General features: G+C 40.0%; 2 protein-coding genes and 2 pseudogenes across 6 annotated transcripts; 3 read left to right on the forward strand and 1 right to left on the reverse strand.

Annotated features, from left to right (window-relative positions):
* Window positions 1-32,465: 32,465 nt before the first annotated feature.
* On the forward strand, window positions 32,466-317,960 carry EVI5 (ecotropic viral integration site 5). Of its 5 annotated transcripts, XM_063606865.1 has the most exons (22): window positions 32,466-33,337; window positions 89,065-89,294; window positions 121,891-122,080; window positions 122,718-122,798; window positions 123,020-123,244; window positions 124,415-124,489; window positions 128,638-128,763; window positions 131,162-131,305; window positions 132,215-132,304; window positions 132,706-132,803; window positions 149,361-149,421; window positions 160,647-160,700; window positions 163,190-163,222; window positions 163,775-163,921; window positions 189,982-190,116; window positions 200,982-201,122; window positions 202,533-202,691; window positions 219,170-219,316; window positions 221,492-221,587; window positions 263,165-263,260; window positions 311,640-311,738; window positions 312,697-317,960. In XM_063606865.1, exons 1-22 carry the CDS (start codon window positions 33,287-33,289, stop codon window positions 313,009-313,011), a joined length of 2,793 nt encoding a protein of 930 aa, XP_063462935.1. In that variant the 5' UTR covers window positions 32,466-33,286; the 3' UTR covers window positions 313,012-317,960. The 5 variants fall into 5 exon arrangements, with proteins under 5 accessions (XP_063462935.1, XP_034787114.3, XP_034787107.3 ...); XM_055115997.2 differs by lacking the exons at window positions 122,718-122,798; window positions 311,640-311,738 and having other exon boundaries at window positions 32,471-33,337; XM_034931216.3 differs by lacking the exons at window positions 122,718-122,798; window positions 163,775-163,921; window positions 311,640-311,738 and having other exon boundaries at window positions 32,467-33,337.
* Window positions 68,802-84,410, reverse strand: LOC103784429 (cyclin-J-like; annotated as a pseudogene).
* On the forward strand, window positions 125,690-125,805 carry LOC112438242 (U4 spliceosomal RNA; annotated as a pseudogene).
* A 25,199-nt stretch (window positions 317,961-343,159) lies between the features above and the next one.
* On the forward strand, window positions 343,160-352,229 carry GFI1 (growth factor independent 1 transcriptional repressor). The gene is made up of 6 exons (XM_024930559.5): window positions 343,160-343,304; window positions 343,631-343,813; window positions 345,600-346,087; window positions 346,203-346,340; window positions 347,911-348,076; window positions 350,451-352,229. The coding sequence occupies exons 1-6, from the start codon at window positions 343,190-343,192 to the stop codon at window positions 350,627-350,629; spliced, it is 1,269 nt and encodes a 422-aa protein (XP_024786327.2). The 5' UTR covers window positions 343,160-343,189; the 3' UTR covers window positions 350,630-352,229.
* The last annotated feature ends 68,110 nt before the right edge of the window (window positions 352,230-420,339 follow it).

The raw sequence follows: 420,339 nt of genomic DNA on the forward strand, positions 1-420,339 counted from the left end.
TGGAAACGAACCATGATTTTTATATATCACATTTAAACAATGTGATGGTATCACATACGATCATTCATTGTTTTCACAGAAACTATTACTTTATATTTTGATATTGCCATGTAAATCATTGTCAGTTTGATTGCTATTTTCTTTTTTTTTTTTTTTTTGAGATGGAGTCTCACTCTGTCACCCAGCCTGGGAGTGCAGTGGCGTGATCTCGGCCCACCGCAACCTCGGCCTCCCGGGTTCAAGCGATTCTCCTGCCTCAGCCTTCTGAGTAGCTGGGACTATAGGCACGCAACACCACACCCAGCTAATTTTTGTATTTTTAGTAGAGATGGGGTTTCACCATGTTGGCCAGGATGATCTCGATCTCTTGACCTCGTAATCCGCCCGCCTCGGCCTCCCAAGGTGCTGGGATTATAGGCATGAGCCACCGCGCCTGGCCTGATTGCTATTTTCACTGTCTTGTAGTTGTATCTACATCCATTAAGGTTTTGGTAAATTCTTCTCCTTTCCAATATTTCAATGCTGGGGTATAATAAAGAAAAACAAAACTAGCAGTATGTTGCTTGATTTGTTCAAATGTCTTTTCAATTAGACTATACACTAATTTATCAGGTTCAGAAAACAATATAAAAATTAGTTTTAGGTTTATTTTTACATACGTTTTCTTCCTTACAGTTATGTAAACTTTTGTCTCCTCATTCTAATTCCCTTGTATTGAATTGGAATGTCACTTTTGTTGGTTTTCATTCAGTTTCATTCACTTCAGAAAAAAAATTTCTCTAAAAAATGTTAATTCTTTTACAATTTAAATTTATTTGAGTTTTTGAACACTTTTATTAACTTTTTTTTTTTTTTGAGATGGAGTCTGGCTCTGTCACCAGGCTGGAGTGCAGTGAGTGGCGTGATCTCGGCTCACTGCAACCTCCACCTCCTGGGTTCAAGTGATTCTCGTGCCTCAGCCTCCCAAGTAGCTGCGATTACAGGCATGCACTACCACACCCAGCTAATTTTTGTATTTTTTGTAGAAACGCAGTTTCACCATGTTGGCCAGGATTGTCTCGATCTCTTGACCTCATGTTCTGCCCGCCTTGGCCTCCCAAAGTGCTGGGATTACAGGCGTGAGCCACCGTGCCTGTCTGTATCAACATTATTAAAAGCAAGCAAGGCTGGGTGTGGTGGCTCATGCCTGTAACCCCAGCACTTTGAGAGGCCAAGGCAGGAGGATCACTTGAGCCCAGGAGTTCAAGACCAGCCTAGGCAACATAGTGAGACCCCGTCTCTACACAAAATAGAAAAAATTAGCCAAGTGTGGTGGCGAGTGCCTGTAGCCCCAGCTACTCAGGAGGCTGAGATGGGAGGATTGCTTGAGCCCAGGAGGCCAAGGCTGCAGAGAGCCATGATAGTGCCACTGCATTTCAGTCTGGGTGACAGAGTGAGACCCCGTCTTAAAAAATAAATTAATTAAAAAGAGCAAGCAATGCCACATATCAAAAAACTAGAGAGTACACACTCAAAAAAAATCATTTTCTGCCTAGGCTCCTGATTTGCTCTTTACTTGAGCACCTTCCGTTATTTCACATTACTCTTCTAGATCATCTCATATCTTGTCTAAATCAAATCTGTTTCAACATGATGAATGCCCTTGGAACCAGGAATTAGAACATAAAGACAAGCAAGAAAATGAATATACTTTCTTCATTACTCAAGGCATGCTACTTTGTTATTAAAGAATCCTTTGCATTCCCATTATCAGAAAGACAGGATTTGGTAAGTTAATTTGTTTTTTCCCTATTAGGTAAAAAACTTTCCATTACTCAAACCTCCCTGCTTTCCAAAGCAGCGTCCATTTCAAATGTCAACTGCAGCACAACTCCAAAATCTTCATGACATTCAGACACAGTCGCCTTTTGTTTTCAGGTCACAGCATGAGAAATGAGAAGGAGCATATCCCTAGAGCCTGGAAGGTGTTGATTTCCAGGGCAGATGCTTAGAGTTTCTGGTCAGAACTGAGTACCAAGTCCTAAGTGACAGAGGCAACCATAGCCATGCATTGTTTTTGTTTTTGTTTTGTAGCCATGCATTCTTCTTCTTCTTCTTCTTTTTTTTTTTTTTTTGAGATGGAGTCTCACTCGTCATCCTGGCTGGAGTGCAATGGTGCGATCTTGGCTCACTGGAAGCTCCGCCTCCCGGGTTCAAGCTATTCTCCTGCCTCAGCCTCCCAAGTAGCTGGGATTACAGGGGCCTGCCACCAACCCCGGGTAATTTTTGTATTTTTAGAAGAGACGGGGTTTCGTCATGTTGGCCAAGCTGGTCTTGAACTCCTGACCTTGTGATCTGCCTTGCCTCAGCCTCCCAAAGTGCTGGGATTACAAGCATGAGCCACCGTACCCGGCCTGTAGCCATCATTCTTTAAACTTACTTTTCTGTGTGTTTGTGACATGAAGAGTTTTATAAAGTGCAGGGTCAGAGGAAGTTTCCCTCTTGCCCGGGTCAAAGGGAGATACTTCATGGAAACTTCACACCCTACAAAGATCACAATGCCTGAGCCTCTCCCTGCCGGTCTGCTGTGCTGGACTTCTTTTGTCGTTTTTTTTTTTAGACAGGGTTTTACTCTGTCACTCAGGCTGGAGTGCAGTGGTGCAACCACAGGTCACTGCAGCCTGAACTCCTGGGCCCAAGCAATCTTCTGGCCTCAGCCTTTCCACCAGCTGGGACTATAGGTATGCACCACCATGCCTGGCCTGGCTTGTGCTAGACTTTCACTGGCTTCCACTGATCTGTTGTTGATGACTCAGACTTGATTGGGACAGTGCATGGGGAAAAGAAAGGGGGCTCCCAGATTTCTATATATTAAAAATAGTGGGCTGGACACAAATAGTGACTCGTGCCTGTAATCTCAGCACTTTAGGAGGCCAAGGCAAGAAGACTGCTTGAGTCCAGGAGTTTGAGACCATCCTGGGCAATATAGGGGGACCCCATCTCTGCAAAAAAAAAAAAGTTGTTTTTTTTTTTGAGACAGGGTCTCACTTTGTCACCCAGGCTGGAGTGTGGTGGTGCAATCTTGGCTCACCACAATCTCCGCCTACTGGGTTCAAGCGATTCTCTTGCCTTAGCCTCCTGAGAAGCCTTGTTTGAATGAGACCCTGTCTCAAACAAACAAACAAACAAACAAAATAAAGATGAAACTGTAGCTAGGAAGCTGATTGTTATCTCCCAGGTCATCAGGCTTAAACTGAAGCATTACAAATCTTCCAGAAAATGAAGACTTTCAAAACTCTGATCAGTATGAACTAAGGGACATAGTCCTGTTACCAGATGAAAGCCCCTATGAATAGAAAGAAATGCCAGGCCAGGCCAGGCGGTGGCTCACGCCTGTAATCCCAGCACTTTGGGAGGCTGAGGCGGGTGGATCACCTGAGGTCAGGAGTTCAAGACCAGCCTGGCCAACATGGTGAAACTCTGTCTCTACTGAAAATACAAAAATTAGCCGGGCGTGGTGGCGCACTTCTGTAATCCCAACTACTCCAGAGGCTGAGGCAGCAGAATCGCTTGTACCCGCGAGGTGGGGGTTGCAGTGAGCAAAGATTGCACCACTGCACTCCAGCCTGGGCGACAGAGTGAGACTCCGTCTCAAAAAAAAAAAAAAAGAAAGAAAGAAATATGAGGGAAGCCCTGCAAACCTAAAGAAGGCGGTCTCAGGACAACTCTGGGAAGTTAAACATCAATTTTTCAGCTACCTAATATACAAAAGTCAAAATATTTAAGTAATTCTATAATATTTAGATGGCTTCCTAGAGGTGAAGTTTACAACAAGTCATAAAAAAGAAAGTTGGAATGCCCAAGGATTGCTAAACTTTAGAGGTCAATGCCACTTTAAAAGCAGTTTTCAGCCAGGCACGGTGGCTCACACCTATAATCCCAGCACTCTGGGAGGCCGAGGCGGGTGGGTCACGAGGTCAGGAGTTCGAGACCAGCCTGGCCAACATAGTGAAACCCCGTCTCTACTAAAAATACAAAAAATTAGCCAGGCGTGGTGGTGGACGCCTGTAGTCCCAACTACTCAGGAGGCTGAGGCAGGAGAATCGCTTAAACCCGGGAGGCGGAGGTTGCAGTGAGCTGAGATCACGCCATTGCACTCCAGCCTGGGCGACAGTGAGAGACTCTCTCAAAAATAAATAAATCAGTAAATAAAGTAGTTTTCATTCACCCTGCTTGTCTAATATATATATATACACACACACGTATATATACGTCTGTATATACGAATATATATACGTATATACACACGTGTGTATATACGAATATATATACGTATATACACACGTATATATACTTGTATACATATATACAAATATATATACGTATATATACACGTATATACACGCGTATATATATACGTGTGTGTATATATACGTGTGTATATATATATACACGTATATATATACACACGTATATATATATACACGTATATATATATGCACACACATATATATAGTGTGTGTGTGTGAGTTTGGGAGTGTGTTACAAGCTAGGAATCCTACCTGAGAACTAAAATTGTGAGTCTACATCTTTTCTGGAATTATTGAAAGTGATCATGGTCTTATTTTGCCAGTTCATCAAGGTTTAAAATATATGACTAATGACAAACTTTATAAATCCTTTTGAGAATCTACCTGTTAAATTACACCAATGTCTGTCTCCCTCTTCAATTATTTGGGCATATAAAGAGGACCTAAGATATATACATGAAAGCTCACCAAGTTTTTGGGAGAAACAACATAAATTATGGATTTTTCCCTTAGCACATGACAATAAAGCCAACTTCTTCAAGGAAATATTGCAAACATAAAGGTGTAATTATATTTGTTATAGACAACCTCAAAGTGATGCTCATAATGCTCTTAGTCATTTTCATGTTTCTGCATGGGGTCAGCATCTTAGAGAGTCTGTGCTTAAAGGAGTCATCGGAATGGCACTTAGCACTGACAGCACAGCCATCAGATGAGTGTTTGAATACACCGAATGACTCCAGGAGCTCCGATGGAAGAGGCAGGACAAGTACATTAAGAATACTTGATAAAGAGCAAATAACACCAGAAACCCAAGTCACCCTTGATGATTCTCTTTTTCTCAAGTTCCACATCAATATCCTAGTGGCTGCACTTTAAAATATGTATATATAAAATAGCCAACCATTTCTCATGCCCTCCACTGCTACTGCCCGGGTCCAAGCTACCATCATCATTGCCCAGGTCATTGCATTAACTTCAATAGTTCACTCTGCTTCAAACTTTGCCCTTCTACAGGTTATTCTCCACACAGCCTGACTGATATTTTAAAAATACAAGTCAGAGTATGCTACTTCTCTGCTCAAAATTCTCCAGTGGCCAAATTCCTCATCACAGCCCACAAAATCCTACATGCTCTGGACTCCACATGTTTCTCTGACCTCACCTCTTCTCCTTTCAACCTTTCCTCATTCCATTCCAAATACTGGCCTCTAGGCGCACTCCTATCTCAGAGTCGTTGTACTAGCTGCTCCCTCTGCTTTCACTAGTCAGCCACCAAATATTCATTTGGTGTGCTGCTTTACTTCTTTAGGTCTTCTTTTCAGGAAGGCCTTCCTTCATCATTACATCTAAAATAAAATACCCCATCACTCTCTCTTCCCTGTATCCTGCTTTTTCTCCACAGCATTTGTTAGAACCTAGGAATTACACATTTGTTAATTTGTTTAGTGCATCTACCCTCCCTACCCCAAACAGTCTGTGAAGTCAGGAAAGGGACATTATCTGTTGCAATCACTGCTGTATTCCCAGCATGCATAGCAGAGTTTGGTATAAAATAAATTTAATGAGTAAATGAAATGGGTATACTATTATGGCAGGCACATTATAACCTCTCACCATTTATTTTAGTTGTTCCATTTATCAGTATATAACAATCTACTTGAAAATATAGAGGCTTAAAATAATAACACTTATTTATTTATTTTGAGATAGGATCTCACTCTGTCACCCAGGCTGTAGTGTAATGGTGCTATCGGAGCTCACCACAGCATTGATCTCCTGGGCTCAAGGGATCCTCCCACCTCAGCCTCCAGAGTAGTTGGGACTACAGATGCATGCCCCCATGCCCAGTTAATTTTTTATTTTTTGTAGAGATGGAATCTTGCTATGTCGCCCAGGCTGGTCTCAAACTCCTGGACTCAAGCAATCCTCCCACCTCCCAAAGTGTTGGGATTACAAAGTGTAAGCCATTGCATCTGGCCTTTTAAATTTTTTTGTAGAGACAGGATCTTGCTATGTTGCCCAGGCTGGTCCCGAACTCCTGGGCTCAAGTTCTCCTTCTGTCTTGGCCTCCCAAAGTGTTGGGATTACAGACGAGAGCCACTGAGCCTGGACTTCTAATTTTTTTTTTTTTTTTTTTTTTTAGACAGGGTCTCACTCTGTTGCGCAGGCTGGAGAGCAGTGGTGCGATTTCAGCTCACTGCAATCTTTTCCTCCAGGATTCAAGCGATTCTCCTGCCTCTGCCTCCCAAGTAGCTGGGATTACAGGCACACGCCATCACGTGAACCCAGCTAATTTTTGTGGGTTTTTTCTTTCTTTTCTTTTTTTTTTTTCTGAGACAGAGTCTTGCTCTGTCACCCAGGCTGGAGTGCGATGGCACAATCTCAGCTTACTGCAACCTCTGCCTCCCAGGTTCAAGCGATTCTCCTGCCTCAGCCTCCCAAGTAGCTGGGACTACAGGCGCACACCAGAACGCCTAGCTACTTTTTGTATTTTTAGTAGAGACGGGGTTTCGGCATTTTGGCCAGGCTGGTCTCGAACTCCTGACCTCAAGTGATCCGCCCACCTCGGCCTCCCAAAGTGCTGGGATTACAGGCATGAGCCACTGCTCCCAGCTTAATTTTTGTGTATTTTTATTAGAGACGGGGTTTCGCCATGTTGGCCAGGCTGGTCTCGAACTCCTGACCTCAGGTAATATGATGTCCTTGGGTTCCTAAGGTGCTGGGATTACAGGCATGAGCCACCAGGCCTGGCCTCTAGTTTTATTTGAGGTGTTTTTTTTGTTGTTGTTGTTTTGTTTTGTTTTGACAAATACAGGTTTGCAGTGGATTAGGGGTAATTTGGTCTTGCTTGCAGTGCTTCTACTCACCAGAAGGAGGAGTGTGGCCAGCAAGCTGCCAGAAGATGAAGCTGTATTTCTAGGGGCAGAAAGAAAATTGGGAAATGAACAAATGACCTACTTCTTTCCATCTAAGTATACCTGAAGAAGGGTGCAGCTACTGGCTGCTGGCCTAAAATTTGGGAAGGGAAGGAGGGTATTGGTGAAAGCCTGGGAGAAGCTTGCCAAGATTCATCTGTTTCCAGTAACAGAGGGGCAGGAGCAGGTGAGTTTGAGTTTGTGTGTTTGTGGGTGTTTGGGGCAATGCCTCAGAGAGAGAAGGCGGCTAATGACAGGGTCATTAGATGTCAGTAAGTGACTTTGCAATTCAAAGTGTTGCTATCCTAAAACCAGGAAGTAAGCACAGGACCTCATGGATTGTACACAGGTCATATTCATGTGCACTTCTGAGTTTGGTCCAAAAATATGGTATAACCTGTATGTGTTCCACAACTGTCTTTTGCATTTTATCCTCTATAATACATAAGTGGCCATTCTTCCTTCAGCTATGAAATTGATTTTATCTCCTAGACCCACTACCTCCTAATTCTTGCCCCTCTCTTTAACCCATGAATCCTTGCTGCCAGTCTTTGGTTGAGACAAAGACCAGCCTTGGGTGGGGACTCCTTTTTTCAAGAATGTCTGAGGCTATCAGTAGTAGTGAATTTATATATTCTCAATACCAAAAGGGGCTGAAACAATTCTTGGATGGCTTCAAGTTTGAAACTAACAAGTCAGAAAAGACTCCAGACCATTTCAGCCCCCAGGGCCATGGGTAGCACCAAAGGAGAGAATGGCCTTTAGTATCCCTACAGTCTTCATTAGCACCCCCATCAATGATACAGACGATTAGTATTTTCTCAATTTTTATAAAGTGCTATGTACATGCACCTTCAAGACCTGTTCTCTCACCCTACCTCTCCACCTAGAAAGCTGCTATATGCTCCTGCTGTGTAAAAATCCTAAAGCTGTCCCTGGTTGGTCATCTGCAATGACCCATAACACTCGGCTTCCTGGAGTAGGTGCAATTGAGATTCTTTGAACTTTGCCCAATTTTAAGTGTAACACAACCAGTGTAGTTGCAGCATTTACATTGGAAAAACAGGTTATGATCAGCATTAGTATGGGCAAAGTGGGTATAGTTTTAACTTACTTACTAAACTAGAATGTTTGCCTTTAGATCACCATGTGTACTTTCTTTGGTCATTTATTGCTGAAGTAATCATTAAACCTTGGTGTTGTCCCCATCATAGATTAAGTAAAGGCCCAGGCAAGAAAATCTCTAGATGATTTTTTCCTTTAAAACCCACCCAATTTAGAATAATTTTTCATTCACCAATAATTTTTCATTCACCAAAAGTAGAAACTTAACATGACTTCCTAGATGAGACTTTTTAAATTTTACTGTCACCATTATTTACACACTTGTTGAAGAATATAGAATAAGTCCTCTTTTCCAGAATAAAATAAGCTTTTTTTTTTTTCTATAATAGAATAGCTATATTTTTTCTTTTTTCTACTAGAATCCTCTGCTGGAGGAAATACTTGGATAAGGTGCTGCTGTGGAGGGTGAGGCCTCAAGGACTTGCTGAAGCATCAGGCTTGAAAAACTGCTATGCAGACAGCCAGGCGAAGAATTTGCTTTGCACACCTGTAATCCTAGCATTTTGGGAGCTGAAGTAGGAGGATCACACAGCTGCACTCCAGCCTAGGCGACAGAGTGAGATCTCGTCTCTCTAAAAAACAAACAAACAAACCAGGTCAACATAGCAAGACCCTGTCTCCATCAGGGGCAGAGCCGGGGGAAGAATTGCTTTGCTTCTAAAAGGAAGTCATATGAATGAGAAGGGGGAAAGGAAAGAGAGGAGAGTGAAGCCACCGTGATGACTTTCTATGAATTGACTCTTCTCCATGATCCCACTATCTTCAGTGAAGTCTACTTAAATCCGTAAAATGTTGGTGGAAATGAATTTCCTTTGAAAAGTCATGTAGGGCTAAATTCTGGGCTGGCATGAATGAAAGAGGAACAAAAACAGCACGCCCCAAAATATGAGCTGAAGGCAGAAATGATCATGAAATTATAAGTCACTGGGAATTAGCAGGAATCCTGGTTAGGACATTGGATTTTACAGACCTCAGAAACTGAAAGATTGAGTGGAATTTAACTGCTTTTCTGAGGGGAAAGAGCTTCCCTAGTTGACATCTGAAATAATTCTCAAAGGGAATTATTTTGGGAAGGTGAAGCACTGCCTAACACAAATCTTCAGGCCTGAAAATTCACGTCGCAAGGAAGGGTAACTAGTTTCTAACTTTATTATTTGGAAATTTAAAATCCATATAATAAGAATTGGTAGCCAAGCACAGTGGCTCATGCCTGTGGTCCCAGCTCTTTGGGAGGCCAAGGCAGGCAGATCACTTGAGCCTAGGAGTTCGAGGCTAGCCTGGGCAACATGGTGAAACCTCATCTCTACATACACAAATACACACACACACACACACACACACTCAAACTGAGAGTGTGTGCCTCAGAGAGAGAAGGTGGTGCCTGCTCCTGCCCCTCTATTATTGGAAACAGAGGAATCTTGGCAAGCTTCTCCCAGGCTTTCTCTATATCCTCCTTCCCTTCCCAAATTTTAGGCCAGTAAAATCGCATATTTATATACAAAAAACAATTCGCTCTGTATGATGGCATGTGCCTGTAGTCCCAGCTACTTGAGAGGCTGAGGCGGTAGGATCAATTGATCCTGGGAGGTGGAGGCCGCAGTGAGCTGTGATCACACCACTGTACTTCAGCCTGGGTGACAGAGTGAGACCCGGTCTCAAAAACAAACAAACAAACAAAAAAACCCAAACAAACAAACAAAACCAGGATTGGCTTTTCCATATCACCTTTAAGAATCTACTGGTTGTGGCTGGGCACAGTGGCCCACACCTGTAATCCCAGAATTTTGGGAGGCCGAGATGGGCGGATCACCTGAGGTCAGGAGTTCGAGACCAGCCTGACCAATATGGTGAAACGCTGTCTCTACTAAAAATACAAAAATCAGCCGGGCATGGTGGTGAGCGCCTGTAGTCCCAGCTCCTCGGGAGGCTGAGACAGAAGAATTGCTTGAACCTAGGAGGAAGAGGTTGCAGTGAGCCAAGATTATGCCACTGCACTCCAGCCTGGGCGACAGAGCGAGAGTCCATCTCAAAAAAAACCAAAAACCAAAAAACCAAAACACTCTCTCCCATCCCCAAAACTTTGCAGAAATATATCTCATTTTAAACTAATTAACTGTTAGAAAATGAGGCTTAAGACTGAAATTTCGATAAACTCGAGTCAACTTTGAGAAATCCCCCCAGAGGTAATTTATGTCATTTTCCTGCTCTATCCCTCTGCATCCTGTTCTTTGGGATGAATGTTAGCTGTACCTGTTAAGGCCTGAGCTTGAGAGTAAACAGGTTCTAGGTTTCTGCGTGGCTCCAACACTTACTACCTCCCTAAGCCCCCAATTTTTTACCCATAAAATGGCAATAGTAATAGTACTACCTCCAAGAATTATTGTGAGGATTAAATAAATGCTCAATATTCATTGCTAGAAGTAGTATTGATGGAAATAGATATGTCTTGATCTATTTTCTGCTGCTATGGCAGAATACCACAGATTGGATAACATAAAGAGTAGAAGTTTATGTGGCTCATGGTTTTGGAGACTGAGAAGTCCAACAGCATAGTCTAGTGTTTGGTGAGGATAATTCATGGTGGAAAGTGGAAGACAAGTGAGCATGTGAGACAGAGAGAAAAGAAAGCCAAACTCTCACGATAACTAACCCACTCCCACAATAACAATGTTAATTTAGTCTGGGCATCATGGCTCGCGCTTGTAATCCAAGCACTTTGGGGGGCTGAGGCAGGAGGATCACTTGAGCCCAGGAGTTTGAAACCAGCCTGGGCAACACAGGGAGATCCCATCTCTACAGAAAATAAAAAAATTAGGCCAGGCACGGTGACTCACACGTGTAATCCCAGTACTTTGGGAAGCCAAGGTGGGCAGATCACTTGAGGCCAGGAGTTTAAGACCAGCCTGGCCAACAGGTGGTACCCCCGTCTGTACTAAAAAAAAAAAAAAAAAAAGAAAGAATTAGCTGGGCGTGGTGGTGGGCACCTGTCATGCCAACTGTGCAGGAGGCTGAGGCACAAGAATCCCTTGAACCCTGGAAGTAGAGGTTGCAGTGAGCCAAGATCATGCCACTGCACTCCATCCTAGGCAACAGAGTGAGACTCTGTCTCAAAAAAAAAAAAAAATTAGCCAGGCACTGTGGTACGTGCCTGTGGTCCCAGCTACATGAGAGGCTGAGGCAGGAGGATCACTTGAGCCCAGGAGGCTGCAGTGAGCTGTGTTCACACCACTGTACCCCAGCCTAGGTGACAGAATGAGACTGTGTCTCAAAAAAACCCAAAAACCCAAAACATTAATTTATTCAGGAGGGCAGAGCTCTCATGACCTAGTCACCTCTTTTAAAAGAAATACAATTGACACACAATAATTACACTTATTTATAAGATACAATGTAGTATTTAGATACATATATAAATTACTTAATGATCAAACCAAGGTAATTACCATATCCATCACCTCAAATATTTATCATTTTTTGTGATAAGAATATTTTTAAATGTTTTCTATTTTGAGATATATATTATTGTTAACTCTAGTCAACCTACTATACAATAGACCATCAGAACTTAATTCTTCTATCTAACTGTAGCTTTGTACCTATTGACCAATCTCTCATCACCCCCTCCTCCTTCTTACTCTCTCCATCCACTGGTAACCATTATTCTACTCTGTACTTGTATGATAAAAACTTTTTAGATTCTAAATATGAGTGAGATCATGTGGTATTTGTCTTTCTATATCTGCCTAATTTCACTTAATATAATGTCCTCCAGGTTCATCCATGTTGTCACAAATGCCAGGCTGTCCATCTTTTTTAAGGCTGACTGGTATTCCATTGGGTATTATTTACCACATTTCCTTTATCCATTCATCCATCAATGGACACTTATCAAAATCAACTTATGTTGATTTCACATCCTATTATGAATACTGCTGCAGTAAACATAGAAGTAAAGATATCTTTCTGACATACTGATTTTCCTTCTTTTGGATATATATCCAGTAGTGGGATTGCTGGATCTTATGGTAGTTTTATCAGCAGTGTGTAAGGGTAACCTTTTCACCATAACCTTTTCAATACTTGTTATCTTTTTATTTTTTGATAGTAGCCATTTTGACAGGACTGAGATGATATTTCATGGAGTTTTGATTTGCATTTTCCTGATGATTAGTGATGTTGAGCATTTTTCACATATATGCTGGCCATTTGTATATCTTCTTTTGAGAAATGTCTATTCAGGTTTTTTGCCCATTTTAAAATCCTATGATTTGTTTGTTGTCATGGTTGCTGAGTCGTTTGAGTTCCTTACATATTTGGGTTATTACACCTTATGAGATGTATAGTTTGCTAATGTAGTCTCCCATTCAGTAGGTTATCTCTTTTCTCTGTTGATTTTTTTTTTTTAAGATGGAGTCTCACTCTATTGCCCAGGCTGGAGTACAGTGGCACAATCTCAGCTCACTGCAACCTCTGCCTCTCTGGTTCAAGAGATTCTCCTGTCTCAGCCTCCCCAGTAGCTGGGATTACAGGTGCCTGCCACCACACCTGGCTAATTTTTGTATTTTTAGTAGAGATGGGGTTTCACCATATTGGTCAGGCTGGTCTGGAACTTCTGACCTCAGGTGATCCACCTGCCTCAGCCTCCCAAAGTGCTGGGATTATAGGCGTGAGCCACTGCTCCTGGCCTGTTGTTTCTTTTGCTGTGCAGAAGCTTCTGAGTTTGATGTAATCCTATTTGTCTACATTAGCTTTTGTTGTTTGTGTTTTTGAGTTTTACACACACACACACACAAAAATCCTTGCCTAGGCCACATAACACAGAGCTTCCCCTTCTGTGTTTTCTTCTAGTAGTTTTGTCATTTTGGGTCTTACATGTAAGTCTGTAATCCATTTTGAGTTAATTTTTGCATATGGTGAGAGATAAGGGTCTAGTTTCATTCTTCTGCATCTGGATAGCCAGGTTTCCCAGCATCTTTTATTGAAGAGGCTGCTCTTTCTCCAGTTTGTGTACTGGGCACCTTTGTTGAAAATCAGTTGACTGTAGATGCATGAGTTTATTTCTGGACTTTCTGTTTTGCTCCATTGGTCTATTTGTTTTTATGCCAGTACCATGTAGGTTGTTGGGGTTCAAGAGGTTCTTGAAAATGCCAAAGGAGTAGAAAGCTTCTTCAAAGAGATAACAGAAAGCTTCCCAAATTTAGAGAAAGATACAAATATCTTACAGGAAGGTAAAATATCACTAACCAGATCCAACCCAAATAAGTCTACCTCAAGACATGTGGTAATCAACCTCTTAAAAACCAAAGACAAGGAGAGGATTCTAATCACCTCTTAAAGGTCTGACCTCTTAATACTGTTATAATGCTAATTAAATTTCATTTTAAAAAATATTTATTTTAAATGGAAGCTGCCACCTTCCTTCCTTCCTTCCTTTTCCTTTTCTTTCCTTCCTTCCTTCCTTCTTTCTTTTTCTTTTTTTCTTTCCTTCTTTCTTTCATTTTTTGAGACAGGGTCTCATGTTGTCCAGGCTGGAGTGCAGTAGTGTGATCTCGGCTCACTGCAGCCTTGACCTCCCAGGCTCAAGTAATCCTCCTACCTCAGCTTTCCAAGTAGCTGGGACTACAGGTGTGTGCTACCACACCCTGCTAATTTTTGTCTTTTTTTTAGGGATGGGTTTTTGCCATGTTTCCCAGCTGGTCTCAAACTCCTGGGCTCAAGTCATCAGCCTGCCTTGACCTCCCAAAGTTCTGGGATTACAGACGTGACCCACCACGCCCAGCCGACAATTAATTTCACCATGAATTTTGAAAGTAACATAAACCACAGCAACATATAAGCCTAATTCCTACCCTATTATTTCACTATCATCTTAGTTTCAAGTTTATCTCTTGAAATGGATATGGGGAAAGTGTCAGTACTTGAACACAAAGAGAGTTTCTTCCGAATAGGGCTAGACATAAACAAGGCAGGCAGTGATAACAAAGAATTTCTCAGAATGACCTCAACTGGAAGGTTCCATAGCTACTAAATGCCTCCTTGGCTAATGCCTAACATCCCATAATTAGAAATCTAGTCATTTAAATGAAGGTTTTCCTTCAATGCAAATGCAAATGCTGCTAGGAGAGATAACCTTGGGATGAATAATTATTCACACAGTGGAGTGAATAATTTTAAACATTCTTTTCCTAAGAGGAAAGGTTTTGAATGAAATTAGGAAGGAGAAAGTATGGGACAATGGGCTTTTGATAATGATAAAAAGAGAAAAAACAAATAGAAAAAAGAGGAGGGTTGGCCGGGGGCGGTCAGGAAGGCGCGGTCTCGGTCAGGAGATCGAGACTATCCTGGCTAACGCGGTGAAGCCCCGTCTCTACTAAAAATACAAAAAATTAGCCGGGCGTGGTGGGTGGCGCCTGTAGTCCCAGCTACTCTGTAGGCTGAGTCAGGAGAATGGCGTGAACCCGGGAGGCGGAGCTTGCAGTGAGCCGAGATCGCGCCACTGCACTCTAGCCTGGGCGACAGAGCAAGACTCCCTCTCAAAAAGAAAAAAAGAAAAAAAAAAAAGAGGAGGGTCCCAAAGGCAAACTTGAAGAACTTGAAGGATTTAGTGATTAAAATGTTAGGAATTAAGAGAGTCCATCTTCAAAATCTTAACAGTATAGTAGATGATGAATCTGGACAATGTTAGATAAGCCAAAATGGAGAGTGGAAACTTCCCTCTGTGGGTATTGCCTTCAAAACCAGAGTAAGTGGTTAGGCTTGCCTACCTGCTTTTCATTCTTATGTTGCTTAACCATACTGTTGGAATTCCTCTGGGCTAATATCTCTGGAAGCTCACGTGGTCTTGAAGGCTAAGAACTAGAACTAAGAATCACAGTGTGTTGGCCACTCTCAGGCTTGTGGCTCTCAGCTTTGAGGCAGTTTCAGTGATTTTACTGGAGATTTGGGAACTAAGCACAGGAGATCTATTAGTTATAAAGAACTTCCTAGAACGTGAACTCAGGAATTAGACAGACTTAAGTTTGAGTACTGACTCAATGCCTCACTCATTGTGTGACTTTAAGCAAATTGCTTAACTACTCTAACCCTCAGTTTCCCTATCTGTACAATGGGATTAATAATACTACTTACCGCCGGGCACGGTGGCTCATGCCTGTAATCCCAGCACTTTGGGAGGCCGAGGCGGGCGGATCATGAGGTCAGGAGATCAAGACCATCCTGGCTAACACAGTGAAACCCCATCTCTACTAAAAATACAAAAAATTAGCTGGGCGTGGTGGCAGACGCCTATAGTCCCAGCTACTCGGGAGGCTGAGGCAGGAGAATGGTGTGAACCCGGGAGGCAGAGCTTGCAGTGAGCCGAGATTGGGCCACTGTACTCCAGCCTGGGTGACAGAGCGAGATTCTGTCTCAAAATAATAATAATAATAATAATAATAATAATAATAATAATAATGGTAATAATACTTACCTCTTCGGTTTGTTGTGAGTATTATTAAAAAATAATGATAATGATAATAATACTTACCTCTTGGGTTTGTTGTGAGTATTTAAGTTCAACTGAACTTAAATAATATAGTTCATTTGAAGTGTTTAGCCTTACACTTGGCACATAGTTATTTTTGTAATTCTTTTTATGTTAGGTATGGTGGTTAGCCTTATGTGTATTAACTGGGCTAAGTTATAATACCCAGTTATTTAATCAAGTGCTAATGCAGAAGTTGTATGAAGATATTTTGTAGATGTGGTTAACATCTACGATCAGTTGACTGAGGGTGAAGGAGATTACTCTCTGTAATGTGGGTAGGCCTCATCTAATCAGTTGGAAACCTAAAGAGTAAAACAGATTTCCTAGAGAAAAAGAAATGCAGCATAAAATTCTGCCTGGGTTTCTACCCAACCAGTCTGCCCTACAAATTTCAGACTCAAGACTGACGCATCGATTCCTACCTGATTTTCTATCTTGCCAGCCTGTCCTACAGATTTCAGACTAACCAACCCCCACAATCGCATGAGCCAGTTTCCTAAAATAAAGGAATTGTGTGTAGGGTAGGCTGGATGTGTGTCTTATTGGTTCTGTTTCTCTGATACATGGGGTATACTTTGGGCATAGGTCAACACAATGTCAACAAAATCCAGTAGAGACACTAAAAGGAGGGAGATAATGCAAGAAAAGTTCTAATAAAAATAGGACCCGAATGAGAACTCCCACAGGAAATGGGAGACCCTCAACTAGTGCTCAACGCAAAGTGGCTACACAAAGCTGGGCCTGGTCCCTCCAGAGAACTTTCACTGCACTGTTACTGAGAACATTTGTCCACTATGAGTTGCTTGTTCTGCCACCTTCCTCTGTGGCCTCTGGGATCCCCAGGGAGGAGCTGTGAGAGATGCCTCTTTTCTCGTGGCTTAGGGACTTTACAGTTAGACTGCGCATCCCACTGTACCAGGATCACTGCAGGAAGACTGGCCCTCTTAGCATCCTATTCCTTAAGGACAAAAGGTAAAGACAAAAAAAAAAAAAAAAAAAAAGCATAGGGAACAGAAATAGCCTCCAACCTCTAAAGATTTCAAGTGATAGACCTTTCTTGGCTTATGTCATATATCAGCCATTATACGTTTCCAAAACTACTATAGATATAACATATTGATTGGGATCCAAGTTAGAAATTGCAATTTTGGAGTCCCAAAGGGCACCCAGCTATTGATTAAAACTCAGATAAACTAATTGTTACACCTGGGAAAGGAGCAGTTATGTAACCAGGATTTGTTCAGACATTACTCATATTAATGATTCAGATTTTAAAAATTGAACTTGCCAAATGATTCAAAAACTACTCACTTCACATTCTTAAAAAACACTTACAAATCAAAGCATTACTATGCTTTGAGGACCATTTGAACAAAGGAAAACCTAATAGACATAGTAGTAGTGTGGATGGTCTCAGTGAGAAACATTTTTTTGGTATTATAAATATTAAATGGCTGTCTGATTAAACATGACCAATTAAACACACTTCTAGCCTGAGCAACATGGCAAAACTCTGTCTCTACAAAAATTAGCCAGGCGTAGTGGTGCGGGTCTGTAGTCCTAGCCACTTGGAGGGCTGAGGCAGGAGGATTGCTTGAACCCAGGATGTGGAGGCTGCAGTGAGCCATGATCACGCCACTGTACTCCAGCATGGGTGACAAAATGAGACCCTGTCTCAAGTAAATAAACAAACAAACACATCCTTTTATCTCACTTAAATTACTGCACCATGGATAATTTTCCAACTTATGACCAGCATTTTCTTCCTCCATCTGTTCTCCATGCTTCCATAAGTTTCACTTTTCTAAAACTCCACTTTTATCAGATCATGATTAATAATGAGCTTCCTCTAACTTCAAGTACATAAAACAGTAAGCAATATTTATTCATATTTTCTGATTAAAAATGAAATTTTCTTCCCATTTTAAAGGCATTTCCAAAGATGGTGCAAAATCATTGTAATGACAGTGGTATTTATCGGAAATTATGTTGGGAGTTGGAAAAATTACTTCCAAAAAAGTTTAGCCTAGCCGGGCGCAGTGGCTCACGCCTGTAATCCCAGCGCTTTGGGAGGCCTAGGCAGGTGGATCACCTGAGGTCAGGAGATTGAGACCATCCTGGCTAACATGGTGAAACCCTGTCTTTACTAAAAATACAAAAAAATTAGCCGGGCATGGTGGCAGGCGCCTGTAGTCCCAGCTACTCGGGAGGCTGAGGCAGGAGAATGGCGTGAACCCGGGAGGTGGAGCTTGCAGTGAGCCAAGATCGCGCCACTGCACTCCAGCCTGGGTGACAGACTCCGTCTCAAAAAAAAAAAAAAAAGGGTGAGGTGGTGCAGCCTGTAGTCCCAGGTACTCGGAAGGCAGAGGCAGGAGGATTGCTTAAGCCCACGAGTTCAAGGCTGCAGTGAGCTGTGATCATGCCACCGCACTCTGCCCTTGCTGACAGACTTTATCTAAAAATAAATAAATAAAATAAAATAAATTAGCTGGGCATAGTGGCATGTGCCTGTAGTCCCAGCTACTTGGGAGGCCAAGATAGGAGGATCCCTTGAGCATGGGAGGTCGAGGCTGCAGTGAGATGTCATCATGCCACTGCACTCCAGCCTGGGTGATAGAGCGAGACTCTTTGTATTAAAAAAAAAGAAGAAAGAAAGAAAAATAATTTGGGGAAAAATGCAGTTTTAAAGCCACAGAAAAATATTGTTCATTTGACCAAAATCTGAGTTTTAATCTTATTTGTATCTTTGCCTACTATATTATATTTCTCTAGTGAATTTCCCTTTTTTTTTTTTTTTGAGACAGAGTTCTGCTGTGTCGCCCAGGCTGGAGTGCAGTGGTGTGATCTCCACTTACTGCAACCTCCACCTCCCAGGTTCAAGCGATTCTCCTGCTTCAGTCTCCCGGGTAGCTGGGATAACAGGTGTGTGCCACCACGCCTGGCTAATTTTTGTATTATTAGTAGAGACAGGGTCTCACCATATTGGCCAGGCTGGTCTCGATCTCCTGACCTCAAGTGATCCGCCTGCCTCGGCCTCCCAAAGTACTGGGATTACAGGCGTGAGTCACCAAGCCCAGCCTGCTTTTTCATTCTCCTAGTGTTGTAGTCCATTCTGACTGCTATATCAAAACACAATAAATTAGGTTGCTTATAAACAACAGAAATTTATTTCTAACAGTTCTAGAGTTTGGGAAGTCTAAGATCAAGGGGCCAGCGGATTTGGTGTCTGGTGTGGGCCCACTTTCTTGTTCATAGATGGTGTCTTCTAGTTGTGTCCTCACATGGTGGAACAGACAAAACCGGTCTCTGGGGGCCTCTTTGATAAGGGCATGAATCTCATTATGAGGGCTTTATCCTAATGATCTAATCACCGACCAAGGGCCTTACCTCCTAATACTATCCCATTGGCGATTAGGTTTTCATCATATGAACTTGGGTCAGGGGAGGACACAAACTTACTGAGACAACAATTTCATACCTTCTGTTTGCTCCTCAAACTGCCAATATTTCCTCTACCCTCAATCTCAGATGATGACCTTTCTTATTTCACTGAGAAATTATAAGAACAATCAGAAAAGAATGTCTACAAATTCTCAGCATATCCACACATCTACATGCTTTTGTGTACATATATCCTGCCTTCTTTCTTGTAATAACAGAGGAATTGTCCATGCTCTCACATGAGGCTGTGAGGCTAACCCTTCCACCAGTGTACTAGATCCCATCCCTTCTCACTTACTCTGTGATGTTGCTCCAGTAATTCTCCCCCTTTTCTACTGCACCCTCAATTCCCCCCTCTAATGGATTTTCCTATCAGCATGTGTATTAGTCTGTTTTTACGCTACTGATAAAGACATACCTGAAACTGGGAAGAAAAAGAGGTTTAATTGGACTTACAGTTCCACATGGCTAGGAAGGCCTCAGAGTCATGGCAGGAGATGAAAGGCACGTCTTACATGGTGGTGGCAAGAGAAAATGAGAAAAAAGCACAAGTGGAAACCCCTGATAAACCCATAAGATCTCATGAGACTTATTAACTGTCACAAGAATAGCATGGGAAAGACCAGAACTCATGATTCAATTACCCCCACCTGGGTCCCTCCCACAAGACATGGGAATTCTGGGAGATACAATTCAAGTTGAGATTTGGGTGGGGACACAGCCAAACCATATCAGCATGCAAACATGCTGTTATTTATCCCACTTTACAAACCAACAAAAAACACTCTTCCTTACAACTAACCTTCCATTTTTCTCTTTTCCTGTACAACAAAATCCTTTCAAAGATTTGTCTGTTCCTTGGACTCTACTCTCTCTCCTCCTGTTTTCTCCTGGATTCACTCCAGTCAGGCTTTTGCCTCTACCATTGCACGAAAATAGGTCCTATCATGGTCACCAATGACTACTGTGAAAGTTGCAGATAGCAGGATGAAATCACTTTTGTTATATCCAAACAAACTAGGGCTGGGAAGCCCCAGAGTAGAGGCAGTTCATGCCTACATGTCTGAGACAAAAACTGTTTCCAAGCCCTTTTTTTTTTTTAAGAGACAGGGTCTTGTTCTGTCACCAAACCTGGAGTGCTGTGGCAAAACAGGTCACTGCAGACTCAAAATTCTGAGCTCAAAGGATCCTCCTGCCTAAGCCTCCTAAAGTGCTGGGATTATAGGTATAAACCACCATACAGGCCTCTAGTACTTTCTAAAGACCCTTTCTGATCCTTTATGCATCTCCTACTTTTTTTGATTTTTAGTAGAGATGAGGTCTCACTATGTTTCCCAGGCTAGTCTTGAACTCCTGAGCTCAAGTGATCCTCCCATCTCAGCATTCCAAAGTGCTGAGGTTACAGGCGTGAGCCACCAGGCCAGCCAGCACATCCTGTTTCAATAAGGTTTATCACTAGACATTCTTTAGAACTGCAGTAACTCAGATAAGATGTTCTTGAAAGAACACTTGCCCGGCAACGGCATCTCCACCAATGAACTGACAATAACTCTGGCTTTGAACCTCTGGAACCAATGAACTCTGTTTCTAGGCAGTTTATGTAAATCTCTATTTTGCTAATAAAAGCTCCTTTCACTCGTCTCTCATGGAATGCACTGGTGGCTTGCCATTCTGTGCATTCCAGATTAGAATCCTTATTTATATTCCTGCGTAAACTCAACATATTTAGAGATCATTTTCTCTAGTGTCTTTTTCCTTTGGTTGACATTTCCATGTTGCTGAATCCAATGGTCATTTCTCTTGACCCATCAGTAGCAATGATTTTATTTTATTTTATTTTATTTGTAGAGATAGAGTCTCACTATGTTGCCCAGGCTGCTCTTGAACTCCTAGCCTCAAGCAATCCATCTGCCTCGACCTCACAGTGTTGGGATTACAGACATGAGCCACTGAACCTGGCCAACTCAATATTCTTGTAGTACCTTTTTCTGTGTACCTTTTTCTGTGTGTCTTCCCAGATACTACACTCTCCTGATTTCCCTTCTACTTCACTGGCCATTCAGTCTGTTAGCTCCTCTTTCCTCCAACCTCTGATTGTGCTCTAGTTGAGACTCAGCCTTTGAAATTCTGTTTTCCATCTATACTCATACCCTTAGGGATCTCAGATCTCATTCGATTTAATAGCTTTAAATATATCAGAAATGGCCGGGCACGGTGGCTCACGCCTGTAATCCCAGCACTTTAGGAAGCCAAGGTGGGCGGATCACCTGAGGTCAGGGGTTCAAGACCAGCCTGGCCAACATGGTGAAACCCCGTCGCTACTAAAAATACAAAAATTAGCCAGGCATGGTGCCCTGGGCTTGTAATCCCAGCTACTTGGGAGGCTGAGGCAGGAGAATCACTTGAACCCAGGGGGCGGAGGGTACAGTGAGCTGAGATTGCACCACAGCACTCCAGCCTGGGGAACAGAGGGAGACTCTGTCTCTCTCTCTCTCTCTCTCAATCTCTCACTATATATATGAGGAAGTATTATGTATTATTCCATTTTTTCATTATCCCATTTTTTGTAAACAAATAAATTATACATATGTATATACTCAGAAATGAAATAGAAAGGAAAAAGACCAAAACATCAATAGTGATTATCATTTGGTGATGAGATTAGAAGTGATTTTTTTTTTTGGAAATGGGGTCTTGCAATATTGCCCAGGCTGGAGTGCAATGGCTATTTACAGAAATGATCATAGCCACTGTGGTCAACTCCTGTGCTCAAGAGTTTCTCTTGTTTCAGCCTACCTAGTTGCTGGAACTACGGGCACCCGCCATTGGCTCAGCTAGGTTACAAGTGATTTTAATCTTTGTGCTTTTCTGTAATCACATTTTACACAATTAATATGTAATATTTCTTTAATCAGACTAAAAAAACAAAACAAAAATGATGTATGGCTGGAAGAGTGCAGAGAAACTTACCCAATGAACTTTGAAACATTTCCTTCCCACCCTAAGCATCAGAACACTTTGGAAATGAATGCGAAGCACGCAGAGTTGAAGCAATTCCTTAAAGTTGGGAGAGAAAAAGCTTTGGTCATCAAAAACTCTGCCAATTTGCGTGCATTTTCCAGGATGGGGCCTACTTATATTTCCCAGGCATTGAGTAACTGAGAGTTAGGGGCATTCCCTAAGGAAAGACAATGGGAGAACCTGAGATTCGAGAATCCCCAGTTTTGTTTTATTTTGTTTTGTTTTGTTTTGTTTTGTTTCTGACAGGGTCTCATTGGAGTTCAGTAGTGCGATCTTGGCTCACTGCAGCCTTGACCTCCCAGGCTCAAGCAATCCTCCCACCTCAGCCTCCCGGGTAGCTGGGACTGCAGGCATGTACCATCACACCTCGCTAATTTTTGTATTTTTTTGTAAAGACAGGGGTTTCACCATGTTGCCCAGGGTGGTCTTGAACTCCTGAGCTCAAGCCATCTGCCCCTCCCCAGCCTTCCAAAGTGCTGAGATTACAGGCATCAGCCACTACTCCCAGTCTCACATTAATTTTTATAAATGTTCTATGTGTGCTTTAGAAGAATGAATATTTTCAAAATGTTGGATATAGGATTCTATCTTCACATAATAAATTAAGGCTGTTAATTACTGTGTTTACAAAAATTTTAAGTATTAACAGGTGAAATGATATGCTGTCAGAATTTGCTTTAAAATACTCCAGTTCCAGGCTGGGCGCATTGGCTCATGCCTGTAATCCCAGCACTTTAGGAAGCTGAGGCAAGCAGATCACTTGAGGTCAGGAGTTCAAGATCAGCCTAGCCAATATGGTGAAACCCGGTCTCTACTAAAAATACAAAAATTAGCCAGGCATGGTGGCGCACGCCTGTAATCCCAGCTACTCAGGAGGCTGAGGCTGGAGAATTGCTTGAACCCAGGAGGCAGAGGTTGCAGTGAGCCAAGATCACGCCACTGCACTCTAGCCTGGGCAACAGAGAAGAATCCGTCTCAAAAAAAAAAAAAAAAAAAAAAAAATCCAGTTCCTTTCACTCACCACCTCCACCCTCTGAAAAAAATTGGGGAAATATCTGAAACAAGATTGTCAAAATGGATGGTAATACCTAGAGGTTCATCATCATATGAGGGTTTCTGAAAGTGTGGTCTTTCAACCATTAGCATCAACATTACTTGGGAACTTGCTAGAAGTGCAAATACTTGGATCCCACCTGACACCTACTAAATCAGAAACTCTGGGGACAGGACCCTGCAATCTGTGTTTTAACAAACTCTCCAGGTGATTCTGATGCATGCCAAAGTTTGAGAACCACTGTATTATACTATTCTCTCTATTTTTGTGTATGTTTGAATATTTCCATAGCAATGTTTTAAAAATAGAGTTGCTATATTTGTTCTTGGTGAATTGGTAGATTTTCATTATGTAGTTACTCTCTGTTGATTTATTGTTTCCAGTTTTTTAGTTTTTTCTTAATCCTCCAAATTAGAAATGTTTATTGTTATATAGATATTTGTTTAGGTTTAATACATGCTTATCTGTACCTTTGCTCATTAGTTCATCTCCTACCTTCCAACTAAGTGTTTTCTTCTTACCTCTTTTGCTGCTCTGGCTCTAAGGCCAGCAGCGTTGGCATCACCTGGTTAATTATGAGAAATGCAGAATCAGTATCTGATTTTAATAAAATCTCCAAGTGATTTGTATGTACATTAAAGTTTGAAAAGCACTGTCCCAAAGTATTCCTTTTAGAAATTCTCTTAGTGCAGATCTCTTGTGGTAAACAGTTGTTATTTATCCAAAAAGGTCCTTATTTCACTATTCTTGAATGGGCACACAATTCTACATTAACAATTATTTTTATTTATTTTCATTTCTTTCTTTTTTTTTTTTTTTTGCGACAGAGTCTCACTCTGTCACCCAGGCTGGAGTGCAGTGGTGCAATCTCAGTTCACTGCAACCTCCACCTTCCAGGTTCAAGTGATTCTTCTGCCTCAGCTTCCCAAGTAGCTGGGATTACAGGCGTGCGTGCCACCACACCAGGCTAAGTTTTGTATTTTTAGTAGAAACGGGGTTTCGCCATGTTGGTCAGGCTGTTCTTGAACTCCTGACCTCAGGTGATCCACCTGCCTTGGCCTCCCAAACTGCAGGGACTACGGGAGTGAGCCACCATACCCGGCCTAACAATTACTTTTTGTTTTTCTTTTTCTTTTTTTTTTTTTGAGACGGAGTCTTGCTCTGTCGCCCAGGCTGGAGTGCAGTGGCACCATCTCTGCTCACTGCAAACTCCGCCTCCCGGGTTCGCGGCATTCTCCTGCCTCAGCCTCCCAAGTAGCTGGGACCACAGGCGCCCACCACCACGCCCTGCTAATTTTTTGTGTTTTAGTAGAGACGGGGTTTCACCGTGTTAGCCAGGATGGTCTCGATCTCCTGACCTCGTGATCTGCCCACCTCGGCCTCCCAAAGTGCTAGGATTACAGGTGTGAGCCACTGTGCCCGGCCAACAATTACTTTTTCTTAGCATTTTTAATGATCTTACTTTATCGTCTTCTAGCTTGCTTTATTTGCTCTTAAGTCTGCTATTCATTTATCTCAGGCTGCTGTTGAGATATTTTCTTTGATATTCTTCAGTTTTATTACAATGTTTCTAACTTTGGATAGATTCAGAATTTTTCTTGTGGTATAGGTGTGGGAAGATCTAAGATAAAAATGTAAAAGAAATAGTTATAATTAAAAAAAATAGGCTGGGTGCAGTGGCTCATGCGTGTAATCCCAGTGCTTTGGGAGGCTGAGGCAGAAGAATTTCTTGAGGCCAGGAGTTTCAGGCCAGCCTGGGCAACATAGTGAGATCCTGTCTCTACAAATAATAAATAATAAATAAATAAATTGGCCGTGTGCGGTGCTCACACCTGTAATTCTAGTACTTTGGGAGGCTGAGGTGGGCAGGTCATGAGGTCAGGAGATGGAGACCATCCTGGCCAACTTGGTAAAACCCTGTCACTACTAAAAATACAAAAATTAGCTGGGTGTGGTGGCTCGCACCTGTAACCCCAGCTACTCGGGAGGTTAAGGCATGACAATCGCTTGAACCCAAAAGGCGGAGGTTGCAGTGAGCTGAGATCGCGCCACTGCACCCCAGCCTGGCGACAGAGCAAGAGAGCGAGACTCCGTCTCAAAAAAAAAAAAAGAATGCCGGGCGCGGTGGCTCACACCTGTAATCCCAGCACTTTGGGAGGCCGAGGTGGGTGGATCACCTGTGGTCTGGAGTTCGAGACCAGCCTGGCCAACATGGTGAAACCCTGTCTCTACTAAAAATACAAAATTAGCCGGGCGTGGTGGTGTGCGCTTGTAATCCCAGCTACTCTGGAGGCTGAGGCAGGAGAATCGCTTAGAAACTGGGAGGCAGAGGTTGCAGTGAGCTGAAATTGCACCACTGCACTCCAGCCTGGGCAACAGAGGGAGACTCTATCTCAAAATAAATACATAAAAATAAATAAATGAAAGTTTAAAAAAATAAGTGGGTAGAGTGGATGGAGTCATAAGTGATCATTTATAAATGATTGTCAATTTATTGGCTACATGCAGGTGTTGGTAACTCAGATCTGTTGGGCATTCAGGCAAAATGTATTAAGTGAATTACATGGTGTTCAGAATTATTTCTAGATGTTCAGTGTGATGTGAATTAGACAATGAGACTCACAAAGCTACAGCTTTTGCTCTTTATTTATTTTTTATTTATCTTTTTAAAATTTTTACAATATTCCTGTCAAGGCATTAACTTTTTTATACTTAATTGTACTTAGGTATACTTAATTACCAGGAAAACTTTGTGGATCATACCTAAGTAAGTGTTAAGTCATTTAAAGGGCTGATGTGATGTGATATAGACAATAGTATTCTACACAATAATTTCAGGTCTACATTGATTAGATTTTCTTTTTTTGAGACAGGCTCTGTCACCCAGGCTCAAGTGCTGTGGCGTGATCCTGGCTCACTGCAGCCTTGACATCCCAGACTCAAGCAGTCCTCCCACCTCAGCCTCCTTAGTAGGTGGTACTACAAGCATGCACCACTATGCCCGGCTGATTTTTTATTTTTTGTAGAGACAGGGTCTTTCTATGGTGCCCAGGCTGGTTTCAAATTCCTGGGCTCAAGTGATCCTCCCACCTTGGCATCCCAAAGTGTTGGGATTACAGGTGTGAGCCATCACACCTGGTCATTTAAGTTTCTTTTTTTTTTTTAATGAGACAGAATCTTGCTCGGTTGCCAGGCTGCAGTGCAGTGGCGCGATCTCGGCTGAGATCACAACTTCCGCATCCCAGGTTCAAGTGATTCTCCTGCCTCAGCCTCCTGAGTAGCTAGGATTACAGGTGCACACCACCACGCCCGGCTAATTTTGTATTTTTAGTAGAGACAGGGTTTCGCCATGTTGGCCAGGCTGGGGCTACAGGCGCATGCCACCACACCCAGCTAATTTTCGTATTTTTAGTAGAGACAGGGTTTCACCGTGTTGGCCAGGATGTCCTCGATCTCTTGACCTCGTGATCCGCCCGCCTCGGCCTCCCAAAATGCTGGGATTACATGCGGGAGCCACCGTGCCCGGCTGGCCATTTTAGTTTTAATAATTTTTATATTTTTCTAACTTAAAAAAAGGTACTAAAATCTCTTACAGCTATTATTTACGAATATAGCATTCATTATTGTTATTGTGATTATTTTGTATGTGTTTAATCTCATTTTCAATATAAGCTCCTGGAAATCAAAGATTTTGTCTATCTTATTCACCACTCTATTCTCAGTACTTGACCTTGTCTTGCATGAAACAGATATCGAATAAATATTTGTTAAATGAATGAATGAATGAAAATACTGATACCACATTTAACAATTCTACAAGTATTATAGGTTTTACCATCTAACAAATAAAATAGATTGTGTAGGGCAGAGTCACAGCCAACCTGTCATAAAAGAAAATGCAAATGAAAAATAAACCTTTGTACGTATAGCTGCTAAGATTTTGGGGCTTTTGTTAATGTAACATAACCAGCAAAAGCTCAATGATACAGCATATAGAATATACATATACAGATGGACCAGCAGATGAGATTCCAAAGATAGTTCAATAAGCATTAACTACACCCACACACTTCATTCCCTAACAGAAAGAATGGAATTCTTGTTCACTAAGATCTGCCTCAAACATTACTTACTTTGTTCCTCTGGCTACTCAAGTATTTAGTCAGAACTCTTTTCTTTCCTTTTTTTCCCAGGCTGGAGTGCAGTGATGCCATCATAGCTCACTGAAACCTCTAACTTAAGGCCCAGGGAATCCTCCTGCCTCAGCCTCCTGAGTAGCTGAGACTACAAGTGCCACCTTGGGTAACAGTCAGACTCTGTCTCAGTAAAATAAAATAAAATTAGCCACCATGCTCAGCTAAATTTTTATTTTTAGTTTTTTTAGAGACGGGGTCTCACGTTGTTGCCCAGGCTGGTCAGGACTCTTGATTGCATATGACAGAAACCCAACCCAACCTTTCAACCTGCTCCTCCCTCCCAGTCTCCGTAAATGGCAACTCCATCCTTAAAGTTGCCCAAGCCCCAAATCTCAAAGTTAACCTTGCGTTCTCTCTTTTATCTCATAGCCAGTCTGAAGGCAAATCATGTTGGCTGAAAATATATCCAAACTTAATCACTTCTCATCACTTGCACTTTCCACCATAGTTCAAGCAATCATCATCTCTCAATATCTTCCAACTGGTCTCCAGGTTTATACTGCTACCCCCTAGAGAATTTACTTCACAGCAGCCAATGCTTTTAAACATAAAACATGAATCAGAAAGCTGGGCACAGCTGCATGCACCTGTAATCTCAGCTACTTGGGAGGTTGCAGTGTGCTTTGATTGCATCTGTAAAGAGCTGCTGCACTCCAGCCCAGGCAATATAGCAAGACTCTGCCTCTTAAAACACAAACACACACACACACACACACACACACACACCATAGAAGTCAGATGTCACTTTGCTTATCCATCCAATTTAGAATAAAAACCAAAGTCCTAAAAAGGCCTATAGGGCCTTCTATGTAATCTGATTCTGTTTTCTCTGATTTCATATCCTAGTATTTGTCTTGCTTACTCCATTCTAACCACACCACTGGTCTCCTTGTTGTTCCTTGAATATGCCCAGTGCATTTCTGCCTCAAAGCCTTTGTACTTGCTCTTCTCTCGGTTTAGAATGCTCTTCCCTAGATATGGCTTGCTTGCCCACCGTCACCTTTTTTTTTTTTCTTTTTTGAGACCGAGTTTCACTCTTGTTGCCCAGCTGGAGTGCATTGGCACGATCTCAGCTCACTGTAACCTCCGCCTCCCAAGCTCAAGCCATCCTCCCATCTCAGCCTCCTAAGTAGTTGGGATTACAGGCATGCACCACCACACCCAGCTAATTTTTGTATTTTTTGTAGAGACTAGGTTTTGCCAACTTGCCCAGGCTGGTCTTGAACATCATGAGCTCAAGCGATCCACCTGCCTTGGCCTCCCAAAGTGCTGGGATTGCAGGCGTGAGCCACTGTGCCCAGCCCCCACCACCTACTTTGTGAGGTCTTCCCTGACTGTCCTGTTTAAAATTATAATAACCACCAGGTACAGTGGCTCATGCTTGTAATCTCAGCACTTTGGGAGGCTGAGGCAGTTGGTCACTTGAGCTCAGGAGTTCTAGACCAGCCTGGGCAACATGGTGAAACCCTGTCTCTACCAAACAAACAAACAACAACAACAACAAAAACCCAAAAAATAAAAAAACCCAAACAAATGAAAAATAAAAGTTAGCTGGGCATGGTAGCATGTGCCTGTAGTCTCAGATACTTGGGGGCTGAGATGGGAGGATTGCTTGAATCCAGGAGGTTGAGGCTGCAGTGAGCTCTGATCTCATTCCACCTTGGGCAACACAGTCAGATCCTGTCTCAATAAAATAAAATAAATTTGTAATAACCTTTCTTCATACTCCCTTTCTCCTTCACTCATACCATCTCATATCATATATATTATATATGTATTTATTAATGTGTTCAACTTATTTTTTCGACTAAGTCAAATCAAGATTATTTTTCTATTTTATTTTTCTTTTCCAAGATGATCTAAATTCCCAGAAGGTATCATTTTCTTTTTTCATGTATATTTTGTTCATAGATATATTTTTAATGTATATTTTGTGGAAAAATATACGTAACCTGAAGTTTGCTGATTTAACCATATTTAGGTGTATAATTCGGTGGCATTAAGTATATTTACAATATTGATAACCACCATCACTACTTAGTTGCAAAACTCTTTTATTGCCCCACCAGAAACTGTCCATTAAGCACTAACTCCTCATTCCCTGTTCCCCCAGACCTTAGTAATCACCATTTTACTTTCTCTCTTTATGAATTTGACTACTCTAGATACCTCATATAAGTGGAAGAATATAATATTTGTCCTTTCACGATGGATTTATTTCACTTACCATAATGTTTTCAAGGCTCATTCATGTTATAGCATGTAGCAGAACTTCATTCCTCTGTATGCCTGAATAATATATTTAATTGTATCACATTTTCTTTTTTTTTTCTTTTGAGACTGAGTCTAGCTTTGTCACCCAGGCAGGAGTGCAGTGGTGTGATCTTGGCTTACTGCAATCTCTGCCTCCAGGGTTTAAGCGATTCTCCTGCCTCAGCCTCTTGAGTAGCTGGGATTACAGGTGCCTGCCACCACGCCTGGCTAATTTTTTTGTATTTTTAGTAGAGACGGGGTTTCACTGTGTTGGCCAGGCTGGTCTCGAACTCCTGACCTCAGTGTATCACTTTTTCTTTATCCATTTATTTTTTGATAGACATTTGGATTGTTTCCCCCTTTTGGCTGTTGTAAATAGTGCTGCTATGAATATTGGTGAAGAAGTATCTATTTGAGCTCCTGTTTTAAATTCTTTCAGCTTGGAGTGGAATTACTGAATCATATGGTAATTCTATTTTTAACTTGAGGAACTGCCAAACTGTTTTCCACAGTGGCTGTATCAGTTTACATTCCCACCAGCAATGCACAAGGGTTTACATTTCTCCACATCTCACCAACATTTGTAATATTCTGCTTTTTTCATAACAGCGTTCTAGTAAGTGTGAAGTGGTGTATCATTTGGTTTTGATTTGCTTGTCCCTAATCACTAATAACGCGGTGCATCTTTTCACGTGCTCATTGCATATCTTCTTTGGAGAAATGTTCAAGTCCTTTGCTACCCCCTACCCTTTTTAAATTTGAGACAGGGTCTCACTCTGTTGCCTAGGCTAGAATGCAATGGTGCACTCACAGTTTCTATGTAATAGGAATTTAGCAGCAGCTTGCTGACTGGTTCTGGCTTTTGGTTTTTCATGAGATTCAGTCTGATGTGAGCTGGTACTGAAGTAATCTGAAGGCTTGACTGGGGCTGAAAGATTTGCTTTTGAGGTGGCTCATTGGCATGGCTGTCAAAGTTGGTCCTGAATGTTGATGGGAGGCCTTAGTTCTTTTCCTTCACAGAGCTGTTCACACATGGTGGCTGGCTTCCCCTAAAGCATGCAATTTAAGAAAACAAGGCAAAAAGTGCAATAACCTAGTCTCAAAGGTTATAATTGGTCACTTTTTTTTTTTTTCTTGAGACAGAGTCTCGCTCTGTCGCCCAGGCTGGAGTTCAGTGGCGTGATCTCGGTTCACTGAAAGCTCCACCTCCCAGGTGCAAGCAATTATCCTGTCTCATCCTCCCTAGTAGCTGGAACTACAGGGGCACACCACTATGCCCGGCTGATTTTTGTGTTTTTAGTAGAGATGGGGTTTCACCATATTGGTCAGGCTGGTCTGGAACTCCTGACCTCAGGTGATCCACCTGCCTTGGCCTCCCAAAGTCCTGGGATTACAGGCATGAGCCACTACACCCAGCCATAATTGGTCACTTTTGCCATATTTTGTTGGTCACACAGACAAGCCTTATTCGATGTAGGAGGGATTACACATGGATACATAAATGAATACCAGGCAAAGAGGATCACTGGGGGTCAAAAGCAAGGATCACTCAGGGTCAAATCAGAATGGCTACCACCTGTACCTATTTCCAGTGCCTAGAACAATGCCTGGTACAATATGTTAAAAAAAAGTTTGATAAGTACATGAGTCCTTCCTTCTTTCCTTTTTCCCTTCCTCCTTCTCTCCTTCCTTTGAAGGTTATGGGGGTGGTCACAGCATTAAAGAAAGATTAGAACAGCAAAGGCTTAGTAAAGGCAGGATTACTGGAACCGGGGATTTTAATATCCTCAGGATATTCTCCATCTCATTTAGCTTCTCTGAGTATAGCCAGGATCTCCTTAGAGTTTCATCCTTAGAGCTTTATAATGAGAGGGCACAGGGCTTTTACTTTTCCAGCTCTGGTTTGAAAAACCCCAGGGCAGGATTCTCCCAGGCATAACCCCTTGAATCAATCAGTATGATCAGGGAGTTAAGGTAATGTGACTGGCTTTGTTTGAGTCAGGCATCTACACCTGTTAATGGAAAAAGATGGAAGGGGGTATGGACAATAAAAATAGTACAACTCAGCCACGCTAGATACTCCCCTTTCTCTATGTTCCCACCATTATATCTTGGTACAACAGAACATATAATGTTATTGTTCATTTACTTGTTCATATGTTTGTCTTCTATACTAGACTACACATTCTTACACTAGAATGTGAACACAGGTACCACATTTTTGTAACTCCAAATGATATAGGTTTTGTAGTCAAGAGAGACTCATGGTTGCATTTTTGCCTTTTCCTTCTACTAACAATGTGACTTTGGACCAGGCATAGCTTCCCTGTCTTTTAAATGGGCCAAATAATAGTTGTGTCATGTGGAAGCACATAACATTATTTCTGACATGCTGTAGGAGCTGAAAATGTGAATTACTGTCCTTCCTCTTAGGAAAGTAGCTGACATAGTTGAATATCTTTAATATATTTGTGAATAAATGAAGGAGTAAATAAATTCAGCATTCTTGGCGACTGGCTTGGGGATTCACTTGTAAATGGGGATAACAATAGGATTATGATAAAGATTAAGTGAGATGATAGATGAAAAGCGCTTCCACAGTGCCCAGCTATGGTAAGTGCTTTAAAAGCATAAGCCATCAGCAACACGGGGGTGTTCACCTACAGTCCCAGCCATTCAGGAGGCTGAGGCAGGAGGGTCACTGGAGCCTAGGAGTTCAAGGCCAGCCTGAGAAACATAGCGAGACCCTGTCTTTAAAAAATGAAACAAAATGGGAGCCATCATGAGAGAGGTAATCCTTTAAAACCAATATATCAGATCTCCTAGAAAAGAATTGAAGAAGTGGCTTTCTCTCTATTTAGGTACCTCTCACAAGCTATATCACTTGCTTCTGTACTGCATAGTAAACTCTCAATAGCCCCTGAGTAACAAACTGCAACATCCATTAATAGAACACAACATAGCCTGCAGAATTCCAAAACCTCAGGTAAAGAATGAGAAAAAAAAAAAGACAAAGAGGAAAGTTCTACCAAATTAATAATTTTGTCTAGTGTCAGAAAACACCTAATTATAGAAGTTTCTAGCCAATGCCTCAGCGTCGGCACTCAAACACAATAACAATTGTAACGTCATTCTGAGATAAGTCATAGAAGGAAGGAAGGAGGGACAGAAGAAGGAAGATGGAAGAGGGAAGGAAGGAAGGGAGGGAGGGAGGAAGGGGAGAAAAGAAGGAAAGAAGGAATGAAAAACCAAAATCAATTAGCATACCTAAGACAAAAAGGCTTTGGTTTCAGCATTCCTAGTCCTCCACATTCCCAGCTCCCTACTACCTAACAAGTGTATAAGGTGGAACTGAAAGGGTGTTAAATGGGTGGATCCCAGTGGCAATGTCTTTGTTAACACTGCCTATGAGTCAGCTATAAATTCAATTCAAATCCCCAGTCTCTCTGTCTTCTCTGCTTATCATGGTTACCAACAAAATGACTGCTGCCTTTAGAAACCCTAGTGGGAAACAGGTAAATGTGTAAAACGATGTTTGATTTTATATTAAAACTTATAAAAATGTAATTGCTGTAACAGAAAGTAATTTGTTATTGAGTTAGGATTTGTATATTTCGCTTAATCTTCAAAACACAGGAACAGCTTGTTAACATTTCTTCAGTTTTATTTTAAGACTGTTATCTCATTGTACTGCAGCCATTCGAGTGATGAACAAAATTTATGAAGTGTTAGGTTTAATTCCATACCTGCAAGAAAGGTATTTTAGTAATTGGCTTTTTGTAATTCAACACTTGCCGCAATTCTCTCCTAGCTGTAATTGGCTGCTGTTTACGTTTCTTTGAATATACACATTCACAGAGGAGACCTAGCATGTCTGTATGGGCTTCACATTTCTCATATGGAGAAGAAGAAAATGACTGGTTACCATAGCATTTGTTCACAAACTCTATTTGGTGACAGTGTTGATGGTTGCATGGCCTCTCAATGATTTCAGAAGTGTTGCCTCCCGTCGTGTTTGGGAACACAGTTCATAATAAAAGCTACATAAATTTTTCTGTAAAGTATCATGTTCCTAAAATAGTTTCCTCACCTCATCCTTTTTTTTTTTTTTTTTGGTGGAGGTGGGAGAAACTGCTAATTAACATTAGCTAATGTTTGTACCTGGCTTTAATTAGACAATTTCACACGAAATCAAAACACATCTCACGTCGCATCTATGATTGGGACTCTTATTTTTATTTGCTTGATGAAGAGACTGAAGCTTACAGAGGTTAAAAGCCAGACTATTAGCAGGTGTCAAAATCAGGATTCTTCTAATTCAGTCTTTTTTATTTGTCTTTTTGTTTTTGCACATTGGTGTTTTGTGGCTTTGGAAAATAGCAATTACAATAGCTATTATTTTTGAATATTTGTTATACACATGGCATATATTATTCCACTTAACTGTCACTTCAGTGCTTAAGTAGATATTATTATCTCCAGTTTATGAATGAGAAGATTGGAGCTTGAAGAGCTCAAAGGGGTTGATCACGTTTTTGGCAAGAACACTTGAAATTTTAGGTCACAGTCTAGTCACTTGCATGAATGTAGAAGTTACTAGTTCCCAGATAATTGGATAGTTTAAGGGGAATTACTAACTCTAGTTCCACCAAATTTTCTCTTGCTTTAAAACAAGTATTTTGCAAAGTCAAGAAATGAATGAATTTCTCCTTTTGGTGGGTAGGCTAGAAACTGGCACACTATTGATGTCCCATTCTGGTGACTCAATTTCGAAAGTTTTTTGGGCTGACAGTGTTAATGTGTAGTATCACATATAGAAATGATGTCTGAGCTGTAGCTCCAGAGAGCTTGTTCTTTCCCATAGTCATGGCAGATCTAGTCTCCACCTGTGCACAAGTATCAAGAGATAAACAGAATTGTGTGTCTCTTAATAATGTTCTTTCCTAAGATGATGTCAGAGTCTTCTAAAGAATGCATACAGTGGAGGTAAAGTGGTAAAGTGGTGAGGTTAAAGCTATTATTTCCTTTTTTTTTTTTTGAGACAGGATCTTGCTCTGTTGCCCAGGGTGCAGTGCAGTGCAGTGGCGTGATGTCAGCTCACTGCAACCTCCACCTCCTGGGCTCAAGTGATCTTCCCACCTTAGCCTCCCTAGTTGCTGGGACTACAGGTGCACGCCACCATGCCCTGCTAAGTTAAAGCTATTCTTATAACTCCAGTGCATGGAGGCCATAGCTTTTTATTTGAGTACCTTTCAGATTCATATTGTAGAAAGTAATGAGCCTAGTAATGAATAGCTGTCACTATTTCATTGTGAGCCTTCATTTAAAAAACAAAAAACAAAAAACTAGTTTTGAACATTAGTAGGAGTTGAAATGGAGTGTTATGTCTCCTTTTTCTTTAATAGTGCTACCAATAGGACTTTCTGATGAGTGGAAATGTTCTATATTTGTGCTGTCAGACAGTAGCCACTAGCCACATGTGCTATTATTGAGCACTTGAACTATGTGAGTGTGACTATGAAACTGAACTTTTAAGTTTATTTATTTTTGAGACAGGGCCCCACTCTGGCACACAGGCTGGAGTGCAGGGGTGTGATCTTAACTCACTGCAACCTCCACCTCTTGGGCTCAAGTGACCCTCCCACTTCAGTCTCCAGAATAGCTACAGTTGTGCCAACACACCTAGCTAATTTTTTTATTTTTATTTTTGTACAGATAGGGTCTGACTATGTTGCTCAGGCTGGCCTCAAACTCTTGGCCTCAAGTGATCCTCCTGTCTTGGGCTCCCAAAGTGCTGGGATTACAGGCATGAGCCACCATGCCTGGCTTAATTTAAGTTTAAATGTAAATAGTCACATGTTGCTAGTATCTCTAGTGGTTGCTGTATTGGACAGTGCAATCCTAGAATGTAACTGAGATGGTCTAGTTCTCTAAAAAGCTCCCAGCGTGAGGGAGGAATATTGTTCACAGTGGGTTTGACTTTTCTGGTGAGTTCCTTCTTTGTACCTTGGGTTGTTTTTTGCCTTTCAGAGGACTGTCTCCCTTGCATTTCCTTTCTGTGAACAATGGAGCTAACATGACTGACTTAAACACCTTTGGCAGTTTAGAGCACGGTGTTCCAGGGTTTAACCCTTGCCAAGTTTAGAGGGGTTCCCCTCCCAGACAGTGACCCAAATCAATGCTAAGGCTGTACAGTATCAGAACATAGAAAACTTTGAATTGCTCACTGAATTTACCGCAAATAAAACTATCTGAAGGCCAGGCGCGGTGGGTCATGCCTGTAATCCCAGCACTTTGGGAGGCTGAGGTGGGCGGATCACAAGGTCAGGAGATTGAGACCGTCCTGGCTAACATGGTGAAACCCCGTTTCTACTAAAAATACAAAAAATTAGCCAGGTGTGGTGGCAGGCGCCTGTAGTCCCAGCTGCTCGGGAGGCTGAGGCAGGAGAATGGCGTGAACCCAGGAGGCAGAGCTTGCAGTGAGTCAAGATCTTGCCACTGCACTCCAGCCTGGGCGACGGAGCGAGAAAAAAAAAAGAAGAAGAAGCTGAGGCAGGAGGATGGCTTGAATTCAGGAGTCCAAGTCCAGCCTGAGCAACATAGTGAGACCCAGTCTTTTAAATTAATAAAATAAAATGAAACCACAAACCTCAAACAAACAAAAAGACAAAACAGGATTTCAATCATTGTGAAGCTCTTGATCTAGTAGATGAGTAATGTATATAAACCAAAATATTACAATTTCAGAGAAGTGCTACAGGGCCTAATGTTTAACCACTTCTGGCATTCAACTGACTGTGTTAAAAACTCTGCCACCACTTTCCAGGGGTATAAATTGAGGTAAGTTATTTGGTATTTATTAAATTTCAGCTTCTTCATATGCAAGGGGGTTATGATAATAATACCTACCCCATGAGGACAATATGAGGATTAAACGAAATAGTGTATGTATATAGCCTTAGCCAACACCCATACATGTTGAGTGCTCAACCAGGTGTTAGCTATTAGATTTTAAAATTTTATTTAATTTTTATGGGGTTTTTTTTGTTGTTGTTGTTGCTATTGAGACAGAGTCTTGCTCTGTTGCCCAGGCTGGAGTGCAGTGGCACGATCTCGGCTCACTGCAAGCTCCACTTCTTGGGTTCAAGCAATTCTCCTGCCTCAGCCTCCCGAGTAGCTGGGACTACAGGCACACACCACCACGCCCAGCTAATTTCTGTATTTTTAGTAGAGATGGGGTTTCACCATGTTGGCCAGGTTGGTCTTGAACTCCTGACCTTGTGATCCACCACCTTGGCCTCCCAAAGTGCTGGGATTACAGGCATGAGCCATCATGTCCTGCCTAGTTTTTTTTTTTTTTTGTTTGTTTTGTTTTTGAGATGGAGTCTCTCACTCTGTCACCTAGGCTGGAGTGCAATGATGCACTCTCGGCTCACTGCAACCTCCGCCCCCGAGGTTCAAGCGATTCTCCTGTCTCAGTCTCCCGAGTAGCTGAGATTACAGGCACATGCCGCCATGCCCGGCTAATTTTTTTTTTGTATTTCAGTAGAGATGGGGTTTCACTGTGTTGTCCAGGCTGGTCTTGAACTCTTCAGCTCGGGCAATCCACCCACCTTGGCCTCCCAAAGTGCTAGGATTACAGGTGTGAGCCACCACGCCCCGCCACTATTTTTTATAGTTTTTAAGGTAAAATTTACATTCACTGAAATGTTACCTGCATATTTTTTGATAAGTGAATATACCTATGTAACTCACATCCCTATCAAGATAGAGACCATTTTTACCACCCAGAAATTTCACTCATGTACCATCCCAGTCAATCCCCTGCCACAGGGAACCACTGTTATGATTTTTTTCACCACAGATTAATTTTGTCTTTTCTAGAATTTCAAATAAATGGAACAGTATGACACTCTTTTGTGTCATTTATTTATCTTCACATAGATAATTCACATATTTTAAGATAAAAAAGGTACAATTTTAAACCTTTTGGGCATGCAGTAAAAATCTCCTTCCCACTGGTACCCACCAGTCACCCAGTCTTCCTCTCTCTCTCTCTCTCTTTTTTTTTTTTTTGAGACAAGATCTTTCTCTGTCGCCCAGGCTGGAGTGCAGTGGCACGATCATGGCTCACTTCGGCCTCACCCTTCCAGGCTCAGGCAATCCTCCTGCCTCAGTCTCCCAAGTAGCAGGACTACAGGTGCCTACCATCACACCTGTCTAAATTTTTTTTTGTATTTTTTTTTTTTGTAAAGATAGGGTTTTGCCATATTGCTCAGGCTAGTCTTAAACTCCTGATCTTAAATGATCTGCCAGCCTCAGCCTTCCAAAGTGTTTAGATTATAGGCGTGAGCCACCGTGCTTGGCTCAGTCTTCCTCTCTTGAAGCAATCAATGTTATTAGTTTCATGTGGGCCATCCCATGTCTTATCATTATTAATTCAGGTGCTTACAAAAGGCTCTTTGAGAACTGTTTTAAAGGTTACCCAAAGAATCTTGTGACAACCCAGCTAAAATGATATAAAATCAGTTTTAACATAACTGAAGTTTTTAGATTCTGATTCCAAATGTCAGATGGTGACATTTTACCTTTCTCTGACTTTATGCCAAATTTAGTTTAAGTTCTAGCATCTATAATTTTCATTTACTGAACAAATATATATTTAACAAATATGAAAATACAACCATGAAACAAACAAAATCAAATCCTGGACTTAAGGAGCTAATAGTAAAAAATTCACCAATATAACTACCCAATTACAGTTTCATGCGATGTGAAAGGAGTAAGAGACCACCATAGGGAGGTCAGAAGATGCTTCTCAGAGGTGGATACTAGAGCCGTTGTCAAAGGATGAGGACTGGGAGAACTTTCCGGGCACAGAGCAATGCATGAGTAAAAGCTCTGTTGAGGCCAGGAAGCCGGTAAATAGGGAATAAAAGAGGCTAGCGTGGCTGGAGCACAGACAGCAGGGTGGAATTGGTCTGAGCAGTGAGAAGAGGTGGAGAGGTGGGCAAGGCACCTGGCCATTCAGGGCTTGGTTAGTTAGGAGGGTTTTTTCTAAGAGAATGGGAAGGTGTTTAAGTGGTTTAGGCTGGGAAGTGACAGGGTCACACTGTTATTTTGAAAAAGTCACTCTGCCTGTTGTGTTGAGATTAGAATGGGGATAAAGGGAATATGGGTAAACCACAAGAAGACTAGGTCAGTAATCCCTCCACCCCCACTCCCCAGGTGAAGGTAGCCTAGACTAGGGTGGTGATGGAGGAAATAGGAGAGGACAGATTCAAGGACCATTTGTAAGGGAAAAACCAATAGAATTTGCTGACGGATGGAATATAAGAGGGGAGAGGTACATTATCAAGGATGTAGCTTAGTTTTCTTATACAAGGATTGAGTTGCAATAAAATTGTTAATTGAAATTTCTTTAAATAATGGCACAACCTAAAGTTATGCAAACATTTGCCTCAGATAAAAGTTCAAGTTTTCAAAGTTTTTAGCTGGGTGGAGGGCATGGCTTTACTTCCTATTTCTTGGTATTTCCTAATCTTGTTGAAAAAAAAGTAAGGTTTTTTTTTTTTTTTTTTTTTTCTGAAATGCTTAGTTCAGTGGAAACCCATCTGCGAATTCTGTCTTATAAATTTAAATTAAAAAATAGGGATATCTAATTTCTAGACAAATAATTCTGGAGTTTCTTGTGCTGCTAATTATTATAATTTTTGTCCCTTTTTTTTTTTGAGACAGAGTATCGTTCTGTCGCCCAGGCTGGAGTGCAGTGGCGCGATCTTGGCTCACTGCAACCTCCACCTCCGTGGTTCAAGCAATTCCCCTGCCTCAGCCTCCAGAGTAGCTTGGCTGGGAGTACAGGCGCACGCCACGACGCCGGGCTATATTTTTTTTTTTTGTATTTTTAGTAGAGACGGGGTTTCACCATGTTGGCCAGATTGGTCTCCAACTCCTGACCTCAGGCAATCCGCCCGCCTCGGCCTCCCAAAGTGTTGGGACTACAGGTGTGAGCCACCGCGCCCGGCTGTCACTTCTAAACATATAATGAAAGTAATCTGTATTGCCTTTTTACTTTTTCTTGCCTGCTTTTCCTGGACCAGAAATTAATAGGCTGTTTCCGTCCCAAACAAAGTACTTTCCTTCTAAGAATGTCTTCGTTGACGCTGGAGGGCTGCCCGGCTGAATCTTACGTATTCGTGCCCATGTTCTGCCCCCTGCAGGAGTCTGCATAAACCCAGTGCGAAGACACGTGTAAGAGTACATTACAATTACAAGTGTCATTTACGCGTTGATTATTGTTTTTGCGAGTGCCCTAAGGCCACCTCTGGGGGAGCTCGGGGCTGCCTTCCGAAGCATGCGCGTCAGCACCGCGTGCCAGGGCCCTGGAAGTCAGGCTCCGCGTCGGTGCGGCAGCGCGAGGCCTGCAGTCCTAAGCTCGGGGTCGCTTCGGGCCCCCGAGGGGGTGTGTGTTCTACCGTTTTAACATGGAAGGGGCGGTTCAAGTGGCCGGGGAAGTCGGCGACTTCCAGGACTGAGGGCTGGTGCTTTGAAAGAGAGGCGGAGGGAGAGAGCGATTTCCCCGCCTTCTCTGCACTCCGTCCAATCCCTTCGCCTTCTCCTTTTCTCGGCCGGCCCGCCCGGCCCCTAACCTGCTCCAACCCATTCTGCGGTAGAGGCTGCCGGGTCTCTTTAAGGGCCTGCCGCGCCTGCGCTTTGGGCTCTCCTGACGCGGCCGGGCCGGACCCCGGAGGAACCAGCTGGTCAGCTGGCAAGGGGCTGGCTGCGGTTCCGACAGCGGCGGTGCCGGGAGGGGTAGGTGAGGGTCGCGAGGCGGCCCTGAGCTTCTGAGTGAGCGTGGTGCTTTTGGGAACGCGGGACGGGCGACCCGTGGAGCCAGGAGCGGGGCCGAGGCGCTGAGACGCGGCGGCGCGGCTGCCGGCTGGATGGGAAGTTAATGTTTACGGCGAAGTCTACTCAACGTTTCCAAGGTGAGGGGCGCTGCGCCAGGCCGGGCGGGCCGGGAGGCCGGGCGGGCGGTGAGTCCGTGTTCCGCTGGCGCACAGCTGGGCCGAGGCGCGGCGGGCGGGGGCCGTCGCAAGTTTTGCTGTGCGAGCGGGGCGGGCGTGCCTGGCCCCGCCGGGGCCTAAGTTCCCTGCACTCGCTTCCTCGCCTGTCGCCGCCGCCGCCGCCCGCAGCCCTCCTTTTCGTGGGCGCTGGGGAAGAAACTCGTCGTTGGGTCTAACTGTGGCGTCCCAGGGCGGTGGAGGGACGGAGCAGCTTCGGGGGCACGTCCTCGTAAATCCCGTGGAGGACACTGACCCTGCACCCCACCCTCGAGGCCAGAAGTCGGTTCCCTTTGGGGACCTGAGGGGTGAGAGCGCTCGCTCCCCTGACTTGCAAAGTTGGCATCTTTACTTGGCCTCCGGGATTCTGCGCATGGCGTGTCTCCAGGCTGCTGATGGGCAAGACAGATGTGCCAGGTCCAGAATGCACTTGAGAAGAGTTTGTAGCCATTCCTGAATCACCTTATGACTAGTGGGGCAAGCCTCAAATTAACCTCAGGATTTCCGGTAGGTTGGATTGTGGTGTTGGTGTTTGCACTCAAAAGAGTTGCTGTGATTTCCCTGTGTCTGTCTGTCTGTCTGTCTTTGGGGCTTCTTAGATCATCTCATTTGGCATCCTTTCACCCAAGCGTTAAACCAAGCCTTTTGGAATGGTTTCCTCGCTTTCCTCCTATCTATTGCTGGTAGAGCTGCTTTCGAAAAGAAGTATTTTCTTGAAGTGGTATCTTTTCTTTGGGTTACAGTGTTGAATAATAAACTCCTTTCTTTGCCGAAAGAATGAATTACAGTGCTTACTGAAGTTAAAGAAAAGTGATCTGCTGGTAGTTTTTAATCTTTGTTCTGAGCTGATGTAAGTAACTTTTTTTGTTTTAAAATTTTGTTAGTAGAATTTCACCAGTGTACCAGAAGCTCTTTTTCTTTTTCTTTTCTTTTCTTTTCTTTTTTTTTTTTTTTTGACAGGGAGTCTCGCTCTGTCGCCAGACTGGAATGCAGTGGCGACCTTGGTTCACTGCAACCTCCACCTCCTGTGTTTAAGCAATTCTCCTGCCTCAGCCCCCCGAGTAGCTGGGACTACAGGCGCGCGCCACCACTCCCAGCTAATTTTTGTATTTTTAGTAGAGACGAGGTTTCACCATGTTGGCCAGGATGGTCTTGATCTCTTGACCTCGTGTTCCACCCGCCTCAGCCTCCCAAAGTGTTGGGGTTACAGGCGTGAGCCACCGTGCCCGGCCTTCTTTTTCTTTTCTTTTCTTTTCTTTTTTTTTTTTTTTTTTTAAGGCTGAGTCTCACTTTGTCGCCTAGGCTGGATATATTCTCCTGCCTCAGCCTCCCGAGTAGCTGGGATTACAGGCGTACATCACCACGCCCGGCTAATTTTTTTTTTTTTTTTTGTATTTTTAGTAGAAACGGGGTTTCACCGTGTTGGTCAGGCTGGTCTCGAACTCCTGACCTCAAATGATCTGCCCGCCTCGGCCTTCGAAAGTGCTGGGATTACAGGCGTGAGCCACCGCACCTGGCCCAGGTGGTCTTTTTTCTGTTCTAAAATGATAACTACGATTTCCGAGAACTTTGTGTCAAATAAATCTTAGAACTAAGTTATTGAAGTATAGAGAAAAAGTTCACAATTCTAAATGTGCAGGTGGTCTGGGTGCGGTGGCTCACGCCTGTGATCCTAGCATTTTGGGAGGCAGAGGCAGAGGCAGGTGGATCACTTGAGCCCAGGAGTTTGAGACCAGCCAGGGCAACGTGGCAAAACTCCATTTTCTACTAAAAATACAAAAATTAGCTGGGTGTGGTTGTGTGCGCTGGTAGTCCGAGCTACCCAGGAGGCTGAGGTGGGAGGATCACCAAAGCCGGGGAGGTCGAAGTTGCAGTGAGCCTTGATCATGCCACTGCACTCCAGCCTGAGCGGCAGAGTGAGACCGTCTTTCAAAAAAAACAAAAACAAAAAACATTGCAGGTAATGAATTTTTACTAAGTGAACCACCAAAGATCAAGAAATAGGACATTACTAGATTGGAGTATGTATGTAGGAGTGGCATTGTTGGTTTTATAGGTACGTGGGTGATAAAACTCTAGTATTAGATATTGTTGAACATTTTCCCAAAGTGGTTCTAGCAATTAGCAGGGAATGTTCCGGTTACCCCACATCCTTGCTGGTGCTTGTCAGTTGAAATTTTTTTTGCTAGTCTAGTAGAGGTACAGTAATATATCAGTGTGGTTTCATTTTGCATTTTCCTGGTACTGAGGTTGAGTATCTTTTGTTGACTATTTATATTTCCTCTTGTGAAGTGCCTGTTAAGTCTTTTTGCCCAGTTTTCGTTGATATGCTTATTTTTCTCTGATTTATAATACTTTATTCTGGATATGAGTCCTTTCTAGGATATATATGTATTGCATTTTTATTTTTTTCAGTCTGTATTTTGCCTTTTCAGTCTTTTAATGGTGTTTTTTTCATGCCTGGAGATTCTTAATTTGTGTGTGTGTGTGTGTGTTTTGTTTGTTTGTTTTGTAAGATGGAGTCTCACTCTGTTGCCAGGCTAGAGTGCAGTGGCGCGATCTCGGCTCACTGCACCCTCGCCTCCCGGGTTCAAGCAATTCTCCTGCCTCAGCCTACTGAGTAGCTGGGACTATAGGTGTGTGCCACCATGCCCGGCTACTTTTTGTATTTTTAGTAGAGACAGGACTTCACCATGTTGGCCAGGATGGTCTTGATTTCTTGACCTCATGATCCATCCACCTCGGCCTCCTAAAGTGCTGGGATTACAGGTGTGAGCCACCGTGCCTGGCCTTTTTTTTTTTTTTTTTTTTTTGAGACAGAATCTCACTCTGTTGCCCAGGTTGGAGTGCAGTGGCACGATCACGACTCACTGCAATCTTGATCTCCCAAGGCTCAGGTATTCCTCCTGCCTTAACCCCCAAGTAGCTGGAACTACAGATGAGCACCACCGTGCCCAGCTAATTTTTGTATCTTTAGTGGAAATGGGGTTTTGCCATGTTGCATAGGCTGGTCTCGAACTCCTGGGCTCAAGTCATACACCTACACCAGCCTCAGCCTCCCAAAGTGTTGTGATTACAGGCATGAACCACTGCACCCAGCCTGAGATTCTTAATTTTAATGAAGTATACTTTATCAATCTTGTCCTTTATGGTTACTGCTTTTTGTGTCCTATTTAAGAAATCAATGCCTAACCTGAGAATATGAACATATTTTTCTGTGTTGTCTTTTTTTTTTTTTTTTTTTTGAGACGGAGTCTCGCTCTGTCGCCCAGGCTGGAGTGCAGTGGCGCGATCTCGGCTCACTGCAAGCTCCGCCTCCCGGGTTCACGCCATTCTCCTGCCTCAGCCTCCCGAGTAGCTGGGACTACAGGCGCCCGCTACCACGCCCGGCTAATTTTTTGTATTTTTAGTAGAGACGGGGTTTCACCGTGTTAGCCAGGATGGTCTCGATCTCCTGACCTCGTGATCCGCCCGCCTCGGCCTCCCAAAGTGCTGGGATTACAGGCGTGAGCCACCGCGCCCGGCCTCTGTGTTGTCTTATAGCTATTTTATTTTACTTTTTGCAAAAAAAATTTTTTTTTTTTCAGACAGGGTCTGAAGTGCAGTGGTGCAGTCTCAGAACACTGCAACCTCCGCCTCCTGTGCTCAAGCATTCCTCCCACCTCAGCCTCCTGAGTAGCTGTGACTACGACTACAGGCATATGCCACCATACCTGGCTAATTTTTGTATGTTTTGTAGAGACAGGGTTTCAACATATTACCCAGGCTGGTCTCAAACTCTTGGGCTCAAGCAATCTGCTCTCTTCGGCCTCCCAAAGTGCTGGGATTACAGGTGTGAGCCACTGTACCCATCCCCTACTTTTTGCATTTAAGGTATATAATTTAGAGTAAATTCTTGATGAATCGCAGGGGTCAAGATTAACTTTTTAGGCCGGGCGTGGTGGCTCATGCCTGAAATCCCAGCACTTTGGGAGGCCGAGGCGAGCGGATCATGAGGTCAGGAGTTTGAGACCAGCCTAGCCAACATGGCGAAACCCTGTCTCTACTAAAAATACAAAAATTAGCTGGGCGTGGTGGCAGCTGCCTGTAATCCCAGCTACTCAGGAGGCTGAGGCAGGAGAATCGCTTGAACCTAGGAGGCAGAGGTTGCAGTGAGCCGAGATTGTGCCATTGCACTCTAGCCTGGGCGACAGAGTGAGACTCGGTCTCAAAAAAAAAAAAAAAAAAAAAAATTTACTTTTTTTTTTCTTTGAGACAGGGTCTCACTGTATCACCCAGGCTGGAGTGCAGTAACATGATCTCCACCTGCTTTGACCTCCCAAAGTGCTGGGATTTAGGCATGACCCACTGCACCGGGCCAAGATTCACTTTTTACTATATAGACGTCTGTTTGATCCAGCACCATTTATTGCAAATACCATCCTTGTCCATCTGCACTGTGTGGCACTTTTTTTCATAAATTAGATAACAGTATGGTCAGCTAACTTATGAAATTAGTGTGGGTCTGTTTCTGGATACTTTGTTCTGTTTTATTTGTGTATTTGTCATCCTTGCACTAATATCACTGTATTAATGTAACTTTATAGTAAGCTTTGATATGTGGTAATATAAGCTCTCCAACTTTGAGAGGTGGGCAAAGAAAGTGGGCTGTGGGCAGGGGCTGCTTTTCATCAAACACACTTCTGTTTAACCCCTTGGCTTTCAGCCTTGAGCCTTACTTTACTTTTCTTGAGTCTGGAGTCTCACAGGTGTATTAGTCTGTTCTCATGCCGCTATGAAGAATACCCAAGACGGGGTAATTTATAAAGAAAAGAGGTGTAATTGACTTACAGTGCCATATGGCTGGGGAGGCATCAGGAAACTTACAACCATGGTGGAAAGCACCTCTTCACAGGGGAACAGGAGAGCGAATGAATGCCCAGCAAAGGGTGAAGCCCCCTGTAAAACCATCAGATCTGGTGAGAACTCACTCACTATCACAATAACAGGGTGGGGGAAATTGCCCCTGTGATTCATTTATCTCCACCTGGTCCTGCCCTTGACATGTGGGGATTATTAACAATTTAAGGTGAGATTTGGGTGGGGACACAGAGCCAAATCGTATCACCAAGTCAGAGTTTCTAGAAAATAAGTTTATGAGATAGGAATGGTGGCGGAGGAGGGAACCTAGACTAGAGTCCAACTGTACCTTACATAAACTTTAAACCATTTACTTTCTCTTTAGCCCCATGCCTCTCCACTGACCCTATACCTGGGAACTCCTAGGCTCCTAGATTCTGAGCCTTTCTGGGATTCTGTGAGTTAGCCAAATCAGCTTGCTTCTTTTTATTTTTTAAATTAAAAAAATTTTTATATCACTTTATCTGGCAGCCTTCTGAGCCAGAATAGGCTCGGAGAGACTCCTCAGCTTGTTTCTTGATTGTATTCCCTTTTGTAGGCCAGTAGGTTCAGCCTCCTCTACTCAGTCACTTATTTCTCCATCTCTTCTTGTTTCATGGGTGCCATATCTGTTCTTATCTCTCTGAGAATGTTAAAAATCGTTTTTTTAAACCTTTCTTTTTTTTTTTTTTTTTTTGAGACGGAGTCTCAGCCACCCAGGCTAGAGTGCAGTGGCGTGATCTCGGCTCACTGCAGCCACCATCTTCCGGGTACAAGCGATTCCCCGTCTCGGCCTTCCAAGTAGCTGGGATTACAGGCATCTGCCATCATGCCCAGCTAATTTTTGTATTTTTAGTAGAGCCGGGTTTTCACCATGTTGGCCAGGCTGGTCTTGAACTCCTGACCTCAAGTGATCCATCCACCTTGGCCTCCCAAAGTGCTAGGAGTACAGCTGTGAGGCGCTGCACCTGGCCTAGACCTTCTTTTCCTTGCATAGTTTCTTCCAAGTTACTTTTTTTCCTGTTTGGTATAGTCTTATTAGTAGAGGCCCTCCTCGGAAGACTGGTAATCCTTGGTTGTCTGTTCATGATTAACAGTGGGCTACTGAAAGCTGATGGGAAGTCCTGAACTTGTAAGTAGGACTTAAGGACGTGTTGTTTTACCCTGTATTCTAGAGTCTAAAGCAGTGATTCTCAGCTTCGGCTGCACATTATAATCACATGGAGAATTTAAAAAAAAAATCCCTGCTGCTAATACGTCAGAATCTCTGAGACTAGGTCCCAGGTAGCGATAGTTAAAAAAAATTAGGTGTGGCTACATACAGTAAAATGCACAGAATTTAAGTGTATAGTTTGATTTTTACCATGTAACTGATATAAGATGTAGAGCATGGCAAAAAATTCTAGAAAATTCCTTCATATCCCTTTCTTCTGTTGTCTCACTCCCAGCCTAGAGGTGACCACTATTCTGATTTCTATCTCCGAAGATTAGCACCAGTATTTTTTAAAGCTGCCAAGATAATTCCAGTGTGTAGCCAAGATTGAAATGATTGATCTGGGTGGATTGTTTGAGGCTGTCTCCACTGTATTTATCTTTCCTTTTGTCCTAGTCATATTTTCCAGAGAGTATCTTCCAGTTTTCTGCTTGGAGAGTTGAGGTCTGGTTGTCAGTATCTGGGAACTCAGGAAAAGAGGGTTGGGTAAGGAGCCATAGAACATTTAGTATATTGGGCTCACACAATCTGTCTCTGTTAGGATGCCTATGTCTTCCACCTTGTATGGTTTACCCTCTTGAGAAGAGAAATCTGTCACCTGCCACATTGAGGGTGGGGCCACTCAGCAGCTTGGAAGAAATCTGGGATTCTAACTGTTCAGCATTCACTTGCTCCTTTCTTTTAGTCCCCCTTCCACTCTTTGTTCTGGCAGTTCCTGAGCCTTTTGAGGAATCTATGGCATAAACCGGTTTGTTCTTAGTTGTCAGCATTGCTGGCTTAGAATTTGGCCATCTTTGGCGGGGTGCAGTGGCTCACCCCTGTAATCCCAGCCCTTTGGGAGGCTGAGGCAGGCAGATCATGAGGTCAAGAGATCGAGACCATCCTGGCCAACATGGTGAAACCCCGTCTCTACTAAAAATACAAAAATTAGCTGTGCGTGGTGGTGTGTGCCTGTAGTCCCAGCTACTCAGGAGGCTGAGGCAGGAGGATTGCTTGAACCCAGGAGGTGGAGGTAGCAGTGAGCTGAGATTGCGCCACTGCACCTCCAGCCTGGCGACAGAGTGACACTCCGTCACAAAAAAAAAAAAAAAAAAAAAGATTTTGGCATCTTTGACTAGGTCAGTTATCCGGCTGCTTTCCAGCTTCCAAAATTTTGTTGCTATTGTCTCATTCTCCCTGTCGTAATGGCTTGTGTCCTAAAAACAGAACAAACAACAATAACACAACTTTCTTTATCCTTGTTTTAGTAACGTTTTGGGAGGAAGCAAAATTAGATGTGTGTGTGTTCAATCTGCCATCTCACCTTGGAAGTCCACTGTCTGCTTTCCATTATACAGAGACTTGTTGCCACCTGTCCTCCATTGTTGTCTCCTCCTTATGGGGTTATACCTTTTAAATTTCTTCATAGTTGTCTGAAAAGAGTGTCAGGAGGTAGAGGACCTAAATATTGGTCAAGCTGTCATTTCTTTAGGAGTCTCAAAATTCTTTTTAGAAGTACTCGTTGTCCCAGGATCTTATAATCTCAAGATTGGAAGTGATTTTGAAGATAATCCGGTTTAACGAGCTGTTTGATACCTTCTCTAAAGGAATCGTCCAGCCTAAAATGTGAGAAACTTGTGGTAGGAGGAGATGAGTGCCTGGAGAAATGGATTGGGCTGTAGATCTCTGCAAGGGGTCTGGAAATCCATGTGTGCATTAAATGTTGCATGAATAATAGTTCTTGCATATTTGTAATATATAATAAAATTTATTAAAAAGTCATAATGGGCCGGGCGTGGTGGTGGCTCACGCCTGTAATCCCAGCACTTTGGGAGTCTGAGGCAGCTGGATCACCTGAGGTCAGGAGTTTAAGACCAGCCTGGCCAACATAGTGAAACCCCATCTCTACTAAAAATACAAAAAATTGGCTGGGTGCAGTGGTTCACACCTGTAATCCCAGCACTTTGGGAGGCCAAGGCGGGTGGATCACGAGGTCAGGAGATCGAGACCATCTTGGCTAACATGGTGAAACCCCGTCTCTACTAAAAATACAAAAAATTAGCCAGGCGTGTTGGCGGGCGTCTGTAGTCCCAGCTACTCAGGAGGCTGAGGCAGGAGAATGGCGTGAACCCGGGAGGCGGAGCTTGCAGTGAGCTGAGGTCTTGCCACTGCACTCCAGCCTGGGCGACGAGCAAGACTCTGTCTCAAAAAAAAAAAAAAAAAAAAAAAATTAGCTGGCTATGGTGGTGTGCACCTGTAGTCCCAGCTACTTGGTAGGCTGAGGCAGGAGAATCACTTGAACATGGGAGGCAGAGGCTGCAGTGAGTCGAGATCATACCACTGCACTCCAGCTTGGGTGACAGTGAGTGAAACTCCATCTCAAAAAAAAAAAAAAAAAGTCATGATGGTGTTTTCATTTAGTAATGCTTAAATCCAATCATGGGGAGAGGTAGTACTCAGAATTTTTTATTTTGAAAAAAGCTTCTAAACTAGAAAAAGTTATGAGCTATTATTAAAGATTAATAAAGTTGTGGAGATTTTAGTGTATAGTTAACATAAAGTGAATGATAAAACCACCCATTAAAGTCTCTATTTTAAATATCTCTAATAGCTTTGTTATTCTTTGACATTCTATATTTTTATTTTCTTTAAAACACTGTCAGTAGCTTCCCAAATGTTGCTCTTTGAGTTAGAATTTTTATCATGAAGTTCATGATGAAATAGAAATGTTATCAATGTTTATACAATTTATTCACCTTTAAATTATATCCATCCTTTTTCTGTGTTAAAATGCCCTTTTTCTTATGAAGTTGTGATTCTAGATAGTAGATAGATTTTTTCCTTCTAATATTTGGCAAAAAATAAAAACCTGCAAGCTCTACATATTGCTCTTCAAATTAATTTTTTTTTTTTTTTTGAGATGGAGTCTTGCTCTGTCGCCCAGGCTGGAGTGCAGTGGCGCAATTTTGGCCCACTGCAACCTCCACCTCCCGGGTTCACGCCATTCTCCTGCCTCAGCCTCCCAAGTAGCTGGGACTACAGGCGCCCACCACCACGCCCGGCTAATTTTTGGTATTTTTAGTAGAGTCAGAGTTTCACCGTGTTAGCCAGGATGGTCTCGATCTCCTGACCTCGTGATCCACCTGCCTCGGCCTCCCAAAGTGCTGGGATTACAGGCGTGAGCCACCGCGCCCGGCCTCAAATTAATTTTTAACAAGTTTTATAAAATACAGAAGCCTGCTTCTCAACTGCACAAAATCCCCATTGGCCTTTTCTTTCTACCACAAGTTAGTAACAGTCAGTCATGTGTTGCTTAACAATGGGGATATGTTCTGAGAAATGAGTTGTTAGACAATTTCACTGTTGCATGAACATCGTAGAATACACTTAGACAAAGCTAGATAGTAGAGCCTACTACACACCTAGGCTATATGGTATAGCCTTTTGCTCCTAGGCTACAAACCTGTACAGTATGTTATTGTATGGAATACTGTAGGCAGTTGTAACACAGTGGTACTTGTGTATCTAAACAGCAAAGATACACCAAAAGTACTATATTATAATCTCATGAGACCACCCTCTTTTTTTTTTTTTTTTTGAAATGCAGTCTCGCTGTGTCTCGCAGGCTGGAGTGCAGTGGCGCTATCTCAGCTCACTGCAACTTCTGCTTCCTGGGTTCAAACTATTCTCCTGCCTGAGCCTCCCAGTAGCTGGGATTATAGGCACACACCACTACACCTGGCTAATTTCTACATTTTTATTAGAGACGGAGTTTCACCACGTTGGCCAGGTTGGTCTTGAACTCCTGACCTCAAATGATCCACCTGCCTCAGTCTCCCAAAGTGCTGGGATTACAGGCGTGAGCCACTATGCTCAGGCAGGGACTACCCTCTTATATGTGGTATCCATTGACTGAAATGTTCTTATGCAGTGCATGACTGTATTTTACTTTTGTGTTTGTATATAAAATTCAAGATATCAATCAGATGACATGGGGAATTTTTACTATCTCTCATGGTGTTACGATAGTCCTTCCCCATTGGAAGAATGTAGATTAATTAATTGTTGTTAGAACCTGTTGATTGTGACCCCCTAAGTTTGCTTGCAAAGTGTCATCTCATTTCTCACTAGGTATTGCTACTAGCCTGGTATGTTTATTTTGCATTTTTAGCTGTTTACTTCAAGAGAGCTTTCTCTGCTTGTACTGTTTGCAGTTTATCCTTTTAAGTGGCCAAAACCAATGTGGGTTTAGTGCCTTGTTCATTGTTCTTTGTGCTCATCCAACTCACACAGTTAAACTCTCTGAAAAGTGTTCCCTAAAGTTAGTTAAACTGGCTATTATCTGGGTTTTTGTTGTTGTTTTTGCTATTTAGTGTCTTGTAAGTTTGTTATCAGGACTCCTCTTAAGTAACTGCTAGCTCCTTTGTTCTTGAAAGGGACCTTGATGAGAGATAGGAACAAAACTTGCTTTATTATGGATAATGCTTTTTTTGTTTGTTAATAGGAAAGCGTAAGCACTGAGATAGAAGGAAGGATGGGGATTTTGTCTGAGTTGGTGCTCAAATGATTATTTGCTGTTGTCTTTGGCCTGAATCTTTTGTATGTCAGAAATGAATCCAGTATGCTCATAAATTATGCTAGTGACTTTATCAGAACAGCGTTAGCAGATACTGTATAAAAGTGTAGCTTTAATGATTAATTATATAATATATTTGAATGAAATACATGAGAAAGGTAGAAGAAAAATGTAATATCTTCAGGCATACCAGAAATCAGGTAGTTTGGAAAACTGAGCATAATTTGATGGTGAAAGGACCTTGAAGTAAATTGAAAATGAATTTTGGGGATAAGTCATGAATAATGTAATATCTTTGAATACAGTAGTCCTCCCTTATCTGCAGTTTTACTTAACTGTGGTCAATTACAGTCTGAAAATATTAAATGGAAAATTCCAGAAATAATTTGTAAGTTTTTTTTTTTTTTTTTTTTTTGGAGACAGGGTCTTGCTCTGTTGCCCAGACTGTAGTGCAGTGGGGTGATCATGGCTTACTGCAACCTTGACCTCCTGGGCTCAAGCAATCCTCCCACCTCAGCCTCCTGAGTAGCTGGGATTACAGGTATGTGCTGCCACACCTGGCTAATTAAAAAAATTTTTTTTCTCATAGAGATGGGGTCTTGTTATGTTGTCCAGGCTAGTCTCGAATTCCTGGGCTTCAGTGATCCTCCTGCCTCAGGCTCCCAAAGTGTTGGGATTACAGGCGTCAGCCACTGCACCTGACCAATTTAATGAGTTTTGATAAAGTTATACACCTATGTGAATCATTCCTATTGTGGTTGCTGTAGTTAATCCCCATTGTTGTGATTTTTTTGTTTTGTTTTCAGAGATGAGGTCTTGCCCTGTTTCCCAGGCTGGAGTGCAGTAGTGTGATCATAGCTCAGTGCAGCCTTGAGCTCCTGGGCTCAAGCGATCTTCCTGCCTCAGCTTTCTAAGTAGTGGGGACAACAGGGTTTGTGCCACCGCACTTGGCTAATTTTTGGGGGTCTTGCTCTGTTGCCCAGTCTGGAGTTGTGATATCTTTTACCATAGATTAGTTTTTCTTGTTCTTGAACTTCACATAAGTAGAATAACAGTGTGTTTTCTTTTGTGTCTGCTTCTTTTGGTCAAAATAATGTTTTTGAAATTCATCCGTGATCTTGTACATATCAGTAGTTCTTTTTAATCCATGCATATTAATACATTGTATGAATATAATACAGTTTATTTGTCCTGTCTCCTATTTGGCTATTATGAATAAAGTAGCTATGAAGTTTTTTTTTTTTTTTTTTTTTTGAGACAGCCTGTTGCTCAGGCTGGAGTGCAATGGCACGATCTCGGCTCACTGCAACCTCTGCCTCCTGGGTTCAAGAGATTCTCCTGGCTCAGCCTCCCGAGTGCTGGGATTACAGGCATGTGCCACCACATCCGGCTAATTTTGCATTTTTAGTAGAGATGGGGTTTCTCCATGTTGGTCAGGCTGGTCTTGAACTCCTGACCTCAGGTGATCTGCCCACCTCGGGCTCCCAAAGTGCTGGGATTACAAGTGTGAGCCACCATGCCTGGCCCTTTTTTTTTTTTTTTTTAAGATGGGGTTTCGCTCTTGTCGCCCAGGCTGGAGTGCAATGGTGCAATCTCGGCTCAGTACAACCTCCACCTCCCAGGTTCAAGTGATTCTCCTGCCTCAGCCTCCCGAGTAGCTGGGATTACAGGTGCCTGACACCATGCCTAGCTAATTTTTGTATTTTTAGTAGAGACAGGGTTTCACCATCTTTGGCAGGCTGGTCTTGAACTCCTCCTGTCCTCAGGTGATCCACCTGCCTCGCCCTCCCAAAGTGCTGGGATTACAGGCATGAGCTACTGCACCCGGCCGCTATGAAGTTTTGGCTGTGAGTCTTTTTGTAGACATACACTTTCATTTATTTTGGATAAATGAATAGTGGTGGAATTACTGAGTTGTAGGGAAGATGTATGTTTAACTTTAGAAGACAGTGCTAAACAATTTTCCCCAAGAAATTACACCATTTTACATTCCACTCTGCCATCTATAAAAGATCTAGTTGAGTGACAAATCAGAATTGAGTTTTAGAAAGATTATTCTGGTACAGTGGGCAGGCCGGGTGTGGTGGCTCACGCCTGTAATTCCAGCTCTTTGGGAGGCCGAGGTGGGCAGATCACAAGGTCAGGAGTTTGAGACCAGCCTGATCAACATGGTGAAACCCCGTTTCTACTAAAAATAAAAAATTAGCTGGGCGTGGTGGTGTGCGCCTGTAATCCCAGTTACTCAGGAGGGTGAGGCAGGAGAACTGCTTGAACCTGGGAGGCGGAGGTTGCAGTGAGCTGAGATTGCACCATTGCACTCTAGCCTGGGCGACAGAGCGAGACTCTGTCTCAAAAAAAATAATAAAAAGAATATTCTAGTACAGTGGGGTATAAGACTTGGAATAGGTAAAATACACAGTAAAGTAATACACTTGAAAATTGATGTATTCCGGGCAGGCGTGGTGGCACATGCCTGTAATCCCAGCTACTTGGGAGGCTGAGGCAGGAGAATTGCTTGAACCTTGGGAGGTGGAGATTGTGGTGAGCCGAGATCGCGCCACTGCACTCCAGCCTGGGTGACAGAGGGAGACTCCGTCTCAAAAAAAAAAAGAAAAGAAAATTGATATATTCCTTATCCAAGGAATTTGTAGGGAGGTAGATAAGCTTATGGATTCTAGCGCTGTAAGGACGTGGAATCCTTAGACTTGATATATGGGGTGAGGATAAGGTAGGGATCAGGTGACCCCTATGTATCTGTTATAGGCTGCTGGATGTTGGTATGACAATAGAGTGAACACTGTGGAGGAAAAGATTTAAAGGGAAGGAGTGATGAGTTCCATTTTGTTTGTAAGTAGTAATTGGGAGTAAAGGAAGTATGAGATATCTCTGGGAGTGTGTGTAGGAAGGATGGAGTGGAATTGGAATGTTGGGGACCAGTAACATTTAAGAAATGAGCTGATGAAGAGTCTGCATAAGAACAAAAGGAGTAGCCACTATAAAAGGAAACCAAGGAAAGTGATTCAACAGAAGTTAAAAGAATAGAACTTTGAAGAGGGAGGAAGGGGCTGGAATGTTGTTAGTGTGAGTAAAAATACAGACTTCTTGCCAGGCGCTGTGGCTCTCTCCTGTAATCCCAGTACTTTGGGAGGCTGAGGTGGGTGGATCACCTGAGGTCAGGAGTTCAAGACTAGCCTGGGCAACATGGTGAAACCCTGTCACTACTAAAAATACAAAAATTAGCCGGGAGTGGTGTCAGGTGCCTGTAATCCCAGCTACTTGGGAGGCTGAGGCAGGAGAATCACTTGAACCCTGGAGGCGGAGGTTGCAGTGAACCGGGATCGGGCCATTGCATTCCAGTTTGGGTGGCAGATCGAAAAAACAAACAAACAAAAAAACCCAGACTTTTGGAGGTTTCTTTTTCTTTTTTTTGAGATGGAGTCCTGCTCTGTTCGCCCAGGCTGGAGTTCAGTGGCGCGATTTCGGCTCACTGCAACCTCCACCTCCTGGGTTCACGCCATTCTCCTGCCTCAGCCTCCCAAGTAGCTGGGACTACAGGCACCTGCCACCACGCCCGGCTTATTTTTGGTATTTTTAGTAGAATCAGGGTTTCACCGTGTTAGCCAGGATGGTCTTGATCTCCTGACCTCGTGATCAGCCCGCCTTGGCCTCCCAAAGTGCTGGGATTACAGGCGTGAGCCACCTCGCCTGGCCAGTTTCTTTTTATATCTGTTAAAACTTGTAGTATTATGTTACTTGTCCCAGTAGTTATACTTTATGGAATAAATCCTAGAGAAACGTACACATGTGGAGAAATGTCTTTAACATATATTAATAATAGTAAAAAATCGGAAGCACTCCAAGTATCCATCAATAGAGGATTGGTTAAATCAAGTATAGTACATTTATATTTATATGATGGAATGCTATACAGCTGATGGAGTATGGTGTCTATACTGTGTTACTTTCCTGTGCGGCTGTAACAAATTAGTACAAACTTAGTGACTTAAAACAAATTTAGTCTCTCACAGTTCTGAAGGTCAGAGTTCAAAATGTTTCACTGGGTTAAAGTCAAGATTGTAGCAGGGCTGGTTTCTTCTGGAGGCTCTGGGGGAGAATCTTCTCCAGCTTCTCGAGCTGCGTTCCTTGTATTCCTTACTTTGCATTCCTTGTCTCCATCCTCCATCTTCAAACCCAGCAGCATAGCATCTTCAAATTTTTTTCTGTTTGTGCCTTCACGTTGTTTTCTCTCTCATAAAGACTTTTGTGATTATATCAGGCACAACCCAGGTAATTCAAGATAACCTCCCTTCTCATGATCTTTTTGTTGTTGTTGTTGAGATGGGAGTCTCACTCTGTCACCCAGGCTGGAGTGCAGTGGTGCCATCTCGGCTCACTGCAGGCTCTGCCTCTCGGGTTCATGCCATTCTCCTGCCTCAGCCTCCTGAGTAGCTGGGAGTACAGATGCCCACCACCACACCCGGCTAATTTTTTATATATTTTTTTTGTAGAGACGAGGTTTCACCATGTTACCCAGGATGGTCTTGATCTGACCTTGTGATCTGCCTGCCTCGGCCTCCCAAAGTGCTGGGATTACAGGCGTGAGCCACTGCGCCCAGCCTACCTCAAGATCTTTAACTTAATCATAGCTGCAAAGCACCCTCTGCCGTATAAGATAACATAGTCACAGGTTCCAGGTATTAGGATGTGGAGCTCTTTGCCTGGGGCAGGTAGGGCGGCAGGGGGCGTGAGAGGAGGGAGGGAATTAATCTTCGTACCACAAATACTGACAAGGACAGAAGATCAAAGTACTTTAAGTAAAATAAATTGTCAAGGAAATATGTAAAATTTTCTAATTTTGTAAAATTTAAAACATTACATATATACCTAAATGTCATATGTATTATTAGAAAAGAAATCTTGATGAATATATACCATATTGTTAACTGTGACTGTCTTTGATAGTGAGATTACATAGTACTTGGACGTCCATTTTCTTCTGTGATATTTGGGTTCTTAACATGTATTTTCTAATCAGAAAAATCAGAATAAAAGGAGAGAATGGTACTGGGGCGTATGTTGCAGAGAGATCAAGTTAAGATAAGGACTGTCAAGTGTTTACTTGATTTAGCAACAAAGAGATTCTTGGTAAGTAACCTTGGTTAAGTGTGGTTTCAGAAAAATGGCAGAATAGAATTTGCAATGAAAAAGTGGGAGGTGAGAAAGGAAAGAGTGAAAAGCTAAACATTTTTTGTAGTTGCTTAGCTATGGGGAAGGGAGAATACAGTGAGACACAGGGTACTTAGGGGGATGTAAGATTCAGCGAGATTTTGTTTTTGTTTTGTTTTTTTGAGACAGGGTCTTGCCCTGTCGCCCGAGCTGGAGTGCGGTGGTGCGTTCATGGCTCACTGCAGTCTTGATCTACTGGGCTCAAGCAGTCCTCTCACCTCAGCCTCCCGAGTAGCTGGGACTACAGGCATGTGCTGCCACACCCGGCTACTTTTTGTATTTTTTGTAGAGATGGGGCTTCATCTTGTTGCCCAGACTGGTCTTAAACTCCTGGGATCAAGCAGTCCACCTGCCTTGGCCTCCCAAAGTCCTGGGATTACAGGTGTCAGTCAGTCACCACGCCCAGCCAAGATTTTTAAATATGGCAGAGGAGCAGGTTTAAAAATTGAGAGCAGAAACTGGGAAGAAGGGAGCAATCACCTGAGCTCTAGGAGAGTCCAAAGAGCATAAGCTCTGACGGAAGTCTTCTGACTTTAGACAGAACACCTACTTGCCTATGGCAGGTGAGAACTAGAAAGGTGTGGATGTGTTGGAGTTGAGTATGTAACACTTTAGATTCCTTTAATATTATCAGATTTAAAAAAACCTCTTGCAGTCCTAAATGCTTTTTTGGCGTCTTCTGAAAGTCTTTTATTGTGTAGCTGTGTATCTTTAGTCTTGCTTATGTACTCTCATTGTATTGACTTGTCCCAGAAATGTCTGATTGTTTCTGTAACCTAGTATATGGAGCTCAGGGAATTAAGACCTTAGTTTTCTATTATAGTGCAGCATTTTGAGGATTTTTTTTTCCTGTTATATTTAAAACTAACCATTGCATAAAAAATTTGCTTATATGAGTTCTCTTTTTTTTTTTTTGAGATAGGGTCTTGCTCTGTTGCCCAGGTTGGAGTGCAGTGGTGTGATCTTGGCTCACTGCAACCTCCGCCTCCGAGGTTCAAGTGATTCTCTTTCCTCAGCTTCCCAAGTAGCTGGGATTACAGGCGTTTGCCACCATGCCTAGCTAATTTTTGTATTTTTAGTAGAGACAGGGTTTCGCCACATTGGCCAGGCTGGTCTCGAACTCCTGGCCTCGAGTGATTCACCCGCCTTGGCCTCCCAAGGTGCTGGGATTACAGGCGTGAACCACCGTGCTCTGTCAAAAAATCTGCTTATTTGAGTCTGTATAAATTTCCTGGAATGTTACAACAGTAAAGCATTAGAATTATTGCTTAATTCAAGGAAACCAAGGTTCAAAGAGCTTAAATAACTTGTCAGAGCCATACATCTTGTTAATAGAACATGGTGCTTTACCTGGTGAGATGCTGAAGACCTTTAAAAAATTATTTTATTGATATTTAGTATATTTGTGCCAGGATTCCCTGATTTTTCACATGTATCTTTTTCCAGTTTTGATTAAGAGAACATTTTTTCCACCTCATAATTTCATCACTCTTTTCTTTTACGTATATAGTAGTTCCCCCTTATCCTCGGGAGATACATTCCAAGACTACTAGTGATACCTGAAACTGTGGATGGGACCAAATCCTATGCGTAGCATGTATTTACCTGTTCATACCTACCTATGATAGAGTTTTATTTATAAATTAGGCACAGTAACAGAGTAAAGACAACAATTAATAATTATTACTAGTCAAATATTATTAAGTAAAATAAGGATTACTTGAGCACAAGCACTGTCATACAGCAACAATAGTGGATCTGATAAATGAGATGCCTACTAAGTAACTAACAGGTGGATAGCATATACAGTATGGATACACTGGGCAAAGTGATGGTTCATGTCCCAGGTGGAACAGGGCAGATGGCATATAATTTAGAATTGATGAATTGGATTTTTTTTTTTTTTTTTTTTGAGAGGGAGTCTTGCTCTGTCTCCCAGGCTGGAGTGCAGTGGTGTGATATCAGCTCACTGCAACCTCCGCCTCCACAGGTTCCAGTGATTGTCCTGCCTCAGCCTCCCGAGTAGCTGGGATTACAGGTGTGTGCCACCACGCCCAGCTAATTTTTGTATTTTCAGTAGGGACAGGGTTTCACCATTTTGGCCAGGCTGTTCTCAAACTCCTGACCTCAAGTGATCCGCCTGCTTTGGCCTCCCAAAGTGCTGGGATTATAGGCTTGAATCACTGCGCCTGGCCGAGAATTAATGAATTGTTTATTTCTGGAATTTTCCATGTAATATTTTTGGACCAGGTTGATGGCAGGTAGCTGAAACCATGGAGAGTGAAACCTCAGATAAGGAGGAACTACTGTGCCTGTGTAGTTAAAGTAACTAAAATGGCTAGCATTAAAATAGAGTTTTTAGGCCTTTGCTATGATCTAGGCACTATTTACCCTTTTGGAGGATTATATTGAGATTCTTATTGACATTTTAGGATTTTTCAAAACAGTGGTAATTCATTCTTATTTCACATTGGGCAGGGAATGATAGTGCTGTTGAGCATACTTAACATAGTGCTCGATATATTGTGTATACTGAAATTTAAAATTCATATAATATATGCTATATTTTAAGAGTTACTTGTTCTGAATTTGTATTTTTAAGGACTAGCATGAAACATAAGGAAACAGGTATTTTAATACCTTTGCTGCTGTCAAGAAAAAATTGTGTGTGGATATCCTTTTTTTAAAAAAACAAAATGAAACAAAACAATTTTGTGTTTGTGGCATTGGAAGGTTGAGGTTAGGGAATAGGCTTAGCTCCTCACTTGCGAGCTTGAACAGCTTAGGTATAACAATTTTAGGTGCAGCTTAAATAATCAAATTTCAGTTTTCCAGTGTTCTTATTCAATATATTTTATTAATTATTATTATTATTATTATTATTATTATTATTTTGCAGGGCCTTGCTCTGTCACCCAGCCTGGAGTGGAGTGGCATGATCATAGCTCACTGTAAACTTGAACTCTTGGGCTCAAGTAATCCCAAGTGTCAGACTTCTGACACTTGGACAGACTCCTGAGTAGCCAGGACTACAGGCACATGCCACCATGCCTGGCTAGTTTTTAAAAGATTTTTTTGTGGATATGAGATCTCAATATGTTACCCAGGCTGATCTCGAGCTTGCAGCCTGAAGCGACCCTCCCGCCTTGGCTTCCCAAAGTGTTAGGATTACAGGCATGAACCACCATGCCCCGCCCTTTCCCCCCAGTTTTAATACAAAAGAATTTGTGAGGAAGTCAGTAATTTGGTAATACAGCAAAGTGGTTCATGTAATAATAATTCCTTCTCTATGAAGGAAGACAACTTTAGGTTTGGTAGGGAATACAGCAAAATTCTGTGTTGAAAAGAATTTGATTATAAAAAGAATTGATGCCTGGGAAATAAAGTGGCATGGTGTAGTAGAGCATGGGTTTTGTTTCGTGTCTTTGTTGTTTATAACTTTTCTGGGTCTTTTTTTTTTTAATCAGAAAAATACGTGTCTTGATATTTACTGTGTAAAGTTGGTCATGAGGAGTGGAAATAATAGCATGTAGTGCCTATAACAGTACTTGCTATATGTTTTGGTGGTCAATATAAATAGCAGCTATATTAATTTTGTGATTATGATATTAAAGGAAGGCTAAATGCATAAAGCAGCCGGTCTTGGTGGCTCACGCCCGTAATCCCAGCACTTTGAGAGGCTGAGGTGGGAGGATCACTTGAGCCTAGGAGTTCAAGACCAGCCTGGGCAACATGGTGAGACCCTGTCTCTATTAAAAAAAAAAAAAAAGAAGGAAAAAAAATGCAGAAACCTCAGATGAAATTGAAGATATATATAAGGAATGTCTGGTAGCAGAATTGATTTCAATTTTGTTGAATTACCAAATGGTTAAGTATATTACCAAAATTACCTATATGACAGTTTTCTCATGTTAATATGGAGGATTATATTGTACGCCTCATAAAACTGATGTATGTGCTTAAAAATATTAATTATTCTATTTGTTGGATGATTTAGGTTGGCCTAGTAGCAGAAAAGGTCCTGGGTTTGTATAATTCTTTTATAGATTGTGTTTACCGAAGCATATAACATTAAATAAGACATAATTTTTTGGCATGTAGGAAACTTATTTCAGATACACAGACCATGGTAATTTTCGTTATTTGTAACAAATAAATTGTAATTTGTTATTTATAGTTTTAAGGTCATTATTTCTTCATAAGAAATAAGTATAACCTAGCAATGACTATACTGGACAAATTAACTTGAAAAATCTTTTAATACTAGGTAGTAGATTAAATGGCTGGTTAAAGTATTTCATTAATTATTTTTGAATGAAGTTGCACTTGTATAGTTCAAAAGGTTTCAAATGCCAAATAAATCCTAATTCTTCAAGGTAATTGCATGCTGTATCTTGTACAGTTTTGGATATCTTGAAATAAGTTTGGTAATCAGTATCACTAGCTGCTAACTCTGGTTTTATTGAGTCTAAGGATATGGCTGGTATTTTTCGTTACATTGGACCAGGGAGAGGAAGTTTAAGTGTTCTGTCTCAGAGTAGAAACGGAATTATGGAAAGAATTCTTGCCACACCTGTGGTCTACTATCATTTTAAATATTCCTAGATTAACAAACATTGAAAATGCTAAAACTGAGTAATACTTCATTTATTCACGTGAAATGTCTTGATGAGATAACACAAAAATATCAGCTGTACTCAGATGTTTTGAACTGTTGCAAAAATGAGTGTAGGTATGTGTGGTAACTTTGTATGTAGCTTAAGATATTTCTGAGCTGTTTAGCTGATTTAGGGGGTTTTATTTAGCTGGAGAGCAGTGCATGTGGTACTATTTAGTAAAGTTCTCTAGCAGTGAATATAAATATGTATTTGCAGCTAAAACACAAACTCATACTACTGGAGCATTAAATATAAAAAAATTAACCACAAACCTGACATTTTATATTTAGATTTTTTTTTAAACTTAAGCCCTGTAACCAACTTAGATTAGTTTGGTGTTTCTCTTACCCTTCGTAAACTTCCATTTGCCTCTGATATAGGCATGTAATTATGATGTGGTAGCCATTGGATGCTTTTTCTCTATTAATTTTCTCTCATTTTCTCTTCTTTTCTTCCTTTCTTTAGAAACTGTTGCTTATAGTTTATGAAGTTGGAAGGTTTCCTTTCATGTAAATTTTATTTATTTATTTTTTAAGAGACTCCCTCTGTCACCTAGGCTGGAGTGGAGTGTCACAATCATAGCTCACTACAGCCTCAAACTCTTGGCCTCAAGTGATTCTCACTCCTGGGCCTCCTAAAGTGCTGGGATTCCAGGTGTGAGCCACCATGTCCAGCCCCAAATGTTTAAATTAAATTAATTAATTTAGTTTTAAAGACAGAGTCTTGTTCTTTCACCCAGGCCAGAGTGTAGTGGCATGATCATAGCTCATTGCAGCGTCAAACTCCAGGGTGCCAGTGATTCTCCTGCGTCAGCCTCCCAAGTAGCTGGGACTACAGGCACACACCACCATGCCCAGCTAATTTGGCCTCCGAAAGCACTAGGATTACAGGTGTGAGCCACCGTGCCTGCCTCAAAATGTTAATTTTAAAATCAGGAAAATTTCCGATGTTTCTGTTAGGGTTTATAGGGTTTATATTTAATATAAAAATTATCAAAATTGTTATTGATATTCTTGAGACCTTTAAACATTTATATTTTATATATGTATTTATTTATTTGAGACAAAGTCTCACTCTGCTGCCCAGGCCAAGTGCAGTGGTGTGATCATGGCTCACTGCAGTCTTGACCTCCCAGGCTTAAGCAGTCCTCCCACCTCAGCTTCTCAAGTAGCTGGGACCACAGGCATGTGCCACTACACTTGGCTACTTTTTAATTTATTTGTAGAGACAAGGGCTTCCTATTTTGCCCAGGCTGGTCTCGAACTCCTGGACTCAAGGGATTGATCCTCCTACCTTGGCCTTCAAGGTGCTGGGATTACAGGTGTGAGCCACCATGCACAGCCCCTTTTTTTTATTTTTACAGATTTAGGGGTACAAGTGCAGTTTTCACTACATGGTTATATTGTGTAGTGGTGAGGTCTGGACTTTTAGTGTAGCCATCACCTGGATAGTGTATATTGTACCCAGTAAATAACTTCTCCTTCCTTACCTGCCTCCCACCCTCCCACTCTGAGACCTTTTAAAAAATACTGGTTTTACTACATCGATGTAGCAGAAAAAGATTGAGTATAGTCTATAATAGGCTGTTTTCAGAGGAGTTGGGAATTTTCATGTGGTATGTTGATAATTTCATTTTCAAATATAATTTCTGCCTTAATATTTTAGTTAATAGAATTTCTTAAATAGGTAATAAGATTAGTTTTAGGCAGGCAATAAAATCCTCAGGGTCATGACGTATTCTGATATGCTATGTTTTGACTTTTATGTTCTACAGTTAGTTTTAGCTTACCTTCTTAGCAGTGATTTATAGTTGTCAGAACATTTAGGGCTGAATGTTTAGTATCTTGGCTCTATCATTTATTAATTAGCTAAGGGATCTTGGGTAAGTTGTTTAACCTCTATAAGCTTCAGTAAAATCTATCTCAGGGTTATGGTGAAGATTAAATAAGATAATGAATCTAAAGTCTTGTCACAGTGCCTGGCTCATAATAAAACATATAGTAAATGATGGTGGTAGCAGCAGCAGTAATGTGTCATTGTGTACATGTTTTGCATTCCTGAAATTTAGCTGTAAGGCAGGAAGGATCAGAGAGAGATAGAAATATGTTATATGCCTACAGATAATATTAACTTGGAGAAACATGCCATATAGACATCTAAGAAAAGATAATTGTCGTGTTACCATTATTTCCTCTTTTTTCCCTTTTTCTGTAATTCCTACTCTTGTGTTTTTTTATTTCTTCTGAAGCCAGTGCTCTGTGTATCTTTGCAGCTTCCATCTCTCTCTGATAGTTGTTAGCTTAAATAAGTGAAAGACATAACTTGAAATTCTTCTGTTTGGATATGTTTTAAAACCTATATTCCATTTTAATATCAAGTATTTTGATAATACTTATAATATGCAAGACATTGCATGGGCGTTTATTCCCATTTACAGAATTGGAACAACAATTCTTATAACCTGTTAAAAGATTGAAGATAGGTATTACATTTGTACTAGTCTTAAATCCTACTGTAATAAGATATTTGTACCAACCTTAAATCTTACTGGAACTAAGCCATTTGTGATAGCACACATCTGTAGTCCAAGCTACTTGGGAGACTGAGGCGGGAGCATTACTAGAGCCCAGGAGTTTGAGACCAACCTGGGCAATATAGCAAGACACCATTTCTTAAAAAAATCTTACTGGAACTGGTGTAAATATTATTTTTGACTCTCCACATATTAATTCAGTTGTATATCAGGTTTTTTATGGGCTCAGAGTTTCTAACTCCTTGAAAACTCCTTAAAGTGGGAGACATAACGATGTATGCAGATACAAATTAATGACCTTTTATATTTGCATTGATACAGCATTTTGAAATTTGAGCAAACATTTTAGGATGTACTTCTCAGTTTGATATATTGCTATTTATTTTGGAGGCAAATAAGAAAAGAACTGTGGATGCATTTGGCGTTACAAATACTTAGACAAATACCCACTAAAAAAAATCGTGCTATAAGTCTGCACACTCTGGTTTGTAATTTTGTTTAAGCAAAGTTGCAGTTTAAATAATGATCCCTGAGATATAATTACCTGTCATTCACCTACCTGCCAATTTCCCCGAGTGTATGGTTTCTATAAAACTTACTATGAAACTTGAGGTACTTGTAATAGTCAATTTGAGACTAAAAATATAAATAATTTAAAAAAATGACATAGGTGGTAGAGCTTAGAGGTCTGTAGAAATTACCTATTCATTAATTCTTTTTTTTTTTTTTTTTTTTTTTTTTTGAGATGGAGCCTCGCTGTGTTGCCCGGGCTGGAGTGCAATGGTGCTATCTTGGCTCACTGCAGGCTCGGCCTCCCGGGTTCATGCCATTCTCCTGCCTCAGCCTTCTGAGTAGCTGGGACTACAGGCGCCCACCACCACGCCCGTTTAATTTTTTGTATTTTTTTTAGTAGAGATGGGGTTTCACCGTATTAGCCAGGATGGTCTCGATCTCCTGACTTCGTGATCTGCCCGCCTCGGCCTCCCAAAGTGCTGGGATTACAGGCGTGAGCCACTGCGCCCGGCCTATTCATTAATTCTTTATGCCACCTTTTTTTTTTTTTTTTTTTTTTGAGACGGAGTCTCAGTCTTCGCCCAGGCTGGAGTGCTGTGGCGCGATCTTGCGTCACTGCAACCTCCGCCTCCTGGGTTCAAGCAATTCTCCTGCCTTAGCGTCTCAAGAAGCTGGGATTACAGGTGTGTGCCACCACACCCAGCTAATTTTTTTGTATTTTTAGTAGAGACAGGGTTTTACCATGTTGGCCAGGCTGGTCTCGAACTCCTGACCTCAAGTGATCCTCCCGCCTCAGCCTCCCAGTGTGCTGGGATTACAAGCATGAGCCACTGTGCCCCGCTTCTTTTAGCCAACTTTTGTTGTTTAGTGTATACTAGCTGCTGTGCTCGTCATTATGGAGGGAAGACTAGTACCCTCTCTTATTCAGAACAGGAAAAAAGAAAAAAAGATGCTTTTAGGCTCCAGGTCAGCTCCCTTCTCAGCTGTGCTGCTAACCTGCAATCCTGACCTCAGTAATGATCTCCTGATATCTTCAGCATTGTGTTGCTCTCTCCCTTTTATTTCCTTACTTTGTATCTTTTCAGATTAGAACATATTTTTCTTGTCATGACAAAGGACTCTCCAAAAATTAATTTCCCCTCATTTATGCAAAATAAAACATATTTAACAAAATTTGGAAAACGAAGTATAAATAATATTAAAAATCACAAAGTTAATGTCTTATATTGAATTTTATTGTGGTAATTGCTTTTGGCAGTTTCTGTTACTTCTGTTCTCTTTATAGTTTAGCCAGAGCAAACTATTAAAACTCACTTTGGTACTTGTATGCTCATGTTTATAGCAGCATGATTCCCAAGAGTCAAAAGGTGGAAATAACCCAAATGTCCCTCAGCATAGAGATGAATGCATAGACAAAATGTATGTGGGGGGGGGGTATTTGTATATGTATGAATATGAATATTATTTAGCCACAAAAAGGAATGAGGTTCTGATACATGCTACAACATGGATGAACCTTGAAAACATTATGCTAAGTAAAATAAGCCAGACAGAAAAGGCTAGTTTTACATATAATCATATAAGTATGATCCCACCTATATGATATATATAGAATAGGCAAATTCATAGAGTCAGAAAGTAGATTAGAGTTTACCCAGGGATGCAAGAAAGGGAAATGGATATAGTATTTCTGTTGGGGATGATGAAAAAGTTTTGGAAAGAATGCTGATGGTTGCACAAGATTGTGAATGTATTAAATGCCATGAATCATACATTTAAAAATAATGAGAATGGCAAATTTTATATGTTTTACTATAAACATACTTTTAAAAAAAGTCTATTTGAAACCGTTAAGGACTTGTAGCTAGTTCACAGTTTTACTTCTGAGTGAGGCTTAGGTGTCTCTCTATATATTGTTCATGCTCCATCATTTTTTCAAAAAAAGTACTGATTATGTGAGTGGTGAGTTTGTTGACAATTAAATTTTCTTCTTGGTTTTCTTTTTTTCCATAAATAATGGATCACTTATAATGAAAACATTTACACATAAGAATTACTTTTTTTTCTTTTTGAGATGGGATCTCACTGTTGCTCAGGCTGGAGTACAGCGGCATGATCTCGGCTCACTGTAACCTCTGCCCCCTGAGCTCAAGCAGTTCTCCCTCCTCAGCCTCCTAAGTATCTGGAACGCACGCCACCACACCCGGCTAAGTTTTTGTATTTTCGGTAGAGATGGGGTTTCACCATGTTGCCCAGGCTGGTCTGAGCTCAAGTGATCTGCCTGCTTGGGCCTCCCAAAGTGTTGGGATTACAGGCGTGAGCCACTGCGCCCAGCTAAGAATTACTTTAAAAATAAAATTACATTAGACAGTATTTGTCTTCTTCAGGCTGCTGTCTAGTGTCTTTTTTTTTCTATCTGCTCTTGATCATCTTTCACCTTTTTTTTTTGATGCGTAGGTCTCATTCCTTAATTATGAGTTTTATGTAACCATATTGGAGATAATTAGAAAAAAGAGAAAGAACTCTCTCTGACCCCAAATTTAGTATTCTGACATAACCTTTATTTTAATTTTGATGTATTTTCTTCATGTCTCTGCCTATATCTTTGATCTAATTTGAATATATGTGTAATTTGAGTTCTTTTTTCACTTTTTGTTGCATTAACATTTTGCATGTGGTCTGCCTGATTGTTGTCTTAACCAGATTTTTTTTTTTTTTTTTTTTTTTGTGAGACAGGGTCTTGCCCTGTCACCCAGGCTGGAGTGCAGTGGCTGAATAATGGCTCACTGCAGCCTCTGACCTCGTAGACTCAACCAATAGTCCTGCCTCAGGCTCCTGAGTAGCTGGGACCACAGGTGTGCGCCACTATGCCCGGCTAATTTTTGTATTTTTTGTAGAGACAGGGTTTTGCCATGTTGCCCAAGCTGGTCTTGAACTCCTGGGCTCGAGCAATCCACCTGCTTTGGCCTTCCAGAGTGCTGGGATTACAGGTATGAGCCACCGCGCCCAGCCTTAACCAACTTTTTAAAACAAAATTACAAAAGGCTTACATGATACTAAAAAATTTTAAATACAGAAGTCGCTAAAGTAGGAAAGTTTTCTTTCTCTGTTTTTATTTCCCTTGCTACATTCTCACTATCTTGAGGTAGCTGTTAATAGTTTCATAGCCTATCAAAATATGGTATTATATTGTATGTATATCCTATTCTTTACCTATATTTGATTGGCTCCATCAAATTGGGAACCATGTTATTTTTAATGGCTGCATCACATTCTGTTGTATGGTAGTGTCATAATTTATTTGCTTATTTTCTGATTGATGAACATTGTGGTTATTACCAGTTTTTTCTTATAAATAATTCTGTGATTTTTTTTTTTTTTTTTTTTTTTGAGGCAGAGTCTCGCTCACTCTTTTGCCCAGGCTGGATTGTGCAGTGGCTCAGTCTCGGCTCACTGCAACCTCTGCCTCCCGGGTTCAAGTGATTCTTATGCCTCAGCCTGCTGAGTAGCTAGGATTACAGGCGTGCACCACCATGCCTGGCTAATTTTTGTATCTTTAATAGAGACGGGGTTTTGTCATGTTGGCCAGGCTGGTCTCAAACTCCTGGCCTCAAGTGATCCACCCACTTTGGCCTCCCAGAGTGCTGGGATTACAAGTGTGAGCTACCATACTTGGCCTGATTTTTTTTTTCTTTTTAAAAATAAGAGATCTACTCCAGCCTTAATTTTAGTGCATAAATCCATATACCTATACTATTTATAATAGGAAGTTATGTAGAATCATCTAAATTTTTTTTATTGTACAGATTGCCACAGCATAGGAATTCATGACTTTAAACTTACTCAAAATTTCTTCTAGAGAACAAAGATAAAACTCAAAACTGTAGAATAAAAAAAAAACCTCTTCAAAAATTAGTACTTTACATCATAAAAGACTGTTTGGCAAGCCCAAGATAAACGTTTGTTTTTGACTTATAAGCCAGTGTTAGGCCCATAATCTACCATAGGTCAAATCTCAAAACGGCAAATTGGAGTCTGTCCAAATTTTCTGTTGTATTGAATATTTTTGAAATATTTGAACTATTAGCCAGGACGTGAGCATTTTTGTCATACACGGATTTGTTGTAACTAAATTTGACACACGCACCGTCAAAGTGTTTGTTTAGTCCTCGCAGGTGTTCATGGCATATTGAAAGAGATATTCAGTCTTCCTGGTGCTGGTACCTGAAGAGTTCTGATGTCATTTGGATCTCTTTACTTTTGAATGGAAGTTTACAAAAAGCTTACCCAGAGCTTCAAGTCACAGAGCAGTCTGGGTCAGTTATTACCCTTACACATAATCACCTTTCAAAGCATGAAGTAATACAAGGGTAATGTTCATTTGTCTGAAAGCTCTGGTTATAAGAAACATTCAGACAGGGCTTAACTTCTGCTACTGTTGCCAGTGAGGGACAGCCCAATACCAGTGCGCATGTGCCCAAGGCCCTGAACACTAGTTTGGAAGCCAGGAGGACACATCTGTAGCTTGTAAGATGAGGCGTGCATAGTAGATACCATCTGCTAACAACAGCTTGGTTGATGTAGGATGGCGATACAGCGGTGAGGTCTATGTGACTGTTTGACATGCTGAGGTTGCTGAAAGTGAACTGTCTGTGAGGGCTGGGAGACTGTCTAGAACACACTTAGTTGTGCCATTTGAGGTCCTGCTTGTCCTCTCTTTGCTTCTTTCACATCATTATCATGAGCAGTCAATAGCTGTTCAGTACACGGCACTAAGAAATACCAGGAGTAAGCAGTAAGATGATGTAATGATGTAGTCTTGTAGGCCATGTTGGAGAAAGACGAAGTATAATCCTCGAAGAAGCCATACATGTAGCAGCTACTGAAGAAAGTGCATAATTTAGAAAGGGGTAATTTTGCAACAGTACTTCCAGGAAATCTGCATATTTGGCTGTGTAGTGTTTAATCTTTTCCAGGCAAATCGTTGGCCAGCCATCGTGAAGATCTGTTTTGTGTACTACTTCAGAGAGAACAAATTCAATGAAATGGGCAGCTGTTGGAAGGCGGAGGTCCATTCCACTGATAGGTTTCTAATGATAAGAGTTACACATGTAGCAAATTTTGTTTTGCTACATTCATATTAGTCATAACACCTAGGCTGTTGAGCTGTTCCAGCTTAGGCACACTATCTTCTTTTTCTTCAGATTTACTTGCTAGAAGCAGATGGGAAATTGCAGCTAAATACAGCTGCTAGATAGAGATGTCATAGCAATCCATAAATAGTTCTAGTAAATAGCAAGATGCTGGCGTAGAAAGAGCGTGACGTGATCGCTCACAATGGCAGTCAAGTCAGCAAAATACTGGCTGAGACTCAGTTGAGGGGACTGGCCTTTGTATGAGGGCAACTTCAGCTCTTTGTACCAAGTGCTCGGTGAATATTGGCAGCCAGCTCTCCTCGCCATCACTGCCTCTCCAGCTCCCTGGGACCCTGAGGTGCATGCAGCCAGACACAACAACTACAGTCCCGCCCCAAGGCCCTCACAGCCTCAGTCCCCTTGGCGTCGGCCCCACTGGTGCTGCAGACAGTTGGCTGCGAAGCGCCAGTCTCAGCTCTGGCCAAGCTCCCCCCATTGTTAAAGGACTGGCAGGCGGCTCCCAATTCTGTGATTAATTTCAGTACGTAGGTCCTTGCTTATTTGAGTATTGGGACAGATTTCTGAGTCAGCCCATCGACATGTATCATGGATACTTCCAAATAGTCGTTCTAAACAGCTGTATGAATGAATGTATTCAGCAATAATGTCTTTAAAAATACTAATTTCCTTTAGACAAATCATTAGTTTTTTTGTTTTTGGGTTTTTTGGTTTGTTCGTTTTGTTTTTAAGACGGAATCTTGCTCTGTCGCCCAGGCTGGAGTGCAGTGGTGTGATCTTGGCTCACTGCAATATCTGCCTCCTGGGTTCAAGTGATTCTCCTGCTTCAGCCTCCTGAATAGCTGGGACTACAGGTGTGTGCCACCCACATCCGGCTAATTTTTATATTTTTTAGTGGAGATGGGGTTTCAACACGTTGGCCAGGCTGGTCTTGAACTTCTGACCTGTAGTGATCCACCCACCTCAGCCTCTCAAAGTGCTAGGATTTCAGGCATGAGCCACTACAGCTGGCCCAAAGCATCAGTTTTTTATAATGAATATTTCAGATGCAAAAAAAATAAAATACCTATGTTCACATCACCCACCTTAAGAAATAAACATTATAAATGTACTTGTAAACATAATCCCCATCTTCTTTAAGATATAACATTATACTTATATGTATGTTTATAAACAGTATATCATATAAACATGCCCTTTTACATTTTCATTATTGCCCAACTTTGTGTGTTGAACATAATATGTCACATGAGGTCATTAGCCTCCAGGATGGCTGTCAGTGGTCTCCACTTCCTTATATTTATGCTGTTATGCGCTTTCTTCCCATGTTGAATAGGGCTGACTTGTGTAACCAATTGAATATTACAAAAATATCAGAGTGACTTATGAAGCTAAGTCATGTAAGCATTTTCTGTCTTGCTTTCTTGTTCTGGGGGAAGCCAGTTGCCACAAGGTGAAGATACTCAGCAGTCTTATGGAAAGGTCCACATGGTGAGAAACTGAGGACTTTTGCCAATAACTATATGAGGGAGCCATCTTTGAAGCAGCTCTTCCAGCCCCAGTCAAGCCTTCAGATGACAGCAGCACTAGCCAAGATCTTGTCTGCAAGCTCATGAGAGGCCATGAGCCAGAATCGCCCAGCTAAACTGTACTGCAGTTTCTGACATACAGAAACTGGGAGATAATAAATATTTAATGTATTAAGCTACTAGGTTTGGTAGTAATGGATGAGAGAAAGAGACTTGTAATTGTTTCCATGTTTGCCTCCCCATACTTCATTACTAGTGAGCAATTTGAAGACAGGACAGGAACCATATGTCTTACTTATTTTCCCACTCAATGCCTAGCCTTATGCCTATGTTTAGTAAGTATTTGTTGAGTGAAATTGATAGTATTCTGGTGGAGGTAAAAAATTTAGAAGGGATATTAAATCCCTAAAACTGAGATAGCCTGATGTTTGAATCATGAGTCATTGTTGGATAGCATGTAAAGACCACATTGTTTCTTCTGAATAGTAGTTAAAGTAAGCCTCTCAGCTACTAATGCTACCCTGGCTATGGGAGTATGGCATTGATTTTGAAGTTATGGCATCTGGCTTTTACTTTACTATTCTCTGGGGCTTGGGTTAGGATACAATCTTTTCTAGACGACTTTCATTTCAGACTTCCTTCTAGGCATATTAACTGAAGCTAAATTTTTTTCTTTTTCTTTTTCAAAATATGGAAGAATGTAAAAAACCTAAAGTCCTGTCAGTTTAGGATTTTGCTGGTATATGTAGCAAGAGACAGTACTTAACTATATCCTAGTGGATTGTTTTTATAGATTATGGAGAGACAGTATTACTACAGAGGATTATATCTAATTATATTCAGAAAATATATTCCAAAATTAGATTCCAAAATTAGGTATAATTTTGAGTCACACATTTGGTACTTTTTAGTTCTTGTAACCTGTGTTGTTTAATATGGAGGCCCCTAGCTACATGTGATGAGTGAGCTCTTGAACTGTGACTAGTCTGAATTGAGATGTGGTGTACATGTAAAATTCATACTGAATTTCAGACTTAATATTAAAGAAAGAATGTAAAATATTACACTAATAATTTCTTCATATTCCTTATCTATTGAAATAATGTTTTGAGTATATTGGGTTAAAAATATAATTTCATTTGTTTTACTTGTTTTTACTTTTTAGAATATAGCTACTAGAGAATCTTAACTGATATGGCTTGCATTTGTGGCTTGCCTTATATTTCTATTAGAGAGTGCTTTTCTATTGATTGATTGATTGGTTGATTGACTGTTTGATTGAGATGAAGTCTCACTGTGTAGCCTAGGCTAGTCTTGAACTCCTGGGCTCAGGTGATCCTCCTGCCTTGGCCTTCCAAGGTGCTGAGATCACAGGCCTGAGCCATGTCGACTGGATCAGAGTGGTTTTTAACCCATCAAAATATTCAGTTCTTCAGGGCCTTTGTACATTTTCCTTCTTTTTTTTTTTTGCCTGACTCTTTATCTGGCTTCTTCCTGCTCATTTCATAGATCTTATCTTAAACGTTGCCTCCTCAGAAAGGCAGTCCTTATCCACCCTATCAAATTAAGTTCTTTAGTGTTTTGCCCTCATGTCATGTATCCTTCTCTGCATTTATTTATTCACTATTTGTCTGACTTCTTAACTAGCTCTGTGAGGGAAAGGACCATGTCTATTTTGTTTATGATGACACTTTTAGCACCCAATAAAGTGTTCTTTTAGAAAGTAGATTCTAAATAAATTCTTGTTCAATGAGTGATACTGGTATTACTAAGCAGTGGGCTCACTGCTCGATGCTCATAGAACCCAATACTATGACACCAGCTTTTGAGAAAAGAAAAAGGGCTTTATTGTGAGCTGACTGGCAAGGAGACAGGAGTTTCAGAAAGAAAATATGGAGGAGGATGTCATAAAAGAAATTAGGAAAACAGGGCTGTGCTGCACCGCTGCCCCTCGTCATGCGCAGGTCGACTCCCCGCTCCCCACAAAGAAGGAAAAGTTCCCAGAACTGAACAACCTGCTGTGCTTAGCACTCCGATTGGTCCTTTTCTAAATTAAAAGGGCCCATTGGAGTGCTAAGCACAACAGGTGAAAAAAATATCTGTATTAAGACGTTTCATTAGGCTGGGGGCAGTGAGTGGCTCACGCCTGTAATCCCAGCACTTTGGGAGGTCGAGGCGGGCAAATCACTTGAGGCCAGGAGTTCGAGACCAGCCTGGCCAACATGGTGAAACCCTGTCTCTACTAAAAATACAAAAAGTAGTCAGGCGTGGTGGCACGTGCCTGTAATTCCAGGTACTCAGGAGGCTGAGGCAGGAGAATTGCTTGAACCCAAGAGGCGGAGGCTGTAGTGAGCTGAGATTGTGCCACTGTACTCTAGCCTGGGCAACAGAGCGAGATTCCGTCATTTTATTGAATTTTCACAACTAAGGGGCTAAGGAGAAGATAGAGAAGTTCCCAGAGGTAAAGGAAAAATGGGTTAGTTAATAAAATTAGAGTAGTTACAGGCTCTTCAACAAGAATACTGGAAGCAAAAGACAATAGAGGGCAATATCTTAAAAAGTATAAGGGAAAATTATTATTATTATTATTTTAAGACAGGGTGTCTCTCTGTCGCCCAGGCTTGAGTGCAGTGGCGTGATCTTGGCTCACTGCTACCTCCGCCCCCTGGGTTCAAGCAACTCTCCTGCCTCAGCCTCCCAAGTAGTTGTAATTATTATAGGCGTGCACCACCACGCCCGGCTAATTTTTTGTGTTTTTAGTAGAGATGGGGTTTCACCATGTTGCCTAGGCTGGTTTCGAACTCCTGAGCTCAGATGATCCACCCACCTTGGCTTCCCAAAGTGCTGAGATTACAGACGTGAGCCACTGTGCCCGGTTGGGAAAATTATTTGTAATCTAAGAGTTTATAGTGCAGTCATTTTCAAGTGTAACAGTAGAAAAAGCATTTTCACATATGCAGTGTCTCAAACTCACCTCTCATGCAACCCCTTTCAGGAAGGTAGTAGAGGAGGTACTCCACCAAAATAAGAGTGTTTTGAGCAAAGGGAAGACATAGTGTTTAGGAAACAAATGATCCAACCCAAGTGAGGTGAAAGGAATACCTGGGATCACAGTTGTGTACCAGGTGTAGAGCAACTAGTCCAGAATGGAGCAAGTCAGAAGGTTGCAGAAAGGACTTGTACAAAAATATAAGATTGATAGCACATGTGATATGCTCGAATATGTTGAGGAGATTTATATAATTGGATGAATTGGGGGTGAATTTATAAGTACAAATAAAGCTAAACAATTAGACATTTATTAACTCCAGGGAAAGTAAAAAATTGGTCCAAGAAAGTAAAAGTAATCACAGTATACCTCATAGAACAACTGTGACTAAAGTTACATAGTCATGTTAATGCATACACTGAATATTGGTGTAACCAAAAATATGTTTTTTATTTATTTTTATTTTTTTTGAGAGGGAGTCTTGTTCTGTCGCTCAGGCTACAGTGCAGTGGTGCGATCTTGGCTCATTGCCAGCTCTGCCTCCTGGGTTCATGCCATTCTCCTGCCTCAGCCTCCTGAGTAGCTGGGACTACAGGTACCCGCCACCATGCCTGGCTAATTTTTTGTATTTTTAGTAGAAACGGGGTTTTACCGTGTTAGCCAGGATGGTCTCGATCTCCTGACCTCGTGATCCGCCCGCCTCGGCCTCCCAAAGTGCTGGGATTACAGGTGTGAGCCACCGCACCCGGCCCAAAAATATGTTTTAATTACATAGGGATAATGGAATGTATGAAGTGTTTGTATGTTATGGTGGGCAAGGTTGATGATATGGATGATGGGGAAAGAACTAATTGACCTTTTTCACAGGAAGAAGTCAACAGATAAAGTATTACTTTTTTTTTCTGGTCATAACCTCATGTAAGTGGTAAAAATTAAAAGTAAGGGGAAAAAGGCAATGGGGTAGACATTTATTATAGCCAAAGGAGGGTCAGGAATTCTACTTCTGGATCTGGGGATGATAGGAAAGTTCAAAAATTATTTGCAAAATTTTGTTCATATGTGCATGAATTTCTCAAAGGAGTTTGTGACCCCTAAAATGTCTAAAGAGTATAGTGTAGTGTGATGATTGTGGTGTTTTTCAGCGTGTTCGTGAAAGTGTTAGTTTTAGTTTTGATTCTTGATTTATTTTTATGTTTTCATGTATTCATTATCTTGTTATATGAAAGATGACTTAGTTTGGTAAAGCAAATACCATTTTTTATTTGGTTTTATATTAAAATAAACCTCTTAAGTATTGATTTGTATCTGTGCTGCCTTCTGAGTTAATGTCTTCGGCTCTTCTAGTTCATTGATTTTCTGTTTATGTCTGTTTAATTCTCTATCCCTCTGTCTTCCCCACATCTCACCTCCCTTTTTTTCCTATTTCATTTATTAAATTTTTTATTTCTATAAGTTCCACTTGGATACTTCAAAAATTTGCATGATCTTTGTTTGTATCCTATTCCTTGCTCATTTAAAAAATTCTTTTATTGCTTTAAGCATTTTAAAAGTAGTTATATATTCTGTATTTGATAATTCCAATAGTTGAAGTGCTTGTGGGTCTAATTCTATGCTCAGCTGTCATTTATTGAGTTTTGTCTCTTGTGTGAGTTATATTTTTGAGTGGTGAGCTTATTTTCATCTGTGTCAACTTTGGTGGCTTGATTGAGCATTTTAAGAGACTTAGAGAGCAGTTATGTGAACATGAATTAGTATGGATATTTGGAAATCTGAGGCTGTGGGCCCCCTTTTAGCAGGTTGTAGATTATGTGTGATAAGGTTGGATCTACATTTTAGTGACTCTTCGAATGCTTGGCAAAGTACATTATTTTATAACACTTTCTGTGCTCTAAATGGGGAGGGAGTTTTTCCTTGTCTGAAGTTAGCATGATTTGGCTAATTAAGTGAATACTCATATTCAGTAGTTAGTACTCTCCTGCTTAATTAGGTATATATATTTATTTACATATATTTATAGATACTATATATATATGTAGAAATTACCCTTTATTCCACAGAGACATTTATTGAGCATCTGGTTTATGATAGACTTTGATACTGGGGATATAGAGGTATTCAAGGCAGTCTCTCCTGTTGGAAAGTTAAATAGTAGATGAAACTGAACTTTGTATATATTATTAAAGATGTGCTAGAGTATCCATATTAAAAGCTTCTGAATGCCCAGGCTTATATGTTCATATTGTAGAATGGTTGCCTTTTAAGAAGTTAAAAATTAGGAGCTCCAGCTGAAGGAGGAGGTTAAGTAAGGAGAGCTCTATACCATGGCTGGTACAAAGCTAACTGCCAGCAGATGCACCAGTGGTAAAACACCCAGGAAGCAACTGGCTACAAAAGCTGCTTGCAAGAGTGTGCCCTCTACTGGAGGAGTGAAGAAGCCTTATCATCATGACTATAATACAATTTATTTGTCCTATCTCCTATCTATTTGTCTATTAAGAATAAAGTAGCTATGAAGGTTTTCTTTTTCTTTTTTTTTTTTTTTGAGACAGAGTTTCGCTCTTGTTGCCCAGGCTAGAGTGCAATGGCGCGATCTCGGCTCACCGCAACCTCTGCCTCCCAGGTTCAAGTGATTCTCCTGCCTCAGCCTCCCAAGTAGCTGGGATTACACATATACGCCACCACGCCCAGCTAATTTTTGTATTTTTAGTAGAGATGGGGTTTCTTCTGTTGGTCAGGCTGGTGTCAAACTCCCGACCTCAGGTGATCTGCCCGCGTCGGCCTCCCAGAGTGCTGGGATTACAACCATGAGCCACCGTGACTGGCCAATATGTATTTATATTTTCTTAGTGTACTTGTACCTACTCATAGCACACTATAGACAAATGAAAAGATGTTTTTTTCTCAATTATTTGAAGCCTCTGTCTCCCCAAAATAAAAATAAGACTGGTATGCTGTCTTTACTGATACTCTATACTTTTAGTTTCTTGGTTTTATTTCAAGCACTGTTAAATATTTTAATTTTGTTTTGTGGGATAATGTGATATTGTTCCAGTTACTGTAGCGGTGTAACAAACCACCATGAAACTTAATGGCTTCAAATAATCATTTTAGTATGTGCTTAGATTCTGTGGGTCAGGAATTTAGACAGAGGATTATGAAGAGGACTTGTCTCTGCTTCACGTCTTTGGTCTCAGCTGGGAAGACTTAGAGTCTGGGGCTGACTCTTCACTTAGTGCCTAGAATCAGTTGGGGGTATGTTCACATTTGTGCCTGGTGGTTGAGGCTGGAACCTCAGCTGGACTGTTAGTGAGAATGCCTGTACTCTCCATGTGGTCTCTGCGTGGGCTAGTTTGGGCTTCTTGAAAGCATGGTAGCCAGATTCCAAGAGTTAAGCTCAGTAATCACTTTTGGTACCCACTTTTGGTTGAAGCAGTCAGCGAGCTTTGCTTGGGCTCAAGGGGAGGGGATGTGGACTTTACCACTCTATGGGAAGATGTGGGATAGGAAATGTGGCCGTGTTGCAGATTGGATTGTGTCCTTCAAAAAGATATGTTGAAGTCCAGCTATCACAGTACCCTTGTACCTCAGAATGTGACTTTATTTGGAAACAGGGTTGTTGCAAATGTAATTAGGGAAGATACAGTCACTGGAGGGGAGAATGTCATGTGATCATGGAGGCTGAGATCCAAGTGCTTGAAGTGCTGCAACTGCAAACCAAGAAATGCTGGTCATTACTGGCAAACCACCCAAAGCTAGGAAGAGGCAAGGGAAGATTCTCCCTACAAGTTTTAGAGGGAGAATGACCCTGCTGACAACTTGGTTTTGGACTTCTAGCCTCCAGAACTGTGAGACAATACATTTCTGGGTGTTTTTTTTTTTTTTGGTGAGATGGAGTCTGGCTCTGTCACCCAGGCTGGAGTGCAGTGGCGTGATCTCAGCTCACTGCAACCTCCGCCTTCCGGGTTCAAACAATTCTCCTGTCTCAGCCTCTCAAGTAGCTGGGACTACAGGCACCCAACATCACGCCTGGCTAATTTTTGTATTTTTGGTAGAGACGGAGTTTTGTCATATTGGCCAGGCTAGTCTCAAACTCCTGATCTCAAGTGATCCACCTACCTCGGCCTCCCAAAGTGCTGGGATTACAGGCATGAGCCACCACACCCGGCTTATTTCTGTTGTTTTAAGCCACTCAGTTTGTGGTACTTTGTAACAGCAGTACTAGGAAACTAAGATAACAATTAGTTTTCTTGCTGCATCTGCAGGGGATTGGTTCCAAGATCACTGCCCTCATACTACCATGGATGCTTAAATCCCATATATAAAATAGTGCGGTATTTGTATATAATATACACACATCTTCCTGTATACTTTAAAATCATTTCTAGATTACTTATGATACCTAATACAATGTAAATGCTGTGTAAGTAGTTGTTATACAGTACTGTTTTTAAAAAAATCTGTATTATTTTTAATTGTATTATTATATTTTGAGTATTTGTGATGCATGGTTGGTTCAGAACCTGCAGATGTGGAACCTGTGGACTATATAGGCCATCTTTGGGAAATACAGACTTTTACAAATGTGTCATAAAAATTATTCTATAGCTTTTCCCCCGTTACTTGTATTGGGTAACAATATATAATAATATATGGTTGTTTTGCTCACTTATACTTCTTTTTTAAAAAAACTTTTTTTTTTTTTGAACCAGAGTCTTGCTCTGTTGCCCAGGCTGGAGAGCAGTGGTATGATCACAGTTCACTGCAGCCTTGACCTCTCAGGCTCAAGTGATCCTCCCGCCTCAGCATCCCAAGTAGCTGGGATCACAGACACACGCCACCATGCCTGGCTAATTTTCTTTTTAATTTTTTGTAGAGACAGGGTCTCGCTCTATTGCCCAGGCTGATCTTGAACTGCTGGACACAAGCAGTCCTTCTGCCTTGGCCTCCTGGGCTCAAGTCATCCTCCCACCTCAGCCTCCCAAGTAGGTGAGACTACAGGCATGCACCACTACACCCGGCTAATTTTTGTATTTTTAGTAGAGACAGGGTTTCACCATGTTGGCCAGACTGATCTCGAGCTCCTGACCTCAAGTGATCCACCCACCTCGGCCTCCCAGAGTGCTGGGATTTCAGGCGTGAGCCACTGTGCCCAGCCAGTACAGTACTTTAAAAGTTATTTTTAGTGTGTATAGCTGCAAAGGGAATTTTGAATAGGAGATACCTTCATTGAAATGTGCTATTTAACAATCAAAATTAATCAAAAGTCATTGAGAAAGTATTGAGTACTCACTGGTAAAAAGGAAAGGCCTTAGACACATTAAATTTAACAGAGTTTAATTGAGCAAAGAACGATTCACAACTCGGACAGCCTTCAGAACCAGAACAAGTTCAGAGAACTCTGACCTGCAATGTGGTCAAGCAGCATTTATGGACAGAAAACAGAAGCGAGGTAAAGAGACAGCTCTTTTGGTTACAGCTTGGCATTTGCTTTATTAGAACATGGGTTCAATGTTGGCTGCCTAAAGCTTGGTTGCTATGATTGATTGAGACTCAGCTATTTATTACGTAACCCAACTTAGGCTTTCAGTTAGTTTGCCAACTAAGTTAGGTTGCTCTTTGTTATGTAAGGACTCAAATACATGGGCATCCTTAGGCCAAGTTTAGTTTAACACTATTCACCAAATTTGTTTTCAGGTCATCAAGAAGATTCATGAAGAGTGTAATGAATGGTCTGTCTTTGACCTACAGGAATATATATGAAATAATGTTTTTGTTTTATTTTTCAGACAAGCTCTCATTCTGTTGCCCAGGCTAGAGTGCAGTGGCATAATCATGGCTCACTGCAGCTTTATGCTCCTGGGCTCAAGTGATCCTTCACCTCAGCCTCACAAGTGCCTCTACTACAGGTCTGTGCCACCACACCCAGCTAATTTTTTTTGTAGAGATGAGGTCTCATTATGTTGCCCAGGCTGGTCTTGAATTCTTGATCTCAAGTGATCCTCCTGCCTCTGCCTCCCAAAGTGTTGGGATTATAGGCCTGAGCCACCATATGTGGCCTGTTTTTCTTTCTTAAGGTACTGAGAGGCAGTAGTACATCTAATGGTTTATAATATAACAGTGTAAGCATAATATGGCACATATAGCACTGTGGAGATGAGGTGATAATGTATCTGAAAGTACTCAGTGAATATTATCATTATTAATGAATGTCACAATATTTAATATAAACAAGAAGTACCATAGAAGTGAAGAGAAACATGACACAGAGCACACAAACACCTTAAAGAATGAGTACCGTTGGCAACTGAGCGGCATTTCTCAGAATTTGTTTTGCAGTAAAGAGTGAAAAAGGCTGGGTGGGTGGTCCACGCCTGTAATCTCAGCACTTTTGGAGCCCGAGGCAGGTGGATCGCTTGAGCCCCAGGAGTTTGAGACCAGCCTGGGCAACATGGTGAAACCCTGTCTCTACCCAAAAAAAAAAAAAAAAAAAAAATTAGCCTGGCATGGTAGTTGTGTGCCTGTGGTCCCAGCTACTCAGGAGGCTGAGGTGGGAGGATTGCTTGAGCTCGGGAGGTTGAGACTGCAACAAGCCATGATTGCACCACTGCACTCCAGCCTGGGTGACAAGACCCTGTCTCAAAAAAGAGAAAAACGATTCCTGACTAGTCAAGTTTGGAAAGTAAATTCCTCTACCTTCTACTTTTGACAGTGTATAATAATGTCTGAGAATTGCTGTAATAAAAAAAGTTTTACTTAGGGACTTCAGCTTTTAATGATGTGATTCACTACATAGCTTGGAAAAACTCTTCCTCTATAAAGCACCTCAAAATGCAAACATCCTTTTAAATGCAAAGCTGTATTTTCAAGAATGTAAGAGAAATGCCCCTTCTCCAAAAACAGAGCCACTCTAGAAGCCACCAGATTGTCTTCAAGTCTGCCGTCCTCTGTGTGTGTGTGTGTGTGTGTGTGTGTGTGTATATGTGTGAGATATTTGGCATAACTATATTAATTTCAAACAAAGCAAACTTAAGAAGGAGAATTATCAGGGATAAAGACAGGCATTACATAATGATAAACGGGTCCGTTCTCAAAGAAGACAAAATAGTCTGTGAGGCAAAAACCAATAGCAATGTAAGGAGTAATAGACAAATTCACTATTATAGTTGGATGCCTCAACACCTCTCAGTAATTTATAGTGTAGCAGACAGAAAATCAGTTAGGCTATAGCTGAATAGCACCATTTATCAACTGGATTTAATTGATATATATAGACTGCTTCATCCAACAACAGCAAAAAACACATTTTTCTCAAACTCATATGGAACATTCGCCAAGATTAACCACATTCTGGGACATAAAACACATCTTAACTTGTATTCTCAGACCACGGTGGAATTAAGTTAGAGATCACTAACAATTATCTATACAACTTGTGTTGTATAGTTAGAAAGATATTTGGAAAATCTGAAAATACTTGGGAATTAAAAAACACACTTCTAAGTAACACATGAGTTGAAGTCTCAAACTAAAAATATTTTGAACTGAAGGAAAATGAAAAGCAGCAAAAGCAGTGCTTAGAGTTTGATTTATATTGAATCATATAGTAGAAAAAAAGATTCAAAAATCAGTGATTAAGCTTCTACTTTAGGGAACTAGAGATAGAAGAGCAATATAAACCTAAAGCAAGCAGAATAAAATAAATAATAAAAATTAGTAGAAATCAGTGAAATAGAAAACAGGAAAACAATTACAAAATTAATGAAAGAAAAACTGTTTCTTTTAAAAGGCATTGAAAGTGACGGACCTCTAGCCAGGGTAACAAGAACAAAAGAGAGAAGACACAAATTACTAATGTCAAGAATGAAAGGGGTAATTTCTTCCCCCAGATTTCATTGTGATAAAGTATTCATAACAAAATTTACAGTTTTAACCATTTTAAGTCTATAATTAAGTATATTCATATTGTTGTACAACCACCATCACCATCATCTCTATAATTTTTTCATCTTTCCAAAGAAACTCTGTGGCCACTAATCAATAACTCCCTATTTCCTCTTCCCATGGCAACCACCATTTTACTTTCTGTCTCTGTGGATTTGACTATCTCATAAAAGTGGAATCACACAATATTTGTCATTTTATGGCTGGCTTTTTTCACTTCGTATAATGTCCTCAGGGTGTGTTCATGTTGTGGTATGTCAGAATTTCCTTCCCTTTTTTTTTTGAGACGGAGTCTTGCTCTGTCGCCAGGCTGGAGTGCAGTGGCACGATCTTGATGCACTGCAACCTCCGCCTCCTGGGTTCAAGCGATTCTCTTGCCTCAACCTCCCAAGTAGCTGGGATTACAGGCGCTCGCCACCGTGCCCAGCTAATTTTTGTATTTTTAGTAGACACGGGGTTTTGCCATGTTGGCCAAACTGGTCTCGAACTCCTGACCTCATGTGATCCGCCCACCTCAGCCTCCCAAACTGCTGGGATTACAGGCGTGAGCCATCACGCTTGGCCCTCCTTCCTTTTTAAGGCTGAATAATAGTCCATTGTATAGAGATAGCACATTTTGTTTATCCATTAATCCATTGATGTACACTTGGTTGTTTATCCCTTTTGGCTATTGTGAATAATGCTGCTATGAATATGGGTATATAAATATCTAAGTCCTTGTTTCAGTTCTTTGGATAAATAACCAGAAGTGGAATTGCTGGATCTTATAATTCTGTGTTAAATTTTTTGAGGAACTGCCATACTGTTTTCCACAGCAGCTGTGCCATTTATATTTCCATTAACAATGTCAACACTTGTTATTTTCCTTTTTGATAATAGCCATCAAAATGTGTGTGAAATGATATCTCATTGTGGTTTTGGTTTGCATTTTATTTAATTTTAATTAAAATTTTTTTTTTGTGAGACAGAGTTTTGGTCTTGTCGCCCAGGCTGGAGTGCAATGGCACTGTCTCGGCTCACTGCAACCTCCACCTCCTGCGTTCAAGCGATTCTCCTGCCTAAGCCTCCTGAGTAGCTGAGATTACAGGGACCCGCCACCACACCCAGCTAATTTTTGTATTTTTAGTAGAGATGGGGTTTCTCCATGTTGGCCAGGCTGGTCTCTAACTCCTGACCTCAGGTGATCCACCTGCTTCAGCCTCCCGAAGTGCTGGGATTACAGGCATGAGCTACCGTGCCTGGCTGATTTGCATTTTATTAATGATTGGTGATGTTAGCTGGGCACAGTGGCTCGTGCCTATAGTACCAGCTACTCAGGAGGCTGAAGCAGGAGGATTGCTTGAGGCCAGGAGTTCAAGACCAGCCTGGGCAATATAGCAAGACCTCATCTCTTAAAAAAATTAGTAATGTTGAACGTATTTTCAAAAGCCCCTGTGATTATTGGCCATTTATATATCTTCTTTGGGGAAATGTCTGTTCAAATCCTTTGCTCATCTTTTAATCAGATTATTTGTTTTTTTTTGTGTTATTAATTTGTAGGAGTTCTTTATATATTCTAGATATTAAACCCATACAGCTATATGATTTGCAAATATTTGCTTTCATTTTTCTGGGTTATTTTTACTCTGTTGATACACAAAAGTTTTTAATTTTGATGGAGTCCAATTTATCTTTTTTTTCCTTTTGTTGCCTGTGCTTTTTGTGTTAGTCTAAGGAATCATTGCCAAATCATTGTCATGAAGTTTTTCCCTTACGTTTTCTTCTAAGTTTTATAGTTTTAATTCTATTATTTAGGTCTTCAATCCATTGTGATTTAAGAGGTCTTTTAAATGAGCTGAATCTTTGATTTCTTATCTCTAAAATGGAGACATTACCTACTTTATAGAATTATGAATGAGCACTAAAATGAGTTAATATGAAATAATGTGAAAAGTCCTAAAAAAATAAAATACTGAGTTGTCAGATCAGCCTTTATATTATAAAACAAGCTAACTCCACAGTGACAAAGAATAACCCCATCAGCCCAGTTTTCTGAATTGTACCAGTTTTTTTTTCTTTTTAAAATAAAATCAAATGAAGTTACTGTCTGTTTGAAGGCCTTTTTCGAAAATAGGGTTTGTTATGTAATAATATCCTGACTATCCTTTTGGAATCTCCAGGCTTTAGGAATTAGTCTGATTCAAGAAATCTCAAAAATAAAGGTCATTGTGGTAGGAATGGGAATATTTTGCAGCCCTTATTTCTGTATCTCTCAGATACTCCTCAACTTACTATAATCTGGTTTCTGCCTTCTTTTGGTGAAATGGACTCACTGAAGTCATTAGTGACCACATCCATTGCCAACCTTTGGTCTTGCTCATTCTTGATAGTGGTTAAGAGCAAGGAATCTCCAACCAGATTGCCTGTGTTTGACTTTTATTAGCTTTGTGACCTTATGTAAGTTGTATAGCATTTTTGTGTCATCATTTCTTCACTTGTAAAATGTGGAAAATAGTAATACCTACTTTATAGCATTTCAATAATTAAATAGATTTAATACATATAAAGTGTTTACAACAGTACCTGGTGCGATTTAAATGCTGAAAAAGTGTTTGCTGATATATTCCCCTCCTTTTTGAAACTTTGTTTCCAAACCTCTGGCACCATACAGTGGGAGTTGCATAGAATCTACGTAGAGTTTAGGTAGCGCAGAAGGCTGGTCAAAATTTCATATCAGAGTCCCTAAAAACCATACCACGTGGAAACTGTTATACTGGCTTTCAGTACTAAGTCTAAGACTGCCATACAATTAACAAAGATACTGAAGGGAGTGATAGGGATACTATTTTAGATACTTTTCCATATGACTATAAGAAATACAGGAATAATGACAGGGTAAGGTACTATCTTTAATTATAACAGTCTCCATGCTTTGCATAGTGACTTACACAGAATACTCAGTAAATATTAGTTGATTTTATACATACATGTATACAGACACACACATACACACATATGTATATCTGACATAGTAAAAGTGAGCCCAATAAAAAATAAAACCAAAATCTTGACCTGTGTGTCTTTGGTCCACTCATCTCAAGGAAGGAACATGAGATGTCTGGTTGGCAGTCCCTCATAATGGCCAGTTTTGTGAGAATCAAAGAGTGTAAGAAAATTGTCAAGAGACAAGAAACCAGAAAAGAAAAGAAAAAGCGGAGATAAAAATGAGTGTAACACAGATTAGAGGGGTGGGGATAAACAGCAGGTACTTTGGAGAAGCTAATAAGAGACGGAAAATAAAGCAGTTTTGCATTGTGGTGTGGTGGTGGAAAAGTCTCTTAGTCCTCAATAGCCCTTGAAAGTGTTTGAGCTTCTGTGTTAAAAGCTACTTGTCTCTGGTTCCTGTACTTTTTGAAGGAAGATTGTAAAATGATAATAGATAGTGTAATGTTTATATAAGCAAGCTGTATGTACACTAATGGTAACTATATTTAAAAATCATCTCATGTGTTCATTCAGTAAACAGATATGAAAAAGTATTAGGAAATATTCCCTGGCTCTAAGGAAGGGTAAAAAGATAGAACTGCAAAAATTATTGGTGAATCTTTGTGACATCTGTATATAGCTGAAGTCCTGACATTATGAAATGTGTTCTGCCGCACTGCCCTTTTTTTTTTTAAAGGTAACTTGACTTTTGACATTTAAAGATCTGTTGGGTTTTTGACTCTCAGTGATGGCACAGGTACCCATACTCATAGTTCCTCTTTACCCACAATAGTACCCTTTACCCAGGGGGGAATATTATACTCTAGAAATGTGATTCAGTTTCACAGTATGATTCAGGAAGTAATTAACCATAGCCATGTCCTTTTCTCCCTCATGATTTTTTGATCTAAAATCAGAATCTTTAAAAATAGATCTATTTTAGGGAAGTTAAGAGCATCCTTTTAATAAAATATAAAGTGATATAATCATGTCTGTTTCTCATGGGAGATTGTATTCAACTATTGTAATAGTATGTAACGCTTTTACTACACTTAAAAAATTGAGATATAATTTATATACCATAAATTTGCCCCTTTTAAAGTGTATAATTCAGTGGCATTTATTATATTCACAAGGTTGTGCAACCTTCACCACTGACCAATCCCAGATTATTTTCATCACCCCATAAAGAAATCCTGTACCCATTAGTAGTCATTTTCCATCCCTTTTCCCAGGCCCTGGAAATTACTAATCTACTTCTGGATTTGCCTGTTCGGAACTTTTATGTAAATGGAATCATACAATATGTGGCCTTTTTTGTGTGTGATTACTAAGCCTTTTTAATGATGGTTTTAGCATTTTCAAAGTGTGTTCGCTTTTTTTTTTTTTTGAGACGGAGTTTCGCTTTTGTCGCTCAGGCTGGAGAGCAGTGGCGTGATCTTGGTGCATTGCAACCTCTGCCTCTCGGGTTCAAGTGATCTCCTGCCTCAGACTCCTGAGTAGCTGGGATTACAGGCGCCCGCCACCATGCCCAGCTAATTTTTGTATTTTTAGTAGACACGGGGTTTTGCCATGTTGGCCAAGCTGGTCTCGAACTCCTGACCTCAGGGTGATCTGCCTGCGTTGGCCTCCCAAAGTGTTGGGATTACAGGTGTGAGCCACCGTGCCCGGCCAGTATGTTCACTTTTTAAAATAAATGCATAACACCTCTATGAGATAGACAGGAACTTTGTGACATATTTGCATTGTCAGATTTGTTTATATTTATTTATGTGACCTCAATTTACCGTAGGTTGAGGAAAAGAGATTCAGAGGTGGCAGGGTGGAAGTTTGGAAAAGTAAAATTAAAGGAAAAATAGTACATGATGATATATGAAAAAATAATTTAGCCCTGTGGGATTTCTAGATTCTATGAATATTAAACTTTATTAAATTGCAGATGCAATTAAATGCTCTAACTATATTTAAGAACTTAAAACTTGAAGTTGAGTCTTTAGTAGTTATAGGCTGAATTCCATTTCAGTGAGGTCTAAAGCATGTCAGAATTGTGCTTTTGATTATTTCAGACTCTTTAAATCGAAGCCTGTTGCTACAGTGTGCAGAAGGGGTATGATATAAATTTCTTTTAATAAAGCAATTAATAGGTGTCTTTTGCTTTTGCAGCAATTAACTTACTGAGTAGGGGAGTTTAATATAATGAAAATGTAAAGCATTAATTATTGAAAATTGTAAGTATATTTGAAATTAATGTATTGGTAAAGTGTACCATTTTTCTATAAATTTTATACATTAGGTTTTCTTCCGTTTTTCTGTAAATTTTATACATTAGGTTTTCTCTTTTTAAATATTAGAGTGTGCTTTGGGGATGCGAATTTGTGCCATTTTCACAATTGAGTTTATAGTTGTTATCCTAAGATCGATAGGATAACAAATCACACAGTAGGCTATCTTAGTGCCTACTATGGCTTCTGTCATTTCGTGGCACAAATAAAGTTTTGGCTAAATTATTATTTGGTTCCTATATGGCCTTTTGCCCTGATGAGCTGTTTTCATCTATGAGTTGACAGGAAGGACTTCTTTTGCCTGGGAGCAGGCATAAACGATCACCTCATGCTTCTCTTTCTTAGGTCTCTTATGCCATTCAACTTTTCTTTCTTGGGATTCGTCTCTCAACGGTAACAGCCCACTGATCCTTTCTATAATATCATTTCTAAAGGAAGTAAGTTCTAAAAGGGGAAAATTATTGGCAAATGGAAAGAAAATGAGAGGCATCTTGAGTTTAATAAAACTCTTGCCCCTATTCAGCACTTGTAATGGAATCTTTGTCCTTTTAGATGCTCCATCCTCAGGTTAAGTGGCTTAACTATGTCCTTAGAATTGCTTTTCCATTTTATCCTTTCCGTACATGGAATTTTCCTGCTAAATTGAAGTGGAGGAAGTGGAGACAGAGAAAAAGCCATGTATATATTGAGGGCAGGAGGAAATGCTTGGGTAACCAATGAGGAGAGTGGTACCTACTACCAGGACCTGGACAGGATTTTTTTTTGTGTGTGTGTACATATGTTCATATGGATTGCCATATATAAACCAGTGTTAGCTTTGAACAGTATGTACATTTTCTTTTTCAGCTGAATTTGTTGTATACATATCTGCTTAGGAGGTTGGCATGGTTTATGACAAATATGTGAGCATATGTATAATTCGTTGAATCTTAGAAAAGAGAGGAATCTTAAAGGCTTTTTTCTTCCTGGTTAGCCACCTAAAACAGAAACTTAACCCTTAACCAACGCTTGACATTTGGCTTTTACAATTGCCACATTAACGTAGCTATTGGTAGAGAATGTACTACTCTTTCCTAGGCATCCCATTCTATTTCTGAATAAGCCAACTATTAGAAATTCTACCTTGAACCCCTCTCGTTCTATTAACCCAGCCATTTACCATAATTTTGTTCCTGGGGTGCTAGTCCCTCTTCTATAACAACACTCTTTAGTGGTTTGAAGAGAGATCAATCAAGGGCCTCACTACATTTTATTTATGCTAAATACACCCAGTTTTTGTTGAATTGTTAGTCATGTTACAGGATTTCCCTGATCATCTAATGGACATGTTTTAATTCCTTGACTTGCATATGTTTTTGACTAAAACCCCAAGAATACATTTTACATCCTCACTCAATACACCCATATACATACATACATGTAGGATGTATTTTTAAAATAACAAACATATCTTTAATTTGATATTTTTGCTCTTTTTCATTTTTGAAACATGCTGGTTGATTTTTGTCACTCCTGATGGGTCTCAGTTTGGAACACTGTTCTGATTTGTTCATGCTGCAGAACTGAAATAAACAGTTTGCAAAAGCTGGATATTAGGGTATTGTTGCTAAAACAGGTTTTACCTTTACTTCCTCAAAGAGAATATTCTGATGATGGTTATTAAGTAAATCCTAACAGAATTATTAAGTTCTCGGTAATGAATACAGTGTAACTAAAGTATATGCAACTTTTATTTTTGTCCTTAGGTGGCGACAGACAAAGTTGCAGAAAAGCTGAGCTCTACTCTCTCATGGGTGAAGAACACAGTATCGCATACAGTCAGTCAGATGGCCAGTCAGGTGGCAAGTCCATCTACTTCATTACATACCACATCCTCATCTACCACACTATCAACACCAACCCTTTCACCATCTTCCCCATCACAGTTGAGTCCAGACGACTTAGAACTCCTGGCTAAACTGGAAGAACAGAATAGGTGAGTGAGGTTGCTTGGCTTTTTTCTCTCCAATTATACAAATCCAGCCATTCATATTTACTTACACTAGAATTTTTTTTTCTATTTTTTGGTTTCTTATTTATCAAAGTTATTTACAGAAGTGTTCGTCTTTTTTGGGGGGAGATTGGTCTCAAAAGAGACTAACATTTTCTTCTGGCTCAAATAGCTTTAGAGATTTGTTTTCTTAATATAGCAAATTCCCTAAATCTTTCTTGAATTTTATCAATTTTTTAAAAAGTAAATGAAACTATAACTTTATAATTTTAAACTCTTTGAACAGTCTCCTTTGGTAAAAGCATAAAATAATTTAATCCAGTATAGATATCTGATTTGTGGTTTAGAGTGCAAAATCTTTTCATAAATTATTCATAGAAAGCAAAATATCCTTTTCTCCTAATGGTATTAAATAGAATAGTTTTCTGCTCTGCTAGGAATGCATATTCCGGACTCTGTTTGTTTCCTTACCATGTTATTGTCAGAGGCTCTTTAGGGCATCATCTCTTTTATACATTTATTTATATATATATAATATATTATTATAATAGATTATATTATAATAATATATAATATATAAAATGTATAATATACTTTATGTTATATATAACATATATTATATTTTAATGATTATATTATAATATATTATTGTATATTTCAATCATATAATATATATGTTATATATATTTTTGTTGAACTATAATATAATTATGATATATGTCATATATATGATAATATATGATATATATGATATATATCATATATCATATAATATTTATATATAATATATAATATAATATATACATTATATACATATGGAAGAGCACCCTTTTGTGCTCAGTCAAGCTATATAATGCTACTGGCTTAAAATCATAACAAAAATAACTTTTAACAGGTTTTTTGGTGTATTGTTGTAATCAACTATGCGTACTTAAACTGTACAATTTGATACATTCTGACATATGTATACACCTGTGAAATTGTCGCCAAAATCAAGAAAATGAACATCTCCATTATCCCCGTCACTGTCCCCAGGCAGCCACTGTAGTTTGCATTTTCTAGAATTTTGTAGAAATGGAATCATACAGTATGTAGTTTTTTTGGTATGGATTATTTCACTCAGCATAATTTTGAAAGTCATGTTATAGCACATATTGATAGTTGATTCCTTTTTATAGTATTCCATCATGTGGAAATATCATAGTTTATTCACTCACCTGTTGCTATTAAATGCCATAAACATTTGTGTTTAAGCCTTTGCATGGATATATGCTTTCATTTCTCTTGGAATGGAATGACTGGATCATATGGTAGGTATATGTTTAACTGCCAAACTGTTTTTCAAAGGGCCTGTACTTTTTGATATCCCGCCAGCAGTGTATGAAATTACCAGTTCTTCTACATCCTTGTCAACACTTGGTATGATCAGTCTTTTTAGTTTAAGCCATTTTATTAGGTATTAGTATCTCTGGTTTTAATTTGCATTTCTCTGTTGGTTTTGAGCATCTTTTTATGTGTTTATTTGTCATCTGTATATATTCTTTGATTTTTTAAAAAAAATTTGATTATTTGCTTTCTTATTACTATGTTTGGAGAGTTCTTTATATGTTTGGGGTAAAAGTCTTTTTTTTTTTCTGTCTCTCTTTTTTTTTTTTTTTTTTTAATTGATCATTCTTGGGTGTTTCTCGCAGAGGGGGATTTGGCAGGGTCACAGGACAATAGTGGAGGGAAGGTCAGCAGATAAACAAGTGAACAAAGGTCTCTGGTTTTCCTAGGCAGAGGACCCTGCGGCCTTCCGCAGTGTTTGTGTCCCTGGTTACTTGAGATTAGGGAGTGGTGATGACTCTTAAGGAGCATGCTGCCTTCAAGCATCTGTTTAACAAAGCACATCCTGCACCGCCCTTAATCCATTCAACCCTGAGTGGATACAGCACATGTTTCAGAGAGCACAGGGTTGGGGGTAAGGTCACAGATCAACAGGATCCCAAGGCAGAAGAATTTTTCTTAGTACAGAACAAAATGAAAAGTCTCCCATGTCTACCTCTTTCTACACAGACACGGCAACCATCCGATTTCTCAGTCTTTTCCCCACCGTTCCCCCCTTTCTATTCCACAAAACCACCATTGTCATCATGGCCCGTTCTTAATGAGCTGTTGGGTACACCTCCCAGACAGGGTGGTGGCCGGGCAGAGGGGCTCCTCACTTCCCAGTAGGGGCGGCCGGGCAGAGGCGCCCCTCACCTCCCGGATGGGGCGGCTAGCTGGGCAGGGGGCTGACCCCCCACCTCCCTCCTGGACGGGGCGGCTGGCCGGGCAGAGGGGCTCCTCACTTCCCAGTAGGGATGGCCAGGCAGAGGCGCCCCTCACCTCCCGGACGGGGCGGCTGGCCGGGCGGGGGGCTGACTCCCCACCTCCCTCCTGGACGGGGCGGCTGGCCGGGCAGAGGGGCTCCTCACTTCCCAGTAGGGGCGGCCGGGCAGAGGCGCCCCTCACCTCCTGGACGGGGCGGCTGGCCAGGTGGGGGGCTGACCCTCCCACCTCCCTCCCGGACGGGGCGGCTGGCCAGGCGGGGGGCTGACCCCCCCCACCTCCCTCCCGGACGGGGCGGCTGGCCGGGCGGGGGGCTGACCCCCCAACCTCCTTCCCGGACGAGGTGGCTGCCGGGCGGAGACGCTCCTCACTTCCCAGACGGGGCGGCTGCCGGGTGGAGGGGCTCCTCACTTCTCAGACGGGGCGGTTGCCGGGCGGAGGGTCTCCTCACTTCTCAGACGGGGCGGTTGCCAGGCAGAGGGTCTCATCACTTCTCAGTCGGGGCGGCCAGGCAGAGACGCTCCTCACATCCCGGACGGGGCGGCAGGGCAGAGGTGCTCCCCACATCTCAGACGATGGGCGGCCGGGCAGAGACGCTCCTCACTTCCCAGATGGGATGGCGGCCGGGAAGAGGCGCTCCTCACTTCCTAGATGGGATGGCGGCCGGGCAGAGATGCTCCTCACTTTCCAGACTGGGCAGCCAGGCAGAGGGGCTCCTCACATCCCAGACGATGGGCGGCTGGGCAGAGACGCTCCTCACTTCCCAGACGGGGTGGCGGCTGGGCAGAGGCTGCAATCTCGGCACTTTGGGAGGCCAAGGCAGGCTGCTTGGGAGGTGGAGGTTGTAGCGAGCCAAGATCACGCCACTGCACTCCAGCCTGGGCACCATTGAGCACTGAGTGAACCAGACTCCGTCTGCAATCCTGGCACCTCGGGAGGCCGAGGCTGGCGGATCACTCGCGGTTAGGAGCTGGAGACCAGCCCTGCCAACACAGCGAAACCCCGTCTCCACCAAAAAAATACGAAAACCAGTCAGGCGTGGCGGCGCGCGCCTGCAATCGCAGGCAGTCGGCAGGCTGAGGCAGGAGAATCAGGCAGGGAGGTTGCAGTGAGCCGAGATGGCAGCAGTACCGTCCAGCTTCGGCTCGGCATCAGAGGGAGACCGTGGAAAGAGAGGGAGAGGGAGACCGTGGGGAGACGGAGAGGGGAGAGGGGAGAGGGCTACAATTGTTTTTCTTATATTGATTCATGTATCCTGCAGCTTTGCTAAACTCAGTTATTGTTTTGGTAGTTTTTTTTTTTTTTGGTTTTTGTCTAGATTCCATTAGATTTTCTATGTAGATGAGCCTATCATCTGTGAATAAGAGCACTTTTGCTTCTTTCCAATCTGGATGCCTTTTATTTATTTTCTTGACCATTGCTACTAACTGGGAACCTCCTGTATAAATTTGAATGGAAGTGGTGAACAGACATACCTGTTCTTTTTCTGATCTTAAGAAGAAAGCATTAAGCTTGATGTTAACTGTATTTTTTGGATATGGCCTTTGTCAGATTGAGGAAGTTCCTTTTTTTTTTTTTTTTTTTTTGTGAGAGAAGGTCTTGCTTTGTCACCAAGGCTGGAATGCAGTGGCATAATCATGGCTTGCTGCTGCCTTGGTCTCCTGGGCTCAAGTGATCCTTCCACCTCAGCCTTCTGAGTAGCTAGAATTACATGCATGCACCACTACACTTGGTTAATTTTTTTTTTTTTACTATTTTTGTAGAGACGAGGTCTTGCTTCGTTGCCTAGATTAATCTCAAACTCCTGGCTTCAAGGACTTGGGTTCCCAAAGTGCTGGGATTACAGGCGTGAACCACTGTGACCAGCCGCTTTCCATTTCTTTCTTTCTCCATTTCCTTCTTTCTTTCTTTTAGAGATGGGGGTCTTGCTCTGTCACTTAGGCTGCTGTAGTGCAGTGGCACAATCAGGGCTTGCTGTAGCCTTCTCCTGGGCTCAAGTGATTCTCCAAGCCCTGCCTCCTGGGATTACAGGCACGTGCCATCATGCCTGGCTAACTTTTGTACTTTTTTTTAGAGACGGGGTTTTGCCATGTTGCCCAGGCTGGTCTTAAACTCCTGGGCTCAAGTGATCCTCCTGCCTCTGCCTCCCAAAGGCTGGCATTACCGGCATTAGCTATTGCACTTGACACCTCTTTCTATTTCTTGTTTGCCGAGGATTTATGTAAAACAGATTTTGGATTTTGTCAAATGCTTTTTTTGCCTCTACTGAAATGATCATTAATGGTTTTCTTCTTTCAGTCTGATAATATGGCAAATTACATTGATTTTTCAATGTTAAACCGACTTTACATTCTTAGGATAAACCCCACTTCATATATCTTTTCTTTGTAAAGTATTGGATTCAATTTGCTAAAATTTTGTTTGTGATACAGTCTGCGCTCCATATCCACAAGTTCTGCATTTGCAGAACCACAGATGGAAAATATGTTTTAAAATAAGAAATAACATACAACAATAAAAATAATACAAATAAAAAAATACATATAACTATTATATAATGTTTACATTGTATTAGGTACTAAAAGTCATCTAGAGCTGATTTAAAATATAAGGAGAATGTGCATAGGTCATATGCAAATACTATACCATTTGATCTAAGGACGTCACCACCCACACATTTTGGTATCTTTGGTATCTTTGGTATCAGGGAACCAATCCCTGAAGGATACGGAGAGTTGAATGTATTTGCATCTATGTTCATGAGGGAAATGGATATAAAGTTGTCTTCAAAAGTCCTTGACCTTTATCGGTAATATGTTGTCACCTTGTAATGTCTGTGTGACCTTTCTTTTCTAATAAAGTCATTTAGTGCTATATGGTAGTCCCCCCTTATGTGTGCGGGATACTTTCCAAGACACCTAGGAGATACCTGAAACTGTGGATAGTTTCAGACCTCATTGTCATCAACTGAAACGTATTTCTGTTCATGACTTCTACTCACAAATTTAATGCTGTTTTCATCTTAATTAAGCATTTATCATACATTGTGACCATAACTTTTGTAGTTTGAAGTGCAAGAATAAAATCAGTATAAATTTATTTTTCCTTCACAGTTTCACAGATAGAAGATTTATTCTTACCACAAATCTTAGCAGCCTCAGCATTCAATTTTGTTTGTTTCCTTATTAAGTAGAGAACTTTCACCTTCTCACTTGAAGGAAGCACTTTAACAGCTTCCCTTTGACATATTCAAATTGCCAGCATCACTACTTTTGTGGTTTGGGGCCGTTATTAAGTAAAATAAGGGTGGGTTGAATGCAATCACTGTGATATCGCAATAGTATATCTGATAACTGACTCAGATGGTTACTAAATATTAGCCAGCTGGTAGCACATACAGCATGGGTACACTGGGCAAGGGGATGATTCACTTCCCAGGCAGGACGGAGTAGCATGGCATGAGATTTCATCGTGCTGCTCAGAATGGTACACAATTTAAAACTTTTGAATTATTTACTTCTGGAACTTTCTGTTTAATATTTTTGGACTACAGTTGATTGTGCATAATTGAAACCATGATTCGCTGGGCCCGGTGGCTCATGCCTGTAATCTTAGCACTTTGGGAGGCCAAGGTGGGCGGATCACCTGAGATCAGGAGTTCAAGACCAACCTGGCCAACATGGCGAAACCCTGTCTCTACTAAAAATACAACAATTAGCTGGGCATGGTGGCGGGTGCCTGTAATCCCAGCTACTCCAGAGGGTGAGGCAGGAGAACTGTTTGAACCCAGGAGACAGAGATTGCAGGGAGCAGAGATCGCGCCTCTGTACTCTGCACTCTAGCCTGGGCGACAGAGCGAGACTTTGTCTCCAAAAAAAAAAGAAAAACAGAAACCATGGCAAGTGAAACTGTGGATAAGGGGTGACTATTGTTGGTATATCTTTGTTGGCTTTCTGTTTACATGTTATATCAGATATTGAGAGAAGAGCAGTAACTTCAAATTATAATTGTGGATTTATCTATTTCTTTTAAATTCTGTCTTTCATGTAATTTGAAGTTCTATTTTAGGTATATAAACATTTAGGATTGTTATATCCTCTTGTAAAATGACCTTCTTTATCTTCGGTAATGTTGTTTGCTTGGAAATCTACTTTATCTTATATTAATATAGTCACTCTAGCTTCCTTTTGAATAGTGTTAACATCTTATATATTTTCCCAGCCTTTTGCTTGTATTCTATTTTTTTTTGTTTATCTTTAACTTTTTTTTTTTTTGAGACAGGGTCGCACTCTGTCACCCAGGCTGGAGTGCAATGGTATGATCATGGCTCACTGCAGCCTTCATCTCCCAGACTCAAGCAGTTCTTCCATCTCAGCCTCTCAAGTAGCTGGGACTACAAAATTTTATTTTTTTTTTAAGAGATGGGGTCCCACTATGTTGCCCAGGCTGTTCTTGAACTCCCGGATTCAAGCAATCCTCTCACCTCAGCCTCCTAAAATGTTTGGATTACATGTGTGAGCCATCATACCTAGAAAAAATCTTTGGAGTTTGTCTGTTAGTAGCATTTAGTTGGGTTTTGCTTTTAAAAATACAATCTGACAATCTTTGTCTTTTAATTGGGTTATTTAAACCATTTTATTTTTTTAAAAAATTAAAGTTTTATTTTTTGCTCACATTTACATTCATCTCAATTAGTAGGTTGGATACATCTTTGCTTTACTCTGCTTTGTTCTGTGACCGCAGCCGGCATCTATCTGGGATAAATCAGACTCATGACAGACAGAAAAGAGATCTAGTTGAAATACCTTAAAGCATCCCCTAGGGAGTGGTATACATAATTTCTACTTAAATTTTATTGGCCAAAGTAAGTCAGATGGCCAAACCTTTTATGAGCAAATCTAGCAGGGATGGATCTAAAATTCACACTTTTAAAGGGTACAGTTTAGTGGTTTTTAATATGTTCACAAATTTGTGCCATTATTACTACTATCCAAACTCCCATTCAGAATATTTCCATCACCCCAAAAAGAAACTCTGTACCCATTAGTCTCCTCATTTCACCTTCCTTCCAGCCCCTGGTAACCACTAATATATTTTCTGTCTCTGTGGATTTGCCTATTCTGGACATTTCATTATGATGGATACAATAAGTGGCCTTTTGTAACCGACTTCTTTCACACAACATAATGTTTTTTAGATTTTTGAGGAAAATAGATTATTTACATTTAAGGTGATTATTAATATTGTTATATTTAAACTTGTCATCTTATATTGTTTCCGTTAATTCTGCCATCTTTGACTTTATTGAATATTTTTATGATTTTGTTATAGTTCATTTATTGATTTATAAGCTATAACTGCTATTTTGGTGGTTGTGTTAAGATTTATAATATAAATCTTTAACTTATCAGTCTGACTTTGAGGGTTATACCACTTCACATGTACTGTAAGCACCTTATAATAGCACACTTGCATTTCTCCTGTCCAGTCCTTTGTACCAGTTTTGTCGTGCATTTTACTTTTATATGTGTTATAAACTCTATACTACATTATTTTTTAACTCAACAGTCAATTATCTTTAAATGAGATTGAAATAATAAGAAAAAACTTTTATGTGTTTACCTATTTAGTTACCATTTCTAATGCTCTTCTGTCCTTTCTTTAGATCCAGATTTCCATCTGATATTTCCTTCTTGAAATACTTTTTCTTTAACATTTCATGTAGTTGGTGGTATTGGTGATGAATTATTTAGCTTTTGTATGTCTGAGAAGGTCATCATTTTGGCTTTGATTTTTACATATATTTCTTTGACTATAGAATTCTATTTAATAGGTTGACAGTTTTTATTTTCCAAATATTTTAATGTTGCGATTTCATTGATTACTCTCTTGTGTTTTCAGTGAGAAATTCAATGTGTTCCTTGTCTTTTTGTTTGTTTGTTACTCTCAAGCACATTTGTTTCTTTGTATATGTCTCTTTTCTCTGCTTTATCACTGGTTTTAAGCAATTTGATTCTGAGGTGTCATTGTTTTTTCCATGTTTCTTACATTTGTGATGTGTTGAACTTATTATGGATTTATAGTTTTCTTCAAATGTGGAAATTTTGGAGCCAATGTTTTCTTCAGATAATTTTTTGTCCCTTTCTTGCCTCTTCTTTAGAGACTCTAAGTACACACATATTAGGCCACTTGAAGTTGTTCCACAGCTCCCTGATGCTTTGTTCATTTTTTTGGAAAGTTGCTACGTATTCAAATTCACTAATACTGTCTTTTGCCATATCTAAGTTGCTATTAATCCCATCTAGTGTATTTTTTATCTCTCACATTGTGTTATAGTTTTATCTTTAGAAGCTAGAGCTGAGTGTTTTTTAATATGTCTCTATTAAACTTTTGAATATATAGGATACAGTTATAATAACTTTTAATAGGCTCTCTGGTCATTCTAACATTTGAGTTAATGCTGGTTTGCTTTTGATGGATTGATTTCCCCCCCACCTCATTATTGGTTATGCTTTTCTTCTGCTTTGCATGCCCGATTTTTTTTTTTTTTTAAACAAAATCTCACTCTGTCACCCAGGCTTGAGTACAGTGGCGTGACCACGGCTCACTGCAGCTTTGACCTCCTTGGCTCAGGTGATCCTTCGACCTCTGCCTCCCAAGTGGCTGGGACTACAGGTGTGTGCCATCATGCCCTGCTAATTTTTGTATTTTTTGTAGAGATGGGGTTTCACCGTGTTACTCAGGCTGGTCTCAAAGCCTGATAATTTTTTATTGAATACCTGAGATTGTGAATTTTATCTTGTCGTGTTTGACTATTTTCTATTTTCCTATAAATATTCTTGAATTTTGTTCTGGCATGCAGTTAAATTACTTCAAAAGAATTTGTTCTGGAGTAATACAGAACCTAGGACTATTGTTCCCCCCTACTGAGGGGAGACCCTTTTGTGTACTCTCCCCAATGTGTCTTGAAACAGTAACTTTTCCAGTCTGGCTGGTGAGGATAGGTATAATTCTCTACCATGTGTGAATGTTAGCCATGGTTACATCTAATCTTTTCTGGTGGTTGATTCTCTGGCCATGGATAGTTTCCTTACATGAATGCATTGATCAGTTCCCAGCTGAATATTTGATGCAGATCTACCTATCTCTGAAGATCTCTGTATAGTTCTTTCATCTCTGGTCGTGACCTGTGAACTCTAGACACCTTGGTCTCACTGCCATTGAGTACCTGAAATATGGTTTATCTGACTTGCAATGACTCTTCTCATCATCTCCTCAATTCAGGGAGCACACAAGACTGTATCTCAATTTTCCCCACCTGTTATAGGGCCCTGAAACTGAATTTCAAGGTGGTTAAAATGGCAGTCACAGAGTTTACTTTACTTATGTCCCGAGTCTCAGGAATTCTTCTCCAATGCTGCCTGTTGTCTAAAGTCTTTATTTATATATATATATATATATATATATATATATATTTTTTTTTTTTTTTAAAGACAGGGTCTTACTCTGTTGCTCAGGCTGGAGTGCAATGGTGCCATCACAGCTCACTGCATCCTTGACCTCCTGGGCTCGGGTGATCCTTCCACCTCTTCCTCCCGAGTAGCTGGGACTATAGGTATGTGCCACCATGCCCAGCTAATTTTTGTACTTTTTATAGAGATGGGGTTTCGCCGTGTTGTCCAGGCTTGTCTCGAACGCCTGGGCTGAAGCAATCTGCCCACCTTGGCCTCCCAGGGTGTTGGAATTACGGGCATGAATGAGTGTGCCAAGCCTAAAGTCTTGAAAATCATTGTTCGATATAATTTAATGTATTTTGTTCAATATTTTTTGGTTTCAGGAAAGAGGGTAAATCTAGTCTCTATTATTTAATCACGGCAAGAATGAAATAATTTTTCATATAAAGTTTTGTATTTTCCTTTGGCATGGTATCGGAGGAACCAGCCCCCAGTATTTCAACGTAGGTTCTTTTCTATTTTCCCTAAGTGTCGGCCGGTCTGAGAAATAAAGAGAAAGAGTACAAAGAGATAAATTTTACAGCTGGGCCTCAGGGGGTGTCATCACATATTGGTAGGACCTTGATGATGACCCCGAGCTGCAAAACCAGCAAGTTTTTATTAGGGATTTTAAAAGGGGAGGGGGTCGAACAGGGAGTAGGTCACAAGGATCACATGCTTCAAAGGGCAATAAAGATCACAAGGCAAGGCAAAATTAGAATTACTGATGAGGGTCTATGTCCCGCTGTGCACGCATTGTCTTGATAAACATCTTAACAGGAAACAGGGTTCGAGAGCAGACAACCAGTCTGACTAGAATTTAACAGGCTGGAATTTCCCAATCCTAGTAAGTCTGAGGGTACTGCAGGAGACCAGGGCGTATTTCAGTCCTTATCTCAACCGCGTAAGACAGACATTCCCAGAGCAGCCGTTCATAGACCTACCCACAGGAATTGCATTCCTTCCCCAGGGTTATTCCTTGCTGGGAAAATAATTCAGCGATATTTCTGCTACTCACTTTCTGCAAGAAGAAAAATATGGCTCTGTTCTGCTCGACCCCGCAGGCAGTCAGACCTTATGGTTATCTTCCCTTGTTCCCTGAAAATCGCTGTTATTCTATTCTTTTTCAGGGTGCACTGATTTTATATTGTTCAAACACATATTTTACAATCAATTTGTACAATAGTGATCCTGAGGTGACGTATATTCTCAGTTTACAAAGATAACAGGATTAAGAGATTAAAGTAAAGACATGCCTAAGAAATTATGAGTATTGATTGGAGAAGTGATAAATGTCCATGAAATCTTCATAATTTATGTTCAGAAATTGCAGTAAAGACAGGTGTAAGAAATTATCAAAGTATTAATTTTGGGAACTGATAAATGTCCATGAAATCTTCACAATTTATCTTCTTCTGCCTTGGCTCCAGCCGGTCCCTCCGTTCAGGGTCCCTGACTTCCCGCAGCAGCATGGGAAGAAGTCTGAATAGAATTAGAAAAATTGATTTATATTATTTGACAATTAGATATTGGAGTTAATATCATGTATAAATATATTGTGAATGTTACTTCTGCTTAGCTTTAAAAAAATGTACTGCTGAGGTAATTATTGAAGTAATTTTATAATTTTACTGCTGAGATAATTTTTACTTTAAATAGACCTGTCCTCAGACTTGGTCCCTTCCTATTGAGATGGAGACAGACAACAGTAGCTTGAAGGAAATTCACAGGGAACAGGATTAGGAACTATAGATTTTGAGTCTGGCCTAATTGAGCCCCAGGAATAGGACCTAATATCAACTCATGCAAACCTGGTGATAGAAAATACTGCTTTCTTATCATTTCTTAGGAAGCCCTTTTAAAGGTTTTCTTTGGCTCTCAGCACTCAGTGGGTAAGGTAGAAAGCTGGGTGTGCCACATAACTTTTTGTGGGTTTAGTGTGTGTATATGTGTTTTGGTTTTAACTTTTTACCCCTTTGTTTACTACATTTGAAAGATTTTGAGCAAATCCTCTGGTCAGAAGTTTTGGGAAGAGATAGTCTTTTAAAATAATATGTAGATTCTGAAAGTTTCTTGGATAAGATGAAATTAGAAGAGGATCTTGAAAGATCAAAGTGGAGTGTTAGGTTGTGTGAGGGCTGTTATGAGCAAATAGGTTCTCAGAAAAGGAAATGAAAGGGACTATTAAATAGAGCAAAAGGAGATATGTGATAGAAAAATAGTGGGAAAACCAAACACTGCATGTTCTCACTCATAGGTGAGAATTGAACAGTGAGAACACATGGACACAGGAAGGGGAACATCACACACTGGGGACGGTTGTGGGGTGGGGGGAGGGGGGAAGGATAGCATTAGGAGATATACCTAATGCTAAATGACGAGGTAATGGGTGCAGCACACCAACATGGCTCATGTATACATATATAACAAACCTGCACGTTGTGCACATGTACCCTAAAACTTAAAGTATAATAATAATAAAACTAAAAAAAAGATATTGATCAAAGGATATGAAATTTCAGTTAGATAAGAGGAATAAGTTCAAGAGATCTATAGTATAATACAGTTGCTATTGTTAATAACAGTATATTATATTCCTGAAAATTGCTAAGAGAGTAGCTTTTGTGTTCTTACCACAAAAAAAAGTATGAGAGGTAATGAGTATGTGAATTAGCTTGATTTAGCCATGTGGTACATGATAAATATATACAATTTGTATTTGTCAGCATAAAATATAATTTTAAGTAATTAAAAAAATAGTGGGACATGAAGTTGGGGCAGGACTGACAAAGTAAAGCACTTACAGACAGTGCTAAAGGGTATAAAAGATTTTTAAGTGTTCAGTTGGTTATTATATACAAGGATGAAGTAGTTTCCAGTAAAGATAACTTCTGGTATAGATTTTGTAAGTGACCAAAGTTGAATTTATTTTTATGGTTGTGATCAGTAATTACTGTGCAACTAAAATACACAAAGCGTTATATTAAAATTGTTGTAGGTAAGGTGTGGTTGTAGATGAATCGCTTATTCCCATACAATTCACAATTTACCCCAGAATACCAGATGTGTTTAATATATATGTTGACAACTAAGGAATAATTACTGGAGTTTTAAAAAAAATTATTGTTATACTTTAAGTTCTAGGGTACATGTGCACAACGTACAGGTTTGTTATATAGGTATACATGTGCCATGTTGGTTTGCTGCACCCATTAACTCATCATTTACATTAGGTATTTCTCCTAATGCTATCCCTCCCCCAGCCCTCCACCCCTTGACAGGCCCCAGGGTGTGATGTTTCCCTCCCTGTGTCCAAGTGTTTTCATTGTTCAATTCCCACCTATGAGTGAGAACATACAGTGTTTGGTTTTCTGTCCTTATGATAGTTTGCTCAGAATGATGGTTTCCAGCTTTATCCATGTCCCTACAAAGTACATGAACTCATCCTTTTTTATGGCTGCATAGTATTCCATGGTATATATGTGCCACATTTTCTTAATCCAGTCTATCATTGATGGACATTTGGGTTGGTTCCAAGTTTTTGCTATTGTGAATAGTGCCGCAATAAACATACGTGTGCATGTGTCTTTATAGTAGCATGATTTGTAATCCTTTGGGTATATACCCAGTAATGGGATCACTGAGTCAAGTGGTATTTCTAGTTCTAGATGCTTGAGGAATTGCCACACTGTCTTCCACAATGGTTGAACTAATTTACACTCCCACCAACAGTGTAAAAGCATTCCTATTTCTCCACATCCTCTCCAGCATCTGTTGTTTCCTGACTTTTTAATGATTGCCATTCTAACTGGCTTGAGATGGTATCTCATTGTGGTTTTGATTTGCATTTCTCTGATGACCAGTGATGATGAGCATTTTTTCATTTGTATGCTGCATAAATATCTTCTTTTGAGAAGTGTCTGTTTATAACCTTTGCCCATTTTTTGATGGGGTTGTTTGTTTTTTTCTTGTAAATTTGTTTAAGTTCTTTGTAGATTTTAGATATTAGCCCTTTGTCAGTTGGGTAGATTGCAAAGATTTTTTCCCATTCTGTAGGTTGCCTGTTCACTCTGATGGTAGTTTCTTTTGCTGTGCAGAAGCTCTTTAGTTTAATTAGATCCCATTTGTTAATTTTGGCTTTTGTTGCCATTGCTTTTGGTGTTTTAGTCATGAAGTCCTTGCCCATGCCTGTGTCCTGAATGGTATTGCTTAGGTTTTCTTCTAGGGTTTTTATGGTTCAGGTCTAACATTTAAGTCTTTAATCCATCTTGAATTACTTTTTGTATAAGGTGTAAGGAAGGGATCCAGTTTCAGCTTTCTACATATGGCTAGCCAGTTTTCCCAGCATCATTTATTAAATAGGGAATCCTTTCCCCATTTTTTGTTTTTGTCAGGTTTGTCAAAGATCAGATGGTTGTAGATGTGCGGTGTTATTTCTGAAGCCTCTGTTCTGTTCTATTTGTCTATATCTCTGTTTTGATACCAGTACCATGCTGTTTTGGTTACTGTAGCCTTGTAGTGTAGTTTGAAGTCAGGTGGCATGATGCCTCCAGCTTTGTTCTTTTTGCTTAGGATTGTTTCGGCAATGTGGGCTCTTTTGGTTCCATATGAACTTTAAAGTAGTTTTTTCCAATTCTGTGAAGAAAGTCAATTGTAGCTTCATGGGGATAGCATTGAATCTATAAATTACTTTGGGCAGTATGGCCATTTTCACAGTATTGATTCTTCCTATTCATGAGCATGGAATGTTCTTCCATTTGTTTGTGTCCTCTTTTATTTTGTTGAGCAGTGGTTTGTAGTTCTCCTTGAAGAGGTCCTTCACATCCCTTGTAAGTTGGATTTCTAGGTGTTTTATTCTATTTGTAGCCATTGTGAATGGGAGTTTGCTCATAATTTGGCTGTCTGTTATTGGTTTATAAGAATGCTTGTGATTTTTGCACATTGATTTTGTATGAAGTTGCTTATCAGCTTAAGGAGATTTTGGGCTGAGACAATGGGGTTTTACAAATATACAATCACATCATCTGCAAACAGGAGCAATTTGACTTCCTCTTTTCCTAATTGAATATCCTTTATTTCTTTCTCTTGCCTGATTACCCTGGCGAGAACTTCCAACAGTATGTTGAATAGGAGTGGAGAGAGAGGGCATCCCTGTCTTGTGCCGGTTTTCAAAGGGAATGCTTCCAGTTTTTGCCCATTCAGTATGATATTGGCTGTGGGTTTGTCATAAATAGCTCTTATTATTTTGAGATATGTTCCATCAATACCTAGTTTATTGAGAGCTTTTAGCATGAAGGACTGTTGAATTTTGTCGAAGACCTTTTCTGCATCTATTGAGATAATCATGTGGTTTTTGTCATTGGTTTTGTTTATGTGATAGATTACGTTTATTGATTTGTGTATGTTGAACCAGCCTTGCATCCCAGGGATGAAGCCCACTTTGTCATAGTGGATAAGCTTTTTGATGTGCTGCTGGATTCGGTTTGCCAGTATTTTATTGAGGATTTTCACATTGATGTTCATCAGGGATATTGGTCTAAAATTCTCTTTTTTTCATCGTGTCTCTGCCAACCTTTGGTATCAGGATGATGCTGGCCTCAGAAAATGAGTTAGGGAGGATTCCCTCTTTTTCTATTGATTGGAATATTTTCAGAAGAAATGGTACCATCTCCTCTTTGTACCTCTGGTAGAATTCGGCTGTGAATCCGTCTGGTCCTGACCTTTTTTTCGTTGGTAGGGTATTAATTATTGCCTCAATTTCAGAGCCTGTTATTGGTATATTCAGAGATTCGGCTTCTTCCTGGTTTAGCTTGGGAAGGTGTATGTGTCCAGGAATTCATCCATTTCTTCTAGATTTTTCTTGTTTATTTGCACAGAGGTGTTTATTATATTCTCTGACGGTAGTTTGTATTTCTGTGGTATCGGTGGTGATATCCCCCTTATAATTTTTTTATTATGTCTATTTGATTCTTCTCTCTTTTCTTCTTTATTAATCTTGCTTGAGGTCTATCAATTTTGTTGATCTTTTCAAAAAACCAGCTCCTGGATTCACCGATTTTTTTTGAAGGGTTTTTTGTGTCTCTATCTCCTTCAGTTCTGCTCTGTTCTTAGTTATTTCTTGCCTTCTGCTACCTTTTGAATTTGTTTGCTCTTGCTTCTCTAGTTCTTTTAATTGTGATGTTATGGTGTCAATTTTAGATCTTTCCTGCTTTGTCTTGTGGGCATTTAGTGCTATAAATTTCCCTCTACACACTGCTTTAAAAGTGTCCCAGAAATTCTGGTACATTGTGTCTTTGTTCTCATTGGTTTCAAAGAACATCTTTATTTCTGCATTCATTTTGTTATTTACCCAGTAGTCATTCAGGAGCAGGTTGTTCAGTTTCCATATAGTTGTGCGTTTTGAGTGAGTTTCTGAATCCTGAGTTCTAATTTAATTGCACTGTTGTCTGAGAGACCGTTTGTTGTGATTTCTGTTCTTTTATATTTGCTGAGGAGTGCTTTACTTCCAACTATGTGGTCAATTTTGGAATAAGTGCCATGTGGTAGTGAGAAGAATGTATATTCTGTTGATTTGCAGTAGAGAGTTCTGTAGATGTCTATTAGGTCTGCTTGCTCGAGAGCTGAGTTCGAGTCCTGGATATCCTTGTTAATGTTCTGTCTTGTTGATCTGTCTAATATTGACAGTGGGGTGTTAAAGTCTCCTGTTATTATTGTGTGGGAGTCTAAGTCTCTGTAGGTCTCTCAGGACTTGCTTTTTGAATCTGGGTGCTCCTGTATTGGGTGCATATATATTTAGGATAGTTAGCTCTTGTTGAATTGATCCCTTTACCATTATGTAGTGACCTTCTTTGTTTCTTTTGATCTTTGTTGGTTTAAAGTCTGTTTTATCAGAGACTAGGATTGCAACCCCTGGTTTTTTTTTTTTTTGCTTTCCAATTGCTTGGTAGATCTTCCTCCATCCCTTTATTTTGAGCCTATGTGCGTCTTTGCACGTGAGATGGATCTCCTGAATACCGCACACTGATGGGTCTTGACTCTTTATCTAATTTGCCAGTCTGTGTCTTTTAATTGGAGCATTTAGCCCATTTACATTTTTTTTTTTCTTTTTTATTGATCATTCTTGGGTGTTTCTCGCAGAGGGGGATCTGGCAGGGTCACAGGACAACAGTGGAGGGAAGGTCAGCAGACAAACAAGTGAACAAAGTTCTCTGGTTTTCCCAGGCAGAGGACCCTGCGGCCCTCCGCAGTGTTTGTGTCCCTGGGCACCTGAGATTAAGGAGTGGTGATGACTCTCAACGAACATGCTGCCTTCAAGCATCTGCTCAACAAAGCACATCTTGCACCGCCCTCAATCCATCCAACCCTGAGTGGATACAGCACATGTTTCAGAGAGCACAGGGTTGGGGGCAAGGTCACAGATCAACAGGATCCCAAGGCAGAAGAATTTTTCTTAGTACAGAACAAAATGAAAAGTCTCCCATGCCTGCCTCCCTCTACACAGACACAGCAACCATCCGATTTCTCAGTCCTTTCCCCACCTTTCCCCCCTTTCCACTCCACAAAACCGCCACTGTCCTCATGGCCCGCTCTCAATGAGCTGCTGAGTACACCTCCCAGATGGGGTGGTGGCCGGGCAGAGGAGCTCCTCACTTCCCAGTAGGGGCGGCCGGGCAGAGGCGCCCCTCACCTCCTGGACGGGGCGGCTGGCCGGGCGGGGGGCTGACCCCCCCCACCTCCCTCCCGGACAGGGCGGCTGGCCGGGCAGAGGGGCTCCTCACTTCCCAGTAGGGGCGGCCGGGCAGAGGCGCCCCTCACTTCCCCGACGGGGCGGCTGGCCCGGCGGGGGGCTGACCCCCCCACCTCCCTCCCGGAGGGGGCGGCAGGCCGGGCAGAGGGGCTCCTCACTTCCCGGTAGGGGCGGCTGGGCAGAGGCGCCCCTCACCTCCCGGACAGGGCGGCTGGCCGGGCGGGGGGCTGATCCCCCCACCTCCCTCCCGGACGGGGCGGCTGGCCGGGCGGGGGGCTGACCCCCCCACCTCCCTCCCGGGCGGGGCGGCTGGCCGGGCGGGGGGCTGACCGCCCACCTCCCTCCCGGACGGGGCGGCTGGCCGGGCGGGGGGCTGACCCCCCCACCTCCCTCCCGGACGGGGCGGCTGGCCGGGCGGGGGGCTGACCCCCCCACCTCCCTCCCGGACGGGGCAGCTGGCCGGGCGGGGGGCTGACCCCCCACCTCCCTCCCGGACGGGGTGGCTGGCCGGGCGGGGGGCTGACCCCCCCACCTCCCTCCCAGACGGGGCGGCTGGCTGGGCGGAGGGGCTCCTCACTTCCCAGAAGGGGCGGCCGGGCAGAGGTGCCCCTCACCTCCCGGATGGGGTGGCTGGCCAGGCGGGGGGCTGACCCCCCCACCTCCCTCCCGGACGGGGCGGCTGGCCGGGCTGGGGGCTGACCCCCCCACCTCCCTCCCAGACAGAGCGGCTGGCCGGGCAGAGGGGCTCCTCACTTCCCAGTAGGGGCGGCCGGGCAGAGGCGCCCCCCCCACCTCCTGGACAGGGCGGCTGGCCGGGCAGGGGGCTGATCCCCCCACCTCCCTCCCGGACGAGGCGGCTGGCCAGGCGGGGGGCTGATCCCCCCACCTCCCTCCCGGAGGGGGCGGCTGGCCGGGCAGAGGGGCTCCTCACTTCCCAGTAGGGGCGGCCGGGCAGAGGCACCCCTCGCCTCCCGGACGGGGCGGCTGGCCAGGCAGGGGGCTGACCCCCCCACCTCCCTCCCGGACGAGGCGGCTGGCCGGGCAGAGGGGCTCCTCACTTCCCGGTAGGGGCGGCCGGGCAGAGGTGCCCCTCACCTCCCGGACGGGGCGGCTGGCCGGGCGGGGGGCTGACCCCCCCACCTCCCTCCCAGACGAGGAGGGAGGACGCTCCTCACTTCTCAGACGGGGTGGCTGCCGGGCGGAGGGGCTCCTCACTTCTCAGATGGGGCGGTTGCCAGGCAGAGGGTCTCCTCACTTCTCAGACAGGGCGGCCAGGCAGAGACACTCCTCACATCCCGGACGGGGCGGCAGGGCAGAGGTGCTCCCCACATCTCAGACGATGGGCGGCCGGGCAGAGACGCTCCTCACTTCCCAGATGTGATGGCGGCCGGGAAGAGGCGCTCCTCACTTCCTAGATGGGATGGCGGCCGGGCAGAGATGCTCCTCACTTTCCAGACTGGGCAGCCAGGCAGAGGGGCTCCTCACATCCCAGACGATGGGCAGTCAGGCGGAGACGCTCCTCACTTCCCAGACGGGGTGGCTGCCAGGCAGAGGCTGCAATCTCGGCACTTAGGGAGGCCAAGGCAGGCGGCTGGGAGGTGGTTGTAGCGAGCCGAGATCACGCCACTGCACTCCAGCCTGGGCGCCATTGAGCACTGAGTTAACGAGACTCCGTCTGCAATCCCGGCACCTCGGGAGGCCGAGGCTGGCGGATCACTCGCGGTTAGGAGCTGGAGACCAGCCCAGCCGACACATCGAAACCCCGTCTCCACCAAAAAAATACGAAAACCAGTCAGGCGTGGCGGCGCACGCCCGCAATCGCAGGCACTCGGCAGGCTGAGGCAGGAGAATCGGGCAGGGAGGATGCAGTGAGCCGAGATGGCAGCAGTACCGTCCAGCTTCGGCTCGGCATCAGAGGGAGACCGTGGAAAGAGGGGAGAGGGGAGAGGGGGGAGGGGGGAGGGGAGAGGGGGGAGGGGGGAGGGGAGAGGGGAGAGGGAGCTCTATCTACCACACAGTCCTTCTCTGAATCCTTCTCTGGAGCCCCGCCCATTTACATTTAAGGTTAATATTGTTATGTGTGAATTTGATCCTGTCATTTTGATGCTAGCTGGTTATTTTGCCCGTTAATTGATACAGTTTCTTCATAGTGTCGATGGTCTTTACAGTTTGTCATGTTTTTGCAGTGGCTGGTAACGGTTGTTCCTTTCCATGTTTAGTGCTTCCTTCAGGAGCTCTTGTAAGGCAGGCCTGGTGGTGACAAACTCTCAGCATTTGCTTGTCTGTAAAGGATTTTATTTCTCCTTCACTTCTGAAGCTTAATTTGGCTGGATATGAAATTCTGTGTTGAAAATTCTTTTCTTTAAGAATGTTGAATATTGGCCCCCACTCTCTTCTGGCTTGTAGAGTTTCTGCTGAGAGATCAGCTGTTAGTCTGATGGGCTTCCGTTTGTGGGTAACCCGACCTTTCTGTCTGCCCTTAACATTTTTTCCTTCATTTCAACCTTGGTGAATCTGACAATTATGTGTCTTGGGGTTGCTCTTCTTGAGGAGTATTTCATTAATTTGAACTTCAGTCACTGATATCCTTTCTTCCCCTTGATCGAATCGCCTATTGAAACTTGTGTATGCATCACGTAGTTCTCATGCCATGGTTTTCGGCTCCATCAAGTCATTTAAGGTCTTCTCTACACTGTTTATTCTAGTTAGCCATTCGTCTAATCTTTTTTCAAGGTTTTTAGCTGCCTTGTGATGGGTTCGAACATCCTCCTTTAGCTCGGAGAAGTTTGTTATTACTGACCTTCTGAAGCCTATTTCTGTCATCTCCTCAAAGTCATTCTCCATCCAGCTTTGTTCCGTTGCTGGCGAGGAGCTGCGATCCTTTGGAGGGGAAGAGGCGCTCTGGTTTTTAGAATCGAATTGGCTATTGAAGCTTGTGCATGCGTCATGTAGTTCTCATGCCATGGTTTTCAGCTCCATCAAGTCATTTAAGGTCTTCTCTACACTGTTTATTCTAGTTAGCCATTCGTCTAATCTTTTTTCAGGGTTTTTAGCTTCCTTGTGATGGGTTTGAACATCCTCCTTTAGCTCGGAGAAGTTTGTTATTACCGACCTTCTGAAGCCTATTTCTGTCAACTCCTCAAAGTCATTCTCCATCCAGCTTTGTTCCGTTGCTGGCGAGGAGCTGCGATCCTTTGGAGGGAAAGAGGCGCTCTGGTTTTTAGAATTTTTAGCTTTTCTGCTCTGGCTTCTCCTCATCTTTGTGGTTTTATCTACCTTTGGTCTTTGATGTTGGTGACCTACACATGGGATTTTGGTGTGGATGTCCTTTTTGTTGATGTTGATGCTATTCCTTTCTGTTTGTTAGTTTTCCTTCTAACAGTCAGAACCCTCAGTTGCAGGTCTGTTGGAGTTTGCCAGAGGTCCACTCCAGACCCTGTTTGCCTGGGTATCACCAGCAGAGGCTGCAGAACAGCAAATATTGCTGCCTGATCTTTCCTCTGGAAGCTCTGTCCCAGAGGGGCACCTGCCTGTATGAGGTGTCAGTCGGCCCCTACTGGGAGGTGTCTCCCAGTTAGGCTACATGGGGGTCAGGAACCCACGTGAGGAGGCAGTCTGTCTGTTCTTAGAGCTCAAACACCATGATGGGAGAACTACTGCTCTCTTCAGAGCTGTCAGACAGGAACATTTAAGTCTGTGGAAGTTTCTGCTGCCTTTTGTTCAGCTACGCCTTGCCCCCCAGAGGTGGAGTTTATAGAGATAGCAAGCCTTGCAGCACTTTGGTGGGCTCCGCCCAGTTTGAGCTTCCCGGCCGCTTTGTTTAACTACTCAAGCCTCAGCAATGGTGGACGTCCCTCCACCTGCCAGGCTGCTGCCTCGCAGGTCCATATCAGACTGCTGAGCTAGCAGTGAGCAAAGCTCTGTGGGTGTGGGACCCACCGAGCCAGGCGCGAGATATAATCTCCTGGTGTACCATTTGCTAAGACTGTTGGAAAAGCACAGTATTTGAGCAGGAGTGTCCCGTTTTTCCAGGTACAGTCTGTCACTGCTTCCCTTGGTTAGGAAAGGGAAATCCCCCGACGCCTTGTGCTTACTGGGTGAGGTGACGCCCCGCCCTGCTTTGGCTCGCCCTCTCTGGGCTGCACCCACTGTCCAACCAGTCCCAGTGAGATGAACCAGGTACCTCAGTTGGAAATGCAGAAATCACCCGTCTTCTGCGTCGATCACGCTGGGAGCTGCAGACCAGAGCTGTTCCTATTCAGCCATCTTGGAACACGCCTCCTTACTAGAGTTGTTGAAAGATGTTCAGAAAAGAGATTTTGACAAGAACTTGAAGAAATAAAAGGAGCAGAAGTTTAAGTCACTCTTTATTCTTGTGTGGAAGTACTAAAAAATTTGAACTTTTGGGTTCAAATTTTGAGTCGCGTGTGTGTATTTTTAAAAATCATTGAAACTGTCAGGGCACGGTGGCTCATGCCTGTAATCCCAGCACTTTGGGAGGCCGAGGCGGGTGGATCACCTGAGGTCAGGAGTTCGATACCAGCCCTGACCAATATGGTGAAACCCTGTCTCTACTAAAAATACAAAAAAATTAGCTGGACATGGTGGCAGGCACCTGTAGTCCCAGCTACTTGGAAGGCTGAGACAGGAGAATTGTTTGAACCTGGGAGGCGGAGGTTGCAGTGAGCCGAGATCGTGCCACTGCACTCCATCGTGGGCGACAGAGCGAGACTCCATCTCAAAAAAAAAGAAAAAAAAATCATTAAAACTCAGAATCCATGGGAAGGATTTATATGTAGAGAATGAGTCTTGTTTTGCCTTGGGAGAACAATCCTGGTGGAAAAACATCTCTCTGACTTTAGTTAAAAGTAAAGGTTAGGTGCAGTGGCTCATGCCTGTAATCCCAGGATTTTGAGAGTCCGAGGTGGGAGAATTGCACGAGGCCAAGAGTTCAAGACCAGCCTGGGCAACATTTGCAAGACCCCATCAGTACAGAAAATAAAAGAATTAGCTGGGTGTGATGGCATGTTCCTGTAGTCCTAGCTACCTAGGAGGCTGAGGCAGAAGTATTGCTGTAGCCCAGAAATTCAAGGTTGCAGTGAGCTCTGATCACATTACTATACTCCAGCCTGAGTGACAGAGCAAGACCCTCTCTTTGAAAAATAAGATTAAATAAAGTAAAATGACAAACACTAAGCTTTAGTGCTCTTCTTCCTGTTCTGTCCTATCGCCCCACCAACTAGTAAGTCTGGGGAAAAATTGCAAGGATAATAATTTGAATTCTCTCTACTTCTGTGGTTTGTAATATAGATATGTAAGTTATATATCTAAAGTAAAAATTATGAGATACAACTTACACTTTGTAGCATAACAAAGTAGATGCTTTTATTTAGGATTTATTCTTCCCTTCCCCAAATGTAGATGATTCTCTGGTTGTGTTCACTCTCTTTGATTCAGAAAGTATAAAAATAACAACATTTTAGAAAATTAAAATTTAAGAAACATGAAAATATCAAATTCTATGAAGAAACTTTTTTCTTTTCATAGTTTTACTGCAGCTATTACTTTTTAAAAATAAGTGCATGTAGCAACCCCAGAAAGATGTGAAGAAATGGTTTAATGTAATGTCAAAGATCTATTTGATGAAAGTTAATAATTGATAGCTTTAAAGTTGAAATCGGATAGTTTTTTTTTCCCCTTGTGTGTTAAATGTGCTTTTCTTTTTTCATTTTAAAATCACAAAGGCTTTGGCAGAGATGAATTTATGGAGGTAAGTCTCAAGTATAATAGGATTGCATTTTAATTAAGGAGGGGAATGTTGCTAATTTAAATTTTGAGTGAGCCATTATTTGCGTGGTTTAAAACTTTGGCATTGCAGCCATATTTGTTCCGTTTTATATTCTGTTATTTGGAATCATATTTTGCTTTTTAGCATATTTTGGGGGCTGAGATATGAGAATGAAGAAAAAGAAGTGGTTTATTGATTTATGAGACAGGGTCTCACTCTGTCGGCCAGGCTGGAGTGCAGTGGTGCAATCTCGGCTCACTGCAACCTCTGCTTCCTGGGTTCAAGTGATTCTCTGACCCCAGCCTCCCAAGTAGCTGGGATCACAGGCATGCATCACTGTGCCTGGCTCATTTTTGTAGTTTTTGGTAGAGATGGGGTTTCACCATGTTAGCCAGGCTGGTCTCAAACTCCTGACCTCAAGCGATTGGCCCGTTTCAGCCTCCCAAAGTGCTGGGATTATAGGTGTGAGCCACTGCGCCTGGCCAGAAAGGGTTCTTTTTAAACTAGCAAATGTATTTTATGATTTTTAAAAATATAGTCAACAGGAATCTTTGAAGACTTAATTTATGTATCTTTATATCCTACCAAAATCTAGATCTAGTATGGTCTAGTATGGTCGACCATATTGTCTACCATAAAATGAAAAAAGAAAAGGCAATACTAGACAATACTAGTATTGTGTAGTATGGTAGCCAGTAACCATATGTGGCAATTGAGTACCCAAAATCTGGCTGGTTTGACTTGTGATATGCTGTAAGAGTAAAATATGTACTAGATTTTAAAACTTGATTTGAAAAAGAGACTATCTTGGTAATTGAAAAAATTTTGTTTACCTGTTGAAGTGACATTTCAACTGTATTTGATAAAATAAATTATTAAAATTAATTTCAGGCTGGGCCTGGTGGCTCACTCCTCTAATGGTAGCACTTTGGGAGGCCTAGGTGGGAGGATTGCTTAAGCCCAGGAGTTCGAGACCAGCCTCTCAAGACCCCATCTCTATTTAAGATATATCTTAATATATATATCTTATATATATATTTTTCATCTTTTTTTAAAAGCTTTTAATTGTAGTGATTAGAACATTTAGCTTTGCATAAGTGAACTGCATTATATCTCTTTTGGACAGGCTGATCTAGATGACCTAATGTCCATCTTATATTTATAATTTTACCACCATAGCATTACCTCAGTTTTCCTGAGGATACTCTCCATAAAACATCCAGCAACACCAAGGAAGTGAAGAGCTTGCAAGCAAAATAGATATTTTCAAGGCTCTATTTAAAAATTCATGTATTTTTAATCATAGGAAAGGTCTGTAGATCTTCATTTGAAGTCTTTGTTCTTATTATTTTCATTGAGGATTGTTTTAAATTTTTTTATCAGTTCTCTGATTTCCTAAAGAATTTGATGGTGTAATTAATTAAACAATTTATTATATTACCTTTTCTGTGGCAACTAGCTTAGCCTAAGATAGTCTCTTGAAATTAAGAAATCTTAAGACTGAAGTCGGCTAGGCTTGTTTTTCTGGAATGTCTGTATAAAATAATCTCCATACTATTAGTTTCTGATCATAATATTTGGGAGGAGCCTATAAACCTTCTCCAAGCCCTGATCTTAAACACAGAAAAAAAAAAAATTCTATTTTTCAGAACTAGAGAAATCCCTGTCATTTAGGTATCTTTCTTCTGTGTTGTCTCTGAGTTGTTTCCTGTCCTAATTCCTTGTGTCTTCTCTGAATTCTCTCATTGTTACAGTATTTCTATTGCTCTGAGACATGAATTTGTGCTTGGTTTTGTTGATGTGAAAGGATGTGATTCCTCTCTGGGTTAGGCATGTAGTTTTGCTATGGTCTTTTTGTTACCCTCTAAAATTCATGTGTTGAAAGCTAATCCCAAAGGTGATGGTATTAATATATTGGGCCTTTGGGAGTCTGTAATCCTCATAAATGGGATTAGTGTGGTTATAAGAGGCTTGAGGGAGTCCTTTGCCCCTTCCACCATGTGAGGGCCCGTAAAGGCCTCCATCGGTGAGGAATGGGTCCTTATCTTATGCCAAACTTGCTGGTGCCTTGATCTTGGGCTTCCCACCCTCCAAACTGTGAGCAATAAATTTCTGTTGTTTAAAAATTACCCAGTCCAAGATATTTTGTTATAGAAGCTCAAATGGACTGAAATAAGTTTTTTGTTAATCATTTTCCATTCTTTTACCTGGCAAGTTGCTGCACATTCATATCTTGTTTCTTTGGTGTTACATTACAAAGAGATGTTTGAACCTTGTGTTTGAAAAGTTGCCTGCTCCGTAATAAATCTCTCTGCCTTTTTTTTGAAACAGGGTCTTGCTCTGTCACGTAGACTAGAGTGCAGTGGTGTGATCCTGGCTCACTGAAGCCTTGACCTCCTGGGCTCAAGCAGTCCTTCTACTTCAGCCTTCCAAGTAGCTGGGACTACTGCACTTTTAAGTGCCAGTGTATTTAGCTTCCCAGGTGTTTGTATCATACAGCGTTTTTCTTCCTTAGATCCTTTCTTAGCTCCTTATAAATTATCTTAGCAGTTTATAAATTACCAACTGGCATGTTGACCAGTTGCTGTTGTATCCTGCTTTCTGAGTTCTGGTATCCATAGGAAAACATTATGCTGAGTACAATAGGATACTCAAAAAGTTTAATATCAACTGTTTTCAGATAATTACCAGATTTTTGTTTGTGGTGTTCACCTTGCTTATGAACTTCAGATTTGTCTTTTCAACTGCTGTGCTTATTGTCTACATGGATTTTCCCCCAAGTACTTCAAACTCCAAATACTCAAAAGAGAACTCATTCTTTTCCCTTTCCTCCTTTGTATTTTCAAATCATAGTATTATAGATAAGCCTTTTTGGGGGGCTGTTTATCATCTGCATGCTGCCATACACAAGCTATTCTTTTTTCTTATATGGCCATCGTGAAGTCTGTACTCTGTCATTTTCCTTACATAGGTGGCATCTCGATAAGAAGTTTTGATTCTCAGAAGCAAAGATACGGTGAAGGTCATCTGTCTAAGATAAGACCGAGGCTATTCTCCATGCTGAAATATTTTCTTGTTCTCAACTTATTCCCCAGTCCCACCCATTAGGGAACTGGAAATGCTTTCTCCCTACAAAGTCTACCAAACTTCCAGAAGCAACCACTCCTAGACTCTCCATCTTTAATACTGTTTGGAGTCCAGTTGGTATATTGGCACCCCCCCCCACCCCAATTTCACTATTGTGTGGCTGTAGCCAGTTTCAGTGGCTGCCCTTGGATCAGGAGCTACTCTAAGAGAAACCTGCAGTGACCCAGTTAGGAGACAGGATTGTGTGTTCCCTTGTTGATAGAAAAACAATGTCTTATGTCCTAGTCTGTCATTCTGGGAGAATGAATGAATTTAGGCCTGTGAATTATTTACTGTATAAAAGTGGAATATTAGAAATGGCCAGGAGGCTACACAAACCTATAGGGACACCTTAGATTACAATGTACAATATTCCTGCTTGGACAGTATTCTTTTTCTTTAATCTGTGATAGTCAGAATTCTTGTGTTAGAAGGAGATTATGATGGGATGGGATGGGAAGTGAGGTGAATTATTCCCCCACCATCCCCCCTGCTTTTTTATCGAGACAGGATCTCACTCTGTCACCCTGGCTAGAGTGCAGTGGTGCAGTGCGATCATGGCACACTGCATTCTCAACTTCCGGGGCTCAGGAGATTCTTCCACCAAAGCCCCCCAGTAGCTGAGACTATAGGTGTGCGCTACCACACGTGGCTAATTTTTTGTATTTTTAGTAGAGATAGGGTTTCTCCATGTTGCCCAGTTTGGTCTCAAATTCCTGGGCTCAAGCAATCCACCTGCCTCGGCCTCCCTTTTTTTTTTTTTTTTTTTGCTTTGCAATAAATCCATGTAAGGCAGTGCACCCATGTGATCTGGGAGGAGGAAAATATGTGAAAAAGTTTTAGATATACTTCTCACTAGCCCACAGACCTATGAGTAATGCTGTATTACCATTTTCCCAGCTGCCAAGCTCAAGGCTTTGTAAATTGTTGACTTTCAGGCAGTGCGCCCCTCCCCCACCATGCCAGACTACCTTAATTATACAGAAACTAGGTGGAAACCTGTTTAAAAGCCTTCTTGAGTTGTTCATCGTCACGTTTAGCAATAAGGAATAAAAATGCTTGATTCTAACTACATAGTCTATAAAGTTTACATATTCTTGAGGAACACGTAAATTATTTTTCTACATGCTATAGGAAAATACATGCTATAGTTCACTGGGGAGAGACTTCATGGTATCAATTCAAGTGTTACTACTTCTGCAAAATGTTCCGACTCTCTCACAGAGAAAGACTTCTTCATTATAAAAATTCTAAAGTTTTTCTTTAGAGAATTTTAAAATTTGCTGGAATGACCAGGAAATTTGAAAAGGCAAATATGAAGTCATGTTTATATCTTCCTTTATTTATAAAATATACCCAAAATAATCTTTTACAAAAAGTAATAGTTACGGTTTTAAAAAGTTCAGAAGGGCTTACAATAATAAAATGCAGTCATTTCTCACCGAATTTTTACTATCCCTAGTGCCATTAAATAGATAATATTTTTCACAAATATTGATGAAGTGATAAAAATTGATGAATAATATGCAGAGAAATGTGTAGTTCTTAAGTGTAGAGTTCGAATTTCAAAGAATGTATATACCTATGTATAACCCACATACCTATTAAGACTTAGAAAGTTTCTATCATGTTAGAAAATGTCCATCATCTCAGAAAATTCCTTTGTGTCCTTTCTAGCAACCCCACCCTCTGTCAAAACTTCTCTTCTACCTGTTCTTTTTTGTATAATGGCTTTATTCAGATATTCATATACCATATATTTAATTCCCCCACTTAAAGTTTACAGTTCAGTTGTGTTTTGTCTACTCACAGAATTGTGCAGTTGTCAACACAATCAATTTTAGAATTTTTTTCATCACTCCAAAAAGAAACTGCACACACATTAGCAATCTATGTTTTCCTGACTACCTTCACTCCTACTACAGCCCTCAGCAGCTGCTGATCTATTTTCTTTCTTCTAGATATTTCATATAAATGTATTCATGGAATATGTGCCCTTTTGTGACTGGCTTCATTAACTTAACATCATGTTTTCAAGGTTCATGGATGTCATAGTGTGTATCAGAATATAATTCCTTCTCGTGGCTGGTATTCCATTGTTTGGGTATACCATGTTTTTTTAATCCATTCATCAGTTGATGGACACTTGGATTTTTCTTTTTTTTGATATCATGAATAATGTTTCTATGAATGCTTATATATAAGTTTTTGATGGATATAAATTTTCATTTCTTTTGGATATATACCTAAGAGTGGAATTGCTGAGTCATGGTAATTTTGTGCTTATCATTTGAGGAACTGCCAGGCTGAAGTGCTTGTACCATTTTACATTCCCACAAGTAGTGTATGAGAGTTCCATTGTCTCCATATTCTCACAAACACTTAACTGTTTGTTATTTGTCATCTCGATTGTAACTATCTTAATGGTTGTAAACTATCTCATTGTGTTTTCAATTTGCTTTTTCCCGATGACTAGTGGTGTTGAACATCTTCTTATGTATTTATTGGCCGTTTTCTTTGGAAAAATGTTTATTCGGATCTTTTGTCCATTTTTAAATCACGTTATTGTTGATTTGTAAGGGTTCTTTATATATTCTAGATACAAGTCCCTTATGATTCACAAGTATTTTCTCCCATTCTGTAGATTGTCTTTCCACTTTCTTGGTGGTAGCCAATAAAGTACAAAATGTTTTTAATTTTGATGAATTCCAGTGTATCTGTTTTTTCTTTTGTCACTTGTAGTTTTGGTCATATTTAAGGCTTTACCTAACTCAAAGTCATGAAGATTTATTCCTATATTTTCTTCTATATTATGCTTGTTCTTGAACTTTATATAGATGGAATCATATCGTATGTACTCTTTTGCACCTGGCTTCTTTCGTTCTAACTAACATCTATCAGATTCATCCATGTTGATGCACATATCAGCAGTTTATTTCTTTTTATTGCTGAGTAGTATCACACTGAATGAATGTACCACAATTTGATCACTTATTTTTCTGAACATTTGGATTGTTTCTGGTTTGGGGCTATTGTGAATAAAGCTGCTATGAACTTTCAACTATGTCTTCTTTGTACATATGTTTTCATTTTACTGCTGGACCATATGGATATGTATTTCAACTGTATGAGGAATTATCAAACAGTTCTCAAATGTGTTATACTATTTTGTACTTTTAATATTGATAGAATTGCTTCCATCCTGGCCAACATTTGGTATGGTCAGTCTTTAGAATTGTAGCCATTCTAATATGTATATAGTTTGGTTTTAACTTGCATTTCCATTGATGACTAAAGATGCTAACATTTTTCAAGTACTTATTGACCATTTGATTATCTTGTTTAGAAAGTATCAGTTTACGTCTCTTACTCATTTTTTAAAGTGTGGTGTTTGGTTTCTTAGTTATTGACTTTAAGAGTGGTTCATATATTCTGTATACTATCTTTTGTCAGATACCTGTGTTTAGACTTTTTTTTTTCTTCTTACTCTCTGGTCTGGCTTGCCTTTTCATTTTTAAAATAGTATCTTTTGAGGAGCACAGCTCTTTAATTTCGGTGAAGTCCAGTTTTTAAATCAATTTTTTCTTTTGTAGTTACTGTTTCCTTATGTCCTGCAAACAAATTTTTGCCTACCCCAAAGGCTGTGAAGAGGTTTTCTTGTTTTTTTGTTTTTTTGTTTTTTGAGACAGAGTTTCGCTCTTGTTGCCCAGGCTGGAGTGCAATGGCACGATCTCGGCTCACCGCAACCTCCGCCTCCCAGGTTCAAGCGATTCTCCTGCCTCAGCCTCCCTAGTAGCTGAGATTACAGACATGTGCCACCATGCCCGGCTAATTTTATATTTTTAGTAGACAGGGTTTCTCCATGTTGGTCAGGCTGGTCTCGAACTCCCAACCTCAGGTCATCCGCCCGCCTCGGCCTCCCAAAGTGCTGGGATTACAGGCATGAGCCACCACGCCCGGCTATGGTTTTCCTGTATTTTGTTTTTAGGAGTTTTATAGTTTTGTTATATTTAGGCTTATCTATTTTAAACCATTTTATAAGATAAAGCAGGGACAGTATCTTTAAATAGTGTAATGTCTTGAGATATTTTATTTGTAAACGTTCCTCACAGCTTTGTATAATTGGATGTGCTATTTCAATGTTCTCGGAAGGTTAACTGCTTAATCTTCTCTAACCCACGAATGCCATGAATTCACTTGATATTTGTGCCTATCCTAGAAGTTGTATTAATAACTCAGCAATCCAAGACTTTTTGACTCTCTAAAAGCCTTCTGTTTAGGTGCTTCTTCATCTATACTTGGATTACACCTCGAACTTAGGTTTAACTTAGGAAAACCATTATTTTCTTTGAACTGCATATCTCTGTTGATAGTGATGCAATTTAATTGAGATGTAGCAAGCAGTCAGTAAATAAGTATGGCAAATAACTAGGATTCAGGTTATTTCAGTAAAATTTGTTTCTTTATTGCATTTACAATTCTTAGGGTTTAGAATCATGTGGAAAATTACCTATGTAAACTAATTTTTCCATAAGATATATTACGGACTTACTGAAATAATATGTATTTTAAAACAGTATTTAAAGTAAAACATCATCATTAATTCTTTTTTTATCTTTTTATTTTCCTCAGAGACCTTGTTCTGAAATAATTTTTTTCAAATAAAATTATTTATAATAATTAGTTGATGCTCACTTTGGCTGTTTGGTATGTTTTTATGTTTTTAGCAATATTTGGGAAATTTTATTTTAATTATTGTTGCCATGAAAATATATTAAATTTTCCTTCAGTAAGGATAGAATTTGTTTGTTCAGTTTATACTGTTGTGTTATTGAAAATGGCATACCTGGAATTTGGAATTTTAAAATTTGGACTTATGATTTTATTTCATTTTGATAATATACTTTGCATTGAGCTAAATGTTCTAAGGGATATAAAGATGAGTAGCATATAAATCTGGCTCTCAAAGGGTGGTTCTATAATCTGTTAAATAGGATTTGACCTCTATATGTTTATTTTCTTTCTCAGCTTTTGTATTTTATGAATTAGTATTGTGAGCTTTTGTTGTAGCCTAAGCAGACGACTTTTCCTGAAGAATTACTGGAAGTGAGTAGTAGCTATATTAAATAGTGATAGAGCTACGTTTTCCACCTTCCTTTTAGAAATAAAAGACTTAATGTAGTGATTAGTCATGGATTGGATCTTGGAAATTATCTTAACCCTTCTTTCAACAGATACGGAGGAGGCCTAACACAGGGTTGCAAGCTCAAAATTCAACAGGGACCTTATGAGTGAGGAGGTCCCAGTTTAACAGTGTAAACCTAGTAATAAATAGCAGCTGTTAGCTGGCCTGAGTTTTAGGGGAGACTGTAGGGATTATGGAAAGTGAGCAGATTAAAGTCCTTCTGCATTTGAAGGAAGAAGCTCCCACGCAGCTATATCCTGTTCTTACTGTGCAGGAATATGGACCGGTTTTGCCTTATCTTTTTATTTTTCAAGAGAATCTAGAATTATAAATAAAGTATAAATGCATATAAGCAAATATGTGAAATCCTCCAATTTTAGTATATTAGTAATAGCTCAGTTTTTACACAAACACTGCATAGGCCAAATAAATACTTTTTGTTTGGGCAGATTGGTTATGCATGTGTGAAGCAAAATGAAAAAAGAGAAGTGATTTGGTTAATTTTGGGGGCTCTGCCTTACTTTTAAGCCTTAGACACATTGTAAACGTTTTAGGATTGGTTATTTCATAGATTTGTTGTACCTCTTCCAAGTATAAGTTCTTTTTTCCTGAAGCCTACCCAAATACTTTTCTCATCAGATTTCCCCTAATTTGAATTTTTAATGGAGACGAAGGGAAATTATAATGGGGCTAGTAGCTCAAAAATTTTTAACGTAATTTGCTTTTTCAAATTTTCAAACTGCTATAATAGGTGAAAAAAATATAGCAGTAATTTTATTGATGTGACCAAAATTTATTTAAATTATGTATATTATTAAAACTATATTTTAAAACAATGGTTAAATTGCAGTAATAAAGCTCTAAGTATCATCAACGCCTCTTCTAATATCACTGTCCGATTAGATCTTGAACAGTTTTTAATTATATTTTAGATTGTTAGAAACGGATAGTAAGTCTTTAAGATCTGTAAATGGGTCAAGAAGAAACAGTGGCTCTTCTCTTGTGTCGAGTTCATCAGCCTCTAGCAACCTCAGTCACCTTGAAGAAGATTCTTGGATTCTTTGGGGAAGAATTGTTAATGAATGGGAAGATGTACGCAAAAAGAAGGAAAAACAAGTTAAGGTATTCATGTTCTTTGTTGAAGTTCTTATTCTTATTCCATAGTGCGTCAGACATAACTTAATAGAGGATTAGGAAAAAAACCCCAAATACAACTTCCAAGCTATATATTAAAGAGGTCTGCTTTATTTGTTTTCACTTACTTGTACCACTAAAAGTTTTAATTTGTAGACATCAGTTGTTACAGAGGTCCTGATCATGTAGAAATATATAACTGAAAATTATTTTATTTACTTATTATTATTTTATAAAGACTCACTTTGTTGCTCAGGCTGGAGTGCAGTGATGCAGTCATAGCTCACTATAACCTCAAATTTCTGGGCTTAAGCTGTTCTCCTGCCTCAGGCTCCTGAGTAGCTATGACTACAGTTGTGTGTCACCACACCTCGCTAATTTTTTATTTTCTTTTTTGTAGAGATAGGGTCTTGCTTTGTTGCCCAGGCTGGTCTCAAACTCCTGGCCTCAAGCAGTCTTCCTACCTCTGCCTCTCCAAGTGTTGTGAGCTACTACACCCGGCCCGAATATTGTTTTAGAAATTAAATTCTCTCATTTTATTGATTCAGAAATGAAGTTGTGATATCCTGCATTCTTGAATAACAGTATTTTACTTTTTTTTTTTTTTTTTTTTTGCCTTCAACAGCCCTTTGAATGTTGGGTACTGTACCATCATTCACAGCTCTGCAGGTTTCAAGTCCATTACCTTAAGAGGCCACACACTGAGGTGAAATGATCATTATTAATCCCCTGACCAGAACAGGATACACCCAGGGCCCAATCTTACCCTTGACTTACAGGGTTCCCTAGTCTTATTATAAAGCTAGCTTTGTGAGTTACAAATTTAATGATGTCTTCTACTTCATTCCAACCCCCTAATAAGTCTTCCTTGGCTTGCAAGATAGGACACTTAAATAATTCATTTTTGTAATTTTATTTTATTTTTAGGAACTTGTTCATAAAGGGATACCCCATCACTTTAGAGCAATAGTTTGGCAACTTTTATGCAGTGCACAAAGTATGCCAATTAAGGATCAGTATTCAGAACTCCTGAAAATGACCTCGCCTTGTGAAAAATTGATCCGAAGGGACATTGCTAGAACTTACCCTGAACACAACTTTTTTAAGGAAAAAGATAGCCTTGGACAGGAGGTTTTATTTAATGTAATGAAGGTAAGTTTTATTTATTCATTTTTTGAAATGAAATGAATTCCTGGAAGGTTGAAATTATACATTTTTCATGATGAAGCATGACCTCCCACCACAATAATCAGTTGCTTTGGCAGTGAAATTGGTTTTAGCATCATTTTTGCCTTAATTCTTATGCTACATTACTGTCTAGTATAGAGAACTTGTTAGAACATTTACTACGTTATTTAGCATTAGTTGATGGAAATGGAATAGCTTATAAGTCACATATCATAGAGGGATCCTCATGAAAAGGAATAATTCACCATCTGTGAAGTTCAAAACCTGGGATGTGGGTTTCTCCTATCATATCTGTGTTCCTACAGTGAGCAAATTTTTCTGCTTTCTATGGCCAGCACTGTTAAGAGCACTTAGCCCTTGAAAGGTGTACCATTGTCATTTTTTCTTCAATATTGCCATTTCCCTTCCCACAGTTACTTTTTCTTTTAGCTACCTCTTTGAAATACTGATTTCTTGTTAAATCATTTCAATTTCGCCAGTCCTTTGCCTTAAACCTAGTCTAGTTTTATATACATCAATATAAATTTTACTTGAATTTTTTTTTTTTTTTTTTGAGATGGAGTTGCACTCTTTTTGCCCAGGCTGGAGTGCAGTGGTGTGATCTCGGCTCACTGCAACCTCCACCTCCCAGGTTCAAGCAATTCTCCTGCCTCAGCCTCCCTAGTAGCTGGGATTACATGCGCCCGCCACTACGCCCAGCTAATTTTTGTATTTTTAGTAGAGACAGGGTTTCACTATGTTGGCCAGGCTGATCTCGAACTCCTGACCTCAGGTGATCCGCCTGCCTCTGCCTCCCAAAGTGCTGGGATTATAGGCACGAGCCACTGTGCCCAGGTCAATTTTACGTGATTTTTAAGCCCTGTTACAAATTCCTTTATTTTATTTTATTTTATTTTATTTTATTTTAGTCTTTAGGAGCTAGCAAGTTTGGATTGGGAAATTGTCAAAATAAAATTTCATGTAATAAAACATTTGCTTTTTAAATATGTATAGGATAACATCTATAACAAGCAAGCAAGAGCTTTTCTCAAAAATAAATGGTTTTTAATCTGCCTGTCTTGCCAATTTTAGGTTTTTTGGAGAAGGAAGGTATAACTTACCATGTATTTTGAACAACTTTTTTTTACTTTTTAGGCTTACTCTTTAGTAGATCGTGAGGTTGGTTACTGTCAAGGAAGTGCTTTTATAGTTGGATTGTTGCTTATGCAGGTAAGTTAATATAAGTATTAAATGTCCAATGAAATTTTTTATTAAGTTGGATTGGAGAGTTTAAAAAGCATCTTTGTTTTATTAAATATAAGTGGATATGGGTATTTTTTCCTAGGCATAATTTGAATACAAATATTTAGTTTGCATTTTAAAAGATTAAACATGTTAAAATAACATACAGTAATATCTTCACCAAATGAACTTTCAACTTCATGATAGATACATTTTTACTATAATATTCTACTAAAGCTTGTATCTACAGTAGTTTAAAATCTTATTTGTTAACATTTAATGAAGAGTAATCTTTTTCTAACCAAGGAGGAAATAATTAAAGTGTTGGTAAGAAAATCTTATATTGTACAACATCTTTAGAGATTTATAGAGAATTTAATTTATCATGGAGCTAAAAGCTTGTTATGCATAACTCACTGCATGCCCTAAAATAGTGGTACTCAGCCACTTTTACCCCCTAGGGATATAACTTTGTTATTGAGTGTGCAGTGGGTTTGGGTGGAATGTTTTCAGAATTCAGGGGTAGGATAATCATAGCTTTGAAGGGAAATGGCATATAGTATTATCTCTTCAGCTTTGTTGAAATGTTAAGTCCATCTTACTCTTTATTTAGTCTCAGATTTTAGTCCTGAAAAGGAATCATGGAGATACTTGGTTTGAGTCATATAGGGTGGTTTTGCAACTCAGTTCTGCACATGCTGTATGAATTTAGGCTAGATTATTTAACCTCTCTCTGAGCCTTAGTAAGATAATACTATCTACTCAGATTAGTTGTGAGGGTTATTTGAGGTAATGTATGTAGAAGCCTAGCATGGTGTTTGGCTCATAGGAGATAGGCAGTGAAAGTTCAGTGGCTTACCCAAGATCACACATCCTGGTAGATAAAAGCAAAGTAGGAATCAGAAACCGTTTCCTGATGCTTTGCTTCAGCTTCCCAACTGCTTTGAGTTTTAAAGCTCTTGTTGCTGTCAGGAGTATACGCTTTTCTAAGTAGAATAGACCTGATGTCAGAGACACTGATTTATAATAAAAATAATTTTTACTTTGTGTTACAGCATATATAAGAACACATAAGAAGTGCTCCCAGTGGTTATTGATTTCTAAGTGGAATTAGGTTATAAATAATACAATGCAAAACTAGATTTGTTAATGTTAAGGTATAGTTGTTTGACAAAATTATGATTTTCCAGCTTTGCGCAGTGGCAGTATCGTAGCCAGTGAGGTTTATCCGAGGCGCAATTATTGCTAATTGAAATTATGATTTTCCTACTTTATTTAGTATTGGTAGATCCTTCATTATTGAACTCAGACATCCTTATTATCAGTCTAGTGGTTTTTGCTGCTGTTCTATTCCTTTTATTTTCCTGTTAGCTCCACAATAACCTTTTAGTAGTCATTTCTCTTGGGCATCTAAAGAGCAGTTTTTCTCTGCTTGAGGTCTGAATCTCTCAACAGCTGACCTAGCTCTCTAGGAATCCTGTGGATCCTGTGAATCCTCTAGGAATCACAGTTTCCTTCAAGACAGGGCAAGCAGTGGTGGTAGAGATACTAACTTCAATAAGTATTATTACCACCATTGGAGTAATAAATAATATTTTGGTGATTGATCTACTTAGCTGTTGTCAGTGGCAGCAGTATATTAACACAAGAACAGTAGTCACTTATGGCCCAGGGCCATAAGGTAGAAAAGCTCCTCTTTTTGTTTCTAAAGTTTATGCCCACACCTTATGCTATATTCTCCCATAACTTCAGTTTAGAAATGTAACTCAGAGAGTCTGATAAAATTTGCAAAATTAGTACATACTTTATCAAAATGGTTAGAAGTATGTATGTTTTGTATATATCTCACTCCTATAATATTAGGTATATTGTCTGCATTAGACCTTTGCAAAAGACGTGGATTCTTATCAGCTCAGAGTCACAGAGAAAGTATGTAGCAGCACATTGCTCTAGGACTCAAGTGTCTTGATTTCTTTCTAATGGAAAGGAATGACTATAAAACAACTTGGTGTATGCCACTCCGTGTCACATTTTTTCATTTTGTCACCATGGTTTCAATTTTTTTGAGAAGGACCTAGTGATACTTTTTCTGTCTCCTTTTCCTCTTTTGTCAAATTACCTCAACTTATTTTTTAAAATGTTGCCATTAAAAAAAATTCTCCTCTAGTTCCCATATCAATGCTATTGCAAAGAGGAGAGGGAATGAAACTTGTTTTGATATGTTCAGAAGAGAAGAAATTGTTGTAAGACAAAAAGGGAAATTATAATTACATACTGCATAATGACATTTTGGTCAACGGTAGACTGCATGTGTGATGGTGCGCCCATAAGATTATAATACCCTATTTTTACTTTGCTTTTTCTATGTTTAGATACACAAACATGTGCCATCATGTTACAGTTGGCCTACAGTATTCAGTACAGTAACATACTATACAGGTTTGTAGCCTAGGAGCAATAGGCTATATAGCATATAGCCTAGGTGTATAGTAAGCTATATGATATAGGTTTGTGTAGGTGCACTCTATGATGTTCGCACAATGATTAAATCGCCTGAGGACATACACCTCAGTAATCTCTGTCCCCTTCCAGTGCTGTGGGAGAGAAAAGAGAAAACAACTACCTTAGGAGAGAGCCAGGTTTCAGTGTTGAAATATTCTCAGGGGAGATACAGATTTCAGCTAAAGAAAGAGAGGAACATTTGGAAAAGAGATTGAGGATATAGGTAGACTATTCTGTTGGTGGTAGGATATGGGTTCCAGAAAATGCTGTGGAAAAGATTTAGGAAAGATTGGAAATGGGGTCAGATTAGGAGAACAGTAAAATCATTTAGGATGAGAGTCCTGGGATTTGGGGCTTCTCGTAGTGACTGACATAATTCAGTGGGGCTGTGGGGCTTGATAGAATTAATAGAGATAGTCTCCTAAGTAGAATTGTGGCCATCTGTGTTGAGAGGAAGGAAGAAGTGCAGGTTTTGCCAAGAGTGACTCTTGGCCCCCTGTCCGTGGCTGTGTCAAGGCCAGGAAAAATGTCTTGTTATTAGCAGCAGTCTTCAGTAAGAAGAAGGCCTGGAGATCCTTTGGGATGTTCTCTTTTGAAACACACTGGTATAACGGGAATGAATGAGAATTAGCAAATTTTATTATTTTGAGAAAGATGGTTTAACAATTTGGATAGTTATTTGCCTAAGTATTCTGAATATCTTTGTAGCTCTTTACAGAGCTTTCACATTCATTATCTTATTTGATATGATTTCCTAGTGATTTACACATAAAATGTGAAATTGGTACCTTTAAACCCCAATTTCAGATAATGTGAAAACTTAATTTATATGTCCTTTTAATACTTGTACTATGTCATATGATTTTTTGCTCAGAATCCTCAAAAATCCCTCTCTCTCACTTAAGGTAAAAGTCGAAATCCTTACAGTGGCCTCTACAGTCCTCTGCATTTTGGTTCCCTGTTATTTCTCCTCCATGATGTAACCTTCACTCATAGTATTCTAATTTAGTAGTTCTCTATTTGCTGTTTCTTGAGCATGCCAAGTGTGATTCCATTTTAGGACCTTTGTACTCTTTGGTCTTCTGGAACTGTTCTTTCCTCAAATGCTGCCTTGCTTTCTTCAGGATTCTGCTTAACTGTTACCGTATCAGGGGACCTTTCCTGATCTATATCAATAGCCATGTGTCTCCCCAGCATTCCCTACTTTATTTTATTTCTGTAGCATCCATCACCATCTGACATATATATTAGTTGATTTATTCCATGTCTTGTCTGTCTCCCTCCATTAGAAATTCAGTTTCCTTGAGAATAGAGATTGTGTTTATTTTGTTCACTGGTGTATACCCAGAGAGAGAAAAGTATCTGGCTGTAAATCAGTATTTTGGGTTGAATTAATGAATGAGGCAAGTTGAGGCAGTTGGTTTCAGAGGTTGTAAGATTTGTTTAACTTCTCATTCTTGGTGATAGAATGGGAGACTAGAACTTTCTGATTCTTACCTCATTGCTCTTAACATTGCAGCACACAGCCACTCAAACAATGTTTATGGTTGGCTTGGTACTTAGTTTAAATATCATTGGTTTATTTGTGTATCAGAGAACATTAACCTATGTTGTTTTTTTTTCTTCCAATGTAGATGCCAGAAGAAGAAGCTTTCTGTGTATTTGTTAAATTAATGCAAGATTATAGACTTCGTGAACTTTTTAAACCAAGTATGGCAGAATTGGGCCTTTGTATGTACCAGTTTGAATGTATGATACAGGTAAAAGTGCAGTGTTGATAAAAAGGCATACTGCCTTTATATTTTTTATATCTTGTTCTGAGTGCCAACTAAGCAAATTTAATGTTAAAAGCATTAAAGCACTTGAAGAAATAAGTGTTTTAATTACATGATTGTTTTTTGGTTGGTTAATGTACAATTTGACCCTTCAAATTAGGTAGATCACAGTCTAGGACTTGACTCCAGTTTTCATATTCAATCCTTAAGCATTTCTGCCAAATGTACTATACACCCCTTACCTAAGCACATGAATTTCCTTATTATATACTATTATTGTTACGTAGTCTAAGCTCTCTTACAGGAGCTTTATGATATTACACTGACATCAGTCTATTTACTTTGAGACTGTCTCTTTGAGTCCTGTCCTCTGCCTTTTTACTTTTATTTTATTTTTATTTTTTGCTAGCCCGTAATTTTTTTTCCTGTAATGTTTTCTTATGTTGCTAGTTTAAGACTCAAGTTATCTAGTGACTGTATGAAGGTGGAGAGAATAGGAGCAGAAACAAAATCAAGGGAAAAATACCTTTGAAGTATTTTACCTTTCTGGATTTAATTTTTATATTTTATATATTTAAGTTTGCTATAATGTAAATATTTTCATTTATTTCAATTTCAATTTCAATTAAATGAGCAGAATTTAAGAAAATAGGTGAATGAATCAGCTGGCATGAGAGCCATTTTTATTAGTTTCCTCTCTCCTGGCAGCCTTATAAACTCCAGTTTTTCCCATCTGTGGTGGGAGCAAGGGGATATGTAAAATGTTCTTATATTTTATTTTTTATTTATTCATTTATTTATTTTTGAGATGGAGTCTCGCTCTGTGGCCCAGGCTGGAGTGCAGTGGTGTGATGTCGGCTCACTGCAAGCTCCGCCTCCTGGGTTCATGCCATTCTCCTGCCTCAGCCTCCCAAGTAGCTGGGACTACAGGTGCCTGCCACCACGCCTAGCTAATTTTTTGTATTTTTTTAGTAGAGATGGGGTTTCACCATGTTAGCCAGGATGGTCTTGATCTCCTGACCTCATGAACCGCCTGCCTTGGCCTTCCAAAGTGCTGGGATTACAGGCGTGAGCCACCGCTGTGCCTGGCTAATTTTTTAATTGACATACAATAGTTGTACATTATGGGGTACATATTTTTTGTTTTTATATATTTTAAAGAAAAAGCCAGAATAGGTTTTGAGATGATTTTTTTTTTTCCTGAGACAGAGTCTATCTAGCTCTGTTGTCCAGGCTGAAGTACAATGACACAATCACAGTTCACTGCCGCCTTGACCTCCTGGGCTCAAGCCATCCTCCTCCCTCAGCCTCCTGGATAGCTGAAACTACAGGTGTATACCACTGCACCGGAATAGTTTTTAATCTATTTTTATTTTTTATTTTTTAATTTTTGTAGAGACAGGGTTTCACTCTGTTGCCCAGGTTGGTGTTGAACTCCTGAGCTCAAGTGATCTTCCTATCTCAGCCTCCCAAAGTGCTGGGATTACAGGCATGAGCCACTGTGCCTGGACTTGAGATGATTCTTAATTAATTCTTTTCTGAAATAGTAAGCTTGTTTTTAGCAGCCTTAAACTCTCTTAATGTTATATTTTCAATTAATGTGTCATTTATGGCTGGACGCAGTGGCCCATGTTTGTAATCCCAGCACTTTAGGAGGCTGAGGTGGACAGGTCACTTGAGCCCAGGAGTTTGAGACCAGCCTGGGCAACATGGCAAAACCTTGCCTCTACTAAAAATAAAAAAAATTGGCTGGGCATGGTGGTGTGCACCTGTAGTCCCAGCTGCCTGGGAGGCTGAGATGGGAGGATTGCTTGAGCTTGGGAGGCAGAGGTTGCAGTGAGCCAAGATCACACCATTGTACCCTAGCCTGGGTGACAGAGTGAGACCCCGTCTCAAAAAAAAAAGTCTCATTTATGTTTTGAATTACTAGAGTTGCTGAAACATCTGTATTTTGAATATTTTTCCTATTCTTTAGGAAGGTAAGAATGGGTGATCAGTGGTAGATAGTGCCTGAAAGTATTTTAACATACCATTTATTTTCTTTTTAAACGTCTTTTTAAAATATTATAGTTGATAGAAGAGTATAGAAAATGTCAGTCACTCTTGTATCCACCAACAGGATTAAACAAATATAATTTGTTATTCAGTTTCTTTTTATTAATAAATTAAATGTTATACTCAAAATTCCAACTTCACATCTTTCCCCCTTCTTTCTTTCCTAGATACTAGCCACTGTCCCAGATGTTTCAATGTCTATGTCTTACCTTTTCCATATGATGCTTGATCTAATCTGTGTTTGGTATAGGCTAATCTAGTATAAATATAATCTAATTTAAAATACTCAGTTTTACTGTGTTATAACTAATTATTTTCTTCTCTTTAGGAGCATCTTCCAGAGCTCTTTGTACATTTTCAATCTCAGAGTTTTCATACCTCAATGTATGCATCATCCTGGTTTCTGACTATCTTTCTTACAACTTTTCCACTACCAATTGCAACAAGGATATTTGATATCTTTATGTCTGAGGTAAGCTAATGGGCAGACAAAGAGCAGGAGCTGAGCAAAGGGGTCACTGAGTTAGTGAGAGCAGGGCAATGAGGAGAGCAATGAAGGAAAGCCATGTGTCCCATGCAAAACTGTTTACATGGATAATCTCATTTAAACCTTATAATAACCCTATCAGGTAGATACTGTTTTTATTCCATTTGTTAGATGATAGATGAGGAAGTTGAGACTTAGAGAAAGGTTAAGTAGCTTGTCTATGGACACACAATACATAAGTGGTGTTGTAACCAGGATTCAAACATAGGCAGTTTGGAGCCTACACTGTTAATCATACCTCTTTATCACCTCCTAACTCATACAGTGAAAGTTAGTGAGAGGTAAAATTTGTCTTACAGTTAATACTGTTGAAATGCATCTGTCATCCAAAGAGTAAGAAGTAATAAGCATGTTTCTTCTGTGAACACATTGCAGGTTGTTGTCCTTTTGTCAGTAGCACATAGAGGTAATCCTTTGTTTTCTAGTCTGTGAACTCAATTACATCTTGGGAAAATCAATTTGTATTACCTATCTAAATTAGTTCAGATCACAGTTGGTCAGCCGTGATTCATGTACCAGTCAGATGGACAGATTTTTGTGCGAAATCCATTCTTCCACACCTGTTTTTTATAAAGTTTTCCTAGAACACAACCCTGCCCATTTATTTATATGTCGTGTATGTCTGCTTCAGGGTTGTAGTGGCAGAGCTGAGTAATTTTGACAGACAATATAGCCCACCAAACCTAAAATACTTGCTTTCTGACTCTTGACAGAAAATGTTTGCCAGCCCCTAGTTTAGATCCCTAAATGTTTACCTTAGTATTATTTCAAATGACTCGTTTTTGTTGATGGAAGAGTAACATAAATTTGGATTTATTTAATTTGTTTCCTCAGGGTTTAGAAATAGTGTTTCGTGTAGGATTAGCACTTCTTCAGATGAATCAGGCAGAACTGATGCAACTTGACATGGAAGGAATGTTACAGGTAAGTTCATAATTTATTTTCTTTTTTTTTTTTTTGAGACAGAGTTTAGTTCTGTTGCCCAGGCTGGAGTGCAGTGGCGTGATCTTGGCTCACTGCAACCTCTGCCTCCCAGGTTCAAGTGATCCTCCTACCGCTTCAGCCTTCTGTGTAGCTGGAATTACAAGCATGCACCACTACACCTGGCTAAGTTTTGTATTTTTAGTAGAAACAGGGTTTCACCATGTTGGCCAGGCTGGTCTTGAACTCCTGACCTGAAGTGATCCGCCTGCCTTGGTCTCCCAAAATGCTGAGATTACAAGCATGAGCCACCACGCTCAGCCCATAATTTCTTGAATGTCTTTGGATTTCACTATTAACAGCACTAAGTCATTCTTATGTTTTTTTTTTTAATTGTATCTTAGCACTTTCAAAAGGTCATTCCACATCAGTTTGATGGTGTCCCAGACAAGCTAATCCAAGCAGCTTACCAAGTCAAATACAATTCAAAAAAAATGAAAAAGTAAGTATTTTATATTTTTGTTGGAAATTCAGTGGAAGTTGCAAAACATTCTAGTGATACAGTTTTCCTCCTTAGGTTATAGAACTATATTATTTTCTTCGGTGGTATTGGTTTCAATATAGCATAAAGCTAATGTTGGAATATACTGCTTTTAACAGTGGTGCATGGGACTAGCATGTACTACCTTTAAAACTTTCCTCCTTTTCCACGTTGACTAGAATTAGGAGCCTGGAATGGATATACATATATGAGGATGCTGTTATTTTTAAAACCACTTTTCTGGTGTGGTCCCATTCATTGACATTCTTTTCCTCTTAGTTTGACCCCACAGTGTCACTTAAGTTCAAAATTAGCATAACCAGCAAGATAGACATGAGGTATGGATTGAGAAATTAAAATTTTATTTATTTATTTTAGAGACAGGCTTTTGCTCTGTCACCCAGGCTGGAGTACAGTGGTGTGATTATGGCTGCTCACTGTAGCCTTGAAATCCTAGGCTCAAGTGATCCTCCCACATCAGCTTCCTGAGTACAGGAAGTACCCTGTCTCTACTAAAGCACAGGTGTACTACAGGCACACACCACCATGCCTGGCATTTTAAAATTTGTTTTGTAGAGACAGAGTGTCACTATGTTGCCCAGGCTGGGCTCAAGTGATCCTCCCACCTCAGCCTCCTAAAATGTTGGGATTACAGGTGTGAGCTGCTGCACCTGGTCAAATCTTATTTTTTGTGCTACTTTCTAATGAAGCTTTTTTTGGCATTCATGTCCTAAAAGTTCAAAATAAAGTCTCTGCTCGTTAGTTTTATTTTTGAAACAGATAAAGTGTATTAATTAAAATAATAGCTGTGATTTCTCTAGCTTCCAGTACTTAATTCTTAGCCTGCGGTCATAGGTAGCATTTCTGATACTGTACTTTCTATGGTATAAAATGCTTTAAAATGATAACAGTACTGTATGCTAGCAGTTAGCAGTTTTTCTGCTGCAATATGAAATTACATTAACATGTACAACATACTACTCCCATGGATATTCCTACTCCACAAAGTATATTTAAATATGAGTGAGAATTAATGTTATTAAAATTAGTTAGCTTTTCCATGCACAATGATGTGTACCTGTAGTCCCAGCTACTCCGGAGGCTGAGGCAGGAGGATTGCTTGAGCTCAGGAGTTCACAATCAGCCTAGGTAACATAGTGATACCTTATCTCTTTTAAAAAAATTAAAAAGTTAGCTCTAATTGACAAAAGCAAGCCAAGCCGATTTTTGAGCTTCAGCTTTTATTAAGTTACTTGTGATGTTTTAAATAACCACCATCATGTTGATACATTTTAAATAACTACCATGTGTGGAGACATCATATAGACAAAAAGCTGCAGTGCCTTGTAACTGATAAAAACAAATTATCTCAATTTTTGTCACCTGGTAAAACCACATTGAACTCACACTAGCCAGGCAGAGAATTTATTTTACTTTAAAAGTCTGATAGAGAATGAGGTTCCTTAACCTTCTTGGTAACTAATTCTCCTTGCATAGATCTTGTCATATGTACAATCCATTTCTGAAATTTCAATTAATCCTGTTTACTTATCAGATTTCTGGCCCTCTATTTCTTTCACTTCCTTATTCGTGCTCTCCCCATTCTGCTTTATCAAGATCTCTAGATTGAGGTTTAAAAGCCTTCTTCTGATATGAACAACTGTGCTTCCTCTGCCCTTTTGTTTCCTGTATTCATGTATCCAATTGTTATTGCATAGTTACTGAGATTGCTGACAGTAAATTATGTTTCCAGTGGCCTTCCATGTATATTTATATTGACTTTGATTAATTATCTCATTCCTCACAGTGGTTACTTCAAACCTTACCATTCTTCCCAAACTCCCATCCCCTTTTTGCCATATGTAACTCTCACCAGATTACCTTATTCCTAATTCAGCAGTCATTTCCAAACTTCCTAAACTTGCTGTCTTCCAGCTTGTAGACTTAGCTATGTTCTTTTTCTTCTCTTTTTAGAATACAGTATTTTTTTTCCTTTATAATGCTAATTCAGAATACGTGATGTTACTCATTTCCATCTCTTCCAGGTCTTTGCTCCATTAATTATTCCTTCTCTCCTCTATCTTCAACCTCTCTCTCTGTTGTTTCATTTTCTTCAATCTAAGAAGATAATTTTGAGTTCTGACTTAGAAGCAACAAAACAAAACCTTCCTCAACATAGCATTTCATTTTCCTTTTATGAAGCTTAGCTGTGAAGGAAAGAATAGATTTTACTCATTAGCTACAGATCACATTCTATTTGCTTTTTTTCACTTGGGAAAATTTTCAGACATAACAAAAATAGAATAATAAATATCCATTGCTTATTGTCTGTATTTAACAACTGTTAATATTTTGTCATATTTATTTTTTTCAAAGTATTTCAAAGTAAATATCATTAATATTTGTCATATTTATTTTTTTCAAAGTAAAGCTCAGAAATTGTGACACTTCACTCTTTAATACATCAGTATTCATGTCCATAAAGTAATTTGCCTCCTTTACCACATTGCTTCCACCACTTAACAGTAGTTCCATAATACTGCCTAATACTCAGTCTATGTTCACATTTCCTCAGTTGTGCCAAAAATGTCTTTGCCATTGATTTCATTGTATTCAGTTGTTCACTTACATTTTTAAAAATTTAGATCAGCACCACCTATTCCAATCTTCTTTTTTAATATATTGGCTTGTTGAAGAGACCAAGTCAGTTTTACCGAGAATATCCAACCTGAAGGATTCATCTGATTATTTCCTTGTTATCTCATTTAACTTCTGTATCTCTTGTGTTTTCTATAAACTGGGAGCTAATGTGAAGACTTAATCTAATTAAGTGCAAACATTTCTGGCAAGAATACTTAATAGGTGATACCATGTACTTTATTCATCTTAAAAGATGCATAATGTCTGTCTCACTGTTATTAGAGATGCCATGATTGGTGACTAGATTAAGGTAATGACAGATTTCTTTATTATGAGGTTATGTTTTCCCTCTTGGCACCCAGTAAGTACTTTGTAAGTTGATACTTTGGCATTGTAAGAATATCCAGTTCATTATGACCTTCCACCTCTTGGCTCAGTCTGCTCAAAAGTTATTATTGAGGGCCAGGCACAGTGGCTCACACCTATAATCCCAGTACTTTGGGAGGCCGAGGTAGGCAGATCACTTGAGGCCAGGAATTCAAGACCAGCCTGGGCAACATGGTGAAATCCTGACTGTATAGAAAAAAAAAAGACCAAAAGTTAGCCAGGTGTGGTGGTGTACACCTTTCGTTCCAGCTACTCAAGATACTAAGTTGGGAGAATCACTTGAGAAGTCTAGGATGCAGTGAACTGTGATTGTGTCACTGTACTTCAGCCTTGGCAATAGAGTGAGACCCTGTCTCCAAAAAAAAAAAAAGTATCATTGGGGATACTTTTCATGTTAAATTATTTCATTTAGGATAACAAAAGCATGATTTTAAAAATGTTATTCTTCTTAGATTTATCAGTTAGCTTTCTTCATAACCTTTTCTTCTTTAACTGCAGCTAACTTCATTCTACTGGAAACACATATAAACACTTCATTATTTCAGCCAGGCCTGGTGGCTCACACCCACAATACCAGCACTTTGGGAGGCCCAGGCAAGAGGATCGCTTGAGCCTGGGAGTTTGAGACCAGCCTGGGCAACATAGCGAGACCCCATCTCTGCAAGAAATAAAATAAGCTAACCAGGTGCCTATAGTCCTGGCTTTTCCATAGGCTGAGGTGGGAAGATTGCTTGAGTCTGGAGTTGGAGGCTGCAGTGAGCTGTGATCACAGCACTGCACTCCAGCCTGGGTGACAGAGTGAGACCCTCTCTCTTAAACAAAACAAAACAACTTCATTATTCCCTTTAATTACCAATTTCCAGAGTTAGTGGGAATGGTGTTCTTTTAAATTAGTCTATTCTTTTGCAGGTGGCATTATTAACGACTTACAGCCTATATTCAGAATGTTTTAAGGTTGCAAAGTAAGCTGTGTTCAACATCACAAAATTTTGCCAAAGTGACACTAATCTATAGTCTAACCCGGCAGTGTATGAGTTCTTATTGTGGCCACGTGCAGTGGTTTAACACCTGTAGTCCTTTCACTTTAGGAGGCTGAGGCAGGCAGATTGTTTGAGCCTAGGAGTTTGAGACCAGCCTAGGCAACATGGTGAAACTTTGTCTCTACAAAAAAAGAAAAATTAGCTGGATGTGGTGGCACCAGCACACCTGTGGTCCCAGCTACTCAAGAGGCCAAGGTGGGAGGATCACTTGAGCCTGGGCAGTCCTGGCTGCAGTGATCCATGATTGTGCCACTACACTCCAGCCTGAGTGACAGAGTGAGACCCTGTCTAAAAAAAAAGTCTCATTGTTCTACTTTGTCATCAATGCTTGGTTATTCTTAATTTTTGCCAATCTACTTAATTTTTACCAGTAGCAGGGGGCATTATTAAGGACTTACAGGCTTATATTCAGAATGTTTTAAGGTTGCAAAGTAAGCTGTGTTCAGCATCACAGAATTTTGCCAAAGTGACACTAATTTATAGTCTAACCCAGCAGTGTATGTGTTCTCATTGTGGCCAGTATAAAATGTCTCATTTTCCACTTAATTTACATTTCCCTGATTGTTAATAAGTGTAAGCATCTTTTCATATGTTTATTGGCCTCATGTTTTTCTTCTATTTTTTTCCTCCCTTTTCTACTGCAGTGTCTACTTCATACTGCTTTGACTTGTTAGTGATTACTAGTTGTTTATAATCTGGGTTGTAATCTTTTGTCAGCATTAAAAGATAAGTCTTGTCCATTTCTACTAAGTATCAGTTTTGGAATATATAATAAACTCAACAATTGGACCTACCTCTCAAAAATGCTCAAGCTTCCTGTTGGTTGGAGGGTAGCAGCACAGAAAAGTAAATGGCTTGTTAGGTGCAAATATGTAACAGATTATTAAAATTATATGTTAGAGATACCTAACCCGTATGTCTTCACACTGGCATACACAGTCTGCTGGGTGTCAGGAAAATGTTCAGAGCTTGGTTAAGTAGACTTTCAATTTCTATCTATAGTCTTTCCTACAATTTATCTTTCTGATAACATTTCTGTAGTAGAGGTGCCTCGGTTCTTCTTCGCACCTTCCTTTTTACAGCATACCTTCTCCCACTTTATTAAAGGAAGGAAGGAAAACCTGTCACCCAACCTAGATCTTACTATGGTACCTTACTTTAGTTTATAAAAAATCTCTGTGACTCCAAACAAAATGAACAATTTCAGAAAGACTTGCTCCTGAGGGAGTATCCCCTGAGAGAGCATCCCCTGAGAGAGCAAAGCAAGAAAAATGGAAGTTTTCTTTATTATTATTATTATACTTTAAGTTCTAGGGTACATGTGCACAACGTACAGGTTTTGTTCAGCTCCCACCTATGAGTGAGAACATGCGGTGTTTGGTTTTCTGTCCTTGCGATAGTTTGTAGAATCATGGTTTCCAGCTTCATCCATGTCCCTGCAAAGGACATGAACCCATCCTTTTTTATGGCTGCATAGTATCCCATGGTGTATATGCACCACATTTTCTTAATCCAGTCCATCATTGATGGACATTTGGGTTGGTTCCAAGTCTTTGCTATTGTAAATAGTGCCGCAATAAATATACATGTGCATGTGTCTTTATAATAGCATAATTTATAATCCTTTGGGTATATACCCAGTAATGGGATTGCTGGATCAAATGGTATTTCTAGTTCTAGATCCTTGAGGAATTGCCACACTGCCTTCCACAATGGTTGAACTAATTTACACTCCCACCAACAGTGTAAAAGCATTCCTATTTCTTCACATCCTCTCCAGCATCTGTTGTTTCCTGACTTTTTAATGATCACCATCTAACTGGCATGAGATGGTATCTCATTGTGGTTTTGATTTGCATTCTGTGATGACCAGTGGTGATGAGCATTTTATCACATGTCTGTTGGCTGCATAAATGTCTTCTTTTGAGAAGTATTTGTTCATATCCTTGGCCCACTTTTTGATGGAGTTGTCTTTTTCTTGTAAATTTGTTTAAGTTCTTTGTAGATGCTGGATATTAGCCCTTTGTCAGATGGGTAGATTGCAAAGATTTTCTCCCATTCTTTAGGTTGCCTGTTCACTCTGGTGATAGTTTCTTCTGCTGTGCAGAAGCTCTTTAGTTTAATTAGATCCCATTTGTCAATTTTGGCTTTTGTTGCCATTGCTTTTGGTGTTTTAGTCATGAAGTCTTTGCCCATGCCTATGTCCTGAATGGTACTGCCTAGGTTTTCTTCTAGGGTTTTTATGGTGTTAGGTCTAACATTTAAGTCTTTAATCCATCTTGAATTAATTTTTGTGTAAGGTGTGAGGAAGGGATCCAGTTTCAGCTTTCTACATATAGCTAGCCAGTTTTCCCAGCATCATTTATTAAATAGGGAACCCTTTTCCCATTTTTTGTTTTTGTCAGATTTGTCAAAGAGCAGATGGTTGTAGATGTGTAGTGTTATTTCTGAGGCCTCTGTTCTGTTCCATTGGTCTATATATCTGTTTTGGTACCAGTACCATGCTGTTTTGGTTTCTGTAGCCTTGTAGTATAGTTTGAAGTCAGGTAGTGTGATGCCTCCAGCTTTGTTCTTTTTGCTTAGGATTGTTTCGGCAATGTGGGCTCTTTTTTGGTTCCATATGAACTTTAAAGTAGTTTTTTCTAATTCTGTGACGAAAGCCAATGGTAGCTTGATGGGGGTGGCATTGAATCTATAAATTACCTTGGGCAGTATGGCCATTTTCGTGATATTGATTCTTCCAATCCATGAGCATGGAATGTTCTTCCATTTGTTTGTGTCCTCTTATTTCATTGAGCAGTGATTTGTAGTTCTCCTTGAAGAGGTCCTTCACATCCCTTGTAAGTTGTATTCCCAGGTATTTTATTCTCTTTGTAGTAATTGTGAATGGGAGTTCACTCATGATTTGGCTGTTTGTCTATTATTGGTGTATAGAAATACTTGTGATTTTTGCACATTGATTTTGTATCCTGAGACTTTGCTGAAGTTGCTTATCAGCTTAAGGAGATTTTGCACTGAGATGATGGGGTTTTCTAAATATCCAACCATGTCATCTGCAAACAGGGACAATTTGACTTCCTCTTTTCCTAATTGAATACTCTTTATTTCTTTCTCTTGCCTGATTGCCCTGGCCAGAACTTCCAACACTATGTTGAATAGGAGTGGTGAGAGAGGGCATCCTTGCCTTGTGCAGGTTTTCAAAGGGAATGCTTCCAGCTTTTGCCCATTCAGTATGATATTGGCTATGAACCCGGTTTGTCATAAATAGCTCATTATTTTGAGATACGTTCCATCAATACCTAGTTTATTGAGAGTTTTTAGCATGAAGGCTGTTGACTTTTGTCAAAGGCCTTTTCTGCGTCTATTGAGATAATCATGTGGTTTTTGTCGTTGGTTCTGTTTACGTGGTGGATTATGTTTATTGATTTTCGTATGTTGAACCAGCCTTGCATCCCAGGGATGAAGCCGACTTGATCATGGTGGATAAGCTTTTTGATGTGCTGCTGTATTCGGTTTGCCAATATTTTATTGAGGATTTTCACATCAGTGTTCATCGGGGTATTGGCCTAAAATTCTCTTTTTTTTGTTGTGTCTCTACCAGGCTTTGGTATCAGGATGATGCTAGCCTCATAAAATGAGCTAAGGTGGATTCCCTCTTTTTCTGTTGATTGAAATGGTTTAGGAAGGAATGGTGCAAGCTCCTTTTTGTACCTCTGGAAGAATTTGACTGTGAATCCATCAGGTCCTGGACTTTTTTTGGTTGGTAGGCTGTTGATTATTGCCTCAATTTCAGAACCTGTTAATTGGTCTATTCAGAGATTCTACTTCTTCCTGGTTTAGTCTTGGGAGGGTGTATGTTTCCAGGATTTTATCCATTTCTTCTAGATTTTCTAGTTTATTTGCACAGAGGTATTTATGGTATTCTCTGATGGTTGTTTATTTCTGTGGGATCAGTGGTGATATCCCCTTTATCATTTTTTATTGCATCATTTGATTCTTCCCTCTTTCCTTCTTTATTAGTGTTGCTAGTGGTCTATTTTGTTAATCTCTTCAAAAAACCAGCTCCTGAATTCATTGATTTTTTGAAGGGATTTTTGTGTCTCTATTTCCTTCAGTTCTGCTCTGATCTTAGTTATTTCTTGCCTTCTGCTAGCTTTTGAATGTGTTTGCTCTTGCATCTCTAGTTCTTTTCATTGTGATGTTAGTGTGTCAATTTTAGATCTTTTCTGCTTTCTCTTGTGGGCATTTAGTGCTATAAATTTCCCTCTACACACTGCTTTAAATGTGTCCCAGAGATTCTGGTACATTGTGTTTGTTCTCACTGGTTTCAAAGAACATCTTTATTTCTGCCTTCATTTTGTTATGTACCCAGTAGTCATTCAGGAGCAGGTTGTTCAGTTTCCATATAGTTGTGCGTTTTGAGTGAATTTCTGAATCCTGAGTTCTAATTTAATTGCACTGTTGTCTGAGAGACCGTTTGTTGTGATTTCTGTTCTTTTACATTTGCTGAGGAGTGCTTTACTTCCAACTATGTGGTCAATTTTGGAATAAGTGCCATGTGGTGCTGAGAAGAATGTATATTCTGTTGATTTGGGGTGGAGAGTTCTGTAGATATCTAGTAGGTCTGCTTGGTCCAGAGCTGAGTTCAAGTCCTGGATATCCTTGTTAACCTTCTGTCGTGTTGATCTGTCTAGTATTGACAGTGGGGTGTTAAAGTCTCCCATTATTATTGTGTAGGAGTCTAAGTCTCTTTGTAGGTCTCTCAGGACTTGCTTTATGAATCTGGGTGCTCCTGTATTGGGTGCATGTATATTTAGGATAGTTAGCTCATCTTGTTGAATTGATCCCTTTACCATTATGTAGTGACCTTCTTTGTCTCTTTTTATCTTTGTTGGTTTAAAGTTTGTTTTATCAGAGACTAGGATTGCAACCCATGCTTTTTTTTTTGCTTTCCAATTGCTTGGTAGATCTTCCTCCATCCCTTTACTTTGAGCCTATGTGTGTCTTTGCATGTGAGGTGGGTCTCCTGAATACAGCACACTGATGGGTCTTGACTCTTTATCTAATTTGCCAGTCTGTGTCTTTTAATTGGAGCATTTAGCCCATTTACATTTAAGGTTAATATTGTTATGTTTGAATTTGACCCTGTCATTGTGATGTTAGCTGGTTATTTTGCCCATTAATTGATTCAGTTTCTTCACAGTGTCACTGGTCTTTACAATTTGTCATGTTTTTGCAGTGGCTGGCACCAGTTGTTCCTTTCCATGTTCAGTGCTTCCTTCAGGAGCTCTTGTAAGGCAGGCCTGGTGGTGACAAAATCTCTCAGCATTTCCGTGTCTGTAAAGGATTTTATTTCTCCTTCACTTCTGAAGCTTAGTTTGGCTGGATATGAGATTCTGGGTTGAAAATTCTTTTCTTTAAGAATGTTGAATATTGGCCCCCAATCTCTTCTGGCTTGTAGGGTTTCTGCCTAGAGATCCGCTGTTAGTCTGATGGGCTTCCCTTTGTGGGTAACCCGACCTTTCTCTGTGGCTGCCCTTAACATTTTTTCCTTCATTTCAACCTTGGCAAATCTGACATTTATGTGTCTTGGGATTGCTCTTCTCGAGGAGTATCTTTGTGGTGTTCTCTGTTTTTCCTCAATTTGAATGTTGTCCTGCCTTGCTAGGTTAGGGAAGTTCTTTTGGATAATATCGTGAAGAGTGTTTTCTAACTTGGTTCCATTGTCCCCATCACTTTCTGGTACAACAATCAAATGTATATTTGGTCTTTTCACATACTCCCATATTTCTTGGAGTCTTTGTTCATTTCTTTTCACTCTTTTTTTCTCTCATCTTGTCTTTTCGTTTTATTTCATTAATTTCATCTTCAGTCACTTTCTTCCACTTGATCGAATCAACTATTGAAGCTTGTGCATGTGTCACGAAGTTCTTGTGCCATGGTTTTCAGCTCCATCAGGTCATTTAAGGTCTTCTCTATAGTGTTTATTCTAGTTAGCCAATCATCTAACCTTTTTTCAAGGTTTTTAGCTTCCTTGTGATGGGTTAGAGCATGCTCCTTTAGCTCAGAGAAGTTTGTTATTACCAAACTTGTGAAGCCTCCTTCTGTCAACTCGTCAGACTCATTCTCCGTCCAGTTTTGTTCCCTTGCTGGCGAGGAGCTGTGATCCTTTGGAGGCGAAGAGGTGCTCTGTGTTTTGGAATTTTTAGCTTCTCTGGTTTCTCCTCATCTTTGTGGTTTTATCTACCTTTGGTCTTTGATGTTGGTGACCTATGGATGGGGTTTTGGTATGGAAGTCCTTTTTGTTGATGATGCGATTTCTTTCTGTTTGTTAGTTTTTCTTCTAACAGTCAGAACCCTCAGCTGCAGATCTTTTGGAGTTTGCTGGAGGTCCACTCCAGACCCTGTTTGCATGGGTATCAGCAGCGGAGACTGCAGAACAGCAAATATTGGTGTTCTGAATTAGAATTCAGAAAAAATTTCTGAATTAGAATTCAGAAGTAGAATTGTGATCATGGGGCAGATTATTAACTCATGTTTATTTGAATTGAAAAGTGAAGGCAACACTTTAATGACAGGAAGTAAATGTAATTTGGCTCATTGGTTTAGTAATAATGACTCCCTTTGCCAGTTAGGTCCTAGAGTAGACATCCATAAAGAAGATAAATGTCACTTAAGTTGCAGTGGAAAAATTTTAAAGTACATATAAATTACAACTGTATGTCCTTTTTAACTATATTTACACTTGAGATAAAACAAAATTTAGAAGTCTTTAAAATGTATATGAGGAAACATTCTTTTAGCAGATACATGAGCAGAAAAATAGGACCACAGGATGGCATAGGATGATGGCAGAGGAGGAAGTTTCAGGTAGTTCTCTGAAGGAGATGATACCTGAGTACAATTTTGAAGACCTTTGTTTCTTTTTTTTTGAGACGAAGTCTTGCAGGCTGGAGTACAATGGTGCGATCTTGGCTCATTGCAACCTCCTCCAAGGTTCAAGCCTCAGCCTCCTGAGTAGCTGGGACTACAGGCGCATGCCACCATGTCCAGCTAATTTTTAAAAAATTTTTAGTAGAGACTGGGTTTCGCTATGTTGGCCAGGCTGGTCTCGAACTCCTGACCTCAGGTGATCCACCCACCTCGGCCTCCCAAAGTGCTGGGATTACAGGCATGAGCCACCATGCCTGGCCAAAGACTGTTGTTTCTAATTGCTAGAGTTAAATTATGCCTGCAACAGAAAATCCCTGCTGATATGGAACTTACTGAAATACAGAAGACTGACAGAATGATATACAGTGTAACATCCATCAGTGAAAGTGCCATGAAGAAAACAAAGCCAGATAAAGGACATGGAGAGATGAGCACTCTTTTAGACAGGGCACGCAGAGATAGGGCTCACAGGCCGGTAAGATACTATTTGAGCCGACACCAGAGGGAAGTAAGAGTGCGAGTCATGGGATTATCTGGGGGAAGTGTGTCCTACAGTACAATAACAGTAAATGTAAAGACTGAGGCAAGAATGTGATTGATACATTCAAGGAATAGAAAACCAGTGAGAGGCCGGGCACAGTGGCTCACACCTATAATCCCAGCACTTTGAGAGGCTGAGGTGGGAGGATCCATTGAGCCTAGGAGTTTGAGACCAGCCTGGGCAACATAGTAAAACCCCATCTCTGCAAAAATGAAAAGGAAGAAAACCGATGGGACTGTAGTAGCATAGGCAAATAGGAGTGTGGTGAGCAGTGAAGTCAGAAACATGGTAGGGTGCTAGGGGTATTTAGAGCAATGCCACCTACTGTGGTAGCCATTACCCATATGTGACTATTTAGTCTAAATATGATTAAAATTTATTTCATCAGTTATATTTCAAGTGCTAATTAGTCACTCACATGTGGCTAATGGCTACTCTATTGGACAATACAGATCTAGCACGTTTTCGTCATTGTCAAACGTTTTGTTGGTTATTGTCCTCCTCATGGGTCAGACTTTTTCCACATCTGAGGGGAAACCAGTAGAGGATTTTGAGAAAAGTGACATGATCTGGTTTTAAAAGTTTTACTCTTTGCTGTAATGAAGGTTGGCCAGGTGAAGAGAAGGAGGGCATTTTAAGAAGAACGGTAATAGGTACAAAGGCTCATAGGTTCCCTTACTACATGACAGTTCTAAGAGTTGAATCTTAGCCTTTGACTTTTTTTTGATGAATTTTTATGTTGGTATACTTTTAAACTTAAGGGGGTACGATATACTCTTTACCAAGATTCACCAATTGTTTACATTTCATCCCATTTGCTTTATTATCCTCTCTCCTCTGTATGCGTATATAAATATAGTGTGTGTGTGTAAAATCCATTCCCATTTTGGGGGAGATCCATTTGAGAGTAAATTGAGATATTGTGCCCTTTATCTGTAAATACTTGAATGTGTACTTCCTATGAACAACAACTTTTCTCTCCTTTAACATAAACCCAGTAGTTAATCAAAACAAGGAAATTATATTAGGTTGGTGCAAAAGTAATTGCAGTTTTTGCATTACTTTCAACGGCAAAAACCAGTTACTTTTGGACCAACCTAATAGATACAATACTATTATCTAATCCACAGTGTATGTTCAGATTTTATCACCAATATATGCTGTATATATGCTGTCCCAATAATATGCTGTATAACTATCTCCCCACCCCTCTGTCCAGGGTCCGCTCTAGGATCATGTGTAGGATTTAGGTGTTGATACCTATTTGGTTTTCTTTAATCTGACATATTTCCTCCGTCTTTGTGTTTCTAATATATTTAAAGAGTGTACAGGCCAATTATTTTGTAGAAAATCTCAAAGTCTGAGTTTTTCTGGGATTTCCCCAGGATTAGATTCAGGTTGTGCATTTTTGGCAGGTATACCCCTGATATTATATCTTCTCATTTCACCATACGATATAGATGATATTACTTTCTCTCAGAACTGGTAATGTTAGCTTTGGTCACTTGATTAAGGTGGTGTTTGCTGGGTTTTACTACTGTAAAGTTATTATTTCCCCTTTTGTAATAAGTAATTTGTGGCAGGCTACTTTGAGATTATGTAGTAACCTCTTTCTTTACCAAACTTAACCATACCAGTTTTATATCCATTTATGATTTTCCCATTCCCTCATTCTTTATTTATTAATCAGCATTCTACTGTAAGGAAGAGCTTTCCCTTCACCCTCATTTATTTATTCATTTATTTCCATCAGTGTGAATTCATGGATTATTTTATTCAGTGAGCTATAATCCATTACTATTAAATTATCCCTGATTTGTCCAGTGGGAACCCTTGCAACCTGGGTGCTTTGTTCTATTGATATTTTTCCCATTATTCTTTGGGAATTTCCTTTCTTTGGGGCAATAAAATATTCCAGGTTCAACTTATACCTTCTTGGCTCCTGCGCAGTAATGAGCTATTTCTCCAGAGAGCTTTGATTACTTTTTTGTAAGCCTTTGAAATTTAGTCTGAAGGTGATGAGTAACCACTGACACGCTGGGTGTGGCATGATCCAAATCAACATTTTAAAAAAAGATCACTCTGTTAATAGTGTATAGAAAACATTGAGTTATGAAACTGGCCATAGAAAGAACAATTATATTTTCCAGTAATTTAGACAAATCATAATGCGGGTCTAAAAACACTATCAGTGAAGGGGGAACACATAACTTTACACTGGAAAAACCTGGTGTGTACTCCTTCAGCCAGGTGATCAAGGTCAACATCAATAGTGATGTTCTGTTGATAGTTTGTACCCCTAGTATGAGATAATGAAAATGGCATTTATGTCTGTGGTCTTCCTCCTGAAAACCCAATAACCCCAGTATAATCATGAGAAAAACATGAGACAAATCCCATTTGAAGGACGTAATGGTCCCTTTTGAAGATCACATAATGATAACTACAAAATACCTGACCAGTACTCCTCAAAACTGTCAAGGTTCTCATCAAAACTGTCATGGGCTTTAGGTAACAGCAATGTGTTAATATTGGTTCATTAATTATAACAATGTACCATACTACTGTAACATGTTAATAATAGGGGAAACTGGGATGGGATACATGGAATCTCTGTACTATCTTCATAATCTTTTTGTAAACCAAATATTTCTTTTTTAAATTAAGTTTATTGAAAAACACTATCAGTGGAGTTAAATAAGTAGGGTTTATTTTTAGGTGTATAAATGAGTGATATTTTTACATATTGCATAATGATAACTACTTCAGAGTAGTCATTTGTGAAGGCTATAAACTTATTTCAGTAGTGCAGCTGTTGAAAATGTTTTGCAGCTCTTTGGAGTCTTTAATAAATTCTGTCGGCTATCTTATAGTCTTTTAAGACAGTGGTCCCCAGCCTTTTTGACACTAGGGACCGCTTTCGTGGAAGACCATTTCTCCACTTATGGGGGCTGGGGGTATGGCTTCAGGTTGAAACTGTTCCACCTCATGTCAGATCATCAGTCATGAGATTCTCATAAGGAGCCCGCAGCCTAGATCCCCAGCATGCACAATTCACAATAGGGTTTGCACTCCTTTGAGAATCTAATGCTGCCACTGATCTGACAGGAGGTGGAGCTCAGGCAGTGATGTTCACTTGCCTGCCGTTCACCTCCTGCTGTATGACCCAGTTCCTAACAGGCCACAGACTGGTATTGGTCCACTGCCCAGGGGTTGGGGACTGCTGTTTTAAGATACACTTTAGTGAGAGACAGAGTAACGTAGCAGTCAAATCTGTGACTATACAGAAGTTTCTCAAGCTTTCTAAACCCCAGAGTGGGTATAACAACTTATATTAAAAAGTTGTTGTGAGCTAAATGAGATAAGTAATAGATTTCTGTCCTTTGAGGGAGAATTTTATTTTTGAAAGCAGCTGTAAGTTATTTGGAGCCTGGTCTGGTTTATATTTGGAGTAACCTTGGTATTGATATTTTTTGTCAAGAGCAAGATAAAAAAAATTTGGTGGTACTAATTTTTGTGTGGCCTATACATTTTTATAAAGGTAATTTTAGACTTACCATAGAGTTGCATATCGTGCTTACTGTCCTCCAATCAGTGACAGACCACAGAGGTGATATGCCCTTTTCAGGACATCTTTTTTCTTTTTAAAAAATGGTTTATCACTTTCTGGGCGTTGGGGGGAAGGGTCCCAGGCTGGAGTGCAGTGGCTAGATCATGGCTCACTGCAACCTTGACCTCCCTGGCTCAAGCAATCCTCCCACCTCAGCCTCTGAGTACCTGCAACTACAGGCATGCACCCACCGCACCTGGCTAATTTTTGTATTTTTTGTAGAGACTGGGTTTCACCATGTTGCCCAGGCTGGTCTTGAACCCCTGGCCTCAAGCAATTGGCCCCCCTTGGCCCCCCAAAGTGCTGGGATTAGAGGCATGATCCACCGTGGTCAGTGTCATGTTTTAAATTATTTTTACTTTTTAATAATTTTGACCTTTATTTTAAATTCAGGGGGTACATGCACATATTTATTTCATGGGCATATTGCATGATGCTGAGGTTTGAGATATGAATGATCCCATCACCCAGATAGCAAGCATAGTACCCAACGGTTAGTTTTTCAGCCCTTGTCCCCCTCCCTGCCTTCGCCTTCTATTAGTCCTCAGTATCTGTTGTTCCCATCTTTATGTCCATGAGTACCCAGTGTTTAGCTCCTAGTTGTAAGGGAGAACATGGGTTTTTGGTTTTCTGTTCCTGTGTTAATTCACTTAACTCAGTACATCTTAACAGGGGTGCATGATGTCAGTATGTATTACTGGTGATGTTAACCTTAATCAGTTAGTTCAGGTGCAGTCTACTAGGATTCTGTACTGTAAATTTAGTATTTTCCTTTAACACTTACTAAATATTTTAGGAGAGATAATTTGAGACTATGCTTAAACTTTCACCCACTAATTTTAGCATCCATTAGTGGTTCCTCCCACAGTAGTTATTACTGTGGAATTCTAATGGTGATTTTTATATTAACCTTATTCCTCCTATGTCTATTAATTGGAATTCTATAAGGAAGAGTTGTCCCCTTTCCCTCATTAAAATTTTCAAAGTCAATGTTGGTACCAGGATTTTTAAGTTAAGAGCCAGTTGAACCTACAGGTGTGTTTTAATTTGAGAAATAAGAATAATGGTTCATTTGTAAGTTTAGGGCTGAAAAGAATCTGTAAACTAAGTTGCATTTTGTGCTTAATACATTTCAGTTTGTAAATTTTCTTTTTGTGTGGTTTTTATTTTTGTCATTTGTAAAGTGAGTTTTTAATAAGAACTCATGAAGCCACATGATTTTTCTCACATCAAATATCTCCAAGTTATAAGCTAGAAGAAACTAAAGAAATTGTATTTTATGTTCATATGTATTTTTAAATTTTGTAAATTAATAACTACTTTTGAATGAAAACATTACCTTTAACTCTTTTTTTTTCCTTTCTTAGGCTTGAAAAGGAATACACTACAATAAAAACGAAAGAAATGGAAGAGCAAGTTGAAATTAAAGTAAGCAGTTGGGGGCTTTTTAAAGTACTGATTGATTGAAATCAATTATTGGACAGTAGATGTTTAAAGTTTGTACTTCTTATATTCATAAATGTATTTACCATCCTACTAGATTACAGTTAAAAATAGACATTTCAAAAAAGCAGAATAATGCGACTGAAGTGGCTTTCATTCCAGTGTGAAGGAGAGCAAGCTCTTCCCTTTTTCTAGATTTGTTGGTGGCTCATCAGGAGAAAACACTTCCATGGAGAAGAAAATTATCATTCCATTTAAGCATGTTTTTTAAAGTTGCAGAGAAGACAATCTATAATAACACTTTCCATGCTGAGACCAACAAGGGTGTAATCTCAGGCAAACATTAAATAGAGCACATATTACACTAGAACTAATTATGGTTGCTCTAGAGCTGCAGAAAGCTTTGACTGATACGACTTTTTCTTCTCTAAGCAAGGGTTATACTTTTGAACTACTCCTCTCCAGAAAATCAAGCAGATTTTCAATTCGAAGGGCATATAAATACCCTATATGTACCCTAAAAATATAAAATTTGTACCCCCCTCCATAAAACACGGAATTCTTGAGTTTAGGGTCTGTGGCACTGTTGGAGCTGGGACTTGAGAAAAATTGTGTTGCCTTTTATGCTGATATTGTAGGATGGGGTTGATAAGTGGAAGCATGAGTCAAAGAACTTAGTGATTGGCCAATTCACTTTCTAATTTCCCCAATTCACTTTCTTTATTCCCCTCCACCCCCTACCCCCAACCCCTTGAGAAAGGGTTAAAAGTAAAATAATTTTAATGGAGTGACTCCCTCCTCCCTTTTTAAACTTTGTGTTTGAATGTGTCTGATTTTTGACTTGGATCTGGCGAGACATTATATGACCACCTTATTTTTCTCCTTTTACAAGGAAATGGGTTCTGTTAAACTAATACTCTTTCCTGCCTTGGTCCTCCTCAAAAGCCTCTAGGGAGACAGTCTCTCCAGTTTTCTTATGTTAACTCTCTCTTATCAACTCTCCTCCCTTTTCTAGAGGTTCTATTCCCATTTCTGTCACCTTTTCCTTATCAAATGGAAGTAGATACTTACACATTTTTTATATATATAGAAAAGACCCCTGTGGATGTTTTTTCCTTCCTTTTTTTTTTTTTTTTTTTTTAATTCTGTCACCCAACTGCTGCTCTGCTATTTGCTTTGCTTTTTTTCTTTTTCTTTTTTTTTTTTTTTGAGACGAAGTCTCGCTGTGTCGCCCAGGCTGGAGTGCAGTGGTGCAATCTCGGCTCACTGCAAGCTCCGCCTCCCAGGTGCATGCCATTCTCCTGCCTCAGCCTCCCAAGTAGCTGGGACTACAGGCGCCCGCCACCACGCCCGCCTAATTTTTTGTATTTTTAGTAAAGATGGGGTTTCACCGTGTTAGCCAGGATGGTCTCGATCTCCTGACCTCGTGATCCACCTGCCTTAGCCTCCCAAAGTGCTAGGATTACAGGCGTGAGCCACCGCGTCCAGCCCTATTTGCTTTTCTTTTAGGTACTATGAGTAAGGGTACTTTTACTGCAAGTAAAAAGTACGTCATCCTGATGAGTGGGGAGAGAGTATGGGTTTTCACATACTACGAATATTCGGAACTGCAAATCAAGAATCTGAGGATGGGGAAGCCATCCTGTTCATTTCACCACACTATATTATTGAAAAAAAAATCACAGTTCTATGAACAATCCTTACTCTTGAAGAAATTTCTTATAAAATTAAGTACATGAATATAGGAATACCAAAAGGCATTTTCAGAAAACAGATTTTTAGCAGACTTTCACCTATACCTGCAGTATTTTCTTTTCTTTTCTTTTAGACAGGGTCTCCCTCTGTCACTCAAGCTGGAGTTCAGTGGCACGATCTTGGCTCATTTGCAGCCTTGACGTCCCACGCTCAAGCGATCCTCTCACCTCAGCCTTCTAAGTAGCTGGGACTACAGGTGCACACCACCATGCCTGGCTAATTTTTTGTATTTTTGGTAGAGACAGGGTTTCACCATGTTGCCCAGGCTGGTCTCGAACTCCTGAGCGCAGGCGATCCACCTGCATTGGCCTTCCAAAGCGCTGGGATTACAGGCATGAGCCACCACGCCCAGCCATTTGCAGTATTTTCTATACTTTGTTTTTTGAGGAAATATATAGTTCATATGCCTGAAGAAATGTTTTTGAATCTAGCTCCATGTGTCTCAGGCAGTTGGCATAAAATTGTCTATAGAGAAGAATCGGAAAAAAGAGTTTAGAAAGTTAGTGGAACATATCAGGTAAATAAAGTGCTGATCTCAAAGGTAGTCTGTTCTCTTTTTATAATATTGTTTCCATGTAGTTCTTTCTTATACCATTTTCATCTCTTTCTTCACTCCCCAGTTCTACCAGATAGAAAAACCAAAACAACTTTTGAATGACTATACTTTTTTTAAACTTCATATTTAGGGGTGTCTGATTTTTTTTTTCAACTGAATACTTTTTTTTTTTTTTATTATACTTTAAGTTCTGGGATACATGTGCAGAACATGCAGGTTTGTTACATAGGTATACACGTGCCATGGTGGTTTGCTGCACCCATTAACCCGTTATCTACATTAGGTATTTCTTCTAATGCTATTCCTTCCCTAGCCCTCCACCCCCTGACAGGCCCCAGTGTGTGATGTTCCCCTCCCCTGTGTCCATGTGTTCTCATTGTTCAACTCCTGCTTATGAGCAAGAACATGTGGTGTTTGGTATTCTGTTCCTGTGTTAGTTTGCTGAGAATGATGGTTTTCAGCTTCATCCATGTACCTGCACAGGACATGAACTCATCCTTTTTTATGGCTGCATAGTATTCCATGGTGTATATGTGCTACATTTTCTTTATCCAGTCTATCATTGATGGGCATTTGGGTTGGTTCCAGGGTGTCTGATTTTTTTACTTAGACCCTGACAACTCATTCTAATCATGATCAGATGACCACCTTATTTACAATTCATTAGCCAGGTATAATATTAATTGAGCCTTGCTGTAAAATGGGAAATGCTACTTCTTACACACACTCCCTCCCTCCCGCAAAAGTCTCTTTTACAAGAGAATGGGTTCTGGTTGTAAACTAGTACTTTCTTGCCTTGGTTCTTTTTAAAAGTCCATGGGAAGATAGTTTTGTGCCATTATTTTTACAGCCCATTGGTATGATCATCAAATTGTTTGATGTTTTGATATGGAAGTATAAAATTAGCCTTTGATGTTGTGAAATGTGTTTATAAGGTCTCTGTTGTTTTTACTTTAATTAAATTATAAGACCTTTGAGGTGATGACCTTCTATTCTAAGAACTATATCTGTCAGTGAGCCCCCGGTTAAGATGCGACTTTTAAATATTTTTTCACCTCTTCCCTGAAAGTGTTAGAGGAAGATTTTGATAATAATGTCTTCATATGGAAAATCTTAAATTTTGCGTGTGAAATTTTTTGTTAATAGAAACATCTTTATCAGTATCTTCTTCCAGTCTATTGATGTTCTACCTGATTGGGAGGAGGTGAGAAATATTAAAATTCTAGTTTGGCCTGGCGTGGTGGCTCACGCCTGTAATCCCAGCACTTTGGGAGGCCGAGGCGGGCAGATCACTTGAGCCCAGGAGTTTGAGACCAGCCTGGACAACATAGCAAGACCCCATCTCAATTTTAAAAAAGAAAAAAATTATAAAACTAAAATTCTAGCTTATATTAGGGTAACCCACAAATCTTTAAAAAGGAAAAAACTTTGATTCTGATAGACATACGAACAGATAATCTAATTTTTATATTTAAATTTGTGCTTCGGGACGCAGAGATCTAAAGCCCTAAAATGGGAAGTATGAGAAATTCTGGCCAGTTTTTAGTCAAAAGTAAAGTATTTTTTCCTGTTTAAAAACTATGGTACATTTCAGATATGCTGAAAGCCAGAAAATAATATAAAAGTGCTCACATATTCACTGCCTGGCATAAAAATGAAAAAAAAAAAAAAAAAAAAAAAAGAGAAGTGTTATCTAAGTTGCCCAGGAATTACATTTTAACAATCAATGTGAAGTATTAGAATTGAAGCTCACATTTATTTAGCCCTTAATATATGATGGGTCACTTACATGCATTATTTCCCCTTATTCTTAAAACAGCATTATTAAAGGGTTCTTATCCTTACCTGTGAAGAAATTAGGCTTCAGAAAGCTCAAATACTATGCCAGTGGTCACATTGCGAGGAAACAGAGTCAAGGATTTGAAGTCTGATTTGTGTTATTCTAAGGCCCATGTGTATTCTTCAGTATATACACTGTGCTGCTGCTGCTTTCCAAGAGAGACTTTGATATATTTGTGATGTAAGATTTGGATGCCCATTTTTGTCTGGCATATCAAACTTTTCGTTAAAAAAACTAATGGCTACATAATATCCAAGGGAGGTATGCTAGCCTGATTTATTCAATAACACTTCATTTAACAGATAATTCATAGTGCCTCCTAGATGCCCAAGCACTGTTCTAGGCACTTGAAATGTGGTTATGAAGTAGACCATGATCTGTCCTCATGGAGATTATATTTTAATATGGAAATAACAATAAACAGAAAAGTCAAATGTATGGTATTTTGGATGGTGATAAAGTCTTAAGGAGAAAAAATAACCTCAGGGAAAGGGAATGTAAAACGGTAGTGTTTGGGTGGAAAATTTAGAGACGTTAACCAGGTGATTTTTGAAAAAAGACCTGAAGGAAGTGATGGGACTAGATATGTGACTATCTGGAAGAATGGCAGAACCTATTCGGGGTGTGCCTGGTGAGGAGCAGTAAGGTGGCATTGTGGATGGGACAGCATGAATGATGAGAAAAGTGGTAGGAAGTAAGATGGAGCAGGTTGCAGATAATGTAGGATGTTGTCGACAGTGGTAAGGACTTTGGCTTTTACTCTGGTTAGATGGCAGTTTTCAGAAGAGAAGGACAAAATGTGATTTAAGTTCAGTAGATCATTCTGGTTGCTTTGTTAAGAGTAAATTGCAGGGATTGAGAGCATTTCTGATGAACGCTGATGTGGTAATGCAGACAAAAGATGATGGTGGGCCAGGCATGCCTACCATCAGGGTGGCTTATAATCCCAGCACTTAGGGAGGCCAAGGTGGGCGGATTCCTTGAGCCCAGGAGTTCAAGACCAGCCTGGGCAACATAGTGGGCCCCTGTCTCCATAAATTTTTTTTTTCAAATTGCCAGGCATGGTGGTGCATGCCTGTAGTCCTAGCTACTCAGGAGGCGGAGGAAGGAGGATCACTAGAACCAGGGAATTTGAGGCTGCAGTGAGCTGTGATCATGCCACTGCATTCCTTCCTGGGTGACAGAGTGAAACCCTGTCTTAAAAAAAAAAAAAAAAAAAAAAGATGGTGGTGGCTTGGACTGAGGTAAGAAGTAATTGGATTCTGAATAGATTTCAAATATAAAGTGGACAGCTAGAATGTAGAGGTGTGTGAGGAGGAGGAACCAAGCCTTGTGGTCTGAGCAGGTAGATAAATGGTGTTCCCATTACCTGAGATGGGAAAGACTCCAGAAGGATTTGGTTTAGTGGGGATACCAGGAGCCCAATTTTGGGTATCTTGGGAATGAGATGCCTAGGAGATGTCCAGTTAGCTTCTTAAATATTCAGATCTGAAATTAAAAGAAGCCAAGCTCAAAATATAAATTTGGCAGTTATTGGCGGGGTCATAGTATTGAAAGCCATGAGAATGGGTGAGATTACTTGGGAAAGGAGTGTAGATAAAATAGAGAAGAATTCAAGAATTGAGCCTGAGAATAAACCAACATTTAAAGATGAGGAAGACAAGTAGAAAGTAGCAAACTAGGAGAAAACCAGGTAGGTGTAGTTCCTAGAAGCCAAGAGACAGTGAGAAAGAGAGAAGGATTTACCATGTCAAATACTGAAGATAGTTTTTGTGAAATGAGGATGGAGAAACAACCATTGCATTTTCCAGCATGATTATAATTTATCCTAGAAACGAGTGGAGCAGAATGGTAGGTACTAAAACCTAACTGGAATAGAAGAAGAAAAATTAGAGATATTTTTCAAGGAATTTACTATAAGGATAAAAGAAATGGGACAGTAGCTAGAGAGGGTAATTATGTTGAATTTTTTGTTTCTGTTTTCTGTTTTTTTTTAAGATAGGAGAAATAACTGCATGCTTTTATGGTGATAATCAAGTAGGAAAAATTGATCATTAAGAATGGGGGATAATTACTGGAGTCAGGAAGATACGGAATTTAGTGCAAAGTTAGAAGATGTAACTTAGTATGCTAGCATGAGTAGTTAATCCACAATAACAAGAAATCAAAATATATGGGCAAAAATGCAGGTAGGATGTAGGATGTGGTTTTGGGAGCTTGTGAAATTCTCTTCTAATTGCCTCAGTTTTTTTCAGTGAAATCATAGGCCAGATTATCAACTGAGAGACAATGGATTGGAGGGTTGCTGGTTTGAAGAAAGAGGAATAGGTATGAAATAGTGACCTAGGGGGATAGAAGAAGGACATTATTATTGCTAAGAACCATATTGAATTTAGTGATCAGTAATTTAAATAAATGTCATGGTTTTGTTTTTGTTCAGTCATATTTACTGGCATAGGTACAGACTCAAAATTGTCAGATAGTTGATCCAGAGTAGTGTTTTTTTCCAGGCAGTTACACTACGAAGGGAGAGAAGGGCAAGGGGGCTTAAAAGCAGGGGAGCCGTATAATGATTGCAAATTAAACTTTGTCAAGAAGGAAGAGAGAACATCAAGGATTGAGGGACAGTGAAAAGTTGTTGGGATCACTAGACTGTCTCAGTGAAAACAATTGTTGGGGTTGGGTTACTTTGTAAACTGAGTAAGCTGGAAAGAATAGGAAATAGTGATTGAAGAGTGGGTTATTTGAAATGAGATTATCCTATTTCAGGATATAAGGTTTTCAGTTTTTCTTATTAAAAATAATGCTAATGGTTAACATCTTTGTATATAACAAGTTTTTTGTCTCCTATTATTATTTCCATAGCCAGTTATAAAAAGTAGAATTAATAAGTTACAGGATATTAGCATTTTAAAGACTTTTGATGTGTAATACGTAAATTTCCTAAAGAATGTGTCCAGGGTATGTTTGTCTTAGCAACAAGTTTCCATTTCATGACTACTTTGCCAACACTAAGTATTTCATTCTTGCTCTCACTTTTAGTCTCTTTTTTTTCTAATTTGGTAGGTCAAAAAATTGTCTCTATTTTCTTTTTCAATGTACAAGATAAACATTTGTATGTAGCTATATCTAGGTATCTTCCTCTCTGTGGTTTTCACTTTAAAGTTTAGGAAGCACTCTATTCTAGAAAATGTGAGGAAGATATTGAAGAATTATTGAGAATCAATCAGGTGGTAGATTTTAGTTATTAACCTTTCTATGTATCATCAATAAACAATTCAAAAATATACTGGAAGAAGTTCCATTTGAAATAAAAATAAAAGTATATCTAGGAGTAACCTAAATGAAAAATAGAATAGGACCTAACAAACACTGGAAAACTTTACACACAGACATTTTAAAAAGATAACTAAAGATAGACAAAAATAGCTCCATGTTATATAAAGATATGAATTTCCCAGTGATTTTTTTTTTTTTTTTTTGAGACAGAGCCTTGCTCCGTCGCCCAAGCCGGAGTGCAGTGGCGTGGTCTTGGCTCACTGCAACCTTCACCTCCTGGATTCAAGTGATTCTCCTGCCTCAGCCTCCTAAGTAGCTGGGATTACAGGCGTGCGCCACCATGCCAGGCTGATTTTTGTATTTTTAGCAGAGATGAGGTTTTGCCATGTTGGCCTGGCTGGTCTCGAACTTCTGGCCTCAAGTGATCCACCTGCCTTGGTCTCCCAAAGTTCTGGGATTACAGCTGTAAACCATTGTACCTGGCCCTCAAATTCAGTGAAATTTAATTCCTTGTAAAATTCCAGGGCAATAAAAAAATCTTAAGAATAATTCTAAAAATAGACAAAAGTAGTAAAATAATATTCATGCCTAACTTCAAAACTATTGTGGGCAGTGCTTATCATTAACTGAGTATTTGGCATGTATTAGGTGCTATGCTATCTCATTTAATTTTTCAGTTCCCTGTAGGTTTGATTACTCTTAATTTCTGGATGAGGAAATGGAGATTCTAAAACATTGAATGTCATGTGCAAGTGTTAATTGTAGAATGAGAATTTGAACTTAAATCTGCCTAACTTCAAAACCTAGTCTCTTAGCTACTTTAGTATACTAGTATTTGGGGTTTGGGAACAATAAACAAATGTAAGAACAGGGGATATTAGCTCTACTAGGTATTAAAACAGATAGCAAAGCTATAATTACCAAAATACTGTGATATTAGTTTTAAAAAAAGAAGACAGTAACACTTGAAACGTGAAAGTAACCCTGAAATGGTCTGTATTAACTGAAAAAGTCTATTCTATTGATCAATTCCTGATGTAAATATTATACAAATGAGGAAGTGGTGATTTATTTTTTAAATGGTGTTAAGCATTTGGTTAGTTGTTTGTGGAAGAAAATCAATTTAGATTTTTATTTATAATGAAATAGATTTCAGAAGCCTTAAAAGGGGTTGGGGAAGGAAATCCAGATGAGTGTTTTCAGTTCTAGATTTTATTTTAGCATGATTTCTGTCATAACTTTATTCACTCAGTTGTCTGGTGGGAACTTAGTTTTCTAAATCTTTTAAGATAAAACATTACCTTTTGTTGATGAAATATGATTGAGAACATTTTGAGAATCCCATTTATTTCTTTGGCTCTCTAGACTTTAGCAGCATTTAATAATTGCTTATTTGTGTAGACTACTATGCTGCACACAGTAGGAGGAGCCAAGACATAAGAACATTTTCTACTTCTCAAGCTGTTATTTTGTCTGAGATTAGTTATTAACTTTCCTGTATATCATAATGTCTATTTCAGATCATCTGAATTTTAGTGAATAGAACAAGAAATCTAATTTGCCAAGTATCTTTGTAATAACTCTAAGATTTGTTTCAATTTGTGATCCACTTTAATAAGATGCAGTAATTCATAGAGTCTCTCATTTCCCTGAACTAATACTTTATATGTTATATAAAGCCATATTTAAGTCTTTACTGGCAAAATAATAGGTTGAATTGATGGAAGAATTTTCTGAGACAGACATTTTTTAGCAGAAATTTATAGGAAGGTGGGGCTGGAAGAAGGCTTGATTGAGTTCTGGAACAAATTGGTACAAAAAAGTAAGTTATCACCTTGAGGCCGGGCACAGAGGCTTATGCCTGTAATCCCAGCATTTTGGGAGGCTGAGGCGGGCGGATCATGAGGTCAGGAGATCAAGACCATCCTGGCTAACATGGTGAAACCCCCTCTCTACTAAAATACAAAAAATTAGCTGAGCGTGGTGGCATGTGCCTGTAGGTCCAGCTACTCAGGAGGCTGAGTCAGGAGAATCGCTTGAACCTGGGAGGCAGAGGTTGCAATGAGCTGAGATCACACCACTGCATTCCAGCCTGGGCGACAGAGTGGGACAACATCTGAGGAATTTGAAAATGAAAAGATAACTTATAAAGGGGATTAATAAGCAATTATATTGGTGGATATGCAAAAATAACTTTTTAAAAATGTAGAGTGACTTGGATTTAATACTTAATGACAGTAATTAGACAAGTTTTTTGGGAACCAGGCATTGAATAATTAGGTAAAGTGCTTTTCAAAAAAATCTGGTTTTACTTTTTGAACTATGAGGAGATACTAGTAATTGGAGTTGTTTTCTCAGAAAAAATTAATAAATTCTTTGTATTTTCAGAATTTTGCAACTTGTCATCTATACTATATAATAAATGGAGACTATTGAAGTCTAAATGGGCAATTTTTTTTTTTTTAATTTGAGACAAGGTCTTGCTCTGTTGCCCAGGATGGAATGCTGTGATGTGATACTGGCTCACTGCAACCTCCACTTCCAGGGCTGAGGCCATCTTCCCCCTGAGCCTCCTGAATAGCTGGGACTACAGGCACATGCCACTACGCCCAGCTAATTTTTATATTTTTTGTAGAGACAGGGTTTTGCCATGTTGTCCAGGCTGGTCTTGAACTCAAGCTCAAGTGATCCACCTGCCTGGCCTCCCAAAGTGGATTGCAGGTGTGAGCCACTGAGCCAGGCCCTAAATGGAAAATTTGATGTTTAGCCTATGAACGTGCATTTTTTAGATCTCTTGTTTCTTCATTCAACTGACATTTGAATATTAATTATATAGGTAGGCTCTGTTGGAGGTAGGCAAGTTAGAATCTTTTTTGTCTAATGAGGATGTTAAAACACATAAGAAAATATTTGATTATGAGTCATTATGGTAAGTATAGAAATGGAAGGGCTCATTTCTATATGTACTGTAGAGTGTATTTTAAATTTAATCACAGCTGGAATGATGAATGTGAGTATTTCCTTTGCTGTGGTGTATTTATTTCTCTTTCTTTATCCCTTTCCTTTCCCTTCCTTTTCCTTTTCTTTTTCCTTTTTCCTTTCCTTTCTTCTCCCCTTCCCTCCCCTCCCAACCCCTCCCTTCCCCTCCCCTCCCCTCCCTTTTTTGGACACAGGGTTTCACTCTGTCTCCCAGGCTGTAGTACAGTGGTCCAATCTCGGCTCACTGCAACTTCCACCGCCCCCACCTCAGCCCCCACCTCAGCCCCCACCTCCCGGCCCCCACCTCAGCCCCCACCTCAGCCCCCACCTCCCAGCCTCCCACCTCAGCCTCCCAGGTAGCTGGGACGACAGATTCGCACCACCATTCTGTGTGTGTATGTGTGTGCATGCGTGCGTGTGTGCATGTGTGTTTTTCATAGAGACAAGGTTTCACCCTGTTGCCCAGGCTCATCATCACCATTCCTGGCTAAATTGTGTGTGTGTGTAGTTTTCATAGAGACGAGGTTTCGCCATGTTGCCCAGACTCAGGCTCATCTGGAACTTCTGAGCTTAAGCCATCTGCCGGCCTTGGCCTCCCAAAGAGCTGGGATTACAGGCGTGAACCATGGTGCCCTGCCTTCTGTGTATTTCTTACTCTGAGTCTTTGACATTTGATAATGTAATCATTCCTTAGACTCCTTTCTTATTTATAAAAGGTGATACATTTTCAGGACTGTGATTTAGAAATCTTTTTTTTCCTCTCAAAAATGCTTGCAAATAAAACTTTTTTTTTCTTGGCAGAGGTTACGCACAGAAAATAGACTTTTAAAACAGCGCATCGAGACATTAGAAAAAGTAAGTAAGTGACTACTTATGCAAGCTTCTGTTGAATGCCTAGTGTTTTTTCTGTATATTTATTAAAAATCCTCAAAAATTCTGGCACATGTCTCCTATGTTGTAGTATTGACTGCTTAGCTTGCTTACCTTACTATTTATTTAGCCAGATAACTTGTTACTAATAAAAATTGATCAGTTGTACTGGTTCTTAAACTTTAGTGTTCAGGTTTTAACTGAGATTAACAGTAACATATTGATACTATTTGTTTTCTTTACACATAATTTCTAAAAAGTATGTTCTTTTATAATTTAGTTGGGAGTCCATTCTGATATAGCATTTTAAAGATGAGTTTCAAATGTTGCCCTGGACTTTCTAGCATATTGGAAGTGTGGCAGTGATTCCTTTAAGGCCTAGGATTGCTTTTAGTCGAAGTGACTGATTCCTTATATAAAAATTCACTCTCATGTTGATTTTCAACACAAAGGAATTGTGCATAAACTTTTAGTTCTTATAATTATTTTAGTATCTACTTGTTACATTTTCTCTGTTTTATATAGAGTAACTGGGCAAATATGGAAATTTTGCATTATTTTTCATAGTGTGCTTTTGATGAAAAATCTTTTGTAGTCATTTACAGATGCTATAAGAATGAATTGAGTAGTAAAAGTATGGTTTAAGAATTTTGCTTTATTAAAAGAAAGACATCTGAATTCACAAACTCTTTTGGTGCTTTTTTCTTTTTCTTTTTTATTTTTTTGAGACAGAGTCTTGCTCTGTTGCCCAGGCTGGAGTGCAGTGGCTCAATCTTGGCTCACTGCAGCCTCCTCCTCCCAGGTTCGAGGGATTCTCCTGCCTCAGCCTCCTGAGTAGCTGGGATTATAGGCGTGCGCCACCACGCCTAGCTAATTTTTGTATTTTTGGTAGAGACAGGGTTTCACCATGTTGGCCAAGATGATCTTGATGTCTTGACCTTGTGATCCGCCTGCCTCGGCCTCCGAAAGTGCTGGGATTACAAGCATGAGCCACCATGCCCAGCCACTTTTTTCTTTCTTTAACTAGAGATAAGAGTAAGTAGATTTAAACATACCCCTCATCATATTGCCAAGGATCTTAAAATCTTCCCTGAAAATCTACAATCAAGAAATAAATAAATGGAAATATGGATATTTTGCAGTATTTGTCGTTTGTTTGAAAAGTATTGATGATTTCATATTAAATAGAAGTGCGTAAGGACAGGATATTTATTACATGTCTGCCTTTGTTGTATAATAATTGCAGATACATCATATTAAGTCAAAAATAGTTTCCCTGTTTTTCTCTCATCATGTTAGGGTTGCTATGAGAGTAATTCTACTTTTGGTGACTCCACAGGAAGATTGAGCTTGCTTTTAAGTTGTTTTAATTATATACTCTTTTTTCCCACTAAATATCTAGCTTACAGTCAAATATGCATCTTCTTAGTTTTTTTTTTTTAAATCTTTGGAGTAAGACATTTAAACTGGGAAAGGATTATAATATTTCATTGAACCTTCGGAATGAGAATGATGCTGTAAGAAAGTGTTAAGTTTGGATTTTGCTTCTAGAAAATTAAGTTCCTTTTTTTATTGGCTTAGATGGCCCAGATGTGTCACTTAGCACTTAGAATTCTATAAATACTATGTATCAATTGAATTCTGTAATAAAAAAGTATACTTTCTCAGTTATTGCTAAAGTTTAAGTTTAGCTCATTAATTTTATTTGTCATATTTTCCTTGCTTTGTTTCTTTGAAAGTTGTGGTTGCACAAATTGCTGTCACACTTTATAATTGGAATTGCTTACTCAGATTCCTTCTCCCTTTCATGTAAGTGGGTTGACAATATGGATTAAGTCTAAAAGATGTAAATATATCAAAAGAGGAAGAGGAAATATTTGACTGAGTGCAGTGGCTCACGCCTATGATCCCCGCACTTTGGGAGGCTGAGACAAGAGGATTGCGTAAGGCCAGGAGTTCAAGATTGGCCTGGGTAACATAGCAAGACTGTATCTCTACAAAAAATTTTAAAACTAGCTACATGTGGTGGCACACACCTGTAGTCCTAGCTGCTCAGGAGGCTGAAGCAGAAGGACCAACTCCTTGAGCCGAGGAGTTGGCAGTTACAATGAGCTACATGATCATGCCATTGCATTCTAGCCTGGGTGACAGAGTGAGACCCTGTCTCTATTTTAAAAAAACAAAACAAACAAACAAAAAAATTTGCTTGTTCCAGGTAATGAAAACCCACTTGGAATTTGTGTTTGGTATCTTCTGGAAACACATGATTTTCAACCACCTATCCTTGTTTTTATATATTTTTCTTAAGGTTTAAAAATAAAAACATTCAGTAAAAAATGGTTTTAAAATTTAAATGTCCCTTTTAATTAGCAATGAAAAGTAGATGGAATTTGGGTATATTTGTTTCTTTTTTCCTAATTTTATCACTTTTATTTCTTTCTCTTATATTTCTATCTGAATTTTTCCTTTTGTAGGAAAGTGCTTCCTTGGCAGATAGATTGATACAGGTATAGTTTTTGTTTTGTTTTAGTTTTTAAAAACATCTTCTCTAACTTCTAAGGAAAGTCCTAAACCTCAAAATTCATATTTTAATGCATGCAATTTTACATGCGTTTTTCTAGAAATAATTTTTTGGGTGGTATATGTGAGTATAAATTTAATTTTTTGTAACAAGGTGTTATCTTGGTTTATTTTTGCACGTTTTAAAGCTAACCTTATTTTTTAAAGTATTTATTTCAAAATGGCAATAAGTGGATTCTGTGAAATTAACTACTATTCATTGAAAATTTTAGTCCTGCATGTACAACTCAGTAATATTGCATGAATTAAATTTTTATTGACTGAAAGAATTGTTCTTGTCAGGTGAATTTTTCGTTTAGTTTCCGAAAATTTGCTGGAGCAATAACAAGCTGCTAGCTAATGATTATGTAGGCTGTTCTATTTGCTGAGGTGACTTTTTTTTTTTTTAACATGTCAAAGTAAATAACTAAACCTCACAAAGGCAGTCTTTCTTGAATCTATCCTAAATTGCTTTACACACACAAAAATTATGTCCTAAGGGACAAGTGACAAGAGCCCAGGAGGCTGAGGAAAACTACCTCATAAAACGGGAGTTGGCCACCATCAAACAGCAGAGTGATGAGGCCAGTGCTAAGCTGGAGCAAGCTGAAAATACCATCAGGAAGCTCCAGCACCAACAACAATGGGTAAGGAGTCTGGTAGTGCTTTTCTCATCTTTCTCATCCCCCTTCCTTTCAATCATTTTTTTTTTCATAGCACAGATTTTGTGCTGTTGTTTTAAATAATTTTGTTTTAGACTTTGATTGAACTTTTAAATTATACAATTTTATGTTCTGTGATATTTAGGGGTCTTATTGTGGCCTAAGGACTCCTGTTCTAATTTTTTTTCTGTCTACATAGTTTTGTTAGAAATAGGTAATATTTTCTTTCCTTACACTGTGTTTTAAGTAATGGGAAATAAGCAGTGTATGTCAGAATTGCTTTTAAGTTTTTAGAAATCTGTTTTCATAATAGGTATCATTTTGCTAACAGTAATTTTTAAATCCCAACTTCAGCTAGTTTTTGTTCATTGTACAGATGAAATATTATCCAGCATGCAGAATATATGCAGTTATCTCATTTAAAGCTTCGACAGTGTGGCAATTTGTGTCTTACGAAATACTATTGCTTAGACTTCCTACATCAAGACATTGAATTATGGGTTAAGGTGTATGCCTATATTTCAAAGGGAGAGAAGTTGCAAAGATGAAAAAGATTAACCCTTTAAAAATTATCTTAATTAACCTAGGGTGTATTTCTAATTATCTTAATCAACCTAGGGTGTGTACTAAACAGCTACTAATTGTACATCTAGCCTCAGGTATCTTTTGCAGCTTAGACATTTTCCATTGGCAAATTCAGACAAGGGCGATCTTAATCAGGAATATGAGGGTAAAAGAAAAGCCAACTGTTTATCTTTGAAAACATATTATTTCTTGTTTCAGTTTTCCATCCTCAAGTAGGCGCTAGATTGTAATAAGTAAGCAGAAGAAGTTGTGTTAATCCTGGAACTCTATGCAGATCTGGAAGGCAAATAGAGTGACTGCAAAGTAGGACGTTCTTTTTATTCAATAAAATTAAGAAACAGCATCGTCATCTCGGTACAAAAAAATCAGAAAACCAGAAGCAAAAAGAAAAATTGGCAGTTGAAAGGGTCATAAACATCTTTTTTTTTTTCTGTTATTGAAGATTGCTAAGAAAAATGAATAGGAGAGTGACAAAATAATACTAAAAAGAAGGGAACTCATATTTTGCTCCACTTTTGTATGTAATGTCAATAATATCAAAGCATTAAAAAGAAAAAAAAATTGTGGATTTATATTAGGAATTTACCTGAAATAAGTTACTTCAATGTGATTTTCTAAAGAAAACACAATAAGTATTGTTTGCATTTAGCATAAGCTACAGTCATAATACATTAGAATCATGAATTAAATTTTTTACATTGTTTTTCAAATATTGAGACTTATTGATAGATGTATATCAAAGGGATAGAATGCTGGTTTATAGTGAAAAATTTAACTTGGTGAGCAAAAATGGCCAGAATAAAGTGAATGAGCATATTACGGCTAGAAAGTGAACATCTGTTGCTCATTGTTTTAATTATAGCCTTCCAATATAACTTTATGAATTCTTCAAAGTTTCAGAATAAGGGTTTTAAATTTGTATTCCAGCAGGAGGTATTGAATTACCAATATAAGCATCCACCGCCACCACTCCCTACTGCCAAATAGTGGCAATTTATATGATATAAAGAGCTTTGGATTTTATTTATGGAACTAGATTCTAGTCCTGTTTTGCCAACTATGTGATCTTGTATACTCAAAGACAGTTTTGTGTGTGTGTGTGTTTTTTTTTCCCAAATGATTAAATAGGGCTAGACCTTCTCAGGTCTCTCTCTTTCACTTTTAAAATTAACTTTATTAAAGTATAATTTATATGTTATAAAATTCATCAAATGTAGGTATGTAGCTTGATGTGTTGGAAATGTATGTAGTTATGAAACACTACCACAATCAAAACAAATAATATTTCTATCATTCCCTTTATGGTTCACCACCCCCCAACCCCAGCAACCTGTGTGCTTTCTTTCACTATAGTTTTACCTCTTCTAGAATTTCAAATAAATAGAATTGTAAGGTATGTGACTTTTATGTCTGGCTTCTTTCACTTAGCATATCTATTCACTTTTTTGATGATTTTTGAAAGTTTTATTTTTAATTGACACATCAAATCAGAGTAATTAGCTAACACATTGATTGCCTCAAACATTCCTTTGTGGTGAGAACATTCAAAATCCCCTCTTCTAGCTATTTTCAAATACACAATACATTATTGTTAACTATAGTCACTCTACTGTGCAATGTAACACCAGAATTTATTCTTCCTATCTAACTGTAACTCGTACCTGTTGACCATTCTCTTCCCATCACCATGTTCCCAATTCCCTCACTAGTCTCTAGTAACCACTATTGTATTCTCAGTTTTTACGAGATCACCTTTTTTAGATTCCACATATGAGTGAGATCATGTGGTATTTGTCTTTCTGTGTCTGGCTTATTTCACTTAACATAATGTCCTCCATGTTCATCCATGTTGTCACAAATGACAATTTCATTTTTCAAAATGGCTGAATAGTGTTATTTTTATACATTTAGGGGATCCAAGTGCATTTTGTTACATGGATATATTTCATAGTAGTGGAGTCTGGGCTTTTAGTGTAACCATCAGCTGAATAGTATATATTGTATCCATGAGTTAATTTCTCATTCCTCACCGCCTCTCACCATGTTACCTTTCTGAGTCTCCAGTGTCTATTATTCTATGCTCTATGTCCATGTGTATACATTATTTCTCATTTATAAGTGACATATGCAATATTTGACTTTCTGAGTTATTTTACTTAAGATAATATCCTCTAGTTTTATCCATGTTGCTCCAAAACACATAATTTCATTCTTTTTAATGGCTGAGTAATATTTCATGGTGTATATACACACCATTTTTTTGTATTCAGTCATCCATCAATGGATACTTAGGTTGATTCCATATCTTTGCTGTTGTGAATGAATCTGCAAGAAATATATGAGTACAGGTATCTTTGATATAATGATTTTTCCTTTGGGTAGATACCCAGTAGTAGGATTGCTGGACTGAATGGCAGTTCTGTTTTTAGTTCTTTGAGAAATCTCCATACCATTTGTCATACAGGTTGTACTAATTTCCATTCCCACCAGTAGTGTATATGTGTCCTCCTTTTTCCACATCCTCACCAATATCTGTTATTTTCTGACTTTTTAATAGCCATTCTGACTGGTGTAAGATGGTATCTCATTGTGGTTTTAATTTTAATTTCTCTGATGATAGTGATGTTGAGCATTTTTTTCATATGTTTGTTAGCCATTTGTATGTCTTCTTTTGAAAAAGTCTGTTCATGTCCTTTGCTCACTTTTTAATGGAGTTTTATTTTTCTTGTTGAGTTGTTTGCGTTCCTTGTAGATTCTGGATATTTGTCCTTTGTCTTATGTGTAGTTTGCAAATATTTTCTCCCATTCTGTAGGTTGTCTGTTCACTCTGTTGATTATTCCTTTTGCTGTGCAGAAGCTTTATAGTTTAATTAAGTCCTATTTGTCTATTTTTGTTTTTGTTGCATTTGCTTTTGAGGTCTTAGTCATGAATTCTTTGCCTAGGCCAATGAGCAGATAGGTTCTTCCCAGGTTTTCTTCTAGGCTTTTTAAATTTTCAGGTCTTAAGTTTAAGTCTTTAATCCATATTTTTTTCCTTCTCTTTAATCCATCTTGAGTTAATTTTGTAAATGATGAGAGATATGAATCCAATTTCATTCTTCTTCATATGGCTAATTTTCCCAGCACCATTTATTGAATAGGGTGTCCTTTTCTCAGTGTATGTTTCTATCAACTTTGTTGAAGATCAGGAAACTGTAGATATGTGACTTTATTTCTGGTTTTCTGTTCTGTTTCTTTGATCTGTGTGTCTGTTTTTAATACCAGTACCATGCTGTCTTGGTTACTATAGCCTTGTAGTGTAATTTGAAGTTAAGTAATGCAATATCTCCAGTATTGTTCTTTCTACCTAGGATTGCTTTGGCTGTTCTGGGTCTTTCTTGGTTTCATATGAATTTTAGGATTTTTTTTTCCTAACTGTGAAAAAAGACATTGGTATTTTTATAGGAAATACATTGACTCTGTAGACTGCTTTGGGCAGTATGGTCATTTTAATGATACTGATTCTTCCAATCCATGAGCATGGAATGTTTTTTCCATTTGTTGGTGTCATCCGCAATTTATTTCATCAGTATTTTGAAGTTTTTCTTGTAAAGATCTTCCACCTCCTTGGTTAACTGTATTCCCAGGTATTTAAATTTTTTTGTAGCTGTTGTCAATGGAATTTACTTCTAGATTTGGATCTCAGCTTGATTGTTATTGGTGTACAGAAATGTTACTGATTCTGTACATTGGTTTTATGAAACTTTAATGAATTCTTTTATCAAATCTAAGAGCCTTTTGGAGGAATCTCTAGGGTTTTCTAGGTATAAGATCATAACATCAGCAAACAGATAATTTGACTTCCTCTTTTCCAATTGGAATATCTTTTATTTCTTTCTCTTTCCTGGTTGCTCTGGCTAAGACTGTTAGTACTATGTTGAATAAGAGTGGTGAGAGTAAGCATCCTTGTCTTGTTCCAGATCTTAGAGGAGTGCTTTCAACTTTTCCCCATTCATTATGATGTTGGCTGTGGGTTTGTTGTATATGTTTTTTATTATTTTCAGGTATATTCCTTCAATGCCTATGATATGGCTTGGATCTCCCTTCCAGATTTCATGTTGAGATGTAATCCTCATTGTTAGAGGTGGTACCTGGTGGGATGTGTTTGGATCATGGGGCAAAGACCTCATGACTTGGTGCTGTCCTCATGTGAGTGAGTCCTTGTGAAATCAGATTGTTTAAGACTGTGTGGCAACCCCCTCCCCTACTCTCTTGCTCCCACTCTCACTGTGTGACATACCTGTTCCTGCTTCGCCTTCCTCAATGAGTAAAAGCCTTCCCAGAAGTAAATGCCAGTGCTTCCTCTACAGCTTGCAGAAACATAAGCCTATTAAACCTCTTTTCTTTATAAATTACCCAGCCTCAGGTATTTCTTCATAACAATGCAAGGAGAACCTAGGTTTTTTAGGTTTTTTTTGTTTGTTTGTTTTAACGGATCTCGCTCTGTCACCTAGGCTGGAGTACAGTGGCACAGTCATGGCTCACTGCAGCCTCAACCTCCCAGGTTCAAGTGATCCTCCTGCTTTAGCCTCCTGAGTAGCTGGGACTACAAGCACACACCACCATACCTCATTAATTTTTGAATTTTTTGTAGAGATGGGTTTTCGCCATGTTACCCAGGCTGGCCTTGAACTCCAGGGCTCAAGCGATCTACCTGCCTTGGCCTCTCAAAGTGCTGGGATTACAGGCATGAGCCGATGTACCTGGCGTATGTTTGGTTTTTGTTTGGTTGGGTTTTTTCTGTTTTTAATCATGAAGGGATGCCGAATTTTATCAAGTGCTTTTTTTGCATCTGTTGAGATGATCATACAGTTTTTGTTTTTAGTTCTGTTTATGTGGTGAATCACAGTTATTGATTTATTTATGTTGAACCATCCTTGCATCCCTGCAGTATGACCCACTTGATTGTGATATATTATCTTTATGATGTGCTGCTGGATTTGGTTTGCTAGGATCTTGTTGAGGATTTTTGCATTTGTGTTCATCAGAGATATTGGTCTGTAGTTTTTGTTATTTTTGTGGGTCCTTCCCTGGTATCACGGTGATGCCGGCTTCATAGAATGAGTTAAGGAGGAGTCCCTCCTTGATGTTTTTTGGAAGAGTTTCAGGAGAATTGGTACTAGTTCTTCATTGTATGTATGGTAGAATTTGGCTGTGAATTCATCTGATCCTGGGCTTCTTGTTCTTGTTGGGAGATTTGTTATTACTGATTTAATTGTACTACTCATTATTAGCCTTTTTAGGATTTCTGTCTCTTCCTAGTTCAGCCTTAGAAAGTTTTATTCTTCCAGGGATTTATCCCTTTCTTCTAGGTTTTCTAGTGTGAGTGTAGAGATGTTCATAGTAGTCTCTGTTCATTTGTATTTCTGTGGTATCAGTTGTAATGTCTCCTTTTTCATTTCTGATCACTTGTTAATTTGGGTCTTCTCTCTTTTCTTGGTTAATTGAGCAGTATGTTGATTTTGTTTATTTTTTTCAAAGAACCCACTTTTCATTTCTTTGATCCTTAGTATTTTTTGTTGTTGTTGTTCTCAATTTCATTTAGTTCTGCTATGGTCTTTGTTATTTCTGTTCTTCTGCTTGCTTTAGGTTCTTGTTTTTCTAGTTCTTGAGGTACGATGCCAGGTTGTTAATTTGTGATCCTTCTGGTTTTTTTATTTAGGCATATAATGCTGCAGACTTCCCACTTGGTGCTGCTTTTGCTATATCCCAGAGGTTTTTGTATGTTGTGTCTCCATGTTCATTTGTTTCAAAAAAGTTTTAGATTTCTATTTTAATTTTGTTGCTGACCCAAAGATGATTTGGGAGCAGGTGAATTTTTATGTATTTGTATAGTTTTGAGAGTTCTTCTTGGAATCAATTTCTAGTTACATTCCACTGTGGTCCAAGAAGATACTTGATATGATTTTGATTTTTGAAAATTTATTGAGACTTCTTTCATGGGCTAAAATATGGTCTGCCTTAGAGAACATTTCATGTGCTGATGAGAAGAATGTATATTCTGTGGTTGTTGAATAGAATGTCCTGTAAATGTCTATTAGAGTCCAATTTATGTCCAGTATTTCTTTGTTGATTTCCTGTCTCAGTGATCTTTAATGCTGTCATTGGGGTGTTGAAGTCCTTCTCTATTATTGTTTTGCTGTCTCTTTTCTTAGATAGAGTAGTTTTTCTTTGGTTTTCTTTTCTTTTTCTTTTTATTTATTTTTGTTTCCAAGGCACTGTCTCAGGATGTCCTGAGAACATGTGCCCCAGTAGTAGTTGTCTTATGAATCTGGGTACCTCCTATATCGGGTACATATATATTTAGGATTGTTACATCTTCCCGTTGACTTTATCCCATTACCATTTTAAAATGACCTTCCTTGTCTTTTTTCACTGTTGTTGATTTAAAGTCTGTTTTATCTGATACAAAGATAGCTACTCCTGCTTGCTTTTGGTTTCTGTTGGTGTGGGATATCATTTTCTACCCTTTTTCCTTCAGTCTGTATTAGGTGGGTTTCTTGTAAGCAGCATATTACTGAATCATCCTTTTTGTAAGACCTGTAAGTTTTATACTTTTGTCTGTTTTTATGATGTTGAGTATTGACCTTTTGTTTACATGTTTAGAACTCACTTGAACATTTCTTGTAAGGCTGGTCTAATGGTGATGAATTCTGTTAGCATTTGCTTGTCTGGGAAAGACTTTTTCTCCATTTATGAAGCTTGTTCTAGCAGGATAAAAAATTCATGGTTGACAGGTTTTTTTTTTCTTTAATAAGTCTTAAAATGGGATTGTGATTTTTTTTCTGGCTTGTAAAGTTTCTGCCAGTATGTCCACTGTTAGTCTGAGGGGATTTCCTTTATTGGTGATTAGACACCTTTCTCTTGCTGATTTTAGGATTTTTTTTTCCTTCATGTTGTCATTAGTCTGATGAGTATATGTGTTGCTGAAGTCCTTCTTGCACTGTATTTTCCTAGAGTTCTCTGAGCATCTTCTATTTGGATGTCTAAATCTCTAGCAAGAGTAGGGAGTTTTCCTCAATTACTTCCTCAGATAGGTTTTCCAAACTTTTTGCTTTTTCATCTCCCTCAGGAATACCTATGACTTGTAGGTTTAGACATTTTATATAACCCCTATACTTCTCAAAGGCTTTGTTCATTTTTGAAAATTATTTTTTCTTTATTTTTGTCTGACTGGACTAATTCAATAGACCTGTCTTTAAGCTCTGAGATTGTTTTTTCTGCTGGGTTTAGTCTACTGTTAAAGCTTTTACCTGTATTTTATAATTTCTTCAATGAATTTTTCATTTCCAGACTTGATTTTCAGATTTCTTGGTGTTGATATTCAGCTTTCTCTTAGATCTCATTGAGCTTCTTGGAAATCAGTATTTTTAATTCTTTATATGGTATTTCAGAGATTTCATTTTGGTTAGGATCTATTGCTAGAGATTTAGTGTGATCTTTTGAGAATGTCATAACACTGTCTTTATACTTCCAGAATTGTTCGGCTGTTTCCTTCTCATATGGAGAAACTATCTTTTCTTATTATTTTTGAATTTACTTTCATTTGGACAGGAATTTTTTTCCTCTGAAGGATATAACTACAATGTATGTTCTGGGTGCTTCCTTGGCAGAAACTCTGTATGAGTTCTTTGAATATAGATAGCCTTTGTGTGGTGGTTTTCTCAAATGCTAGTTGTAGTAGTAGTGTACTGGCTGTGTGAGTAGTATCACAGCTTCCTGCAGGGCTGGGATGGTGGAAGTCTCAAGAATCTTATCTCATTTCCCAGCACTGTGCACTTGTGTCAGCAGATTTTCTGTTGGGTTGTGCATTTCAGCCTCCAGGACAGTAGGTGGTGGTTGTGGGTAAGAGCCTGCTGCAACAGAAGCAGATGGACAGGTGCTTGATCTTTGTTTAATGGGGGAAGTTCTTTGTTGCTTCAGGCAATGGGCTGGGCTGTGGAATGTACAGTGGCTTGAGCTCTCTGCTCACCCCCTAGCAGGGGACAAGTCAGGGCAGAGATGGACAGCCAAGCCTGCCCTTGGATTCCCCAGTGATGAGCACAAGCAGCAGACCTGAGTGGGGGTGGCAGGGAAGCTCCTGGTAAGTACACTGAGGTCTCTGCAGAGAGGCAGGGAGCCACCCCAGTTCCATAGCCCGGGCAGGCAGGAATGTAATCTCTCTCCCTGTCATGCCCCTGTCCCCAAACTCAGAACACTCAAATTGGTCAGACACCACTGTCTATCTCCAGGCTGCAATGTACCTGAGAGCCATAAAAGATGACTGCCCCGTGGCTTGCTGCCAGAATGTCTTTGTTTTGGAGTCTTCTTCCTCAGTCCAAAACACACAGCTTTTTGGCTCTCCTCTCCCTTGCAGGAACGCTGCTGCTCTGCATGGAGAGGGGGAGGGGGTCCCACCTTTTGCACAAGCTTAGATATGGTGGACTGATTGCCAGTAAGACCACAGTCACCCCTGTCTGCCCCAGAAAGTCTGTGCTCTGATGCACCCATGCCAGTTTCCTATGGTATCAGCCATGGCTATGCCTACAGCAGTGGGGTTGAGGAGGAGTCCCCATCTCCATGCCTGGGTCTGAGCACTCATACTAGGTTGGCCCCTGGGATGAAATCATACTTGCAAAGCCTTGTAGAGCCAAGCACAGTGCCCACATCTTTGCTGGAGGCAGTGCAGTCACTCACAGTCCACAGGTGGTGAGCTCTTGGGCACAGGAAAGTATGTGTTCTGGTTTCCTTTGTCCCAGTGGGTGCTCCCTTGGCGTGCAATACTTGTTCTTCTCTTCGGGGCAGCAGTTGCCGAGGAACCCTGCAGCTTCCTGGGTCCAGCCATCCCTTTGCTGCTGCCACAATCTGAGCAGATGCCAGGGAATGTCTATGGGGCTCTGGTGATGTGGAGACACAAAGGCTGAGGTTCCCTGGGCAGGGTACAGACCCCTGATGGCTGTGCTCCCAGTATAGCACCCTATCGCTGCTGCTCAAGTCCGGGGGCAGAGTGAGCAACCCAGTGCAAGTTGGTAATCTGGTGCAGTGCCCTCAAGAAGTCCCCAAATCACTGCCCACACCAGTGTTTGGGTTTGCAGGGTAGAGGAGATCTCCGACAGTTCAGATACCAGTGGTTTGTCACAGGTTAAAGAGGAGCCCAAACACTCCCAACTACCCTTTTGACTAGATACCAAATCCCTCGGGGTTCCTAGCCGATCTCTGCCAGCTTCTTGCTTCCTTCTTTTTCTGTGCCCCAGCTTCTTCACATGAGTTCTCTACTAGCCTCCAGCATTCTCTGGATAGTCTATTCACATTATGGTTATTCACTTGTAACTTTGGTTCTTCTTTCTGAAGAGAACTGGCATTGGACACCTCTAGTCATTCATCTCGAACCCTCTCCCCAAGAATAGTATTTGATTGTGCATACACACCACATTTCCCTTATCCGTTTGTCTGTTGATGGATATTTAGGTTGATTCCATATCTTAGCTTTTGTGAGTAGTGTTGCAATAAATGTGGGAGTACAGATACCTCTTCAACATACTGATTTTATTTCTTTTGGAGCCAGCAGTGGGATTGCTGGATCTGATTTTTTTTCATTGTGATAAAATATATACGACCTAAAATTTACCATTTAAGTGTACAGTTCAGTGTCATTAAGTACATTTATAATATTGTGCAGCCATCTCCACTGTTCATTTATAGAACCTTTTCATTGTCTGAAACAGAAGCTCTGTATCTAGTAACAATAATCTTTTCCCATCTTCCCAGCCTCCGGTAACCTCTGTTCTACTTTCTGTCTCTATGAATTTGCTTATTCTGGGTAGCTCATTTAAGTGGAAGCACATAATATTTGTCCTTTTGTGTGTGGCTTACTGCACTAAGCATGATGTTTTCAAAGTCCATCATTGTTATAACAGGTATCAGAATCTCATTCATTTTTATGGCTGATAAAATTCCATAGTATGTATATACTACGTTCTGTTCATCCGTTTGTTTGTTGATGGACATTTGGGTTATTTCTGCCTTTTAGCTATTGTGGATAATGTTGCTATGAACATTGCCCTATAAGTATCTGTTTAAGTTCCTGCTCTTAATTCTTTTAAGCATATACCTAGAAGTAGAGTTGCTGGATCATATGTAATTTTATGTTTAATTTTTTGAGGTTGTGTCAGACTTTTCTATAGCAACTGTACCACTTTCCATTCCCACAAGCAGTGTACAAGGGTTCCAATTTCTTAATATCCTTGCCAACTGTTGTTATTTTCTGATTTTTGTTTGTTAAGTAATAGCTATCCTAGTAGGTGTGGGGTAGTATTTCATTGTGGTTCAAATCTTTTTTTAACTTTAAAATTCTTTCAATGCGAAGACTATATCAAATAGACATTTAAATAATTTTTTGACTGAGATTTTGTTTATGGTTCCTCTCTTTCTCCTTTTCTCCAAATATAAGTAGCGGCCAATTTAGTCATGGGAAAGATAACAACTAATTTCTTTATTCTGTAATTTATTGTAAATATATCAGGTTCAATTTGTGTAAACACTTTGTATTTTCCTTAGTCCTATATGTGTTAATCTTATAATGGAATGAACTTATTCATATATTTATTTGAAAACTAATGTGCAAAGTATTGTCTTAAGTGCAGAGGGTACGATAATAGTAAACAAGAAAAATGAAGACTGCTGTTACGTGAAGTGTTCTAGTTGGGGAGACACATTAAACAGATACAATTTCAGGTGGTAATAAGGTGATGAAGAAAAATAAAAATAAAGCAGAGGAGAGGTGGTTTGTGCAGGTGCTACTGTAGGTAAGCTAGTTTTGGAGAGCTTCCCTGAGGAGCTAAGATTTGACCAGAGACTCAATGATATGAAGATGGAAACTATTTGAAGATCTGGGAAGAAACATTCCAGATAGAGCATACACTTAGTAGAAAGGCCTTTATCAAGGAATAAATTTGTGGTTTTCAAGGAACAGTAAAATGTATATTTATAAACCATAGGGAAACCACCTAAAATTTTTTTAGAGAAAAATATATAATTAGGTAGCAAATAACAGAGATAAAATTGAGTAATTTAAGAAATTATTTAATCAGGAAAAAGAAAAAAGGAACAGCAAGTAAGTGGATCAGATAGAAAATTTGGAAGATTATAGATTTTATTCCAACCATATCAATAATTATATTAAATGTAAGTATTTTAAATATACCAATTATAAGATTGGATAAAAAGTTAAAACATATCTATAAGAAATTTGCTTTAAATACAAAGATCTTGTTAGGTTAAAAGTAAAAGAATGCGCCAGCATTGAATAACTAGAGAAGGAAATTAAGAAAAAAAGTCCATTCACAGTAGCTTCCAAAAGAATAAAATGCATAAGAATAAATTTAACCAAGAAGGTAAAGACTTGTACTCTGAAAACTTGTACTCTGAAAAAAAGAATGTTTACTCATTTGTCAAAATAAAGAAGATATAAATAAGTGAAAATCTATCTCGTATTTGTATATTGGAAGTCTTAATGTTAAGATGTCAGTACTACCCAAAATCACCTACAGATTCAATCCTATCAAACCTATCAGAATTCCCATGGACTTTTGCAGAAATGCAAAAGCTGATCTTAAAATTCACATGGAATTGCAAGTGGCCTTGAATAGCCAAACAATCTTGAAAAAAAAGAACAAAGTTGGAGGACTCACACTTTCTGATTTGTAAACTTAATACAAAGCTAGAGTAGTCAAAGTAGTACTGGCATAAGGATAGACACATAGATTAATGGACTAGAAATGAGAGTCCAGAAATAAACCCATACATCTATGGCCAGTTGGTTTTCCACAAGGATGCTAAGAACATTCAATGAGGAACGAATAGTCTCTTCAACAAATGATTCTGGGAAAACTGGGTATTCTCCTGCTAAAGAATGAAATTAGACTCCTAACATACTGTATACAAAAATTAACTAAAAATATTCTATAGATTTTACAGTTTTGTTTTGTTTTAGGCAGGGTCTTTCTCTGTCGCCAGGCTGGAGTGTAAGGGCACAATCAGCTCACTGCAGCCTTAACCTCCAGGGCTCAAATGATCCTCTCACCTCAGCCTCCCGAGTAGCTGAGACTACAGGCACATGCCACCATGCCCAGCTAATTTCCATGTTTTTTAATAGAGATGAGGTTTTGCCATGTTGCCCAGGCTGGCCTCAAGCTGAACTCAAGCGATCTGCCTGCCTCAGCCTCCCAAAGTGCTGAGATTACAAGCATAAGCCACTGTGCCCAGCCAACTTTATGATTTAAAAATAACATGTTTATGTTTTTAAAGCCATAAAACCCTGAGAAGAATACATAGAGATAAATCTTCATGACCTTGGATTTGTCAGTGGTTTTAGATATTGGTTCTTAGGCACCAAAGGCATGAGCAACAAAAGCTAAACTGGACTTCATCTAAATGAAAACTTTCTGTGCATCAAAGGAGATTAAGAAAGTGAAAAGGCAACCTGTAGAATGGTAGAAAATAGTTGCAAGTTTTGTAGCTGATCAGGATCTACCATCCAGAATATATCATGAACTCTTACAACTCAACAACAAAAAGACAACCCAGTTATAAAATGGGCAAAAGACTTGAGTGGACTTTTCTCCAAAGAAGATATGCAGATGGCCAAAAAGCAAATGAAAAGATGCTCAACATCATTTTTCATGAGGGAAATGCAGAGCAAAACCATGATGAGGTGCCTCTTCACATCCATTATAATGGATGGCTATAATTTTTTAAGAGACATGTTGGCAATGAGGTGGAAAAGTTGAAACCCTCATACATTTCTTTTTGGTAGGAATATAAAATAAAATATAAAGCTGCTGTGGAAAACAGTTTGGCAGTTCCTCAAAAAGTTAAGCATAGAATTATCATGGTACCCTGCTATTTAACTCAGAGGTATGTACCGCAAATAAGAGAATGCTTGTACTCAAACAAGTATGTGTATACACGTTTGTAGCAGCAGCATTCACAGAAAAGTGGACACAACCCAAAAATCCTTCAGTGGGTGAATGGATTAACAAATTGTCATATACACACAATGGAATATTATTCAGCCATAAAAAGGAATGAAGTACTAATATATGGTATAAAGTAGATAAACTTCCAAAACCTTAAGCTAAGTGAAAAAAGCCAGACCCAAAAGATCACATATTGTATGACTCCATTTATAGGAAATATCTAGAATAGATAAATCTAGAGAGAACAGAACACAGATTAGTGGTTTCCAGAAGGTGGTGGTGGGGGAAAGATAAGAAACTGCTTAATAGGTAAGGGGTTTTACTTTAGAATGATGGAAATGATATGGAACTAGATATGGATGGTCATACAACATTCTTAATATACTATAAGACACTGAATTGTTCACTTTATTTTTTTATTTTTTTATTTTTATTATTATTATTTTTTTGAGACTGAGTCTCGCTCTGTCGCCCAGGATGGAGTGCAGTGGTGTGATCTCTGCTCACTGCAAGCTCCGCCTCCCGGGTTCATGCCATTCTCCTGCCTCAGCCTCCCGAGTAGCTGGGACTAAGGCACCTGCCACCATGCCCGGCTGGTTTTTTTTTTTTTTTTTTTTGGATTTTTAGTAGAGTCGGGGTTTCACCGTGTTAGCCAGGATGGTCTCAATCTCCTGACCTTGTAATCTGCCCACCTCAGCCTCCCAAAGTGCTGGGATTACAGGCGTGAGCCACCGCGCCTGGCCACTTTAAAATGGTTATTTGAGGCCAGGCATGGTGGCTCATGCCTGTAATCCCAGCACTTTGAGAGGCTGAGATGGGCGGATCACTTGAGGCCAGGAGTTTGAGACCAGCTTGGCCAACATGGTGAAACCCCATCTCTACTAAAGATACAAAATTTAGCCGGGCATGGTGGTGCATGGTGGGCTAGTAATCTCAGCTATTTAGGAGGCTGAGGCATGAGAATCACTTGAACCCAGGAGGTGGAGTTTGCAGTGAGCTAAGATTGCGCCACTGCACTCCAGCCTGGGCGACAGGGAGAAATTCTATACCCCCCACCCCCTCAAAAAATGTTATTGACCCCCTACCTCTCCTCCAAGCACCCTTCCTGCCCCCTTCACCTTCCCTCTTGCTAGGTGACCAGGAAGGAAGAAGCAATTTAGTCAGGATGGCTAAAGGTGATCCCAAGAAACCAGAGGGAAAGGTGTCTGCTTATTCCTTCTTTGTGCAGACATGCAGAGAAGAACATAAGAGAAACCCAGAGGTCTCTGTCAATTTTGCAGAATTTTCCAAGAAGTGCTCTGAGAGGTGGAAGACAGTGTCTGGCAAAGAGAATCCTAAATGTGGTGAAATGACAAAGGCAGATAAAGTATGCTATGCTTGGAAGATGCAGGATTGTGAACCAGTTAAGTGAGGCAAGAAGAAGGACCTTCATGTCTCCAAAAGAGACATGTCTGTATTCTTCCTGCACTGTTCAGAATTTCACCCCAAGATCAAATCCACAAACCCTGGCATCTTTATTAGAGTTGTAGCAAAAAAGCTGTGTGAGGTGTGGGATAACTTAAATGTCAGTGAAAAGCAGCCTTGCATCACCAAGGCAGTGAAGCTGAGGGAGAAATACGAGAAGGATGTTGCTGACTTTAAGTCTAACGGCAAGTCTGGTGCAAAGGGTCCTGCTTAAAGTTCCTTGGAAAAAGGTGGAAGAAGTAGTCAAAGAAGATGTGAGGAAGAAGAGGAGGAGGAAGAGGAAGAAGAAGGTGATGATGAATAAAAAACTGTTTATCTGTCTCCTTGTGAATACCTTAGAGTAGGGGAGGGCCATGATTGACACATCTGTTGGTTGAGAAATGTCTGTTGCCCTCATTACGTTTAATTACAGAATTTGATCACAATCATATTGCAGTCTCTCAGAGTGCTCTAAAAATTGTCAGTGGTTTACCTGAAGTGGTCATGTGTGTCTGGAACACTCTGAAATTGTATCAAAGTTGTACATATTTCCAAACATCCCCAAAACGAAAAGATAATTTCATGTTTTCCTCACTCTATGCACTTTGCTGTTGGTGTGACAAAGCATTTAAAGATATTTCTGACATTTTAAAAAACATTTGTAAGGTGGTATTAACTATACGGTTATTGGCTAGAAATCCTGTTATCAACTGTACATATATATAGTTTATAAAAAGAACAAAACAACCAAGACAAACTCTTGGTGCTCGTTTCTTGGCACTGAGCCTGTGGGGGACAATGCCTTTTGGAGGGGTCGTAGCTTAGAGCGTGCACTGTGAGGCTAGTCCTGTTTCCCCTGCAATGTTCAGCCATTTAGCTTCAGCTTGTCTTGTTTCTACAAACGGTAATATAACAGTCTGCTACCATTCTTAGTTGTGGACAAAGAGGGGTCAGCTGGCCTGAGAAGTGTTGGGATTTTTTTAATTAAGTGCATTGTCTATGAACTTTTTGAACAAGCTGTAGAACTATTGTCAGCAAAGTAAAGAGCCACTGCATCAATGAAAGTTCAAGAAAGAACCTTCTGTACTTAAATGTGATTTTCAGTGTTCTGGGGTTTTTTTTGTATGTTTAGAATGCTGAAATGTTTTTGAAGTTAAATAGTGTTAAAAATGATTTTAGAATTTTGCTTCAATAAATTGTTTTTAAAAAGACTAAATAAATGATAATATAAAGCTCAAAGAAACTCGACACATTTAAGTGATTGCAGTAGAAGACGAGTTTATGGGAGAACGTGTGAAGTCCCTGTGCTAGAACCCATTGGTGAGGGTCAGGTTAGAACCAGCAACAAGTGATCTCGTTTGCAGGGGGAGCCTGGAAGGATTAGGAGATTCACTCAGGGCTGGGGTTGGGCATGTCTTGATCAGAGTTGTGGTTGCCTTGAGACTTATAAAGGAGAATGCAACGTGAAGTGAAGCAGAGCAGGTTGGTGGCAGCAAGAGAAGTGAGTTGCAACAGATTATCAGACCAATGACCTGTAGCCCAAAGGCAAGGGGATTTAGACGTAAGAGACATTAATTTGGAGTATCAGCATTTACTAGATTAATGGGAGAGCAGCTTGGACAAGGATGAATATGGGGGCTATTACCCACAGCTAAGATTTGATATGATTTGGGGATGTGATATTTGGATAGGATAGCTCAATTTAATGTGCCAGAGTAGAGCAGACATAAGGTTCTTTATGTTCCTCTAGTTAGAAATAAGGTTGGTCCCAAAATATCAGTGAATCTGAGCCTGTAGGTAGGGGTGAAATAGTCTCAGTTGCAAAGATTAGAAATTACAGAGGCCAAAGTAGGTTGCTGTGTAGCTATGGAAATGTGTCGAGCTTGATAGCTAATGAAAGTGACTTTCCCCCACAGTGGACTTCTAGGAGTGAAGGATCAAGATGGTCTGCCTATAATTATTGGACGTAATATTTTAATTACAACTGGAAAAAAATTAAAAGGATGAAAAAGATATAATATGGAAACCTAATCAAAACAAAGCCTGGAGTGTCTGCATTAGTATCATAGACAAGGTGGACTTTAGAACAAGGAATAGCATCAAGAGTAAAGAGAACTATCTATAATGATAGTTCACCAAGAAGACATAACAATCTTATTTAAGATTGTATGTGTTTAGGAATGTATGTCACCTAATATATGTATGCTAACAGGAACAGTAACTTGAACTGATAGAACTGAAAGGTAGAGTGAACAAGTTCAGGTCTTCGACATCCCTGTCTCAGTAATTGATGAAGCAAGTAGGTAGCAGAAGACCTGAACAGTACTATCATCCAACCTGCCCTGATAGATATTTATGGAACACTGTACCTAATAACAGCAGAATACATATCCTTTCACACATACATGGAAGATTTATGAAGATAGAACATATTCTGGGCCTTAAAAGGAACTTTATCAAATTTGAAGTAATTGAAATCATACAAAGGATCTTCTCTGACTCTAATATCATTCAATTAGAAATTAATAATAGGTATCTGGAAAATCCCCTAATATTTGGAAATTAATACATTTTTACCCATGGGTCAAAGAGGAAGTCTAAAAGGAAATTAGAACATATTTTAATTAAATGAAAATGAAGACACAATATCTAAAAATTTGTGGGACACATCTAATGCAGTGCTTAGTGGAAAATGTATTAAGTGCTTATAATATTAAGTGGAAAATGTATTAAGTGCTTATTAGGCAAGTCAGTAAGTCTCAAACCAATAATCTAAGCTCCCACCTTAATAAACTAGACATATAAAGAAATTCAAGCTAACCAAGCAGAATGGACAAATAATAAAAAGCGTAGAAATCAGTTAAATTGGAAACAAAAGTAGAGAAAATTTGTCAAACCAAAAGCTGGCTTCTTGAAATGATCAGTAAAGTTGACAGATCTGTGTCCAGACTGATGGAAGAAACAACCAATGTCAGGAATGACATTAACTTTTTACAGGTGTGGCCCAGTTGTCTTATTTCATATTCTAGATTTGTCTAATTCCTTCCTCGTGGTGTCATTGTATTTCTTGTAAACTGGACTCAGACATCTAGATTATAGATGATGTTGTAAACTTCTTTTTGCTTTAAATCAGGAAGGCACATGATATAAATTGTGCCCACTATTAGTGATGCTGAGTTTGATTTCCTTGCTAGGTTTGGTTATCCCAGACTCTCTCCCTTGTAAAAGCTATGATTTCATGTTTGCCACTATTAAGTGATCTGTTGGAAATATTTTTGTACCAAATAACTATCTTGTTCTCCATCCACCTTTTACCTAATGGTTTTACCCTCCACAAATGATCCTTATGGAATCAGTTATTACATTAGGTTTCCAGAATGGTGACTTTCGTATTCTCTCATTTTTCTACATTTATTAGTTATAAACAAGAATCTTTCTCTTTTTTTCTTTTAATATCTCTAGCTCCCTCTGACTCACTATGAACTCTTTTATGTTACTCCAGATTTATTGACTTTTGTTCAATATGTCATATAATTCTTAATAGTTTCAATGCTATTGGTACAGTGATATGCTATATAGTTATCTTACAATAGAATATTAAACTTCGGAACAGCAGTTTTTTAAAAGGTAAAGTTTATTTTTAACTAATTTTGAGTATTGGCATTATTTAACAAGTGTTTCTGCAGTTCCAGTTATAGAATGATTGTCTTTAGTAGGTCACTGCTTCCATTTTACGCTGGCACTTGGTAGTTTGAACCTAATATTGTTAGTTTTCAAAAATGATTGAAGGCCAGGCACAGTGACTCATGCCTGTAACCATAGCTCTTTGGGAGACAAGACGAGAGGATTGCTTGAGGCCGGGAGTTCAAGACCAGCGACACAGCAGGACCCTGTCTCTACAAGAAATAAAAAAAATTAGCCAAGCATGGTGGCACATGCCTATAAGTCCTAGCTACTGGGGAGGCTGAGGTGGGAGGATCACTTGAGTGATCATTGACGATGCCACTGCACTCCAGATTGGGTGACAGAGCAAGACCCTATCTCTTTAAAAAAAAAAAACAAAAAAGATTTGAGTTATTTATTATTGAATTTGTATTTAGTGCACTAAATAAATTAAGTAAATAAGATCAAACTGAGATATAGATTAAACTTTCCATTTAAGTATTTTACATGCTCCATATGAGTTTTTCCAAGAAGCCCCTAGATGTAGAAATCCTCCAGTGATATTTCATACAGTTGCACATCTGACTCTTGCTAATGTGGGGTATAACAAATGTGTTTATGTTGGACAACTTTTCCTGATGAGACCAACTGTCTAAGTCTAGCTTGATCCATTTAAAAGCTTTGTGACCTACCTATGACTACTTATCATTCAGGTGTTTTTATTATGCAGTTTTATCCAGCTGTTCTTGGTCTTACCATTCAGGTATTTTTATTATGCAGTTTAGTTCATCATAAATAAGGAGGAATTTGAGTTAAAAGCTGCTGAATGCTGAAATGACTGCCGTTTGAAGTTATTGGGACCTTCATACTAGGAAGTACTTAATGGGAGGCTAGACAGGATTTCTTCTGACCTTCCCTCCCTTTTCTATAATTCTAGAGAGAACATCAAAGAATTATGTAGGACTTTTAAGAACCAAGGATTTGATATGAAGAATATAAACCCATCTTACCTGGATTAAACACATGAATAAATGTTAATAAAATAAAAACTACCTGTTTATCAGTGAAGTTGTGAATTCTTCTAGATAATGTATTTTAGAAAATGTTTGTTCAGCAGCATTTAGGAATTATTCACACCTGATATACCTGGTGGGTTTGTTTTTCTTTAGGAAAATGGAAGTTAGTTGATATAGGTCTCTCTAAAAATCCAAGATAGATAGATGACTTTACACTTATAATTTGGTAAATTCTTTAACTTTTGGTCACTATACCTATAAATCTGGACGGAGATTTTTTCCAGAACTAATTTTGACCTTAGTCTAAAGATAAAATGTTTTACATTTGTATGTGATTATATTTTCCTTTTAAATAATAAATGAGGCGTTACTTTAATGGAAATTGTTTTCTTAACATTTTCTTCAGCATTAACAACAATAACAACAAAATCTTACAGTTACACAAATAACCAGAGGTAAATGTCTTCTTAAAGGATGTAATTTTTGGATGTTGAGCACAAATCATAAAAAAATTATAGATTTTTCAACAATTTTTTTTTTTTGAGATGGAGTATCGCTCTGTTGCCCAGGCTGGAGTGCAGTGGCACAATCTTGGCTCACGGCAACCTCCACCTCTTGGGTTCAAGCGACTCTCCTGCCTCAGCCTCCTGAGTAGCTGGGACTACAGGTACATGCCTGGCTAATTTTTTATATTTTTAGTAGAGACGGGGTTTCACTGTGTTAGCCAGGATGGTCTTGATCTCCTGACGTCGTGATCCACCCGCCTCAGCCTCCTAAAGTGCTGGGATTACAGGCGTGAGCCACCGTACACCACCGCTCCCGGCCTATTTTTCAACAATTTTAGTGTAGCAAATACTTAAATAGTACAACAGTATTGCTTGGGTTTTTTAAAATCCTGTTTACAGCATGTGGTAGGGAGGATTACAAACATCCTTTTGGGGTCATATGCTGAGGGAGAAGAAGATACAACTTTTTATCTTTTTCTGCTGTGATTTTGTGGTGTAGAAACCTATTCCAGAGTACTTGCCTTGTATAACTTTTTTCAGATGCTTTTGGATATGGCGGTCCAAATGTGCCATCTTCCCACATTATTACAAATTTTGTTTCTGGAACAAATGGAAACATTGTATCATTATTTTGTTTTGGGAAAGTGGTTCAAGGTTGCTACATAGGCATTTCAATTAAAAATAGATTAACCATCAGTTTTATAGATTTTTTTTTGCAGCATTCAACTTCCACTTCCTATGTTTAATGTAAATTATATAATACAGGGATTTTCTTGTTAAACCAGGAGTTAACTGATTGATTCAGCAGTTAATATTTTGCTAACCTACCTATGAAAAGCACTGTTTGGTTCTGTTAACCAGGCAGTTATTGATTTACAATGGTAAATCAGTCAAACTGTCTCCAGCATTTGCTTGTATAGTATATATAGAGATAAACATTTTAAAAATTAATCACACAATTTTTGTTTTAAATTTTACTTTTAAGTTCTGGGATACATGTGCAGAATGTGCAGGTTTGTTACATAGGTATATGTGTGCCATGGTGGCTTGCTGCACATATTGACTCATCCTCTAAGTTCCCTCTTCTCCCTCAACCCCCAACAGGCCCTGGTGTGTGTTGTTCTATCCCCTGTGTCCATGTGTTCTCATTGCTCAGCTCCCACTTAAGAGTGAGAACATATGGTGTTTGGTATTCTGTTCCTGTGTCAGTTTGCTGAGGATGATGGCTTCTATGTCCCTGCAAAAGACATGATCTCATTCCTTTTTATGGCTGCATAGTATTCCATGGTGTTTATGTACCACATTTTCTTAATCTAGTCTATCATTGATGGGCATTTGGGTTGGTTCCAACTCTTCGCTATTGTAAACAGTGCTGCGGTAAACATATGTATGTATGTGTCTTTATAGTAGAATGATTTGTATTCTTTTGGGTATATGCCTGGTAATGGTATTGCTGGGTCAAATGGTATTTCTGGTTCTAGAACCATGTTGGTTGAACTAATTTACATTACCATGAACACTATAAAAGCATTCCTATCTGTCTGCAGCCTCACCAGCATCTGTTGTTTCTTGGCTTTTTAATAATTGCCATTCTGATTGACATGAGATGGTATCTCATTGTGGGTTTGATTTGCATTTCTCTAATGATCAATGATGTTGAGCTTTTTTTCATGTTTTTTGGCCGTGTAAATGTCATCTTTTGAGAAGTGTCTATTCATATCCTTTGCCCACTTTTTGATGGGGTTGTTTTTCCCTTGTAAATTTGTTTAGATTCCCCATAGATTCTGAATTTTAGACCTTTGTCAGATGGATAGATTGCAAAAATTTTCTCCCGTTCTGTAGGTTGACTGTTCACTCTGATGATAGTTTCTTTTGCTGTGCAGAAGCTCTTTAATTAGATCCCATTTGTCAGTTTTGGCTTTTGTTGCAATTGCTTTTGGTGTTTTAGACATGAAGTCTTTGCCCATGCCTATGTCCTGAATGGTATTGCCTAGGTTTTCTTCTAGGGTTTTTATGGTTTGGGGTTTTACATTTAAGTCTTCAATCCATCTTGAGTAAATTTTTGTATAACATGTGAGGAAGGGATCCGGTTTCAGTTTGCTGTATATGGCTAGCCAGTTTTCCAAGCACCATTTATTGAATAGGAGATCCTTTCCCCATTGCTTTTGTCGGGTTTGTTGAAGATCAGATGGTTGTAGAAGTACGGTGTTATTTCTCAGGTCTCTGTTTTGTTCCATTGGTTTATATGTCTTTTTGGTACTAGTACCATGCTGTTGGGTTACTGTAGCCTTGTAGTATAGTTTGAAGTCAGGTAGCGTGATGCCTCCAGCTTTGTTCTTTTTGCTTAGGATTGTCTTGGCTATACAGGCTCTTCTTTGGTTCCATATGAAATTTAAAGTAGTTTTTTTCTAATTCTGTGAAGAATGTCAATGGTAGTTTGATGGGAATAGCATTGAATCTATAATTACTTTGGGCAGCATGCACAATTTTTTATTTAGAGTTGTGATAAGTGTTACAAAAGAGATGAGAACAGGGTTCCATGAAATGTTTGGGTTCCTGAAAAGAGCATATAAATGTCATATCTTGAACTTAGTTAAAAGCTTAATGTATACTTAAATTCAAGCAATATTGGATACATTTGCATGGACAACACTTTTTCTAATTTCAATTTTTTTTTCACTTAATAATATGAGAAACTTCCCCCAATACAAATATTTACTTTTTACTGTATTACTCCTATTTCCTTCAAATATTGAAAATTTTTTTTAATAATATGAGAAACTTCCCCCAATACAAATATTTACTTTTTACTGTATTACTCCTATTTCCTTCAAATATTGAAGATTTTTTTTTAAGCTCAAGACACAAGCAAAAAGGATTACTGAGGACTTTCTAACTTACCTTTACCTTTGTAATTTTTGCAACACCAGAAAAGCACATAGGATTGAAAAGCAGACTCTGCTTACTAAAAAGAATTTCTGTCAGTTTCATTGGAATGGGATTGCTGGTATCACAGAAACATTATGAGATTCATTTACATAAATTAACTTGATGTAAGTATAGAGAAGTCATCTGTCATTTCTATGCTTTTAAATAAACGGCCCCCCTTGCTGAGACTGCCAGCCATCATAATTGTGGCAGTTGTCATTTGGTAAAACAAATTGTGTGTCTGTCCAAGTTACTCACTTGAATATGAAATGCACTCTTCTAGGAATTTCTTAATACAAGAACATTATGTGAGATCTATATGCTTAGATTTTTTTTAGAGGTTTGGATTTTTTAAATATTATAATTAATTTTTAGAACAGTATATATTAAAACAATATATTAAACTCTTCAACACCTATATGGCTTAAAGGTGAGGAACATGGGCTCTGTAATACAAACTGTCAATTAATAGCACTATCAACTGCTGTTTGACCTTGGTGTACCCTATTAGTTTCCTTATTAGTAAGACAGTAATTGTGGTGAAGGTTAAAGGAGAATATAAAGTGCTTAACATGTGTCTGGCACATAGTAAGTGGTGAGTAGATGTTAGCTGCTGTCATAATTGTCATTTCTGTCAAACATTAAAACATGTTTATAAAACTGTTTTCCCCCTGTGGAAAATAGAATAAATTGAAACTACAGTGGTTAGCTTCAGGTAATTTATAGTTCACAGCAGCATCTTTTCCTTAGACACTGTGTAATTTGCAGTATGTTAATTGGCCACCATCATGATGACCTGGGAATTATATTCTGTAAACTCTGTCAGTGGCAAAAAATTTTGCATAATACATTTAGAATTATTTTAATCCAGAAGACTAAAATAATATGTTTTAGAGTATAAAAAGCATAAGATATATATTATCCAGAATGACTTGTTATCAGAGCATTTCAGCTCTCTGTAAATTTTATTAATAAAGATTTGTGCCCAACATTACTATAGCTTTTTATACTTGATTGGATTAGTTGGTTTATACCAATCAAGAATTCCATTCTCATATGGGCCTTTGAGTTTGATGTTTTCTTGGGGATCTTCTAATATAAAGTCTTTGCAAACAAACCTGTACTACAGTTGCCAGGGCTTTAAGTTGAGGGCAAAAAAATTCTTCCAGTACCCACGAAATAACTGTGATCTAATTAAATAAATTATGGCACATCTAGTTTGGATGTGGTCATTCCAAAAGAATGCCTTTTTCCTAATTGATAAAAGGTAAGTATTTGCTAAGATGATGTGTCTGTTGCAGATGCACTTCTCGTATTGAAATATTGTTTCAATAGTATCAAAATTACTAGAAGAAATAATGTATAATGCATTGAATTAAAGTCCTCATTTGCACATCTTTTTTTGGTAACTGGGGCAGGAGAGTACCATGTATTAAGCATCTGGTTATTTTTAATAGTTTTGATTTGACATCTGTTTTGTTCCTAACATATTAAAGAGTAAAAATAACTGTGCTTTATTCATGCTAGTTCAGTAGAAGATTGTTTTTTATGACTTTATTTTGAAATTTTGAGTTGCCACATTTTCTTTACTACATAAATTAAATGTGAAGTGATAGACAATTTATTTTAGAAAGTATTTTATAATGATGAATTACATATTGCTTTTGTACAGAAGCTTTTCTATGGGCACTGGCTTAAAAATGATGACTTAAGTGTTTGCATCAATATTCATGTTTTATAGAGTAGGAAAGCAAATGGGAAAGTTGCGTGCTTCCGTGGTTAATTTCTTCGTGCAGCATCTGCGTCTTCTCTACTTCCAGCAATTATTTCTATGTGTATCTTTTTTTTTTTCTTTTCTTGAGACAAGAGTCTTGCTCTGTCGCCTGGGCTGGAGTACAGTGGCATGATCTTGGCTCACTGCAACCTCCACCTCCCGGGCTCAAGCCATTCTCCTGCCTCACCCTCCCTAGTAGTGGGGATTACAGGCGTGTGCCACCATGCCCAGCTAATTTTTGTATTTTTAGTAGAGACAGGGTTTCACCACGTTGGCCAGGCTGATCTTGAACTCCTGGCCTCAAGTGATCCACCCACCTCGGCCTCCCAAAGTGCTGGGAAACCATGCATATCTGTTGAAGAAGATTTCTACATTTCTAAGGACAAATACAATTTTGTTATTTTGGAATTTAGATGGTTCACATTATTGTAGGTACCCTGTTTTTTTTCTATTAGATTAAAATATATTTTTCAGTAATCTTTACATGTCTTCTGTAGTATATAACTACTATCAAATAGCAATATAATGTGTCACATATGCAATTTAAGATTTTCTAATACCCACATTAAAAGGAGCAAAAAAAGGTAAAATTAATATTTTTATTTACCTCAGTATATTCAAAATATTATTTTAACGTAATCAATATAAAAATCATTGAGATTTTTTAAATTTCATATTAATTCTTCAAAATCCAGTTTGTATTTTATACTTATAACTTGTTTTAATCTGTATTAGCCACATTTCAAGTGTTCAGTAGCCACATGTGGCTAATTGCTATCCTATTTATTTATTTACCTTTACAGTGTAGGTCTGTAAAGTCAGAAAAAATTCTTTGTATCTGGATGGATGGACAGATAAAAGGAGATGTTTATCTTATATGAATCAGATTTGATCAGCGTAATAACTAGTTACCAAAACCCAATAATGTGGTCATCTTTATAGATGTCAAAGGTGGGCTTTTTTACTCATTGGAGAAGTTAATTGGAGGAGATACATTGGAAATATTGGGTAGATGGAACTTCTCCTATTTAGTTGCCCTTAATGTAATATAACTGTATTATGTGGTTGCATTGTTTTTATTGTATATACATGTTTATACTTTCATGAAATTTCAGTGTATGTCTGTAACCTTTAGCATAAATGCAGTTCCAACTACAACGAAGATTTTGTGCTACAGCTAGAGAAGGAATTGGTCCAAGCCCGACTGAGTGAAGCTGAGTCTCAGTGTGCATTAAAAGAGATGCAGGATAAAGTCTTGGATATAGAGAAGGTAAGAAACCTACACAAATGCAGTCATTCCCAAATTAGAGGGGATATGTGATATTTATTAAGTACTTACTGAGCAATTTAATTGACTTGGTGTTTTTATACATTAGAAGCCTTACATATTAGTTACTAAGAGGAAAAGGAAAAAAAGATTTTTAAAATTGCCAGTTATTCCTTGTTGCCTTCATACTAATCACAGCCCCATATTTAAGGATAAAAATGGAGATTAGAGCCCTTTTGGAGGAAAACGACCAGAATAATTTTCATAAAAAGAGTATCTAAATGTTGCAGAAGAGAGAAACTCAGGTGACAGAAATTAACTGTTATCATCAAATATTGCAATATTTTCATGTGGAAGAGATAGAATAGGACTAATACATAGACATTTCGGGAAAATTTCATCTGAGTGGGTGGAGCCAAGATAGCTGAATAGGAACAGCTCCTGTCTACAGCTCCCAGTGTGAGCGACGCAGAAGACGAATGATTTCTGCATTTCCAACTGCCGTACCAGGTGCATCTCATTGGGATTGTTGGACAGTGGGTGCAGGATAGTGGGTGTAGTGCACCGAGCCTGAGCCGCGAAGCGCAAGGGGTCGGGAAATTCCCTTTCCTAGCCAAGGAAAGGGATGATGGACGGTACCTGGAAAATCGGGTCACTCGCACCCTAATACTGCGCTTTTCCGATGGTCTGAGCAAACAGCACACCAGGAGGTTATGTCCTGTGCCTGGCTCGGAGGGTCCTACGCTCACAGAGCCTCACTCATTACTAGCACAGCAGTCTGAGATCAAACTGCAAGGCGGCAGCGAGGCTGGAGCGGGGGCGCCTGCCATTGCCGAGGCTTGAGTAGGTAAACAACGCGGCCAGGAAGCTCCAACTGGGTGGAGCCCACTGCAGCTCAAGGAGGCCTGCCTGCCCCTGTAGACTCCACCTCGGGGGCAGGGCATAGCCAATCAAAAGTCAGCAGAAATCTCTGCAGACCTAAATGTCCCTGTCTGTCAGCTTTGAAGAGAGTAGTGGTTCTCCCAGCACGCAGCTTGAGATCTGAGAACCGACAGACTGCCTCCTCAAGTGGGGCCCTGACCCCTGAGTAGCCTAACTGGGAGGCACCCCCCAGTAGGGGCAGACTGACACCTCACACGGCCGGGTACCCCTCTGAGACAAAGCTTCCAGAGGAACGATCAGGCAGCAACATTTGCTGTTCACCAAATACCTGCTGTTCTGCAGCCTCCGCTGCTGATACAGAGGCAAACAGGGTCTGGAGTGGACCTCCAGCAAACTCCAAGAGACTTGCAGCTAAGGGTCCTGACTGTTAGAAGGAAAACTAACAAACAGAAAGGACATCCACACCAAAACCCCATCTGTACGTCACCATCATCGAAGACCAAACGTAGATAAAACCACAAAGATGGGGAAAAAACAGAGCAGAAAAACTGAAAATTCTAAAAAGCAGAGTGCCTCTTCTCCTCTAAAGGAACGCAGCTCCTCACCAGCACCGGAAAAAAGCTGAATGGAGAATGACTTTGACGAGTTGAGAGAAGAAGGCTTCAGACGACCAAACTACTCCGAGCTAAAGGAGGAAGTTCGAACCCATGGCAAAGAAGTTAAAAACCTTGAAAAAAGATTGGACAAATGGTTAACTAGAATAACCAATGCAGAGAAGTCCTTAAAGGACCTGATGGAGCTGAAAACCATGGCACGAGAACTACGTGACGAATGCACAAGCCTCAGTAGCCGATTCGATCAAGTGGAAGAAAGGGTATCAGCGATGGAATATCAAATGAATGAAATGAAGCGAGAAGAGAAGTTTAGAGAAAAAAGAATAAAAAGAAACGAAAAAAGTCTCCAAGAAATATGGGACTATGTGAAAAGACCAAATCTACGTCTGATTGGTGTACCTGAAAGTGACGGGGAGAATGGAACCAAGTTGGAAAACTCTGCAGGATATTATCCAGGAGAACTTCCCCAATCTAGCAAGGCAGGCCAACATTCAAATTCAGGAATTACAGAGAATACCACAAAGATACTCCTCAAGAAGAGCAACTCCAAGACACGTAATTGTCAGATTCACCAAAGTTGAAATGAAGTTTTAAAAATGTTAAGGGCAGCCAGAGAGAAAGGTCGGGTTACCCACAAAGGGAAGCCCATCAGACTAACAGCTGATCTCTCAGCAGAAACTCTACAAGCCAGAAGAGAGTGGGGGCCAATATTCAACATTGTTAAAGAAAAGAATTTTCAACCCAGAATTTCATATCCAGCCAAACTAAGCTTCATAAGTGAAGGAGAAATAAAATCCTCCTCAGTCAAGCAAATGGTGAGAGATTTTGTCACCACCAGGCCTTCCCTAAAAGAGCTCCTGAAGGAAGCACTAAACATGGAAAGGAACAGCTGGTACCAGCCACTGCAAAAACATGCCAAATTGTAAAGACCATAGAGGCTAGGAAGAAACTGCTTCCACTAACGAGCAAAATATGCTCGTTATCAGCTAACATCATAATGTCAGGATCAAATTCACACATAACAATATTAACCTTAAATGTAAATGGGCTAAATGCTCCAATTAAAAGACACAGACTGGCAAATTGGATAAAGAGTCAAGACCCATCAGTGTGCTGTATTCAGGAAACCCATCTCACATGCAAAGACACACATAAGCTCAAAATAAAGGGATGGAGGAAGATCTACCAAGCAAATGGAAAACAAAAAAAGGCAGGGGTTGCAATCCTAGTCTCTGATAAAACAGACTTTAAACCAACAAAGATCAAAAGAGACGAAGGCCATTACATAATGGTAAAGGGATCAATTCAACAAGAAGAGCTAACTATTCTAAATATATGTGCACCTAATACAGGAGCAACCGATTCATAAAGCAAGTCCTTAGAGAACTACAAAGAGACTTAGACTCCCACACAATAATAATGGGAGACTTTAACACCCCACTGTCAACATTAGACAGATCAATGAGACAGAAAGTTAACAAGGATATCCAGGAATTGAACTCAGCTCTGCACGAAGTGGACCTAATAGACATCTACAGAACTCTCCACCCCAAATCAACAGAATATACATTCTTTCAGCACCACACAACACCTACTCCAAAATTGACCACGTAATTGGAAGTAAAGCACTCCTCAGCGAATGTAAAAGAACAGAAATTATAACAAACTGTGTCTCAGACCACAGTGCAATCAAACTAGAACTCAGGATTAAGAAACTCACTCAAAACCGATCAACTGCATGGAAACTGAACAACCTGCTCCTGAATGACTACTGGGTACATAACGAAATGAAGGCAGAAATAAAGATGTCCTTTGAAACCAATGAGGACAAAGACACAACATACCAGAATCTCTGGGACACATTCAAAGCAGTGTGTAGAGGGAAATTTATGGCACTAAATGCCCACAAGAGAAAGCAGGAAAGATCTAAAATTGACACCCTAACATCACAATTAAAAGAACTAGAGAAGCAAGAGCAAACACATTCAAAAGGTAGCAGAAGGCAAGAAATAACTAAGATCGGAGCAGAACTGAAGGAAATAGAGACATAAAAAGCCCTTCAAAAAATCAATGAATCCAGGAGCTGGTTTTTTGAAAAGATCAACAAAATAGACCGCTAGCAAGACTAATAAAGAAGAAAAGAGAGAAGAATCAAATTGACGCAATACAAAATGATAAAGGGGATATCACCAACGATCCCACAGAAATACAAACTACCATCAGAGCATACTATAAACATCTCTATGCAAATTAGAAAATCTGGAAGTAATGGATAAATTCCTCGACACATACACCTTCCCAAGACTAAACCAGGAAGAAGTTGAATCTCTGAATAGACCAATAACAGGCTCTGAAATTGAGGCAATAATTAATAGCTTACCAACCAAAAAAAGTCCAGGACCAGACGGATTCACAGCCAAATTCTACCACAGGTACAAGGAGGAGCTGGTACCATACCTTCTGAAACTATTCCAATCAATAGAAAAAGAGGGAATCCTCCCTAACTCATTTTATGAGGCCAGCATCATCCTGATACCAAAGTTTGGCAGAGACACAATGAAAAAAAGAGAATTTTAGACCAATATCCCTGATGAACATCAATGTGAAAATCCTCAATAAAATACTGGCAAACTGAATCCAGCAGCACATCAAAAAGCTTATCCACCATGATCAAGTGGGCTTCATCCCTGGGATGCAAGGCTGGTTCAACATAGCAAATCAATAAATGTAATCCAGCATATAAACAGAACCAATGACAGAAACCACATAATTATCTCAATAGATGCAGAAAAGGCCTTTGAGCAAAATTCAGCAGCCCTTCATGCCAAAAACTCTGAATAAATTAGGTATCAATGGGACATATCTCAAAATCATAAGAGCTGTTTATGACAAACCCACAGCCAATATCATACTGAATGGGCAAAAACTGGAAGCATTCCCTTTGAAAACGGGCACAAGACAGGGATGCCCTCTCTCACCACTGCTATTCAACAGTGTTGGAAGTTCTGGCCAGGGCAATCAGGCAGGAGAAGGAAATAAAGGGTATTCCATTAGGAAAAGAGGAAGTCAAATTGTCCCTGTTTGCAGATGACATGATTGTATATCTAGAAAACCCCATCATCTCAGCCCAGAATCTCCTTAAGCTGATAAGCAACTTCAGCAAAGTCTCAGGATACAAAATCAGTGTGCAAAAATCACAAGCATTCTTTTTTTTTATTTTTTATTTTTTATTTTTTATTATACGTTAGGTTTTAGGGTACATGTGCACATTGTGCAGGTTAGTTACATATGTATACATGTGCCATGCTGGTGCGCTGCACCCACTAACTCGTCATCTAGCATTAGGTATATCTCCCAATGCTATCCCTCCCCCCTCCCCCCTCCCCACCACAGTCCCCAGAGTATGGTATTCCCCTTCCTGTGTCCATGTGATCTCATTGTTCAATTCCCACCTATGAGTGAGAATATGCGGTGTTTGGTTTTTTGTTCTTGCGATAGTTTACTGAGAATGATGGTTTCCAATTTCATCCATGTCCCTACAAAGGATATGAACTCATCATTTTTTATGGCTGCATAGTATTCCATGGTGTATTCCTCAGGGATCTAGAACTAGAAATACCATTTGACCCAGCCATCCCATTACTGGGTATATACCCAAATGACTATAAATCATGCTGCTATAAAGACACATGCACACGTATGTTTATTGCGGCATTATTCACAATAGCAAAGACTTGGAACCAACCCAAATGTCCAACAATGATAGACTGGATTAAGAAAATGTGGCACAAGCATTCTTATACACCAATAACAGACAAACAGAGAGCCAAATCATGAGTGAACTCCCATTCACAATTGCTTCAAAGAGAATAAAATACCTGGGAATCCAACTTACAAGGGATGTGAAGGACCTCTTCAAGGAGAACTACAAACCACTGCTCAATGAAATAAAAGAGGATACAAAGAGATGGAATAACATTCCATGCTCATGGGTAGGAAGAATCAATATCGTGAAAATGGCCATACTGCCCAAGGTAATTTATAGATTCAATGCCATCCCCATCAAGCTACCAATGACTTTCTTCACAGAATTGGAAAAAACTACTTTAAAGTTGCTGTGGAACCAAAAAAGAGCCTGCATTGCCAAGTCAATCCTAAGCCAAAAGAACAAAGCTGGAGGCATCACACTACCTGACTTCAAACTATACTACAAGGCTACAGTAACCAAAACAGCATGGTACTGGTACCAAAACAGAGATATAGATCAATGGAACAGAACAGACCAATGGAACAGCCCTCAGAAATAATCCCACATATCTACAACTATCTGATCTTTGACAAACCTGACAAAAGCAAGCAATGGGGAAAGGATTCCCTATTTAATAAATGATGCTGGGAAAACTGGCTAGCCATATATAGAAAGCTGAAACTGGATCCCTTCCTTACACCTTATACAAAAATTAATTCAAGATGGATTAAAGATTTAAATGTTAGACCTAAAACCATAAAAAGCCTAGAAGAAAACCTAGGCAGTGTCATTCAGGACATAGGCGTGGGCAAGGACTTCATGTCTAAAACACCAAAAGCAATGGCAACAAAAGCCAAAATTGACAAATGGGATCTAATTAAACTAAAGAGCTTCTGCACAGCAAAAGAAACTACCATCAGAGTGAATGAACAGGCAACCTACAGAATGGGAGAAAATTTTTGCAATCTACTTATCTGACAAAGGGCTAATATCCAGAATCTACAATGAACTCAAACAAATTTACAAGAAAAAAACAAACAACCCCATCAACAAGTGGGCGAAGGATGTGAACAGACACTTCTCAAAAGAAGACACTTATGCAGCCAAAAGACACATGAAAAAATGCTCATCATCACTGGCCATCAGAGAAATGCAAATCAAAACCACAATGAGATACCATCTCACACCAGTTAGAATGGTGATCATTAAAAAGTCAGGAAACAACAGGTCCTGGAGAGGATGTGGAGAAATAGGAACACTTTTACACTGTTGGTGGGACTGTAAACTAGTTCAACCATTGTGGAAGTCAGTGTGGCGATTCCTCAGGGATCTAGAACTAGAAATACCATTTGACCCAGCCATCCCATTACTGGGTATATACCCAAAGGATTATAAATCATGCTGCTATAAGGACACATGCACACGTATGTTTCTTGTGGCACTATTCACAATAGCAAAGACTTGGAACCAATCCAAATGTCCAACAATGATAGACTGGATTAAGAAAATGTGGCACATATACACCATGGAATACTATGCAGCCATTAAAAAGGATGAGTTCCATATCCTTTGTAGGGACATGGATGAAGCTGGAAACCATCATTCTCAGCAAACTATCACAAGGACAAAATACCAAACACCACATGTTCTCACTCATAGGTGGGAATTGAACAATGGGAACACATGGACACAGGAAGGGGAACATCGCACCGTGGGGCCTGTTTTGGGGTGGGGGGAGAGTGGAGGGATAGCATTAGGAGATATACCTAATGTTAAATGACGAGTTAATGGGTGCAGCACACCAACATGGCACATGTATATATATTTAACAAACCTGCACATTGTGCACATGTAACCTAAAACTTAAAGTATAATAAAAGAAAAAAAGAAAAAAAAAAAGAAAATTTCATCTGAGTGTAGTTGTTAGAACTGTCCAATCTAGAACAAGTTACCTCAGGATATGTAGGAAGTTCCTTTTAGCCTGAATGTACTTACAGAAGCTAACTTCTTTTCAAGGATATTAAAGAACATCAAAGATGAGATAAGTAATGGGAATAGAAGAACTTCAGGTTTCTTATAACTTTCAGATTTAAAAGTTCTAGATTACAACCTCCGAATCTCTTGTTTCCTTATCTGTAAATTTATTGGTGGCCTGGGCTCTGTGTCGTTTGTTCCTTTTTACTCTTAGGTAATAGCTACCTACTGAATCCAAAAACTTGATAGATAATGGACATAACAGTCTCAGGTGTTTTTAACTATGTTCTTAATGAAACAGAACAAGTGTAACTAGAATCAGTAATGGAATAATTTTGCTAGAAAGCTCCTTCCTATTTTTATATTTCTGGATAATGTATTATCTCGATTCGTTGAGAAAAAAAGCCAGCAAGAATGCTGAAAGAAATGGCTAACAGAATATTTGGTCTTTAACTTAGGCGTATTCTGGGTTACATGATTTAGAGCAGAATCTGTGTCTTAAATTAGAAAGATTTTGAATATTTGATAGAAGTGTATTTGGGTTCCATTCAAAAATGGATTTCATAAGTGGCTGTGTTGTTTTTCATGTTATAAAGTAGAAAGGAATTTGAAAGGTAGCATGCTTCCTATGGTAATTTCTTCCTGCAGCATCCTCTTTTTTTCTGCTTCCAGCAGTCTTTTAAATGAATATGCAGTAAATTTTTGGTTTTCAATTGAGAAAATATTTAAAGTCCATTATAAGAAAGTGTAATTGGTGAGAATAACTTCATTTCATCATCCCTATGAGCAAAAATTTGCATGTGTACCGTGAAATATTTAGAGATAGAAAATTTCATAGAATCAGGCCTTGAAATCTCAGTGTTACCTCAGTTTACCTTTTTATCTAGGGAGCTTTCCCTACGGCCTCATTTTGGATCTCTTGGTAACTCTCCAGAGAAGTTTGATACTGGGCTACCCTGTATCCTTTTTATCTTTTAATATGGTGGGAAATTGATCTAAATCTTGTATCCGTGTGCTGGGATAATTGGCTAGCCACATGTAGGAGAATGAAACTGGATCCTCTTCTCTCACGTTATACAAAAATCAACTTAAGAGATGGATTAAGGACTTAAACCTAAGACCTGGAACTATAAAAATTCTAGAAGATAACATTGGAAAAACCCTTCTAGACGTTTGCTTAGGCAAGGATTTCATGACCAAGAACCCAAAATCAAATGCAATTAGAACAAAGATAAATAGCTGGGACCTAATTAAACTAAGGAGCTTTTGCACGGAGAAAGGAACAGTCAGCAGAGTGAACAGACAACCCACAGAGTGGGAGAAAATCTTCACAATCTATACATGTGACAAAGGACTAATATCCAGAATCTGCAACGAACTCAAATCAGTAAGACGAAAACAATCTCATCAAAAAGTGGGCTAAGGACATGAATAGACAATTCTCAAAAGAAGATATACAAATGGCCAAACAAACATATGAAAATGTACTAAACATCGGCTGGGTGCGGTGGCTCACGCCTGTAATCCCAGCCCTTTGGGAGGCCGAGGTTGGTGGATCACAAGGTCAGGAGTTCAAGAGCAGCCTGGCCAAGATAATGAAACCTTGTCTCTACTAAAAATACAAAAAATTAGCCAGGCATGGTGGCCGGCGCCTGTAATCCCAGCTACTCGGGAGGCTGAGGCAGAGAATTGCTTGAACCCGGGAGGCAGAAGTTGCAGTGAGCCGAGATTGTGCCACTGCGCTCCAGCCTGAGCGACAGAGCAAGACTCCATTTCAAAAAAAAAAAGAAAAAATACTAAACATCACTAATGATCAGGGAAATGCAAATCAAAACCACAATGTAATACCATCTTACTTCCACAAGATTAGCCATAATCAAAAAATCAAAAAACAGTAGATGTTGGCGTGGATGCAATGAACAGGGAACACTTCTGCACTGCTAGTGGGAATGTAAACTAGTACTGCCGCTATGGAAAACAGTGTGGAGATTCCTTAAAGAACTAAAAGTAGAAGTACAATTTGATCCAGCAATCCCACTACTGGGTATCTGTCTACCCAGAGGGAAGAAAAGGTCATTATTTGAAAAAGATACTTGCACACGCATGTTTATAGCAGCACAATTCACAATTGCAAAATCATGGAACCAACTCAAATGCCCATCAATCAACAAGTGGACAAAGAAACTGTGGTGTATATATGTATATATATGATGGAATACTACTTAGCCATAAAAAGGAACGAATTAACAGCATTTGCAGTGTCCTGGATGAGAATGGAGACTATTATTCTAAGTGAAGTAACTCAGGAATGGAAAACCAAACATCGTATGTTCTCACTGATATGTGGGAGCTAAGCTATGAGGACGCAAAGGCATAAGAATAATTCAGTGGACTTTGAGGACTTGTGGGGAAGAGTGGGAGGGGAGTGAGGGATAGAAGACTACAAATAAGGTGCAGTGTATACTGCTTGGGTGATGGGTACACCAAAATCTCACAAATCACCACTAAATAACTTACTCATGTAACCTAATACCACCTGTACCCCAATAACTTACGGAAAAATATAAATAAACCTTGTATCCATGAATCAAGTTAATTTCAGTCGTTTCATTTGAATCAATTGGTAAATTGTTTAATTTGTATTAATTTCTTGACTGTTGTTGTAAATAGTGACTAATACACAGAGATTTGATGCCTCTCAAAAATAACATGCTGAGGAAATACAACAAAAACAGATTTTGGACTACTATTTTCTATGAATATTTAAAAAGTAAATGATGTTCATGCTTTATCTGGAGTCCTGATCAGAAGTTAGTAAGTTTATTGCCATATTGAAAAAAATTTTAATCCTGTTGCTCCGTAACTCTGATGAGTATTTTATTAACAAATCAGAGTTAGATTTCTGTGTTCTCAAAATTAAGTGCAGTTCCCCTCATACATTGCTACTGGAAATGAAAAGCAGTACAGCTGCTTTGGAAAAGTTTGGCAGTTTCTTAAAAGTTAAACATAGAACAATTACCATCTGAGCCAGCAGTTCTACTCCTAAGTATATCTTAAGAACATGGAAAGCCTAAGTCTACACAAAAACTTTTGCACCAATGTTCATAGCAACATTATAATAGTCAAAAAGTGGAAACAACCCAAATTTCTATTAACTGATGAATAAATAGATTAAATGTGGTATATCTATACAGTGGAATATCATTTGGCATAAAAAAAAAGATTGAACCTTGAAAACATTGTTCTAAGTGAAGTAAGGTTGTCACAGAAAGCTATAAATACATATGATTCCACTTATAAGAAATGTCCAGGTAGACAAATTCATGGAAACAAAAAGTAGATTGGTGGTTGCCAGGGGATGGGGAAGTGGGGAATGTAGAATGACTGGTGATGAGTATAGGTTTTCTTTTTTGCATGATAAAAATATTCTGAAATTAGATCATGGTGATGTTTAAACAACCCTGTAAATACTCTAAAAACCACTGGCCCTTGTGTATTTTAAAAGGGTGAGTTTCATAGTTTGTGAATTATATTTCAGTATAGCTGTATAAAATTAAATACATTTAAGTGTGGAACACAATAGCTGTTGTGTGTGCTGTATTTTATTCCTTAAATTTAAAAATCCCAAATTAAATTTTCTTCTTCTTTAGAGGAATAACTCCCTTCCTGATGAGAATAATATTGCAAGGCTTCAGGAAGAACTCATTGCTGTGAAACTTAGAGAAGCAGAAGCCATTATGGGTTTGAAAGAACTTAGACAGCAAGTCAAGGATTTAGAGGAACACTGGCAGGTATATTAATATATTTTGTGTGCTTTTTTAAAAGAGAGTAAAACCAAAATATCCAATTTGTAAGAGTTTGAAGTACCTGATGACCTACAGTAGATGAGTTTAAAGTGAGAGAGACCCTGTTTAATGTCAAAATTGAGAGTATTTATAAACTGAAAGTGCACTTAGGCTGTTTCTCCCTCTTTAATTCTTATAATAAAATAAAAGATACAGTAGACATCAGATAATATTTTTGTCATGGTACCATTGTGCCTTGTGTAACTTTTTCTGCAAACTGTGAAAGTGTTCTATATAATACATATTTTGTCTTAAACTTTAATATTAAGTCCATTGTTGGTTAGTGTGAAACACCAGAAGGGTGACAACATTATAAATTTAATGTATAAATTAGTAACTTAGTTACCTCACCAGATAAATGACATTTATCTGGTATGTGACCACAAATTTATTCATGTATGAGGGAAATGTTGACAAGGAACAAAATACATATTCTATATAAGGACCGAAATTAGGCCTTGACATTGTCATGCCTTTTTTTAAAACATGTTTTGACAAAGTATCAGATTGCAATAAACTTGAAATTTTAAAACAAAAAAGACAAAACTTGTCTTTTATCACAGATATTTTGAGAAACACTGCCCTTAACTTCTAACATTCCTTCCTTAATGGCCCCATTTTTTTTCTAATGTATTGGGATTTCATTGAAGATAATATGAAAAATCTCTCATTAAAAAAATTACAGTGAAAATTGTAATCTTTTCAAGAATTAATCCTCAGTATATAGAGAAAAAATTTGAACTGTATTTGAGTTTATATCCCAGATCTGCACTGGCTGTGTGTGATCCTCCTAAAGTTACTTAATCACAGTGTTCATTTTCTTACCTGTGAAAAGCCAAAAATGTTTCCACACACATTGCCAAATGTCCCCTGGCGGGGCAAAATTGCCCCAGTTGGGAACCAATAATGGCAATAATGTGAATGATGCAAAATTGCCTGTCTTTCTTCTCAGGTCTCTCTTTTCTCCAGTAAATTCTTTTTTTTTTTTTTTTTTTTTTTTGGAAGTAGAGACTAGAGACAGGGTTTCAACATGTTGGCCAGGCTGATCTCAAACTCCTGACCTCAGGTGATCTGCCCGCCTTGGCCTCCCAAAGTGCTGGGATTACAGGTGTGAGAGCCACTACGCCTGGCCAATAAATTCTATCTTAAATATACTTAAGATCTGCAAAGGTCTTTTTATGAAACCCTTTTATTCAGATGATAATAATGCCTGATTAGTAGGATTTTCTAGGGATTAAATAAAATAATGTGTGGAAAGTGTTTTATATATCACAGGCCTGAAATAAGCGCTCAGTAATATTAGCTCTTATTTTGATACTGAGAGTATTTGTTGCAATATAATTTTTTATGCTTTAGCGCCACTTAGCTCGTACTACTGGGAGATGGAAAGACCCACCCAAGAAAAATGCAATGAATGAGTTACAAGATGAACTGATGACCATTCGACTTAGAGAAGCTGAAACACAAGCAGAAATAAGAGAAATAAAACAAAGGATGATGGAAATGGAAACACAGGTATGATGGGAAAGCCCAATATCTTTAAAAAGTATCATTAGCTGATCAAGGGTTTGTGCACAGATTGTATCATCCTTAGAACAGAGATAAAAGGCAAAGATATGAAACTGTATAGACTGCAGTTTTCTAGCCCAAATGAAGATGGCAAAAAATTATTATATTGGATTTCAGAGATTTAATCCTTCTTTGACCCATTCAACAAAGTTCAAGGAAGTCAAATTTTATTTGACTTTTTTGGGTAAAACTCATAGCATTGCCCTGTTGCATGACTTGAGAAGGAACACCATGCGGAGCAAAATTTCTCAACCTCAACACTTAACATTTTTGGCTAGAAGATACTTTGTTTTACGGAGCTGGTCCATGCGTTGTAGATGTTTAGCAGCATCCCTGGCCTCTACCCACTAGACGCCAGTAACGGCTCTCCTACCTCAGGTTGCGATGACCAAAAATGTTTCTGCACACATTGCCAAATGTCCCCTGGGGGACAAAATTGCCCCAATTGGGAACCACAGATGTATACTATAATGTGAATGATGCTTCCTAAAGTTGTTTAATGTGGTGACCCTGGGCAGTGAATTCAAAATTGCCCTTCTTTCTTCTCAGGTCTCTCTTTTCTCCAATAAATTCTATCTTAAATATACTTAAGATCTGCAAAGGTCTTTTTATGAAACCCATTTGCATGGTAAAGGCACATTTGGTTTTCATGTGGTACATTTGTTTGGACCATATTCTTATACTCTGTGAATGTTGTTTTTTGGCTTTTTAAGTATTTATTCAGTCAGTAGGGGGCATACTTAACTCATACATCATTCTGTATTCCAGTGCAAAATGATCATAATCTCAAACATGGTAACATGAATATGTAATTTCTTCAGAATAAATATATCTTGTTTTACATTGTTCAAAGTTATTTTCTTATATTTTTCTTGTATTATTCTATATAAAATACTTTCCACACGTTATTTTATTCAGTATAATTAAAATAGGAAGAGGTACTATTGAGATTATGAATAGTAGAAATCTTAAGTTTTACAATGGGAAGTTTTATTTTTGTAATCAGATTTTATTTTAGTATAGATACTAAAGATGAAAACACAGCTTTTAAGCCATTGTTGAGGATTTATTTCACAGTGGGTAGAGGTGAATAAATCAAATCCAGTAGACATGATTTTGAGAACTTGTGAAACACAAAGCACTGTCTCAGCCATTAAAGGACTTACACTTGAGAAATCAGGTATGCATAGACTATATTTAATATAATTCAGAAATTTGGTAAGTAGAGAGTTAGATAGGAATTGCTATGGAGACTAGGCGGGGAAAATTAACTTCAACTAGGTGGTTTGGAGAAAGATTTCCTAAGGAATTTGTATTGTGCTTAATACCATCGCTGACTAATAAGTGTGATTTTGGGTGGATTTTGCTGGAAGCAGGATGGTAATAGGCACTGGTTCCTAAATGCCAGTATTTGGACTGGTGGTAATCCATGAAATTTTTACATTGATAAATGAAAAATGAATAAATAAAAACAGTATAGGGTAATGGTGGTGGTATGTAGTAATCTAAAGATTATTGTATCAAACACCCATGTATTTAGATTAAGAAATTTGTCCATGTTTATACATGTAACTCCAGTTCTGTCATTTTAAGGACTTTTAGAAAAGTCTGTCAGTGACTATACCTCAATTTATTGATCCACTCTCCTTTTTGCTCTTGCAAACAGTGCTACTCTGAACATTCTTGCTTATGTTTCCTTGTGTATATCTTCAAGAGTTTCTTAAGTACAAAGGTTCTTACCGTTTTTGTGTTTGTGTCTGCTATCAACACTGTTGGCAGTCTGGAACCTATGGACCCCTTCTTAAAATAATATTTTTTAATGCGTAAAACCAAGTACAAAGGATTGCAAAGCAAGCCACTTCTACTGAGGTACAGTTATCAAAATACTAAAAACATGTTTGTGCTGTAGATCACATAGAGATACAACACATTCCCATTGCTAGATTCAGGTTTTTATTATTTTAGATTTAGATTTCTTTTTTTTTTTAATTTTTATTTTTTAGACGGAGTCTTGCTTTGTCGCCCAGGCTGGAGTGCAGTGGCCAGATCTCAGCTCAGTGCAACTTCTGCCTCCCGGGTTCAAGCTATTCTCCTCCTCAGCCTCCCAAGTAGCTGGGATTACAGGCGCCCACTACCACGCCTGGCTAATTTTTGTATTTTTGGTAGAGACGGGGTTTCACCATGTTGGCCAGGCTAGTCTTGAACTCCTGACCTTGTGATCCACCCACCTTGGCCTCCCTAAGTGCTGGGATTACAGGCGTGAGCCGCCGTGCCCTGCCTTGATTTAGATTTCTTAAGATAAATTGTACTACATTTTTTCCCATCTTAATTTCAGTTTATGTGTTTATATCTCTGATAAACAACATATAGATGGGTACTTTTTAAAATGCAGTCTGATAAATGATTGTTCGACTCTCAATAGGCTAAAAACCACTGAATATATGTACACTTGAGGGAGGTCAATTTTATAATGTGTGAACTGTATCTCAATAAAGCTGTAAAAACTGGCTGGGTGCAGTAGCTCACGCATGTAATCCCAACATTTTGGGAGGCCAAGGCAGGTGGATCACCTGAGGTCAGGAGTTTGAGACCAGCCTGGCCAACACGGTGAAACCCCATCTCTACTAAAAATACAAAAAAATTAGCCAGGTGTGGTGGCATATGCCTGTAGTCCCAGCTATTCGGGAGGCTGAGGCAGGAGAATCGGTTGAACCCAGTAGGTGGAGGTTGCAGCAGTGAGCCAAGATCACGCCACTGCACTCCAGCCTGGGTGACGGAGCAAGACTCCATCTCAAAGAAAAACAAAAAACTAAAAACAATTTAGTCTCATAGTTTCTTTTGCTGTCATGTTTGGTCTCAGTTTTGTAATTTTACTTGGATTGATATCTGTCACCTTGCTAACTATTTTGTTTATTCCATCTGTTCTTTGTTTCTTTGTTTCTTTTTTTCTACCTTCTCTTGGATTTATTAGATATTTATTGTGATTCCATTTTTATCTTCACATTTGACTTATTTATTTATACATCTTTCAAGAGTTTTTTTAGTGGTTGTTCCAGGTTTTACAATAAATAGAGTTTACCTTCAAATAATAAATTATAAATAATAATAAATGAATAAATAACTATACACTTCATGTGTAATCTAAGGCTCTTACAACAGTGTATTTTCAAATCTTTCTACCTCTTTTGTGAAATTGTCATACATTTTACATATTGTCCAAATATATATGCTACTAATTTTGCATTAAAGTTTTCTTTCATAGAAATTGAAAAACTTTTAATGAAATGTGTTTTTCCTTCAAGATATTCTGTTTCAGCACTCTTTCTTTGTGCAGATCCATGTTTCTGTCTGGTATCTTATCTTTTCTGCTTTAAGAAGTTCTTTTATCATTTCCTTTAGTGCTGGTTTTTGTTTGATAAAATGTTTATTTCTTCAATTTTAAAAGATATATTTGCAGGATATTGAATTCTGCCTTGACAGTTTTTTTCTTTTAACACTTTAAATCACTCTGCTATCTTCTTGTCAGAAACCATGCCAGCCAGGATTCTGTTGTAATTCTTATTTTTGTTCCTCAACATGTAATGTATTTTTTCCTCTGGTTGCCTTCAAGCTTTTCTCTTTGTTTGTAGCAGGTCGAATATGATATACCTAGATCTCGTTTTTTTTTTTCTCTCTTTTTTTTTTTTCTCTGAGTTTCTTTGATTTATGGATTTGTGTATGCCATAAATTTTGGAAACTTCTTGGTTGTTATTTCTTTCTTTTTTTTTTTTTTTTTGAGATGGAGTTTCACTCTTGTTGCCCAGGCTGGAGTGCAATGGTGTGATCTCAGCTCACCGCAACCTCTGCCGCCTGGGTTCAAGCCATGATCCCCTGCCTCAGCCTCCTAAGTAACTGGGATTACAGGCATGTGCCACCACGCCTGGCTAATTTTGTATTCTTAGTAGAGACGGGGTTTCTCCATGTTGGTCAGGCTGTTCTCAAACTTCCGACTTCAGGTGATCCGCCCGTCTCGGCCTCCCAAAGTTCTAGGATTATAGACGTGAGCCAGCACGCCCGGCCCTTGGTTGTTATTTCTTCAAGTATTTCTTCTCATGCTCCCTTCTTGAGGGGTTTCAATTATATATGTGTTAGATTGTTCAAGGTTGTCTAACAACTCTTGGTTGCTCTGTTCTTTTTGCCCCTATCATTTTTCTCTGTGTTTTCAGTTTCCATTGACTAAAACATTTTTACCGACAAATTATTAAGTTCACTCATTCTTTCCCTTGCTTTGTCAAGTTGTTTGATGAGCCACTGAAGGCATTCTTTACGTGTGTTACTGTTTTTCATTTCTAGCTTTTCTTTAACAAAAAAAAAATTTTTTTTTTTTCAAAGAGAAAAGGTCTCACTGTGTTGCCCAGGTCTCGAACTCCTGAGCCCAAGTGATCCTCCCATCTCAGCCTCCCCAAAGTGCTAGGATTACAGTCACGAGCCACTGTGCCCAGCTCATCTCTAGCTTTTCTTTTTGACTCATAGTTTTCATTTTTCTGCTATTACCTATCTAATCTTATGTTTTTCACCTTTCCCTTAGAGCCTTTAGCATATTAATCACAGTTATTTTAAATTATCTGTCAGATGTTGTATTAGTCAGGGTTCTCTAGAGGGACAGAACTAATAAGATATGTGTATGTGTGTGTGTGTGTGTGTATATATATATATATATATATATATATATATAAAGGGGAGTTTATTTCAAGTATTAACTTACATGATCACAAGGTCCCACAATAGGCTGCCTACAAGCTGAGGAGCAAGAAGTGCCAGTCAAAGTCCCAAAACGGAAGAGCTTGAAGTCCAGTGTTCAAGGACAGGAAGCATCCAGGATGGGGGAAAGATATAGGCTGGGCCAGTCTCTCCTTTTCACATTTTTCTGCCTGCTTTATATTCACTGGCAGCTGATTAGATTGTGCCCATCAGCTAAGGGTGGATCTGCCTACCCCGGCCCACTGACTCAAATGTTAATCTCTTTTGGCAACACCCTCACAGACACATCCAGGATCAATACTTTGTATTGATCTTGGATACTAACTCAGTATTAACCATCACAAGTCCACCCCTTGTCAGCTTGAACTTGAACCTGTGCACATCTCCTGAGATCATACATAATCTTCAAATAAAGACAATAATGAGGTAATAATTACGCCTAACGTAATACAACTATCCTTTGTACACCCGGAAACACACCAATCCCTGACTCAAATACTATTACATAAAGTTAACAGTACTTAAATGCTGATATGAAGTCAATAAATCTTATGTCACATGATAAAATATATTTTCTTAGTACAAATGTATACATACACAAACATGATTTTAACAAAAGAAGGAGGAGATACTCATGACAATTACAGTCCTTGTTTCTGCAGTTGGTCACGTAGTGGTATCTGGTATTAATGACTAACCTTCCGTTACCCATTCTGTATTCCCTTTGCCTTCAGCAAGCACCTCAGCAGGTCATGTTTTTTTTCCTGGTGGAGTGACCCAAACCTTCATTCCTGAGGGGTCTGGGCCATCTGTAGTCCTGCCTGGATTGGGATGTTGTAGTTTCCCATTGACCTTAATCACAGGGCATGGTAATACTAAGATGCCCTGATGGATCTCCGGTATTCCATGCATACTCTTCTTTACCTCCGTTGTGGATTAGCAGACTGATTTCATCTTGATAGTCCGGGTCAGTCATCCCAGCCAACACTGTAATTCCCTTCTTAGCTTGTTGACTTAAGGGTAGGAACAGCCCGAAGTGTCCAGGTGGTAATCTTAACTTGCAGTTTAATGGAGTCATTGTTGTGTCTTCTGGTGGTAGCGTTCCTCCCTCTGGAACCAAGACCTCTAGGCCAGCAGAATTAATGTTGAGGGAATAGGAAGCAAAAATTTTGCTAGTGGGTCACTAGGGGTGATGGTGAGTGGTGCCACTTGCACTTCCACCCCTTGATTCCTGGACCCGTGAATCGTGGCTATGGGAGAAACAGTACCATATGTTGGATGCTGATTCAGAGCATACATGGCCTTCTGGAGAACTTTGCCCCAGCCCTGCAAAGTATTGTCACCTAGTTGACATTGTAATTGTGACTTCAAAAGCCCGTTCCACCATTCTATCCATCCAGATGCTTTAGGATGATGGGGAACATGGTAAGACCAGTGAATTCCATGAACGTGAGCCTACTGCAACACTTCTTTGGCCATAAAGTGAGTGCCTTAGTCAGAGGCAATGCTGTGTGGAATACCATGATGGTGTTTAAGGTATTCCGTGAGTGCACAGATGGTGGTCTTGGCAGAAGCATTACATGCAGGATAGGTAAACCCATATCCAGAGTAAGTGTCTATTCCAGTGAGGACAAACCTCTGCCCTTTCCATGATGGAAGAGGTCCAATATAATCAACCTGCCACCAGGTAGCTAGCTGATCACCACGAGGAATGGTGCCATATCAAGGGCTCAGTGTTGGTCTCTGCTGCTGGGAAATTGGGCACTTAGCAGTGGCTGTAGCCAGGTCAGCGTTGGTGAGTGGAAGTCCATGTTGCTGAGACCATGTGTAACTTCCATCCCTGCCACCATGGCCACTTTGTTCATGGGCTTATTGGGCGACGATGGGTGGCTGGGAAAAGAGGCTGAGTGGTGTCCTCAGAACAGGTCATCCTATCCACTCAATAATTAAACTCCTCCTCTGCTGAGGTCACCCGTTGGTGAGCACTCACATGGGATACAAATGTCTTCACAGATTTTGGCCACTCAGAGAGGTCCATCCACATATGCTCTTCTCCAAATTTCTTTGTCACCAATTTTCTAATCATGCTTCTTTGAAGTCCCTGACCATCCAGCCAAACCACTGGCTACAGCCCATGAATCATTATATAATCGCACATCTGGCCATTTCTACTTCCATGCAGAGTGCACAACCAAGTGCTCTGCTTGAAGTTCTCCCCACTGGGAAGATTTACCTTCACCGCTGTCCTTCAGGGATGTCCTAGAAAGGGGCTGTAGTGCTGTGGCTGTCCACTTTCAGGTGGTGCCTGCATATCGTGCAGAACCATCTGTGAACCAGGCCCTGGTCTTCTCTTCCTCTGTCAGCTGATCATAGGGAACTCCCCATGAGGCCATCAGTGCAGGCTGGAGAAGAGAAGACAGGGTGGCAGGAGTGGAGACCATGGGCATTTGAGCTACTTCCTCATGAAACTTACTTGTCCCTTCAGGACCTGCTCAAGCCTGATCACGTATATACCACTTCCATTTGATGATGGAGTGCTGCTGTGCACAGCCCACTTCATGGCTAGATGGGTCAGAAAGCACCCAGTTCATGATAGGCAGTTCAGGTCGCGTGGTGACTTGATGACCCATAGTCACTTCATGACTATGATGAACAATGGTTCAGTTTCCACCAAAGTCCAGTAACAGGCCAACAGCTGTCTCTCAAAAGGAGAGTAGTTATCTGAAGAAGATGGCAGGGTCTCGCTCCAAAATCCTAGAGGTCTCTGCTGTGATTCACCTATGGGGACCATGAATCTCTGTTTTTATAATTCAAATTAGTATTTTGCTCATTTGACCTAGAAGTTTTCTGCTTGTATAAATTAAGTAGGAATGCAGCAGGCTTCCTATCAATTTCACTTCTAGGAACACCATGATTAATTAGCCAATGCCAGAGCTCTACACAAGTCAGACTATTCTGATTGCCGCTTTGCCGCTGCTGTTCATGACAGTAGCTATGCCTACCTTGCGTTTGATGGTTGAGTGCTGCCACTTGGCCCCTGGTACCTCAGTATTCAATTATTCCCATTGTATTTAAATTTTGTAGTTGAGTAACTGCGGTTCCCACCATTAGATCTGACATACTAAGAAGAGCAATTACAGGCCTCTTCAAAGATGCAGGTGCTGCCCTCACAAATCTATTTCAAAAGGCATTGGTCAAGAGTATGTCTTCTGGACCCTCCCAGCTGAGATGAGTAGGTCTAAAGTGACTAATCCACTCCACCATCCCAGTCTCCCTAAGCCTTTGGATTCCATCCTCTACATTAAACCAAGGGAGATCAGGCGTTTCCAGCTCTCTCACAGTGGGCCATCTTCTAATCCGTCTTTCAGCTAACCAAGCAAATAAACTATTAGAACCTTTTTTAACTCCCCAAGTTGCAACATTGAATGCAGAATCCCTACTTAGTGGGCCCAAATCAATAAATTCAGCCTGATCCAACTCTGTTCCTTCCACCATTATCCCATACCCTTAATATCCATTCCCATGGTTTGTTTTCCAGATTTCTGTTTATATAAATTAGAGAACTTGGTTTTTTTCAAGTGTAGCACACCTCCTCATGGGTCACACTCAACCTCACCCTCTAGGGGCCCACTGAGACTTTAACTTAGTTATAGGTCTAGAAGCAAACAGGTGTTGGGGGTGGCTCCTGAGGAGAATCAACATTATCTTGCCTGGCAACTGCCTCAGGGGAGGGCATCAATGTTGCCTCAAGCAGCGCAGGGTTCATCTCCTCAGACAAAGGCAGAAAGGCTGATGGCAGCATGGGTTGGGGAGGGGTTGTTTCCACTACTGGGGAGGGGGAAGTTGTTCCTTCTGACAAAAAAGGTTCATCAGAGTTTACAAACCTCTATGTCCCCAGCTTCATCAGGGTCCTCCCACACGTCCCCATTCCAAGTTTTAGGGTCCCATTCTTTTCCAATCAATGCCCTCACTTTAACAGTAGACACCTGGCAAGGCTGTGCATGCATCTTTCGTTGCAGGTCAGCCACTCGCATGAAGAGCTTGTGACTGTCTACTCTCATTCAGGGCAATCTTAGCAGATTTGAGGCTTAGTATCTGCTTCTGAAGCAGGGGGACAGAATCCCTGAATTCATCATTTTCTTTCATTAATTTGTCCAGTGAACTTAGGAGCAACCAACCAACTTCATTACATTCCTTGGTTCTCCACATATAGTCAAAGGTATTATGTATAGAGTCACTAAACTGCTTGCCTCTCACAAATAGTAAATCAGGAGCGTCAAATGCATTTATTTTGCGTAACTCTCTACAAACAGTTCATGCCAAGAACTATCAGTGTGCTCCATACTGTTAGAAGTAGAGTCCTTAGCATTTTTGGGTCTTACCGTATTAAGCAGCCAACTCCAGAAACCCCCAAACCAATTAAAGAACTCCATCCTTAATATTCTGTTCCTCTAGAACCACTCCTGGTACCAAAATCTATATTAGTCAGGGTTCTCTAGAGGGACAGAACTAATAGGATATATATAGGAATAATAGGATATATATATATATATAATATAACATATAAAATACATGTATATTATATATAATACACATACATATATATAACTCATATATATATATATGAGTTTATTAAGTATTAACTTACACGATCGCAAGATCCCACAATAGGCCATCTGCAAGATGAGGAGCAAGGAGAGCCAATCCGAGTCCCAAAACTGAAGAGCCTGGAGTCTGATGTTTGAGGGCAGGAAGCATCCAGCACGGGACAAAGATGTAGGCTGGGAGGCTAGGCCAGTATCTCCTTTTCACATTTTTCTGCCTGCTTTATATTCGCTGGCAGCTGATTAGATTGTGTCCACCAGATTAAGGGTGGATCTGCCTTTCCCATCCCACTGACTCAAATGTTAATCTCTTTTGGCAACACCCTCACAGACACACACAGGATCAATACTTTATATCCTTCAATCCAATCAAGTTGACACTTAGTATTAACCATCACAGATATTTTTAACATCTGTGCCATATGTAATGCTGGTTCTGTTGATTGCTTTGTCTTTTGGGAGTGCTTTGTTTTTCCTTGCCTTTTCCTATGCTTTGTAATTTTTTTGTTGAAAGCTGGATATCTTGTGTAGGACTGCAGACTGAGTCAAATAGTTTTTCTGCCTGGAAATGGGCACATTTTTCCTTCTGCTAGGCCTTTAATGTGGGAGATTCAAGTTAATATAGTCCAGAGATGGATTGAGTTTGAGGTTTGTTGTTTCTGTGGTATCATCAGTGCACCATAGGCTTCAAATTCCCTTAGCAATACCTTATTTTTCCCTTAGTAATACCTTATTTTTAGAGTAGGAGCTGTTTGCCAGAGGGATTTTGTGTCTTTAGGTCTTCCCTTTGCATAACATTTTAAAAGGGTCTGTCTTCAGCAGTATTCCATTTGTTACTTATTACAGAAGAGTTGGAGGGGCAACAGTGTTTTCTATTGTTCTGATGAAGCCTCAGTCTTAGACAGGCACAGTGGCTAATGCCTATAATCCCCAGCACTTCGGGAGGCCCAGGCAGGAGGATCACTTGAGGCCAGGAGTTTGAGACTAGCCTGGGCAACATAGTGAGACCCTGTCTTGTATAAAAATTTTTAAAAATTAGCCAGGTGTGGTAGTATGTGCCTGTAGTCCCAGCTACTTGAGAGGCCGAGATGGGAGGATCGCTTGAGCCCAGGAGTTTGAGGCTGTAGTGAACTATGACACCACTGCACTCCAGCCTAAGCCACAAAGTAAGATCCTGTTTCTAAATTAAAAAAAAATAAATGGCTGGGCGTGGTGGCTCACGCCTGTAATCCCAGCACTTTGGGAGGCTGAGGCAGGTGGATGACCTGAGGTCAGGAGTTTAAGACCAGTATGGTGAAACCCCATCTCTACTAAAAATACAAAAATTAGCCAGACGTGGTGCTGTATGCCTGTAATCACAGCTACTTGGGAGGCTGAGGGAGGAGAATCACTTGAACCTGGGAGGCAGAGGTTGCAGTGAGCCAAGGTCGCACCATTGCACTCCAGCCTGGGCAACAAGAGTGAAACTCTGTCTCAAAGAAAAAAATAAATTAAATAAATAAATAAATAAATAAATAAATTCAGTCTTAGGCTTCATTATGTCCTTTGATCTGGTGTGTTTGGTCTTTAGTGCTCCTGCCCACCCCAGATGTAGTACTAGGCACAAAACGCAGTTCTGCCCCTTCCCCAAGATGCAGTGGCTTTCACCAGTGCCCCAAAGACAGCAGCGTTTCTTGGCCCTGATCCACACAGATGAAAGCATATATTCCCTAGAGGAGACAGGCAAGGTTTAGCGCCTTCCTATAGTGACTGCTATTCCCCTTCCTGAGTCCTGTACCATGAAGGTTTCTTTCTCAAGACTCACCAGTCTTTTGTGTGTGTACCCCTTGGGGTACCTGAAGAAAAGTGTGCAAGAGTTTGTGAACTTAGACTCTAAGTCTGCTGCCTCCTGAGCCTTCACACTGTCTAGCCAGCCAATACTTAGCTTCCACCAGTTTGATATTTATTCTAGCTGTATCATTCTTAGCTTGTGGCCGTATCTGCCCCAGGTGAGAAAGTGCTTAAATCCCATTGCATCTCTCCTGGAAGGCTCCGGGTTTGAACTTAGTTTGGCTGGCTTTTTTTTTTTTTCCTTTTTTTTTTTTTTTTTTTGAGATGGAGTCTTATTCTGTCACCCAGGCTGGAGTGCAGTGGCGCGATCTCAGCTCACTGCAACCTCCGCCTCCGGGGTTGAAGCGATTCTTCTGCCTCAGCCTCCTGAGTAGCTGGGACTACAGGCGCATGCTACCACATCCGGCTAATTTTTGTATTTTTAGTGGAGACAGGGGTTTCACCATATTGGCCAGGCTAGTGTCGAACTCCTGACCTCAAGTGATCCCCCCGCCTCGGCCTCCCAAAGTACTGGGATTACAGGCATGAGCCACTGTGCCTGGCCTTCCTTCTTTTTTCATTGGAAGGGTAGGAGCAGTTCTTTGACCTTCTACATCCCAGATCACAAATCAAAAGTCCTGATTATGATGTATTTGTGATTGTTTTGTTTGGTACTTTTGGTTTCTTTCTTTTTTGTTCCTTTTTTCTTCCTTTCCTCCTTTTTATTGGATTTAGTTTTTTCTTTCACTTTCTCTGTACTGGTTTGACTCTTATAATTCCTTTTGTTTTCTATTAATGTTTGCTACCTGAAAAAAATGGAAAATGCTTACCTGGGTGAACAAAGTCTAAACTTAGTCGTCATCTCTGTATCCTTTCCAAACATTTAGAAGGGCCTGTGAATAACTTCATGTGTTCTTCTGTCTTACAAGTTATTATTGTACATCTTTTAATACCTCCAAACTACTAGATATTATTATTATTATTTTATGGAGTCAGAGCTTATCTGGATTTGTTCACCTGTTAGTTATTTTTGCTCTGAATTCTTTTTTTTCTATTTATTTATTTTTTCTTTTTTAAATAGGGTCTCACTGTTTTGTCCAGGCTTGAGTGCGGTGGCTGTTCATAGGCTCCATCGTATCTCACTACAGCCTCAAGCTCCTGACCTCAAACAGTTCTCCTGCCCCAGCCTCCCAAGTAGCTGGGACTACAGGCTGCTCTCTCTTCTTATATTTGACAGTTTCTGGTTTCCATCCTGCATTCTAAATCTGTCACTCTTTTTTTTTTTTTTTTTTGCGACGGAGTCTCACTCTGTCACCCAGGCTGGAGTGCAGTGGCGCAATCTTGGCTCACTGCAAGTCCTGCCTCCCAGGTTCACGCCATTCTCCTGCCTCAGCCTCCCGAGTTGGGACTACAGGCGCCCGCCATCACGCCTGGCTAATTTTTTTTTTTTTTTTTTTTTTTTTAGTAGAGACAGGGTTTCATTGTGTTAGCCAGGATGGTTGCAATCTCCTGACCTTGTGATCCGCCTGCCTTGGCCTCCCAAAGTGCTGGGATTACAGGTGTGAGCCACCACGCCCGGCCCACTTTCTTAAAATAAATTTACTTTTCTTTCTTGTATGATAGTTTAGCTCAGTATACTACTATAGGGTGAAGATTCTTTTTTAAGCATTATGAATTTTTGCCATTGAAATATCTGCTAGACATTTCATTACCCTTCCTTTATAGATCTCAGTTTTTCCCTTGATTTGCCTCTTTAGCATTCTAAGTTTTGTTACAGTATATATTGGTGGGGATTTATTTGTTTTTATCCTGGTTGGAACTAGTTGTGTTTCCTAAATTGTAGATTTATATCTTTTATTTCTTTTTTTTTTTTTTGGATTTATTTTTTTATTTTTATTTTTTTATTGTACTTCAAGTTTTAGGGTACATGTGCACATTGTGCAGGTTAGTTACATATGTATACATGTGCCATGCTGGTGCGCTGCACCCACTAACTCATCATCTAGCATTAGGTATATCTCCCAATGCTGTCCCTCCCCCCTCCCCCAACCCCACAACAGTCCCCAGAGTGTGATATTCCCCTTCCTGTGTCCATGTGATCTCATTGTTCAATTCCCACCTGTGAGTGAGAATATGTGGTGTTTGGTTTAATTGTAAAAAATTCTCAACTGTTACCATCTCTTAAACCATCATATCTCACTTTTTTTTTCTATTTTATCCTGCAACCCATATTAGGTATATTTTGGACCTTATTCTCTTTTCTGTGTCTAATAACCTCTTCTGGGACACTAATTATTTCTTCAGTATAGCTAATCTCCAATCTAACCCATTCATTGAATTCAGTGGCTGTATTTATAGAAATTTTCTTTGGTTATTTTTCTGATTTGCTTAATGTTTTTTTGATAGTGACTTGTTCTTTGCTTATGTTTTGGCATCTTCCTTTTATGTCATTAATACTGTAATTTTAGACATAACCTATGTTAGGTAAAGTCCTATAATTATCTCTAGAGTTCTTAAAATATATTTTTTCTGTCTGCTGTCTCTCACTCATGGTCAATTCTTGGGTTTTATGTGTATTATTTATCAACCATAATGTTGAATTATGGTCTTGTGTTCAGGGATGCAGGGAAGGGTTTTATCTATGGACATTATTTGCAGCTTATGTCAAAGATGGGTCCCTCTGAAGTGTAGTTATTTGTTTTAATGGTAGCAGGTAAGACAGTAAAAAGAGGCTGTGATACATTTTGAACACGGTACTAAGAAGTTTAGTTAATTTTGTAGACAGACTTATTTGTTGATTCAAAATGAGAAAGAGGCCAGGTGCAGTGACTCATGCCTGTGATCGCAGGATTTTGGGAGACCAAGATGGGAGGATCACTTGGGCTCAGGAGTTCAAGACTGGCCTGAGCAACATAGTAGGACCTCGTCTCTACTAAAAATAAAAAAAATTATCTGGGCGTGGTGGCACATGCCTGTGGTCCCAGCTATTCAGGAGACCGAGGTGGGAGGATAGCCTGAGCCTGGGAGATTGAGGCTACAAGTAAGCTGTGATTGTGCCTCTGCACTCTAGCCTGGGCAACAGAGCAAGCTCCTGTGAGACCCTATCTAAAAAAAAAAAAAAAAGAGAGAGAGAGAGAATGAGAATGACTAGAGTATGTGTTACAGGAAGACAAGTAAAAGTAAAGATGAAGAAAGTTCTAAGTGGTTGAAAGTTTTGGAGCTTACATCTATTAGATGATCTACATTTTTTCATTAAAACTGGAGGGGGGTCTTTTTCATAGGGCAAGGTAAAGTAGGTATAATAATGGCAACAATTGAACATTTATTAAGTATCTAAAATTTCCCGGGTGCAGTGGCTCATGCCTGTAATCTCCCAGCACTTTGGGAGGCTGAGGCGGGCGGATTACTTGAGGTTAGGAGTTCGAGACCAGCCTGGCCAACATGATGAAACCCTGTCTCTACTAAAAATACAAAAATTAGCCAGGCATGGTGGTGGATGCCTGTAATCCCAGCTACTTGGGAGGCTGAGGCAGGAGAATCACTTGAACCCAGGAGGTGGAGGTTGCAGTGAGCCAAGGTCGTGCCACTGCACTCCAGCCTGGGCAACAAAGTGAGACTGTCTCAAAAAAAAATGAAATGAAATTACATGACATGACATGACATGATTGTGTGAGACTGCTTTCATAAACTTTTCTCCCATAATCTAATCTTCACAACATAGTCTCAAAAGGCAAGTAGTACTATCTCTACTGAAATTTGGTAGGATTAAATAACTTGGCCAAGTTTTAAGAACTGTTAAATGAGAAGTTAGATTTTTACTTCTTTCTGTTATGAAAGTCCCTACTATTTCTTTCAGGCCTCTGATAGAATAATTTAGGGTTGAGAGAATTCTGGCTGGGTCAATACCTGAGTGTGAAAACTACCTCATGTTAGTTCAAGGTCTATATGTTTTTTTAGCACATTCTGTAATTATAATACAATAAACAGCTAGCATTTATTGCTACATATTAGGCCCTGTTACGCATGTTATCTCATTTAATTCTGAAGACACCAAACTGAGAAATAGAAACTATTTTATATGCATTTTTCAAATAAGGAAATAGAGACTCAGAGATACTAGCTTGTTTGCTTAATGACCAAATATTAAAACCAGGATTCAAAATCTGTGCTTCATAAAAAGAGACTGTGCTAGACATTGAGAACATGTAGAAATACACATATGCGGTATTGTGTGACATCAAGTTTACAGCCCAATAAATAGTGATGGTACTTTTTTTTTTCTTTCCTTTTTTTTTCTCTGAGACAGAGTCTTCTTGTCACCCAGGCTAGAGTGCAGTTGCGTGATCTCAGCTCACTGCAACCTCTGCCTCCTGGGTTCAAGTGATTCTTGTGCCTCAGCCTCCCAAGTACCTGGGATTATAGACGTGCACCACCATGCCCGACTAATTTTTGTATTTTTAGTAGATACGGGTTTCACCATTTTGGCCAAGTTGGTCCCAAACTCCTGGCCACAAGTGATCTGCCCACCTTGGTCTCCCAGAATGCTGGGATTAGACATGAGCCACTGCACTGGCCATGATGGTACCTTTTGACTGGTTTGTGCTTTCTTTCTGGAACTGGAAAGAGGAATTAAACTCACCATTCCTGTATCTATCCATTTTGTACTCCCATTGCCAATCTTAGAAAGGAATACCTTCAAGTTGTGTATAAGAATTTTTATAGTTTACACCTATTTTTTGTATAAATGGTATATTGAGCTATATTGAGAGTCTCTAATATTGACAGTATGCATTCCTTTGGATGACTTGATTTTATTTATTTATTTATTTATTTTTAATTTTTTTTTTTGAGACAGAGTCTCGCTCTGTCACCCAGGCTGGAGTGCAGTGGCTCAGTCTCCGCTCACTGCAGGCTCCACCTCCTGGGTTCACGCCATTCTCCAGCTTCAGCCTCCCGAGTACCTGGGACTACAGGCGCCCGCCACCATGCCTGGCTAATTTTTTTTTTTTGTAATTTTAGTAGAGACGGGGTTTCACCACGTTAGCCGGGATGGTCTTGATCTCCTGACCTCGTGATCCGCCTGCCTCAGCCTTGAATGACTTGATTTTAAAGGCAGTTTTATCTTATTTTTTAATGTTGATTTTGTTGAATAACAGTGACCTATAACTAGTAACATTTTTAATAATGTTATGGTATAAAATGGATAGCTAATTTTTTAAAATTTTTAGGTCTTGTATCTATAGTCTCAGTATTTATATTTCTGATTATTAGAACCAGATCAATAGTAACCATCTTCGAAGAGCAGAACAAGAGGTGATTAGCCTACAGGAGAAAGTGCAGTATCTTTCTGCACAGAACAAAGGACTCCTTACTCAATTAAGTGAAGCAAAGCGTAAACAAGCAGAGATTGAATGCAAGGTAAATATGTCAAGTAACTGATTTTGTTTTTTGTCAATATAATAATGCCTTTTTTTGTTTGTTTTATCGTGATTAGATTATCTTAAAAACAAAACAAAAAAGCTCGTCCTATTTTCTACTTTTCCTGAACTTGTTTTGGTAGTTGCCTTCAGACCAGGTCAGCTCATCTTGCTTCTGGGGTGGATTTTAGTCAAGAAACATTTTCAGTCACTTCCTTGGTTAATTTAATTTCCTGGATTGGCATTTACTAGTATTTCTTTACAGTTTTTCTTTTGACTGGTAACCCTTTAAAACCAGAGCTTTTAATGGCTTGATCAAAAAAGATGGGTCATTTAGAGAGGTTAGGGCTCCTCTGCTTTGATTGGTATCTTATTAGTGGGCAGTAATGTTAATAACATTGATACATGTTTTCTGGATAGACTAGAGAGCAAAAGAAATGTGTATGTACCAGTGTGTTGGGAAAAATGGGTATATTACCCATTATTATTTTAATCAGTTATATACTTTACTTTTTTGTGAGGTATTTGGATTAAAAAAGCATCAAAAGTATTTGAATGCAAGTACATTCTTTCCTGAAATAAATTTACAATATAGCAGTGGTGAGAGAGTGGGGGAAAGGCAGTGAGATGGAAGGAGAGGAGGGAGGGTTTGGGGGTGTGTGTGTGTGTGTGTGTGTGTGTGTGTGTGTGTGTGTGTGAAATAACTAAAGAGATGACTGTAGACTGGGCATTAGAATGGATTACTAAAGGCAAGTTATGGGATTTAAAAAAATAAACTAGGCATCCACCTTTCCATGGTGAGATAGTAGGAATGATGCCCTTTACAGATTCCAGCCTTATTATTGTATAAGAAATAAGACTTTTGATGGCACATGTAAAGCTGTAATTCCATCAGCTTATTCTGGTGACATTAAAAACCAAGAGTGAAGCTTGAATGGTTTATCAGTGTCACTGAAATCCAGAGATGAAATTACATCCTTATAAATATGCATGGCTGTTACAATGTATACTGACAGAAATCTGTAGGCAGTACTGAAATTCCTACTAAAAGCACAGTCACTTTTGAAGGATATGACTAAACTATAAATAAAATAATATTAAATGAGGTTGTATCAGTCTGATTTGTCATATCAATATCTGATTGAGTTTTTATGATGCTAAATTGTCTGTGTTGACATCTTATAGATAACTAAATTTAATCTTTTATTTATTATTGGTGTTAGTTTTCCTTAAACATATTTTGATAATGGTGTTACTAGATTAAATATTGCTCCTCAAATGCCTTAGTACCTGTTGAGCAAAGTAAAGTGTTCTTTGGAAATAAATCTTTGAGGAACTTGCTGTTGAAAATAATAATTTTCTTTGAACTTGTCTAAGTAATGGGCTCAGATTTAGAATATTAGAGGATTTTATGAACTAATATGGGATTTTATTTAATTTTTAATTGTTCATTAATACCTCTGTGAAGTATGTTACAGATGCAAACTCTGATATCTCCCCTGTGTTTAAGCTGTGTGTTAATTTATTCAATCTTTCGTGATGCCTTTGCGGTTTTGAGAATGACCAATGTATTGTTACCCTAGCACCTAGTACATTCTGATTAAATGTGTATGTTTTACCCTGTTATGTTGGAATGATTCGGGAACAAAGTTAATTTTTCAAGAAAGCCAGTCCTTGAATTATGTAAATCTGATTCATTTTCATTTAGTATTATAAGATTATAGCTTATGATTAATTTATAATTATTAAAGCTTTTTATTTTTAGTTGTGTAAAATGTGTGGATATTGTTTATAATATTAATGTTATTTTCCCTCTCAACTTAATTTGAATGTTCTCACTTAAAGTTGAAATATTACAAGCCTGTGAACCCCAGTTTCAAAATGCGAAACACTCTAAAACCCTGGAGTTTTTTCATAAATTTCACACAAATTCCTTTGGAGGCAAAACTTAATTTGAATTGATATATGGCCATTTATAATTGTTATTCCACTTGATGTGAACATTTATATCTCACTGCTTCGTTGTATGTATTGAGCATATTGTTTCATTATGGATGCTGCCTTAGACCCTGCTACATAATACTTAATGTATGGTTTATGCAACCTGTTACTTTTCTAAAATCTGAATTCCAAACACACCTGGTTTATTTTGTTTCGGTTTGGTTTACCACACTAGAATAAGGAAGAAGTGATGGCTGTGAGGCTTCGGGAAGCAGATAGCATAGCTGCTGTGGCTGAACTACGACAACACATTGCTGAGCTTGAAATCCAGGTACCATATGAAAATAATAAAGTACATGTAAAAATATAGTTTCTTCTATCCTCTTTGTCTGAACAGTAACTTACTCTTTATCCTCATGACTGTGATTCTTTTTTCAGTAATCATTCATTTCCAACTTTTTTTTTTATTGTGGTAAAATAGACATAAAACTTACCATTTTAAAGTATACAGTTCTGCAGCATTAAGTATATTTGACACTGTTGTGCAGCCATCACCACCATCCATATCCAGAACTTTTTCATCCTCCCTAACTGAACCTCTTTGCCCATTAAACATTAACTTCCCATTCCCCAGCAACTGGCAACCACCAGCAACTGGAAACCACCATTCTACTTTGTCTCTATGAGTTTGACCACTCTGGTTACCTCATATAAGTGGGATCATACAATACAGTCATATGCTGTATAAGGACATTTCAGTGATGGACAGCATATATGGTAATGGTCCCATAGGATGATAATGAAGCTGAAAAATTCCTTTTGCCTAGTGACTATAGCCATCATTATGTTATAGTGCAACACGTTACTCATGTGTTTGTGATGAGGCTGGTATAAACAAACCCACTGCACTGCCACTCTTATAAAAGTGTAGCACATACAGTTGTGTATAGCACATAATACTTGATAATAAATGACTATGTTACTGGTTCATATGTTTGCTATACTATTTGTTGTTTTGCTATACTAATATTGCTATTTTAGAGTCTAATTCTACTTATACAAAACAAGAGTTAACTCTAAGACAGTCCTCAGATCCTTCAGGAGGTTTTCCAGAAGGCATTGTTTTCATAGGAGATGACAGCTTCATGTGTGTTATTGTCCCTGAAGACCTTCCAGTGGGACAAGATGTGGAGGTTGAAGATAGTGATATTGGTGGTGCTGACCCTGTGTAGGCCTAAGCTAATATCTTAGTTTTTAACACAAATGTTTTAATTTTTTTTTTTTTTTTTTGAGACAGGATCTCACTCTGTTGCCCAGACCGGAGTTTAGTGGCACAGTCATAGCTCACTGCAGACTCCAACTCCTGGCTCAAGCAGTCCTCATCAGCTTCCCGAGTACCTGGGACTACAGGCACACATGACCACACCCAACTTATTTATTTATTTATTTATTTAGTAGCAATGAGGTCTCCCTTTGCTGGCCAGGCGGGTTTCGAACTCCTGGGCTTAAGTGATCCGCCCACCTCTGCCTTCCACAGTGCTGGGATTACAAGCATGAGCCACTGCGCCCAGCCTTAATTTTTTTTTAACTTAAAAAAATTTTTTGTTCATCAGGTGTAATGACTCATGCCTGTAATCTCAGCACTTTGGGAGGCTGAGGCAGGCAGATCTTGAGCCCAAGAGTTTGAAACCAACCTGACCAACAAAGTGAGACTCCCTCTCTACAAAAAATACAAAATAAAATTAGTTGGACCTGGTGGTGCACCTATAGTCCCAGTTGCGGTTACTTAGGAGGCTGAGGTGGGTGGGTTGCCTGAGCCTGGGAGGTCAAGGCTGCAGTAAGCCATGATCACAGCACTGCACTCCAGCCTGGGCCACAGAGTAAGACCCTGTTTCAAAAAATATATTTATTAAAAATTAAAATTAAAAATAGAAAAAAGCTTATAGAATAAAGATATAAAAAAAATTTTATACACCTGTACAATGTTTGCTAAGCTAAATGTTATAAAAGAGTCAAAAAGTTTAAAAAATTGGAAGTTTATAAATAAACTTACAGTAAGTTAATTTATTATTGAAAGAAAAACCATTTTTTATAATGTTATAGTATATTTACAAATTTTCTTCATTTTTAAAGCTGAATAATATTCCATTGTATGTATATACCACATTTTTTATCTGTTCATTCAATTGATGGACATTTAGGGTGCTTCCATGTTTGAGCTATTGTGAATAATGCTGCTATGAATACAGGTGTACAAATTTCTGTTCAGGTCCCTGCTTTAACTTCTTTTGAGTACATAGAAGTGGAATTGCTGGATCATATAGTAATTGTTTAATTTTTTAAAGAAATTGCCATACCATTTTCCACAGAACCTACACCATTTTACATTTCTACCAGCAATGCATGAGGATTTCATTTTTTCCGCATTTGCACCAACACTTGTTAATTTTCTGTTGTTGTTTTTATAAGTACCATCCTAATGGGTGTGAAGTGGTATCTCATTGTGGTTTTGATTTGCATTTCCCTAATGATGAACTATGTTGGGCATACTTTCATGTGCTTATTTCGCATTTATATATCTTCTTTGGAGAAATGGCCATTCAGGTCCTTTGCTTAATTGAACCAGGTTGTTTGTTGTTTTTGTTGTTGAGTTATAGGAGTTATTTATATATTCTCAATATCACTTTCTTATCATATATATGGTTTGCAAATATTTTCTCCCATTATGTTTGTTGCCTTTTCTTTGTTGATAGTGTTTTTATCACAAAAGTTTTTAATTTTGCTGAATCAACTTACCTGGGTTTTGTTTTGTTTTGTTTTGTTTTGGTGGTGTTGACTGTGCTCCAAGTCCATTTTTTAGTGAAAATTTATCATATTTCTATATTATCAAAACTATCTTCAAAAGAAAATTCAAAGCTTTAAAAATAAATATGTTTTTACAGGGCACAGTAACTCATGCCTGTAATCCCAGTGCTTTGAGAGGCCAAGGTCAGGGGATTGCTGGAGGCCAGGAGTTCAAGACCGGCCTGGGCAATAGAGTAAGATCCTGTCTCTACAAAACAATTTTTAAAAATTAGCTGAGGGCATGATAGTACACTCCTGTAGCTCTGGCTACTTGGAAGGCTAAGGTGGAACGATCCCTTGAGGCCAGAAGTAGGAGTTCCATATTACAAGGAGCTATGATCAAGCCACTGCACTCCAATCTGAGTGACAGAATGAGACCTTGTCTCTAAAAAAATTTTTTTTAATAAAAATAAATGTGTTTTGTCACTTCTTATGCCTTACTTCTTCTTGTATAATATGATAAAAGTAGTAAGTTTTCCCTATGGACAAAATACTATGTTTAAAATCTTATGTCTTTCAAAGTCTTTAATTATATTGTACTCCAAGTCACAATAGTCTTTGCTGTAACATCTAGAATTTTCTTCCCACCTGAAATTTCCTTTCGTCTTTAAATTTCAATTTAAAATGTAATTAATTTCCAAACTTACATATTATATTATAACTTCATCTTTTGATCTGGATCAAAAGTAACCACAACACATTATGATTTGTATGTTTATAAAAAGGTATCCTTTATGTTCTGCTGGTAGTAGTCCCCATAAAGTGCACATATTCAGGAAAACCTCAGACATGAGCCAACTGCATAATATATTTGTAATCAGTTGTTTAAATCATGCTATCATATGTGATTTTAGCATTAGTCTGTACTTTTCTAAACATCAAGAAAATCCTAAGAATTTGCCATATTTCTATACATCTTAATCACAAAATAGTAAAATTTAAATCACTCTTTTTGTTGATTCTGAAATATTTATTAAAACGAAGAACCTGGTATGCAGGATTTTTGTTTAAAATGAAATGTAACGTGTTACATTATTTTTGAAAAATAGAAAATTCATGGAATTTTTTTTTAACATCTTCCAATCCTTTACCCTTAACCCCGCATCTAGCCCCTGGTAACCACCATTCTACTCTGTACTTTTGAGTTCAACTTTTTGTATCCCACATGTGAGATCATGTAGTGTTTGTCTTTCTGAGCCTAGCTTATTTCACTTAATGTTCTCCAGGCTCATTCATGTTGTTGTGAATGACAGAATTTCCTTCCTTTTTAACATTGAATAATATTCCATTGTGTATATGTAAACCACTTTTTCTTTATTAATTCATCTACTGATGGACATTTAGGTTGGTTGCATGTCTTGGCTATTGTGAATAATGCAGTGAACATGGGAGTGCAGATATCTTTTCAACATACTGATTTAATTTCCTTTGGATATATACCCAGTAGTGGAATTGTTAGATCGTATCATCTGTTTTTGATTTTTTGAGGATTTACATTTCTACCCACAGTGTGTAAGAGTTCCCTTTTCACCACATCCTCTCCAGCACTTACTGTCTTTCATCTTTTTGATAATGGCCATTCTAACAGGTGTGAGGTGATAGAATTGTTACTGTTATTATAGTAGGGGTATATTATCATCAACTGGCTCTTGATAAAGTGGTCACTGGAATCCTAATTGCCAAATTTGTTGCTATTTTTTCAGTATTTGCCTGCTCATGCTTATTGCATTTGTTGTTGACCATTTCATCCTCCTTGCATTCTCACCTCCCCTAACTTTGCTACCACCACTTACTTTTGACTCTCTTTTTTCTTGTTTAACTGTTGTTTACAGTCATCTTTATCAGTCGTGGATGTGTGTATTCCTCTGAAATCCAAGGTTTTGGCTTTTACAAACTATACCCAAATGAGGGGTCTCGCTTACATGGCTTCAGGAACCATCTTTACCAGGGTTTCCCAACTCCCAGGCCACAGACAGGTATCAGTCCATGGCCTGTTAGGAACCGGGCCGCACAGCAGGAGGTGAGCGGGCAGCCAGCAGCATACTGTCTGAGCTCCACCTCCTGTCAGATCAGTGGCGTCATTAGATTGTCACAGGAGCACGAATCCTATTGTGAACTGCACATGTCAGGGGTGTTGGTTGCACTCTCCTTATGAGAGAATCTAATGCCTGATGATCTGAGGTGGAACAGTTCATCCTGAAACCATTCTCCCACCCTCTCTATGGAAAAATTATCTTCTACGAAATCTGTCACTAGTACCAAAAAGGTTGGGGACCACTAATCGTTGCAACAGTGAATCATAATTTATCTCCAGCCCCAGCCTGTTTCCCCTTACCAATAATTTTCTAAATGGTTTAATAATTTAAAAATTATGAAACATGATGTACAGAGAAGTTAATAAAACAAAGTTACATTGTATGTGTACAAATATTATACATAAAACTTCTAACCAAGGTTAAGACAGACAAAATTGCCTGTACTCAAGAAGTCCATTCAGTCACACCCTGTTCCCTATCCTGACTTTTATGACAATCACTCTTTTGCCTTTCCTTATGATTGTGTCATCTTCTTATACATTTCTGATCTATACAGTTTAGTTTTCCCAGCTTCTCAGTTTTGCATATCACCAACTCTTCAATCTTTCAAAATAGAAAAGTCTAAGTAAGTATAAAACTAAATAAAAGGTAATTTGAGTCATTTTTCAGACTTTTTTGAGTCTATAATAACATTTCTCTTCTCCCTACCACTCTGTTAGTTCATCTGCTTACCCCTTACCTGAACTGTTGTTGTAACCTCCCACCCAGTTTCCTTTTCTCCAGCTTCAGCTCTTCTACAGATTAAAAAAGCTGTCTCTCTAAAACATAGAAATTTCATTGACTACCTTTTAAATACCAATCATATCGAAACTCCTTAGCATAAAATCCTTTTTATTATTGCCCAAACTGAATTTGTAGCTTCATCTCTCACCATTATCTCCCCATCCTCATCCCCTACACATACATGCTGTATTCTGCCCACTGTGAATTATCCTATTCCTGCACCTATCACATTCTTTCAGAATTCTGTGCCATTCTGCATGTTGCTGCATCTTCCTAAATTGCTGTATTTTTCTGAACTTCTTACTCCTCTACTTTTGAAGTATTTCTGTTTCTCTTTCAGGTCTTAGGACTGAATGCTTTTTGGCTAACTTGCTGTTAATTTGCTTAGTAAATGAGTTTTCAGTAGATGTCTTAAGGTTTCAAGATTTTATTATGTGTATATGTCTATATAAATATAGATATATAGAGGTATATTTTTAATGCAGATTAAGATTCATAAATAGATCTTTCATTAAAACCTGAAACTTTTTTCAGTTATCAAAGTAATATATTTTAGGTTATTTTCTTAGTCATGGAAATATCTTAGATCATATTCAAGTTCCACTAGGGGGAGAACTCAACTTAGTCTAAGATTTTTGTACTTCAGATGTCTTCAGATTAACTCTTCCAATTACTGGTACTCTCTTGCGAGTAAAATTTTTTTGCACAGACCGAATTCTTTCAAACTCTTCTTTTAATAAATTATTATTTAATCTGTTATTCATATAATGAAAGCCTGCTTTTTAATGTAGTTATGAAAATTATACTTTTGTAAACATCTCATTTAGATGAGAAAATACATTACATGAAGAAATACTCATTTTTATAAATACTATAACACTAATATATAGATACTTACATATAGATATATAGTATATTTATATACATGCTATGTAGTATATAGATATAGGTAGACTGAAATTTATTAAATTTATTTTCAAAGATTATTCAGTCTACTTAGAACTTTTAGGTCTAATTTAAGAATTATCATCTACTGCCATGTTGTTATTCTGACATAACTACATCTGTAATCTAGTTATATTGTTTATAATAATGCCTCCTCCACCACCCTGTCTTTGTATTCGCATCTTACAGTGAACTTAACCATTTTTAAGTGTAGCAGCTTTCACATTTTAGACATTTTCCTAGAACTGTTTTTAAAAGTTACCGTTACCTAGTTTTCTTCTCTAAATGAATGACAATTACTTATTGGTGGGTTTTTTGCTATAAAATTATTACACTGTTGTGCTATAATGCTCAGTTGGGAACAGATTATACAACCTGTAAAATTAAGGAGTTGAACTCTAAGGTTCTATCACATATAAAACAATATTATGCCATGTATAGCATTTAAATATTTTTTGACAATTCTGAGTTACCATGAATTTTAATTATTGTGTACTCATCTCACTTTATTAATACCTCCATGACTTTCTCTTTGGCCAAATTTTTACCTTAAATAACATTCCTATTCTAGTTACTAGACTCTTATGTTGGTTTATTTTTTCTTCATAACAATTATTACTTTTTTCATAAATTATACATTTCTTTTTAAATTTTAGATGTGGGGGTACATGTGAAGGTTTGTAGATAAACACATGTCATGGGGGTTTGTTGTACATATTATTACATCACCCAGGTATTAAGTTCAGTACCCAATAGTTATCTTTTCTGCTCCACTCCCTCCTCCTACGCTTCCCCCTCAACATATTTTTATTTTTAATTTTCCACATTCCCCACTAGAGCATAAGCTCCATGGGAGTGCAAGAGTGGAATTTTTATCTGTCTTATTCATTACTATATTCTCTTTTGGGCAGTGGTGGGGGAGACAAGGTCTCAAGATCACGCCACTACACCCCAGCCTGGGTGACAGAACGAGACTCTATCTCAAAAAAAAGGTCTCACTTTGTTGCTCAGACCAGAGTGCAGTGGTGTGATCATAGCTCACTGCAGCCTTGACCTACTGGGCTCAAGCAATCCCCCCACCTCAGCCTCCCAAGTACCTGGGACTACAGGAGCACACCACCACACCTGGCTAATTTTTATATTTTGTGTAGAGATGGAATTTGGCTATGTTGCCCAGGCTGATCTAGAACTCCTGAGCTCAAGCGATCTGCCCACCTGGGCCTCCCAAAGTGCTGGGACTACAGGTGTGAGCCACTGCACACAGCCTCGTTGCTATATTGGGTGCTTACTGTATAATGTCTGGTACATAACCGTCATTCAGTAGATATTTGTATTTGACCAAATTTGACCAGTAGATATTTGAATTTTGACAATAATTCATTCATCTTCTGATGTTGTTTCTACAATAAATGATTTTTAATGTATGCAGTTGTCACTATATTCACACATGTATCAACTTGTATACGTTCTTTTATTATTAGGTCACTACCAGTTAGGAAGGAGAAAATGAATTCAGCCTCTGTCCAAATGAATTTACCATTACAGAGTAGGAGTGACTGAGCTTAGGTCCCTTCTTTGAAATGTTTTTTAATGGAATTTAAACCTCTGAAAATTAATGTATATTTATTGTTGGTATTAATGACTGTAATAACATGCGAGAAGATGCCAACTATTATCAGAATTTTTTTTGCTATCCTCACATATGCTTTAGAACCCAGTTTTCTGTTTGAATGTCTCAGTCTAAAGGAACTTCTTTTAGTAGCCTGCAAAAATAAATATGACATATCTTAATCAGAATAAAGAGCTTCAAGAAATTTAGTTATGAAGAACAAGAGGATTTTAAAATCCTGAATGTCTCTGTGGTCCCAACTTTTTGTCTTTTTGTTTTCTTCTAATTGCTAGAGATTCTGTATTGGTTAAAAGAATGGATTTTTGAGTCCAACCTCTTATTAGCCTCTTATCTTTGACAAGTTTTTTAATGTATTTGTTGGTTCACTCATTCAAAACTGAGGATTCTAAAGCTATCTGCCTTATAGTTGTTGGGATCAAATGAGAAAACTCATGTAAAGTGTTCTTTCTTGCCTACATAATATCCAGAAAAACAGCTCATAGACCTTATGTAAAAAGTCACATTCAATATTGTAGAGTCCCCAAAATTACAACCAAACTAGAAAGTTCTGAAACTCTTTGAGTTTCCTTAAAGATAGTCTTTAACAACCTCAGATACTGAATATATATCCCTTTCCAAAAATTATATAAAGCCTGAAATTAAGAATTATCTTGGGGCCAGGTGTGGTGGCTCACACCTGTAATCCCAGCACTTTGGGAGGCTGAGGCAGGCTGATCACTTGAGGTCAAGAGTTCAAGAATTATCTTGGCTTTTTGTTTTTTCTGTAATATATACTTAAGTAAGCTTCTTTCTGTCCACCATGAAACCCTATTTAGTTACACTTCATTTTTTTGTGTATTTGCTGTATTTCGAAATATAGAGCTTATTACTTAACAACTTTAATTATTCCAGGATACTAATAATAAGAGTAATAATAGCTGGCATTACTGAACACTTGGTACATACCAGGCAGTGTTCTAAGCCATTTGAGGATATTCACATATTTAATCCTCACAAAAATCATAGGAGATATTGGTTTTGGGTTTTTTTTTGTTGCTATTTTTGTTATTGTTTTCAAGACAGGGTCTCACTTCGTCGTCCAAGCTGTAATGCAGTGGCGCAATCACAGCTCATTGTAACCTCGACCTCCCAGGCTCAAGAGATCCTCCCACCTCAGCCTCCAAGTAGCTGGGACTACAGGCACATGCCACCATGGCCGGCTAATTTTTGTATTTTTTTTTCTGTAGAGGTGGGGTTTCGCCATGTTCCCCAGACTGGTATTGATCTCCTGGGCTCAAGCAGTGCACTCACCTTGACCTCCCACAGTGCTGGGATTACAGACATGAGCCACCAAGCCCAGCAAAATATTGTTAATATCTTCATTTTATAGTTGAGAAAACTGAGGCATAGAGAAGATTTTAAAATGAGATTTTGTTGTTTGTATGAAAACCCACTTTTGAATTTTTTCCAGGAATAAAAGGAATTTCTTTTCTTCAGTATTTCAACATGCTGTCATGGTAGTTTTATAAGTTTTCTTAATAGCATATTGACAGCTTCCTGTGAATTTGCTTATTATACAACTAAAGTTACTATTAGTTCCCTGTTCATTACTTAAAATTTTTCAGTTGTTTCCCCTAGCGTTGGGGACAAAATTCAAACTCTGGCCCTCCTTGTAAGATCCTTCCTGCTCGAATTGTTGCCTACTTTTCTAGCTTTGTTTCCCAGTTACCCTGACATATATATGCCCGGTGCTTGAGGCCCAGTATACCAGTTAAGAATCCTTCAAATCTGTCATCTCATTTTACTCCATGTTTTTCTCCCTCCTCCTTTGATCTTGCTTTTTATTTCAAAAGTCAGCTTTTCTTTTTATTATTATACTTTAAGTTTTAGGGTACGTGTGCACAACGTGCAGGTTTGTTGCATATGTATACATGTGCCATGCTGGTGTGCTGCACCCATTAACTCGTCATTTAGCATTAGGTATATCTCCTAATGCTATCCCTCCACCCTCCCCCCACCCCACAACAGGCCCTGGTGTGTGATGTTCCCCTTCCTGTGTCCATGTGTTCTCATTGTTCAATTCCCACCTATGAGTGAGAACATGCGGTGTTTGGTTTTTTGTCCTTGTGATAGTTTGCTGAGAATGATGGTTTCCAGCTTCATCCATGTCCCTACAAAGGACATGAACTCATCCTTTTTTATGGCTGCATAGTATTCCATGGTATATATGTGCCACATTTTCTTGATCCAGTCTATCATTGTTGCACATTTGGGTTGGTTCCAAGTCTTTGCTATTGTGAATAGTGCTGCAATAAACATACGTGTGCATGTGTCTTTATAGCAGCATGATTTATAATCCTTTGGGTATATACCCAGTAATGGGATGGCTGGGTCAAATGGTATTTCTAGTTCTAGATCCCTGAGGAATCGCCACACTGACTTCCACAATGGTTGAACTAGTTTACAGTCCCACCAACAGTGTAAAAGTGTTCCTATCTCCACATCCTCTCCAGGACCTGTTGTTTCCTGACTTTTTAATGATCACCATTCTAACTGGTGTGAGATGGTATCTCATTGTGGTTTGATTTGCATTTCTCTGATGGCCAGTGATGATGAGCATTTTTTCATGTGTCTTTTGGCTGCATAAATGTCTTCTTTTGAGAAGTGTCTGTTCATATCCTTCGCCCACTTGTTGATGGGGTTGTTTGTTTTTTTCTTGTAACTTTGTTTGAGTTCTTTGTAGATTCTGGATATTAGCCCTTGGTCAGATGAGTAGAGTGCAAAAATTTTCTCCCATTCTGTAGGTTGCCTGTTCACTCTGATGGTAGTTTCTTTTGCTGTGCAGAAGCTCTTTAGTTTAATTAGATCCCATTTGTCAATTTTGTCTTTTGTTGCCATTGCTTTTGGTGTTTTAGACATGAAGTCCTTGCCCATGCCTATGTCCTGAATGGTATTGCCTAGGTTTTCTTCTAGGGTTTTTATAGTTTTAGGTCTAACATGTAAGTCTTTAATCCATCTTGAATTAATTTTTGTATAAGGTGTAAGGCAGGGATCCAGTTTCAGCTTTCTACATACGGCTAGCCAGTTTTCCCAGCACCATTTATTAAATAGGGAATCCTTTCCTCATTTCTTGTTTTTGTTAGGTTTGTCAAAGATCAGATAGTCATAGATATGTGGCATTATTTCTGAGGGCTCTGTTCTGTTCCATTGATCTATATCTCTGTTTTGGTACCAGTACCATGCTGTTTTGGTTACTGTAGGCTTGTAGTATAATTTGAAGTCAGGTGGCATGGTGCCTCCAGCTTTTTTCTTTTGGCTTAGGATTGACTTGGCAATGCAGGCTCTTTTTTGGTTCCATATGAACTTTAGTTTTTTCCAATTCTGTGAAGAAAGTCATTGGTAGCTTGATGGGGATGGCATTGAATCTATAAATTACCTTGGACAGTATGACCATTTTCACGATATTGATTCTTCCTACCCATAAGCATGGAATGTTTTTCCATTTGTTTGTGTCCTCCTTTATTTCCTTGAGCAGTGGTTTGTAGTTCTCCTTGAAGAGGTCCTTCACATCCCTTGTAAGTTGGATTCCTAGGTATTTTATTCTCTTTGAAGCAATTGCGAATGGGAGTTCACTCATGATTTGGCTGTCTGTTTGTCTGTTATTGGTGTATAAGAATGCTTGTGATTTTTGCACATTGATTTTGTATCCTGAGACTTTGCTGAAGTTGCTTATCAGCTTAAGCAGATTCTGGGCTGAGACGATGGGGTTTTCTAGATATACAATCATGTCATCTGCAAACAGGGACAATTTGACTTCCTCTTTTCCTAATGGAATACCCTTTATTTCCTTCTCCTGCCTGATTGCCCTGGCCAGAACTTCCAACATTATGTTGAATAGGAGTGGTGAGAGAGGGCATCCTTGTCTTGTGCCGGTTTTCAAAGGGAATGCTTCCAGTTTTTGCCCATTCAATATGACATTGGCTGGGGGTTTGTCATAGATAGCTCTTATTATTTTGAGATACGTCCCATCAATACCTAATTTATTGAGAGTTTTTAGCATGAACGGTTGTTGAATTTTGTCAGAGGCCTTTTCTGCATCTTATGAGATAATCATGTGATTTTTGTCGTTGGTTCTGTTTATATGCTGGATTACATTTATTGATTTGCTATGTTGAACCAGCCTTGCATCCCAAGGATGAAGCCCACTTGATCATGGTAGATAAGCTTTTTGATGTGCTGCTGTATTCAGTTTGCCAGTATTATATTGAGGATATTTCCATCGATGTTCATCAGGAACATTGGTCTAAAATTCTCTTTTTTCGTTGTGTCTCTGCCAGGCTTTGGTATCAGGATGATGCTGGCCTCCTAAAATGAGTTAGGGAGGATTCCATCTTTTTCTATTGATTGGAATAGGTTCAGAAGGAAAGGTAACAGCTCCTCATTGTACCTCTGGTAGAATTCGGCTGTGAATCCATCTGGTCCTGGACTTTTTTTGGTTGGTAAGCTATTAATTATTGCCTCAATTTCAGAGCCTGTTATTGGTCTATTCAGAGATTCAACTTCGTCCTGGTTTAGTCTTGGGAGGGTGTATGTGTCGAGGAATTTATCCATTACTTCTAGATTTTCTAGTTTATTTGTGTAGAGGTGTTTATAGTATGCTCTGATGGTAGTTTGTATGTATGTGGGATCGGTGGTGATATCCCCTTTATCATTTTGTATTGCATCTATTTGATTCTTCTCTCTTTTCTTCTTTATTAGTCTTGCTAGCGGTCTATTTATTTTGTTGATCTTTTCAAAAAAGCAGCTCCTGGATTCATTGATTTTTTGAAGGGCTTTTAATGTCTCTATTTCCTTCAGTTCTGCTCTGATCTTAGTTATTTCTTGCCTTCTGCTAGTTTTTGAATGTGTTTGCTCTTGCTTCGCTAGTTCTTTTAATTGTGATGTTAGGGTGTCAATTTTAGATCTTCCTGCTTTCTCTTGTGGGCATTTAAGGCTATAAATTTCCCTCTACACACTGCTTGGAATGTGTCCCAGAGATTCTGGTATGTTGTATCTTTGTTCTCATTGGTTTCAAAGAACATCTTTATTTCTGCCTTCATTTCGTTATGTACCCAGTAGTCATTCAGGAGCAGGTTGTTCAGTTTCCATGTAGTTGAGCAGTTTTGAGTGAGTTTCTTTTTTTTCTTTTTTTCTGAGACGGAGTCTCGCTCTGTCACCCAGGCTGGAGTGCAGTGGCAAGATCCTGGCTCACTGCAAGCTCTGCCTCCTGGGTTCACACCGTTCTCCTGCCTCAGCCTCCCAAGTAGCTGGGACTGCAGGCGCCTGCTACCACGCCCGGCTAATTTTTTGTATTTTTAGTAGAGACGGGGTTTCACCGTGTTAGCCAGGATGGTCTCAATCTCCTGACCTTGTGAACCGCCTGCCTCGGCCTCCCAAAGTGCTGGGATTACAGGCGTGAGCCACCGCGCCCGGCTTGAGTGAGTTTCTTAATCCTGAGTTCTAGTTTGATTGTACTGTGGTCTGAGAGACAGTTTGTTATACTTTCTGTTGTTTTACGTTTGCTGAGGAGTGCTTTACTTCCAACTATATGGTCAATTTTGGAATAGGTGTGGTGTGGTGCTGAAAAGAATGTATATTCTGTTGATTTGGGGTGGAGAGTTCTGTAGATGTCTATTAGGTCCACATGGTGCAGAGCTGAGTTCAATTCCTGGATATCCTTGTTAACTTTCTGTCTTGATCTGTCTAATGTTGACAGTGGGGTGTTAAAGTCTCCCATTATTATTGTATGGGAGTCTAAGTCTTTCTGTAGATCTCTGAGGACTTGCTTTATGAATCTGAGTGCGCCTGTATTGGGTGCATATATATTTAGGATGGTTAGCCCTTCTTGTTGAATTGATCCCTTTACCATTATGTAATGGCCTTCTTTGTCTCTTTTGATCTTTGTTGGTTTAAAGTCTGTTTTATTGGAAACTAGGATTGCAACCCCTGCCTTTTTTTGTTTTCCATTTGCTTGGTAGATCTTCCTCCATCCCTTTATTTTGAGCCTATGTGTGTCTCTGCACGTGAGGTGGGTTTCCTGAATACAGCACACTGATGGGTCTTGACTCTTTATCCAATTTGCCAGTCTGTGTCTTTTAATTGGAGCATTTAACCCCTTTACATTTAAGGTTAATATTGTTATGTGCGAATTTGATCCTGACATTATGATGTTAGCTGGTTATTTTGCTCGTTAGTTGATGCAGTTTCTTCCTAGCCTTGATGGTCTTTACAATTTGGCATGTTTTTGCAGTGGCTGGTATCAGTTGTTCCTTTCCATGTTTAGTGCTTCCTTCAGGAGCTCTTTTAGGGAAGGCCTGGTGTTAACAAAGTCTCTCAGCATTTGCTTGTCTGTAAAGGATTTTATTTCTCCTTTACTTATGCAGCTTAGTTTGGCTGGATATGAAATTCTGGGTTGAAAATTCTTTTCTTTAAGAATGTTGAATATTGGCCCCCACTCTCTTCTGACTTGTAGAGTTTCTGCTGAGAGATCAGCTGTTAGTCTAATGGGCTTCCCTTTGTGGGTAACCCGACCTTTCTCTCTGGCTGCCCTTAACATTTTTTCCTTCATTTCAACTTTGATGAATCTGACAATTACGTGTCTTGGAGTTGCTCTTCTCGAGGAGTATCTTTGTGGCATTCTCGGTATTTCCTGAATTTGAATGTTGGCCTGCCTTGCTAGATTGGGAAAGTTCTCCTGGATAATATCCTGCAGAGTGTTTTCCACCTTGGTTCCATTCTCCCTGTCACTTTCAGGTACACCAATTAGACGTAGATTTGGTCTTTTCACATAGTCCCATATTTCTTGGAGACTGTTCATTTCTTTTTATTATTTTTTCTCTAAACTTCTCTGCTCTCTTCATTTCATTCATTTGATATTCCATCACTGATACCCTTTCTTCCCCTTGACCGAGTCGGCTACTGAGGCTTGTGCGTTCATCACGTAGTTCTCGTGCCATGGTTTTCAGCTCCATCAGGTCCTTTAAGGACTTTTCTGCATTGGTTATTCTAGTTAGCCATTTGTCCAATCTTTTTTCAAGGTTTTTAACTTCTTTGCCATGGGTTCGAACTTCCTCCTTTAGCTCTGAGTAGTTTGATCGTCTGAAGCCTTCTTCTCTCAACTCATCAAAGTCATTCTCCGTCCAGCTTTGTTCCATTGCTGGTGAGGAGCTGCGTTCCTTTAGAGGAGGAGAGGCGCTCTGCTTTTTAGAATTTTCAGTTTTTCTGCTCTGTTTTTTCCCCATCTTTGTGGTTTTATCTACGTTTGGTCTTCGATGATGGTGACGTACAGATGGGGTTTTGGTGTGGATGTCCTTTCTGTTTGTTAGTTTCCCTTCTAACAGTCAGGACCGTTAGCTGCAGGTCTGTTGGAGTTTGCTGGAGGTCCACTCCAGACCCTGTTTGCCTGTGTATTAGCAGCGGAGGCTGCAGAACAGCAGATATTGGCGAACAGCAAATGTTGCTGCCTGATCGTTCCTCTGGAAGCTTTATCTCAGAGGGGTACCCGGCCATGTGAGGTGTCAGTCTGCCCCTACTGGGGGGTGCCTCTCAGTTAGGCTACTCAGGGGTCAGGGCCCCACTTGAGGAGGCAGTCTGTCGGTTCTCAGATCTCAAGCTGCATGCTGGGAGAACCACTACTCTCTTCAAAGCTGTCAGACAGGGACATTTAAGTCTGCGGAGGTTTCTGCTGCCTTTTGTTTGGCTATGCCCTGCCCCCAGAGGTGGAGTCTACAGAGGCAGGCAGGCCTCCTTGAGTTGCAGTGGGCTCCACCCAGTTGGAGCTTCTCGGCCGTGTTGTTTACCTACTCAAGCCTCGGCAATGGCAGGCGCCCCTCCCCCAGTCTCGCTGCCACCTTGCAGTTTGATCTCAGACTGCTGTGCTAGCAATGAGCGAGACTCTGTGGGCGTAGGACCCTCCAAGCCAGGCACGGGATACAATCTCCTGGTGTGCTGTTTGCTCAGACCATTGGAAAAGTGCAGTATTGGGGTGGGAGTGACTTGATTTTCCACGTGCCATCTGTCACCTCTTTCCTTGGCTAGGAAAGGGAATTCCCTGACCCCTTGAGCTTCCCTGGTGAGGCGATGCCTCGTCCTACTTCGGCTCACGCTCGGTGTGCTGCATCCAGTGTCCTGCACCCCTTGTCTGACAATCCCCAGTGAGATGAACGCAGTACCTCAGTTGGAAATGCAGGAATCTTTCATCTTCTGCATCACTCACGCTGGGAGCTGTAGACTGGAGGTGTTCCTATTCGGCCATCTTGGCTCCACCCCGAAAAGTCAGCTTAAGCTTGACCGGTTGTTATCAGCATTCCCTGTTAATGCCATCTTACCTGATTTCGTGTATCTCTGCTCTTCTAATACCCTTTGTTAGAGATCTTTCTTATACCATCTCACACTACTGTAGTTAATTCTTTTCAATTTTTCTGTCCATCATGTGCAGCTGAAGTTCATTGAGGGTAAGGACCATTATTTGACTTTATATTTCCAATATCGGCATATTAGCCACAGTCAAAATATGTTTATTTACTGAAATAATTTGTATGTAATAGTTTATTTTTTGAAATATCAATTAGACTTTAAATGTTATTCTAATTTTAAAACCCACATGTGAAGAACAGATTAAGTTTCTAATTTAAATGAAGTATTGGTTTCAATTTTGTAGATATTTATGGGGTACTTACTATGTGCCTGCCACTATTCTAAACACTACCTGGATTAGTGAACAAAATACAAAAATCCTTTTCCTCATTGAGCTTTATGGTAGAATGAGAAGTTAGATGAAAAAAATAAATCTTATGGTGTGAAATTTAGACAGTGGAAGACAACGGAGAAAAATGTGAGAATGAGAAGATATTGGTATTAGGGGTGGAGGACTGTTGCTATTTTCACAATGTGGTTTATAAAGGTTCATTAGAAGGGGATATTTATTTAAACAAACATTTGAATCAGATGAGGCATGAAGATTTGGGGGAAGAACTACTTACTAGGAGAATAGTACAGGCAAAGCGCCTGACATAAGGAGCAAGTCTGAAGTAGAGTCTGGGTGGAGTGAGACATGGGAATTAGAGGAAGTCTGAGAGGCAAATAGAGCCAATTATGTAGGACCTAAAACTTTGACCTTTCCCGACTCAGATGGAAAATCATTGGAGGGTTTTGAGCATGGGAGTGATCAGTTAGATGACATTTAAGCTGTTAAAAAGATTTAATTGAACTGATTCAAAAAAATACTTGTAAGAATTCATAGTATTTAGTTTGGAGGGAAATGAGGTTAAAAAATTAAGTTTCCTTTTATTACTGGAGTTTTCCACCATCTAAATGCTATTTATTATTTGAAGACTTTATTTTTACATTAATACTAAATGGAGCTATCTCTAAATTCCATGGAGTAGAACAAAACATAGAAAAGTCAATTTTTTCCTCAGTTAGTTAAGGGAAATAGCTGAGAATTAAACCCAAGCCTTCTAGTATTTAACCTGGGATTGAGTTTGTATTTTGGTTATTATAAAGATAAGCATATTGATTTTTGTAACTATGTTAAAAGCTTCTGTGGGCTAAGCACATCTATAAAATTAACGCCACTTTGTTACAAGTAATGGAAAGTTTTTCATTTAAAAGAGTGTAGGTCTACTCAAATCCAACTTTTGGTTTTTTTCCTGGTACCCAGTAACATTTACCCATTTTGATTAGTTTGCCCAACAGATAACCTCTAGGGATGCCTCAGATGGGCAATACCCCAACCACTCTTGGCTTAAAGACGCCCACTCAAAATTCTGTTCTGACATAGAATGAGGGTGCTAGGTTTAAATCACTGTGCTCAGATCAGTATGTAGTTTTGACAGAGATGGAGAGGAAGTGATAAAACCTTTACCATTAACTTAAAAATATTATATTTTTTAATTATGTGAAATTACCGTGACATTACTAAATGATGGAATTTATCATAAAGCTTTGTGATTAGTTTGTACTTTCCAGTTTCCTGAGCTAACTTGTTAATAGTTTGTTTTTTTTTTGCCCCTGAAGCACAATCGTTTATGGCTTTCGTTTTGAGCAATTTACCTAAATATTAAAATATTTTTCATTTTTCTTTAAGGCATTTCTCAATTTTAAGCATTTTTAATTTGAAAAAATATCTTCTGTAATTGTATCTTGTCTTAATATTAATTGTCAGGAAAATACGTACATAGACTGCTTTACCTAGCTTGCTATCTAGTCATTAGGGATTGCGAGATTCTGTTTAAAAACTTTTTTCTGAAGTGTTCAGAGATTCTTTGGTGTCCAACTTCAGTACGCAGTTAAATTTAAAGGGATGAAGTATCTAGAGGTTTTTAGGATATTGCTATATCTAGAATTGAAGAACATCATTTGGATCCCCCAAGATGAGCTCATAGTAAGATCTCAGTTAAGAATTAGGGGAGTTTGGACTCTTAAGTACCATAATATATGTGCTCACTTGGTGTTATTAAAAATTAGTTTATGTACACTTAGTGCCCAGATTTTGGTTTTTAATACCATTCTCCAGTGAAGGGGACCAGGGCTTCTCACAGAAATGGCTGATTCTGTGCAGCACACCAGCATGGCACATGTATACATATGTAGCTAACCTGCACATTGTGCACATGTACCCTAAAACTTAAAGTATAATAATAATAAAATTAAAAAAAAAAGAAATGGCTGATTCTAGGACGGGGACAGGAAGTATAGAAGATAAGCCTGGAGTATCTTATAATGCCAATAAGTAAGGAAGTACTCAAAATGCACACACACACACACACACACACACACAGCCAAAAAAAAAAAACCTACATTAATTGGAGTGTGTTGAAGGGACAGAGGAGCCAACTGAAAGAGTTCCCAATGACCAAAGGTAGAACAATTTGAGAAAAAAAAAATTTTGAAGTATTATATACTTGAAATACACAAACCAAAGTATAATAACCCAAAGTAGATTATAACCCAAAGTATAAAATAAATATCCATGAGCCTATATTGATTTAAATGATGATTAAATTAATAAATGTGAGTTAAGAGACAAATATGCAGAAGAATTCTAAATAATTTTTGTAGATACTCCACCCTCAAGGAGGGGAAGTATAAATCTCCACTCCATAAGCATGGGCTGCACTTAGCAAATTCCCTCCAAAGGAAAAGTATGGGGGACAAAAAGAGTAACTTTACAGTGGAGAAACCTGACAAAGATTACCTAAGCCAGGCGATTAAGATTACCATCAACAGTCATAAATTACACTGATAGTACATACCCTTGATATCATGTGACATGATGAAAATGGCACTTTACCTCTCTGGTATTCCTCTAGATAACCCATAACCCTAGTCTTACCATGAGAAAACTATCAGACAGATTCCCCTTGTGGAGATCTTACAAAATACCTGAATAGTAATGACTCAAGGCTGACAAGATCATCAAAAACAAGCAAAGTCTAAGAAGCTGTCACAGCCAAAAGGAACCTAAGGAGACATTACAACTAAATGTAATGTGTCTTGGATAGAATTCTAGAAACAGGAAAAAAAAAAAAACAGGTTAAAAAACAAAGGCAAAGGAAATCTGAATAAACTAAGGACTTTAGTAGTAATGTATCAATATTGGTTCATTAATTGTAACAAAGGTACCACACTAATATATTAATAATAGGGGAAACTGTGGGAGGGTATGTGGGAACTCTCTATCTTCTCAATTTTTCTGTAAATTTAAAACTTTTCTAAAAAGTATCTAATTTTTTTTAAAACTAGTTTGTGAGTCCATAGTTTTTAGGAGCCATTGGAATTATATCAAATTTTAAGTATTGGTCACAAAATTGATTTGTTTCCAATTAAATTATGATTTATGAGGAATATTTTCTACCTTTTAGACCTTGTGTGAATGCTGACTTGTTTTAAGAGAGAGAGAGTGTCTTGCTCTGTTGCCCAGGACAGAGTTCAGTGGTGCAATCACAGCGTACTACAGCTTTGAACTCCTGGGATCAAGCAGTTCTACCTAAGCCTCCCTAGTAGCTAGCAATACAGGCACACCCCACCATGCCCTGCTAATTTTTAAATTTTTTGTACAGATGGGGTCTTGCTATGTTGCTCAGGCTGATCTTGAGCTTCTGGCCTCAAATAATCCTGACTCAGCCCTGCAAAGCACTGGGCTGATTTTTTTTTTTTTTTTTTTTTTTTTTTTTTGAGATGGAGTCTCACTCTGTCTCTTAGGCTAGAGTGCAATGGTGCAATCTCGGCTCACTGCAACCTCAGCCTCCTGGTTCAAGCAATTCTCCTGCCTCAGCCTCCTGAGTAGCTGGGATTACAGGTGCCTGCTACCACACCTGGCTAATTTTTAAATTTTCAATAGAGATGGGGTTTCACCACGTTGGCCAAACTGGTCTCGAACACCTGACCTCAGGTGATCTGCTCACCTCAGCCTCCCAAAGTGCTGAGATTATGGGTGTGAGCCACCACACCCGGCCTTGGGCTGGTATTTTTAAACTGTGCCTTTAGCTAGTCCTGTGTATATGTATATTTCTCTTCTGAAATGGAATTAAATCAGTCTTAATACTGAAAAATACTAGCCAAATATTTGATTTCTTTTATCCCTTATATATTTTTCAGATTTCATTGTTGGTTTTTAAAAGACATTTATGTGTACTTTTACTTTTTCTAATTGCTAAGAAGAATATTCAAACCTTTGTCCATGACTTTAAATTACAGGAAACTGTTTCAAAAACTTATCAGTAGTACATGATATGAGTATGATTTGTTTTTAGAAGTTTCAAATGAGTCACCTTGAAGTCATGGAGAGGCTACCGCTTACCACATTTACCATTCTGATTAATTTTTCTTTTGGCAAAGTACAAATCAGTAATAACCTACTAAAGCCTAGTGGTTGCTATTGATATTTCAGTAAGGTGATGTTGATTAATCAGAGTGATTACTTACCAAGTGTTACAGATTTACTCAAATTATTGGGTTTTCTTCTACTATAGTAATTTCATATGCAGTAATAATTTGCTTAAGACATTTTGCTTCATATGTGCATTGAAAATATCAATGTAGAACTTAAAATTTGTATCCATGCTGCAAGTTAATGTGGTTGCCTCTGTGACCGTTGAACATAGTTTCATAATAAAGCCTGGAAAAAAAAAAAAGCATTATTTAACCTTTTAAACAATCAAGAGATTGCTTTTTAAATTGTCTCTAAAAAGGTTTGATTTTTTACGAAAGAGAGAGCACTTGAATATATCTTTATGTACCACAGTGTCTCTTTTTGTTAGATTTTTCATCTGTGGGTATAATATAAAATATTCTTAAAATGAAAGCTTTACGCTTGTGTTTGAGACTAAGCAACTTGCATTGTGTCATGACCCTTCTAATACCACAAACCTTCTGTAATACTACTCCCGGAGAAAAACCCACATCCTATGCATAACCTTAGATTTATTTTGAAATCTCTATGAAAAAGAACAGAGAGAGATTACTAATTGTTTCTGTTACTTCCTTTAGAGGTATGATACCTATTTGTAACCCATGTTGTAAATGTTAATAGCCAGGAGTAAAATGTTAAAATATATTAAGTAGTGGTTTCCTATCCTAAAGTTAATATGTGAAAATTTAATAACTAATTATAAGTTTCAGTTTGTTATATTAGATATCTGGAAAGAATGTAAAAAAAAAAAAGAGAGAGAGAGAGAGAAGGCATTGGTACTTCCAGTAGCTTATACTTCTAATACCATTGGCCAGTACAATACTAGAAAATAATTGCAAATTTAAATAAGCCATCTTTTTAAAAATTTTATTCCTATTCTGATTTTTTCCTTCTATTTTAGATTTCTTTGTATTCTTTATGTAACTGATGAAGGTGGATGAAAAATCGAATTTTTTTTTTTTTTTTTTTTTTTTTTTGAGACAGAGCCTCACTCTGTCGCCCAGGCTGGAGCACAGTAGCGTGATCTCGGCTTACCGTAACCTCCGCCTCCCAGGTTCAAGCGATTCTCTTGCCTCAGCCTCTCAAGTAGCTGGGATTACAGGCACGTGCCACCATGCCCAGCTAATTTTTTGTATTTTTAGTAGAGATGGAGTTTCACCATGTTGGCCAGGCTGGTCTCAAACTTCTGACCTCAAGTGATCCATCCACCTCAGCCTCCCAGAGTGCTGGGATTACAGGCATGAGCCACCGCGCCTGACCCCAAGATTATTTTTAATATTTAGAAAAAATAGTAACTACCCATCAGTAGGAGAATGGTTACACTATAGTATATTTATACTCTGGAATATTCTGCGTCTTTCAGAAAGAATAAAGATCTACAAGACATACTAGGTGAAAACAAATTATAAGCAGAATATATATTCCCATTTGTATGTATTAAAAAGCATTTGTGAGTATATGTATTGTATTTATATATATTAAGTACATGTGCATGTGAATATGTATATATGTTACATGCATATGTACTTAAATGCATTGAAATTGGCTGCAGTGATCCTATCAAAACCGTTGAAATATTCCTTCAGGAGATAGTAAAGGGCTTGGTGCAAAAGAGTAGAGGATATGAGTTCACTTTTTATTCTTTATGAATTTATATGATTATCATTATAATATTTTATGTATATTTAAATGACATTTAAAGTAACTGTTGCTAGAAAGGAAATAAGAACTAGAACTTCCAGATAATTATAGGGAAAAAGTGACAAAGGAAACTTGGGCTACCAAGCAAAAGGGCCACCTTTTTTTCTGACCTTAAAGTCCCTGAGTGTTGTCTGGCTCCTGCCCATTTCTCTGACCCATTTTAAATGGCATTCTCCTTCACCAGTTAGTTCTAGCAACTAGTCACCTCCTTTTTGTTTCTTGAATCAAGCTCTTTCATTCCTACATTAAGGCTTTTGCTTGTGCTCTTTTTTATGATTGCAGTTCTGTGCTCCCTAATCTTCCCATGACTGATACCTTCTCATCATTTAAATCTCAGCCTAGATATAAGTCACTGCCTGACCACCTTTGTAAAGTAGGCCCCTCACATTGTTACTGTGTCTCATTATCATGTCTTATATTCTTTATGGCTCTTGTCAGTGCCTGAAATTATTTTTACTTTAAAAATTAACTCTCACACCCCATGATGTTTCAGTCAACGATGGACCACATATATCATCTGGGTCCCATAAGATTATGAGACAGTATGTGTTCTGTACCTTTTCTGTGTTTAAATATTTAGACACACAAATACTTAACCACTGTGTTACAGTTGCCTACAGTATTCCATACGGTAACATGCTGTACATATTTGTAGCCCAGGAACAGTAGGCTATACTGTATAGTCTAAATGTATAGTGGGCACTACCATTTAAGTTTGTGTAAATACACCCTACGGTGTTCACACAATGATGAAATCCCCTAACAACACATTTCTCAGAATGTATCCCCATTGTTAAGCGAGTCGTGACTACATTAGAACCTTGTTTGTCTTATTTACTGCTGTATGCCTGGTGCCTGGCATATCACAGGTGCTCAACAAATAGTTGCTGAATGAATTTTAGGAGGGAGAAAATAGTCATGTATTGACCTTCTGTGCCATAAGAGCAGGTAGCAGGTTGTAAGTACTTTCTGTGTAGAGATTCCTTTATTTAAATAAATGTTGCACCAAAGATGGCTTGAAACTCCCAGAATTACCTACCCCAACTATCTAACAAAATAGTAAATAGTTTTTTTTTTTTTAAGCAAAAACTTGCCCAATAATCCTGAGAGGAAAAGGAACATAACGTAATGCAATAAACTTTAAAAAGTGACAGCTAACAAAAGAAGCAGACAGTGGTAGAGCAGAGAGGCCTGCCAGGGCTTGGCTTCTAACCTTGACTATCTATCCCATTTCCAGGCTGTGTAAGTCAGCAAAATCCCAAGAGAATTCATTTATATCTCACATGTGGAGAGAAGGAAAATGAGTATGTAATCTTCTGACTGAGGAGTGGTAGAAACTTCTGCAAAGGATAACCAAGTGAAAGAGATCAGAAAAGTGACACCTCACTCTTAAGTGAAGGCCCTAGGGCAACACACTGAATATGGGAAATGATCTGAATCCTAAAACTCAGGTTTTGTGATATATTCCCCCAACTAGGTAGTACAAGATATTTAACAAAATCTCAGAAGAGTAAGAAGAGCCCTTGTTTAGCTAGGTTTTTTCTTTCACTGTGCATTTTCCTGAGACTATAGAAAAGTGAGAACAAGCTTGAGCTTGGAAGGCAAAGGAAATAGATCTCAAATATGGTGGAGAGATAGTTAGTGTCATCCATATCATTAGCGTACTTGGAATATGTGGACAATCACCTAGCCATGAACATGGTGAAAAGAAATAGCACAACAATTTAGTTTATATTATTTATTAATTATTATTGATTATTATTTAGCAGAAAGAAATACCATTCACAAAACCAAAAATCCCAACCAAGAAGAAAGGTAATTCAAGGATAAGAAGAATTACAGTTGCTTCACACTGTAAAACAACTTAACATTAATTCAATAAAATTAACAGATTGAAAGATAAGATAGCCCTTTGAACAAGCGTGGCTGGTAGTCCACCCACAGAGTGCTGTGTCCAGGCCTTGTATAGACATATCTTGCAGCTGCACCTGGTTCTGCCCCCAGACATCAAAGCCCTGGGCAACCAGTGCATGAAGGACTAATTTAGGAGACATAAGACTGTTGGTTCTGACAAGGCTCAGTGTATTTGCAGGAATGGAAGGTGTATGCAGCAATGTTATGGCAAACAAGATAAAGAAAACACAAAATTCAACTGAAAAAGCATGTTTTGGCACCTCCCTCTCAGAAGAAAAACCTAATGACTTTGGTGATGTACGAATTGGATACTTACAAGAGGTGATACAAGAGACTACTAAATACAATAAGCAACTTAGTAATACTGAGCCTACAAAACCAAAATTTTAGTCTGTACAATAAAGCTTAACAAAATATGTAAAATTGAGAACCCCTTACTTTAACTATCATTGATTGGTTTTTAAAATTTATTACTTAAGCTTTGAAGCTTTTAGAATGCCTAGTGTTAATTAAATATTCTTTTATTTTTGGTTGTTAGGAATGCAATATATGAATCAGGATCACTAGCAGACAATTGCAAAAGATTACAACATTATTGGAATAGCAGTGCTTGCTGGGTGCAATTTGATTTTTGGACTAAACAGGAAAGAATGACTCTAAAATGGACAAACTTCTAGAATTTTGCTGAAAAAAATGTTTACATATAAATTAGTTTTAAATGCCGTTCTTGTTCAAACATTAGCCTCATGGGTTTTCTTTAGCTTGATCAGATAAGTGTATAGTGATAATGATAGATACAAAATTCCAACAAAAATACATTGTCATTCTGAAGGTTTCATCGTTTCTACTTTAATAATACATATATGATTATTCTTCTAAATGTTCCTTCTCCCTGAGTCATTGTTTATTCACAATGAAAGGTTAAAGAGAAGCTTGAAGATTCAGTATTATCATTTGTAAAATAGTACAAACTATAATACATTTCTACTTTGTTTATTAATCACAAGCGACCGTTTAAGTTAAATAATTTAGGTTGGGCACGGGGGCTCACACCTGTAATCTCAGCACTTTGGGAGGCCAAGACGGGTGGATCACTTGAACCCAGGAGTTTGAGAGCTCATATCTTTCTTTTGTTTTTTAGTTAAAACTATTTTTTCTAGTTTTTTCCCCTCAAACATTTAGATCTTTCTATACAAAAGGTGAACTCCCATTTATAAGCTAAAAGTAATAAATAGTAATGGAGAAATGTATACAGAGGGGAAAAATGGCTATTAATAACTGTATTAGTCACAGTAAAACCAAACCATCACATTAAAATTGCTGAAAAAGGAAATTAATTTTATAGTATATTATTTCCGTGAAATATATAAAATACCATTGATATTTTTTATAGGCTGTCTTTGATTTATCTTTGTTTTATTTTTTGTACCTTGGTCTCCCTTGACTTCATATGAGAAGGGATTCGTAAGTAATTATAATCTGGTTTTCCACGCTGGCCTCCTTCCATTGGCTCTCTTATTAAATTTGAATACACTAATAGTCTGCTCAGTTGATTTAAATATTTTTTGGCAAAATAAACTCTTCATAGGCCATTCAGACAGACTAGGGAAGGGAATGGTTTATTAATAAGATGAATATTTAGGAGCCATCTGATCATCCAATGCTACAGAAGATACACGAGAAACTTTGACAGCTTTCCTTCCCAACTTTGACTTGATATCACTCTTTACAGAGGGCCCAAGAAAAGATACATGAATAACATAAAATAAGTACTGCATTTTTAGAAAAACAATTCTAGCACATGTCCTGCTATGATCTGTCTCAAATCAAAATCCTGATTTTAGGTTTAGGCTGGGTATGATGACTCACACCTGTAATACCAGCACTTTGCGAGACTGAGGCAGGAGGATCACTTGAGCCCAAGAGTTTGAGACCAACCTGGGCAATGTAGCAAGACTTGGTCTCTATTTAAAAACAAACAAACAAAACCATGGTTTATATTGGAGCCATTTATAATGATATAAAGAGTATGGGACTAAGAGTGAAACCTGGCTTCTACTCCTTGCTTTTTCCTGGCTAGTCATGTGGTCCTTGATAAGTTACTTAACCACTGAGTCCATTTTCTTTTCTTTTTTTTTTTTTTAGACAGAGTCTTGCTCTGTCTCCCAGGCTGGAGTGCAGTGGCGCGATCTCAGCTCACTGGAAGCTCTGCCTTCCGGGTTCACGCCATTCTCCTGCCTCAGCCTCCCGAGTAGCTGGGACTACAGGCACCCGCCACCACGCCCAGCTAATTTTTTGTATTTTGTTTAGTAGATACGGGGTTTCACCGTGTTAGCCAGGATGGTCTCGATCTCCTGACCTCGTAATCCGCCCGCCTCAGCCTCCCAAAGTGCTGAGATTACAGGCGCCCGGCCGTCCATTTTAAATCTCTAGTGCTTTTGGGGCCAGGCCCAGGCTATGTTCAGTTCAAGCCACCTATGAGGATACACACAGGTAAAGAGGCCATGCCAAAAAAAAAGAGGATTTAGTATTAATTTTTCATTCCAGAATTTCTCCACACTTTAGTTTTGCTAAAAGAAAGAAATGGTGACAAGAATCCACCATATGGGGGTAATAGTTCTAGACCATAATAGTCATCAAGCTGGGAGAAGAGCATCTAGAGAAATAACAATGTGGATTAGTAGAATGACAGAAAGATGAAATAGCGTTCACATGGATCCAGAAAGGGCTTTTCAAACTAATTCTTTAAAAGTCATGGTATGCAGTGCACCACCACCCAAAAGACTTGTCAGAATCTTAACTTAATCTAGCATGACAGTGTTTATCACTAGTAAATGAAATATAGCACCATAGCTCCTTTCCTTACAGGGAAAAGACAAAAGCTACCTTGCACTAAACAAAAGCATCTGTTTAGAGTTTATGGTATCCAAAGCAAACAAAAAAACAACAACAAAGCCAGAAAGCAAAAATGGGTCTAAAACTTTCACTGAGATAATCCCATGCCGTGGAATATGAAGATATTAAAATATCTGTCTAGAAGATGAATCACATTTTCTTCAGCAACAGAATTTTCCAGCTGTGTGAGCAATGTCTCATGAGCAAAATGAAGCTTAATGAGTGGATATTTGATGCTTTCCTTTTATGGCAGATCCTCCCTTTCTTAGAGGTTTCTTTGTGACTAACCCTATGCTTTCCCAGAATTTAAAGTCATCCACCTACTCTATAGAATATTTTTTGCAAAGAGACAAATGATAGAACAGGCTGAAAGGCTTTGTTGTGTATTTAAAGTGATCCCAACAGTTTGAAGAAGGCATCTTAGGAACCGGCTTTGGTTCAGATGAAAACTTATGAAGCATTCACTAACCAGCTTTCCTCAAGACAGCCTGCTGGCCCGCCCTACTGATTCTACCCTGCAGCATCAAGTCTGACCTGGATTTCCTGGACTTCTGCCCTGCCGGCAAGCCGTACAAAAACTTCCAGGCTGCCAGTCCCTACAAGTGGTGTGAGCTAATTCCTTAAATTTATATTTCAAATCAGACCATCATATTCTGAAGTGAAAATTAAGGGAGGAGGAGAAATGGGCAGGATCCTGGGGAAGATGAGCAAGCCTTAGTCTGCCTATGCCTGACAGAACAGGAGAAGCTTCATGGGGTGAAAAGGGAAGCCTTTGTTCCTTAAAGGGAATTATATTGGGGCCCTTCTGCTGAACTGGTAGACTAACATGTATAGAGGCTGATTTGGACTTGGCAAGAGTATGGCCTAGAGTTCTCTCACCCTGTTACAGAGATAATGCCATTTTCTAAATATATTCTGAAGTCTTAAGTATCTTACAAGGTTTTTTTCATGTCCTTTTGTGGCACTCAGCACTTACTTTCATGCTTTGGACGTTACTGGCAATCGTAGCCCCAAAGCTACAAAGGGAATTCCAGGTTTCTGACAAGTTTTAAATGCTCCCCATGTTATTCCAGTGAATATTCCAGTGGTTATCATTGAACTACCAAAGATGACAATGAAAATGTAAGATTGACAAGAGGCTCAGCCATTAAGAGTTGTATCAAAGGGCTCAGATTCTTATTTTTAACTGGGAGAATACATATCACTCTTGTATTTGCCCAGCGATATAGACAGAACTAGGAACCAGAATCAGTGGGCTAGCAGTCTGTCAGATGTCTTAAACTACAGGTAAATTTGTATGTAAAAATCAGCCATTCAAAAGCCACTTCTGTACCAGACATTCTAGTAGGAATGCTGCTCTAAAAATTATTCAGTTACTTGCCTACCAGTATTTTGTATTTGACCTTTTTACTCTACCCCTGTTAGCTATCTCTCTTGATAAATTTTATCAATATTCTTCTTAATAATTTTACTTATATTTTAGTAAAAATTTAAAAATAAAGTCATGTTAAATATGGAGAGAATTCTTTGGACTTCATAGCACTGAAAGGTTAAATCTATAGGTTAGTCTCTTAATAAGAGGCAAAAAATTTAAAAATTATAACTACCAATACTTGTGTTTAACATAAGGCAAAAAAATTTAAAAATTGTAACTGCCAATATTATGTTTAACTTTTAATGTACATATACAAAATATGTATGTTAACTAATATACATATGTACACATGACATACATATGTGTAGGACATGTATACATAATATCATACATATGACTCTAAGGTAGAATACATGTCATACATATTTACCAGTGTCTTTTAGCACTGTTCCCTATGTTTTCTGAGTCCTTCACTTCAGATATTTAAGTTTTAGTGCCCATGTCTTCTATACTTAATCCTTTGATTTACCCAACCCTTAAATATGCATTGTATTAGTTTACTCTGCTGCCTATTTGGTTTGGGAACAAGGAATAAAAACAGTATTTTATTTGGAATAATGTTGGAATGGAAAATGTTTCTGTTTCAGCTTAGATAATATACAATCTACAGACTTGGACTCTTCAAAAAAATTAACAATAGATAAAAATTCTAAAATGCATAAGGTCAGGCAAGGTGGCTGGGATTATGCCTGTAATCCCGGCACTTTGGGAGGCTGAAGTGAGTGGATCACTTGAGGTCAGGAATTTGAGACCAGCCTGGCCAACATGGTGAAACCCTGTCTCTGCTAAAAATACAAAAATTAACCAAGTGTGCTGGTGCATGCCTGTACTTCCAGCTACTCGGGAGGCATGAGAATCGCTTGAACCCAGGAAGCAGAGGTTGCAGTTAACCAGGATCATGCCACTGCACTCTAGACTATGCAACAGGGTGAGACTCTGTCTCAGAAAAAAAAAAAAAAAAAAAAAAAAAGGCACAGGGACTCTTGTAGATTAAAAGAGGCTAAAGGGATATAATAACAAAATGTAACCATGAACCTTGGTTTGATTATGGGCAGTTATAAAATATTTTGGGTCATTTTGGGGAAATTTGAAAAAAAACTATCTGTTCAGTGATATTATGGACTTACTGTAAATTTAAGTGTTATGATGACATTTGGTTACATAGGGCAGTTCTTTATTCTTAGAGGATGCATGCTGAAATATACGGTAGTAAAATGTCATGACACCTGCAATTTACATTCCAATGGTTCAGGAAAAAAATGTGTGTGTGTGCACACATATGTACACATAGAGAGCAAAAGAACGAAAGCCCACGTAGCAAAATGGTAATTGGTGAATATAGCTGAAGGGTATATGGGTGTCATTGTACTATTATTTCTGCTCTTCTATAGATTTGAAAAGTTTGAAAACTAGGGGAAAATTTTGTAAGTTGTAAAATAATGGACTCGATGTTTTTATATTTGCCTCCTAGTCTGGGGCACTTTCTACTACTTCAGTTATGCATCTGATACACTAACTAGGTGTTAACTGATTAAATGCTCAAAAAATAAAATCACAGCTTGTAAGCAACCTGTCCAATTGTGTAGTGTATTTAAAAACCTATGGCTTGAAACATAGCTTTTAAAATCTGCTGTCTTCCTACCTAAGAAAGTTTCCAAGATAGGGTAAGTTATAACCAATGTTAAAAACACAGATTTTTAAAAAATTCATTTTTAGGACCTTATAAATTATGTATGGATTTATTTATAAACAGTTTATTATATGTTTTAAAATGTTCCCCCACTCTGTTTATAGAAAAACAAGCAAAAACAGATTAAAAAACAAGAATGGACTCTTAAGGATACCCTTTACAACTTCTCTTTAAAAATGAGCCTGACTAAATGTATGGATTTAAACATGCTTGAGATCCACTTCTTTTCTTTCTCTTACCTCCCCAGTGTTTTTCAATATTATACACTACTAAACCCCACCTTTATCCCAAACACTTGCTCAAAGCAACTTGACATTCTATTCGTCTCAGTTTTGCTGCACTGTAACATGTTAAAACCATGCTGCTTAGAACTGTAGAGAAAACCTTTCTCATTTTCTCTTCAATCTCTTAGGTTGATGCACCATCACATTTAATTGTTCAACTTTTTAAGTGGTATGTTGTAGTGCAGCTGATACAGGTGAAGACACCTCTGAATAAAATGCCCACTTTCTACTGTGGCCATATACACATTGCACAAATACATATTCACTTTTTATTTTCCTGTGGATTGCAGCATTTACTGATTTTTCAACAAACAGAATATGTGACACATCCTGGGCACATTCCATCTTGTCTTCATCCTTTCTCTAATTACAGCTCTCCATGATTGCAGGGATAAAACAAGTGAATGTGTGTGCGTAGGTCGTTAACAAACAATCCAGGTAATCGAACACCAGAATTACTGCTCTTAGTACAATATTCTTCTACATACTTTTATGTGTTATATTAGAAAACACAGCTTTTTACTATTACCTATATAATATATAGGTTAGAAAATAAGATTCATTGTTTCCATATTTATTGCCATGGTCTCTTTACAGATACAACGCTTTTGAGTGCTAAAAGAATTATTTTGCTGGTCCCCAAATGTTTGGGTTTTCTTTGTTCCTTAGAATGATTATCTTAGTTTTCAGTGATGGAAGTCATATATGTGGAATTTTCTCAGATCCTAAATATTTTATTTAGTTCCTCATCATATGTTACTAAACTTTAAAATAATATTTTCTGCTTGAGAGCTGGGTTAACCAAGAAAGGGATTTGAGTTCAAAATTGAACCAACCTCTGTAGACAGGGAACTGACCAGCTGAAAACTAACATGGAAATAATGTGAAGTGAAACTGATAGCAGAATTGAAAGAAATTAATTTAAGGACCCTTGACAGTTTTCCTCTATTTTTGTTTTTAGATATATTCACTCTGGAAATGTGGAGACCATTTGTAAATAAGTGTGTGAGCCTTGGTCATGGCCACATTTACCATGGTGGGGGTAGTTAAAGGAAATATTTATCTCTTTGTTATATGTAAACCTATACTAAAAATCTGTAATGAGATTAAACTTATAAAATAATATTTGAGATCCTTAGGAAATAGGATAAAAGCATTTATTATTAGCATATACATAGAATTTTGAATTTATGTTTTAAAAAATAGTTAATTTTCAAAGGTTATTCAAACCAGTACACTTCAAATGTAGGTCACTGGCTGTGTCAGAATCACTCTTTGTGTAGCTTTCAAAATACACTTATTTTCAAGTCCTGTTCCTAGATATTTAGAATTAGGAGGTCGGGGTGAGTTTCCTTAATCTGTATATTTGTAAAACTCCTAAAGTGATACTTCTCTAATTATCTTTGGGGATCACTGTTTTAAATATTTTCTAGGGTATGTTGTTCATATTACTATATTCATTTCCTTAGCCATTTAAAAAATATTTATTAGTATGTTTTTGTTGCAGATAATAGAATATCCAGTTCAAACTGGCTTAAGTAATAAAGGGGATTTATTGGCTTATATAGCTAAAAAGTCTAGAAGTAGAATATGCTTCAGAAAAAGTTTGATTTGGGCTCCAACTTGCAACTAATCATGATTCTGAAGGCTCTGCTGTTTTTGTCATTTCTATCCTCAGGAGGTTTTCCTCATTATATTAAAATGGCTAACAGATGAGCTTTATATTCATATATCATAGTGTCCAGAATAAGAAGCTGTACTCTGTAATTACCAGCAAAAGTTGTGAGTCACACTATTTGAACACCCCCTGAACCCATCACTGTACAAAACAGATATGGTTATCCTGTTTGGTTTAGACTTGACCAATCAGATCCTACCCATGGAGTTAGGGTGGTATCATTCCAATCCTATCACCACTACATAATGGGGGAGGGCATATAGATCTTGAAGTAATAACCACAAAACCTACTGTAAAATATTAAAGGGATAAACTAACAGAGCCTACTCTAAAGTAATCTTTGGGGGACTTATATCTTTTCATATATGTAAATGAAGTGCAGTGTAGACCAGTGTTTACTTTTTAGCAGATGATAGGAGGAAAGAGGGGATGAATTGTTTTTCATCAATAACTTTTCCTCCCAGTATTTTACTGTGAAAAATTTCAAACATAGAATTTGAAAGAATTGTACAGTGAACACCTATAAACCCACTATCTCCACTCTATTAATATTTTGGTATATTTTCTTTTTCTGTTGCTTTATCAGCTGTTCATCTTCCATTGTAGGGATCTTATTTTTTAATGCACTTCAAAGTTACTTTGTTATACTTTACCCCTAAACACTTAAATTTGCATATCATTAATTGAGTTATTGATGACCATTTGATTAAGAACCTCATACATACAAAGCTCTCTTGGCTTAAGGCCTTAATATGAATCAGATTAGTATGGACGTTGTAATGGTAATTTCTGAAAGAATTATTCAAAGATAGAGCCAAGAGTGAAATAACGCATTTACACCTTTTACACATGTTATGTTATGCCCTCTTTATAAAGTTTCATTTGTGGTATATGACAAAACGTATGTATTTAAGGTCTCTTCAGTGAAAGTACAGAATACCAAAGTTGTTGATATGTTGGGCCTCTTTTTCTTTAAGTTTGTTACTTACCTAATTAGTTTTACTTAGGAAACCAGTTAACTGGCAATCTGTTGTTATCAGCTAGACCAAAAGAAAACCTCAAGAAAATGCAGGTTTCTGGTAAATTTATTAGTGTAGTTGACATTTTCCCACCTGCTTATCAGAAACAACCATGTGGACACTGTTTGAAAATAGAAAGTTATAAAAATACTTAGGAAAAAATTGTAAACATTAGATAATTGAATGAACTGTCCCAGAACTAAAATTAAATTGATACCCACTTAGAATATAGTAATTCATTGCTATGTCTTTTGGTATTGTAAATATAGTTACCCTGTTTTAACTTTTAAAGAGGATCCTAAAAGGCTTTGAATTAACAAGTTTAAATGAGAGCATAAAATGTAGAACATAAAAATCCCAGACTTTTGATAAATGGTTATTGATACATTTTAATTTATTAAATAGCATTTAGGACATCTCACTTTTTACTTCTGTTTTTGGAATGTCAGCTGTATTTCCTTAAGGCAGACTGTTGAATCAGAATATCCCATTCAGAGCTTTCTAACTGGTCTGTCACACTGGTGTGCCACTAATGTGTGACAAATAAGCTGAGATAGTAATTTTCTTGCCCAGGGGTTACTGCCATAGCCTGGAGCTGCTTAATCACCCTTTCTCTTTCCTCAGTTTATCTAGTGTGCCTTAGAAGTTGTTTTCTGAGTGTGTGTGCGTGTGTTTATGTATGTGTGCCTCACCACAGAAGCAATGACTTAATGGTCATTATAGTCCAACTTTTTGTTTGTAAAAGTTTTGCGGAAGAAACCCAACATTAAGCTTTATTAAATTTTATTTAAATCTAAATAAGACAACTATATAATTGGATTTAATAAAAAATATAGTTTTCCTTTTTGAAATTCTTTTTTCCACAGTGAATAGAAGTTCAAGAAACACTTTTAAAGTTAAAAATATTCCATCTGTTTTATCATAAAGTTTCTTAGCTTCCCTGTTTTATCCATCTTTTTTGTTGTAAAATTTCTTAGCTTCACTGTTTTTCATCAAATGCTATCTTTCCTCCAAAGAAATCAAAGTGCTATTACAAAGTTTTTAGCTAGACCCTACTAAGACCCACCTTTGGAAAAAACATCTTTGGAGTCACTTGGTAGCTTTTGCGTAACAACTTTAATGATTTTTGTTTTACCAGAATTTTTTTCATTGCAAGTTTCTCTGGAGGAAAGAATTGGTGTTAATTATTGTTACTAGTCATTCTACAGCCTTTCAAACCTAAAGTCTTTCTGCATTCTTGAACTTCTCTCTTACAATGTTAGAGTTTACTTTGGCCTTTGTCATCTTATTTGCCCTGAAAATGTTATATTATCCCACATATTATTGCTATGAGATGTCCAAAATCCTCAAGAACTTTACCTTTATTAAGGACGAGATTCAAAGATACTTTTCTCCAAGTTGGATTCCATATTGCAAACATCTAACCTTTCTATCTCATCCAGACGGGTTTCTTCCTAGTAGTGGATTTCACTTTTCATCTAACCAACCAAGGGAGTGAGTATGACCTCATACCAAAATTAGGCCCCCCCTGCCCTCGCTCCCGCCAAAAAAAAAAAAAAAAAAAACACCTACAAGGACAGCTGAGCATATGTATCCAAATGGGTGATTCTTATCAAATTAGTCCCCCTTGGAAGTATCAGTTTACTGACATGCTTACTCAGACACTTCTTATGTCACATATGGGATTTGGAGAATACCTCCTATGAGAATAATGATTTTGTTTCTTTTATATGAATGAGCATTCTTCCTCGTGTTTTTTTCCCCCTTATTTCTACATTCTTCCTGTTTCACTCACTCTCTTATTCTCTGTTTGATGTCATCCTTTTCCACTTTGAGGGTATACAGACAGAACTGACAATGGAGTAAGTCCAGAGCCAAGGAAAATCTTAGGGTGAGATAGTTATGAAACAGACTGAATTTTAATGGTGAGTTTATCTTTTTTATATTACTCTTTTGTTCTTATTCTGTGCCTTTGAAATATTTCTTTTTTTTTTTTTTTTTGAGATGGAGTCTCCCTCCATCGCCAGGCTGGAGTGCAGTGGCGCAATCTCGGCTCACTGCAACCTCCACCTCCCGGGTTCAAGCGATTCTCCTGCGTCAACCTCCTGAGTAGCTGGGATTACAGGCGCCTGCCACCATGCCTGGCTAGTTTTTGTATTTTTAGTAGAGACAGGGTTTCACCATGTTGGCCAGGATGGTCTCGATCTCTTGACCTCGTGATCCGCCTGCCTCGGCCTCCCAAAGTGCTGGGATTTCAGGCATGAGCCACCGCGCCTGGCCCAAAATATTTCATTTTAAAAATGGGTGATTAAAAACAAGAGGCAGACATAAGCACATGTAAATGGTATTGGACAGCTTGTGTGTTTAATATGAGTCATTAGCTTAGTGCCATTAATGCAAGTAGCTGTAGCATTTCATCTTCAATTCTTTATATATTGTAGTTCCCATTTAAATTATCAGAGGCTAAAATAAATATTAAATACATAGACTTTTGTAACAAATCCAAGAAAGAAAATTTGCTTGATTCTTTGCATAAATCTCTATCTGCTTAATTGTTTCTCATGTTCAGAATGCTATAAATTAAGGTGAAAAATGTATTGACCATCGGTATGACTCTTAGGCAACCAGTTCACTCAATCTTTCATTTACGTTTCCTCATCTATGAAATAGGAATAATAATATTACCTGTCACACAGGATCATTGTGATGATTACACATAAGCAGCTTAGAAAACTCCTGGCACATTATAAGTGCCAGTATTTCTCCACCAGAGCTCCACAAGAGAATTAAACTCTACAGAAAATGGTTTGAGTAAACTACATTGACTCCTGAACAACACAGGGATTAAGGGTGCTGATCCCTGCTCAGTGGAAAATCTATGTATAACTTTTGACTCCCCCAAAACTTAACTACTAAGAGCTTACTTTTGACTAGAAGCCTTATTGATAACATAAACAGTTGATGAACACATTTCGTATGTTACATGCATCATAGACTGTATTCTTAAAATAAGCTAGAAAAAAGAAAATGTTATTAAGAAAATCATAAGAAAGAGAAAATAGATTATTCATTAAATGGAAGTGGATCATGGCGACAGTCTTCATTCTTATCTTCACGTTGATTAGGCTGAGGAGGAGGAGGAAGAGAAGGGGTTGTCTTGCTGTCTCAGGGTGGCAGAGGCAGACGAAAGTCCACATATTTGTGGACCTGCACAGTTCAAAGCCATGTTATGGGTCAACTGTATTTTCTCAGTTCTTCCAAGGATGGTACCTGGTAGTACTCTAGATGCACAGGCATGAAATCATACACATACAATGATGCTTTAGACGTTAGGGCTTAATCCTTTGGGAATCTCAAATGAGAAGGGCTCATAAGTGTTGTAACTGTTCAATATATAATAGCTATTATTATTTTGGTTGCAAGTGGCAAAAATCTGTATTTTTTTCTTTTTCTTTTTTCCTTTTTTTTTTTTTTTAAGATAGGTTTTTGCTGTCTCCCAGGCTGGAGTGTAGTGACATGAACACAACTCACTGCAGCCTCAACCTCACAGACTCAAGCAATCCGCCCGCCTTACCCTCCCTGGTAGCTGGGACCACAGGTGCCCATCACCATGCCCAGCTAATTTTTTTTAATGTTTTTGTAGAGACAGGGTCTTGCCATGTTGCCCAGGCTGGTTTTGAACTCGTGGGCTCAAGCAGTCTTCCACCTTGGCCTCTGAAAGTGCTAGGAATACAGTCATAAGCCACCACGCCCAGCCGGAAATTTATTTTTAAACTGGTTTAAATAATAAAGAGACTTTATTGTTCCATGTAAATGAGAAAACAGGGAAGGCCTCAGAGATTATTTGATTAGGACTCTGACTTAGTATCTCTGTTAGTTATTCTGTTAGTTCAGCCTTTTCTCTGGCAGTTGGGTCAAACTAATATTTCTAACCAAATTTTCAAAAGAATAATATATATTTTTCCTAAATATGGGCTTGTGGCTAAAAAGCATAAGGTGTATTTTGTATATATTTTAGAAGCCTAGCATATTTGGAATATAGTAATTGTTAAATAAGACAGTTTTGGCTTAGATAACTTTATCTGATATTAGTATGTGTAAATATGCAGTTATGCATTGCTTAACTAGAATATGTTCTGAGAAATTCATACTTAGGCAATGTCATCAGTGTGTGAATCATAGAGTGTGCTTACACAAACCCAGATGGTATAGCCTACTACTCACCTAGGCTATATGGTATAGCCTATTTCTCCTAGGCTACAAACCTATACAACATGTTACTCTACTGAATACTGTAGGTGGTTGTAACACAATGGTCAGAAGTTGTGTATCTAAACATAGAAGAGGTACAGTAAAAATATGATATAAAAGATTTAAAATGGTACACCTGTATAGAGCATGGTACCATGAATGGAGCTTGCAGGACTGAAAGTTGCTTTGGGTGAGTCAGTGAGTGAATGGCCTACATTACTGCACACTACTGTAGACTTTATAAACACAGTACAGTTAATCTATACTGTAAATTTATTTTCTTTTTCTTCAATAATAAATTAACCTTAGCTTAGTGTAACTTTTTCACTTTATAAACTTAATTTTTTTAACTTTTTGACTCTTATAATAACACTTAGTTTAAATATATTGTATGGCTGTACAAAAATATCTTCTTTCTCTGTGTCTTTATTCTATAAGCTATTTTTTTACGTCTTTAAACTTTTTTATTAAAAGCTTAGGCACATGGCCGAGCGCGGTGGCTCACGCCTGTAAATCCCAGCACTTTGGGAGGCCAAGGCGGGTGGGCGGATCACTTGAGGCCAGGAGTTCGAGACCAGACTGGCCAATGTGGTGAAACCCCGTCTCTAATAAAAATATAAAAATTAGCTAGGCGTGGTGGTGTGCGTCTGTAGTCCCAGCTACTCAGAAGGCTGAGGCACGAGAATCGCTTGAACTTGGGAGGTGGAGGTTGCAGTGAGCCGAGATTGTGCCATTGCACTCCAGCCTGGACAGAGGGGCACTCTGCCTCAAAAAAAAAAAAAAAAAAAGCAGGCACACACACATTATTCTCTGCTTACGTAGGGTCAAGATCATCAGGATCACTGTCTTCTACCTCTACATCTTGTCCCACTGGAAGATCTTCAGGGGCAATAGTATTACACATGGAGTTGTCATCTCCTATGAGAACAATGCTTTCTTCTGGAATATCTCTTGTAGGACCAGGCTGAAGCTTACAGTTAATTTTTCTTGTATAAATAAAAAGAATACACTAAAATAATAAAAAGTATAGTATGTTAAATACATAAATCTGTAACATAGTCATTTATTATTGTCAATTATCCACTGTGCTAACTGTATATGCCATACATTTATACAACTGGCAGCACAGTAGATTTCTTTACACCAGCACCACCACAAACACGAGTAATGTGTTTTACTATGACATTGTACAACTACAATGTCACTAGGCATTACGAATTTCTTATTATAATCTTATGGGACCATCATCATGTATTCATTCCGCCATTGACCAAAACATCATTATGTGGAACATGACTGCATAAGAAAAAATTTTTAAGTCTATAGAAGCTGTAGTTGGGCTTTTATATCTATGCAAATATTAATTACACTAAACCACTTCAGCAGGCCATATTCTAGTAAAAGGTTTTTAAGACAGATTGTCAAAAGAAAGAGAACAAAGCAAAACAAAAAACAGGGAGTTTTTAGGAATAAGTCAATGAAAGGAGTTGAAGAACAAACTAAGGGTAGTTAGAGATGCAATTTGGGTAGGGAGGACAGTTAACACAGAACAGCAGTGTTGTTGGAAAGATGCTTGACTCTATAGGAGTGCTACCCACTCTGTCGCTAGAACATTTCTTTTTTCTTTTTTTTTTTTTTTTTTCTGCTCGGGCTGGAATGCAGTGGCGCAATCTCAGCTCACTGCAACCTGCGCCTCCCAGGTTCAAGCGATTCTCCTGCCTCAGCCTCCTGAGTAGCTGGGATTACAGGCACACACTACCACGCCCGGCTAATCGTTTGTATTTTTAGTAGAGACAGGGTTTCACCATGTTGGCCAGGCTGGTCTTGAATTCCTGACCTCAGGTGATCCACCTGCCTCGGCCTCCTGAAGTGCTGGGATTACAGGCATGAGCCACCGTGCCTGGCCTGTTGCTAGAAGAGTTCTATTTGGTACTTCCTGCCAATGATGTTAGTATACAGTATGTAGGATGAAGTTGGAGGGTAGAGTTGACCAGTCAGAGGACTAAGTCAGAGGATGTTCAAGGTCCCTTCTGACTGTGATTTTAAATATGGGAGGAATCTCCACATTGACAAATGCTTTTCACAGCAACCCATTTCTCTCAAGGTAATTGTAAGACACGTTTTAAACCTGCTTTTAAAAAAAACCTGTAAATACTTGGATATTACTAAGGTAACTCTTACAGGAATTTCAAAACTCTCTAAAGTTAGAATGTGTATCTTTCTGCTCCATATGTACTGATATTGAATGATCTTCAAGTTGTATTATTGAGAGATAATAGCAAAGTTCAGAGTAGCATACATAGTGTCTGTAGTATGGATAAACATGTGTGCATGTATTCATGTGTGTTTGATTATATATGTGTAAAATATCGTGGAAAGACTACACCAAAAAACTGTTAACAATTGTTGTCTCCATGGAAGGAAACTGGGTGATTGGCAACTGTTAAAAGTAAGCCCATACTCTTTTGGTATCAGGAGTTACTCAGTAGTTTCAGTAGATGGCTCCGGATCAGAGCTGCTTAACATTTTAAGCATCAACCCATGGCTTCCTAATTATAAATAATCTGGAGACATCAAAAACAATTCTAGTTTCACTGTTTAATAAATTCTTTATCTAGGCCGGGCATGGTGGCTCACGCTGTAATCTCAGCACTTTGGGAGGCCGAGGTGGGCGGATCACCTGAGGTCAGGGGTTCGAAACCAGCCTGGCCAACATGGCAAAACCCCATCTCTACTAAAAATACAAAAATTAGCCAGGCGCAGTGCTGGGCACCTGTAATCCCAGCTACTCAGGAGGCTGAGGCAGGAGAATTGCTTGAACCCAGGTGGCAGAGGTTGCAATGAGCCGAAATCGTGCCATTGCACTCCAGCCTGGGTGACAGTGAGAGTCCATCTCAAAAAAAAAAAAAAAAAAATCTTTATCTGAAAAATAATTTATGTTCGTTTTCAGGTGGTATAAGAAAAAGTGCCTCTCTTCACCAATCTATATCCCTAGAAAATAGTCCCAGTGCTCACCTGAAACAAACTCTTAGGATCAGAAGCAGCTTTTAATCAGCTGTATCTAGGACTTCCAGTCCACATCGAGAGCTAATTAACCAGAGGAGACTCAAAGTTGTCCTCCCCTTTTTAGAGTGATTTGGACAACTTTTTCTTTTTTTTCCCCCCTTTTCTGTTCCCCAAGCAAAAGCAGATTCCCAAGAATGAAAGAATATGGGAAGCTTGCCATCTTCTTGACTAAGTATTGAATCCCTTACGGTATGAATAGAAAATCATCTGCCCTCAAAATAACTAGATAAATTACTTTGAAATTCTAGGGTAATTTTTTCATCAGTAGATCCATTCAATTACTGATTTCTGAGACTCCTTCAAAAGATATATTTTATAAATTATATTTATTATAAACAACCTTTATTAAGCATTTTTAAAGAAATAATCACACCTGAGGTCAGAAGTTTGAGACCAGCCTGACCAACATGGAGAAACCCTGTGTCTACTAAAAATACAAAATTAGCCAGGCGTGGTGGCACATGCCTGTTAATCCCAGCTACTCTAGAGGCTGAGGCAAGAGAATTGCTTGAACCCGGGAGGCAGAGGTTGCGGTGAGCCGAGATGGCACCGTTGCACTCCATCCAGCCTGGGCAACAAGAACGAAACTCTGTCTCTAAATAAATAAATAAATAAATAAATAAATAAATAAATAAAAGCATAGTTCACTATGAATTGTTTGTCAGAGGTAGTTTGAGAATGGATTTGTTCAGAATTCAGGTGATTAAAGGGTATGTGCCTATGCTTTTCCTATACCTTGAAATATTTGAGTACATGCTGTGAAAAATTGCCTCTTGTTTTTGCTTTGTTGTTTTGTCACAAAACAGAAAGAAGAAGGAAAGCTTCAAGGACAGCTTAACAAGTCTGATTCTAACCAGTATATTAGGGAACTGAAAGATCAGATAGCAGAGCTGAATCATGAGGTAAGTGATAAATTTTGATCTTCACATATTGCTTTCTTCCTTCCTCTGTATTGTAACAACACTTTATTACTGGTTATAAGACTGACACTTTCATGCTGAATATCTTCTGTGAATTATTGGTTATAATTAATAACATTTTTGAAAATTGTCTTTTTAGCAAGGATCTTCTGTTCTAATATTGGGGATTTATTTCCCTTAACCTCATTAGCATGACCTAGAATGATCAATTAATATTTTCATGGCAAATATTTTATTTTTTTATTGTGGTGTAAAAACTCTTGATAGTTTGCATAGATGTCAAAGTTACTTTAACTAAACTAAAATTTTGCTTATACCTATAGAATAGATTTGTGGTATTTACCGTTGCATGCAGAGGGAAGTCTTTTTATTCTTGTCTTCTTTTACCCCTCATGGTGGTATTACTGAGATTGCAAAAAAGGATACTTGCCTAATATCAGTTAACAGATTTCTTAGTATCTGAATGCTTTTTAAACTGGCACTACCTTGAATCTGTGAGATTCAACTCACAAAATTTTCAGTTTTACCAAGTACTATACTGAGTAATTTAAAGTATTTAGTATGTTTTGATTAGAGAGATATGTTAATGTGGCTCGAGGTCAATTTTCTTATCCTTTATTATTTTCTGTTTTAATAATAATATTTGGCTAAACACTAATGGAATACCATCTTTCTTGTTTTGAATTATTTATAAAATAATGTTTATTCACAGTGATGAGATTTGAGAGGGTAGTATAACCTTTATTTGTTTAAAAAGAAGAAGAAAGAAATTTTGACCACTAGATGAATTTAAACCTCACAGGAAAAAGTTTAGACATTACCCTTTCCTGGTATTACACCCTTCAGTTAAAGTCTGTATGTTTTGGGTAATACCTCCTGGAGGTAGTCAGTCTAAGAGTTAATTCTAAATGAAGAAGAAACAAAACATAAACAAAAACAGTAAATCTTAGATGTGGCTCAGTTTAATTTGTTTTGAAATTTGGGGAATCATTCCTGTAAATATTAATTTTCAGCCATGATAACATATGAGGGATTCAGGATCTTACATATAATCTTTACCTATTTGTGTGTATTTATTATAATTTTTTTTTTTAGATGGAGTCTCGCTCTGTCGGCCAGGCTGAAGTGCAGTGGTGCGATCTCTGCTCACTGCAAGCTCCGCCTCCCAGGTTCATGCCATTCTTCTGCCTCAGCCTTCTGAGTAGCTGGGACTACAGGCGCCCGCCACCAGGCTGGCTAATTTTTTGTATTTTTTTAGTAGAGACGGGGTTTCACTGTGTTAGCCAGGATGGTCCTGATCTCCTGACCTCATGATCTGCCCGTCTCAGCCTCCCAAAGTGCTGGGATTACAGGCATGAGCCACTGCACCTGGCCTATTATAATATTTTTAAATCGATAGCCATAGTGTGAAAGAACAAGTTACAATTAAGTGTGTTGTAGAAATCTTTATTCTTTTGAGAACCCCAGGAATTATTTATGTTCAAAAGGTGTTCTCAAAGGAAATTGTGATTAAAATAAAGCAACCTCCCATTTAAAATTTTGATGTCTCATTATAAGGAAGCTTTAATGTTGCTGAAACAAGAAAGTTACGTATAGATTGACTTTATTTCTAAAACTAATGTAAAAGTCAGTCAACAAACATTAATTTTCCCTGTCATATGCTTTGACTAAAAATAATGATATTCTGGCCAGGTGTGGGCGCACGCCTATAATCCCAGCACTTTGGGAGGCTGAAGCAGGCAGATCACTTGAGGTCAGGAGTTTGAGACCAGCCCGTCCAACATGGTGAAACCCCTATCTCTACTAAAAATACAAAAATTAGCCAGGCATGGTGGTGTGTGCCTGTAACCCCAGCTACTGGGGAGGCTGGGGCAGGAGAATCGCTTGAACCAGTGAGGCGGAGGTTGCAGTGAGCTGAGATCATGCCACTGCACTCCAGGCAGCAGAGTGAGACTCAGATAGATAGATAGATAGATAGATAGATAGATAGATAGATAGATAGATAGATAGATAGGATAGATTAGATAGATAGATAGATAGATAGATAGATAGATAGATAGATAGATAGTCTCATCAGGACTGCCAGAAAATAACTCACATGAAGTTTAACTTTAATGTCAGTTTTTTACATGTGGCCTAAGAAAGCAGTCTTACCTTATACAAACATGAAAAGAAAATTAATCAACAGAGTAGAATTTTCTACTGTTAAAATTAAAAGCTAGATTGTGCAGATTTAAAGAGTGGAAACTAAACTGCATCTTTTTGAAAAGAAAGGAAAAAAAACCTTTAAAGCATTTTTATTTATTAATACCCTTCCTTGTTGCAGATAGAATTAAAGAAATTTGCAACTGCTACAAAATAATAAACTACAATTTTGGGAGAAAAAGGAAAGAAAAAAACTGTAGAAATATAATATGGAAGCATGAATAAGACCATTATAAAAATGCTTACCATAAAAATATCTCTTTCCTGTAAGTGGGCCTCAGGTTTGGCTCTAAGGCTTTTAGCAGCCAACGCAAAAGAAAACCTGGTCACTTAAACATTTCAGAGTGTCTATATGATGAAAACAGACCAATTAGCTAGAAGAGCCACATCTATTCCTGATACTAAGATTAAATAACAAGTTCTCCATTGCTTCCTCACAAAGGAGACCTAGTGAGTTCCCTGGTTATTATCCTTAACATTTGAATGGCTTCATAATCATGAAAGTTAGATAAAGAACAGAAGCTTTAAAAAAAAAAAAAAAAAGCTTTTGTAGGCTGGGTGCAATGGCTCATGCCTGTAATCCCAGCACTTTGGGAGACCGAGGTTGGAGGGTCACTTTAGCCCAGGAGTTCGAGACCAGCCCGAGCAATATAGGGAGACCCCATCTCTATTAAAAATAATAATAATAAAAGCCAGGCCTGGTGGCATGCACCTGTGGCCCCAGCCACTCCAGTGGCCGAGGCAGGAGGATCACTTGAACCCAGGAGGTCAAGGCTGCAGTGAACCGTGATCACTGAAACGTGATCACCACTGCACTCCAGCCTGGGTGTCAAAGCAAGACCCTGTCTCAAAAAAAAAGAAAAAAAGGTTTTGTATAGCAGCATAGCATACAGAGACGTGTCCAAGTCAAAAGTTTACAGCTCAATAAATTATCACAAAATGATCACACTCATGTAGGTACTACCTAGGTCCAAGAAATAGACCCAAGAGCCCTGTTCATACTCTTTCAACCCATACTCTCTCCCTTCTACTCAAAGGTAACCATGATCTCAGACTTCTAATACAGTAGTTTAACTTTTTGAACTTTATATAAATGGATTCTTGCAGTATGTTTTCTTTTGTGTCTTGCTTCTTTTGCTCAACATTGTTTGTGAGATTTTACTTTGTCATTTTAAAATGTAGCTGTAGGTTGTTCATTTTCATCACTGTGTAATTTTCCTTTGTATAAATATACCATGATTTATTCATCTACTGTGTTGGTGAACATTTGGATTATTTCCAGTTGGTCTGTTAAGAACATTGCTTTAAGTGATTTATGCCAGTTTATACTGTCTATAAGCAGTGAAGAAAGTTCTTACTGTTCTACATCCTCATCAACATGTGGAATTGTCAGTCTTTCTTATTTTAGCCATTCTGTGACTATGAAGAGATTTCTCATTATGGTTTTAATGTGCATTTCCCTGATTATTAATGAGATTGAGTACTTTTCCCCCCAGTATATAGAACAATGATGGCATGTAGTAGGTACTATGTGAAAATGTTTCTAATGAAAAAATGATGTTTGTGAAAGGTTTTGCAGATGAGGTCACATATAAGTTGCATGGGAATGCCAAGAAGCTTTTTTTTTTTTTTTTTGAGAGGGAGTCTTGCTCTGTCTCCCAGGCTGGAGTGCAGTGGCACAATCTTGGCTCACTGCAACCCCTGCCTCCCGGGTTCAAGCAATTCTCCTGCCTCAGCCTCCCGAGTAGCTAGGGTTACAGGCACACACCACCATGCCTGGCTAATTTTTGCATTTTTTTAGTAGAGACGGAGTTTCACCATGTTGACCAGGCTGGTCTCGAACTCCTAACCTTGTGATCCGCCTGCCTCAGCCTCCCAAAGTGCTGGGATTACAGGCATGAGCCACCGTGCCCAGCCAGAATCCTCTTAATGTGTGAAAATCAGTGGAAAGAGCATTCCAGACAGAAGAAACAACTAGCCCAAAGACCCTAGAAGAAAATGAAATGGTTATTTTGAGAAACAATGCTAGTGTGGCTGGAGTATAGTGAAGGATAGGAAAAATGGTATAAGATAAAATTAGAGAGGCAAGTGAGGTCAGATTGCAATTGGTCCTCTGTATCCATGGATTTTGCATCAGTGGATTCAACCAATCGTGGATCAAAAATATTTTTTAAAGACTATTGCATCTGTATCTGTACTGAACATCTACAAATTTTATTCCTTATCATTATTCCCTAAACAATACAGTATAACAGTTTATATTGCATTAACATTGTATTAGGTAGTATAAGTTATCTAGAGATGATTTGAAGTATACAGGAAGTCAGGCATAGGTTATATGCAAATATGCCATTTGATATCAGGGACTTGTGCATCCATGGGTTTTAGTATCCTTGGGACATCCTGGACCCATTCTCCCACAGATACTGAGGGACAACTGTATAGTGCTTTGTAAACCAGGGTGTATAGTGGAAAGCCTTTGGATGTTTGTTGTTGTTGTTAGGGGTTTTTTTGGTTGGTATTGTTTGGGTTTTTTTGTTTTGTTTTGTTTTGCCCTTTTTTTTTTTTTTTTTTTTTTTTAGAGATGGGGGTCTCACTATGTTGCTCAGGCTGGCCTCTGACTCCTGGGCTCAAGTGATCCTTCCACCTTAACTTCCTGAGTAGCTGGGACTACAGGGCTGCACCACCATGCCTGCCTTCTTTGGATGGTTTCATACAGAAAATTTTATAATTTCATTTGCTCTGCCTGCTGTACAGTGAACTGATTGTAGAAGAGAAAGAGTGAGAACAGGGAAATTCATCAGGAGTCTGTTACAATGGTCCAGATAAGATCAAACATGGCTTAGAAGGATGGAAGAAGTGGAAATGTAATGCGTCTGTGTTAGAAGTATGTTTATCTAATAACAAAAAACATTCATTGGCTCCAGAGAGTTTTGGCTTGAGTAATTGAGTGAATGGTTGGTTGGTGCCATTGACCAGCATAGAGAAAGGTAAACAAGAGCTCTATTTTTATGCTAAGATTTGTAGTAAGGTTGAGATTCCTTACTGCAAATGAAGATATCAGATAGGCAGTGGATATGTGAGTCTGAAATTCTGAAGAGAGGTCAGGGCTAAAAATAATTGTAGCCATCACTGGCATGTGAATGGCGTTCATATATAAAGAGAAGGGTGTCCAGGAGCAAGTTCTGAAGTTCTCCCAACCTTTAGGGTCAAGAGAGCCAGGAGAGGACCAAAACCACCAGGGAGATAGGCGGGAAACTGGAGAGTATGAAGACACAGGAGTCCCAGAAGGAGGAAGGGATCATTTCAGCGTAGGTATTTAAATTAGATTTTAAACTTCCCTGATCCTTTTGAAGAATAAACTTATTAAGACAGATTTTTTGGCCAGGCACGGAGGCCCATGCCTATAATCCCAGCACTTTGGGAGGCTGAAGCAGGTGGATCACTTGAGGTCAGGAGTTTGAGACTAGCCTGGCCAACATGGAGAAACCCTGTCTCTACAAAAAAATAAATAAATAAATACAAAAATTAGCTGGGCGTGGTGGTGCGCGCCTGTAGTCCCAGCTACTTGGGAAGCTGAGGTGGGAGGATTGCTTGAGCCTGGGAACCAGAGGTTGCAGTGAGCAGAGATCACACCACTGCACCCCAGCCTGGGCGACACAGTGAGATCCTGTCTCAAGAAAAAAAAAAAAAGTTTTCTTCGGAATTTTTTATGATTTGTCAGAGAACAATGGATGATTTAAGAAAGAACTTGAAAGGAGAAATGTTCTATCTCTAAATACTACTGACTGAAACACCCTTCCTGAAGAAATTAGAGAAACAGCCCGTCATGGTGGCTCATGCCTGTTATCCCAGCACTCTGAGAGGCTGCGGCAGGCAGATCATCTAAGGTCAGGAGTTTGAGACTAGCCTGGCCAACATGGCTAAACCCCGTCTCTACTAAAAATAAATAAATAAATAATACAAAAATTAGCAGGACATGGTGGTGCGCGCCTGTAACCCCAGCTACTCAGGAAGCTGAAGCACGAGAATGGCTTAAACCTGGGAGGCGGAGGTTGCAGTGAGCCAAGATCTCACCACTGCACTCCAGCCTGGGCCACAGAGACTCTGTCTCAAAAAAACAAAAAAAAGAAAAAGAAAAAAGAGAAATGTAAGCTATTTCAAGATAAAGCTGGAAAAAAAAAAAGAACTATTTTGGTATGCTATAAACAAAATAAAACTCAGGTAGATAAAACCAACTTACTTTGTAGGAATAATCATTGTATTGGTTTCTACTACCCAGAAGGTCTTCTGTCATCCTGTCTTTTTTGTTGGGAAGGCAATTTTTCTAAGTTAAATTATGTGTCACAGGAAGCTTTTTTTAAGTAGGTGATTAGGAATTTGAGTAAATAAAAAGAAATCTAAATAAAGCCTTTACTGAAGTTTGACTTAGAAAATGTTTATATAGACAGGAATGGTAGTGTGGGCCTTGTAGTTCTGGTTACTTGGGAGACTGAGGCAGGAGGCTTGCTCTGAACCCAGGAGTTTGAGGTTGCAGTGAGCTAAGATCATGCCACTGCACTCCAGCCTAGGTGACAGTGAGACCCTAACTCTAAAAAAAAAATAAAAGGGTAAGAAAAAAATTATGTGAATATTCCTTAAGTTTTTAAATTCTGATATCTGTTTATATAAACCTGAGCTATGGATTTAAATATATATCAAAAAGTATTTTTAATGTCCTAGATATTCTTAATGTAGTTTTTAATACATGTACTCATTTTGTTACTAAACTGGAATTTTTGAGATAAGGAACTTTAACAATCAGATGACAATACATTAAGTCCTCACTTAACATTGTCAGTAGGTTCTTGGAAACTGAGACTTCAGAGTGAAAGACATATAACATGTCCATGAATAATGTCGTTTTGTTTATGATGATGAGGGGAAAAATTTGGTTTCTTTATATGTCATCTTACTTAAAATGACAGTTTCCAAGAACCTATGGAAAACTTTAAGTGAGAACTTACTTTATGTCCTCTTATATTTCTTTGGATTTTTTTTTCCTTATGCTTGTATTTTTCTATTTAAAGCAGTGGCTCACGCCTGTAATCCCAACACTTTGGGAAGCCGAGGCGGGTGAATCACAAGGTCAGGAGTTTGAGACCAGGCTGGCCAACATGGTGAAACCCCGTCTCTACTAAAAATACAAAAATTAGCCAGGCATGGTGGTGTGCACCTGTAATCTCAGCTACTGGGGAGGCTGTGGCAGGAGAATCGCTTGAACCCAGAAGGCGGAGGTTGCAGTGAGCCAAGATCACACCACTGCACTCCAGGCTGGGGGACAGAACAAGACTTCATCTCAGAAAAAAAAAAAAAAAGAAAAGAAAAAAGAAAGAAAAAAGTGGTTAATAAGATCTTTTTAAGGCTCATTCAGCATTGCTCTTCATCTAGGGATTAAAACTAAAATACTAAAGGTAGAAAAGAACTTAGTCATCTGGTTCTGTAGTTGTTGGCAGCTATTTTTTTTCTTTATTTCATACTGAATGATACTGTTTTTTGGTTTATTTAACTTCGTGCTTATTCCTTTTTTTTTTGAGACGAGTTTCACTCTGTCACCCAGGTTGGATTGCAGTGGCACAGTCTTGGCTCACTGCAACCTCCACCTCCTGGGTTCGAGTGATTCTCCTGCCTCAGCCTCCTAAGTAGCTGGGACTACAGGCACATGCTGCCACACCTGGTTAATTTTTTGTATCTTAGCAGACACAGGGTTTCACCGTGTTGCCCAGGCTGGTCTTGAACTCCTGAGCTCAGGCAGTCTGTGCCCCTCGGCCTCCCAAAGTGCTAGGATTACAAGCATGAGCCACCACGCCTGGCCATGCTTATTCTTATTTCTATTTCTACCAGTCTTTATTTCCTTTTAGGTAACACAAAGTTCCAAGTATGTTACCTAGTTTACAGAGTGGTATTCAAGAAGAGAATTAACATTCTTACTGTAAAACTTCATTGATAACAATAGTCTACTTCTAGAAACAGAAATAAGAATTAAAAACAGTGCTATCTATTTGTACTGGTGAGTGAATTTTAACTTTTAAGAAAATTTTAATGTTTAAGAAAAACTTCAGTGTATGGAGTTACAAGCTATCCTGAATATTTTTATAATAGAAAGTATTAGTTTTCCCAGTGTGGCAGCTTCTTAATAAAAGAAATTATTCCCTTAAATTTGTTCTTTCTCTAATTAGAGCAGTGTAAAGTACCATGCAGAAGTTTCAGGATCTCATACAACCAAGTAAATAGGGTTTTTATCCCCCTACCCAGAAGGTCCCATGTAGATAATGAAAGATTGTATTTGCCATTCTGTGAAAATTGCTTTAAGCCCATCAAATGCGTACACTGCTTTTTAATCTTACAGCCTCCACTTATATTTTAAAAACCCATTCTTTTCTTTCTTTCTTTCTTTTTTCTGGAGACAAGGTCTTGCTCTGTGGCCCAGCTGGAGTGCAGTGGTGCCATCACCACTCACTGCAGCCTCAACCTGCTGGGCTCAAGTGATCCTCCGACCTCAGCCTTCTGAGTAGCTGGGACTACAGGTGTGCGAGACTGCACCTGGGTTGGTTGGTTTGTTTTTGTTTTTGTTTTTGTAGAGACAGGGTCTCACTGTGTTGCCAAGGCTGGTCTGGAACTCCTGGGCTCAAGGGATCTCCCTGTCTTGGCCTCTGAAAGTGCTGGGATTACAGGCATCAACTACTGTGCCCAGCAAAAACTCATTCTTAATGACTTCTTTAAATGAGTAGCTATTACTCCTTTTCCTCTTATATGTTCTGTTTTATCTTGGATAAGCAGTTTATCTTATTTGAAGTCCATTTTAGAAATTATTGTGCAGATTTTTATATTTGAAACAATAGCGCTATGTAAAATACTTAAAGCTGAGATTTAAGAATCATATTTTTTAAATCAGAAGTGTTCTTAAAATTTATCTTGTTTTTCATTTGATAAATGAGGAAGCTGAGGTCCTGGTTAAGGGACTTACCCAAAGTTACAAAGCTAGTTCGTAGCTGAGATGGAACTCATGCCTGGGCATTCTAACTTCTGATCTGCGGCATCCCACTGCCCTACCATGATCCTGCTGGCCCATTTAACGGCGACATATTAAACATAGTAGGAGTTCTATAAGCATTTGTTTAATTGAATTAAATTGAATTGCTTCTCTCAGATGAGAACCTAACATCTAGTTAGTAAAAATCTACTCATAGCTCATATTCTTTATTTTTCTTTCTGCAGCAGCTTCTGCACTTCTATTCTATCTAAGACTGCAGAATTTGTCCAACTTGACATTCAGATTCTGCTTCAATTTCCATTTGGTGCTACTAGCATTGTAGCTTTTAAATATTTGATGACTTTCTGAAAACAGGCAACTGAGATTTCCTAGCCATGTTTGATGTTTTGAGAAACACAGAACTTGACAAAAAGTCAATCCAATTCATATATGCCTCTTATTTAGGAAATACAGGCTTATTCAAAGACACAAATTAGCTTTGCTGTTAAAAGCATTCTGTTTGAAGAGTTTGAAGTTTAACTGGTGGCAAACTTCCACCAATGTTTCCAGATTAATTTTTTTAAATCTCCAAGGCAATATGTTTCTCCATGTATTTCTTGCCATTTAAAAGAATGTATAACATACTGTAGTCTGGGAAAAACTGTAATAATCACATACAGGGGCAGGGCGTGGTGGCTCACACCTGTGATTCCACCACTGTGTGAGACCGAGGTTGGCTGATTGCATGAGCCCAGGATTTTGAGACCAACTTGGGCAATATGGCAAAACCCTCTACCAAAAAAATACAAAAATTGGCTGGGCACGGTGGCTCATGCCTGTAATCCCAGCACTTTGGGAGTCCGAGGCAGAGGGATCACAAGATCAGGAGTTCGAGAACAGCCTGACCAACATGGTGAAAGCCTGTCTCTACTAAAAATACAAAAATTAGCCGGGCGTGGTGGTGCACGCCTGTAATCCCAGCTACTGGAGAGGCTGAGACAGGAGAATCGCTTGAACCCAGGAGGCAGAGGTTGCAGTGAGCCGAGATTGTGCCACTGCACTCCAGCCTGGGTGGCAGAGTGAGACTCCATCTCAAAAAAAAAAAAAAAAAAAAATTAGCCAGGTGTGGTGGCATGCCCCTATAGTTCCAGCTACTTGGGAGGCTGAGATGGGAAGATCTCTTGAGCCTGGGAGGCAGAGGTTGCAGTGAGCCGAGACTGTACCACTGCGTTCCAGCCTGGGTGACAGAGCGAAACCCTGTCTCAAAATAAATAAATAAATAAATAATCCCACACAGGATACCTTACTTTATTCAAGACTTTCAGACCACTTTTCAGTTTTATGTTATATTCATAAAGTATAATTGGTGTTCTACCCATTTTATGCATCTGTGTATGTAATTCCTGCAATGGGTAAAAAAAAAATTTTTTTTAACTTGTTAATGAAAACATGTGCCTCTCATGATAGTAATTTCATTAAGAAACTGGGGTTAATTAATGAAAACATGAACACAAAGATCTAGTAGGAGAGGGGTAAGATGCTAGATAAGGAAACCACCTAAAAAAGAAAAAAATCGCAATTAAAAATCAGGTGAGGAAAAATATTCGAACTTTAAAAATGTAAGAAACCAAGTAAGGAAGTCTCTTAGGAATATTAACTAAGGTAGGGTATGCCTCCAGAGGGTTTGTTAAGAGATTTCTAGGAAAAAATTCGAGTGAGCAGCCAACTTAAAGAATACAGAATCAACGTAAAACAAGGGATTTGAATCTGATACTCAGAGGACCAAATAAATATCTTCAAGGGATATATCACACTGGTCAAGAAACAGAACCAGGTGGAATTGTAAAGTCAGTCTTGGATATTAAGCTGCATTAGATGGAATTTTTTCTAACATTGTCCTAGACACAATGAGAAGAGTGGCCCTACTCTCAAGGAACTTTTAGTTTGGTGGGGAAACGTGGAGAAGTTAATTTGATAAAGACTATGTGGTTGGCACTGCTAGAGAGTACTTAATAGTTCAGAAATGGGAGATAACACAGCACTTAATTTCATTTATTCTAATTAATGGTTGTTATATCCTCTCTGATGTTCAGAGTCAAGCTGAATTGTGAATTTCATGACAGCAAAGATTATCTTATTCAGCCTTATATTTCTTAGGGTCTTTTGAAAGTCCTGGCACGGTAGTCTGAACTCATGAATTCAGTCAGTTCTCTTGGTGTTCATATTGTCCCAAATTTGGCCAGTGGGAACTCTTTGAAGCTGGCTCCAGTGTCTTTTTTTTTTTTTTTTCTACAGCCCCATTAGTCCTTGAACACATCTGTGTTTCCTGGCACTAGATGGCAAGTATTTTTAATAGTACTTTACATTACATGGGTAGAGCTAGATTTCAAATGTAGCCAAAAAACTGAAAAACTGTTTATTAATACTTATCAGTAAATTTCTGAAGAGATGGTCCCAACAATTACTCTTTGACAATTAGAATGGAAATATAAATCATGAGAAACCACTTCAAGGGAAACTGGAAGTCAAGGGTTTATGAAAAATAAAGGCAGATGGTGATAAGCATTTTTTGAAGGAAATGGAGCTAACTATCAAGCCTGTAGTGACAGGTTTTATAGTGTTTTACAGCAATTCTTAAGCAGATTTAATTCAGTAAGGGTGAAAGAGACTTCTATTTCTTTTAGCATTCCCAGGAAGAGACCATACTGGTAACATACTCTTACTAGGTCGCAGACATGAGAAAATGAAATATAAACATCTAAAGCCATTTTAATTATATCTAAACTTTTAGCATGACTGTAGTATTAAGCATATTTATCATTTGAGTGATACTAATAGGATGTGCTCAAATGTGTCATTCAACTTGATATACGGGATGCTAAAATGAGCTACAGTTTTAAAATCTTGTGAACTTACTCTGGTTTTAGGGCTTGAGTGTTCATTTTTAAATTTTTTTCCATTCATTCAAAAGCTGATTATTCCTACTCTTCATCTAACTCCCACTCTTTTCTTCCATTATCATGTCAGTACTTCTAAGCATATCCATAAAATGGAGAAGGGGGAGGAGTAGAAATTCATGCAGTTGCCGAGCACAGTGGCTCACGCCTGTAATCCCAGCACTTAGGGAGGCAGAGGCGGGTGGATCACTCAGGAGTTCAAGATCAGCCTGAGCAACATGGAGAAACCCTGTCTCTACAAAAATTAGCTGGGTGTGGTGGTGCGCACCTGTAGTCCCAGCTACTTGGGAGGCTGAAGTGAGAGGATCGCTTGACCCAGGAGGTTGAGGTTGCAGTGAGCCAAGATCATGCCACTGAACTCCAGCCTGGGTAGCAGAATGAGACTAAGTCTCAAAAAAAAAAAAAAAAAAAAAAAAAAGAAAGAAAGAAAGAAAAGAAAAAAGAAATTAGTGCAATTTATCTGGTTCTTAATCTTAATTCTGGATTTTGGGTTTTTTAAATTTTATTTTATTTTTCTTAATATACATCTATTAAATCATTTTATTAATTAAATTAATTATATTCTTCCTAAATATTGATTTTCTTAATCTGTTGAGAACTTCAAAGAGTATATTTTAAGTTAATTGAATATATCTTTTGTTTTTCTTGTTTTATTTTATATATATATACATATATATGTATATATATACATATATGTATATATATATACATATATATGTATATGTGTATATATATATATATATATTTTTTTTTTTTTTGAGACGGAGTCTCGCTCTGTTGCCCAGGCTGGAGTGCAGTGGCCAGATGTCGGCTCACTGCAAGCTCTGCCTCCCGGGTTCACACCATTCCCCTGCCTCAGCCTCCCAAGTAGCTGGGACTACAGGCGCCCACCACTATGCCTGGCTAATTTTTTGTGTTTTTAGTAGAGACGGGGTTTCACTGTGTTAGCCAGGATGGTCTCGATCTCCTGACCTTGTGATCCTCCTGCCTTAATATATATATATTTTTAATTATACTTTAAGTTCTAGGGCACATGTGCACAACATGCAGGTTTGTTACATTTGTATACATGTGCCATGTTGGTGTGCTGCACCCATTAACTCCTCATTTACATTAGATATATCTCCTAATGCTATCCCTCCCCCTCCCCCAACCCCATGACAGGCCCCAGTGTGTGATGTTCCCCTTCCCGTGTCCAGGTGTTCTCATTGTTCAGTTCCCACCTATGAGTGAGAACATACGGTGTTTGGCTTTTTGTCCTTGCAATAATTTGCTCAGAATGATGGTTTCCAGCTTCATCCGTGTCCCTACAAAGGACATGAACTCATTGTTTTTTATGGCTGCATAATATTCCATGGTATATATGTGCCACATTTTCTTAATCCAGTCTATCATTGATGGACATTTGGGTTGGTTCCAAGTCTTTGCTATTGTGAATAGTGCTGCAGTAAACATATGTGCATGTGTCTTTATAGCAGCATGATTTTTAATCCTTTGGGTATATACCCAGCAGTGGGATGGCTGGGTCAAATGGTATTTCTAGTTCTAGCTCCTTGAGTAATCGCCACACTGTCTTCCACAATGGTTAAACTAGTTTGCAGTCCCACCAACAGTGTAAAAGTGTTCCTATTTCTCCACATCCTCTCCAGCACCTGTTGTTTCCTGACTTTTTAATGATCACCATTCTAACTGGTGTGAGATGGTGTCTCACTGTGATTTTGATTTGCATTTCTCTGATGACCAGTGATGATGAGCATTTTTTCATGTGTCTGTTGGCTGCATAAATGTCTCCTTTTGAGAAGTGTCTGTTCATATGCTTTGCCCACTTTTTGATGGGGTTGTTTGTTTTTTTCTTGTAAATTTGTTTAAGTTCTTTGTAGATTCTGGATATTAGCCCTTGGTCAGATGAGTAGGTTGCAAAAATTTTCTCCCATTCTGTAGGTTGCCTGTTCACTCTGATGGTAGTTTCTTTTGCTGTGCAGAAGCTCTTTAGTTTAATTAGATCCCATTTGTCAATTTTGGCTTTTGTTGCCATTGCTTTTGGTGTTTTAGACATGAAGTCCTTGCCCATGCCTATGTCCTGAATGGTATTGCCTAGGTTTTCTTCTAGGGTTTTTATAGTTTTAGGTCTAACATGTAAGTCTTTAATTCATCTTGAATTAATTTTAGTATAAGGTGTAAGGAAGGGATCCAGTTTCAGCTTTCTACATACGGCTAGCCAGTTTTCCCAGCACCATTTATTAAATAGGGAATCCTTTCCTCATTTCTTGTTTTTGTCAAGTTTGTCAAAGAGCAGCTGGTTGTAGACATGTGGCATTATTTCTGAGACCTCTGTTCTGTTCCATTGATCTATATCTCTGTTTTGGTACCAGTACCATGCTGTTTTGGTTACTGTAGCCTTGTAGTATAGTTTGAAGTCAGGTAGTGTGATGCCTCCAGCTTTGTTCTTTTGGCTTAGGATTGACTTGGCAATGCAGGCTCTTTTTTGGTTCCATATGAACTTTAAAGTAGTTTTTTCCAATTCTGTGAAGAAAGTCATTGGTAGCTTGATGGGGATGGCATTGAATGTATGAATTACCTTGGGCAGTATGGCCATTTCCATGATGTTGATTCTTCCTATCCATGAGCATGGAATGTTCTTCCATTTGTTTGTGTCCTCTTTTATTTCGTTGAGCAGTGGTTTGTAGTTCTCCTTGAAGAGGTCCTTCATATCCCTTGTAAGTTGGATTCCTAGGTATTTTATTCTCTTTGAAGCAATAGTGAATAGGAGTTCACTCATGATTTGGCTCTCTGTCTGTTATTGGTGTATAAGAATGCTTGTGATTTTTGCACATTGATTTTGTATCCTGAGACTTTGCTGAAGTTGCTTATCAGCTTAAGGAGATTTTGGGCTGAGACGATGGGGTTTTCTAGATATACAATCATGTCATCTGCAAACAGGGACAATTTGACTTCCTCTTTTCCTAATGGAATACCCTTTATTTCTTTCTCCTGCCTGATTGCCCTGGCCAGAACTTCCAGCACTATGTTGAATAGGAGTGGTGAGAGGGCATCCCTGTCTTGTGCCAGTTTTCAAAGGGAATGCTTCCAGTTTTTGTCCATTCAGTATGATATTGGCTGTGGGTTTGTCATAAATAGCTCTTATTATTTTGAGATACGTCCAATCAATACCGAATTTATTGAGAGTTTTTAGCATGAAGGGCTGTTGAATTTTGTCAGAGGCCTTTTCTGCATCTATTGAGATAATCATGTGGTTTTTGTCTTTGGTTCTGTTTATATACTGGATTACATTTATTGATTTTCGTATGTTGAACCAGTCTTGCATCCCAGGGATGAAGCCCACTTGATCATGGTGGTTAAGGTTTGTGATGTGCTGCTGGATTTGGTTTGCCAGTATTTTATTGAGGATTTTCACATTGATGTTCATCAGGGATATTGGTCTAAAATTTTCTTTTTTTGTTGTGTCTCTGCCAGGCTTTGGTATCAGGATGATGCTGGCCTCATAAAATGAGTTAGGGAGGATTCCCTCTTTTTCTATTGATTGGAATAGTTTCAGAAGGAATGGTACCAGCTCCTCCTTGTACCTCTGGTGGAATTCGGCTGTGAATCCATCTGGTCCTGGACATTTTTTGTTTGGTAGGCTACTAATTATTGCCTCAATTTCAGAGCCTGTTATTGGTCTATTCAGAGATTCAACTTCTTCCTGATTTAGTCTTGGGAAGGTGTATGTGTCCAGGAACTTATCCATTTATTCTAGATTTTCTAGTTTATTTGTGTAGAGGTGTTGATAGTATTCTCTGATGGTAGTTTGTATTTCTGTGAGATTGGTGGTGATATCCCCTTTATCATTTTTTATTGCGTCTATTTGATTCTTCTCTCTTTTCTTCTTTATTAGTCTTGCTAGCGGTCTATCTATTTTGTTGATCTTTTCAAAAAACCAGCTCCTGGATTCATTGATTTTTTGAAGGGTTTTTTGTGTCTCTATTTCCTTCAGTTCTGCTCTGATCTTAGGTACTTCTCGCCTTCTGCTAGCTTTTGAATGTGTTTGCTCTTGCTTCTCTAGTTCTTTTAATTGTGATGTTAGGGTGTCCATTTTAGATCTTTCCTGCTTTCTCTTGTAGGCATTTAGTGCCATAAATTTCCCTCTACACACTGCTTTGAATGTGTCCCAGAGATTCTGGTATGTTGTGTCTTTGTTCTCATTGGTTTCAAAGAACATCTTTATTTCTGCCTTCATTTCGTTATGTACCCAGTAGTCATTCAGGAGCAGGTTGTTCAGTTTCCATGTAGTTGATCGGTTTTGAGTGAGTTTCTTAATCCTGAGTTCTAGTTTCATTGCACTGTGGTCTGAGACACAGTTTGTTATAATTTCTATTCTTTTACATTTGCTGAGGAGTGCTTTAGTTCCAACTATGTGGTCAATTTTGGAATAAGTGTGATGTGGTGCTGAGAAGAATGTATATTCTGTTGATTTGGGGTGGAGAGTTCTGTAGATGTCTGTTAGGTTCGCTTGGTGCAGAGCTGAGTTCAATTCCTGGATATCCTTGTTAACTTTCTGTCTCGTTAATCTGTCTAATGTTGACAGGGGGGTGTTAAAGTCTCATTATTATTGTGTGGGAGTCTAAGTCTCTTTGTAGGTCTCTAAGGACTTGCTTTATGAATCTCGGTGCTCCTGTATTGGGTGATACATGTTTAGGATAGTTAGCTCTTCTTGTTGAATTGATCCCTTTACCATTATGTAATGGCCTTCTTTGTCTCTTTTGATCTTTGTTGGTTTAAAGTCTGTTATTTATTTATTTTTTTTGAGATGGAGTCTTGCTCTGTTGCCCAGGCTGGAGTGCAGTGGCGTGATCTCGGCTCACTGCAACCTCCGCCTCCCGGATTCAAGCAATTCTCCTGCCTCAGCCTCCTGAGTAGCTGGTATTACTTGCGTGTGCCACCATGCCCTGTTAATTTTATATTTTTAGTAGAGACGGGGTTTCACTATGTTGGCCAGGCTGTTCTTGAACTCCTGACCTTGTGATCCACCCGCCTTGGTCTCCCAAAGTGCTGGGATTACAGGTGTGAACCACCACACCCAGCCTATTTTTTTTCATTTGGTAAGTTTAGTATTGTTTCCAGATTTTGTGTGTCTTTGTTCTCCGTCATACTACAGGTGATTGAGAAACTATCATCTTTATAACAGTGGACTTCAGTCAGGGGACCTGGATTCTAGTTCTGTCTTTGTCACTGATTAGCTGGGTGACCTTAGGATGCCAGTTCACTTCGTATATCCATTTAATCAGTGAATATTTGAACATCTTTTAGTTCACAGGCATGCCTTAGGCCGTGCCTCAGTTTCTTGATCACAAAGCAGTTATACTAAATGGTACTTAAAGCCCCTTCCATCCCAGTGCTGTGCTAGGTGTATAAAAGTCATAGTTCCAGTTGATGAGTTTAGACTGATAAGGAAAAGCAGTTCGTGTGGGCAGTACTGTAGTAGAACCACACGGCACCATGGCCTAGAAACATGTCAGAAAATCTCTGATCATGGGGCTGCCTAAATCGTGTATTAGAGAAGGAGTAGAAGAAAAAGGAGAATAGAGGATATTTCAAGCAGAGAGGCGTATATGCAGAGGCTTGGAGTCAAGTAAAGATTTCATAAAGGAGACTGAGAAGGATTAGTATGAAAAGTAGGAGGAAAATGAGTAGAGAGGGGCACTCCTGAAGCCAAAGTGAGAGAGAGACTTGCACTGCCCAGTTTGTTTTTAGAGTGTGGTACCGAAAATAACATTCATAGAGATTGATCTAATGGCTGAAAGTAAAGCTTTTTTAATCAAACAAGAGGAAATCTATAAAATATAATTACTTTCTTGATTGTGTTTTTAAAAATCGTTTGGAATTGTGTTACTTCTGGAGTCTTGGTCCATATGAGGTGTGTTTCAGAGCCAATCTGAATACTGTTATCCACGAAGCTACCCAATACATCATGCTTATTTTTTAATTCTCTATGTTCTTAAATATAAAAGTCTTATTTCTTTGACTATACCATGATTTTTGAAATATAGTAATTCATTTTAAAAACCTTTTTTTTTTTTTTTTACATCAAGTAGTTTGATTTTAAAATACTAGTTTTTAAAAGAAACAGGCCAGGCACAATGGCCTGTAGTCTCAGCACTTTGGGAGGCCGAGGCAGGAGGATGACTTGAGGCCAGGAGTTCAAGACCAGCATGGGCAACAAAGCAAGACCCTGTCTCTCTTTTAAAAAATTAATTAATAATGTTATTTTTAAAAATAAACAATAACAGTATTGACAGTTTTTCAAATTGAAAATGTGCTCCACTAATTTACTAAGTATCAATTAAAGAGGAATTGATAAAAGATGAATATGTAGCTCTCTCAGATTTACAAAAACTAAAATTTTAAATTGTGGTTGGGAGTCTGTAGTACATACAGTAAATCTTGTGCTTCTTATGAACCATATCTTACAGATGCAGGTGGACACGAGATAGTCAGATTTTCACTCCCCACAAGCTGGACAGCTAGAAATGTCATGCCAATAGTACGTGTCAAAGACTTAGTGCTACTTTGCTGCCTGTCTGATTTAAGTTATTGTGGTCAGTCTGAGGAACCTGTGATATGATAAGATAGCATTCATGAGGTCATGTGGTTTGCAAGTGCCCAATCTTGACTGAGCAGCCTGTGAGCACCTCAGGAGGAGGAAGAGAGGGATACTAACTTTATTTGCAAGCTTATTTGGGTTCAGTGGCAGAATAGTGTGGGTATGTGGCTATATGTTTATATTACATATTTTAAAAATTATTTTTCTATCAGGAGTTATAATTTCTGAAAAAAAGTGAATACTACAAATGCATTCATCTCCTTCTACTTATTAATATTTCGGTCTAAACCGTTAAACTTTTTGTTGCAAATATTTTCCTACAACTTCATTTTAAATTTTAAATGAAGTTGTAGGAGGTCATCACATGTCTTTTCTGTTGAGGAAAAAACTGGATGTAGAAGATTTATGTTGTTGGTGAATATTTTTTAAATATATTAAAAGTTATTTCTACATTTTCTAATTAGAAAATTACTTATTTTCAATCTGGTATCCTTTCCTTAGAAACATACAAAATGCTGTCTGATTTTATCTGTATAACAGCTTTACTGAGACATTATTTACATATGATACAATGCACCCACGTAAAGTTTACAATTCAGTGATTTTTAATATAGTCACAGTTATGCAGCTATCATCACAATCAATTCTAGAACATTATCTCTCCAAAAAGAAATCCTATGCTCATTTAGCTTGTCACTCCCTATTTCTCTCCAAGCCTTATTCCCCCAACCCTAGGCAACCCACTAATCTACTTTCTGTCTCTACACATTTCCCAATTCTGGACATTTAATATAAATGGAATCATAGAACCTGTGGTTTTCTGTGACTGGCTTTTTTCACTTAGTATAATGTTTTCAAGGCTCATTCATGTCGTAGCATCTGTCAGTGCTTTTATTTATTTTTGTCACCTAATAATGTTCTACTGTATGGATAAATAGGCATACCTGGCTTTATTATGCTTTGCTTTATTGCGCCTCAATAAATGGTTGTTATATCCTACTGTGTTTTTACAAATTGAAGGTTTGTCGCAATCCTGCATTGAGCAAGTCTTTCAATGCCGTTTTTCCAACAGCGTGTGCTCACTTCATGTCTCTGTGTCATATTTTGGTAATTTTCACAATTTTTTAAACTTTTTCACTATTATACCTTCTGGTGATCTGTGATCATTGATCTTTGATGTTGCTATTGTAATTGTTTTTGGGTGCCACAAATTGCACTCATATAGTCAAAAGCCAGAAATGATTAAGCTTTGAGGCAGGCATGTTGAAAGCTGAGATAGCCTGAAAGCTAGGTCTGTTGCACCAAACAGTTAGCCAAGTTGTGATTGCAAAGGAAGAGTTCTTGAAGGAAATTAAAGTTACTACTCCACTGAAAACACAAATGATAAGAAAGCAAAGCAGCCTCATTGCTGATATGGAGAAAGTTTGAGTGATCTGGATAGAAGATCAAGCCAGCAACAACATTCTCTTAAGCCAAAGCCTAATCCAGTGCAAGGCCATAACTCTCTTCAATTCTTTGAAGGCTGAGAGAAGTGAGGAAGCTGCAGAAGGAAAGTGGGAGGCTAACAGAGGTTGGTTCACGAGGTTTAAGGAAAGAAGCCATTTCCGTCACATAAAAGTGCAAGGTGAAGTAGCAAGTGCTGATGTAGAAACTGCAGCAAGTTAACCAGAAGATCTAGCTAAGATCGTTGATGAAGGAGGCCACCCCAAACAACAGATTTTGAATGTAGATGAAACAGTCTTATACTGGAGGAAGATGCCCTCTATGGCTTTCCTAGCGACAGAGAAGTCAATGTCTGGCTTCAAAGCTTCAAATGGCTCTCTCGTTAGGGCCTAATGCAGCTGTTGACTTTAAGTTGAAGCCAAGTGCACATTTACCATTCTGAAAACCCTAGGGTTCTTAAGAATTATGCTAAATCTACTTTGCCTGTGCTCTGTAAATGAAAAAACAAAGCCTGGATGACTGCACATCTCATTACAGCATGGTAAAATAAATATTTTAAGCCCACTGTTGAAACCTACTGCTCAGAAAAAATGATTTCCTTCCAAAATATTACTGCTCACAAACAATGCAACTAGTCACCCAAGAGCTCTGATGCAGATGTACATGGTGATTAATGTTGTTTTCATGCTGCTAACGAAACATTCATTCTGCAGCCCGTGGATCAAGGAGTAATTTCAACTTTCAAGTCTTATTATTTAAGACATCATTTCATAAGGCTCCATTACATAAAAGTACAAGGTGAAGCAGCAAGTGCTGATGTAGAAGCAGCAGGTTATCCAGAAGACATATAGTGCCATGTATAGTGATTCCTCTAATGGATTTTGGCAAAGTAAATTGAAATCCTCTGCAAAGGGTTCACCATTCTAGATGTCGTTAAGAACATTTGTGATTCATGGGAGGAGGTCAAAATATCAACATTAACAGGAGTTTGGAAGAAGTTGATTCCAACCGTTTGAGGGATTGAAGACTTCAGTGGAGGAAGTCACTGCAGATGTAGTGGAAAGAGCAAGAAAACTAGAATTAGTAATGTAGTAGAGCCTGAAGATGTGCCTGAATTGCTGCAATCTCATGGTCAAACTTGAATGGACGAGGAGTTGCTTCTTAGGGATGAGCAAAAAAAAAAAGTGGTTTCTTGAGCTAGAATCTTCTCCTGGTAAAGATACTGTGAACATTGTTGAGATGGCAACAAAGGATTTAGAATATTCCGTAAACTTAGTTGATAAAGCAGTGGCAGGGTTTGAGAGCATTTACTCCAATTTTGAAAGAAGTTCTACTGTGAGTAAAATGCTATCAAACAGCATCTAATGCTACAGAGAAATACTTCATGCAAGGCTGAGTGAGGAAGTGCAGCAAACTTTATTGTTGTCTTACTTTAAGAAATTGCCACAACTACCCCAACCTTCAGTAACTGGCCAGCCTGCTGCCACCAGCATCAAGGCAAGACCCTCCACCAGCAAAAAGATCATTACTTGCTGACCACTCAGGTGATCATTAGCATTTTTTAGGAGTAAACCATTTTTAATTAAGGTATATACATTGTTTTTAAACATATACTGTTGCACACTTAACAGACTACAGTATAATGTAAAGATAACTTTTATATGCACTGGGAAACGAAATTCATGTGACTCGCTTTATTCTGATATTTGTATTTATCCATTCATCAGTTGATAGATATTTGCTTTATTCCCACTTTTTGGCTATCATAAATAATATTATTTTGAGCATTCATTTACAAGTTTCCATATAAACGTATGTTTTCATTGGTCTGAGTATATGCTTAGTAATGGAATTACTGGGTCATATGGTAACTGTATGTTTAACTATTTGAGGAACTGCCCTACTGTTTTCCAAAGTAGCAGTACCAGTTTACATTCCCACCAGCTGTGTATGAGTGTTTTGATTTATCCACATTCTTACTAACATTTATTATTTATCTTTTCGATTAAGTAGTATCTCATTATGGTTTTGATGTACATTCCTGGTGGCTAATGATATTGAGCATGTTTTCATATGCTTATTGGCCATTTATAGCTTCTTCAGAGAAATGTCTTATTTAGATCCTTCGCCTATTTTTAAATTGGATTGTCTTTTTATAATTGAATTGCAAGAGTTCTTTACATATTCTAAATATGTGTTCCTTATCAGATATATTATTTCTGATTTTTAAATATTTTTCTTCACTATATTTTTTAAACTGAACTATATGACTAGAATGATTTTCAGGCTTTCTTCTATGGAACACTAAAAGTGAGAGTGGTTGACTTTATAGATTAAGCTTCTGCTTTTTTGTTTATTTGTTTTTTGTTTTTTTGAGACAGAGTCTTGCTCTGTCACTCAGGCTGGAGTGCAGTGGCACGATCTCAGCTCACTGCAACCTCCGCCTCCCGGGGCCAAGCAATTCTCCTGCCTCAGCCTCCCAAGTAGCTTGGATTACAGGTGCCTGCCACCACGCCTGGCTAATTTTTGTATTGTTAGTAGAGGCGGGGTTTCACCATGTTGGCCAGGCTGTACTCAAACTCCTGGCCTCAGGTGATCCTCCCGCCTCGGCCTCCCAAAGTGCTGGGATTACAGACATGAGCCACTGTGCCTGGCCAAGCTTCTGTTTTTATAGGAAAAGGAAATGAGACTTACGGAAAAATTCATTGTCTTAGATATGACATTAAAGGCACAAGCAGCAGAGAAGAAAATAGATAAGCTGAACATCATCAAATTTAAAACTTTTGTGCTTCAAAGATCACCATCAAGAAAGTGAAAAGACAACCTAGAGAATGGAAGAAAAAAATCAAATCATTTACCTGATAAGGGGCCTGTATCTAGAATATATAAAGAACTCTTACAATTCAATTATAAAAAGATAAACAACCCAGTTATAAAATGGATAAAGGATCTGAATAGACTGTTTTCCAAAAATGATATACCAGATGGCCAGTGGACATGAGAAAATATGCCCAACATCAGTGATCAAGGGAATGCAAACCAAAATGACAGTGAGATTCCACTTCACACTTACTAGGATGGCTATAATAAAACAGATAATAAAAATGTTGCAAGGATGTAGAAAAATTGGAACCCTCATACACAGCTGATAGGAAGGTAAAATGGTACAGCCACTTTGAAAACAGTATATAGCAGGTCCTCAAATGGTTAAACATAGAGTTTCTATATGACCTAGCAGTTCCACTCCTGGGTATATACCCAAGTAACATGAAAACATGTCTACACTAAGACATCTGCATAAATGTTCATAGCAGCATTATTAATAATATTTAGAGAGTAGAAACAACTCAAATGTCAATCATCTGATGACTGGATAAATAAAATGTGGTATATCCATATGATCAATTATGAGGCAATAAAAGGAATCAAGTGCTGACACATGCCACAACATGGATGATAAATTTTTCAAAAATCAGTCACAGAAGGCCACATATTGTATGATTTCATTTATATGTCCAGAATAGATAAATTTATAGAGAAAGAAAGTAGATTAGTGGTTCCTTGGGGTTGGAGGGGAAGAGAGGGGTTTTAAGGGATGACAGCTAAGAGGTGTGTGGTTTATTTATGGCATGATAAAAATATTCTAGGATTGGTTGTGGTGATGGTTGCACAACTCTATGCATATACTAAAAGCCATCAGATTGTACACTCTAAATGGGTAAGTTGTATGGAAGGCAAGTTATATCTCAAGGTCATTTTAAAAATTCATAGTCTTTCTCTTCTGGACAGTTTCCTAACCTGGGGCCCATGGATGGGGTCTATTAAAGTATTTACAAATATTTTATGTATAAACATAGGCGGATCTTTGGGAGAATGGGTTCAAGATGTTTTGGTTTTTTTTTTTTTTTTTTTTTTTTTTTGAGACGGAGTCTAGCTCTGTCGCCCAGGCTGCAGCACAGTGGCATGATCTCGGCTCACTACTAGCTCCGCCTCCCGGGTTCCCGCCATCCTCCGGCCTTACCCTCCCGAGTAGCTGGGACTACAGGCGCCCGCCACTACACCCGGCTAATTTTTTATATTTTTAGTAGAGACGGGGTTTCACCAGTGTTAGCCAGGATGGTCTCCATCTCCTGACCTCGTGATCCGCCCGCCTTGGCCTCCCAAAGTGTTGGGATTATAGGCGTGAGCCACTGCGCCCGGCCGGGTTCAAGATTTTTTCAGATTTCTTGAGTGATTTGACACCTAAAAAAAAGTTTTCCTCCATCCCTCAATTATCTTGTGGGAGATATTGGGGGAATTAAGTAAATTAATGCTGGAAAAGCACTTAAAACAGAGCCTGGGACATAGTAAGGGCTAAATAGTGTTCCAGCTATACCACAAAATACTTATGTAGTCACAGTGTGATATTATAAAGGATTAGATAAAATCTAATGACACTACTCTCCTGCCTCAGTGACTCACCCATAACCTTCATGATAAGTTCTAATTCTTTAACATGGCATAAGATTCTTCATAGTTTAGCCCCAGCTTTCTTTCAAGTTTCATCTCTCACCTCTCATTTTGAGACCTATATCCAGCCACACCAAACCACTTGCAGTTTCCTAACACATAATACATTCTCTGGCCTTAGGCTTTTCCCCATGCCACCTGTGCCTGATTTCTCCTCCCTCCACCTCTGCTCATCCTTACAGACCCAACTCGAACATCATCATCTTCCTCCTTCCCTAAGAATTCTCCCTTCTAGCCAGTGTATTGCTTCTCCTGTGGGTTTACTTAACAGTGTGCCACCTTGGAATCAGCTGTTTAGTTTTTTTGTCTTGCCCTTCAGATTTTTAACTGAGGGCAGGAGGCTTGTCATTTGTCTTTGCCTTTCCAGCATCACAACACTTGTCACCTAAACAGTAGGTGCATATTTGGTTAATTGATTGATGGACTGAAAAAACACATGATATAGCTTTAGAGAACAAGAATTTCCTCTGAACAGAATCCAATCCAAATAGAAAAGAAGTACTTCATTTTCATGAGGGTGTTTTGCTAAAGGTTTGAATTTTTAAATGCTTCATTTTGCTGAAGGTTAAATCAAAGGAAATCTACATGGTACTTTGATGTAGCTTTAAAAGTTCAGAGTGAAACAAGTGTGAAGTGATTTATTTCCTGTAATTGGTCATAAATTTACATAGAACCTCACATATTCGTAGCCTCATCACCGTTGACCTTAGAGTACCTTCTAAATAATGTTAATGGTTTCAATTTTATCAAGATGTGTCAGCTGCCAGGAAGAAGACATTCAGTGGCAGTTTCATTTTGTTTGCCCACAATACTGAATACATCTAAGTATGCACTGTAGAAAGACTAAGAATTCTCTGTAAATGACTCCCCCTCTCTTCTTCTCAGGTAAAAAGTGTGCAGTTGTAAGTTTCTTCTATTCCAAACTTTCCTTTCCTTTCTACCTTTTTTACTTATTAATGTGGGTGCATGTTTTTTCCTTCTAAAAACGTCAGCTTTAACTATTGCATTATATACAGTTTTACATGAAATCTACAATTTTTTCATTCTAAATTTTATATTTTTTATGATTTACTTAGCTTAAAACCAAAAGCATTTTCAGCATTATGTACCTAGTATTATTTCAATAAAATTCTTGAATTTTTTTTAGTTTTTTTTTTTTAAGTACTGTAGATTAGAATTTTGGCTCTTGTCTGTGTAATAAAGTAATGAAGAAATCATGACCTCCAGTCGATCACTTTTACTGATTTCCTGTTCTGATTCTCTGGAAATCATTTTGTTTGTGTGGTTATTGCTAGTCTGATCTTTGTCATGTTTACAATTCAGTGTTTAAAGAAGCTGATAATTGAGAATAAATTTTGCATATCATCTCCCATTACATTTATTTTAGATTTTGAAAACAGAAAACTATTAAAGGTATTCTATAAGGAATCCAACAAAATTACTGACCAAACTCTGAGGATGGAAAAAAAAGTAAAGCCTCTAGAACTTAGAAATACAAACTATGTGATTATTAGATCTTTCCATGAAAAGTAAAATACATTGTTATTTAAAATTGTATATATTACATATCACTTACAGAAATGCTACATTTAGCTCAAAAAGCTATAGCTCTTTGTTTTATAAAGATTAATTATACAAACTCAAATGTACGAATAGGAGCTTTTATAATCTGATATGACTCAGTCTTGGAAACTTACTGCAACTGTTTTGCAGTTCACTTGGTGTCACATGATTCACTTCAATGGTTTAAACCCTGTCTAGTAGTGATCAAAGTTCATTTGGTTAGGGGTTTTTTTTGGTGTGTGGATGACTTTTTTCCACTTTGTTGTGGATTGATTGTCTTTCAAAATACCCAATGCAGCCCTTCCTCTTATTCTTTTGAATCTCAGAAAGTGGTAGTTGTCTGCACAGTGCAACCTCCAGTCACACACAGGGGAAATTTTTTTTAAGTTGAAATAATATGCATGAAAGCACTTTTAACTGTAAAGCATTATATAATTATAAGATTGTATTATTAATTCCATTACCCCAATGTTAAAATTGAAGGATAACTTGTTACGTCTCTTTAAAACCAAGTGTAAAAAAAAATCAACTGTAATTTTTTAAGTTACCAGTGTCCTATGATGTGCTAAAAGAAAGCAGACACACAGCACATTGTCTCCTCTAGCCACACAGACACTTGCCCAGGTGATCATATTTTCTCGGCACAGATTTCTTTATCATTTATAAAGAACCTACATTTAAAGACTACAAAACTCTAAAACCATGACACTTCTCTATTTCACAAAAGAAATTTCTGTCTTAATATTTACTGGTTTAGCCAATAAAGTAGACTAATGAAAAATTTAAAAATACTTATGTATCCTTAATGATTATGAAGTCCTTTGGGGCTTCAGAATATTCATCTTTACAGGTTATCCCTGCTGTAGAATTTCAATGATAACTTGCGTGGAATAGCTGTAATCTTATATAAATAGTGTTTTTTTAGTGTTTGAATTTTTACTATCATACAGTAAGAAACTCTGCTGTTTCCTGTCAAAACCTTTCATCAGACTATGAACATGACAGTTTCCTGTTTTCTTATTAACTATACTGCATTTTTATGCTTTATTCTTTGTAAATTGTATAATAACTTATCGCTTTCCTTTTCTCATTACTAAATGTTTTTGGGGGGCCAGCATTGTTTAATACACACAGAGAAATTCTAAAATCCGATCTCTTTATTGATAATGCAAAGTTAAGATTCCATTAAAGTAGATTTAGATGTTATAAAAAAAGATTTTGTTAACTATTAAACTTGTGCTGAGTGTGTCAGATGTCTTAAATATTATTTAAATAAATTCTACATGTTTTTACTTTTTATACTTTGTCTCTTAATGCATAACATGATGAAGCAGTCCACATCAGGTAAGAACGAATATGTTATTTGGGTCTTGTATTGTTAGTACTCCCATCTGTCTGCTTATTAATGTTCTCCTTCAGCATTTAAAAGGGTGGGATAAATAATTAGTACCTAGGGCTTTTTCTTTTTTTTTATTATACTGTAAGTTCTGGGGTACGTGTGCAGAACGTGCAGGTTTGTTACATAGGTATACACGTGCCATGGTGGTTTGCTGCTCCCATCAACCCGTCATCTACATTAGGTATTTCTCCTAATGCTATCCCTCCCCTAGCCCCCCACCCCACGACAGGCCCCGGTGTGTGATGTTCCTCTCCCTGTGTCCATGTGTTCTCATTGTTCAACTCCCACTTAAGAATGAGAACATGCAGTGTTTGGTTTTTCTGTTTTTCTGTTAGTTTGCTGATAATGATGGTTTCCAACTCCATCCATATCCCTGCAAAGGACATGAACTCATTGTTTTTTATGGCTGCATGGTATTCCATGGTGTATATGTGCCACATTTTCTTGATCCAGTCTATCATTGATGGGCATTTGGGTTGGTTCCAAGTCTTTGCTATCATGAACAGTGCTGCAGTAAACATGTGTGTGCATGTGTCTTTATAGTAGAATGATTTATAATCCTTTGGGTATATACCCAGTAAGGGGATTGCTGGGTCAAATGGTATTTCTAGTTCTAGATCCTTGAGGAATCACCACACTGACTTCCACAATGGTTGAACTAATTTACACTCCCACCAACAGTGTAAAAGTGTTCCTATTTCTCCACATCCTCTCCAGCATCTGTTGTTTCCTGACTTTTTAATGATCACCATTCTATGAGATGGTATCTCATTGTGGTTTTGATTTGCATTTCTCAAATGACCGGTGATGATTAGCTTTTTTTCATATGTCTGTTGGGTGCATAAACTTCTTCTTTTGAGAAGTTCATATCCTTCATCCACTTTTTGATGGGGTTTTTTTTTCTTGTAAATTTGTTTAAGTTCTTTGTAGATTCTGGATATTAGCCCTTTGTCAGATGCAAAATATAGATTGCAAAAATTTTCTCCCATTCTGTATGTTGCCTTTTCACCCTGATGATAGTTTCTTTTGCTGTGCAGAAGCTCTTTAGTTTAGTTAGATCCCATTTGTCTATTTTGGCTTTTGTTGCCATTGCTTTTGGTGTTTTAGTCATGAAGTCTTTGCCCATGCCTATGTCCTGAATGGTATTGCCTAGGTTTTCTTCTAGGGTTTTTATGGTTTCAGGTCTTACATTTAAGTCTTTAATCCATCTTGAGTTAATTTTTGTATAAAGTGTAAGGAAGGGATCCAGTTTCAGCTTTCTGGATGTGGCTAGCCAGTTTTCCATTTATTAAATAGGGAATCTTTTCCCATTTCTGGTTTTTGTCAGGTTTGTCAAAGATCACATGGTTGTACATGTGTGGCGTTATTTCTGAGGCCTCTATTCTGTTCCATTGGTGTATATATCTGTTTTGGCACCAGTACCATGCTGTTTTGGTTACTGTAGCCTTGTAGTATAGTTTGAAGTCAGGTAGCGTGATACCTTCAGCTTTGTTCTTTTTGCTTAGGATTGTCTTGGCTATATGGGCTCTTTTTTGGTTCCATATGAAATTTAAAGTAGTTTTTTCCAATTATGTGAAGAAAGTCAATGGTAGCTTGATGGGGATAGCATTGAATCTAGAAATTACTTTGGGCAGTATGGCCATTGTCACAATATTGATTCTTCCTATCCATAAGCATGGAATGTTTTTCCATTTGTTTGTGTCCTCTCTTATTTCCTTGAGCAGTGGTTTGTAGTTCTCCTTGAAGAGGTCCTTCACATCCCTTGTAAGTTGTATTCCCAGGTTTTTTTTCTCTTACTAGTAGTTATGAATGGGAGTTCACTCATGATTTGGCTCTCTGTTTGTCTGTTATTGGTATATAGGAATCCTTGTGATTTTTTGCACATTGATTTTGTATCCTCAGACTTCATTGAAGTTGTTTATCAGCTTAGGGAGATTTTGGGCTGAGACGATGGGGTTTTCTAAGTATACAATCATGTCATCTGCAAACAGAGACAATTTTACTTCCTCTCTGACTAATTGAATACCCTTTATTTCTTTCTTTTACCTGATTGCCCTGGCCAGAACTTCCAACACTATGTTGACTAGGAGTGGTGAGAGAGGGCATCCTTGTCTTGTGCCAGTTTTCAAAGGGAATGCTTCCAGTTTTTGCCCACTCAGTATGATATTGGCTGTGGGTTTGTCATAAATAGCTCTTATTATTTTGAGATACGTTCCATCAATACCTAGTTTATTGAGAGTTTTTAGCATGAAGGCTGTTGAATATAGTTGAAGGCCTTTTCTGCATCTATTGAGATAAACGTGGTTTTTGTCATTGGTTCTGCTTGTGTGATGGATTACGTTTATTGATTTGCATATGTTTAACCAGCCTTGCATCCCTGGGATGAAACTGACTTGATTGTGGTGGATAAGCTTTTTGATGTGCTGCTGGATTCGGTTTCCAGTATTTTATTGAGGATTTTCACACCAATGTTCATCAGGGATATTGGCCTGAAATTTTGTTTTTTTGTTGTGTCTCTGCCAAGTTTTGTTATCAGGATGATGCTGGCCTCATGAGTTAAGGAGGATTCCCTCTTTTTCTGTCATTTGGAATAGTTTCAGAAGGAATGGTACAGTCTCCTCTTTGTACCTCTGGTAGAATTCAGCTGTGAATCTGTCTGGTCCTGGACTTTTTTTGGTTGGTAAGCTATTAATTGCTGCCTCAATTTCAGAACTTGTTACTGGTCTATTCAGGGATTCAACTTCTTCCTGCTTTAGTCTTGGGTGTATGTGTCCAGGAACTTATCCATTTATTCTGGATTTTCTAGTTTATTTGCATAGAGGTGTTTATGGCATTCTCTGATGATAGTTTGTATTTCTGTGGGATCAGTGGTGGTATCCCCTTCATCATTTTTTTATTGCACCTATTTGATTCTTCTTTCTTTTCTTCTGTATTAGTCTGGCTAGTGGTCTATTTTGTTGATCTTTTCCAAAAAAAAAACGAAAAAAAAACAGTTCCTAGATTCATTGATTTTTTTGAAGGGTTTTTCGTGTCTCTATCTCCTTCAGTTCTGCTCTGATCTTAGTTATTTCTTGCCTTCTGCTAGCTTTTGAATTTGTTTGCTCCTGCTTCTCTAGTTCTTTTCAATGTGATTTTAGGGTGTCAATTTTAGATCTTTCCTGCTTCCTCTTGTAGGCATTTAGGTGCTATAAATTTCCCTCTACACACTGCTTTAAATGTGTCCCAGAGATTCTGGTACGTGTGTCTTTGTTCTCATTGGATTCAAAGAACATCTTTATTTCTGCATTCATTTTGTTATTTACCCAGTAGTCATTCAGGAGCAGGTTGTTCAGTTTCCACGTAGTTGTGCGGTTTTGAGTAAGTTTCTGAATCCTGAGTTCTAATTTGATTGCACTGTGGTCTGAGAGACTGTTTGTTATGATTTCCGTTCTTTTGCATTTGCTGAGGAGTGTTTTACTTCCAACTATGTGGTCAATTTTAGAATAAGTGTGATGCGGTGCCGAGAAGAACATATATTCTGTTGATTTGGAGTGGAGAGTTCTGTAGATGTCTACTAGGTCTGCTTGGTCCAGAGCTGATTTTAAGCCCTGGATATCCTTGTTCATTTTCTGTCTTATTGATCTGTCTAATATTGACAGTGGGGTGTTAAATTCCCCCACTATTATTGTGTAGGAGTCTAAGTCTCTTTGTAGGTCTCTAAGGACTTGCTTTATGAATCTGGGCGCTCTTGTATTGGGTGCATATATATTTAGGATAGTTAGCTTATCCTGTTGAATTGATCCCTTTACCATTATGTAATGCCTTTCTTTGTCTCTTGATCTTTGTTAGTTTAAAGTCTGTTTTATCAGAGACTAGGATTGCAACCCCTGCTTTTTTTTGCTTTCCATTTGCTTGGTAAATACTCCTCCATCCGTTTATTTTGAGCCTATGTGTGTCTTTGCACATGAGATGAGTCTCCTGAATACAGCACACTGATGGGTCTTGCCTCTCTCCAATTCGCCAGTCTGTGTCTTTTAATTGGGGCATTTAGCCCATTTATGTTTAAGGTTAGTATTGTTATGTGTGAATTTGATCCTGCCATTATGATGCTAGCTGGTTATTTTGCCTGTTAGTTGTTGCAGTTTCTTCATAGTGTCAATGGTCTTTACAATTTGGTATGTTTTTGCAGTGGCTGGTACCGGCTGATCCTTTCCATGTTTAGTGCTTCCTTCAGGAGCTCTTGTAAGGCAGGCCTGGTGGTGACAAAATGTCTCACCGTTTGCTTGTCTGTAAAAGATTTTATTTTTCCTTCGCTTGTGAAGCTTAGTCTGTCTGTCTGGATGTGAAATTCTGTGTTGAAAATTCTTTTCTTTAAGAATGTTGAATATTGGCCCCCAATCTCTTCTGGTTTGTAGGATTTCTGCTGAGAGATCCGTTGTTACTCTGTTGGACTTCCCTTTGTGGGTAACCCACCCTTTCTTTCTGGCTGCCCTTAATATTTTTTCCTTCATTTCAACCTTGGTGAATCTGATGATTATGTGTCTTGAGGTTGATCTTCTTGAGGAGTATCTTTATGGTGTTCTCTGTATTTCCTGAATTTGAATGTTGGCCTACCTTGCTAGGTTGGGGAAGCTCTCCTGGATAATACCCTGAAGAGTGTTTTCCAGCTTGGTTCCATTCTCCCCATCACTTTCAGGTACACCAGTCAAACGTAGATTTGGTCTCTTTACATAGTCCCATATATCTTGGAGGCTTTGTTTGTTTCTTTTCACTCTCTTTTCTCTAATCTTGTCTTCTTGCTTTATTTCATTGAGTTGATCTTCAATCTCTGATATCCTTTCTTCTGCTTGATCTGTTTGGCTATTGATACTTGTGTATGCTTCATGAAATTCTCATGCTGTGTTTTTCAGCTCCATGAGGTAATTTATGTTCTTCTCTAAACTGGTTATTCTAGTTCGCAATTCATCTGACCTTTTTTCAAGGTTCTTAGCTTCATTGCATTGGGTTAGAACATGCTCCTTTAGTGCAGAGGAGTTTGTTATTACCCACTTTCTGAAGCCTATTTCTGTCAATTCGTCAGACTCAGTCTCCATCCAGTTTTGTTCCCTTGCTGGCAAGGAGTTGTGATCCTTTGGAGGAAAAGAGATGTTCTGGTTTTTGGAATTTTCAGTCTTTTTACACTGGTTTCTCCCCATCTTCGTGGATTTATCTACCTTTGGTCTTTGAAGTCGGTGACCTTTGGCTGGGGTCTCTGAGTGGACGTCCTTTTTGTTGATGTTGATACTATGCGTTTCTGCTTGTTAGTTTTCCTTCTGACAGGCCCCTCTGCTGCAGGTCTGCTGGAGTTTGTTGGAGGTCCACTCTGGACCCTATTTGCCTGGGTATCACCAGTGGATGCTGCAGAACAGCAAAGATTGCTGCCTGTTTCTTCCTCTGAAAGCTTCGTCCCAGAGGGACACCTGCCAGATGCTAGCCAGAGCTCTCTTGTATGAGGTGTCTGTTGGCCCCTACTGGGAGGTGTCTCCCAGTCAGGACACACAGGGGTCAGGAACCCACTTGAGGAGGCAGTCTGTCCCTTATCAGAGCTCGAACGCTGTGTTGGGAGATCCGCTGCTCTCTTCAGAGCTGCCAGGCAGGGATGTATAAGTCTGCTGAGGCTGTGCCCCCAACCGCCCCTTCCCCCAGGTGCTTCGTCCCAGGGAGGTGAGGGTTGTATCTATAAGTCCTGACTGGGGCTGCTGCGTTTTTTTCAGAGATGCCCTGCCCAGAGAGGAGGGAATCTGGAGAGGCAGTCTGGCCTCAGTGGCCTTGCTACCACTAGGGCTTTTTCAAGAATCCTACCGTCTTTTCAGTATAGTTCATGTGCCTGCTCTTGAAGTCTTTTAAAATGGCTTATAAAAATGCTAATAGTTTAACAATATCAGCATCATACTAGAAGACAAAAAAAGACTTTTAAAATGAAAGAAGCAGGTTTCTTGTTTGTTTTTATTTTGTTATTGGATTAGGGATTTGGTTCTGGCTAGTCTTTCTATTATTGTCTAAATGGTCAAGCTACCAATAAATGTGGAGCCATATTTGATTGTTTTATTAATCACCTTATTCTTAGAATACAACCAAACAAATAATTGAAACTGAGACTGATTATGCACAGTGACAAATATTTATTTTTATATTTATACCCTACCTTGTTCCCCATAGATTTTTAGGCAGTTTGCATGAATACATATGACACAAAAATAATCAAACATTAGGTTAAACCAAAATAAATTACTGATACTTGACATTCACTTAAAAAGTGGCAATGTATGCTTCAGTCTAACAGTTAAAAGAATCATTGCTAAGGTGAAATCTGGTAAGATGAGAGTTCATGTTAGCAAACAGAAATGCATACAGTATCAAAGTAGGTCACATATTTGGTAGCCAAAGCAAAGTAAGGAGCATAATATGTTGAAGAGTGTGTCTAGTAAGACAAAGCCAAACCAGTTATTCTTTTCCTATTTCTAAACTTTGAAAGAAGTTTCTCTTCTGGGTCTATATGAAGAGGATAAGAAAATGTACTAAACAGGAAAGTGTTAGGCTAATGGTCTAACATATAAAGAGCAATTTTGTAATGGGCAAAAACAGTGGGATCTAAATACATAACTTACTGGTCATCTGGTTAGATCAAGAGGTAAGCTAGTGGAAGAATGAATGGCAGTTGCATGTCTTTCCAACAATCTTTTATAGATATTATTTCTTAGACTTTTATTTAGGATACATTTTTATTGAAGTATGAGATATGTACAGAAAAATACACACCATAAGTATCTAGCTTGATGAATTATCACAAAAATGAGCATGCCCATTTAATTTCAACTCAGGTGAAGAACTGGAACATTACCAGAATTTCAGAAGGCCCTTGTTACTCCTCCCACACTCTCTCTCTCATCTCCTCATTTTCCTGACTTCTAACATGACAAACGAGATCCCTGGTTTTTAACATTTTACTAATGAAATCATATAGAATGAGTTACTTGGGGTTTTGGATCTTTCACTCAATGCTGAGATTTACCCACGTAGTTCCATGCAGCAGTAGTCTGTTCATTTTTGCTACTGTATAGTAGTATCTCATATGAATATATTGTAGTTTGTGCATTTGACTATTGTAAACATTTGAGTTATTTCCATTTGGGGTTATTATGAATAAAACTGTTATGAGCCCTGTTATAAAATTTTTGGTGTAATGTATTTATTTCTATTTTTCATATGCCTAGGAATGGAATTGCTGGGTGACTACTATAATTGTTCAAGCCAGGACACTTTTGAGAATGAAAATAATTAAAAATTACTGTGTAACAACAGGCATAAGCCAGGACTGTCCCAAGCACACTGAAGTGTATAATTATTCTAGGTATAAAGTGTGTAGACATTCAACTTTAGTCGATACTGCGAAGCCATTTTCCAAAGTGCTTATACCAATTTACACTCCCACCAGCAATGTACAAGACTTCCTATTCCGTATCTTCACTAACATGATTGGATAGCTGAAAATTCAGTGTTGTATTTTCTATTAAGAACACAGAATTAAGTTATTCAGTGTGGTCAGTTAAGGGACCATTAATTGGCTTTGACAGTTAACTAGGCAGAAGGTAAGGTAAAAGTTCTCTTGCAAAAAGTAAGGAGCCTATTACAAACTCTGTGGAAAATGGTTTGGCAGTATTTACTAAATCTTCTTTATGACGCAGAAGTTACACTCTAGAGAAATGAGTACATATATTGACCAAAAGATATGTTTAAGAATGCTCATAGCAGCATTATATATAATAGATTGGAGACAACCCAAATGGCCATTAACATTAGAAAGGATAAATTATGATGTAATCACAAATGCAATACTATGCCACACCGGAAAAGCATAAGCTACCATGCTATATGCCAACATTGGTGAATCTCACAGACAATGCTGAATAACAGGATACAGAAACAAATGCATACCATATAATCCTTTATATTAAATACAAGAATAGACAAAACTATTGTGTGATGGTAGATATCAGAATGGTGGTTACCTTTGAACAAGTGTAGGGCAGTTTCTGGAGGAAGACACATGGAAGTCTTCTGGGGTGTGGGAAATGCACTATGGCTCAATCTGGGTGATAATTTCATGACTATGTATGTAAGTAAAATTTTACCAACTTGTACACTTAAAATCTGTACATTTTGCTGTGTTATATTTCACTTAAAAATGAGCCTAAATACATACTTTTTTTTTCTTTTCTTTTATTTCTTTTTTTCTTTCTTTTTTTTTTTTTTTGAGACAGTGTCTCACTCTTTCACCCTGGCTGGAGTGCAGTGGCACCATCTCAGCACATTGCAACCTCCACCTCCCAGGTTCAAGCGAGTCTCCTACCTCAGCCTACCAAGTAGCTAGGAGTACAGGCGTGTGCCACCTTGCCTGGCTGATTTTTGTGTTTTTAGTAGAGACAGCGTTTCACCACTTTGGCCAGGCTGGTCTTGAACTCCTGACTTCAAGTGATCCACCTGCCTCCACCTCCCAAACTGCTGGGATTACAAGCATGAGCCACCGCACCTGGCCCTAAATACATTCTTGAAACACACATAGCCTCAAACTTTTCTCAAGCAGTTTTGCTATTAGAGCGTTATGGCCATAGGAAAAAAACACTGAACATCTTAATCAGTAGACTTTATCTTGGGGGACAGTCAGAGTTACAGAATAATTAAAAATTAAGTGGAAAATTAAGAGAGTTACCGTATGCCCCTTCAACACCTTCTGCCTTTCTCCTATAATTGACATCCTGCAGTAGCTTAATACATAAGTTACAATTGATGAGCCAACATTGACACATTATTATTAACTGAAGTCCATAGTTTACATTAGGGTTCATTCTTTGTGTTGTACATTCTATATGTTTTGACAAGTGTATAATGACATGTATCCACCATTACAGTAGAATACAAAATGGTTGCACTGCCTAACAATCCCCTGTGTTCCACCTGTTCATCCCTCTTCTCCTTCCTGAACTCCTGCAACCACTGCTTACTGTCTCCATAATTTTTCCTTTTCCAGAATGTCATGTAGTCATAATCATACACTATCTGGCCTTTTTCAGATAAGCTTCTTTTGCTTTGCAATATGCATTTAAAGTTCCTCCATGTCACTCCCCCTAACCCAAACACCCTCATACACTAATATTAAACTGCTTAACAGCTCTTCATTAAACTGCTTAACAGCTCTTCAGACCTACCATGCTCTCTTGCCTCCATATTTTAAGCACATGCTTTCTGTATCTAATTAAGCTTTTCAGATGTGACACCATGTGATAATTTCTAGCTAGAAAGAATAATTGGTGGCTGGGCACGGCGGCTTATGCCTGTAATCCCTACACTTTGGGAGGCTGAGGTGGAAGGATCACCTGAGCCCAGGAGTTCAAGACCAGCCTGGGCAACATATCAAGACCTCATCTCTACAAATAATTTAAAAATTAGCTGGGCGTGGTGGCACATGTCTGTGATCTCAGCTGCTCAGAAGGCTGAGGCAGAAGGCTCACTTGAGCCAGGGAGGTGGAGGCTGCAGTGAGCTGTGATAGTGCCACTGCACTGGATGACACAGGGAGACCCCATCTCAAAAAAAACAAAAACAATAATAGGTAAAGATTCCATTGTTCTAGAAGCCAGAACCCTACTCAAAGTCTTGGAAAGGGCCTGCCCTTAAGAAACATATATTTCATTTGTATGTTTGTGTGTGTATACGTTTATATTAAAGCTCCTGGGTTTCCATAGAGATAATCTTCTGAGACCTATCTAAAACTGGGTTGGTATGGATATCTGGTCTAAGAAAAAAGTAAAAATAAATAAAACGGGAACATAATTACAGCAAAACTTTCCTACTGTTCTAATGAGAGCCTGGGTCCGAAAGAAGCAGTAAACTGATGGTATAATAATAGTACCAGCGTCCGATGAGCTAATCATGAAGAATGTTTTTTAAAATGTTGGCAGTGGTACCTAATCATTTTTAATCCAGAAATTTCAAACAAATTATTATAAGAATATTCCAAAAGTCAACCTAAAATTACTAACCTAGTCAACAAACATCAAGATACATTAGTGGGATTTTATCAAAATAGCATTGTTGGCCGGGTGCAGTGGCTCACCCCTGTAATCCCAGCACTTTGGGAGGCCAAGACAGGTGAATCACTTGAGTCCAGAAGTTCAAGGCCAGCCTAGCCAATATGGCAAAACCCCATCTTTACTAAAAATACAAAAATTAGCCAAGTATGGTGACGTAGGCCTGTAATCCCAGCTACTCGGGAGGCTGAGCAGGAGAATTGCCTGAACCTAGGAGGCAGAGGTTGCAGTCAGCCAAGATTGTGCCACTGCACTCCAGCCTGGGCAACAGATTGAGACTCTGTCTCAAAAAAAAAAAAAAGGCATTGTCATTGGCACTGATTCTGAGCTGACTCATATCTTATTATAACAAAATGTCCCTTGCAACCTACCACACACGCACACCCCGATGTATGTGTCTCTCCTATGGCTGTTGAGTTGTATTAAAAAATACTTAATCTGCCTGGGCGCCAGTGATTCACGCGTGTAATCCCAGCACTTTGGGAGACCCAGGCGGGCAGATCACTTGAGATCAGGAGTTCGAGAGCAGCCTGGCCTACATGGTGAAACCCTGTCTCTACCAAAAATACAAAAATTAGCTGGGTGTGGTGGTGGGCGCCTATAATCCCAGCTACTGAGGAGGCTGAGGCAGGAGAATTGCTTGAGTCTGGGAGGCAGAGAGCTTACAGTAAACTGAGATCACGCCACTGCACTCCAGCCTGGAACACAGTGAGACTTTGTCTAAAAAAAAAAAAAAAAGTAGTTAATATCAGTGTCTATAAACTAAGACTATATTCCTAAGGGTAGACATGTTATTCCTTAAAGGATATGGCTTGTCACCTGGATATGAAGCTGATCCTTGGAATAAAACTTGAAGATTGACACTTAGTAGGAAGAAGAAAAGAAAAGGTTCTGATGCTGTTTCACTCAAACACACATGTTCTCTCAAGTGTAGACTGTGATTGTTGAGATGTCTAAAATTGGGTGGTGCGCTTCAGTGATGAATCCCACAAAACACCTTAATGGGCCTAGACTTGAAACTAGATGGTGAAGGTGTCTGTAAACCCCAAAGAATAGGTCATATCTTAAAGGTAATATTTACTAGCCTCATGTTTATTTTCATTTTGATTTTTCCCTGCTCTGGTTGGTTGTGTGGCCACATTTAGGCCAGAGTATTTTAAAAATATGACAGTGGACAGTGTGAAAATGGAAGTGATAAATTAACAAGGAATCTTTACATCTAAATTTATTCACCCTTATCAGATTTTCTTAACATGGTCTAATATAGTCAGTTCCCAAATCCAGTTCCTTTAGAGCAGTGTATGGACCACCGTCTTCAGAATCACCTGGAGTACTTGTTTAAAATACAAACTCCTGGGCCTGTCCTGCTGAATTCATATGTTCGAGAGTAGGGCTCAAGAATCTTTTTTTTTTTTTTTAAATAATAAACCCAGGCAGTTTCTTTTTTTTTTTTCCTTTTTTTTTTTTCTTTTTTTTTTTTTAGATGGAGTCTTGCTCTGTCACCCAGGCTGGAGTGCAGTGGCGCTATCTCGGCTCACTGCAACCTCCACCTCCCAAGTTCAAGCAATCCTGCTGCCTCAGCCTCCCAAGTAGCTGGGACTAAGCTGGGACTACAGGCATGCACCACTACACCCAGCTAATTTTTATATTTTTAGTAGAGTCAGGGTTTCACCATGTTGGCCAGGCTGGTCTCGAATTTCTGACCTCAAGTGATCCACCAGCCTCGGCCTCCCAAAGTGCTGGGATTACAAGCGTAAGTCACCATGTCCAGTCACCCAAGCAGTAATTATACATACCAAATTACTGGTGTAGAGAATTAGCAAGTCAGAAGGGTACTCTTAACATCTCTAATATTCTCACAAAAGTAAGGACTCCAGAGCGGCTTGCTGAGTTGAATAGCCAGTGAGAATGTCTCTCTGGTAGTTGTGACTCTTTGCTGATGTTATTTGGAAGATAGCAAATCTAATGAATACCTAAAATACATTATTTTTAAATGTTACAGAAAATAGAAGACATTCATTAGAAAGAAACAAAGATTGTAACATAAACTTGTTTTTACTTATTTTATATACCCGTATTTGAAGATAAAATAATCTGAAGGACTGAATTTGATTATGTAATATATTTTTAAAAAAATATATTAATAAATTTTTTTAAATGTTGAAATATAACTATTTCAACAGGCCAAGGTTGTTATTTAAAAATCCTTTTTCATTTGCTTCCAATTAAATAGTCCATGGTTGCCAGGGTGAGGGTGAAGGGGGGATGTTAACATGGAAACAAAGTGCATATTTTAATGATTGTTAGAGCTAGGTGATGACAACATGGGGGTTCACTAAATTATTCACTGTATTTTTAAAAAAATATTCCATAATAAAAAGTTAAAGGCCAGGCACCGTGGCTCACATCTATAATTGCAGCACTCTGGGAGTCTGAGGCAGGAGGATTGCTTGAGGCCAGGAGTTCAAGACCAGCCTAGGGAGCATAGACCTTGCTTCTACAAAAAAAGTTAGTCACAGGCTAAGTTCAGTGGCTCATGACTGTAATCCCACCACTTTGGAAGGCTGAGGTGAGGGAATTGCTTGAGGCTAGTAGTTAAAGACCAGCCTGGGCAACAGAGTGAAACCTCATCTCTACAGAAATAAAATAAATACTAGTTAGTGTGGTGGAGTGTTCCTGTATTCCTAGCTACTCAGGAGCCTGAGGCAGGAGGATCACTTGAGCCCAGGAGTTCAAAGATGCGGTGAGCTGTGATTGTGTCCTTGCACTCTAGCCTAGGTGACAGTGGGAGACCTTGTCTCATAAATGAATGAATGAATGTTTTAAACTTTTTACTTACCTAACTGACAAAAATGAAAAAGCAAAAAAGTGATGCAAAGTTGTAGGGAAACCAGAACTTTTCAGTGTTGTTGAGGGTGTAAATTCTTTTTTTTTTTTTTTTTTTTTTTTTTTGGAGATGGAGTCTTGCTCTGTCACCCAGGCTGGAGTGCTGTGGCGTGATCTCGGCTAGTGAACCCCCGCCTCCCAGGTTCAAGCAGTTCTGCCTCAGCCTCCCGCGTAGCTGGGATTACAGGTGCCTGCCACCACACCCGGCTGATTTTTGTATTTTTAGTAGAGATGGGGTTTCACCATGTTGGCCAGGCTGGTCTCAAGCTCCTGACCTTGTGATCCTTCTGCCTTGGCCTCCCAAAGTGCTGAGATTACAGGCATGAGCCACCACGCCTGGCAAAGGTATAAATTCTTAGCCACCTTTCTGGAGGACAGCTTAAACATAGAAATCAAAGTTCTGTGTTCAAAGTTCAGTGTTAAAACTCATGCTGTATTTTATATTTCTGGCCATATATCTTAATGAAAGAATAAGACGGCTCTGAAGAACTGTGAGTTCAGAAACTGAGTTCATGGCAGTGCTATTGTGAGGAGATGGAAAGCTAAATTTCCAAACAAAATCAGTTAAGCAGATGATGACATGTTGCTAAATGAGATACCGTGCAGCCAGTAAAAGATTATGACAACAAGAAATGTTTGATATGTTATTAAGTGAAAAAGCAGGTTATTAAACAACATGCGTAATGACCAATCCATTTTTGAAAAGTCAATAAGGTTAGAGAAATTATCTTGAAAGCTATATTAAAATGTTAATGGATTATCTCCAGATTGTGGGTTGTAGAATTGCTTTATTTTCTAAGGTGCCTTTAGTTGAGGTATAGTTTATGTAGTAAATAATAAAACTAAAATTATATGGAAGACCATTTTTTGACAACTTCCAGTAGTTTCTTATGCTGTTAAGCTTTTAAAATGCCCTCAAAAAAAGAAGTCCATGAAATCATTGATAATTTTTTGACACTATTTGATTATTATTTAATGTCAGTCTTTGAATTTTTTTTTTTTTTTTTTTTTTGAGACGGAGTCTCACTTTGTCGCCCAGGCTAGAGTGAGGTAGCGCAATCTCAGCTCACTGCAACCTCCGCCTTCTGGGTTCAAGTGATTCTCCTGCTTCAGCCTACCCAAGTAGCTGGGATCACAGGCACACACCACCACACCTGGCTAATTTTTGTATTTTTAGTAGAGACAGGGTTTCAACATGTTGGCCAGGCTGGTCTCAAACTCCTGACCTCAAGTGATCCATCCGCCTTGGCCTCCCAAAGTGCTGGGATTACAGGCGTGAGCCACAACACCCAGCTGTTAGTCTTTGAATTTTGGATAAAGCATATATTTTATTTCTTCTTTTGAACTGGAGGTTTTAGTTTTTTAATGTTTACATTTATCATACACATAATTTAAAAAGTCAAAGAATAATTAAAAGGCTTTTACAAAAAGAAGCAGTCTTGGCTGGGCAGGGTGGCTTAACGCCTGTAATCTCACCACTTTGAGAGGCAAAGGTGGGTGGATTGCATGAGCCCAAGAGTTTGAGACCAGGCTGGGCAACATAGCGAAACTCCGTCTGTAAAGAAAATACACAAATTAGCCAGGTGTGGTGGCCCACGCCTGTAGTCCCAGCTACTCGGAAGGCTGTGGTGGGAGGATCACCTGAGCCTGGGAGGTAGAGTCTGCAGTGAGCTGAGATCGTGCCACTGTACTCCAGCCTGGGTGACAGAGTGAGACCCTGTCTCAAAAAAAAAAAAAAAAGAAGCAGCAGCAATCTCATACGTGCTTTTTGCAGGCCAAAGAAGAAGAAGAAGCAATCTCATACTTGCTTTTTGCAGGCCACTATTTTCAAACTAATTTCTTTTTTTTTTTTTTTAGACAGGGTTGCACTCTATCACCCAGGCTAGAATGCAGTGGTGGTGGGATCATAGCTCACTGCAGCCTTGACCTCCTGTGCTCAAGCAATCCTCCCACCTCAGCTTCCTGAGTAGTTGGGACTACAGGTACACGCCACCACGCCCAGCTAATTTTTGTGTTTTTTGTAGAGACAGGGTCTCACATTGTTGCCCAGGCTAGTCTCATACTCCTAGGCTCAAGTGATTCACCCGCCTTAGCCTCCCAAAGTACTAGGATTACAGATGTGAGCCACCATGCCTGGCCGCTAATTCTTGAGTGTTCAGTTTTGGCATCTTTACACGGGGAAAGATTTATCTCTTTTTCATTCTCCTCACCCCCACCATGAACCCACAGACTTTTTATCCCACCATGCTACTAATGTAATGATTTTTGTTAGATTAATTTACAGGATCTACATCATTAGTTTACATTTACATCATTAGAATTATATAACTGTCACTCACAACAGAACAGCAAGCTTATAGGTGCTTAAGTATGCCTCTTCTCAGGCCTCTCTTCTGGAATGGAGACTGAAGACAGGCCTGGGAAATTTTATTTTTCACAAGTTTCCAAGATGGTGTTATGAGGGGGGTTGGAAAATGATGTTCTTGTTTTTCTGGCTCTACTTTAAAAAAAAGCTTTATTAAGATATAACTTACATATTATAATATTTTAAGTGTAAAATTCAATGGGTTTTGCATGTTTGCATAGTTTTGCAACTATATGCACAACTTTTAGAACACCCCAAAAGAAACTGCATGCCTATTTGCGATCACCCCCTTTCTTTTCTCTCCCCCAGTCCTAGGCAGCCACTAATCTACTTTCTGTCTCTATAAGATTTGCCTGTTCTGGACATTTCATATAATGGAATCATATAATATATTGTCTCTTGTGTCTTTCACTTAGCTTTCATATTCTTTTTTTTTTTTTTTTTTTTAAAGACAGAGTCTTACTCTGTTGCCCAGGCTGGAGTGCAGTGGCGTGATCTCAGCTCACTGCAACCTCTGCCTCTGGGGTTCAAGCAATTCTCATACCTCAGCCTCCCAAGTAGCTGGTATTACAGGCGTGCACCACCACACCCAACTAATTTTTGTATTTTTAGTAGAGACGACGGAGTTTCCCCATGTTGGCCAGGCTGGTCTCGAAGTACTGACCTCAGCTGATCCACCCACCTCAGCCTCCCAAAGTGCTAGGATTACAGTCATGAGCCACTGCACCCGGCCAGCTTAATATTTTTGAAGTTCATCCATATATCGGCACTTCATTCCTTTTTATTGCCAAATAGCATCAGTTGTATGGAAATAGTGTCTTAATGTGAGTGTTTTGCTGGTATACATTTGCCCAAATGATTGCCTTGGTTTTTTCATTTGCTTGGTGTGTTCTTTTATGTGTAACTCTCCTCTAGTGTCACGAAATCTCCTTGTATGTGTTAATCTCCTCTATCCAAACAATTTAGGTGTTCTATGAATTTCATCTTCTTGAAGAAATCTTTCTTCTGACTGCTCCAGTCTCTAGTCTGGGCTGGATGCCTCTAGGTCTCTTGTACAGCTGTCATCTTGGGGACATTTTTCATTACCCTAGGGATTCCCTTTGCCATACTTTTGTACTGGACTTCCTCTTTCTTCCATCAAAGACAAAAGATGCTTTTTTTCCTTGATGTACTTTATTTTGGTGGAGCATATTATCTACTTTCCTGAAAAAATGGTTTATGGGAGATAAATCATAAAAAGGTTTTATTAGATTCTACATCTCATGATTGATCCAAAAGACGTTTTAAAAACAAAACAAAAAAAGGCCTTGTAGGTCTTAACTCTTACTTAGCCTCACATTTATTTGATAGTTTGAGTGGGTATTTTAAAAATTGAAGATGATTATAAAAATTTTAATGTAGACATTATTTTTTCTCAGAATTTTGAAGGCACTGCTCTGTCTTTTGCAGTTGGAGAGTCTGATGCCATTCTGATTCTTAAATCTTTTATATAAAACATGTTTTTGCTTTTGGCAGGAAGCTTTACCTTTTCTTTCTTTCAAATGTCCTGAAACTTCACTGTGATGTATCATGGTATAGGTCTACTTTTATCCACTGTCCTGGACACTTGCTAGGCCTTTTCAGTCTCGAAGCTCATGACTTTCAGGTAAGAGAAATTTACGTCTAAGACCTCTTTTTTTTTTTTTTTTTAAAGCATCCCTTCTCTCTTAACTGAGTTTTTTCCCGGCTTCTCGGAGATACTATCCTCAAATTCTCTGGTAATATGTGACTCTGCTCAAACTTCAAGACTAGGGAACTAAAGACTGACAGGTGTTTTGAATTCTTGGGTAGGACTTGTTGACCTTCATTGTAGGGTGATCAAACTGAGATCCTTTTTGGGGGAATCCCAGATTCCCTCAGATAGGAGTCTTTTACTAAAAATTACAGAGAGTGCTGGTGCCTCTATTTCCTTAGTGAGTCTCAAAAATACTTCCATGCACATTCAGTGACTTTAAAAAACCCGTGTCTCATTTTACCTGGAAATATAATACTTTTTGTTTTTACTGGCATTTCACAAAAAATTTTTGTGTTGCTCAGTGTTTGAAGATACTCATGTAGTATGTATTCAAAAATTAGGAAAGACAATGGGCCTCAAAAGCATATGCTTTGCCAGTCATGGTGGTTCACACCTGTAATCCCAGCACTTTGGGAGGCCAAGGCAGGCAGATGGCTTGAGCTCGGGAGTTCAAGACCAGCTGGGCAACAATGGCGAAACCCCGTCTCTACAAAAAATACAAAAGTTTTCCAGGTGTGGTGCCATGCACCTGTAGTCCCAGCTACTTGGGAGGCTGAAGCAGGATGATTGCTCAAGCCCAGGAGGCAGAGGTTGCAATGAACTGAGTTTGCACCACTGCACTCCAGCCTGGGCAACAGTGCCAGACCGTGTCTCCCCCGACCAAAAAAAAAAAAAAAAAAAAAAAAGCATATAATATTGTATGTGTAATTTTCAAGTGGATAGTTTTTATCAGATTCCTGATTCCCTAATAAGCCCAAAGAGATTTCAAACAAAACCAAAATACAAGCAAAAGCCATTGCCTACAGTAGTGGTCCCTATTCTGAGATGTGCATCAGAGTTATTCAGGCTTTTTAACCATATAGGTCTTTAGCCCCTACCTCTATACCACAAGAAGAAAGTTGCAGAAAAAGTTCATTTAAACAGTTTTCCTTGTGTCAACCATCAGGTGGTAGAATTGGCCCGGAACAGCTTGGTTGTACTACTGGAAAGATCGCATCCATTTCTACATACCAGACACTAGTCAGATGTTCATAGTTCAGAAGCACTTTTGTCCTAAATAATTAAGAGTTCCATTTCAGCTAAATCAACTTTTTTCTGTCTCAGCCCCATTTTATTTGAACCAGAGGGTCTACCACGGTGATTCTGAGAGTTTAGAGCACTGTCATCCCTTGGTATCTATGGGGGATTGGTTTCAGGATCCCTATGGATACCAAAATCCATGGATGCTCAAGTTCTGTATGTAAAATGATGTAGTGTTTGCATATAACCTACAGACATCCTCCCATATACTTTGAGTCATCTCTAGATTACTTTTAGCACCTAATCCAATGTAAATAGTTGTTATACTGTATTGTTTAGGTGATGATGACAAGAAAAGAGTCGGTACATGTTCAGTATAGAGGAAACCATCCTTTTTTCTCCTAATTATTTTGGACCCACAATTGTTTGAATCCATGAATGTGGGTCCCACTGATACAGAGATCCAACCATATTTCAAAATTTCCTGAGATGCGTGTAAAAAATGTATATTCTGGGATTTCACTTTTCAAAAGGATTCAAAATCCTTGGATCTCAAGAGGGATTCTACGTTTTTGACAGAGATCCTCAGTTCTTATGCAGATGACTAGTGGATTACATTTTGAAATATGCTAATCTCAGTTTGCTACTGATAATACCCATAAGGATTTTTTTCTTTTTTTTTTGGAGGAAAGGGAGAGTTGGAAAGGTTGATTGTCTGCCTGCTTTTTGTTGTTGCTTAAATATAGTTTGCCCCTGAAAGTCTGGTAATAAGGATAAGCAGTATACCATTTAGATCAGATAGCCAGGACTGCACTTTAGAGGGCCCAGCTGTGGCTTTCTTCTAGCCAAACCCCTTTCCACAGGATGAGGACTCCCAGAAGACATGTCTACCTGAAGTTCATGCAGCCCCTTCTAGAACATATTCTGGGTAGTCAGTACCCTGGAATTCCTTCCCCAAATGCCCACTTCCAGACCTAGTACAGGACTCCTCCCTCATCAGATCCAGTGTGCACACACCTAAGTCTAAGGGACAGATAACCAAGGGATAGCTTCAGTTTTACCAGATAGTCGCTTACCTTCACCATTTTTTCTCTCCACCAATAAATTCCTTTACGTTTGCTATTCCATATTAACAGCTCTCAATGAGATTCCTTTGATGTTGAGGAAATGACCCTTCAACCTATAGTTAATTTTCTATAATTACATCTGATGATGAGGCTGCAGTGTTTTAATTGCAATAAATTTTGTTAGAGCAAAGGAAAGCTGCAGCTTTCCAAACAGTTGGGAAGTTGTGGTTCTTCTGCCATACTCCTCCTTTATAACAGCCAGGAAGAAGGAAGACACATGTTCCATATGATTTCTTCAAAAAGGTCTGGGGGAAAAAGAGAAAGGAAGAGATTAACTGACTTAATTTAACACTTGGAGCTATAAATTGTGTGTTGCAATATGGCGATAGGATGTTGCATCAGAACGTGGCAGTTGTAACAATGCAGTGGGTATCATAACCTTGAGGAGGCCTTTGTGGTGCTATATGCCCTTTTCCTAAAGATTCAATTCCAAGTATAGATCCCTCTGTTCTGCCAAGGAGAATGGTATTATTTAAATTACGTTGTACCTCACTATAAATTTGTCCACTTGGTCTAGGGCACAGGAATATAGTTGAAGGTCTGCTTGGGCCAGACATCATTGTTCTGAGTCCCTGCATCCCTGCTGATTCTTGTTGTCATATACAAGCAGGGAAGTGCTGAGGTTTCTTCACTTCTTCCTGGAAGTCTTTCAGGAAAGCTGGGAGGTATTATGGTGAGGCTGTAATGTCTTTATTCTCAGGACCGTTAGTTTTGAAAGTGTATGTAATATTTCCTGAATATTTCACATTGCCTTTATCTAAAGAATTGAAAGGTTGTGACTAGGAGTTTGTCCCTGAGAAACAAGGATGAGGGTAGGAGACGTGGAGCATATTTTAGCAAGATTCTTAATAGTCAGAGTAGATATTTGGTAGCTAATTCTTGTTTTTGGTTTTGGTTTTTTACTCTTCCACTTTATTGTAGGAGAAAACTCATGGTGCATGAGAGAAATGAAATAAGTGACAGAATGTCAAAATCAAACTTTAAAACATAAACTCTTGAGGGCAGAGCTGATGACTTAATTGTATGTGAGTAGAACTGGTACTATCATGGTTGTGGATTTGGGAGTTTGAGGAAACTTGAGCAAAGAAGTGGCAGATGATGAAAATAAATCAGTTTTAATTCTGATAAAACTGGTTTTGGAAAATGTGGTTTAGATTTAAATGTGGCACAATTTTTTCAATACTAAACTCTAGAATTAGTCAGACTTGCCCACCCAGTAACAGGTAGCTTTTGACCTCCTTAAGCCTCCTTATGTGAGGGTCTTGTACTATAAAACTCCAGGGATTGAGGACTAGAGCCTCATTCTAAAAGATGGGAAGAAAGGGAAAAGAGATGAGTGAGGCATACCATTCCTCTCTCCTCCTCCCCACTAAGAGAAGCCTCACCTTCTCCCCAGGGGGAGTTGGGGAGAGAAGGCAGAAATGTTATACCGGACTGGCACTCCCCCCATGCAGAAGGAAACCTCATGAGTGGGAAGCAGCATTCCTCTCCCACAGTAAGTGACGGTGATATGCTGGCCTTTGGGCTATTATAACAGGATGGAGACTCTTAGCAAAGTTTTAATGATTTATAAATCATTTTCATCATTTACAGAACTATGGAGACATTCTCTCAAGATAGTGTGTGTGATAGTATGGTTTTTAAGTTCATACCTTCTAGAAATACCAGCAAAATATTTACAGATAAACTGATAGGATGTCTGGGGTTTACCTCAAAATTATCCAGGAACAAGAGGTGTGTAATGTAAAAAGATTGTCCATGATGGGTGTTACTTGTTGAAATTAGGTGATGGGTACATGGAGTCCATTATATTATCTCTAGTATAATGAAGATTTAGTTTGAATCTAAACTTTGCTACTAGCTATATATGTCCTTAGCAAGTTACTCTTCCTGAGTCTCCATTTCCTAATCTGTAGAATGAGAAAAGTAAATACTAAAATCTATCACATAGGACGGTTGTTATTATTCAATTAAAGTAAGTTACAGGCCAGGTGTGGTGGCTCACACCTGTAATCCCAACACTTTGGGAGACTGAGGCAGGCAGATTGCTTGAGCCCAGGAGTTTGAGACCAGCCTGGGCAACATGGTGAAACCCCGTGTCTACAAAAAATACAAAAAAATTAGCCAGGCATGGTGACACACGCCTGTAGTCCCAGCTACTCAGGAGGCTGAAGTGGGAGAATCGCTTAAGCCTGGGAGGCGGAGGTTGCAGTGAGCCGAGATCGCACCACTGCACAAAGTGAGACTGAGACCTGTCTCAAAAAAAATAAAATAAAAATAATTATAAGCCCATTATATAACACATAGAAGGCACTCAAAAATTAGTAACTATGATTATACCTGTAAATAGAAAAATAATAAGGCACCTTCTTCCTTAAACATGGAATGTTTGCTTTTTGGCGTGTGTGTGTTTCCCCCATTTGACTATATTAACTTGGATTTTGTTTTAACAGCTCAGGTGCCTAAAAGGCCAGAGGGGCTTCTCAGGCCAACCTCCTTTTGATGGAATCCACATTGTCAACCATTTAATAGGAGATGATGAATCATTCCATTCCTCCGATGAAGATTTTATAGATAATTCCTTACAGGAAACTGGTATTGGTTTTCCTTTGCACGGAAAATCTGGCTCAGTGTCTTTGGACCCCGCAGTGGCAGATGGTAGTGAGAGCGAAACAGAAGACAGTGTGCTGGAGACCAGAGAGAGCAACCAAGTGGTTCAAAAGGAGCGGCCCCCGAGAAGAAGAGAGTCGTATTCAACCACTGTCTGACCATCACTGTGACCTAGACTATGGATTTATTTAAGGGATCAGTTATCATATGATTAGGGCTTTTTGGAAATGATTTGTTTCATATGTACACACATATATATATATATATATTTTACAGTCTTATCTGCCTTTTTATCTTTGCCAAATCTTTACCACTGATTTACCATTGCCATAAAGTAGACTGGTATATGGTTAATGTGTAAAACAAGGTTCTAACAGTATTACTGAATATTAATGTTTCTTGTTTAGAAAATGCAACTATATCTATATGTGGGAACCATTCTGAAGTTCAAAACTATGGAAAATTGAATTTTCTTCAGACAAAACTGCTCTTGTGCAATATTTTATGCTCAGTGAGCAAATTGTGTATTTATGTTTATCAATTTGTTGTCAAGGTGGCTGTCTACAGACATTTGACCAAGACATACATCTGATTTACCTTGTGTTTTGTTTTTTTTATTGTTGTTTTTTTTTTTAAGACAGAGATTCAGTCTGTCACCCAGGCTGGAGTGCTGTGGTGTGATCTTAGCTCACTGCAACCTCCGCCTCCCAGGTTCAAGCAATTTTCCTGCCTCAGCCTCCCGAGTACCTGGGACTATATGTGCGCACCACCACGCCTGGCTAATTTTTTGTATTTTTAGTAGATATGGGGTTTCACCATGTTGGCTGGGCTGGTCTCGAACTCCTAACCTCAAGTGATCCACCCGCCTCAGCCTCCCAAAGTGCTGGGATTACAGGTGTGAGCCACTGCACCCAGCCTACCTTGTCTGTTTGTGTCTGGGAGGTTTTTTTTTTTCTATTTTTATTTTTTCATGAAAATTATTGGTGGGCCACTGAAAGTCCCCACACACAAAGCCTTTATTCTATATAATTTTATAAACACAAATTCATGATTATCTGTTTTGAGAGTTTTAAGTTTTATTTTAATGTTTAACTTTTATGTGCATATGATGCTTCCATGTGTTGGTTACTAGAGTAGTAGGTTAACTACAGACATACTGTTTTTGTTTGTACATATTTATAAATCTGTACCACCTAACATTGAACATCATTTTATATGAAGAACATACATGTTGCAAAATGACTGCTTTCAGCATCTAACAGGACTTCTGTAAATAATAGGTTAAAAGTTAAAAATAAAACACTAATGTTTTAAGAGCTTTAGTATTTTGCTTAGCATTCAATACTAGCAGATTCATAACTGATGCCTGTTCAAAAACACTGTTGGTGGAATCTTTTATTTCATGTGTATGTAACTACTAAATTTTTCATGACTGAAGAGGTTATAGCACATATTAGTTAGTGCTAATATTCTACTGAATATAATTTAAGCAATGGGCTAAGGTCCAAGAAACATAGCAATTATATCTACAAATAATCTATTAACATGATCTTCAGAATCTCTAGTTTTTGTTCTATAGATAAAGCCATAAGAATCCTTTCCTACCAGTTTTTCCTATATCATTTAGATATTATTTCCTAGAAAACAGGATGCCTGTCACTGATAAGTTAGAGAAAACACCCAAATTATACTTGCACTATGGAAAGACGACATGAATATGTTGACTGGGTACTTTCTACTCTCATTTTTGTTAGCCTATGAAAAAAAAAAAAAAACATTTTGTTAACCTATGGAAAAAGCCTTGGAAGAGAAAAGTAGAATTCAGTATGTATGGAGGCACAGTTTTGCACAGTATGTTGCGTGCGGCAAAAAAAAAATTATGAAATAGAGTAGAAGAGATAAAAGTAGTTTTCTGTCAAAAACTAGGAGTTAAGCCTTCAGGTACGTTGTGGACTACCTTGCTTTCCAGCAAGGTTTTTGTAGCTATTTGCTTGCCTGAGAAATGAAATTGAAAACATACCCCTGCGTGTCTGTCCTTAACACCAGGCTAAATTCTGGTGGTTAAATAACTTATCTGTGGTTACAAGCTAGTAAGTAGCAGAGCCAAGATTTTTTTTAATATAGAGACAGGTGTCTCACTGTGTTGTCCAGGCTGGTCTTGAACTCCTGGCCTCAAGTGGTCCTCCTGCCTCAGCCTCCCAAAGTGTGGGGATTACAGGTGCGAGCTACTGCTCCCAGCAAGAGCCAAGATTTTAACCTAGATCTCCCTAACACCAAAGCTTTTGAAAGGGTTCAGCTGAAGAATTTCTCAATTCTCTGCTTTGTTTTGTTTTTATTTTTGTTTTTTGAGATGAAGTCTCTGTAACCCAGGCTGGACAGTGCGGTGGTACGATCTTGGCTCACTGCAACCTCCACCTCCCGAGTTCAAGCGATTCTCCTGCCTCAGCTCCCAAGTAGCTGGGACTACAGGTGCACGCCACCACAACTGGCTAATTTTTGTATTTTTAGTAGAGATGGGGTTTCGCTATGTTGGCCAGGCTGATCTCAAACTTCTGACCTCAGGTGATCCACCCGCTTTGACCTCCCAAAGTGCTGGGATTACTAGACGTAAGCCACCACACCTGGCAATTCCCTGCTTTTTTGACAACGTAATTTAAATGAATTTGATTTAAATGTTTCCTGAATATATATACAGATAGATAGATGAGTATCAACACTTACAAGCTCTACACAGTCTGTGAGTGTAGATACTACTTACTCGTAGGATTGTCTTGTGCTTTGGGGATTTTTGTTCGGAGTTCTATACTATCAGCCCAGAAAGCTATCAATGTCCAAGTGAAGTGAGATGATGCATGGCCACATTATTGCTTTGACCCTCACATCAAGAAATCTGAATGATCTGGACCAGGGGTCAGCAAAGTGCAGCCTACAAGCTATTGCAGTCAGCTGCCAGTTTTTACTTTTTTAAATAGTTGGGGAAAAAATTCCAAAGACTGATATTTTGTGTCACATGAAAATTATATGAAATTCAAATTGCAGTGTCCATAAGTAAAGTTTTATTGGGGCACACCCATGCTCACCCTTTTAAATATTGCGTATGGCTGCTTTGTGCTACAGTAGCAGAGTTGAGTCATTGCAAGGGAGACCATATGGCCCAGGTAGCCTAAAATATTTATCTGATCCTTTACAGAAAAAGTTTGCTAACCCTTGATAACAGATACTCTAAAATGCAGGTTTTTCTTCAATTTAGCTCAGTGGTAGGTCAAATTGTTTGCTTTTGCTATTAAGCTTATGATTTGGAAACGTAAAATTTCATGGTGGATCTTATAGTCAGAACTATTCAAAAGGGAAAACATGCCAGCCATTTTATATGATGAAGTCTCTTATTCCATAGAAAACTGTAGAAAGATATCTGTATCTTTGGAGAAGGAGAAAGAAAGGAAAGAACTCCAGAATCCCATCACTGTTCTTTAAAGCATGCATCACAGACCTTTAAGAGTATGCTTTATTGAGTAAAGGTTATAGTTTGACTTTAAGATAAGAAATTTTCTAGAATCATGTTTGACTTCTAAACGTTGATATTCTTAAGTACCATTTCTGATTAGGAATTAGGTGTTAAAAGAATCATGGTAAGGAAACCTTAATCCGTTGAAACTCTTGTAATTTGGACAACAAAAAACTAGAAATAACACTCTTTTCTTTGAAGATCTGATTCAAATACACCTTAGAAGAGTTTAAAATCTCCCAGGCCTTTAGGATGCAATAGGATATTATGCCCTGGTTTGACTCCTTTTCATTCAAATTAATGTAAGTATGTTGTTCAAGACTTTGAAGCATTGAACAATGTTCTCTTGATGAATTTTATTTAATTACTGACATTTTGTGATATTTGAATGTTATTAAGTTAAACACTTAGAGTTGAGTATATTCAGGGGAGAAAAGTGAATGAAATGACTCATAATAAGAAAGCTTGCTCCCTTGGGACAGTTACCTTCCTGGTGTCATTGCCATCCTGGGTTGACAAGCTGAGAGTAGAGGATACAAGTGATGTGAATAAAATGGAAATTGCATTGAGTTAATGAAACAGACACTTTTAGATCAAGAAAACACTTCAACAGCCTTTTTAGAAATTGGCACACTCCTATAGTCCCACCTACTCAAGAGGCTGAGGCAGGAGGATCACTAGAGTACAGGAGTTTGGGGCTGTAGTGTGTAATGATCACACCTGTGAAAGAATAACCACTGCACTCCAACCTGGGCACCATGGCAAGACCCTGTCTCTTTAAAAAAAAAAAAAAGAAATCCTGGGAAAAGAAATCAAAGATGTAATTTTACACAATTTCTACCCCCACCGTCTTTTTTGTTTTGTTCGTTTGTTTGTTTGTTTGTTTGTTTGTTTTTTGGCTAGATACTAGGTATTCAGTGTTTGCTGAGATGTCAGGTTTCTACTAATCAGCCAGTTATTTGGGAAGGAGAAAAACTTTTTCTCAACTCTGAACATGATGCAGCTTGTTAACTCTCCAGATAGTGCCTTTGATTGAAAATAAGGTCTACACCTTTTTAAGTATATTATTTCTGACATCGTAAGAAATAATTTAGTTCCTTATTCTCATTTATCTTTTATATAATGTACTGTAATATTCAGGTTTAAAGTAAAATAAGTATATGAATTATATTTTGGTAAAACTGTTTCATGACCAGCTTGATTAATGTATATTAACATACCAGACATTGACAGTGAACATTTCATGAAATCAGTTATTTACTTACTAAAACAATGAGTTTTAGCTTGAAAGTTACTGCTGCTCTATTATTAACAAAACTAAGTTTTAAAAATTAATTCTACTGAAGTTTAATTTCTGGTTAAAGGTATAGTGGATGCTATTTATGATCCAAGTTTTTACATCACATCCATTGATCTGCCTATCCCTTCTTTTTACTCCAAAGAGGAGATGATAGAATAATACATTCAGTATACTACCAAGAAGCAAAGTTATAATGTGTTTCATTTTACTATTGGAATTTTTTATTGTAACATTGTATGATAACCTGAAATGTTTACTTGTGCCTTTTCTTTAAACAATTAAAGTTTTCCATTTTATAAGAATTTCTGTTTCCTTCAGCTTTTCAACTTTAAAAGAGGAGGGGCATCAAAACACTGTTAACAAATGGGTGGGGTGCGGTGGCTCACACCTGTAATCCCAGTACTTTCGGAGGCCGAGGCGGGCAGATCACTTAAGCTCAGAAGTTCGAGAACAGCCTGGCCAACATGGTGAAACCCTGACTCTACTAAAAATACAAAAATTAGCCAGGTGTGGTGGTGCATGCCTGTAGTCACAGCTACTCAGGAGGCTGACGCAGAAGAATCGCTTGAACCCAGGAGGTGGAGGTTGCAGTGAGCCGTGATCACACTACTGCACTCCAGCCTGGGCGACAGAGCAAGACTCCATGTCAAAAAAAAAAATTAAAAAGGTTGGCCTGATGTGAAACGTTCATTAGCAAGGTTTGTGCTCCGAAGGTGCAGGGACTACATCCACCTGGTCCACCCACATATTTTTAGTGCTAAACAGAGAATCTGGCACGTGATTGCATTCAGTAAATTTTTTTTTTTTTTTTTTTTTTTTGAGATGGAGTTTCGCTCATGTTGCCCAGGCTGGGGTGCAATGGCAAGATCTCGGCTCACTGCAGCCTCCTCCCGGGTTCAAGTGATTCTCCTGCCTCAGCCTCCTGAGTAGCTGGGATTACAAGCATGCGCCACCACACCCGGCAATTTTGTATTTTTAGTAGAGACGGAGTTTCTCCATGTTGGTCAGGCTGGTCTCGAACTCCCGACCTCAGGTGATCCGCCCGCCTCGGCCTCCCAAAGTGCTGGGATTTCAGTCGTGAGCCACCACGCCCGGCCCAGTAAATATTTTTTAATTTAATGAAAGACCATCTTTAGTGAAAGATGTCTAGGTTTGTTTCCTTCAGGAACATGGTAATTTTTTGGAAATATCAATAGCAGTATTTTCATCTCACATTGTACTTTAGGTTATTAATTAGCAACTAATTCAATAAATACGTTCAATTATATATAATTTGAGTACACATATAGCTACTCTCATAAAAGGAAAGTTATACCTTCTGCATCTTTATCACAATGTTAATGTCATTTAGTTCACAAGCAAGAGCTTACTATATATTCTGCTTTATTCCCAACAGGAATTAAGGTACGTTTCGTAGATACCTGAAATATGACAAGCTATATAATCCAGGGAGTCTCCACTTTGGCACTGACATTTGGAAGTAGCCAAATAATTCTGTTTTGGGAGGCCCTGTACATTGTAGGATGTTTTGCAGCATCCCTGGCCTCTACCCAGTAGATGCCAGTAACACCCCCTCCTTTAGTTGGGACAACCCAAAATGTCTCCAGACATGGGCAAATATCACCAGCAGGAAGGACAGAGAATGAAAATCACTGCTAGTTGAGAACCACTGCTATAAATTTAGAATTGGGTCATAAAAAGAGCCACTCGGGCCAAACATAAGAATATATACATCATTTGGGGTTTTGTACATGGCAGAGCAGCTCCCTCACTGCAATCTATTGAAAGTCAGCCCTTGACACAAGGGTTTGTAAAATACAAAAACATAAACTATACACACACACACACACACACACACCAGCCAGGTACCGTGATTCATGGCTGTAATCCCAACACTTGGGGAAGATGACATGGGAGGATCCCTTGAGGCCAGGAGTTGGAGACCAGTCTGGGCAAGATAGCAAGCCCCAGTCTCTTTAAAAAAAAAATTATATATATATATATATATATATACACACATATATATATACACATATATACATATATATATACATATATATATACACATATATATACATATATATATACACATATATATATACATATATATATACACACATACACACACACACACACACACACAATTATATATACACACACCCCTATTAAAGATGCATCACAAATTTGACTCTGTTTCCAGTAAGTGAAAAAAGTAGTATCTGAACCACAGCGAGGTACCATTTTACACACCTATTAGGATGGCTATTTAAAAAACGAAAATATGCCCTGTGAAAACCCGGGAGCTCAAAAGAAAAAAAAAAAAAACCGTTGGCAAAATATGTGGAAAAACTGGAACCCTTGTACATTGCTGCTGGGAGTGGAAAATGGTGTAGCCTCTGTGAGAAACAGTTCAGTGGTCTTTAAAAATGTTAATTGTAGAATTACCATGTAACCCAGCAATTCCACTTCTAGACATATACTCAAAGCAGTAACTCAGACACTTGTACATCAATGTTCACAGCAGCATTACTCATGATAGCCAAAATGTGGGAACAACCCATATGACCAACAGGTGAATGGATAAGTAAAATGTGGTATATACTACATATACAATGGAATACTATTCAGCCATAAAAAAGTAAAAGTATAATGCTACAAAATAGATGAACCTTGAAAACATGCTAAGTGAAATAAGCCAGACACATAGTATGGTTCCACTTATATGAGATATCTAGAACAGGCAAATTCATAGAGACAGAAATAGAGTAGACATTACCCAGCAATGGAGGTGAGGGAAGAGAGTTACGGCTTAATGAATACAGAACTTTTGTTTGGAATGCTGGAAAAGTTTTGGAGATGGATAGTGGTCATGGCTGCATGACACTGATTGTACTTAATGCCACTGAGTTGTGCATTTAAAAATGGTTAAAATGATTAAAAAAAAAATACTAGGCATGTTAAGAATTTAGCATCAGCCAGGCATGGTGGCTCATGCCTGTAATCCCAACACTTTGGGAGGCCAAGACAGGAGGATCACTTGAGCCCAGGAGTTCAAGACCAGCCTGAGCAACATAGCAAGACCCCATCTCAAAAGAAATAAAGAACTTAAAGTCAACTTATTTACTAAAGATATTCAAATAAAGATATTTAGAAGGAAAAAAAGTAAAACCTGCGGTTATAAAATTTGCAGCGCCCATGAAATAAGAAAATGTTTAGGCGTAAAATTCTAACACTAGAGCACTAGACTGGGACTCAAGCTTTGTATTGATTAATCCTGGACAAATAACAAAAAGTTATGACCTCCTTGCTGATCCATGGACACACCAGACTCCCATCAGGACCCTGCCATTCCTAGGATGCTCAGCTAAATACCACAAGGCAGCTCCCCACCTCCACCAGGTCTCTGCTCAACCTGCACAGGAGGCCTTTTCTGATCCTTCCATTGAAAAAGCCTCTTCCTAGCTTTACTTTTCTCCATAGCAGTGATTACAGTCTGACATCCTACCCATTTTACATATTTGTTGGTTTATTGTTTATCTCCACACCAGAATGCAAGCTTTATGAGTGCAGAGATTTTTATCTCTATCCCAGCAGTGCCTTGGCTCTCAATAAATATTTGTTGATTGAATGCATGAATAACTGAAGAAGTCATTTTACCTCAATGTCTTCATTATTGAAACGAGATAAACAACATCTGTGAAATACAAATATCAGTAGAAAGTCCAGGATTCCAATGCAGCCAGCCTAGCTCCAGAGTCCTCTAATTACACAATATTGCTTTGGCACAAGGCACAGATCAGTCACTGTTGAGGAAGCAAAGATGAACCAGACCAACTCCTACCCTCATGCATGGGGCAAGAGATATAGGAGAACAGAAGCACTGCCGTGGGAATTCAGAGGTTACCTTCAACTTGGGGGAGGGGCTTATTTTGCGTCCCTACCCCCTCCCTGCCCATTCCCCACCCTGTGTACAGGATGGTGCCCGTGACCCTGCCACAACCTTTATGTGCCACGCCCCATTCTCTCCTACCCTATGACCTGCTCAGAGGTGACCTGCTGATGTCACCTAACTGGGTCTATAGCTGCATCTCTCCTGCACTCCAGATTTTACCAAGAATGTCTGAAAATGGAGCATCTTAAACCAGGCCCAGAGAACTTTTTAACTCCTCCTGAACTGACTCTCAGTTCACTAATGTGTCCACGGTGAGATCAGAAGGCTGCTGTGTCCTCACTCCCCTGTTGCCTACGGTTGGCCACCTTTTCAGAGACCGCATAGCGTCTTCTCTGAGGCTGTCCTCAGTTACAGGAGAAAGCAGGGTCAGGTGGAAAGAAACTGGTTGGCTTTAAAGATGTTGTTTCTCTGATTTTTTTTTAAAGGAAATGCATACTGTACACATGAGAGACTCCAAGGCTGAGATGCTGTGGCAGTTGAGATGCACCTGGGAGCTCCTAACTGTTCCCTGCCTCTGCCTCAGAGGGCGGGACGGCAGCCATTGCACACCACCCCCTCCACAGCAAACCAGTCAAGCCTTGTCTCTTCCCCCCACCAAGGGGCTCTTCCCCTCCAGCAGAGCCTTTCCTAGTCTCTGGTGTCACCTATGCCCTTCCTGTCCCAGGACAGGAACAGATACACCCCGTTGGTGCTTGCTGTACTTCTACATTCAAGGCACAATTTTGTGTGTCCCTGCCTAACCTCAACCAGGATGACTTCGTCGTGGGTAGAAGAGATGACATCTTATTCATCAGCCTGCTTTGTCACTTTTGTATGTCTCAAGGTCCAGCATCTGTCCTTGTGCCTGTCACTGGAGTGCAGAATTAGACTAACCATGCTCCATTTACAAAGAGAGAGTTTTAAAATGTTTAGCACATGAATGAATATTTGTCTCTGCAGCCTCCTAACCACCAAATACTCTTAAGGTCAAGCTTCAGCTTCCCAGGAGTCCGTGAGCCATTTCCCTCTCCCAGCTCCCTCGGCCCGGCTGAATTCGTGCCAGAACTACAAAAGCAAACTGCTGGGTGAAGTGGTAGAAAACCAAAGCATGGGAGTCATGATGTTAAGCACAAATTTTTAAAGAACAATTTCATGCATTTCCACTTGTTAACTCTTAGTCCATTCAGAGGCTGAAGGCAGGTCCAGCTCTGCCCTTTTCTGGCAAGCTGCCTTCTAGTTGTGCTGTGGAGGGATGTTCCTGGTGGGCAGCTCCCCAGGCCAGTGCTGGGATTTGAGTAATCACAGGCCCAAGTAGGGTGTGTGGGAAGGTGTGCTGTTTGGTCTGGCTCACAGCCGCTGACACTCTGCAGCTATTTTAAACGGATCCCACAACCTTTCATTTGCTTCACTAATTTCTCTAAAATAGAATTGTTTATTTGTGGGTGAAAATTGGAGACGTTTCTTGTTCATCACCAAACTGCTCTTTGGTGAGACTGGAGACAATGCGTGTACTGGAGCCTAAAGGGTTTGGCACATAGTAAGTGTTCAATCAACAGCAGCTGCTGTTGTTAGCTGAGTTCCCTGAGAAAGATTGTGCATGGCATCTCTGAATTCCCCAGAACCAGTACAGCCTGCTTGGTAAGGAGTTATTGATGTGAATGTTCCTTCTGACTTGACTTCTCACCTGTGTCCTCTGTCCACATGGTATCTCCACATGTTTGCCATGTGTGGCACATTGGAAGTATTGTTTGAGGTGATTGCACAAGTCTCTACTTTCTGATTGCTAGTAGTGGTAATGATAATAGTAGTTATTATTATACAGTAATATCCTGCATTAGTCAGGATAGGCTGGATTTTACTGTGTTAACAAATACTCTGAAATCTCAGTGGTTTACATCAGTTCTCACTCATGCTGTGTGTCCATCAAATGCTGGCTGTGGCTCTGCTCTATGCTGTTTTTACTCTAGGACCCAGGCTGATGATGCTACTTCTATTTTGAACATTGCTGAGTGTTGTGGCAGAGGGCAAAGGGATACAGTGAACCACATGCTCGTTCCCAAAGCTTCTCCCTGGATGTGATATACATCATTTTGAGGCACATTTCTTTTTTTTTTTTGAGCTGGAGTCTCACTCTGTCTCCCAGGCTGAAGTGCAGTAGCGCGATCTCAGCTCATTGCAACCTCTGCCTCCTGGGTTCAAGCGATTTTCCTGCCTCAGCCTCTCGAGTAGCTGGGACTGTAGGAGTGCATCACCATGCGCGGCTAATTTGTGTGTGTGTGTGTATTTTTAGTAGAGACAGGGTTTAACTATGTTGGCCAGGCTGGTCTCGAACTCCTGACCTCGTGATCCACCCGTCTCGGCCTTCCAAAGTGCTGGAATTACAGGCATGAGCCACCACGCACGGCCAGAGGCACATTTCATTGGCTAAGGTAAGTCACATGCTAAGACATCCCAGGGAGAGGGCAGTGACTATTTGGAAACATAGTACTTACTCTGTGCCAACAAGTACTCTGAGTACATTTTAGAAACAATGGCTTTATTGCGATATAATTCACACACTATAAAATTCAGCCTTTTAAAGTGTACAATTGCATAGTACAGCACAGAGTTGTACAACCATCACCACTATCTAATTTCAGAGTATTTTCAGCATGAAAAAAGAAACCTAATACTCACTAGCAACTACTTACCATTTCCTCTTCTCAGCCCCTGGCAACCATTATTCTACTTTCTGTTTCTATGGATTTGCCTATTCTGGACATTTCATATAAATGAATCATAGAATATGTGGCTTTCTGTGTGTGCTTCACTTAGCATAATTTTTTGAGGCTCATCCATGTTGTAGCATCTATTAGTGCTTCATTGTTTTTTTCTTTTTATTTGCTGAATAATATTCTATCATATGGGTATACCTCATTTTGTTAATCTATTCATCAGTTAATGAAGACTTAGTCTGTTGTCATTTCTTTCCTATGATGAATGATGCTGCAATGAACATTTATGTACATGTTTTCATGTGGACATAGGTTTTCAATTCTGTTGGGCATATACCTAGGAGTAGAATTGCTGGGTCATATAATAATTCCATGGTTTTTTGTTTGTTTGTTTGTTTGAGACGGAGTCTTGCTCTGTCGCCCAGGCTGGAGTGCAGTGGTGCTATCTCGGCTCACTGCAAGCTCCGCCTCCCGGGTTCACGCCATTTTCCTACCTCAGCCTCCCGAGCAGCTGGGACTACAGGCACCCGCCACCATGCCTGGCTAATTTTTTGTATTTTTAGTAGAGACAGGGCTTCACCGTGTTAGCCAGGATGGTTTCAATCTCCTGACCTCGCGATCCGCCCGCCTTGGCCTCCCAAAGTGCTGGGATTACAGGCATGAGCCACCGCGCCTGGCCAATAATTCCATGTTTAACATTTTGAGGAATTGCCAAACTGTTTTGAGTGTCTGAAGTATTTTACAATCCCACCAGCAATATATGATAAGGGCTCCAATTTCTCCACATCTTCATCAATACTTACTATTTTTCCTTTTTTTTTAATATTATTTAATTTTATTTTAATTGAAAAATAACTGTTATATATGTTTATAAGGTACAATGTGATGTTTTGATATATGTTTATAATGAAGAATGATTAAATCAGGCTAAACACTTTATGTCTTTTATTATTTTAACCAACCTAGTGGGTATGAAGTGGAATCTCACTGTGGTTTTGATCTACATTTTCCTAATGACTAATGGTGTTGAACATCTTTTCATATACTTATTGACCCTTCATATATATTCTTTGGAAAATGTCTACTTAAATCCTTTGCCCATTTAAAAAATTGGGTTATTTGCTTTTTATTGCTTAATTATAAGAGTTATTTATATATTCTGCATACAAATTCTTTATTAGATATATTATTTGCAAATTTTGCAAATATTTTCTACTATTCCATGAGGTGTCTTTTTACTTTCCTAATGGTGTGCTTTGAAACACAAACCTTTAATTTGATGAAGTCTATTTTATCTATTTTTCCTTTGGTTGCTTGTGCTTTTGGTGTCATATCTAAGAAACCATTGCCTAATTCACGGTCACAAAGATTCACTCCTATGTTTCCTCTAGGACTTTTATAGTTTTAGCTCTTACATTTAGGTTGATGAATCATTTTGTATATGGTGAGAGGTAGGAATCAAGTGCTTTTTAAAATAAATTTTTTGTGTTGGAATAGTTTTAGATTTACAGAAAAGTTGCAAAGATAGTAGAGAGTTTCCATATACCCTTCTCTCAGCTTCCTCTAATGTCTAATATAATCATGGTACATTTGTTAAAACTAAGAAATTAAGAATTGCACAATAGTATAAACTACAGACTTTATTCAATTCTACTAGTTTTTCCACCAATGTTTAGGCTGAAAACTTATATTTATTACACATGGAAATTTGTGATATTGAATATAATTGGGGAAATTTTCCTATTTTCCTCTCTAATCATAGGGATAGCTTCATAGATTGTAGTTATAGCATATGTTATTGCTACCATGCTTCCTACCATCCTTAGAATGGATATTATGAATTACACAGAGTTATCCTTTCTCTGGTTTAACTAAGAGCATCCCTCTCCTAGGGCCAGCATACCTGGAGATTAGAGTGGTCAGGGCACTGAGAAGAGTGAAATGGCTGAGAGCGTTCAGATACCTGGTGATTTATCATTAGCTGAATTTTAAATAAACTGCTTTGGATATAGAAAACTCATTGCCAGTTTTCACTGCAAATGAGGGTATCATCTTCCTAGTAAATGATTTGTCAAGGACTGCTGGGTAGCCAAGAAAACTTAGTAGGATTAATGACAAAAAATCATAAGTGAAATAAGTCAGGTATAGAAAGACAAATACCACACGATCTCACTTATATGTGGAATATATAAAAGCTGAACTCATAAGAGCAGAGAGTAGAATGGTGGTTACCAGGAGTGGTAACCACTCTTGGGATGGGGTGGGGTGCGGTGGGATGGGATGTTGGTCAAAGGATACAAAATTTCAATAAACAGGAGGAATAAGCTAAAAAGATATGTTGTACAACATGGTGACAATTAATTATTGTCTACTAAGTATTAACTATAGTTAATAACATTCTGTATTTGAAAATTGCTAAGAAAATAGATATTAAATTTTCTCACTACAAAATAGTAAGTATGTGAGATAATGCACATGTTGATTGGCTTGATTTAGCCTTTCCACAATGTATATATATTTCAAAATATCATGTTGTACATCATAAATATATACCATCTTTATTTACCAATTTAAATTGATGAATGAATAAAACCAAAATCTGGAATGGCTACTTGACCCATATAAAATTAAAGATTTTCTATAATTTTCCTTTGGCTCAAAAGCCATTGCTAGGAACAGTTCTTATTCTTTTTCTATTCTTTTTTTTTTTTTTTTTTTTTTTGAGACAAGGTCTCACTCTGTCACCCAGGCTGGAGTGCAGTGGCATGGCAACCTCAACTTCCTGGGCTCAACTGATCCTCCCACCTCAGCCTCCAAGTAGCTGAGACTACAGGTGTGCAACACTACACCTGGCTAATTTTTTTTACTTTTTGTAAAGATGGGGCCTTAGTATATTGTCAGGCTGGTCTCAAACTCCTGGGCGCAAGTAATCCACCTACCTTGGCCTTCCAAAGTGCTGGGATTACAGGCATGAGCTACTGCACCTGGCTCCTTATTCTTTTTTTCTTTTAATTTAATTTTATTTTAAGTTCCAGTATACATGTGCATGACATACAGGCTTGTTACATAGGTAAACGTGTGCCATGATGGTCTGCTGCACCAACCAACCCATCACCTAGGTATCAAGCATCACATGCATTAGCTATTTATCCTGATGCTCTCCCTACCCCCACTCCCACCGACAGGCTCCAGTGTGTGTTGTTCCCCTCCCTGTGTTCTCATTGTTCAGCTCTCACTTGCAAGTGAGAACACGTGGTGTTTGGTTTTCTGTTCCTGTGTCAGTTTGCTGAGGATAATGGCTTCCAGCTCCATCCATGTCCCTGCAAAGGACATGATCTCATTCCTTTTTATAGCTGCACAGTATTCCATAGCGTATATATACCACATTTTCTTTATCCAGTCTATCATTGATGGACATTTGGGTTGATTCCATGTCTTTGCTATTATGAATAGTGCTTCAGTGAACATACTTGTGCATGTATCTTTGTAATAGAATGATTTATATTCCTTTGGGTATATACCCAGTAATAGGATTGCTGGGTCAAATGGTATTTCTGAGTCTAGTCTTTGAGGAATCACCACACTGTCTTCCACAATGGTTGAACTAATTTACATTCCCACCAACAGTGTAAAAGCATTCCTATTTCTCCACAGCCTCTCCAGCATCTGTTGTTTCTTGACTTTTTAATAATCACCATTCTGACTGGCATGAAATGGTATTTCATTTTGGTTTTGATTTGTATTTCTCTAATGATCAGTGATGATGAACTTTTTTTCATGTTTGTTGGCCACATGTACGTATTCTTTCGAGAAGTGTCTATGTTGCCCACTTTTTAATGGAGTTGTTTGCTCTTTTCTTGTAAATTTGTTTAAGTTCCTTATAGATTCTGGATATTAGATCTTTGTCAGATGGATAGATTGCAAAAAATCTATCCCATTCTGTAGGTTGTCTGTTCACTCTGGTGATAGTTTCTTTTGCTGTGCAGAAGCTCTTTAGTTTAATTAGACTCCGTATTCTTTGTAGAGACATTCTGAAATATTTTCAGGAAGAAATGAAATGATATTGGAATTTACTTCAAAGTAGTCTGGTGGAGGAGGGAAGCAGTGCAGGGGACAAAAATGAAACATGATTAGCCATGGATTTACTGCTGAAGCTGAGTGATAGGTACTTTGGGTATATTTTTCTATTCTCTTAGGTAGAGTTTGATTTTTTAAAATATGTTTGAAAACCTAGATGATGGGGTTGATAGGTGAAGCAAACCACCATGGCACATGTATACCTACGTAACAAACCTGCATGTTCAACACACGTAACTTAAAGTAAAATAAAATTAAAAAAAAATATGTTCAATATTTTTCATGCAAATAAGCAATAAACAATAAAACATCCTTTGCTGTGAACTTGTGGGAGGACCTGAGGATTTGGCAATGTGAACAATCTCCAAGGAAAGATGAAGGATTGGCATCCCAGATGTAACTTGGCTCATAGGAAGCCCACTCTACCTAACTCTACAAACCATAGTCAATAGCCCAGATTTTTGGAGCCACCAAGCCAGTCTTTAACCAGAGCTCAGTAATGGTCTCCCACTTTAAGCAACTGATTTAAAATGCAAATTCAGTAAAGCACTTGAGGTGCTGGACATATTCTAGATCTTGACTTGGGTATTGTGGTGGTTAATACTGAGTGTCAACTTGATTGAAGGATGCAAAGTATTGATCCTGAGTGTGTCTGTGAGGGTGTTGCCAATGGAGATTAACGTTTGAGTCAGTGGGCTGGGAATGGCAGACCCACCCTTAATCTGTGGGCACCATCTAATCAATTGCCAGCATATAAAGCAGGTAGAAAAATGTGAAAAAATTAGACTGGCTTAACCTCCCATCCTACATCTTTCTCCCGTGCTGGATGCTTCCTGCTCTTGAACATCCGACTCCAGGCTCTTAGCTTTGGGACTCAGACTGTCTTCATTGCTCCTCAGCTTGCAGACGACCTATTGTGGGACCTTGTAATCATGTGAGTTAACACTACTTAATACATTTCCCTTTATATATATACATGTGTGTGCATGTGTGTGTGTGTGTGTGTGTGTGTGTGTGTGTGTATCCTATTAGTTCTGTCCCTCTAGAGACCCATGACTAATACAGATTTTGGTACCAGGAGTGGTTCTAGAGGAACAGAATATTAAGGATGGAGTTCTTTTGTTGGTTTTGGGTTTCTGGGGTTGGCTGCTTAATATGATAAGACCCAAAAATGCTAAGGGCTGTAATTCTAATAGTATGGAGAACACTGATAGTCCTTGACGTGAACTGTTTAGAGTTATGCAAAATAAATGCATTTGACCCTCCTGATTCACCGCTCATGAGAGGCAAGCAGTGTAGTGACTCTCTACATAATACCTTTGACTATGTGGAGAACCAAGGAACGTGGCCAGGTATGGTGGCTTATGCCTGTAATCCCAGCACTTTGGGAGGCCAAGCCACGTGGATCACTTGAGGTCAGGAGTTCAAGACCTGCCTGGCCAACATGGTGAAACCCCATCTCTACTAAAAATACAAAAAAATTAGCTGGTCATGGTGGCAGGTGCCTGTAGTCCCAGCTGCTCAGGAGGCTGAGGCACAAGAATTGCTTGAACCTTGGAGGTGAAGGTTGCAGTGAGCTGAGTTTGTACCATGGCACTCCAGCCTGGGCGACAAGAGCGAAACCCCGTCTCAAAAAAAAAAAAAAAAAAAATCAATCAGGTGTGATGGCGTACACCTGTAATCCCAGCTACTCGGGAGGCTAAGGCAAGAGAATTGCTAGAACCCAGGAGGCAGACATTGCAGTGAGCTGAGATCATGCCACTGCAATCCAGCCTGGACGACAGAGCAAGACTCTGTCTCAAAAAAAAGAAAAAAAGAACGAACCTGAACAATAGAAAAGTTTTCCTAGATGAGCAACACAACTCCTTTCTAGTGTAGAAAACAGAAAGGCATGCACTATTCTATATGCAGATAAGATAATTCTTATTATCTGAAACTCAGATCTCCTGATAAAACCCTTTTGGCTAATCACTGTCAGAAAGATTTGATATTTACAAAATAAAATATATATTATATTTGCAAACTTACATTTGGTAGGTATCTGGTAGGTATTTTTCATCTTTTAATTGATTTAGAAATAACAATGTTATAAAAGTCACTTTGTTTAATTACCTTCCTGTACATCACAAATAATCCTGGAGGGCGTGACAGGAAGTAGCCCTACTCATACTAATAACTCCTGATTAAATTAAGATTTTTTTCTATTGGTGTTAATGTTTTAAATTTTGCTTAATGTTAAAATTATGTTGATGTCAAATCTAGTTGGATTATTTGGAAGTTCATTGTACCCATTCTTTAAACTTTTCTCTATTTGCAAATTTGGGGAAATACTATTTTGGTCCTGTTCTATGGATGTGACCTTGTAGGGTCTCATTTGTGTGCTATGCAGACTCAAAACAATTTCCTGGGGTAAAGCTTACACCTGACTTCGGTTTTCCCTTGTGGGTGAGAAAGCTTTTGATACAACCAGCTGTTCTTAGGTACCTCAGCTTTCACAACAGGTCAAACCTACGTTTGAATTGTCTATTAAGGCATATGGATCTGAATTTAAACAACACAGAATAGAATTCCAGGATTTCGCTGAGAGTATAATCTCATCCTGTCATCAAATATTTATTAAAAACTCAGTAAGGAGAAGCAATTTTCAGAGAGGATTATTTGAAGCATATATCAGCTTATGCACTTTTTCAGACAGTCTAGTCTCAAACACATCCATGGATTAAACCAGATCAGTAGACAGCTGGTACCTTGCTAGACAGTGTCATAGTTTCCCAAAGTATAGTTTTTACCAAATTGCACTTTTGTGCGATGTCAACAATGTATATTGAGTGTTATGGGAAATAACTTTTGTTGCATTTATTTTAAGATTGTATAAGAACACTATTAATTTCTATCACAATAACTACTTTTTAGGATCGCAGTGGGAAATATGTCTGTTCTTCCTGGTACCAAGAATAGTTAATAGTCATAGTTATCTCAATTTTGTGATTAAGGAGAGAAGTGGGGAAAGGAGGGAGGGAAGAGAGGGTAAGAGGAAGGGAGGGAGGGAGGAAAGGAGGGAGGAAGGCAAGGAAGGAAGGAAGGAAGGAAGGAAGGAAGGAAAACATTTCCCACCTGCCCTCCAACTTCCTCCTCAAAGAATCCCAGCAAAAACAATGAGTAGTTTGGGTTAGAGAAGCATTGTGGAATATGCCAAATGCTTTCTACAATCCAAACTGCTAAATGCTTCTCAAACCAGAGGCAAAAATATCTTTGTGCAAAAAGTAGATCTCGTTATTCTGCAGCCGGTAGAATATTTTGATGCTGCAAAATCCTAACCCCAGCCTCATATCAGGTGGGTTTCAGAACTATAGTGGCAACTGTGCAAAGTGCTGACTGGTCAAAAGAAAAGTCCTGTGTCCCAGGCCAGACAGCCATCTCAGAGGCCTGGGATAGGAGGGAAACATTCTTTATTTATTTGCTCCTTTATTCGCCTTCCTTGCTACATTCACTTCTGAGTGAGTTGAAGGAGAGCAGAGACCCCATATCCAATCTATGTACCTCACATCTGGCATGGCGTATGACAAAGATTGTTCAGTAAATATTTGTTGAATTGAACTGTACAACTGAGTCCACAAACTCTGTCCTCCTTTAGGACATGTGCCAGCACTGGGACTTTCCATTCCTCAGGCCTCAGTGACTGCTTTTAAACCAACCTCCACACTGGTCACCCCTGGGTCAGCATCCTGAGCAGAGTTTATGCCTGGTGTTTCCTTGTCTCCACCACCCCGTTATTTCTTCCACTATCGAACAAAGTGACTATGAGGTACATGAGCAAATCTCTGATTTGTACAGAAGCTCTGTTCATTCTCCAGCTGATGAGGGGTGGGGGGTATGTGTACGTGTGTGTGTGTATGTGGCGTGTATGTTCATGTGGGTTGTTTGTTTGTTTGTTTGTTTTGTGTTTTTTTGTTTTGTTTTGTTTTTTTCAGATGGAGTCTCGCTCTGTCATCCAGGCTGGAGTGCAGTGGCACGATCTTAGCTCACTGCAACCTCCACCTCCCAGTTTCAAGCGATTCTCCTGCCTCAGCCTGCCAAGTAGCTGGGACTACAGGTGTGCACCACCACACCTGGCTAATTTTTGTATTTTTAGTAGATACAGGGTTTCACCATGTTGGCCAGGCTGGTCTCAAACTCCTGACCTCAGGTGATCCACCCACCTTAGCCTCCCAAAGTGCTGGGATTATAGGCTTGAGCCACTGCACCTGGCCCTTCATGTGTTTTAATTAAAGCTCAAATGAAAACTCATGACAGTCCCTACTGATAAATTGCTCCTTGCCAGACAGTAAGAACAGTTGAGAATATTTTAGGAAGAGGCAATGATCCCCTAGCACTTCTCTACCAGCCTCAGCTCAGATGAACTGCTTGGTTTTATGGGGACACAGACCATGACAGTTGGAAGTGATCCTTGGAAAGCCTCCTGTGGGAGATAAGGTCCAGGAGCTCAGGAAGGGAGCCTGAGTCTCTCAGGTCTAATTGGGATATCAGAAATCCATATAAAAATGGCCGGTCATGGTGGCTCATGCCTGTAATGCCAGCACTTTGGGAGGCCGAGGTGGATGGATCACCTGAGGTCAGGAGTTCGAGACCAGCCTGGCTAACATGGTGAAACCCCCTCTCTACTAAAAATACAAAAATTAGCTGGACGTGGTGGCAGGCGCCTGTAATCCTAGCTACTCAGGAGGCTAAGGCATGACAATCGCTGGAACCCAGGAGGCGGAGGTTGCAGTGAGCCAAGATCGCACCACTGCACTCCAGCCTAGGTGACAGAGCGAGACTCTATCTCAAAAAATAAAAAATAAAAAAAAAAAGAAATCCACATAAAAATGCTTCCTGACAAGTCTCAGGGGCTGCCTGCAGTGCACAAAGCTACTGCCCCTACAATGGGAGGCCTTGAGGCCTACCTCCTGCAGCAGTCCAGGGTCAGGAGTCAGGCTGGCCTGCGTTGGAATCAGGACTCTGTCCTTCTCTGGCTATGTGATCTGGGGAAGGCAAGCCTCTCTGAGTCTATTCCCACAGCCTGTTCATTGGGATGGTTAGAGATAATGTACATAAAAAGGGCCGCCAATAGTGCCTGTTGTAATAGTGACAATAACTAACACTTAGTAAATGCCTACTCTATGCTTTACATGTATTAACTCATTCAATCTGTTCCAGAATCTATGAAGTAGGTGTTGTTATTGTAACCATGTTTGCAGATGAAGAAACTGAAGTACAGAGAGGTTAAGGAACTTGTTTAAGGATAGAAGAAGGCAGAGCCAGAATTTCCAGACATTAGAAATCTGGTTTAGAGTCCATGCTCTTAATTGCTACACTCTTCTGCCTCTTAGCTACTGTGGTATTTATAATTTTTCTTGGCAGGGGTGTAATTATTACAATCATTCAGGAAAATAATTTCTCAATATGTGTCCATAGACTTGAAAAGGTTCCTAGCCTTTAGCTGGGCATGGATGCTCACACCTGTAATCCCAGCAGTTTGGGAGTCCAAGGCAGGAGGATCACCTTGAGGCCAGGAGTTCAAGACCAGCTTGGGCAACATAGTAGGCCTACCTCTACAAAACAAACATACAAACACATAAAAAACAAAACACAACAAAAAGGAGGTTCCTAACCTTTGATCCAGGAGGGGAATCACTTCTGGTTATGAATCCTAAAGAAAGAATCCTACATATAGAAAAACCCAGGTACAATTAAAAAAAAATCACAGCATCATTTATAGTAGGGAAAAAGGGAAATAATCCAACTGTCCAGTAACATAATAAATAAGATCACAGCACATCATCTAAATGGACAATTATACAATATCATCATAGTAGACTCTTTTTTTAAGACTGGGGGGAAAACACTCTGAAATATTACTGGAGGTTGAACTAAGGTAGTGAGATACGGAGCTGTATTTTTACTTTTTATTTTGTCTACTTTACAAATGTTCTATTGAATTAACATAACTATGCTGCTTTCAGCAACTTAAATGCTATTATTTTCTGACCTTTGGATGAGCAGCATGCCTGCCAAGTCCACACTGTTGGGAGTGATGGGTTGGGCCTTGCAGCAGGAGAGGAGAGAATGTGTCTCTTCTCCACCATCCCATCCTTACCACCTCTCAAGTCTGTGACAGGCACGTGACTTTTGGCTCCAGGCTTTTCTACCCTATGCTGGATGTGAAACAAGTAATGTGATTTGGTGGAAAGAAACAATATTTGGAATCAACAGATTTGGTTGGAATAAGAAAGCTGCTAGTTATCAGAACCTGGGCTTCTTAAACCACTGGTGTCTCCCCCTTTTTTTTTTCCCTTCCTTTCCCACGTATGGACCACTGGTGTCCTTATCCATAAAACATAAATGACCAGAATGCCTGCCTTGGAGAACTCCCAGCATTTCTTTCTCTTCTATGAAGCCCAGGATAGCAGCTGAGGTGGAACATCCAGTGGGCTGCATCTACCTATCATCAGTTCATGCTGTCCTTCTGTCTGTCTCTTTGGGCGAGCCTGAGGTTGTTCATGTGGGCTGATCCTCCAAGCCCTGCCTCATGCAGACAGCAGCGGCCAGAGATTTTCAGAAGCCTCAACTCCCACCTTACCTCCAGATATGGGGTCATATATTTCCTCTAAGGGAGTTGTGTTTTGTGAGTAATTTTTAAAATTTACAATATATAGGCTGTACTGTTTTAAAGTGAAGTGTTTCATCTGGGGTAGGGCGAACTAATCACCAAACATACTGGAGGAAATGATGAAAAACTCAAAAGAAAGATAATTTTTGCATTTTCTCTCTTGTTTCATTTTCCATTCACAAAGCAAACTATACTCCTTTTTTTTCCTATAAAAGTTCACACTGGCTATGTTTCTATGAGGAGTCATATCACGTAGCTCACAGTAAGATGACACTTCGTTCAATCTATTCTTAGGAACAATGTAAAAATACGTATGTGGTGAGATTAACAATTTTCTTATTTGAACTCTGAACACCAAAGCTGACAGTCTCCTCCCTCTTCAGATGTTTGAAATCCTTTATGTAAAAGCCTAATTTAAACTTTATAGTAATAGATAATATTTTTAAATGTAATGAGATTTACATATATCAGTCCCAAAATGTTTATTAAAAGCAAATGTTTTTCTTCATGTTTGAAAAGTAAAAAATATTAATACAAAGTTGGTTCTTATACCATAAGTCTTCTATTAACTTATCTCCATGTTTCTCCTTTACTTAATTTCCCAATTTTTGCATGAGCTGGTACAAAAAACATTACCCACTTCCCACAAATGATGGTACCATTAAATCGTATTCTGACTTATGGTGTCAGTGGAATTCTATTTTGATAGCCTGCTTCTTAGAAGAGTAGAAGGGGATAATTATATTACCTGTCATTCAAGTTAAGGCATCACACAATTATCAGTTTGCATTTATTTTCTTTGAATTAATACAATTAAAATATATGTAATTCTTATTTCAATTTGACTACACCTATCATGACACCTAATCCAAAGACAAAAATAGTTTGTTAGTATACATGAGGATAAAACCATGGCAATATGACAGGGTGTGGCTCTAACAAGTACTTCCTGTACATAAAATAAAGACCAGTTCTATATCTGGTCTCTAATCCAAGTGAAACTTTTCCTTAGTTTATTTTTGTAGTCTTTTAACTGTTAAGTGGTATGAATTCTTTTGGCTTATGCATTACATAAGCGCCATCCATAAAACTTGTTCTGGTATGTATCAAGGACCGTACAAATAATCATTGTTGGATCTAGAAATTTCACCCCTAAAAATATATACTAAGGAAATAATTCCAAATGTAGGGAAAGCTATATTCAAAAATCTTTTCATTGTATTACTTAAAATAATAAAAAATCGAGACAAGCTAAATAGTAAGATGAGAGTGATTGAGTAAATTATAGTAAACTAGCTTATAGAACTTTTTTATAGCAATTGAAAATGATGAAAGATTTTATATAAAAAGCAAGGAAGATGATTGTCATGATTTTTATATAAATAATTTTTACTATAAAAAGTTTATATTCCATTTAAGAAAATAGGAAAATAAAAAGAATAGAAAAAAGAAAAATAATTATAATATTCGGGAAGAAAAGCAGACTGCTCAGTTGTATCTGTAATATGATTATAATTTTTGTTAAATAATAGAGCAAGAATACTTGAAAGTTGTTTTACAGAGTTTTATTCTTATCAGATATATGTAGCATAATTTGTAATATAGTCTTATTTATATTATTATTTATAATATACAAATAATATAGCATAATTTCTTATATGTTTATATTTAAAACTCAGAAACCCTCATTTGGAGCATTCTCCCATTCTTGCTGCCCAAATGAACAGGTAAAGAGTGCGAATTAAAAGATTGTTCCAGCTGGGCATGGTGGCTCATGCCTGTAATCCCAGCACTTTGGGAGGCCGAGGCGAGTGGATCACGAGGTCAAGAGTTCAATACCAGCCTAGTCAACATGGTAAAACCCCGTCTCTACTAAAAATACAAAAATCAGCTGGGCGTGGTGGTGCATGCCTGTAATCCCAGCTACTCGGCAGGCTGAGGCAGGAGAATCGCTTGAACCCGGTAGGTGGAGGTTGCAGTGAGCAGAGATCACGCCACTGCACTCCAACCTGAGCAAAAGAGCAATACTTCATCTCAAAAAAAAAAAAAAAAAAAAAAAGGTTGCTCCACAGTCTTGCGTGGTAGGTACCAGTATTCCGACTTTACAGGTGAGAAACAGGCTGAGAGTTGAGCTAACTTATCCAAGGTCTCAAAGCTGGTACTAGCAGAACAGAGATTGACAATCACATCTTACTAGCTTTTGAATGCCTGAACTCTTTTTTCCCTTCCTGGTATCGTCACGGTAAGAATCAAATGAGGCAAACATAGAAATGTATTCTGGAAATGGGGGTATTTCCCCTCCCTGGGGTTTCAGGATCACCCACTTTTCCCATGCCGTCCCACAAAGGACAGAGATCATGATTGTAAAGCTTTGTGAAAAAATAAACAAGATACTGGTAATATCCTGTTACAATTTTCTTTTTGAAAATGTCTCAGCCAGGCACAGTGGTTCACGCCTGTAATCCCAGCATTTTGGGAGGCTGAGGCAGGAGGATCATTTGAGGCCAGGAGTTTGAGACCAGCCTAGGCAACATAACGAGACTCCATCTCCACTTTTTTTTTTTTAATGTCTCAAATCTTCTGTTGTAGGGAAATTCTGATCTATGAGAGGCTGCTTGAAATAAATGGGCTACTGGCCAAGGCTTGGAAATGTTTGTGGTATGAGAAGGTCAGTTGTTATTTGGCATCGACAGATACATTATTATTGCTATTTAGAAACAATTAGTTTCTAAATATTTGAAACAATTCGTTTCAAATTATTGAAAAGGCAGTAAATGTAAAATTATTCCTTTGGAAAGACCCTATTTATAGAAAATTGTGCCTCAGGTATACATTTTGCTTACCATTAGATCTATTTCAATTCCAAAGGAATATATGGAGGGAGAGGGAGTATTTGTAGCTTCTAAAAATGTTCATGGAGGGGTGGCTTATTCTCTTTGCCCTTAGTTTAATAGAAGCAAGAGGTAGTTCGGAGTAGCAGGAAGTCAGAGATAGGTTCATTGTATCGTTATTTCTAGTCCTAGCTCTTCACTGTCCTTGGCAAGGTTCTTAACCTCTCTGGGTTCCCCTCTTCTTACCTTTCTCCTATTCTTCCCCAAGTGTGGGAGTCACACTTCAACACTATACACCCGGGAGTGTTGTGTTGTTAAAAAGTATTGTTAAATACTTTTTAAACGTGTTGAATACTTGTTAAATGCTTTTTAAACGTGTATTTATTTATTTGAGTTAGTACTACATACACATGGTTCAACATGTAAAAGACATAAAGGGAAATTCAGTGCCATCTCCCTCCCACCTGCTCCTCTCTGCGTGTCCCCGTTCCAGTTCTCAGTTTTCTTTTTCAAACTCAGAAATCCCAAGAGTCTGTGAAGGGCAAATGAAAAGCAAAATGACTAGACTAAATCTGAATGAAAGGGATTTATTCTAAAGTGATACCGCTCACTGCTCAAGGTGCTTATCTGCCCCCTTCATGGGCTCTCTCAAGTTTTCTGAGACTTCAAACAGCAACACTCAACTAAACTATAAAATAGTCACAGCACCTTTTCGAGAAATTTTGACTTTGAACTTGCTAATATGCAAAGGAAATAGTCCAACCATTTCTCTAGAACTTGGTTGATAAGAAATTTTATTTTGTCCCATTTATAATTTTATTCTAAAAATTTGTTTTTTTCTGCTATCGAGTAGGAGAGAAGGGAATAAGGGAAAGATTTGTTTTTGCACTACTGTGAGATTTTTATACCTTAGGCCAGGACAAAGCACACAAGAAATAAAATATTAACAAAATGTCCTTAATTTTCCTTTCTGACCAAAATTGCTTGCCTCTGCATTTATATATAAAGAAGGGATGTGTTGAGCAAATGAAGGAGGACAGCTAGGCAAACAAGATTTGCCCAGCGCCTGGCATACAATAGGGGCACAGGTCGTTGCTTAACAAAACGTATAATTTATTAATACATGCTCGAAGCACTGCTATGCTAACCAAATATTCCCTGCAAAATTTTAAATTTACAATGCAAAATAAGAATAATTTAAAAACTGTTTCTAGGAAAAGAGCTTTAAGGGCTTCCCCCCCATAACAATTTAAGATTAACCTAAAACATGGTAGTTATTTTGCAAGAACTGGGGAGCACCACTCTCTTCTCCTTGTGCGTGTCTGACATTGGAGGCTTATTGTGCACGAAGTTGTGATCAAAATCCAAGTCAATTCATTTTGAAAAGTAACATGACTACAACATCCATCCACTCCAATGAGCAAAGGGTGTAGGCTTTGAGTATACACAGCAGGCCACACACTATGGGTCATGACATACAGTCTAGCGTTGGAGGTTGCTGCATTTGTTCATGTATCTATGAGCTAGGTTTTAAGTTTTTTCCCCCTGTTCTATTAATAGAATTAATTAGTTAATTAACCCCACTCATTCATTTACTCAGTCCACGGACTTTTGTTAAGAGCCTGCCTAGGACATAAAGATGAAGATCCAGTGCCTACCCTCATGAAACATACAATCCAAGCGAAGAAGGCTTACTTTGCAATAGTCATCAAAGTGGTGCTTTTATGGCGCTTTACTGCTCCCGCCAGCACCCAGTGCCTGGGTATGACCTCAGGCGGTGGCAGAGCCCGCGTGCGAGGTCCCGCTCTCCCTGGCTTGCCCCGGCAGGGCGGAGTCAGCCTAGCAGCCGCCGGCGCTGCCCCCGCGCGGCCTTTAATTTCGCAGCTCCGACCACCGGAAATTAGTCGAAGGCTGAGCGGACCCGGTCGAGAGCCGGCGAGCTCCGCGCGGGGAGGGTGCGCCCACCGGTCCCGCCGGGCGCCCGCGGGACGCGCCGCCAGGGCCCTCTCCGCCGGGGGCTCGGCGCTCGCCCACCTCTTCCAAATTTAACCATTACCTAAATCCGAAGGGAAATGAGCAAACCTCTCGGATTGGGTGTCAAGGTATTTTCAGCCTCGTTGGGCGTATTTATCCCCAAGTGTTTCCACAACAAGCTATTTCGGGGCCGCGGGGCAGGTTTCGCTCTGCGGACGCCGTGGCCACTCGCCGGGCTCCAGGCCGGCGGCACCGCGGGCCGGTGATTCACGGTCCCGACCCGGGGGTGGTGCAGCCCTAGGAGGCGGCGGGGTCGGGGGTGGGGGGGCGGGTGACCGAGGCCTGAGGGGCGGGGAGGGTCCTCGGAGCGGGGCGCCCCCCAACCCTCTCTCGCCAGTCAATCTGTGTCCTCAATCTGTGGCTTCTCTCGCTGCGGAAGTCTCCCTGGAGCCAAGAATAGTTCATTTTCTTTCAAGTCATTTCTAGTGCCTAAGTGTCCGGACCTCCAATTTCCCCCATCCCCTGCCGACCCACAGGGAGAGAACTGGGAGGACTACTAAGGGGCGCGCGGGACGGGCTGGAAAGGCCAGGCCCCCCACCGCCTGGCCACTTGCGCAAAGGAGCGCGCCCGGCCGCCCGACAGGGGTTGGGAGCAGGTCTGGGAGGGCTTTGCGAGCGACTCAGTAACGCTCAGGAAGTGAAGCTTGTGGTTTTGGGGGCTGAGCTCGGAAGGAGAATTTTTTTTTTTTAAGTCAGAGAGACAGAGCGGTCTCTCCCGAAAGCAAGATTCCGTTTGAAAACTCTCCTAGCGCGGTGCCCGCGCCGTGACTCCGCAGGTAGGTCCGCCGAGCCTGTTCTGCGCCTCCTGCCCTGGTGGGGGCGGCCGCGGGGACTCGCAGAGCACTGGCACTGCGGGGGCGATCAGAGGGCGCGGGCGGTTTCCCACCTGCTGCGGACCGCCGTGCGGGAGCCCCGAGAGCTCCGGCAGCTGGGTTAGGGCGCGACCCGCGCAGTGTGACTGGAAATCTGGAGCTGGGGGCGCGCAGCAGGCGGTCTGGTGGTTCGGCAGGGGAGCCAAATCCACCAGGGAAGGAAACATCTGGTGGGGAGGCGGCGGCAGCTGCCCTCGGGAGGACGCCCCCTTAGCGCCCTCCGCTCCCTCCTTCCCGGGCCCGGACGGTGAGGAGAGGCCTGAGCGCGCGGAGGGGCCGCCCCACCTCCCGCGCCAGCTGCAGCGCGGGGTTGCCTTCCCACGCGCTCGGCCCAGGCCCCGGGGCCCCTATCTCCTCCAAACTCTGTCGCTCCCCACAGGAACCAGCAAAGCGGGCCGGGGTGCGAGAGAGGCGTGGGCTTACAGCCCGGGTGGGGAGGCAGCCTCCGCGTCCGCCTGGTCTCTGGTGGCGCCAGCCCAGACCCAGCTCCGGCGCTGACAGTTACCCCGCCCCCATCCGTCCCGCTCCCAGCCAACGCGGGTCCAAGCTGCAGCGGGACCCTCGGGACAACGCCACTCCGTTTTTCTTTTCTTCCGAGTTTCGTGGCTGTTTAAAGAATTGGGTTTGGGGTTTGTGGCGTCTAATTGTACGGACGAGAAGTGCAGGAAGCGACAAAGCTCTAGCCCTAGGAGCCACCCCGGAGGGAGGCGGATGGCACCCTCACCCCTAGGGGCATTCTGGCGCTTGGGTAGCGGGAAACTTCGCGGGAGCCCCGCGACACGTCCCAGGGGTCTTTTCTCCCAGGTCTATTCCCATTCCTCCGGAGAAGGGGACACAATGGGGCTGGGGATCTGGAGCAGGGGGCCTGCACCCTACAGGGACCAAGGCCTGTAGGACTCGTTTGAGCTGAGAGCGCCAACGGACAGACGTAGACTGTGTGGCCTGCATCTTGCCTAGGAAGCCGAGGGGCTCCTAGTCCGGCAGTGGAAACAGCGCGAAGCCGGAGAACTGCAGGTCCTGCCCCGGCCCAGAGTTCCCTCGTTTCTGAACCAGCCGAGGCCACGGAGAACTGCTGTACTGCAGCTCACGTGTGAACCCGGTCACCATCGCCTTCACCCCGGGAGGAAGGCAGATTCGTTTACTCCAGACCACCTCGACTGTGGGGTACCGCCCCCGGAGCCGGCTGGAGCCTAGCGGCAGGCGCAGCCACGCCCTCCCGCTGCGCTCAGATTTCGACCTGGTATTAGGTGAACTGATTGGGGGTTAATGAGAGCGACGCCCCGGGCAGCTAGTTCCCTCCCGGGCCCGGGCCCGACCCCCGCTCTCTGCCAATGCAGCCTGCGCGCTCTGGCGTCCTGTCTTTTTTGTCTGCTAAATTGTCGGTGCACTACCGACTCGGGACACCTAGCATTTCCCAGTCAACGTTCGTGGATCGGGATCCACCTCCCTAGGACAAGATTTTTTGGTGAGCAGAACGGAAAGTGCTTTTTTCCCGGGACCTGATTCCCGAGGTTAGGTCTCCATGGTCTGGGATGGCTCGCCGCAGCCTCGACCGGTGCCCGCCGCAGCCGGGAGTCGAAGGCCAAAGTTTCTCCTACGTGGGGCACTAGTGAGGGGCGAGTGGGATCACCCGGATGCGAGTTTCTCCTGGGGCGGGGGTTGGTCCTCTGTTGTTCCCCTCACTTTCCTGTCCCTTTGCTCTCCCACCTCCTTTCTCTGGCCTCTGCTGTCCCCAATCCCTCTGCTGCTGTCCTCCCGCCGCCCCACAGTTTTATCTTGTGTTCTGTTCCCCCCTCCCCCCGGTCCTTTCACTCCAGTTGGTAGCTGGCTCTTGGAGGTCTTGGCTCCTTGCCCCTTCCGGGTCCTCGCCCACTGGGCATCCCCGGCCCCTAAACCGATCCGCGTGTCCCCGCCCTCCCTCGCCAGCCGTAAAGCACAGCCAGGCAGGCAATGAGTAGCTGAGTTGGGGTAACCCACCCGATGGGAACTACAGCTCTCCAGGGAGTTTGATTGCCGGAGCGAGCTTGGCTAGGAAAGGGGAGGAGCTGGGGGGCGTGGGCAGGGAGGAGGAAAGGGGCCTGAGCCAGGGCCCCGGGACAGGTTTTACCGCTGAGCTGTGTCAGTGGCGGCGGCGGCAACGACGGCGGGTTCGCGCCACCTGTCCAAGTGCCACCTGGTAAGCGCGGCGCAGCAGGGTCAAGCCCCTCCTCCCGTGGGCCCTCTGCGCGCCTCCCTGGCCCGCGCTCTCCCTCCGCCTGGGTGCCCAGTCCGCCGCACCGGAGAGTACTGACCCACGTCTCCACCTGGTTTTCTTTCCCTCTCAGGTCTCCTCCGGGCTGGGGCTGAGCAAGCCCTCGGAGTGACCGTGGGTGACAGCGGCTCCAGGGACTCTTGGGGCGCAGTGGGGAAAGTGCCGGACCACCATGCCGCGCTCATTTCTCGTCAAAAGCAAGAAGGCTCACAGCTACCACCAGCCGCGCTCCCCAGGACCAGACTATTCCCTCCGTTTAGAGAATGTACCGGCGCCTAGCCGAGCAGGTGCGAGGCGCGCGCGGGCCAGGCGGGGCTGCTCCCCCGGATGCCTACTGCACCTCGGCACACCATTAGTCCGGAGCTGGGAGGGGCTGCCCCAACGTCCCTTTTGCTGCTGTTTTTGTTTCCTACTGTCCTGGTTCCTCCGGGTTTGTCTCCTAGGTGCCATGGCCTCTCTGCGCCTGCCCTCGGATCCGAGAGGGTTCCCGGCCGGGGTCTGGGTGGAGAGGGGAAGACGCTCGGCTGCCCTGGTCGGGGGATTGGGGGAGCCTTCAGCACCCTCAGACTCAACCGGTCCCAGCCTGAGCCCCTCACCTGCCTCCTCTTTGCAGACAGCACTTCAAATGCAGGCGGGGCGAAGGCGGAGCCCCGGGACCGTTTGTCCCCCGAATCGCAGCTGACCGAAGCCCCAGACAGAGCCTCCGCATCCCCAGACAGCTGCGAAGGCAGCGTCTGCGAACGGAGCTCGGAGTTTGAGGACTTCTGGAGGCCCCCGTCACCCTCCGCGTCTCCAGGTAGGAACCCACTGGGAACCTCTTGGGCGGGAGCTGCAGGGACCCGGCAGTGCTGGGGGGGAATTGGCGCGACCTTGGGCGTAGAAATGCTAACGGGGAGTTGGAGAGTCTTTCCGGGAGAAGGGAGCTGATTCGTAGGGGAAGGAGGCATCCGGCTTCTCTGGGACTTGGACAGCTTGCCCGCTGGGGCTGCTGCCTCCATCCCAGGCGGCAGGACCCTAGCTGCTTGTCGCTTAGATTCGTTTGCGCGGAGCTGGCCGGTGACGGAAAACAAACCAGTCGTTTCGACTGGCAGCAACGCTGACCTTTCATTTTCTGACCAGACCTGACTGTTTTATAAAGTGCTAGGATCCTGCAATCTAGACCCCCAAACCTCAGAGAACAGGGCAGAACGGGCCAGGCAGAGGAGCTAGGCGCTGGGCGGCAGGGAGGGGGCAGGACGAAAATCTCAGCCCGCGGCTTGGTCTTCACAGGCGCAGATTGGGGGCCTGTTTCATTTTTCGTTTTGCCGGGTTAACCTAGCCTCAGGGGCCTGCTCTCTGGGTTTCATTTCCAGCGAGCAATCCAGCTTCAGGCAAACTAAGTGACCACACGTTGGGTGGGGGCGTCTCGAGTCCCGGCCGGGGGAAGGAATGAGCAGACCAGCCGGATTCTGTCAAGGGCCGGTTATATCCAGAATATGTTTGCTAGTTTTAGAAGATACCACCACCCGTCCCACAATCAGTGAGTTGACTTGGCGAAAACCATAGCTCCAGCAAGTGTGTCTGGGAGCCGGCGGCGGGAGGATTCTTCCTGCCAGGGCGTCAAGTGGCCAGACAAGGATTGGGCGCGCCCCGAACCCCTCCGAACGAAACTCCGGGTACAGCCTCTCACTGAAGTGGCCAGCCTGAACTGGAGTGTGTGTGTGTGTGTGTGTGCGCGCGCGCACACACACACACACATTTGTAAATGCCGTATGCACTCACATGCGTTGGGGTCACTAGTTTTAGCAAAATTCACGTGGGTGGGGGCGTAGCAGGCCGAGAATTCAGAGCTGTCTCCTTGCAGGTGGTGGCTAAACCTTATGAGTTATAGTTATTCTCTGAGAATTTCAGGTTCCCCGCCTCCATCAAACTGTAACAGGAATGGGGAGTATTTGGCTGTCAATTTAAGCCCAAAAGCCCCTTTCCTGCTGCTCCTTTGCTACGTACACTGGGCACTTAACTTCGTGAAATCTTAATACCTTCGGGTTTATTCAGATACCAGCCTTTCGGGTAGTTCGGGGCCGCATTTATGGACCTTCTCCCTCCTTCCTCGTGGATTCTGGGAAGAAAAAGAATTGAATGGGAACATGTGGGGCTGGGAGAGTGCCTGCGCTGGTGGCTGGACCCTTCCGCCCCTGAGTGCTGTGAGGGGCCGAACGGCCGCCGCCTTCTCCTTCCTAACAGCTCAACTCCGGGCATTTATAGATGCGCCCTTCCCTGTAGGATCTCCAGGTGCGCGGGTCCAGCCAGAAAAGATCCTCGGAACGCCGAGCGCCTCCGCTGCACTCGCACAGAATTTACGACCTCCTCTCCCGAGGTCTTTTCAATGATCTGTTTGCTGTTCTGCCTCCTATAGTGGCCTGCGAGGCCCCAGGGCCCGGGCCACGTTTTACCCTGGGGCGAGCCTGGCACCTGGCGCACCAGTGTTCTACAAGCGCTGGGTGCCCCGCAGTCCGCGAACACGCCACGCTCGCAGCCGCAGCCCGGCGGCCTCCGCTCTGCCGTCTGAAGCCTGACCGGACGCTCCCCTTGTGCCTCCACAGCCTCGGAGAAGTCAATGTGCCCATCGCTGGACGAAGCCCAGCCCTTCCCCCTGCCTTTCAAACCGTACTCATGGAGCGGCCTGGCGGGTTCTGACCTGCGGCACCTGGTGCAGAGCTACCGACCGTGTGGGGCCCTGGAGCGCGGCGCTGGCCTGGGCCTCTTCTGTGAACCCGCCCCGGAGCCGGGCCACCCGGCCGCGCTGTACGGCCCGAAGCGGGCTGCCGGCGGCGCGGGGGCCGGGGCGCCAGGGAGCTGCAGCGCAGGGGCCGGTGCCACCGCTGGCCCTGGCCTAGGGCTCTACGGCGACTTCGGGTCTGCGGCAGCCGGGCTGTATGAGAGGCCCACGGTAGCGGCGGGCTTGCTGTACCCCGAGCGTGGCCACGGGCTGCACGCAGACAAGGGCGCTGGCGTCAAGGTGGAGTCGGAGCTGCTGTGCACCCGCCTGCTGCTGGGCGGCGGCTCCTACAAGTGCATCAAGTGCAGCAAGGTGAGGCTCCCGAGCTCACCACCTCGCCTGCCGTGCTCCCGCTTCCCCTACCCGCGCCTCGCCTGCGCCCCGCGGCCCCTCTCAGCGGCCTTCTCTCTGGCCCCACCCGCCTTAGGTGTTCTCCACGCCGCACGGGCTCGAGGTGCACGTGCGCAGGTCCCACAGCGGTACCAGACCCTTTGCCTGCGAGATGTGCGGCAAGACCTTCGGGCACGCGGTGAGCCTGGAGCAGCACAAAGCCGTGCACTCGCAGGTAAGCGCGGGGCGCACCGCCGCGCGCGGCCCTGCTCCGGGATCTTCTGCATCTCCTCGGTGCAGCACCAGCCACTCTCTGCCTGGAAGTTTTCTCCTCGACTTCCCCTAGTTTCCTCCCCCAAGCCCTCCGCTGCGTCCTCTTGCCGTGGTGCAGGTGTGTAGGGAAAGGAGGATTGTGGCCAGCTCAGGCCTTGAGGCAGCCCTAGATTTTGGTGTCACACCACTGTGAGCCTCGAGAGTGTGATCCTCATTGTTACTTTGGGCTTGAGGTAGGTTTGTATGCACTGATTCGTGCTGCTGATATATCAGACTTACTAGCTCTGTTTCTTTGTGCCTATTCTTTTCACCAAATGGTTGTCACTTAATTTGCATTGACCCCTCTCGACTGAAAAGGCGGGAATCTCAGCTCATTTAGAGCATCTAGTAGCATATTCACCCCGCTATTCATTCTTTCCTTCCTTTCTTTCTTTTCTTTTCTTTCAGAGTCTGGCTCTGTTGCCCAGGCTGGAGGGCAGTTGCACAATCTCAGCTCACTGCAACCTCCCCCTGTCAGGTTAAAGTGATTCTCGTGCCTCAGCCTCCTAAGTAGCTGGGATTACAGGCGCGTGCCACTACAGCACAGCTAATTTTTGTGTTCTTAGTAGAGACGGGATTTCGCCACGTTAGCCTGGCTGGTCACGAACTCCTGGCCTCAAGTGATCCACCAGCCTGGACCTCCCAAAGTGCTGGGATTACAGGCGTGAGCCACCATGCCCCACCCCCGCTATTTATTCATTCATTCATTAATAAATATTTGTTGGCTAACTTCCAGGTGCCAAGTACTTAAGAATCTTATAACACATCAGGTCCTTGACAGCATGCCCACATGAAGATTATAGTTTAGCTGAGAGATGGAGAGTAGATGAGCAAGTAAATATACCAATAGCTATCTCAGGAGAATGCCTACTTACGAAGGCTAAAAAGAGTATCAGCCCATCTCCCCCAGCACCCACACTGGCTGGGGGGAGGTGGCATCTCAAGTGACTGAGGTCTAAGCCTCCTGTTGAGGAGGGTGGAGAAGTGTGTGCTAATGGGTGTCAAAAAAGCAGGGTGTGGATATGTATTTGCCATGGGGTGTGGAAGGTTGTGGGTGAAGAATGTTTTGGTAGAAAAAGTGTTGAAGGGCCAGGCACGGTGGCCTGTAATCCCAATACTTTGAGAGGCCGAGGTGGGCGAATCACTTGAGGCCAGGTGTTTGAGACCAGCCTGACCAACATGGTGAAACCCCATCTCTACTAAAAATACAAAAATTAGTCAGGTGTGATGGCGTGTGCCTGTAGTCCCTGCTACTTGGGAGGCTGAGACACGAGAATTGCTTGAACCTGGGAGGTGGAGGGTGCAGTGAACTGAGATCGTTCCACTGCACTCAAGCCTGGGCGACAGAGGAGACTGTCTCAAAAAAAGAAAGAAAAAGTGTTCAAGGGATTTTAGGGTCAGCTGAGGGGTGAGGAGAGCAGCAGTCTAGTTGACTGCAGTAGGAGTGCTGCATCTCTCTCTCTCTCTCTCTCTCTCTCTCTCTGTCTCTGCAGGAACGGAGCTTTGACTGTAAGATCTGTGGGAAGAGCTTCAAGAGGTCATCCACACTGTCCACACACCTGCTTATCCACTCAGACACTCGGCCCTACCCCTGTCAGTACTGTGGCAAGAGGTTCCACCAGAAGTCAGACATGAAGAAACACACTTTCATCCACACTGGTGAGCTAAAAAGGCCCTTGGCTTGTAGGAAACACCCTGAGGCCAACATTACTCATCTTCTCTGATTTCTGGCCCCAGTGAGTGGTGGATGAGGCCTTTCTGATGGAGTTATTCTCTGCTCTGTGTTAAAGAAAACAAAGGGGTGGGTTCTTCGGTTCATTTACAGGCATAATTCTCCCCAGAGCCACCTTGATTTGGGGTTGTGTCTGAAAGGCCACTCAGCAGGTCAGCTCACAGGTACTCTATACTTGGAAAGAACATTTTCCTTTAGGTTAGCAGCTGCTTCCACTGCTGCCTGCTCTGGGTGAAATATGAAGCTCCAGGGTCCTCTTAGAGAGTTGCTCTAAAGCTTACCTAGAGATTGAGGACTTTCCCTAACCACCTGGCCTTTTGTGGGAGGGACTCGTGTGGACTCTCCGGCTGCATTCTCAGGAGTCTGAGAGCTTATTCTGATTGAAGAGGAACAAATAATGGCAAATATGATTAAACTCTCTGCTAAGCATTTTTTAAATGCATTATTTCATTTTATGCTCACAACAACTCTGAGAGGTAGCGACTACTCCTTCTCCCCATTTTAGAGATGAAGAAAATGAGGCTAGGTAATCTGCCCAGGGTCACACTGCTAGCAAATGACAGGGCCAGAGCTCAAATTCAGGTCTGACCTCTCAAATGTTCACTCTTGACCACTGTTTATTGTATTTTATGTTCAGAGTCATGAGGTTGGTAGACAGAAAGCTTCTGTTCACTTATTGCCCTTTTCAAAATATCTGCAAGTTAATGCCATAATAATGATAATTCCTTACCTATTATAATGCTTTATAATTTACAAATTACTTTCAAATCTATCATTTCATTTGATTCTTATTGCCACTCAAGAAAGTAGAAGGAGCTGCTCTTACCATCCTGAAACTCAGAAAGAGTGAATGATTTATCAGAAGTAAGACTGAATGAATAATGTAGCCATGTAATGCTCTGGCTTTTAATCCTGGACTGTTTGTCTAACACTTTATGTGCGGGTGGGAGTTTTAATGCCAAGAACACTCTAATAGTCAAAAGACATTTACATGAGACCCAGAATTTCTGAAAATTTTATTGCAGAATATGAATACTGATTTAGAACAAATCACAGTGTATTCTAAACACCCACCCTTGATGTTTATAAATATACTTGGGTAATGTATATATTTCCATTGAAAACCCAGAAAAGTATTCTACTTTAATCATTCCCTCTTACCTGAAATTTCCATGTAATTCACTCCTTATAAGTAAGGTATTCAGGACACTTATCAAAATGCAACTAGGATCTTGACTGAATAAAACATTAAGCCCTTATCAAACATTTACGTTATGCCTAGAATTTGTTTTCTCAGATTTGTTTGACCCTAAAGGGATAGAATACATTTTGATGGGTGGTTTCTTATCAAGGAAATCTGAAGCATGAAAACAGAAAAGAGTTTTTAGCAAGGAGGACAGAGGGTTCCTCAAAAACAAACTTCATCTATTTTATATTTTTTCCAAGGCTGAGCCCTGACTATAATGCCATGCTGGGCTATTGGAAATTCATGCCATTTACCCAACAACACATGAGATGGGGAACAAGACAAAACCTTCTTATGTTCTCTTATTTATTAATTTGTGGTGAAGAATTGCTGGTATATAAAGAATCATGTGATTAACCTCATAAAATTAAGGAAAAATCAAGACAGTAAAGTATCAGCTGCCTTAATCCTTTGTGGCCCAAATGTGGATTTTTAAAATAAGATATTGAAAAACGTATCCTGCACATGTACCCTGGAACTTAGAAAGAAAGAGAGAGAGAAATAAATAAAGAAAGAAAGTCCATGTTAAGATGTGTTTTCAGATATAATCTGCTGTCCTTCAAGAACAAGAAAGAAGACAGGCTCACTGATCCATACAAACTAACACCCACTTGGAAATTCAGATTTGAAAACTTCCTCTGAATTAGAACGGAGTCACACGGTTTTAGGACAGCTTCCCCCTCCCCTTCCTGTTGAACATCTGCTCTGAGTGTTCATGGCTTATAAAGTCAGGGGAGTCCTCCCGGGGTAGATTCAGCTGGGGAGGGCACGTGGCCTTTGCTCTGTTTCCGTTTAGCAGGAAACCGTTTGAGGCCTTTGGCTGGGAACCCCCCTTCAGAAAGTCTCCCTTTCACCTGGTGCCCCCATGGTGCTTCCAGGGACTCGCATTGCAGGCTGGGAGTCAGTTCAGGTTGCAACACATCACCCTCCAAGTTGCTTGAAGGCCTTAGACTGTGGTGCAACCAGCTGCTGCCAAGAGCATGTGGGTCACAGTGGGTCCCCTCTAGCTTTATCATAGACTCATACTTTCTCCCCTCCCCCTCCCATCCCCACAGGTGAGAAGCCTCACAAGTGCCAGGTGTGCGGCAAGGCATTCAGCCAGAGCTCCAACCTCATCACCCACAGCCGCAAACACACAGGCTTCAAGCCCTTCGGCTGCGACCTCTGTGGGAAGGGTTTCCAGAGGAAGGTGGACCTCCGAAGGCACCGGGAGACGCAGCACGGGCTCAAATGAGCACCCTGGCTGGCTGCAAGCAGCAGCTACACAACACTACAGAGGGCAGCCTCCCTGCTTGCCACCACTCTGCTCCCTGTTTGCCTCCACTCCCTTCTGACTTTCCAGACCCCAGGTCCAGTCTGCAGATCCTACCAGGTTGCTCCTCCTTTGCCTTACCTCCTGGAGCTGCCAGAAGAGATGAGGTACCTTTTCAAAGTGCAGCCGAGAGTGAGAACCAAGTGACTCTCTAGGCTTCGGACACAAATAGGCTCCTCTACACCTGAAGACAAAGGCAAAGTCAAATGGGGACCAGAATAAATCTTAGACCCCACAGTCCTTCCCATTTCCAGCCCTAATCTACAGACAGGAATGCCCTTCAGGTTTCTTCCCTCCCCCTCTTGACCTACCCCAGATATTTGTGTGGAAGAGGAGGAATCACCATTTACAAGGTGGACAAATGCTAATATTTTTATCTAGAAAGAAGAGTGAGTGTTAACTTTTATTTTTTTCCTTCTGGGGGGTCTGTTGACTCCTTTCTTTTGGGTGCTGCCTATAAATCTTGGAGGAATCATTTCTCCCCCTCAAAAACTGATTCAGAAACTGACTTGGGGAAGGAATTTAATACTTTGAAGTCATGAGATGCACCACGGAGGCTACCCCCAAGAAGGAGCAGAAGAGAAGTTGGTAATGAGAGGGGATTAGAGGTCCTCCCTTCAGTAGGCCTGTGAAAGCCTCATCACTGGAGGTAAAAGCACAAGCAATGCCTGTGGACAAGATGTCATTCATTCACTCAGCAAATGTTCATGGATCACCGGCTACCAAGGTACCAGGCACCATGCTAGGTATTGGGGAAGAGAGACTGAAGTCACAACCCCTGACTGCTCCTCAAAAGCTAACGGTTGCACCTCCAAGTGGCTGGGTCTGTTCTTACTCTTGGAGGGAATTCTGAGAAGACAGCACAGAATTGTAAACCTTCCCTTTTGACCCTTTTGGATTTTATCAGGTGTAAACAAAAAGCTGAACAGTTACTTCAAAGATATGTGTGTATATTCAGTTTTTTATTGTTAAGCTGATATTTTAAAGATTTCTGAGCTAGCAGGCATGTGGGAAGGAAGGCTCTGTCTTCAACTCTTTGACCCTCCATGTGTACCATAGAGGGGGGAAAGGTGGTATTTTCACTTTGATGAGGTTGGTAAATGTTTTTAGATCTTCTGGTAAGCATTATGTTTGTTAATACATATTTATTAGAGTGATGTTTTAAGTTAATAAAGTATTAAGAGTATTACAGATTGCCTTTCCTTTAGGCAGGGAATTTGGGGAAGACCTTTGTTTTAGTCTGTAGGGGGAAAGCTGGCACTGAAGGAAACTGCAATGGAGTATAAAAGTGAAGCACACAAGCTAATATCCAGAAGAGTAAAATCCAATTGCTCGGGTTTCCATATACTTTCTCCTTTGCTGCTACACCTCAGAGATACTTCTTTCATCTTCTTTCATAAGAGAAAAACTAGGAGGTGTACAAAACTAAGCTACTACCTTGTAGAGCCCCTGATGGTTCCACAGGCACATAAGTAAGCTCTTCCCTCTGAAAATGTCAACATATTTTTTTATGGGCCTGAAGGCTCCCAGATGAATAAAGAAATCACAGGTCTTAGGTCTAGGTTTTAGTTTTAGTCACAGCTCTGTCACCAACACATCATGTGACTTGTGTAAATCTTTTGACTTCCCCGATACTGGTTTCCTTGATCAAGTAATACGGAGACAGCTCTGTCATTCCTGTCCAACTTTGATTCCTGTCCTGACTGCTTTGATTCTGTGGAGACTGGAAAGGAAAAAAAGTGTGAGATTGGTTAGCTGCCTCCCCTAATGCAAGTCACAAATCTAAAGGCCCATGAGGATCTGGGTTATTTCTGGTTCTGTCCCACCTGTGGGAGTTTTTTGCATAAGTCAATCCTTTAAGAGAATGAAACCAGAATAAAATCCTGGCCAAAATCCCTACTACTAGTGCTTTAACACCTCCCAGCCAGACATTCAGGGTATGCATGCCCCATTGTGAGAACCAGCAGATTGCCCATTTCCAACTCAAATTGATTTCACACATATAATTGAGCACCCAGTATGTGCTGGGCACTCTTCTGGGGGGTGGAGATATAGCAGTGAGGACAATGTCTTACGAAGCTTTATTTATTCATTGTTGAATCCTCAGTTCCCAGAATAGTGCCTGGCACACAGTAGGAGATTAATAAATATTTACTGAGATGTTAAGTGAATAAACAGAAAATAAGCTCCTGCTTCATCCTAGGGCCTGGCTCTGCTCTCTACAGCACAAAGGGAAGAGAGATTGCTTGACAGCCTGGGAAACAAATAGAATCCACACGACTTTCTCTCCAGGTTGGCAGGGAAGGGGGGCTTGAATGCTGCTTTTCTCTGGTTTCTCCAAATCTCAGTCCTTGGCTGTCCTCACCTGATTTCCAGCACCATGTCTTTCCATGTCAGTTTACTCTCATTCAGAATTTAAATTTGTTTACTCTGTAATTAAGATAGTTTTTCAGAACTGATGGATGATGAACAGTTGCAGCGTCCAGGAACCACTTCCTAGTGTCCTGGGAGACAATCCTCCCAGTGAATAAAAATGACAAAAACATCCTTCCCACAGAAGTCACCCTGTGTACTGGTTGGTTATTTCCAACCTGGTTTGAAAAGTAAAGAAGTTGCACTGAGGGGTAAGTAGAACTGATTGAAATCTAGGTGCCTGTGCTGTCCTGCTCTTCCCTTATGACGTTTAGAACATTTGGTCCATTTTTGTTATCCCTGTTTATGCTCTAAGTGAGGAATTGTAATTTTGATGTTAACTGTATGCCTTTTTTTTTTTTTGGTAAAAAATGTATCTTGATATCCCCAGTTCAGAATCAAAACAAATTACTGTGCCTGTTACCGTGTGAAATTTGAAGATTGCAAATATCTCTCTTAATGTTATTACTTGACTCCATTAAAAATAGATTGTGAATATTCCATGTCACATTATTCATGAGGCAGGCTCTATGCCTTTTGTCTGCTGGAGTAACAGTAGAAAGGGTAACAAGAGACACCAGAGCACACCTTTGTTTCTTTCACTAAATTTTTAATAACACCTCCAGCTAGCCAGTTGGTGAAGCTCAGCTCTTGCATAAAAGTGGAAAAGCACAGCTATCTCTGAGAAGACCAACTCTTTCAGCAGCTAATTTGAGTTTGCGTTCATCTACACCAGACGTGATTAAATTACCTATCAAGTGTGCTGAGCTATCAGGATTCAGGCCACGTAAAAGGTGAATTTCATCTGATTGATTTGAGACACGAATGGAACAATTGAGTTTTAAAAGCCCCGCCTTAATTAAAGGGATAGAAGAGTATCACTCCCCGGCGACTTCTTGACTGCCATTGCCCTTGAAAACTGGGTGGTGATAGTGATTTGACCCAAGTCACTTTGTTGTGTGCCTGTTTGTTCAACCTGATCATTTCACAGAAAGAAATGAACTCAGAGGAAAACCTGAAAGGACTTCACTACTTCTTACTGGGCATTTCTAGAGCACTGTTTGTTTAAATCTGTGTTACCATTATTATTTCTACAGAAAAAACTTTTTAGGAAGTATATAATACGTTTATTTTAACCCCCTTTTCCCATTCATTAAGTCAGATTTTAAAAATTAAAAAGTTAAAGAAATTGCACCCTAAATCCTTCTAGCTTAAAAGCTTATGTTCTTTTTGTATGCGTTCCTTTCTAGTTTGTTCCTTTCTAGTCTTTAGGCACATGTGCGTATATTTATATTTTATAATTTTTGTCTAGATAGCTCTTTTATTATATGGACACATACTTAAAACATATTTCACAATGAGAATTTGGACAATTTTATGACCAAATTTTATTGAAATCTTAGTATTTTATTGGGAATCTTATCAATCATTGAGAAAAAGTCTTTTCCGAAGTTTAATGTTATCACTTTTTGAATAAAACATTTTAGGCATACTGGAAATTGCAGAGAATAATAAACATCAGTGTACCCACCATTCTGCCATATTTACTTCAGATTTTATTTTTGAAATAACATGTTACAGGTATAGTTGAATTTCTTCTGGGATATATTCCTCTCTAGCCCCATTTCCTTTATTTTCTCCTCAGAGCATCCATTATACCAAAATCAGTATATATAATTGCCACGAATATTTGTATGCCTTTAATTTATACATAATTCCATAAATAATATATAATCATATAAATATATAATTAATATAATAAACATATAATTGTATTTATAAATATATAATTATGTAAATATATAATTTAGCATATTAACTTCATGTAAATGGATTATAGTTTATACTTCTGCACTTTTCTGTTTTTTTTGCTTAACACATTGTTTTTGAGATTTATCCATGTTGATATGTGCAGTTTAGTTCCTTTATTTTAACCACTGCATATGGAATTCCATGGGATGAATGCTTGGTGATTTATTCTCCTGTTGGGAGAGTTTGGGTCATTTCCAGTTTTTCCTATTACAAATGATTCTGAAGCAAACAACCTTTTATGTATCTCTTTTGTGAGAGATTCTTTAGGATGTATTCCTGGGAATGAAAATGCTGGATATTATCAAACTGCTCTTCAAAATGGTTGTTCCAATTTACAGTCTCCCCAGCAATGTAGAATTCCTGTTACTCCAAATCTTACCAACACTTGGTATTGTCAAACTTTAAACATGTCTGCCAATCAGATGGATGTGAATGTCATTGTAATTTGCATTTCCTGATTCCTAGTGAGGTTGAGTATCTTTTTATAAGTTGATGGGCCTGACAGATTTCCTTTCCTATGAAATGCCTCTTCATGTACTTTGTCCATTTTTCTGTTGGTTGTTTGCTTTTTATCAACTTGTTCTTTAAATATATTCTAAACACTCACTGTTATGTTAGTTAAATGTGTTACATACTTATCCCAGTCTATGGTTTGCCTTTTCACTTTGAAGAGAGGATTTGTTTGCTTGTTTTGTTTTTGTGTGTAATCAAATGTATTAGTCTTTTCCTCAATGGTTTATGCTTCTTACATATCATTTACACTCTTTCCCTAGCTGGTGGTCATTAGATTCCCTATGTTTTCTTCTAAAAAGTGTTTAAATTTCTGTTTGTAACATTAGGTTTTCTTTTTTTTTTTTTTTTTTTAGGTGGAGTCTCACTCTGTCACCCAGGCTGGAGTGCAGTGGCGCAATCTTGGCTCACTGCAAACTCTGCCTCCCGGGTTCAAGCGATTCTCCTGCCTCAGCCTCCCAAGTAGCTGAGACTACAGGCATGTGCCACCACACCTGGCTAATTTTTTATTTTTAGTAGAGACAGGGTTTCAACATGTTGGCCAGGCTGGTCTTGAACTCCTGATCTCAGGTGATCCACCCACCTTGGCCTCACAAAGTGCTGGGATTACAGGCGTGAAACATTAGCTTTTTAATCAACTTGTATGTGTATAGTATAAAGTAGGACCTAATTTTAAAAATTTTCTGCCTGTAATCCCAGCACTTTGGGAGGCCGAGGCGGGCGGATCACGAGGTCAGGAGATCGAGACTATCCTGGCTAACACGGTGAAACCCCGTCTCTACTAAAAATACAAAAAATTAGCCGGGCGTGGTAGCGGGCGCCTGTAGTCCCAGCTACTCGGGAGGCTGAGGCAGGAGAATGGCGTGAACCCGGGAGGCGGAGCTTGCAGTGAGCCGAGATCGCGCCACTGCACTCCAGCCTGGGCGACAGAGCGAGACTCCGTCTCAAAAAAAAAAAAAAAAAAAAAAAAAAAAAAATTTTCTTCACCATTAGTAATGGATAACCAATTATCCCAATGTTATGTATTGCTATTTTCATCCTTTTCCCTCTGATTGTAATGCCACCTCTGTCATATGTCAAGTTTCTATTTCTGTATGGTTCTATTTCCAGGCTTGCTGATCTGTTCCACTGGTCATTTTGTCTATCTCTATGCCAAAGCCATAGTGTCTTAAATAATTTAAGTTACAATAAACTCTTAATAGCTAGTAGGGAAGGCTGCCTTGTGACCTGTTTCATCCTCTTCAGGAGTATCCTGGCTACCTTTGGCCCTTTGTTCTTGCATGTGAAAAACTCTATTGGAATTTAGGTTTGTATTACATTTATTATTTAATTTGGGGAGAATTGAAATTATTTTGCTATTGATTCTTCCTATACATAAATATGGTATATTGATTACTTATTTAATCTTCTTTTATGGCTTTCAATGACACTTTGTCATTGTCTGCATAATTTAATTACTTTTTAAACTTATTTTCTTAGTTCTTTTTTGAAAATTGAATTTTGTCATTGCTGCTGATGTATGGGAACAAAATTAATTTTTCTATATGTTGATCTTGTATCCTGCAACTTTGCTGAATCCTCTTTTTTGGTTTTTGCAGATTATTTTAGATTTTCAGAGTAAGATAGCCATAATATATTCAAGTGATTATAGCTTTATTTCATTCTTTCCATCTTATTCTTGCCTCACTGCACTGGCCAGGGCTATATTGAATAGGGGCTGAATAATAGTCATCTTTGTCTTATTCCCTTATTCCAGGGAAATATTTTTAGTTTTTCACAACTTCATGTGATGTTTTTGGTAGGTTTTTGGTAGATAACTTGTTAAAAATGAGATTAGGAATTTCTGTTTCTATTTGGTAAGAATTTCCACTTGTGTATGTGTGTTTTTAATCAATGGGTATTTAATTATTTTTGTATGATTTTTCTGCATCTATTGAGAGAATAAATATATTTTTAATCTTTTATCCTTTGTCAACATGCAAATTATATTTATAATTTTCTCTAACGTTTTAAATTATCCTTGTATTATTTGGGAAAAAAACCCCCACCTAGAGGGAATAAATTCCAACTTAGTCATTTAAACAACATTGCTGATTTGGTTTGCTGACCTTTACTTAGGATTTTTGCATTTATACTTACTAGTGAAATTGGCTTATAATTTTTATTTCTTATACTGCCCAAGGTTTAACATGTTTCAAAATGAACAGGGTAACATTTCTTCTTTTTCTGTTTTCTGGATCAATTTGTGAAGGACTGGAATTATATGTTCTCTGAATGTTTGATAGAACTCACCTGGGATTTTTTTGATGAAGGCTAGCAAAGAGGAGGGTATATTTAAGTTTTAGTTACTATAGGTCTATTCAGGTTTTTAATTTTTTCTTAAATATGCTGTATCATGGCTGGGCACGGTGGCTCATGCCTGTAATCCCAGCACTTTGGGAGGCCGAGATGGCTGGATCACGAGGTCAGGAGTTCGAGACCATCCTGGCTAACATGGCGAAACCCTGTCTCTACTAAAAATACAAAAAAATTAGCCGGGCGTGGTGGCGGGCATCTGTGGTCCCAGCTACTTGGGAGGCTGAGGCAGGAGAATGGCATGAACCAGGGAGGTGGAGCTTGCAGTGAACCGAGATCGCCCCACTGCACTCCAGCCTGGGTGACAGAGCAAGACTCCATCTCAAAAAAAATGCTGTATCATATATATATATCAGCATATTTATAAGTATCCAAATTAATTCTTCTAAGTATCAAAATTAATTGCCACAGACATTTCATAGAGTTCTCTGATTTTTAAAAAATGTCTACTCCACCTATAATTATGTTCAACTTTTCTTTCTGATATTGTTCATTTGTACCTTTATCTTTTTTCTTTAATATTGCCAAAGGTCCCTATTTTATTAGTTTTTGCAGCATATTTTCATTGTCATTCATTTCTATATCTTATCTAACAATATTTCTTATTTGACAGATGTATTATTTAGAAGTACATTTAAAATTTCTAAACATCTCTGGCTTAGAGTTGCAAAATAAAATTCTAAACATGTTTTTTCAGTAATTTTTGTAAGTGATTTATAATTTAATTATATTTTGATCAGAGAACCTGACTTGCATAATATTAATTCTCTAATATTTGTCGAGATTTATTTTGTGGCCTTCTCCATGGTCAATTTTTATAGATAATGTGTGCTTGAAAAGAATGTATATATTCTAATTGCCAAGTGCAAGTTCCACTATGATTAAGCTTGTGATTATATTGTTCGAATTTTCTGTATCCTAAATAATTTTGGTTTGCTTAATCAACCAATCACTGAGAGAGATAGGTTTTACTTTCTCACGGTGATTATTAAGTTATAAATTTTTCCTTTGAGTTCTTTTTTTTTTTTCCATGTGAGCTTGAGAAAAATCTCCTTTGAATTCTGTTAACTCTTTTTCTTTTACCTATTTTGAGGGTTGTTATTAGGTGCATAAAATTTTGAACTATTTTGTATTCCTGGTGAATTATTCCTTTTTAAATCATCATTCTATTGTACTCATTGCCTTTAGTTTTTTGTTTGGTTGGTTGGTTGTTTTTTTTAAGTTTTTTTTTTTTCCTTAGAGACAGGGTTGCCTAGGCTGGAGTGCAGTGGTGCTATCTTGGCTCACTGCAGCCTTGACCTCCCTGGCTCAGGTGATTCTTCTACCTTAGCCTCCTGAGTGGCTGGGACCACAGGCACATACCACCACACCCTTCTAATTTTTGTAGTTTTTGTAGAGATGGGGTTGCACCATATTTCCCACACTGGTCTTGAGCTGCTGGCCTCAAGCAATCCATCTACCTTGGGCCTTCAAAATGCTGCGATTACAAGTGTGAGCCACTGTGGCTGGCCTATTTTTACATGGTATTTTTAATGTCCTTTTATTTTTAATCTTTTTATGTTCTTATGCTTTAGGAATATATCTTTGTAAATAGCATTAATTCAATATTATTTACCTTTTTAAAGTCAGACATAAGTAAAATAAAATTTCCAAATGAAAATATAATTTCTGATACTGTTTCACTATATGTATGTGTGGTGTACATGTACCTGATCTTTTCATCTCTAAGCAACTTAATCTAATAGGAATCTGTTGCTGTTTTCTCATTTCCAATGAGCTTTTACTGATAAAAAAAAATTACACACACACACAGGAGAGAAAAGTACTCACTCTGCCCAAAACAATATGATGCTTACTGCTTTACTCTGCTAGTCCATTTTTTGGTATTCAAGGAAGGATTCTATCTTGCAAGGTTTTTTAAAGCTTGCATTTGTTTTAACTGTAAAGGAGACCCAAAAGCAGGAAGTTAGGTTTGTTTCTTGATGCTAGTTTTACAAACTTCATTGAGAAGTTTTTTAATTTTTGGTAAAGTAGGAAGCCTAGTTTCAATTCTGTCTTTTAACATGAATTAGACAATTTCCTAGGTTGCCCTTTCTGAGAAGAACTGATTGGCACGCCTTTATAAGATTTGCTGCAATAGCAATTCTTCAGTTTTTCTTAGAGTAAGGAAAATCTGAGTGGATGCCTCTTGTGACTTTTTGGGAGAGCCAGAAACCATCCTTTCATTAACCTTTAGTAGAATTGTCTGTGTTTCACCTCTTGGATATACCTTCCCAGAGACATCACACAAACTCAACTTCCTCTTTCCCTGTACTAAAAACCACTGTTCATGGGACTCTAATAAACAAGAGTAACAGGTTCTTAACTGGGCTGAGGGAGTCCCACCACATTGTAATATTTTTGCATGTCATCTTTGCATGGTTATTGTTTACATCATATATTTAGGTACTATATAAAATAACATATAAAATAAAAAGTTTAAAATAAAGGTAGAACCAGATGACCTTCAAAATTCTTTCAATCCAGGAGCTGGGCATTGTGGCTCATGCCTGTAATTCCAGTGACTCGGGAGACTGAAGTGGGAGAATTCTTGAGGCAAAGAGTTCGTGACCGGCCTGGACAACATAATGAGACCTGGTCCCTGATATATATTTTTTTTAATTCCCTGGGCAATAAAGTGAGACCCTGTCTCCAAACAAACAAACAAACAAACCAGTGGGCAGTGAACTGGAAGACTCTTTGCAATCCAAATGCTAGTGTCAAAGGTTTAGCTGATTTGATTTCAGGGCACCCACAACACTTATTCTTTGTACATCACTAAGGACCCCCTGGGGTCTATATGGAGGTTTATTTTCCACTGGTCACTGTTGGTCCAAGACTGGCAGGTTCCAGGTGTGAGAAATGGATCTGAACTTTCCTAGGGAACCTTCTATTAGCTTGGAGAAGCAGAACTGTTTAGTTAAAAACTGCATTGAATTTGGAGGTCAGGAGATCCTTAAATATTGTATATTGATTACTTATCTGCATATAGTTCCAGTTCAAGACCAGGAGAAGACAAAGACAGATGTCCCAGATCAAGCAGTCAGACAGGCAAAGTTCCCCGTTAGCCTTTTTGTTCTGTTCAGATCTACAGTTGATTGGATGAGGCCCACCTACATTAGGGAAGGCAGTCTACTTTACTCAGTCTACTGATTTAAATGTTAATCTCATCCAGAAACACCCTCAGAGACATACCAAGCAAGAATGTTTAACCAACTTTCTGGGCACCTGAGGCCCAGTCAAACTGACACAAAAACTAACCATCATGGTCTCCAAATTGCCAGTATATTTATCAGAGTAAAGAGCACTAGTGCTGTAACGAATAACTCCAAAATTGCAGTAGCTTACATAATAAATAAATAATTAACATATCACAGTGAATTTGAGTGTGTTCAGGCTGCTTTCTTCACTGGTGATTGAGAGCTCCCAATTCCTTCTATCTTGTAATGCTGCCATCTTCCAGGGATTTCTTGTTCTCTTCTGCATTGTCTGCATTTAACTGGCTGATGAATGAAGACAGAAGGTGTGTAGAGGATCATATGGGACCTTTGTAAAGCCAGACTGGGCAATGTATAGATTGCTTCTGTTCACTTTCCTTTGATCAGATCTCAACACAAAATCCCAACCTTGCTGCAAAGAATGCTGGGAAATGTAATTTTCCTTTCTGTTAAGGAAGAAAAAATGGTGAGCCTCTAGTGAGTCTTTTTTTTTTTTTTTTTTTAAAGAGACAGGATCTTGTTTTGTCACCCAGGCTACACTGGAATTACACCATTATGGCTCACTGCAGCCTCAACACCCTGGGCTCAAGCAGTCCCCCTGCTTCAGCCTCCCAAGTAACTAAGACTACAGATGTGCACCATCATCCCCCGCTAATTTTTTTATTTTTTGTAGAGACAGGGTCTCCTCTTACCCAGGCTGGCCTGGAGCTCCTGGCCTCAAGCAATCCTCCCACCTTGGCCTCTCAAAGTGCTGGGATTACAGGTGTGAGCCACCATGCCTGGTCCCTAGCTAGCTTTTAAACTTGGGGTTATCCTGTCTCTGAGCTTGTTTTCTTCTTTGTAAAGTGAGGGGGATGTGTCAAATGCTCTCGAAGGGACTTTCCAGCTCTGACCATCTAAGTCCTATGATTCTATCAAAACCTTGGCTGGGCCCTGGAAACACCCAGCTTGGAGGTGGTCTCTCCCAGCCCAAGAGGGAAGAACAAGAATCAGAGTTCCCCCATGGATTTTCTAACCGACACCTGCAGTGCCTGGGAAATTCATTCACTTCCTCAGGTTCCCAAGAATCAGGATGACAGCCACACCCCTACAGAGTATAGCCTTACCCTAGGTCATAGTGCCGGCACCCCTTCCTGGGTGTGTGTGTGCGAACACTAATGTGGCCATGACACTTCCCCCTTATTTCCTCTCCTTCTGATTCTCATGCTGTGAAAAGCCATGACCCCTAGGGCTCCTCCCCTAAGATGTTGGAGTACCATCTGAGAGGGACAGAGACTATATACATCCTGGGCCCAGATTAGCCTGGAAGAGGGCTTCACAAAAGACTGGCTTGTGTCAGAGTCATTCTGTTCACAAATTGCCTTCCTTTCTGCATTTTCTGATGATTTGTGATTTATTTACTTGTTTTCTTGTTTATTATCTGACTTCCCATGAGTCAGAGTTTGTGATTTATTTACTTGTTTTCTTGTTTATTATCTGACTTCCCATGAGTCAGAGATCATGTCTATCTTATTTACTACTGCATCTCTAGGGCCTATAAAGCAAGTATTTTTTTAAATGAATAAATATTACTTAAATGTTGTTAAATTCAGCCTAAGTTCAGTGCAATAGGATTTTGGCTGGGGAGGTGGGAGTACATTTAAATTCATACATATATTTATGTACTCAGTAATTTTCTTTTCTTTTTTTTTTTTTTTTTGAGACAGAGTCTCGCTCTGTCGCGCAGGCTAGAGTGCAGTGGCGCCATCTTGGCTTACTGCAACCTCCGCCTCCAAGGTCCAAGCAATTCTCCTGCCTCAGCCTCCTGAGTAGCTGGGATTACAGGCATGCGCCACCATGCCTGGCTAATTTTTGTATTTTTAGTAGAGGTTTCACCATGTTGGCCAGACTGGTCTCGAACCCCTGACCTCAGGGGATACGCCCACCTCGGCCTCCCAAAGTGCTGGGATTACAGGTGTGAGCCACTGCGCCTGGCTAGTAATGTTTTTCTCTTACAAGGTAGACACTAGAAATTTCAGAATAATATGAGAAACAGGCCAATAATAGACCATATTATCCTAAGCTTGGGGCCCAGAAAGGTTAAAACTAAGAATGCGATCGCTGTTTCTCCAAGCCAGGAAGCAACTGCCATCAGCGTTCAGTTGGGTTGCACTTTCTCCATTTATCTTAGAGATATGCCATACTGTACTTAACATTAGATGATGATCAGTTTCAGAGTATGAACAGCCATTTCTAACTGGAGAGTGTAGCTGTCTCTTTTTAGTCCAGCGGAGTCTAAGAGTTACTCCATATGTGTCTATCAAATAAAGAAAATCTGGATTCCTGAAACTTGTCCCTGAAAAAAGGGCATAACTGATCTTTCCTTAATTTATGCTTTCAGTTTCACTGTGATCATCATCCCTTTGAAAAGTCTGGTTTCCTTTGCTCACAACCTCACCTTAAAAATTAAACCCAATTTGTAAGGTAAATCTGCAGGAAAAATATATATACCATATCATCTATGTCAAGAGTCTGGTGCAGAGTTGACACTCAATAAATAATCTGCTGTCATGACTATTTTTATCATTATTGATATCTTCTAATATGAATAACTACCACCACTTATTAAGACTTTGCTCTATGTTAAGAAATGAACTAAATGCTCTGCATACATTTTCTCATTTAATCCTAGCAATATTCCTCTGAAACAAAGTATCTATCATTATTATCACCATTTTATAGGCGAGTAAACTAAGGCACAGAAAAGTTAACCATCTTTCCAAGGTCACATAGTGAATATGTGACACAGCTGGTATTAAACCCCAGGCAGTCTGGTTTTCAAGGCTGATCTCAGATTATTTGTACTATTTCTTTGGGGTCAGCTCACGTCACTGGTTGATTTTATTTCTCAATTAGATCATGACAAAATTTTATTCTGGAAACCCTGATAATCTTATTATTCTTATCCTTATTAAATCACATACATTCAATTAAGTCTATCCTGGTGTATTTTTTTCTCTTAAAAATTCACAAGGATATTTAAGAAATTAGCCACTCATTGCTGACGGCAGCAATTTACAGACCACCTCTCCCAAGCCCAGGACTATTCCATTGCCTGGTGCCCTTTGCTGCCATAGCCCAAGTTGTTTCCATCTGCCTGATGGAGACCAGGCTTCTCTATGCCCCTGAATAAGTACAATTGTATGAGGCACCTGATCCAGCAACTTACTAATGTCCAGAGGCAAAGCTGTATTCTTTGTTAACTAACTTATTGATTCTAAAATCAGAAGTGCAAATATGTTTTCTGGCAGCATTTGGAAAGTGGGATTACACATTTCATTTTTGATTGCAGATAGAACTCCCTGCAGATATTGATGATTCTTTTTTATTGTAATTTGACCACCTATTTCAAATCCACTTAGAAATTTTTATTATGTTGCCCGAGCACAGTGGCTCATGCCTGTAATCCCAGCACTTTGGGAGGCTGAGGCGAACAGATCACTTGAAGTTAGGAGTTCGAGACCAGCCTGGCCAACATGGTGAAACCCCGTCTCTACTAAAAATACAAAGCCAGGCATGGTGGCACATGCCTGTAATCCCAGCTACTTGGGAGGCTGAGGCAGGAGAATTGTTTGAACCTGGGAGGTTGAGTTTGCAGTGAGCTGAGACTGTGCCATTGCACTCCAGCCTGGGTGACAGAGCGAGACTCCGTCTCAAAAAAAAAAAAAAAAAAAAAGAATTTTATCAATACAGTTGATTCTACCTGTATACTCCTGCCCTGGCCCATTCCCCAGCCTCACTTTTTATTACTTCTTTTATTTCTGTACTTTTTTTTTTCAATAAGAATGGAAAGACCTGAAATGTTTTGTGACTTAAAAAAAATAGTTCTAGTTCTCTCCACAAATTTTGAAATAATAAGCATGATTGCCATGGCAGACAACCCTACCCACCTAAACCTTTGCTTCCCGTACACTTAAATATAGGCTACAATTATTACTTCTCTATTTAGAGATTATCGTGGTTTCAGTTTTCATTGTGTCCTTGTGGGGTTTGCCTCTTTTGGTTGCCATTATAAATGTCTCTTTTATTCCCCCATGTGGTCACTTTCTTAAATACCTTGTTTAGCACATCTTAAATGGAGTGTGGTTTGACTGTGGTATCTGCCAACCTTAGGGATATTCTACTACTTTTGTTCCCTTCCAATTATAGAAAACATGTGATAATAATTTCGCTTTTGTGAACTGTCGGGGAAGGGAAGAGAGCATACACATCTTAAACACCTATTATGTGTCAAGCGTTTTGCCAATATTTTCCCAATTTAACATTCCTGTTAGATGATTGTCATTACATCTGTATTATGCATGAGAAAACTGAAACTCAGAGAGGTACTAAATGGTGAAGACAAGATTTGAATCAGGTCTTCTGGGCATGTGATCGTGAAAAGGCATGAGATATGTGGACAAGTTCAGCCTCATGAGGATCAGGCAGTCTCATTCCTAGATATCTGGTTCTTCTGCTTTTCTCCCTACCCCTAATCTACTCCTAACTGAAATAAGGGGTTTCAAGTGGAAATGCTAATACCTATCCTATTCACTTCACAGGAGGTGTTATGGGATTTGGTGAGGCAATACTTTAAATTTCAGAGAACAGATACTATAGTCGTCAAAGGCATTATTTATGCTATTTTCTGATAGGCAGTGAGTTGACATTTTCTTCTGTATTACTATTGTTTGTGGAGGCTGGCAAAGCTGAACACCTCTAATTCAGACATCATCCCAAACCTCAGGCCACCCTGTTCTCTCATTTTCATTTACCAAATCTGCTTACACAGACTCCAACTTGTGTATTTTCCCCTCTCCTACTCCTTTAAGTCCTCTCACCAACAGGAAACAAAGACAGCACTCTGGGGATGAAGGCCCAGAAACTAGACTCCTAGCACACAAACTTAATAATAAGCTCATGAAACTTTTAATAGTATTTAAAATAGTATTAAAATTTGTATCAATAAATATAAAAATAGATTAATTCATCAGAGAGTTCCAAGGTGTACCCAGCAAGGAAATAACTTTTAAATATAGAGTGATAGGGTCAAGCACAGTGACTCATGTGGGAGGCTGAGGCAGGAGGATTGCTTGAGCCTAGGAGTTGGAGGTTATAGTGAGCTATGATTGCACCACTGCACTCCAGCCTGGGCAACAGAGGGAGACCCTGTCTATAAGTCAAGAAATAAATACAGAATGATGGTTACAACTTTGGGAGCATTTCACAAATGGAAAAACTTGTGTATAATAAGTGGCTCTAGGGCCGGGCACAGTAATTCCAGCACTTTGGGGGGCCAAGGTGGGTGGATCACTTGAGGTCAGGAGTTTGAGACCAGCCTGGCCAACACTGCGAAACCCCATCTCTACTAAAAATACAAAAAAATAAAAATAAAATTAGGTAGGCGTGGTAGCACATACTTGTAAGCCCAGCTACTTGGGATTGAGGCAGGAGGATCACTCAAACCCAGGAGGTGGAGGTTGCAGTGAGCTGAGATGGTGCCACTGTACTCTAGCCTGGGTGACAGCAAGACTCCATCTCAACAACAACAACAACAAAAAGTTGCGGGGGGCACCTAACAATGTCCATTCCTGACTTATTTATTTGGTCAAAGGATGTGAATATTTTAAAATGATTATTCTTCTCCAGCTTCTCCCTTTGCCTCTGCTATTAGGTTGGTTTCCTTCAACAGCCTGACAATTGGTCATGGCAAAGAGAAACTGTGCGTGTTAGCATTCTGAGAGTGGTTTGGAGATTTACTCCCACTAAGTTGATAAACTTCCTCCTTCTTAACGGTTTTCTAGACTCTAATCCTAATCATTGCCTTCTTTCCAAATTCTCCACGAGTGTTGCTCAGGAAGCACAAGTAGCTGTAAACCACAGAGGCTGGTTCTTACCAACTGTTGGATTCAACCTGTAGCAAACTGGACAGAGCACAGCCTGTCCTTTCAAGAGCCCAGAGCAACTCCTAAGTGAAGAAAGAGAACTCAACTTGTATTGTGTAAATTTTACCCAGAACAGTCTCAGGAAGTATCACAGCTTCCTGATTGCAAACCTAGATAAAGTCTAAGGCCACAGCTGCTAAGGACAAAAGCCACCAACCCCCCAAAATGAAGAAAATGACATCTAAAGTCTGTATTTGAGAGAAAGTCCTATTAGATACGTGAGGGTGTAAAAGACAATTCAGATGAAGGAACTGGTTTTGTGTCTCAAGCAAACAAAGGTCACCTTTGGAAATAATAGAGAACAAGGGAGATCTGAGAGTTCTGACTGCTAGTGTCATGAAGTCGGTTTCTGCACGATTATTTCATTATAGAGCATTCTGAATCTGATTAAACCTATCATGGATATGGAGTGAGCTGATGGGAGCCCATGTGTTGGAACTCTGAAGTGGAAAGACTTACCCCATAAAATCTTTTCTCTGCTTACCTTGCTTTCAGTGCCTCCTCTAAAATATGAAAGCCACTGTATTCCGTCAATATTAAGAAAAACATCTCTGTGGCTTAAAAAGTAGATCAGGGCTGGGTGCGGTGGCTCATGCCTGTAATCCCAGCACTTTGGGAGGCCGAGGCAGGCGGATCACCTGAGGTCAGGAGTTCAAGACCAGCCTGGCCAACATGGTGAAACCCCGTCTCTACAAAAATACAAAAAAAAAAATTAGCCGGGAATGATGGCAGGTGCCTGTAATCACAGCTACTGGCAGGGTGAGGTGGGAGAATCGCTTGAACCTGGGAGGCGGAGGTTGCAGTGAGCCAAGATCATATCATTGCACTCCAGCCTGGGCAACAGAGTGAGACTTCGTCTCAAAAATAAATAAATAAATAAATAAAAAGAAAAGTAGATCAAGATTGATTGCAAAGAGCAGAATTCAAATTCCTTTGCTGACTAGTTGCGTGCCTTTGGACAATTTAATCCTAGTCGCTTTATCTGTTGGGAATACATGGGAAGAATAATTCCTACTTGTAGGGTTATTGTGAGGATTGCAGATATCTGCAAGATGCCAGGCCCAGAGGAAACAACCAACATATAATAGTTATTATCCTATTATTCTTAATCAATGACTTTGAAATGTAACAGGGCTGGCCAGGAGCAGTGCCTCACACCTGTAATCCTAGCAGTTTGGGAGGCCAAGGCGGGTGGATCACCTGAGGTCAGGAGTTCGAGACCAGCCTGGCCAACATGGTGAAACCTTGTCTTCTACTAAAAATACAAGAATTAGCTGGGCGTAGTGGCGCATGCCTGTAATCCCAGCTACTCGGGAGGCTGAGGAAGGAGAATCGCTTGAACCCAGGAGGTGGAGGTTGCAGTGAGGCGAGATGGAGCCACTGCACCTCAACCTGGGTGACACAGTGAAACTCTGTCTCAAAAAAAAGAAAAAAGAAAAAGAAGTGTAACAGGGCTGGAAACTCCCATTTCTGGCAGTATCATAGATTAGATATCCTGAATAACTCTGTAGATTAAAACAACCAAAATTCTGGGTAAACTATTCTTACATAATTATAAATAAATCACTGATCTGTCACCAAAATAAGGAATTTGTTGATTTCAGAAACAGTAGTGAAAGTAGGAAATCTGGTCGGGGAAGCAGGGTTTTTTCAAATTCTGGAGAGTCCTTCCTTCTTTGAGGCTGCATGAAGCTGTATGAAGAAGGCACAGAATCAGGAGTTAAAGCCTAGGGCTGACTAAGGTGGAGAATCTTAGGAAACTCACCCCTCTATACCCTCAGTGTAAGGATGAATAGGAAGTCACTCTGCACAGAAGGAGATAATTAAGAAATGCCTATTTCCACCTTGGCGCTGGTGGAGGGGTTGGAAATCTTCCCTAACAGTTCGTAAAGCAAGTTGGCCTTCGTGTGTGTTTGTGAGAATTCAGTCTAAAATTTTAAACTAACTATAGTTTAACTATAGTCCCAGATTGGTAGCACCTGGGGCAATTGATAGAAACAAAAACAAATTTCTCTGGAAGGATTTAACTTTAATCCAGACCTTAAAGAATTCCTACAGGTTAAGTTCCAAGGAGAACAGGCAGCTTATATTTTTTTTTAAAAAATCACAAGACGTATAATGATGTAAGCAAGACACCATAAATAAGAATCAATATAAACAAATTTCAGCAAATATAGACTCACAAATATTTCAGATGTTGGAAAACAGCTATGAAATAATCTATTATGTTTAAAGAGAAAAAATAAGTGCTTAAAAATATGAGCAGAGAATAATGACAATAAAGAATGGCCACAGAGGGCCAGGCATGGTGTCTCACACCTGTAATCCCAGCACTTTGGGAGGCCGAGGTGGGCAGATCACCTGAGGTCAGGAGTTCAAGACCAGGCTGGCCAACATGGTGAAACCCTGTCTCCACTAATAATACAAAAAAAATTAGCCAGGTGTGGTAGTAGGCACCTGTAATCCCAGCTACTCGGGAGGCTGAGGCAGGAGAATTGCTTGAACCTAGGAGGCGGAGGTTGCAGTGAGCCAAGATTGTCCTATTGCACTCCAGCCTGGGTGACAAGACCAAGACTCCATCTCGGGGGAAAAAAAAAAAAAAAAGACCAAGCAGATTTGAAAGTAAATACAACTTCTAGAAATAAAACCAGTACAGATGGGACAAATAGAAAATAATTGGAGAGGTCAGGCACGGTGGCTCACACCTGTAATCCTAGCACTTTGGGAGGCCGAGGAGGGCGTATCACTTGAGGCCAGGAGTTTGAGACCAGCCTGGCCAACATGGAGAAATCCCATCTCTACTAAAAATACAAAAATTAGCCAGGCATGGTGGTGCACTCCTGTAATCCCAGCTACTCAGGAGGCTGAGGCAGGAGAATCACTTGAACCCGGGAGTTGGAGGTTGCACTGAGCCGAGATCGTGCCGCTGCACTCCAGCCTGCGTGTCACAGCAACACTCTGTCTCAAAAAAAAAAAAGAAAGAAAGAAAGAAAGAAAAGAAAAAGAAAAGAAATGGTGAAATGTTACAACTCAAACCAAACCATATCAATAATCCCCATTATATATAAATGCAAATGACGTAACCGGTGCTGTCCAATACAGTAGCCACTAGCCACATTTGGCTATTGAACACTTGAAATGTGGCTGGTGTGACTGATTTTAAAATTGTGTTTAATTTTAATTAATTTAAATTTAAATAGGCATATATGGCTAGTTGCTACACATATTGTATTGGACATGACAATTCCAAACACCCCAATTCAAAGTCAGAGATTATCTGAGTAGATAAAAAAGCAAGATCTAATTATATGTTGCCTTCAAAAAAATTCGTTTTAAAAATAGAAACAAAGAGATTAAAACTAAAAGAATGGAAGGAGATATACCATGATAATACTAACTGAAAGAAAGCTGGCTGGGCGCAGTGGCTCACGCCTGTAATCCCAACACTTTGGGAGGCCAAGGCAGGCGGATCACAAGGTCAGCAGTTCGAGACCAGCCTGGCCAACATAGTAAAAACCCATCTCTACTAAAAATACAAAAAATTAGTTGGGCATGGTGGTATGCACCTTTAGTCCCAGCTACTCGGGAGGCTGAGACAGGAGAATCACTTGAACCCAGGAGGCAGAGGTTGTAGTGAGCCAAGATCATGCCACTGCACTCCAGCCTAAGCAACAGAGCAAGACTCCATCTCAAAAAAAAAAAAAAAAAGAAAGAAAGAAAGCTATATTAATGTCAGTCAAAACAGATTTCATAGCAAAGAATATACCAGAGATAAAGAAGGTCATTTCAAAGAGATAAAGGTGACAATTCTCCAAGAAAATGTCACAATCCTTTTTTTTTTTTTTTTTTAGACAGGGTCTCATTCTGTCACTCAGGCTGGAGTGCAGTGGTGCACTCCAGTGATCCTCCTGTCTCAGCCTCCCAAAGTGCTGGGATTACAGGTGTGAGCCACTGCATTCTGCACAATCCTAAATATTCTTTAACCACTTTATTGAAGTACAAAAAGCTGTATGTATTTAATGTATCCAACTTGATGAGTTTGGGGATAAGTATATACCCATAAAAACATCACTATAATCAATGTCATAAACATGTCCATCACTTTCAAAAGTCATTTTCTGCCCTCTTTATTTATTATTATTATTTGTGTGTATATATGTGTGATAACACTTAACATCTACTCTCTTAGCAAAGTTTCAAGTATATAATACAGTGCTGTTAACATAGGCACTATGCTGTACAGTAGATCTCTGGGATTTATCTTGTATAACTGAAACTTTGTACCCTTTGACCAATACCTCCCCATTTTTCCTTGTTCTACCAAAAATTTACAGAAGAAATAATACAAATTCTATAAAAACTCTTCCAGATAAGTGAAGAGAAGGAAATATTTTTCATCACAATCTATGAAACCAGCATTACCCTGGTATCAAAACCAGAGAAAGGCATTTACAAGAAAACTTCTCTTTTTTTCTCGCTCTCTCTCTCTGTCTGTCTCTCCGGTTTTTGAAACAGGGCTTTCCCTGCTGGTGCCCAGGCTGAAGTGCAATGATGTAATCATAGCTCACTGCAGCCTCAAACTCCTGGGCCCAAGCAATCCTCCTACCTCAGCCTCCTCAGTAGCTGGGACTACGGGCTCATGCTGCCACACCTGGTTAATTTTTAAAATGTATTTTTTATAGAGACAGTGTCTCACTATGTTGCCCAGGCTGGTGTCAATCTCCTGTGCTCAAGCAATCCTCCTGCCTCAGTCTACCAATATCTTTCATAAACATAGATGCAAAACTTTGTAACAGTTTTAGCCAATCAGATTCTACAATATATAAAAAGGATTATACATTGTAACCAGGAGAATTTTATTCCAGGGATACAAGCTTGGTTTAACATTTAAAAATTGCAGGCCGGGTGGGGTGGCTCACGCTTGTAATCCCAGCATTTTGGGAGGCCGAGGTGGGTGGATCACCTGAGGTTGGGAGTTCGAGACCAGCCTGACCAACATGGAGAAACCTCGTCTCTACTAAAAATACAAAATTAGCCAGGCATGGTGGTGCATGCCTGTAATCCTAGCTACTTGGGAGGCTGAGGCAGGAGAATTGCTTGAACCCAGGAGGTGGAGGATGGGGTGAGCGGAGATTGCATCATTGCACTCCAGCCTGGGCAGTAACAGTGAAACTCTGTCTCAAAAAAAAAAAAATTTTAAAAATTAACTAATATAATTAACCATATTGACAGACTGAAAAACAGAAAAACTATATGCTCATGGATCAGAAGACTCAGTGTCAGCCAGGCATGGTGGCTCAAGCCTGTAATCCCAGCACTTTGGGAGGCCAAGGCAGGCGGATGACCTGAGGTTGGGAGTTCAAGACCAGCCTTACCAATATGGTGAAACCCCGTCTCTACTAAAAGTACAAAATTAGCCAGGGGTGGTGGCACATGCCTGTAATCCCAGCTACTCAGGAGGCTGAGGCAGGAGAATCTCTTGAACCTGGGAGGCGGAGGTTGTGGTGAGCCAAGATTATGCCATCACACCCCAGCCTGGGCAACAAGAGCAAAACTCCGTCTCAAAAAAAGAAGAAGAAGAAGACGACGACTCAGTGTCATTAAAATATAAGTTCTCCCCAAATTGATTTATAGATTCAATTATGTCCCAATCAAAATCCCAACAGGCTTTTTTGGTATAAATTAACCTACTCATTCTGTAGTTTACATAGAAATGGAGTTTATATAGACCTAGAATAACTAAAGCAACATTTAAAAAACCCCACAAAATTGGAGTACTTACACTGCCAGATTTCAGAACTTATGATAAAACTACAATAATTAAGACAGTATAGTCTTGGTGTAAAGATAGACAAATCAATCAGTGTAAAAGAACAGAAAGTCAAGAAATAGACCCAGGCATAACTGGTCAGTTGCTTTTCAACAAACTACCAAGATAATTCAATGGGGGAAAATAATCTTTTCAACAAATAGTGTTGGAATAATTGATAGCCACATGGAAAGATATCAACTTTGATGCTACATCCTACCATATTTACAAATTAACTCAGATGGGGCGCGGTGGCTCATGCCTGTAATCCCAGCACTTTAGGAGGCCGAGGCGGACAGATCAGGAGGTCAGGAGTTCGAGACCAGTCTGGCCAACATAATGAAACCACGTCTCTACTAAAAATACAAAAAAAAAATTAGCTGGGCATGGTGGCGCATGCCTGCAATCCCAGCTACTTGAGAGGCTGAGGCAGGAAAATCACTTGAACCCAGAGGCTGTGGTGAGCCAAGATCATGCCATTGCACTCCAGCCTGGACAACAAGAGCAACACTCCATCTCAAAAAAAATAGATAAAAATAAAAATGAACTCAACACTCACCTAAACATATAGAATCAAAACTAGGAAATTTCTGGATGCAAATGTACAAGAAAATCTTACCTTGAATTTGTCAAAGATTTTTAATAGTGTGACACAAAAATCATGACTATAATAGGAAACATAAATAAACTGGACTTCATCAAGATTTAAAAGTTTTGCTTTTCGCTGGGCACGTTGGCTCATGCCTGTAATCCTAGCACTTTGGGAGGCCGAGGCGGATGGATCATGAGGTCAAGAGATCAAGACCATCCTGGCCAACATGGTGAAACCCTATCTCTATTAAAAATAGAAAAATTAGCTGGGCGTGGTGATGCACGCCTGTAGTCCCAGCTACTCAGGAGGCTGAGGCAGGAGAATCACTTGAACTCGGGAGGCGGAGGTTGCAGTGAGCTGAGATCTCGCCACTGCACTCCAGCTTGGCGGCAGGGCGAGACTTTGTCTCAAAAATAAATAAATAAATAAAGTTTTGCTTCTCAAAGGGCACCATTAAAAAATGGAAAGGGGGCGTGGTGCAGTGGTGGCTCATGCCTGTAACCCCAGCACTTTGGGAGGCCAAGGCAGGTGGATCACCTGAAGTCGGGAGTTCGAGACCACCTGGTCAACATGGTGAAACCCCGTCTCTACTAAAAATACAAAAATTAGCAGGGTATGGTGACAGGTGCCTGTAATCCCAGCTACTTGGGAGGCTGAGGCAGGAGAATCACTTGAACCCAGGAGGCAGAGGTTGCACTGAGCCGAGATCGCACCATTGCACTCCAACCTGGGCGACAAGAATGAAACTCCATCTCAAAAAAAAGAAAAAAAAAGGGAAAACTACTGAATGGGAGAAAATATTAGCAAAATATATATCTAAATTCTTATATCTTGGGTGAGTAGGGAAGGTGGGGTGAAAAAAATAAATTCGTACATCTAGAATATATAATTATTACAACTTAATGAGAAGACAATCTAATTTAAAAATAGTCAAAACATTTGAACAGACATTCACCAAAGAAGATATGATTGGCAAATAATCACATGAAAACATGCTCAACATCATTAGTCATTAGGAAAACACAAATTAAAAACACACTGTTATACGCCAGTAGAACGGCTGCAATTAAAAAGTTTCATAAGGCCGGGCACGGTGGTTCACGCCTGTAATCCCAGCATTTTGGGAGGGCGAAGGGGCAGATCGCCTGAGCTCAGGAGTTCGAGACTAGCCTGGGCAGCACGGTGAAACCCCGTCTCTACTAAAATACAAAAAAATTAGCCGGGAGTGGTGGCGTGTGCCTGTAATCCAGCTACTCGGGAGGCTGAGATGGGAGAATCGCTTGAACCCGGGAGGCGGAGGTTGAAGTGAGCCGAGATCACGCCACTGCACTCCAGTCTGGGCGACAAAGCGAGACTCCGTCTCAAAAAAAAAAAAAAAAAGGCTTCATACTACCATGTATTGGCAAGGGTATGGAAAACCCTCATTCACGGCTGGTAGGAACGTAAAATGGTATTACCACTTGGAAAACCCTTTGGCAGTATGTTAAGTAATAGTTAAACAGGCCGGGCATTGTGGCTCATGCCTGTAATCCCAGCACTTTGGGAGGCCGAGGCGGGCGGATCATCTGAGGTCAGGAGTTGAAGACCAGTCTGGCCAACACAGTGAAACCCCGTCTCTACAAAAAATACAAATGTTAGCCGGTCAGGGTACAGAGTGCCTGTAATCCCAGCTACTCGGGAGGCCGAGGCAAGAGAATTACTTGAACCTGGGAGGTGGAGGTCGCAGTGAGCCGAGATCGCGACACTGCACTCCAGCCTGTGTGACAGAGCGAGACTCCGTCTCAAAAACAAAACGAGACAAAAAAAAAAAAATAGTTAAACATACACCTATTATATAATTCAGCCATTTCATTCCTACATATATACCCAAAGAAAAATGAAAGCACATGTCTATAAAAAGATATATACATCTAGGCTGGGCACAATGACTCACACCTGTAATCCCAGCACTTTGGGAAGCCAAGGTGGGCAGATCAGAAGGTCAGGAGTTCAAGACCAGCCTGGCCAATATGGTGAAACCCCGTCTCTACTAAAAATACAAAAATTAGCTGGGCGTGGTGGTGGGCGCCTGTAGTCCCAGCTACTCGGGAGGCTGAGGCAGGAATATCATTTGAACCCAGGAGGCGGAGCTTGCAGTCAGCCGAGATTGAGCCACTGCACACCAGCCTGAGTGACGGAGGGAGACTCCATCTCAAAAAAAAAAATAAAGGTATATACATGTAAAACGCTTCTGCACAGCAAAAGAAACAATCAACAGACTGAAGAGACAACCTGTAGAATAAAAGAAAGTATTTGCAAACTTATTTATCCAGAAAGGAACTAATATTCAGAATAGATAGCGAATTCAAACAACTCAACAGTAAACAAACAAACAAAAAACATTAAAAAGTGGGAAAATGATTTGAATAGACATTTATCAAAAGAAGACATATAAATGGCTAACAGACATATGAAAAAAAGCTCAACATCAGTAATCAACAAGGAAAGGCAAATCAAAACCATAACGAGATATCATCTTACCCCAGTTGGAATGGCTATTACTAAAAAGACAAAAAAAAAAAATGTTGGCAAAGTTGTGGTTATAATGGAACTCTTACACACTGTTGGTGGGAATCTAAACTAGTACAGCCATTATGGAAACAGTATGGATGTTTCTCAAAAAACTAAAAATAGAACTCCCATATGATCCAGTAATTTCACTACTGGATATTTATCCAAAGGAAAGGAGATCAGTAAATTAAAGGGGTATCTGCACCCTTGTATTTATCGCAGCACTATTCACAATAGCAAAGATATGGATTCAACCTAAGTGTCTATCAACAGATGAATGGATAAAGAAAATGTGGTATATATACACAAAGGAATACTATTCAGCCATAAAAAGCCATCATTTGCAGCAACATGGAAATAACTGCAGATCATTATGTTAGATGAAATAAACCAGCCACTGAAAGACAGATATTGTATGTTCTTACTCATATGTGGGAGCTAAAAAAGTAGATCTCATGGAGGTAGAAAGTAGGATGATAGATACCAGAGACTGGGATGGGTGTCTGCATGGGGGTAGGGGTGGGGTGGAATTAAGAGAGGTTGGTTAACGGGTACGAACACACAATTAGATAGAAGAAATAAGTTCTAGTGTTCGATAGCATAGTAAGGTGACTATAGTTAACAATAATTTATTGTATATTTCAAAATAGCTGGAAGAGAAGATTTGAAATGTTCCCAACAGAAAGAAATGATAGCTGTTTCAGGTAATGGATACTCTAAATACCCTGATTTGATCATCACACATTTTATGTATGTATTAAAATATCACATGTGCCGGGCATGGTGGCTCATGCCTGTAATCCCAGCACTTTGGGAAGCCAAGGTGGGTGGATCACAAGGTCAGGAATTCGAGACAAGCCTGGCCAACATGGTGAAACCTCGTCTCTACTAAAAATACAAAAATTATCTGGGCATGGTGGCAGGCACCTGTAATCCCAGCTATTCAGGAGGCTAAAGCAGGAGAATCACTTGAACCTGGGAGGTGGAGGTTGCAGTGAGCTAAGATCTGGCCACTGCATTCCAGCCTGGGCAACAGAGTGAAACTCTGTCTCAAAAAAATAAATAAATAAAATATCACATGTATCCCATAAATATGTACGATTATTATATACAAATAGAAAAATTTTTTAAAAATTTAAAGATCTACATGAATGTTTATAGCAATTTTATTTGTAATAGCCAAGAACTGGAAATGCCCAAATGACAAGACAAACTGTGGTCTATCCATACAGTGGAGTACTATACAGCAATAAAAAGAAATGAACTATTGATAAACACATGAATGAACTTTCAAATAATTTTGCTCAGTGAAAAAAGTCAGACCAAAAAAAAGAAGTTGTATTGTATGATTTTGTACTATACAATTCTAGAAAATGCAAACTAATAATGACAGAAGGCAAATTAATGGTTGCTTGGCGGGGAGTGAGGGTAGGGAAAGATGAGAGGAAAACATTAGAAAGGGGCATGAGGAAACTTTTGGAGGCGAAGGATTTACTCATTATCTTGGTTGTAGTAATTGTTTCATAAGCACATTCACATATCAAAATCTATCAAAATGTACAATTTAAATATGTGCAGCTGATTTTATGTTGATGCCTCAATAAAGCTGCTTTTAAAAATCTCAATGCACTAAAAAGAAACTAAACATAGCTGAAGAAAGAATTAAAAAACTGGATCTGAAGATATTATCCACATGTATTAGAGAGAGCTAGAAAGAGGGATGTGTTATAAAGAGACTAAGACTAGAGTATGAAAGTCAGCAAACAGTTGCAGAAGGAAATAATAATGAGAATGGAAAAGAACAGTATTTCTCAGATCCAGGGAATCCAGTGAATCTCAAGCAGGATATATTAAAGAAACTTTTCACCTAGAGACATCATAGTGAAACTGCAGGATATTCACATAAACGAGAGAGAGAGAGGAGACTTGTAAAAGCTTCCAGGGAGAAAAGACAAATCACCTACAAGAAAATGGGCAATTAGGCATATAGTTCACTTTTTAAGAACAATTAAGAGAATGCAATGTTATAATTTCTTTGATGTGTTGAGAGAAAATGGCTATCAACCTAGAATTTCACACCCAGTGAGGTTATATTTCAAGAAAAACAAATTATATAAAGAATATTTTCAGCCCAACACAGTGGCTCATGCTTGTAATCCCAGCACTTTGGGAGGCCGAGGCACGTGGATCACCTGAGGTACGGAGTTCGAGACCCCATCTAGTCAAAATGCAAAATTAGCCGGGCATGGTGGCGCATGCCTGTAATCCCAGCTACTCGGGAGGCTGAGGCAGGAGAAGCACTTGAACCTGGGAGATGGAGGTTGTGGTGAGCCAAGATCGCACTATTGCACTCCAGCCTGGGTAACAAGAGCGAAACTCTGTCTCAAAAAAAAAAAAACAAAAAAAAAAACAAAAAAAAAACAATATTTTCAGGCAAACAAAACAGAGAAAAACAATGAAAACATCTGCCTCCCCAATAACTTGAAAATTTACCATCCAAAGAGATTCATTAAAGGAAATCCTAAAGGATATGCTTTAAGAGAATAAAAACTGAAAAGCCCAAGATGCAAAAAAGAGTGGCGAGTGGATGGATGCGGTGGCTCATGCCTGTAATCCAGTGCTTTGGGAGGCCAAAGGCTGGAGAATCACTTGAGACCAGAAGTTTGAGACCAGCCAGGTGAACATAGTGAGACCTCATCTCTTAAAAAAAAAAAAAAAAAAAAGATGCAGTGGCATGCACCTGTAGTCCCAGTTACTTGGGTGGCTGAGGTGGGAGGATCACTTGAGGCCAGGAGGTCAAGGCTGCAGTGAGCCTGTGTGCGCCACTGAACTCCAGCCTGGCTAACACAGTGAGACCCTGTCTCAAAATAAATAAATAAATAAAAAGGAGCAGTGAATATGGAATATGAGGGCATATCTCAGCAAACATTGACTATGGAACAACAAACTATAACAATGTTCAACTTTTGGAGGGAAAAAAGAGAATTAACATACTGGGCTTATACTAGAATTAAAGTTGTCCAAAGTTCTTGATTATTTAGGAGTGAGGTAAAGATATCAACTTCAGACTTCACCTTAGGTCAGAATGCTAAACAAGCTAGTGTAACCCCTGAAATAAGAAACACAATGCATATACTTTCCAAACAAGTTAAGGGAAATGAAATTGGAAAAAAAAATCAATTCACGAGAATGCAAAGCAAGAAAGAGAGAAAAAAGCAACAGATACTAACAGGGTCTAGAGCACTTAGATCAGTGCCTGGCATGTTATCATTATAATAATAGTTATTACATTAAAAAATAAAAATATATTACATATATAATAATTTATTATTATTACTGTTATTTCTTTTTGATAAATCTCTCTCTGTGGCATTCAAGACAGGGACCCTTTAATAGGCAAGTCCTACTTGTTCTGATAGCTCCTGATGTTAACGAGTTGATGATACTAATTCAAAGACAAGAAGGAATGTGGAGGAACTGAAGAGCTCTATTACTCACAAAGTGTAACCTGAGGCTAGTCATTTCATTATTTGGCCCCAGTTTCCTTGTCAAATGAGAGGGTTGGAGAAGTTCAAATTGGATGATACTGTATTTTTAAATCCTCATGAACCCAGAGAAAGAGGAAATTTGACTCAAGCCAAAAAAAAAAAAAGAAAGAAAAAGGTCAGAAATGGTTTATTTGAGTGAGCAGCCCTCACAACATCATAAGCACTCACAAGTTCAGAAGTTCAGTGCTCACCAAATAGGAAGCAGGGGCTCTTCTCTCTCATACCAGAACCTGACTGGTTTGGAGGCTGGCTGAGCAGGGACAAAGCAAATCCCCATTCAGAGGAGCCTTGCTTGGGAAGGCACCCTTCCAGCCGGTCAGACGGAATTCTAGAGGCTCTCCGAGGAGCCTGCAGGCTGAGAGCTCTGCATGGAAGCACTGGGTCTGGGCTGCTAGATGGGTGCGAAGCTGCCAACCTTTCTCCTAATTATACGAAGACTTTTCGAATGTACCCCCACTTCGCTGCCCCCCGCCCACCCACCACTGAAAGTCTTCAATGTTGAACTTCTTGACTCCTCACACCAATCATCCTTCTAATTCACAGATGAGATAGCCTGCTCTTTATGCATTTTACACACATTGTGATATGATAATGCCCTCCAGATCTACGTGTTGCAGAGAGAACTGGGTATGGAAGATAACTGGCTTGGTTTCCAAAGATAAATCTGGTCTTGTGTGGTGGCTGCTGAGGGAGGAGGGCAGAGAGCTGGGTTTATCCAAGCCTCTGGGAAAGTTCCCTTGAATGTGGATGTGGTGGGATTCCTTCTGCTGTTCTCAAGTATGGTTTATCTAATCTGCCTTGAAACTACTCTGCTGACTAACTGCTTTATCACTGAGAAATCCGCTGAATCTCCTCCTCCACAGCTTTTGAAGATGGAGTCTGCCCTGTCTGAAAGTAATGTCATAAGCAAAAGATATAATACACAAAGATGTTCATCAAGTGAAAGCTTGGTAATATCTGCTCAGCAAAGACATGGGCACATCCGTATGTCATAATGCTAGCGATTTGATATGTGGCAAAGCAAGTTCCCGAGTGGTAAAAATCAATGATAACAATAATAATGTTAGCATACATAGGAAAAAAATCAGAAGAACATACAAGTACACCAAAATGTTAACATTGATTACATGGGGATGGGCTGAAGTGGGATGGAACTTGGGGAGATTATGATATATGTGTTATGTACTCTGCAATGTTTGAATTTTATATAACTTTGCATTACTTTTGGATCAGAAGGAAAGAAAGAAGAAAGGAAAAGGAAGGAAGGAAGGGAGGGAGGGAGGGCGGGAGGGGAAAGAAAGAAAAGAAGGAAAGAAAGGAAAAGAAAGAAAGAAAAAGAAGGAAAGAAAGAAAGAGAAAGAAGAAAAGAAAAGGAAGGAAGGGAAAGAAAGGGAGAGGAAAGGAAAGGAAAAGGAGAAAGAGAAAGAAAGAAAAGAAAGGCAGTGTCAGAAACATTTCTCCATTCCTAGCCTCACTGATGCTTGCTGTGCCCTCTCACTAGCCAAGGTGAAGATTTGGTGCTGATTCGAATTCATGGTCAAATGTTTTCTTGAACCGGGTGCAGTGGCTCATCTGTAATCCCAGCACTTTGGGAGGCTGAGGCAGGTGGATCACCTGAGGTCAGGAGTTCAAGACCAGCCTGGCCAACATGGTGAAATCCCGTCTCCACTAAAAATACAAAAATTAGTCAGGCATGGTGGTGGGTGCCTGTAGTCCCAGCTACTCAGGAGGCTGAGGCAGGAGAATTGCTTGAACCCAGGAGGTGGGGTTTGCAGTGAGCAGAGATGCGCCACTGCACTCCAGCCTGGGAGACAGAGCAAGACTCCATCTCAAAATAAAAATAAAAATAAATACAAATACAAATACAAAAATTAGCCAGGCATGGTGGTGGGTGCCTGTAGCCCCAGCTACTCAGGAAGCTGAGGCAGGAGAATTGCTTGAGCCCGGGAGGTGGAGGCTGCAGTGACCCAAGATCTTGCCACTGCACTCCAGCCTGGGTAACACAGCAAGACTCCATCTCAAAAGCAAAAAAAAAAAAAAGTTTCCTTGAGACCCAGAGACACTTTGTTTCCATAACTGCAGGTCTTACTCCACAGTGCTCAATAGCAGCTTCTTGCCTTCATTCATTTGCAATGACTGTTTCCAACCAGGCAAGTACCTGTAGATATTTATATATTAAAATACTTGAGGTAGCTTGGTGTCATATTTGACCACTGAATTTGAGATTTATTTATATACCATTTTCAGTTAAACTAATAAAGGAGTCATACTGTTTTTGAAATTTTAAAGTTTCATTTTTTAAAAATGTGTGAGGATATTTATTCAAATAGGAAGAATGGAGAATTTCAAGATGATGAGATTAAAATCTGATGTAAATTACCCATTCAAAACTTTAAGATTCCTATGGGTTGTCTTTAAATTTAAACATATCTACACATGTACAACTGGAAATCTTGGCCCCAAACACTGGCTCTGTTTCCTGGATGTTTCCAGGGAATGTATGTCCTTTGACTTTATTTCTAGGGACTCAGCCTAACAAAACTTGGCATATTTTCATAGGCTTTTTGGTTTGCAATTTATTTCATTCATTTACTTATTTAACAAACATCTGTTATCATCATTAGTATTAAAAATAGTAGTTTACAATTTAATAGGTGTTTATTACTTGCTGATAGCTAATATTGGTTAACATTTAATATCCATTTATTACCTGCTGTTATTTAGTTAAATGGCTTCTTTTAACCTGGCATTGGGGAAGATACAAAGATGACCTAGACCTGATGGTATGTAAATAATCCAAACATGGCTCTGTGCTCAAAAGTGGGTGGTGGTGCTGATGTCAGATACCAGGCTATGCAATTCCTCAGCTGAATAAATGACTTCCTATCAAGGAAACTGAGGAAACTTCCTGGGGGGTTGGCAGTATCTTTGAGTCTTTAAGTGAAGGATTTGGTCATCTGGAGAAGAAGGAGAAGGAGCATTCTAAATAAAGGCAGGAAGTCAGAAGTGGGAATGTTCAGAGCATGTGAAGCGTCCTGGGTTGTGTAGGGGCCAGAGCATGTGGTACATGAAGGGAAGACACAGGAAAGAAGGCTAGAAGAGCAGATGCCAGGAAAGTTCCAGTTATAAAGGGCAGCGAATAATTTATCCCAACACATTCATTTGACAGATGAAGGCACTAAGGCTCACAGAGACAGGCGTCCTCTCAGTTATTCAGTGGTGGGGAAGGAATTGGACCTCAAGCTCTCCTGGCTCCCAGCTTGAGCTTTCAGTTAGGTTGAGACAGACCAAGGAGTGCCTTGAATGCCAGGCTAGAGTTAAGCGATTGTCTCATCGCAGAGGGAAGCCACTAAAAGTTTTGAGCAGGATGTGAGTGGCAAAGGTGAGGCAGAAGCTAATTTCGAGGTTTCTAGGCCAAGTGATTGGGAAGCTGGAAATTACATTTTGGTAACTGTAATTTCATATTACATGGCTTGTGTAAACAGAGCCATTTTTCTGTTCTAGAAAAAATATTTGTTTAATTAAAGACAATCAGTTGTTACAAAGTAACTATTTGATTGGAAAGTAACCTCTTAAAACAAAAGTCATGTCTTTAGACACAGATTATAGTTTTAAAAAGCACACTAGGGTTAGAGAAAGTAGGTACATTCTGTTATAGGTGATTTGCCTCCTTTTTTTTTTTTTTTTTTTTGAGACAGGGTCTCCCTCTGTCGCCCAAACTTCAGTGCAGTGGTGCGATCTCGGCTCACTGCAGCCTCCGCCTCCTGGGTTCGAACGATTCTTCTGCCTCAGCCTCCTGAATAGCTGGGACTACAGGCGACTGCCACGATGCCCAGCTAATTATTGAATTTTTAGTAGAGACGGGGTTTCACCATGTTGGCCAGGCTGGTCTCGAACTCCTGACCTCAAGGGATCCGCCTGCCTCGGCCTCCTGAAGTGTTGGGATTACAAGCGTGAGCCACCGCACCCGGCCTGCCTCCTCTGAATCTTTGTCTGCCCTTAGGAAATAAAATTTCTATTGAGTCCATGCCCCTACAAACTTTGTATTCTCTTTACATTTGAAAACAAAAAAAAAAGAAATGAAATATTCACTATTTTTTTTGCTGGGGGGTGGGGGACCGAGTCTCACTCTGTCACCTAGGCTGGAGTGCAGTGGCGTGATCTCGGCTTACTCCAACCTCTGCCTCCTGGATTCGAGTTATTCTCCTGCCTCAGCCTCCCGAGTAGCTGGGATTACAGGCACCCACCACCGCGCCCGGCTAATTTTTGTATTTTTAGTAGAGATGGGGTTTCACCATGTTGGCCAGTCTGGTCTCAAACTCCTGGCCTCAGGTGATCCGCCCGCCTGGGCCTCCCAAAGTGCTGGGATTACAGGCGTGAGCAATCGCACCCGGCCCACTTCTTTTGAGTGCTTTGCTAGCAGCTTATTGTAGTTGCATTTGTTTTATTTTTAGTTTTATTTTCCTCAGAAGCAGCATCTCCCAGTACTGCATAGTTAGCAACAAGGATCAGCGAAAGAGGTTACCTTTGGCCACAGACACACAAAGTGTCCCAATCAGCAGCATGAGTCCCACTGCCCTCATGTGTAGAATTATAGGACCTATCACACAATCACGTGGACTCTCAAGGGGTCCAGAGAGAGTCTGGGTTCCAATCCCAGCTCTGCCACTCTCGAGTTCGGAGATCTTGGGCATATTTTGCTGTGGCTCAGAAACTGATCCTCATCTACAAAATGGAGCTAATGATAACTCATCTTGGGTTTGTGCTGGCTGTGAGACTGCTAGACAATGCGCCAACCGAGGTGACCACATTGCTAGGTACGAAGCAGTAGGCATGTTGGACAACACTGAGCTGTATGAATTGGCTCACCAACACCTCAGGAACAGACAAGCTGCTCAGAGAACAGCAGCATTTCTGAGTGGTGCTGTTGGTTTCCTAGTAACAAGCGCCTTTATTTCAGATGAGCTCTACAATTGTATATAACAAAACCACTTCACGGTTTATCTCCAGACAGTCATTTGTTTTGGAATATTACAAAGAACTTTTTAAGGAAGATGTGTATTCTCACATATCTGATTTATGTAAAACCATCCGCCCCAAACCAAAACAGACCCTTTCTCCCTCTGGGTCTGGCCTGCTTCCCAGCTGTTCACCTTCCCTCCGGGATTGTTAGAAGCTCCACTCCGAGTAAAGTAAACAGCTCCGCCAGGCAGGGGCCCCACCCACCATTTTATTTTGCTAAATCACTCCTTTAGCTAATATTTCAGGGACAGACACGCGACGCATCTGGCTCCAACCAAATATTTTCAGTCACTCTAATCCCAAGGCAAATATTTGCCAGTTCGATTGCAGTAACATTGGTAGCATGAAACAGGGAGCCACTAATCAACTTTCAATCGGGACCGGCGCAGCTGCTGGGGAGTCCCGGCCCCGCCCCTCTCCCGTGAGCCCCCGCGCAGGCACCGCCCCCACGCTTCCGGCTTCGAGGCCTGCGCTTCTGAGAGGCGAATGCCTGAGAAGGGAGGAGGCGTTCTTACTGAGTTGCTCGCTTCGCGGAGCTAATAACCTTTTCAGGCAGGTGTTGCCTTTGCTCACGCCCCACGACCTGTCGAAAGGGTGTTGACTGTGGCCGTCTGGAGGTGTCGTGACATGCCAGGGAAGGGTTAGGAGGCTTCCAGGGACGCGTGGTGACAGGCGTGATTTGAGGGGAAAGGCCTGTGTCCATTGCGTTAATTGCTATCCTAGGGAGACTTAAAATTGGCCCAAGGCTTTTGAGCTGCCGTGAATAAACAGTGCTCTGGGCTTTGTGTCTTATAAAGTCATTTGCATTTCAGTGGGAATGCATGTCTTAGCCTATTCCTTAAATTTTCGTATGTCCGCATTCCCTACCTGAAAACGTGCAGGGCGATACGTTTTAAGGCAGCAAGTTTTAGGCTGGGAATGGGGACATAGGAAAATTGGGGGGGGGGGTAGGTTGAGAGTATTAGAAGCAAACTTAATGTCTCATTCTGTGGCAGCATTTCTTAACCTTTTTGGGGTCTTTTGAGATTTAGACGAAAACTAAGAGCCGTTTCCCTGGGAAGAGAAATGTCAACACAGTATTTTGCCTGTAATCGGAGGAACCCATCTACAGACTCCCGGGTTAGGAAACCTTGGATTCTAGGTACAGCATGCCCCTATGACCTGGGCCTGAGGACCCAGAATTTCTTGTCGTGCCCAGAGATAAGACTAGGTTGAGGAGTGTCCAAATTATGCATTGGATACACAATTTAAGGGGCCATACAAAAGTATGGAAATCAAGATGGATAATATTTTATTTATTTATTTATTTGAGGCGAAGTCTCACTCTGTCACCTAGGCTTGAGTGCTGTGGTGCAATCTCGGTTCACTGCAGTCTCACCTCCCAGGTTCAAGTGATTCTCCTGCCTCAGCCTCCCGAGTAGCTGGAATTAAAGGCACGCACCACCACACCTGGCTAATCTTTATTTTTAGTAGAGACGGGGTTTCACCACGTTAGCCAGGCTGGTCTCGAACTCCTGACCTCAAGTGATCTGCCCGTCTGGGCCTCCCAAAGTGCTGGGATTACAGGCATGAGCCACCCCGCTGGGCCAAGATGGATAATATTTTAATGTAGCATTTTAAACAATCATATCTGCAAACCATGGACTGTTGCCTTTTTTTGTAAACAACCTTTTATTGGAACTAGGGAGTATGGTGAGATGGGTGAGACAGGATTGTCCAAGTGCAGGGTCAGAGCTTGTCTTTGATTAAATTTCTATATTTTGTATTTTGTTCATCATGGATTTTAAAAAAATTAAATAGTGCATTATAGGTTGAGTATCCCTAATCAGAAAATTCAAAATCCAAAATGCTCCAAAACTTTTTGAGTGCTGACATGACACCACAAGTGGAAAATTCCACAATCTATCTCATGTGACAGGTCACAGTCAAAACACAGGCACACAACACACAGTTTATTCAGCATCCCTAAGTGAGTGATGGTGATGCCAAACAACCACAGATTGTCTACATGGGTCCTGAGATAGTGACACCTTTGCTTTCTGATGGTTCCGTGTATACAAACTTGGTTTCATGCACATTTTAAAAAATATTGTAGGCTGAGTGTGGTGGCTCACGCCTATAATCCCAGCACTTTGGGAGGCTGAGGCGGGCGGATGACCTGAGGCCAGGAGTTTGAGACCAGCCTGGCCAACGTGGTGAAACCCCATCTCTACTAAAAACACAAAAAATTTGCCAGTCATCGTGGCGGGCACCTGTAATCCCAGCTACTCAGGAGGCTGAGGCGGAAGAATCACTTGAACCTGGGAGGTTGCAGTGAGCCGAGATTGTGCCACTGCACTCCAGCTTGGGAGACAAAGTGAGACTCCGTCTCAAAAACAAAAAAAAAAAATTGTATAAAATTACCGTCAGACTATGTGTGTAAAGTATATATGAAAACATAAATGAATTTCATGTTTAAACTTGGGTCCCATCCCCAAGATACCTCATTATGTATATGCAAAACAAAACAAAACAAAACAAAAACCAACCAACCAAACAAAAACCCATACTGAAATCCAAAATATTCCTGGTCCCAAGCATTTCAGATCAGAGATATTCAACTTGTAAAATATTATTTGTTTTGAATACTGAACATTTTGCTCCCTGCCCTTTTTAAATTTTGTACTTGACACAGGTGCTTTATTGCCTCACTTTAGTCCCAGCCCAGCTTTGTGTCCAGGATGCTATTTTACTAAAAACCTAATGTAACTGATCACTTGCTGTGTGCTAGGCCCTGAGCCCCACACTTCCAGATAACAAGGGTAGTGGCAAAACTCTGATCTGTCAGAAGACATGAGATCTAGTCCCATCTCTGCCATTTCCTGGGTGGATGACCTCAGCCAGGTTAGTTAACCTTTGTGAACCTGCAGAATGAGAGGGCAAGAGTGGGTACTTTCCAGTTTTGACAATCTGTGGTTAGAAAGAAACATCTACATCAAACTGTTCCCTAGAGAACAGAATCCTTGATAAGCACCCTATTCTACATTTCAGCCCTCTGGGATTCCCTTGATTTGCTTCCTTGATGGAGGGGTTTTACGTACATACCACAGCCCTTCATTTGCCTTAGTGTGAGGGGCTTGACAAGCAGCTATCTTCTGAACTTGAGTACTAATTGTTAAAATCAAAGATTTGTGGAGCTAATGGGTGTAAAGTGCATGGAGATGATTTTATTTTAAGGAAAATGAGACTCAGGCAGGTGAAGTCACTTGACCAAGGTGGCACAGTGACAGATTTAAAACTAAAACCCTAGTCTGTGACTCCCATCCAGTGTTCTTTTCACTTCACCATGATGAGATATGATGCTTGACTTCCAACTTTCCTGCAGAGAATTTCCTAGAAGTATTTAAATACATTTTTGTTTTGTTAGTTTCATTATTATGATGCTACTCCCCTAACAACTCTGGAATGGACCTAGGCCTGAGGGATTCAGAGCCAAAGTTCCTGATCAGTTTTTTATCCTCAGGGTCTTCCCTCTCCCAACCTCATTTTGGGTGATTTAACTTCTATGGGGATTAAAAAACAAAAACAAACAAACAAACAAAAAAACAAAAAAAAACTGTTACAAGGTATATAATCTTAGAAAGCTAATTTCTTCCTTGTTTCTTTTGAAAGGTATATTTAAACATGGAGAGAACAAGTGACGCGTAACAACTCTATGAGGTAGGTACTTTATTATTCCTATTTTCTGATGAAGAAACTGAGGCACGGCCGGGTGCAGTGGCTCATGCCTGTAATCCCAGCACTTTGGGAGGCTGAGGTGGGCAGATCACGAGGTCAGGAGTTCAAGACCAACCTGGCCAACATAGTGAAACCCGTCTCTACTAAAAATACAAAAATTAGCCAGGCATGGTAGTTTATGCCTATAATCCCAGCTACCTGGGAGGCTGAGGCAGGAGAATCACTTGAACCTGGGAGGTGGAGGTTGCAGTGAGCCAAGATTGTGCCATTGCACTCCAGCTCTGGGCAACAGAGCAAGACTCCGTCTTGGAAAAAAATAACAATAATAAATAAACTGAGGCACAAAAAATGTCAAGTAAACTTGCCCAAGGTTTCCCAGCTATATATCAGAATCAGGATTCAAATCCAGGCATCCTGGCTCCAGGGTCTGTGCTTCTAACCAGCACAATGTGTGGCCTCTCTTGTAAGCCATTTTGGCTTCAGCTTTAACCATTCCAGTCATGGGAAGCTCACTGTCTCAGAAGATTCCTGGTTTTGTTGTTGAGCAGCTTCATCAGTTAGAATGTCTTCCCTTTATTTGTTGGTTCAAACCATAGACAGTTGTCCAAAATGGTTTCCTGTTATCTAAACAAGAAAGAGGTACAAAGAAGAGTGATGAGCACAAAGAATAAAATCCCTTAATCTGCTCTGCCTTCACTAAACATTCCTGACCCACCTCCAGTTCTGTGGGCTTCCTGAAAAGACACAAAGTTCCCTCTTTGTCTTGTGTCTTTTGAAAGTAAAGTTCTCACTCTATGTGTTTACACCATGTTACAAGATGGATTAAGATGGCCTACAAAGATTATAAAAACAATTAAATAGTATAAACTAAAAGTGTATGACATGATCCAGCAACTTCACATCTAGATATTTGTTCTTCAGAAATAGTCACAGAAGGCCATCTGCAGTAGCTCACACCTGTAATCCCAGTACTTCAAGAGGCCAAGGCAGGAGAGTCACTTGAGGCCAAGTACTAGAGGCCAACCTGGGCAACATAGTGAGACCTTATCTCTATAAAAAATCAAAAAATTAGCCAGATATAGTGGGTGCATGGCTGTAGTCTCAGCTACTTGGGAGGCTGAGGTGGGAGATTGAGGCTACAGTGAGCCATGATCACGCCACCACTGCACGTTAGCCTGGGAGACAGAGAAAGACCCTGTCTCTAAAATAAATAAATAAATTTTAAAAAGTCATAGGTGCTTACAAGGGTAAATATTCAAGTGCTATTATCGTATATTATAGGCAATTTAAATGTCCATCAATAAGGACATGCCTAACTAAATAATAAATAATAATGGAATACCCTCACTTTGAAATACTCTGTAACTGTTAAAACAAAAAGGTAGGTCTTTATGTAGTAACATAGAAAAATGTCAGTAACATAATGTGGAATTTAAAAAGTAATTTTTGAGCCAGGTGCGGTGGTTCATGCCTGTAATCCCAGAGCTTTGGGGGAGGCGGAGGGATCAATTGATTGAGACCAGGAGTTTGAAACCACCCTGGGCAACATAGCAAGATCCTGTCTCTAAAAAAAAATTAATAATAAATTTAAAAAAATACAAAAAATTAGCCTGGCCTGGTGGTGCTTGCCTGTAGTCCTAGCCATTTGGGAAGTTGAGGCAAGAGGATTCCTTGAACCCAGGAGTTTGAGGCTGCAGTGACCTATGATCACACTACTGCACTCTGGCCTGGGTGACAGAGCAAAATCCTGTTTCGAAAAAATAAATAAAAATTGAAGATGGCCAAATAGGAACAGCTCCAGTCTACAGCTCCCAGCGTGAGTGACGCAGAAGACGGGTGATTTCTGCATTTCCAACTGAGGTAACAGGTTCATCTCACTGGGGCTTGTTGGACAGTGGGTGCAGCCCACGGAGTGTGAGCTGAAGCAGGGCGGGGCATCACCTCACCCAGAAAGTGCAAGGGGTTGGGGAATTCCCTTTCCTAGCCAAGGGAAGCCGTGACAGACGGTACCTGGAAAATCGGGACACTCCCACCCTAATACTGTGCTTTTCCAATGGTCTTAGCAAACAGCACACCAGGAGATTATATCCCGTGCGTGGCTTGGCGGGTCCCACCGCCAGGGAGCCTCGCTTACTGCTAGCACAGCAGTCTGAGATCAAACTGCAAGGTGGCAGCGAGGCTGGGGGAGGGGTGTCCACCATTGCTGAGGCTTGAGTAGGTGAACAGAGTGGTCGGGAAGCTCAAACTGGGTGGAGCCCACCACAGCTCAAGGAGGCCTGCCTGCCTCTGTAGACTCCACTTCTAGGGGCAGGGCATAGCCAAACAAAAGGCAGCAGAAACCTCTGCAGACTTAAACATCCCTGTCTAACAGCTTTGAAGAGAGTAGTGGTTCTCCCAGCATGAAGTTTGAGATCTGGGAACAGACAGACTGCCTCCTCAAGTGGGTCCCTGACCCCTAAGTAGCCTAACTGGGGGACACCTCCCAGTACGGGCTGACTGACACCTCATACAGCCAGGTGCCCATCTGAGACGAAGCTTCCAGAGGAAGGATCAGGCAGCAACATTTGCCATTCTGCAATATTCGCTGTTCTGCAGCCTCCACTGGTGATACCAAGGCAAACAGGGTCGGGAGTGGACCTCCAGCAAACTCCAACAGACCTGCAGCTGAGGGTCCTGTTAGAAGGAAAACTAACAAACAGAAAGGACATCCACACCAAAACTCCATCTGTACGTCACCATCATCAAAGACCAAAGGTAGATAAAACCACAAAGATGGGGAGAAACCAGAGCAGAAAAACTGAAAATTCTAAAAATCAGAGCACCTCTGCTCCTCCAAAGGAATGCAGCTCCTCGCCAGCAATGGAACAAAGCTAGATGGAGAATGACTTTGATGAGTTGAGAGAAGAAGGCTTCAGATGATCGGTAATAACAAACTTCTCTGAGCTAAAGGAGGATGTTAGAACCCATCGCAAAGAAGCTAAAAACCTTGAAAAAAGATTAGACGAATGGCTAAATAGAATAAACAGTGTAGAGAAGAACTTAAATAACCTTACATGACCGAAAACCATGGCACAAAACTACGTGATGCATGCACAAGCTTCAGTAGCCGATTTGATCAAGTGGAAGAAAGGGTATCAGTGATTGAAGATAAAATGAATGAAATGAAGCGAGAAGAGAAGTTTAGAGAAAAAAGAGTAAAAACAAACGAACAAAGCCTCCAAGAAATAGGGGACTATGTGAAAAGACCAAATCTACATCTGATTGGTGTACCTGAAAGTGATGGGGAGAATGGAACCAAGATGGAAAACACTCTTAAGGATATTATCCAGGAGAACTCCCTCAACCTAGCAAGGCAGGCCAATATTCAAATTCAGGAAATACAGAGAATGCCACAAAAATACTCCTCGAGAAGAGTAACTCCAAGACATATAATTATCAGATTCACCAAAGTTGAAATGAAGGAGAAAATGTTAAGGGCAGCCAGAGAGAAAGGTCAGGTTACCCACAAACGAAAGCCCATCAGACTAACAGCTGATCTCTCGGCAGAAACTCTACAAGCCAGAAGAGAGTGGGGGCCAATATTCAACATTCTTAAAGAAAAGAATTTTCAACCCAGAATTTCATATCCAGCCAAACTAAGCTTCATAAGTGAAGAAGAAATAAAATACTTTACAGACAAGCAAATGCTGAGAGATTTTGTCACCACCAGGCCTGCCTTACAAGAGCTCCTGAAGGAAGCACTAAACATGGAAAGGAACAACCAGTACGAGCCACTGCAAAAACATGCCAAATTGTAAAGACCATAGAGGCTAGGAAGAAACTGCATCAACTAATGAGCAAAATAACCAGCTAACATCATAATAACAGGATGAAATTCACATGTAACAATATTAACCTTAAATGTAAATGGGCTAAATGTTCTAATTAAAAGACACAGACTGACAAATTGAATACAGAGTCAAGACCCATCAGTGTGCTGTATTCAGGAAACCCATCTCATGTGCAGAGACACACATAGGCTCAAAATAAAGGGATGGAGGAAGATCTACCAAGCAAATGGAAAACAAAACAAAAAGGAGGGGTTGCAATCCTAGTCTCTGATAAAGCAGACTTTAAACCAACAAAGATCAAAAGAGACAAGGCCATTACATAATGGTAAAGGAATCAATTCAACAAGAAGAGCTAACTATCCTAAATATATATGCACCCAATACAGGAGCACCCAGATTCATAAAGCAAGTCCTTAGAGACCTACAAAGAGACTTAGACTCCCACACAATAATAATGGGAGATTTTAACACCCCACTGTCAACATTAGACAGATCAACAAGACAGAAAGTTAACAAGGATATCCAGGAATTGAACTCAGCTCTGCACCAGGCGGACCTAATAGACATCTACAGAACTCTCCACCCCAAATCAACAGAATATACATTATTCTCAGCACCACATCGCACTTATTCCAAAATTGACCACATAGTTGGAAATAAAGCACTCCTCAGCAAATGTAAAAGAACAGAAATCAGAACAAACTGTCTATCAGACCACAGTGCAATCAATTTAGAACTCAGGATTCAGAAACTCACTCAAAACCACACAACTGCATGGAAACTGAACAACCTGCTCCTGAATGACTACTGGGTACATAACGAAAAGAAGGCAAAAATAAAGATGTTCTCTGAAACCAATGAGAACAAAGACACAACATACCAGAATCTCTGGGACACATTTAAAGCAGTGTGTAGAGGGAAATTTATGGCACTAAATGCCCACAAGAGAAAGCAGGAAAGATCTAAAATTGACACCATAACATCACAATGAAAAAAACTAGAGAAGCAAGAGCAAACACATTCAGAAGCTAGCAGAAGGCAAGAAATAACTAAGATCAGAACAGAACTGAAGGAGATAGATACACAAGAAACACTTCAAAAAATCAATGAATCCAGGAGCTGGTTTTTTGAAAAGATCAACAAAATTGATAGACCTCAAGCAAGACTAATAAAGAAGAAAAGAGAGAAGAATCAAATAGACGCAATAAAAAATGATAAAGGGGATATCACCACTGATCCCACAGAAATACAAACTACTATCAGAGCACACTATGAACACCTCTATGCAAATAAACTAGAAAATCTAGAAGAAATGGATAAATTCCTTGACACATACACCCTCCCAAGACTAAACCAGGAAGAATTTGAATCCCTGAATAGACCAATAACAGGCTCTGAAATTGAGGCAATAATTAATAGCCTACCAACCAAAAACAAAGCCCAGGACCAGACAGATTCACAGCTGAAGTCTGCCAGAGGTACAAAGGGGAGCTGGTACCATTCCTTCTGAAATTATTCCAATCAATAGAAAAAGAGGGAATCCTCCCTAACTCATTTTATAAGGCCAGCATCATCCTGATACCAAAGCCTGGCAGAGACACAACAAGAAAAGAGGATTTTAGACCAATATCCCTGATGAACATCAATGCAAAAATCCTCAATAAAATACTTGGCAAACCGAATCCAGCAGCACATCAAAAAGCTTATCCACCATGATCAAGTTGGCTTCATCCCTGGGATGCAACGCTGGTTCAATATACACAAATCAATAAATGTAATCCATCATATAAACAGAACCAAAGACAAAAACCACATAATTATCTCAATAGATGCAGAAAAGGCCTTTGACAAAATTCAACAGCCCTTCATACTAAAAACTCTCAATAAACTAGGTATTGATGGGACATATCAAAATAATAAGAGCTATTTATGACAAACCCACAGCCAATAGCATACTGAATAGGCAAAAGCTGGAAGCATTCCCTTTGAAAACTGGCACAAGACAGGGATGCCCTCTCTCACCACTCCTATTCAACATAGTGTTGGAAGTTCTGGCCAGGGCAATCAGGCAGGAGAAAGAAATAAAGGGTATTCAATTAGGAAAAGAGGAAGTCAAATTGTTCCTATATGCAGATGACATGATTGTATATTTAGAAAACCCCAGTGTCTCAGCCCCAAATCTCCTTAAGCTGATAAGTAACTTCAGCAAAGTCTCAGGATACAAAATGAAAGTGCAAAAATCACAAGCATTCCTATACACCAGTAACAGACAAACAGAGAGCCAAATCATGAGTGAACTCCCATTCACAATTGCTACAAAGAGAATAAAACACTTAGGAATCCAACTTACAAGGGATGTGAAGGACTCTTCAAGGAGAACTACAAACCACTGCTCAATGAAATAACGGAGGACACAAACAAATGGAAGAACGTTCCATGTTCATGGATAGGAAGAATCAATATTGTGAAAATGGCCATACTGCCCAAGGTAATTTATAGATTCAATGCCATCCCCATCAAGCTAGCACTGACTTTCTTCAAAGAATTGGAAAAAACTACTTTAAAGTTTATATGGAATCAAAAAAAAGCCTGTATAGCCAAGACAATCCTAAGCCAAAAGAACAAAGCTGGAGGCATCACACTACCTGACTTCAAACTATACTACAAGGCTACAGTACCCAAAACAGCATGGTACTGGTACCAAAACAGATATAGACCAATGGAACAGAACAGAGCCCTCAGAAATAATACCACACATCTACAACCATCTGATCTTTGACAAACTTGACAAAAACAAGGAATGGGGAAGGATTCCCTATTTAATCAATGGTGCTGGGAAAACTGGCTAGCCATATGTAGAAAGCTGAAACTGGATCCTTTCCTTTCACCTTATACAAAAATTCATTCAAGATGGATTAAAGACTTAAATGTTAGACCTAAAATACATAAAAACCCTAGAAGAAAACCTAGGCAATACCATTCAGGACATAGGCATGGGCAAGGACTTCATGTCTAAAACACCAAAAGCAATGGCAACAAAAGCCAAAATTGACAAATGGGATCTAATTAAAGAGCTTCTGCACAGCAATAGAAACTACCATCAGAGTGTACAGGCAACCTACAGAATGGGAGAAAAATTTTTACAATCTACCCATCTGACAAAGAACTAATATCCAGAATCTACAAAGAACTTAAACAAATTTACAAGAAAAAACCAAACAACCCCATCAAAAAGTGGGCGAAGGATGTAAACAGACACTTCCCAAAAGAAGACATTTATGCAGCCAAAAGACACATGAAAAAATGCTTATCATCACTGGCCATCAGAGAAATGCCAATCAAAACCACAATGAGATACCATCTCACATCAGTTAGAATGGTGATCATTAAAAAGTCAGGAAACAACAGGTGCTGGAGAGGATGTGGAGAAATAGGAACGCTTTTACACTGTTGGTGGGACTGTAAACTAGTTCAACCATTGTGGAAGACAGTGTGGCGATTCCTCAAGGATCTAGAACTAGAAATACCATTTGACCCAGCCATCCCATTACTGGATATATACCCAAAGGATTATAAATCATGCTACCATAAAGACACATGCACAGGTATGTTTATTGTGGCACTATTCACAATAGCAAAGACTTGGAACCAACCCAAATGTCCAACAATGATAGACTGGATTAAGAAAATGTGGCACATATACACCATGGAATACTATGCAGCCATAAAAAAGGATGAGTTCATGTCCTTTGTAGGGACATGGATGAAGCTGGAAACCATCATTCTGAGCAAACTATTGCAAGGACAGAAATCCAGACACCACATGTTCTCACTCATAGGTGGGAATTGAACAATGAGAACACTTGGACACAGGGTGGGGAACATCACACACCATGGCCTGTCATGGGATCAGGGGAATGGGGAGGGATAGCATTAGGAGATACACCTAATGTAAATGACGAGTTAATGGGTGCAGCACACCAACATGGCACATGTATACATATGTAACAAACCTGCACGTTGTGCACATGTACCCTAGAACTTAAAGTATAATAAAAAATAATAAAAATAAAACTAACATAATAAATAAATAAGAATTAAAAAATAAAAATTTAAAAACATAAAATGTAATTTTTGTAACTATATTTGTAAAAAGAGTATTTTTATATGGTGTGCATTGCAAAATGATTTGGAAGCATATACTTCAGTTTATTAACAATGGTTACCCCTGGGGTGGAAGTGGTGATAGAAGAGTGAGAGAACTCTCAGCAGTCAAGATCCACCCCCTTACATTTTAGGCTCAAAGGATAAGGGTTTTCTGTGCACCAAGGCTCAGGTCTGACACATCCTGGGTGCTCAACTAATGTCTGTTAAATTGATTAAGAGAGACTGGCATGTCTTCAGTATGTATTATGTAATTTAAAGTTTATTGCTGGTACAGTGAACAATCATCTTAAAAAAAAATTCCAAATCAATCTTCCCCAAAGTATCAAAATTGCTTGTCTGCTCTTCAGAATACTTTTAACTGTTTTAACACATAATATTAAGATAAACTCCATATTTGTTCTGGAGAAAATCATTATTGGCATTTTAAAATTGGTGCTTGATGACATCATTTCCATTGTCATCCCGGTGGAGATACAGCAGTTAAAAAAACCCAAAACTTGGAGGCTGTGCACATGCGGGGCAGGGGACATATAATAAATCTCTCTACTTTCTGCTCAATTTTGATGTGATCCTAAAACTGCTCTAAAAATAAGTTTGTGTGTGTGTGTGTGTGTGTGTGTAAAATACATATCTACTTTTAAAATACCTTATACATAATCTACTTTTAAGGGGGGTGAGGTAGGAAAGAAGAAGCTGTACGATCAAATAAATATAATTGATATGAAAAAAAACCCCAAAAGTTTTTTCCCCTCATTTTAAAAGCTCATCGAAGAAAATGTAGAAAATAAGAAAAAGTATAAAGAAGAAAACAAAGTTGCCTGTAATCCACACTCCAAAGATAATTGCTGTGAAGCTTTAAATGAACTCCTTTCTTCTCTTCTTTGTTTTATCTGCGGCACTTTTTTTTACTACATTTTTTAATTGTGATAAAATATACACAGTGCACCAGCTGGGTGCGGTGGCTCATGCCTGTAATCCCAACACCTCAGGAGGCTGAAGCGGGTGCATCACTTGAGGCCAGGAGTTCGAGACCAGCCTGGCCAAAATGGCAAAACCTCGTCTCTACTAAAAATATTAGTACCAAAATTAGTTGGGTGTGGTGGCACGTGCCTGTAGTCCCAGTTACTTGGGAGGCTGAGGCAGAAGAATCACACAAAAAAATTATATGTATAACGCATATACATATATACACAAACACACATACAATGTAAAATTTACCGTTTTAATTATTTCTTCTTCTTTTTTTTTTTTTTTTGAGACGGAGTTTCACTCTTGTTGCCCAGGCTGGAGTGCAATGGCGTGATCTCGGCTCACCACAACCTCCGCCTCCTGGGTTCAAGCAATTCTCCTGCCTCAGCCTCCCGAGTAGCTGGGATTACAGGCATGCACCACCACGCCCGGCTAATTTTGTGTTTTTAGTAGAGACGGGTTTTTTTCTCCATACTGGTCAGGCTCCCGACCTCAGGTGATCTGCCACCTCGGCCTCCCAAAGTTCTGGGATTACAGGTGTTACCACCACGCCCTGCCATTTTAATTATTTCTAAGTGTACAATTCAGTGGCATTAAGTGCATTCACACTGTGGTGCAACCAGCATGGCTATCCATCTCCAGAACTTTTCAACATCCCAAACTGAAACCCTATGTCCATAAACAATAACTGCCCATTATTCTCTCCCCCAGCCCCTGGCAACCACTCTTCTACTTTCTGTCTCTATGAATTTGACCTTATGTCTCTAAGTACCTCATATAAGTGGAATCATACAATATTTGTCCTTTTGTGTCTTGTCTATCTTTTTTGTTTTTTTTTTTTTTTGAGACGGAGTTTCGCTCTTGTTGCCCAGGCTGGAGTGCAATGGCACGATCTCGGCTCACTGCAACCTCTGCCTCTTGGGTTCAAGCTATTCTCCTGCCTCAGCCTACTGAGTAGCTGTGATTACAGGCAACTGCCACCACACCCAGCTAATTTTTTGTATTTTTTACTAGATACAGAGTTTCACCATGTTGGCCAGGCTGGTCTTGAACCCCTGACCTCAGGTGGTCTGCCTACCTTGGCCTCCCAAAGTGCTGGGATTACAGGTATGAGCCACTGCGCCCAGCCATGTCTTGCTTATTCTACTTAGCATTATGTTTTTAAGGTTCATCCCTGTTGTAACATGTCCCAGAGTCTCCTTCCTTTTTAAGGTTGAATAATATTCCATTATATGTATATACTACATTTTGTTTATTCATTCATCTGTCAGTAGACATTTGGGTTATCTCTATCTTTTGGCTGCTGTGAATAGTGCTGCTATGAACATTGGTGTACAAATATCTGTTTGTGTCCCTAATTTGAATTCTGTTTTGAAAATACCCAGAGTGGAATAGCTGAATCATGTACTGATTCAATGGTTAACATTTTGAAGAACCACCATACTGTTTTCCATAGCAACTGCACCATTTTACATTTTTGTCAGCAGTGCAGAAGGGTTCCAATTTCTCCATATCCACTTGTTAGTTCCATTTTTTTTAAAGAATTGAAACAGGGGTCTCGCTATGTTGCCCTGGCTGGTCTTGAACTCCTGGACTCAAGCAGTCCTCCCACCTCAGCCTCCCAAAGTGCTGTGATTATAGAAGTGAGTCACTGTGCCCCACCTATTTTCAATTTTTGATAATTCCTATCCTAGTGGATGTGAAGTGGTATCTCATTGCGAGGTTTTTTTTTCTTTTTTTTTTTTGAGACAGATTCTCACTCTGTCACCCAGGCTGGAGTGCAATGGCGCCGTCTTGGCTCACTGCAACCTCCGCCTCCTGGGTTCAAGGCCCTCAGCCTCCTGAGTAGCTGGGACTACAGGTACATGCCACAACACCCGGCTAATTTTTGTATTTTTAGTAGAGACGGGGTTTCACTTTGTTGGACAGGCTGGTCTTGAACTCCTGACCTCATGATCCACCCGCCTTGGACTCCCAAAGTGCTGGGATTACAGGTGTGAGCCACCGCGCCCGGCCCTCATGGTGGTTTTGATTTGCATTTCCCTAGTGATTAGTGATATTGAGCATATTAACTGTTTGTATATCTTCTTTGGAGAAATATCTATTCAAGTCTTTCTCTCATTTTTTAATTGGGCTATTTGGTTTTTATGTTCTTGAGTTATAGGAGTTATTTATATATTCCAGATATTAATCCTTTATCAGATAAATGATTTGCAAATATTTTTCCCCATTGTGTGGGTTGCCTTTTCTCTGTTGATAGTGCCCTTTGATGCACAAAATTGTTTAATTTTGATGCAGTCCATTTTTTCTTTCATTGTCTGTGCTTTTGGTATCTAAGTATACTCTACCAAATCCAATGTCATGAAACTTTTTCCCTCCATGTTCTTCTAAGAGTTTTATGGTTTTTGGTCTCATATTTAGGTCTTTGATCCATTTTGATTTAACTTTTGTATATGATATAATGTAAGAGTCCAACTTCATTCTTGTGGTTGGGGACATCTAGTTTCCCTGACACCATTTGCTGAAAAGATTTTCCTTTCCCTATATGCAGCACTTTTTTGATGCCAAATTTATTCTGGCTGGAGCCTAACTAAGCTGCTTCTCTGGGCTGTCCTCCTCCCCAGTGATGTGTGCTCAAGCAATTGCAAAATTATTTGAGTGGTAACACAGAGAAAACATAAATTCAAATCTAGGGGGGAAGTATGAAGGCCCAGTAGATCCTAGTGAAAGTGATTACTGAAATATTGACTATAGAGAGCTTACTGGAACCTTGGGTAAACCAGTTTCATTTGTTGTGAAGTAAGGATGATGATAAGAAGATCCACCTTATTTTGTCAAACAATATCATAAATGCTGGTATATTATTATGGCTAAATCATTATTGCAGCTAATGCTTATGCTAAGTATACTATGTGCTAAGTGCTATGTGTTAAATGCTTTACAGATGTTACCTCATGTAATACACAGTTTTATGAGGCAGGTACTATCATTTTTACCGTTTACCACCTCCGAGCTTCTTCTGTCATCTGTAAAATGAGGAAAATTATATCTACCTTGCAGAACTGTTGTGAGGATTACATACAAACAGTGAGCATAAAGGGCTGAACAAAGAACATGCACATAGTGGGTGCCTAACAGATGGTAGCTCTTTTCCTTCAGTCCAGGAAATGATTTCCTTAAGCACAAACTACATTATAAGAGAATTCTGCTTGGTTGCTAGCAATCCTGAATTTCTTCCAGGTGAATTATAATGATTATACTGGCCAGATTGGAAAAATCTGGGTATCATTTATTTATGTGACTAGAATCCCTTGTAATCACCTACCTGTAAGGCCAAAGCAAAGCAAATGTTTACTATCAGACACTAGGAAGGCTTCTACAAACATTCATCTAGATGTGAACAAGCACCAGCAGCCCTGAAAACAGCTTTGTCTTTTGGTCGAATGTGTTAGTGGTGTTTTGACACTTCTTCATTTTGGCTGATAAAATGTCATTTTCTTAAATTCTTTTTCATTTTACTAACTTTGCTCACCTCTCTTATTTTTAAAAATAATAATTATAGTGAAGATGTACAACTGCCTGGGACCAAACCAGAAGAAGGAAGCAGCACTTAAATTAGTTAATATGTGAGTATAGTCCTTAGTGATTGTAGTTATTCTGAGTCACATTTTCTGGATATTTTTTGGATATTCATTGGATGGATCCAGGCCACATAGCTCCTCTTTAGCTGCAGTTAGTAAATTAACTGGCAATGGAATCAAGTCCTGCTCCTCAGTGGCAGCTGGGCCCTCCCTTGGAGCCTTTCTGCAATCCCCTTTTTTATTGCTAATTGACTTCCTAATTCCTCATAGCAGCTGTTATAAACCTTTTCCACTCTCCTCCATCTCCTTAATCCCCTCCCTGCTCTCAACACAGTGGCAGGTGATCATGCATCCGTGAACAGTTCTCTTTCCTGCTGCCTTTGGGTTCTTTGCCATCCTCACCTCATCTCCCCAGGGCCCTCGTCCCCTGCCCTTTTCTCTGCCCAGGGCAGGCTTCTCCTATTATTTCCTCTCATATAGCTTCAATTTCTCCCCTCTTTTCCCTTGACCCATAAACAAGCTCAAATCTTCCTCGAGCTATAGAAGCCTCTACCATGTTTCCCTCAAAGCTAATCCCTTCCTCCTTTCTCTATTGTCAAGCTCTTAGTATTTTTCATTACAAAAGTAATATATATTTATAGTAGAAAAATGGAAAGTACAAATAACTAAACATGTTTCAAACACTTGTAATCACACTTCTGGAGGTAACTACTGAGGTTCACATTCTGGTTTATATCCTTCAAATCTTATTTCTATGCATATATAATATTCATTTATTTCAACATTGAGAGCATTCTGGATGTTATATTTTGTAATCTGACAATTCTACTGTACCAGTAAGTATTCTACCACATTATTTTTTAATCATGGCATTAAACTTTTCATTATATGGATGCATTATAATTTATTTAGCCATTTTAAACCATAACCACAGGGTTATTCTCAATTATTTGCTATAATTAGTAACAGTACAACCTTTGTGATACATCTTTGCACATATTTCTGATTATTTCTTTAATATAAATTTCTGAAGGGGAATTACTGAGTGCATCTTTTAAGTATTTGGATACATAGCTTTTGCAAAACATAAATATTTTGAAAGAGTAGCCTACTGTCGTCACTTCAACTTTAAATCCCATTCACTAAATTCCAAGCAAACGTAACCCTTTCACTGTCACTGAAATCGTTCTGTCAGAGGTCAAGGTCAATATTAATTACTAATCACAAGTCTTCTCAGGAATTAGCCTCCCTAATCTCTTTGCAGCAACTGCCACTTCCTATCTTTCCCTTTTAAATGTTCTTCCTTCTGTTTTACTTGGTCCTTCCACCTCTATGGTAACACCTTTTCAGGCTTTTTTCTGGTTCCCTGTTTTTTTGCCTGACGTTTTCCTCATGCTTTACCCTACCCAGATCTCCAACTGTCGAGTTTATGTCAATGCCACTTAAATCTTGGCATAAATGTCAGCACGGCCTGATTTTGAGGTCTGCCCACCTCTCCAGCCTCGTGTGTCACCACTCTCTCCTGACTGCTTCCTCTTCTCCTTGGCTCTTGCATGTACTTTATGGTCCAGTCATTCTCAGCTACTCCCATTTTCTTGAGATTTTTATGCTTTTGCTGATGTGCTCTGTGCTTAGAAATCCCTTCTTCCATCTACACTTGATAAAGCTTTACTTATCCTTCATGATTTCACTCCCTTCTCCTATGGGAGGCTGTGTGTAAAAAATAATGTTAAAAAAAGTTTAAAAGATTTACCTCTTTTGGGAAGTTCCATGACAACCCCCCACTTTCACTCTTTTATGACCCTTCACCCCATTGGAGTGGCTGAGCAGGAGGAGCTCCTGTGTGTTCTCAGGTTCATGCTTTTCTCCTTGTGCTGTATTATAACTGTTTCCTCATCACTGTTCTCCTGTGAACTCCTGGAAGGCAGGAATTGTGTCTTTGAACATTATGTCTCCAGAATGTAGCATGGTGCTTGGTGTCTAGTAGAGACCTGTAGTAAACATCTTCCACCCTTTGGTCAAATTATATCCTGATCTTCCTCTGGGGACCTGTCCACTGTCTTCCGTTGAGCCATAGGTTTGGATGGGACTGACCTCATCCTACCTCCAAGAATAGGTTCCTCCAATTACAGCAAGTGAGAAGAAAACATACTAAAGCTTTTTTAAATGAAACAAAAATACGTTTCTAAACAGGTTCTTGCTGTGTTGCCCAGGCTGGAGTGCAGTGCCCATTAGTGCCCATTCATAGGTGAAATCCCACTACTGATTAGCATGGGAGTTTTGACCTGTTCCGTTTTAACCTGCTCTGTTTCTCCTTAGGCAACTGGAGAATAAACATTTTTTGGAAAGAAAAGCTTCCTTTCTGTTCTGTGGCAGCAATTAGAAGAGATGTGCTTTTGGCTGGGCACGGTGGCTCATGCCTGTAATCCCAGCACTTTGGGAGGCTTGAGGCAGGCAGATCGCCTGAGGTCAGGAGTTCGAGACCAGCCTGACCAACATGGAGAAACCCCATCTCTACTAAAAATACAAAATTAGCCGGGTGTGGTGGCGCATGCCTGTAATCCCAGCTACTCAGGAGGCTGAGGCAGGAGAATTGCTTGAACCCGGGAGGCAGAGGTTGCAGTGAGCCAAGATTGCACCATTGCACTCCAGCCTGGGCAACAAGAGCGAAACTCCATCTCAAAAAACAAAGCAAACAAACAAACAAAAAAAACAAAAAGGAAACCACAGCCTGTGATCTCTGAGCAAGCTTTTACATCAGAAAACCAGATTTTTAAAATTTAATTTAATTTTAATTTTTTTTTTGAGACAGCTTCTCACTGTGTCACCTGGGCTTGAGTACAGTGGGGCCATCATGTCTCACTGCAGCCTCAATCTCCTGGGCTCAAGCAATTCTCCTGCCTCAGTCTCCCGAGTAGCTGGGACTACAAACATGTGCCTCCATGCACAGCTAATTTTTTTATTTTAATTTTGTGGAGACAGGGTCTCACTATGTTGTCCAGGCCGATCTTGAACTACTGGGCTCAAGCAATCCTCCTGCCTCAGCCTCCCGAAGTGTTGGGATTATAGGCGTCAGCCATGGCATCCAGCCAGGAAGCCAGATCTTTTTTTTTTTTTGAGACGGAGTCTCACTCTGTCGCCAGGCTGGAGTACAGTGGCATGATCTCGGCTCACTGCAATCTCTGCCTCCTGGGTTCAAATGATTCCCCTGCCTCAGCCTCCTGAGTAGCTGGGACTACAGGCATGCACTACCACGCCCAGCTAACTTTTTGTATTTTAGTAGAGATGGGGTTTCATCATGTTGGCCAGGATGGTGTCCATCTGACCTCGTGATCTGCTGGCCTCAGACTCCCAAAGTGCTGGGATTACAGGAGTGAGCCACTGCACCCGGCCAAAGCCAGATCTTAAAATGCTCCCTGCTCAGAAAAAGCTAGGCTGTCTCTTCATGGGGTTTATTGGATCATGGAATATGAGGATTGGGAGGGGGCCCTTAAATATGATTCCCTCTGACCCTTTTAGTTACTAATGGGAAAACTGAGGCCAACAGAGGAACTATGGCTTACTCAGGGTCAAAAAGAAAGTTAGGGATGTGCCAGGATTGGTGCCCTTTTCAGGATGCCCAAGGGTGGTTCGCAGCCCTTTCCATTTGAGACTTTCTAGAACTCAGAATGTACAAAGCCAGACTAAGTGTAGAGATAAGGTTTGGGTCCTGCAGTATTGGGATAAAAAAGGAAAAGGCAAAAGTCAGCTCACACATACAGTCATTAGCAGGATGGACGCTCCAGTATCTGCCCTTCCTACCTAGGATTATTCTGAGTGACACTCCCAGGAAACCCAGAGGTCTTGATGGACATGTCAAGGTCACTTTGAGACCTCATCTTCCTTGACTTCTTAGAAGTATTTGACACTGGTATCTATTCCCTCTTCCAAACCATTTTTCCTCCAAGGAAGCATAACCTCTTGGTTTTCTTCCTACTCCTCTGGCTGTTCTTCCTCTGTCACCATGGATTCTTCTTCCGCCTGATTTTTCTTTTCTTTTCTTTTTTTTTTTTTGAGACAGAGTCTCACTCTGTCGTCCAGGCTGGAGTGCAATGGTGTGATCTCGGCTCACTGCAACCTCTGCCTCCTGGGTTCAAGCAATTCTCCTGCCTCAGCTGCCCGAGTAGCTGGGACTACAGGTGCACACACCATGCCCAGCTAATTTTTGTATTTTTAGTAGAGACGGGTTTCACCATGTTGGTCAGACTGGCCTAGAACTCCTGACCTAAGGTGATCCACTCGCCTCGGCCTCCGAAAGTGCTGGGATTACAGGCATGAACCACTGTGCCTGGCCTCTTCTGCCTGATTTTAAAGGCTGGTGTCCATCCCAGACCCTCTCTTTTTCTTCTTTGCCATATTTTTCCTGTGTGGTATCATCTATCCTCTTGGTTTTAATGATTTACATGCTGGTATGTCTCAAATTTACATTTTCTTCTTGTCTCTTTTTTTTTTTTTTTTTTTTTGAGACAGAGTCTGGCTCTGTCGCCCAGGCTGGAGTGCCCTGGCACTGCAACCTCAGCTTCCCTGATTCAAGCGATTCTCCCACCTCAGCCTCCTTAGTAGCTGGGACTACGAGCGTGTGTCACCACACCTAGCTTTTTTTTTTTGGACGGAGTCTTGCTCTGTCACCCAGGCTGGAGTGCAATGGCATGATCTCGGCTCACCGCAACCTCCATCTCCCGGGTTCAAGCGACCTCCTGTCTCAGCCTTTTGAGTAGCTGGGATTACAGGCATGCACCACCGTGCCCAGCTAATTTTGTATTTTTAGTAGAGACGGGGTTTCACCATGTTAGCCAGGATGGTCTCCATCTCCTGACCTTGTGATCCGCCCACCTCGGCCTCCCAAAGTGCTGGGATTACATGAATGAGCCACCGTGCCCGGCACTTCTTGTCTCTTTTGAAACATCAGACTCATATAGTCAAGTTACCAGCTGGGTATCCCATGAGCACCACAGCTCCTACATGGACAAAACTACTCTCATTGTCTCTACCTCTCCTCCCCTCCTAACCCAGACCTGTTTTCCCTCATGGTCTCTGTCTCAGTAAAGGTACCACCACCCATACAGTTTTACAATCTTGAAGCTCTTGACTTTTCCTTCTCCCGACCCCCATAGCTACTTCTCTGGTTTAAGACTCCTTCATCAGCCGGGTGCGGTGGCTCACGCCTGTAATCCTAGCACTTTGGGAGACTGAGGAGGGTGGAACACAAGGTCAGGAGTTTGAGACCAGCCTGGCCAACATGGTGAAACCCCATCTCTACTAAAAATACAACAACAACAAAAGACTCCTTCATCATCTGCAGTAGCCTTATAACTGGGTCGCCCTACTTCAGGCTTACCCCAACTCCAACTTGTTCTACACATTGCAGCCAAAATTAACTTTTTATTATTTTCAAAAAAGTGTTTTTTTGTTTTTTTTTTTTTGAGGTGGAGTCTCACTCTGTCACCCAGGCTGGAGTGCAATCATGCAATCTCAGCTCACTGCAACCTCTGCCTCCTGGGTTCAAGCAATTCTCCTGCCTCAGCCTTCCGAGCAGCTGGAATTACAGGTGCCTGTCACTACTCCTGGCTATCTTTTGTATTTTAAGTAGAGACGGGTTTTCACCATGTTGGCCAGGCTGGTCTTGGACTCCTGACCTCAGGTGATCCACCTGCCTCGGCCTCCCAAAGTGCTGGGATTACGGGCATGAGCCACCGCACCAGGCCAAAAGTGTATTTTTAAATTATAAAATTGATACATGCTTGTAACAATTTCAAACAACATGGTAGTGTATAATGTGAAAACTGAAGGATTCCCTTGCCTCCTGTTCTCAACTTCATAGTATTGAACAGTTTGCTCTATTGTCCATCAGTCTCTTTCTATGCTTACCCAAACAAATATTAATTGGCCATCTACTGTAGGCTATGTGCCACTTTATTTTCCAGCAATGCAGAACTGCCCATGTTTCTTTGCACATGCCAGGCTCTAGGTCTCCTCCTTGATTTTGCTTATGCTTCCCCTCGCCTTCCCTCCTCTAGGCAGTATCTACTCATCCTTTAAGACTCATCTTGTGTGTTGCTTCCTCCTAGAGGCTCCCACACCCAGCAGGTAGGTCCTTCTTTGCCAAAGTCACTGCATTTTTACACAGCATTATTATGAGCTCTTTTGTGCTGGTGTCTCTCACTGGGGTGGAGCTTCATGAGGAACAGACTGCCTTATTCTCCTTGGTATTTTCTTCGCTTAGCATAAGACCTAGCATAGAGTGCTCAATTTGCATGACTGAATGATTATGGCTCTTTTTACTGCCAAGTCTTCTGAAGTGCCAGTGCCGTGGGTTGGGAGGAAGTTAATCCAAGAGGACAGCACTATGAAGCTTCCTGACAGTCAGTACACAGCAAGAATAGGAGACAAGATGGATGGGTGCCAAAGAATAGGAGAAAGAACCCAAGAGTAAGGAAGAAAGCCTGATAGCAACAAAGGAAGGAAAGGAACTAATATTTATGAAGGATGTTCATATTTAGCACTTTGCACATATATGTATGTGTGTATACACACACACACACACACACACACATATATTTTCTTTTTGAGATGGAATCTCACTTTGTTGCGTGGGCTGGAGCGCAGTGGCCCGTGATCTCGGCTCACTGAAACCTCCGCTTCCTGGGTTCAAGTTATTCTTCTGCCTCAGCCTCCCAAGTAATTGGGATTACAGACACATGCCACCATGCCTGGCTAATTTTTGTATTTTTAGTAGAGACGGGGTTTCACCATGTTGGCCAGGCTGGTCTTGAACTCCTGACCTCAAGTGATCCCCCTGCCTTGGCCTCCCAAAGTGCTAGGATTATAGGCATGAGCCACCGCTTTTGGCTGCACTATGCATATTTTTTCTTATTTAATTCTCAGCATTGCCATCCCCAGTTTACAGATGAGAAAACTGAAGATGAGGATGTAAAGTACCTTGCCCAAAGTCAAATATGGAATAGCAGAGCTGAGGTTCAAGCCTATTTCTGTGAGAGTTCCACGTACAAGTTCTTTTTTTTTTTTTTTTTTTTTTGAGACACAGTCTCTGTTGCCCAGGCTGGAGTGGTGGCATGATCGTGGCTCACTGAAACCTCCAGCTCCCGGATTCAAGTGAATCTCCTGCCTCAGCCTCCCAAGTAGCTGAGATTACAGGTATGCGCCACCACACCCAGCTAATTTTTGCATTTTTAGTAGAGATGAGGTTTCACCATGTGGGCCAGGCTGGTCTCAAACTCCTGACCTCAAGTGATCCGCCCTGCTTGGCCTCCCAAAGTGCTGGGATTACAGGTGTGAGCCACCGCACCTGGCCTCCATGTACAAGTTTTTATGCACTGTGCACACTGATGATCAGGCAGGTATAATGTTGTCAACACCTACCAATTCTCTAGACCCTTTAGGGATGCCTGAAAAAGGTCTGTGTCCAGCAGCTTCTGAATAGACACCTAAAGGCCTTCAGCCTCTGGGGAGATAGACAGTGACAGATTTGACATCCAGATCTTCAGACATGGTGATCCTTTTCACTTCCAAATGCCCTGAAAGGGGTGCTAAGATCCCGGAATATATACCACTAAGAGTTAGTCTCCTAGGTTCTGGAGGAGGCCAACAAAAACCACCTTTGGGATGTCTCACTCAGCCAAGCTTTCCCTAATCTTCAGGCAGCTGTGTCCTCCTTGGTCTCTTGGTCTCTCCCAAGCCCTGGTTGCTGTGTCTTTTCAGGACCTGCCAGCCAGAGTACACATGTGGGGCAGAGTCCGTCATCTCTGCAGGCCCAACAGCCTGGGGTCCCAGTCTTTTGATACCTGTGCTTTGGGTATTTCTTGGCAGTTGTGAGCACCGTGAAATTGAGGAGGACACTGCAGAACTGGGGTCAGGGGCTAAGGAGTTGCTGGAGTATGGAGCTATGTACAGGGGCAAGGCTGACTCACAGGGGATGCCAGCCCTTCAGTCCACAGATGTTTACTGATACTACTTAGGTATTGTTTGGTTTTTGAGGGCAGGGATGCCAGGCCTGAGAGAAGCACTGATAGTAATAATAACAGTTACTTTTTATCCAGACTATCTATATGTCAGAGACCATATGTATACCCTGTTGTATAACCCTTCAACAACTCTGAAAAAGAGCTATTAATAGCTGTATTTTATAGATTATAAAATTAGACATTAAAAAAACTGAAGCTCAGAGAGGTTGTCCAAAATCATTGAGGGACAGTGTTGGGATTTGAACTCGATCCCAGGTCTGTTTATCTGAAGCTTGTGCTAAACTGCCTAGGAGATATAAATTCCATCCCATCACCAAAGAGCTCACAATCCTTGTCTGCTCTCTGCTCACCCATTCAGCATGTTCTCTTGTCATCTCTTATCACTCTGTGCACTAGGCATACTGAAATCCTAGCAGTTCTTGCATGCATTATATTATCTCTTACCTCCAAGCTTTGTACCTTTGTTCCCTCTGCCCAGAATGTCTTCTATCCCTCTTTTCCTGTTAACTCCTTTCTCACTTTCAGGTCTCAGCTTGACTGTGACCTGGCTCTCCAGTTCTGGGTACTTCACACCCATGTGTAGGGGGCATTTGCTAGTTAGCTCCCTACTTCTATTTCCCTTCTTCCGTCTCTCTCTCTCTTTTTTTTTTTTTTTTGAGATGGAGTTTCGCTCTTGTCACCCAGGCTGGAGTGCAATGGCGTGATCTTGGCTCACCGCAACCTCCGCCTCCCGGGTTCAAGCGATTCTCCTGCCTCAGCGTCCCGAGTAGCTGAGATTACAGGCGACTGCCACTGTGCCCAGCTAATTTTTGTATTTTTAGTAGAGACAGGGTTTCACCATGTTGGCCAGGCTGGTCTCGAACTCCTGACCTCGGGCGATCTGCCTGCCTCGGCCTCCCAAAGTGCTGGGATTACAGGCATGAACCACCTCGCCCAGACTTATTTTCCTTCTTCTCTTGCAGGCAGTTCTTGGATTCCCATTTGGGAAATTCACTCTACCCCCTCATTGGTATGACTGACTCTTCTCCCCAAGCTCCAGGCAGGGGTCTGATTGTTTAAGCCAATCAACATATCCCATCTGCCTGTCACTGTGATCAGTTCAGGGACAGAGGTATACTCACAACTACTGAAATAAGGAAAAACTACAGATTTTGAGAGTTAGTTACCCAAAGAGTCATCTTCTTTTCTATGAGACTGACTGAGATAGGATGTAGATATTTGGACTGGCTATGGGCAATCCAGAATTTAACAGAGGAGGGGCTTAAGGAGTGACAGTCTGATGGTAGGGGAATCAGCCGCATCATTAAAAATAGGATATTGTGGGCCAGGTGCAATGGCTTACACCTGTAATCCCAGCACTTTAGGAGGCCAAGATGGGAGGATCACTGAGCCCATGAGTTTGAGAACATCCTGGGCAACAGAGTGAGACACCCATCTCTACAAAAAAAAAATTTTTTTTTAATTAGCCAGGCATGGTGGCATGTACCCATAGTCCCAGCTACTTGGTAGGCTGAGGCTGAGGATCACTTGAGCCTGTGGGGGCTTGAGGATGCTGTGAGCCGTGATCACAACACTGCAGCCTGGGTGGCAAAGCAAAAATCTGTCTCAAAAAAAAAAAAAAAAATGGCCGGGCATGGTGGCTCACACCTATAATTCTAGCACTTTGGGGGGCCAAGCTGGAAGGGTCACTTGAGCTCAGAAGTTTGAGACCAGCCTGGGCAACATAGTGAGACCCTGTCTCAAAAAAAAAAAAAAAGAAAAGAAAAGAAAAAGAAAAAAAGGATATTTTGGCCCTGTATTTATTCATTGTTTACTCTCAACTTTTTCAGACCCTTGGGCAGGGAAGAAGGGTGCTACTTATTCATGGAAGACTTCTTCAAGCCCTAATACACACACACACACACACACACACACACACACACACACACACACACGGTTTTGGGGTCATGCTAATATACTCGTTGGATCACACTTACGTTTTTTTTTTTTTTTTGAAATGGGGTCTTGCTTAGTTGCTTGGGCTAGAGTGCAGTGGCATGATATGATTGCTCACTGCAGTCTTAAAACTTCTGGGTTCAAGTGATCCTCCTGACTCAGCTTTCCAAGAATGTATTGTATTCTTTTAGTATTTTTTTTGAAGACAGGGTCTCTCTGTGGCACCCAGGCTGGAGTGCAGTGACATGAACACAGCTCACTGCAGCCTTGACCTCTTGGGCTCAAATGATCTTCCCACCTCAGCCTCCCGAGTAGCTAGGACCACAGGTATGTGCCACCACGCCTGGCTATTTCTTTTCATTTTTAGTAGAGACAAAGTCTCACTATATTGCCTAGGCTGGTCTCAAACTCTTGGGCTCAAGTGACCCTCTCACCTCGGCTTCTCAAAGTGTTGGGATTACAGGCATGAGCCACTAAGCTTGACCTGTATTCTTTTTTTTCCTTATTTTCTGAATGATAAGTGTCTTATTTATTTATTTATTTATTTATTTGAAACGGAGTCTCGCTGTCACCCAGGCTGGAGTGCAATGGTACAATCTCAGCTCACTGCAACCTCTGCCTCCCGGGTTCAAGCAATTTTCCTGTCTCAGCCTCTGGAGTAGCTGGGACTACAGGTGCCTGCCACCACGCCCAGCTAATTTTTGTATTTTTAGTAGAGACAGGGTTTCACCATATTGGTCAGGCTGGTCTTGAACTTCCGACCTCAGGTGATCCACCTGCCTCAGCCTCCCAAAGTGCTGGGATTACAGGCGTGAGCCACTACACCCGGCCATAGAGTCTTTTTTAAATTTAAATTTTATTTTAACTAGAGACAGGGTCTTGCTGAGCTGCCCAGGCTGGTCTCTAACTCCTTGACTCAAGCAATCCTCCTGACTCGGCCTCCCAAAGTGCTGGGATTACAAGTGTGAGCCACTGCACCCAGCGATGGCCTGTATTCTTGAAAATTACTAAGAGTGTATATTTTAATATTCTTATTACAAAAACAAATGATAAGTATGTGAAGTAATGGGTATGTTAATTAGCTTGATTTTGCCATCTCACAATGTATACAGATATCAAAAGTTCACATTATACACTATAAAAAAAGGAAACTTTCTTTCCTACCAAATTAGACTTTCACATGCATCGTGGTAACTTTTCATAAATACTTCTATTGATTGTGGATTTTCTATTTTATTTTACTGATCTATTTCTCTATTTCCGTTTGACCTTATAATATGTTCTGGTAAGGCAAGTCCCTTTTACTGTTCTTTTTTTATAATTTTCTTAGTATTTTCAGTCATTTATTCTTTTCAGGGATCTTCATAAAATTCTATTAAAAACATTGTTGGGATTCTAATTGGAAATAATCATACACACACACACACACACACACACGCACATTTTGAGGAAACTGACTTTTTTTTTTGAGACATGGTCTCACTCTGGTGCCCAGATTAGAGTGCAGTGGCATGATCACAGCTCAACCTCCCAGGCTCAAGGGATCCTCTCACCTCAGCCTCCTGAGTTGCTGGGACTACAGGTGCATGCCACTGCACACTCAGCTAGTTTTTGTACTTTTCGTAGAGATGAGGTTTCACCATGTTGCCCAGGCTAGTCTTGAACTCCTGGACTCAACCAATCTGCCTGCCTCAGCCTTCCAAGGTGCTGGGATTACAGGCATGAGGCACCATGCCTGGCCCAAACTGACATTTTTTAAGCCAGTAGGTCTTCTCCAAGAAAATGCCATAGCTTTCTATTACCCAGATATTGTTTTATATCTTCTAATACATGTTCTTCATTTAGGTTTCAGTGTCTTTGTATTAAATAGATCTCTAAATGTGTTATAATTTTGGCTGCCTAAGTGCAATACTTTCCCCGTTTCCTTTGTAGTGCTTGCTGCTGGAATAGAGAAAGGTTATGAATTTTAAAATGTTTATCTTGTATCTAGCCACCTAACTAAAGACTGGAAGGTCACTTGGTGAGATTAGGGAAGGGGTGGCAGTTGAGTGTGTTGAAAACTGTGAGACACTGTCTTGCCCTAGAGCCTGAGTGGGTCAGGAAGGTAAGCAGACCAAGGAAAAGCAGAAGAATTGACTGTGTGTGTAGGGCATTGTGTTAGTAGAAGTCAGTTCTATTGTGAGGAGCTGTGAGTAACAGTGACCTAAAAACAGTGGATTAAACAGAATGACATTTCTTTCTTTCTCATATCAAAGAAAGCCTATTGTAGGCAATCCAGGTTCTACAGTTCTGCGGGACCCAGATTGCTTCTAGCTTTCCATTCTGCCATCCGTCAGGTGTGACCCTTATCCTTATGGTCCAGGATGAAGTCCAGCCATCATATCCATGTTCCAAGAAGGATGGAGGAGAAGATGAGATGAAGGGTACATTCCGGGTGTATTTTAAAGAAATTTCCTAGAAGTTGCCACATAATAATTTTACTCACATCTTACTGACCAGAGCTGAGTGATGTGGCCGTGTTTTGGTCTAAGGGATGCGGGGAAATATTTTTATTCCAAATCAAGATCCTAAGGTGGTGGTAATAGACATATTAGGGTTGGTAGTCAGCAGCCTCTGTGCAGGCACATTTGTGGGGTGGTAGAGGCATGTGATTTTCTTCTGTAGCTCTTCTTAGCTACCAGTACAGAAAGGAGAAGGCAAACGGGACATGGTGCAGGGGGTTGGGGGGCAGCAGAATATCAGTACCAGGCATGGAGGGTGTGGATGAGAGAATAGTTTAAGCTGTGTTGGAAAGGAGAGAATGCTGTTTGGGGGATGATAAGCTGGGAGAAGGAGGAGGGATCAAGGGACTAGCAATCTCAGAGGGATTAAAAACCAGATAGTGTGGCTGTGGCAGTGGGTGATGGATATGGAAGGGAGATGAGGGTCACTCAATATAAGGAGGGTAAGGCATGGCCTGGGAGGGTCCTCCCACTGCACACTGGACTGCAGGAATATGGCAGGAGACACAAAATACAGGGAAGCTGGTGTAGCCAGATGGTGTGATCCCCAAGGCAGTTCCCTGGGGGAGGAGAGTAATGGTCTAGAGGAGCACAGGAGTGTGAGAACACTGACCTTACCTGCAGGCCTAATCTGCTGACCCAGGTAGATACACAGGTGTAGCAGAATAAAAAGCCATCACTGAAGATAGCTGAGTCACACCTGTGACTGGGGGATGAGCAGGCCTTAGGGAGGCCAAGATGAAGAGAGAGCATTCTGTGAGAAGATGAAGGACGAAGAGGATTGATTTGCCATGGAATGAGGATCCAGTGTGCATAGAGGAAAGCCTTGCAGAGAAAGGGAAAGGGAGCAGCTGGTGTTTGGGAGAGGACACAGAGCAGTGTGGTGATGAGAATGTGAGAAAGAACAAACGAGAAGGCTTATATTTTGGACACTGACTGAAGACTACAAAATGTAATGTCTGGGCTGGGCACAGTGGCTCATGCCTGTAATCTCAGAACTTTGGGAGGCCGAGGCATCAGGATCTCTTGAGATGAGGAGTTCGAGACCAGCCTGGGCAACATGGTGAAACCCTGTCTACAGAAAATTTAAAAATCAGCTGGGCATTGTGGTGCATGCCTGTAGTTTCAGCTACTTGGGAGGCTGAGGCAGGAGGATTGCTTGAGCCCAGAAGTTCAAGGTTGCAGTGAGCTATGATTGTGCTACTGGACCCCAGCCTGGGTGACAAAGAAAGACCCTGTCTCAAAAAAAAAAAAAAAAGAAAAAGAAAAAAAAAAGAAAGTAACAAGTAACATCCGGATGTAAGGGGTCCATACAGATCTCTAGGTTCAAGTTGTCTTAGAGAAGACCCAAGCCGTGGCCCCAGAGCAACAGACAGGTTGAGGCAGGGCTGCTGCCTTGTGGGCAAACTCAGGGATGGGCTCTCGGTGGTCAGCAGCCATACCAGGGATTTCCAAAGGTCTGAATGTATAGCAGTGGCAGGCCATAAAGAGATGCTTTCCTTCCTTGGAAGCCTTCATTGCCTTGCTCCTAAGGTATCCAGGATGAAGTCAGCCTCAAAACAACTACTACTCACACTGTCAGCTGCTGGAGACAACTCCGGCTGCTCAGCAATGCCAAGAATCATGCTCTTCTAATATCCATTTTGATTTGAAATCTTTTATGTTTGAGATGTACTTTTCTCTGTTGACAATGGGCTGGGTTTGGCCTATTCATTAGGTGTGGAACTCCCAGCTTGTGGTAAAACTTGATTGGAAAACAATTTAAACACATTTCCTGGTAAATGTATAAATATATATAGATGTTGGTTGTTCCCCTCCCCACCACCAGCACACACTGAAGAAGAAGCAATTTGAAGCAATTCAGACATGCTCAGCATCTGGCCCTCATAAAAGGCCTGGGATGAGTCATGACTGTGCACCAATAGAGGGGGCTTGTCTTCCTTGTGGAGAGGACTGTATTTACCTCCCATTCTGCCCATGGCCCTTTCTATTGCTTTATGATGATAAGTCTGATTTGTGAGCAAAGAGACTGGTAAAATAAGAATACGGGGAAAGGGAGGAAGGAGAAAAGGAAGAGGACCCAGACTGCTACCTATTCAAGGCAAAATCAGCAGTTTTGGGGAGAACAAACTGTTTTTGCTTTTGAGGAGCCAGATAAAAGGCAGCAGAAAGAGCCTTGGCTTGTGAGTTAGGGGATGGCACCCTTCTTCTAGCTATAGGCCACTCAACCTATTGGCACCTGTTTGCGCATCTGACAAGTGGGACCAATAATTGTTGCCCTATCCAGTTGAGAGGAAAGGAAAACTCTTGTTTAAAAGCACTGTTAGGTGCCAGTTGTGGAGTGAGCTCCTTAAACATGCCATCTCATTTAATACTGAAGATAACTCCCATGATGTCATGAAACCATTCTTTGGCTGAAGAAACTGAGAATTGAGAGGCTATGCTGCTTGTCCAAGGGCACAAAGCCTGTCAGGACTCAAACCTCAAACCCATGTCTGTCTGTCTCCAAATTCTGTGTAGTTCCTATTACTTCATACTGACATTGAAGTCAAAGGATACATTAGGATCTCCTGCTGGGAAGGGGAAAAGCACAAGGTAGCACCCCAGTTCCAAGGCCTGGGGTATCCCTGTGTCCTTGGCCCCCACAGAAGGCTGAGCCCAGCCCAATTCTGTTTCCTTAGAGCACTGGTCGCTGCTGTGGGAGCAGGCAGGTTGTTAATCTGATAAACCGCTTCCTGCCAAGGTGGGAGGGGGAGCTAAAGGGTTGCTGTATTGCCATCCCAGTGGCAGGTGGAAGACTCCAGTGACTTTGCTCACAGAAGCGCTCTAGGCTTACAATCTGAAAGGATGAGAGCTTTGGGGTCAGTCAGACTTCGGTGGGAGTCCTGGCTCTGCTTCTTGCTAGCAGTGTGACCTTAACTCGTCTTACCTTCAGTTTCTTCATCAGTAAAATGCAGATAAGCATGCTCCCCATAAAAGGTGGATGTTGTGAATATTAAATGAACTGCTGTGGGAAATGTGCCTACCACCGTAATGCACAACTGAGTAAAAGGCAGCTGTTATTCCATGGAGGTGGTGAGCAGACCTCCAGAGGAGCTGCATAGGCATTGAGCAGTTTTTGTGTCCCATCCCTAAGTCCACATCATGGTCAATCATTTGTTTAGCGAATGCATTCTAAACACTCACTGTGTCGGCTGCTGGGGACAAGCAGGTATGAGATAGCATCATCCTTGCCTTTGTAGAGCTTACAGTTGAGCTGGAACCACATGGCAGGGAAGTATCTGTTATAGTCACAGAGGTGACAGGGCCTGGAAATGTAAGCTTGACCACCTCAGTGGGGTCTCTTAGAGAGTCTGGCATTTTAAAATCCAAGCCTCCTCTCCAGGTGTAACAGGGGCCCTTTCGTGGAGTTGTGGGACACACACCTTCCTTGGTAGAGACAGGATAGGCTGGGCTGTCAGCCTGCTGGGCGAGGGGTGGGGTGGGGGGAAGGAAGAGGAGGAGGAGGAGGAGGAGCTGCTGCTGCTGCTGCTTTGGGGGTGGGTGGTTGAACAGGCAGCCCTGGAGGTGCTTCCCATCTAATGCTGGAAAAAACTCACCACCTTTGGCAGAGACAGACCGATGCCTCCATAGCTCAGAGTTTATGGTATACTTTACTTATTATCTGAGGCATTTATAGACTGTTAGGTGTTGCCATATCTGCCAGGGATGGTAAATGTGACAAGGACCTGTTCCAGTTCCAAGCCCACTGACTCACCAGTCACCTTGACATTGAGCAGGTCAGTGATCACGCTGAACCTCTCCTCAGGCAATAAAGTGAATGTCTGGGTAAAGGAATAAAACTTGGAGAAAGGGCTCAATGCCAGTCAGCTTGATAGATAGCCTATGGTACACCTCTCTGGGGATTAAGTAGAGGGTAGGTACAAGGTTCACTCATCTGGGCTTTCCAGATCTACTACATCCAGGCTCTTCCCATCTCACCCTATCCTATCATCCTGCTTGTTCCTCAACAACCAATATCCACACCAAGCTAGCAGGCAGGTTCCTGAAGATCCCCCAAACACATGGAAGCTCATTCCCACCTCATTGATTTTGTTTAAGATCAGATCCCTACTGTTTCACTTTTCTTCAGCTGTAATTAGCTCATTTCTCATTCTGCCTCCCCCAGAAAGCATTCCTTAACTTCCACAGCACACACTGACCTTTCTCCTCTGGATCACCCCATTTTAGTAATGATTCATTAATGGACTCCTTGATTAATTCAGTCAATGCATGGCAAGCCTTACCTGTTCTAGATGAAAAAATACTTCCAAAATCTATCCACTTCTCTCCATCTTCACTGCTTCCACCCTAGACACCTCTTGCTTGGATTATTAAAAACCCTTGTAGCTGGTCTCTCTACCCTCACTTTGCCTGTCTCCAACCCCTGCATACTCCATGCACTATCCAGTGGTCTTTTATGAAGGTAAATTAGCTCCGGTCACTCCCCTGCTTACAGTCTTCTAGTAGCTTCCCAGAGTCCTCACCACAGCCCACAAGTCTCTGCTAATCTAGCACTTGGCTGTATTCCCAGCCTCTTCTCATTCCATCATTCCTTTTGCTCATTCTGCTTCAGGTACCTCAGCCTTCTTTCAGTTCTTCCAAAAGGCCAAACCATTACTATTGCCTTAGGGCTTTTGCATGTACTGACCTTCTACCTAAAATGGTCTCAGCTCCTCAGTGTTTACCTACTCCTCATCACTTTGCTCTCTGCTCTCAAATGTCACTCATCAGAAGGTTTTCCTTGAGCACCCATCTGAAGTAGCTCTTGCCCTCTTGAAGTCACATCTTATATCATTATACTATTTCCTTTTATGTCTTAGTCTGTTTTGTGTTGCTATAACAGAATACCGCAGACTATGATTTATAAAAAAAGAAATTTATTTCTCACCATTCTGGAGGCTGGGAAATCCAGTATCAAGGTGCTGGCATCTGATGAGGGCCTTCGTGCTATATTATTCCATGGTGGAAGGTGGAAGGGCAAACCAGTGTTTGAGACAGAGAGAAAAAGGGGGCCAAGCTCCCATGATAACTTCTTCTGTGATAATGGCATTAATCCATTCATGAGGGCAGAGCCCTCATATTGTCATCATTTCTTAAAGGTCTCACCTCTTAATACTGTCATAAGTTTCAACATGAGTTTTGGTTTTGCTTGTTTTTGTTTTTGTTTTTGTGTGTGTGTGTGTGTGTGTGTGTGTGTGTGTTTTGACACAGTCTTGCTCTGTCACTCAGACGGGAGTGCAGTGGCTCAGTCTTGGCTCACTACAACCTCCACCTCCTGGGTTCAAGTGATTCTCCTGCCTCAGCCTCCTGAGTAGCTGGGACTACAGGCGTGTGCCATCATGCCCAGCTAATTTTGTATTTTTAGTAGAGACGGGGGTTTCACCATGGTGGCCAGGCTGGTCTCGAACGCCTGAGCTCAAGTGATCCACCCACCTTGGCTTCTCAAAGTGCTGGGATTACAGGTGTAAGCCACTGCACTGGGCCTCAGCATGTGTTTTCGAGGGGACATTCAACTGTAGAACTTTATATCACTAATATTTTTTAACTTGTATTTCCTTGTATTGTGTGCTTTTCACCACTAGAGAGGAAGCACCTCCGGATAGAAACAATGTCTTTTCACTGCTATATCCTCAGAGTTTAGAATAGTGCTTATGAACAAAACCAATAAATATTGACTAATCATTTATTAAATGGTTATTAAATGCCTTCAATGTGTGGAGCCCTGAAAATCAGTAATTACTACGACTGATTAGAGATACGAATGCCTATCCTGGAATACGGTTTCTCAAAGGTTGTCCACAAAACTCTGGTGGTCTGTCAAGGAGTTTGCAACTGGTTTGATAGTTTCAGAGTAAAGAGCGATGAAACAGTTTTGTTCATATACACTTAACTGTTTAAAATATAAGATTAAGGGCTGGGTGTGGTGGCTCACGCCTGTAATCCCAGCACTTTGGGAGGCTGAGGCAGGTGGATCACCTGAGGTCAGAAGTTTGAGACCAGCCTGGCCAACATGGTGAAACCCCATCTCTACTAAAAATACAAAAATTAGCCGGATGTGTTGGCACGCACCTGTAATCCCAGCTACTCGGGAGGCTGAGGCAGGAGAATTGCTGGAACGCAGGAGGCAGAGGTTGCAGTGAGCTGAGATCATGCCACTGCACTCCAGCCTGGGTGACAGAGCAAGAGTCTGTCTCAAAAATAAATAAATAAATAAATAAATAAATAAATAAATAATAAGATAAAGATTTTCTGGCTGAGCGCGGTGGCTCACGCCTGTAATCCCAGCACTCTGGGAGGCCGAGGCGTGCAGATCACTTGAGATCAGGAGTACGAGACCAGCCTGGACAACATGGTGAAAGCTTGTCTCTACTAAAATAGAAAAATTAACCAGGGATGGTGGCACATGCCTGTAGTCCCAAGTACTCGGGAGGCTGAGGCAGGAGAATTGCTTGAACCCAGGAGGCGGAGGTTACAGTGAGCCGAGATTATGCCACTGTACTCCAGCCTGGGCGACACAGCAAGACTCTGTCTCATTAAAAAAAGCTAAAAAGAAAAAGATTACAACTATCATAGAAATTTTATTATTTTATTAATAATTGTTTCATGATGTTTACTGCAAGGACTATATTGGCTAGTTCATCATAGCCAATTTCAGTTATCAGTTATAGTTTATTTTGAATATGTTTCACATTATGAGTGTTAAAATCTTAGTCATAAAAATCTATTTTTTTTGAGACAGGGTCTCTATCTGTGACCCAGGTGGGTGTGCATTGATATGAACATGGCTCACTGCAGCCTCAACCTCCCAGGCTCAAGTCATCCTCTCACCTCAGTGTCCTGAATAGCTGGGACCACAGGCACAAGCCACCATGCCTGGCTAATTTTTTTTTTTTTTGAGACAGAGTCTTGCTCTTGTGGCCCAGGCTGGAGTGCAATGGTGCGATCTCAGCTCACTGCAACCTCCACCTCCTGGGTTCAAGCAATTCTCCTGCCCCAGCCTCCCGAGTAACTGGGATTACAGGCGCCTACCACCATGCCC

The sequence above is a fragment of the Pan paniscus genome, chromosome 1 (assembly GCF_029289425.2).
Source record: "Pan paniscus chromosome 1, NHGRI_mPanPan1-v2.0_pri, whole genome shotgun sequence".
NCBI lineage: Eukaryota > Metazoa > Chordata > Mammalia > Primates > Hominidae > Pan > Pan paniscus.

What these genes read in the sequence shown, in the direction of transcription:
- EVI5 (XM_063606865.1), top strand. Translation starts at nt 33,287, where the DNA reads ATGGTTACCAACAAAATGACTGCTGCCTTTAGAAACCCTAGTGGGAAA. An exon ending in TTGGATTGTTGCTTATGCAG is followed by an intron (nt 124,490 to 128,637) that starts GTAAGTTAATAT and finishes CTTCCAATGTAG; the next exon opens with ATGCCAGAAGAAGAAGCTTT. An exon ending in AATTCAAAAAAAATGAAAAA is followed by an intron (nt 132,804 to 149,360) that starts GTAAGTATTTTA and finishes TTCCTTTCTTAG; the next exon opens with GCTTGAAAAGGAATACACTA.
- GFI1 (XM_024930559.5), top strand. Translation starts at nt 343,190, where the DNA reads ATGCCGCGCTCATTTCTCGTCAAAAGCAAGAAGGCTCACAGCTACCAC. An exon ending in AGTGCATCAAGTGCAGCAAG is followed by an intron (nt 346,088 to 346,202) that starts GTGAGGCTCCCG and finishes CACCCGCCTTAG; the next exon opens with GTGTTCTCCACGCCGCACGG. An exon ending in ACACACTTTCATCCACACTG is followed by an intron (nt 348,077 to 350,450) that starts GTGAGCTAAAAA and finishes CCATCCCCACAG; the next exon opens with GTGAGAAGCCTCACAAGTGC.